The 567,344-nt window shown below is 44.4% G+C and overlaps 8 protein-coding genes, 1 non-coding gene and 3 pseudogenes across 36 annotated transcripts in view; 7 read left to right on the top strand and 5 right to left on the bottom strand.

Annotated features, from left to right (window-relative positions):
* The first annotated feature begins 40,300 nt into the window (after nucleotides 1–40,300).
* AKIRIN1 (akirin 1) lies at nucleotides 40,301–50,907 on the top strand. 2 transcript variants are annotated; one of them, XM_022575305.3, is made up of 5 exons: nucleotides 40,301–40,643; nucleotides 44,740–44,880; nucleotides 47,178–47,312; nucleotides 48,612–48,725; nucleotides 49,389–50,907. In XM_022575305.3, exons 1-5 carry the CDS (start codon nucleotides 40,424–40,426, stop codon nucleotides 49,397–49,399), a joined length of 621 nt encoding a protein of 206 aa, XP_022431013.1. In that variant the 5' UTR covers nucleotides 40,301–40,423; the 3' UTR covers nucleotides 49,400–50,907. The 2 variants fall into 2 exon arrangements, with proteins under 2 accessions (XP_022431013.1, XP_022431014.1); XM_022575306.3 differs by having other exon boundaries at nucleotides 40,305–40,643; nucleotides 48,654–48,725.
* Nucleotides 50,908–51,188: 281 nt separating this feature from the next.
* LOC149750779 (rho-related GTP-binding protein RhoG-like) lies at nucleotides 51,189–61,479 on the top strand (annotated as a pseudogene).
* Nucleotides 61,480–62,097: 618 nt separating this feature from the next.
* NDUFS5 (NADH:ubiquinone oxidoreductase subunit S5) lies at nucleotides 62,098–67,041 on the top strand. The gene is made up of 3 exons (XM_022575307.3): nucleotides 62,098–62,219; nucleotides 63,735–63,952; nucleotides 66,818–67,041. Exons 2-3 carry the CDS (start codon nucleotides 63,737–63,739, stop codon nucleotides 66,914–66,916), a joined length of 315 nt encoding a protein of 104 aa, XP_022431015.1. The 5' UTR covers nucleotides 62,098–62,219; nucleotides 63,735–63,736; the 3' UTR covers nucleotides 66,917–67,041.
* Nucleotides 67,042–114,199: 47,158 nt separating this feature from the next.
* On the top strand, nucleotides 114,200–441,788 carry MACF1 (microtubule actin crosslinking factor 1). Of its 18 annotated transcripts, XM_089895677.1 has the most exons (100): nucleotides 194,221–202,570; nucleotides 223,516–223,577; nucleotides 236,438–236,527; nucleotides 238,277–238,372; nucleotides 240,412–240,489; nucleotides 245,570–245,662; nucleotides 269,510–269,676; nucleotides 270,463–270,575; nucleotides 270,677–270,783; nucleotides 271,204–271,323; nucleotides 271,468–271,563; nucleotides 272,570–272,697; nucleotides 272,780–272,873; nucleotides 273,071–273,225; nucleotides 273,909–274,185; nucleotides 275,167–275,295; nucleotides 276,010–276,087; nucleotides 276,809–276,970; nucleotides 278,326–278,430; nucleotides 279,210–279,305; nucleotides 280,752–280,877; nucleotides 283,372–283,524; nucleotides 284,990–285,144; nucleotides 288,630–288,756; nucleotides 289,155–289,338; nucleotides 289,755–289,924; nucleotides 295,531–295,709; nucleotides 296,560–296,698; nucleotides 297,363–297,556; nucleotides 298,790–298,952; nucleotides 299,760–299,843; nucleotides 302,710–302,817; nucleotides 303,005–303,103; nucleotides 304,971–305,123; nucleotides 305,430–305,518; nucleotides 308,435–308,570; nucleotides 312,093–317,528; nucleotides 318,066–318,215; nucleotides 319,515–319,730; nucleotides 319,818–319,970; nucleotides 323,002–323,235; nucleotides 325,477–325,626; nucleotides 326,580–326,813; nucleotides 327,906–328,109; nucleotides 330,350–330,868; nucleotides 331,659–331,835; nucleotides 332,090–332,213; nucleotides 333,027–333,235; nucleotides 333,613–333,930; nucleotides 344,618–344,784; nucleotides 346,051–346,207; nucleotides 348,112–348,229; nucleotides 351,941–352,003; nucleotides 352,660–352,901; nucleotides 353,714–353,843; nucleotides 354,560–354,759; nucleotides 357,402–357,897; nucleotides 358,577–360,048; nucleotides 387,569–387,730; nucleotides 387,904–388,074; nucleotides 388,709–388,875; nucleotides 392,134–392,293; nucleotides 392,639–392,965; nucleotides 393,905–393,989; nucleotides 394,487–394,728; nucleotides 395,736–395,942; nucleotides 397,313–397,432; nucleotides 397,863–397,970; nucleotides 398,894–399,112; nucleotides 400,311–400,514; nucleotides 402,177–402,408; nucleotides 403,025–403,251; nucleotides 404,347–404,469; nucleotides 404,567–404,668; nucleotides 405,488–405,589; nucleotides 405,683–405,856; nucleotides 405,949–406,104; nucleotides 406,267–406,464; nucleotides 407,014–407,142; nucleotides 407,946–408,119; nucleotides 410,531–410,686; nucleotides 410,791–410,997; nucleotides 411,136–411,255; nucleotides 411,668–411,837; nucleotides 412,859–413,018; nucleotides 414,099–414,293; nucleotides 414,623–414,751; nucleotides 415,923–416,066; nucleotides 416,532–416,720; nucleotides 419,223–419,343; nucleotides 419,899–420,062; nucleotides 421,451–421,613; nucleotides 423,638–423,792; nucleotides 424,678–424,752; nucleotides 425,822–425,839; nucleotides 428,767–428,884; nucleotides 435,673–435,884; nucleotides 436,404–436,514; nucleotides 439,047–439,176; nucleotides 440,318–441,788. In XM_089895677.1, the coding sequence occupies exons 1-100, from the start codon at nucleotides 202,462–202,464 to the stop codon at nucleotides 440,572–440,574; spliced, it is 22,566 nt and encodes a 7,521-aa protein (XP_089751803.1). In that variant the 5' UTR covers nucleotides 194,221–202,461; the 3' UTR covers nucleotides 440,575–441,788. The 18 variants fall into 18 exon arrangements, with proteins under 18 accessions (XP_089751738.1, XP_089751803.1, XP_089751778.1 ...); XM_089895612.1 differs by lacking the exons at nucleotides 194,221–202,570; nucleotides 238,277–238,372 and adding an exon at nucleotides 114,200–114,510; XM_089895609.1 differs by lacking the exon at nucleotides 238,277–238,372 and having other exon boundaries at nucleotides 194,222–202,570.
* Nucleotides 306,461–308,428, top strand: LOC111175441 (cytochrome c oxidase subunit 7C, mitochondrial pseudogene; annotated as a pseudogene).
* A 4,136-nt stretch (nucleotides 441,789–445,924) lies between the features above and the next one.
* On the top strand, nucleotides 445,925–483,341 carry BMP8A (bone morphogenetic protein 8a). Of its 2 annotated transcripts, none has more exons than XM_022575334.3 (7): nucleotides 445,925–446,261; nucleotides 465,359–465,548; nucleotides 465,986–466,134; nucleotides 479,118–479,312; nucleotides 480,096–480,175; nucleotides 480,724–480,834; nucleotides 483,092–483,341. In XM_022575334.3, the coding sequence occupies exons 1-7, from the start codon at nucleotides 445,925–445,927 to the stop codon at nucleotides 483,239–483,241; spliced, it is 1,212 nt and encodes a 403-aa protein (XP_022431042.3). In that variant the 3' UTR covers nucleotides 483,242–483,341. The 2 variants fall into 2 exon arrangements, with proteins under 2 accessions (XP_022431042.3, XP_089751699.1); XM_089895573.1 differs by having other exon boundaries at nucleotides 480,096–480,218; nucleotides 480,710–480,834.
* Nucleotides 467,684–469,585, top strand: LOC111175625 (succinyl-CoA:3-ketoacid coenzyme A transferase 2, mitochondrial-like). The gene is given in 3 exon segments (XM_022575333.2): nucleotides 467,684–468,927; nucleotides 468,930–469,082; nucleotides 469,085–469,585. Coding segments are annotated over 3 exon segments (1,578 nt in total). The 5' UTR covers nucleotides 467,684–467,801; the 3' UTR covers nucleotides 469,384–469,585.
* A 309-nt stretch (nucleotides 483,342–483,650) lies between the features above and the next one.
* On the bottom strand, nucleotides 483,651–510,960 carry LOC111175628 (peptidyl-prolyl cis-trans isomerase E-like). The gene is made up of 5 exons (XM_089895597.1): nucleotides 510,095–510,960; nucleotides 502,703–509,062; nucleotides 499,779–499,902; nucleotides 489,024–494,180; nucleotides 483,651–488,825 (listed from the first exon to the last, which is right to left on the bottom strand). Exons 2-4 carry the CDS (start codon nucleotides 502,775–502,777, stop codon nucleotides 493,888–493,890), a joined length of 492 nt encoding a protein of 163 aa, XP_089751723.1. The 5' UTR covers nucleotides 502,778–509,062; nucleotides 510,095–510,960; the 3' UTR covers nucleotides 483,651–488,825; nucleotides 489,024–493,887.
* Nucleotides 510,961–511,036: 76 nt separating this feature from the next.
* Nucleotides 511,037–526,390, bottom strand: PABPC4 (poly(A) binding protein cytoplasmic 4). Of its 9 annotated transcripts, none has more exons than XM_022575337.3 (16): nucleotides 525,211–526,390; nucleotides 522,230–522,423; nucleotides 521,389–521,504; nucleotides 520,009–520,148; nucleotides 519,566–519,660; nucleotides 518,765–518,902; nucleotides 518,060–518,155; nucleotides 516,067–516,339; nucleotides 515,624–515,711; nucleotides 515,074–515,193; nucleotides 514,485–514,571; nucleotides 514,263–514,390; nucleotides 513,015–513,108; nucleotides 512,770–512,900; nucleotides 512,448–512,507; nucleotides 511,037–511,345 (listed from the first exon to the last, which is right to left on the bottom strand). In XM_022575337.3, exons 1-16 carry the CDS (start codon nucleotides 525,401–525,403, stop codon nucleotides 511,328–511,330), a joined length of 1,971 nt encoding a protein of 656 aa, XP_022431045.1. In that variant the 5' UTR covers nucleotides 525,404–526,390; the 3' UTR covers nucleotides 511,037–511,327. The 9 variants fall into 9 exon arrangements, with proteins under 9 accessions (XP_022431045.1, XP_022431046.1, XP_022431049.1 ...); XM_022575338.3 differs by having other exon boundaries at nucleotides 512,405–512,507; nucleotides 515,639–515,711; XM_022575341.3 differs by having other exon boundaries at nucleotides 512,405–512,507; nucleotides 515,122–515,193; nucleotides 515,639–515,711.
* LOC115801863 (small nucleolar RNA SNORA55) lies at nucleotides 517,655–517,789 on the bottom strand. The gene has a single exon (XR_004022226.1). It is a non-coding gene; the product is annotated as a small nucleolar RNA SNORA55 (small nucleolar RNA).
* A 2,759-nt stretch (nucleotides 526,391–529,149) lies between the features above and the next one.
* Nucleotides 529,150–537,046, bottom strand: LOC149750778 (uncharacterized; annotated as a pseudogene).
* An 18,951-nt stretch (nucleotides 537,047–555,997) lies between these two features.
* HEYL (hes related family bHLH transcription factor with YRPW motif like) overlaps nucleotides 555,998–567,344 on the bottom strand; it is a 14,847-nt gene continuing 3,500 nt past the window's right edge. Inside the window, exons 2-5 of the mRNA XM_022575348.2 lie at nucleotides 563,781–563,847; nucleotides 562,670–562,753; nucleotides 561,359–561,440; nucleotides 555,998–558,605 (exon numbers count right to left, since the gene is read on the bottom strand). Coding sequence (XP_022431056.2) covers nucleotides 557,947–558,605; nucleotides 561,359–561,440; nucleotides 562,670–562,753; nucleotides 563,781–563,847 — 892 coding nt within the window. The 3' untranslated portion in view covers nucleotides 555,998–557,946. The remainder of the gene's footprint in view (nucleotides 558,606–561,358; nucleotides 561,441–562,669; nucleotides 562,754–563,780; nucleotides 563,848–567,344) is intronic.

The raw sequence follows: 567,344 nt of genomic DNA, 5'->3' as shown, positions 1-567,344 counted from the left end.
GGTGGATGTGTTTACCAACCTGGAAGATCCCCAGACCTCCTGATATTGGGATTTTATGGAGGCTTCCTCAGGTAGGCATGATCGATTATTAACTCCATTTCCAGCCCCTCTATCCTCTCTAAAGGAGTGGAGGGAGCCGGGTTGAAAATTCCAATGTTCTAATACTGGCTTGGTTTTCCTAGTGACCAGCCCCATGCAGGAGCCCACACAGAGTGGCCTTGTTACAACAAAAGATGCTCCTTGTGCTCTTATCTGGACTTAGGAGTTTACAAGGGTTTTAAGAGCCCTGTGTCAGGGACAGAGTCAAAGACCAAATATTACAACAAAAAGATGCTTGCAGAGCTCTTATCACTTAGGAAATTACAAGAGTTTTAGGAGTTCTGTGCCAGGAACCGGGTACAGAGACCAATATATGTATTTTCTAGTATCTCACAGAGGGGAAGCAAACAGCTGGAAAAAAGATATTTAGGAGTTGCACAGAAATAGCAACTGAAGCCCTGGGATTGGGTGAGATCACTCAGGGAGAGAAACCAGAGAAAGGAGAAAAGGAAATCTAGGACAGGACTCTGGGAAACACCAAGGGACATGCAGAGCATGGAGCAGGGGAAAGAAAGAGGAAAGGCCAGTAGTGAGAACCAAGGGTTTGAGTCAGTTCGAGCTGCTATAACAAAATACTATAGACTGGGTGGCTTAAACAACAAACATTCATTTTTCACAGTTCTGGATGCTGGGAAGACCAAGACCAAGGTGCTGGCAGATCAGTGTCTGGTGAGAGCCCTCTTCCCGGTTTGCAGATGGCCATCTTCTTGCCATATCCTCACATGGTGGAAAGCAGAGAGAGGAAGCAAGCTCTCTGTTGTCTCTTCCTAGAAGGGCTCTAATCCCATCATGAGGGCTCCACCCTCATAACCTAATTACCCCCCAGAGGCTCCATGTCCAACACCATCACACGGGGCGGGGGGGGGGGGGTGCTTAGGGCTTCAACACATGAAGTGGAGGGAGAGGGAACACAATTCAGTCTATAGCACCAGGCATCCTGTCCACTATAGGGATTGAGCAGGAAGGCCATAAAAGCAGATGAGAACTGGAAGGAACAGAGCAAGTAGGCTGAAACGGGGAGGGGTGGCACTTGGAGATGCCCCAAAGCACTAGAGCCTTTTGTCAGGAGCTTAAGGGAGTTGCACCCCATCCCTATTTTCTAACTAAAGTAGGTGGCAAGGTCACCCGTTCGGAGTTAGAGGGAAAGAAGTTCAATCAAAGATTGAAGGAAATTGTCAAATGTTTGAAAAAACGGTTAGGACGAGGGAAACATGACCAAAGTAATGTAGAGGCTCACAGAGGGGGTGGTGAGAACCCAATCAGAATGACACAGATTAACAAAGAGGCAAGAGTGAGGGGCCCTCAGGGAGTGAGAAACCAGGGAAAACAGATAGTGCCCTGAGTGATATGACATTAAGATCATTGCGAAATGGACAAGACTCATGGGGAATGCCACCAACACCATAGGCTCCCAGGACTGGAAGGAGTTTTCCCATAAGATGGGAACTGTCTACAGAAAGAAGGTCCTGCTCAAAAGGACCGAGGGAAGCCATAAAAGTGCAAAGAGCGTCTGAGGCCAACAGTGGCAGCGCTGGGTCACAGAACTGCACAGGGACAGTGGCTGTGCCTGGTCAACTCCAGTACCCAGTTCTCCCCACCAAGTAAAGCAGGACCCAGGCTGCCAAAGACACCACTCACTGAACAGTCCAACCCTCCAACCAACCCCCCTTGTTCTTCCTTCACCCTCAACAAGCTGCTTCCTGATTGTGATTTGGCTTTCCAACCTGTGTGATTTCAGAGAGCAAAGGTGTCTGCCCACACCCAACGCACACGTGAGTTAGGGAGCTCTCAGAGAGCAAAGCCTGTATCTAATGTATCTCTGTGTCCCCAGCACCCAGCACAGGGTTTGGCATTGAGTTGGGGTTCCAAAAGGTATTTGAAAAACAGATCTGGGGAGGGCTGATATACCCTTAAATACATTTTGTAAATTAATAAATTCTCATTCAGGGTTTGTACACTGGTTGCTTACGATCTCATTCATGTGGATCAGTACCTACAAATCACTTCAGTTCTGAAATATTGACAAGCTCATGTATCCAAGCTTGAAAAATTCAGAGTCTGACCTTGGACTGTGGTGAACGCCAGGGTCGTACCCCCACTTTTAAAATTTTATTTTATTGAAGTATAGTTGACTTACAATGCTGTGTTAATTTCTGTTGTACAGCAAACTGATTCGGTTATACATCTATACTTTTTCATATTCTTTTCCGTTATGGTTTATCACAGGATATTGAATATAGTTCCCTGTGCTATACAGTAGGACCTTGTTGTTTATCCACCCTATATAAAATACTTTGCATCTGCTAATCCCAAACTCCCAATCCCATTCCTCCCCCACCACCCTCTCCCTTGACAACTGCAAGTCTGTTCTCTATGTCTGTGGGTCTGTTTCTGTTTTGTAAATAAGTTCATTTGTGTCATATTTTAGATTCCACATATAAGTGATATCATATGGTATTTGTCTTTTTCTTTCTTTTTTTTATAAATTTATTTATTTATTTTTATTTTTGGCTGCGTTGGGTCTTTGTTGCTGTGTGCAGGCTTTCTCTAGTTGCAGCGAGCGAGGGCTACTCTTTGTTGAGGTGTGCGGGGTTCTCATTGCAATGGCTTCTCTTTTTGCAGAGCACGGGCTCTAGGCGCGCAGGCTTCAGTAGTTGTGGCACGTGGCCTCAGTAGTTGTGGCTCACAGGCTTAGTTGCTCCGCGGCATGTGGGATCTTCCCAGACCAGGACTCGAACCCGTGTCCTCTGCATTGGCAGGCGGATTCTTAACCACTGTGCAACCAGGGAAGTCCTGTCTTTCTCTTTCTGACTTACTACACTTAGTATGATAATCTGTAGGTCATGTTGCTGCAAATGGCATTATTTCATTCTTTTTTATGGCTGAGTAGCATTCTATTGTATATAAAGATCATGGCCCTCTGGGGTCAGTGAACCAGGCTTCTTTGTAAAGCACCACATTTAGCACCATCCCTCCTCACCCAACCAACATCATGAGACCTAGAATATCTTTTCCCTGGGAATTCCCTTGCGGTACAGTTGTTAGGACTCTGTGCTTCCTCTTCAGGGGCCTGGGTTCAATCCCTGAACAGGCAACTAAGATCCCACAAGCCTCACAGCCAAAAAAAAAAAAAAAAGTATCTTTTCCCATTTAGATTTTGCATTTGAAATTTCTACAACTGTTTGTGTGGCTTTTCTCCCCCCTCCTACAGCTATTAGCTGCTCTGGCAAAGAACATAGTAGGGTGCTAGGACTGATTCGGGTTTGGGTGCTACAAAAGACAAGGGCCAAGTATCTTTCCAGCTCACCACACCCAGCTCCTCCCCACACCATCCCTCCAGACTTTGGCTGTCATATATGTAATCCATGCCCAGCATTGGTCTCAGTGACTGGACCACAGAAGGAGGACATTTGACTCAGGCTGGGCCAGTTTGTTTCCTTTTCCTAAAAATTGGCCATAGGGGAAGAGAGACTCTACTCTGTCTCTTCTTATAGCTGTAACTAAAAGAAGTTAACCTGGGAGCTGCAGAGAGCTCCTTGTGTGGAGATGCGGGGTAAAAAAATATTTTCTTGGAACTCTGAGCTTGCCACAGTGTATGGAGAAAATTCCAGTCTTTCCCCCTGTGTGTCTCCTCTTCTACTCATACAGAACACTTCTCTCCTGACACTTCTGGTCATCAAATGTGTGACCACCAAGCAATTTTCTGTGACACCAGCTGGGTGCCCTACAATTTAACTCAGTTCTGACACTATCGCCCTGAACAGAGTGTCAGATCCCACAGGTGAAGGGCTCAGTCCCACGAGACTATCCCCACTTCAGATGTCAGCCAGTCCCAAGTAGTGGGTCCCCAGGTTACCCACAACTTCTTTTTTTTTTAATATATTTATTGGATAATTGCTTTACATTGTTGTGTTAGTTTCTGCTGTACAACAAAGTGAATCAGCTATATGTATACATATATCCCCGTATCCCCTCCCTCTTGCATCTCCCTCCCACCCTCCCTATCCCACCCCTCTAGGTGGTCACAAAGCACCGAGCTGATCTCCCTGTGCTATGCAGCTGCTTCCCACTAGCCATCCATTTTACATTTTTACCCACAACTTCTATCCACTTGGTTACAAATTGGAGGTTCCCACGTTCCCCTACTAGGGTTTGATTAATTTGCTAGAGTGGATCACAGAATTCAGGGAAACACTTATATTTACCAGTTTGTTAAAAAATATGATAAAGGATACAGATGAACAGGCAGGTGAGGACATATAAGACGAGGTCTGGGAGGGTCCCAACAGCAGGAGCTTCTGCCTCCATGGAGTTAGGGTGCATACTCTCTCAGTACATGGATGTATTCACCAACCTGAAAGCTCTCAGAACACCGTGCTATTGGCATTTTAAAGAGGCTTACTTATGTAGGCATGATCAATTATTAACTCCATTTCCAATCCCTCTACCCTTACCAGAGAAGCGGGGGTGGGGAGGTAGGGCTGAAAATTCCAAGCTTCTAATCATGGCTTGGTCCTTCTGGTGACCAGCCCCCATCCAGGAGCCCACTCAGAGTCACCCCATTAGAAAGAAAGATGCTCTTACCACTTAGGAAATTACAAGGGTTTTAGCAGCTCTGTGCCAGGAACTGGGTGCAGAGACCAATACATATGTTCTATTATCTCACACACATCATAACACCTACCACAATGTATTTAAAGTACCTGAGTGTGTGTCTTTCTCTTTCCCTGCTAAAGGGCATGCCCTGAGATTATGAGTTCTTCAAGAACAGTAACCTTCACTGTTTCATCTTTGTATCCATGCAATTATGCCCCAAATCTGACACAAAGTATGAAACAATGAATGTTTGTTGAACTTTCAAACTGGGCAACATAAATGAGGTTCCCACCTTTTCCAGGTGAAGCCTCCCTCAGCCACTAGCAGGTGTCAGGACATGTCTCTGTGGCTTCTGGCCACCAAGCTACTTGTCTGATCCATAGTGAGTGGTAAAAGTACAGGCGAGTCACTAGAGGTATGCAGAGTGACCACCTGGACAGCTCTGAGGCCCTAGTGTGTCAGGCTCTAACAGGAAGCAATTTAAAGTAGGCTGCAACACGGGCTTCCCTGGTGGCGCAGTGGTTGAGAGTCCGCCTGCCGACGCAGGGGACACGGGTTCGTGCCCCGGTCCGGGAAGATCCCATATGCCACGGAGTGGCTGGGCCCGTGAGCCATGGCCTCTGAGCCTGCGCGTCCAGAGCCTGTGCTCCGCAATGGGAGAGGCCACAACAGTGAGAGGCCCACGTACCGCAAAAAACAAAAAGAAAACAAAACAAACAAACAAACAAATAAACAAAAAAAATAAAGTAGGCTGCAACAAGTTACTCATTGTATTCTTCCAGATTGCATGGAGCATGTTCCCCAAATGCTGAGTTCTTTCCTCAATGTGTCAGATGAACTGCAAACATAAGCCTCCCAATAAATTAGCTTTCCTTATGGTTTTGTTTTGGTTTTTTTTTTTTGTTTTTTTGTTTTGAGGTGGACCATTTTTAAAGTCTTTATTGAATTTGTTACAATATTGCTTCTGTTTTACATTTTGGTTTTTTGGCCACGAGTCATGTGGTGGGATCTTAGCTCCCCGACCAGGGATCAAACCCGCACCCTCTGCATTAGAAGGCGAAGTCTTAACCACTGAACGGCCAGGGAAGTCCCTTCCTTATGGTTTTCAGCATTCTATGCCTAAAGGAAAAATAAGTTGTTAAAAAGATATTTGTTTATGAAAAAAGACATACCATTCACAGAAAACCCAATACAGCAGAACTTTGAAACAAAACAAAACAAAAATAAACAAACAAACAAAAACTAGATAAGATGTAAAGAAATCTTTTTTAATGCATGACTGACCTTGACTGGATGTGAGGAATCCCTAAGAGAAAATAGGAGTAAGCAATTGTGAGAATTGTATTTGCCCCAGTGGCATATACAGATTCCTAGTGATCCAGCATCTGTGTTTTCATGGGTTATGGAGGTAAGGAAGCCTGAGTCTAAGGAGAGCAGAAGGTAAAATCAGAGGATAAGGCTGAGCCTCTCCAATCCCCTAACCACTAATATCCTCGTGGGCAGTAGGTAAACTAAAAACAAAAACCAAAAACGGGGGGTGGTAGGGATGCAGGTCTATCTTGGATCAGCGTAAAGTAAAAAATAAACAAACAAAAAACTCTCCCTCCTGAGAATTCTCTATCCCAAGAATTCTCTATCCCATACCTCCACTCATATATATTTACCTAGGGACATACTCACTTTAGCTGTGTGACCCAAAACACTCCAAGATGAAAATTTAAAGTGTTTCTGTATTGGTAGGACAGACAGACATCTGGGAGAAGCAAACCCAAACTTCCTCTTGAAGAGTATCATTAAATCCAAGCCTCAAACATTTTCCCACAAAGTTTCAGCATGACGCACAATTTTTTTAAAAAGTCTCTAACTACACAAAGAAACAAATGCCTACAAGCAGAAGCAACCAACTAGAGAATTATACCCATAAAGATCACAGATATGGGCTTCCCTGGTGGCACAGTGGTTGAGAGTCCGCCTGCCGATGCAGGGGACACGGGTTCATGCCCCGGTCCAGGAGGATCCCACATGCCTCGGAGCGGCTAGGCCCGTGAGCCATGGCCGCTGAGCCTGCGCGTCTGGAGCCTGTGCTCCGCAACGGGAGAGGCCACAACAGTGAGAGGCCCGCGTACCGCAAAAAAAAAAAAAAAAAAAAGGATCACAGATACTGCTATCATCAGCTATAAACTATAATTTTATTATGTTTAATATGTTGAAATAAATTAAAGAGGGAATGAAAAGTACAACCAAGAAAAAGTAAATAGTAATGACAATAAGTCTGGGCAAATAACAAGAGAGTCTAAAAATCCTCGATATTTTCCCTTGTTTAATTTCACTAGAGAAATTTAAGAACCCTTGAACTGCCAGAAAACCAACAGCAGGGTAAATGGAAGGATTAATATATGGGGCCTGCTGCCTGGCTGAGATCACAGTATTGAAGTTCACCATGCCACGAGTTACAGAGATTGCTGAAGGTTTTAATTTAGAGCTGCTGATCTTTGTAAGTTTCTCAGAACTTTTTTTGTGATAAAATATACATAACATAAAATTTACCATTATAACCACCTTTAAGCGTACATCTCAGTGGACTCTCATTGCTTCTTAAGTCTTCTCTTTGTTTTTGATGTTTTAAAGTTTCACTATTATGACTTTCTATTTATTTACTCTGTATTCATTTGGATTCCTGATTATGAGTTGATATTATTTATCAGTTCTGGAATATTCTTACAATGACCTTTTTGAAGAGCATCTCTCCTTCAGTCTCTGTTATCTCCTTCTGGATGGAACTCTGATTAGATGGACATTGGATCTTCTTACTGTCCACTCGTTGTCTTTAAACTTCTGTTTTATATTGTCTCTCTCTTGGTTTCTCTGTTGTATTCTGCATAACTTCTTCACGCACAGCTTCTAATTCACTAAATCTTTCTTTCATTTTTAATCTGTGATTTAACCCATACAATGGATTTCTAATGTCGGTTATTACATTTTTTCTATCTGTACATTTTATTGGATTCCTTTTCAAGTCTGTTTGATTAGTTTTGATAAATTTAATTGAATATTTACATATTAATGATTGTGAGGAGTATGTTAAAATATCTTACTATAATAACACATTTATTAACTTCTTATATCCCTACACTTATTCAAACAACTTAAGTAACATAATTAGCAAGCTTGATCTAATGGACTTAAATAGAACACTGTACCTATCATTCCAGGAACACAAAAATATTTATAAAAATTGACTTATACTAAATAATAAAGCAAGTCTCAAAACATTTCAGAGAAATCATATCATACAAATCACATTTTCTTATCACAATATAACTAAGCTAGAGATTAATAACAAAAAATCGACTTAAATGAAATATCTAGAAAAGGAAAATTCATAGAGACAGAAAATAGAATAGAGGTTACCGGGGTGGGGCTGAGGGGTGGGGAAGACATGGAGTTATTGCTTATTGGTTATAGAGCTTCTGTTTAGTTTGATGAAAAAGTTTTGGAAATAGATAGTCGTGATGGTTTTACAACATTGTGAATATAATTAATGCCACTGAATTGTACATTTAAAAATGCTTCAAATGGCAAATTTCATGGTATGTATATTTTACCACAATAAAACATTTAAGAAAAATCCCAAAAAGTTAAACAAAACAAAAAATATATCTGGAAATTTAAAATACATATTTCCAAATGACCAATGGTCAAAAAGAAATCATCATGGAAATTAGAAAATACTTCACAATATTGTAAAGTGACTATACTTCAATAAAAAATAAATTAAAGAAAAAAGAATACACTTGAAACCAAACTATTACAGGCCAAAATTTTTGGCATGCAGCAAAAGTAGTACTTATAGAGAAATAATATATTTAAATAGTGCATTAAAGATCTATTGCTATATAAATGATTACCCCAAAACTTAGTGATTTAGTTTTAGCAACAGACATTTATTATCTCATACTTTCTGTGGGATAGAAATTCAAGAGCATCTTGGTTGGATGGTCCTGGCCTAGAAACTCTAATGAGGTGGCAGTTATCCAAAGGCCTGACTGGGGCTAGAGGATGAACTTTAAGGTGTCTCACTCATATTGTCGGCAAGTTGGTGCAGGCTGTTAGCAGGAAGCCTTCATTCCTCTCCTTGTGGACACCTGCACAGGTCTGCTTGAGTTCATACAACATGATGGCTGACTTACCCCAAAGCAAACAATCCAATGTACTTAGGTGGAAGCCACAATGCCCTTTATCATCTAGCGTCAAAGTCACACATCATCACTTCTACCACCATAGAAACCAGCCCTGATTCACTGAGGGAGGAAACTACTCAAGGGTGTGAATATTAAGTGGTAATGACCCTTGAGGGCCATCTTAGGGGCCCACTACTACAAATAGTGGAATATTAAAAGAATTTTTTCTTTAGAATCAGAAATAAGACAAGAATGCCCATCATCACCATTTCTACTCAATATTATGCTGGAGGTGATAGACTGTACATTAAAAAAAGAAAAAGGGGAATTCCCTGGTGGTCCAGTGGTTAGGACCCAGTGCTTTCACTGCTGGTCCCGGGTTCAATCCCTGGTTGGGGAACTAAGATCCTGCAAGCTGCATGGCATGCATGGGCAAAGAAAAAGAAAAAGTAAAAAAAGAAAACTTTTTTTTTTTGAAGAATTGGAAAGTAAAAAACAAAACAAATTACATGCAGGTAATATGCTTACTTATATAGAAACCCCCCAAAAAAAAAACTTACAAGCAATTTATTTGAATTAATAATTTAGGAAATTTATCAGCTTTATGATCAATATTCAAAAGCCAATTCAGTTGCTACATACCAGTAATTAACATAATATAAAGACCTTTAAATTATATCATTATAATATTTTAAGAATATACCATTAACTATATTTTTGAAAACTATAAAGTACCTAGGACAAATCTAATAATATTTTCCAAAATACTGTTTAGATTTTATATATACACACATATTTATACATACACAGATATCTATATCTATATCTACAGCTGACTCTTGAACAAGGAAGGGGTTAATCAGCATATAACTTCGTCAGCCTTCCTTATCTGTGTAAGTGGATCCTGGAAGTTCAAACCTGAGTTTTTCACGAGTCAACTATACATTCATATACATATATATTTCTTAGTTATTTTTATTTATAAAACAACTACATGGCATGGATGGCCCTAGAGATTGTCATACTGAGCAAAGCAAGTCAGACAGAAAAGGACTAAAATCATATGCTATTGCTTATATGTGGAATCTAAAAAAAATGATACAGGGACTTCCCTGGTGGTCCCGTGGTTAAGAATCCACCTTCCGATGCAGGGGATGCAGGTTTGATCCCTGGTCGGGGAACTAAGATCCCACATGCCACAGGAGAACTAAGCCTGCACGCTGCAGCTACTGAGCCCGTGCGCTCTGGAGCCCGCATGCCACAACTAAAGAGAAGCCCGTACACCGCAACTAGAGAAGCCCGCACACTGCAAGGAAAGATCCCGCAGGCGGCAACAAAGATCCTGTGTGTCACAGCTAAGACCCGACACAGCCAAATAAATAAATAAATAAATAAAATTTAAAAATAGAAGTTAAAAAAAAGGTACAAATGAACCTATTTACAAAACAGAAATAGAGTCACAGATGTAGAAAACAAACTTATGGTTACCAAGTGGGAAGCGGGTGAGCAGGAGGGATAAATTGGGAGATTGGGATTGACATATACACACTATTATATATAAAATAGATAATTAATAAGAACCTACTGTATAGCACAGGGAACTCTACTCAATACCTTGTAATGACCTGTATGGGAAAAGAATCTAAAAAAGAGTTGATATATGTATATTTATAACTGATTCACATTGCTGTACAGCAGAAACTAGCACGACACCATAAATCAACTATACTCCAATAAAAATTAATTTTAAAAAGTAACTATAAAGATAAGTACGAAAAAATGAAAAAAATCAAGATACTGGCCATTCTGATGTAGAGGGAAGAGTTGGGATGGGGGGACAAAACACATTAGCAGCTACAAAAAGACTTTTAATATTACTTCTTATGCTTGATAAACATTCTTTTTATTTTTAGTATTTTATCACCTTGAACAATTTCATTGTAAACATCTTGTTATGGACTGAATTGTGTCCCATCCCAAAACTCAATGTGACTTTATTTGTAGATGGGATCTTTAAAGAGGTAATTCAGGTTAAGCGAGGTCATAGGGGTGGGGCCCTAATCCAATGGACTGGTGTCCTTACAAGAAGAGGAAGTGACAGCAGGGGTGCAGTGCACAAGAAAGGCCATGTGAGGACACAGCTAGAAGGTAGTCGAATACAAGCCAAACAAAGAGAGGCTTCAGGAGAAACCAAACCTGCCAGCACCTTGACCTTGGCACTTCCACCCTCCAGAACTGTGAGAAAATAAATTTCTGTTGTTTAAGTCACCCAGTCTGTGGTATTTCGTTATAGCAGTCCAAGCAAACGAACATACCCATTATTATACATTTGTCTTTATATATGAGTGCTTTTATTTGTATAGAATAGATTTTGCAGGAGTTGGATCGATGGTTGCATATTTTTAATTATAGAAGATGCTGCCAGGCAGCTTTCCAAAAAGAACTAAAAAAATTTACGTTTATGACAGCAATATATGAGGGTTACTTTTTCCTCAAAACCCCTCCAGTAATAGGTACTATTGATCTTTTTACTGGTCCAATGGGTCTAAAGTAGTATTTCATTGAACTTTAATTTACATTTCTCTAACAGGTCAGTTTGAACATCTTTTCAAATGGCTGTAGGTCATTAAGATTTGCACCTCTGTGAATTATCTCTTCCTGTCTTTTGTTCATTTTAAGTGGATTATTCTTTTCTTTTCTTATCAGTTAGTGAGATATTTATATTATAAATATTAATTCCCTATGCATAAGCCCAAAATTGAAAATATGTATTTTTCTAACCTATTTCTCATCAATTAATCTGTTTACAATTTTTTAAGCATACAAAAGAGCTTAAGGGCTTCCTTGGTATTGCAGTGGTTAAGAATCCACCTGCCAATGCAGGGGACACATGTACGAGTCCTGGTCCGGGAAGATCCCATATGCCGCGGAGCAGCTAAGCCCTCGTGCCACTACTAATGAACCTGCGCTCTAGAGCCTGCGAGCCACAACTATTGAGCCCATTGCCGCAACTACTGAATCCCACATGCCTATAGCCTGTGCTCCGCAACAAGAGAAGCCACCACATTGAGAAGCCCACGCACCACAACGAAGAGTGGCCCCTGCTCACCACAACTAGAGAAAAGCCCATGCACAGCAATGAAGACCCAATGCAGCCAAAAAACATAAATAAATACAATAAATAAATTTATTTTTTAAAAAAGTTTAATTTTTACATGATAAAATGTGTCTGGGCTTCCCTGGTGGCACAATGGTTAAGAATCTGCCTGCCAATGCAGAGGACACGGGTTCGAGCCCTGGTCCGGGAAGATCCCACATGCCACGGAGCAACTAAGCCCGTGCACCACAACTACTGAGCCTGCGCTCTAGAGCCCATGAGCCACAACTACTGAGCCCATGTGCCACAACTACTGAGCCCCTGTGCCACACCTACTGAAGCCCGGGCACCTAGAGTCCATGCTCCACAACAAGAGAAGCCACTGCAATGAGAAGCCTGTGTACCACAATGAGGAGTAGCCCCCGCTCTCTGCAACTAGACAAAGCCCACACGCAGCAGCGAAGACCCAATGCGGCCAAAAATAAATAATAAAATAAATTTCAAAAAATATATGTCTATCTTTTCCTTACAGCTTCTGCATTTCCAGTATTGGCTAGGAAGATCTCCATCACTCCTAGATTGTTCATAATATCTCCTGTTTTCTTTGCAGGGTTTTATGATTTCATTTTTCTACTGCCATTTTTTTGCAGTTTGATAAAATTTTAAACTTTTTTTTAATTGAAGTACAGTTAATTTACAATGTTCTGTTAGTTTCACCTGTACAGCAAAGTGATTCAGTTTTATATATTTTTTTCTTTTTCAGATTCTTTTCCATTATAGATTATTACAAGAAGAATTTTAAACTTCTATTTATTCTCTGTGCTTGAAGCAGACATAATTATCTCTGAAAGTTCTGAATGACAAAATTGACAATGGGGTGTTCAGCTTGGGAAGATCCCATAGGTCATTTCTCTTTGGCCAGTGTCCCAAGTATATTCCACAGATCCTAGTCTCATTACATGATCCCGAAAGAAGGGTTTCTTGCTTAATTAAGTGTAGAAAATGTTTCATATTATTAACTTTCCCTTGAAGAGTCACAGTGCATGTCAGCATCATGAGGCTGTAAGAAGTCCTGTAACAAACAGACACGTCTGTTCAACTTTGCTTCACCTAGCACTTCCCAAGCTTGTCAGACCTCTTTCCTGTAACATTTCCCATAATGCCTGCTAACATGTTCATCCCCCAAACTAGCAATGCCCTCTAGGAATAGCTTTGGAGACTATATAGGATATTTCCTGCCAAATTTACTTATAAAATAAATGTACTGTTGTTTAATACATCTTATGGGATAAAGCTGGAGAAGGAGATTTTGTTATATTGTTACAGGTCACATTATGGCTAACTTTTCCCTGATTACCATTATTCTTTTTTTTTTTTTTTTAAACAACACAAATTTATTATCTCAGTTTCCATGTGTAAGGAGTCTGGGTACCGGTTAGCTGAGTCCTCTGCTCAGTACCTCACAGTGTCAAAGTAAGATACAATCAAGGTTTCAAAGGGGGATACTATCTTATCTGAAGCTCACTGAATGTTGGCAGAGTTCATTCAGTTCCTTATGGTTGTCAGACTGAGGTCGTTTTCTTGCTGTCTATCAACTGAGGGCTGTTGTCATTATTCTTGAAAATGGAGATTATATTAATTATCTATTGCTATATAACAAACTAACCCCCAAATTTAGTGGCTTACAACAACAATAAACTACTATATCTTGGAGTGTTTGTGAGTCAGAAATTCAGGAGCAACTTGGCTGGGATGTTCAGGATCTTTCATGAGGTTGCAATAAAGATGTCAACTAGGGACTTCCCTGGTGGCTCAGTGGGTAAGACTCCACACTCCCAATGCAGGGGGTCCGGGCCCAATCCCTGGTAGGGGAAGTAGATCCCGCACACATGCCGCAACTGAGAAGTCTTCATGCCGCAACTAAGACACAGTGCAGCCAAAATATAAATAAATAAATGATGTTAACTAGAGCAATAGTCATCTGGAAGCTTGACTGGGGTTATAGGATCTGCTTCCAAGTGGCAAGGTGGTGTCAGCTGTTGGTAGGAGGCCTCAGTTCCACTCCATGTATCTCCCAGGGCTACATATTGTCCTCATAAAATAGTGACTGACTTCCTCAAAAGCAAGTTACCAAAGGGACTGAAGCAGAAGAGGCAATGTCTTTTATGACCTATTCTCAGTAGGTTCATACTATCACTTTGATAGAATTCTACTGATCTCACAAGTCAGTCTTTATCAAATGTGGGAGGGGACACACAAGGGCATGACTATCACAAGGCCAGGAACGTTGCTAAGAGAGTAAATCTGAAATGTTCTCACCACACACACACGCACACGCACACACACACAAAAGTAATTATGTTTTATATATTAGTGACATATATGTGTAATTATACATCACTAACATTGTGATAATCGTTTTGCAATATATAGGCATACCATATCATCAAGTTCTACCCCTTAAATTTATACAATGTTATACAATCAGATCTTAATAAAGCTGGGAAAAAATTTTAAATAATAAATAAATAAATATCACAAGGCGAGGATTATTGGGCACCATCTTGGAGGCTGCTACCACAGAGATGCTGAACTATTTTGAAAATATTTCCCTCTCACCTCAGTCTCTGACATAGTAAACTGGAAATTAATGTGTACATACAACTGAATGAGACTAAAGAATTAAAAAGAGGGATTTCTGTGGTGGCACAGTGGTTTAGAATCTACCTGCCAATGCAGGGGACACGGGTTTGATCCCTGGTCTGGGAAGATCCCACATGCCGCAGAGCAACTAAGCCCGTGTGCCACAACTACTGAGCCCAAGCTCTAGAGCCTGTGAGCCACAACTACTGAAACCCACACACCTAGAGCCTGTACTCCACAACAAGAGAAGCCACCGCAATGAGAAGCCTGCACACCGCAACGAAGAGCAGCCCCCACTCACCGCAGCTAGAGAAAGCCCACGCACGGCAACGAAGACCCAACACAGCCAAAAAAAAAAAAGAATTAAAAATATTGAGAGCTAATGAAGGTCTGTTGAATTTTCTTGACAAATTACTATCATTCAAGCATTCCTTGAAACTCTGTCTTGATCGTACCATGAAGGGAGGCTCTGCTCCCATTTTCTATTAGCAGATTATTCATAAACAAAATGGGTTCTGTCTATTCTACCTTTGGGCAAATGTGCACCATGTCTTTCAAGTTTGTGGTTGAAGAAATAAAAACCAAAACAGAGCAAAACAAAAATAATTTTACTAGACTTATGGTATGCAAGTTACATGCAAAACAAAGCATGGTAGAAGTATCTCAGGAAGCCAAACCAACCTGGAGAAAGTAGAAAGGAGATGGAGGAATCAGGCTTCCTGACTTCAGACTATACTACAAAGCTACAGTAATCAAAACAGTATGGTACTGGCACAAAAACAGAAATATAGATCAATGGAACAGGATAGAAAGCCCAGAGATAAACCCACGCACCTATGGTCACCATCTTTGACAAAGGAGGCAAGAATATACAGTGGAGAAAAGACAGCCTCTTCAATAGGTGGAGCTGGGAAAACTGGAAAGCTACATGTAAAAGAATTAAATTAGAACATTTCCTAAAACCATACGCAAAAATAAACTCAAAATGGATTAAAGACCTAAATGTAAGGCCAGACACCATCAAACTCTTAGAGGAAAACGTAGGCAGAACACTCTCTGACATAAATCACAGCAAGATCCTTTTTGACCCACCTCCTAGAGAAATGGAAATAAAAACAAAAATAAACAAATGGGACCTAATGAAACTTAAAAGCTTTTGCACAGCAAAGGAAACCGTAAACAAGACGAAAAGACAACCCTCAGAAGGGGAGAAAATATTTGCAAACGAAGCAACTGACCAAGGATTAATCTCAAAACACAAGCAACTCATGCAGCTCAATATCAAAAAAACAAACAACCCAAAACAAAAATGGGTGGAAGACCTAAATAGACATTTCTCCAAAGAAGACATACAGATTGCCAACAAACAAATGAAAAGATGCTCAACATCACTAATCATTAGAGAAATGCAAATCAAAACCACAATGAGATATCACCTCACACCAATCAGAATGGCCATCATCAAAAAATCTATAAACAATAAATGCTGGAGAGGGAGTGGAGAAAACGGAACCCGCTTGCACTGTTGGTAGGAATATAAATTGATACAGCCACTATGGAGAACAGTATGGAGGTTCCTTAAAAAACTAAAAAGAGAACTACCATATGACCCAGCGGTCCCACTACTGGGCATACCCTGAGAAAACCACAATTCAAAAAGATACATGCACCACAATATTCATCGCAGCACTGTTTACAATAGCCAGGACATGGAAGTAACCTAAATGTCCATCGACAGATGAATGGATAAAGAAGATGTGGCACATATATACAATGGAATATTATTAGGCCATAAAAAGGAAGGAAATTGAGTTATTTGTAATGAGGTAGATGGACCTAGAGTCTATCATACCAAGTGAAGAAACTCAGAAAGAGAAAAATAAATACCATATGCTAATGCACATATATGGAATCTAAAAAAAACGGTACTGATGAACCTAGTGGCAGGGTAGGATTAAAAACAGAGATATAGAGAACGGAATTGAGGACACAGGGGGTGGAAGGGGAAGCCTGGATGAAGTGAGAGAGTAGCACTGACATACATACACTACCAAATGTAAAATGGATGGCTAGTGAGAAGCAGCCGCATAGCACAGGGAGATCAGCTCGATGCTTTGTGAAGACCTAGGGGGGTCGGATAGGGAGGATGGGAGGGAGCCTCAAGAGGGAGGGGATATGGGGATATATGTATACTTATAGCTGATTCACTTTGTTGTACAACAGAAATTAACACAACATTGTAAAGCAATTATACTCCAATAAAGATACATTAAAAAAAAAAAAGAAGAAGAAGCTACCCAGGAATTTAAAGCTTATCAGCATCTCAGAGTCCTCAAGCAAATTAAGCCTAATAATCCTTCCTTGTAGGAGATTTTGTGCATGTGTTAAAAAACAAAAACAAAAAAAAACCAACCAAGTGTAGATCAAGGTCAATTGCAATGATTACTATAAAGTTTTTCTGGACGAGACCTGATAATATTTCCCCATTTAGATCATTTGCTTAACTATTTAAAGGTAAGTAAAGAACTAAGGACAATTTGGTTGCAGAACATTTAGATTATTCTGACTGATTTACTCTGATTCTCACCCACCTTATTACCTTAATTCCACAGATTTTATCTCATCTGAATAAACTTGAAATTTAGTCTGAAAAAGAAGGTTTTCCAGGGCTTCCCTGGTGGCGCAGTGGTTGAGAGTCCTCCTGCCGATGCAGGGGACACGGCTTCGTGGCCGGTTCCGGGAAGATCCCACATGCCGCGGAGCGGCTGGGCCCATGAGCCATGGCCGCTGAGCCTGCGCGTCCGGAGCCTGTGCTCCGCAACGGGAGAGGCCACAACAGTGAGAGGCCCGCGTACAGCAAAAAAAAAAAAAAAACAAAAACAAAAAGAAGGTTTTCCAGACCATAAGCCTAATTATTTGATGTTTCTTTCATTTAAAGATCATTTAGGTTCCTCCTTAATAACAATCGCAAGCACTTACAGAGTACAGATTTTGTGCCAGACACTGTCCTAAGAGTTTTTACATATATGTTTATTCATAAATCCTAAAGCATAGAAGATTAAGTGATTCTAGCTGGTGGGTGGCAGAATCCAGATAATCTGGCACCAGATCCTGCTTCTCCTTAGCAAAGTATTGATCAAGGGTTTTCAGATCATGTTTTACGTAAGAAGCGTTGGTTGCTGTGGTAGATTAAAGACAGCTACAAATTCTTTGTCACTGTTTCCATTGAGAGGTAAATCTATTTCCTCTCTCCTTGAATTTGGGCTGGCCCTGTAATTTGCTTTGACTAAAATAATGTGGGGGGATTGATGCTGTTTAACTTTTGATGCAGGGGTTACGAGATCTCCAACATCTACTTCCGGTACTTGGAACACTTCTTGGAACCCAGCTGGCATGCTCTCAAGATTGTGGAGAGGCCATGTGAAGGATGACGGGGGAACTCTGGTCAACAGCTCCAATTGTTGAGCTCCCAGTCAACTGCCAGTGAGATGAGGGAGCCATCTTCCGATGTCCCAGCCCGTTTGAACCTGGCATTAATGAAGCCCCAGCTACTATCATAAAGGAGAGAAGAGCTGTCCAGCTGAGCTCAGTCAACTCACAGAATTGGGAGAAATAAATAGCTATGGTGGTTGTTTTAATTCACTAAATTTTAGGAGCATTTGTTATGGAGCAATGGACAAACAAAATAGTTGATGATAATAGAATCCGCCCCCTCCATGAAGTTAAATGGCAACCAGCTAATTTAAGGCTTAAGGAAATTCAGACTTCCATGCTGTAGCAGTGGTTAAGAATCCGCCTGCCAATGCAGGCAATGCAGGTTCGAGCCCTGGCCCAGGGAGATCTCACATGCCGCATAGTAACTAAGCCAGTGCGCCACAACTACTGAGCCTGCGCTCTAGAGCCCACAAGCCACAACTACTGAGCCCACGAGCCACAACTACTGAAGCCCGCGCGCCTAGAGCCTGTGCTCCGCAACAAGAGAAGCCACCGCAATGAGAAGCCCAAACACCACAAGGAAGAGTAGCCCCCGCTCACCTCAAGTAGAGAAAGCCTATGCACAGCAACGAAGACCCAAAGCAGCAAAAAAAAAAAAAAAGTCTTAAGGAAATTATATTGCCAGGAAACGAAAACAAAATAAAAACTGAGATCTATTGTGCAACCCCTAAGGCACTCTCCAGTCCCAAATATGTTACCAGTACAAGGAGTGACACTGAATCAGAACAGCTCCCCGGAGAGGAGTCCTCTCCTATCCCCCTCTCAAGGAGTATTTCTGAAGGATCCTGGACAAGGAAAATCTCTTCATGGTCATAATCCAGGATGACCAGATTCTCTAACCAAGGAATTTACTTACTGGAAGGAAGTGACCTCTACATAGAGCTGCACAGGTTGTTCAGTGCACACCTGCTATCATGTGAATGGTACCCTCCAGAAGTGTAAATGTGGTGACGTGGTCAGGAAAATGAGTTAACGAATGAACATCTATGAAATGTGTAGGCCTTACCATATTCTATCAGGGCTTGGAATAAATCTGTATGTTGTGTCTTATCCCCCCCCGACTTTTTCTTTTTTTTTTTTATTTTTGGCTGTGTTGGGTCTTCGTTGCTGTGCACAGGCTTTCTCTAGTTGCGGTGAGCGGGAGCTACTCTACGTTGTGGTGCACAGGCTTCTCATTGTGGTGGTTTCTCTTGCTGCGGAGCACAGGCTATAGGCACATGGGCATCAGTAGTTGTGGCACGTGGGCTCAGTCGTTGTGGCTCACGGGCTCTAGAGCGCAGGCTCAGTAGTTGTGGTGCACAGGCTTAGTTGCCCCGCGGCATGTGGGATCTTCCCGGATCAGGGCTTGAACCCGTGTCCCCTGCATTGGCAGGCAGCTTCTTAACCACTGTGACACCCATTTTTCCCTTTTTAAATGAGAGTTTTAACTGATGACTGCACTAATTTGCCAGGGCTGCCATAACAAAGTACTACTGACTGGATGGCTTGAACAGCAAAAGTTTATTTTCTCACAGTTGTGGAGGTTACAGTCCAAGATCAAGGTGTTGGCAGAGTTTTTTTTTTCTGAGGTTCTCTCCTTGGTTTATAGATGGCCATCTTCTCCCTGTATATTCCCTCTGTATATGTCTGTGTCCAAATTTCCTCTTCTTGTAAACCCACCAGTCTTACTGAATTAGGGCCCACCCCAATAACGTCTTTTAACTTAATTACCTCTTTAGACACTATCCAAATACAACCACATTCTGAAGTACAGAGGATTAGGTCTTCAACATATGAATTTTTGAAGACTATAATTCAGCCCACAACAAGGTCATGCTGTTTTTCCTGTACTGTTTTATACATGGTGTATTGCTCATAGTTAAATGTATCATTTTGGCCATAAGTTATAAGATATGAATCTGATTGAGATTAGACATCACCTAGAGATTCTGTACTCAGAGATGGATTCAATAACTAGGTGTAATTTTGGATGTGAATGTGCTTGAAGTTGTATATGGTTTAATTGCATTGTATTACATAGGGAATTTTTGGAAAAGTATGTGTGGGAAGAAAGAGCACGTGTGTGTGCCTATACATATGTGTGTATGTGATCGTCAGGTGGACCATAATAAATACCTGTGGTATTGAACATGTAGCACTCTTCCTTTGTTTTGGACACTAACTCCTCCCTTCTCACAATTCATGACTCCCATGGGAGATACCATATTTTTACATAATCACATCCCTCCTGGCCACAGTTGATTGGTCTGAGGAGGGCATTTCATTCTAGTCAGGCCAATTAAACTCCTTCTCCAGGATTTTTCAGGCTTGAATTGATAACGTTCATCCTTCTCCAGGGGTTGGAAGTTGTACATTGAAAAAATTAGGACCTGCTAGTCACATTCCTGCCATGTAGAGAAAGCCAGTTACCAATGAGAGAAAATGAAGCCAATGTGCTAAAAACAAAGCAAAACAAAACAAAAAAACAGAGAAAAAATAGGGAGGGAGTCCTGCAGCCCACCTGTATTCCTAACTCTCCTCAAGGCAACAGATTTGATGAGCCCAAAATATTTTTCCCATTTTGCCTAATATGGTTTGTATTGAGTTTTTCGGGGTTTTTTACAACCAAAAGAATCCTTATCAATACAGTATGTGATGGTCAATTTTATGTGTCAACTTGACTGGCTAAGGGGTGCCCAGATTAAACATTATTTCTGCATGTGTCTGTAAGAATGGATGGGATTTTCTGTATGAGATTAGCATTTGAATCCACGGACTCAGTAAGGTGGTTTGCCCTCCCAAATGTGAATGGGCATCATCCAATCCATTGAGGGCCTGAATAGAGCAACAAAAAGTAGAAGAAGGAGGAATTCATCCTCTTTTGCTTCCTACTTGCTTGAGTTGGGACATCTCATCTTGTCTTCTCTGGCCCTCAGACTGAGATTTAAACAATCAGCTCCCCCGGTTCTCAGGCCTTTGGACTTCGACTGAATTACATCACCATCACCGGCTTTCCTGGGTCTCCAGCTTGTAGACAGCAGATTGTGGGACTTCTCAGCCTCCCTAACTGTGTGAGCCAATTTGATGTATCTATTCTTCTCCAAAGAAGCCTGACTAATATAAGCAAGATACATGACAGCACAGGTGAATACATACTACCACTTATTACCATACTTGTGTTAATGCAAAGTGTGTTCCTTAAACTGCAAATCTTGCTGGCAAAAGCCCTACCTAAGTGGGAGGATTTGTCTTCTTTATTTGTATCCATCTAGATTCTTAATTTCAAACAACAGAAACGAATTCTGGGTGTTTTAAGCAGAAAAGAAATTTATTAAAAGGATATTAAATAGCTCATAGAATCAGTGGGAGAGCTGAAGAGAAGACTCATATTCTAGGCCACACAATGAGAAACAGCTAATATCAAGGTGCAGAACTGGTCTGGTGATAAGGACACCACTGCCATGGCTGCAGAACTCTGGACATGACTGTGCCGATGATACAACCAGTGTTCAGTACTGGACTGACCACTATCTCTGCAGCCACTGCTTTTCCAGGAAGTGATCTTCCTGAAACAAATTTTTCTAGCCAGCTTTGAGGCAGGTGTGTTGGACTGGCAGAGCCTTGTCCACATGCTGATGCTCTAGCTGCAAGGGATGTGGAAAGGAAGTTCCTAGCACTTCAGCTTTTGTAGAGGATGACAGGCCCTATAGATTAGCTTCATAACCAAGAGAATTCCCCAAATGCAGGACAGGGGGTTCCAATGCTGAGGGCCCCAAAGAAATGTCATGTGTCCACTACACCCTTAACCTTCAAGACCACCCCTGTTAGGGACATCAACTTGAGACTGGCCCCATATACCTCACTGAGACTGCTACAAACAAGACTCACAAACTATAATGATCTATGCTCAGAGCTGGTTATTGAATGAGGGTTGATTTAAGTCAGGCACAGCTTTCATTCACCAAGAAAACTGTTATCTCTGCCACATCAGAAAACTGGGGAATTAGGAAGTTGTTTTCCCAACTATTGGTTCTGAGAACCCAACACCTTAGCCAAGATCTGGGGAAGAGGAAGCCACTGCCAGAGTGATGACACCTTAAATCCTGACGTGCTGCCTCACTTCTCCCCCACTTAACTCAGTTCCAGATTCAACAAGCCCCTTAGGCACACATCAGGGAATTTAAAACACATCCAGTGCTTCCCTGGTGGCGCAGTGGTTGAGAGTCCGCCTGCCGATGCAGGGGACGCGGGTTCGTGCCCCGGTCTGGGAAGATCCCACACGCTGCGGAGCGGCTGGGCCCGTGAGCCATGGCCGCTGAGCCTGCGTGTCTGGAGCCTGTGCTCCGCAACGGGAGAGGCCACAACAGTGAGGGGCTCGCGTGCCGCAAAAAAAAAACATCCAGCTGCAAGGAGGTTTGGAAATGCAGTTTTAGCTTTCCAGCTTCTGCAGTATAGGGAGGCAGGGTAGGAGGGGACTGGCACATATGTGGAGATAGCTATCTACCCTCTCTGCCTCAGATAGTATCATTCCACCTTTATTCAATCTCTGAATGCTACTTTTTAAAAAAATTAATTTTATGAAAAGATGCTTAATATCACTAATTATTAGAGAAATGCACATCAAAACTACAATGAGATATCACCTCACACCAGTTGGAATGGCCATTATTAAAAAGTCTACAAATAACAAATGCTGGAGGGGGTGTGGAGAAAAGAGAACCCTCCTACAATGTTGGTGGGAATGTAAATTGGTGCAGCCACTATGGAAAACAGTATGGAGATTCCTTAAAAAAACTAAAAATAGAGTTACCATATGATCCAGCAATACCACTCCTGGACATATACCCAGACAAAACTATGATTCGAAAAGATACATGCACCCCTATGTTCACAGAAGCACTATTAGCCAAGTCATGGAAGTAACCTAAATGTCCATCAACAGATGAATGGATAAAGAAGATGTGGTATATATATACAATGGACTATTACTCAGCCATAAAAAAGAATGAAATAATCTCATTTGCAGCTACATAAATGGACCTAGATATTATCATACTAAGGGAAGTAAGTCAGACAGAGAAAGACAAATACCATCTGATATCCCTTATATGTGGAATCTAAAACAAATGATACAAATGAACTTATTACAACACAGAAACAGAACCACGACAGGAAACAAACTTATGGTTAGTGGGGGTAGGGGAAGATAAATGAGGAGTTTGGGATTAACATACACACACTACTGTATATAAAATAGGTAAACAATAAGGGCCCACTGTATAGCATAGGGAACTCTACTCAGTATCTTGTAATAACATATAATGGAAAAGAATCTGAAAAAGAACACACACACACACACATATAATAGCTGAATTACTTTGCTGTACACCTGAAACTAACACAACATTGTAAATTAACTATACTTCAATTAAAAAATAAAAATTATTGTTATTTTAAAAAATATTTATTTAGTTGCATCAGGTCTTTATTTGGTTGCAGGTGGGCTCCATAGTTGTGGCATGTGAACTCTTAGTTGCAGCATGCATGTGGGATCTATTTCCTGGACCAGGGATCGAACCTGGGCCCCCTGCATTGGGAGTACGGAGTCTTAACCACTGCACCACCAGGGAAGTCCCTAAAAATTATTTTTAATAGGCAATACATTCACATAGTAAAACAATTCAAACATTGTCAACAGTACGCAATGAAAAGTACCCTCCTCTATCCTCCAATCCTGAAGTTTTCCTCGCAAGAATCATTGACTTCTACCAGTTTCCTGTTTATCGTTCCAAAGATTATCTAAGGGTATGTGAATGTATACCTCTCCCTTTTTGTTTTATGTGTGTGGAGTATAAAATACACACTTTTTTTCTAATCTATTTTTTTAAATTTTTTAAAATTTTAAATAAATTTATTTATTTATTTATGGCTGCGTTGGGTCTTCGTTGCTGTGCACGGGTTTTCTCTGGTTGCGTCGAGCGGGGGCTACTCTTTGTTGCAGTGCGCGGGCTTCTCATTGCGGTGGCTTCTCTTGTTGCAGAGCACGGGCTCTAGGCGCGCGGCTTCAGTAGCTGTGGCACGTGGCTCAGTAGTTGTGGCTCACGGGCTCTAGAGCACAGGCTCAGCAGTTGTGGCACATGGGCTTAGTTGCTCTGCGGCATGTGGGATCTTCCTGGACCAGGGCTCAAACCTGTATCCCCTGCACTGGCAGGCAGATTCTTAACCAGTGCGCCACCAGGGAAGTCCTAATCTACTTTTAATAGCCAGTGAGAGTGAAGAGTCCTGGAGAAGATAAGGACAGTCTGACAATAAAGAGAGCTCCATTTCTTTTTCGCACAGCTTTTGTTTTTTTAAAAAAACTTTATTTCTTATAAAATATTGCAAAATATTTAAACAACACAAAAAATGAAAACAAAAAAATGAGTGTGTCCGTCAAGCACATTTCTGAAAAACAACTACTCTAATCGGTTTGTGTATCTATCTATCTATCCCTGCATGTGTATGGTTTTTATAACTTCGAACTTCTTCCTCTACATTGTTCTAAGTTCTTTGCTGGCCAGACTGTTGGTTCTGAATTTACCTTACAGCCCTGTAAGCTATTAAGACAATGGCTACAGCTTTAATTAATTCCTTAAATCGTGCGTCTCTACTGAGACTCCTCAAAGCAAACAAACATGCCCGATCTAACTGTGCGCTTGCTGCTCCTTGGTGGCAGACTCTTGATATTCAAGCTCCAATATTCCCTCTCGGATTCTGCCAAACTTCTCTAGGCAATTTCTGCAACTAATTCTGCATGTATTCCTTAATGCAGTGGAATCCTGTATTTTGTCCTCCCAGACTCCTCCCTCACTTCTGATCACAGACCTGTGACTCCCTGGGACACAGGAATGTGAGCATAACCGAAAACAGGTGAATCAACATTTTCCCTGAGATTTTTCAAAGCAGAGTTGGGAGAAAGATGCTCCTTTCCTTTCTGGTTAAAATACTGTGATTATGTGACTCTGGAACTGTTGGCAGCCACAGATCCACCTTCAAGGCGAAATCAGAGTTATCTTCCATAGCAATTCTACTATGTATTAATAAGTTGTTTGTTTGTTTGTTTTGCCCATGCCGTGTTGCCATGTGGGATCTTAGTTCGCTGGACCAGGAATCGAGTCCGTGATCCCTGCAGTGGAAGCAAGGAGTCTTAACCACTGGACAGCCAGGAAAATCCCATGTATTAATAAGTTTTTATAACAGCTTGTTTGAGATATAATTCACTTCACATGGATAAGACCGATAAATTCTTTAGTATATAACAGGTAATATTTACCCTTTGCCATATACACAGGTTTAGGGATTAGGGAGTGGATATCTTTGGGGGCCATGGTTTAGCCTACCACATAGCATAATAATGCAATGTACCTCATAGAGCTATTGTGAGCATTAACAGAGTAAACATACGTAAAACTTGCATGTAAATATCTCTCAATAAATATTGGCTACTGTTTTTATTATTCATTTCTGAAATGTACCTTCTTGTTTTTTGGCCTGAGCACCCTTCCTATTTTGAGGGAATGTCCCATTTATGATCTCAGTGGGAGGGAGAAGCCCAAACTATATGACAGAAGGTTGAAAGGAGACAGGTATTTTCCTTCCCTCTCCCCTATCAACTGGCCATGGGCCAATAACCAGTAAGATGCTCAAGGCTGGGACACTGGACACTTGTAAAGATTCAATGTGTGATTCTGAAAGGCTGCAGCAATGATATCAGGATTCTGGCAGTAACAAATATCCAGTGGTGGTGTCATAGTCATAGTTTTCTTAGTTCGGTCAAGCACTATCTGATATGGTGTGCTTATTGGTCAGAACTCTCATTCTAGACCACTCGATCGTGTTCAGATTCTACTCAACATATTCAAAATAGTTACGTAATGGTTTTTTTGAGTTCAAAATGTTAATATCTGCAATATGCTGGAAATCCTATTCTTTACGATATTTCACCTGAGTGAGAAAATTTAAATGTCAGCTTAAATACCTGCATACGAGTACACAGTTTTTCAAAATTTTCTTAGAAGATATGAAAGCAAAACTGTTTGCTCGCTGCCCTTGTTGGAGTCCCATTGCAAATAATGGGAAGAAATGTTGTGGGTTACTGAGGGAAACTTTCGGACTTTATTAATAAGAGCTGGGCTAAGCATTTGAGATACATTACTCAGTTACTTTTGACAATTGACCTGTAATGTAGGTTCATTTTACAGGTGGGCAAATTAATACTCAGAGAAGTTGTGACTGGCCTAGGCTAACACAAGTGGTCAATAACAGAGCTGGGATTTGAAAACACATCTACCAGGTGCCCAGGTCTGTGTTTTAACCACGTCACTCTGCTACATGGCAGAGAGAAGAGTCTTCCACTGTCTCCCATCTCTGGGAATGATAATAGCTGCACCAGCAGTGGCCAGCAGCAGGGGCAGTCAGAGCCACACCAACAGAGAGGAGACACAGGATCAGCTCAGGAAGGGATGGTAAGAAGCCCCAAAGCACTGTGGTACCTGTTGCCAAGTTTCTGTAACCCAAGAAAGGAAGCCGAAGGGACCTCTGGTAATCTAAGAAAAGTCACCATTCCTATACCACATTGAGAGCTAGGAAGGGGAGCCTCTCCTGTCCTGTCCTGTCCTGAGCGGGGAAGGAGCGGGGGGACAACACAGTTGCTACCAGATAATTATTCCGCCTTTGTTCCATGACCCTTTAAACGTTCATGGTATTTAGCGACCTCTCTCTTTTTCTCCCTTTTATTTGTCATCCCCTACCAACTTTCTAGTCACTCCCGCTCAGAAGGAACATAGTATAGTGGCTGATTCATGAACTCTGACCCAGACTTTTTGAATCCTGGCCCTAACTCCTTTTTAGGTGTGCCATCTTGGATGTCTTAGGTAATTTCTCCATACCTTAGTTTCCTTTTAAAAATCCTACCATGTAAATTTGCATACTTCTGATCCATGCTTTTTAATAGCTGCATTAAATGTACCATACTTTACTCAATCACTGCTTGAATGATGAATATTCTCTTTAATCTCAGTTTGGCCGTTGCGAACAATGTGGCAATAAACATCTAAGTAGATATATTCCAGTGCTTTTCTTTCTTAGGGTGTCTACCCAGAAGTGGGATTTGTAAAAGAAAAGGTATGTTTTTATTTTTAACAGATGTTGCTGAAATGCTTTCTGGAAAAGACTCTACCAGTTTACAGCAATATATAATAATTCCTCTTTTTCAGCAATCCCAGCAGCAATAAATATTATCTGAATTTTTTAACTTTCACAGTTTGATAAATATAAAGTGATATCTCATTGTTACTTTATTTTGCATTTCTCTGGCTATTAGTGAGACTTAGCACTTCTTATACGCTTCTTGTCCATTGAGACTTGTTCCTCCGTGAATTACTTCGTCACGTCCTCTGTCCGTTTTTTCTACAGAGTTATCAGTCCCCTTCTTGTCTGTTTGTAGGTATTCCTTTCATGTTATAAATATTAACTTTCCATTCTCTCTATTGAATTTTCCTCCTAGATTTGTTGTCTCTTTTATAAATTCATTTAAAAGGTTTCATTTGGTCAAGTAGTTCTTTTATTTTATAATCTCTGAGTGTGCTACCCTCCTACCTCATACCTAGATTGTACATATGGTCTCCTACATTTTCTTTCTTTTTAAAAACTTATACAAAATAAAAATAGTTGCTTTTTGTTTTAAATGTTTTCCTCTTTAAATTATGTAAACATATTCAAATTTCACTGAAATGTTTTAAGCACCTGCAGTTTACACAGCTACTTTACCGGGGAAGGTGTCTTTTTTTTCCCCTAGATTTACTGAGATATGACTGACAAATAAAAATTGTATATATTTAGGCTGTACAACATGATTTTTTAAAGGTGTACAATAGGATGATTTTTTTTTTTTTTTTTTGGTTGGGCTGCGCGGCTTGTGGGAATCTTAGTTCCCCAAACAGGGATCAAACCTAGGCCCTCAGCAGTGAGAGCGCAGGAGTCCTAACCACTGAACTGCCAGGGAATTCCCAGGGATGAATCAATATTGGTATGCATTGTGAAATCATTATCACAATCAAGTTAATTAACACACCCATCATTTCACATAGTTACCTTTTGTATGTGCTATAGTGAGAGCACTTAAAGTCTGCTCTCAGCAAATTTTAAGTATACAGTGCAATATTATTAACCGTAGTCACTATGTTGTATGTCAGATCCCCTCCTAGATTTTCTTCAAGATTTTAATTATTTTATTTTATGTTTATATTTAAATGATAATATTTAAACCATGTTTTGAAATTGTATGAGATGGGGTCAAATTATTTTCTTCCATATATAGAACCAGATTTACAGCATCATTTACTAGAGGAACCATGTTTTTCCCTCTATGACAAATGACAGTGTTGTCATATGCTGAACTCTCTTATATTCTAATATCTAGTTCTAGATATTCTATTACTTTCCAATGGTATATTTTTATGCCAATGTTGTATTAATTTGTTAACAGCAGTTTTCTGAGTTTTCTGGTATCTAGTTAAGCAAGTAGTCTCCCTTCATTGTACTTAATTTTCATACTTTTCTTGATTATTCTAGGTTATATAGTCTTCCATATGGGTTTAAGATCATTTTAACAATTCAGTTCAATAGATTTTTTTAAAAAACTGTCTGTCGGGACTTCCCTGGTGGTGCAGTGGTTAAGAATCCGCCTACCAATGCCGGGGACACAGGTTCAAGCCCTGGTGCGGGAAACTCCCACATGCTGCAGAGCAGCGAAGCCCGTGCACCACAACTACTGAGCCTACACTCTAGAGCCCATGCTCTGCAATGAAGAGTAGCCCCTGCTCACCACAACTAGAGAAAGCCTGCGTGCAGCAATGAAGACCCAACACAGCCAAAAATAAATAAATAAATTTATTTTTTTAAAAATAAAATTAAAAAAAAAACAACTGCCTGTCAGTATTCTAACTGGAATTGCATTCAATATAAATATTTTTAAAACCTTTTTGTTTTTATAACATTGTTTTCTTATCCAAGAACACATAACTTTCCATTTGTTTAGCTCTAATTTTATGTTGTTCAATAAGATTTAACCATATTCTTTATATATGACCTGTGATTTTGTTCAACTTATTCCTAGGGTATTTTTTTTTCTTTTTTTCCTTTTCTTGTTGTGGCAAAATACATATAACAAAAAATTTACCATCTTAACCATTTTTAAGTGTACAGTTCAGTGGTATTAAGTACATTCACGTTGTTGTGCAACCATCACCACCATCCATCCCCATAAATCTTTTCATCTTGGAAAACTGAAACTACATCCATTAAACAATAACTCCTCATTTCCTCCCTTCCCCCAGCCCCTAGCAACCACTATTCTACTTTTCATGTCTGTGATTTAACTACTCTAAATACCTCACATAAGTGGAATCATACAGTATTTGTCTTTTTGTGACTGACTTACTTCACTCAAGGTTTATCCATGTTATTGTAGCATATTGCAGAACTTCCTTCCCCTTTAAGGCTGAAAAATATTCCATTGTTTGTATAAACCACATTTTGCCAATCCATTTATAAGTCAGTGGATACTTGGTTTGCTTCCATGTTTTAGCTATTGTAAATAATGCTGCTATGAATACGGGTGCATGAATATCTCTTCAAGATCCTGCTTTCGATTATTTTGAGTATATACTCAGAAGTGGAATTGATAGATCATATAGTAATTCTGTTTTTAACTTTTTGAGCAACTGCCATACTGTTTTCTGTAGTTGCTATACCATTTTACATTCCCATCAATAATGCACAAGGGTTCCAATTTCCCTACATCCTCACCAACATTTGTTATTTTCTATTTTTTTATAGTAGCCATCTTAGTGAGTGTGAGGTATTATATCATTATAGTTTTAATTTGCATTTCCCTAATGACTAGTGATGTTGAACATCTTTTCATGCGCTTACTGATCATTCACATATATTCTTTGGGAAAGGTCTATTCAAGTCCTTTGCCCATTTTTGAATCAGTTTTTTTGTTGTTGTTGTTGTTGAGTTTTAAAACTTTTCTATGTACACTGGATATTGATTCCTCACCAGATATATGATTTGCAAATGTTTTCTCCCATTTGTGGGTCACCTTTTTACTCTGTGGATAGTGTCTTTTGATGCACAAATTTTAAAATTTTTCATGAAGTCCAATTTGTCTATTTTTTCTTTTGTTGCAAGTGCCTTTGATGTCATACCCAAGAAATCCTTACCAAACCCAAGGTCATGAAGATTTTGTCCTATGTTTACTTCTAAGAGTTTTATTGTCTTAGGTCTTACATTTAGGTCCTTGCTCCATGTGGAATTAATTTTTGTATACAGTGTTAAGTAAGGGTCCAACTTTATTACTTTGCATGTGGATATCCAGTTTTCCTAGCACTATTTGTTGAAAAGACTGTTCTTTCCCCATTGGCACCTTTGTCAAAAATCATTTGATCATACATGTGAGGGGATAGTTCTGGGCTCTCTGTTCTATTCCATTGGTCCATATGTCTGTCTTTATGCCAATAACACACTGTTCTGATTATTGTAGCTTTGTAGCTAAGTTTTAAAACAGAAAGTGTGAGCCTCCAGTCTGTTCTTCTTTTTCAAGATTTTTTGGCTATTCCAGTCCCTTGAGATTCACTATGAATTTTAGGATGAGTTTTTCTATTTTGGCAAAAAAATGTCATTGAGATTTTGATAGAGATTGCATTGAATCTGCAGATCGCTTTGGGTAGTATTGACATTTTAACAATATTAAGTCTTCCAATCCATGAACGTGTGACATGTTTTCATTAATTTATGTCGTCTTTAATTTCTTTCAGCAATGTTTTGTAGTTTTCATTGTACAAGTCTTTCACTTCCTTGGTTAAGTTAATTCTTAAGTATTTTATTTTTGGATGTTATTGTAAATGCAATTGTTCTTGTAATTTCCTTTTGAGGTTATGAAATCATTTTCTATACACTGTGTACAGAAAATGATTTTTGTGTGTTGAGTTTGCATCCTGCTACTTTGATAAATTCATTTATTGTTCTAACAAAGTCTTTAGGGTTTTCTACATACAAGATCATATCACCAGCAAACAAATAATTTTGCTTCCTCCTTTCCAATTTGGATGCCTTTATTTCTTTTTCTTGCCTAATTGCTTTGGTTAGAACTACAGTACTATGTTGAATAGAAGTGGCAAAAGCAGGCATTGTTCCCTTGTTCCTGATATTAGAGGAAAAGCTTTTAGTCTTTCATCACTGAGTATGATATTTGCTTTAGGTTTTTCATACATGGCCTTTATTGTGTTGAGGTAATTTCTTTCTAATCCTATTGTGCTGAGTGTTTTTATCATGAAACAGTGTTGAATTTTGTCAAATGCTTTTTCTGCATCAATTGAGATAATGGTGGGTTTTTTTCTTCATTTTGTTGATGTGGTGTATTACATTGATCAATTTTTGTATGTTGAACCATTCTTACATTCCAGAATAAATCCCACTGGGTCATGGGTGTTTTTAGTATGCTGCTGAATTCTGTTTGCTTGTACTTTGTTGAGAATTTTTGTATCAATGTTCAGAGGGAATATTGATCTGTTCCTTGGTATTTATAGTGTTATTGAGAATAAAGTTTTTCCCATTTCCATTTCTAGGTGTTTACTTTTTTTTTTTTTTGCAGTATGCGGGCCTCTCACTGCCGTGGCCTCTCCCGTTGTGGAGCACAGTCTCCAGATGTGCAGGCCCAGAGGCCATGGCTCATGGGCCCAGCTGCTCCGCAGCATGCGGGATCCTCCCAGACCGGGGCACGAACCCGTCTCCCCTGCATCGGCAGGCAGACTCTCAACCACTGCACCACCAGGGAAGCCCTAGGTGTTTACTTTTTAAAAAATGTTTACCTTGTATCCACCTGCCTTACCAAATTCTCTTACTAATTCTAGTAGCTTTTTTGTCATTGTTGATATCAGCAAAATTAGTATCTCTTCTTTCCCAATGTTTTTATCAATGTATTACCTTGTTCTAATCCATATGGTAGTAACTTCAAGGCAATATTTAATAACAATGGTGATTGTGGTCATCCCTGTCATATTTTAACTGAAATAGTTCAGGAGTTTGCCATTTGGAATGCTGCTCTTTGTTGGTTAAAGATAGTTTTTTGTTTTATTTTCTTTTCGTGTTTAAGAAATTTATCTCCACTTCTTAATGTGAATTTTTCCTTTTTATTATTTATTTATTCAGATGAATGTTGTTCTCATGTATATTAGAGGACTCAAATTTGCCTGTGCCTAACTGATAAGGTGAGTTTGCTTTTAGCATGTGATTAGAGCAAACTGCACATTCTTGTTAAGAATGGCTATTGAGAGACTTCCCTGGTGGTCCAGTGGTTAAGAGTCCACACTCCCAGTGCAGAGGGTCTGGGTTCGATTCCTGGTCAGGGAACTAGATCTCACATGCTGCAACTAAGAGCCTGCATGCCAGGACTTCCCTGGTGGCACAGTGGTTAAGAATCCGCCTGCCAATGCAGGAGACGTGGGTTTGATCCCTGGTCTGGGAAGATCCCACATGCTGTAGAGCAACTAAGCCCATGCGCCACAACTACTGAGCCCATGCTCTAGAGCGCATGAGCCACAACTACTGAGCCCGAGCACCACAAGTACTGAAGCCTGTGTGCCTAGAGCCCATGCTCTGCAACAAGAGAAGCCACCACAATGAGAAGCCCACACACCACAATGAAGAGTAGCCCCTGCTCGGGCTTCCCTGGTGATGCAGTGGTTAAGAATCCACCTGCCAATGCAGGGGACACAGGTTTGAGCCCTGGTCTGGGAAGATCCCACATGCTGTGGAGCAACTATGCCTGTGCGCCACAACTATTGAGCCTGCACTCTAGAGCCCATGAGCCACAACTATGGAGCCCAAGTGCCACAACTACTGAAGCCCACGCACCTAGAGCCCATGCTCTGCAACAAGAGAAGCCCCCACTCACTGCAATCAGAGAAAGCCCGCGTGCAGCAACGAAGAACCAACACAGCCAAAAATAAATAAAATAAATAAATTTATAAAAAAAAAAGAGTAGCCCCTGTTAGCTGCAACTAGAGAAAGGCTGCATGCAGCAACGAAGACCCAACTCAGCCAAAAAAAAAAAAAAAAAAGGTGGCCTGCATGCCACAACTAAAAGACCCTGCATGCCACAATGAAGATCCTGTGTGTTGCAACTAGGACCCAGAGCAGCCAAATAAATAAATAAATATTGAAAAAAAAAAGAGGGCTTCCCTGGTGGCGCAGTGGTTGAGAGTCCGCCTGCCGATGCAGGGGACGCGGGTTCATGACCCGGTCCGGGAAGATCCCACATGCCACGGAGTGGCTAGGCCCGTGAGCCATGGCCGCTGAGCCTGCACGTCCGGAGCCTGTGCTCTGCAATGGGAGAGGCCACAGCAGTGAGAGGCCCGCCTACCGCAAAAAAAAAAAAAAAAAAAGAATGGCTATTGAATTTTATTAAAGCCTTTCAGCATGTACTGATATCACCTTAAGACTTTTCTTGTTTGACTCATGAAGTTTGTGAACTACATTGATACATTTCCTGAAATTCTAACTACCTTCATATATATGAAATTACCCAATTTGGTTGCAGTGTATTATTCTTGTGTGCTAAATTTCATTTGCTAATATTTTATTTGGAATTTTTGCCTCTATTCATTAGTAAAGGTGGGTCATAGTTTTTTTTTTTGGAACTATCTTTATCAGAATTTGGTTTTTAAATTATGTCAGCTTTATAAAATGCATTGGGGAGCTTTCCAAATTTTGGCCAAACTAGTAGATCAAGTTACAGTGGAATTGTGTATTCTTTAAAGGTTAGATGGAACTGAGTTGGAAAACTATCAGGTTCTGATTCTTTTATTACATGGTAGATGTCTAATCACCTTTAGTTCTCTTTTATGATGATTGTTATATTATAGCTTTCCTTCTCTTTTTTCACTTCCTTTTTTTTTTTTTTTTTTTGGCAGTGCTGCATGGCTTGTGGGATCTCAGTTCCCTGACCAGGGATTGAACCTGGGCCACGGCAGTGAAAGCCCATAATCCTAACCACTAGGCCACCAGGGAATTCCATCTAATTTCTTAAGATGAGTTTTAAGTTCATGTATATTTTTAGTATTTCATTTTCAATAATAAAGATAGTAAGGTTATAAAATTTCCCCTGGCTACAAAAGGAAGAATTTGCTGTGTTCTATAATTATATGTGTTATGTGTCTTATATGTGTTATAATCTGAAGTGTTCTCTTTTTCATTGCTTTCTAGATAGTTTATAATTTTAGTTTTTATGTCCTCTTTGACTTCACTGTTATCTAGAAGTCTGTTTAATTTACAGGCATTCAAAGGTTTTCTTATCACCTTTTTATTATGCATTTGTAATTTTATTGGATTACGATTAGAGTATGCCCTATAAACTTGTTTTAAAGATGTGTTAATGTTTTCTTTGTGAACGAAGTATATGGTCTAATTTTGTAAATGATTCACACGCATATGAAAAAAAGGATATTCTATATGCAATGTATGTTTGGTTCCATAAATGACTACTAAATCAAATTCATTAATTCAATTATTTGGTTCCTCTAAATTTTGCCTATTCTGTACTAAATCTGTTTAATCACAGTATGATTGTATTTCTATCAAGTTCTCCTTGACTTTTTTTTTTTTTTTTTTTTTTTATTTATTTATTTTTGGCTGTGTTGGGTCTTCGTTTCTGTGCGAGGGCTTTCTCTAGTTGTGGCGAGCGGGGGCCACTCTTCATCACGGTGCGTGGGCCTCTCACTGTCGCGGCCTCTCTTGTTGTGGAGCACAGGCTCCAGACGCGCAGGCTCAGTAGTTGTGGCTCACGGGCCTAGTTGCTCCGCGGCATGTGGGATCTTCCCAGACCAAGGCTCGAACCCGTGTCTCCTGCATTGGCAGGCGGATTCCCAACCGCTGCGCCACCAGGGAAGCCCTCTCCTTGACTTTTTAATAGTTTTTGCTTTATATATAGTTGCCATGTTGTTTAATTTATGATTATTAAAGCTTCTTCTTAAATTATTCTTTTTATTAATACATTATATTACCCAATTTAATGCTTTTCTTTAGATTCCTCCTGATATTAACGTTGCCTCTTCTACTTTACTTAACATCACCAGGGATGTCTTGCCCACTCCCTTATTTTCAACTTTTCTTTATCACTTTGTTTTAAATCTGTTTCTTATATGCAGTACACAGCTGGGTTTGTTTTTTAACTCAATCGGACAGCCGGTTTTTCAATGGGATCATTCAGTTTATTTACACTTAATGGCAATTGATAACACTCACTTAACTGATACTATGTTTATTATTTATTTTATTTTGCTGATTCCCCTGGTTTTATCAAATTACCATTCATTCCCCCTTTTTCTTGTTATTTGTTGAGTTCTACTATATTTTTCCATTTTACTTGTGATTTCTTTTCCTTTCCCTACGCTTATTGATGCACACATATTTTTTCTACTGTCATGTAAAGAAAAATATCAACTATTTGCCATATAGAGATGCTTTCTTCCCCTACTTCTTTCCCTTCCCCTCAAAAGATAAGATCTTTTTGATTACTTTTATTTCCCCATTCTCCACCCTCATTAAACCTTTGGATGGGTTTTACCACTCCTCTCCTTACTCCCCCACCCTTGATCTTAGTTCCCCAACCAGGGATTGAACCTGGCCCTCGGCATTGTAAGTGTGGAGCCACTATAGATAACTCTTTTGGGAAATCTGGGTAAAGAATCCTGGAAGATTTTGGAAGATGATATCCTTCTCTCCTTGCATTCCCAGCCCCAACCACTGGATCGCCAGGTAATTCCCTCTTCCATTTCATCTTAATAATTTTTTTAGCCTTTATATTATACAGTTCCAGATAGTTTATTAATATCCAATGAATATATATTATATATTTAGGTAGTCTATCAGTATCCAACGGATATTCAATGGATATTGATAGACTATCTGAAAATGAATCTAAAGAAATATATGAGATTTCCTTTGTAATCATATGTATTTTATTTTATACATTTTAAAACATTCAGAGAAGGATTTTATAGCACACACAAAAAAGGTAAGAATGCTTGCTCTAGGGCTTCCCTGGTGGCGCAGTGGTTAAGAATTCGCCTGCCAATGCAGGGAACACAGGTTCGAGCCCTGGTCTGGGAAGATCCCGTGTGCCGCAGAGCAACTAAGCCCATGCTCCACAACTACTGAGCCTGCGCTCCAGAGCCTGTGAGCTACAACTACTGACGCCCGTGCACCTAGAGCCTGTGCTGCGCAGTAAGAGAAGCCACCACAATGAGAAGCCGGTGCACCGCAATGAAGAGTAGCCCCCGCTCGCCACAACTAAAGAAAGCGCATGCACAGCAACGAAGACCCAATGCAGCCAAAAATAAACAAATAAAATAAATTTTAAAAAAAGAATGCTTGCTCTAGACAATCCCAGCTGCCCCTACAACTTCAATGACCATTTCTACAGTAATGACTGTCATTTTTTTTCTCTAATCCATGCTTGTTCTGAATTCCAGACCCACAGATTTACACATACACACTTACACACTCCACACTTGAGAAACCCAAGTAGTGCTTTAAAGGAAACTCTAATTCAACATTTCCAAAACCAAACTCATATCTTCTTCCTAGTCTGGTTCTTGTCCAATGAAATCTTTCTCAGAAAATGGTGCTGAGAAAGCCAGAAGTCTAGGAATCACACTTGAATCTTTCATCTCTCTTACCTTCATACCTAATCCTCACCAAGATCTGTTCATTTCATCTTCTAAACTTTCCTCATGTCTATCCACTTCCCTCCATAGCTTGGAGATCATTGGTGCTTTAGTGGAATGGGAGGGGTGAAATCAGACTGGTGTGGGTTGATAGATGGTGGGTGGGAGATAGCCACTATAGAGAACTCTTTTGGGAAATCTGGGTTAAGAATCCCGGAAGATTTTGGAAGATGATATCCTTCTCTCCTTGCATTCCCAGCCCCAACTTTAGCCCAGCCATGCTCCTGGGTCAGACAATTGCTGGCACCAGTAAACAGAGCCTCAGACCTATTGCTGAGCATCCACAGGGTGAATGAAATATCATAGAAACACCCCAGGTGGGGATATGAAAGAATTTGGGTGTGTGGGGAGGTGGGAGGTTCCTTGTAATATTATAAAACTAATGCTACAAGGCATGCATATCCTCCATCTACCCCTGCTCACCTCCAACCTGTTCCCCAAACAACAGGCAGGAATCTTTTCAAATGTAAATCATTTAAAAACTATTTTGTTCTCTCCTTAACCCCTGAAGTGGCTTCCCACTGCTCTTAAGATAAAGGTTAAAAATCTTGAAGCCTACAGGCATTAAATGCTCAAGCTCCAGACTGCATCAGTTTTTTCTCCCCTGACTCTGCATTTGCGCTCTGTACCACAGCCATTTGAGACTTCTTTTGACTCTTCCAACACATTATATGTCTTCTATCACTGGACTTTGGATATGCTGTCCCCTCCGCTTGGGGTGTTCTCATTCTCTTTTTGTTTAGTTAATTCCTAGCTTAAATGTCACTTCTCCAGAGAAGTCTTCATTGCTCTCCAAGACACGTTAAAACCTCCGCTGCACTCTCTTGTAATATCCTGTTCTTTTCCTTCATTGCACTTGTCACAGTTTGTGATTATGCGGTTGTTGTTATTACAATTTGATTAATGTCTGCCATCTCTAATAGACTGGAAGCCTTAGGAGGGCAGGAACCATATGTCTTTTTATAGTATCTTCAGCCATGATAGCATAGTGCCCAGCACATGAAAGGTAATTAGTAATGTGTGTGTATGTCTGTGACTGGTCAAGTGTCTGAATACCCAAAGCAAAGCAGACCCGGACTGTGGTGACCTCATAAGGAGAAATCACACTGAGAAGCTGTCAGAGCAGCCTATCTGCTTCCCTCATGGACATCCCTCTGGTTTGGCCACTGTCAACTGCAGCTTATAATAGGATATACCACCTACTCGTTTGGTTTCTGAATCATCTGAATCCACCCTCATTCAGCAATGTGGACTATCAGCTTTCAGGGACAGAGAACAACCTTGAAATAATAACTATTTATTCATTCAAACAATATTTATTCTGTGCCTACACCTCCTGTATTCAAACATCGTACTGGGCATGGGGAAACACAGATGAGTAAGGCCTGGGTATTATTCTCAAGGAATTTATAGATTTGAAGCACAGTCAGATGTGTAAACAAATTATAACTTCCTGTTTTAAAATACTAATATTATAAGGCACTCTCAAAGTTTTAAAGGATCACAGAGTAGAGACTGTCAAAGCATTTAGCAAAACCCTAGCTAGAAGAGATGCTATTTAGAATGATGACCCAGGGGACACACTTTTCAAACCTTCTGAGCTGTAACTTTGGACCAGTTCAGACCACAAGAAAGCAATCTGCCTGTACCACATTAGACAAGCCCCTTAAAAAATAACCATCCCTAGGTTGCTTTTATGTCCTTGGCTTTTACTGGACATAACAAGAAATATCGATTTAATTTTTCCTTTGCAGTTGTTGTTCAAATCTTCTTAACTGCTTTATTACATCATTTATTGGTTCCTAATAAAGTCACATGAGAAACTACCTTTAGAATTTAGTGTTATGAAAAAAAATCTATGGTCTGTCTCCTCTGATAAACTGATTTTTCAGATGACAAAATCTATTCAACATGTACTGTGTTTTCATTTTTGCCCTGGCAGCCAGAAAACTGAGAACTAAAATATCAAATTCAGTCACAGTCATGTTTAACCCCAGGATAATTGTGATCTCCTTTTTCTTTGGCCCTAATGTTCTATTTCTAGCTGTTGTTTGGTTGGTTGGTTTTGCCTATTGTAAACCTTTATGTCCTTATGGAAAAGAAATGGGATAAAATAAACTTAACATTTGGTATGCTTAGTCATTTTAGAGTTATTTCGGCTATTTGTCAAAGATAAATGCAAGAAAACCTAACCTATGTTTGGATCTTAATAAAATTTGGAGAAATTGGGGAGGACAGAGAAGAGCAACAGAAAAGGGACAAAGAATGGGACTGAGGTAGTATCGCTCATATTCTGCGACTCAAATACTGGGGCACATTGATCTGGCATAAGGTCTAGTAAAAGAGAGTATCTGAAATTTGGACTGTTTTGGAAAACTCCAGAGATGTGGTTAGGCGGACAGATCCCTGGAGGCATGGCCACTATTTTACATATATATATATATATATATATATATATATATACACATGAATAGTTATAGAAAGGCTTTAGCCTTTTTTGGATCTAAGATCCCTTTGATGCTCTCTTGAAAGTACTGAACCTGCTTCCCAGTACTAGACATGCATATACGGTTCCCGAAAGCAGAACCCTCCTGGTAACTATTTATCTTTCCAGAATATCAAAAGCACTTTATAGCTGGCACTGCTTTGAAGAATTCGGATAGACCTGAGGAAGCATCTGGGCTGCCAGGTCAGACAGGGAGACTGGCAAATCAGTTATCAGCTGAAGTTCTTAACCCTCTGACACCATTCTTGGATGATTTAAGCCAGTGGGTTGTTTTCTGTCTGTTCTTTAACTGTTTGGAGTAACAGACCCCTGTGATGAGCTGACGAACATATGGGTCATCTATCCCAAAATACGTCCACACACACACGCTATTTTGCACACAGTTTCATAGGGTTGGTGGACTTCCTGAAGTCCACCCACAGACTTTGGGTTATGTTTAAGTGAAGACTTTCCTGGACTCGGGGGATGCCCCTGCAGACCTTTTAGAATAACCCTCTCTCATCACAGGGCCTAGAGCGTTCTGGATGGAATGAGGTTACTGTACCGGGAGACAACAGAACCCCGCGGCTTCTGGACAAGCCCCGCCAACTCTCCCCTCCCCCATGCCCGTTCGCGCAGGTGCGAAAACCTAAGATGCCACCCCGGCGCGTCTGCTCAGGAAGATGGGGGGACGATGGGACCCTGGGGGCGGCAGTGGCTGGGGCCTTCCCGACCTTGCTTGGTGACCAAGCTCTCCGCCCAGGCCTTTCCATTTCCTCAGCAGAGGGCGCCGCGGGCCGGAATGTGCTCACTGACCTCCCAGAGCGGCCCTTCCGGCTTCCTCCCCCTGTTCTGGGCGGTGGCGAGGGCCCGTGACGTCCCAGGAGGCGGGGCCAGCGCCTTTGCCGGTGCTGGAGCCGCCATTGGAGCCGGCTTGGCTTGCGGGCTCCGCTGAGGAGCGGGAGGTTGGGCCGCAGTTAAAGTCGCGTCGGCTCCTGGTCCCTGGCCCTTCAGCGGCATGGCGTGTGGGGCGACGTTGAAGCGGCCCATGGAGTTCGAGGCGGCGCTGCTGAGCCCCGGCTCCCCGAAGCGGCGGCGCTGCGCCCCTCTGCCCGGCCCCACTCCGGGCCTCAGGCCCCCGGACGCCGAGCCGCCGCCGCTGCTTCAGGCGCAGACCCCACCGCCGACTCTGCAGCAGCCCGCCCCGCCCGGCAGCGAGCGGCGCCTTCCAACCCCGGGTAACCTACGCTGCGGGCTTGGCAGGAAGCCAGGCCCAGGCATTTTTTTGAAGGGGGTGGGGGAGGGAAGCTCATGAACGCTAGGCTAATTCACTCGCGGACCCCTTCTTTGCCCTGAGAAAAGGGAACTGGGGTGTCGCTGGGCCTGGTCGCTTCCGGGGATGGGAGACATCCGGGAGGCGTAGGGGGGCCACAGTGTCGGTTTTCGGTTTTCTTGGAGCTGGAGATCCTAGGGGGGTGGGCAGCGGGAGGAGGATGGGAATATCCCCGGCCGCTCGGGGCCCTCGCAGCCCCCGTAGCCCTTCCTGCGTCCGCTGCCCGCGCCTGCACTGAGCCACCCTGCAGATCCAGTGGGCCATGGAAAATTGGATTCCGCTCACGAACCCGGCCTTGAGGGTGTGGGGTTGGGGGCGGGTTGCTGGGAGGGGGCCTGAGTGCGTGCTGTGCAGCGCTGTGCTGTGGCTTGTAGGGAGACCTGATTTCCAGAAGTCTTTAGGGACTTAAGGCCGCCGTCGAAGGCGTGGAATCCGATTTCAACCTGTTTCTAAGAGACTGGCCCTGTTCTTTTATTGTATGGCTGTGGTCCTGTACCATATATGGCTTGAAATCGGTAGGTCGTTAGCTAGAATTTGAGAATCCTTAAACATACAGAGGTTCCGGAAGCAGGAATTCAACCATCCGTAACAGAGAGATTCTCCTTCAATAGGGATTCCACATAGGCCAAGGAAAGAGGAGAACTGGTGTGACAATAAAGTTAAAAAAAAAAAAACAACCCGAACCCCTAACCATTGCGCAGGAGTAGAGGGGAAAGTGCATCAGAATGAATAGTTAGCAGTTTTAAAGGGCTTCCGGAAATGCGGGGCGGGGGATGCCTCAAAACTGGACTTCGGCAAGTCATTTCTTTGTGTGGGTTTTTCTATTCCTCAAGCGTTGTCAAAACCTTGAGGTTGCCTTAAAATCATTCTTTCTTGCCCCTTTTCAGTTACCAGTGTCTTTAGCCATTATTTTCTCCTTCTGTGTATCCACGATGCAGATTTGAGGCCCTCATCCTCTCACACCAAGATCCCAGCAGTTGCCAGCCAGGCTCTCCTAGGCACTGTATCCTTACTTGTGTTCACCTTATCTCTTCTTTATCCTGGCATTCAAAGGATTTATCAACTCTAACCATTTCTTACCTAGTCAGTCTTCTATACATTTTTTCCCCTAACTATGCCTTTGCTCTTTTCCCCCAGACCCACTTGGCTGTGCCTGTATCCTGTCTTCCATCATGATGTTTTCACCTTCTGTTTGTTAATCCAAATACAGTCATTTCTTCAAGTCTTCCATTACCTGACTAACCCTGCTCCATAAGGAACTCTATTCTACTTTAAATTCCCTGATCACTTATTGTTGCAAAGCCTTATGTACTGAATGAAATAATGTTTGCAAAAGCAGGGTACGTAGATGTCCTCTTGAAGTGATATTTTTTTCGTCCACTGCTCCTACAGATACCCAAGGAGAGTCACATAATCTTTCTGGATCTCTCTTCTGCAAAATAGGATTAGTACTTGCCCTATCTGTCTCAATGGAATTTATGTAAATGTTTTATTTCTTCCACTACTACCCTCTAGATTAACTTTATGGTAGTTCATAATACAGCAGATGCTTACTAAGTGATCGTTCAGTGTACTTGGAAGCCTAAATATGGCAGGGTGCTGTAATGGCGTCGCTGTTTTTCTAATCTTAAAATTTAATTTTTGCATAGATTTCTTAGTCATTTTGGGTTAAAATGTTTTATTAAAAATATTCATTTGTAAAGGTTGATCGGTTATGGTTCTGTCATGAAAGAAACTGAATAATTTGGTTCTTTGGCTGAAGAGAAAGATGCCTTCTGGATTAAAAAGGAAGAATGGGGCAGGAAATATTAATTGCTAAAAAAAAGAAAGAATAAAGCCGACTAATAGAAAAGTGAATTTAAAAATCAGTGACTTCATATCAAAACATCCTACTTGTTAACTCAAAAGTTCTCTCAGAAATAGTCAAGAAACTATGTTCTTACTAAACTTAAAAAAAAAAAAAAGATACGTATCATAGCACTTTTTTATGGAAGGAGCCTATAAAATTAAGCCTTTCATTGCTTAAAGGAGCTAGATGGATACCAGACATGGAAGGGGTTTGCTGACCTCCAGGAAATGTTTGTAAGCATGGAGGGAGTCTAGATGCAAAGCAGTTAATTGATCATGACTTGAGGGTTGGAGAATAACTTCCAGAAAGGTAGCATTTTAGCTGGGTCTTGAATAATGTTGGGGGGAGAGACCGCCCCAGTTCAAGCAAAGGAAAACTGCTAGAGCAAAGGCTAGAAAACCCACAGGTGAAGGAAAGGATAGTTTAATGCAACTCGGTTGTAGTGGAACTGGAAAACTAATTTGGGGCCCAGTCTTGGAAGGCATGGAATACCATGTTCAAGAGTTTGAATTTGGTCTGTAGCAACTAGGAGTCATTGTAAAATTTTGAAGATGGGCTTAGTCTGATATAAGCTGGAAGCACAACCTCAAATAATAACGGGAGGCAAGAATTTAAATTATTATCCACTGTTAAAAAGAAATTTGCATTTTTCTTTTTAAAGAAAAAAATGCCTTGGCCTGCTTGGGAAGAAAGTCACAGATACTTCTTTTTCTCCTGTGCATACCATGTTTAGATTCTTGGACTTCCCAGTCCTTCTACCAGCCTTAATGTTGTGTCTTTCCATTTGTTCACTTTGCTGTACAGGAGGCAGTTAGAAGTTTATCAAAGACCTTCTGTTCTCATGAGCATTGTCCTCATACTTGTCCTTTCTTGTTTCAATTCTTTGCAGTTCCTTACATCCTTGTATTGATTCTGGCAAGTATGTGCTTGGAGAATAATGCATTTTAAAGATGAAGCAAAGACTTCATAAATTCAGGGATCTAAAATATGAACTTCATAGCATTCTGAAAGGAAAGCTTTGCTAATCCTGCATTGTTCCAGTGTTCAGGCTTGAGAGTTCTGGAGTTTAGCTACTTGTGGAGCTACTTTGAGTTCATGTCAGTCCCTGGACTGTACCATCACTTGTTATGGCATTGTTAATGTCTTTGGTGTTGATTCTCACAACTTTATTGGGTAGGCATTTGACATTTGTTTTGAAGTACTAGGCTAAAGATCCTGAATGATTTCCCAAGGTCACAGTCACATAGGAAGAAGCAAAATGGCATTATTAACACTTACCCCCCATTAAAAAAAAATTGTTATAGCAAAGTATATATTAGAATAATGTAAGTGGGGGGGGTGATATAATTTCCTGGTTTTTGTTTTTTATAAGGAGGCTTTATGATCTGGAAAGTGAATACATATTCTATCAAAAAACCCCAAAAAACTTGTTGAAAACCACATCTTTCCAGATTCTGTTTTGTCTCTAGGAGTGGCCTTCAAGGTGGTTAGTGATTTGTGTGTCCTGGACTCCGTTAATAGCGTTAACAAATTAGTTTATGATTACCTTGACACAGAATAGTAATCTGAATCCTACCAAATATTGCCTCTTTTAGGATCAGAAAATTCTTTTCTAAGCTCTGACCATCAGTTCCAAGCAGTAACCTCAGGTCTTCTCTTGGTCAGTGTCCAGGCTGTGAACATAATGGTTTCTGCTCTCCTCTTCCCCAAAGATCTTGAATCCCAAACAGGACAAGAGTTTCATTGTTAGAAGGCCTCGGTGTAAGAGACTTGTTCCTAATACCCTTGTTTGTGAAGTTGTGCAACTCAGAGGAGATCAAAAATTGCTTCTTATTAGGTGAAGAAGCTAAGGATGGTTTTGATTGTTTGTTGCTGTAAGTTGTCCTACTTAATCCTACAGCAAACAGCAGATCTGGTCTTCATTGTCACAGGAAAAGAAGCAAAGGGAACTACCTGGGTGGTTTATGCCAAAATACCTGCTATCCTATGTATTACTGAAATAGTGGCAACAAGAGGAAACACTTTGGGGATTATAGGAGGAGTGCTTTATCTGGTATAAACACATTTGTTAATATAACATGGGAGGAGGGACAAGAAGCTTGAAGAAGTAACACAGTAAAGTGAATGCTCAAGTGTGTTTCTTTTTTATTAGAGCAAATTTTTCAGAACATAAAACAAGAATACAGTCGTTATCAGAGGTGGAGACATTTAGAAGTTGTTCTTAATCAGAGTGAAGCTTGTACTTCGGAAAGTCAGCCTCACTCCTCAGCACTCACAGCACCTAGTTCGCCAGGTAAGCGTGTTTTAGTGTGCACCGTCCATTTAAGAGTTTGTAAGTGATGATTAAAATGATGGCTTCCTAAACCAGAATTGATTTCATCTAAAGTAATAAAATTGATAAAGTGTATTCATTGTATTACTACTTATAAATACTTTTAAAACCATGGAGTCATGAAATTGCAAAAGACCTTAGGTTGATTTGACTGGGCTTCCTTCCACCCAATTCAAGAGTACCCTCTATAACTGCAGCATATAATACCGTAGCCAGGAGGCACATGTAGCTGTTTAATTTTAAATTACTTAAAATTTAAATTCAGTTTCTTGCTGTGGTAGCCATATTTCAAGTACTTAGTAGCCACGTGTAGCTGTTGTATTAGACAGCACTACAGAACATTTCCGTTATTGCAGAAAGTTGTGTGACCGCACTGCTCTGTAATATTGACAGGTGGTCAGAGAGGATGGCTCAAAAATAGAATCTCAGGGCTGGAGGGAAGCTTCATGGTCACATAGTTCAGCCATGAGCCTTGCCTGCCGTATCCCTGTAAATAGTCAACAGGCCAGGGCCCAAACATCACCACTGGTGGTGGGCTCTGCCTGCTTTAACAGTAGAGGAGAATATTTGTTTCCTCACAGAATATTCTACTTTATAACAGTTCTAAGAGTTATTAAAAATTACCTTGATTAAAACTTGTCTCCTTACAGAACACAGATTGATGTTGGCCAGGAGATAGGGGGAGCGGGGAATGGGGACAAACTGCTTAATGGGTAAGGGGTGTTATTTGGAGTGGTGGAGATATTTTGAAACTGGATAGGGGTGGTGGTTGTAGAAATTATGACTATACTAAATGCCACTGAATTGTTCAGTTTTAAAATGGTTCATTTTATGTGAATTTCACCACAAATAATTTTTTTAAAAATTGTCATCTTGGGACTTCCCTTGTGGCACGGTGGTTGGGAGTCCGCCTGCCAATGCAGGGGACACGGGTTCGATCCCTGGTCCGGGAAGATCCCACATGCCGTGGAGCAACTAAGCCTCTGCGCCACAGCTACTGAGCCTGCGCTCGAGAGTCCACGAGCCACAACTACTGAAGCCCGTGTGCCTGGAGCCCATGCTCCACAACCCGAGAAGCCACCACAGTGGGAAGCCCACACACCGCAACAAAGACCCAATGCAGCCAAAAATAAATAAATAAAAAATAAATACCTTAAAAAAAAAAATTGTCCTCTTATAACCCAAAGGTCTTGACCCTCAAACAACACCCTTTCCAATTAATTGCTCTTGCCCATACATGAGTGATAGATCTTTCAGTGGTTGTAGCTAGCACGTCTCTCATTAATATTCTCTTTGGATTTTAGTAATATCATTTTGAAGTAATAAAATATGTTACGGGTAGAGAACCAATTATAAGTAATTACTGACTAGATGTTTTGCAGGTTTTATTTGTAGAGAAAAAATTTTGGTTTAAGCAAAAACCGATTTGTTTCAAGACGTTAACTGGTTTATAGACTAAGAGGGCTGAAGAAACAGATTCTAGGCTGAGCTTTGAGGAAAACTCAGAACTGGGCTGCCAACAGAGCTGCTGCTTTTATCATGATCAAGAAGCCAATTTCCATCTGGCATCCCAGGGGAAATTTTGGTTTCCAGCTGCAGTCTAATGAACATTTCATTTTTCTCAACCTAGTTTCAAAAGGGATCAAGGATGAGATGTGTAGTGCCTAATCATCTCCTTTTGTCATTCGTCAGTGACTTAGCTAACAGTTTTTTATATTGGGGAAGTCAACCATTTCTTATCAGAATCACCTGTGGAACTTAAAAGATGCCTAAGCCCTACCCCAGAATTAAATCGACATATGTATCTTTTTTGTTGTTGTTAATTCTACAGATAATTATGATGCACCACCATGATTAAACATAGGTGTAGATGATCTCCAAAGATCTGGGTAGCTCTTATATTGTGAATCTACTTTCTCTAATTCAGACTAGAGGCTTTATATCAGCTTTAACCTTTTTGTTCTTGTTCTTTACCAAGTGAGCATTCTGTATGGGCTCGGATCGTTATGGCATCAGAACTGTTTTTCTGTGTGCAGATCATTTAGCACACCTGAATATACTTTCCTCCTACTTCTTAATTTACCTTCAGCCTTGCCTTGTAGAATGAATGTCAGAACTTTGTGAAACTATTCCATGTAAAGTAGTGGAAAATATCATTTTTCTAAACAATTTTTATATCCTAGGACTCTTTGCATAGTTACTAATTCAGAACCCTAGAGCTAGAATGTATATGTAAACTAAGTATGTCTTTTGGCCAGGTTCCTCCTGGATGAAGAAGGACCAGCCCACCTTTACCCTCCGACAAGTTGGAATAATATGTGAGCGTCTCTTAAAAGACTATGAAGATAAAATTCGGGAGGAATATGAGCAAATCCTCAATACCAAACTAGCAGGTAGGCTGAGGCAGTGACTATGCCATTGTTAATAGGGTTCTGTAAGGATTAATCCCAGTTAAGTAAATGGTAACTTAGAAAAAGCGTAAGACTTAATTCCAGAAGGTTTAATGAATTGTGAGTATTAATTTTCTCTCTTTGGTTACTCTCTTTTGGATTCTAAACATTTTATTTATACATTATATGGAAGGACTTTTCATTTACGTTTCTGAAACAAGATAAGCCAAGCTTTTCTTTCAAGAATTTTCCATATGAATAAAGGCATCAAGTAGGTTATTCGGGCAAGCTGGTGGGTAAACAGGTGGTAGGAATCATGCTGACCTCCCAACAGGTGGTTGGGAAGAGTATAGTCTACACATTCAGACTTCCTGGTGGGAGTCACTTTATGGATGTGGGAAGTCAGGCATCCTGTGATTTAGAGGTACTTTAAAGTCTGGAAAGCACCGCACAGGCGAGAACAAAGAGTGATTAGTGATGGCAACCAGTAGACCCTTTTGTGAAAGGAAGGGATCTAAATCAGGAATAGGAAGTAGTACCTGTTTAGTGAAAGAGGGTGATGTGATCAGGGAGATTTTAGGCAACAGCTTCTTCCTGTAAGTATTGTTTCCTCATGTGGTGGCCCACACCACAGAATGTTAATTGGTCGGCTTTAAATTGAGAACTGTTGATTTAACAACAGAGTTAAATGAATTTCTTTATAGTAACATTTTTTTGATCCTTTAATATACTAACAATGTGTATTATAAGAAGTAGCTGTAGTATGTCATTCCCCTATTCTACCCCCACTCCAAAATTGTTTAGACCAGCTGGCTGTAAGTCACTTCTGTGTTCTTGGATGTCAGACTACCTTCTGTCTTTTTACTGAGTTTCCCTTCAGAAGGTACTTCTGTGGAACTGTCTGCAATTAGGTAATGTGGAATTTTCTCTTAGCTTTCTAGCCATTCCACCTCTTATCACTCAGTTTGTATGTTGAAATTTATAGAAAAGATAGAGAGCAGAAAAGAGCTTCAAGCTTCATGTCCTATAGGAGATATACTAAAATTTGCTGGCTTGTGGTAGTGAGCACAGCTGTCTATCTGGGGAAGCCATTAGCAGGAGGTGGAATTATAGCAGGGGTGAGATTATTAGGAAAATGTTAGCGATGATCAGTGACCAAACCTAGGAGCCAGGGATTTGGCTCTGGGACCTAAGAGAAAGGAACAGATCTCAGAGTGACCATTATAAGCAAGGCCTGAGCGTGGATAATATAAACTGGGAAGCCAGATGTGATTCTGACCCTTGATTCTTGAAAAACTGCAGGAGAGTTTCTGGGGATAGTATATACTGTCTTTCCCCTCACAGAACAATATGAATCTTTTGTGAAATTCACACATGATCAGATTATGCGACGATATGGGACAAGGCCAACAAGCTGTAAGTATTGCCAAGTTTTTCATTGAATTTTTCAACTTCCAAGAGCAAGATTTTGACACTGAGTACCTTGTCTCCTGAGAGCAGAAAGCCCCTGTGAAGTAAAATAATAGATAACATTTAAAGAATACTTATATGTCCAGCACTGTGCTAAACCCTTTAAATCCTCACAAAGTTTATTTAATCCACAATTACCCTGTGGGGGAGGAACTATCCCTAGTCCCATTTTACAGGTAAGGATAGCATTTAAAGAATTTAAATAATTTGTGCAGGCTCATCCAGCTAGTGGTTCAGCCAGGATTAAAACCCCAGGTGGTCTGACTTCAGTGCCAATTTGTTTAATACCTGGCTTTTCCCTCAGAAAGGTAGTTTCAATTGTTAATTTATGAAAGTTGAGTCCTTGAGCTAGCTTATCAAGTGTGTGGTCAGAATTTCTTAATTCTAAACATCTTGCAACTACCCGTTACTCAAAACAAATTATAAATAGCTGTATATGTAAACTGAGTCTGAGTCAAGTTTCTTAAATTCTTGCGAATTTAGGACCTCTTTAGTGGTGATTGATATCCTCTACTGTTTATCACATTTACCGTTAGTTAATATTAAAAAAGCATGACACTATATTTTTAGTATTCTTACACTCGTTTGTTTTTTATTCCTAATTTATAGATGTGTCCTGAAGCTTTCTTGCATATCTGGGTACCAGGTTTGACCTCAAGAGATGGCTGCTGTACACTTTTTGCAACTGGTTTGATATCACATTTCAGCTCCAACTTTGCATCCTGAGAACACTTAAATGTTTCTGCAGGTCCATTTTATACAACTTGAAAGACCTTAAAACTTTCCGGTTGCCACAAGCATATGTTTCTTTTCTGCTCATCCAATAAACAGCTGTGCCCTACTGTGATAGATTTTCCAAACAAAAATACCTGGAGCAGCAGTTTAGCAAAATATGCCCTCAGTGGCACTCAACAAATGGAGTTTCCCCAAGCACAGTTCTGTAAGAAGTGTGTGTGAGAGTGTGTGTATGTGTGTGTATGTGTATTTTAAGTTATTATTTGTATTGTGCAAATTTTTTTGATCTTGGGGATTCTGGCTGTGAATTTGATGCACGACAATTATGGTTAAAAACATTTCCTTGGTCTACAGAAGATCATTAATGTTTTGTGACCATATAAGTTGTAAAAGTGGATTGTTTTCTGTGTAGGTGTTATTGTTAAATACAGGGACTGGTTCCAGGCACAGAATATGAATCATAAGTTAGGATGGACATTAGATGTGATTATGACGACATAGCAAAGGTCTGTGGTCCTAGGTCTACAAATGCGTGGTGAGGAATTAGAACAAACCCGAGACAGGCCATTTGACACATGACTCTGCCTAGCTGTGTTAGAACATTACTTTGACTCCAAGCCTTAAAATACCCACGTGGAGTCTGTGCTCACCTCATTCACACAAGGAGCTCCCTGGACACTGAACCTCTAAGAAGGAAGAGAGTCTCCTCTGGAGGAGGAGCATCAGGCTTTGCTTGGGAGCATGACAAAGGCGAGCATGGGGCTGGGCCACGCCCCTGAGGCACTGCTACTTGGGAGGCGCCACTTCACCTTTGTATCACTTCTTAGAAATAGAATTTGGATCCTTTGGTCAGGTTCCCCCAAATTCTTTTAAGAGATGTCCATGTTCAATTGCTTGAGCTTTGTTTTGGCAACCCCCTGCCCGAAGTTGCTTACAGACTGTTCTTCACCTTATTTCCAAGGCTGAGGAACAGAAAGTAACCTCTGTTTTGAGGTGGAAGTTAAGTATACATTTATTTTTTACTGTGACTTGTTCAGGACCACGTTTTACAAAATGCCTTGTTTCCTTTATTATTGTTTCTGGAAAGGAAAGTTCTATTAAAATTGTTTTAGTTTGAATATAGAATAGTTTTTTTAATTAAGGCTTATTTTGAAAAAAACTGTGTTTTAATTCAAATGTATGCCAGTACCTTCCGAAGTAAGGTAATATTCAGAGACAGTTGTCCTGATCAGATGGCTTAGAGAAGTTTCTGGAATATTCACATTCGAAGATTCCTTATTAATGAATGTCTTTGACTTAAATCTAACCAAAAACTGCAACATTATTCTTTGTACATTTTCATTATATAGTGTTAACAAGCTTAGTTGCAAACAAATAAAATACTTAAGCTATTTGTTTACCTTGCCTTCTTAATACTGTGATAATGTTTATTAATTCAAATAATTTATGTGAGGCTGCTATAACCATTTCCCTATTTCAACATTACATTTAAGATTTAAAGACTTTTTAAAGCCCAGAAGTGATCTTTTAATAATTAAAGAATTATTTTTACTTCGTATTTGAAGGGCAGTGTGTTTCATCTCTTGTTTTTCCAGGGTAGTCACTTGTTCCTGGAAGAGGAGAATAGCAGTGGCTGTAATGGGAGTGGCCTTACAGTGGGATAGTCACCCTAAAACAAGGGCAGGGCAGCTGTGGGGGCCATCCGAAGTCCTGAAGGATGGGCCAGAAATGGGGAACGCTGCCTCACTGAAGTCTTCTTGTTACAGAATCAGTGTGATATGTTCACTCACTCTTGCAGTTGTCAGCCCCATTCCTACTAAATGGCTGCTGGGTGGGAAATAGAGTAGGTTTCTATAAGGAAAATGACAGACACCCTCTCACTGCACCTAGTGTTGTTAGGCTGTTTTATTATCATATGGTTGCCTTTTGGGGCCACAGAGTAAGACCACGCCACCATGGCTGGGTTTGGGGATCTCCTCAAAAGGGACTGGACATGTTTGTTTAATGTTTTATGCAGAGAGAGGATGACTCCTGGGTCAGAAAATGGGGACCTGTGAGGTAAGCCTTAGACTAGTGAACGGTGTTTTTTCCTAGACCTTGATTTCTAGGGCTTGAACATAGGGGCATTCCCAGGTGGGGATGTGTCTTTGTCTCATGGAAATAGGTCAAGGCCCGGGGAAGAAGTCAACGTACGGAGACCGTAAGGATGGGCTAGAACCTGTGGTCTCAGAAGATCTGTATCTAGTGAGCTAGTTAAAATTTTTTTCTGTTTGAATTCCATTTATTATCTTTAAGTAAAGTCTTCACCTTAAGGGGAATGAAAGGAGTAAGTGTCCATGCATACCTAGGTCAGAGGAGTACAGGGGAGATTAAAGTTTGTGAGGCAGTCATAATTGTCAAGAGCTCCCAGGAAAAGAAGAACATCAGAAGACACATGAACTTGGGCCAACCTTCCACACACAGTGAATCTTCTCTGCCCACCAGGGAGGATTGGTTGTTTAGAATAGTAGCTAAAGGAATGGCCTTTGGATGTTTGTAGCCCTAGAGTTTAGTCTGCTCTGCCACTAATTTGCTATGTGAGCCTTGCCAAGCTACTGAACTTTCTGAGCCACGGTTTCCTTATCTGTAAAATGAGGGTTAATTGTATGTACATCATTGGGGTTTGTTTTCAAATAGATTAAATAGTCCATGTAAAGAAAGTACTTATATTTAGCACAGGTTGGGGCATATAATATGCACTTGAAAATGTTACAGCAGGTTTCTTTACAGTGGTCTTCATCAGATCTGAAGACCAAAACCTTTCTTTCTGCAGTGGTGATTCTCAACTTTCCAGAACGAATAGCCCCTTGTTAACATCAAATCTCATATTCTCTTATTAGAATTTGTACTTTTTAAGTGTTTGACTAAAAAATAAAAGATAAATGACAAATGAATTCAGTAATGCCTTTCAGTGAATCTGTATTTTGTTACTCAGCAGGGATCAGCAAACTATGGCCTATTTTTTGTAAATAAAGTTATATTGGAACACTGCCACGCCTGTTTGTTTGCATCTGTGGCTGCTTTCATACTGCAACTCCAGAGCAAGAGACAGTATGGACCACAGAGCTGAAAATACTCTCTGGCCCTTTATAGAAAAGTGTGTGGGCCCCTGCACTGTAGCACTGATAGACACTTGAGAAATCTCACAAGCAAGGCAAATTTGGTGCATCATGGATGGGGGAGTCACACCTCAGGTTGAGGTATGATGAAAAATTCTGCTTACAAATGTAAACTGGTTGCCAAAGTGAACATCTTACAGAAAGAGCTAATGAACTTTTTAGAGGAATGATTCTCTGGGATGAGGGCAGGGAGCATACTCTTTAGAACGACCAGTTGTTGTATCTTTAGTATAACTTAATTTTGAAATTTTAGTTACAAAGGTGAGTGTGAGAATTTTATCAGGAGATAGCATGGGTTTAAAGATTGTTAAATACTGTTAAGGAACAGTGACTTCTGTGCTGTCCTGGTGGTTCTTCCCTTGAAAAGGCCTTCAAAGTATGTGTAGTCTCCTGTAGCTGCAGTTGTCCCTGTCAGTCCATGAGGCTCCTAAAAGCATAGTTCAGGCACCCAGGGGCTATTTCCAGATTGGCAAATGCCTTAAGAGAAAGAGATGCTTTGAGTTCTAGGCTCTCTGGGTTCTTACCTAGATTTTGTCTCAGTAATTCCTCATTACCTAGTTAGCCTTTTTATGCTTTTAAGAAAATGATTTTTATATTGCAGCTGTTGTCTAGTTGGTCTTAGCAGTAGGCTGATCCACATTTCCTGAGGCATGGTACCCAGTGTGCCTTCATGTTAATGGGAGAAAAGTAGGGAAAGACATGTTTATTTGGCTTTGAATGTTTTCCAGTCATTCAGCAAGCATTACTGGTGTCTTCTGAGTTATGTATTTATGGAGGACAGATATATGTGTTTTAAAATTTATTTATTGTTTATTTTTCTGCCACACTGAGCAGCTTGTGGGATGTTAGTTCCCTGACCAGGGATCAAACCCGGGCCCATGGCAGTGAGAGCACCGAGTCGTAACCACTGGACCGCCAGGGAATACCCTATGAGTTGAGTTTTAAAAGCCTGACAAGTTCTGTTAAGTAGTCCTAGTCTGTCTTATATCCCCAGTGTCTTTTTTTTGTTTGTTTTGTTTTTTTTGGCTGCGTTGGGTCTTCATTGCTGCGCACAGGCTTTCTCTAGTTGCGTCGAGCAGGGGCTACTCTTCGTTGCAGTGGGCGGGCTTCTCATTGCAGTGGCTTTTCTTGTGGAGCATGGGTTCTAGGCGTGTGGGCTTCAGTAGTTATGGCATGCGGGCTCAGCACTTGTGGCTCTAGAGCGTCAGGCTCAGTAGTTGTGGCACACGGGCTTAGTTGCTCCGCAGTATGTGGGATCTTCCCAGACCAGGGCTCGAACCTGTGTCCCCTGCATTGGCAGATGGATTCTTAACCACTGTGCCACCAGGGAAGTCCTGTATCCCCAGTATCTGACTTGGAATTAACATAAATAAATACTTAGTCAGATGGATCTTGACTGCTGAGAAGGAGCTCCATCTAGCAAAGAAGGTAAGCAAGCAAGATAAAAGCTGCTAAGTGTTGGGTAAATGGTACAGGTAGTGGACCAAGGAAAAGAAAAGATGGTAGATGGTTCTAAGTAAGCAACAGTGATCAGGGAAGGCTTCATTCAGGGTGGTAGACTTGGAGTGAGGTGTTTTTTTTGTTTTTTGTTTTTTTTAACATCTTTATTGGAGTATAATTGCTTTACAATGTGTTAATTTCTGCTGTATAACAAAGTGAATCAGCTATATGTATACATATATTCCTGTATCTCCTCCCTCTTGCATCTCCCTCACACCCTCCCTATCCTGCCCCTCTACCACCCCTCTAGGTGGTCACAAAGCACCGAGCTGATCTCCCTGTGCTATGTGGCTGCTTCCCACTAGCTGTTTATTTTACATTTGGTAGTGTGTATATGTCCAGGCCACTCTCTCACTTCATCCCAGCTTACCCTTCCCCTTCCCTGTGTCCACAAGTCCATTCTCTACATATGCATCTTTATTCCTGTCCTGCCCCTAGGTTCTTCATAACTTTTTTTTTTTTTTTTAGATTCCATATATAGATGTTAGCATACAGTATTTGTTTTTCACTTTCTGACTTACTTCACTCTGTATGACAGACTCTAGGTCCATCTACCTCACTACAAATAGCTCAATTTCGTTTCTTTTTATGGCTGAGTAATATTCATTATATATATGTGCCACATCTTTATCCATTCATCTGTCGATGGACACTTAGGTTGCTTCTGTGTCCTGGCTATTGTAAATAAAGCCGCAGTGAACATTGTGGTACTTGACTGTTTTTGAATTATGGTTTTCTCAGGGTATATGCCCCGTAGTGGGATTGCTGGGTCGTGTGGTAGTTGTATTTTTAGTTTTTTAAGGAACCTCCATCCTGTTCTCCATTGGAGTGAGGTTTTAAAGGGTGAATAGGGCTCAGGCAAAAGTAGTAATTGGGGCTTGAAATAAGCAAAGGCTGGGTGGTGGGAAATCATGCTGGTGTGCAGGGACAACATTCTTGTTTCAGCCAGAGTAGGAAATGCATGTAGATGGGAAAAGAGCTAGAAGCTGGGTAGTAGGGGCTAGATAATGAAGGGCTTTTACAACTAGGAGTTTGACCATTCCTCTTTAGGAATCTGAAGAGTTTGGGGGAAACAGGTGAGTACAGAAGGGCAAATACCAAATTAGAGACAGATTGACCAGTTAAGGGCCTCTGTTTTTGTCCAGTCGGAGATAACAAAGGCCTGAACATTGATTGGGAAGGATGATTAAACATGGCTCTGGCTTTGCCTGGCTAAGAGTGTGGCACACATTCCCACTGGGACATTTTCAAAGATCCTTTTTCTATTGGCTTGGTTTGTCTATGCCCCCGATTTAACGAATCCAGCCCAATTCCATAGCTGCTGCTGTTGATGGGTTTTGTCTTGTGTTTTGTTTTTCACAGATTCTCTTAAATCCACCTATTCTTTTTTTTTTTAAAAGAATTTATTTATTGGCTGTGTTGGGTCTTCATTGCTGCACGCAGGCTTTCTCTAGTTGCGGCGAGTGGGGGGCTACTCTTCATTGCAGTGCGCGGGCTTCTCATTGTGGTGGCTTCTCTTGTTGCAGAGCATGGGCTCTAGGCACGCAGGCTTCAGTAGTTGTGGTTCGCGGGCTCTAGAGCGCAGGCTCCGTAGTTGTGGCACACGGGCTGAGTTGCTCCGCAGCATGTGGCATCTTCCCAGACCAGGGCTCGAACCCACGTCCCCTGCATTGGCAGGCGGATTCTTAACCACTGCACCACCAGGGAAGCCCAATCCACCTATTCTTAAAGGTTCTGGTTAGCTCTTGCATGGATTATTAAATTTTCCTCTCCAAGTGTCAATTTTCATGGTGCTCCTGTTCTTCTGCCTGGAGTTAACACCTTCTCACTTGACAAATGGCCTACTCAAGTGGCAGTTGTCTTTCTGCTCCCTTCTTGAAGGCAGTGTTACTTAGTCATTTGATGAATGTTTATTGAGCACCTACTGTTTGCCAAGTACTGTTCTGGGCACTAGGAATATATCACTGAGCTGGACAGACAAGGTCCCTTCTCTCACGGTGCTTAACACTGTTGTGAGGCAAGAAAGGCAAACTAGTACACTGTTTCATCCAAGATTTAAAAGTGTTTGAAGAAAATAAAATGGGAATGAGAGAGAGTAACTGGATGCCTAAATTGGGTGGTAAGAGAGACCTTTCTGAGGAAGGTAATCGTGTAATGCATTTATGGGTCTACATGACTCTTCCACTATACTGAGCCCTTAGTAGCACCTTGAGCTATTATCTATCTATTCTTGGCTCTTAAATGATGAGTGACTAAATGAATTATGTGGCTACTCCTCCCCTTTTCCAGTAGTCAGTGCACTACCTGAAACTTCCTTAACTCAGATCAAATTACTTTAAGCCTTCTGCAGGTTGTCTCTGCAGCCAGGGTAAGAGAGATGCCGTCCTTACCCTAGAGAGGCTCCCAGTCTCTGGGCAGGAATGTGATAAAACTTGCTTTGGTAAGTATTCTGTGCACCTGGACAGAGAAATCAGGGTGTTTCCAGGGGAAGGCCACTCTCGGCAGCTTCCCTCCAGGTAGTTTAATTACCTTGATGTGTACTCAGGAAAGCTGACTAGTAAAGCTATATTGGTCTATAAAACCAGACTCCAGTGTGTTAATTTATGATGAGAAGTATGTCAGGTGCAGTAGACTTCCCCATTGGCCTTAGTGTGTTTTCTTCATGTAATCATATCACTTGGGAAGCTTAATTGAAGTCAAGAGATAGCTCCACATATCAGAATGAGGGGAGTTTAATTCTAGGGATGGAATGTTTACCAGCATCAGATTACCCCTACCACAAGCCTGGCACACCTTTCCTCCCCACTTCAGTTTGCTTCAGTGATTCTTGGTTCTGTTGCATCTTCGACTTGATATTTTATCTACCCCCAAATGGCATGATTTTACTTTTTATTTTTTTGGCCACACCACGCTGCATGTGGGATCTTAGTTCCCCAACCAGGGGTGGAACCCACGCCCCCTGCATTGGAAGCGCAGAGTCTTAACCACTGGACTGCCAGGGAAGTCCCTTTTTAACTTTCTTAAACAGTCACTCTGATTTCCATCATATTCCAGGCCTTGGGACCCATTACTTTCTCTTTCACATTACTTTGCTTATTGCTGTTGTTGAAAGTATCCTATAGCTCTGACTTGGGGGTGAGGGTGGGGGGTAAGTTTCCAAACTCACTGTCTTCCCCAAATGTGCTAGGATCTTCGGGCTACCCAGTTTATTCAAATCTGTGTGACAGTGGTATCAGATACAGACCTAAAGTTCCCAATGTGCTAAATTATAGGTGGCCTACCTGTAGAAAGGTAGCGTTAAAAGCTTTTCTCGGGTTATGACTGAGGTGTGTAAACACGAGGAAATCCTATAGGTCAAGGACAGAAGTCCAGCGAATGGAGACCCAGGGGGACGTTAAATGGCCTGTGACCGTCCACGCAGCAGCTGAGGCTAGTTTTCAGAGGAGTGGGAATAGGGGCCTTCAATTAACATTGAGCCATCCTCTTATACTTTGAAGATGGGAGCAAGGCTTTGTCGCGGAAGAACAGGTCGCTGGACCCCGCGGCGAACGCCTAGTCCTGTTCCACCGGGTCTCCGAGCTTCGGGTTCCCGAATACAGAATGAAGAAAGCGACAGCTCAGGCTTGCCTCTCTGCGAATAAAACCCTTTGATTTCGTTGTAAAACTACACTTCCACGTGAGGATCTTGGAACAAGGAAAATAAAAGATAAATGACGGGCGTTACAAGAGCTGGCAACTCGCCCCTAACGTCCGAGTTACAACACTCGTAACGCAAAGCGCAGGAATCCAAGCGGGCGCCCGTTGTCAGAATAGCAACGGCGCAGGCTCCGTTCTGACGTAGGGTTTTCTGGGAATTGTAGTTTTCTCATCTTTGCGGGAGAGGAGACGATCTGTCACCGACATCTTTGCACAGCCGCGCCGACACCGGGTCTGAATGCACGGTCCAGTGGAGGGGGTCGGCGTATCAACAGTTAACAACATCTATAATAGGAAACAATATATAACGGCTGCTGGGACCTCAAGAAAGGCCTAGTAAATGCTCAGGAATTCGGGAAGCTTTCACAGAAAACCGTGCGATAACCGATGCGGACGGATTACGCATTCGCCTGGGAGACAGTGGGAAGGTAGCAAGTGGGATTATTACAGGCAGAAGAAACTGCTCCTACAAAGTTTGTAAGCATGAGAGCAATTCTGGATGGCTGAGAACACGAGGGTATTGAGTAGGGGTTGGTGAACAATGGGATCTGACGATTTAGAAATGGGAAGAAATCAGATCATGGTCTTGAATACCAAACCCAAGAATTTGGACCTTTTCTTGAATACACCTCACACGCAGCCCAAGCAATATGAATGACCCCCTCCTTTGCGTTCTCCCTTATTTTGTTCATCTTTGTTTTATCACTTACCACAGCATTCTGACTGTCTTCGTCCCAAGAGCTCAACAAGGATCATGGCCGTGTGATAAGAGCTCAGGAAGTGTTTTTTGAATGATCAGATTTCGGTTTTTAGAAAAGCAATTAGCAACATTAAGAAGAGAGGGTAAGAAGAGAGCAAGGCTGGATGTAAAAAGTCATCAGAGTTTAAAGTAAATTGCTTTTCCAGCCTGCAATTTTCCCTCCAACCAAGGGTTGAAATCTGGCAGCTCAAGGCCATTTCCATCCTGGGTTTTGTTTGGTCAGCGCTTTAAAAAAAAAGATTAATTGCCCCATATTTTTAAAGTGGAATGTTTCACACTTAAACAATAACAAAAGATTTCTGGCTTCTCCTGAAAAATTTGAAGACTTGACAATTTGGGGCCCTGATTCTTGACAGCAACAGAATGGAGCTGAGTAGCTGCTGCCCCCTTTAGACAGGACATATGCTCTTCAGTTTGTCACATTCCCCAACACTCCTTCCATCCCTTAAACTGAGGCCAAGTACCAGCTACTATTTATCATGATGCTTTTGTTTTCATTTATTTACAGTGAGCTAGCTCTGTTTGGCCTTGGAGGTGTTTAAGTTGCCCATCTTTGTGCTAATCTATCCTACCTGGTATCCAAGGAGTGATTCAATTAAATTAGTACTTTAGAAAGATTAGTCAGTGCAAAACAGACTGAGGTGAGGAGCCGGGAGGCAGAAAGGAAGAAAGAAATTGGAAACCTATTGAAGGAATATTTGAAAGAATTTGGCCAGTAATTAAATATTGGATGAAAGATGAGGAAAAGGCAAAATACAACTTCAGAGTTTCCTACCTGAATGGCTGGGAAGATGATATCACCAACTTAAGAAAGTGGGAGAAGTGGAAGGGGTGGTGGTGATCACTGCCTTGCTACCTCTAGTATTTTGTGGGCAAGGGCCGTGAGTTACCAATTCCATAATCCTCCAGTATTGTGCCGGGCATGCATTAGGTGCCCAGGAAATTCTAGCTGAACTGAAACTGATCTCAGGTGGGCTATACCTGATGAGGGGGAAGGAAGGGAGAATTGGAATGCTGGAACAAAACCAGAACGTTGTGGGACCTTAGGAATTCTCTCCAGAGTGGATGGACCCGGGGCTTGGGGACAGTTAATCCATTTTGGAGGAAAACCTATGCAAAAGTCCTGAAGCAGAGCAGGAATTTGGCATGCAAAAATGGAGACGGGATCGGGGGGAATGGTGTCATTCCAGGGGAAGGGAGAAAAAAAAAAAAATCAAAGAGACTGGATGGCAGGACTTTTCCTGGAAGACACTGGAAGAGCAAGCTCTTGGTTGGAGCATTAGGCAGGGGATTTGGGACAATGAGGCTGGCAAGGTTGGAACACCAGACTTCTCTCAACAGTTTTGAGAACACATCACTTGAAAAGAAGTCTCCAGCCCCGAGCTGCTGCTGCTGCCCCCAGCTTCCCTGTGGCGGGGAGGGCACCAGGTCACTGCATCCAGAGGGGCCCAGAAGGGGAAGGAGGCATAGCCTCCACCGCAGCAGCTGCACCCACCATGGAGAGCATCAAGTGTAGGGTGGTAGGCGGTGGGGCTGTGGGCAAGACGTGCCAGCTCATCTGCTACACAACCACCGTCTTCCCCAAGGAGTACCTCCCCACAGCGTTTGACAGTTATAGCGCCTGCAGGGCTGGCGCACGGTGAACCTGCACCTGTGGGACACAGCGGGCCGGGAGGAGTAGGGCCGCCTCCGCGGACACTCCTACCCTCAGACCAATATGTCATCTGTTTCTCCATTGCCAGTCCGCCCTCCTATGAGAATGTGTGGCACAAGTGGCATCCAGAGGCGTGCCACCACTGCCCCGATGTGCCCATCCTCCTGGTGGGCACCAAGAAGGACCTGAGAGCCCAGCCTGACACCCTATGACGCCCGAAGGAACAGGGCCAGGTGCTGGCCAAGCAGATCCATACTGTGCGCTACCTCGCGTACTTGGCCCTGCAGCAGGACGGCGTCAAGGATGTGTTTGCTGAGGCTGTCCAGGCCGTGGTCAACCCCATGCCTAGCAAGCGTGGGTGGTCCCGTGTCCTCTTGTGACCCTGACACTCAGCTTGGAGGCTGCCCCTGCCCCTGCCCCCCACCAGTTGTGCCTTTGTGCCTTGTCTGCCCCCAGCTGTGCCTTTACGAATAATTCTGGCACCCCTTGCCAAGGGGGCTCCCCGAAAGCCTTTTCTCCTTAAGGAGGCCCACAGGGAAAGGGGATTTGGGCCCTGCCCCACTCTGCTTGAGAACGCTAGGTATTCTCGAGAGCTCACCCAGGCCAAGGTCAGACCCCTCCCCAAGAAGCCAACCCAGCGCCCCCTCCCCACTTTCCTTTACTGACCAGTTGATCCAGCTTTCCACACAGATGTTGCTGCCTACTGTGGTGACTTCTCTCAGGTTAGGAGCTCTCAGCCATCCCTAACCTCTCCCTCGCTGCTCTTCAAATTGCTCCCCCCTCAAGATACTCTCTCCCTTCCCCAGAGAAGGAGCCATAGAATCCTAAGATGAATGTGCCCTAACCTACCCCCCCACCCCCGAGTGCTCAGGCCTTTTGCATCCACTGACTGACTCGGCCCCACCCCCACCCCCTCCGGGCTCCAGGGGGCCCCACCTACTCCCATCAGCATCAATAAAACCTCCTGTCTCCAGCGGGAAAAAAAAGGAAAAGAAGTTTTCGGCCCAAACTTCCCCAAAATAAATATTTACAAGTTATTTATACGTACAACTAATGTAATATTATGTACTTTATAAACATTAACACACAAACAAGAAATTAAAAAACACAAAAATTAGAAATATTCTAGTATTTTCTTCCCACTCCCGCAACGTATCATATCACACATTGCCTATGTTACCTCCCCCCAACCCCTCCCCCTCCACCATCACTTCGGAGCCCCTGCTGTAATCAAAGGGAGCCTTTGGAGTTTCTGAAACAGAGGAGGGGCATGGTCTCTGACGACTTTCCCGAATCCGCAAAGTAAAAACAGACTGCGACATCAAAGAACTGCAATTGCCTTAGAGCGCTTTCCACGTGCCAGGAAACGCCTCAGTGCTTTAATATAACTCATTCAATCCCCAAAGCAATCCTCCTCTGTAGGTACCATTATTGTCTTTTAAGATATTTTTATCTTAAGATGAAACCGAGGCACAGTGAGGTTAAGAAACTTTTCCAGGCTGACACAGAAGTGGCGGAGACAGAATTGGAACCCACCCTGGGTGGGTCCACACTCCATGAGCTTAACCGCTACTGGAGGGGGATGAGGGGGGCTCCCTTGGTTAAGTCCCTCACCAATCATTGCTGTCGTGAGAATCCAAGGTACAGCATGAGGAGGCAGCAGGAAATCACTAACCCCCGGGCCACCTCTTACTCAGTTGTCTAGGAAAGGTCGGCTTATCCGCAGCCTCTGGAGGCCAACTCAGCCGGTCGCGCAGGCGCAGATCGACAGGCTTGGTTTCTATGGTTCCAGGGCGCGACTGCGGAAGGCAGGTCGGCTCCCGTCGTCGCGCTGCAAGCGTCGCGCTGCGGGCTTCCTTTGCGGCAGGCCTCATTGTCGCCTGAGGATCTTCTAGTAGCGGCGGTCAGCAAGGAGTCAAGGGCACAGCTGCTGGACGGTAGGGGCTGCGTTTGTTTGCGGGACGATTAAGCCTAAGGAGCTTCCTTCCGAGATCTCTTTAACAGATTTCCTCTTGGCTTGCTGGGTGTCCGTTCTCCCTGGCCGTGTTTTCTGCTTTTCCAGGCCCCTTGGTCCACACAGCCAGTGTCATCGAAGCTTGTAGGCCGCGCCTCTCTCGGCTCTCTTTCCAGGTTAACGTAGCTTTGTGGCGGACTCATACTTTGGCCTTCTGTTTCTTAACCTGAAGTCCACGCTCCTTGTCCCGGCTTGCATGGCCCTGCGGGATTTGGGCCCCTTCAACCTCTTAAGCTCGTTTCGTTCTTCTTCCCGACATGCACTCTGCGCTCCAGCCACGTCTGGGTGCTCAGTGTCCCCCAGACATACCCAGCACCTCCGGCTGTAACTCGTGCTGTGTGTGCCCTACTGGAATACTCTGCTCACGGAGCTTCACTTGGCAAGCGCCACCCATCTCAAAGGCATTTTCCAGTCTCATGGGCAGAATTGGTGCTTCCTACTTCGAGCTCTACCTCTTGTGCTTTTCTATTGGGTTCCCAATTCCACGTGTGTGTCCTCGTTTTAGTGCTTAGGTTGCACTGCTTTTCCTCCCCATCCCAGTGTCTGGAACGTTATTACTAAGTAAATGACTGAAAGAATAGGTAGAAAAATTTTAGATTACATTCATTTGTAAATCTGCCACTCATAGGTAACTATTGACCCTTTTTTGTGCTTCCTTCCAGTCTTCTTTTGCAGACAGTTTTTTTTGGGGGGCATTATTGTAATCCCCCCCTTTTTTTCATTCAATATTCAAGTGTATGTTTCATGTGTGTTCTTTTCCCCTCATGTTCTACCAGATAGGTACCAGATTTGATTATCCATTTCTCTATTGTTGCACTTTAAAGTTGTTTGAAATTCTTTTTTTTTTTTTTTCCCCAACAGTTACTGAGCTCCTACCTGGTCCCTGCCCTCAAGGCACTCATTGTTCAATGGCGGAGGCATTCATGTAGATAGTGCATTACAGGGGTGTGGGAAGTACTATGAAAAGTCGATGATGCTGTGCTAACACAGGAGGGACATAACCATTTCAGGATGGCTTCTTAGAAGTGTCATCTAAATTATATGGATCGGAAAATGTAAAGAAATGTTTTCATGCTTGTGCTTTTTTGTTTATTTCAGTTATTTCTTCAGATCTATCTCAAAGAATTGGGATAACTGAGTCAAAATGTAAACACTTTTTAAAACTTTTGATAAAAATGACCTTATCAGTATAGAGGATTTTAATGCATTGTTTTTTAGTTCTAGTTGTCTTTTCCTTGAGTTTTGTGAAAGCACAGAAATTGCTCATCTACCATAAACTGGAAGAACCTGTCTAATGAAAAAGTTTGGGGAGAAGTAGTTGGGAGAATAGTATGAAATAGCTTTCTTGAGAGCTATGTATCTAAGTTATTTCATTTTTCTCAGAAGTTTCTCATTTGATTGCAATTTTACGGCATTCTTTCTTTTTCTTCCACTTCAGCCATGCCTTTCTTTGATGTGCAGAAAAGGCTGGGTCTTGACTTAGACCGCTGGATGACAATCCAGAGTGCTGAGCAGCCTCACAAGATTCCAGGTCGATGCCATGCTTTTGAAAAAGAATGGATAGAGTGCGCACATGGTATTGGTGGTATTCGCGCGGAGAAAGAGTGCAAGATAGAATATGATGATTTCGTAGAGTGTCTACTTCGACAGAAAACGGTGAGGAAGTGATGGAGACAGGCACTGAATTACTTCCTCATTTCTTTGGGGCTACTTTTAAGTATTTTTAATTGGTCACTGGGCATTAGTTTGTGGTGAAACTCCTTCCGTACTTAGGTACCATGTCAAGGAAGTTAAAAACCTTCAGATCTGACAAGAGCCTCTTATGCCTCAGTGTTCTTCCTAATGTTCTCACGTATTTTCCTTAGCATTGTACCCTGCTGCAGCCACCAGGTTAGAAATTTCATGTGTATATTTCCATTTTTGCGTAGACTATAAAGTAAAGAATACCAACCAGCATTGGGGTGTTTGTCCTTGAAAATCTTTGGGTGAATATATTTCAACCCAATATATATATCCAATCCTCATTGGGGAAGAGATTAAAATCCTGTAGATCTATTACATTGAAACTGATAAAACAATCTCTGGATTGATATCTACTCTGGGGAGGATGGAGGTGTTAATGAGATTGCTTTAGGTGAGCCTGACCAAAAATGCAGGGGGCAAAAAAAGGTTAACGGCATGGTGTCTGCTTCCTCAAGAGTTGAATGAATTGCATAACATGTAGGGCCCTGTTCTCCCTTAGAGAAGAAATCTTTGGCTGTGGGCCATCATTTTGCCTATTTCTGTGCTCCAGATAGAACAAATATAAATGTTTTTATTACTCTTAACTCCTTGGGGTTCAGGGATACAATTTAGATTTTCACTTAAATGTTTCTCAAAGTTATCTGTATCAAAATTTTAAAATTTCTTGTTTTTTATAATCTGCTCTTGGCATTTGGATTATGTGAAGCCAAATTTGGAAGGAATGAAGGGGTGTCAGGTAATAATTTTGTATTGATCTCTAAAGGAATATTGATCATTGAGTAATATTGTAGTATTACTGAGGGACAAGGAGTGGGTCATGGTTGGCCACCTACCAGCTATTTAGTTCACAGTATGTCTTAACTTGTCTTCTGCGGGCCCCACTTATTCCTTGCTCAGATTAAGACTTTACTCATTATGGAAAATTAACACCAAGAAGAGACAGTGTGATGAGGCGGGAAGAACATTAGATTGGGAGTTTGGAGAGCTTGATTTTGATGCTGGTTTTGCCACTACTCGTTTCATGACTTTGAGCAAGTCATTTCTCTTGTAGTCTTGGTTTCCTTATCTGGAAATATAAAGTGTTACTCTAAGGTCACTCCTCATCCTGTGCGTTTATGAATAGATACGTTACCATTTTGGAGGTCATCTAAGTGAAGAAGCTAGTGAATCAAGGAATTAGAATCAAGCGCTGTTCTAAGTTCTTAGAATGTAATAATGCATATATTTCTCACAATAATCTCCTGTGAGATGCATTACGTTTATTTTCCCCATTGTATGATTAAAAAGTTGAAGCAGGGAAATATTAAGGCTATTACCTAAGGTCATATAGCCCAGTAAGAGGTGGAAATGGCATATGAACCTGGCAGTGCTGGTTCCAGACCCTGTGCTTGTATCCAGAACACCAAGTGGTGATTGGTTCTAGGTGGAAGAAAGATATGACATATGATGGTGTGATAGCTCAGCCATGACTAGTCTGTTGGGAGACTCTTTAATAGAGAAATGTTAAGAATACAGTTTTTAAAATGATTATTGTTTATGTTAGTATTTAGGATACCTAGAGTTTTTTTTCCTACTGAAGTTACATCCTAACTAATTCTTTAAAGTTCATGGGATGTTTAATTGAACATACTACCTCTTCATGCCTTTGTGAAAACCTAGTCATTCACTCAAAAAATATTTATTGGATCACCTGTTCTGTCAGGAACTATTCCAGGTACCGGAAATATAGCAGTAAGCAAAAGTCTCTGCCCTAATGGAGCTTATATGCAGGACAGTGGGGCAGGGGTGGGGGTGACAGTAAGCGGTGGGATACAGAAAATTTCCAAACAAGCGAAGATAGTGTGTCCGGTGTTGGTAAGTGCGGTGGTGAAAATAAACAGAAGGATAGGAAGCAGGAGAAGGCATGTGTGCTCTTTTAAATAGAGTGCTACAAAAAGAGCTCAGTGATAGAAGACATTTGAGCAGAGACTTTGAGATAGTGAACCACATGCACATGAGGGAAGAATGTTCCGGGCAGAGGAAACAGCAAGTGGAAGGGTCTCTGAGCTGGAGCAGAGAGCCAGGAGAAGGGTATTAAGAGATAAAGTCAGAGACGTGGGCTTTTTAAGTCATTCCAGGGAAGGAGTCAGCTTTTCCTCTCAGTAAGATGAAAGCCGTTGGGTTTTGAGCCACGGAATAGTGCAGTCAGGATTAGTAAGTCTTTTCCATGTCACAGAATCCATGAATTAGGGTTCTCATACAATCTTGAATAGGCATGGCTTTCCTCTATTGGGAATGTCCTACTGAGGAGAAGAGGCAGAACTCAAGGCTCTGCCTATCCGAGTGACTAGTAGCTGAGCACATACCACGTCTTTCTTTCAGTGTGGTCCAGAGACCTCTTTGGCTATTTCTGCTTCATTCATACCCAGTGAACAGTCACCAGCAGCAGTGCCACCTTCACATAGAGAGGTCTTTTAATATTTTAAAAGATTTTAATATGCACAAGTATACCTCTTAAAGCCTTTGGATCTGTATTGTTTTTGTAAATACCTGTATTCCTGTATATCATAGGAACATTTTAGTTATTAGTTTTCAAGGCGATATTATTATATATACCAGAAATTTATTTGTTAAAAGCTTGGGAAATGGGTTCTTTAAAGAAGGGATTTATCCCAGAGGCCCTCTAGGATGAAAGACTTCCATAGTTTAAAAATGAAACCAATTTTTTATTCAGCTTCTCCAGCCCTCACTTTCCAGTGCATATCTCCCCCAAGTTTAAATACTTTCTTCCTTTGACAGATGAAACGTCTGAGTGCCATCAAGAGGCAGCGGGATAAGCTAATAAAGGAAGGGAAGTACACACCTCCACCTCAGCACCTGGGCAAGGAGGATCCTTGACCCTGAGCAGAGCAGCTGCCGGTGGCTGGAGGCTGATTTTCACGTTCTCTCTTCTCTGCTGGAAACTTTACGTACTGAAAACCTTTTTGTGAAAGTGTCTAAAAATAAAGGATTGCTCTCTCCTATTTGTTCTATATTCTCTTGGATCATACTTCTCTGTACTGAGGTTGCAACCTATTTTTTAAGTTTGAGAAAATGCGTTTCTCTTAAAAATTAGCATCTAGGGAATAATAAGCAGCACTTAACGAATGCTTACTATGTAGGTACTTTAAATATGGTAACTCATTTAAGAAGTTGCAGTGTTTGATTCTGGTTTATTTTCTGTAAAGCACCAAGTTGGGCCGGGAGGGAGAGGCAGTACAGAGGGTGGTTGTGTGTTTACGCTAAGGTCTGTGAAGTGTAAATTTAAGGCTTTAAGAAAATGCCAAGTTCAGATAACCTCATTTTGAAGAGGCAACACCATTGTTTCAATTTGCCATCAGTGTTGTGTGTTATGTGTGTTATACATTAGTGGTATATTAGTACTTCTAACTGGCACGGTTAGGAACATGTTTTCTTTGGTTTTTGTTTTTATTTTATTTATTTATTTATTTTCGCTGTGTTGGGTCTTTGTTGCTGTGCATGGGCTTTCTCTGCTTGCGGCGAGCGGGGGCTACTCTTCGTTGCAGTGTGCGGGCTTCTTATTGCAGTGGCTTCTCTGTTGCAGAGCACAGGCTCTAGGCATGTGGGCTTCAGTAGTTGCAGCACACGGGCTCGGTAGTTGCAACACACGGGCTCTAGAGCACTCGGGCTTCAGTATTTGTGGCACGCGGGCTTAGTTGTTCCACAGGATTTTGGATCTTCCCAGACCAGGGCTTGAACCCATGTCCCCTGCATTGGCAGGCAGATTCTTAACCATTGAGCCACCAGGGGAGTCCTTAGAAACATGTTTCCAGATGTAGAAGGGAAGGTGTGAACCCTAGAAAATTAATGTAAGTGTTGAGAATATAATGGAAACCTCAGATATCCTGCAGTATTTCTTAAACTATTTTTTATTGTGTTAAAATACACATAACATAAAATATATCGTCTTAACCATTTTTAAGTGTACAGTTCAGTGGTATTAAGTACATTCACGTTGTTGTGCAACCATCACTACCATCCATCTCTAGAGCTCTTCATCTTGGAAAACTGAAATTATATCCATTAAACAATAACTCCCTGTTCCTCCTTCCCCCTAGCACCTGGCAACCACTATTCTACTTTCTATCTCTATGATTTTGACTACTCTTAAGTACCTCATTATGAGTGGAATCATACACTATTTGCCTTTTTGTGACTGGCTTATGTCATCTTAACATAATGTCCTCAAGCTTCATACATGTAGCATATATCAGAATTTCTTTCCTTTTCAAGGCTGAATAGTATTCCATTGTATGTATATACTACATCTTGCTTATCCATTCATCTGTCAGTAGACACTTGGGTTGCTTCCATGTTTTAGCTTTTGTGAATAATGCTGCTATGAATATGGGTGTACAGATATCTCCTTGAGACCCTGCTTTCAATTACATTCCCACCAGTACTGCAGAAGAGTTCTGATTTCTCCACATCTTCACCAGCATTTGTTATTTTCTGGGTTTTTTTGATAGCCACCTAATGGAAGTGAGGTATCTCACTGTAGTTTTTTTTTTTTTAATTATTTTTAAATTAAATTTATTTATTTGACTGCGTTGGCTCTTCATTGCTGTGTGCGGATTCTCTCTAATTGCAGCGAGCAGGAGCTACTCTTCGTTGTGGTGCATGGGCTTCTCATTGCAGTGGCTTCTCGTTGCAGAGCACGGGCTCTAGGTGTGTGGGTTTCAGTAGTTGTGGCTCACAGACTCTAGAGCACAGGCTCAGTAGTTATGGTGCACGGGCTTAGCTGCTCCGTGGCATATGGGATCTTCCCGGACCAGGGATCAAACCCATGTCCCCTGCATTGGCAGGCAGATTCTTAACCACTGCACCACCAAGGAAGTCCTCATTGTAATTTTGATTTGCATTTCCCTAATGACTAGTGATGTTGAATCTTGTCATGTGCTTATCAACCATTTGTATATCTTGTTTGGATATATGTGTATTCAAGTCTTTTGTCCATTTTTGAATTGAGTTGGGGTTTTAAAAAAAATTTTTCCTGAAGTCCAATTTTCTATTTTTTCTTTTGTTGCCTTTAATGTCATATCCAAGAAATCATTGCCAAATCCAATGTTGTGAAGCTTTTGCCCTATATTTTCCAAGTTTTATGTTTTTTAGGTCATGGGTCCATTTTGAATTGATTTTTAAAAATACAGTGTTAGGTAATGGTCCAACTTCATTCTTTTGCATGTGGATATCCAGATTTTCTAGCACCATTTGTTGAAAAGACTGTCCTTTCCTCATTGAATGATCTTGGCACCCTTGTCATTTGGCCATATGTGTGAGGGTTTATTTCTGGACTCTTGTTCTGTCTGTCCATGTTTCTGTCTTTATGCCAGCGCCACACTGTTTTGATTACTGTAGCTTTGTAATAAGTTTCAAAGTCAACAGTCCTCCTGATTTGAGTTCTCCAGCTTTGCTCTTTTCAGGATTGTTCTGGCTATTCAGGGTCGCTTAAGATCCTATATGAATTTTAGGATGGGCTTTTCTATTTATGCAAAAAAATTGGGATTTTGACAGGGACAGAATTAAATCTGTAAATTGCTTAGGGTAGTACTGATATCTTAGTAAGTCTTCCAGTCCATGAACATGAGATTTCTTTCCATTTATTTATGTCTTTAATTTCTTTCAGCAGTGTTTTATAGTTTTCATTGTACAAACCTTTCAACTCCTTAAGTTAATTCCTAAGCATTTTTTTAGATGCTATTTTTAAAATTTTTATTTTATGTTGGAGTATAGTCAATTTACAGTGGTGGTGTACAGCAAAGTGATTCAGTTGTACATATACATATATCTATTTTTCAGATTCTTTTCCCATATAAGTTACTACAGAGTACTGGGTAGAGTTCCCTGTTCTATACAGTAGGTCCTTGTTGACTAGCTATTAGATGCTATTTTTTTTTCTTTTTTTTTTTTTGGCTGCTCTGGGTCTTCACTGCTGCCCGTGGGCTTTCTCTAGTTGCAACGAGCGGGGGCTACTCTTTGCTGCAGTGCACGGGCTTCTCATTGCAGTGGCTTCTTTTGTTGCAGAGCATGGGCTCTAGGCATGCGGGCTTCAGTAGTTGTGGCATGTGGGCTCAGTAGTTGCGGCTTGTGTGCTCTATAGCACAGGCTCAGTAGTTGTGGTGCATGGGGTTAGTTGCTCTGCAGCATGTGGGATCTTCGTGGACCAGGGCTCGAACCCGTGTCCCCTGCATTGGCAGGCAGGTTCTTAACCACTGTGCCACCAGGGAAGCCCCTAGATGCTATTTTATTTTATTTTTATTTATTTTTTTGCGGTACATGGGCCTCTCACTGCCGTGGCCTCTCCCGTGGCGGAGCACAGGCTCTGGACGTGCAGGCCCAGCAGCCATGGCTCACGGACCCAGCCGCTCTGCGGCATGTGAGATCCTCCCGGACCGGGGCACAAACCTGTGTGCCCTGCATCGGCAGGCGGACTCTCAACCGCTGCACCACCAGGGCAGCCCTAGATGCTATTTTATTTAATTAATTTATTTATTTATTTTGCGGTACGCAGGCCTCTCACTGTTGTGGCCTCTCCTGTTGCGGAGCACAGGCTTGGAAGCGCAGGCCCCCCGGCCATGGCTCACGGGTCTAGCCACTCCGTGGCATGTGGGATCCTCCCAGACCGGGGCACGAACCCGTGTCCCCTGCATCGGCAGGCGGACTCTCAACCACTGTGTCACCAGGGAAGCCCAAAACCATCTCTTCTTTTTTTTTTTTTGCGACTGCTATTTTAAATGGAATTGTTTTTGCAATTTTTTTTGTTTTTTCAGATTGATCATTGTTAGCCTTACAGCATTTTGAGTCATAAATGTCAGCTGTAAGGCTTGAACGTAAGTTCTCCTCAAAAGGGAAAGTACATTGTGTCCTAGTCTCAATATTGGAAATAGGGGATTTGGCTTTTGAGCGGGCCCTGCTTATTCCTTGTGTTAGCCAAGCAGAGTTTTCTTTTTTTTCTTTTCTTTTATTTTTTTGCGGTACGCAGGCCTCTCACTGCTGTGGCCTCTCCCATTGCAGAGCACAGGCTCTGGACGCGCAGGCTCAGCGGCCATGGCTCACGGGCCCAGCCGCTCCACGGCATGTGGGATCTTTCCAGACTGGGGCACGAACCCGTGTCCCCTGCATTGGCAGACGGACTCTCAACCACTGCGCCACCAGGGAAGCCCTAAGCAGAGTTTTCTTAAACTAATCATTAATCGGTCACAATGGAGAATAAAGCTGGAGGCTTTCCAGCAAGATCCTGTGCTGTGGCCCTGTGTTAGGTTGTTTTACTGTGCTCTAAACACACAAACTTTTCTGAAGTTTTAAAGCCCCAAATGGCTTTAGGTGCATACATGTTTATGGAAAAGCAGAGGCCAGTTGGAAATGCCAGAGAGGAAAGTAGAATGTTAATCAAGTCTTAAGGTAGGTACATGCTCTTTCATTCAAAGATATCTTTTATTCTTGAGCTCTGGGTTGTAGAATGAACGGAAATCCCACAAGATTGTATTTACCTAAAGGTAAAAAATGAGTGATAGAGAACACTTAGTTGTGTTTGTTGGAAAGCATTGCCTTGATGTGTTTACAGAATATCAGAAGCCTTTGTTTACATCAGATACCCATAAACACACAGCTCTGGGATAAGCAACACTGCCTCTTGTCTTTGTGTATTTAGCAAACTTTGTGCCTTAATTGCTTTTTTGAGAAAGTAGGACAGCAGTGTTATGAACTGGTGAAAGCAAGGAGCCAGCTCCAAGACCCCTGTTCTTTAAGCATTTGAATAAGAACAAGCAGAGTTGGGGCTGTATCTTTTTGAACAACTACGTTGGACTAGAATAGGACTGAGATTGGGGGGTCAGCAGGGAGAGAAAGCTGTGAGGTGCTTTGCTCTTGATGATTAAACACTAAGTTACTTGCTGCCCTTGCCCCCTCTCTTCACTCTGGTAAATGGGACTCATAACTTCTTTGGCCTCTGCTTTTTAACCCTGACTGCCACAAGGGAAACCACTAAATATTTTGGCAACTGCATTTCAATTTTTCATTTAATTTTTCTGAATAGGTAATTTATGTGGCTCAAAATTCAAACAGTACAAAGGATATATAATGAAAAATCTTCCCCAGGCATCCAGTTCCCCTCCCTAGAGGCAATCAGTGTTTTGAGTATCCTAGAGATTCTGTGTCTACACATACATACACACATTTTCTTTGCCCTTTTTTAAACAAATGGCAGCAAATTGTGTACGTAGTTCATGAATTTTGCTTTCTGTCCTTACTATATTTTCAAGAATGATCCATAGCAGGCACATGACCCAGTTGGAGCCAATGAATGACTCTTGCTTGGAATCCTGGAAGAGAGGAAGGATATTTCCTCTGGATTTAATGCTGAGGAGGTTTATTATTTATTGCTGACAAGCATAAATAATGTAGTTGTGCACATTCTCAGGGGTGATTACATTCTGGGACCCTATCAGAGTTGACTCTAAAGATGTACCCCAAATATCTAGAAGTGCAACCAACACCTTCCCAGCTCAAATTCTAACAAGATCAAAAAGCAGCACCTAGGAAAGTTGGCATTTAGGTTAATCACAGGTGAAATCAATCTAAAGTGGCAACTCAGCTCCAACCCTCCTCTAGGTAGAATCTGAATGATTACTTCCTTTAATGCTTAGAGGAAGGGATTTCTACTTTTTGGGAAATAAGCAAGAAGTATACTTTATTAGCTTCTATTCTTTTAGAAACAGTATCTGGAATACAATATGAAATTATGAGACATGCAAAGAAGCAAGAAAATGTTTGAAATTTATGAAAGTTTAAGAAAATTGTGACCCATAATCAAGAAGAAAAAGTCAACCAAACTATTGTAAATATAAAGAAATTTGTTATGGACAAATGAAAATTCTAGAACTGAAAAATACAATGTCAAATAAACTCACTGAATGGTCTTAACAGTAGATTGGACACTGTAAAAGAAAGGATCAGTTAATATGAAGACAGATCAATGAAAATGATCAAGACTAAAGTAGAGAGAGAAAAAAGATTGTAGGGGAAAAAAAAAGAATCCCTTATCTATGGAATAATATAAAGCAGTTTTGTTTTTGTTGTTGTTTTTACCGTATGATTCCATTTATATGAAATGTCCAGAATCGGCAAATTCATAGAGACTGTGAAAGGTGAGTGGTTGCCAGGCAGGGACTGGGATAACTGCTAAGAGGTATGGGGTTTCTTCTAGGGGGATGAAAATGTTCCAGAATTTTACATAGGTGATGTGTAGGCTCGGACCAGTTCTTCACTGTGCAGGACTCTGTACAAGGCAGGAAGTCCACCACATCCTCAAAAGGCCCAAAGTGTGACAACTGGGTGCCCTCCAGGCCACCCACCACCCCTTTCCAAACTATCCCTTGAGGGAAGCACTGACCAGGCTTGGGAGTCACTGCTGGGGATGGAGAAGTGGAAGACTGGGCTGAGCAGATCTCAGACTTTCCTTTCTGTTGCCCTCATGGTTCAAACAACTTTGTTCCACACCATCAGGGTTTTTGCTGAGCCAAGTCCAAAATTCAAAAGCCCCAGAGTCTCAGAAGCTTTCTCACAACCCCAGGAAAGGAAAGAAGCCCCCATCTCAGGCAGAGGAACAATTTACCACCTCCTCTCAGACAACGTGCCGTGGTGCGGCAACGCCAGGTTTCCAGGAAATCACTCCGCAGAGGAATGTAGGACAGGTTCACTAGTGAGTCCACCAACTCCACCATCACGGGGACAAAAAGGCACATGGTTAAGAGGAAAGACAACAGGTACCTGCGGGTGAGATGGATGTCCTACAGAGCTTCTTTCTATTGGCTGCACCTAGCTGTGAGCTGGTTCATCTGCATGTAAAGCAGTCTACATATAATTGGAGCCTCAAAAGGAGAGGAAAGAGACAATACAGCATACGACATATTTGAAAACAATCTGAAAATGCAGTTAAGAAAATTCCATTTATAATAATAGCCTCATAAAGAATGAAGCAAAAAAAATTAACAAAAGAAGGGTAAAACTGGGACTTCCCTGGTGGCACAGTGGTTAAGAATCCACCTGCCAGTGCAGGGGACATAGGTTCGAGCCGTGGTCTGGAAAGATCCCACATGCCACAGAGCAACTAAGCCCATGCACCACAACTACTGAGCCTGCGCTCTAGAGCCCACGAGCCACACTACTGAAGCCTGCATGCCTAGAGCCCATGCTCCACAGCAAGAGAAGCCACTGCAGTGAGAAGTCCACGCACCACAACGAAAAGTAGCCCCCGCTTACCGCAGCTAGAGAAAGCCTGCGCGCAGCGATGAAGACCCAACGCAGCCAAAAATAAGTAAATAAGTAGATTAATTAATTTTTTTAAAAAGGGTAAAACTTATACTCAAAGTACAAAATATTAGTGACGGAAATTAAAGAAAATGTTAAAAATGTAAAGGCATTCATGGATCAGAAGACAATATTGTTAGGATGGCAATACTTCTCAAATTGATCTACATATTCAGTATAATCTCTATCAGAATCCCAGCTAGCTTCTTTGTAGAAATCAACAAACTGATCCTAAAATTTATATAGAACTATAAGGGGCCCAAAATAGCCAAAACAATCTTGAAAATGCAGAAGAAAATTGAAGGACTCTCACTTCCTAATTTCAAAACTCACTACAAGGTAACAGTAATCAAGATAGTGTGGTACTGGTGTAAGGATAGACATTTAGATCAATGGAACAGAATTGAGAGTCCAGAAATTAATCCACATATCTATGGTCAATTGACTCTTGATAAGAATGCCAAGATTATTTAATGGAGAAATAATAGTCTTTTTAACAAATGGTGCTGGGACAACTGGATAATCCACACATAAAAGAATGAAGTTGGATCCCTAGTTACCATATAGAGTGTCTTTTCACAGACCCATTCTAGCACTGGATAAAATCAAGTTTCCACAAATTCAGGGAAATCAACCAGTAATATAACTGCCTGACAAAAATCAACTTCAGAAAATAATAACAGAAGTCAGAGTCTGTACAATTTTTATTATTCACATGTTCAATATACAGTAGACATGTTTACTGTAAACAGGAAGCATAACCCATAGTAAAGAAAAGAGCAGTCAACAGAAACAGACCCCAAGATGACTCAGAAGTCCAATTAGCAGACCAGGACTTGAAAGCATGTATTAAAATTATGTTCAAGGGCTTAAAGGAAAAAATGATCATAGTGCATGAACACATGGGAAATCTTAGAAAAGAAATTAAACACAGAAAAAGAACCAAATGAAATTTTAGAATGCAAAACTACAATATCTAAAATTTTAAATTCACTAGATGGGCATAACAACAAATTGAAGACAGTAAAAGAAAGTTTCACTGACATTAAAGACAGATCAGGACTTCCCTGGTGGTGCAGTGGTTAGGAATCCACCTGCCAATGCAGGGGGCATGGGTTCGAGCCCTGGTCCAGGAAGATCCCACATGCTGTGGAGCAGCTAAGCCCATGCTCCACAACTGCTGAGCCTGTGCTCTACAGCCTGTGAGCCACACTACTGAGCCCACATGCCACAACTACTGAAGCCCACGCACCTAGAGCCCGTGCTCCACAACAAAAGAAGCCACTGCAATGAGAAACCCACGAACCACAACAAAGAGTAGCCCCTGCTCGCCACAACTAGAAGAGAGCCTGTGCGCAGCAATTAAGACTCAATGCAACCGAAAATAAATAAATAAAAATAAAATTAAAAAAAAAAAAAGAATCCGCCTGCCAATGCAGGGGACATGGGTTTGATCCCTGGTCCGGGAAGATCCCACATTCCACGGAGCAACTAAGCCCATGTGCCACAACTACTGAGCCTGCACTCTAGAGCCCGCAAGCCACAACTACTGAAGCCTGCATGCCTAGAGCCCATGCTGTGCAACAAGAGAAGCCACTGCAGTGAGAAGCCCACGCAGTGCAATGAAAAGTAGCCCCTGCTTGCTGCAACTAGAGAAAGCCCGTGTGCAGCAATGAAGACCCAACACAACAACAAAAAAAGATCAAAGAGGGATAGCAAAAAAGGCAATAAAGAGAATCTCAAAATCAGGTCACATGTGAGAAATCAGACACAAGAAAGTATATATACTGTATGATTTTATTCATAGGGATTTCAAGAACAGGAAAACCAATCTCTGGTAATAGAAAACAAAACAGTAATTGCCTAGAGAAGCAATTGGATAGGGATTCGATGGGGGGAAAAAAATGAGAGAACTTTTCTATGGTGATTGTTCTATATCTTGATTGTAGTGATGATTCATGTACACAATCATCAAAACTCATGAAACTGCACTTAAAAGCTGTGTAATTCACTGTATGTATGGAATTAACCTAAAAGAAGGCAGGAGAAAAGGAATAGGACAAAAAAACAGATGAAATAAATAGGAAACATAGCAAAGTGGTATACTTAAATCCAACCATATTAATAATTAAGAAATGTTACATATATGAGTAAATGTAAAGGTAGCTTTTTTCTTCTTTAACGTCTCTGAAAACTACAAAACGATGATGAGAGAAATTAAAGGCGACTGTGATAGGCTGCTTCTAAAATGACTCCCAGTGATCCCATCCCCTTACATGCATGCCCTATGTAATCGCCTTTTGTTGCGTGTTGACCTGATTTAGTGACTTGCTCCTAACAAATAGAATATAGTGAAAGTGATGGAATGTCACTTCTGAGATTAGTTTACAAAAGACTGTTAACTTCCACCTTGCTGGTTCTCCCTCTCCCTCATTCTCACTCACTCTTCTCACTTGCTCACTCTGAAGAAGCCAGCTCCCACGTTTTAACACCGCCCCTCCTCCCCAGCCACCGCCCAGCAGTAGCAAGGTGACCCTCATCCATCCAGAGGATGATTTTGGAAGAGAAGAAACTGATGAATGGAGTTTTTAAACCTGTGTATGAAGTCCAAGGCAGACTCCTGAGTGACCCACATGTGAAACTGAATAGAATCAATATGGCAAATATTTTGAGAACTGAATTATAGTGTGGAATATCATGCAGCTTTTCAGATTGGTCTCTGGTAGCACACAAATGAAGCAGATCAGAATAGCACTCAAACACTATGAAAATGAAATCATGTTTGGAATGATAGCCCACAAAACTAAGCCAGGACCTGCACACTAAACTAAATAGGGTGACTGCCAGCTAAAATAGAAGATTTAAATAGGATCAGAGTTTTATAACATAATATGCAAAATGCCCAGGTTTCAATAGAAAATCACTCATCATCCCCAAAATTAGAAACTTGAATGAGAAAACATAATCAACAGATGCCAGCACTAAGATAATTTAAATGTTGGAATTATCTAACAAAGATTTTAAAGCAGTCATCAAAATGCTTCAACAAGTAAGTGCAAACTCCCTTGAAACAAAATAAGAATCTCAGCAAGTAAAGAAATATATAAAAGAACCAATCTGAAACTACTTAACTGAAAAATAGAGTAACCAAAGCAAACAATTCACTGGATGGCCTCAGCAACTGAATGAAAATAACAGAAGAAAGAACCAGTGAACTTGAAGGTAGAAAAATAGCACAGTTCTAGAAGATATATAATAGAATATATTTGTGGGCTGGGGTTGGCAAAGATATCTGACAAGGAACACAGAAATCACTAACCATTATAAAAAACTGATAAATCGGAATTCATCGAAATTAAGACCTTGTTCATCAAAAGACACTGTTAAAAAAATGAGTAGGTAAGCCAAGATTGGGAGAAATCTTCAAAATACATATATCTGACAAAAGTCTTATATCCAGGGTACGTATATATGTGTGTGGGGGATGGTGTACACACACACATATGTATATATTACTTATATTTCTGCAAATCTATAATTAAAAGGCTAACAACCTTGGGTGTTTTTTGTTGTTGTTCTTGGTTTTGTTTTGTTAATGGCCAAAGACTTGAATAAATACTTCCACAAAGGAAGATATACGAATGGTCAGTGAGCACATAAAAAGTGCTCAATATCATTAGTAATCAGGAAAATGCAAATTAAAACTATAGTGAGAGGGAGTTCCCTGGTGGTCTAGTGGTTAGCATTCAGCACTTTCACTGCTGTGGCCTGGGTTCAATCCCTGGTCGGGGAACTGAGATCCCTCAAGCTGTGTGGCACAGCCAAAAAGAAGAAAACAAAACAACACAACACATAGTGAGATACCACTTCACACCCGTTGGAATGGCCAAAATTGAACAAACAACTGACAACACCAAATGTTGGTGAGGATGTGGAGCATCTGGAACTCTCTTGCAGTGCTGGTAGAAGTATAAAATGGTGTTGCCACTTTGGAAAACTATTTTCCAGTTTCTTATAAAGTTAAGCATACATTTACTACATGATCAAGAAATTTCACTCCTAGATATTTTCTCAAGATAAATGAAAATATGTTTAAACAAAGTTCATAGCGTTCATACTATGAACATGAATGTTCATAGCAGTTTTATACATAATAGTGAAAAATCCAAATGATCATCGGTATAATAAACTGGTATATCCATATAGTGAAATACTATCTAGCAATAAGAATGAATAAACTATAGAAACACACAAAAACATAGATAAATCTTAAGATCTTTATGCTGAGTGAAAGAAGCCAGAAACACAGTGCATGTTGTATGATTCCATTTATACAAAACTGTAATAAAGACAAATGGAACCTAGAGTGATAGAAGGTAGATCAGTGGTTGTGGGAGGGAGGAGGGAAGGGGACTGACTGGGAACCAACACGCGGGAACGTTTGGCGTTAATGGAAATGTTCTATATTTTGATTGTGGTGGTGGTTGCATGAATGTTTACATTTGTGAAAACTCACAGAACGATATTATTTATTTTAATTTGTTTATTAATTTTGGCTGTGTTGGGTCTTGTTGCTGCGCAGGCTTTCTCTAGTTGCAGTGAGCGGGGGCTACTCTTCATTGCAGTGCATGGGCTTCTCATTGCGGTGGCTTCTCTTGTTGCGGAGCATGGGCTCTAGGCATGTGGCCTTCAGTAGTTGTGGCATGCAAGCTCAGTAATTGTGGCTCGTGGGCTCTAGAGCGCAGGCTCAGTAGTTGTGGCGCACAGGCTTAGCTGCTCCACGGCATGTGGGATCTTCCTGGACCAGGGCTCGAGCCCATGTCCCCTGCTTTGGCAGGGAGATTCTTAACCACTGCACCACCAGGGAAGTCCCAGATCTATATACTTTAAAATGTGTGCTTTTTATTTGTAATTTTGCCTCAATTTTAAAATATTTTGGTTTATGGGACTCCAAAGCTTACATTTTTGAAAGGTATTGAATCCACATCTATCTATCTATCAGTATTCTTTGGTTAGAGCATTGTATTTTGCAGATTTCTCCCAATCTTGGCTTGCCTATTCACTTTTTAAATAGTGTCTTTTGATGATTTATCAATGGAAATAAAAAATAAATTCTGTCCTTTGAAGGACTTCCAATTTAACCATAATTCAAAACAAAATAGGATAAATACAACTGCAGAGCCACTTTATTATTTTTTTCATTTTTTTGGCAGCACAGCTTGTGAGATCTTAGTTCCGCAACCAGGGATTGAATTCGTGTCCCTTGTAGTGGAAGCGTGGAGTCTTAACCCCTGCACTACCAGGGAAGTACCCCCTTGGAGAGGCACTTTAAAAAGCTCTGAAGAGGAGCTTTTTCCTGAATTACCCTCTACGGAGATTTATAGTTAAGTCACTTAAGCCTATCTGACTGATGTTCTAACATGAAGGGGGTTTTGGAGTGGATCATGTCTAAGTTTTCTTCCAACACTAAAGTTCATTGATCTGTGAACTCCCAGCTCATCCAATGCAGTTGCATTGAGACCTTGAAAGACGGAGCAGGATTTCCACTGGTAGACTTGTGAGAATGGCTATTCTGGCAGAGCATCGCATGGGCAAAGGTGTGGTCACTGGAAGCACAAGCTCTGCTCAGAGAAGAGCAAGAACTCCGTCTTTAGAGTGAAGGTTAGATGTGTGTTGGGGAGCAGTGGGGAGAAAACTAAAAGGGTAGATGGGGCCCAACTGGGGTCGTGACTGCCAGGCTGAAGACTCTTACCCAAGAGTACAGGGTTCCAGAAATACCTGGGAAAGAGGGGTCAGCAGAAGGAAGGCAAACAGGCAATAAATTTAGTCCTTCCCTATGTGCATGTCCCTCTTACTAGTGCTTACCTATGGGAGAAAGGTCGCAGATCTGAAAGATGCTGCAGTCTTACTCAACATCAGTGCTGTATTTGACCTAAAGCAGGTTTCTAAATGTTATCCTTGGTCATATGAAAGACAGTCACATGAGGATCAGGCTTTCGAAAGGAATTTAGAACAGCATTTCCTAAGTGTGCTGTAAAGAACTGCTTCTATGGGATTTCAGTAGGTATTCTTTGGGGGAGTTGTAAGAGGTCAAATACATTAATGCTGAGTAAGCTGGGTTATTATCTTTTAACTGTAGAACGTGTTAGAACCTTAACTATGCTAATATGTTTTGTGAATCTCCAAGAACAGGGTAGAATATAGCGTTGCCCTATTGTATTTGGAGATAGAACCCATTTTTGATGAAGCATCTCCTGGGTCCAGTGTTCTATTATACACAGTTTGGAAAACAAAGAGATAGAAATTTCTTATCCACAAGGATGAAGAAGAGATTGGCCAACCTACTTTCATTTACCTAATATTTTAATTCAGGACATGGGATTAAGCATGAAACCAAGTACGAGATCCTCTGTTGGGCTTTGTGGAAGAGTTAAATGGCCCTGCCCTCATGGAGCTCACAGTACAGTGAGAGAGAAAATATGGGCAAAAATAAACAGTTCATGGTAGAAAGTACTTTTCAGTTTCATGAGGGAAACACGTCTGCCTTGAGAGTGATTCTGCTGCCCCACTGGTGCCTGCAGGTTTGGGCACTGAAATGGCAGAGCTGACCAGGCTCTTGTTTGAATCCAGAACTACTTGTTTGAATCCATGAAGAGAAATAGAGCATTTTTATGCCTCTCCTTGGAGCTATTGAAACTTTCACATTACCAGGATCACCAGTCTGGCTGGAGCCACAAACACAGCATTCTTTGCTGTTTTAGAACACAAAGCTGCTTCCCCTCGGGGCTTTACTTTGCAGCCACTGAGAATCTAAGGCTTTTGCTGACCTACATGTTTCTATGGGCCAACTGGCTCACTCTGTAGGGCTTCCACAAGAATGGGCTGGGAGCTTAACTCTGGGTCATGTCCTGATTAGGGGTTTCTCAAGAGGAGGAATGAGCTAGCTGTTTCCTGAGATGAGAGAGGGGAATTTTCTTTCTCTTACCGTAACTACTTGGAACACTGTGTGCTAAAGCAGAGTTTTGTGCTGGGAGAGAGAACATTTCTGCAGTGAGGTAGCAGGATCCTTAAGGATTCTGCCAATAGCTCCTTTTCTGGTGTCACATCCAATCTTTGTTGTGGCCAACACTTCCTGGAAATCAAACACAAGTTCTGAAACAGAGATAGCAAGTCCAAACTCCTATGGTAATGTAAGAATTAGAAATACAAGCCTTTTTTCGGTATAAATACAGTCATTGCGAGAGGAGCGGGACCTGTGGTCAGCTCATTACAGTGTCATTACATAAGCTCATCAGAGGGTCAGGGGATGCCTAGCTCCTGCCAATCGTTACCAAGCAGAAGTGCAGGGCAGGGTGACTTAGCTTCCAGTGTTATATGAGAAACCAGAAGTCTACATTTTTATGGGAAATATGTGATTTTCAAGTGTTGCCTATAATTTTTTAAAGGATGTGGAACAACTTCCACTTCTGGAAAGATGGAATAGATATACTTTTCCCTATTCCTCCTACTAAGCTCAGATAAAAATCCTGGACATTATATATTAAACACAAGACTCTGAAAAAGAAGAAAGCCGATGGGCTAGGGACCTCAAGACCCAAGGAATGACTCAGCAGTGAGTTCCCTGAGTTTTCTTTTTGCCTCATATATGTCAGACTGGGTACTGGAGAAGCCAGCAACCCAAAAATGCCAGTGGGTACAGGCAAAAGTCCCAAGAGAAAAGCCTGCTTTCTCTGGTCAAAGTACCAGAAAAGGAGAAGCCTAGAAAGACAGACAATCCTTAGACAATATTCCCTCTACTCCAGCCCCTCCTCTATACCCATCAGCAAAGGTCAGGTGGAAAGCCTAGACCTCTACCCTCCCCAGGCTGTAATGAGGCATCTCCCTTCCCCTCTAGAGTGGTGCCAGAAGAGGCCTAGTTATCCACTCAGGATTTTCACCACTGATCAGCAATAACAAGGTCATCTCTCCCCGCAATGCCAATGGAGGAAGTGAGGAGGACCTCTTTCCTCTCTCAGCCAGTGTGATATCAGTGAAGACCTAATAGGACACCTGAACTCCCACCCCTTCCCAGAAATAGGTGTTAACAGCGGCCAAGTGGAGAACCTGGACTTCCACACCCACCTGGCAGTAATGAGGCAGCATCCCCCCTTTCCCACAGAAGCAATGTTAGAGGAGGCCTCCTAAAACATAAGATATAAATGAGATTCAGAGTCTTACAACACAATATCCAAATTTTCCAGGTCTTAATCAAAGGTTACTTGTCATACTAAGACCAGAAAAATCTGAACTTGACTAAGAAAAGATAAACTTATAGACCCCAAAACCAAAATGACACAAACACTATAATTATCAGAAAAGGATTTTGAAACAGCCATCATAAAAATGCTTTGGGGCTTCCCTGGTGGTGCAGTGGTTGAGAGTCTGCCTGCCGATTCAGGGGACGCGGGTTCGTGCCCCGGTCTGGGAAGATCCCACATGCCGCGGAGCGGCTGGGCCCGTGAGCCATGGCTGCTGAGCCTGCGCGTCCGGAGCCTGTGCTCCGCAACGGGAGAGGCCACAACAGTGAGAGGCCCGCGTACCGCAAAAAAAAAAAAAAAAAAAAAAAAAAAAGCTTTAATGTGTTCAATGACAAACACACTTGAAACAAATGAAAAAATAGAAACTCTCAGCAAAGAAATATAAAGCCTCAGCCAATAAATAAGAACCAAGTGGACATTTTAGATATAAAAATATACAATAATGGAAATTAAAACTCAATACATGGGCTCAACAGCAAAATGGAGAGGAGAGAGGAAAAAAATCAGAACTGGAAGATAGAAAGTAATTACTCAATCTGAACAACAAAAAAAGATAGACTGGAAAACAACAAAGCAAAACAAAACCAAAAAACCAATACATTGCCTCAGGGACATGTGGAACTATAACATGATCTAACATTCATGTCATCAGAGTCACAGAAGAAGAGGAGAAAGAGTATTCTAAGAAATAATGGCTGAAATTCCCCCCAAATTTGGCAAAAAACCCATAAACATACAGATTCACAAAGCTGAGCAAACCTCAAAAGGGATATTTATGCCAAGACACATCAGAGTCAAACTTGTGAAAATTAAAGTCAAAGGAAATAATCTTGGAAGCAGCCAGGGAGAAATGACACATTATTTATAGAGAGAAAATGATTCAAATAATGGCAGATTTCTTGTCAGAAACCATAGAGGCCAGAAGAAAGTAGCACAAGATTTTTCAAATGCTAAAAGAAAAGAACTGTCAGTCTAGAATCATAGCTGGTAAAAACATCTTCAGAACTGAAGAAAAAATATCGAGACATTCCTAGATGAAGGAAAACTAGGAATTCATTTCCAGCAGACTTACCCTATAGGGACTGCTAAAGGAAGTTGTCTAAACAGAAAGGAAATAGTAACAGAAGGAATCTTGGAACACTGGGTAGGAAAAAAGAACAACAAAAATATAGGGACTTCCCTGGTGGTGCAGTGGTTAAGAATCTGCCTGCCCATGCGGGGGACGCGGGTTCGATCCCTGGTCCAGGAAGATCCCACATGCCTCAGAGCAACTAAGCCCATGTGCCACAACTACTGAGCCTGCACTCTGGAGCCCGTGAGCCACAACTACTGAAGCCTGCGTGCCTAGAGCCCATGCTCCTCAACAAGAGAAGCCACTGCAATGAGAAGCCCGCGCACCGCAATGAAGAGTAGCTCCTGCTCGCCTCAACTAGAGAAAGCCCCGTGTGCAAGGGGCTTTCAACGAAGACCCAACACAGCCAAAAATAAATAAATAAATAGAAATTTTAAAAAATAATAAATAAAAAGACAAAAGTGTGTGGACCAAACAAAATATGTTTTTAACCTTTCTCTAGACCAAACACTGGTATTTTCTACCTTCTGCCACCCAGTACCTTACAAATCAACATCTATTACTGAGCGCTTCAATGCAAAGGTTCCCTTGCCTCTCTAACATCTGACAGGGAGTACAAATAGGTCAGTGTTTACCAATGAAGTCATGTAGAGGCCTGGTGGAGAGGAGGTAGAGGCTCTGACCTCTCCCATAATAGCATAATTCAGATTGTCTCTTGCTAACATATCTGGAGCCATTCCCTCTCCTTGTGGTCCAAAGAGTAAGCACATAAAACCAGCCAACCTTAGGTTATATCCTCTCTGTCCTAGAGAACAAATGCTGCAGGACATCAGAGAAGAAAGTCTGGACCAGGGGCGATTACTCTTTGTATCATTCAGGTTGTTATTTCTCTCTCTGTGTATTGTTTCCCTATTAGACTGTGAGCTGGAGGGCAGGACTTTCCGATGTCTTTCTATCCTTACAATCCTTTCTATCCTTTCCATCCTTACAATACAGCAGTCACTCAAGAATCCTTTGCCACTGATGAATTGTAATGTCATTTGTTCAGGGGGATACACAGCTATTTATGATATGAAAGGGAAGTTCATATTTAAGAACAAATTGGTGAATGGACTTGTTTTACATGAAGACAGTAGGTAAAATACCTAGATAGAAGCCTTTCCTGTCCCAGACCAACCTGCTTAGCTTCAGACAATTTATCATTTTAGCAACCAAAGACCACTTCTAGGAATAGAGCCTAAAGAAATAATAGCATACCTACATAAAAATGCATGTAGAAGAATATTTGTTGTAGCACTGTTTGGATTTAACAAATTGCAAATAATCAAAATGTCAAAGAGGAAATAGTGAAATAGATTATGGTGTACCCCAAATGTCATACTAAGTAGCCATAAAAAAGGAGAGGCAGACCTTGAAAAATTTCTACATTAAAAGAAATGCATGACGTCTAAAATAACGAACAAAAACATGATTGGCGAAAGATTAAAAAAAAAAAGAAAATGCAAGCTTCAGAGTTCAGGTATATTACATGCATATATTTTGTTTGAAATTATATAAATATAAATATGTGAACTTGGGAAAAAGTCTGGAAGATACACAATAACACTTTGACAGTAATGGATTTGGGGATCTAAGACTAGAGGCAAATTTTTACTTCTTACTTCAGGGAATTTTTTTTTTAACTAGTAGGATTTAAAGATATACACTTAGGGCTTCCCTGGTGGCGCAGTGGTTGAGAGTCCGCCTGCCGGTGCAGGGGACGCGGGTTCATGCCCAGGTCCAGGAAGATCTCACATGCCGAGGAGCGGCTAGGCCCGTGAGCCATGGCCGCTGAGCCTGCGCGTCCGGAGCTTGTGCTCCGCAACGGGAGAGGCCACAACAGTGAGAGGCCCGCGTACCGCAAAAAAAAAAAAAAAGAAAAAAGAAATACACTTAGACCCATGAAAAGATGCTCACACTCATCCACAGTAAGAGCAATGCAAGCTAAAACTAAACTGGCATTTCATTTTTCACCTTTCAGACTATCAAGGATCAAAGATTTTGGTAATATTGTTTTGGTCAGAATATGGTAAGCAAATCTTCTCATACACTTCAAGAGGGAGTATAAATTGGTACAAGCTCAATGCTGAGGCAATTTGGCGATATCTATGAAAATTATAAGTGCATATACCTTTTATACCTTTTGACCCAGGAATTTCACTTCTATAAATTTATATTTCAGATATGACACGTGAGAATTGACATATATGCAAGGTTATTCATGGCAGCACTGCAATAGCAAAAGATTTGAAATCACCTGAAAGTCCACCAGTAGGGTACTGGTTAAATTAATTATGATACAACCATACAATGGAATAACATGCAGCTGTTTATTAAAAATAAATTGATTATTGTGGTCAAGAAATGCAATGTCTTGATTGGCTTAGGCTTAGCTTACAAGATCCCTCCCACTGGGTTGGGGAAGAAGCTCTGAGCTTGAATCCTGGACCTTTGTCTCTTTCCTGTAACCAAGCCTTACCTTGGGCCGGCCCCGGGCACTTGGTCCCTGCCTTGTACTCTTGTCTGATTTCACTTCAATGCCTTCCCTCTGGGCTTTGACCAGCCCTCTCAGAGGCTAGAGTCTATTCATCCATCCATTCAGTAAATATTTATTGAGCACTATTATGTGCCAGGTGGTATTCTGGGGACTGGGGGTATAGCAGTGACCAAACAGGCCCAAATTGCCTTCTTAGGACTTACAATCTCCCTTGGAACCAGTCCCCATGGCTGAGCTCCATTTTCTGCTGCTTATGTCCACAGTCCTTTGCCCAAATGATAAAAGATCTGCAAAGCATCTATCTTTATTCCTGATACCTAAAAGACAGTGTGGCATCATAGAACGTAGTCAGTTTTGGGAGCTTATGACTTCCCTATGGCACTTACAAGCTATGAGACCTTGCACAAGGCACTTATGCTTTCTGAGCCCTAATTTCCTCATCTGTAAAATGGGATGATGACAACACATACCTTGTAGGGCTGTAAGGACTGAATATACTGATATTTGCAAAGCGTGTGGCACCGCACCGTGCCTGAACAGTAAGGGTTCAACACACGGTAGATGTTTGAGTTTTGTATGCCAGAACCAGGAGCCTTGTGTAGAGGGCTTGGAAGGGAGAGTGACTCAGCATGCAGGAACTGGGGCAAGAGAACAGAAGAGCGTAAAGGAGAAGCAGGCTCTAGGCAGCTGTCCCCAGCCGGAGCACAGGAGCTCAGAGCGGATGGAGAAGCGGCAGACGGTGGGCAGCAGCCCTCCCAGGATCATCTCTGCTCTGGGGGGTGTCTGAGAGCAACTAGCAAAGAAGAGGGGGCAGCAGGGCTGAGACAGCCCATGGGTCCCAGGAATCCAGATGGCGAAGGGACAGGGGCTACAGAAGGCTGGAACAGAGGCAGCCGAGCCTGCCGCCACCAAGTCCCCTACCTTCATCCCTGCTTACCCTTCTTCCACTCGGCAGCCGGTCCCTCCCGCTTCTTCAGGAGCCTCACATCATCTGTACGTCATTCTTTCCAACTTCCACCTCTTTATTCTTTCAGATCAATACTTGAACGTGCTCAAATCTTTCCCTGCTTAAAAACAAATAAGCAAACAAACACCCAACTGCACATCCCCTCTGTCACTACCCTACCATTCCTCCTTCCCTTCACTGCCAAACGTCTCTGTCTCCTTCCCACTCGCTCCAGCCTGGCTTCTCCCTGCAAAACTCTGCTGAGGGCTCAGTGGTTGAAAGTCCGCCTGCCGATGCAGGGGACATGGGTTTGTGCCCCAGTCTGGGAAGATCCCACGTGCCGCGGAGTGGCTGGGCCCGTGAGCCATGGCCGCTGAGCCTGCGCGTCCGGAGCCTGTGCTCCACAACGGGCGAGGCCACAACAGTGAGAGGCCTGCATACCGAAAAAAAAAAAAAATCTGCTGAGCCTGCTCCTGCGCAATCACCAAGAACAATAGAAGACTTGCTGTGCATCCTGGTGCAGGCCTTCTATGTCTCTGGACCTCTAGTGTACAAATGAGAAACGAGAGGTAGCTGGTTTCCTTGTGCAGCAGAAGAGGGATAGAGGACCCCACACTGCCTCCCCCGTAACAGGAAACAGTAGAATGATAAGGAACATCTGCACTGCATTTCGTGTCACAATGGGACAGAATATGTTCCCTGCTAAGAGCCCTTTAGCGGTTTTCCAATCACACTTGGAGTGGGCCTCAAACTGCTTGTACAAGGCCCCCCAGGGACTATAGCTCCTGCCCTTCTCTTCAACCAGCCTCGTCATCTGTCTCACCACCCACTTACCCCTCACTCCTTTCTGTCCCTCCTGGCTCTCCTCAAACACACACAATGTACTTTTGCCACTCCTGCTTCAGCACTTTTGCACTTACTGTTTCCTTTGCCTGAAACGGTTTTCCTCTACGTTCTCCAGTGCAGAATCTACTAGCCCCTGGTGGCTCCCGAATACCTGAAACGTGGCTCCTCCAAATTGAGAGGGGCCATAAGTGTAAAATGTACACGGAATTTTGAGGACTCAGTTCACAAAAAAAGAATTTTAAATATCAAATGAATGCTTTTGATGTGGACTGCATTCTGAAATGATAATATTTGGGGTATGTTAGATATGTAGGATTGTTGTGAGGACCAATATGCTGATATTCGAAATATATTATTGAAATATATTGTTAAAGTTAATTTTACCTTTTAATTTGCTTTTTATTTTTTAAATAGTTTTTTTATAGCGGTTTTAGATTCACAGCAAAATTGAATGGAAAGTACAGAGAGTTCCCATATACTTCCTGCCCCCATAAACGTGCAATCTCCTCCACTATCAACATCCCACATCCGTTACCTTCAGTGAACCTACATAAACACATCATTATCATCCAAGGTCCTTAGTTTACATGAAGATTCAATTTTAGTGTTGTACGTTCTCTGAGTTTTGACAAATGTGTAATGACATGTGTCCACTATACAGAATAGTTTCACTGCTCTAAAAATCCTCTGTGCTCTGCGTATTCTTCCCTCCCTCCCCCATAACCCTTGGCAACTACTCTGCTTTTTTACATTTCTGATGTGCTACTAGAAAATTTAAAATTGCAGGTGCGGCAGCAGTATATTTCTATTGGACAGCACTGCTCTGGATGGTCACAGGGCTGCTCTCTTCCTCTCTGTTCAAATACCTCCTTCATGTGACTCTCTCTGACTACCCACCCTATTTAAAACAGTAGCTCGCATGGGAGTTCCCTGGCCGGCCAGTGATTAGGACTTGGTGCTTTCACTGCTGTGGGCTGGGTTCAGTCCCTGGTAGGGGACTTGGCTCCCAAACTAAGATCCTGGCCGTGCATGGCACCGCCAAAAAAAGAAAAAGAAAGAAAAGAAAAAGCAGCTCCCACTCTCATGTTTTCCTTTTTACTTTATTCTTCCTCATAGCAGTTATTATTAGCTGCACTGTACTGCAAATTTAGCTATTTGTTTAATAGCTGTCTCCCCTATTAGAATTTAAGTTTTATGAGGGCAGAAATTTCTTTGGTCTTGTTTATCACTGTATCCCCAGCTCCTCTAACAGTACCTGGCACACAGTAGGCTCCCAATAAGTACTTGTTTAATCAATTAATAAGTGTAATTGTCACGAAATCCAAAGGTCTCTTGAGTCAAGTAACTGAAATGACAACAGGGACGACAGGAACGAAATGATGACAGCAAGAAAAGCAACAGCAAAAGTGTCTCCTGGTAACTCTCTTGAGAGTAAGGAATCTTTACCAATGTTCTTTGTGTCTCTGGTCTAAAGTGGTCCCAGGTCCATGCCAAAACCAGTGCCCATGGCCAGAGGAAAACCCATCACTGACTGGGTTAGGTGATGTCAATTTCATTCCTTTTCTTTTCTTTTTTTAAAATTATTTATTTACTTATTTGGTTGCTCCAGGTCTTAGCTGTGGCATGCGGGCTCTTTTAGTTGTGGCATGCAGGATCTAGTTCCCTGATGAGGGATTGAACCCCGGCCCCCTGCATTGGGAACACGGAGCCTTAACCACTGGACCACCAGGGAAGTCCCTTCATTCCTTCTCAAGTTTAACTTTTCAACCACTCCCTTCTTACTAAACGTGGCCTTTCCATTGTTCCATGACTCTCCTAGTTTTTCTCTTACCTCTCTGGGTTCTTCTCTTCCACCTAACCCTTAACTGTTGATACAGCTCAGGGCTCTGTCCTCAATCTTCTCTCCTCACTCTTCATGCTTGTCTTGGGTGGGTACAACATGGATTCACTTTCTATCCTTATGCAGACAAATTCCCACATCTATTTCCAGACCTGGCCTTTCTCCTGAGCTCCAGGCCTGGAGATCTCCACTGGGTAGCCCAAGGGCACTTCAAAGGGAACATATCTAAAAATGAACACAACGTCTTTCTCCCAAACCTGCTTCTCCTTTTATGTAACCTTAGAGAATGACACTATGAATCTGCCTGAGACAGAGATCTGGAAGTCACTCTTTGGCACCTCTTCTCCCTCACCCCCCAAGGACTTCATCCTTAAGTCCTGTGGAGGCCATTCTCTATACCTTTGATTCTATGCACTTCTCCCCATCTTCACTGCTATCGCTCTCATCCGAGATCTTGTCCAGTCTCGCCAGGACATGTTTAAATGTCCTCTAACTGGCACCTATTGGTGGCTTTCTCACACTCAATTTAGGCTCCCTCTAGTCTGTTCTCCTACAGCACCCAGAGTGGTTTGTTTTCTAGAATGCATATCGGATGAAAGTCCTTCCCTGTTTCAAATGTTAGAATGGCTACCATCAAAAAGACAAGTGATAACAAGTGTTAGGATGGGGAGAAAATGGAACTCTTGTGCACTGTTGATGGGAATGTAATTTGGTACAGCCGCTACGAAAAACTATATGAAGGTCCCTCAAAATATTAAAACTAGAACTACCATATGATACAGCAGTCTCACTTCTAGGTGTACATCCAAAGGAAATGAAAACAGAATGTAAAAGAGATATCTTCACTCCCATGTTCATTGCAGCATTATTTACAGTAGCCAAGATATGGAAACCATCTGAGTGTCCATCAATAGACGAGTGGATAAAGAAGATGTGGTATATATATATATATATATATATATATATATATATATATATACAAGGGGATATTATTCAGCCATGAGAAAGAAGGGAATTCTGCCATTTATGACAACATGGATGGATCTTGAGGGCATTATGCTTAGTGAAATAAGCCGGACAGAGAAAGACAAATACTGTACAACATCATTTATATGTTCAATCTGAAAAAATAAAGAAAAAAAAAAAGAAAAGAAAAGTCAAACTCATAGAAAGAGAGAGTAGAAAAGTGGTTGCCAGGGGCTGGGGGGTGGGAGAAATAGGAAGAGGTTGGTAAAAGGGTACGAACTTTCTGCTATAAGATGAACACGTTCTGAAGCTCTAATGTAAAACACGGTAACTATAGTTGATAACACTATATTGTATAATGGAAATTTTCTAAGACAGTATAACTTAAATGTTCTCACCCCTCCAAAAAATAAAAAGACAAATATGTGAAGTGATGGATGTGTTAAATAAATGCAGGGAATCCTTTTACAATATATGTTAATTAAATAAATGAGGGGAATCCTTTTACAATGTATATGTATACCAAATCACCATGATGCACACTTTAAATATCTTACAATTTTATTTGCAGTTAAACCTCAATAAAGCTGAAAATAAATCAACTCTCCAATGGCTTCCCATGGAACTTGGAAGAGAGTCTGAAACCCAACATTCTCCAGCCTCATTTTGGACAACTTATTCCCGTAGTGCTCTTTATGCCAATTATTCTGAACTTCTTCAATTCCTTGAGCACCCTGTCCTCTCAACTGCAGGTCTTTGTACATATTGATCTGGTTAGTCTCTTCCTCTTCTGTCCTCACTTCATTGATCCATTTGATTCAAGCTTTCATTCATTCAACAAGTATCTGTTGAAAGCCTACCATGTGCTCGGCACCGTAGGGATACAGCAGTGAAGAGCACAGACACGGTCCTCCCTCTCATGAAGCATCCTGGAGGGGAGACAAAAAATAAACCAGTAAACACATAAGCAAGATGATGGCAAAATAATAAATGTTAAGAAGGAAATAGGGCTTCCCTGGTGGTGCAGTGGTTGAGAGTCCGCCTGCCGATGCAGGGGACACGGGTTCGTGCCCCGGTCCGGGAAGATACCACATGCTGCGGAGCGGCTGGGCCTGTGAGCCATGGCCGCTGAGCCTGCGTGTCTGGAGCCTGTGAAGGAAATAAAACAAGGTTTAAAGGAAGTCACGACTTTAGATGGGTGGTCAAAAACGCCTCTTTGTGAAGGTGACTTGTAAGCTGAGTCTTGGATGATGAAAAAGCCACCAGTTGTGCATAGATTTTAGGCAGGAGGCAGGAGGGGGGTGGATTTCAGGCGACCAGAACAGCTTTGTGAAGCCCTAAGATGAGAAGAGATGTTTATTAAAGGAACAGGAAGGTCTGATTTGTTGGAATCCAGTGACCACGGAATCTTGAGATTAGGTCTAAGCAAGGGCCAGATTGTATAAAGCATTATGGACAATTATATGGAGTTGATATTTTATTCTAAGTGCAAATTGGAACTGTGTATGACATGACATGATTTATGTTTAAAAAGATTCACTTTGGCTGCTTCGTGGATTGAAATGGGGTGGGAGCCAGAGTGGAAACAGAGATGATTCAGAAGGCGAGCGCAATTGTCCAGGTGAGCGATGGATGAAGGTAGTAAGAGGAAAATGGAGGAAGTGGATGAATTCAGGATACATTGTGGAGGCCTTTTGTCAGACCTTCCGGATGGGGCTGAGGGGAATGAGAGAAAGAAAAATCAAGAGTAACTACTAGGGACTTCCCTGGTTGTGCAGTGGTTAAGACTCCGTGCTCCCAATGCAGGCGGCCTGGGTTCCAGCCCTGGTCAGGGAACTAGATCCCACATGCATGCTGCAACTAAGAGTTCGCATGCCACAACTAAGGAGCTCACCCACCGCAACTAAGGAGCCCGTGTGCTGCAACTAAGACCCGGTACAACCAAATAAATAAATAAATATTTTTTAAAAAATAGAGTAACTACTAGATCTTTGACTTGAGTAAATGGGCAGGTAGTGGAGCCGTTTTCTGAGATGGCCAAGACTAGGAGAGAAACAGTTTTGTAGGTGGTAGGGGGCAGATATCAAGAGTTCTTTCTATGTGGGACATTTTGAGTTTGAGATGCCTATGAGACATCCAGGTAGTGATGGGGATGTCAAGGAGGCAGTTGGATGTGACTCTGGAGCTAGGAGGAGAGAGATGAGAGCTGGAGCTACAGATGGGACGTAAGTCTGGATGTCATCAGTGTATGGATGGGGGGGAATCAATCAGAGAAAGATGGAAGGAAAACATTCTAGGCAGAGCTTAGAAATTTGTAAGGTCCCACCCAGTTTGGGGATTCTTTGCTACTTCCTCTATGTGGATACTTGAACTTTACAGGGCTCCAGCCTCTACCCATGCTCATGTTTCATCTTCACCTTCAGTCAGACACCTGTCTAATTCCAGAGGGTCCAGAGCAGCAGGTGGGGATAGAGGACAACAGTGGAAGGAGTAGCCACTGTTGAAGAGCAAGCTTTTGCATGAAGCTGGATGACTGAAATTTTCCACTGGAACAAGAACCTAGAAGGACAAGGATGAAATGCCTGGTAAAAATACCTGGCCTCAAGCTTCTAGAAAGTGTCCTCTCTGTGATCCCTTCCAGGGTATCCTGTACTTTCCCCAACTCAGCGTGAATCAGTAGAAGTATAATTGCCCTTTTGCTTGTCTATCTCCCACCTAGGCCGTGAGCAACACAAGGACAGGGGCCGTGTTCTTCTGGTTCATTTTAAAAATGAATCAGCACAAAGCTTAGTGCTTGGCACTGAGTCGATGCTTAATTAGTGTTTGCTGAATGGAGAGTGAGTGTCATTCTTCTGATGTGTCTGGAAAGCTGGTGGCCCAAGCAGCAGTCTGGGAACCTAGTTCAGGACTCCAAATAGGATAAAAAGTTGTTCTGGCAACCCTCTGAGGAGAGAACTCTGCTCAGGTGTACAGGGTGTGAGGTTCCCTAGTTCCAAGGCCACTAACTTCTGGAGGGAATCGGCAGAGACCTCCAGTTCGTGAAATAAGGGACAGTAGAGGGGAACACATATCAGGCCCAGAGGACATTTCAGAAGGGAATAATTCTTTTTTTAAGGCTGCACTGTGTGGCATACACGATGCAGGATCTTAGATTCCCCGACCAGGGATCAAACCCGTGCCCCCTGCCTTGTGAGCTCGGAGTCTTAACCACTGGACTGCCAGGGAAGTCCCATAGAAGGCAATGATTTTTAAATGCCTGCCCCCGCTATCACCCTGTGAATCCTCAAGGACAAAGACCTGATCGGATTCACATCTGTGTTCCCAACAGAACTCAAAACTGTCCCCAGCACATAGTATTCCTCAATAAAAAATTGCTGAAATGAATCGAAGCCCAGTAGCCCAACGTTACTGGCCAGCTGCCAGCTGCAGAAAGCTTGGCGTGTCTCACCAGCAACTCAACCCCAGGGTAGCACTGCTGGAGGTGGAGCCCCAGGGAGACACAACTGAATGTCCTAAGTCCAGAAGCTTCCGGAAGCTCCACCTTCTCACAGCCCACAGCATGAATAATTCAGGATAGGATTGGTGGTCAGATTTGGGAAGGACACTGAGGTTGGAGAGAAGGAAAACCTTTCGATGTTCTCTAGTCAGAGAGGCTGGGACTGCAGGTGTCCTAGGGGACTTGACAGCCCTCCCCCATGAGCTCCCCTCAGCTGGCCCAAGGTCCTGCCCACAGATCCCGGCACCTATGGAGACTCAGCTTCATCCCCAGGCTCCCCACACTCTGGCTATGCTTTCAGCTGGTCTTCCCCCTTGGCACCCATGTTCCCGTCTCACCAGGGAAGGGTTTTTGCACTCATTTCTAAATTGAGAGTGATTCCTTTATTGCCTCTTCAGCTTTTTGCCTCAAGGCATAAAGGAACTTTAGAATCAGGCTGAAGAATTCTCCTGGGCTGAGGCCTCTGCAGGTTTCTGTGGAGAGATATCCCACACAGGGACCTGCACTACCGGCCCAGGTACCGTTTAGGTTACAACTGTGGACTCCTGACCTTTCTCTGGAAGTCTAAGCGGTACCTGTGGTCCAAGGAAAAGAACACTTGACTGAGTCAAAGGACTTGGGTTCCTTGCTTTGGCTTCAGACAGTGGAGACTGATGGTTAGAGTAGGAGGTTTGGAGGCAGGCCTGGCAAGCCTCAACACTAGTTTGCTTTGTGGGCTTTAGTAAGTCACATAACCTCTCAAAGTCTCTATTTCCTTGTTTGCAAAATGAGGATAATAAAGGTACCTACTGTTCAAGGTTATGGGGAGGATTTAACAAGATAATATATACAAAAATACCCAGGGCATTGTCTAGTTCTTAGTAGGAATTAAGAAAGTGATAGTTCCTTTCCCTTATTTCATGGGGGAGAATGCGTGCAAACAGAAATCTAGAAGGTTTCAGTGAGTGGAAATCATCCCTTCCCATCCCCACTGTCCCTACCTGGGAACAGAGCTTCCTTATCTTTTGCTGGGACTATTATTGCAGTAGTCCCCCAGCATAACCATCCACACTTAATCTTGAGCCTGCCCTTGGTTTCTTTCACTCTTCTGCTCATAACTTGGCTGCTCATAACTATATAATTTAGACCAAATTTCTTTTTTTTTAAGTATCGGTTTTTAAAGAAATATTTTATTTATTTATTTTTGGCTGTGTTGGGTGTTAGCTGCAGCCTGTGAGCTTCTCTATAGTTGAGGTGTGCGAGCTCAGTAGTTGTGGCAGGGGGGTTTGCCAGGTGGCATGTGGGATCTTAGTTCCCCCACCAGAGATGGAACCCACATCCCCCGCACTGGAAGGCAGATTCTTTACCACTGGACCATCAAGGAAGTCCCTAGACCAAACTTCTTAGCTTGAAGGTCAAGGGCCTCAGTAATTTGGACCAACTCACATTTCCCCAATAGTTACAGTGAAAAAGAACACAGGACGTGGGGTGTGAAGACACGGATTCCAGTCTTGGATTGGCTCCTTTCTTCCCAGATGACTGAATAAATCATCTAATCTGTTTCCACATCCAGAAATTGAAGTATTGATCTTAACACTGCCTCATGGGATGCACTATGATTTACAGCTAATTGTCCATCTTTATTGCTAACCCAGTGGAGCCTGCGGGCAGGGACCATATGCATCTTGCTCATCACTGTATCCTTAGCGCCAGGCACAGGGCCTGGCACAGGGTACATATTTGTTGAATGAATGAATGAATAGCATGGTGAGGATTAGCTGTGGCATGACCCAGGTGAAGCACCTTGCACGGTCCCCAGGAGGCACGCCCAAATGGTAGCTGTTGCTGTGCAGACTACTAGTGAAGTGACTTTAGACAAATACCCTTCCTTCTCTGGACATGTACATGGATCTGTACTAGGAGAGCATTGAAGGCACTCTTTCTTGGCTCTTATTTACTGTATCACTAGGCAGAGCATACAGAAGGAGCTCAATAAATGTTTTCTCAGTGGATGAAGCCTCTTCCAAGGCTTTGAATGGGGCTACTGCTGTCTAAACCAGAGTCTGAGTTTCTTCCTGGGGCCTGGTTCCCCTCTGCCCTTTACCCCGCGGGGAAGACGGGGCCTCCTTCTGGTCCCTCCTACATTCAGTTCCCGAAGCCTGGCGTGTAAGTGGACCCGCAGGGCGCTCTCGGAGGGGGAGCTGGAGCCACAGGAGTAGGGACGGAATATGGGTTTAGGGGAAGCAGGCAAAAGGGAGGCAGGCAGGGGGACGGGCTGTTCGAGAACCGGGTCCGGGCTGAGAGACAGCCCCGCAGCCTGGGAGAGCGACCCGGGGACCTGGGGTGAGGAGCTCCAAGGGGGCGGGCCGCATGAGCCAGGCCCGGGTCAGCGAGCGGCCGCGGGGCCGGCACAGAGAGGGCGCCAGAGCCGAAGGCGGGGAACGTGGGTGTGTGAGTTGGCCCCGGGGACGAGGGCGGCCGCAAGGGAGGAGTCACGGGGGGAAGGACCCTGAGGGAGGACACGGGGTCAGTGCCGAGGGCTTGCGGGCTCGAGGAAGCTGCCGCGGGTGGGGTGCAGGGCGGGGAGCGCGCATCGGGGGGTGGGGGCGGCGTCAGCGCCGGGGGTGGGGGAGCGGGTTGGGCGGCTGCGCCGGCTCCGCTTCAGCCGCCGCCTCTAGGGCGCGGGGGGCGGGGGGCTCGGCGCCGCGAGCTCGGCCATTGTGGGAGCCGCTCCCCTCGGCTCCGTGGCGCTCCCCTCCGCTGCGCTTCTGCCCGGGGCGCGCCCAGCCGCCGCCGCCTTCGGTGCCGCTGCCGCAGGTCCTCCGCCGCTCCGGCTCCCAGGGTAAGGCACGGGGCGCGGGGCTGGCGACAGGCTCCCCGCCCGGCTGCACGGGGTGCGCGGCGGCGGCCGGGGCGCGGTGCCTGATCTCGCGGGGCGGCCGCGCCCGAGCCCGGGTAGCGGGCCGCAGCGGGAGGGCGGGTTGACTGGCACAGGCATCGCGGCCGTCCGGGCCTCGCACCTGCAGTCCCGGCGGCGGGCAGCGCCGAGCGCGCGGACCCGGGGTTTCCCTCGGCGGGCGCTGCCCGGACCAAAGGGAGGCGTGTTCTCCGGGAAAATGGGACACCGAGCCCTCCCGGGCCGGGCGAGAGACCTGTGGGGGCGGTCAGGGGCGGGCGGGGAAGGTGGCTTCACTGTTCCAGGTCTCGGCAGCTGGCCCAGGCGCCTGCTGGGTCCCTGGTCGCGCGTCCGCATGGCGCAGCCCCGCTCTTTGTCAGCCGCGCGCAGCGGGCACGCGGACCCACCCGCGTCGCCCCTGGCTCCTGGCGCGCCCCTCCCCTACCGTGGGGAATGGGACTAGGGGCGAGAGGGAGGGAGGCCCGCCACCGGAGAGCTCCAGGTGAGGTGCCCGTCGCCGGCCTGGCCTGCGACCTCCGGAACGGGTTGGGGGCGTGGGCACGCGCTCCAGTAAATCGGGAATTGATGGAGTGGCTCAGGTGACCGAGGGGTGGGGCGGCAGCCCCGAGGCCGAACAGGTGTTTGTGAGGGTCCGGAGACTGACCCGGGTCGAGCCGAGGAGGGACGGGTTCACAGGCAGGAGGCCTTGGCTGAGCGGGCCTTTGTAGTAAAAAGGGCGTCTCGGGGAGGGAGCAGGTGGTCTGAGAGGAGAGGCGTTTTCCTGCCCCGGGCTGAGGGTAGGGGTGGAAGCCCGGGCTGAATTTCCCTGCGATGGGGGCATTCATTCATGCACCTGACTAGGCTATACGATGTGGGAGGCAGGCACCAGAAGGTAATGGGGGTTACATGCTAGGATAAAAGGCGAAGCTGTGCCAGGACCTGGGTCCTTTCCTTTCTGCCTTCTGGGGCTGGATTCCTTCTTGATCTTGCACGGGAAGAAGGCCCAAATGCTGCTGGCACAGGAGGTGCCCTGGCAGTGCTGTTCTGCCTGCTGGAGGCTGCTTAGAAGCCTTCTGCACCGTTGGATGTTTCTTTTGTTATCTCTCTTCACTCTGTGCCTATGGTAGGGATATGCCAGTGACCCAGGAGTTGTTTCTGACCCTTGCTGCCTCCAGGCTGATTCCCAGAATCCAGGAGGGGCTGTGCCCAGAGACCCATGGTGTCTGGCCATTTAGGCCACCTCCCTGTCTCCACACAGCCCTGTGTGCAGGTATTCCCCATAAGGGAAAGGCGATAGTCTCTTGCCCTCCCTGGACCCTGGAGCCAAAGTGAGAGTTGGTTACTTGGGCTGGATTTGGGGCTTGCAGGGAGGCTGGTAGCTGCGGGCATGCGCCATCGGGGGGCTCTGATGAGGGTGTTGGGGTGGTGGGCCATGTGCAGCAGACGTGGTTCCGGGCAGTGAGCTTGGCCTGGCCGAGGGAAGGCCGCCCAGTCTGGCTGGTGGAGCCCAGCTGGCCCCAGAGTGGTTGTATTTCCACTCAGATCCCTCCATTGGCTAAACTGACCAGAAAAATGGACTTTCTGTACCACCTCGCCCACCCCCACGCTATGCCACTTACTTCCACAACAGCCCCTGGAATAGAATAGGCAAATGAACATTTTACCTAATGCCTGTTTTGTGCCACGCATGGCACCAGCCAGTGTTTTACATTTGCATTTTGCTGTGTTCTTAAAACGTCAACTTAGAAGTTGAAATATTACCCCATTTTGCAGATGGGGAAACTGAATCTCCGAGAAGTGAAATGACTTGCCCCAGATCACACCAATTTTTAGTGGCCAAACTGGAAGCTATACCCAGGTCTGTCTTACTTCAAGTTTAGTGCTTTTTCTAATCTCTGTCTTTTGCCAGAGACAGTACAGGAGAAATCAAGAATTTCTGCCTATTCTAACTCATGCTTTATTGCATGCCTACCACTGAGATTGTGCTTTAGCTTTTTGAAAATACTTCCCATCTGTTGCCCATTTTATCCTTATAACATTCCCAGGAGGAAAGTAGAACAGGAATGTAATAATAGATGCTGTTTGTTGAGTGCTTATTGGACACCGGGCTCTGTTAAGCATTTTACCTGCATGATCTCATATATTCCTTGCAAACAACCCTGTGAGGTAGGTGCTATTACATTCCCATTTTATAGATGAGGATGCTGAGACTCAAAGAGGTTAACTGGCTTCCCCAGGGTCACACAGCTAGTAAATGCTGGGGTAGAATTTGAATCCATATCTATCTGTAAGACTTGAAAGCTTAATCCTCCACAAGTACTAAGTAACAAAAATAGTGGTTACTAATAGCTAACTTTTTTGGTGGGGGTGGGGAGGCTCGCGGCATGTGGGATCTTAGTTCCCCGACCAGGGATCGAACCCATGCCCCCTGCAGTGGAAGCGTGGAGTCTTAACCACTGGACTGCCAGGGAAGTCCCTAATAGGAGCTAACTTTTACGTAGTGTTTTAAGATTTACAGGCACCTTCACATATATTACTTAACGTGATTTCCCCCAAACCCCATGAGTTAGTTTTGTCATGTAGTATAATTATCCCCATTTTCCAGATAAGGAAACTGAGGTTCAGAGAGGTAAAGAAATCAAGTCAGTGGCAGAACCAGGACTAGAACCTCCGCTTCCCAAGTACCAGCGTTCCTTCTGTGACCCTTCGGTTTGTTCACATGCACTCCTCTCCCCTACAGATCACTTCTCCCTGGGCCCTAGGCCCTTCTGCTGCAGCCCCTGCCTGGGCCATGTCTTCCTCAGATGAAGAAACGCTCAGTGAGCGGTCATGCCGGAGTGAGCGGTCATGTCGGAGCGAGCGGTCTTACAGGAGTGAGCGGTCAGGGAGCCTGTCTCCCTGTCCCCCAGGGGACACCTTACCCTGGAACCTGCCACTGCATGAACAGAAAAAGCGGAAAAGCCAGGACTCGGTGCTGGATCCTGCGGAGCGTGCTGTGGTCAGAGTCGCTGGTAAGGAGACCCTGAGGGAGCTGGAGACCAAGGGTGTGCTGGATGGGGGTGGGGGTGTGGAGGGGCCCTCCCCGGGCTCTCTGACAGCTGGAGTCCAATTTGGTATTATTACTGCTGGAAAGATGATGAAAAGACATTAAAGAAAAATTTGAAAGAGGAACGTCTGCCACTTCTAATGCCTGTGTGCTAAAGCCAGCCCCGTTTTCCTTTTTTTATCTTCTTCCCTGTCTTTGTCCACATGCAGTTATATTTTCGGTGTAGTCGCCTTCATGGCTCATGTACCATTCTGGATCTGACTTTTTTCACTTAACAACTCCTACATCGAAGATTTTCCATGTTACATCTTAGGCTTTACAGTTACCATTTTTAAAGGCTGTGTAATATTTCATGATTTAAAAAATCCTACTCATTTTTCACTTTTTTTTTTTTTTTTGCCACAATGGACAATGCTGCAGCGAACATCTTTATGAATAACAATACTTGACTTCCACTGAGTTATTTCCTGGGAATAAAGTCCTTGGAGAAGGCAGTTTCACGCACATTGCCTTCTGAAAATGTGGTCCATGTTTGCCCTCTCTGCAGGGCAAGGGCTGGGGCTGCTGCCCCTTTGCCAAGCAGCAGAGCAGTGCAGTGCAGTGGTCACAAGCCCAGGCTTTGGAGTCAGAGAGGGGAGGTGCTGGATTTTTGGAGTCAGAGAGGGGAGGTGCTGGATTTTTGGAGTCAGAGAGGGGAGGTGCTGGATTTTTGGAGTCAGAGAGGGGAGGTGCTGGATTTTTGGAGTCAGAGAGGGGAGGTGCTGGATTTTTGGAGTCAGAGAGGGGAGGTGCTGGATTTTTGGAGTCAGAGAGGGGAGGTGCTGGATTTTTGGAGTCAGAGAGGGGAGGTGCTGGATTTTTGGAGTCAGAGAGGGGAGGTGCTGGATTGTGGCCCTGCCACCGACCAGCTGTGTGATTGTGGGCAAGTCTCTCACCCTGCCTAAGCTTCACCTGCCTCATCTTGAGAATAGTTCCTGTGCAGGGCTGTTTTGAGGATTAGATGAGATAATGTATGTAAAGCTCTTTGCACGGCTCTTGGCTCTGTAAGGGGGAAGTGCTCTCTCTGCTGCTTCCACCAGAGGCATCCAGAGCTGCCTCCGTGGGTTGTGTTCAGCATCTCAGCAGGTGCTGGTGCCAGGGTGCAGACAGAAAGACAGACAAAGCAGTGCCTGTAGTGGATTCAGTGACATCACCCACTTGCAGTCCATCACCAAGGCCTGTCCTGCTACCTCCTTTGTGTCCCTCAAACAAGGCACCCTGCCTGCCTCCACTTTGTCATCTCTCACCTGGACCTTCCAACCTCCATCCGATAGTTCTCTTCCTTCCGGTCTTGCCCCACTTCCTCCACATGACTGACAGTATTTTGTTCAAAAATGCATACCTGATCCTGTTACTCAGCTGCTCACACACCTGCTTTGGCTTTTCATCCCTGTGGAATAAAGGCTGTGGCATAAACACCCATCAAAATCAGCCCTACTTCCAGGCACCCTGCCACATTGAGCTGTACCTCAGCTCCCACAGGCATGCCTCCTGCAGGATCAGGCCTCCATGCCTGAACTTTCTTCTCTGCGAGGTGCCGGGAGCCCCTCCTCCTGTTGTAAGGGCCGCCTCCCCTCTCCCTATTACCCCCTGAGGTATCCAGAGCTCCCTCCTCCGCTCTCATTTCATACTTTTCTCTCCTCTGTTCCCTGGTACAGCATAGCAGTCATCCCACGGGGGTGCTCGTCACTCCCTTAGGACTATAAGCAATTCCAGACCATGTCTTGTTTATGTTTTTACCCCCAGCTCCTTTCACAGGGCCTTGTGCATGTTGGAGATCAACCAGTATTGAATGAATGAATGCAAGGAGTGCTTAGAGGACAATATGTGACCAGTTGTGATCCAGGAACAGGCAGTGGGCTGTAGTGGAAAGCTAGGCGGGGAGAGGGCTATGTGGGCTCAAGTAATCAGGAAAGGATTTGAGAGGGGGTGAGCTTCAAGGGAGGAGACCTGGAAGACAGGCTGGAGAGCTTGAATCCCTTCTGTGGGCAATAGGAAGCCCTTGAGGAAGGACTCTTTAGTCCTTCTCGAGACCTTTGGGCCTATGGCATCAGGCAGTCAATAGAGTTTCAGAGCTGTCCCTACGATGCAGGAAGGGCTTTATTTGTCTCCAGCCTTGAAGGGTCCCCACTGAGGGGCCTCTGGACACACAAACCCCTCATTCTCCTGAAGGCACCAGAGTGGAGGCCTCCTTCTCCCTTCCTCACACCCTGCAGCCCCATCCTCCATCACACATGAACACAGTGGGCCTTCCGTATCCATAGGTGTGGAACCCGCAGATATGGAGGATCAACTGTATTACATCAATTTGTATATAAGGGACTTGAGCATCCGTGGATTTTGGTATCTGCTGGGGTTCTGGAACCAATCCCCCCACACATACCGAGGGATGACTGTACTTACAGATCCCTTTGTGATGAATTCCCCTTCCAGTCTTCTCTGAAGAACCCCAAGGGATGATTTGCCTGCTGTTTAACATTACGAGTCTAGAACAGAAATGGAGTGGACCCAAGGGGGCTCAATCCCTCAGAACGCTGCTGGGCCCACTGAGCAGAGGGATGGGGGTTGCTGTTCTGTTTCCGGCATCCGTGGCTGATCTTCTTTACGTCCTAACACTGCCACATAACTGTCTTGAGAAGGGGGCTGGGCCAGTGAGGCTGAAAACGGGGAGACTGCCATGGTTAAAAATAACTTGTGCGCTGCAGTTGGGCGTGTTTCGTTAGCAGGAGAGAAGAGAGGCAGCAGAGAAGAGGCGGGACCGCTACTTCAGGGCCTGGCTGAGATCTTCCTGTGATTTAGAACATCATGGGGGTTCTACCAGAGTAATTAAAAAGGCAGCCTTCCTTCTTTGGGGATTGCTTCCTGTGAGGTGCAGGAAGGGCACGTCTGGGAGTCCCTATGTGCGCTGAAGCTCTCTGAAGTTAGAACTTACATTCTGGGAGGAAGTGAAGTCAGTCTCATCCTGGAAGCCAGCTGGGGCCTGTGCAGTTTTCTCCTCCCCATGGGCCTGGGTTCTGAAGCCAAGCAGGGGTGTCTGAATCAGTCTCACCAAATACACAGACCGCCCCCTTCCCTGGCCCCATTCGGTGTCCTGTGCTGGTCTCAGGGCCTCCCCTATGCTGGAGAGGCCGGATGGGGGACCCCTGCTGATCACACGTGTCAGATGGAGAGGCATGTCAGGGCCGGGAAAACTGCGGATCTCAGTCTACAAAGTCAGAACAGGTTCTAGGGGCCCCACGCATGATGTAACCCTATTCTTCCCATCCTTAACCTTTCCCTCCATTTTTTCTTTCTCTCGTCCTTGCTAGCCCTGTTCTCAACTCCTTAAGCCCGGCCACATTGAGGTGGAATAATAGTCATTAACGAGAAAACCTTGTTTCTGTTGATCACAGAGATTTCACAGTGACAGTGCGTTAGGTGGGACACGTGTTAGGATCTGAGGCCCGAAGGGTTTAAGGGACTTGCCTATAGTCATACAGGACCGGTAGACCCGGATCTTCTAACTCCGGGTACATTGCGATTTCCATTCCCTTAGGCAATACCTGGCAATCAGGCCAGCCGGAAACTTCTGCAGGAGACAATCTAAATAGCTGCCTTGGTCTCCAGACTCACCAGAGAGTCATTCTGGTCACTTCTGGGAGAGGCCTCAGGATCCTGACCTATAGAGAAAAGCAGAGACAAAGATCTAGTAAACTGACTCTTCGAAGCCCTTTAGCTCTCTGTTATTGAATAGCAATGGAAATATCCTTATTCACTGGTGGGGTGGCGGGGTGATAGGAAGCGGGGAGCTGAGGAGGGTACTTGAGCAAGGAACACAACCCCATAGCGTAGAACAGGGGGGAGGAGAGAAGGCTGTATCCCTTGGGGCTTATGAGGAGTGGAGGGAAAAAACAAGAGTGCGGGACCATGTCACATGGTTGTACACTGCACGACTCTAGGGGGCACCATTCATACTTTTGTCATTGTAGGTTTGTATTGTGGCAAATTTCCTGCAGATGGCAGTAAAGTATCTGGAGGAAGGGACCCTGTTTTGGCAGGGCTGGGTGCAGGAAGGATTCTTTATCTACCTATCAATCAGGTATTCAACCATCTTAACATCACATATTCAAGACCCTCCCTGTTCTTGGCATTTATACTTAAGGATGACTGAAGATGTGATCCCTTCTTCATGAAACTCAGTCTAGTTAAGAGGACAGAAGGGACAGAATAATTACATTCCTGTATGTATTGTGAAAGAAGACAGCACAGGGACTCAGGGCTAAGGACTGGCCTCCCGGTGAACCAGTAGAAATCTATAGGATTTGTTTTTGGGAACCTCTCAGCAGGTGCTGGTGAAGTCATCATCCTCAACATTTGCTTCAACGTGGTCTCCTCCAGGAAGCCTTCCCTGATCTCTCCAGTCAGACAGCAATCGTATCTCTACCCAGCCCTTGTTTCAGCTGGCCTTATATTAAAGTTCATTGTTTCCACGTATGTTTCCCCCTCCAGATCTCGCTGGTGAGAGCTCGCTGTAGTCAGGAGGCCCATCTCATCCTTCATGGTGTTGCCCCAGGATCTCACTCTGAAAGCGTGGGCTCTAGAAGCTAGAGGCTCAGGGAGGGCTGTGAAATGCAGCTCGGATGCTGGTGTTTGCCCCTGCTTTCAGAGCCTAAGCACAGCTGCTGGAGTCACTCAAGGGCTCACTCCTGGGGAGATAGCCTTAAGAGCTTGTGCCTGGTCAGAGGAAGAAGCCTAATCCTCTGTGCCCATGTGTCTCTCCTCCAGGATGGAAGCTCTCAGAAGGCGCCTCTCTGCTTGTTCATTCATTCATTCATTCAGTTTAAAAAGTGGGTTTAGCCCCAGCTATGTGCCAGGCACTGTGAAGACAAGTGGATCTGGTGTCAGAAAACTTGGGCAAATGACTTCATTTCTTAGGGCTTCGGTTTCCTTATCTGTAAAGGGGAGATAATGACATCTGCTTCGAATGATCATTGGATGAAAGTCAGAACATACTAGACAAACATGGGTTAACATGTCTATTACTGCACTTAGTGTGTCATTCTTTGTATCTTCCCTGGGCAACTAGAAGAGGCAGTGGGGACTCCAGGAAGCCAGTAGTTTCCTAGGTGAGCGAGGAAGTGGCCCCAGGCCTCTTAGTCCTGTCCCTTTCTTTTGTTCACTCCAGGGCTTTGTCAGAGAGCAGATGGAAGTGTGAGTGTGTGTGTGTGTGTGTGTGTGTGTGTGTGTGTGTGTTTCTGGCCAAGCCAGTATGGGAAAAAGGGGATGCAGGGGTGGAAAATGGAGCCCTAAAAGCAATTCTATTGGGAATCCCTACTCCTGAGCCCAAGGCTCCTCCTCCTTTCTAGCTTCTCTACTTCTTCCTGGCAATATCCTCAGAGTCCCTGACCCTGTCCTGGAGCTCCGTTTCCGTAGCAGGAGAGATGAACAGGAGAGAGTCCCTGAAAGTGGGGCAGAATGGATTGCAGCTACACACCACCGGCTCAGCTCCAGCTCTTTGAAAGTAAATGTGGGTCACATTAGCTGCAGGGATGGAAAATGACCACGTGGGCAGAATTCTGTGTAGGCAGCAGAAAAGACAGCCAAGCTATCCTTTTTCTGAGGCTCAGGGTCCCTGTGGGACCGCAGCTAGTCAGGGAAGGTGGTTGTCACATTGCAAGGTGCCGTCTTTATGCCACTGGATTCCCATCATGCTTTTCTAGTGACTTCCCCGGTGACACAAAGACAGGTTTGGAATGTCAGCCTGACTCACACCTTTCTGTTCTGGAGCAGCCTAGGACTGAGGTTAGGAATGCGGAGGAAGAATGGGTTAATTTGGGGGCTGTGGAAAGCTGTCATTTGTGGGGTTAGAGACTTGATGCTTCCAGAGGCGCTGACAGTGCAGCAGGATCTGGGGCTGCACTTGTCTTTTATTCCAGCAGTCCTCCTCCTGGGGAAAGGTCTGTGAACACACCTGGGTGTGAGTGTTAAGAACCCATCATCACCAAAGTGCTATCCTGAGCCTGGCCAGTTGCTGTGGCTAGGACCTGCTGTGATTTGGCCCCTGGTCTGCCTGTTGCCACCTGTCGGGTAGAAGCCAGCCAGCTTCCTGGCTCTGCCTTGGCTCTCCTGCGGAAGCAGAACTGGTGTCCCTGGCGCGAATCTCCGCCCCGACTCAGGATGCTGCTGCAGAGAAGGTCTGGAAGCCCCTGTAACTTGAAGAGTGATTATGGGCTGAAGTTTCTGTTCTCAGCTGTGTCCCACCCCTACCCCAGAAGGTACCAGGCTTTTGCCTTGTGGTCAAGGGGAGGATTCTGCTTGGAGCCTCAGTGGGTGTGTCTCTAGGCATCCTCTTCCCTTCTCATTCCCTCTTAAATCTTCCATTCATTCACTCCAGGGAATGGCTTTGGGAGTCAGCTGGAGTGCCAGTTCCATCACTTCATCAGTTGGGTGACCCTGAGAAGTTACTAACCTCACTGAGCCACACTTTCTCACGGGTAAAATGGGGGAGCACGAGTGCCACCGCCAGGTCTTGCAGAGTGGGTTAAATGAGATAGTTGGGAGTGAGGGGCCTGGCCCATGCCTGCTATGCAGTCAGACTTGATACGTGTTAGCTCTTCTCATTAATATCATTCATTCACTCATACACTTGTTCACTAATTCATGACTGCATTGATTCATTTCTTTGCTCGTTCATTGATCATGCACATGTTCATTTAACACATATTCCTAGGACTGCTTTGTGCTAGGCTCAGACTAGGCTTCAGAACGCACCTGTAAAGGCAGCTAGGATGTGACATGAGCTGCGCACATTGTAAGCCGAGTTGTGAGGACGTTCTGAGAGGGAAGGGCTTCCTCCTACTTCTGCCCTGCCTCCTAGCTTAGAGCAATGATGGCATTTGATCTGGGACTTGGAAAAGAAATAGGAATTTGCCAGGACAGTCTGAAAAGAGAGGGCATGTCCCTGTTGCTTGTTTCTATTCTTGCTCTCCTTTCTTTGGCCTCAATAGAAAGGAAAGAAGGGAAATGAAGAGAGAACAGCTGGTGGGAGTTAGGAGTTAAAGAATCCAGAGTTTAGTCTGAGGAGTTGAACTCTGGACTCAGTCCAGGAGCTCCTGAGAGCTGATGCCAGCTGGGATCCCCTAGTAAATAGTAGTTGGAAAAGCTCCTGTGTATTGAGTCTGAGATGTGTGCCAGGCATTTTCCATATTATCGTTGAAAACTCATGGAACCTTGGGAAGTAGGTGCTCTTCTCCCTGTTTACAGAGAGGAAAGTTAAGGAACTTGTTTGAGCTCATACACTTGGCCAGTAGTGGAGCCGGGATGCAGCATTGCTGAATGTGCACAGCGTCCCCTGAAACACAACACGGGCATGTGCCCTTTGGAATTGTTCATTGCTGGGGTTCAGGTTGGCCTAACTCCAAGTTCCCAGCTTTCTTCAGAACACTTTAAACGTGTACTAAAGTAATGAGAATACAGTGAACCCCTATCAGTCATCCAGATTCAAGAGTTATCCATTCATGGCTAGTCTTATTTCATACACACACCCCAATTCTGCCTCCCCAGTTACATAGGTGGAAGTTCCAGAAATCACATACTTGCACCTCCCACACTTTTAAACTCTGATATTATATTGCCTTTCCCCCAGTAGGAAATATATCAGTTTATCTGCTCAATAGTTCTATCTGAAGTCTGGTCAAGTTCCACTGAAGCATTTCGCAGAAATATCAGGAGGGATCCTGCCTCCTGGCCCAGGGGTGTTGCAGTGTCGCTTGTCTGATCCTCCGTTCCTTCCAGCTTGAGGTTCATGCCCTACTCCCAGAAACACAGAGCTAGGCTAGAACATACCTGGTTCTGGGAGTGAACTTGGTTTCTGAGGAATGTGTCTGTCTGTTTTGCCTAAAACACTTCAAATCTGCAGACCCTGGGTTTGAATCAGCGCCCTGCCAATGTACTTGAGGAAAGTACCCCTAACCTAGATTTTGAGGATTCTGTCTTGAGAGACTGAAGTTGAGATGCAGTAGGAGTGAAGTCTTTTAAATCATAGAGGGAAGGAATTTTGTTCTTGTGGGAGGGGCCTGTGCCCCAGGCCTGCCCTGTTGCTGGTGAACTGTTCCTGAGGGAGTACTGGTTGGGGAGATGTTGTGTTAACTGGAGGGAGCTTCGTAGGTCACGAGCCACAGCTCCTAATCTGGGGAAACTCCCAATTCCCCAAAGGGTACAGACTGCCCATGGCCCTGTTTGGTAGGAACTCGGGAGGCCCCACACAGGATGAGGCCCTCCCCTGCCCCGGGGCAGGAAGGGAGGTTGGGTGCGGTTGAGCAAATAGGGCTCAGGTTGGCCTGATTCCTTAAAAAGGGAAAATGGAGCAGTTATATTCACAGAGACTGGGAGATAGGCGAGGGGCCAGTACCTTTTCCAGCTACTATTGATATGTTCCAAATGCTGGGCTTTGTGCTTAGGATCTTACATGCTATGTTTGACCTAATCCTCAAAATAACTTTAGGAGGCCGACGTGCTGGAGTAGAGGAAACAGAAACCCAGAGAGTTGGGTAACTTGCTCAAGGTCTCCCAGCCAGTGAGGGGACCAAGCTAGGAATGGCACTAGCTCTGCCTAGGGCAACCCACTGCCTTCCCCATTACAAGGAACAGTGGTTTAATGACAGCTAACATCTGTGTGCCACTTCAGGGTTCACAGAGTGCCTTAACACCCATTATCTCCACTGAGCCTCGGGAAGCCGAGTGCGGGCAAGGTGTTCCACGCCCCTTTGGGACAGCTGCCTATCAGGGGTCCAGCTTCTGCTCATTTCCCCCAGTAAAGAGGGAAGATTCTTTGGCATTGGCTCTGACAAGCCAGGGGAGAAGGCCCAGGGAGAGGCTGAGGTGGAGAGACTTGGCCAGTTGCTATGGTAACCCAGATGGCTGAGTAACCATTTTGAAGGTTGCTATGGTGACAGGGTGATGGGCTGCCCGGTGGCTGGGATCTTGTCTTCCTGGGTGGCTGGCACCATCCCGGCCTCTTAAATTAGCAGTTTTTCACTTTCTGAACAGAAGAGGGCAGCATGATAGTAGGCAAAGCCTTCCTACCCCAGAGCAGATTTGGGAACTTGAGGCAAAGTTTAGCAAGCGTTTCCAGGGTCTGGGCCGAAAAGGAGCTTTGGCTGGGATTGGCTAAAGCTGGTGCCTAAAAGGATGGTGGGGCTGAACCTGGAGACGGGTCTTCTGAGCCTAGAACTAGATTTTCTCCCAAGAGCTGGCCAAAGGATAGGGCTTGGGGCAGCCCCTTCAGTGTCTGGCTGTCTGGCTCCAGCTACTATTAGGGCACAGGAGACAGCTAACCCCTTCAAAGAGGAACAGAGAAAACACACACACACACACACACACACACTCACACACACACACCCTACTAGCAAAGAATTTATTTATAAAGCATCAATTAACACATGTAAAATAATGCAACATGCGCCAAGCTGAAGAAGTGCTAGGAGTAAACTTTCCAGAGATTGGAAGAGGAGCAGTAACAGGAGAAATGATTTTGCACTTCCCTCTTTCCTCCCTGCACATGAAATGCCGTCAGCTCTTGGCCACTGAGTGGACAGTATGTTGGACTCTCAACTGTCTTGAATCGCAGATCTAGCTCACACCCCCATCTCTGTATGTCTTCAGCGAGGCATCCACGCCTTCAGCAAATATTTACTGAACACCCACTAGGTGCAAAGCATTGTGTTAGGCCCTGTGATGAAGAAGGTGAAATAGATACCTGCGCCTCAAAGAACTTATGAACCAGAAGGTTAAGGAGGCAGCAATGCAGACATGCACAGTGCGTGTGGTTGCCCGAGGAATAGGGGAAAGAAAATGCAGTTGGGATTTTGAGGAGAAGAGCCTCTTCTACCTGGATTGACTAAAAATAACTTCAAGTCGTTTCAGGTGAGCTTTCAAGATGGGTAGGGGTTCAGTAGGTGGAGTTGAGGGTGGAGGACATTCCAGGCAAAGGCTCCGAGTTTGATTACAGGGGAAGGTGCTGAATGTGAGGGTATAAGGGGAGATCAGACTGTAAAGGAAGGTAGATGTCAAAATACGGAGGACTTTGAATGCCAGGCAGGGATAAGGGAAGCTGTGAGAGAAGCATAGTCTCTTCTTAAAGACGCTAGCCTTCTAGCTAGTCAGAAGCTACGGGCAGCTGAGTATTTTAGGATCATCTGGTTCAGTCGTTCATGCATTTAATCAAAAATTAAAACATATTTAATGAGTGCCCTCTATGTGCCAGGTCCTTTGCTCAATGCTAAGGACCCTGTGGTGAACAAGACACACAGCACCCGCAGCCCTCAGGGAGCTAGTGATTTAGTAAGGATGAAAGACAGTGAACCTGTAACAAACCAAATAACTTTGGCTATTACCAAAGGGGAGTAGAGAGGCAGGAGGGCCTGCTAATCTGGGGGATGAAGGCAGGCTTCCCTGCGGGATTTTCAGCAGAGGCCTGAGTAGGAGTGAGCCAGGCCCAAAGAGGAGAGCAGTGAAGGGTTCTGGCCTGGGAGAAAAGCAGGTGGGAAGGCCCTGAGGCGAGAGAGTCCCTTGGAGGAGCTGAAAGAAGTTGAGCTTCAGGGAGAGAGGCACCTGGTGAGGCTTAAGTGGGGGAGGACACTCAGAGAGAAAGAGCTTTATTTACTTGCACTACCCCTTCCGCCCACTAGATGCCCTTCTGAGTACACCCTGCCTCCTTCAGCTTACCCCCATTGCAGCCTCTTTAGAAATGCAACACCATTCTCACCATTGAAGGGAAGGAAAATCATAGACCAAAAGGAGAAAGCCTCAGAGCTGTCCCAGTTGTGTGGTCTGGCTATAAATTTAGACTGTTGCTTGGAAAAACCCAAAAACCTCCCCTTCCTATGCTTCCTTCTTCCCATCCCCCCCCCCCAGCAGCCGCTTTGTTCCTCTATCCTTGTAAAATTTTCTCTATATAAAACAGGAACATCAGCCAAACATGTGGACTTCCCCCTTCCCATTCATTAGAAGAATGCATTACTTCGAAATCTCTTAGGAGCATTTAAATGCAAATCTTGTCAAGAAAGCTACTTGAGTCTGAGAAGCCCTTCTAGCCACAACCCAAACCAGAACTTTCTTCCTTGATTACCATGCTTCTTAATGGTAATCTCAACCCCTTGCCCTCTCCCCCAAATCGCCCCCAGGCCTTCAACAAAGCCTGGTTCCCAGAACAGACTGTTACTCCCTTCCTGCCCTAGTCTTTCCTCACCTTTGGCAAACCTCACTCACAATTCTTGAGGAAGCTGCTAAGTGGTGTGTGTAGCAGCTCCAGGAGGGGATGGAGGGACTTTCCTATTTACTGTGATGAAAACGAGGAGGCAGATGTCTGTTTGGGGGCGAGGGTGGAGGTGTGTGCCTGTGTCTGGGACTTCCTAGCCCCACTGGTATAAAATAATATAGGAAATGCAGATGACTCAGCACTGATACAGTCAAGATCCTCAGAGTTACATTTCTGTATTCTCTGCTGTTTACGAAAAATGTGCTTATGCCATCAATCACCGACTCCTTCATTCTGCATTTTCTACTAAAAGCTTCTTATTTATTTTAAAAAGAATAAACCTCAAGCTTCTTCTTTTCCTTTTCTAAAACTGAACTCATTAGCCACTGATGCCAAACTGCAATCTAGCTTTTTTTGAGCACACAGGACTAAACTGGAAGGAAATGAGCATTTGCCCAAGGATCCTCCCTGTCCGTCCTCTTTCAGGCCTTTCCCTGTATGGTCTCTATGCCTAGAACTTGGGCAGGCCAGCAAAACTTGATGGAAAAAGATATGATTAATGAGTTGCTCACCCCATTTCTGATCATGGTATGATGTGGAAACAACCGTCGTGCGCCTATTAGTGAAAAGCATCATCTCTCTTTGTTTAAATTTTTGGCTGCGTTGGGTCTTCGTTGCTGTGCGCAGGATGTTCTCTAGTTGCGGGGAGCAGGGGCTACTCTTTTTTTTTTTTTTTTTAGGGACTACTCTTTGTTGTGGTGCGCAGCCTTCTCATTGTGGTGACTTCTTGCAGAGCATGGGCTCTAGGTACGCGGGCTTCAGTAGTTGTGGCACGTGGGCTCAGTAGTTGTGGCACGTGGGCTCAGTAGTTGTGGCACGTGGGCTCAGTAGTTGTGGCACGTGGGCTCAGTAGTTGTGGCACGTGGGCTCAGTAGTTGTGGCTTGCGGGCTCTAGAGCGCACGCTCAGTAGTTGTGGCGCACGGGCTTAGTTGCTCCATGGCATGTGGGATCTTCCCGGACCAGGGCTCGAACCCGTGTCCCTTACATTGGCAGGCGGATTCTTAACCACTGCGCCACCAGGGAAGCCCTATCATCTCTTCTTGTTATTAATGTGCTTGCTGAGCATTGACCAAATACTTGGCACTACTCATAGCGTACAGAGATGCAGGCCTTGCCCTGGGGGTGAGAAGCTTCTCTTAAAAATCTCAGAATGGGAACTGAAGTGGAAGCCTGAGTCCCAGTTTTGTCTGCTCAGTGTCACATGAATTCTCCTTTTACTTGCTAGCGTGCTGTTACTATGAGATCAGCCAGCCTAGCTTTTAACCCAGAACCACTTTTCCACCTGCTCCCCCCATCCCCCAAATCAACAGGCTTGTTGAGGCTGGGGAGGGTAATGGCTGGATGGGGGTAGATGTGGGCAAAAAATCACCTGCATTTACCTGAGTTCCTCGTTCACTGCTCTTGGCCCCAATGCAGTCTGTGAATATTGGGTCTGAAGGATACACAACTGAATGCAGGATCAGAGGATACTGGGAACTCCCTTCTCAAAATTGTCTCCAGTACATCCCTACCCATATTTACCAGCGTCCTTTCTTCATTCTTTCCTTTTCCCTGATGACAGAGAATAATTGGCTTCCGTTTTTCTTCCCTGAGCAGCTATGCTCCAGAATTCTTTTCTTTGTTCCATAGCAGTCCTGATTCAGTCTCAGGTTCCCACATTTCTCCCTTTTGATCTAAGCCTTTCTGTGCCTGAGGCTGTCACAGTATAATAATCCTGTTGCATCTTTTCCCTATAGATGTGTGTCCTCCTGTCTCTCCACTTATTCACCCCACGGTGCAGTGAGAATCCTGTTTTCATTCCCTCAGTTGTCATTTCTCAGGCTCTGGCTCCTCGTTCTGGGCCTGGTTTACTTCATGGTGGTGGGTAGGCTCTCTCATTTCGAGTTCAGTTTCTTCCGTTTCTGGAAAACCCTTTGTTCCTGGGATTCTTTGTGGTCTGAGTGTTCCCTTGGCCTCACCCGGCAGCCCCTCTGGATCTTGCCCCGGCCTCATTCGGACCGCGTCTGGCCTGCGATCTATCTAGGTCTTTGGCTCGCTCCCTTCCGTTCAGTGTCTCTGGGTTCTTCTCCAGCCGCCGCACAGGCCCAGCTCGGTTTCTCTCCAGCCAGCGGGCTCCCTCCTTTGTCCCGGCTCCGGGTGTGGGTCCGCCCCGAGCGGGGCAGCCCTCCCGCCCCGCGGAGTGGGCCTCGGCCTCGCGCGGCCCCTGCGGCCGGCCAGGCCTTTCATCCCGACGCGCCAGGGGCCTCCCACCCAGCGGGGCTCCGGCGGAACGCCCCCGTGGGGGCTGGCCTCCCGGCCCCCAACCCCGGCCCCCTCCCCTGCCCGGCCGCGCGGAGGTCCACAGTCCCCGGTGTGTGTGTGTGGTGGCGGCGAGGGGGACCTGGCCGAGGGGACCAGGGTGGGCCGCCCCGGGGCCGAGGACGCGCCGGGCCGCGGAGGCGGCGGGAAGAGGGGCGGGGAGCGGGCCGGGCCTGGCGCTCCTGACGGGAGGAGCCGCTGCCGCCGCCGCGGGCGGGGTGGGCTGAGGGAGGAGCGGAGCCGAGGGGTGGGGAGGCGGAAACGCCAGCGGGACCGGCGGCGGAGCGCGAGCGGGCTGAGGAGCGGAGAGCGAGCGGCAGGCCGGCAGGGCAGGCGCGGAGCGGAGAGCCGAGAGCCAGGGCGCCGCTGCCGCCGTCCCGGGCCGCACAAAGGGCCGAGGCTGGGGCCGTCGCCTCAGCGCGCGGACCTGCAAGCGGCGCCCGCCGGGGCCCCGGGAGAGCGCGGCGCGGGCGGCCATGGCCGGCTACGTGCCGGGTCAGCAGCCGGCCAACCGCAGCCAGGAGAAGGAGTTCGTGCAGGCGTACGAGGATGTACTGGAGCGCTACAAAGGTGCGGCGGCGGGCGGGCGGCCTGGGGACTGGCCGGAGCCGGCGCCCGCGGCAGGTGGGGCGGCGGGCGGGGTGGCGCCCACCAGCGCTGGGGCCGGGCCGGAGCCGCCGGGGGCCGGGACCGGCTCGTTTCCAGAGTTGAGATGAGCCTCCGAGCCCTCTCCCACCTGGGACGGCGCCTTCACAGCACTAGTTACATTCTAGTGCCCTGTTATCTGGCCCCCGCTGGAAGGAGGCGAGGCCGGGCGCTGTTTCGGAGACCTAACGCGGCGGGGAGTGCGGGGAGGGGGAGGAGAGGAGGAGGAGCTGGGGCGGGAGAAGCCTCCCGTTCCTGGAGAGGCTCGGACCTCCGCGTGCCCGCCGAGGGTCCCTCGTCCCCTTTTGTCTCCCTCGGCCTCAGCTTAGTCGCGTGGCAGCCGAGGTTGTGAACCACCTTGGTGACTTGGGGGTCGGGGGGGCAGCGGTCGAGCGTCGGCCGGGGTCGGTGAATGTGCAGTTTTGGTGGCGAGGCCTCCTGCCACCCCCAGCCCCTGGGCTTCCAGCCTGATCGAGGCAGGGGTCTATGCTCCCCCCTCCCCGCCCCCCCCCAAAGATTTGTCTTGGAGCTCGGATTTCTCTCCTGGAAGCTCTTTTGCTAAGCACTTCTGCAAGTTAATGCCTTATCCAAAGCCCGGGTATCTGCAGAGAAAGTTTTGACAGGCCCAGAGTCTCGGTGGACCGCATTTCCCTAACTGCTGTAGGTGCCCCTTAGTGGAAGCCAGGGATGCATGGCCTTAGGAGGCCCCTGCTTTGATCTTTAACATCCAGTTCTGGGGTTTTGCTTTGTGTGGCAGTTGTGCTTTCCACAAACATGGAGATTTTCCCAGAAACTACATAGGCAGCACTTTCTCCTATTTTATTCAGCTGGGGCCCTTGTGACTGGGCCTTTAGTTTCTTTTCATCTGAAGGAGAGGAAACTTCAGCCCTTCTGACCGAGTCCAGCATACTTGCTTACGGCAGCTACTCAGTGAAGGGAAACTAATGAAGAAGCTGTAAAACGTTTTTTTTTTTCCCCTCATGCCTTTAGAGTTCTGCTTGGGAATGCAGCCGAGAGGGAGGGAGGGAGGGAGGGAGGGAGAGAGGGAGAGAGAGGTAAAATGCTGAAATGGACCTGCTTGGGAGTTCTACTTGTTCTCTTCTGCATTAGCTCCTGTAAGCTGTCCAGGTTTTCCTGCCTGCAGCAAGTTTTCTGTCACCCCCCTGTGGTCTTTCTTTTAAGAAATGTGGTTCATTTCAGAGCACAAAGAGGTTAGATTGTGCTGCTGAACTTCATTGAAAAAAAATACTGCTAAGTGGCTGGTTTCCTTTGCAGGCTTTTGAGCAACTTTGCATTCTTCAGAGGGAGGACCCTCTGAGCCTGTCTCGGCTGTTACAGCTTTAAAAACCAGCAGAATTAAAACAAAAATAGGTGAAGAAATCCCAGTACCTCAATGAATCATATTGCTGGTGGCCTCCAGCTGAAAGGAAGTTGAATTGCTGCCATATGAAACTAGGAAAGAAGGGGGAAGCAGAGCGTATTCCAGGAGAGGCTCCTGTGTCCAGTCCTTTTAGCTGTCTCTCTCAGTTTGGCCTTCCTCTGAAGGACTTTGATCAGGTGTATAGGAATTTGGTCCTTCCCAGACACAGATCTCTCTCTTGAGGGGAAGAATGAGTCAAAAATGGTTGGCCAGAGTAAATTAACTTGAGCTGTATGAGTCTGTTGTGCAGTCTGCTTTATGATAGGTGTAGAAGAATTTCTCTTCCCCCCACTGCACCATTCTCACTGGGAAGTCAGGGTGGATTAGCACCCTGGCCTTTGTTACTTTGCTGTGTGGAATTTCTGCATTTTCCAGACTTAGAAATCCCCTTACTACCTTATTGGAGAACTGTTTGCCTAAGCTGGAATCAATAGAGTCAGCTGGGGAGGTAGTTTGTGAGGTTAAAGCCAGGAATTAGATTTGGAGACACTTGGGGAAAGAGATATTGATGATGATGGGGTCCTAGACACTCACTGTTTGGCCACTAAATTACTTGGATCTCTCTTTCTGCTGCTATTAATTTGTAGTCACCTCATTTCTACAAATGAAGTAGAATTTTTGTATTCTGAAGGAGAGCTAAAGTTTTCAGCTGCGTAAACTGACCTGGAAGGGGCAAAGATGAGAAGGGAAGTGATACATTTGCATTGTGAAGGAAATAGAGCAGTATGTATTGCAGCTGTATTAAGGATGGTTGTCAAGCACTGGTTTTCCAGAATTGTGCTTGGCAACCATTTTCCTGTATGTTGGTCATGAGCATGGTTTTGGCAGGATTAGATGATTTAGCATGGACGTAAACACTCTGTTTTATTTCCTGAATATCCCAAAGCCTCTTTCAGAGCCTGACTGGCCAGCAAACAGGAGGTATTAGGTAATAACTCTGGATCCTAACATTTCAGAGTGGGCAGCACCCTGACAGAGTCAGGGTAGGTTCTTCATTCTTCCAGTCCTCCAACCAACAATTGTTATATATCTGTTAGAGATAACACAGCGTTAGCCACTGGAGATGCCAGAATTATGAATGAGATCTGGATCCTGCCCTTGGTTATTCAGTCTAGCACGGGAAAGATATATGCAAAACATGATAAATGCTAGAACAGAGGTGTGGATAAAGTACTATGGAAGCAAGAGGAGGGATGAATACCCTACTTGGGGTTCACTGGGAGATTTGACAAAAGTGGTGACACTTGAGGGAGCCTTTAGGGATGAATGGGATTTAGACTGATGGAGGGCGGTAGGGAGGGGAGAAGGCAGAGGGAATAAATAATGTGCAAAGGCATGAAGGGATGAACGGTTCGAGGAACAGGAGTAGTTGGATGCGACTGAAGGGCTAGAGTTTTGTGGGAGCAGATGATACTGTAAAGAACTCAGAGTCCAGCTTGTAAAGATTCTTTTGTGGCTTTATTCCGTAGGCACTGGGGGAGTCAGTCATTGAAAGTTAAAAAAAAAAAAAAAAAAGCAACTATTCGTACGCCAATTTTATTACTTCATAATAGAGGACATACCTGTGCAGTGATTGGAAATATTTACATTGCTATCTGGAGCACCCTTTTCCTTATACCAAAGTGCTTATGAAGCTTGTAATCAGATGGTTGCTTGGTAAACATGAGAACAAAGAAAAGAGGCATGTTTCATCCAGATGATGATATGGGCCCATGACAAAGTTCTCCGCTCTGTAGACTGAGGTCCCTGTGAACACCAACGGAAACTAAGAAAGAACAGTAGTCGAAGAGGTAGGAGGACCCGGATCTGATTCTTTTCTTAGTGTAGAGTCAAACTCTATTCTAGGCCACATATGGACAGAGTTTTAGGTTTTAGGGAGGAGGTTTAAAAACAAACACAATCTGGATTCGAGGTGGTTGGTTAAGGAGCATGGGTAATATGTAAGTTGGTTCAGGAGGAATTATACTTTCTGTTTTCACAAAGCCCTAAAGACTGAAAAGCCTTCACATGCCAGGCTGGACTAGGAATAAAAGAGAACATTCACATTTCAACGTTGGTAACATGGACTGTCTGGTACTTAAAAACTTCAGAATTCTCACTAGGTGCCATGGGTTATATGAAGCTAATTAGGACTGATTTTTGTTTATCATATCATAGAAAAGAACTTAAAAAACTTACCGCACAGAGAGTTAGGAGTGAAGGGTCTACCTACTATTTAATATGTAAAACCAGCAAGGCAGTATGATATAGTAGAAAGAGACAAGGCTTTGAATTTCTTCAGTCCTACTTTTGCCACTTACCTTCTGCTGTGTGACCTTGGAAAAGTTGCTTAACCTCTGATCTTTGTGTTTCTCATCTGTTAAAATGGGGATGATAATACTAACTCCTTGGGATCCATGAGAATATAAATGAGCTCTTGGCACATATTAGGCCATTAATGTTTAGAAAAACCGTCATGTATATAGTACCTTGTATTTTACAGAGCAGCTTCATATTCATTATCTTATTTGACCTCCATAATATCCTGTAAAGAAAGTGTTATATATACACCTGGGCAAATTTAGGCAGAGACTTAAATTATTGCTCAAGAGCCAGAGGATCCAGGCTTCTAGATGAAGGTTTCCTATTATAATTTCCTATTATAATTTCCTATTATAGAAGGAAATTAAAAATCAGAGCAGTGACTTGGTTGATTGTGACAGTGCTTTAGTTGTTAGTATCATTGTATATAAGTATCATTCTTGTTATCAGTTTTTAGCCTCTGAACTACAGTCACACACCTTATGTGGCTTACTGGATCTCTGAACTGTGAAGGATTTCTTTTATTATGGGAGAGGTTTCATGGTATATAAATCACTTTGAAATTTTTATACAAAAGCAGTGTAGTGCAAAGTCATAAAGTTTTGTTAACACAGTGGTTGGAAAATACAGGCTTAGGATTTGGTATTGTTTAAGCGATACTCTGAAGCAACCTCTTGGTTAAATGTACACTCAGTTTTTAAGTTCCTTTTTAGAACACAGCCCATGAAACGGAGTGGATAGCTTCTAGACAGAACAATAGACTAATTGCTACTTTTGGACATGAACACTGTTAATTCAGAAAGTGAGTCAAGTCCGTCTGCTGGGAAATCACAAGCTTTGGCCACGTTCATGCTGTTGAAATCATAAAATGTGTGCATGTGCTAACAGTGCTTATGAGAGCTACTGCTTGCTTGCTTGCTTGGCAGGTGACATCATGAACACCAGGGAAATGCATCAGCTGAGGCCTTATTGTCCTGATACTTTTCAGTGCCAATTTCAGGTTTTAGAGATCACAGTAGAGAGAATACTTCAGAGTGCACATCTGGGAACAGGATCAAAGTCACAAGTGAACAATTATGGGTTGCACAATGAGTTGGTAGTGTTTTCTCAATGATCTTGAAAACACTCAGGCCCTCCTTTTACTAAGTAAGGTTGGCCCTTTCAGCTTCTGGTAATTATATGTTGAGCCACGTTGCAGCTAGGTTGTGTGGTGTGCTAAAGCTCCTGCTTCTGCTCTTCATGGTTTTGATTGGAGTTTAAGCCTCTGTTCTCTTGCTTCTGTCAGGGGCATTTACTAATTTCCTGGCCTGTAAGAGCCCCTTCAGGCCCATTGGCTTGGTTTGCAGTATCTAAGAATGTTTATTCCAACTTTTTTTGCTACTTCTAATAAAATATTATTTTTCCTTCCAGAACTCCTCAGTTCCTGGAATAAATTACACTGAATTTCTGATTCTTTGTCTCCAGCTTTTGGGGCCTTCCATAATTTGACTTGTCCTGCATACCTAACTATATCCACTGTGATTGGTTCTCTGCTTCATTTGGGCAGGTCTCAGTAATCCTTCCCCCTGGGTCCTCATACCTGCCTCTGTGTCTTTCTGTTCTCTCTTCCTGGAATGCCCTCTCCCTTTCTCTCTGATTCTTCAAGTCTTATTTCTTTCTTCTTAATTAAAGCTAAGCACGAGCCCTGTGTCCTCCATGCAGCTTTCTTCCATTCGTCTATCAGACATTCATCTCTCCCTTCCCTGATCTCTTAGAATGTCTACCTCATAATTAGTCCTTTAACTATATACTGTTTTGTTATTCTTGCATTGCCTCATGTCTGTTAGAATTGTTTCCCTAATGAGGTTTTATACTCTTACATTGTAGGGACTTTTTATACTTCTTTTGCATGTGGTCGATTGGCAGGGAATTTCTCTCAAGAGAAAGGGCAGTCTTAGCACTTTCAAGTCATATTTTAAAACTATTTTATTTTCATATTGTAAAAGTAGTATGTGTTTAATGTAGAAAATGGTAAAAAAAATACAGGACAGTGTATAGAACTTTAGATAATATGCCTTCCATGTGTGTGTCGGGGGGGTGGGTGGGGAGTGTGGAGAGGCAGGCCAATTAACAGATAGATGTGCTTTAGCTGGAGAGAATGCAGCTCTCAAGGATAGGCCCTTTTTAGCCAGCCTGGGATCTGATACCCTTAGCTTGCTTTTGGTTCCACACATTTGTGTTACATTGTGAGTCTGCTTTCACTGGGCCCAAACACTTATTTTTCTTTCTCTGTTCAAAACTGCTTTCCTCTGCATGACCATGTGTCAGTCATCAGGGATGTATGCCTGTTATCAGGAATGATTTGGGTTGTTGCCTAGGACAAGTTAATTAATTGGTCAGTCAGCATCTTTCTTTTGGGCAAGGGCTTTGCCAGCTGTACTGCTGGCTTCCCTCTTACCATAGCAAATTTCTCTCATCATTTTTCCTCAGAAATGTAAACACAGTTCCTTTGTGTTGATGAAAAGAACAAGCTTGCTTGAAGTGTCTTTTGGAGTTCAGATGGTTTCAACCCGCAGGAGCATGTTGGATTGAGATATATAGGAAGGGATTTTTTTTTTTTTGGCTGTGTTTTTCAGTTGGTCACTAACAGTGAATAAGCTCACTGCGTACACTGTATTCTAGCAGTAGCTATACGCAGATACTGTGTTGGGGAGTGTGTTAGTGGGGAGGTGGGAGGCACTTAGGAGCATTGAAAAAATATTAAGATTAGGGGTGGAGGGAAAGAAGGTCCTGTGAATGTTCATATGGGGAGGCTGAGTTTTATGCAATGGACAGGATTAACGTAGTGGCTTTGTAAATGATGGATGAGAGCGGAGACTGACTCTCTAGGAGGTCACTGTTGTAATTGAGTCAAGAGGTTAGATTAAGGGTTATTAAAGAGGGAGGGGCATATTTGAGAGACATTTTGGGCAGGTACAGGGACTTAAGTTCAGATACTATACTAACATTGCTAACTCTTTTCTAGAAGATTTTGCCTTAAAAAAAAGAATTAACTACCCCTCACGCCAGGGCTATTCCAAAACAAAATCTTCTTTCTTGTATAAAAATCTTCTTTTAAAGATTTTACTCCATTCTGAACTTGTTAGATAGGGCTGTGCCTTTGAACCTATGACTTGAGGTTGTGTTTCTTGGTCTTTACTTCTCATTTAAACTAAACAATGCTTGAGTGCCTCAGAATACCTATTCTACCCATTCTCTGGACAACCTTCATTGTATGCTTCTAGGAATACCTGCCAAGAATTGCATAAGAAATCCTATTAAATCCCTTCTGAAATCTTCCATTATATCTTGAAGTGCTAATCTCCCAGGGTGTCAGGGGGCTTGTTTGGAGGATCCATTCATTCATTTAACTAGTAATCATTTATTGAATGTGTCTACTCTGAACCAGGCAATAGGCAAGGTGCTGAAGGAGCAAAGATACTGTCCTTGCATCTCTGTGACCTTACAGTTTAACAGGGAAAACATTGGTGAACTGACAATTACTGTCCATTGTAGGGAGTGCTATCGAACAGATGAGTCTGGTGCCATGGTAGTGAAGAGGAGTACCCATGACAGCCAGGGTGGGAAAGGGCCAGGGAAGGCATCCAAGAGGAAATGACTGAGCTGTCACCTAAAGAATTCAGAACTGTGGGCAAAAAGTTCAGGTAAAGGGCATTCTGGGCAGCATGAACAGAAGTAGGGATGAGAGAGCCTTAGGAGAGGAAATATGGAATCTTAGTAAGGTTGGAGTGCAGGATGTGAGGGAAGGAGAAACGAGATGAGGTAGGAAAAGTAGGCAGAGCTAGAATGTTGACTGGCTGGGTATATCATACTGCAGAGTTTAGACTTCATCCTACAGGCTTTTGGGAGCCATTGAAGGATCTTAGGCAAGGAAGACTAGGGTTGGGTTTGCATTTCAGAAATATCCCTGCTCTGGCAGAGTCGTGAAGGAGGACTGGAGAGGGGCAAGTCTAGTGACAGACTAGTTAGGAGGCTGTTACAGTAATTTAGGAGTGATTAGAGTGTAAACTAAGGTTGTGGACCTAGTAATGTAAAGTGGACAAATCAAGAAACGTTAAGGGGTAAAATCCATATATTTATTTATTTATTTTTTGGGCTGCGTTGGGTCTTTGTTGCTGCGCGCGGGCTTTCTCTAGTTGCTGCGAGCGGGGGCCACTCTGTTGTGGTGCGCGGGCTTCTCATTGGGGTGGCTTTTGTTGCAGAACACGGGCTCTAGGCGCGTGGGCTTCAGTAGTTGTGGCGCTCGGGCTCAGTAGTTTTGGGTCACGGGCTCTAGAGCACAGGCTCAGTAGTTGTGGCGCACGGGCTTAGTTGCTGTGCGGCATGTGGGATCTTCCTGGACCAGGGCTCGAACCCGTGTCCCCTGCATTGGCAGGCGGATTCTTAACCACTGTGCCACCAGGGAAGCCCCCATGTATTTTGACACCTATAATTGAATGTGGCATATGAGGGGAGAGGGAAGAACCTAGGATGACTTGCAGTTTTCTGTGTGGGTGGGGGGTGTCATTAACTAAAATTGGGAGTGTAAGGAGAGGAAGGTTATTTCCAGTGACGTGGTGGCAGTGCTGGTGCAGGGGATGGTACTGAGTTCAGCTTTGGTTGCGTTGAGGTTGAGGTTTCTGTGGGATGCTGGCAGAGGTGCCCTGTAGTAGATGGTTGTATACAATGTGGAGCTCAGGAGAGCTATAGATCGGGCAGCTGTCAGCTTCTGGAATCAGAGCCACAGGAGTGGACGGACCAAGAGATTGCTGAGCAAGTGTGTGTACAGTGAGAAGAGGTTTGAGACAGAAAAACTCTGGGGAACTCCAAAGGGAGGGTGGTTTGGGGAACGGAGGAAGGGGATCCTGTGAAGGAAACCATCCACCGAAAGGGAGTGGCCAGAGATGTAGGAGGAAGAGGAGAGAAGCGAGTTCTAGAAGGAAGGTGTCCCATACATTGTCAGATTATATAGAGGTCAAGCGAGGTAAGGGCTGTAGGCTCTGATAGAAAGGTCACCTATCCTGGAGCATTTCCAGTGGCAATGTGGGAAGTGCGGTCCAGAAAGCAGTGGGCTGGGGAGTGAATGAGAAGTGCGTTTTGAAACCTAGACTTTGATGGAACAGAGAGGAGGAAGGCATGACTATGTAGAGGGGGATGCAGGGTAGAGGGTGTTTTGTTTGTTAATTGTAACGCAGAAGAGACTTCAAGCGTGTTTAAGTGCTGTTTGAGAAGAGTCAGCAGAGGAAAGAATAAAATTCAAGGGAGGGAGAGAATAATCGATGAGAGCATGGAATCTGGAGTCAAAAGAGGAATGTGCCTGATGAGAAAGATAAGAGGGAGGAAGGCAAGAATGCAGGTGGTCAAGTTGGTTGATTAGAGGCGAGGGAATTTCCCCTGATGGCTCCTGTTCTCTCTAAAAGTAGGGGGTGAAGTTATCTGCTGAGAGTAGGGGCTGTGTGTGTGCGCGGGTGCAAGGGTGCATTCGTTCGTTCTTTCCCTCTGGCCCCCGAAGCACTCAACAACCTGAGTGTAGATACTGAGAAAGCAGACAGGTGGATTGATCCAGGATCCAAGTTTTCCAGTGTAGGTTTGATGGAAGAATAAGGGGTCCTTACAGAATAAGGGGTCTTTCTAAAAAAAAAAAAAGTAACATCTGCTTTGTTATAGATTGTATTCTCTGGCTGACTTGTATTTTGTGCCCCCAGCAAAATTGTAAGCTCTTTCAGGGCAGGAACCATATATGTAACTTTTGTATTCTTTTATATCATTTACTAAAGTGCATGTCAGAAATTGATTTTTCTCTATTTGTTGACTTAATCTGACTTTTGTGGTCAGGGGCATCTTGACTCTTGACATAGAGAGAGGCTTTTGTCACCTGTGGTCTTTAATCCTCATCTCACCGTCTGATATGGAGAGTGGCTTAGCGTCAGCATACACCTCAGGGGCTAGCTTCACTTACTCTCCCCAGGGCAGTTGAGTTTAGGAATGTTTGTGCTTTCCATGAAGACTGCAGGATTAGTATTCCCTATTCTATTTGGACCAGGCTTGTGAAGATCAGGTTCTTTGCAAGACTAGACAGAGTGGCTGTTGTGGGGGATGCAGCCTCCTTTTTGTTTATTTTGGCAGGCGGACAGCGAATGGGATGGATTTGTTCGCATGACTCAGAACCTTCCCTGCCTTACCTTAGCAGGTTCAATATAATCACTACTTTTCAAATCATGATAGTGTCCTTCAGAGTTTATCTGACCTTTATATCTACAAAGTGTATTAGTTACCCTTTCATTTGTCCTCTACTTGCTTGGGTTCTTCACCTTTAATCTACTATAGAGGATATTTCGTAGTGTGTTAGGTTACCTTCAGAGTTGACTTAGGTCTTACTTCTTTGACCCACTCTACCTGCTTTAACTGTTAACTGGTATGTTCTCCACATTGTGACTTGTTTTCTGCTTTGTTTTGTAAATTTGGACTCTGTGTTGGGTAAACTTGATGTGAGTCACCCCTGGGAGTGGAAGGTGTGTCTCCACTAATTTGGAGAATCTTTGATCTCATTTCTGTCCCTGGTTTGGCTGATCCGGTACAGTTTCTCTCTAAGTCCTGCAAGAGTTGTGTGTGTATGCTTGTTTGTCCCTTGCCTCTGGTTTCACAAAGTGCAGTGGACGGTCTCCTCCAGGGCAGGCTGCTTTGCGTGTATGGACGCCCTCTACTATCCTTGTCATCACCATCAGCAAAAATGCCTCTGTTAAGAGCCTGTTTGAATGTAGTACAGTATCTAACACTGAATAAGTAGAGTTCATAAACCCTCTGTCTGCCCCCGGGAGTTAAAGTATACAATAGATGATACAAATGACAAGAGACAATAAAGAATGAATAAGCAGTTGAACAGATAATAGATGGCTGCTCCTCATGCAGCTATCATCTTCCCGGTAGAAGGTTTCCTAAAAAGTGACCTCGTGCAGAGGGACAGGGGTTTGACAGAGTCACGCTTATCTTCTGTTCCAACCAGAGTGACAGGGAGCTCCCATCCACGGCCCTTTGGTGCCAGGCAGTTCCTCTCAATGTCCTTTCTAGTCATGCAGGACCTTATTGCCCTGTTCCCTCTCCATACAGCTGGGTCAGGATCCTAATGGGGACCTCACTCTCCGTGACCTGTGGCTGGAGTGGTAGGCACGAGAACACCCGGAAGACCTGGGTCCTCTGTATAATTGTAACGTGAGGAAATTCATCCCAGACCTACTGTAAACGCTCGTGTGCACACAAACACCAGAAATGAGCCATGGGGTTAGTGTTGGGTTGGAAAGAAGCTGGTCTGGCCTGGTCTGGGGCACCTCTGGGGGTAAGAATGTAGGACCCATCCCAGCCTCTGTTGTTTAGTTTCCCCAACGGAGAACAGGAACCAGACTAGTTCAGGTGGGGTGCTTTGAGATCCTCACCTCTCCCAGAGGACTGATTCATTGTTTTTATTGTTATTATTTTTAATTAGTATAATAACACTATTCATGTAGTAATGCCTTTATTAGGAAGAATGGGCGTCTGTGAGGGGCTGGAATTTCCCTCCACCTTCCCTGTGGAAGACAAAGCTAGAGGGAGCATTAGATTCCCATCGCTCAGGCCTCCTCAGCCTTTGGGCGGCTCCAGGGAAGGGGTGAGGCGGTGGAGGCCCTAGCGTGAATATGCCATTGAGAAGGGATGAGAGGCAGGAGCTGACGGAGCTGTGGCACAGTTGGTATGTTAATAAGAGACGATCGGTGTGGGGGGCAATACTAAGGGGGCTAATAGAGGCAGCGTATAATCTTTGTGGCTGTCGTTAGCTGCTTCCCTTTGCCTTTGTCTAAAAGCAGAGCCAAAACCCCTGCATTCTTTCCTCCTCTACGTCCTCCTGTTGATTACATCTCATTTTCTGACTTGTAAAGATGTATAATACCTTCAACAAATAGGCTTGTGATGATATGGAAAGTTGAGTAAATAAAAGCTCCAGAGATTAGAAAGCTGAGTGGGGATGGATTTTCTTTTTTGGCTGCGTTGGGTCTTTGTTGCCGCATGCGGGCTTTCTCTAGTAGCGGCGAGCGGGGGCTCCTCTTCGTCGTGGTTGCAGGCTTCTCACTGCGGTGGCTTCTCTTTGTTGCAGAGCACGGGCTCTAGGCACGCGAGCTTCAGTAGTTGTGGCTCGCGGGCTCTAGAGCGTAGGTTCAGTAGTTTTGGCGCACCGGATTAGTTGCTCCGCGGGATGTGGGATCTTCCTGGACCAGGGATCGAACCCGTGTCCCCTGCATTGGCAGGCGGATTCTTAACCACTGTGCCACCAGGGAAGTCCTGGGGATTTGATTATTGTGTTTAAGTATAACAAATATTTTTCTTGCAATTCATCACAAACCAAAATTGCCTTGTAGCATTTCTTGGTTTTTTTGTTACTTAACTTTTTGTGTATATTTGTCTGAACTTTCCAACCTAATTGTGATCTTGTTCAGGGTGTAGATTGTGTCAAATGAGATGCATATGATGCACTTCACAAACTGAACCACTTTGCAAATGGTGGGGGTGGTCATATTTCTTTGTTTTTCTGGCAGCTTCCAGCACCCGTCTTAATGGGTTTTTCCACACGATTGTCCCACAGACATCTCAAAGTTGATACGTCCCAAATGGGCATCATTGTCCTCCTCCCTGCTCCCAGACCTGCTTCTCTTCCTGGGTCCCCCAGCTCAGTGAAAGCCTTCCTCACCCACCCAGTTGTCCAAGCCAGGAACCTGGGCTTCATGCAAGCCTCCTCCCTCTCCTGCATCCTGCCCAGGGGGCCAGTCTTTCAGCAAGTTCCGTGGATTCCATCTCCTACAACTCTCTCCACCTGTCATCTCCTCCAGCCCCACTGCTAATAGATGAGTTCAGGGCCTTATCTCTTACTGGGACTGCTGTGATTGCTCTTAAGTGCTCCAACGTCACTCTTTCTTCCAAACTCCTACCTGAAAAAAAACTTCCAAAAGTGCAAAACTAGTTACATTTGGTAGTATGTTAATAAGAGAAGATAGTGTGGGGGCAGTTTTAAGGGAGCTAATAAGGCAGGAAATACTTGTTGCTGTTATTAGCTGTTTCCCTTTGTTTACATATTTGTCTGAGAGCAGAGCTGAAGCTCCTGCGTTCTTTTGTTTATTAACTCTTGTATTCCTAGCACCCAGAAGAGTGCCTGGTATATAGCAGGTGCTCAGTAAATATTTGTTGAATGAGTGAACTGGAAATGATCAGTTCAGCTCACTCCTGTTCCTTGGAAGGAAATGAAATGAGGCATGGAAAGGTGCAGTAACTTGTTCAGGGCCATGTACCAATTGGTGCTACATACAGCCAGATCTCACCAGGTGAGTGGTGTTTTTTTATGAAACCATGCTTAATCACAGTTCCTTTGTGTGATTTGTTACTGATGTGCATTATCAGCTTAACTGTATATCCCTGTGAGCAGGGGTGGGGAGAGGAAACTAATATGTATTAAGGCCTTACTAAATGCCAGGTGCTTTATCTCATTTAATCATCACAAATAGCATCCTATGACAGTCCAATGACATTGATTGATATTACAGAGGAGGAAACCAAAGCTTCAGGAACCTAAATAAGTTCCCTGAGGATCACACAGCTGGTAAGTGACTGCACTGGGTTTTGCACCCAGGCCTGCTGAACTCCACTGGCCCTCTTACCTTAAGGGGCAGTATAAATTTTGATTTTGTAGTCTAAGTTGCTTTAAGATTTTCAAGTCAGACTACTCTTGAAAATGGTCTGATTTGAACTGCTCAAACAGAGTTGCAGTATTGTTTACCTTAAGACAACCCCATGGAACAGTGGAGTCGTGGTAATAAAGAGGTGTCTGCAGGGCTCTTGAGTCACAAACAGTCCTGTGCTCTGGGTAGTGCTGTATCCCTCCATTCAGTTATATCACGTATAACTGAATTTCACAGTTGTTTTCTAACCCAGGCATCCAGGACCACTATAGAAAGGCTCGTGCAGTGCAGCACTTCTGCGTATGTTTGGTAGAGCTAGTAAACGCTAAGAGCACAAACAAAGGCAATGCCTAAAATGTAGGACAGGTAGAGCAGGAGAGGACTGAGCCCGATTGAAACTAGCTGTTTCTGTAGTAAGTAGGCAGACCTTAATTACCTGTGTTGCTCAGAGACCTGAGCTGAGAGTGGGGGTGGGGAGAGGTCACACATATTATCTTTGGAGAAATGATGGGAGTAAATAATCCTTAGTTTTCAGTTTACTCCAGAAACTTGCTCACTGTTCAGAGTCACAGTAGTCATGTGGACTTTGAGGTGGCACCATCATCCAGCCGTCAGGTTAACACTTTTTTCGTTAGAGGTCACCTTAGGTACGGCAGCCGTTCATTTTGAACTCCCTATTAGCTTCTCTCGGTAGCTTTGTGTAGCCTGCCTTAGAAAGGAGAGTGGAGACTGAGCTGAGGGTCCCAGGAGGTTAGAGGAAGGAATAGTGAAGGTGGCAGAGAAACAAAGGCTTAATTAGAAGGTTCCTCTGTCTTTTGGGAGTTAACATCCTTTTCATTAGCTGATTGCTGAGATGAGGGTGGAGACCCAGGAGGGGGAGGAGGAGGAGTTGTCATAATGGAAGCAGAGTAGTTGGTGGTGATCCAGGACCAGTAGCATCTGTAGCACCTGGGAGCTTGTTAGGAATGCACAATGTTAGGCTCCACCCCAGACCTGCTAAATCAGTTTTTATTTTAGCAAGATTCCCAGGTGATTCCATGCACATTAAAGTTTGAGCAGCACCGAGTTGGTAAAAAAGTGGTTCAGTGTAAGGGGTTTTAGAGTCTGACAAATCTGGGATTGAAACCCAGTTTGGCCGTTGAATAGCTGCGTGACCTTGGATGAATTCTTTAACCTCTCAGTGTCTCAGTTTCTTATCTGCAGAATAGGGGAACTCTCTACTTCATAGTGCTGTTGGGGAGAGTAAATGAAATATTGGTTCTTTCTGCAATTGATGCTGTCTTAGATTTAATAAAATTTAGTAATGGCTGTAACGTACCAAGTACTGAGCCTGGTACAGAGTAAGTAATAAATGTTATCACTAATAACTAAGTTAGGCAAATTTACAGGAACAAAGAGCTTCTTTCTCTTTTTCCTCTCTCTCTTTATCTGTCAACGAGTGCATTTGTCTGCAGTTTTATAAAACTATAGTCAGTGTGTATATACTCTTTGGTGTTTTACTTAGCATTATTTAATAATAGTTGTAGCAGAAGTAGTTAACAAACATAGTGCTTATTAATGTGCCAGGCACTATTTTAAGTACTTTATGTATATATTCATTCAGTCCTAAGAGTAACCATGTGAGATAGGTATTACTATCTCCGTTTTTAGATGAGGAAACAGAACAGAGAGGTTAAGTGACTTGCCCAACATCATGCAGTTGGAAAATTGCAGAGCCAAGATTTGAACTGAGGTAGTCAGATTCTAGCATCCATGCTGTCTATTTTCATGTACTACTGTTGTCCTCAAACTTATGTGATGGAATGGAAATCAGGAGACTTGGGTTGGATACCTAATTCTGACACTAACTTAGTTGTGACTCTGGTCAAGTCAATTTACTTCTTTGGGCCCATCGCCTTACTGTAAAAATGGGAGAACTAGATGGGATTTATAAGGTCTCTTCATTGATTCACTCAACACATAGTGATTGAAATCAGAAGTCTGGTAGAAAATCATATCTGGGGAATTGGTTCAAAAGTACTTGTTCAAGCAGATTGGTTTAGTTAAAAACAAGGGTTTTGAATCTTGGCTCAGCCACTTTATGGCTGTATGATGTTGGGCAACTTACTTAACCTTTCTAGGCATTGATTTCCTCACTAGTAATGGGGAGAATAGTTCATACCTTGCAGGGAGGTTGTGAAGTTTGAATAAGATAACGTGTATTAGCACCTAACATGTGAGGCACACAGTAGATACTCGATGTACAAGAGTTCTCTTACCTTCTTTCTTTTCATCCAGCAGTGGTTAGGGAAGCAGATATACCAGATTCAAAAGGAGTAAGAATCTGTCTTGGTCCTACTGTCTTTTTCCCACAAGGGTATTTTCATTGTTGGTAGATGAGAATTAGCAGAGGAAAAAAGTATACGTATAGTCAGGTCCTGTCATTTATTTTATTGTTTAATTTTTTTTTTTTTTTTTTTTGCGGTACGCGGGCCTCTCACTGGTGTGGCGTGTCCTGTTGCGGAGCGCAGGCTCAGTGGCCATGGCTCACGGGCCCAGCCGCTCCGCGGCATGTGGGAACTTCCCGGACCGGGGCACGAACCTGTGTCCCCTGCATCGGCAGGTGGACTCTCAACCACTGTGCCACCAGGGAAACCCTATCATTTAATTAAAAAAAAAAATTTTTTTATTTATTTATTTGGCTACGCCGGGTCTTAGTTGTGGCACGTGGGATCTTCGTCATGGCTTGCGGGATCTTTTAGTTTTGACATTCACGCTCTTAGTTGCGGCATGCGGGATCTAGTTCCCTGGCCAGGGATTGAACCCGGGCCCCCTGCACTGGGAGCGTGGAGTCTTTTTTTTTAACATCTTTATTGGAGTATAATAGCTTTACAGTGTTGTGCTAGTTTCCACTGTATAACAAAGTGTATCCGCTATGTGTATACATATATCCTCATATCCCCTCCCTCTTGCGTCTCCCTCCCACCCTCCCTAACTACCCATCTAGGTGATCACAGAGCACTGAGCTGATCTCCCTGTGCTATGCAGCTGCTTCCCACCAGCCATCCATTTTACATTTACATTTATATATGTCCATGCCACTCTCTCACTTTGTCCCAGCTTACCTTTCTCCCACCCTGTGTCCTCAAGTCCATTCTCTACGTCTGCGTCTTTATTTCTGTCCTGCCCCTAGGTTCATTAGAACCTTTTTTTGTTTTTTTAGATTCCATATATATGTGTTAGCATACGGTATTTGTTTTTCTCTTTCTGACTTACTTCACTGTGTGTGACAGACTCTAGGTCCATCCACCTCACTACAAATAGTTCAGTTTCGTTTCTTTTTATGGCTGAGTAATATTCCATTGTATATATGTGTCATATCTTTATCCATTCATCTGTCGATGGACACTTACGTTGCTTCCATGTCCTGGCTGTTGTAAATAGTACAGCAGTGAGCATTGTGGTACATGTCTCTCTTTGAATTATGTTCTTCCTGGGGTATATGCCCAGTAGTGGGATTGCTGGGTCATATGGTAGTTCTAATTTTAGTTTTTTAAGGAACCTCCATACTGTTCTCCATAGTGGCTATATCAATTTACATTCCCAGCAACAGTGCAAGAGGGTTCCCTTTTCTCCACACCCTCTGCAGCATTATTTGGTTATAGAATTTTTGATGATGGCCATTCTGACTGGTGTGAGGTGATACCTCATTGTAGTTTTGATTTGCTTTTTTCTAAGGATTAGTGATGTTGAGCACCCTTTCATGTGTTTGTTGGCAATCTGTATACCTTCTTTGGAGAAATGTCTATCTAGGTCTTCTGCCCATTTTTGGATTGGCTTGTTTGTTTTTTTGATACGGAGCTGCCCGAGCTGCTTGTATATTTTGTAGATTAATCCTCTGTCAGTTGCTTTGTTAGCAAATATTTTCTCCCATTCTGAGGGTTGTCTTTTTGTCTTGTTTATGGTTTCCTTTACTGTGCAAAAGCTTTTAAGTTTCATTAGGTTCCATTTGTTTATTTTTGTTTTTATTTCCATTTCTCTAGGAGGTGGGTCAAAAAGGATCTTGCTGTGATTTATGTCAGAGTGTTCTTCGTATGTTTTCCTCTAAGAGTTTTATAGTGTCTGGTCTTACATTTAGGCCTTTAATCCATTTAGATTTTATTTTTGTGTATGGTATTAGGGAGTGTTCTAATTTCTTTTTTTTTTTTTTTTTTTTGAGAAGATGTTGGGGGTAGGATTTTATTAATTAATTTTTGCTATGTTGGGTCTTCGTTTCTTGCAAGGGCTTTCTCTAGTTGCGGCAAGCGGGGGCCACTCTTCATCACTATGCACGGGCCTGTCACTATCACGGCCTCTCTTGTTGCAGAGCACAGGCTCCAGACGCACAGGCTCAGTAGTTGTGGCTCACGGGTCTAGTTGCTCCGTGGCATGTGGGATGTTCCCGGACCAGGGCTCGAACCCGTGTCCCCTGCATTGGCAGGCAGGTTCTCAACCACTGCGCCACCAGGGAAGCCCCTAATTTCATTCTTTTACATGTAGCTGTCCAGTTTTCCCAGCACCACTTATGAAGAGGCTGTCTTTTCCCCAGTGTATATCCTTGCCTCCTTTGTCATAGATTAGCTGACCATAGGTGCGTGGGTTTATCTCTGGGCTTTCTGTCCTGTTCCATTGATCTGTATTTCTGTTTTTGTGCCAGTACCATACTGTCTTGATTACTGTAGCTTTGTAATATAGTCTGAAGTCAGGGAGCCTGATTCCTCCAGGGAGTGTGGAGTCTTAACTGCTGGACCACCAGGGAAGTCCCCAGGTCTTGTCATTTTAAAATTACCCACCTTTTGATTTTAAATTAAAATTCCTTTAAAAAATACATAGTTTAGGGCTTCCCTGGTGGCGCAGTGGTTGAGAGTCCGCCTGCTGATGCAGAGGACACGGGTTCGTGCCCTGGTCTGGGAAGATCCCACATGCCGTGGAGCGGCTGGGCCCATGAGCCACGGCCACTGAGCCTGCCCGTCCGGAGCCTGTGCTCCGCAAAGGGAGAGGCCACCACAGTGAGAGGCCCATGTACCACAAAGAAAAAAAAAAACAAAAAACAACATAGTTTATTTATAATAGATAGGATAAATGCCAATTAAAAAAAAAACATGATGTATTATTACTTAACTGGGGCTGCCATAATAAAATACCACAAACTGGGTGGCTTAAACAACAAAAATTTATTGTCTTACAGTTCTAGAAGCTGAAATCAAGGTGTCAGCAGGGTTGATTTCTTCTGAGGGCTGTGAGGCAGGATCTGTTCCAGGCCTTTTGCCCAGCTTCTGCTAGCCTCAGGCGTTCGTTGGCTTGTAAATGGCCTTTTCTCTGTGTGCTTTCACATCACTTGTATGTGTCTGTCTTTGTGTCCAAATTTCCCCTTTTTGTTAAGACCACCAGTCTTATATTGGGTTAGAGTCCACCCTAGTGACCTCATTTTAACTTGATCATTTGTAAAGACCCTATTTCCAAATAAAATCATGTTCACAGGTGCTCCGAGGCAGGACTTCAGCATCTTTTGGGGGACACAATTCAACCTGTAACAGATAGTTTAGTTTAGCTACTTCTAACCTGGAGAGAAGAGCATGTATGAAATTAACTTTTGCTTGTCTCTTAGCACTTATTACTAAGATTCTTTTGGTAGGGACACAGGGAGAACCCAGGTTCACACCTTGTCCTGCTAATTCTGCACCTTGGTTTTGGCATCCTTTAGGAAAGAGAGTGGAAATGGATCTGGTACATAGCGTTGGTGGGAGATGTCTTCCTTTTATGAACCGAATGGATTAATAATAATAATAGCTCCCATTAGTTGAGTTTTTACCGTGTGACAGGGACTGTGTTAAGCACTTTATATACACTAGCCCATTTAATTCTCATAACAATGTCGTGAAGTAGATGTTATTATTATCATCATCATTTTACAGAGGAGAAAAGTGAGACTCATGCCAGTGAAATAATTTGCCCAAGGTCACATCTAGTAAACGGTAGAGTAGGAATTCAGATCTAACTCTGTGGGACTACAGAACTCCGGCTACGAACCACCATATTATACATCTCCTTGAATGGAATTGTCTGGCCCGAGTCTCCTTCTTTTCTCTAAAAACTCCTAGTTCTGGAAACATGCCGAGTGAAGGGTCAGGGGAGTGACCTTTACGTGCAGTCTTGGGAGCTCTTATTGTTTGTGAGTGGGAAAGGGAGTGTGACTTTAGTTGGCACTTTTTACCTAGTGGTTTAAGTCTTGCCAAGGGGCGCTAGTCAGGTGTGGGACATTGTGAGTTACTTTAAAACAAAAAATACTGTTCTGGAACTGAAGAGGAAAAAACACAGGCTTTCTATGCTTATCTAACTCTCTTTCTTATTACTACAGAATTACACGTGCTTATTGTAAATTTGAGCAGTACAAAGAAAAAGGTAAAAGTTCTCTTTTCTAGTCTTTCTCCATCTAGTGCCACTGGTTAGGGTAACTGGAGTTTAAGTTTAGTTTGTATTCTTTCAGCTTTTTCCTTGCCAGGCTTACTTTTTTTTTTTTTAAATTGCAGGATAGTTGATTTACAATGTTGTGTTAGTTTCTGGTGTACAACAAAGTGATTCAGTTATATATGTATACATATATATTCTTTTTCATATTCTTTTTTACATTAATTAATTAATTAATTAGTGACTACTTTGGGTCTTCATTGTTGGGTCTTCGTTGCTGTGAGCGGGCTTTCTCTAGTTGCGGCGAGCGGCGGCTACTGTTCGTTGCGGTGTGTGGGCTTCTCATTGCGGTGGCTTCTCTTGTTGCAGAGCTTGGGCTCTAGGTGCGTGGGCTTCAGTAGTTGTGGCACGCGGGTTCAGCAGCCGTGGCTCACGGGCTCCAGAGCGCAGGCTCAGTAGTTGTGGTGCACAGGCCAGGTTGCTCCGCGGCAGGTGGGATCCACCTGGACCAGGGCTCAAACCTGTGTCCCCTGCACTGGTAGGCAGATTCCCAACCACCGCGCCACCAGGGAAGTCCCTCATGTTATTATTATTATTTTTTTCTCACGTTATTTTTGAATATACTTTATTGTAAAGATATTGAATACAGTTCCGTGTGCTATACAGTAGGACCTTGTTGTTTACCTATTTTATATGTAGTAGCTTGTATCTGCTAATCCTAAACTCCTAATTTATTCTTCCCCCTACCCCCTTTTCCCTTTGGTAACCATAAGTTTATTTTCTATGTCTGTGAGTCTGTTTCTGTTTTGTAAATAAGTTCATTTGTATCATATATATATACTTTTTCTTTTTCCTATTTTTAAAAATTTTTTGGCTGGGCCATGCGGCATGCGGGATCTTATTTCCCTGATCAGGGATTGATCTTGTGCCCCTTGCATTGGAAGCACAGAGTCTTAACCACTGGACCGTCAGGGAAGTCCCTGTATCATATTTTTGATTCCACGTATAAGTGATATCATATGGTATGTGTCTTTTTCTTTCTGACTTACTTCACTTAGTATGATAATCTCTAGGTCTATCCATGTTGCTGCAATGGCATTATTTCATTCTTTTTATTTTTTATTTCATTGTTTTTAATTGCCAGGCTTACTTTGAAACTGCCCCTCACCCTCCTTTACTCTTTTTTTTTCCCTTTACTCTTTCATGTTGGTCATGTCTCCTCTTATCTCAAAGCCTGACCTTTATTTTATTTATATCTATATTATTTATTTATTTATTTATTTACTCAGGGTGGCATTCACCTACGTACCCTGTGAAAAGCAGCCTTTTATTGGGAAGGGCTATGTAGGAGAGATAGGCTGTAGATTGTATGCCAGTATAGCATATGGCCAAAATTTCTTAGTAGAAGACACGGTCTCTCCACACCCTGGCTACTCACTGCATTTCTTGCCTTATACCCCTGTAATCCTTTGCTGTATTCATACCCCTCTGCATGCAGTTTACTCACACTCCAAATTGTTTCTAGTTCATTTGTCTTGCTCATATTACTGCCTCTGTCTGCAGAGTCCTTCTAAATCTATTCTCTTCAAAAACTTTTCCTTCCTTACTCAGTCCAAATGTTATGTTCTTAATGATAACTTTTTGAGTTCTTTTGAGTGAGTGAATTAGCCACTCTCTTCTCTCTGCTTTAATATTCCATGCATGCATATATTATTTTTTTAATCATAGCATTTATTTATTTATTAATTAAAAAAATTTTTTTTTTTGCGGTACGCGGGCCTCTCACTGTTGTGGCCTCTCCCGTTGTGGAGCACAGGCTCCGGATGCGCAGGCTCAGCGGCCATGGCTCACGGGCCCAGCCGCTCCGCGGCATGTGGGATCTTCTTGGACCGGGGCACAAACCCGTGTCCCCTGCATTGGCAGGCGGACTCTCAATCACTGCGCCGCCAGGGAAGCCCATAGCATTTATTTTTAATGCAAATGTTTTAATATATTTTTCTTATGTTTATTAAGTAAATAAAAAACCCATTATGATTATTATTGCTTTATGCAGACAATATTCTTTTAGATTTACCAAATATTTACCTTTTTTAAAAGTTGCTTTTCCTTTCTCCTAGCATGTCCAGTCTTCCATTTGGGATAATTTTCCTTCTGCCTGAAAAACTCCCTGTACTAATATTCTTTAGTGTGCCCTGCTGGGTGATATATTCTCTTAGTTTATATTTGCCTCATTTATTTTTGTTGCCATATATCTGGCTTTCTTTGGGGCCTTCGTTTGGCATTTAGGACTTGTGCCTCTGCTAGAGCCATCCCCTTTTCTGTAAGTTCTTTTCTCACCTCGCCTAATGAAATCCTCCTTGTCTTTGGAGCTCAGCTTGAGTCCTCCTTTTCCCATTAATCCTTTGCAAACCACGCTAACCTGTGATAACTCATTCTGCTTCTGAACTCACAGTGTTAATTTATATCACTCATTGGCCAGTTGACCATGTATATCATCACTTGTATTTTATCATTTGTTATTTAACTTCCCGTGTATTTGCCCAATTAGGTTGTGCTCCTGGGGCTCACAGATTATTTGTCATTTTGCCTAGCACAGTGCCTTACATTTAGCAGGTATTCACCAAATGTCAGTGCGATTGGATTTTCTTAGTACTTCACACCCTGTTAAAGATCAGGTGCTCAGAGCCGGAAGCCTGAGGATGCGTTCAACCGATGACATCACGTTGGCTGCTTATCATGAGGGGTGTTTGCCACTGAGGAGTGTTGGCAGATGAAATACTTGTGCAAGAGCTTATGCTTCCTCCTCATGAATGGGATTCAGACTCCACATTGGGGAAAAGAGATAGTAAGTGTAGGAGGAGGGCTGACAAGGGGATGGAAGGGAGGATGTTATATCATTAGATATGAGGATATGACTTTATTAAAAACATAAATAAAAGGATGGTGTAAAGCAGAGAGAAGCTTCTTGGAACCAGTAGGCTGATTAGGTAAACCAGCTTCTCTGGTGCTAACCAGTTATTAATTGCCATTCATTTTCTTTGCCAGAAAACTGTACCACCCAGCTACTTGCTTTCTCATTAGGGTGAGTCTGGAGAGAGGGCTTAGTTTAGAATTAGGAAATCCAAGAGAGGTGCAGAATAGTCAGAGTGGGCAAAAGGGTGGGGATATTGCTTTCATTTGTCTTTCCAGCCCTGGACCTTAGGGGCTGCCAGAATCTCCTTGAGTTTGCTAGTAGGGGTTGCTACTGGAGTAGTATAAAACCTCTTATTTCTACCCCTACTTCTTCCTTTTGCCCATCTTTCTTTTTTCCTTCACCGATGCCCGCCTACCACACACACTAGTCGTCAGCCGCATCTCTGAGGCCCAGGTATGCAGTGGACATTCTGCCGTTAACTGCCCAGGCCTTGAATGTAATCTGTCTTTCTATCCTCCACTCCTCTGCTCTCCCCAAATGGTAGGAAGGTAGAGAAAAGGAAATAGAGTATGATAGTTTAAACTCTTCTGTGGCTTAGAGAGCAGAATGGTTTTGGGTTTTTTTTTTGTTTTTTGTTTTTTTTTTTGCGGTACGCGGGCCTCTCACTGTTGTGGCCTCTCCCGTTGCGGAGCGCAGGCTCAGCAGCCATGGCTTACGGGCCCAGCCGCTCTGCGGCATGTGGGATCTTCCCGGACTGGGGCACGAACCCGCGTCCCCTGTATCAGTAGGTGGACTCTCAACCACTGCGCCACCAGGGAAGCCCGGGCAGAATGTTTTGATTGCTTGATTTAGGGGTCTTGGGGTCTCCTAATATGAGAATCTATTCTTTTGTTGATAGAAAGGTGTCACTTCATTCTTTTTCTGTGAGTAATATGGACCTAGAAAAAGTCTTGTGTTGAGGGTTTGGCACCTGCCCCCAAAGGGAAAAAGATCACTCTTGGACTTGATTTTTTTCCATTAGTGGTTTCTCATTATCAGAAGTTGAAAATTAGTGCTTTGAACAGAGTATAAAGTATAACAGTATAAATATAGCTAAGACCTTAGTACGTTTATAGTGATTGGGCTTTGTTTTTTTTTTTTTTGCTGCATTGGGTCTTTGTTGCTGCGCGCAGGCTTTCTTTATTTGAGGTGAGCGGGAGCTACTCTTCGTTGCGCGGCTTCTTGTTGCAGTGGCTTCTCTTGCTGTGGAGCACGGGCTCTAGGCATGCAAGCTTCAGTAGTTGTGGCATGTGGGCTCAGTAGTTGTGGCTCACGGGCTCTAGAGCACAGGCTCAGTAGTTGTGGTGCAGGGACTTAGTTGCCCCGTGGCATGTGGGATCTTCCCGGACCAGGGATCGAACCTGTGTCCCCTGCATTGGCAGGCGGATTCTTAACCACTGTGCCACCAGGGAAGTCTGGGGCTTTGGTTTAAAAAATACCTTTTTAAAGTACGTTGTTTTAGGCTAGATGTCTCTCTACGTTTTGTGGGATGATTTAGCTGTGGACTAATCTGGAGGGAATAACAATACTAAATGACTTTTTTTTTTTTTTTTTTTTTTTTTCCCCTACGCGGGCCTCTCACTGCTGTGGCGTCTCCCGTTGCGGAGCACAGGCTCCGGACAGGCAGGCTCAGCGGCCATGGCTCACGGGCCCAGCCGCTCTGTGGCACATGGGATCTTCCCGGACCGGGGCATGAACCTGTGTCCCCTGCATCGGCAGGTGGACCCTCAACCACTGCGCCACCAGGGAAGACCACTAAATGACTTTTAAATCATCAAACATTGTGATGTTACTGAGACTGTCTTGGTGGGGAGAGTTTTGGTTCACAGGAATAATGTGGGTTTCCTTTCTTTCCCTTCAGATAAATCCTCCTACGTGTCCCATTCTCTGGCTATGGGAGGGATGGACAGTGGGGAAAAAAGTTTGTACACTCATCTCATTGTTCAGGCCATTTCCTGGGTGCGGTTCTGCAGAGCTTCCTCTGAGAGCTGACTCAAGAGTTCTCTTCCATAGTGTTCTTGTTTTTACATGCCATACCAATTTATAGCCTTGGCAACAAATTTGAGTTTGGGGCAACATCATATGGAGGTGTCAGGTTGGGAATGAGGAAAGTAAAAATATTTTCAGAGGTTCCTTGAGAGAAAGGTTCCTTTCATTGGGCACACCAGTTCTCCCTAGATGCTATGGCTTGAGAACTGAAGCATTCTAAGCGTATGTTCTTCCTTTTTGATGTCACCGATCCCTCTGAATAACAGTATTTGTTTGTCTTTCTGTGCCCCATGAGACTGTGCATCTTGAGAGCTAACATCTCATCCATCTTTTTGTCCCCAAAGTTTAGCGCAGTGCCCAACTTGAAGTAAGTGTTTACAAATGTATGTTGAGTTGAATAATGGAGGGAGGCTTTAAATGCATTGTGTGCCGGCAGATGCATGCCTGGCATATTGAGCCGGGAGGCATTAGTAGAAAGCGGAGATAGGAGAGAGAGATAAATAAAGGAATTTTTGTGAATAGGACATAGGGAATTTTTGTTGCTGAAGAATTTCTTGAGAAACAGTTGTTTTGCAGTCTTCCATTATGTGAGAAAGCATTTAAAAGTTGAGCGTTAGGAGACTTCCCTGGTGGTTCAGTGGTTAAGACTCTGCCCTCCCAATGCAGGGGGTCGGTGTTCGAGCCTCGGTCAGGGAACTCGATCCCGCATGCCACAACTAAAAAAAATCCCACATGCCGCAACCAAGACCCAGTGCAGCCAAACACACAAACAAATAAATTAAAGAAATAAAATAAAATTTAAAAGTTGAGCGTTAGTTCCATCTGACTAGCTAATGACCTTTCATAAGGCTTCCAGTCACTGACCTTCTTTGTAGCAAGGACTAAAGATACGTGCCTGTACCTCTTAAATGGAGGGATTCAGCAAAGGGAGGGGATCAGGATTAGATTGTGCATGGGAAAGAAAGCATTGAGACCCTGCTAGCCAGCACTGTGGAAATATAAAGCTGTTATTATGGTGGTTGCTGTTGGCAAACAGAAAGTCTCAGCCTCTTCCCTGGTTTGTATCCCACACCCAGCCACAGCCTCAGATTGGGTGGATGCAGACTTTAAATACTGGGGTCACCTGTACCTGTTGGCAGATGTCCCTTGTGGTTTCTCTGAGTATTGTGCCAGCATTACTTTTTGGCTCTTTACTACATCAGGAAAAAGTAGGAAGTTTGTGGAGTTGTGCTTTTGGTTGGCATTAGGGCATGAGGGGCCTTCATTTTCCACTTTTAACTAGTAACTATCTAAACTAGTGAATAGCTATAACAAAACAGCCCTGGCTTGGAACTTCTTACCTAGGTAGTGACTGAAGCTTGAGAGGAACTTGGCGTTCCTAAGCCCCAGCGTTGAGAAGAGGGCTGTCATTTCCCTGACATGGCTGGGATCCTGGTCGGCTGATTTCCTGTCTCTATAGGGATGTGATTCCTCCCCCTTCCTTCTGGAAGAATGGGAGTTTTTTCATTTCCTGTTGGATAGCATATTTTCTGAGTACCAGGAGACACTTGCCGGCTGTAAATCATCTGGGTTGTGGGGTGGGATGGAAGCCGCTTTTGTTTTCAGCAGAACTGCTTTTGTCTGAGAGATATACATACACACAAACCTAAGCTTCCCCGTGCCCCCGGGAGAGACACAGGGCCCTGAGGGATTGTTTTGAATCCTTTCCTGGGCTGTGCCTACTTGACCTGTGGTAGTGGAGCCCCTTCTCCCACTTAGGCCAGAAGAGCTTGGCCCCTCACGGGGCTGGCATGCCATGGATTCCACTCTTGCCTCATCCTCTGGTCAGCCCTTTTGGTGCCTGAATCTACCGAGGAGCAACTGTTGGTCCCTGGTGGAAGTGACACCATTCTTGGAATGGAACCTGGCAGGATGCCCCCCTGAGCCCTGACAGAGTGACACAGGCTGGGACTGGAATCTGGCCGTCCAGATTTCCTGCCCTGTGTCCTTACTTGCAGCTTCCTCTCTGGTGGCGTGGGAGCTGGTCATTAACAAGCGGGGCCACCTGTGGACCCACAGCTGTTTCTGTTCTGCCCATCCAGACCGGCCTGCTCCTCATCCATCTGGAGTGAGAGCAGAAGACAGAAAACGGAGGAGTGGGGAGGTAGCCGCCATGGTCCCCTTTGCTTCTCCTGGAGTTTTGCTTAGTGTCTGGGGACCTGGGGTTTAATTTTGTGGCACACTAACTCTTAGGGTACTTTTTCTTGACTTTGGAGAAGTCCTTAAAAATTCTTACAAAATAGGACATTGCTTGGTAGGTTATGAGAAATGTCATTTCTGGGTTTTGTGTGTAACACAGCTTTTCTTAGTGTGCCAGGGTTTACATGACTAGGTGATTGGTATATTTAAAGTTCTTAGAGGTCATCAGAGGAAGAACAGCCTTAGAAGTGGAATTAGTGAGCATGCTGTGACTTTTTAAAAAAAAATAAATTTATTTATTTGTGTTTTGGCTGTGTTGGGTCTTCGTTGCGGGTTTTCTCTAGTTGCGGCGAGCGGGGGCTACTCTTCGCTGCAGTGCGCAGGCTTCTCGTTGTTGTGGCTTCTCTTGTTGCGGAGCGCAGGCTCTAGGCGTGCAGGCTTCAGTAGCTGTGGCACGTGGGCTCAGTAGTTGTGGCTTGCAGGCTCTAGAGCTCAGGCTCAGTAGTTGTGGAGCACAAGCTTAGTTGCTCCGCGGCGTGTGGGATCGTCCCCGGCCAGGGCACAATCCTGTGTCCCCGGCACTGGCAGGCAGATTCTTAACCACTGCGCCACCAGGGAAGCCCCATGCTGTGACTTCTAACAGTAAATTCTTCCTTTTACCTCTGACCATGTCACCCTTCTCCTTGCTCTAGGGGCTTTCTGGTTTGTGGCTATTTTATAGTATCAGATAAATTTCCCCTCTAGGGTGGAGAGCAGCATCTTATAGTGGAAAGGGTGTAAATGTTGGAATCCTGGTTCTGGTACTTACAAGCTCTGTGACCTTGGACAGTCACTTAACCACTGGGTGTGATTTTTCTGACTCCTCATTTGCAAAATGTTAGTGATAATAACTATCTTGTAGGGTTTCTGTAAAGGTTAAATGAATTAATATATGGAAAGCATTTTGCTTGACACATTGTAGGTATGCAGTTGTGGCTTTTTATTAGTAAGAGTCATGATCAAATATGATTTTTAAAATAATTTTTTAAAATAAATTTCTTTATTTTTTGGCTGTGTTGGGTTTTCGTTGCTGGGCGCGGGCTTCTCTAGCTGCGGCGAGCCGGGGCTACTCTGTGTTGTGGTGCACGGGCTTTTCATTGTGGTGGCTTCTGTTATTGTGGAGCACGGGCTCTAGGAGCGCGGGCTTCAGTAGTTGTGGCATATGAGCTTAGTAGTTGTGGCTCGTGGGCTCTAGAGCGCAGGCTCAGTAGTTGTGGCGCATGGGCTTAGTTGCTCCACAGCATGTGGGATCTTCCCGGACCAGGGCTTGAACCTGTGTCCCCGGCAGGCGGATTCTTAACCACTGCGCCACCAGGGAAGTCCAAATATGATTTTTTTAATGTGGTAAAATGTACATAAAATTTACCATTTTAACCATTTTTAAGTGTACAGTTCAGTGGCATTAAGTACATTCACACTGTTGTGTAACCATTACCACTGTCCATCTCCAGAACATCCCAAACTTAAATTTCATACCCATTAAACAGTAATTTCCATTCCTCCCCTCCCCCAGCAACCACAATTCTGTTCTCTGTCTCTGTGAGTTTGACTATTCTAGGTACTTCATGTAAGTAGACTCATATAGTATCTATACTTTTGTGATTGACTTATTTCAATTAGCATAATGTCTTTAAAGTCCATCCATATTGTAGTATGTGTCATAATTTTATTCCTTTTTAAGGCTGAATAATATTCCTTTGTATGTATGTACCGCATTTTTTTTATTCATTCATCCATTGGTGGACACTTAGGTTGCTAATAATGTGATTATTTTCAGTAACAGTATTGTTGGATTGATTCTCTATAGTTAGAACTCCCAAAGCTGGGAGGAACAGGTTGAAGTGAGGGAAGATACCAGTTTGTGTGTCGTCGTCATCTCTCTGCGTTTTGGTTGCAGGACATATTTTGATTGGAGGCTGACAAATAATGGAGCCCATTCTGATTGGAGCCCATATAGAGGGTCCAGGTCTGGCAGAACTCCAGGGGGAAATGTATTGCTTCTTAGCCTAAGCAAAGATTAGGCTTTTCCCCAGGAATAGACTGCTTTTCAGTGCCTGTAGCTTACCAGGTTTGCCTTTCCTCCTGCCCTCTTCTGCTCTTACTGGACTCTTGCTGTTGTGACATACCTAGACTCTTAATTTGTTTTACACAGGTCAGGGCCTGAGGGGGAATTGTCGTACGACCGTACAATGAACGGCCAGCTGTGTGCCAACCTGGCTTGTAGGATTTGTACACACACATGTGTGTACACGTATACATATATATGTGTGTGTTCATATATATGCATGTGTATATGCACACACATATCCTGTCATTGACAGTTGACACAATATAGAAGCTGCATGCTCTCCTTTGGCTTCCCCTGAACCAAGTCCACCACTAAAATGTGTACATTGGCAACAGGGGGTCCCAGGATGATGGGAGAGGTCTCCAAGGGGATTGAAGCACGAGAATCTTAGCATGGTGGTCTTGACAGCTTGGATAGTCTCTTGCAGTTTCTACCAAAATTCTGAAGAGAGTACTCTGCAGCTCTGACTTCTCTGCCCATCTTCAGGCCTGAGTTTGTCCAAGAGCTCAGAATTCTGCATCCTTCACTTATGCTGGACATAGTGAGTGGAGGTCGAGGAGAGGCAGCCCCTCCAAACTCCTGGATCCCTCTGTGTGGACTCTCTTGTTTGTTTATAGGGGTTAAAGGACAGTTTGTACTGATTTGTCCCCAGTCCCTCTCTGGGCTTAAGGGGACTTCAGTGTCATTGGGGTTTTTTGCCCCATTGTGTCAGGGATACAGGGGCACGTCCCCTCGGTGCACTCCCCCACCCATGTTGATCTACCTGCATGTTTCCTGTTCCATACCTTCATTGTCTTATACCAGTTATCTTTCAGAAGCTATTCAGGATGATTTTATGTTGTCAATATAATGTGAGTGAACTAATTCTATATTAAGTTAATGAAGATCACACTTATTATTCAGTTCTAGTTGTATAAATACTTATGATTAACGAATAATGGTCATGCTTTATGAAGGCTGCTACAGAAGAGGATCTAAAAATAAACCTTAAAAATCTATTTTAGAGAAACATAGATTAAATATGAACGACAGTAGGGGGCACTTGTATGACAGTGGAGTAAAGACAAGCACAAGTGTGTTCAGTTTGATTTTTGAACTTTAACTTGTTCCTTGGAAAGTTAATATTTTTTCCTTAGGCAGTCCTCTTTAGGTAAAACCGACAGTTGAATTTTAAAGATAAAGATATTTGGCATGATCAACAGGTTATATTTACCCTTTGTTGACTAAAAATGGACTTTCTTCAAAGTTTGTTAAGTTTATTTTCTTCCTTTCATATACTCTTTGGCAAGCAAGAATTACTAGGTTAAAATTATATTATTTCATTCAACTATAACGACATATAAAGCTTTAAAAATTTGTCTGAAACAATCTATCGGAAGCCTCAATTTCTGTATCAACAAATTTGTGCTACTCTAGATTATGCGCTTACCGGTCATTCAAGGATCTTGTTTAAACGCTTTCTCCTGCAAAAACAATGAGTGAAAACAAACAAAAAACCAAAGTAAATGTACTCATGTGTATTTAAATAGAGGTACCAACAAACACTTGAAAAATGGCTAAGAGGGTTGAACACTTTGCACTTCATTTTGTAGCTGGTGTTAGGTGAACAAAGATTTGTCTTAATTGAATAATGATGTCGAATGGTCCGAAAGGCCCAGTCTTTGTGAGCTCTCTCTCTCCTGGATTCCCGAGGAGTAGCTTTGATGAGGAATAACAGTATCATTTTCAAGCTGGCCCCTGCACAAACTACATAATTATAGTTATTCCATTTTCCACATATACAGTATAGCTGGCTCTTGACCCCTGAAAATGGAGCAGAGGCATGTTGAATACTTCAGGCTCATAGATAAATCCTGAAACTAATTTTAACCCACTGTTTCATCATTTACTGCTACTTTAAGTACCAAAGATGCTTATAGGAGGAAAAGTGAACAGTGAACAGATTCTTCCCCCTTGTTTGCTCTTTTCCTGCCTTTTTAATGTTATCTCCCATTATTCCTTACAGCTGGAATGAACTAGTGTGGGCCCCCCCCCCCCCGTCCCCCATATATGCCCTGTGTTTTCATGCCTTTGCTTATGCTCTTTCTTCTACCTGGATTTTCCTTTCATTTCCATATCTTACTTGTCCTTCCACATCCATCTCTCATGTCACTTTTTTTTGGTGCAACATTTCCTGGTCCCTTCAGGTACAAGTCATATCTTTCTAAACTTACATAATATTGAAAGAAATTCACGTAAAAGTAATAGCAATAGTAACAATTGACAACTGACATTCATACGGCCTTTTACAGAATGCTTTCGCATGTATTAGCTCTTTTGTGCCTCACAGGTAGTTATTTTGCTTGACAGCCCTGGAAACTAAGGCTCAAGGAGGTAAGGAGGTAAGGTGACTTGCCTGAGGTCACACATAGCTGGAACTGAGTCTAAATATTGTGACCTCAAACGCAATGTTCTTTCTGTTAAAGAATGCTATCTGCTGATTCTTATCACTTGCTGCTATGTGTTGCAGTTACTTCTGTAAATGTCATGCCTGATGCACTGCTTTGTGCTGTCCTTAAAGGAAGGGTTAATGCCTTGTTCTTTGTGGCCCTCATAATCCCATAGCACAGTAATAAGGCATCGATAAACATTTGAAAGGCTGATGATGTGTTGGGGAGATGTTGATGAATGCATGTACCTGGCACATAGATGCCTAATAAATATTTGTTGAATTTAATTGTAAAATGAATCAAAGGCCATAGTTAATAAGAGCGTATATGGCACCTACCAGGTGCCACACACTTTTATAATTGCTTTGCCTGATACCAAATAATTTAATCCTCACAACAATAAAATGAGGTGGGTACTGCTATTTCCATTTTACACTTGATGAAACTGAGCAACAGGAAGGCTAAGTGATGTGCCGAGGTCACACAGGTGGTAAGCAGTAGAGCTGGGCTTTACACTGATCGGCGGTCGGCCCTAGAATCCCCACGTACTCTTAAGCATCATGCCACAATCAGTTGTTCGGGATATTTTTACACTGTTAAGTTCCTCCTGAACTCCTTTCTGCCTTGGGTGTGTCTCAAATAAAGCAAGCAGAAGCAGCACAGCTTGTGAATTGAGCAGTGGTTCTCAAACTTTAGCCTACATCAGAATCACCTGGAGGGCTTGTTAAGCCATAGATTGCCGGGCCCCACCCCCAGCTTCTGATTCAGTAAGTCTGGGGTGGGGCTTGAGAATTTATATTTCTAACCAAGTTCCCAGGAGATGCTGCCGGTGTGGGACCACTTGGGTAGAGTGTAGGGGTTGAGAGCATGGACTCTTGAGGTTAAGCTACCAGGGTTTGAATCTTAGCTCTGCTGTTTACCATCAGTCCTCATCTGTAAAGTGTCTGCACTGATAGCACCTACATGGTAGGATTCTCATGGAGAGCGAATGAAATAATACATGTAAAGTGCTTAGAATGGTGCTTGGTTCATAGTAAACGTGCATTGTTAGCTACAGTAATGGTGATAAGACATGGTTCCTGCCTTTGTAGAGTTTGCAGTCTAATGACATACAGACTTAAACCTAATAAATGATAAAATGATGTGAAATTAGGTATTAGTTCACGAGGTTCTGACTGTCAAGGGCCTTAGAGGTGAAGTGTGTGTATGCTGTGGGGCTGGAGAAGCAGTGAGGGAACAGGAGGAGGAGAGGTACCCGGGACGAGGAGGTAATGGAAAATTACACAGAATTGAGGGAGGTTGGGGCGGTCAATGGTTTCCGTTTTACAACCAGAGAATTGGGGGTGGGGGTGTTGGAGAGAGAGACACAGAGAGAGAGAGACTGAGAGACACAGAGAAAGAGAGACTGAGACAGAGAAAGAGAGACTGAGACACAGAGAGAGACTGAGAGACACAGAGAAAGAGAGACTGAGAGACACAAAGAGAGACAGAGACACAGAGAAAGAGAGACTGAGAGACACAGAGAAAGAGAAACTGAGAGACACAGGGAGAGACTGAGAGACAAAGAGAAAGAGAGACTGAGAGACAGACTGAGATACAGAGAAAGAGAGACTGAGAGACACAGAGAAAGAGAGACTGAGAGACACAGGGAGAGACTGAGAGACAAAGAGAAAGAGAGACTGAGAGACAGACTGAGATACAGAGAAAGAGAGACTGAGAGACACAGAGAAAGAGAGACTGAGAGACACAGAGAAAGAGAGACTGAGAGACACAGAGAAAGAGACTGAGAGACAGAAAGAGGCTGAGAGACATAGAGAGAGACACAAAAAAAGACTGAGAGACACAGAGAAAGAGAGAGAGAGACACAGAAAGAGACTGAGAGACAGAGAAAGAGAGGCTGAGAGACACAGAGAGAGAGAGACTGAGACAGAGAAAGAGAGACTGAGACACAGAGAAAGAGAGACTGAGACACAGAGAAAGAGAGACTGAGAGACACAGAGAAAGAGAGACTGAGAGACACAGAGAAAGAGAGACTGAGAGACACAGAGAAAGAGAGACTGAGAGACACAGAGAAAGAGAGACTGAGAGACACAGAGAAAGAGAGACTGAGAGACACAGAGAAAGAGAGACTGAGAGACACAGAGAAAGAGAGACTGAGACAGAGAAAGAGACTGAGACACAGAGAGACTGAGAGACACAAAGAGAGACTGAGAGACACAGAGAAAGAGACGGAGAGAGAGAGAGAGCTGCTTGCACTCTGTTGGCTAGAGGGAGAACGAACTCCTTTTCCCATTTCTCTGCTTAGAGCTGGTAGCTGGTCTGAAGGTGAAGCTGCTAGCAGTTTGCTCTTTGTTGGGAACAGTGGCTAAGGAAGTGGTTTGCTACTGGCTTCTGGAACTGGGCTCTGCAGCCTTTATCCTCCACAGCTGATTCACATACTTTTGATTCTTGCTGAGAAAGGCAGTTGTTAGATTTGGAAGTTTTCAGATTCCAGCGCCAGCTGGACAGCTGACCCTCTGGTAATTGTTTCCCCAACTGCCAGCCCTCTGTTGCCTCGTCTCCCTGGGCCCCTTCTTTTCGACTTTGAAGCCATATCCTATATTTAGTGAACTAGCCAGTTAGGGGGTGGAGGAGGATTGACAGGGAGTCTCTCCCACCTTAGAATTCTGGATGGATGGAGTATTTGGGCCTAGGAACAAGATGTATCCTGCTTAAAAACTTTAACCCCTTTGTTGGGCATGCTCAGGTGACAGCTTACAGGGCTAAAAATGTGCCTCTCTCGAGCTCATGAGTAAGGAAGGAGCAGTGTTTATTTTTGGGTGTCCTGAAGAAAATATTTGGGAGAAGGAGTGGGGAGAAGCCCAGACAGCTCCATTTATGGTTGAGCAATGCTTGGTATTCTACAGAGGGACCGTATGGGCCGCGGGGAAGAGCTTAGCAGTCTCGTTGTTCACCTCTTGCTCCCTCCATTCAGGGATGATCAGGGACACCGTATTAGCCATCACAGTGGGACAGGTGTTCCTTGGGCCGATATGAGCCTCACCCTCAAATCCCGGGCGTCTTCTGCTCCACCAGCCTGCTGAATCACCACCTAGGAATGGCGGTAGCCAGGATGCCTCCTGCAGTGCCTGGAGCACTCTCGGCATGGTGCGCCATTGACTGGTCTTGGTCTCCTAGACACGGCTCGGGCCTCTCCAGGCCTGCTGGAGTGATAGGCTGGGTCTTAGCTCCCCCTCCAGCTTGTTCCACAAGGCGATGACCTACTTTTCAGAGACAACTAAGTGTTTGTGAGCAGAAGAAGGCGGTGACCCGAGTGAAGGTGAACCAGAGCTGCATTAAACAAACATTGGGAGTTACTTTTTTGTGTCTCGCATAGCAGGGCCCACCCACCTCAGTCCCAGTGGAACCGCTGACCAGGCTGATGTGGGGGCCAAGTTCCAGAAGCTTATGAAGATAGGCAGCCACCCTTGAATGCTCGTTTCTTCCATCGATGTACTTTAGTGTAAGAGAGAGCCTTTTATAATGATTGTACCCTTTGTCTTTTGGGTGATAAGCGAAGGCTTGAAAGGAAGTTGGGGCTCTTACAGTGAGTCAGCGCTAAGCCAGCAGTCCCTTCTGGTGACAGCATTCTGCTTCATTTGTAGCCCCTCTGAGAGGATTTGTATCTTTTTCTTTTGTACAGGCTGGGATAATAAGCTGGATGGGAGCCCAGATCTTTAGGCAACAAGTGAGTAGCTTGTTTAGGTTTTCCTGTCCTTGTGAGACAAGGTTTAGATTCAGTTTTTGCAAGTGAAAGGAAGTGAACTCAACTTTTCTCTTCCCTGGATGTCACTTACCTTATTACCAGACCTCCAACTTCTGCTTCGCTGTTGAATATGATTATTATGCTCGAGTTGTCACCCTTACAGTTGTAAGTTAGCACTGGGGGAAGGATCCAAGGCCCTGACATGAGATGGACAGTGACTCTTGTCCTATATCAGCTGGCTCTAGGGCCCTGGGGGAATTGCTAAACTTGCAATTGGGCCGTTGCCTAAACTTTTATTTTCAGCAACTCCACACACATGACAACTCCCAAGTCGCCCTATTAATAAAAAGAGTTACTGATGTTGCACCCAGAGATACAGATCAAATCTTAAAGTCCAGGAAGGAAGATGCTTAGGAGAGGAACTCAACTCTGCCACTCTCTCCCTGGAATTCCTTCTGATGACCTTAGAGGTGTCAGTCCCATTTGAAGAACTAGTTTACATATCAGAGCAGGGCTTGGAAGGCAGCATGGCATCAATGTTGGTCTTGTAGATGGCTAAGTTTCTTGGGGAAGAGATTTGAGGTGACCTGAAATTGCCCCCGCTCCTCCTAGGAATCCCAGAATCTGGTCACAACCTCCTTTCTTCCACTTTTCCCATCCCTTTATGCCCAGGAAGCCTGGTCTCTGCTTATTTCGTAGTCTCTCAGCCTCTTCGTGGTGTCATTGTCCTCCCATCTGTCCTACATGGCCACTCTTGCACTGACGTTCTCAGGTCTCTTTCTTTCTGCCACACCTTCCTGTCCTTCCCTGCAGAGCCGGGCCCATGTTCACTTTCCCACGGAGCTGCTGAGCTCTGCTGCATAGCATGGTGCTGACGGGCTCCTTCACAGGTTCATGAGCTCCAGCCATAGCTTGACTCTCAACCCTGCCCTGAAATCTCTCTGTTCTCTCCTGGGTGACTCCCATTCCTTTTCCTTTACAGCAGCTATTCCAGACTTGCACCACTGTCCTTCAACTTGCTGCTCCACCCCACCTTGTAAACTCTCAGCAAGCCATTTAGCCTTTTACTGTCCACAGCTCTGCCTCTCAGCTTATCTGTAATCTTCCCCAGTCCTCACCTCATTCCCTCTTGTTTCAGAGGCAGTCCTCTGGGCATGTACATAGTTTGTATTCTTAGCGTCTCCCCACCTAATGACTCTTCATAAGTTTTCTCCAGCCTAAGGAAGAAACATCTTTTAAGCTGTCTCTTCTTCGACCTAACTCTGCTGTTTATTTTTTTAAACCCCTAAACCTCTTTAATAGCCTTTCTTATATTCCTTTAGTCATCTTGACGCACGATAGCATGGCTTTTGTGCTCGTCGGCCCAGCTGAAATCGCTCTCACTTATGATGACCTACCTTCAGAATTCACTGTTTCTTTTCAGTTCTCATGTTTGACCTTGTTACAGCTTTTTTTTTTTTAATTGTTTATTTATATTTATTTTGTCTGCGCCAGATCTTAGTTGTGGTGCTCGGGATCTTCGTTGAGGCGTGCATGCAGAATCTAGTTCCCCAAGTAGGGATCGAACATGGGCCCACTGCATTGGGAGCCTGGAGTCTTACCCGCTGGACCACCAGGGAAGTCCCTTGTCACAGCTTTTGACACTGTATTTGGGCCTCTTTTTTCCCTTCATTGTGTGCTCTCCCTGGACGAGTTTACCTACTCTGGTGATTTCATTTATCAACATTGTCTACGTGTACAGTAATGACTCTCAAATCAAAATCCCTGAATGTGAACTTTCCCCTGAGGTCCAGAATTGTATTCCAGATGACTATTGCCTTTTTCCACTTTGAAGTCTGTAGAAGTTCTAATGTAATGTATCCAAAACCAAGTTTATCCTCATCCCCCTTTTTTTCCCTGCCCAAACCTGCTTCGCTTCCTATTGATATATACACTATCTCAGATACCAGTATCACTCGCTACCTGTTTGCCCAAGCTGGGAAATTCAGATTTGTTTGTTTTTTTGTCTTCCTTCATTCCCCACATCTGACACTAAGTTCTATTCGTTCTAGCGCAGAAACATCTCCACATCCATCCTTTCCCTCCCATCCATCCTGGCTGGACCCACTGCCCTATTTTATTTTATTTTCATTTTTTAACATCGTTACTGGAGTATAATTGCTTTACAATGTTGTGTTAGTTTCTGCTGTATAACAAGGTGAATCAGCTATATGTATACATATATTCCCATATCCCCTCCCTCTTGCGTCTCCCTCCCACCCTCCCTATCCCACCCCTCTAGGTGGTCACAAAGCACCGAGCTGATCTCCCTGTGCTATGCAGCTGCTTCCCACTAGCCATCCATTTTACATTTGGTAGTGTATATATGTCAATGCTACTCTCTCACTTCATCCCAGCTTACCCTTCCCCCTCCCCGTGTCCTTAAGTCCATTCTCTACATCTGCGTCTTTATTCCTGTCCTGCCCCTACTTTTTTTTTTTTTTTTTTGATTCCATATATATGTGTTAGCGTACGGTATTTGTTTTTCTATTTCTGACTTACCTCACTCTGTATGACAGACTCTGGGTCCATCCACCTCACTACAAATAACTCAATTTCGTTTCTTTTTATGGCTGAGTAATATTCCATTGTATATATGTGCCACATCTTCTTTATCCATTCATCTGTTGATGGACACTTAGGTTGCTTTCATGTCCTGCCATTGCCCTGTTTTAGGCGCTCATCATCTTTGGCTGTCAGTGATCATGCCGCATCTCTTCTTAAAAACTCCAATGCTCACTGCCTTCTGTTCTTACACAAGGTAAAGTTCAGACTTGGCTTGGGTATGATTCTCAGTTGTATCCCTTGTTTATGTTGTTTCCTGTGCCTTGGATGTTCTTTCCATTTTATCAGCTTCACAAACTCCTATTCTTGTTGTTAAGTAATCTTCATCCCAGCTAAAATGAACTAGCTTTTTATGATGTTCCAGCTTCTTTCCTTCTCTCCAGGAAAAATTTAACTTACCTCCTCATCTGAGTTTTCATGGTACTTTATACATCCCTTTGTGATAGTACCTATCTTAGTAGACAGTACCTAACTGTCTTGTTTTACAGTTGTCTGTGTAATTGGCTCCCCTAGACCATGAACCATGAGTTCACTGAGGGCAGACCGTGCCTTCTTCCTTTTTTTTTTTTTTTTTTTTTTTTTTTTTGGGTACTATAATAATTGGTTGAATTGTTGGGTTGGTTGAATTGTATACAAAGGTCTTGCTATCTCTAGATAAAGGATGTTTGGAAAGTCTAAAAGAGCTATGCTGCTGTTGGATATTAGCTGTGGTAGAATCTGCTCTACCCTTTTTATTTCACAAAATACCCTTGTTTATTGTATGAAAATTATAAAACAATAAACAAAACTATGAAATTAAACTCACCTAAAATCCCACCACTTTTGGATAACCACTGTAAGTATTTTGCTGTATTTTCTTTCAGACATTTTCTTCTGCAAATATATACATATAAATACACATTTTGTAAAAATATACTATTTGTAACTTGTTTTCTTCACTTACTGTATGGTGAAAATCTTTCAGTGTCAAAAATATATATTCTTATCATAGTTTACCTTGTTGTCAATATTCCTGTGTGTGGTGCAGTGAGACCTGAGATGGCCTCCTAATTGTTGGACTTTTAGGTAATTTTGCATCATTTGATGTTATAAACAATGGGATGAATATATTTTGTGTGTGTGTGTATTTGCACATTTAACCACATTTCCTTTATATAAATTCCTAGGCGTGAAGTTGCTGTGTCAGAAGTTATTGGACACTTTAAAAATTTTTAGGTACATTTTGCTAAACCCCTCTCCATAAAAGTTGTACCACGTGGTTGAGTTTTTATACTTCATTGAGATTTTTTCTGCCTGTGGTAGGTTTTGTGTTTCTGTCAGAGGTTTTATCTATTGGAATGATTGAATTAAGGCTGTGTTTTAGGAAGACTGATCTAGCAGCACGTGCAACACGGATTGGGTGAGAAGGAGGGAAGTCCTTTTTTTTTCTTTTTAAGGCTGTTTAAGCAATCCAGGTGAGAGGTAGTGAGAATTAGACAGGAGAGGTTGACTATTGAATAAGGGAGAAGGTGACTGAGAGGTATTTGGAAGAACCGATAGGACTTGATAGTGGGTTGAGCAAAGGATGGTGCCATTACTCAAAGGGGGAAATTCAAAGGAGGCATTGATTTGAGGAGGAAAGATGTGGATTCACTTTTAATAACTTGAGTTCTAGCTGCTGTGGCATGCTCGAGTGGAAATGCCCCACAGGCAGCAGGCACTGCAGAGCAGCAGTCAGGAGAGAGGCCGGGCTCAGTCTCCTCAGCCTGATCTTTAAAGCCCTCCATAATAACCTTCCCAGCATCCTCTCCAGCCACCTCCTCACATCGAAGCCCGACAAGACTGTCTTTCTGGAGCGTCTTCACTCACTGTGTCTGCTGTACAGATCTTACCCCTTGTTCATAACCCACCCCAAAGTCCTCTAGGAAACCTTCTCCGATCACCCCACTGGAAGTTAGTTCCTAGTTTCCTAAAATCTAGTGGTAATTTTTTAAAGTATCATTTATATTGTACTTTAACATCCTATTTGTACATATGCTTTATTTTCTTCTGCAAGATTGGAAGCTCCTAGAGGTTGAGGACTATATTGTAAACTACATTTTATCTCCAACATTGCCAGCTCTGTATTTGGCACATAAGTGTCCCAAAACGTTTGGTGATTTATGGAGTAAGTGGAACCAGTTTTAATGTAGTAGTAGTAATACACTGGATTATTATCATTCTACAGCTAACACCTAATAAAGTGCAAACACTATTTTTTGTGCATTTTCCTACTTATTTTTCTTAAAATAATACTCAGATATATCAATATTATGGGAGGGGAAGTGGAAGGCAGGAGCTGTTAAGTGAGAATCCTCTTTTACTTGTTCTTTGTTTCCCCCAAGATCCTTAAGAGTAGTATATATCTGACCTTTAGCTTTTAACCCCCTCTGCTCTCCGGAAATTGCTGTTGTCAAGGTCACCAGTCATCTCCTAATTGCCAAATCCAATGGTAATTTTTCAGCCCTGATCTTACCTGACCTTTCTGTGGTACTTGACACCATGAAATGAAACACTCCGTCCTCTTGAAAGCTCTCCATCTTTAACCTTTTATGACCTCATCCTTCCCTGATTTTCTTCCTTCGTTTACAGGTTTATCTTCCATTAAATAAAGGTGCTTTCTGGGATTTTGTCTTTGGCCCTCTACATAGTTTTCTCGAGTGACCTTATTCATACTCATGGCTTCAACTGCTGGGCCTGATCTCTCTCCTGAGCTCCAGACACGAGTCTCTGAGTGCTGGAGGACTTCTTTTGGATACTGTATATTGGATACTGTATAGGTGTCTTTTACTCAACATGTTCCAAACTGAACCCTTCATCTTCTTTCCAGGAAACCTGCTATTCCTCCCTTTATTTAAGGCATTGTCTTCTACCCAGTCACACAAGTGACTTGACAGTCTTCCCTCTCTTGATCCATCTACCCTACCCCACCCTAACTCAAACAGTGATCAAATGCTGTGTAATTTTACTCTCACGTTCCTTCATTTCTTCCCATCCTCAGTACTACTTTCTTAGTTCAGATTCTATTATTTCTCAGCATACAACCATAACAGTGTCCTAACTAGTCTCCCTCCCTTCTGTTTTGCTTCCCTCCTTTTCACTGCTGCTAAACGCTCTTTCTAGAATTAAAATCTGGTCATAAAAAAAGTCATTCCCAAGCTTAAACCCTTTCAATGGCTTTCCATTGTCTTTAGGATGAGATACGGTTTCTTTAGCATGGCATGCAAAGCTTACATGTCCTGCCATCCTTCTTCCAGGGCAGAGTGTACCCTGCACGCTATCCATATCAAACTTTTTTTTTTTTTTTTTTTTTTTTTTGCGGTACGCGGGCCTCTCACTGTTGTGGCCTCTCCTGTTGCAGAACGCAGGCTCAGTGGCCATGGCTCACGGGCCCAGCCGCTCCGCGGCATGTGGGATCTTCCTGGACTGAGGCACGAACCCATGTCCCCTGCATCGGCAGGCAGACTCCCAACCACTGCGCCACCAGGGAAGCCCCATATCAAACTATCTTAAGTTCCTTAAATATATCATGTTTTGTTACGTTTCTACTTTGTTTTCTTTGTCCATGACACTCCTGTCCCCATCAGTCCAATTCCTTCTGGCCCTGAAGTCCCAGTTCCAGCAGCATCTCTTCCGGGGAGCCTTCCCCAGGCTTCCCTGCTTCTCTGCTTCCTCTTCTCTTCGCTTCTGTGCACCTTCATCAGCATCAGCTGTGCTACATTGTGTTTGGTTCACTTGCTCGTCTCTCTCACTAGATTGTAGGCTACTTGAGGAAAGAGGCTCTGAGCTCTTCATCTCCATCCTCAGCGCTCTACACATTTGGCCCAGGGCAGACACACAGGGAGGGTAGGCTTGTTGAATGTATGAATGACTGCTTGAGAAGGTTCAGTGGTCAGCGGCAGTGCTGGGGTCAGGATTCAGAATCTGAAATTCTTGGCTTTTAAATGCTCATTTATTTTTTAGCTAGGCAACATGTTCACATAATTGAATATTCAAAAGGTACAAAAAGATATATAGTGAAAAGCCTTTTTTTTTTTTTTAACCCCAGCCACCCTTTTCCCTCTCCTTGAAGACGGTCAGTTTATCAGTTTCTTGTGCTTCCTTCCAGAGATATGTGCATTTACATATCTTATGAATTCATTCACATATCTTATGAATTAAGGAATTAATTCAGCAAATATTTATTGAGTACCTAGCATGTGCTAGGTACTATGCTAGGCTCTGGGGACAAACAGTGAACAAAACAGATAAAAATCCCTGTCTTTTTTTGTTTGTTTGTTTTGTTTTGTTTTTGTGGTACGTGGGCCTCTCACTGCCTCTCACTGTTGGCAGCCTCTCCCGTTGCGGAGCACAGGCTCCCGACGCGCAGGCTCAGCGGCCATGGCTCACGGGCCCAGCCGCTCCACGGCATGTGGGATCTTCCTGGACCGGGGCACGAACCCGTGTACCCTGCATCGGCAGGCGGACTCTCAACCACTGTACCACAGGGAAGACAAAATCCCTGTCTTTGTGGAATCTCAATTCTAAATATTCTTCCTCCTTCCTCTTTTCAAAAACGTAAATGAGAGGTACTGTACACACTGTTCTGACATTTTGTTTTACTTATTGTATCCTTTTTTTTTGCGGTACACGGGCTTCTCACTGTTGTGGCCTCTCCCGTTGCGGAGCACAGGCTCCGGCTGCCCAGGCTCAGCGGCCATGGCTCACGGGCCTAGCCGCTCCTCGGCATGTGAGATCTTCCTGGACCTGGGCATGAACCCGCGTCCCCTGCACCGGCAGGCGGACTCTCAACCACTGCGCCACCAGGGAAGCCCTACTTATTGTATTTTGAGGATTAATCCATATCAGCACATATAGACCTTTTTTTCCTCCTTGCTTATTATTTCATTGAATGGATGTACTATTATTTATTTAGCCAGTTCCCTATTGATGGACATTAAGGGTGCTGCCAATCTTTTGCTCTTACAAAATGCTAAAATGAAAAACTTTGTTGTACACTTGTCGTTTTACATGTGTATATCTTTAGGAAAAATTCTTAGGTGTGGAATTGTTGGATCAAAGGGTATGCATATTTGTAAAGTTGATGGATAGTTTCATGCATTGCTTTAACTTTTTATTATGACTATTTCAAGCATATAAACAAGTATAGATAATCCTGTAGCATATACATATGTATCCTCTACATATCTACCCACTACTCATTAAACAGGTGTTGTGCTGACACCCTCATTGAGGTTCTGTCTGCTAGGTGCTTTTAGTACCTCCTTAACATTGTAGAGTACTCCAACAGAATGTTATCTTAGACTCAGAGTAAGAAGTTTCTCAGAATTCATACCCTGCCATCCTAGAGTCACCACTAAGCAGTCTATCTTGAACTTAAAAAAATATGTATAACCTCATTGTTAGCAAAAGACAGCCTCAGAGGAGAATTCCAGTGTGTTATTTTTAGTACCCGCAGTCTGACTCTCAAAAATGTTTATTTTGCTTCCTTTCTCTGCTCAAAAGCAACAAAGAAATGTTACCGGAAGTTGGTGGCCTGTCTTTTTGGAGACTTGTTTTATTTGCTGGTGGAGGAGCCCAGGTGAATTGAGCCAGAAGCACAGCATCCCACCCCACTTTGTCAGAATAACTAAATGTGGTTCTCCTTAGCAGGCGCTTACCTTTAACTGACTTGGAGGTGCAGCTGTGTCTGGGTCCTCATGGAGTTGATGAGAGAAACTGTTCTTGGAGGGGGGATATTACACCTGCATACCTGTAGCTGTTTCAGTAGCCTTTTGTTGAAATAAATTTCCTTCCCTCCCATCTCTCTGCTGGAGACCTCTAACCTTGTTCCAGTGGTAGGTGACTCTTGCTTCTGACCTTTTTTGTAGGTCCTCAGAGTGCCCAGCAGTGAGGTTTTTACATTATTTTATGAATTTATAAACCTAGTTTCAGTTGGGGCTATTATAATCTGAGGTCATGCAGGTTCAGATTCCCCCAGAAGCAGGTATTTCTGCCTTCCCTCCCAATTGCTCAGTTTTTTTTTTTTTACTTTGTTTGGACTTGTAGTATTATGTAATCACGGTAGGGAGGAGAGGATGCATAGGATTCACCCATTTCTCCATGGACCACACAGCCAAGAAGAAAAGGATCAAGGAGAGGGAGCTGGTTTGAGGGTCCGTGGCCTAAAGCACAAACCCCCTTTAAGCCTGTTGTCGGGCCTTAGTATAGGTCTGACCACACAAAGTACCTCTCCAGGCCACAGGCGAGTGCAGGGTGGGCAGAACTCCTTGGGTGGGCAGAACTCCTTCGACCCGCACTTAGTTCCCGTTACAGCTTCCCTTTGTCTTGCCCTTTCAGTCCTTTCCTTCTAAGCAGGAGATCTGACTTCTTTTGTCTTCAGTTCCTCAGCCCTGCAGAGACAGCCTTGGCCCTGGGGACAACCCTTCTTCAGATAGTAAACTCATTTCTCTGTATAGGACCAGTGGGACAAGGTGTAATTCAACCCCGTGCTCCATCAGACACTGCTGCCAGGAGAGACAATGAAGAAAGTGATCTTTGTTGCTCCCTGAATAGGACTGTGAACCTGGCACCTGCTTTTGTTACTGGCTTCTTAAGTCACTGGAAACATTTTTGTTGTCTTCCTGGGTCAGCAGCTGCTTGGGGGTAACGGTAGCAACTGGCTATCAGGGTGCCAGTCCTGCCTCAAAGAAAATGATGTCTTTAAGCAGCATTACCTTTCTTCTTTTTTTAAAATTTATTTACTTTTGGCTGCGTTGGGTCTTCATTGCTGCACGCGGGCTTTCTCTAGTTGCGGCCAACGGGGGATACTCTTCGTTGCGGTGTGGCAGCTTCTCTTGTTGTGGAGCACAGGCTCTTGGTGCACAGGCTTTAGTAGTTGTGGAGCGCAGGCTCTAGAGCGCAGGCTCAGTAGTTGTGGCGAACGGGCTTAGTTGCTCCGCGGCATGTGGGGTCTTCCCAGACCAGGGATCGTACCTGCGTCCCCTGCATTGGCAGGCGAACTCCAAACCACTGCACCACCAGGGAAGTCCCAAGCAGCATTACCTTTCATGTCTCTAATCAGGGCTGGTGTTGAGAATGAGCAGCTGGGCCTTCACTTTGACCACCCGTGACCTTTATCTTCTCTGAGTCTGAGGAGACAGTTTCCTTCCTTTTTCCTTCTGCTCTCTCCTTAGGCTCTGAGTTCCGTGTTCCAGGCACGTAGGTTGGGGCCTGGTGCATGGTGAGTATGCAACAGATTTGTGTGGAATGGGTGAATTCCTTAACTGACTGTGCATATTTAGTGTCACTGACCCTGATGATGTGAGGGTGCCTTGTCGGCGGACAACCTTTGTTTTTAAGAGAAAGGTTGCCTCAAAGGAATATGGAAGGTCTTGATTTCTAGAGGCTTTGGGGAACTGTGGGAACTCCAGCATAGGACTTGTTCTCTCCTTCTGGGCCTCGAACTTTCTCCTCAGCTGAAACTCTGCTGGCGGACTTGCCCTCCTGTTTCAGGAGTAATATCCTGAATCTGACTCAGGCCTTCTGTCTACCTGGGCTCTGGCGTCCCTGAGCCCACCCGAGGGCAGGGCAGGTAATTCCTTTTTAGCTGCCATCCTGTCACTGTCCTGTCATGGCGTCCCTGAGGACCACACCTCATGCACTGAAGTCTGGTCTTCCTGATCTGCATTCAGTCAAGCTCCACTCAGCTCTTTGGTGTCTGCGCCTTTGTAGAGGCTGTTGGAGACAGCAGGGCTCCCCCTTGTCAGCAGCTGGCCAGAGTGCCTGTTAGACTGCCAGATTCTGAGCCTCTCACATTTGTCTATCTCTGTCTGGAACTTAGGGCAGACTCTCTCTTACCACTCGAGGTTACCTCTCACTGTTCGCCATCATGGGACCTATGAGGATAAAAGATGAATGGCCACGAGGAGCACAGAGAAGTGTTGGACTGTGGTGCTTTGAAATGCTCTGATTCTGGGGAAAGGTCCCTGGTGTGCAAGAAAACAACTGGAGTCTGGGCCACTGTCCCCCCCTCCCCCCTTCCCAAGAGCCTCAAGTTGGAACCATCACTCACCTCATAGTTCTAAACATCCTTGTTTTTGTTTAATTTTTATCTGATAAAATGTTACTAAACAATTTCAATGGTGAAACACACAGAGGAAATGACAGACTAGCATGTGTTGCCTTTTAAATGCACTTAGTTCAAGTGGCTATTTTAAAAGTCAGTTGTTCCTGCTGTTAGATTCCTGTTGTCTGGGCTGCTTTCCTCCCTTAGGTGGGAGGAGTCTCAGATAGAATTTTACAGGCGCATTAAAGGAAGGGGGCTCAGCTCTTCCCCTGCTGATTGATCATTACGCCTTGTTCTTTTCAGTACTTATATTCAGATTGTTCTATGTTAATTGCTCTCAGATCTTGACACAGAGGAGGTCTTAGAAATCAATTCAGAGGTTCTTTACCTGTGGTTCACTAACCCCTATCTACTTGTAAACAAAAGTTTGTAGGTAGGTGAATATGTGCCTTTTCCTAGGGGAGAGTATCTTTAGTTTTCATCATATTCTGACTGGAGTTTGTGGCCTGAAACAAAACAAAACAAGAACTAGCATTCTATAGGAATTTGGAGCTCCTGCTCACATAGTTAGTTAACGGCAAAGTTGGATCTAGAGATAAACTCTGGAATCCAGGTATCTTGACTCTGTAACCAAAGTTATTTCCACTGTGCTCTCTTATCCATACTCTTCCAGGGGAAATAGTAGAATAAAGCCAGGAAACAGACATATGTGATCTGAACTGTCATTTAATGTTTGCCTTTCTCATCCACAGCTTCATTTCACAGATTAGGAATCCAAGGCACCTGGTCTGTTGGACTAGGTGACCTCAAAGACACTTTGATTCTCACAGTAGTATGTTGTAGAATCTATATTTGGTGTAGTGCGTGTATGTGTTTACTGTTTCCCGCTGTCTGTTATGCTTTGTAAGCATCAAACTCCCTTTTTTTTTTTTTTTCGGTACGCGGGCTTCTCACTGTTGTGGCCTCTCCCGTTGCGGAGCACAGCCTCCGGACACGAAGGCTCAGCGGCCATGGCTCATGGGCCCAGCTGCTCCGCGGCATGTGGGACCTTCCCAGACCGGGGCACGAACCCATGTCCCCTGCATCGGCAGGCGGACTCTCAACCACTGCACCACCAGGGAAGCCCTCAAACTCCCTTTTTTTTTTTTTTTTTGCGGTATGCGGGCCTCTCACTGCTGTGGCCTCTCCTGCTGCGGAGCGCAGGCTCAGCGGCCATGGCTCACAGGCCCAGCCGCTCCGCGGCGTGTGGGATCCTCCCGGACTGGGGCACGAACCTGCGTCCCCTGCATCGGCAGGCGGACTCCCAACCACCGCGCCACCAAGGAAGCCCTCAAACTCCCTTTTAACCTTGCCCATTAAATGGTTCTTTGAGAAAAGAAACCATGTGTTGTGCGCCCCGTGACTCCTAACACTCAAGATCTGCACAGTGGCTGGCTACCTTGTTGGCACTGTTGACTGACTAGTAGCATGGGAAGGCACAAAAGCTTGGGTTGGTTATTTTTATTATCCAGAGATTTTCCCTTTCCGTTATCTTAGTAGCTGTTAATTTTATTTAGCCTGATCTTTTCCTACGTAGACATACTCCCTTTTCTCTTTGTTTTCACAATGCTACTTACACAGCTTCTCCACCTGCATCCAGCCTGCATCATTGGGAGTTCTCTGGAACATTGTATTTGGCACACTGTGAGTTCTTCCAGGTCACTGAACGGCAGCCTGCCTGGCAGGTTACTCTGAAAAACTTCAGACCTGGGAGAGGGGTGTCTTTCTTATGAGGGGCTGTTCAGTGGAGTCTGACTTGGTTGTTGCTCGTAGATACTTAGCTCAGGTTTGGGAAATGTATGTTCTTATCATGCTGTCTTATTGGCCTGATGTGTGCCTTTTGGATAGTTTGCTTAACCTCTGTGTATTTTCTCATCTGTAAATGAAAATTACATACTTTCATATGTATGTTACTTTCACATGTTAACTTTCCTGAAAACATTTTCAACGATGAATATAACAACGCAGATGAACTACTTTGCCTTACAACAAAGATGCTAAGAAATTTAAAGATGGTAAGGAATTTGAAGAAATTTAAGAAATTTGCTAATTTCTTCCTCTAATTGTAATCTGTGTAGCTTATCCTAAGAGCCTGTGACAGTTGTGGGGTTAGTCATCTTTTTGAGGCTGATGGAGTAGAAGGAAATTTGCATCAGCTACTGACATCACTAAAGCAAACTAAAAACAAAGTAGCTGAGTGAAACAGTCCCCCAGAATGGGGAGAATGCAGGTGGTGTCTGGGCTGCATTTTCTCCCTTGTTGCTTTTGGGGAAGCTCTTGCCTCCCTGAATTGGGCTTTTAGCATTTGGGGCGTGGCGTCCCAGAACAGTTTCTGCTTCTCTCTGGACTGTGTTCATATGCAGTGTCTCCTCTGTGTGTAGCTGTATTCCAGTCTGTAAACGTGACTGCTGTGAGCAGAGTGCAGAGTTAGTTGTTTATTTTGTAAAACCTTTCTCATTGCCATGTGAGATTTGCCCAGGAACTCGTGTTGTGACATTCTTGTCGTGAGTGTGGCCCTTTAAAAGTTTCATTCTCAGATGTTAGATGAGCCCCTAACTGGTGTCCTGAGAAGCATTTAAGCCTCTCTCCCTAGAGTTTAAACCAGAGGAGCAGTAATCCCAGTGGAGCCTGGGCTGGGGTCTAAAGAGAAGGTAGCAGATGACAGGCAGGGGCTGCTGCGGTCTCCCGACTCATTTGCACAAAGGAGGGGCTGGCCTCTCCTGGGGAGGTATTTCCGCTCATTGCAACAAATGAGGGCGCACAAAGGGCTGTAATGTAATGAGGCTCCTCTGGTGACGTCACTTGCAAGTGTGGTCAAAGTCCAGTTCTTGGGGGCTAGGAGACGGCAGTGGAGCTCTCCCTTCTCAGCTGTCACTGTGCCATGGTGCCTACTTCCAGCCACTGAGCCAACACAGCTAGGCCCGGGGCATGAACGCTTACAAGTACCAGAAGTTCCTGGAGGGGCTCAACAACCTGAGAGGTATTCCAGGGCTTCTGGCTCCCTGCCTTTTGTCCTTGCTGTTTGTGTGAACACTTGCTGTGGTGTGTGTTGTATGGGATCTTTACTCTCCATCAGTCCCTAGGGCCTTAGAAAGGCCTCTGACTCAGAGCTGGCCATAGTTTTTTCTGTGTTTGGGCAATTACATAGAAGGGATAGAGTTTGTAAACGCAGTAGTGGGTGACGGGAGGGAATCCTCTCAGCTGCTGCAGCCGCAGCCTGTTCTCTTGCTTGAATGGGCACTGAAGCCACGTTCGGCCCCTTGAACTCAGCAGCGCTCAGGGTGCTCCCGGCAGGGTGGGTGGAGGGCTCCTGCTTTGGGCCCTGCGGCCTCACCTAGGTGTAGCTGGGGTTCTTGGGCCAGATTTTCCACTTGCCTGTGTCTACAGTGAGTCAGAACCCCATCTGGAGAGAACAGGGAGTCGGGAATGGTTGTGGAGGGGAGGAGGAATGCAGGTTGATAGGGCAGAGACGCCACTGTAAAGGGTAAATCAGTGACTTTAAAGGGGACAGCTTTTTACTAAAATAGTATTTAAAGGGATTAATATTTGCTTTGCATGGTTGGCAAACTTTTCACTCATTATATAATATATGAGAAAAATGCTCCCAGGTATGATAATGCAAGACTCTTTTTGGCTATTAAGGAGGAAAATGAATGAACTCTTTTTACTTCCCTTTTTCTTATTAAGAGGTAGTTTTATTTCCATCTCTTAGGAAGGTGCTCAAACCATCCCTCTTCCATTGGCAGTCAGGGTTCTGGATCCAGAGTGACCATGGGGTGTGGAGAGAGTCAGGGGAAATCGAGGAAAAGGGTAAAGTTGCTTCCTTCAGGGTTGAGGGGAATGGCAGGCGATCTGGACTCACATCCTGCCAGGGTCTATAGATACTTTACTTTCTTTCATTATCTGTAGAAGAACAGTTTCTAAGAGAACATATACATGAAGAGCTTTGTTTGCTACAAAGGGATATACAACTAAAAAGTATTGTTCCATTGATCTCTATCTTCTCTTCCCTTGTCTCTCCCCGCATGCCATACAAACATTTTTTCCAGAACTTCTGACAGCTGGAGCCTGTCGCTTTTAGGTTGAGGGCTCTTCAAGCTCATCACACATCAGACAGGTCTTAGCAAGAATGAGCAACATCAACTGTTGCTTCCCTGTCAAAGGAAGTGTTGAGAGGACAGGAAGAGTCTGAACTGCTTTATCCAGACTCATTGGGAAGAGGTGGCAGGTGGGGACAGAAAACAGTGGCGCTTCTCAGTGACTCTTCCAGTTCCTGGGCCTTGTTGTGGTCTGTATGAAGGTGCAGGACTGTACCCTTGTCCCATACAAGAGCCCCTTTTCTTGCCCTCTTTCCTGTCTTAGGGGATCCTTTTATATTCCTGGGCATGAATCCCACCCAACAGCAGGAGTCTTTTTTCCCCCGTGTTTACAAAACTCATGGAAGGGTTATCAAACTTAATTAACCTGCATATTCCTTCAGGAGAGGAAAAGCCTCAGAGTAGGAATCCTAGGCCTCTCCTTGGACGATGATCTCCTTAATTTAGTTTTATTCCCTGTTATCCTTACTGTCATTCTTCTGATAAAAGGCCAGAACTTTCTAAAGACGTATTGGCGGTGGGTGGAAACTATAGGAGGTTAATATAACTTTTCCTTTTGGTTCCCCTTTTTTTCAAGGGTTTAGAGGAGCAGTGAACCAAAATAGGATGGCCACAGCCTATGTGGATCAGGTTTAGCAGTGACCTAAGTGGATTCCTGAGGTTCTCAGGAGACCATACCACTCATAACTCTGTCTTCCTCTGCTGTATGTGCTTCAGGAACAAAGTGCAGGTATGAGGGGTCGGGGGCACTTCTTGTTCTCCTCCCATAAAACATGCATGGGATGTTTACTCCCTAAATAGGAGTTGTTTTGGTCCCCAGTTTCCTGTAACTCTCCTGACTTTCTCAGAGGACTAATGGAACAAGTAGCTCTTGATTTGATCTTCTCAGGTCTGTAGAGGTTTGAAGTTACACCCTACATATATATTTTTGCTTTTGGAAGACGTTATATTGAAACCAGCTTGGCAATCATTTGTTTTCTCAGTTCACCGATAAAGTTTGTTTGTTTTTCTCCTTTGCCCTGTTTTTACTAGGAATGAGTGAATAACATGGCTAGGAATGAATGAGTGACAGACTAGATGTACCCTGTCATAGTGAGTGTCCTGTATGGGGCTGAAATCAGAGAAGAGAAATGACCACAACAGCAGCAGCTCCCACTCCACTTTTCCTACCCAGACACTGGGGCTCTCTGCCGTGTTATTTTGGCTCTGCACGTCTAAGGTGAACTCAGAACACTTACTGCAGTGGACACTAAGTAAGAAGACATGTGCACTTAGTTCAGTGTCTGGTATGTGCTCGGAATTTACGAAATGTTCTGCCTCTTCTTTCTCCTGTTCCTCCCACAGACTTCTTTGAATCACAGTGAGTCTTGTGCCTGCACTGGTCCAGGATGAGCTGGATCAGGGCACCTTCTGACTGAGGAGTTGTAGCCCTAGTCACCCATCCACATGTTTGGTTCCAGGCCTTACTTGATCTCACTGATTGTTGAGACTGGAAGACAGCAACACTAGTGATATTCTTAAAAATATTATGTACTCAGCAAATGTTAGTTATGGGCTAGGCACTGTTAGAAGCACTTCCCTGTATTAATCCATGCAGCGCTTATAATATTCCCATAACATAGGCCCTTTACAGTGGTATAACCAAAGCTTGGCTGGCCCGAGAACAGGGTCATCTGTCCTGCTAAGGAGATAACAGTGCCTGGGAGTATAGCAGCCAAGATGGCTGTATTGTATAGCTGTCTGATACTGGGGACCATATGAAGTAGGGAGAATACCCAAGTCTGACTGGGTACCAACACACTTGGTACCTTCCTCTGAGGGACAGCAGCAGTATGGTGCTTTGGAGTGAGGGCAGTAGATCTTCTCTCTCCACACTAGCCTCCTTGAGCTGTGTTCTGTTTTCTAATGCTTCATTCACATATATACACTGTATAGTAGTCTTTATGGCATAAAATGTATAATGTACAGCAGTTTGTCCTGTTCACTCAAAGAAAGCATCTGATTAACTCCCTTGTCTCTCAGAACCTGACTCTTTCTCGGGTGGGAGAGGTGCCCGGAACGAGGGCATGTAGTTGTTTTGGTTTAGCCCATATAATCATTTCTGGAACATTGCTACGGGTGTTAGATAAGTATTCCCCCAACTCTGAGTTGACAGGCCAACATTTAGACACAAACTGTGGCCTTTGTCAAACTCTCCTCTGGGTTGAGTTTCACCCACTGTCCCCTGATTATGGTGAATAGCTACTCCCCTTCTTCATTTCACCTGTACCTTTGTGTATTCTGGAGGGCCTGACGGAAGCAGGTAATTGGCTCCGCTCTTTGTTTAGTTACTGACTTTGCTTTTCTTGACATGGTTCAGCTTGCAGCCACTCCTCCATCTAGTGGGTAACTGTTGAAGGGAGCCCTGTGGGAGAATAGAGACATTGTGTAAGTCTTCAAGTTCCTGTCTCCAATTTCCTGTGAATCTTTGATGCCAGGATTGAGGTGCAGTATATTCCGTTGCTGCTGTTTCCTCTGGAAGGCTTTGACCTTTACTTGTCAAGCTCGCCAGCACCCACAGCTGTTGAATGATTTCTGCCTAGATGCACCACTTTTGTGGGCACGACAGGTTGAACTGTTGGCCCAGGTCCCGCCCTTTGGCAGAGCCCAGGCCTGTGCTGTGGCTGGTAATTAGGGATTAATTAGGGAGGCAGAGAGGTAGGTAAGGTTGAGTAATGAGAAAGTGGTTCTCTAGCCTTTGCAAAGAAAAGTTTGTGATAGGTCTGTGGGATAATAGCTGACTTTTTAAAGCAAATGTACCCCAAAATACCCATGTACTTTCACCCTTCTCTTCCTTTGCATATATATACTGTCCTGTTCCCTCTGCCTGGAAGACCACTATCCTTTTCTCCTTGTGTCAAACTTCTATTATCCTTTAGTGCCTAGCTCAATCTTACTTTCCCCCCATGGTTTTTTGTTTGTTTGTTTTGTTTTGTTTGCAGTTCCACATATAATTTATTCTGTCTTTCTCGTCTGTGTTACTATAGCACTTTAAACATACTTACTTTGAGGATATCACATTATGGTGTAGTTACTTTATTAAACATTTGATTTTTCCTGCTAGTCTTCACTTCTTGGGCAAGTTTCCTGTAACTTCTGTAAGCCTCAGTTTTTTTTTTTTCATTTGTAAGATGGGGATGATAATAGAATTTATCTCACCAGTTAAATGAGACAGTAAATGTAATAACATCTAGCACAGATTAAGATCCCAGGAGATGTTAGCTATACTGTTGCTAAAGGTGGGAACTGTGTCTCATTTATTCTTGTATCTTTCTGACCCAGTGTAGTACCTGGCATAAATTAGGCATGAAAGAAACATTTGAAGAACTGAATTACACTAAACTCATGTATCCAAATGTCCTTCAGTAGTCACCAAAGACAGTTTTAAAAAAGAAAAATACCAAAATAACTCTGACAGTGGTGCCCATGCTCTATACATTTATAAAATCCTTTTTGTAGTTTTTCTCTTCAGCGCCAGATTGTGATGCCCGTAAGAAATTCCATACTCATTTTATAGTTGTACCTAATTTTTGGTCAAAACATGATATTATCTGGGGCTTTCCTGGTGGTGCAGTGGTTGAGAATCTGCCTGCCAATGCAGGGGACACGGGTTCGAGCCCTGGTCCGGGAACATCCCACATGCCGTGGAGCAACTAGGCCCGTGAGCCACAACTACTGAGCCTGCGCGTCTGGAGCCTGTGCTCCGCAACAAGAGAGGCCGCGATAGTGAGAGGCCTGTGCACCGTGATGAAGAGTGGCCCCCGCTTGCCTCAACTAGAGAAAGCCCTTGCACAGAAACGAAGACCCAACACAGCCACGAATAAATATAAAAATAAATAAATAAATTTTAAAAAATGATATTATCCAAGATTGGCTCTTTGAAACATTAACTCCAGTCTCAAAGAATGAAATGTACTGCTCTGGAAGACATTGGAAAGATGGTACTACTAGTCTGTAGGCACTTCCAAAAGAGGGGTTCCAGGTATATTTTGGGCAGGGGCAACGTTGTTGAATAAGTGAACTAGGTGACTCCTAAGGAGGCATGCTCATTTTTGGTTCTCTTAGTTCTCATGTGTTTGCCAAGTCATCTTTCTCATTATCTTACAGCTTTACTTTGGACATCCACTCAGTTGACCAGCCGGAAGCCTGTTCCAAGTTGGCACATCTGTGCTAGCGGGACAAGCCCTCACATCCTGACATGTGCCCTCCCAAAGTGGCCTTTTGTGGGGGACTTTTCTCCCCTCTTCAGTGTGACTAACAAAGAACCCTAGGAAAAAATCCTTAGATTTCCCCCCACAATTAAATAGATGTGGTATTTTGTCCTTATAGAAAGAATAGAAAAACAAAACACCCAAATTACCAAAATCCTACAACCCAAAGATCACTATGTTCCTATTTTCATCAAGTCTTTTTCTATCTCTCTCTCTATATATAATGTTGTGTTTGTATATATTTGTTATCATTGTAATTTAGTTCTGTCTTGCCCTTTATTATTTTGTGAGCATTGTTTTTAATGCCTTTAACTATTTGTCTGCAATATCATTTCTTAACAGCTGTGTGGAATTTCATCAAATGTAAGGATCATTTACTTAACGTCCCCCAGTTGTGGGGCGTGTACATTGCTAATTTTTCAGTGCTATAATATGATAATGAACATCCTTGTAAATAAACTTTTCTGTGCATCTCTGATTATATTTTTTGGATAGATTTCTAGAAGTGGAATTACTGGTCTTAATACATATATTCAGAGCTCTGGATGTTGGTTTTTAACTTTATTTCACCTTTAAAAGCTACTGAGGTTACCTGTAACCCTTTAAATACCTTTCTGATAGCTCTTGGTCCCTGCCCTCCGGGGACAGCCCTGTCTTCGGGCTTAGTGGCCAGCTGGTTCAGATGTTTTATTATCCAGTTAATTTCATCATGGGACACGTGCCAAGCGTCTCTTTCACTTAGTCAGCAGCTCCCACATGTCATCATCACATCACTGCACTGTCTTACTCTGAAGCTTTTTCCCCAGCAGCTCCAGCCTTCATTGAAAAATGGCTTAATTGATTCTCCCCGCCGTAGTACCTTTTCCTTTTCTATCAGGAGAGATCCATAATGTTGATCTGGAAACTATAGTACCAAGAATGACCTAATCAGTGCTGTATAGAGATCCCACATTGGAACCCCAGATTGGTACAAGGTTGAGATTCTCTTTTTCTTTTGCTGTTGTTACTGAGCTAGCATCTACCTAGTAAATTGCGCCAGCTTAACCTGATATAATAGGTTGACAAATTCTGCTGTCTCATCACGCTTGCTTATGGTAGGTGTCTGCCTCTGGAAGAAATGGAAATGGTGCTGTGTGTTTAAATCAACATATTGCAGTCGAGTGCAAATTAGCTTCTGTTACTTGGGACTGACAGCCCTTAGGGTTATTATTATGGACATGATGAGAGTACAGTCTTGTTTCTGACTTGGAGTTGACATCCTGCAGCAGACAATGTGGGGTTTTCCAGCTGATGATAGACTGGATAGACGGTGTTTGGAGATTAGCTTGAGGACTGAGAGAAGGAAGACATGTGTGGGGCTTTGTGTGCCGGGGTCAATAAGAACATCCCGACAGCATCCAGGATGGTGGAAAATGGCTTGAGTCACCCCCAGGATTGCATCCTTCCCAGTGAGAACTGCCTGCCTCTCCCATTCCCAGAGCCCTTAAGCAAGCCTATCCCAATGGGTTGGTTCTCTCCTCTGCAAGGAATTCAGGAGTGTGCATGCTTCTGGGGTGAGACCTGTCAACACCTTTTACACCTCCTAGACCCTCAGTATATCCTATACTTTTTGGATGCTTGGCAGTTTTGTACTGTTAATGTTTATCCCCTCCTTAATTGTATATTTTTAGGCTTACTGATTGTTACTGGGCTGGAGAGGGGCATTCTGTGCTGGTTTGAAATGTGTGGGGAATATGGGGTTCCATGGTGTAATGGTTAGTACTCTAGACTGTCAAATGTGTGGGTTAGTTCTGTGGTGGGATGGGGCTTTTTTTTAGGTTACAACAGGGGATGAGTGTTATATTCTCCCTCTTTCTAAAAGAGTGAGCCTATATGCTAACAAAGAATAAATTATCATTCCCCCCCCATCCTTGGTCTTGTTTTTTTTTGAAGTAGGCTTTTGAAGTAGTAGGTAAGGCTCTTGTCTGCACTCTTCTGCCACGGTTTCTTTTGGCTACTCTCCTAGAGAAACCCCAGGCTAGTTGTCCTAACTGTGTATGTTCCTCGTTACAACAACTGTGGGGATGGTCCCTCTGAATGAATACCAGTTGCTAAACAGCGTCTTTTGCTCATTGTGGGGTGGCAGGAACCTTTTAGACTTCCTGGTTTGATGTATTTTGGAATCTTTTGATGTGGAAGATCATTTTTTACAATTTGTTATCAATTAACTATTTCACTCGCTGATAATGTTCCATGCTTCCTGTCTCTTTCACTCGAAGCCCCCTCCTCATCCGTCTCCTTCCTTCCTTTCGTTGAGAACCTTCTCTGTGCCGGGCCCTGTACAAGGCATTGGGGATATGAAGATAAATGACAGTCCCTGTTCTTGAGGGGTAGTCAGTCCTATACACAGCCTAGTGGGGATGGAGATATATAAACACATTTGTGGCCGGTGCTATTATAGAAATATGAACAAAGTGCTGTGAGGACAGAGGTGGAGTGATTACTAGGGGCAGATGGTGGGGGATTGGGAAGACTTTACAGTGGAGTTGGTATTTAAGCTGAATCTTGAACTTAGATAGAGTTTGCCAGTCAAAAAGGAAGAAAAGGTATTCTGGGAAGACAACAGGGTGTGCAAAGGAATAGACTCATGAAGGTCTCTGTTTCCTCTGGGGAAGGTGAGAAGTGTTATGAAGTAGGAAGCTGGAGAGAATGGGTAGTTGTTTAGGCTAGAATGTAAAGTTGAGCCTCTGTTATAAAAGGCTAAGGAATAATGTAGGTAGTAGGGGGCACTCAGTATTTTTAAGGCAAAGGAATGATATAAACAGAGGAGTTTTTTTGGTGGGGGAGAAGTATAACTCTGGCAGCAGAATGAAAGGTCATTTATAGGGAGGTAAGGCTGCAGCTAAAGTGGGGCTGTATGTACCTGATTTTATTTGTCTAGTATAAGAGAAGAAATAAAGAGAGCAGGCATGTGAAATTCTTCTAAAAGAGAGTTTGGTTTTTAGAAACAAACACATTTTTGTTGAACTACAGCCTGAGTGGAGATCCACTTTCCCCACAGCTCAAGTTGAACCCGACCCCGGGTTGTGCAATGTTCTGTGTTTGGGTTGATATTTCCTGGGACTGGTCAGATGATGCACCTTGGCATGAGGCCTGTGGAGTAGCTGAGACCAGCAGCCCCAAGTGTCTGTCAGTGATAAGAGGGAGAGAAGAGGCCCATTTAGGTCTGGGTAGGACTTTTGTTTCTTGGAAATTCTCTGGGCTGCAGTACCTGGCCCAGGGCTCCATCTTTACATGACTCTACAGAGAGATTTCATGTGTTGATGTCGTTCTATGTTGAGTGTTGGCGTTTGACACTGTTGATCACATCCTTGCCTATTTAAAATATTCTGTTAGCTTCAATGAGGGCATTTCTCGGTTTTCCTTTACCTACCTGATTGCTGTTTGTCTGCCTTTGCTGGATCTTTTCCTTCTTCTGACTCACTCTCATAGTTTCCTAAGGGGTGAGGCAGTGTGGGGAGGTGGGAAGAACATGGGCTTTGGATCCAGGCTAGGTTGGGCTACTTACTACGTTTACCAGGTGAGTGACTTAGACAAGCTACTCACTTTCTCTGAGCTTCAATTTTCTCATCTGTAAAACAGGGATAATAATATCTCCCACATAAAATTATGAGGGCTAAAGTAATGGCATAGGTAAAGCTGCTAACAAGGCTGGCACATAAACACATAACAAACACAGCTGGCATTATTAGTAGGCTGCTCTTGACCTTCTTTTCCTTCTCTAGCCATTTCTTCTGGCTCCAGCTTTTCTTTTAAATTGCAAACTCCCATATCTGTCTTCTACTGTTTAAAATCTCTCAATTAAAAATTAAAAAAAAATTGTAGTAAAGACCATTGAACATGAAATCTACCCTCTTAACAAATTTTTATTAACTGTATGAACATTTGTTGTACAGGAGATCTCTAGAACTTTTTCATCTTGCAGGACTGAAACTCTGTACTGGTTGAACAGCAACTTCCCATTTCCCCATCCCCCCAGCCCCTGGCAACCACCATTCTACTTTCTGCTTCTTAAAGTAGTCAGACCTCATAGAAGTGGAATCATGCAGCATTTGTCCTCCTGTGACGGGCTTATTTCATTTAGCAGAACATCCTTAAGGTTCATCCATGTTTAGCATATGAAGAATTTACTTCTTTTTAAAGGCTGAATAATATTCCATTATGTGTATAAAAATCTCTCAGTGTTTTAATCTCTCTTTTTCCAATTGCGTATAGGACATCCATACTTGGATACTGCTTTGAACTCAGCTTGGCTTCCCCCCTTCTTCCCCATTTTTGACAACTGTGCCCACATTCTCTAGTCTCTGAGATCAGAAACCCTGGAGACATCTTTGACTCTTCTCTCTTCATCAACCCCCTTTTTCATTCTGTCATCGAGATCTTTTGTTTCTTCAGAATTTCTCCTAAATTTGCCCTTTCCTCCCCATTCCCTTTGCCAAGACTCTTGTCCGGTCACTCACTACCTCACGCCTGAATTACTGTGACAGCCTCATATTTTGTTTCCTGTGTCCTGTCTCTCCCTTCCAGTTAACACTGCTAGCTACTTCCTACTGTTTTCTGTTACCCAAAGTAAGACAGACCTTTTATGCTCTGACCCCCTTCCTCCTTATCAAGGCTTATCTCACATGATTTCCTGGAACACCTTTAGCACCAGACAGATCCGCCTCCTCATCTCCTCCTGCCCTTTCTGTGCGGTTCTCTTTACCTGGAGTGCCCTGGTTCTTTCTACTTCACTGAAATCCATCCATTCCTTCAAGCCTCACTGCAGGTCTTTCTTCTCCTCGAAGACGTCTGTGATTACCATTGTCCATGTCGATGTGTCACTTCCCCACACTCTAGTTTTGTCTGCCTATTGAAACTGAAAGCCTTTTGAGGAGACTGAGCACTTATAAGGCGTGGTGACCGAAAGCAAATCCTTCTTTCAGTTGACAAATATTTATGAGCACCTGCCATGTGTGCTGGGCTATGCACAGGGGTCCAGCAGTAAACCACATAGGGAGGAGACCAGTTACACTGTATATAAGCAGATAAATACTGGTTGGTCAACTGAATTTGAGGAAACCGGGTCAGACTCTTTAAGTGAGGACAAATGAAAAGAAGAGGGAGACTTCAGAAAACAAGGCCTAAATGAAACAATTATTGTAGGACAGAGGCATTTAATGGATTCATCGAGCAAATAGTTTACTGAGTATCCACTGATATCGATTTATTCTGGGTATTAAGGATATACCAGAAGACAAGATCAAGTCCCTTTCCTGGTAAAGCTTATATTCTAACATTTAGAGGCATTTATTTTTTTTAATGAAAAGCACTTAATATTGGGTGAAGCCCATCTGTAAGAGGTCAGCAGTGAAGGAGTTAATACGCTCGTAGGGCTCTAGGCTTTGTTGAAACAGATGGTTTCTCAGCCCTAGGGAGTGTTTTTAAGGGGGATTAGAGGACTGGACTGAAGAGGGCCTGAGACCTCTCTCCCTCACCCCATAGCACACACACCTGCTGTTTGGCGCCTGATGAGCTATGTAACTTGTCCCACACTGGGTAGGCACTTATTTGCAGGTTTGTGATTGTGGCTTTTGGGCTGGCTGTATGCTTCGGGCATTTTAATTTTCCTTTCCTGATTTTTATTTATCATCTAACATCAGCGAAGTCCCACTTTAATTTAACAGATGTTGGGACTTGTCAGTGTTCCTTTCTGATCCATATTTACTTTTACATAATTATGATGCTGGTCTCTATATACATTTGTTTTCAATCCAGTTTTTTTATTATGGTAAAATACTCATGACATAAAATTTACCATTGTAACAGTTTTAAAGTGTACAATTCATTGACATTAAGTACATGTACAGTGTTGAACAACCATCTTGACTACCTAGTTGCAGAACTTTTTCATGACCCCAAATGGAAATCCCATACCCATTACGCAGTCCCTCCCCTCCCCTCCCCTCCCCTCCCCTCCCCTCCCCTCCCCTCCCCTCCCCTCCCCCAACCCCTGGCAGCCACTAATCTGCTTGTTCACTTGCCTGTTCTTGATATTTCGTGTAAGTGGAATCATATAACATGTGGCCTTTTATATTTGGCTTCTTTCAGTTAGTTGTATATATATATATATGCCTTTTTCATGTGACATTATAAGGATTTTTTTAGTATTTCCTTATAGTCATTATAATTTTACATTATAATGTTGATAATGGTTTCACTTAGCCATTATGTTAAATGTTGAATATTTGGATTGTTTCCAAGTTGTTGCTGTTATCAGAACTGCTGCAATGGACGTCTCCCTGACTGTGCTCTGCCTTCTTTCAGAGGACTCTGTATGTTGCACACCAGCTGCAGAAGAACCGTTGTCATCGATTAGGATAGTGTGGCCTCTTAGCCAACTCTCAGGGAGAACAGGAGAGAAATGATTTTTATACAGAAGGGAGCATTGTACTTTGCAACAGAAGAGCTTGATCGCCAGGGAATGGCAGGGAAAAGAAAGTTTTTTTTTTTTTTTTTCCGTACTGTCTAGAATTCTTCTCTGACACTCCCTCCACCCCCTTGGGTGTAGGAAGGAACTGAGTATAGCAGTTGAAGATGAAATGTCTTATTAATTTATTCATTCAACAAATATTTGAGAGCCTACTATATGCCAGACATTTGAAGCTTGCCAGTGGTTTGAGCCTGGCCAAGCAGTACCTTTTACTCTATAGGCCTTTGGTCCTGCCTGGGAGCAAGATGCTGGAACTGCTTCCAGGGCAATCAGGATTCAGAGTCCTGAGCCACACAGGACCTTATTACCTCTTGGTTTAACGCCTCAAGGTTTGGGAATGCTTCCTCCGGGGGATTTTACAGCCAGGCTGGGACTCCTCATACACAGCTACTCTTTTTCCCCATTGTTGACAGAGACCTGGCTGCTAGGAGATGTGCCATTGGGCCTGTGGCCTCAGAGTGGTTTTATTCACAATATCCTGGCAAAGCAGCAAGGGGAAGGTGCTGTTGCCTGGGTCTAAAGGCTTCAGGCACTTTGTTATAGTGAAGTTACCATGTTCATGCAAAGCATGGGGGCTGGAGTGTCAATTCTGAGTTTGGCCCAGATAGCTCTGGGATTAGTGCTGCCGGGACCCTCTTGTCTTCTGGCAGACTGTCCCCCCACTCCTTTTTATTTCCTTACTGACCCATTTTATAAAATAGTCTTAATTTCTCTTTACCCTGCTGGGAAAATGTCTACCACTTAAGGCCATTTAGGGCCACACTATGTCTTTAAAATCCAGTGTAAGTAGAGAAAGCACTGAATTGCCAGATCTTAACGGTTACACTTAAGAAAGTGCTAAAACTCTGAATTGTTGTGGACTTGGGGTGAGAAGCACAGAGGTTGGTGAGAGGGCCGGAGTTAGGCCTAATCCCTGCCCCTTGCACCTACCGCTTGTTGCATTTCTTTCACTGTCAGAACTTGATCCATTATGTGTCTGTATCTTCAGATGCATTTTTCCTAGTGTACTTTTAAAACTGTTGAACATTCCCTCTCAGGTAGAAGAGAAAGGAGTTAGACCACCAGGAATAGAGACTCTGCTGTCTCTCCCCCTACACCGTGGAGTTAAGGGAATTGGCCTAGAGTTGCTGAGGGGCTGCTGTGTTTGTGTTTCAGTGGGCTGGCTTTACTGAGTGGGACACAAAAGCCCAAAGCACAAGCCATTCCAACAAGCCTAACATTTTCATATTTCTTTCTCTGCCAAAGAATCTTTGGTTAGGGTTAAGAATAACCAGTCTGTCTGTGGAAATACCAAGGCCTTTTGTTTGCCAGAAGAAAAGGGCTTTTGATTAAGGCTGTCTTCTCTCTCTCTTTTTTTTTTTTTTCCTTAAGCTGCTGTGAGAAGACTTCAGAGCCTCTGAAGGTGCTGTGCTTGGGGGAAGGAAAGATAGCTAAATAGAACCAGGAGAGACTTAATCATGCTCTGCCACCCATTTGTGAAGAGATTAAAAAAAAAAAAGAAAATAATAAAGTCAGTCCAATTTTTGGTGATTGCTTTTACTAGCCTTTCTTTCTTCCTGTCTTTTATGAAATCCATCCAAAATAGTAGTTCCCCAAGGACCTACCATACAGACGTCCTTGAATCCCACTCTATCACTTAGTGTGACCGTGGGCAAGTTATTTAACCTTTCTCTTTAGGTGAGCTTCTCAGCTACAAATTGAGGATTATAATAGTGCTATTTTCATAGAGTTTTAATGAGGATTGAATGAGGTAATATGTAGAAAGTACTTAGAACAGTGCTTGGCACATAGTAAGTGCTCAGTAAATATCAACAACTATCTCAGTAAATACTATTACTCCTATCTGTATCAAATGCTGAGTGTAGCTTTATTTTCCTGATTCCAGCTGTGGCTTCCTAGGGCTGTCAGAGTCAGGCCTTTGTCTTTTTAGAGTGAAAAGGAGGCAAACATTCCCATTGGGCATGATCTTTTTATCAGTCAGAGGCAAAGGGAAAGATTTATTCTCTGTGGACACTCCTTAGAGGCTCAGTGTGTCCTTAATTGAATGTCAGTAAGGGAATCCATTTCATTAGGAGGAACTTACTATTCTTTGGCAAAAGCATTTCCTGTTTGTTGGGTGGGAGTGGGTCATGACTAAAGCAGGTAATGACTTTCTTTCTTGGTCTTTGACTGAGGATAGTGAGGTTTCTTGTGCCCCAGGAGAGCCTGAACCTAAGCTAAAGAGGAGGAGCCTCTGGTCCTTCAAATATACAGCAGTGGGAGAAGCAGGAGGCATGTTAGTAGGGAAAGGGGGCATCCTCAGGGCTGGGCTGGTCCCAGTGACTTTAGTACCAGGTCTGGGAGTGTCATTAATGGAGGCTCCGAGAAAGTGCCTGGCCACTGCATTTCCCTGGCCGTAAGTAAGTAAGTGACCCGCTGAATGACTCACCCTAAGCCTCTGAGCTGTTTTATAAAGCTACCACCTCCTTTCCCAGATTGCTGGGGGTGGCTAAGGTAGTGACACAGAAATTTACGTTTGTTGTCTCTTTCTTGCCCTTGTCTGTATTGCCTTTAGCTTTTCGGAAGGATTTCCATGTCTGCCCCCCCCCCCACCATCCCTCAAGGTGAAGTCTCATCTCACCTCTTGCAGGAGGTTCGTTTCTAAAGTTAGCACATAAAGTGAAAGTCCCAAATAATCAAAATTATCCTTGAAAAATATCTCAAATGATCCATAAATCCAAGTATATAAACCCGGTTTTGTATACATGCCAGGAGAGTTGGAACACCGTATGAAGTAGTTGGCCTGCAATCAGGGGGAAATTTATATGAAAGGATAAGTGTTCTCAAACACTAGAATTATATTCAGGATTCAAGGTGCTCATAATGTGAGAGGTACACTGGAGCCAAGACTTGCTGAAGTCTCAGATTCAAGTCCTGTCACCTCATGTTCACCTTGTACATAACCTCACCTTGGTGTGAAACCTCATTGAATGGAATTGTGAGTAAACCTCTGCACGTGTTTAAATTATTTTTCTCTCTCTCGTCCAGTTTCTGTAGTTCAATGCAAGTGTGTTGAGATTCTCCAGTATCCTCCTTTTGTGCTTTCTGTTTTTCTTATTTCACTTTTTAAATCTTTATTTTCTTCTTCTAAACATGTTTTATAGCTCTCTGCATTCTTCTCTTATCCAAAATGCTTATCTGTGTGGCTGCTTGTTGCATTTCTTAATTATTTTCAGTGTTCAGGATTCTTTAAAGGGGGCTTGGGGGAGAGAGCGCGAGTGGGAGGGGAAGGCCTCTAACAGTCTTCATTTAATTCTGTAGTCATAGCTTCCACTCTCCTCCGCTCTGGTCCTCTGCTAACTTACAGTTCTTACCCCTTGCATATAAGGCCCTTTCTTTCCTTCATTTTCTTCCCCCTTTGGGTCATTCTTCAATAGAAAATTTCTGCTTGTGTTAGGCCAGTTAGAAATGAATTCTTGTTGTACCTACTATGCATCACTGTTTTAGCTCTAGATGATTAGTTGGTTCATGGATCAACCCCCAAATCATAGTATCATGAAGAGATAGATGACGAATGCAGCCCACCTAGAGAAGTCAAAGGACACTTTCCCCAAGTCACACAGCTGATTATTGACAAGCTAAAGTCATGACCCAGGTTCCTGACTTGGAATTGAATTCCTTTTCCCCTAATCACATTGCTTGCCTTTGAAGCCTTGGATGGGAGCAGTCCTTTGTAACTGTTTTTTTTCCCTTCTCCCAGCCTTTGGGGAATTGTGACTTCTTTTCTTTTGTTTAATTTTATTTCAGTTCCTTTCCTTAACAAAAATGCTAGGTAATATGAACTTCAAGAGGGTTACATTTAGTTCCTTGTCAAGGATCTATTTGAGAATTATGTGGCATCTCTTGACAAAAACTTAGAGCTGTGTTATGACTTCTAGGACTGGGAATCACTGTCACGGGCATAGAGGTTTGAGACAAGGGAGTTTGGTGACCATAGTTCCAGGAGGGCGAGGGTTTGTGTAGGGAATCAGCTGGCACACAGAAGGATAGTCAAGGTCAACAAACATTTGTTGAATTCCGCTCTTTGCAAGGTACATGACTAGGTGTTGAGAACTCAACACAGTCCCTGCTTTCAAGGGGCTCATGGTCCCTTGGTTCAACTTGAGAAAAGAAGGTAGTATGTGTATTTAGAGAGAGAGCTCAGCGAGGCTGTAATTTCTCTTGTCCTGATTTGGTCACAGAACTGGAGGAGATGGAATTGCTGTTCATTGGGACCTTGAAAAAATCTGAAAATACAAGGTACTGAATGCTAGTTTAGTACTCAAATAGGGCAAGGTAGGGTTTCACAGGGTCTCACGGGCCGGTTGTATTTACTCAGTGAAAAGGTTAGGTGGGGAAAATGGAGTTCTTTACACCCTTTCCTCCCCCTTTCTACTGGTAAGTATTAAGCTAGGTACTTTCTAAAAAAAAAAAAAAAAAAAAATTTTTTTTTTAACTATTTCTTTTGAGCGGAGGGTCGGTGGGGGGGCTATCAGAAAAAAATAACTAATGAGAAAAATGATTTGCAAAAGATAACCCTTGCTTCACGTAAATCAAGCAGTCAGTCAGGCCCGGGAGAAGTTTATGCAGTGTGTTCCGACACTGAGGCAGCAGGAGCTTCTGGCTGGGAGGAGCATACAGTTGTTCTGACCTTTGCAGCCCTGCCCCAGCCATCCATTGTGAGTTTGCCCAGCTCCTTCAGCTTTTGTTGGTTCAAAACATCACATTGTAACAAAGTTCAAAGCTGTAGTCCTTGTTTTCTCAATCCTAAGGAAGGAAAATGGGTTATTTTCAGCCAGGTACCTTTCTTCTTTGTCCCAGAAAAACTGTTAAAACTAAAAACAAAACAAAAAGATGAGCAACTAAACCCTCCAATAAAACAAAAACTTCAACAGCTGTGATAGACTTGTGGAGCCTCTGGTGTTGGACCACCTAATGGGGTTTCTTATACTACAGGAGTTTTCCAGATTGATGGCTAATGTACAAATAACTGTGTCAGGCTCTGGCTGTCATCATTTTGCTGTCCAAGAAGGGAACATCAAAGAGGGGCCCAGGAACCACTCCATGTGACACTCTTAACATTTTTGTTGTTCACCGAGAAGGGGCTGGTGGTGGTGATGGGAGTGTTTGGTCATGTAGAGGAAGGTAGGTGCACGGCCCATGCCCAGTTTCTGATTGGCATCCGTAATGCAGCCTTCTCTCAGAGAGCTCCAAGACGTGACTTTGTGGAACAGTCTCAGTTCTGCTCTGTGCACTGTTTACTTTGCTATCTCCACCTGCCGCTGTGTGAATGGGAGAGCCATTGCCTTCTGAAGTACCCTTAGGCTGTTCTCACTGACCTTCAAGTCTTCAGAAGTATTTGGGTGAGAATAATGCTAAAATCCTTTAGCTGTTTGGCTCAAAGGAAAAGCTGCACTGCCATAGTGATAAAGCTCCCAATTGAATAAGGGAAATGGCAATTTCCAAGAATCTGGGTGGTAGTTATTTTAATCAAGTTGAGAAATGGGAATCATTGAGAAGGGGATTTCTGCAGTACCCAGGCTGTCAGGGAAACAGTTATTCCCGTCTGCCTTCTGTTTACAAATTCCAGGAGAGGAGCATGAGGCCTAAGGTTGTATCTCTGTCCTCAGTAAGACAGGCAGTCCGCAGGGGCCTGCCAGCGTACTGCCTTACAGTTACACTGTAGTGTTTCCTTTAAAAAATACTTTATATACTGAACATAATCTTAGTATTTGCACGTGTATGAACATCCTTCCTAAAATTTGCAAATATAAAAAATATAGAAATACACTGTAGTCTGTAAGCCTTTGTTCTTGGGGAAGCCGACAGGGGATTTCCCTCATCTTTGTGTCCTCTCAGGCTCCTTGAGAGGGGTGGCAAGAACATTTCTCTCTCTTTCCCCTCTTTCATTCACCCTAACGGGACAAATAGTTGCTGGATTCAACAACATTCTTTCCCAAATGATTCTTAAGGCATGAGGGTCACCAAGATTTATTTTTAAACTAATAACCTCAGGCTGAGGGAAAGCAGTTGTCCTTACTGAATTCCCTTGGGGGCTTTCAGCTGCCCAGACGACCCACGTCTTTATGGGGCACATTCCAGCGGTTTTAAAGCCCTGGCCCTCAGAGTGAAATCTGGTCTGGCGTCTCACTCATGGAATCCCTGCATGAGCCTCGGCCATGGCATGAAGTAGGTGTCAGATTGGAAAGCTGAAGGAACAGGTGGCCTGTGAGCTTAATATAATACTTCCGGCTTGGTAAAGTGGTTTTGGAGCCTTACGCTTATTGAAAGTTTCCTTCTGCTTTCTTGTCAGCTTTAGCCATCTCTTGATGGTTTCTTTAGTTCCCTTCCTGGATGTTTGAGGAGCATGCTGGAGACTGTCAGAATATAAGGAGTTAAAGCGCAGTGAACTTGTGGAGAATAAATTAAGCAGTGATTAAGTGATATTTTAACTCCTGTTTACAGGGGAGAAATGGAAATCATCAGGAAAGAAAGTTTGACTGAGGTCATCTTTGTTGGCCAGAGTTTGTCTGCCCTTATTATTCAGTTTCATTTTTAGCTGTAAGGGGAACTCCCACACATACTTCTTTACTGATGTCCATCTTTGTCTTTGGTCATATTTCTCCCTCTTCCCCTTCCCCCTTCCCCCTCTCCCCTTCCCTCTCACCCCACTTCACCTCTGCCTCTTTCCCTACCTCCCCTATGTTGCTTTAATTGGTCTGGGAAAACCAGTTTCACCCAGAACAGTTGGAGTGGGACTCCCTTCTGTGTCTTCTCTTCCTTGAAGGTCTTAGGATAAAGCACAGATAGGCGATTGGGATATTTGGAAAGCCACTGGACTAGTGGGAAAAGCACCAGATAAGGAATTGAAGATGCCTGGGTTTGAATCCCAGCTCTGCTACTTATTAGCTGTGTAATCCTGAGCAAGTTACTTAATCTCTGTAAGTCTCAGTTTCGTCTTCTATAAAATGGGCGTGATAATTCCTACTTGAAAGAGTTAGAATTAGAATTAGAGAGGATTAGAGTTATGTATGTAAAGATCATTGTCTGGCACACACAGTAGGCGTTTAATTGTGTTTGAAAGTAGGAGCTTTGTGGGACTTCCCTGGCAGTCCAGTGGTTAAGAACTCCACGCTTCCACTGCAGGACTGTGGGTTTGGTCCCTGGTTGGGGAACTAAGATCCCACATGCCAGGCGGCCAAGAAAAAGGAAAAAAGTAGGAGTTTTGCTGTGTGACTGGAGAGGTGAGAGTTGATGGTAGGGTTTAGATTGCCTTTGATTAGCTTTTTGCCTATTTAACTACATGTTAATTGTATAGTTTATATATTGTAATATGAAGTTATGTTATTCTTTGCCTTTATTCCTGTCTGGTAAGTGTAGTAGCAACCCAAAGGAGAGGTAAGAGGGCCTTTAGCCCCCCTCCCCATAGTCTTCATCACCTCCCCCTCCTCAGCCACTCTAAATAAACAAATTTAAGGGAAAAGAGTTTATATATAAATGTAGAATTAAGACTTACTATGATTGCTTCTCTTCTTCCAAGTGGATTGCTACATTCGAGTTCATTTTATATAAAATTTCTGTTTTCCTACTCTAATACTGATGCAGAGGTTTATTTCTCTCAGGAATGATTTGTGGCCAATTTATATAAAGGAAGATATTAATTTCTGAACACTTTTTATTTTGTCATATTTGAGGCATTTGTGGTGGGGAAGTGGCTCATGGTTATTCCATCCTTTTTCCTTCACTGAAGTGGAATGAGCCAAGGCCAGTGGGGCCTGGCAGAGCACAGGGCCTTTGCTGTTCCTTTCAGCACTAGTATGCTTGGCTAAGTCTCTAGGTCTTAGGACTTTGGGTGCTCAGCTGTTTTGGAAACTTGTTATACAGCGTAATGTGTTGCTTTGCAATATGAAAGACATGTTGTGGCTTTAATCAGTGTCTTTTAGCATATCACTTCTATTTATTTAATATTGTCTTATTTTATTTTATTTTTTGGCTGTGTTGGGTCTTCGTTGCTGTGTGTGGGCTTTCTCTAGTTGTGGTGAGCGGGGCTGCTCTTCGTTGCGGTGCGTGGGCTTCTCATTGCAGTGGCCTCTCTTGTGGAGCATGGGCTCTATGCGCGCGGGCTTCAGTAGTTGTGGCTCGTGGGCTCTAGAGCACAGGCTCGGTAGTTGTGGTTCACGGGCTTAGTTGCTCCGCAGCATAGCATATCACTTCTTTTGGGGAGGAATCTTCAAAATCAAGTGTCTCCAGTATATTTAATATTTGATAGAGTATAAGGAAATTTGAGTAGTTTTGTCTCAAAGTATCAGAAAACAGTGGCTCAGATTCCTTTTTATTTTATACATTCATGAATTGGAAGACTTAATATTGCTAAGATGGCAGTACTCCCCAGATTGATCTACAGATCAATCAGTCCCTACCAAAATCCCTGCTGGCTTTTTTTTTTTTTTTTTTTTTTTTTTTTTTGCAGAAATTGGCAAGCTGATCTTAAAATTCATATGGAAATGCAAGGGGCCCATAAGAGCCAAAATAATCTTGAAAAAAGAGGAACAAATTGGAGGACTCACACTTCCAAATTAGAAAACTTACTCCAAAACTACAGTAATTAAGACAGTGTGGTAATGGTATAAGAATAGAGATTTAGATCAATGGAATAGAATTGAGAATCTAAAAGTAACCCCCTACATTTATGGTCAATTGATTTTTGACAGAAGTGCCAAGACAGTTCAATGTGGGAAGAATTCTCTTTTCAACAAATTATACTGGGACAAATGGATATCCATATGTAAAAAAATGAAGTTGGACCCGTACCTCATACGATGTACAAAAGTTAAGTGGAAATGGCTCATAGACCTATGTGTAAGAGCTAAAACTATAAAACCGTTAGAAGAAAATTTAGTAATAAATCTTTGTGACCTTGGATTAAGCAATGGTTTCTTGACTATGACACCAAAAGCACAAGCAACAAGAAAAAAGTAGATAAATCAGATTTGGTCAAAATTAAAAACTTTTGTGCTTCAAAGGATACTATTAGGAGAGTGAAAAGACACCCCACAGAACGGGAGAAGATATTTGTGAATCATATATATAATACGGGACTTACATCTAAAATATATTAAGTCCTCTTAGAACTTAACAGTAGGAAGACAAATAATTTAATCACAAACGGGCATGAGATTTGAATAGACATTTCTCCAAAGAAGATATATAAATGGCCAATAAGCACATGAAAAGATGCTCAACGTCATTAGTCATTAGGGAAATGCAAGTCAAAGCTGCTGTGAGGTACCACTTCATACACACTAGAATGGTTACTATAATCAAAAAGACACAGAGAGGATGTGGAGAAATTGGAACCCTCATACATTGCTGGTGGGAATGTAAAACGGTGTAGCTGCTTTGGAAAACAATTTGGTGTTTCCTCAAAAAGTTAAAGGCAGAGTTGCCAAATGATCCAGCAATTCCACTAAGTGTATGTCCAAGAGAAATGAAAATGTATATCTGACAAAACTTGTACACAAATGCTTATAGCAGCATTATTCATAATAGCTAAAAAAATGGAAACAACCCATATATCCATCAACTGATGAATGGATAAGCAAAATATGGCATATCCATACAATGGAATGTTATTCATCAATAAAAAGGAATGAAGTACTAATTGGTGCTAACATGGATCACACTTGAAAATACGCTAAGAGAAAGGAGCCAACTTGAAAACGTTCTGCTAAGCAAAAGAAGCCTGATGCAAAAGACCACATATTGTATGACTCCATTTACAGAGTAGGCAGATTCATTGAGAAAGAAGTAGGTTAGGGGAGGGTGGAATGGGAAATGACTGCTGGTGGATATAGGGTTTCTTTGGGGGGTAATGTTCTAAAATTACACGGTGGTGGTGGTGCACAATTCTGTGAATATGCTTCCATTGAATTATATACTTTAAAAGGTATGGGTATAGTATGTGAATGAAATTCAATAAAGCTGTTATGCCATAAACAAGATGAAAAGACAACCCTCAGAAGGGGAGAAAATATTTGCAAACGAAGCAGCTGACAGAGGATTAATCTCCAAAATATACAAGCAGCTCATGCAGCTCAATATCAAAAAAACCAAACAACCCAATCCAAAAATGGGCAGAAAACCTAAATAGGCATTTCTCCAAAGAAGGTATACAGATTGCCAACAAACACATGAAAGGATGCTCAACATCACTAACGTTAGAGAAATGCAAATCAAAACTACAATGAGGTATCACCTCACACTGGTCAGAATGGCCATCATCAAAAAAATCTACAAACAGGCTTCCCTGGTGGCGCAGTGGTTGAGAGTCCGACTGCCGATGCAGGGGACACGGGTTCGTGCCCCGGTCCGGGAAGATCCCACATGCCGCGGAGCGCCTGGGCCCGTGAGCCATGGCCGCTGAGACTGCGCGTCCGGAGCCTGTGCTCCACAACGGGAGAGGCCACAACAGTGAGAGGCCCGCGTACTGCAAAAAAAAAAAAAAAATCTACAAACAATAAATGCTGCAGAGGGTGTGAAGAAAAGGGAACCCTCTTGCACTGTCGGTGGGAATGTAAATTGATACAGCCACTATGGAGAACAGTATGGAGGTTCCTTAAAAAACTAAAAATAGAACTACCATATGACCCAGCAATCCCACTATTGGGCATATACCTTGAGAAAACCACCATAATTCAGAAAGAGACAGGTACCACAATGTTCATTGCAGCACTGTTTACAATAGCCAGGACATGGAAGCAACCTAAGTGTCCATCGACAGATGAATGGATAAAGAAGATGTGGCACATATATACAATGGAATATTACTCAGCCATAAAAAGAAACGATATTGAACTATTTGTAGTGAGGTGGATGGACCTGGAGTCTGTCATGCGGAGTGAAGTAAGACAGAGAAGAACAAATACCGTATGCTAACACATATATGTGGAATCTAAAAAAAAGAAAAAATGGTTCTGATGGACCTAGGGGCAGGACAGGAATAAAGATGCAGATGTAGAGAATGGACTTGAGGACACTGGGAGGGAGAAGGGTAATCTGGGAGAAGTGAGAGAGTAGCATTATATATACACTACCAAATGTAAAATGGATGGCTGGTGGGAAGCAGCTGCATAGCACAGGGAGATCAGCTCGGTGCTTTGTGACCACCTAGAGGGGTGGGATAGGGAGGGTGGGAGGGAGATGCAAGAGGTAGGAGATATGGGGATATATGTATACGTATAGCTGATTCACCTTGTTGTACAGCGGAAACTAGCGCAACATTGTAAAGCAATTATACTCCAGTAAAGATGTTAAAAAATGAAAATAAAATAGGGCAGGTGACTTGCCCGAAAGCCTTTCTCAACTTGAGGTGAGAAATTATATTTGCAATTGTTTCTTGCAGGAGAATAGCTGATGGCACTTTGTATCAGGAACCAAATCTTTTAAGGTGAATGTTCTGAGGTTGAAGCCTTTGCAAGTTTTAAGTGTGACTGTCTGTGCCCTACCTTTGTGCGTATTTATCCTCTCAACTGTGTGTCCCACTGGAATAGATAGTTTATGTTTTGCGCCCCAGGCCCCATTCCCACTTCCACCAAGAACGTTGATTCTTTTCATTTCTTACATTTTTCCTCCTGGCTGTTGATCTTGCTCTGAGGCATTCTTTCCTGGGAGGTATGGAGGTAGCTGAAGGAGCCTCTGGGTGGCGCCTTGCCCCCAGAAGATTGACACACGAGAATGACTTGCCTGATAGAGGCTTAGGCCTGTGTTGGCAGGAAGAGGTGACTCATTTTTCATCAGAGGAATTTCAAAGAAAATATAATGACAGGATGATGTCAGAGGAGCAGGTGGAGACAGGAACCTTGATTGAGGTGCTGGAGGGAGGTGTTGGGTAGTACGGTTGCCAAGGTAGTCAGAATGATTGACTGGCATGGATCACAAGAAACGTCACCTGTTTTTCAGTTCCTTTCTCATGAGCCCTGGTGCGGGCAGTGCTGTTCAGTGCTTTCAGAGCATGCAAGCCTATGCCTGTCTTAGGTGTACTGTGTTTCTATCTGGGTGAGACATCTCATGACGTCCGGTGCCAGTCATGGACTTATTTCACACATGGTGTGGTGTGTATGGGCTCCTGTACTCTGTGCATCAGATCCATGGCTTGTAGGGTCTGTGTCCTGAGAATTGAAAATCACATGCTCATGGTGGCTCGAGGTGTGGCATTTCCCCTGAGGTATTATCAATAGATACAGGAACTTGCCTAGATATCAGAAGGTCAGATCTCAGGGACTTTACCTTATTGCCAGAAGTGCTCTGGTTCCCTCCAGTGTTTTGGCAAAGGCTGGATCTTTGCTCTAATTTTAGTTAAGTTTCCTGTTTTTTATTTTTCTTCTTTGAGTTGGTTCCCCTGCTTGGTGTGTATGGATGAAGCTGGTAAGTGGGGGAAACTTACAGTCAGGAGGACAGATAGAAAAGTTTTCGAATCTTTTCATATAAGCACTCAAGTTGGTTCAGGCTCCCATTTACATTAAGACTGTAAGGAGTGCTCCTTGTCATCACTGTGTTTTAGCACCTACCAGAGTCTGTGTGATTGTGAGGTTGGAGGCTAAATCAGCCGTTTACAAAAAGGTAAAAGAGAGGGTATTTATTGCTAGTACTCTGCCTTAGGATTCAGGTCTCAAGGAATATCTGGGGAGAGACAGCTTTGCAATATCAGTTTCTGCTTTTGTGCTTTATGTATTGTTCGTCTGCAAGTGGCGTGGAGATAGGGACCTTTAGGTAGCATAGGATGCTGCCAAGAAATAGGTATTGCCTCTCTTTAAGGTATATCGTAAGCAAGAAGAAAAAATAAAAACAAAAACAAACCCCCAAACAAACAAAAAAGAAAACCCCTGAAATTGGAAAGGGAGGGAGGACAGCTTTATTTATTACTTGGGGCTGTCTTTAATTGTTGCATCCTCTGGCTGATCATGAGTTCTGTTTTTGGACAATACTACTAGGTACACTGTGGGACTAAAGCTGATCTCTGGAGTAGGGTATGAAGGATATGAATCAGACAGCTTGTTTCTTAAGAGAAGGGTGCTGGGCTTCCTTGGGCCCCAGTTAGCACTATTCCTCCTCCCTGCTAGTTGTGCTTCTCTCTGTATCTCTCCATGAAATAACAAGTCATTAGAAGAGACTTTTAACTTGAAGTGCCAAAGAACCCAGGGGAAAATATTCTCTAGGGTGGGTTTGATATGGGAGCCCCTTAAGGATAATTTGTGATGACAGTGTTTCAGAAATCACCACCTGACTCACTGAGCAGAAGCAGCAGTCTTGACCTGAACATGTTCTTTATATCTGCCCCATAATACATACAGGTCCTCTCTCCCGTTGGTTATGAGCTCAAGGCCTTTAATCATGAGGTTGAGCAGTGATAAGGGAGAACTATTCTGATATGCCAATTAACCAGAATGTTAAGAGAGTCCACGTATGAGCTGGGATCCCAAACATCTCTTTGATTTTTTTGGTGGGGAAGGAAAAGGACTCCTTTAGGGGCTCATTATCACCTATAGAATAAATAAAATCCAAACCCATATTGTCACTTAAGACCTTTCATAATCCAGTGCAACTTTCTATAAAATTGTATTTAGCAAAATATATTTATTCTAATTTTAAAAGGTCAAATATTACTATGAGGCGTCTAACAAAAGTAATCTGTTCTATCCCTCTGCACGTCTGAGAACTGCTTCCAAGTCTTCTAGCTGTTTCTTTTAGTATTTTCCACTACACTTCTTAAATATACCCTTCTACTAGTTATTCTTGAATTTTCAGTTTTAGACATTATCTGTTGATGTTCTACTCTAGGAAATTAGGGTTTAGTTCTTTCATCCCTGTCCCCTTGACACAGTCCCCCTCCCCCTTCTTTCTGCTGTTATACATTACTACCATTGCCTGGTACTCAGTGTTTAGATTATTATGATTATATAAACATTGCTTAAAGCTGAGCCACATAGTATTCTATAATTACATTTCCTTTCTTGACCAACTTTTAAATTTTTTTTCCTGGAATTAATAATTGCCCTATTTTTATCATTTGCCTACTGTTCTATGTACCTATCTGCACACTCTCCTACAGGACTCTAAGACAACTCTTAGTGTGTTGGAACATGTCAGATAATCGTTTGGTTCAATATTTTCTTTGGAGACATCCTGCAAGAGCTTTGTGTTCTCCACCTGTAGCCTTTAGTAAAGCTGTCACCCTGAGACTTCCCTTCATCATCATACTGGGAAATTCCTTTGCCTCTCTTCTGTATTGGATGCCATGTTTCCTGGATCTCATGCAGTCAGTTTTCTTGGTTTACTCCATCTTTTCATTGGAATATATCTTAGAGTAGCTTCCTGAGAAAGGATACATGAGAGGTTAATATTTTTGAGACTTTGCTTATTTGAAAATGTCTTTATTCTACTTTTCATTTCATGAGGGGTTTGGGCATAGTTCTAGGTTACAAATGACTTTCCATCAGAATTTTGAAGGTGTTCCTTCTTCTGCCTTTCAGTGTTGCTCTTGAGAAGTCCTGTGCCATTCTGGTTCCTGACTTTTGTTTTGTGATCTGTTTTCTTTTGATAGCTTTTGAGATTTTATTTTTATCCCTGGTATTCTGAAATATGATGATGATGTACATTGATGAGGATCTTTTTTCATTTGCTGAGTTGAGTTCTCTGTGGATCTTCTTTATTTGAAAACACATCTTCCGTTTATTAGTTCTTCGATAATTTCCTCTCTTCCATTTTCTCCTTCTGGTATTAGTTGGGTATTGGACTCGATTGATTTTCTGTCCTCTCCCCCCACTCTATATTCCTCTGTCTCTTTTTGTTCTTATTTATGGCGAAGATCCTCAGCTCCACCTTCCAACTCTTCTTTGAATTATTTATTTTTTCTCTTGTAGTTTTTATTTTAAGCATTTCACCCCTTATTCTCTTCATGTTCCTTTTTTATATACTTGTTCTTGTCTTATAGCAATATTGCCTTTTAGGGCTCTCTGAAGGTATTAATTGTCAGTGTTTTCTTCTGCTTCCAGTATTGTCTCTGTCTCAAGCTCATTCTGTTTGTTCTTTTGGTCTCTGTCTTTCATGTTAGAGACTCTGAATGTCTGATGTTTCTTGGTGATCTTCATAATTAAGAGTTAGCCCCTAAAAAAGCTGATTGGAAGCCTAAAAAGCTGATTGGTGGGGCTTGTTGCCTGGTATGCTCTACTGAATGCAGCTAGGGGAGGTCCATTTCCCCAGGGAGGAACTAGCTGGTCTCCTATCTGGGACCTCTTTAGCCTGGAAGCCAGGTCTCTGGGGTTGCCAAGCAGGGCAATAGGGCAGGGGGAGAGTCTTGTTGTTCATTATGTCAAATTTCATTTAATGTTACTGTTTTCAGTGAGGCGCCTCACTTCTGACCTCATGTGAGCCTAAAGACATTCAACCAGCCTGTGTTCTGCCTCACCCTGCAGCTCTTCTTCCCCTCCCCCCAGGCCTTCAAGGGTACCTAGTGCTTCTAACTCTTGAGTCTTTCTGGAGTCCTGATGCACTGTTTGCCTCGTCGCCCCCCCCCCCCCCCCCCGCCCCGTCCCCCACAAGCACTTAGCAGAAACAGAAAGCGGAAATTTAAATCAGGTACCATTTATCTTTCCATTCTCCAGTTTGTCAAATTTCTCTTGATATTTTGAATTCTTTATTCCTGTGGTTTTGTGCCATTTTAACTCCTTTACTGTCATTTTTCTGAGGTTTCAGAAGGGAGTGGAGATAAATGTGCATATTAAGTCTGCCATGTGTAACCTAAGGCGGGGAGAAGTGAATCTTCCCAACTTCTCCTTCTCTCTCTCAAATACACAAACCCTGTGCTCTAGCTTCGCTTGTTTCTTCCTTTTTTTCCATAATCTTGCTTGTGCCATCTCTCCTCTTGGAATGTCTACTCTTCTCATTTCAGACTGTTGAAATCCTACATATTCTTCCAGGCCCCCAATCCATGGAAGCCATTCCCCCCCCCTCCCGCATAATGACCATTTCATTGACTGAGTTACTAAAGTTCCATTACTGAATTTTTGTTGTCTTGCCCTCCTCATGACAAAGCATATATTGCCTTATACTATCATTTTTTATACACTTACCGCTTCCCTGTTGGATTGTGAACTCTTAAAGGATAGTGTAAGACTAGTTTGTAAATTTTCTGTTGTTGGTAACAATTAACATAGAACCTAGGCAACTAAATATTTCACAGAACCGCAGAATTTTAGAACTGGAAAAGAATTTAGAGATCTAGACTATCAAATCATTTTATGAATAAATAAATAGATCCAGTGTGATTAAACGATGCTAGAGTCATATAATAAGCTAGGGACTGAACGAGCTGTAACCTCATCATCTAGCTCTCAAACTGCTAAATGTAGTGATAAAATCTGATATATGCTTAATTAAATATTCTGGCTAATCCAGAGTTAACCAGAATGCACTTTCTGTTTCATTCTTTTTTTTTTTTTTTTGACAAATCAGGATATTGAATATTCTGAATTTTGTCAAAAATTGAGTTGCATAATAGTTTTCTTCCAAGGCCTCAGGACCCATGGATTATAGGTGAGAAAAATATAAGCAACGGAACTGAAAATGCCCTGATTTCAGGAAAATTAAAAAAAATCCGATTATGATGTTATGTGGGGTGATTCTTTTTCTTCTTCAGCAGTAGAGTGCATACAGTCGGGGGCAGACCCAGTCTAGTTGGGTCCTAGTTAAAGTTTTGCTGTTTGATAATACATCAAGGATTATTGCTTGAAGTACTTTAAGGTAGATTGTCTGTGTCAAAGATCCTCTTTGATTTCCCTGAGTTATTTAGCTCTTGGCAGTCATTTCCAGAATGTTTGAGATGGCTCCATAGATTCATCATGTCTAAGGGGTTAGAAGATCTAGGAATATCTGTTGGGAGAAAGTTGAACAATAGCTGTGGTCCATTTAGGATTTATTGAATATCAACTGTGCCAGTCACTAATCAAAAAAGCCAGGTGCCATTCTTTTCCTCACTCCCTACTTTGGGCACTTGAGGGTGGATGGGCAGGTAATTAAGAGGCTGAGCCTCTTCCTCTGAGATGTGGTTTTCATCGTGCTTTGCCCCACAGTATAAGGCTGCATGATAGCAGATGGTCTGATGCTGGGGCTGGCTTGCAGTCTCCATTGGGCAGAGCTGTTGCTAGACAAGCAGTCTATGGTGGAATGAACCAGAACTGACCAGTAGGCTGGGCTGGGCTCTGCTTCATGCCCATCCCTTTTGGTTTTATCCAAAATAGAAACCGTGGTCCTCAGATTTTAGATGTACTCATTGGTGTTTCTGCCTTTGCCTGTTTCTTCATTGCCACTTGGCTGTCATCGGAGGGAGTTCACTATAGCTGAGTCCCTGCAGGGGGGTTGAGAGGAGCTATCACTGTTTCCAGGACGGGGTGTGTGTTGTGTGTTCTCTTCCATTAAAACTGTTACCCACATTTCCTTTTATTACTCGCTAAGTCAGAGGCAGCTGGGAGGCTGCATTGCATTACTCACCAGGCACACACAGTGGCCCTGGCTGCGGGCCGGGAGAGTGAGAGTGAGTCAGCTCAGGGAATGGAAAAATTGCAGGGTAGCGGCGGGGGTGGGGGTGGGGGTGGGGGTGGGTAGGAGTTGTGTGCCAGTGACTGTTCCTTCTCTGCCTGTGCTTTTCTCTTTAAGGACTCATCACAAAGCTGTGAATACTGGGCATCCAGTTGGGGGCGCCAGTAAGCCAACCAAATTGTGGTGATGATGCCTCCTGTGAAAGGAATGAGCTGACAGTCTTCTATGTTATGGGTGTATGTGGGTTTTGAGGCAAGCTTGAGCTTGTGTAATATTAAGTTCTGTGTGTAAGGGTTTCACTAGAATAAAGCAATCACAGAGTCTCTGTCTTGGTTGTAAAATTCAGTCTTCTGCATCTGTCTTTGTCCAGTAGGGGTCACTGGGGTATTAAGCTCTAAGTGAGAGAAACTCCTAATCCTATGATAGACCAATCAGATAGATTCCTTGTCTTTATTGTACAGAGTACTACTATTTTTTTTTTATATTAGAGCAGAAACAAAAGATGTGAACTTGTTTTAAGAACGTTGTGGATGGGCGTCCCTGATGGCACAGTGGTTAAGAATCTGCCTGCCAGTGCAGGGGACACAGGTTCGAGCCCTGGTCCAGGGGGATCCCACATGCCGCGGAGCAACTAAGCCCGTGCGCCACAACTACCGCTCTAGAGTCCGTGAGCCACAACTCCTGAGCCCACGTGCCACAACTCCTGAAGCCCGTGCACCTAGAGCCCATGCTCCGCAATGAGAAGCCCGCGCATCGCAACAAAGTGTAGCCCCCGCTTGCTGCAACAAGAGAAAGCCGCGTGCAACAGCGAAGGCCCAATGCAGCCAAAAATAAAAAAATAAAATAAATACATTTAAAAAAAAAAAGAACGTTGTGGATCATTAAGTATTTGAAGAGCAGATTATTCCAAAGGCTGAGATGGAATTGATTTTATGAGTAAGATTTGAAGAGCAATTTTTAAAGAAAATGAAAGGAGATAGGGGGAGAAAACTGTTTATTAAGTATCTGATGTATACCTACATACTTTACATATATTCCTTATTTAATCTTATCAACAATGCTGAGAAACAGGATTTATATACACATTGTACATATTAGGAACCCAAAGTTCAGAAACATTAAGTGGCTTCCCTAGGGTCACATAATTATGAAGTGATACTGTCAGGAGAGATCCTACTAGCCATGTTTCATTTGACTTTGGTCCTTGGACCCAGGTAAGGGGTCACGAGAGCAGAAGGTTTTATTAGAAGGTAAGCAGAGCCTGGTGGTAGACTTTCCTGAGAAAGACTAAAATAATTCTTGTGTTGAATTAGGGTTTGGAGCAGGCTCCAAGTGTTCACAAGTGGAAAGAAGCTGAAAAATCTGTCTTTGTCTTCAGTGGGCAAGTTCTACATCTTTTTCACTTAGGGCTACTGCCAGGATGTGGAAAACTGTCTCAGAGAGATCTAAAATTAGCTCTTTGTTTGTGTGCAAAGCTTGGTTTCCATGGATAAATAGTTTAAGTTGGTCTCTCTTACCTACCTCTTATCTTGGCCTGGACTCCTCTTCTGAGCCTTGAATGTTGCTACCTTAGGCATGTTACATCATTGTTGAGCTCCTGACCCCTCTGTCAGCTGCATGCTTATTCTACTCTTGCGTTCTTGATTTTCTGGTATCTCAGGAAAACTGAAGTTGATCACGTGTTCTTAGACCACACAAAAAGACATTTCCCATTGAGACCATTTTTTGTTTTTATCTGGAAAAGCATTTAAAAAATGCATTTAGGCGGGATATGAGTAAGATGCTAACTCTCCTTCAGTGTGCATTTACTTGGAATGACAGATATTTCTGGACAAAAATAACAGCCTTGGCAAAATTCACAAGCAACCCCCATAGACAGGGCTTCTTATTCTTGTATCATCTTTTCTCCATTTACTTAAGATACTGACTCTCGGAGTATCCTGGAAAAAGTTTAATGGCTAGATATTATTTTTACTTTCTTGGGGGAAACAGTCAGAACCCCAAAGAGAGGGATTATTTAAAATGGTAATATGGATACTAAGGTTGACTAATATTCTTGTCTTTTTCCTTTCTGAAGCAGTGTCATTGAAGCTCAATTTGTTTTATTCATGGAGTTGGTGATTTAGAGCTGTTAAATACCACCCACTTTGCTTTGACTTACCTCCTTGCATTGGCCACTGAAGATGATTTGATGCTTTGCTAGGGCATAAATGTTCTAGTGTAGGAACAATGATAACAATAGTTAACATTAATGAGGGAATGTTTAATTTTTAAAAAATAGTTAATAGTGCTTACTGCATGCCGAATAGCCCATGCATTTTCTCACCTAATTCACACTGTAACACTGTGAAGAGGTAATTTTATTATCCCCATTTTACAGATGGAGAAATTGAGGATTAAAGAGATTAAGTAATTGGTCCAAAGATACAGCTAGAAACCATGAAGTCAGAATTTGAGTCGAGGTTTGGCTAACAGATTATGTTAAGTTTAGAGTTCTGGGAAGAGGGAGAGAGAAGGAAAGAGAAGAACGGGTCTTGGGGAGAGTTTGGCTGTTGGACAGGATCCGTATCTGGAGAGACTTCTAGAAGTGGAATTTCTGAATCAATAAATTAACTTTTTCTCTTAAACTAGAGGAGCATATTGAGTTATTTCTGCCATAAGATGAACAGTTTTCCAGGCACTTGCTCTCTGGTGTATGTTTTTGTGGTGAAAATAGATGGATTCTCAAGGAATGCTTATATTTTGGGAATCTTCATGATTTGTTGGACCCAGTTTTACTCTTTCTAGTTTGCTCCCCCCTTGCACTCCTGGCCCTCACAGTGCTCTTCAGATCCTCTTGCTCTTTTTGTTCATTCATTCATTCATTTATTCACTCATTCCACAAGTAGTTATTTAGTGATGAGATTTTATACAGGAGACATTCATCTAACTTCAAAAACTTCAGTGGAGTCAAAATATGCACACAACTATATTATAAAGTAGAAACTGCTAAATGTTATGAGAGAGAAACATTAAAGTATAAATTCAAGGGAGGTGTTTACTTCTAACTGGGATGGAGGGAGTCACCAGGGAAAATTCTGTGGAAGTACTGGTTTAAACTGACCCATAGGAGTGGGACTTTGACTTGCGAAGATGGGAAGGAAATACAGTACAATCCAGGGTAAGCGAGGGAAATATTGTAAAGCCAGAGAGTTTTGAACTTAATTTGCTGACTGTGGAGAATTGAAAACTTTAGAATTAAATTACAAATGAGCATTTATTGAGCACTTAAGATGCACCAGTCATTATGCACGCTTCAGGGAGATTAATCTCACAGTGAATGAGGATAGGGTTGGCAGGTTGGAGACTGGGATCAGGTAAATTAGATTCGGTAATTTTGGTTACAGGTTAGGTAAAGTATCAGTTTACCAAGGTTTTGTAAAGTCTGAGCAGTATTCAGAAGTCTTGTGATCAGATGTAGTTTGTTTGCTGTTCCTCCAAATAATGATAATAATAGGCAATATTTATTGAGCACATACTATGTGCCAGGCACTATCTAAACACTTTAAATACATTAACTCATTTAATACTCACTACAACTCTGTGGGACAGGTACTATTACTGTCATCATTTTACAGGTGAGGAGATTGAGGTTCCTTGAAGTCATTTAAGTAACTTGCCCACAGGTGCTAATGTGGCATATATAGTAGAGTCTGGATTTGAACTGAAGCAGCCTGGCTTCAGATGGGGCCTGTAATTGCCATTCTACTAAAATACTTGTGGCATCTAGGTTACTGAGCAAGAAATTTGGATATTTTCCTAACTTTATTGTATTTGGTAACTCTGGGGTATATAGAAAATTCTTTGCAGGCATTCTGAGCCTTTGCATGTTTATTGTTGTCTCAATACCATATTGCTAAACCTTAGAGACAGGAGTCATGGATGTCTCCTAATTAGCTCCTATGAAGCCCACATCCTCTGCCTTCTGGACTCACAGAATGAAACAGATGACAAGCGCTCAGGCCAGGTTTTGAGGCCTGGACCTCCCATTTCCAGAAGCCCACGGTTTCCAATCCTATTAGTTATATGCTAGTCTCGCCACCAACATTTTAATCTCAGTTATATATATACATATATTTTAAAGTCTCTCTTTGTACGCATTATTTTTCTAAATTTCAGTCTTTTAATCATATGGGTCTTAAGTTTTCAATCAGTATCTGCTGAAGTTCTGATGCTTGTGGATGTCAGTTAATTTTGAGACCAGGTATACTCCATGACAGTTTGAATAAAACATGCAGCCTCCTTTCTCACAGGCTTGCTTTCATCTCAGTCGCAGACACTAAAGTGATTCTGGGGTGTTACCCAAGATTTCTTGTGGGTAATGGTTGTGGGTGACCATCCTAAATTTTTGGGAGTGAAGTAATCTGATAGAAAGGCAGGTCTCAAGTCTTAATGAAGTTCAGAGTCTTGGTTTTACAAGGCTTTCTGATGGTTTGGGGCCCTTCCCATTGGCTGTTAGCAAGGGATATCCTGGAGGGTGCTAAATATGTCTTTAAATGGCCTATTCTTTGTATATGAAATGATCTCTAAAAAGAAAAGTAGTCGCTCCCTCCTGCCAGCTTCTAACCACTTCCTGTAAATGACAGCACACAGATCCATCTTAGTTTTTCTGAGTGAAAAAGTTACTTTCACAAAGGCAGTTTCCCTGCTCATTTTTCTTCCTTCAAACATGCATACATACCTATACACAAAGGCTGGAAACAAACTTTTTAACCTGTCATATGTAGAAAAATGGTGTATCCAAGGTATACCATGTCATCTTATAAAGATCTTGTGAAGAATAAATTACTTTGGGTGCTTTTCATTGTCTTCTCTAATAATAACAGTAGATTCAGAATGTATCTTGATATTTGAGTCCCTGAATTTTTTTTTTCCTTCAAATTTCCTAGGTGTTTTTGAATGGCACAAGCATGGTATATGATTTTCTAATTAAGACAACTTTGCAGTGGCTTCAGGTAGCAGAATAAGGCAGAGAAATGGCTTTCACTTTGGGAAATGAAAATATGGTGAAGATATTTATAAGACTGCAAAAAGTGTGGCACAGTGGTGACACAGACAGCACTAGCACTGTAACATTTTGTGTTGAAATTGAGATTCTTCCCTTAGAGCTGGGTAGAGCCATTTACAGGCTCTTGTCTTACAAAGAGGAAGTATTCCAAACATAAATATCTAAAATTGTTTAGCTTCAGGTTAACATACTGATTTTGCCAGAACTTTTCAGCAAAGGGAGGCAGTGTGATTAAAATATATTGATTTGAAACCAGACAGATAAAAGTTCAGATGTCAGTTCATCTTCTTACTTACTTTGTGACTTTGGGCAAAATAACTTGAATTTTCTGAGCCTCAAGTTCTTGATTTATAAAATAGGGATATTTTAGGGGATATTACAGGGATTACATTGAAATAACAGATTGAAGATGCTTTCTAGTAGCTGCTTAATAAATATCAGTTTCCCTTCCAAGCAAGTCTGTCTTCTTTGGCCATCACAGCTCAGGAGCTTCTCTACAGTAAGCGGGGTGTCATCATCGTTTTTGTGTCCATTGTGTCTAGCATAATGCTCCATATTTTAAATGGAATGAATGAATGAAGTGCTCTGTTTCACAAGAGAGCCCTGCTCCAGAGGGAGCTCTGGCTTAGTCTCCACTGGATTGCACCATCAATTTTTCCTCCCTAGTGCTTATTCCCTTCAGCAGACACAATTATTGACACATTTCACATGCCAAGAAAAATTCTCTTTTGAGCCTACATCCCTCTTTCTGCTCCCTTTTACAGCAAAATTCCTTCCTAAGAGTTGATGTTAATTACTGTCACTGATTGTTCCCATTCTCTCTTGAGTCACTCCCGTTGGACGTTTTTCTCTGCCATGCCATCAAAACTGCCCTTGTTAAAGTCACTAGCGACCTCCACATTGCTAAATTCAATGGTCAATTCTCAGTCCTCTTCCTGACACATTAACAGCTTAGTTACTACTTAGAGCACATCCTTCACCTGGCTTCTGGGGCAGCATGCTCTTTTGGCTCTTTTAATCCACTGGCTTCTTTTTTTAGTCTCCTTTGGTTGTTCTTCCTCTTCCCTACCTAATGTTAGAGAGTTTCTAGGGCTTAGTCCTTGAACTTGACCTTTTCTCTCTCTGTGTTTACTCCCTAAGTGATCTCATCTAGTTTCCTGGCTTTAAAGCAACAGCCTGGGTCTCTCACGGAACTCTGGATTCGTATATTAAATTGCTTATTCAGAATTACACTAGAATGTCTACTAGGCATTTCAAAGTTAATGTATCCAAAATGGAATTCCTACCCCACTCCCCACAAAAACCACCCCAAACAACTGCAACCACCAGTAAACCCCAAACCCTCTGTTTCTCTGGCTGCCTTTCCCATCTCAGTAAATAGCAGTTCGGTCCTTTTAATTTCTCAGGCCCCAAACCTGGAAGTCATTCTCACCTCTGTTTTTTCCCTGCTCACCCCACATCCAGTCTATCAGCAGATCCTGATGATTCTTTTTATATATATATATATTTTTTTAATTAATCTTTTAAAAAATTCATTCATTCATTTATTAATTTATGGCTGCGTTGGGTCCTTATTGCTGCACGTGGGCTTTCTCTAGTTGCGGCGAGCAGGGGCTACTCTTCGTTGTGGGGCGCGGGCTTCTCATTGCGGTGGCTTCTCTTGTTGCGGAGCACGGGCTCTAGGTGCGCGGGCTTCAGTAGTTGCAGCACGTGGGCTCAGTAGTTGTGGCTCGCGAGCTGTAGACAGAGGCTCAGTAGTTGTGGCGCACGGACTTAGTTGCTCTGCGGCATGTGGGATCTTCCTGGATCAGGGCTTGAACCCGTGTCACCTGCATAGGCAGGCAGATTCTTACCCACTGCGCCACCAGGGAAGTCCCTGATGACTCTTTAATTTGTCCAGAATATGACCACATTTCACCATGTCTGCCACTGCACCCTGGTCTCAGTTATATCTCAGGCACTAGTTTTCACTTGGATTATTGTAATGGCATTATAACTAGTTTCCCTGCTCCCGCTCTTGTTGCTCTCTAGTCTGTTATCAATATAGCAGCAAGAGTGATCCTTTTAAAACCTAAGTTAAATCCTATCACTTGCTCACAGGAAACCCTCCAAAGGTTTCCCATTTCACTTAGAATAAAAACCAGATTCTTTACGAATGGCCTGTACAGCCATAGATGATCCGACCTCTCTCTGGCCTCATCTCCTGACACTCCCTTTCGCTTTCAGCTTCAGCCGATCTGGTTTCCCTGATGTCCCCTGAACACACCAAGCCTAATTCTGCCTCAGGGACATTGTACTTGCTCGTTTCTTTTTTGGGCTTATCCTTTCTCTAAAAAGCCACATGACTTGTTGGTTTGTAATGTCATCTTAGTAGAGAAACCTTCCTTGACCATCCTGTACCTAAAACTGTAAACATCCCCCCTCTGGCTCTCCTTTCTCCTCTTCATCTCCTTCAGTATATGTTTACTTGTTTATGTTTATTTTGTGTATTCTCCTATTCTCCTACTAGCATATAAGCCCCATGAAAGCAACATCTTTGTTTTGTTCACTACTCTGTTCCCAGTACCTAGAACAGGGCCTGGTACATGGTAAATATTTGATGAATAAAATGTAGGTTAACACAAAATCGTAGATGGTCTTGATGCCAGATTACAACATACACATTGTAAATATTAGTTCCCCCATCAAGGGCCCTTTGTCATCTTTCTGGTTAGTAGATTGTTCAAATCTAAAACCCTTCCCTTTTATTAAAAAAAAAAAGAGGGGGTAACTTTAGAGATATTAAAGCGGGTTGCATTTTTAAAGCTTATTTGTGGTAAGACACCATGTTTATATACCATAATGTAAAAGGCACTGTAGAAATAAATAAAAAAGTAGTTTGGTAGAAAGATGAGGCCATAACCGTTCTCTGAGTGAAGGGTCCTGGGTGTTAGATGTACTCTTGGCCGTTGGGTCTTCTGTGTTTTTGTGTGTCCACACTTCATTTTATATAGTATCTCTTCATAGAAAAGTAGATGAGAAGAGGGGCAGTGGTACTGCAAGAACTTTGCATATTCAGCCTAGGTTGTACAAAGTTCTTTCTAGTCTTTAAATGTGTTCCTTAGGTTTATTGAAATATAATTTATGTACAATAAAAGCCATCCATTTCGGTCTACAATGTTGTGAGTTTTGACAAATGTATACAGTCGTGGAACTACCATCAGAGTCAGCAAATAGAACATTTCCATTACCCCATAAAGCTTTCTTGTGTTCCCTGGTAGTCTGTTCCCTTCCCTCACCCTGAGCCCCTGGCAGCCACTCATCTGATTTCTGTCCCCATAGTTTTGCTTTTCTAGAATGTCATATAAATGGCATCACACAGCATGTAGCCTTTTGTGTTTGGCTTCTTTCATGTAGCATAATGCTTTTGAGATTCATCCATGCTGCTGTATGTATCAGGAGTATGTTCCTTTTTTATTGCTGGGTTGTAGTCCATTGTATGGATGCACCACAGTTTTTATTAGTTCACCAGTTGATGGACATTTGGGTTGTTTTCAGTTTTAGTTATTCTGAATGAAGCTGCTATAAACATTTACGTACAGGTTTCTGTGTGGACACGTTTTTCCAGTTGCTTTATATCTTGCCAGGACTCTTAGTTTTATTCATTCTACTGGGTGTGTGTTAAAGTGTTTCCAGTTGCTGCTACAGTGTCCATATCAAGTTTTCATTTGCAAGCAGGCTTTAGTTTTGTTGAAGGCATTCTTTTCTGTGGAGCTTGTTCTGCACGTGATCCTCTCTGTGGTGATGTTTGGGTCCCTTACCACCTCCTCCCGGGTTGTGGGTGTGGAAGGGTTGCCCTCCGACTAGGCCAGGGAACTTGTGGACACTTACACATCCCTGCGTACTTCGCCTCCTCCCTGCAAGTGGTTCCCTAGTGTTTCTGCAACTTTTTTCTTCTGGCTCCATCCCAGACAGGCTGGGAGAGGAAAGTTAAGAGTGTGGCGTCCTCTGACAGCCTCCCTTCTTGTAGAAGGGTCTGAGGCTTGTTTGTTGAAGCTGAACAGAGGATGCCAAACATAGAGTTTGAGTCAGCTCAGCAGTAGCTTAGACGCCCCTTTTTGCTCTCCTGGTTCCTCCTTCCCTTTCCCCTCCCCCTCTGGCCAGTTGTTTCCTGGGCTTTGTCTGAGACACACTGTAGAGTTTTAGTCCCCATCTACTACTGCCTGCTGTGAAACAGAGGCGAGATGGAGGAGAAGCCACCAGGAAGTGTCTGACAACACTGAGCTGCGGGCCTCTGCCTCTGTGCTGATAGTACAGGACTGCAGTAACCTCAGGAGAAAGGCATTTAGAGTCTGCGCTGAGCTGTGGGCTTGTGGCTAATTCAGGGGAGGAGAAAGGACGGGCCTGGAAATGCCTCTCTTAGATTCGTCTTATTTGCCACCAACCATCTTTATTTTGACGCACATTCTTGGAATTGCCGGTGTTCTATACTGGAAGAGATGTGCCAGAGGCAGAGCAGGTAATGGGTGCCCAGTGCTTCTTGAAATCTGCTGTGGGGCTTTTGAGGGCGGGGTAGATGACGGAGGCCTTCCCAGTTACCTTCCTTAAAGGGCCAGTACAGCCTCTGGGCTGGGTGCTGTCAGACCTGAGTGCGAGTGGGATTTACTGAGGAAACCAGACTGTCCTGGGACCAGTTTGGGACCTGGCCCCTTTACTGTTTCGTGAGGTTCGTCTGGCTGGAGGGTGCTGGTTGGATGAGGTGATGTCTGGGCTGGAGGCTGAGGGAAGTGGCAATTGTGCTGACTTTTGTCCTTCCTCAGAGAATCAAGCCCTTTCATTCTTTACTTTCTCAGTCTCAAAGTGGTTTTTGATCTTTTTTTAAAAAAAACCAAAAACAGAGTAACTCTATCACCCTCCTTCAGGTGTAAATGTGGGAGAACTTGTGGGGTTAGAGAAGTTTCTAGATTTGGTGTATATTTGGGTGAGAAAAGGCAGAGGAGGAAAGGTCAGTGAGAGGAAGGGGTCACAGGGTGTCCTTGCTGAGGTGCATCTGCAAACAAGGGGGTGCCTCTGTTCTCTTTGATAGGGTTGAAACTGTTCCTTTCCCCTCAGGCAGCTACACAGTTTACTCTCTGTGTATCCAAGCCATCCTGCATCCTGTTCAATGCAAGGAAGTTAACTGTTCTTTCCCCCAGGCGAATATTTGGATCCTGATATTAAAATTTTTTTCTAAGTGGTAGCAGACCCCCCACCCCCACTCCTTATTATTTGTTACATTATATTTCTTTGGCTTCTAAATGCCCAGTGCTGGGATCAGCCCCGTGTTTAGCTGATTCTAAATCTCCGTAGTTGAGGAATAATAAAGTCCAGCTTTTGCTGGAGTACACCCTTGGATCTCAGTGCCTTTAGTCCTGTCTTTGTGACCTGCTTACTGCCTTCAAGCCAACCTATTGAGACACTTGTTACTTGTTTCTTACAATTAAGATGGAGGTTTGATGACATTACTTAGTTTCTTATTAGAAGTTCATGAATGCTTGACAGAATTAGAATTAGATTCAGTCATCCCCCAGTGTCTTTCCAGTAAGTCCCAGAAAAGCTTATGACTAAATACTCAGATGCCAATGTGTGTCTGTATTAGCAAAAGCAGACAGACATTTAGAAATATGTTTGCTTGTGTAGTGGTGTGTTTTAAAAGGTAGCTCAAAGTGGCTTTCCTGAAATGTAAGCCTGTATTTGAGCTTATAAGGAAAGGAGTAGACAGGCATGAGTTATTTGGCTGTATATACTGTGTCATATATAATGAGAAAGTAAATATTATTTAGGCAAAGGTTGCTGCTTTCATTTTCCTGTGCATTATGGTAATGGCGTTTCTAAACCACTAGTTGATTAATATTTTAAGAAGTTTATCCTCAGTATAGGGTTTGCTATTGAACTTAGAAGTCGTAGCCCTATCTTTGAAGTGTTTTCTTGTTTATGTTTTAGAATATTAATTTCATAAACAGCTGTAAATAACATTGAAATAAGCAGAAGAAAAATAGATTGTAAAAGCTTTTTATTTTTATGAAACAATATTGATTCTAGTACCTAATAGTTATATTGGGAATGTGCTATGTTCAGTTTATCTGTAAAACTAGAGCAGTGGTTTTTTTAATTGGAGAGTATGGATTCTAAAACTTTCACAGGAGTACTTAAGAGCTTCTGTACCCATTTTATTTTAATTTCAAGTTTAAGATGTATTTTATCTGTTAAAATGTGTTTTTAAATGATGTGTATACTCTACTGTACTACCTGCCAGCTGGACATCACCAGAATAAAGTTCCTCCGCCATCTCTGTATACTTGATTAAAAAAGGTGAAGATTGTGTCTTCTATTTTTTTTTTCTTCTTCCCCTAATAGGAGGTGTGTACACTATTGCAGAACATACTGTACAACATAGGTCCTGTGCCTAATAAATTCTAGGCAAGTCTCAGGTGTTCAGTCCTTAATAGTGGGTAACACATTGTTAAGTGATAACATTGTAATATTGGCTTAGTGTGTACTACAAGGTTTTGTGCTTCTTGTTCCACTTTTCTAGTCATATTTACATATTATAGGATGAACATAGTTTTTAGATATTGAAGGTATTTAACTTTGAAACAAAGATTTCTGCAATTCCTTCATGGTGTTGTATTAATTTATTTGAATAATATCCTGAGGTTACAGGCAAACTATGAAACTGTTACTATTTGTTTCTATTTGTATAAAACAGTTTTTAAAAAAATGGTTCCCTACAGTAAAGCACAGTACAGAAATAAACAAGATGCTGAGACTGATGTAACTGTAATTAAGTAATCTCTAATTTCAATGAAAATTACCTGATTGGTTATGTCATTTGGCTTTAAAATAAGTAACATAAATTTGAATGTATAAAATTGATTTATGCTACTTAATACTGAAATTATGTTATATATGTTGAGTTCCATGTAAGATTTGTTTAAAAAAATGCTCTGTCGGGCTTCCCTGGTGGCACAGTGGTTGAGAGTCCGCCTGCCGATGCAGGGGACACGGGTTCGTGCCCCGGTCCAGGAAGATCCCACGAAGATCCCACATGCTGCGGAGCAGCTGGGCCCGTGAGCCATGGCCGCTGAGCCTGCGCGTCTGGAGCCTGTGCTCCGCAACGGGAGAGGCCACAACAGTGAGAGGCCCGCGTACCGCAAAAAAAAAAAAAAAAAAAAAAAAAAGTGTTCTGTCAGAGTTGAAAACTGCTAGGTTCCTTTTAGTGCTACGGTTCTAAGATACGATGTTCTAGTAAATCTTCATTGTGTTTGTATAGATTTCAGATTTCTTCCATTCTTAAAGTTGATAACAAATTCTATATTGCTCTTAGAGCTGGAAGGGACCTTACATATCAACCAACGCAACCTCTCACTTAGTACCACTCTTGTCAGAAGTTATTCTTCCTTTGCTTGAAGGCCTCTGTAGAACATACAACTGATGGACTATTTGTTATGTTGGTAATGGAGAAGTTCTTTTTTAATCTGAAAGTTGCCTCTTTGTAACTTACGCCCATCAGCCAAGTTCTGCCTGGCAAAGATCTAGTATACCGATGGTCCCCAACTAGATTGGTTTGACTTAGATTTTTTGGCTTTAACAATGGTGTGAAAGCAATATGCATTTAGTGGAGATCATTCTTTGAATTTTGATCTTTTCCCAGGCTAGTGACATGCAGTACATAACTCTCTCCTGATGCTGGGTAGTAGCAGCAGCCGCAGCTCGCATTCAGCCATGTGATCACGAGGGTAAACAACTGATACAACCATTCTGTACCCATGCAACCATTCTGTTTTTCACTTTCAGTATGGTATTCAGTAAATTGCAAGAGTTATCCAGCACTTTATTATAAAATAGGCTTTGTGTTAGATGATTTGCCTAATGTAAGTGTTCTGAGCACATTTAAGGTAGGCTAAGCCAAGAGTTGATGTTTGGTAGGTTGGATATATTAAATGCACTTTCGACTTTGGATATTTTTAACCTGCTCTGGGTTTATCGGAATGTAACTGCAGCATAAGGAAGATCTGTCCTCCCTCTTCTAGGTGTCAGGCTTGCTTATACTTGAAGGCTATCTTTGCCAGCCTAGACACTTCCCTTTCTAATACTACATACAATTTCCTAACCCCTTATCATTCTAGTATTCCCTTTGGACAGTTAAATTGATTATTTTTGCTTTGAAAATGTGGTGGCCGTGTGTGTGTAGAGAGGTGAGGGGAGTACAGCAGGAATGTGGGGAAGGAATCTCTGATTACTATTTCTTAGCTTTCATTCGCTATTTTTTTCTAGGTGTTAGGAGTCCATTGGTGAGATCTAGTTATATGATATTAAGTACATGGCTTTAACAACGGTGTTCCCAAGTCACCATCTCTTCAGCAGATGTAAACAAGAACAGGAAGACACAGTTTGTACTGAAGCCATAATACCTGTAAGACAGAATTTAGCACTGACTTAGTATCAATACTTGGAATTTCGAATAGCTTTCAGTACACCCTGTCCACACTTGCATTCACATATATTATCTCATTGTTCCCCAAACTTCCTACTGTTTTAGCTTGCATCATCATTTTTCTTTTCCAGGACTGTTGAAATAATGTTTCGCCCATTCTCTGTGTTCCCCCCACCCTCTCGCCCCTAGTCTGTCTTCTACCTGTAGCCAGAATGATCTTTCTAAACTACAGAGCTGTCTGTGTCACTCTTCTGCTTAAAATCCATTAAAGCTTTCGTTCTGCTTTTAAAAGAAAGTTCAAACTCTTCATCAGGAGATAAAAGGGTTTTCATGATCTGCCCCCTGCCTATTTCACTAGTTTCACATCCTGTCTTGGCCTTACAAGCAGTACTCAGTACTCAAGCATCATTTAAAAACTTGTAGATCACTACCCGAAATGCCTGTATCTTCTTTTTAACTAACAACTTGATGCTTGTCCTTCAAGGTAAGTAGTTATCATTTCTGGAGAGCCTTCCTTGACTGGAATAAAAGTTCCTCTTCTGTGTTCCAGTAGCATTCTGTTAATACTTCCTATTCAAACCTGTGTGGTCATCTTGTTCAGCTTGTTTCTTTCCCCACTAATTAGATTTTATTAGACTGTAAGATCTTTAAGAACAGGAACTCTTACTCATCTCAGTTTCTCAAGTGTCTGTGACAAAATAGATGTCAATGAATGTTACTTGAACAAATAAATGAAGGAATTAAGATATCATTAGATTAAGCTGTAACAGGAACCATGCCCTGTTCATGTGTATACTTCAGAGCTTGGCTTAGCTTGATGTGTGGCCTGAGGTGAGTGCTTAGTATAGGTTAACTGAATAATATAGAGTTGCCCTGCGTATTAGTTTATTAATATCCATGTCGTGGTAGTGTAAATAAGAAAAGGGCTTTATTTATATACTTGAGAAGAACATTTGAAGTTTTTGTTTGTGAAAGGACAACTAAGGTCTTGCTTTCTTTATCTGTAAAATGAACGAGTTGGACAATCTAATCTCTTAAGGTTCTTTCTATTTCTAGCATCCCACTAGGAGGACCAGCTATAATCCCTGGATCTGGACCATATGGAGTACAATCTAGAATTGTACCATGCCTTTTTTTTTTTTAAGCCGCTCCATTACACTACTGAGTCTCATTAACCTAAGACAAGTTATAAAATGGCCAGACCTCGTGCATGAACTGTTGTTGTCTCCCCTCCAGAGGCTGCTGTTCCTTTGGTTTTCTTGAACCTTCAGCGTAAGACTTAAAGGCATCCTAGTTAAATTTTGTCCTATGAGATTTGGTGTAGATTTTTGCAGTTGCTGTGAATTTTAATTCCTCCATTTATGACTTAGCTGTGCATCCTCCATTTGTGGTACCTAAATTTTGTTACGCATGTAATAGACATGCAAATATTTAAACAAATGGTCATATACCTAATATATCTTTGCTCAAATAACTAAAACAATAGGTGTTGTAGTCAAGATGTAGTCTTTTTCTTTCCTTAGCTATTTTTTTCTAGATTGTTCAGTGTGTAGGAAGACCACTGAACTTCGAGTCAGAAGATCTGGATTCTAAGTCCTGGCTTTTCTGCTTACTACATGTGATGTTAGGTCACTTAATTCCTCTGGACTTCGAATTTCTAATTGGCATGAGAAGAAAAAAGACTAAAGTCTCTAGTTTTTTGCAATTCTGGCAGTACCATTATCTGGCCGACACTTGGATGTAGTATGGAATTGTGGTTGAGAGCTTGTTGAGAGTCTGGGGTCAGACTGCCTGTGTTTTCATCCTAGCTCTGCCCTTACTGGCAGAGTGACATTAATCTGTCTGGGCCTCTGTTTCCTCATCTGTAAAATAGGGTTAATAATACTGCATGGTTGCTTTGAGCTAGTTCTTAGAATATATTCTGCACATGGTTTAGGACTATATAATTGTTTGCTATCATTATACTTTTTTTTTTTTTTTTTAGCAAAACAAAACAAAAGATATCAGTGAAGACATTGCACTTTCCTGTGGGCTCCTGGGACAAAATATAAATGCTTATTTTTACAGTTGGGAATTTAAAAATGTGGTAGAAGCCAATGTGGAAGTGTTTAAAAAGTTAGTGATATATTATGAATCATTATCTCACACATTAGAAGGAAAGACTACGTCTGCTTTACTAGCCTCAATAGTGGGTGATTTTGATGTTTTAGGAAATAAATTAAATGTATAGCTTCAGTTTTCTGTACTAGTAAGAAAGCCAGTAGCTGTAAATTCTTAGATAACTTCTAGCCATGTGTGGAAATATTGGCTTGAATCTCTTCCTTCCATTCAGCATTTTAACGAATCTGCAGGTAGCAGCCAGATTCACCTTTTCTTGCCTCTCGCATCTCTGGACTTCTAGTGAACTATGAAATGGCTCAACGTTGGGCTAAAAAGGAAGTGGACTGGCCCGGATAATCACTATACAGGCTGATTTCCTCTGGGTAATTAAGAGCTGACTGTCCTCATCAGGGTCCTCTCTTTCCTGTTAGTAGCGGCTTCCCTTTTGAGGCTCAGGATCTCCTAGGATCCTAAAGGAAAGGCCTGTCTCCTGGTGGCTAGACTGACATTGTCCCCAAAACTCTCTCCTACTTTACTCAGTCTGTAGTACCTTCCGGGGAAATAAGTTCTGCCTAGATGCCAGAGGAGTGAGAAAAAGGGCACGCTTTGGTTCACCTTCCTTAAACTTTACCCAGTAATGATTATTTTGATTTTTGGAGACTGTGAAATTATTTAGTATTTCTAGAAGTTGCTCTACATACTCATTTGGGATATGCCTTAAATCTTCAGTTGGCCGTAGGTGTTTTTATTTCTTAACTTGCCAGGAACATTCTACCTCCTTACATATACAGCTTCCCTACCCCAGTTTAGTTACTCTGGTTTAGGTCCCTCTCAAAGACAGCATGGTGTAGCAGGAGGCCTAGCTTTGGAGCAGGACAGATGGATATGTAATCTTGGTCTAGTTATTTAACCTTTTAAAAGTAACTTCATCTCTAAAATGGAACTGATAATACCTTTTTTTAGAGAATTGTTGGGATTAAATGAAATGATATTTAAAGTTTTTAGCACATTGCCTGTGAACTAACAGTAGGTGCTCAATTAATTTTAGCCTTAAAATTAATTAATTGGGTTATCGAGTGCCTTCTAAATGTGTTAGAGACTAGGATATGAAGAAGACAGTCCCTGCACTCAAGGAATTTAAATCTGATAAAGGAAAAGGTTACTAAATATGAATCAGGAAATCTTTATTCCCTTTTATTCTCTCTTCCCTATTTTTTATGCATTTCTTTTCCTAGGTTAAGGTAAATTCTAAGAGGACCCTTCCTCCAAGAGTGACCAAGGAGACTCTAATAAGAGGAACAAACTGAGTAGAGTTGTCACAGGTTATCGGGGTGACTGGGAGCTTAGTCAAGGAGGGATAAAGTCAGCTGTTAGTCCCGTTATTAGTAAGTAGTAACAGGATTATTACCAGTTTGTAGGTGGGAGAGATGCCTAATAGGGGGTAAGGAAACTGTCAGGGAACTGAAGCAGGTCACAGGGCTTGTTTAAACTGTGTGACCTGCTAGGTAAACTTGTGTTTACTTTTTTTCCCACTTGCAGTCTTTTGGGCTAATTTCTGGAAACCTGCTTTCCTGGGTGCTGCCCCTCCCTCCCTGTCCTCAGGAACGGGATTGGAAGTAGCATTAGCCCGAAGAAGTTGTTCTATTTAGGGAGCTAAAGCAGAGGGCCAGTGATTAGGCCCTTATCTGCAGTGGGGCCTTTCTGAGTGGTGTGGGGACAGGATCGGAGCATCTGTCCTGACATCAACAGAGGCTCTGCTTTTTCTATCCCCTGGTTGCATCACAATTATGAAGAAGCACTGATGGGTCGGGCCATCTGAATGAAAAAGCCCTTCATTGTGTTTCTTCAGCATTCCAGTGTCTGGTACAATTAGCCAAGACTCAGAAAACAAGTTGGACAAACAAGCAAGCAGCCTTCCACTGAAGGATAAAGGGATTTCTGGCACAGCTGAGTTAAGTGCGTTGACTGCAGAGACAAAGTGGGAGGGTCTGGGAAGAGGAAGGTGCCTTTTGGGATGACATTCCTGGCTGGATGAGGGGAAAGAATGGAGCAAACAAGCAAATCGTATTTTTGAAGCTGATGAAATCTGCTGTGCCAGATCTCCTAGAGGCTGGTTGGGGCTGGGCTACTCTATAAGGAGGTGGAATCACTGGGGAGAGACTTTTGACTCTTCGGGCAGCTCAAAGTCGGGACATGAAGCTCCCTGTGGAATCTAGGAAATCCGTTGGCAGCGGACAGCATGTGGGCTTGCCCCGTGATAGCCTCCCCGACCGTGGGGCTTTCTCAGTCGGTTAACACTTTACACACACTTCAGCCTGAGAAGAGTCCAGCCCCAGCAACAGGTTGTTGGGCGGTGGATGCACTGGGCCTGTCTCGGCAGTTAAGCCATTTTACCTCACCAGGCCTCCTGCAACTGTCTCAGATTCACCGGGTCACAAGCTTCTGCTCTGCAAGTGGAGGGTACCTCAAAGACCGGCTTCTGCCTGCGCAGGCTTACTCACTCACTAACTCGGCTGGACTTCTGCATCCGAAGCGCCCACCTCGCCTGCTGCTGTTGGTCTGAAAACACTGAGCTAGGCTGGTGGCGCTTTTGAATAGGATGCCTCTTGCATGAAGACCTGGACCCAGTTTGGAGGTGCCCCAGGGAGGAGCTTCCTCTCTGACCTCAAGGGGAGGGAGGAGGTCAGTAGGAAGTGGTGGGTGGAGCCACTTCTCCGAACTTCTGCTGTCTCTGTTCACCTCGAAGCCTTTTTTAAGGAGCTGCAGGGCGTGCACAGGCCCCTAGCCGGAGCTTCTTTGGCACACCTTCCTTCTAGGCAGGGTCAGCAGATGCTGGCGACATGTGGCCCAGTTACCAAGATGAGCACGAGTTCAGCACCCACCTGGTTTGCCGCATGTGCTGCATGGGTTAGTACGTGAAGTTTTTTTCCTTGTCTGGGCCTGAGGATCCCAAATAGCCCTTACTCTCACTGACTCATAAGAACGCATGGGCTCTGAAGCCTTGGAGGCGTTACAGCTTTGGGGCTTGTTAAAACGTGCAGTGGGAGAGACTGGGGTGCCCGACTTTCTGGGGAACTTCTTAAGCTTGTAGTGACTGGCAGTTAAGAGCCTAAGCTTTGGGTGTGGCACTTTAATAGAGACTGAATTCATGCTCATGCTTCTGCCTGTATCAGGAAACCACTTTTAAGTTATGTTGCATAGTTCTGAAAGTCCAGGGCGTATTTTTAGGAGAAGTTGGTTGGTTACAGAGTCCACCTCTGAGCAGACAGGATTGTGGGAGGAGGGGAGGGTGGAGTCATGACCCAGGTTTCCTCTTTGGGGCTGATTGCTAATTCTCTTGCGTTTAACTCTCTTGCCAGCTGTGAGGAGGGAAAAAGGCTTGAAAAGTGGTCTGGGGATGGGGATCTTAAGAAGAGTTGGAGGCTAGGAAAAGAGTCTTGTTGGCTTAGATCTCTCTTGATAAAGGAGAGGAGTTCATTTAGATAATGTTCTGTGACCTTGAGCAAGTGGCCTAGCCTTTTTTGGCTATAGGTTTCCTTGGCTTCCAAACTGGAGGGTGTACAGACTGATGCTGGAGGTATCGTCATCAATTTCCAGTAAAATGGAAAAGATAAGGAAAATGTAGTGTGCTTTTCATAAAGATAAACTTATTTAAAGAACTGTCCTTTATTCTGAAAGTGCCCTTTCTACTTTTTTGATGTTAAAATGTCCATTGTTTTATGAAAGAATTGTCAGATGGTAGTTTGTTTTTAGGTATCTTTACCTAGCAAAATAAAAAGTTGACAACTTTATATTAGGTTTTCTAATTTATTTTGGAATATTTACCCGTTTGTGAAATCTAAGTTTAGGAACTACTGGATTGATACTACTACTAATATCTTTTGGTTTTGTATTCTTAGTCTCTAAAGCAGAACAAAATTGTGACCCAAACAGGCAGATTTTCACTAAAATTGAGATTGCTGGTTGTTTGATCAGGAGGAGACCTCAGAAGAAATCTCAGAAGGGGAGTAGCAGAGCCAAGGTTCCGATCCTGTCTCCTGACTGCTAGACTAGTACTGCCAAATTTTTAAGTGCTTTCTGAGAAAAAGAGTTGGTACTATAATAATGTTTGGGCACAAGGAGTAGCAGTTTTAGTCAGTTACTGCCATGGAGTCTAGCTTTTTATCTTTCCAGTGTCATTGAGATTCCTTCCCTGAGATCTAGAGGAAAGACTCTTCTGCATCTGAAAATGCTTAGAGATAAAAGGGCCCTTTTTCTGTAATCAACAGAAAAGTATAAGGAAGTCTTGAATCTTTATTGAAATTTTCAGGGCAAAACATCATTCTCCTAGCTCATCCTACTCTGTTTAATCCCCTGGATATATATATGTATATATACACACACACATACAGAAAGAGAGAGAGAGAGAGAGATTGAAATAGGTCCTAATTCATACAGTCATTATGAGGAGTATATGATATTAAAGAGCTTAGCTCAGTGCAAGCTCCTCTGCTGATTTTGATATTGTTGATTCACAGTTGGTATTTGGAAACCATTGACCTAGTCCAGACTCCACACTTTATAGATGAAACTCAGGCTCACAGAGGGCAGATGAGTATCCTATAAGGTAAGCCACAGAGTAGAGGCTAGGAAATCCAAGTTATAGCCCTGATTCTGCCCCTCTGTAACCTTACCTAAATTCTTAAATCTGGGCTTTGATTTCTTCATCTTTAAGATGATTTTTTTGAGGATCGTTAACCCCTATATCTCTTTGTATCTGTGAAGTATTTTATTTTTTCTGAATGTGATACTCCATTAAATATTCTAGAAGCTATTGTGTTTTTCTCCCTCTTCCCTTCTCCGTATAAGCCTCTCGTTCTATTTCTGTGGCTCTTTCTTTTGCCACCAGGCTTACTACTGGCTTATTTCTTTATCTGACTTCTGCCTTGTACTCTCTGATTCCCAGTAGGGCAAAGAATTATTGGTAACAAAGTTCAGATTTTCCTAAGAAATAACATAAAATTTTAATTTTGCACTGAAGTCCCTAGTTATCACTTCCCTAAATTCCCATGTCTCAATCCTCATTGAGACATTCTGAGTCTTCACCAAGTCTTGGTGACAGATACCTTTCATGAATCCCTATTATAGTTTGCACCTCTCCTCTTCCCTTCATTATATAGGACTATATTGTGTTGCCTTCTGATAATTTCACAGTGGCAGGAGAGTGTGGTGGTTAAAAGTCCATGACAGACTTGGATTTGAATCTCAATTCTACTACTTAGTAGCCATGTGACATTGGGCAAATTATTAATAAGCATTTCTGAGCCTCAATTTGAACTATGAAATGAAGATAAATAATGTGTACTTGATAGAATTATGAAGATTAAGTCAAATATCAATACTAAATGAGACAGGCCTTGCACAGTGCCTGACACAGAGTAAACACAATAAATATTGAGGTCATTCTTACCTCCCAAAGTTGACTTATATACTTCTAAGGAAAGGAATCATTTATAATACTGGTGCCATTGTATATTATTGGTAAACATTTTAATTGCTTGATCTCCACTTCAGACCATTTTCTTTGAGCTCACATTAAGTGGTGTGAAGTCTCCTGGGTGTAGATGTGGCAAGAAGAATTTAGAAAAGCTGTAACTGTGGAAGGGACGTCTGAATGGAGAGCCCTGCTCTATGCTGAAAAGCAGTCTTTTAATTATCATTTGAGAATATTTTTTAGTCGGACTTTGAAAATACCATCATAAAGTATCCATATAGATATAACCTTGGCACACAGTGGGCTCTCACATAGTATATATGGTTAAATAAATGAGCATTCCTGAGTGCCTACTATTGTCCTAAATGTTGGATATTTAACGAAATTTAAAACATGGTTCTTGACTCCAAAGAACTAAAGTTCAGTTAGAGAAATTGGATTTACATGTAAAGATAACTAACAATAGATTTTATATGTTCGGTGCCAAGTAAATTAAATAAACACAGGCATCCAGAGATGGCTGGGATAGCCAGAAAGGTGTAAAGGAAGAAGTTGACTTCAGCTGGACCTTGTAAGGAGGCTCTAAGTTAGATTAAACAAGAAGAGAGGGTAGATGTTTCAGTAGGGAGAAATAGGTGAACAAAGGCAAGAATGTGCAAGGTATGTTTGGAAACTGAGATCAGAATGGTTGCAGTTGAGTCATGCAGGGGAGAGTCTAAAGATAAATTTGGAAGAGTAGATAGGTTGTAAATTTCTTCAGGTTAGCGGCCATGTCTTATCTTTATCTCTTCCAACCACCTAACACATAGTGAATAAAAACTGGAATTGAATTTCAGAGGGTTGTAGTAGACAGTAGAAACAAAGGACTTGGGCTTGAGCCTCTGGTCGTCTGAGAGCCACTAAAGGATTTTGAATAGAGGGGTAATACGAGCAAAGTGGTGATTTAGGAAGACTTGTTGAAATAGGCTGGCTGTACTACCTGCCACGGCCTCAGCTATCAACTGTTAGCATCAAATCTGTATCCTCAATTCTGCCTGCTCTTCTGAACTCTAGACCTAAGTTTCCAACTGTCTGCAGGAAGGGCCTGCTGACATCTCATTATGTTTCTTCTACTTTACCCAACCTATCCTCACCCAATCTGTGCCACCTGTTTTCCTTATCTCCAGGTACCACTCCTCCCAGTTGCTGTGACTGGAAACTTTTTTTGTGCGTGTGTGTGGCTGCACTGGGTCTTCGTCGCTGTGCGCGGTCTTTCTCTAGTTGCGGCAAGCAGAGTCTACTCTTCGTTGTGGTGCACGGGCTTCTCGTGGTGCGTTCTCTCTCTTGTTGTGGAGCACGGGCTCCAAGGCACACGGGCTCCAGTAATTGTGGCACGTGGGCTCAGTAGCTGTGGCTCGCGGGCTCCAGTAGTTGTGGCACGTGGGCTCAGTAGTTGTGGCTCGCCAGCTCTAGACACAGGCTTAGTAGTTGTGGCACACGGGCTTAGTTGCTCCGCAGCATGTGGGATCTTCCCGGACCAGGGATCGAACCCGTGTCCCTTGCATTGGCAGGTGGATTCTTAACCACTGCACCACCAGGGAAGTCCCTGTGACTGGAAACTTTAGAATTATCTTGAATTCTCCCTTTCCTTAACATCTAGCCAGTAGTTAAGGGCTATTGTTTCTTCCTCTACATTGGAGTTGGGGATCTGGCTGCCCCTGCCCTATTCATGCTCTTAGATTTTTCTTGGTCTGTCACACACAGTAGGCCTCTAATTGCTTCTACCTCTTAGTGTGTCTCTGCTGCAGTCTGGCCTTCCGTCCAATGCCAGATTAATCTTTCCAAAACACCCTCTGGTTCAGAAAATTTCAGTGGTATCCTTTTATCTACTGAATTAAGTAGATACTCCTCATTCCTGCTCTCTGGAGTGATGTGGTCTCAGGTGACCTTGTTACCTCTCCTTCTCATTACATGGCTAACTGTACGCTTTGTGTAGCCACACCATTCCTTCCAGTGTATCCTGTGTACTCACATATCTCCAAGTCACTGCTCGTGCTTATTTTTCACTTTGGAATTCCTTAACCTCTTTTTGGGCTGCCAAAATCATACTTGTCACCCAAGGTTTACTTCAGATACCACACCTTTCATGAACTCTTCTCCTGTCCCTCTGTCAGAATTAATCAGCTTTGTTTATCAGCATGATTTTGTGCAGCTTGTATCTGGTGTGCTATTTGCTTGGTGTTATTGTTGATTATTTATTTACATATTGTTCTCTGCTACTAGATTGACCTCATGTGGTCAAGGAACAGGCCAATTCCAACTTTCTATATATTTATTTCCCTCTTTATTTATTTAAAAGATTTATTTTTTATTTATTTATATTATTTACTTTTGGCTGTGTCGGGTCTTCGTTGTGGTGAGCGGGCTTCTCTCTAGTTGTGGCGTGTGGATTTTTCTCTTCTCTAATTCAGGCGCGTAGGCTCCAGGGCGCGTGGGCTCTGTAGTTTGCCGCACATGGGCTCTAGTTGAGGCATGCGAGCTCAGTAGTTGCAGTGCGCAGGCTTAGTTGCCCCGCGGCATGTGGGATCTTAGTTCCCTGACCAGGGATTGAGCCCACATCCCCTGCGTTGTAAGGCGGATTCTTTACCGCTGGAGCACCAGGCAAGTCCCAGGTATCTCATTTTTAGATTTTCAGGTGGTTGGTGCTTCTTGGGCTTCTTGAACCACTTGTAATTTTTCTGTGGCCCTCAGGGAAACAAGCAGAGGCTCTTCTCTCTTTGCTTTTTTAATGATTCATGATGCTGTGTTGGGCTATGTTGGAATAGAACACAGAACTGTTTGCCTCAAATGCAGGCTTTCATTCCGACCCCAGGCCTATCCTCAAAATGCTCCAAGTAGAGTAGAGTAGGACAGATGGACAAGCAAACTATGATACCTTGAAATAGGGCACAAGAGGGAGATCACTCAACTAGTGTATATAAGGGATGGAGGAGGTGATAGCTGAGTTGAATGCTGAAGAATGAGTAGTCAAGGAAATGGGGGAGCTTTCTTCCATGCAGAGAGAACAGTAAATGCAAAGCATAGAAGTGTGAGAGCACATGCCTCATTTGGGCAAAACGGTACATTCGGCAAGGCTGGAAGTTAGAGTTTTTATGAAAGGGTGGAGAGGGAAGAGTGGCCACATCATATGGGATCTTAGATCCCAAGCTAAAAAGTTTAAATATTATCCTGAATGCAGGCATCAGGCTTTAGAATCCAGCAGAGCTGGGTTCAGACTTACCTTGTGATCTCTGACAAGTTACTTAGCCTCTGTGGGCTTTATCTTTCCAGTAAAATAATGCCTCTCAGGGTTGTTGAGCATTGGAAACAATATATGTAAGATTCTTGGCATATAAGTAGAGACTTGGTAAATGTTATCTGTTAATATTATTAGGATAAAGATTCAGTGTGGGCGGCGTTGTCCACAGTGCCGGCAGCACTGAGGAGGGTGGTGTCTTAGTCAGTCTGGGCTGCTGTAACAAAACCATAGGCTCAGTGGCTTAAACAACAGACACTGATTTCTCACACTTCTGAAGGTGGGGAAGTCCATGGTCAAGGCACCTACAGGTTTGGTGTCTCGTGAGGGCCTCTTCCTGGTTCATAGACAGCTAGCTGTCTTCTTGCTGCACCCTCACATGGTGGAGCGGGAATGAGAGAGCTCTCTGGGGTCCCTTTTGTAATGGCACTAATTCCATTTATGAGAGCTCCACTCTCATGACCTAATCACCTCCCAAAGGCTTCAACTCCTACTTCTATCACATTGGGGGTAAGATTTCAACATATGAATTTCAGGAGGACACAGACATTCAAGCAGTGACAGATTATAGCAGGGAAACCTATTAGAAGCAGAGAGGGAGACAAGAAGAGTTCATTTTTAGACAAGTTGAGCTTGAAATGAGCATGAAATTTTTAGGAGTCCATTGGACATATGAGAGTGGTGTTTAGGATAAAGGCCTGAGCTGAAGATATGGATTGGGAATTGTCAGTGTACAGGTTACAGTTGAAACTGTGGAAGTAGATTAAATCATTCTGGGAGAATGTAGAGAACAGGTATTATTTACTTTTTTTTGAAATCTATAGGTTTTGTTTTTTTTTTCCATCCCATAGTGTACATAACACCAAAAATTTTGCACGCGATTTTAGGTGGTTTATGACTCCCCCCAACCCCACAAATCCATTTAGGGACCCTTAGGCCCATGGATATCTTAAGAAGCTGTAGTAATACAGAATAAAAAGGAAAGAGGGCTAAGAATGAGTAAACATTTAAGGGGTGAACAGAAGAGAGGGAACAGTTAAAGGGGAAGGAGGGGAAGGAGGGAAACCAGGGTAGAATGAAGTCTCAGAATCAAGAGGGAGAGTGGGTTTAAAAGGTAAAGGAATGGTCACCAGTGTCTTCTGGGTTGGCAGCTAGGTGGCTGTGGGGAGGGCAGTTGCAGTGAATTTGTGGGGCTGGAAGCCAGGTCACATGGTGGAGCAGGAGGTGCAGCAGTAGAGAAGTGAGCGCTGTCATCACACCGGTCGGGAGCCCAGGGGAAAGGAGAGGAGTAGTTAAAGATACACAAGCTAGGGGGTGGTGGTTGGATTAAGTTCTCAAGAAGGGAAGATACAGGATCCAGATTTCAGAGGGAAGGACTTGCCTAGGTAACAAGGAGGGACATCTCTGCCAATGAAACTAAAAGATAAGTAGGGTAGGTATTGGTAGCTTGGTGTCCTGTAGTGGTCTTAATAAAGTCAGAAACAAGTAGTAAATCCCTCTAATTAAGCAACCCTCGCATGATTAATTGGTGCCTCAACATGTTCAATCTAAGAATTTCGCAGTGGCCTGTTGGGTTCTTCGTGGTCAGTTCATAGCCTTTGGTGAGGCTGAGCTTACAAGAAGCATCTAGAAGAATATCACCTTTCCTTTGATTGACTGTTTTCTTCTTACATAAGGGTACCTTCTTAAAATTCTATCTCTAGTGTTAGGTAGAAAGATCTTCACTAGGCCTGAATTAAATGAAGGATTTATGTATAGGGAATCAAACCTAAAACTTATTAAAAACTTTCAAAGTCTGAGCCGTCTGGAGTGTTCTGAAGGTCTATGTAATAAAGTTGCTCTTTGGCTTACCTGATGAATTTCCTTGCTGATATTAAGATCTTAAAATCCAGGCATTGCAGTATCCTCTTATCCTGCTTAAATCAGGAGAGAACGTTCATGTAATTGATTGGTCTGCAACATAGGATCCTAAAAAAGGATCCTCCAGCTTTGGGGCAAGGTTGTTCTATAAAACCCTTTCCTGAGGAACTTATAGCTTGGCTCTAAGCAGGCTAGCTGCTCTTGGGAAGGACTTGTAATCACGCTGCTTTTAGTAATTACGTTCAGAATTAGTACTTGGACCTCTTCCCTCTGAATTGAAAGTCAGTTTTTTAGCTATTCGAAGCATGACTGATTTGAGGCCATCCGGTTTCCCTAGTGCATTATCCCCATGAGAGGGCTCGGTAGGTGAACAGCATAACTATGGGTAGTAAAGTTTAAAAGACTCAATTGTGTTAATCGCATCTTCAGGTCTAAAAGAAATGAGGCAGTGGACTGAACTCTTACAAGTGGCTTGGCTTTGATTTCATTCTGTGTGTTTCTTTAGCCAGTCTTCTAATCATATATTGGCCAATCAAGAATGTTTATTTATTACCTATAAGAGTCCAGTCCAGGGAATTCCCTGGTGGTCCAGTGGTTAGGGCTCAGGGTTTGCACTGCTGGACCCCGGGTTCGATCCCTGGTAGGGGAAATAAGATCCCGTAAGCTGCGTGGTGTGGCCAAAAAAACTGTCCAGTCCAATATGTAAAAACTCAGATACACCAGTAAGTATCACCTTTTTGCTGGGGCCTGCAAACATAATGGAAAAACAGTATTAAAGCTAACTAAAAGTTCTGCCCACCACATTTTCACCAATGCCAGGTCCACTCTGCTTTGCTCTATTTATTACCCTTATAACCAAGAATAGTCTGTTTCTAATTTTACAAAGTTCTCACTCTGAAGACAACAGGTTTTGTTTATAGAATTTCTTTTATTATAAAAGTAATATGGGCTTGCTATAATAGGTTAAACAATACATAGATGGAAAAGAAAAAGTTAACAGATTTCCTTTTAAACTAGCCAATATTTTAAAGAGGTGGAATTCATGTGATTTCTTTTTAGTCCACTGCCTCAGCTCTTTTAGACCTGAAGATGCGATTAACACAATTGAGTCTTCTTTATTTTCTACCCATAGTTATTCTGTTAACCTACCAAGCCCTCCTATGGGGATAATGCACTAGGGAAATCAGATGGTTTCTCATCAGTCATGCTTCCAATAGCTAAAAAGCTGACTTTCACTTCAGGTAAGGGGAAGGATTTATTTTAGTCTTATAATGTAGAGCTTTAGATGTTAGAAGCTATGGGACATGCAGAAAAGTAAAGCATGATCTCTTTCCTCAAGGAGTTGATGATCTCATTGATGAGTAAGAATGAGCATATTAAGAGATCAGAATTTATATAATTAAGTATGGATCGAGTGATTAGCATAGTAAGTACCATAAAAATTTGGAGAACAAAGAGACTATTGAGAAATGGAATTGTCAGGAAAGGCTGCCAGAGTAATTTTTCTCAAACACAAATGTCACGTGTCATTCTTCTATTTAAAATCTTTCAATACTTTCCCTTACCTTCCCCTCACCAGTTTCTTTGTGATAAAGTTTGGACTCCTTAGCTTGTCATGAAAGGCCGTGATTTGACCCATGCCATTCTATCCAGTTTTAAGTGTCACCACTACCTATTACACGTCCTGTCTTTCAACCATCCTTAATTCTGTGCAGTTGTCTGAACATGAGCTCTTTCTTATCTCCGTGACTTTGCACTAGGTAGAACTTCATGTAGTAGCTTTGTCCCTTCTCTTTCTGGCTAACTTGTACTCATCTTTTAAGGTTTAGTTAGTCACTCACCTGGAAACGTTCACTAACCTCCCATGGGTCCCTCGTCTACTCAGACAGGTTAGCCATTTCTCTTACGTTCTTGAGCGCTCTGTGCTTCCCTCTGTTAACAGCACTTGTCAAGCTGCATTGAAGTTATTTCTCCTTTCTGCTAGACTCTTTTAAAGGTAGGGACTGTGACTTTGTGTAGCACAGGGTATTCCTAGCAGCTAGCTCCTTAATAAGGACTTATTCAAAAAATAAATGAGTGAATGAATGAGCTGAATTTTAAAGAATAAATAGCATTTGGAGAGGTGGAGAGGAAAAAAGTAGCTTGCCATGAAGAGAAAGCAAATGTCAGTGATGTAGATGAGATTGTAGCTGCAAGCTGATTCTGATTCAGTCTGCAGGTGATAGAGGCTTGGAAAGGATGACGAAGAGGTCAGATAACTGAATCAGCATCTAAAGAAGATCAAAAGATCAAAATATGTTGGAATGACAGTGGTCACATCTAATAAATATTCTGGCTTCAGATACTTGCAGCACTCTATGAAGTGAAAATCAGATAAGACTTAAAAAAAAATCCCAACAGTTCCAAGTGAGCACCAGTAGGTAGAATTTATAAGGATGCAGATTATGACGTTATGGAACTATTAGTATGTGTTGCTTTGTGAGGTAGTGAATTCTCTATTATCTTAAGTTTTAAGAGTCAGTAATATTGTAGATATATGCAAGATTTGGACAGACCTTTCAGCTCTGAACATATGATTCTTTGTTGTTGAGGGGATTTGTGAATCAGCAGGGAATTAGACTAAATCCATTCTAATTCCTAAGTTCTGTGGTCTGTAATAGGAAGAGATCACTGTTCGTTGCAAATAAAGCAGGAAAGGAAGAGGTGGTAAAGGTAAGGTTAGAGAAGGAGATGAAGGAGCACTTACTGGATGGCTCTAGATTCAGAAAAATAAGAAGATAGAGCATCCACCTGGAAGTGGAGAGAAAGCCTTAGTGTTGTTTAGAATGGTACCTATGTGGCTTTTACTTGGGAGTCAGTAAGAAGGGAATAACTGTGGCAGTAGAGAGAGAAAACCTAACTGAAGTTTGTGTGAATTACTAGTGAGCCAGAGTTACTGGCTCATATATAATTCTGCTACTTTCTTCTGAAATTTCTCTGAGCTGGAGAAGAAGTGGAGGAGTCAAGCCATGGTAGTCATTCAGGTTTGGGGATTGTCCTGGTGAACATACTAGTAGAAGGTTAGGCAGGTGAGACTCCTTGGGGTATTAGTGACTGCAGCTTTGAATTGCTTAACTATGTTGTCTAGCACAGACTGGGATGATCTTAGGTGTTCTTAATAAACAGGGTAAAATAAGAAGGGAGTGATTGAAGTTTGAGAATGATGAGGAGCTATGAAAGATTGATAAAGATGACCGCTAAATAGGTATGTTTGGAGAAGGAACGAGGCTCAGGAAGTGGCATGGTGGTGGCTGGCTGTGAATTGGAGCTGAAGGTCAGTGGAGCCAAGCAGGCTCACATGCACTGTCCACACATATGCTGAAGTAATTTGAGGATGACACCATAGGATACCCTTGGAGATAGTAAATGTGAACCAAGTTGTTAAGAGAAGTTAACGTAGATTTGCCACGTGGAGGGGGCAGGCAGCAGGGAATGCTCGATGACAGAAAGGATGATTTGAACAAGATGGTATAGTGGAGGGCAAGGGCTTCAGATAAGTAGAAAAGGAACGGAGCTGATGAATCAGTGGTCTGGAGGTGGCGTTGTGGGAGAAGGTGAGTTCTCCACAGGATCAGGCCTCTGTGGCGCAGTCACTGTCAAGTGTTGACAGTCATGTTTCTGTTAAAGAGGTGAACAGAATTGAGAATGAAAGACAGCTTGCCTACCAAAAAAAGTGGGGCTCTGTAAGACTTGGGAGAAGGGAGGGAGGGAGGAGATGTGCGGGGCAGGGCATAGTGGGCAGCTCTGAGAGCTTGGTTGGTGAGGCTGGGGAAGAAGCTGGAGTGAGAGAGTACTGGGGAGGAGGGGGTGGGAGGAGAGCATTGATCAAGAGGACCAGTGTGTGGAGGGTGAAATGTAACCCTGCACTATAGGTGCCCCGAACGCCAAGGGCACTCCACCCCTTCTGTTGGGGGTTTTCACAGCTTTGGCTTTTTGGAGCTTGCTGGGGGCAGGGGAAGCAGGGAATCATTGTGCTCCCCGGAGAATTACGATGCAAAGGAGACTTTGCCATGACAAGATTCTTGAGGCACATGATTCTGTCTAATGCATAAAGTGACAATATGGTAAGGACAGAAGAGGAAGTTCAGACAGACTGAACCTTCCCAACAACAAGACGCTGTCTCATAGTCCTGAGGAAACTGTCTCCACCGTCCTGGAGAATCTGGGTGTGGGCAAGGCAGTGGTTGGGGAACGTCTTGCCGGGTAGCGCTAAGCCAGTGCCTTCTCCTTGTTTCCTCGCAGATGAGCGGGACCGTGTGCAGAAGAAGACGTTCACCAAGTGGGTCAACAAGCACCTGATGAAGGTAGGACCCCGTCGTGGGTGCTGCCCTGGCCCCTCTGGCTGCTCCTGATCTGGATCTCTCAGTCCCTTCTCTCAGTTCGTGTTACTGGCCATGTGCTCCAATTGATGGGGATACGCATGACTTTTTTTTTTTTTTTTTTTTTAAATATCTAACATAGTCCGAATAACGTGGAAACTTCCACTGATCAGTTTCTTGGTGAAGACAGTAACACCTCCATTACCTGAGGAGGCTGAGGTTGAGGATACCGTGGCGTGATTCCTGGGATTTCCAAGAACACTTTGCACCAAACTTTACATACTATTTTATAAGCCCCATTCTTGTTTTAAATTTTTTAACCTGATTAATGTGGAAGGATGGGGCAGAGGAGATTTTGTTCTCTCTCTTAAGGTATGCAAACCTTGAATGATCAGTTTAATGAATTTTTAAAATATGTATATTCAGGTGTAACCCCCATACAGTTTAAAATACAGAGCAAAATGGCTAGGGTTGGAGGGAGATCTTATTATTATTTTTATATTATTATTCCAAGGCAGAGGCATATTAAATACTCACCTAAGGATAAACAGTATGACTAATGTGGCAGTCAGATTTGAAAACAAAGTTTTTAAGTTACAATAATTACTCAAATAACTGTGAGCTATAAAAATTACTGCTCTGGGAAAGATTACCAGTGACCTCTCAATTGCTGTATCTAGTAGCCTAGTTTTATCTTCTTCTCTTTTGATTTCTCTGTAGCATTTGACAGTGTTGACCAACTCACTGCTCCCTTTGTTTTTTTTTAATTTATTTTATTTTACTTTATTTATGTATGTATTTATTTTGGGCTGCATTGGGTCTTCATTCCTGTGAGCGGGCTTTCTCTAGTTGTGGCGAGTGGGGGCTACTCTTCGTTGTGGTGTGCGGGCTTCTCATTGCTGTGGCTTCTCTTGTTGCAGGGCACAGGCTCCAAGGGCACGGGCTTCAGTAATTGTGGCTCGTGGGCTCTAGAGCACAGGCTCAGTAGTTGTGGCGCACGGGCTTAGTTGCTCCGCAGCATGTGGGATCTTCCCGGACCAGGGCTTGAACCCGTGTCCCCTGCATTGGCAGGCGGGTTCTTAACCACTGTGCCACCAGGGAAGCCCTCACTGCTCCTTTAAAGCTGTCTTTTATGTTGCCTTCTGGGACACTGCTTTTTCCTCAGTTACCTTTTCCCTCCATGAATGCCTCTTTCACTGGCTTCTCTTGCTCCTTCTGAGTCCTCCATGTTGACGTTCCCTGGGTCCTAACCATTTTCTTGTTTTCTACTCTGTATTCTTTGGCAGTCTCATTTGCGTTAGCCACGGGGATCATTTGGTTGCATGGAATGCAAGGAATCATAAGTTGAAAGGGTTACAGGGTGATCTCCAGAGTCTGGTGTCTGGATGCATCTGAGCTTTATGAAAACTAAACTTTATTGGGCAGTTACTCTCTCTTTCTCTTTTTATGAGGCCTTGTGTTTCTTCATTTTTATATCTTTCTGTGCGTCTCCTACATTTAGTTCTCTGCATTCCTGCCGTTGCTTGTGTGTGAGCCACGGTGGCTGTCCCTCAAATGGTAATGTAAACCCCTGCAGCGACATGATTCTAAAGATGCAAACAGGGCTTCCCTGGTGGCGCAGTGGTTGAGAGTCCGCCTGACAATGCAGGGGACACGGGTTCGTGTCCTGGTCCGGGAAGATCCCACATGCCGTGGAGCGGCTGGGCCTGTGAGCCATGGCCGCTGAGCTTGCGCGTCCGGACCTTGTGCTCCGCAACGGTAGAGACCACAACAGTGAGAGGCCCGCGTACTGAAAAAAAATAAAAATAAAAAAATAAAGATGCAAACACAAGCAGTCTGGTTGGCTGAGGTTTTCTTCTCCTCCATGGGTCAGTGGTCTATCTATTTAGTTCCGTAAACTATGGCCGGGGAGATGGTTACATAAATCAAACATGGCTCGTTAGGGCCACTTGTTTAACTACAAATGAGGGCGATTTTCTAACTACAAGATATAGATAAGGAGGTGATGATAGAGCCTTTTCCTGCATTCTTTCCTAAGCCCAGGACCTGTATCTCACAGTGTACTTGACACGGTCATCTGGATGTTACCCAGACATGTCCTGTATTCAACACATCCCAAATTGCCCAGTATTTTCACTTGTGTACCTAGCTGTCCAAGTTAGGAACCTAGAATCGTACTGTATTTAGTCCTGCCCATCATCTCTCCCTGTCACCAACTACAATCAATCACTTCGAACTCAGAAAGATGCTTGCATCTGGTTTCTCTTCTCCATCCCCATTACCTCTGTTCTAGCCCAGGGCCTCTTCATCTCTTGACTTGGCCATAATAGTTTCCTAATAAAGTTTTCTATAAGAACAAATGTAATGATAATGGTAGTAGTTTATTGAGTGCTTACTGTAAATCAGACTTTCTGTACTGAGTCTTTTATATGGATCATCTCATTTAATTCTTCACTGACCTTATGCTGTAGATTCTATTAATAGTCCCATTTTATCAGTGAGGTTCAGAGAGGCTAAATAACCTGTTCAAGGTCATATCACTAGAAAGAAGAGGAACTAAAATGCTAGAACTCAGGCAGCCTAAAGTCTGGCACCTGTGCCCTCAACCTCTGCACTGCTGACACCGGTCTGCCTACCTTTCCAGGCTCATGGTGTCATATTCCTCTCAGACCTTAAGCTCTTGCTGAACTGTTTGCCATGCTATTTATGACACTGTATCTTCGCTCATGGGGCTCCCTCTGCGTGGATTACCTTCCCCAGCTCTGTTCTGCCTGGACAACACCAACTTAACACCTCCTCAATAGATACTTTCCTGACTCTCCCACCTGGAATTGACTGGCCTTTCCTTTGTGCGCTCCCTGTATTCCTTATGTACTTCTGTTACAGCACCTGCAACATTCATCTTTCTGCCAGATTGTAACTTGAAGGTTGATGTTGTGTCCTGTTTTTTTTTTAGTCGAGACAAAGGAGGAAGGGAGAGAGACAGGGAGAAAAAACTCTGCAATTTTCCTCTAATTTCTTCAACATTTACCAGTTAGTTGCCTCTGGTGTGGTGGCACATAACTCTGTCATGGTGCAGAGCCCTTCACAGCCTGTTTCCAACCAGGCATTGTCCCCTGCATAGCCTGTGCTGTAGCCGTACGAAACATCTCACTGCTTCCTAAACACTGTACTTTCATACCTCTTTGCTTATTCATTTCTCTCTCCCTTGAATGCATGTCTTGTCCTCCTCTGCCTGGCCATCACCCACTTACCCTTCAAGACCCAGGTCCAGTATCCCCTTCCTGAGGCTCTGACCTCCATCCCTTGGACTAAATTAATTGCAACTCCATCTCTGTGCCACACCACTTTGAAGAGATGGGCTTGTGTGTTCACACGTTGTTGTCCTCTGCTCCTTGAGGTCTAGGACTTGTGCACTGTCTCAGCCAAGTACTGCACCCGGAGCATGAGAAATATCCAGTAAGGATTTGTTACCTTGAGTAAATAATAGCTCAGTAGTCTTTTTAGCTTACAAAGCATATTCTAATATGACTTGATCCTTACAGTAACCCTGAAGGAGGTAAAGGTATTTTATCCTTTCAGTTTTAACAGTTGAGGAAAGTGAGAATTAGAAGAATGAAGTGACTTTCCCAAGGTCATACAGCTAGTGAAGGATGGAGCTAAAGAGCAGGCATGAGGCTTCTGGCCAGAATTACTTGCTGTTACTATTAAATATGCCCCCACCTTGCTCTGCTTTCATACCTCATCTCTTAACAATTGGAAGAACTGAATTTACCCTGCCTCAAGCTTGCCCCCCTAAACTCTGTAGCTGGATGCAAGTGCTCTACCTCCTGCTCTTCACTTGCAGCTGATGTTGCCTGTTGAACTTCTGCCTCAGTTCTGTGTGATGACAGGAGGCTCGGGGAGGGAGAAACTAGACGAACACATAGCATTGTTAGAAATTGGAGGCCAGCCAGAGCTTTACTTAAATCCTTGGCAATTTTTCATCTCTTCTCAGGCCCTCAGCCTTACAGTTCCAATGGCATTTTCTCATCTTGGAATATTTCACAGAGATTCACTGCTCATCAGAATCATTGCTCCATGTTGGAATTCTTTGAACTTTGGGCTGAGAATTAGGGATCAGATCTGTTTTTTGTAATTCAGGCATCCTTTGCTTTGCTCCCCAAGTACACATGAACTACATTAGTGTTGCCATTGGCAAGTAGAATGATGTAAGATCAAAACAGCCAAGCCCCTCAAGTGCTAGATTTAGTTGACCTAATCTCTTGGATTCCCAAGTATCTCTTTAGGAAACAGTTTGTTCTTGCATAAGCAAATCAATTCCTCTTTATTAGCTGAGAACACTGTTGGTCCAATTATAAAAGAGATTTAAGGATGTAAGCATCTGAAATATATAAATAACCTAATTTAGAACACAAGTCCTACAAATCGAAGAGTTCTGCTCATATGCCAGAACCATCAAAAATAAAAACCTAGGGCTTCCCTGGTGGCGCAGTGGTTGAGAGTCCGCCTGCCGATGCAGGGGACACGGGTTCGTGCCCCCGTCCTGGAAGATCCCACATGCCATGGAGCAGCTGGGCCCGTGAGCCATGACTGCTGAGCCTGCACATCCGGAGCCTGTGCTCCGCAACGGGAGAGGCCACAGCAGTGAGAGGTCTGCGTACTGCAAAAAAAAAAAAACAACAAAACCCCTAGAGTTTTAAGTGAGATTTTATTCACATTATCCTTGATATATCTCTGGGTTCTGGTAGCTGATAAAGTATCCCAAAGAGAACTTCAAGAAAGGCTGAAGCAGTGAGACAGAACTGAGAGCATGAGCTCCTGAAAAGGAGGAGGAAGGCTTTCTCTGGTCAGTTTCTACTGCCTGCGGAGGCTAGTGGGTAGAAAGGAAGGAAAGCATTTAATCTAACAGATGGACTAATTCTTTCCATCTTTAGTCATGTATGCAGTCTAGAAGCAACTGGCCTTCCTGGAATTTTAGTTAAGAATTCCAGATAAACCAGCAAAAGTTTTTAACTCCGAAGTTTTACTAATGTTCTCAATTTTTCTCCGCCTCTTTGAGGCTCTCTAGCTGAACACAGGGTGGGAGAATGCTCTAATGGTTCCAGGCACTCTCTCTTGCGCAGCCTCTGTGCTGTGGCCACATGAGATGGAGACTGGCAGTGGAGTGTAATTTAAGAGATTGATGGAGTCGTGCTGGTCAGATGCTGAGGAGAGGAGTTTCCTTTGTTGCCCAACTGTGACTGTATGGTGGTGGTTTGTGACCATGTCTGCCTAGACCTGAGTTTTCAGGGCTTGATTTCACCCTGAATGCATCTCGACCCCCACTGAAGGTTTTGGTTCTACACTGGGACTTGGATTCTCTACTCCCTGAGCATTAGTGCCTGCCTGTTAAGTAAAGATACCCTTGGTGGATTTTAGAATCCTCCTCAACCGCAGAGAATCTTTGTTAATCAGGGCTGGCTGTTACCACTGTCAGATTCCTTAAAACTTAAGGAACTCTCAGAACAGGCGATAGGATTCTCATCTGCGAAGAGCCTCACACTTTGCCCCCCGTCGCACTCTACTTACTCCAAAAGGGGCCCTCAGCCCCCACTCTTATTCCCTGTGTTCGAGCACAGTTCTCTCCAGAGTGAAAAGTCTGTGACAACTGTTATCTGTTTTTTTTTAGTATTGGGCTTTTCTGGAGGATAAATTTGGCCTTTGAATCAGTATGGAATTTTCCCTCTTACAGTTTAGAAATCTATAAATTCAGAAATCCATCTGAAGCTACCAGGCTCACTCTTACTTTCCCTGTATCTTTTAATAAGTATAGATGAGAGCAAATAACATACTCTTCTCTTTAAAACTTTCTCCTCTGACCTATATATTGCTCTTCAACATAATGTGGATCAAGGAAGTTGAGCTGCTTGTGTTTTCTTTTAAGAGTCTTCGAGCAAAACTTTTCTAGATCAGGCTTTCTGCAGGTGTTAAAGAATACTACATGACAGTCGTTGGTTCTTTTTTTGTGGGGGGCTCTTATAATTTAATAATGTTGTTAATATGTTGTTTCTACTCTTCAAGCATCATGGAAGCCTTGTGAGGGGAAAGAGCATTGAACTCAGCGTCAAGAGACAGTGATCTGACACTTTCCAGCTAAATGGTCTTACAAAGTTATTTAACTTCTCTAGACAGTGCTTTTCTCACGTGTAAACTGAGTGTATTAGAGTTAAGTAATCTTTAAAGTCCCCTTGGGCTCAGATTCTGATTCCAAGCACTTAAGTGCAATTTATTCCCTTTGCTAAAGCCACTTAGAAATTGGGGGAAGCTGTTTATTTTTTCATAACTTCAAGCCAATCTTCTAAAAATTGGGAGAGCAGAGTTTTCCTTGGCTTACTAATGCATGGTGATTGGGGAGGATTGGCTTGGTCTCAAAATTTAGTCATTCATTAATTTTTTTTTTGGCTGTGTTAGGTCATCGTTACTGTGCATGGGCTTTCTCCAGTTGCGGTGAGCGGGGGCTACTCTTTGTTGAGGTGCACAGCCTTCTGATTATGGTGGCTTCTCTTGTTGCGGAGCCTGGGCTTTAGGCGCGTGGGCTTCAGTAGTTGTGGCACACGGGCTCAGTAGTTGTGGCTCACGGGCTCTAAAGTGCAGGCTCAGTAGTTGTGGCACACGGGCTTAGTTGCTCCGTGGCATGTGGGATCTTCCCGGACCAGGGCTCGAACCAGTGTCCCCTGCATTGGCAGGTGGATTCTTAACCACTGCACCACCAGGGAAGCCCCATTCATTAATTTTTAAAAATAGCTATGTTGAGATTTAATTCACATATCACATAATTCACCCATTTAAAGTGTACATTTCAATGGCTTTTATTGTATTCACAGAGTTTCGCAGCCATCACCACAATCAATTTTAGAATATTTTCCTCATCCCCCAAAAGAAACCCTGTACCCTTCAATCATTATCCCTAACCAACCCCCCATCCTCTCCCCCAGCCCTAGGCAACCACCAATCTACTATCTGTCTCTATAGATTTGCCGATTCTAGATATCTCATACAAATTGAATCATACAATATTTGGTTCTTTGTAAGTGGCTTCTTTCACATGTCATAATATTTAGGCATTTGGATTATTTTCACTTTTTGGCTATTGTGAACAGTGAATGCTGTATGAACATTCATTCATGTACAAGTTTTGTTTTTGTTTTTTTCTGGACATATGTTTTTAATTCTCTTGGATATATACCTGGGGTGGAATTACTGAGTCGTATGGTAAATTGTGTTTAGCCTTTTGAGGAACTGTCAGACTGTTTTCCAAAGCAGCTGCATCATTTTACATTCTCACTGGGAGTGTATGAGGGTTCCAGTTTCTCTATAGCCTCATCAACACTTATTATCTGTCTTTTTTTTTTTTTCGGTACGCAGGCCTCTCACTGTTGTGGCCTCTCCCGTTGCGGAGCACAGGCTCCGGACGCGCAGGCTCAGTGGCCATGGCTTACGGGCCCAGCCCTCCCGCGGCATGTGGGATCTTCCCGGACCTGGGCACGAACCCGCGTCCCTTACATCGGCAGGGAAGCCCCTGTCTGTCTTTTTGATTATAGCCATCCTAGTGGTTGTGAAGTGGTATCTCACTGTAGTTTGATTTACATTTTCCTTATGGCTAATGATATCGAGCATCTTTTCATGAGTTTGTTAGCCATTTGTACATATTCCTTGGAGATTTCTAAAGAACTGATTTTGATGGTGATTTTCACAGGGAGTACAAACAGGTAAGGACCTGGATAGTTGAAGTTTTTCACTCATCTTGTTTGTTAACAGGGCAGCATGATTATTTGTTGCAAAGAAACATATATGGATGATTTCTGAGCACTCTTGGCTTCACTTTGCTGCCCCTGATACTTTTCTGGGGCTTAGTCCACCAGACTTTTTCTTAGGAGATTTGTGGAAAACCTCAGAGGCAATGTAGCATGTACAAAAATGGTGAAGACTTTAGAAGGGGGCAGACCTGGATTTGATTGGCCTGGTCATTAAGCTGTATGATCGTGGGATGTTAATTGAGCCCTCCAAATCCCCCCTCTGCATCTGAAAAATTTTTGATGTAAAAACACTAGTAAGTGTTAGCTAGTTCTTTTTTTTTTTAATTATCATAGTTCCTTATTTTTTATTATTTATTTTTATTTTATTTCTGGCTGTTTTGGATCTTTGTTGCTGCACTTGGGCTTTCTCTAGTTGTGGTGAGCGGTGGCTTCTCTTGTTGCGGAGCGCGGGCTCTAGGCGCGCGGGCTTCAGTAGTTGTGGCTCGCGAGCTTCAGAGCGCAGGCTCAGTAGTTGTGCACAGGCTTAGTTGCTCTACGGCATGTGGGATCTTCCTGGACCAGAGCTCGAACCCGTGTCCCCTGCATTGGCAGGCAGATTCTTAACCACTGAGCCACCAGGGAAGCCCCTAGTTCTTTATCCTTCTCTAGGCAGAGCTGTGTCCAGTATGCTTCAGAAACAGACTACTGTTCTCTGTTGAAAATTATCTGAGGAAAAAAAAAAAATCTTACTACACTCCCTTCCCCCATTACTTTTGTCTATATCTCTCTACTGGTTTTCATAGTTACTTAGTTATTATAATCACACAAAGACTGAGAAACAGTAAACTAGGACTCATGTAAATTTCTTGTAAGGTGGTTGAATTTTGCTATTCACAGGTGTAAAACACAAACCGGAATTTTCAGAAGGAGATATTGGGGCCTTGATGTAAAACTAACTTTACATTTCAAGTACTTCCTTTTTCTTTTCAGCACTCCGTGGTGTTTGGTATCCTACTGATAACACGAGCTCACCTGGTCTGCAACCCTGTGTAATTTATTTAAATAATTACTTGATGACCACTCCCGATTTTTATACCCTATGTTCAGGTCTTACCTGTCAATAATAAATCCCTCATTATTGTTTCTTCTCTTCTTTTTTTTTTATAAATTTAATTTAATTAATTTATTTTTGGCTGCACTGGGTCTTCGTTGCTGCGTGTGGGCTTTCTCTAGTTGTGGCGAGTGGGGGTACTCTTCATTGCAGTGCGTGGGCTTCTCATTGCGGTGGCTTCTCTTGTTGCAGAGCACGGGCTCTAGGCGCGCGGGCTTCAGTAGTTGTGGCATGTGGGCTCAGTAGTTGTGGCTCGTGGGCTCCAGAGCGCAGGCTCAGTAGTTGTTGCACATGGGCTTAGTTGCTCCGCGGCATGTGGGATCTTCCCGGACCAGGGATCGAACCCGTGTCCCCTGCATTGGCAGGCGGATTCTTAACCACTGCACCACCAGGGAAGTCCCTGTTTCTTCTCTTCTTAATCCTAATAACAAGTATTTAATAATTTCTGACTTTTTAAAACCTACTGTTCATTTAAAATCTGATTTCCATTCCACCACTCTCTAGAAAATTATTCTCAGAAAAAGCACTGTTATTTGTAGGAAAATTCAGAAAGCCTTTCTTAGTCTTCATCCTCCTTGTCCTGTAGCATTTGATACTGGTGATCATCTCTTCCTTGATTATACTTCCTTGGTTTGTTGCCTACCTCTTTCACTGCCTTTTCCCCTACCCGCCCCCCCCTCCTTTGTTGATTGCTTTCCCATCTCCTGCCTTCTAATTTTGGCTATTCCTTCAGGCTCAGTCCTTAGCACTCCGCTCTTCTTTTTTGCCCTAACCCAGAAAGCCCAACATTTCCCATGTCTTTAGCTAGCACCTCTATGCATATGACTTCTAAACTTAAGTTCTCATGTGCCCCAGATTAAATTCTGGTATTTTCAGCTGCTTCAAGAACATTTCCATTTGTAGCTCCTTTGCTGTTGTTTTAAATTCAACATACTTCAGATTGAACTTGTCAAATCAAACTTCCTTTCCAACTCTTATGACCTGCTAATTTCTTGAGTGGTGCACTGTGGTTGAACCCTTGGACCCACATGAGGGAGGGGTCTTGAAATCTTAGAGCCACTGGTGTGTTGGAGTCAACTGTCATGGGCTCGTGAGAGCCAAATATTAAACTTTCAGGAATTTTGTGAGCTATTTGCTAAGCACAGCCATTATTAAAAATTAAATTATGTAAACTTACAATTAAATAAATTATCTTTAAAATAAAGTTAATAAATATTCAAAGCTCATCACTTCAGTTACTTTACTATGTTATTACCATCTGTGCTCTTGAGGTCAGTTATGTCTGTTGTATCTCTCTGACGGAAATTCTATATATTGGTGTGCTACTGTACATTTCTTCCCAACATTGCTTTTAGTGATATTATATTAATAGCTTGAAATTGGTCATTTCAAGAGAGTATTTACACCATGGAAATCAACAAGTGATACAAGTCTGGGGTAAATGTATTGTTTCATTCATTGTCTAAACTTAAGAAAGTGAGGGAGAAAATGTTAGTATTGCAGATTAAACTAAAATGTGTGTCATATTGTCAGTAGCACAAAAAAATTGAAGAAATATTCTTTAAATATTTGAAACCTATTATTCAATTTATCATGAACCATTTTCTCCAGTTGGGTTATCTACCTGTCAACTTCTTATTCCTTCGCACACACGTACAAACATGCATGTCTTGCATGTTTCCACCCCTATACCTAGCCTTATGTGGTTTTCCCCTGCTCTTTCTTTCTATCAAACATTTTCTAATCCTTCAAGTCCTTTCTTTTCTAGGAAGTTTACTGAGATGTTTCCACCCTTTATCTTTTCTGATTTGCAATCTGTTTTGAATGCTAGAATATTATAGTTGGAAAGGACTTATAGTTCAATCTTCCACGTGAATGTAGAAATTCCAGTATCCTAGTCTCTGCTTGAAAAACTCCAGTGACTAGAAATCCACTATTCTGAGAGTAAACCCTTTCTCTTATTGTCTAGAAAATTAATTATGTTGAAAAGAATCTTCTTCCTTGTAATTTCCAATTGTCTTCTGATTCTGTGTTTGAGCATATCACTCAGTGAAGTTGTCACTAGACTTGGAATGAATCAGTCACTTAGGCACTTCCCACAGCTATGTGACCATAACTTCTCAGAGCCTTAGCTTCCTCAGTTTCTGTTATAGAATGGGAGTAATAAATAAACTTCACAGGGCAGTTGTTTGGATTAAGTAAATCAAATGAGATTATGTCTGATTACAAAGCATTGTAGTAATGGCAAAGACTAATATCAGAAAGACCAGGGCTTCCCTGGTGGCGCAGTGGTTGGGAGTCCGCATGCCGACGCAGGGGACACGGGTTCGTGCCCTGGTCTGGGAGGATCCCACATGCCGCGGAGCGGCTGGGCCCGTGAGCCATGGCCGCTGAGCCTGCGCGTCTGGAGCCTGTGCTCCGCAACGGGAGAGGCCACAACAGTGAGAGGCCCGCGTACCTGCAAAAAAAAAAAAAAAAAAAAAAAGAAAGACCAAACTGAGACCCGTCTTTCCACTTGTGACCTTAGGCAAGTTACTTAACCTCTTTGTGTCTCATTTCCTCATGTGTAAAACAGGAATAATAATACCTACCTTATGGATATGAGGGATAGATGAGATAACATCTAAAGCATTAGCACAACGTTTGACATTACCCACACATTTTTCTAAAGTGATATCTATTTGTTTTTGCATAGTTTCAGTTATAAAATTAGAATTGTTTTTTCCCAAAAGGAAAGTATTTCTCAAGTTCACTATTAGAAGTATTTGGTAAGGGGCTTCCTTGGTGGCGCAGTGGTTAAGAATCTGCCTGCCAATGCAGAGGACACGGGTTCAAGCCCTGGTCCAGGAAGATCCCACATGCCATGGAGCAACTAAGCCCATGTGCCACAACTACTGAGCCTGCGCTCTGGAGCCCGCGATCCACAACTGCTGAAGCCCACGTGCCACAACTACTGAAGCCCTCGTGCTTAGAGCCCATGCTCTGCAACAAGAGAAGCCACCACAGTGAGAAACCCATGCACCACAACAAAGAGTAGCCCCCACTCTCCACAACTGGAGAAAGCCCGCACGGAGCAACGAAGACCCAACTCAGCCAAAAATAAATTAAAAAAAAAAAGTATTTGGTAAGAAAGGGGTTAAATTAAGGTACACCGTATGGAATACTGGGTATCTAGCATTTTAGTTTCCTTCGTAGCACTCTGGAAGGCTTTTCTGACTCTGACTGGTCTCATCTGTCCATCCTTGGCCGTCGTTTCACATTTTGGTCCATAATAATTCCTGAGATGTTTCAGGATGATTAAGACTCCCCATCCCTAGTCCAAACTTTCTGGAGTATTTTTCATGGTTGGCTGGAGTATGTAATGGATCTGGCTTCAATTTACTTATTAATTATAAATTTACTTATTTATTTTATATTTATTTTTAGCCGCGTTGCGTGTTTGTTGCTGCACGCGGGCTTTCTCTAATTGTGGTGAGTGGGGGCTACTGTTCGTTGCCGTGCGTGGGCTTCTCATTGCGGTGGCTTCTCTTGTTGCGGAGCATGGGCTCTAGGCGCGCGGGCTTCAGTAGTTGTGGCTCACAGGCTCAGTAGCTGTGGCTTGCGGGCTCTAGAGCACAGGCTCAGTAGTTGTGGCGCACGGGCTTAGTTGCTCCACGGCATGTGCGATCTTCCTGGACCAGAGCTCAAACCCGTGTCTACTGCATTGGCAGGCGGATTCTTAACCACTGTGCCACCAGGGAAGTCCCTGGCCTCAATTAAAAAAAAACACACATACACTTCTGTTAAGTGTTACCATTTCATATGTATTGTACTCCAACCTGAAAATTCCTGAATTTTTTGTTGTTTCCAGTTTCAAATTCTTTAATTTGTGTTTACCTAGGACCAGAGATTCTTGTGTAGATCATAAAATAATTCAAGATAGAATAAAAATCAGTCTGTTTCACTCTCATGCACAGGTCCGGAAGCACATCAATGATCTTTATGAAGATCTGCGGGATGGCCATAACCTGATCTCTCTGCTGGAGGTCCTCTCAGGCATCAAACTGGTGAGCTTCTCTCTTCTCCTAATAGGGCCACAGGTGTGGCCCTATTAATGACATATGGGTCCACCTTGTTGAGTGCTAGGGCAGTGACTGTCACTGTGTACTCTGTTACATGGGAGGAAAAAGTAGAAGACGTAATTGGTGGACTTTATTTATAACTCAGACTTAACACTTTATAAATGCTGTAATTTCATCTTAATTTAACATGATGTATCATATATTCTCATTTCTTGATGGAATCAAGTATCAGTTCTGTTCCTTTCATATTTGTATGTTTTCTCCTTACTTGTTCTTTATCTATTTTATAGATGCTAGTGTTTCAGGAATAGCAGATTTAAAAGATTTTTGAATAAGGTGTATTTTTCTTCCTACAGCTTTATTTCTAGTCTATATAGACTCCTCCTATTTTTGCTTCTACCTATGAATTGTTCTATTTCTATATTCAACGAAGACCTGAAATTTACATTTAAAAGCCCAGGTATTTAGAGTCATTTTTTTCCAAATCACCTCACTTTCTCCCTTCTGGGATTCACTGTCTTTCACAGGGTTGGAGAAGTGCTGAAGTTGCTGTCTGAGCATAGCCCCAGACGGAGTACATCTGGGCTCCTTGGATAATTAAACATGCCTGCTTCCTCCCCAGATGTATTAAATGTGGCTTGTGGAAACACTTACCTGTCTGAGGGCAAAGGCTGTCTGAACCTCTTGGCTCATGAGTTCTTATCTTCACTTTGTTCATTGAGGGGTCAGCGTAACCTCTCTGTGGGCTCATTGTTTCCTATATGGGAGCCTAATGGAAGCCTGTGATCCTATGCAGCTCCTGCTCTAACTCAAGCGTTGGAGACAACATACTTTTCATTTAGAAAAGGCCAGGGCTGAATACCGGAAACACCTGTGAGGGAGGAGTGCTCTGGAGAGGCACACCGCTCGAGGAGCTGGTGGAGCCAGCGTGCTCACCGCCTTTGGTGAATTCTTAGTCATTGTTTGTTGTGTTTCAAGAGCAGGATTTGGCACATTAGATTTCACTCCCTAAGTAATAGCTTCTTCCACGGTTGGAGCTTGCCTTCCCCTGGGGCCTTTGTTTTGGTTTCACTTTTTTTTGGTCTTACAGTAGAATTAATTTTATAATGTTTAATGGCCTAAAATTGACAGGTGCTTTTATTAACATAGCCAGTACATATGAATTCTAGTTCTTCTCTGGCCCTCATTTATAAATCTCCTAAGTAATCAGAATTTTACTTTCACTGTGCTGGACTTACCAGTGCTCACAAAGTTATATTTTGGGCAGTTTGGCTGGTATATTTGATGAACTTGTAGTGATTTTATATTGAAAAGTGATTCTTTTCAGTGATGTCGCTTAAAAAACAGGTTAAAACCACTCCAATCTGATTTCTTTTTCTAACCTTTGAAAACCTACAGCTGTTTATGGAGATAGTCGTAAAATATCATCTTTTCACCAAAAACCACCCAAATATGTCTTTCATGGTTATTCTCATCCTCCTCTCTGCCTTACTTGATTCACAGAAGTAGGGAGGGTGGGTGGCCGTGGAGAATTAAAGCTGTGTTTCAACAAAAGAAGTGTTCAATTTAACCATCTGCTCTCGTCTTAATTTGGTTTTTGCATCTTTCTGGAGGTGGGAGGGTATTTTCATATTTATTTTCACCTTTTTTTTTCCTGCATTCATTTCCTTTTCGTTCATGTGTTGTGAATTTCCTGTTACTCCGTCATGTCTTTCTCTTGGTTGGTGGCCAAAGGAGTCAGCAGGGCTGAAGACCCTCCGTGTGGTGAGCGTGCCCTCCTGGCGCCGTACAAACAGCAAGGAGCAGGAGGAAGATGATCATGATGATGTAGTAGGTCCTCCTGGGGCCCCCAGCACCCCAGCCGGCACTGCAAGGCCATCAGAGAGTTTGGGGTTCTCTAGGGCTCCAAGTAGCTCAGTTACCAGTTGCCTTCTTCCCTGTCCGCCTGGGAATTTGGGTCCCAAAGAAAGTGGTTAAAACTAATCGTGCCTCTTGCCACTGTTAGATGATCCTGGAGTGGGAATTGTTTTGCTTATCTGAGAGTAGCTGGCACGAAAAGAATAAGGGTGTTCGGTGGCATCAAGTCCCTTTGTGACCTGGAGACCCATGGCTTTCCGGTGGCCTTGCTATGTTGTCTGAGTCGAGATCACAGAATCGTGGAAAGCTTAGTTGACAGCACGACAGTTATTGCTTATGACTCCACACTCCAGACTAACGGGGACTGTCCATCTCTCTGGCCTCCAGGTTGTCACCACACACCATGTCATTTGTTTTCAGAAGAGCCTGGTGTTTGCAAACCACTCGCTGCATGGAGATACTCTGCTTGGTCAATAACATCTCTAGTTGCTGCAGAGGACAGATATTTAAATGGCATGTTCTTAAGCGTATTTTTGGTGGGGAGTACTTAGGAGTAGAGATTAGAGTGTGTAAGAAGGCCATTTTCTGCTTGCAGGCTCTAAGCTATGGCCTATGATCTTTCTCCAGAAAGAGGGCTTAGGCAATATCCCCATTCCCTGTCCTCTTAAAGTCATCTTTTCACCTCATTGATCTCCCTTCCCATTGCCTTAGAGTCTTCAGTTTCACAGGCTCTGTCATCTTCTAAGCTATAGTCACAATTAGTTTAGCTGAAATGACTGAGAAGAGGTTCTCACTAAGAAGATTTTTCCTAAAACTTTGACTTATGAAGTTATCCTGTTTCACAGAGAGGCCTCATCCTCTCTGTCGATTACTCTGGTTTGGAAGTTTTGCTTAGAAGGGTTAGGGGACCCCCACAGAGATGCTTCCACCCGATCTTTCCATGTGGTGGGTTACTTTTTGCCCATTTCAACCTGGGGCAGTGTTTCTTCTGTGCAGGTGCCCACAACAGAGCTACCTTGTATTTTATTGGCCTTTAATTAGTACCAATTTGACATTTACAAACGAATTGGGTATGATCTAGTGAGAGTAATGTTTTAGTCCCAATTGTAGTAAAATAAAAACAACATTGGAAAGTGAGCAGGAGAAAATGTTCCAGAGGTAGGTAGCAGTCCCTGTACCCACTGGGGAAACACTTCCTGCACTTCTGGATGGATAGGAGTTGAGCAGTGGACGAGGCAGTGGGGACGGGCACCAGGGGCCCTGGGTGAAGGTGGGCTTCTCCCCCGTGGCTGTTATGACATCCAGGACTGAGTGACTGGCAGGAAATACCTTTCTTTGGAGGACTGTGTTGAACAGCCCTACGTCATCAAGGTCTTTTTTGCTCTGGGTATTTCATACTGGCGTAAAGGGTGGCTTTGCTACACCAACACCCATCTTCCTAGAAAATAGGTTTCTTCCTGATTTCTGCCTTCCATTCTAGGTTTTTTCACTTGCTTGTTGAGCATGTGTAACTCCTCATTCCCTAGTATAAAATTGGCTACCTCTAGTTTCTTTTGCCAGGTTTGTAATACAGTTGGCTGTGTCCAGTACTGTGCAGTATGCAATTAGGACTTTCTACCGTTCTTTACAATAGCATTTAACTGCGATTCTGGGAGCCATAGAGGCAAGTCTTTGTTCCCATTAACGTCACATCCAGAATCAAGTTCTGCCACGTACGACTGCAGAAGAACCTGTAGAGGAGCTGCGGCACTACCTAAGCGTTTGCATTCACACGGGCTGTGTGTTCACGGGGATCCTAGTGGTAAACAAGGCCTTCTGGGGCCTCAGCAAGCATGGTGAAAACACACACAGGTCCTGCCCTGGGGGGTGCTTTATGGGATGCTCCCACGCCTGGCTTCAGTCATGAGGAATTCTTTGTGGTCTTTTAGTCCTTGAAATGAAAGAGGAAAGTGGTCTGCACGGGTAAATTGGTGTAGCTGAAATTAACGTCCCTTTTGTTTCTTGGTTTGCAGCCCCGGGAGAAGGGCAGGATGCGTTTTCACAGGCTGCAGAACGTGCAGATTGCCCTGGACTTCCTAAAGCAGCGGCAGGTAAGAGTGTCCCGTGTGTTCCCCATTCTGCCAGGGAATGTTGGCATCGGGTCCCTAGGTGTTCTCAGTGCCCCTGGTATGTCCTCAGTAAATCTGACCGATGCAGTTCTGAGTCTTGCTTGCTAGTGAGCAGCTGTATTGTGTTTGAACAAATCATTTGGTGGTCCTTACACAGAGTTTGTGGCCTGTCTGAGGGGGGGAGAGTCTTAGAGAAGAGCAAGACATGAAAGATTGACTCACCTCGGGTGGAGGTCAAAGGGAAGATGAAAAATAAACCAGCTCAGAAGATGGGAAATGGTACATCGTCTAGGAAGAGGGAAAACCAGAGTGCTCCATCATCTTGAGAACTGGGTGAGGGGATGGTCAGGATGGCTGAACGGCACGTGGAGCTGAGGCGAAGGTCTCAGCTGTGCAGCATTGGTGACTTAAGAGAACAACCTCAGCAGAGCAGAAAAGTGTTTGGGACACATAGTGAAGAAGCTTTTCCCTCTTTACTAAATAAGGAAGGAAGGATAAAGAAGGAAGATGGCAACATATTTTTAGACATAGGGGGAGAAGCCAACGAAGAGAGGAGAACAGAATGAGAGCAAGGAGGAGTACGAGTCAGAGCCTGTTACCCCGGAAGGTGCCTTGGAGATCCTCTAGTCCAGCCTTTTTGTTTCATACGGAAGGAAACTGAGAAATGACCTGCCCCAAATCACACAAGGTAGAGCAAAGCTGGGACTTCCACCGAGGTCTCCTGACACTTGTTTAACGCTCCTTCCGTGCTGCTTTCTACACACGTTTCCTCCTCCCATTGCTTCCTAATTGATGGAACCAAGCCCAGGGATAGAGGGATGAGATACAGAGCACAGCTGACGTGGTTTCTTTGAAAAAGAAAGGAAAAAAATGCCTCTTCTGTGATACAGGGAGGAGGAAGGAAGGAGGGATAAAGACAAAGAGAAAGTTTGTGGAGAGGAGGAAGGTGGATGGATGAGGGAGTCAGAGATCATCTGCCTAGAGAGCTGTTTGGAGAGACTTGGTATAGCTGCAGTCGCCAGGCAACAGCACCGGTCACGATGACATTAGATGGTACACATAGTTTTGGAGTTAGTTCATTTCTGTCACTCTTATCAGTAATTCTCATTAACTTGGGAAATACTTTTTCTGTGTACTCCTGTAGCAGTTTGCTTCTAATATAATACTTATTACTTTATTGTTATTTCTCTGTTTGCTGTAATGCATTGTAGGCCCGTGAGGACAGGGAACGTGATCGTACTTAACATTTTTATCTTCATCACCTGTCATCATGAATGGTCCATAATCAGCACTTAATAAATATTTGTTGAATACATTGATAAATGAAAAGAGGTAGGAGAATTGGAGGCGGACGTGTTTAGGGGACCAGAGAGAGCAGCGTTGGAATGTCTGTATGTAGAGTTACAGGAAACCAGAGAGGGCCTTAATGGGCAAAAGGTGAATTGAGAAGAACTGATTAGCTAGAAATATAAATAAGGATGGAGAGGAGATTGGTTACTTGGCTACAGTAAAAATGTGAGCGGTTAACAGTGGACACAGAGAAGGGCAGAGAGAGCTCTAGAGCAGTTCTTGCTTATGGTGAGGTTGTAGCTGTGCAGGTGTCCAAAGCAGAGTGAAAATGAAAGTCATCAGAAGTGGGAAGGCAGACAAGTTGTACAGATGGGTGATACTTGGGTCATCGAGATGAGTGTGACAGTTATCAAGAAAGGTGGTAGAAGATGAGGTAGGAAAGGTAGGAGTTAGGTGTGAAGTCTCCGAGGAACAGATTGGCAGAGGTTGGAAGGTGGCTTGGCCAAGGAAGGTAGACTTCAGAAAACAAGGGGAAAGCTGACAGAGTTGGGACTGAGGAACGTGGACTTGGCTGATACTGCCAGCCTGCCAGCTGTGGGCTGCTTGTGATTAGAAAACCTGCACTAAGACCAGAAGCAGGTTGTCCCACTCCCAGTATACAGAAGAGGAAACTGAGATACAGAAAAGGGAAAGAATTTGCCCAGGTGTCTTGGTCATTCAGGTTGCTGTAACACAGTATCACAGCCCTGGTGGCTTATATACAACAGAAATTTATTTCTCACAGTTCTGAACGCTGGGAAGTCCAAGATCGAGGCAGATTTGGTATCTGGTGAGGTCCTGGTTCAGAGATGGCTTTTAGCTGTGACCTCACATGGTGGAAAGGTCGAGGGAGCTTTCTGGGTCTCTCTCTTTTTTTTTTTTTTTTTTTTTTTGCAGTACACGGGCCTCTCACTGTTGTGGCCTCTCCAGTTGCGGAGCACAGGCTCCGGATGTGCAGGCTCAGTGGCCATGGCTCACGGGCCCAGCCGCTCCGCGGCATGTGGGATCGTCCAGGACCGGGGCACGAACCCGTGTTCCCTGCATCGGCTGGCGGACTCTCAACCACTGCGCCACCAGGGAAGCCCTCTGGGTCTCTCTTATAAAGATACTAATTCCATTCCCTCAAGGCCTAATCACCCCCAGAAGGTCCCACCTCCATATACCTTCAGATTGGGTGTTAGGATTTAACATATGAATTTTGGAGGGACACAAGCATTCAGTCTACAGCACCGGTCACCATAGTGTAAGGGAGAAGTGAGGCTTCTGTTTGAGGTCACTAGGTCCTTTAGTACATGAAGATTTCAGTTCAATTGAAGAGAAAAAGGGAGGGCAGCTTCAGGACGGTTTGCCATAGTTGTCAGGACCTCCATGAGGGTACAACAGACACTCGCAGGGGTGGAGGTGGAACTGGAAGTAGGCTGGTTTTCCTAGGACAGTCTTGGTTTCAGCACTGAAAGGCCCACGTCCCAGGAAACCCCTCAGTTTCCAGCACCCAGGGATGGTTGGTCACCCTGGTGGGGGAAGGGCCTGTGTGTCTGTGCACATCGTGTTGCTGGAATGAGATTTTAGGAGTAAAGCATATGCTATGGGAGGTGTGGGTAGGTGGGCATGTCTGCGACAAAGGAGGGGAAATAGATGGGAGCAGGCCAGAGACCAGTAAGGGACAAGGGGCAGATCTCGCTCTCTCAACCTTGAAGAAATAAGAAAGAAAAAGAAAAAAGTCAGGGCTGTGGTGACTTAATTAAAAAGCAACTCATAATAGCATGTGCTTGCAAGGTTGCTTTGCTGGTGGGATTGCAAAATGGTACAATCACGCTGGAAGATACTGGTTGGCCAAAAAGTGCGTTCGCTTTTAAAGTAAAAATCAGACACATTTTTTGTTTTCACCGAGAACTTTATTGAACAAATATATTCACCCTTTTGTTCCACTGCTTTCTGCCATTTTTCAGGCAACTTCGTAATTCCATTTTCCCAAAACTTTTTATCTTTTTGAGCAAAGAACTGTTCCAGGTGCCTTTTACAGTCTTCCAGGGAATTGAAATTTTTTCCATTAAGAGAATTTTGTAAATACCTAAATAAATGGAAATCTGAAGGTGCACTGTCTGGTGAGTACAGAGGGTGAATCAGAACTTCACAGCCAAGCTGTAACAGTTTTTGCCGGTCATCAAAGAAACTTATGGTCTTGGCGTTATCCTGATGGAAGATTATGAGTTTTCTGTTGACTAATTCTGAACGCTTTTTATCGAGTGCTGCTTTCACTTGGTCTAATTGAGAGCAGTACTTGTTGGAATTAATGGTTTGGTTTTCCAAAAGGAGCTCATAATAGAGGACTCCCTTCCAATCCCACCATGTACACAACATCACCTTCTTTGGATAAAGACCGGCCTTTGGTGTGGTTGGTGGTGGTTCATTTCGCTTGCCCCACAATCTCCTGTGTTCCGCATTATTATACAGTATCCACTTTTCATCGCCCATCACAATTTATTTTAAAAATGGAACGTTTTCATTACATTTCAGTAGAGAATCACAGGCGGAAATACGGTCAAGGTTTTTTTCACTTAACTTATGTGGAACCCAAGCATCAAAGCGATGAACATAACCAAGCTGGTGCAAATGATTTTCAACGCTTGATTTGGATATTTTGAGTATGTCAGCTATCTCCCGCGTGGTATAACGTTGGTTGTTCTCAATTAATGTCTCTATGTGATCGCTGTCAACTTCAACTGGTATACCTGACCGTGGAGCATCATACAGTGAGAAATCTCCAGCACAGAACTTCGCAAACCACTTTTGATGCGTTCGATCAGTCACAGCACCTTCTCCATACACTGCACAAATTTGTTTTTGCGTTTCAGTTGCATTTTTACCTTTCTTGAAATAATAAAGCATTATTCGCCAAAATGTTGCTTTTTTTCTTCAACATTAAAATGGTTACACAAAAATTCACCAATTTTGATGTGTTTTTTTAAATGCACACTGATATGACAGCTGTCACATACAATCTAACAAAATTGTTTTGAATGAAGTTAAAGACAACTAAGTGCTACTAGAGCCATCTGACGGAAGAAAACGAACGAACCTTTTGGCCAACCCAACAGTTGGGCAGTTTCTTATGAAGCTAAACGTATACCATATGACCCAGCAATCCCACTCCTAGGAATTTACCCTAGAGAAATGAAAACATGTGCTCGCACAAAAAACTGTACATGAATATAGGAGCTTTATTCATAATTGTCCCAAACTGGAAACAATGCAAATGTCCTTCAATAGATGAGTGGATAATTACAGTGTAGTATATCGGTATAGTGGAATACTCCTCCACAACGAAAAGGAGCAAACTGTTGTTGCATGGAGCAACTTGGATGGGGATCTCATGAACATTATGCTGAGTGAAAAAAAGCTATTATCAAGATTACATACTGTGTGATTCCATTTATATGACATTCTGGAAAAAGCAAAATTGGGAACAGATCAGTGGTTGCCAGGATTTAGGGCTGGGGGCAGGGTTTGACTACAAAGGGGCAGCTTGAGATCACCTTTTTGGGTTGACGTACCTGTTCTGTTATCCTGATTGTGGTGGTAGTTACACAAATCTGTACATGTGTGAAAACTCAGAACCAATTTAACTGCAAAAAAACCAATTTAACTGCATATAAATAATGAAAATCTATAAAAATGAAATCAAAACAAAAAAGTCACAGAGCTCTGAGACCAGCTTCTGTTTCTTTTTCAGGTGAAACTAGTGAATATTCGCAACGATGACATCACAGACGGCAACCCCAAGCTGACCCTGGGCCTGATCTGGACCATTATTTTGCACTTCCAGGTAGGGTCTATGAAGTTTGGGGTCCTGGGTGCTTGGTTTGGACATGGCCTAGAAAGAGTTAGAGGTTGCTCTGCCTTCCAAGGGCACACTGAGGCTTGCTTCTCCATATTTGGCAGTGAATGAGGGTGAGAGTGGGAGCTGGAAAGGAAGATTAGGGTGGCCTGGAGGCAAAGCTCTTGCAGTGTAAACCCAGAACTTCCTCATCATTTGCATGATGAAATGGGATTTTTCTCCTGTTTGTGCTTTGGCCCTTTCATTGGCAGTCTGGTTATTAGAAGTCTGCTCAGCTGAGTCAAAACTGTCTCTTCAGGGACTCAGAATGTGAGGGGTGGGGAGAGATGTTGGATTTGATGCTCTAGAAGGGTGGAGCGAAGCCTTATAATCCTTCTTTGTTGTAGACTTTTCCTCATCTCTAATGGTCTTAAACAAGCCTAGTTAATTGTAGCACTGTCTTAGTTATTTCGGGCTGTTATAATGAAACACCATAGGCTGGGTGGCTTAAACAACAAACATTCATTTCTCACAGTTCTGGAGGCTGGAAGTCTAAGATCAGAGTGCTAGCTTGGTTGGCTCCTTGGTGAGGGCCCTTTTCCTAGTTACGCCCTTGCATGGCCTTTCCTTGGGGCATGCATGCAGAGAAAGAGATCTTGTGTTCCTTCATCTTTTTATAAGGACATCAATCCCATTATGAGGGCTCCACTCTCATGACCTCATCTAAACCTAATTACCTGCCAAAGGCCCCACTTCCAGATACCATCATATCAGGGTTAGGGCTTCAATATATGAATTTCGAGGGGACACAAACATTCAGTTCATAGCAAGAACCTTGGTCTCTGGGTTTGTATATGTGTTTACAATCACAACCTTGTAGCATCCATCACACCCAAGAACAGTGGCATGTTGGTAGTGTTCACATGGTCACACAGCCTTCCCGTTGGTCCCCCCTTAGAAGATAAATCCTTTTCAAGTCTGGATTGCTATTGGAAAATCACAGCCCTATTTTTATAAGTAGACTATCTTGAATCACGTTAGCTCAACTAAACAAAACTATTTCTCAGACAGTTCTCCTATACCCAACAGCTGTATACAAGGCTGATCGATTACAGGGAGCACTTCTTTTTTTTTTTTTTTTAATTTATTTATTTTTGGCTGCGTTAGGTCTTCGTTGTTGTGCGCGGGCTTTCTCTAGTTGTGGCGAGCGGGGCTACTCTTGCTACTCTTGGTTGTGGTGTGTGGGCTTCTCATTACAGTGGCTTCTCTTGTGGAGCACGGGCTCTAAGCATGGACTTCAGTAGTTGTGGCGTGGGCTTTTAGTTGCCCTGTGGCATGTGGGATCTTCCCGGACCAGGGCTCGAACCCGGGTCCCCTGCATTGGCAGGCAGATTCTTTACCACTGTGCCACCAGGAAAGTCCCCGGGGAGCATTTCTTGAGCAGGTGGGAAAAGAAGGCTAATATTAATATCTCAAGGCAGTGACTCCCAGGGCTGTGGCTGCTGTGATGTCCCAGTTGGGGAGTCAGCGCCACCTGCTGGGTGAAGGCAGAACAGCAGGTGTCCCAGAATTCCTGAGAATCTGGGAAATTCTGAGAGCTCAGGGTTTATTTCTTGGCGCTCTGGTTTGGAACCAGTGCTGGCAATCTGCAGCATAAGTAGGCTTAGGAAAGTGTGGAGGTAACGTGTGTTTTTGTGGAACCACAGGGTGTCCTCAGGCATGCTTCGGATATAGGGATAACCACGAACATGAAGTTGGCAGTGTGCCTTGGCAGGGTGGGAACAAGAACTTTGCTGAGCTTTCATAGAGTTACCCTCTTGGCACCCTTATGAACAGAGGGGTTTTTTAGAGAAACTTTGTTGGTTGTTTGTATTTCACCACAGACCTGCCTTCACTTTGAGAGACCAGTGTTATTCCTCATAGGTGTGAGGTAAGAGGAAGCTGTCCACTGGGTCTTTGTTTCTCCTGACTGCAACTAAATTCAACAAAAGGGAAATTCAGAGGTCAAGGAATGAAAATTGAACTGGCTAATTAAAATTTTCCTGGGACAGAGGAGATGGTGGTAATGTTCCTTAACTGAACACTGCATCAGGAAAATGTTCTCTCTTACTCTCTCTTTAAAAATTTGTTATGAAAAATTTCAAACATATATAAAAGCAGAGAAAATAGTATAGAACCACCATGTACCCATCACCTAGCCCTACAGTTACATACTCATGGCCAGTGTTATTTTGTCTATATCCTGATCCACTCCTCAAACCCCCAGGAGGTTATTTTGAAAGGAGTCCCAGACATCATATAATTTCATCTGTAAATATTTCAGTGTGTATCTCTTAAAGACTCTTCATTTAAGCAAACCACAGTGTTATAACACTAAAAATCAGTAATTTCTTAAAACCATTGAATATCTGAGCATTGTTCAGATTTCCCCAGTTATCTCATTTAAAACATGGCTTGTTTGAATCAGAATCCAAACAGAGTCCACACATGTATTAAATTTTCCCCTCCTCTTTTTCTCCCCTTTTGGTTTGTTGAATAAATCAGGTCTTTTGTCCTATGCAATTTATGTAAAGATGCTGGTGGCATCTGTGGGATGTTTTCTAACAGCATCCTCCATCCCTCTCTTGTATTGCCTGTAAACTGGTGTTTCAGACCTGAGGCTGGATCATACTCAGTTTCCCTTTTTTGTGGGGTGGGGGGCGGGCAAGGATGGTGATGTTGAGTTGTATACTTTTTTTTTTTTTTTTGGCTGTGTTGGGTCTTCATTGCTGCGCTTGGCCTTTCTCTAGTTGCAGCGAGCGGGGGCTACTCTTCGTTGCGGTGTGTGGGCTTCTTATTGCCGTGGCTTCTCCTGTTGTGGAGCATGGGCTCTAGGCGCATGGGCTTCAGTAGTTGCAGTAAGCGGGCTCAGTAGTTGTGGCTCACAGGCTCTAGAGCTCAGGCTCAGTAGTTGTGGCGCACGGGCTTAGTTGCTCTGTGGCATGTGGGACCTTCCCGGACCAGGGATTGAACCTGTGTCCCCTGCATTGGCAGGCGGATTCTAAACCATTGCACCACCAGGGAAGTCCCGAGTTGTATACTTTTATTGCTACACATCAGAAGGCACATAATGTCTGTTGTCCATCTGTTCGTGATGTTAAGCTTGATTAGTGAATTCAGGTGTTATCAGCCTGATCCATCCATTGTAGATGCACTCACTGTTAGCTCTTCACCTGAAACTTTAGCAGCTACTGTTTGTCATTGCTAGTTCCATTATTTCATTAGAAGCTGCAAAATGGTGATACTCAAAATTCTATAATTCTTTTGTAAAGTAGAATTTTACTTTATCCATTACCCTGAGAGATAGCTCCTATAGGAAAGGCAAGATACAAAGATTAATGCTTTCATCTTTCCCTCTGTTTTACCAGTTTTCAGAATAATTAGTTGATCCTCTAAGTTTCTCTGAAGACCAATGAAAGTTTCTTTGTTGATATTTATTTTCCTTTAGTATCAGTGTGACTCATGGATTTTTAACAGACTTAAATGTGTTCTAATCAAATACAGCTGTCATTTTTCCTAATACTCAGCTCCATCTTTGGCCAATGACTTTTTTCAAGTTGACTCTGAGTCCTTTGTCATGATCCCCATAGTCTTGATAATGTGCTTTATTTCTTGTGTGAAGAGCTGTTCCAGATATTTTTTGTATATTTCCTGTTTCAGGCCTGGGATTAGCAATTTCTCCAAGGAACTGAAATTCTTTGTTGACAACAATCTGAGTGCTACCGGGTTGGTCACTGTCTCTAGGCGTTTTCTGTGGACAGAGCTAGCTAACACTTCTATTTTTCTCTTTTAAAAAAATCAAGAATTTATAATGATGTTTCTAATTCAAACTTAGAATTACAGAGTTTTATTCAACTTCTTTGACTTTATGTTTGTATCCTTTTTTTTTCTTATGCTGAAAATCTTGACGCTATCTAAGTAACACATTACTTTTTCCCTTTTTCATACACACACAAGCACACGGATGCACGCATACATAAAATCATATATATATTATAGCATATATAGAAAGTCATATATATTATATGTAATATATTTGAATCAAAATAACAGTGACTGTTATTATTAACAACACAATTACTGAAAAATTTGTGATTTCTTTGCAGTTCTTTTTGTCCTTAGTGTTTATCTCCTAAGGACGTACAAATAATTTTGTTTTATAGTCATTTGAAGTAACTTCTCTCTGTGTTGTTAAGCCATTAATTCAATACACAATTAAGTTCATTTGTTTTTATATTCCTTCAGTTTTTAGGGATTGTTTTTTCCCTTTCAATTTTATTTTATATTTTATAGACCATATACATTGTTCCAAAGGGAAATTTAAAAAAGTTAACACAAGGTGTGTTCAGTGAAGTCTAGCTTTCATCTCTGCCCCCTCCATCCTGTTTCTTCCCTTTCCATATAGTTAGCTAATTGTTTTAAAACATTTTTTGGTTATCATTCTATTGTTTAAGAAAATACATTCTTTTTTAAAAACAACTTTATTGAGGTATAATTTATGTACCATAAAATTGACGCATTTTCATTGTGTAATTCAGTGATTTTTATGAGTTGTATAACCATCACCATAATCCAATTTTAGAACATTTTCATCATCCCACTAAGGTCCTTCTTGTCTGTTTATAGTTATTCTCTGTTCCCATCCCTAGCCTTAGGCAACCACTAATACGTTTTTTGTTTCTACAGATTTGCCTATTCCAGACATTTCATTTAAATGGAATCTTACAATATGTGCTCTTTTGTGTCTAGCTTCTTTCACTTAACATAATATTCTTGAGGTTCATCTATGTTGTAGCATGTATGAGTACTTAATTCCTTTATTGCTGAGGAGTATTCTGTTGTATGGATATACCATATATTTTGTTTATTCAGCAGTTGATGGACATGTGGGTTGTTTTCATTTTTGGGCTATTATAAATAACGTTGATTTGAATATTTGTGTGGATGTATGTTTTCATTTCTCTTGGCTATATACCTATGGGTGGAATTGCTGGGTTATAGGGTAGGTTTATATATAACTTTTCAAGAAACTGCCAAAGTGTCTTCCAAAGTGGCTGAACCATTTTATATTCCCACTAGCTCAGTTGTGAGAGTTCCTGTTTCTCCATATCCTTGTAATTGTCTGTCTTTTAGATTATAGCCATCATAGTGGGTGTGAAATGGTATCTCCTTGTGGTTTTAGTTTGCAGGAGAATGTATTCTTTTTTTTTTTTTTTAAGGATTTTATTTATTTATTTTTTGGTTGTGTTGGGTCTTCGTTGCTGCGCACAGGTTTTCTCTAGTTGCCGCGAGCGGGGGCTACTCTTTGTTGCCCTGTGCGGGCTTCTCATTGTGGTGGCTTCTCGTTGTGGAGCGCGGGCTCTAGGTGCGTGGGCTTCAGTAGTTGCGGCATGCAGGCTCAGTAGTTGTGGCTTGCGGGCTCTAGAGCGCAGGCTCAGTAGTTGTGGTGCACGGGCTTAGTTGCTCCATGGCATGTGGGATCTTCCCGGAGCAGGGCTCGAACCCGAGTTCCCTGCATTGGCAAGCGGATTCTTAACCACTGCGCCACCAGGGAAGTCCCGATTTTAGTTTTTAATTATGAAATTGTTAATTACACGGAGAAGTACAGAAAAGTATATAACAGATGTGTGTGTAGTCACCTTCAAAATTAAACAGATGTTAATATTTTATATTTGCTTTTATATATGCTTTTGTTTTTCTTTCCCAGTGTACCTTTCGTTTTTTCAGTCACTCTGAGAAGGCCAGTATGACTTACAGGGTTGTGTGACACATACTGCTTTGTAACGTGGTTATTTGTTTCACTCAATAAGTACTTGTTAAATGAATGGATATTGTATGAAGTTGGCCTCCTCGAAGCTGTGGGGTAGGTAGACCAGATAAATAGACTGTGGTGTCTGTTTTCCTGTGCCCATTGTTCAGATGAGCAAACTGAAACACAGAGACCAACTGACTTTTTTAGGTTATACATCCAGATACTAATAATAGGATTTCTTATCTCTTGGTTTTGTCCAGGCCTGTTTTAAGGTACATGTTAGGATTTATGATTTTTCTAGAAGATAAGTTCTTTAAAAATCAGAATCTGACAAAATTAGCTTTCCAACTTTCAAATGTTTATTAAATACTAGTGTATGTATAGCACTCTGAAATTTAAGAAGTCTGGGAGTTTAGGTCAAGAGTGGTCTTAGTTGGGTTTACATTTGTGTGTACTTTATGACACTTAGTGCTTGGCATGTAGATGAGGCATCATTCATGCTTGTGGAGTGAATGAATGAGCTTTTTTGCTCTGGAGTCTTTTATGCCCGCTGTCTCTATGGGAGACCTATGGGCAGTAAACAGTTAACTAGAAAAAGCCAAAGGATAAAAGATGAAAAATATGTGGGCACTAGAAATCTGCTCTCCCAGAAGGCAGCTGGCCATGTGTTGAGAGTTCAGCCTAGATGAGAAGGTGGTCCAGGGGAAAGTCCTTGTGATCAGAGTTAACTTACTCAGTAAACTAGGGGAAGCAGCGCCCCTATGGAGAAAAACAAGCACCTAAACTTTGGACGTCAGAACATAGCTACTACTTTCCTTAGAGCCTAATCAAGAAGAGTATATTAGGACCCTGGTGGTGGTGGAGTGCCTCATACCTCTTCGGTCTAGTAGTAAATGAGGAGAAAAGGGACTTAACATAGACCAGGCAGGGAGCCGAGCACTTTCAAGACACCATCCCATGAACCCTCTCTACAACCCCATTAAGTAAGGGGTAGCATCCATGTTTTAGAGGTAAGGAGACTGAATCACTTAGCAGGATAGTTACTTAGCTACTGAGTTAACAGAACTGGGAATTTGAACCTAGGTCTACCTTGCTGAACTCTCTGCTCGTTTCCTAGACCAGTTTTCCTCTGGAGCAGAAGGAAATGAAAGCCTGATTTGCCCAACATATGCAGAAGTTTAAGAAAGAAAAGGCTCCTAGAAGTAATCTGCTCAGCTCTGTCAGGACCGTCTGTCAGAGAAAACTGCAGCAGCAGCAGTCATATCCAGAGGCTGTCTCTCTTGCCCCTGAGTTGATCGTTTTCAGGAATTCAGTTTGCTTGTATTTCATGAGCAAAATTCAAGCTTGAGCCTTGGGGTGTACATCTGAGAAGTTCCATAGTTCCAGCGCTCTTTGTTGAAGGAGTAGAGGCCTGGTACCTGCCTGGAGAATTATATTGTAACATCAGATTTTTTGCCGATTAAGTGATTTTTCTGGAGTCTGACTGAGTTTCTCTCTCACGCTAACCTCCTTGTCTTGTTTCTTGCTGTGGTGTACAATGGCCATCAGATGGTGCTACAGCTTCCCAGTCAGCCTTTGTAAAGGCTTAGGGGAGAAAGGACACCTCCTGCAATGGTGAGGCAGATGGGGCATCAGTAGGGTCTCAGAAGTGCTGTGGAAGAGCTGTTGCTTAGGGGTTCTTATTGCTTTCCTTTGGTGGCGGGCATTTTTCAGGTCTCCAGGAGAGGTGGGTAGGCTTACGTAGAGCCAGGCCGACTATTTCTCTCTGCAGTGTGGTCTGGATCCTTTCGGTATAGAATAAATAGATTTGACCAGGAGGGAACACATATAAGCTCTGTCCTTCCACTGCATTTGGAGCCCTCTGGATTGTGCTGTTATCTCACCTGTCACACGCTATGCTAAAAACACTGGGGTGGGCAAATCCCACTGGTACAACAGGGTGGTTTTTGAATCCAACGTTTTAGACTTTTTTTTTTTTTTAAAGATAAGCTTTAAAGTAATTCCTGTAATTATTTTTAAAATATTTATTTAATTAATTTATTTGGTTGCACGAGGTCTTAGTTGTGGCTCGCGGGCTCCTTAGTTGTGGCATGAGAACTCTTAGTTGCGGCATGCATATAGGATCTAATTCCCTGACCAGGGATCAAACCCGGGCCCCCTGCATTGGGAGCACAGAGTCTTATCCACTGCACCACCAGGGAGGTCCCACCAACTTTTTAGACCTTTAATTCAGACTTCCTGCCCTGCTGCAATTTGAGTAAAAACCATCTGGGCCTCATTTTAGTGACTTCCTCTGTTACTCCCAAAGAGCAAGAGTTATCTTTTTGTTTCAGCCCTTGGTCCATGTGAGTCTAGTTGCCAATTCAAAACAGTGGAGTATCTTCCTGTTTTACTTAACTGAGTACAGACTTCCATCCCTGCTGCAGGTAGAAGGCAGTGTAACAAGGGTTTGAAGTTCAAAGTCTTAAACAGGGGTTCATGTTCTGGCTTTGCCACTCTGTGTAGCCTTGAGCAAAGGAATCCACTTTCTTGAACCTCAGTTTCTTTATCTGTAAAGTGTAAAATAATAGTTTTGACTTCATTTGGTTACTGTGGGAATTAAGTGAGACAGTCTATAGCTTAGCATGGGGCATGGCACATGACAAATGCTAAAAACATGTTAGCTGTCAGTAGCAGCAGTAATTACTGTTGGACATTCGTGTCAAGTGTTGTTCAGCAGAAACGCTGCTTCTCTGTTGTATACGGAAGTGGTATCCTTTTTACCGAGCATCCATATACTGTACTCAAAGCCGATTTCCGGGTTTTTCCTCCGTGTGTCATTGGCCAGCAGAATTAACAGATGTCTCTCTCCCTCTCTCTTTCTCTCTCAAAAGTAGGGAAATAAATGCTACAGGAGACTAGATCTTTAAAGCTTGTGTTTCTTTTTGTAACTATGAGGATTACTCTCTGGTCTCTCTTCTGGTTATAATTTTATTGTTTCTGACCTGAAAAAATCGAGAGTATGTTAATCCTGCTTGATATTTTCTTTTGGACATCTTGGTGCAGCAATTGAAATCTGTTTCACTTCACAGTTTGGGGGCCATAGTCCCCGGCCCTGGTTCCTCTTGGCCCTTCCCTTCCTGGTTGGTACCAGCCGCTGGCTTGCTTTTCCCCTCTTTCTCCTCCTCCTTCCTTCACGTTACCTTCTCCCAGGGCCTCTTTTCTTTCCCCCTCCCTTTTCCATTTACTCTTACATTCCCTCCCTCCTTCCTGCCCTCCCTAATTCCTCCCCTCCCCTGGTTTCTAGCTCCTTTTTGCTTTCTGTTTGTGTTTCTGAAGGCAGTGCTCCAATTACCTCATATTTGGAGAGAGGAAGCTGTAGCCAATCCGGTTTCTGTCTGCTTTTAGGTCAAGTGATTTCTGAACTGCAGTGAGATGCTTTGAATTTGTCTTGTTGCAGCTCTGAGCCTGTAAGATGGCTGTCTGAATCGGCAGCGGCTGGAAGAGACAGAGAGAGGCGGGGAGGGAGGAAGAATTGGAGGGATCGCCGGCATAGTGCATGTTTTTAAATGTGCATCTAATCCGATGAAGCCAAGGTTGGGATTTCTCTGGGATCCCAGGACTGGCTTAGCTGCGTTTTTGCTGAGATTAGGAGAGGAAAGCAATGGGAAATTCGCTGGGCTGCGTTAAGGAGCCGAAAGATTCAATAGCTGTTCCTGAGAAGACTCCCATATCTCCTAAGAAAAGGGTTCGGTTCAAAAGGAAGTGGAGGGGGAAGAAAACCCCTACTCCAGAGGTCTCTCGTGAAGAAGAACCCTTGCAAGGAACTGGAGTCATCGAAGAGACGGAAACCCTGACGAAGTTAACAGTGAGTCTCCAACAGGAGGAAGGAGTGGGAGGGGTAGAGCCACCCCCCACAGACATTTTACTGCCTGGGGACTCGGCCCCCGACTCAGGGGTGGGAGATCACGGGATGATAGTGCAGGTGAAGGAGAGATTCCAGGGGGAGATCCAGACTGCTCAGCTTTTGTTAGAGAATGAGTCATCAGTTGCCAGAGGGGTCTGGGATTCCCTGGAAGAGGGGATGACTGTCATCGCTCACCTGCTCGATAACCCCGCAGAAGGGAGCTGTGAGAAGTCAGTGAGCCAACTGGTGGAATTTCCGAGGACAGCATCCTGCAGCAGCAGGGCTGTGCTGCTGCCTTTGCATGGAGGGACTGCAGTGGAGAAAGGAGATACTCAGCTTGGATTTGGGAGCAGCACTTTCCCCAGGACAGACTGCCCCACCGACACAAGAAATCAAGACCATCTTTCCGACGGATGGAGTGTAGGGGGAGGAACCAAGGGTATTTTAAGTGCCCCTCAGACAGGTGCCTGGATTGTGGAACGTTCTCCTTCGTCACTACCGGCCCAGTCGAGAGGCCAGAGCTGCACAGAGCCTGCCCACGTGGGTCGAGTGCCCCCTCAGGTTCCCAGACTGCCTGCTTCTCAGAGTGATTTATCCATCAGTGGCCTGACTGAGAGCATCTTGCCCTCCTCCTCTGGCTATGGCAGCGATGGGCTGCACTTACGAGGGGTCCAGCCTAAAGATACCGAGCCTGAAAAGAGCTCCACGTCCTTCTCAGAAGAGGATGGCACCCTTTCTTTGGAGGCAAGCCCCACCCCCTTAGGGGGTCTGGAGGAGGTAGGTGGGCATGTTCAAGGGGTAGTTACACAGCGGTTTGTATTACTGGCCTCAAACTTATGAAAGTGGAATGTGGTGAGCAGTGAGGAGCTTGGTGCTGCTCCTCAAACTTTACCTGTTAGTCAAGTACTAGTAGTTAGCGACTGTTGCGCTTGGCAAGCAAAATCTGTTTCAGGTCTGTCCCTTGATGCTTGAAACTATCTTGTTGTCTCTGGGGGATCCCTGACTCTGGGTAACCATGCTATATAATTGCTCGAGCTATCTGGTGGGGTTATCTCTCCAGGTGCAGTGCTAGGTAATACTTAACTCTCAGGAGGTCTGTTTATTAGTGTCCCTGCTGTAGGAGGTTGTGGTATGGCACGGAGGTGATGGGGAGGCCTAACTGATTCCAAGATGAGTGTGGAAGGGGTGAGGGGTGAGGCACTGACCTCGGTGTGGTTGTTCTTCTCCACTGGAGAATGATGTTCTTATTGGAGCTGATGTAATTCCCCCCCCTTGGGGACACTGCTAATGACAACACCCATTCAATATGTGTTTAGGTGGAGAGGCTAGTCCTCCTTTGGTTCCTAATTCCAGCATTAGAGGAGAGGGGCTTGGATTTATCTGGAGATTAGTCCAGAGCTGGGGGGAGGGGGTAGAGAGGGAGTTAGGGCAGTTTGAAAGTTCAAGGCTAGAAACAGTTTGTTTTCTGATTGGACGTGTTTATGGCTCTAACATGTTTTTGTTTGTGAGATATATATTCAGACATAAGTGGAGGTGGTGGTAGTTTTAGGTGGTGGGTGCTGTGAGGGGTCAAGGAGCAAGTGAGAATTCAAGAGCTCTGAACACTGAGAGGGAAGGAGACTCAGCAAGACCTTGGGTGGCACAGGTTCTGGTCTGTCACATAGGGGTGTGATTGTGTAGGTGACTAAAGTTATAATTCATCAGTGACTGAAGAACTTTTATTGGCATGTCAGTCTCTGCAGCAGAAGAAATAAAAACTTAGGCTCCCAGAGCGGCAAGAGGTGGAAGATGGAGCATGGCATTTTCCTTGCTAGGCTGTGGGCAGCTGCCCTGATGTCTGCAGAGCAGACACTGTGGCCCACCTACAGGTGCCCTGCTAATCATCAACAGTATGAGGCTGAGGAGATACGTAAATTTTAAGGTGATCTGTGCTTAAAATGACCTTTTGGGTGATGAATTTCCCCCATGGATAGGCCCATTTCAGTGCCCTTTGTTATTATAGAGTTTGGAGACTCCAAACAGTTGGAGGAAAAGATGGCCATTGAAAAATATTTGTTATGCGGTTGGACAGGAGGCATCGTTGGGCTTTTCCATATAAAAATGTGTGTGTGTGTGTGTGTGTGTGTGTGTGTGTGTTAAAGCGGGAAGGGAGGCAGTGAGGCTGCTGGGGGGTGGGGTGTATTTGAGGTTCATCGGATAAGAGGGAATGTCAAAGTCAGCCTTTATCTTTGTACAGAACAGATGGAGAGTAATTGTGGCAGAACCAACTGCTGAACTGACCGCTTCTTTGATATTCCTGGGGTTAAAGTTGAAGCTGTGGAGGCATCACGATGATTTAGGATACGTGCTCATAATTCGGTGTGAGACTTTCAGAAAGTTTGGAGTATAAAATGTGAAGGGACTCCTAGTGGAAATCAGTTCTAGATAATGGCCCATAAGTGACTGTGGTGCTTTTGGTGTGGGATCTCCACCCTGGAGCGGGAAGGTTCTGGACAACTCTGTGAGGAGTCTCCAAGAAAAGATGGGTGGGAGTAGACTATGATCTGTAGTTTAACAGAATCAACAGCAGTGTGATTCTTGGGCTGTTCAGTATGAGAATCATACTGGTGTGTGGCGTTTTCTGGGCAGCCAGGCTCTACATCCCGTCCCAGCTACCGCTTGAGAGGAGACACAACCAGACTACTCAGTGATGGCCCAGGCAGAAAAACTAGGTGGCCCAGAGTCAGCTCAGAAGGCTGACACACCTCTGAGGCTCTGTGTCCATCAGGTGACGCAGGGACCACAGACTGACCATTCTGTATGACAGATAAGAAGTGACTTCTCCAGATAAATGTGAAATCCCTTCAGGATGAAAGTCCTTAAGGTCACAGCGGCCTCAAACCCTCTTTGGTCTCTGAAGGCATTGTCTTCAGGGAGCTGCCCCCTCCCTGGCAGGCTGTTCACACGGCGCGGCAGCTCAGGGCAGTGTGTTTTGACACTGCAGACCTCCTGTGAAATGTGGATTGAACCATAAGGCGAGAGCATATGACTGGAGTGAGAGCCCTGGGAGGACACGGGGGTCAGAAGAGCCTGCCGCTGCTGGTCACACACCAGCTCCTTCGCGGAGAGGGGCAGCAGGCGCTTCAACAGGGTTGATTTTTTGTTTGTTTGTTGGTGCTCGTTTTATTTTGTCTTTAACATGTCAGGGTAGTAACCCTCCGTAGAAACAGTTTGAGCTTCAGAGTGGTGTCTGTCCTTGGCATAACTCAGGCCGCCTTGTCCCTCCCGTTGATCACTCCAGGGCATGGTGATGGGAGTGGGGCCAGGCTCCAGCTGCACAGAAACTTGGCAGTGGGTTTGTTTCTTTTCAGGATAGAGAGAAATGGGAACTGATTCTGATGCTTGCTGAGTGCTGGGTTTAGGTAATAGAAGACAAATGGTCTGATTTTCTTTTCACCTGGTAGAGCTGATTCTTCTCTTGACAGGAAACAGTTAACTAGAGAAACAGGATGACAGGGGCCAGGGGACAAAAATGGTTTTCAGAATAAGTAGACTCAGATTTGGAGCCGGACGGGAGCGAGTTAACAGCAGTTGTACTTTGATGTCAGACAAAGGCCTTCGCTGGTCCATTCCATCTCTCAGGAGGACTCCCTACTCCCAGCTGCCATCAATAGCCGTAATACCTGGCTTAATGGAACAAGGAAAATTGTTGAAAATCCCTTTCTTTTCTCTGTCTTGGCTCCGCTGCCAATTGTTAGTGGATTGTGTTGATGGAGAATTGGCTGTATACCAGTGTCCTTGCCACAAATCCTTAGATTTCAGGTGAATAGTCAGATAACCCTGGGGCTAGGAATGATGAGAAAGAAATCAGTTGGTATATTATTTTCTGGGCTGAGCCTTTTCAGTTATAAGTATCCCTTTCCCATTTCTCCTCTTTCATTATAAGGAAAGTAGTTTTACTAAAATTGGCTTTGTATTACAAGAAGAAAGCAAAATTAACCAGATGATACTATTGGAGGAATGTAGCAGTTAAAGTTACAGTTAGAGCTTCATTTAAGAAAGGAATTTTCTTAAAAAAAAAATTTTTTTTTAAAGAATGTATTTATTTATTTTTGGCTGCGTTGGGTCTTTGTTGCTGCCCGCGGGCTTTCTCTAGTTGCAGCAAGTGGGGGCTACTCTGCGTTGCAGTGCGCGGGCTTCTCATTGCGGTGGCTTCTCTTGTTGCAGAGCGCGGGCTCTAGGTGCACAGGCTTCAGTAGTTGTGCCGCATGGGCTCAGTAGTTGTGGCTTGTGGGCTCTAGAGCGCAGGCTCAGTAGTTTTGACGCACGGGCTTAGTTGCTCCGCGGCATGTGGGATCTTACCGGACCAGGGTTCAAACCCGTGTCCCCTGCACTGGCAGGCGGATTCTTAACCACTGCGCCACGAGAGAAGTTCCTTTCAAAAAATTTTACTTAATTAAAAGTATTACCAAAGAATCATTATTTTTCAGATGTAACAATGGTGTTGTGGCTATGTTTAAAAAAAAAGAGTCCTTTTAGAGATACATACTGACGTGTTTTTGGAGGAAAGGATAGTGTGGGCTTTGCTTCATAATAATAGGGGAGGGGTGAAGTGGGTGGAGTGTAGATGAAACAAGATTAGCTATGAGTTGATATGGTTGAAACTGGGTGATGGGTACATAGGAGTTCATAATACCATTCTGCCTTTTTTTTGTATATATTTGATATTTTCCGTTTCAAATGGAAAGTTGTTTTTCTGGGTTTTGATTTGCTTTTTGCTGCTCTTCTCACTAATTTGTTTTGGAAAATGTATTTTTTGTCAAGTTGTTATTTATATTAACATGTAATGTGTTTATTATTATCTTTATTATTATTATTGTCTTTTAAAAAAATGTTATCCCCACATGTGCCTATGGCAACCACCAATCTGTTCCCTGTTATCTATGAGCTTTTTTTTTTAAAGATTCCATGTATAAGAAGGATCGTACAGTATTTGTCTTTCTCTGTCTGACTTATTTCATTTAGCATAATGCCCTCGAGATCCAGCCATGCTGTCGCAAATGGCAGGATTTCATTCTTTTTAATGGCTGAATACTATTCCATTATGTATATGTGCCACAATTCCTTTATCCATTCATCCTTTGATGGATACTTCAGTTGTTTCCATATCTTAGCTGTTGTAAACAAAGCTGCAGTGAAGGTGCATATATCTTTTCAAGTTAGTGTTTTCATTTTCTTTGGATAAGTACCCAGGAGTAGAGTTGCTGGATTGTATGGTAGTTCCATTTTTAAGTTTTTGGGGAACCTCCGTACTGTTTTCCAGAGTGGCTACACCAATTTACATTCCTACCAACAGTGCACAAGGGTTCGCTTTTCTCCACATCCTTGCCAGTGTATGTTATTTCTTGTCTTTTTTGATAAGAGCCATTCTAATAGGTTTGAGGCAGTATCTCATTGTGGCTTGGGTTTGCATTCCCCTGATGATTAGTGATGTTGAGCATCTTTTGATGTACCTGTTGGCCATCTGTATGACTTCTTTGGAAAAATGTCTATTCAGATCTTCTCCCCATTTTTAAATTGGATTGTTTGTGTTTTTGCTGTTGAGTTGTATAAATTCTTTCTGTATTTTGGATGTTAACTTCTTATCAGATGTATGATTAGCAGATACGTTCTCCCATTCAGTGGGTTGCTTTTTCATTTTGTTGATGGTTTCCTTTGCTGTGTAGAAGCTTTTTACTATGGTGTAGTCCCACTTGTTTATTTTTGCCTTTGCTTTTGGTGTCAGATTAAATACATCATTGCCAAGATCTATGTCAAGGAGATTGCTGCCTATGTTTTCTTCCAGGAATTTTATGAGTTTAGGTCTTACGGTCAAGTCTTTAATCCACTTTGAGTTAATTTTTGGGTATGGTGTAAAACAGTGGTTGAGTTTCATTCTTTTGCATGTGGCTGTCTAGTTTTCCCAACACCATTTATGGAAGAGACTGTCCTTTCCCCATTGTGTATTTTTGGCTCCTTTTTTGTAAATTAATTGAACACATATGCATGGGTTTATTTCTGGGTTTTCACTTCAGTTCCATAAGCCAAATACCATACTGTTTTATTACTACAGCTTTGTAATGTTGTTGGAAATCAGGGAGCATGATGCCTCCGGGTTTGTTCTTTTCTCAAGATTGCTTTGATTAATCAGTGTGTGTGTGTGTGTGTGTGTGTGTGTGTGTGTGGTTCCATACAAATTTTGGGATTATTTGTTTTATTTCTTTGAAAAATACCATTGGAATTTTGATAGGGATTGTACTGAATCTGTAGATTGCTTTGAGTAGTATGGACATTTTAACAGTAATGATTTTTCCAGTCCATGAGCACAGAATTTCCTTCCATTTATTTGTGTCTGAAATCTCTTTCATTAATGTCTTATAGTTTTCTATATACAGGTCTTTTACCTGCTTGGTTAAATTTATTCCTAGGTGTTTTATTCTTTTTGATGCAATTATAAATGGGATTGTTTTCTTTATTTCTCTTTCTGATAGTTTGTTATTAGTGTATAAAAATGCAACAGATTTTTGCATATTGATTTTGTATCCTGCAAGTTTATTGAATTTGTTTATTCCAATACTTTTTGATGTCTTTAGGAGTCTTTAGGGTTTTCTGTATATAATATCCTGTCATCTGCAAATAGTGGCAGTTTTACTTCTTCCTTTCCAATTTGGATGCTTTTTATTTCTTTTCCTTGCCTAACTGCTCTGGCCAGGACTTCCAATATTATGCTGAATAAAAGTGGAGAGAGTGGGCATTCTTGTCTTGTTCCTGATCTTAGAGAAAAGACTTTCATCTTTCCATCACTGAGTATAATGTTAGCTCTGTCCTTTATTATGATGAAATACATTTCCTCTATACCTGCTTTGTTGAGAGTTTTTATAAATGGCTGTTGAATTTTGTCAAGTGCTTTTTCTGTATCTATTGAGATGATAATACGATTTTTATTCTTCCTTTTGTGTATATGTGCTATATCACATTGACTGATTTATGGATGTTGAACCATCCTTGCATACCTGGAATAAATCCTACTTGATCATGGTGTGTGATCCTTTTAATGTATTGTTGAATTTGGTTTGCTAATATTTTTTTTAAGGATTTTTGCATCTATGTTCATCGGGAATATTGTCTGTAATTTTCTTTTCTTGTGGTGTCTTTGTCTGGTTTTGTTATCAAGGTAATGCTGGCCTCATAAAATTAGTTTGGATGAGTTCCCTCCTCTTCTGTTTTTGGAAGAGATTGAGAAGTATTGGTGTTAATTCTTCTTTGAATGTTTGATAGAGTCTATCAGTGAAGCTGTCTGGTCCTGGACTTTTGTTTGTTGGGAGGTTTTTGTTTGTTTGTTTTTTGTTTTGTGCGGTACGCGGGCCTCTCACTGTTGTGGCCTCTCCCACTGCGGAGCACAGGCTCTGGACGCACAGCCTCCGGACACGCAGGCTCAGCGGCCATGGCTCACGGGCCCAGCCGCTCTGCGGCATGTGGGATCTTCCCGGACCGGGGCACGAACCCGTGTCCCCTGCATCGGCAGGCAGACTCTCAACCACTGCACCACCAGGGAAGCCCTCGTTGGGAGGTTTTTGATTACTGATTCAATCTCCTTACTAGTAATCAGTCTGTTCAGATTTTCTATTTCATCATGATTCCGTCTTGGTAGGTGTTATATTTCTAGGAATTTATCCATTTCTTCTAGGTTGTCCAACTTGGTGTGTAATTTTTCATAGCAGTGTTTTATGATCCTTGGTATTTCTGTGGTATCACTTATAACATCTCCTCTTTCATTTCTGATTTTATTTGTCTCCTCTGTTTTTCTTGGTGAGTCTAGCTAAAGGCTTGTCAATTTTGTTTATCTTTTCAAAGAACCAGCTCTTAGTTTTGTTGATCTTCTCTATTGTCTTTTTCGTCTTTATTTCATTTATTTCTGCTCTAATCTTTGTTATTTCCTTCCTTCTACTAACTTTTGGCTTCATTTGTTCTTCTTTTTCTAGTTCCTTGAGATGGAAAGTTAAAAAAAAATAATGGTAGAATTATATAGTGCATATACTGAAAAAGGATTAATGTCCCGAATATATGAAGTGTAGTATAGGTGACGTGGTTAAGAGTGTGGAGCCAGATTGGCTGAGTTTGAATTCCAGCTCTACTACTTTGTAGCCATGTACCTTGGGGCAAGTTACTTAACTTCTCTGTGGCACAGTTTCCTCATTTGTAATTGAGGATAAGAATAGTATGTACTCAATGTAGGGTTGTTGTGAGAATTATATGAGTAAATTCAAGCAAAACACAATAGATGTTTGTTATTAATATTATTATTTAAATAATTCCTATAAATAAGAAAAAGGTAAACACACTAGTAGAAAAATAGGGGAAAGCCCAGGAATAAGCAGTTCATAAAAAAAGAAAACCCAAATGCCTCATACGCAGGAGTCTTTCTCACTAGTAATCAAAGATATAAACTCAAAACAACAACAGGATGCCATTTTATACCCCTCAGACTGGCAGAAAATAAAAAGTTTGAAAATACAGAGTGTAGGTGAAGATGCAGAATAATGGAAAAACCTCTTCACACCCTTGTGGATAGAAGTATAAATTGGTATTGTTATTTGACAGTAGTTTGGCAGTATTTAGGAGAATTTAAAAATGCCAGTAGTCTGTGACCTAGGATTTCCGTTCTAATTGTATTCCCTAGAGCAGCAGTCGCCAACCTTTTTGGCACCAGAGACCAGTTTCGTGGAAGACAGTTTTTCCATGGATAGGGGTGTGGGAGGGGGTGGGGGTGTTTCAGGTGGTAATGCGAAATGTGATCAGCAGATGAAGCTTCTCGCCCGCCGCTCACCTCCTGCTGTGCGGCTCGGTTCCTAATGAGCCGTGGACCGGTAATGATCTGCGGCCTGGGGTTGGGGACCCCTGCCCTAGAGAGACCGCCATGACTCTGAACTTGAATATTGAAAGGAGTACCCCTGATCTTTACCTAACTCTTCTGTAGGTAATAAACACAGCTGCCATGAGATCCTTCTAGCCAGGCATTTGTAATGAATTATTGCATTGTGCCCTCACCTGTTTCTTGAATGGAAGTTTTCAAAGTCTGATGCCTTCACTGTAGCGGGATGAAGTCAGCTAGAAATTTCAGGACATGTGAATCAAGTATCTGTTAGCTCATTACATCTAGTTCATTCCCTGAGACTTATGTAGACTTACAAAGTCCAAAATCCTCAGCCTGGTATTTCAACCCCTCCATAATCTCTCTAATCTTCTCTCCTATATCAGTTCCCAGTTTGAGCTTTCATGTCTTTTGTTTTTAATATGCTGAAATTTTTATTTTTAATTAATTAATTAATTAGGCTGCGTTGGGTCTTTGTTGCTGCCCGTGGGCTTTCTCTAGTTGCGGCGAGGAGGGGCTACTCTTCATTGTGGTGCGCGGGCTTCTCATTGCGGTGGCTTCTCTTGTTGTGGAGCACGGGCTCTAGGCGTGTGGGCTTCAGTAGTTGTGGCTCGCGGGCTCTAGAATGCAGGCTCAGTAGTTGTGGCGCAAGGGCTTAGTTGCTTTGCGGCATGTGGGATCTTCCCGGACCAGGGCTCGAACCCGCGTCCCCTGCATTGACAGGCAGATTCTTAACCACTGCACCACCAGGGAAGCCCTCTTCTTAGATATTAAAACTCAGCATAGATGTTGTCTTATCATCTCTGCAAAGTTCCTCGACACTGCTAGTTTGGGTTACTTGCTTACCTCTGTCACAGCATTGATCTCTCTGATTGGTATATTGTCTCCCCTACTACATTGCTTGAGCTTGAGGCCCAAGGTTGTGCTTTTGTCTTGAGATACCAAGAACTTGAACACAGCTCCTAGAACATAGGTATTGCTCAAGAAATAACAACAGAATGAGTCAGTCCCGTGGTGATTGACCTTTTTTTGTTGTTCTTCTCCCTCGTCCCAACATATGGTGTCTGACATAGTGTGAAGCACTGATGAGATGTTGTTCAGTAAAAACTAACTGACTTATTAGGAACATGCTCAGTTTCTAGATAATGCTTCAGAGAAGGAATTCTGAGATGATAATGAGGCTGTGCTGTCTCTCCAAATGGTTCCTTTTAAACATCCAGATGAGGGAGAAAGCTCCCTGACACTGAAGCTGGAATTCTCCATTTGGGAGATTAAGGTAAAAGCTTCTGCATATCCTAAAGGACAGCACTGTGCAATCACATGTGAATATTACATGAAAAGATGGACAAAAGCCAAATTTAATTATTGAGATGATTGTGATGATAATCCCATTTTTCTCATCCAGTTTACAATCTAGGAAAGGCCCTAATCCAAACAGGGTATTTTTCCTACCCCTGAGGGATCTAAATATTTCCCTGTCTCATTACAGCTATGTGGAAAATCTGAAGTACAGCTGTTCATTGAACAGTTTCCAATGCAGTATACAAAGATACTGTGATTGGCAGACAGGAGATGCCATCGGAGATATTGACTGCGATATTGTGGAGATACAATATCAATTGACTAACTGGAATTTCTTTTTTGGGTAAAGAACCCGAATACTCACATTTCATTTTGCTTATTCAAATTCTGTCCCTTTTCACTTCAACAAATCTATCTCCTGTTCCCAGCAATGTTTTGCCTTAATATGTATGTGAAGCACTACAGTGGAAGAACTGGGATATGTCAGTGTGGGTGGCATTTAGCCACTGAAATAAATAGCTAGAAATGTCGTTGAGGAGAACTGGCAGAGAATTGGTACCGGTGAGGGGCTGTTTACACTGGACTCACAGGATGATGGCGTGGGCACCATAATCCATCATTGGGTCCTTGGCTTGTTTGCTTATATACATTATATACGTTATTTGCTAGGTAAGTTTGCTGTCAATAAAGTAATGGGTCTCAGGATTCTAGGTGGGTCTTACCCCCAAATACATTTATTTGTTTATTTTTATTACTTTGTTTATTAACCAAGTGATTACTAATGAAAACATGTTAAGTGTCCACCATATGACCAGTACAACACTAGGTGCAATACAGAAGGACCTTGATCACTGAGTCTCAGAGATGCATCCCAGCTTCTGCTGGGACATATCCTGTGTTGAGGAGCTCTCCTTCATAGCAGCTGCTATGATTTTAGGTCATTCTGATAGTTAAGATGTAGTATCAGCACCTCAGGAAACCTAGTCTTGGGGAGATGTTAAATAATAAAAATACATTAAATAATAGCCAATAATGCAAGATAGCATTTAATTGATGATACAGACTGACAGTGCTTTGGGAGTTAGACAGCAGTAACTGAAGGAGAACCACCATTTATACAAGGAAGAGAGAAGGGAACTTTGTCGAGCTTAGCCCCGTGTTTGGGCTGGGCACTTCACTGTATAATATCGTTGATTGTCACAGCTATCCTGAAAAGGTAATTGGTGTGATTCCCACTTTACAGATGGTATAACCAAGGTCCAGCTTGTAGTTGGTGAACTTGAGATTCAACCCTAGGCTTGTGTGGAATCAAAGGCATGCACTTTTCTCCTCTCTCAGACTGACATTTCTTCAAAGTAGGTCCTGTGCTAGATTTTGGAGGTTTCTTAAAATAACTTTTTTCTAAATATAAAAGTATACATAATGTAGAAAATTTGGGAAACATAAAAATCATCTATAATGCTACCATTTAGAGATAACTATGATTACTAATTTGGTATATATACACATACATATATGCATCTGTCACATACATTTTGTATATATATGACTATTACTTAACTATATATTGTATATTTTTCATGTAAAATCAGTGTTATTATATATTATTTTGTTTGTATTCTTTTTCTTTTTGTAAAATATGGTGATCATTTTCCTATCATTAACGTTTTCTAAAGCGTATCTTTTTTTCCCTTAAATAAGATTTTTTTATTGGTAATAAAATCAGCAAACTTTATATGGTAGAAATATCTCAGAGTATTTTTACACTAGAGGAAGACTTAGCAAAGGCAGCCAGTTTATTTGACAACACATTTCCTTTTTTAGTTTATTTTATTTCATTTTGTTTATTTTTCCTCATCGGTTACTTCTTTTTTTTACTAAAGCATACCTTTTTAAGTGCTACAAAGAATTCTACCATGTATATGTGCTATAATTTATAACCAATCAATCCCTCGTTTTAGTTTAAGCTCTTTATAGCTTTTTGCTATAAAATATTTATCATATTTTGATAAGCATTCTTGTGACATATTTAAAGTGTACATCATGGTGATTTGATACACAGGCAGACCTTGTTTATTGTGCTTTACAGATACTGCGTTTTTTACAAATGTTTGTGGCAACCACGCGTTGAGCAAGACTGCTGGCATCAGTTTTCCAACAGCATTTGCTCACTTCTTGTAATATTTCAAACCCTCCACCAGCAAAAAGATTACAACTTGCTGAAGGCCCAGATGATGGTTAGCACTTTTTAGCAATAAAGTATTTTTTAATGAGTATACATTGTTTTCTTAAGACATAGTGCTATCGCGTATGTATTGATAATATAGTATAGTGTAAACATGACTTTTATATGTACTGGGAAACCAAAACATGCATGTGACTCACTTTATTGTGATTGATATCTCCTCTATTGCTGTGGTCTGGAACTGAACCTGTGGTACCTCCCAGGTGTGCCTTTATGTGTATATTGAGAAAGGATTCCCACCTCTAGTTAACTACTAACACATCCATTACCTCACTTTTTGTGTGTGTGTGTGTGAGAACATTTAAGTTCTACTCTCTTGACAAATTTCAGTTATACAATACAGTGTTATCAACTGTAGTCACCTATCTTTTACATTAAATCCTCAGACCCTATTCAACTTATAGCTGAAAGTTTATACCCTTTTTCTATCCTCTTCCTATTTCCCCCACCACTATCCCTTGGCAACTACTATTCTACTCTCTGTTTCTATGACTTTGACATTTTTTCTTTTCTTTTTTTTTAGATTCCACATATAAGTGATATCATGCAGTATTTGTCCTTGTCTGGCTTATTTCACTTAACATAATGCCCTCAAGTTTCATCCATGTTGTCACAAATGACGGGGTTTCATTTCTCATGGCCGAATAATATTCCGTTGTATATACCACAGCTTTTGATGGACACTTAGGTTGTTTCCATATCCTGGCTGTTGTGAATAATGCTGCAGTGAACATTGAGAGTGCAGATAGCTTTTCGATATCTTGTTTTCATTTCCTTTGGATGTACCCAGAATTAAGGTCTCTAGATCATATGATAGTTCTGTTTCTAATTTTTTGAGGAATCTTCATACTGTTTTCCAGAGTGATTGTACCACTTTGTAATCCCACCAAGAGTGCACGAGTGTTCCCTTTGCTCCACATTTTTACCAGTACTTGTTATGTCGTCTTTCTGATGACAGCCATTCTAATAGGTGTGAGGTCATAACTCATTACGGTTTTGACTTGTGTCTCCCTAATGCTTAGTGATGTTGAATACCTTTTCGTGCACCTGATGGCCATTTGTATATCTTCCTTAGAGAAATGTCTATTCAGGTCTCCTGCCCAATTTTAAATCTGATTGTTTGTTTCTTTGCTTTGAGTTGAATGAATTCTTTGTATATTTTGGATATTAACCCTTTATCAGATATATGATTTGTAAATGTTTTCTCCCATTCCGTAGGTTGCCTTTTCATTTTGTTGATGGTTTCCTTTGCTGTGCACAAGCCTTTTAGTTCGGTGTAGTCCCAATTGTTTGTTTTGCCTTTGTTGCCTTTGCTTTTTCGTATTGATAAACATTCTTGTATAAAATTTTTTGCACATTTCTCTAATGACTTCCTATCAAGTTTATGTGTATTTTAAGACTTATTAAAAACCGTCCTCTAGAGAAATTATGCCCTTTATACTCTCAGCAGTGGCAATGTATGAGAATACCCAATTTCAGATATTCTTTCCAATACTGAGTAGTATCATTAAAAAAAAAAAAGAAAAACTATTCTAATTTGACAGGTGAAAAAGTGACCTCTCAAAATTTTAATTTCCATTTCTTTGACTACCAGATAGGGTGAATATATGTTGGAGTTGTCATCTTGAAGTGCTGCCAGCCTTGGATCTCCCTCTTCTTCTAAGAGCCATAATGTATGAAGAGAAGGTTAAAAGGCTTCATCTTATTTATACTAAATTACTTCATATCCTATCCTTTGGCAGATCTCTGACATCTACATTAGTGGAGAATCAGGGGACATGTCAGCTAAGGAGAAGCTGCTCCTGTGGACCCAGAAAGTGACAGCTGGTTACACAGGAGTCAAATGCACCAACTTTTCCTCCTGCTGGAGTGATGGGAAGATGTTCAATGCACTTATTCACCGATACAGGTAAATACAGTGGAGTTTCAGTGGGCCTGGAGAGGCTTCTTCTCATCTCTTGTTTGTAGTCAGCTGTAATGCCACATTTCCCCTCAACCAACAATCCAGCCTCTGATTCATTTTATTTATTTTAAAAAGGAATATGTATTGAACTCCTCCTGTTCCAGGCACTGGGCTCATATAGCAGTGAAGAAAACAGCTAAATTCTTGCCCTCATGGAGCTTACTTTTCAGTGGGGAAGATAAGCAATAAACAAATGAGTGTTTGCTGTCTTCAGTGGTGAGTGCAGTGGAGGGAAAGAGAATGATGGGGGCTGTGGCATTTTGGACAGGGTGGTCAGAGGTAGTCTCTCTGATGAAGATGTTGGAGCAGAGTCATGGATGAGGAGTAGTGGGCCATGCAGGTCTCTAGGCTCAGCATGTCTCACTCGGAGGAGATAACAAGTGCAAAGGGCCAGTAGTGGGGGACTTGCTTGGAGTGGGTGAGGAAGATAGGAATTCTGAATGATGAAAATCAAAATTTATTGTACTCTTAGTGGTCATAACACTCATAGGGAAAGTTGATACCTTTCCCTTGAAATCCAACAAACCTACTATTATGTAAGTTTAGAATTACGGAGCACTGGGCTCCTGGAGTGTGATTAAATGTGGGACTAGTGCACTTCTAAACCTCTTGCTTCTCTCTAACTCGTCCAGTGTTTTTCAGCTCTGAGTACTTTTAAGAGGGTTTCTTTGTGTGAACTCCCACGTGCTATGTATCTGGGGGCCTTTCATATACCTTGGTGGACTTTTACAGACCTGACCTGGTAGATATGGAGAGGGTACAGATCCAGAGTAACCGAGAGAACCTGGAACAGGCTTTCGAAGTAGCAGAAAGACTGGGCGTCACCCGGTTACTGGATGCAGAAGGTGAGAGCTGACTGAAGTTGATGATGTTTGACATATATTCATTATTCCTTCCCCCAGCGGGTTCCTTTGTTCTAAGAAATTTCTTGCCTTTTGTCTCTCAGATGTGGATGTGCCATCTCCAGATGAAAAGTCTGTAATCACTTATGTGTCTTCTATTTATGATGCCTTCCCTAAAGTCCCTGAGGGTGGAGAAGGGATCAGTGCTACGGTAAAAGAACACTTTCCTAAAATACCTTCTGGCTATGATTTGTTTGGGTGGAATGTATTGATTAGAGTAGGTTTTTTAAGCACTTAGTGTATACAGAGCACTTTTAAACAGAGTGAACTGAATCCACATCATCTTGATACATGGTTATTGTCCTTGGTCTGTGGGAATGAGTCTAGATATCACTAATTTTGCAGTGTCCAGCATAGGCTATTCTAGGTGTCAGGAAATTAAATCCCATCTTGAGAGTCCTTGAGGAGCTTTGAAACTGGGACTCTGAGCATTAAACTGAATGGTGGTGTCTGTGTAGGCAATTAGAGGAAAAGATTTTATGTGGTTTGGGATGGCCTGAGCTACTTTCTCCTGTGCTTGTCTTGCATACTGCTAACCAGAAGGTGTGTGATATCTCCCTTTTGGCAATAGGAAGTAGACGCCAGGTGGCAAGAATACCAAAGCCGAGTGGACTCCCTCATTCCCTGGATCAAACAGCATACAATACTGATGTCAGATAAATCTTTTCCCCAGAACCCTGTTGAACTAAAGGTAAAGTCATGGACTTAAATTGTTTTTTGTAAATTCACTCTGGGGAGTAAGTCTCAGAGCTTGTTGCTGCTGGCTCCTGGGTGAGGTGGTATGAAAAATTAGACCGGGTTGCTTGCATTCATTCACCAAATATTAATTTTGTAGGCACTTTATAATCAATATATACACTTCAAAGAAACAGAAATTCTGGCCAAGGAGAGAGAAAAAGGAAGAATTGAGGAATTATATAAATTATTAGAGGTAAGGAAACTTATCCTTTTCTGAGACTTAGGGTGTGCTGGTGTGCTCTTTGTTGCTTCTTCGTTAGGCAGATTCCCTGCATCTTCTTCCGAACCTTCATTATAACAGCAATATTCTCAGGGTGACAAGTCGAGCATCACTCTCAGGCTGCTCTTGAGAATTTACGGTAAAGGGGAAGTATCAGCCATCTCTGTTTTGTAAAGGGCCTGCTGAAAAATGGCATACACTTATTCAGAAACCTTGAGTTTTATACATGTTTTCTTGTTTCTCAGAGGGAAGCTAATTCTTTCCCTAGGATAGAAAGAAAAGAGACTTTCCTTCACATTTTGATTCCTAGAGAATTTGAAGCTGTAGAGATGGGCATTTAACCTTTCCACAGTTGTGGGGAGGGGTATGGGGAGGACAGGAGGATTTATGGAAAGTATAGAAGGAATGGAAGGATTTCAAGCAAGTGGTCTCTGTATTTTAGAGGCAAATTTTTTTTAAATTTATTTATTTATTTTTGGCTGTGTTGGGTCTTCGTTGCTGTGCACGGCCTTTCTCTAGTTGTGGTAAGTGGGTAGCGTGGTAAGTGGGTGGCTACTCTTTGTCGTGGTGCGCAGGCTTCTCATTGCAGTGGCTTCTCTTGTTGCGGAGCATGGGGCCTGGGCTCACAGACTTCAGTAGTCGTGGCTTGTGGGCTCTAGAGCACAGGCTCAGTAGTTGCAGCACATGGGCTTAGCTGCTCCGCTGCATGTGGGATCTTTCCGGACCAGGGGTCGAACCCGTGTCCCCTGCATTGGCAGGTGGATTCTTAACCACTGCGCCACCAGGGAAGCCCCCTAGAGGTGATTTTTTTTTCTCACCTAGAGGTGAGGTACTGCTAAAATATTTGGTTGTTTTCTCTTATTAGTCAACGGAGAAAACTGCTGAATGGCTGGGTAAAGAAGCAAAAAATTAATTAAAACTGGGATCTGAGGCCATGGCTGTGTTTTTGGACTAAAAGGGTTATCTCTGGGTTTTTTAGGTATGGATTGAATTTGGCCGAATTAAACTGCCTCAAGGTTATCACCCTAATGATGTGGAAGAAGAGTGGGGAAAACTCATCATTGAGATGCTGGAGCGAGAGAAGTCACTTCGACCAGCTGTAGAGAGGTGGGTCCAGAGCCTGAAGGTGACATTACTTACTGGGCTGCTTTGAGGCCTGCACTTGACTATGGTCTTGATCTCATTTTAGGCTGGAATTGCTGCTACAGATTGCAAACAAAATACAGAATGGTGCTTTGAACTGTGAAGAAAAACTGACATTAGCTAAGAATACACTGCAGGCTGTAAGTCTGACTGTTCTATCTCACTTCTTATGTCACATGTTTTCCACTTCTAACCTTGTGCTCTAATGGTTGAAGTCAACAGTTAAGGGATCCAGCTTCCTTTCTCTTGGAATTGCAGTGGACCGCGTGGCTCCCTTGGTCCTAGTGGGTGGGAGCAATGGGAGTTTTCCCACTCTTCTTCTCCCTTTCTCTCTCAGGATGCTGCTCACCTGGAATCAGGACAACCAGTGCAGTGTGAGTCAGATGTCATCATGTACATTCAGGAGTGTGAAGGTCTCATCAGACAGCTGCAGGTGGAGCTCCAGATCCTAAGGGATGAGAATTACTACCAGCTAGAAGAGCTGGCTTTTAGGTGAGAAACGTGGGACTTAAATGGAGGGCTTGCTTACTGCTGAGGCTCAAGGATCAAGAGTCGGGCACTGAATCTTGTAACCTGGATGCTAGAGGTCAGCGTCTCAGTGGGGATGTTATAGGTATTTGGGGCAGGAAAATTCTCATGGTAGAAGGCAGTCTCCCTTTACTGTTGGCCCTGTCCACTAAGTACCTGTAGGGTTCCCTAATCTTTGTGTGGCATCTTATAACGCCCCCACATGCTTCAGGGTAACTGCAGCCGTGTGGGACCGCGTCTGCTTTAGAACTGCTGGGGTGATTCGATGTAGCATTTCATGGAGGAGGAAACCAACACCCACAGAGGGGATGAGGATCTTTGTACAGAGCTGAGACTAAGAGCCGCATCTTTTGACCCCTAATCCATGGTTTATTCTGTTATATCATCCAAGAGTTATAAGAACTGGTATTGATTTATTGCCTCGAGTTAATGCTGTGACTTGCCATTTGCCTCAGTGACAGCTCTGAACCATGAAGATGTTAATAATATCACCTTGCATTCACAGAACACGTTTTCTTTCTCAAAACACTTTTCCTAATGTGATCTCAGTTTTATTTTTACCTCATCTTTGTCAAATGGATAGGGAAGATTTTATCTTAAAAAGCACGTTACAGATTTAATCTTTTCTTTCTCGTCTTCCATTTCAGGGTCATGCGTTTGCAGGATGAGCTGGTTACCTTGCGTCTAGAGTGCACAAACTTGTATCGGAAGGGCCATTTCACTTCACTTGAATTGGTTCCACCCTCTACTTTAACCACTACTCATCTGAAGGCAGAACCCTTGACCAGAGGAACCCATTCTTCTTCTACCTCCTGGTTCCGAAAGCCCATGACTCGGGCTGAACTTGTGTCTATCTCCTCCTCTGAAGATGAAGGCAACCTCCGATTTGTGTATGAACTACTGTCTTGGGTGGAAGAAATGCAGGTGGGTGTACATTCCAAGTGCTTACGCAGTGCACTGAGGTTTACTGGATACAGCAGCTTGTCTCAGAGGGTTAGGTTGCTCTATGCCCCTTGTATAGATCCCCTCAATTATTGCTGCTGCCTGGGACCCAAGCCTCCTCCTCTATTAAATTTTGAAAGGATAGGATCAGTTCAGATCCTCAAAATCCCATACTAAATGCATAGGCTTTTCTAATTTGAAGCCCTTCAGGAATCTCTTCCCTTCAGCCAGCTGTGCTCTAAGTGGGAGCTGGTGGAAGAAGTTGCAGAGTCTGTAAATCTGTTATCTTTTCTGAAATTCTCTCCTTGTCAGAGGAGCTGCTTCTCTACTGTTGTTTTTGTCTCAGCTCTTAAGAGTAAGCAAGACTGCTGTGTTTCACAGTTCTCAGGGACATTATTTACATGTATTCGAGGATAATGGTTCAAGTTCAAGATTTTCCTGTTAATCCTCTAACCCTTTTGTTTTGTATTAAATTCTTCCCATCGTTGGATGATGGATTTTCCATGTACCAATAAATAAAAATATTCAAAGGCAAGCTGTTTTACAATTATCTTCCATTGGCCAATAGTTGGTGGCATGAATGAAGCTTAGTATTTACAGATATTTATTTCTTATCTCCATTCTGATTGTGAAATGGAGAGACCCCATAAAGGGAAGTGCCTAAACTATAAAGTTAAGCATTTCAGCCTGTGGGAATGCCTTTCTGGTTGGTAAATGCAGGGATGTATTCCCATAATGCAGCAGCAAAAGGCTGCTTTTGCTGCTATAGGTGGTGGGGTTTATTCTCCAGCTCCTTGGGGGTGGTTATGGCATACTTTCCTGTAAGAGACCAAAATGGATATAGTTTAGATGTCCTTTTTCTCAGTCCCCTCTCCCCAGCCCCTTTGTCCAAACTGATTGTGACAGTTTTCTTTTTCTGCCAACTTAGCAGTAAATTATATTTGTAATTTTTCTTTTTTTCAGATGAAACTGGAACGAGCAGAGTGGGGCAATGACCTGCCTAGTGTGGAGTTGCAGCTGGAAGCACAGCAGCACATCCACGCCAGTGTGGAAGAACTGGGCTCAAGTGTCAAAGAGGCCAGGCTGTATGAGGTGTGTGGCATTCAGAATCCATTATGGGAGGCTGGGGTGGCTGTGCGCGATGGGACAGTGCACAGCGCAGCTGTCCCTGTGGAAAAGAAGGATACCCACGAGCAGCACTTGACCACAGGTCCCCTCAGCACATGAAGCGTCTCTTGCTCTTTGAAATAACCTTGTGAGAAAGGTGTTTTTTATTAACCCCTTTTTAGTAAAAAGAATAGTGATACTGAAAGCTAAGGTCAAAATTAGTAAGTAGTGAATGCAGTTTCCAAACTCAAGCCCTCTGCTCCAAACGTTCATGCTCTTTCCACTTCACCATCTACCTGCAATAGAGAACTGGAGAGAAAAACTATTCACTTGGTCTCTCCTCTCCCTCACTCTTTCTGTCTTCCCATTTTAAATTTCAACTCTCCTCTTCCAAAAAGCAGCTGAGTAGTTGGAGGAATCACCAGGTATAGGTTTTGCTTAGAAACCTCCCAGAATTACTGGAAGCACAAGACCATGAGGTCATTCAGTTGTGCTCGCTGTGCTGGACTGTTGCTCACTCAGTGCTGCTCTGAGCTATCCAATCTCATCTGGAGATTTGCTGTGCAAGCTTCTGTTTTCTCAGAGTAACCAGTCTCCGTCTATGTGCAGACATAATATTTACATAGTTGAAATCATGCTGTAGATATAGTTTACTTACTCTTTCTCTAATGTATTTTTATTTCATTCCTTTCTTATCAGGGAAAAATGTCCCAAAATTTTCATACCAGTTATGTTGAAACTCTTGGAAAGCTGGAGACACAGTATTGTAAATTGAAGGTGAGTTTTGACTAACTCTCTTTTGTTCTGTTCATGGAGAATGTGGTTCCCTAATTCAGAAAGCTCTTGGTTTGAGCCTGTTTTGGTTTTCTGTTTATTAGTTTTATATTGTTCACTGTGCAGTTGTTCATATGTATCATAACATTTTCTCAATTTTCTTAATGGATCAAAAACCACTGCCCCAGAAAGTTTTAAGTAAGTAGAGCTTATCCTAGTTATCATACTTCATCAAAGCAGTGGGTGTATGTGCTCTGAGGCATCAAAACTAAGTCTCCCCCTGCCGCCACCCCTGCATGGCTTGCGGGATCTTAGTTCCCCAGCCAGGGATTGAACCAGGGCCCTCGGCAGTGAGAGCGTGGAGTCCTAACCACTGGAACACCAGGGAATTCCCAAAAACCAAAAGTTTAAGATTGACAGGGAGGGGACTCCTCTTCTGTCTGTTGTTCTTCATTCCTGTCTTTCAAGATATCCAGAGTAGGACAGTTCCAGGATCATTCTTTATCCAGGGAGCCCCACACAGGCCTGGCGTGGGATTGACACGGGCTCTCTGGGAGTCCCATACCAAACTTGTACTAAATTTAAGTCTGTGGAGAAGCACCCAGAGATTGAAAAATCAAGGCTAAGTTCATTTTCTCAGCTATTCTTTGCTTTGATGTCAAATGTGATATATCGTACAGATGAAAGCCTAGCAGTCTAACCTTGTAATCCTGCCTTTGTCTAGGAAACTTCTAGCTTCCGGATGAGGCACCTTCAGAGCCTGCATAAATTTGTCTCCAGAGCTACAGCTGAGTTGATCTGGTTGAATGAGAAAGAGGAGGAGGAACTAGCATACGATTGGAGTGACAACAATCCCAGTATCTCAGCCAAGAAAAATTACTTCTCTGTGAGTCTAGCACAACAGACCTGTCATATTTTGTAATAGCAGCAGAAGGAGCCAGAGGGGCTAGTCTGCTGAGAGCTTGGGTTTCTGGATTTGCATTTTGTTAGATAGAAATAGGGACCCTGCTTAATGCATCTGTTCCTGTGAGAAAGTGTATATGGAGAAGAGGGGAAATCGAGCCCTTGAATGAATTTATTTAGAATGCATTTAGAAAGGCAGTGTCTTGGGTGAAGAGAGCAGCAGTCTGCAAATTGAACCATTTCAGAAGCAGTATAACATTGTGGTCAAGGTTATAGGCTTTGGAATGAGGTAGACCTAACATCAAATTCTTATTCCTCCACTTATTAGCTCTGTGACCTTGGCAAGTCATTTACTCTCCCTAGACCTCTGTAAAATGGGATAATAGTAGCACTTCAAAGCGTTGTGTAAAAGGTTAAGTAAGATTTAGTAAGTTAATATAGCAAAGCACTTAGTATAGGGCTTAATGTTGTTTAACTGAGGTATATTCTTGGCTTCTTACAAATTCTGAATTCTCTTTAATTCATTCAACAATTGTTTGGTCTCCATCTCTTGGTTTGTAAAATGGGAAGGAAAATTCAGCATTAGCCAATGCAACAATGCTTCTTATGCTTTTCAGTGAAAGATAGAAAGTAGGATTGTTTTTCTGTTATTTTCAGTTTGCCCACATTTCAGAGAATTTTTCAGGGTATTATGAACCCCATGAAAATAGGAAGATTTTTAATAGCACTTAAAACTTCATTAGAGAGTTGTATATGATTCTTCTGAAGTAAAGAAGAAACAATAGATACTGTAATACAATAAACAGTCTGTATGAGAACAGAAATTAGGCTATGATAGAGATGTAAAGAAAGGGAGCATCGAGGAGAAGGGGTCAAATCTGATAGAGAGGATCAGTACCCAGCTGCACAGAAGAGCTGGCATCTAAACCATGTCCTGAAGTGTTAACGGAATATAGAGCCGGAGCAGGGCACTGCAGCTGAGGGTACAGTCTGAGCGGAGCCAGCCAGTCGGGGACACGGATCAGGTACCGTGTTCGGTGGGTGCTGACCTGAACCATCCACGCCAGCCACGTTCCCTCCTTTCTTGCCTTCAGTCTCATCCTGTGTGACCCTACTTACTCAGGCCTGGCTCAGATCCCATATCCTTTTGAATCATTCTGTAATTCCAGCACTTTTGCTCTTCTCTGAAATCCTCTGGCGTGTACTGTTTATGACTCTCATTTTGGCACTAACCCTGGGTTGCGGACTCCTATAAAGTAGGGCAGGGAGCACGGTTTTTTTTTATTGCTACTCCTCCCTTAACAGCACTTACTGAATAAAATTGAATTCAATTTTCAGGAATTGACAATGGAACTGGAGGAGAAACAGGACGTGTTTCGGTCTCTACAAGATACAGCCGAGCTGCTGTCACTTGAGAACCACCCAGCCAAGCAGACTGTGGAGGTGTGTGACTTGAAGGTGTGAGGGTCAGGTGCTCAGAGGTTGTTACTATACAAGTATTCAAATCAGAGACTTAGCTCTGCTGAGGGACTTGGAGCAAGTGTCAGGGAATCATGTGTCTTGGGTCTTCTCCCTTTTCTTCCCAGCCCCCAAAAGACTGCAAACAGTTTTGTTAATAGTCTAAGGAGGATACTACGAGAAACAACAGAAACGATATTGACTCCTCGCTTCACGGGGAAAGTGACTTGAACCGTATTTTTTCTTGTTTTTAAGTGTTTTTTTTTTTTTTTTTTTTTTCTCCCACGTCGTGAGGCTTGTGGGATCTTAGTTCCCTGATCAGGGATTGAACCTGGGCCCTCAGCAGTGAAAGCGTGGAGTCCTAACCACTGGACCGCCAGGGAATTCTGAACCATAGTTTTTCAGATAACTGTCTAGACAGACCCTGCGTGCCTTTTGGTGTGGTGCCTGTGTTCAGAGAAGAGATTCAGTGGAGGAAGCCAGGAGAGACTGGCTTAGGCCTGGGTTTTGCTGACCAGGTCATTTAGTTGCAAATGAGTGTGGAAGAGGCCTTTTCTGGGTAACCCCTTCTAACAGAACCATGTTGGATGAAAGACAAACCTCTGTCTCGTGGGAAGCTTGGAGCAGATGCCAGTCAAGTATCTCCACTTATCCTCTGTTGGCCTCTCTAGCGTTAGCAGAGGTGTACTTGGAAGAGTGCATCGCACATATGTAGCAGGTCTGTTAAACCCTTGCCCTTCTGTCCGTGTGCCTGGTTGTTGCAGGCTTACAGTGCTGCTGTCCAGTCCCAGCTGCAGTGGATGAAGCAGCTGTGCTTGTGTGTCGAGCAGCATGTGAAAGAGAATGCTGCTTACTTTCAGGTACGTGGGCTATTGCGTGTGCGTGTGCGTGGGCACGTGTGTGTGCACGCGCGCGCAGAGAGGATGAGGAGAATATTTTTTCTCATTCAGGCAAGAGATTGTGAGTGTGATTGCGTGTGTTGGTGTGTGCCTGCAAGCATGTACACGGGAGGGGTGAGGTTAGAAACACATCTATATCAGTTACCCTTTACTGTATAAACCACCACCCCAAAAGTTAGTTGCTTAGAGCAACAACCGTTGGCTCGAGATTCTGTGAGTTGGCAGTCTGGGCTAGGCTCAGCTGAAGGCTTTTTTTCATCTTGCCTGGGTGACACGTGGCTGTAGGCAGTGGGCAGGCAGGTTGGGGGCTGGTTGGCCCCAAATGGTGTCACTCACACATCTGACATTTGGTTGGGGTGATGGGGTACAAGTCCACATGCAAGTCTCTAGCATCCAGTAGGCTATCCTAGGCTCCTTCACAGAATAGCTGTGTTCCACAAGCAGCCAGAGAAGGCAGGCCCTGGTGCACAAGCATTTTTTTCTGCTCTCACGTGTATTAATGTGCCATTGACTAAAGCAAGTTAAGGTCCCCCGCCCAGCTTCGGGGACGGGGGGAGAAATAGACTCCACCTCCTGATGGGAGGGGCTGTAAAATATTAGAACGGTTTTTTGTTTTTTTCGTTTTTTTTCCTTTAATCTGTTGCTACATGAAGAACATACTGCTTGGGCTTCCCTGGTGGCGCAGTGGTTAAGAATCTGCCTGCCAATGCAGGGCACACGGGTTCGAGCCCTGGTCCGGGAAGATCCCACGTGCCATGGAGCAACTAAGCCCATGCGCCACAACTACTGAGCCTGTGCTCTAGAGCCACGTGCCACAGCTACTGAAGCCCGCATGCCTAGAGCCCGTGCTCCGCAACAAGAGAAGCCACCGCAATGAGAAGCCCGTGCACTGCAACGAAGAGTAGCCCCCGCTCACCGAAACTAGAGAAAGCCGGCATGCAGCAACAAAGACCCAATGCAGCCAAAAATAAATAAATAAAATAAATAAATTAAAAAAAAAAAACAACATACTGCTTGTTTTCAGGTGAGGGTGGGAAGAGGAAATAAGCTGTTATCTCTGTTTGGATTTGCTCTTAATTAAATAAGCTCCCTGATCATTTTGTAATCATATCAATGAATTGAGATACTCATCCTCTAGGCTTTTCATGAAATAAACCTGACAGTCAAGTGCTGCCACTAGCCAGAACTCAAGGGGAAAGATCAGTGATTTCTGAGGAGTGAAGCAGACTGAGTGTTCTGTTGGGTTCAGTGGGCTCTGTGGCAGTTGTCACTACTGTTTCCCTGGCATGGCGTTTTGTAATCCAGGATTGTGTACCCAGCAGGCACGGTGAGGTGGTTTTTTCTCCATTATCGTCTTGGTGTTGTGATGCATTGAGCACAAGGCACCCCTCCCTCTTATCCCCACAGTTCTTCAGTGACGCTCGAGACCTGGAGTCATTCCTGAGGAACCTCCAAGAATCCATCAAACGGAAGTACTCCTGCGACCACAGCACCAGCTTGTCCCGCCTGGAGGACCTGCTGCAGGACTCCATGGTGGGTGTTGCATCAGTGGGATGATTGCTTCTGAGAAACAGAGTAAACCCTTTCAGCTGCTGCTCTTTATATCCTTGAAAGCGCCAGGGCTGTGGGTCACCATCACAAAGTTTGGCTCACATTCAATTAGAGTTTAATCTGTGTTGTTCTTTTCCTTTTTTCTTTTCTTAAAGAAGTTGCTAATGAGTCCTTTGGGCATGCTGTTGAAGTAAGGGCCTAGCCATGTGCCCCTGAGCCACGTAGTGCTCATCAAAGTTTCTTTGCATTGTTCCTGTTTTAATTCAGTCATTGGAGCCAAAGATGGGGGTGTAGAGCATGAAAAATAGGGTTGACGGGATTAGCTGACACCAAATTCTTTTTCACTCTCTCATGCAAGGAGAATAAAACAAAACACCAATGAACTAGACCTGAGCCAATTTTTTCCTCCTAGGGAATTTTCTTTTGGTAATGATGAGGTATTTGAAACATTAAAATCTTATGTAGGTGTAATGCAGTATTTGCTCAGTTTATTTACGTAGTGGTATTAACTTTTTAAAAATAGTTTTGCAAGTAGTATTTAATCCAAATCAGTTTTACATTTATTTCCTCCAGTGAACTATTCCTTCAGGGGTGGTGGTAGTAAAATCACCAACAGACTACTTATAGTTATTGAGCATATATTACACAGAGTTCGCAAGACAGGGCTCCAGCTACAACTCTGATTAAGATGGAAATGTATATGTAATAGGGAAATTACTTTTCCTGTGTGAGAAATGCAGGTAGTCTCACATTTCAGTAGAAAATTATAAATAAGAGAACCAGAATAACCCAAAACAGTGTCATTTTATTCGTGGGTGAGACTTGGGAATTAGTGAACATGAGTTGATTTTTTAAAAAACACTTTCAGGTATTGTAAAGCTATGAATGGGTTTAGATTCAGTGTTTCACCTGAGCAAATAACCTGTGAATTTAATTAATTTGGAATGAAGGGTAAAGACCTGACTTTTCCGATGTTGTCTCTAGAATGTTGCTCTTAGAGGTGCATCAAGTATGAAGGAGGAATCTAATAATCCGTGGCTATTATCTCCTCCCTCCCACAGAGTACCTTCCTGTCATAGGGTAACTCCTCTGCAATTGTTGTCATATCTTCTCTTCTCGAGGGTCGCTGCTCTGTTCCCTCCTCTCCAGGTCAGGGGCATCGGGTTGGCGGCGTCATCGGGGCATGAAGTCACCTGGGTCTGCTCCTCAGCTTGTCCTCAGCTTGTCCGTCAGGTTCGGGAGCATCTGTCGTGGCTTCTGGTTCTTTTCAGACCTTTTAGCACGCTGAGCACTTGGTCTCTGGAGCTTGAGACGTTTGGCTGTGGGTTAGACAGAAATTGACATCTTTATTGCAAGGAAACTGAAATGGGTAGACCAGCTCTCAAGAATGGAACAGTGTGGCTGTCTCCCTGACCTATTCCATTCCTCTTTCTTAACTAATAAGTTAAAGTTGTATTTCTTCCAATCATGCTCCCGGGGACAGGCACAGGTAGTTTATTTAAGCATTTCTTTTTATTTACTTGCATATTCTTAATTCTTTAATGGCATTTCTTAACATTATTAACTCTTTACTCTCATCACATCTACTTCCATCCTAAGAAAGCCCTCTTCTGGGGACTTTTTATACCTCAAAATGGGCTTGAAACATCCTGGTTAAGAGATAAAGCTTATCTTTTACTCTTTAATGGAATTGGTAGTAGATTGCTACCCATTTCGTTGACAAGAAGTTCATTAGTTTTTAAGAAAATTGGGTTTGCAGAGACTTGAGTATTTCAATTTTGCATGAGACCTCTTTCAAATCAATCAAATTTATATAAATACAGCACAGCAAGACTCTAAAAGGTAAACCTTAAGTCATTTGTCCCAGTACCTTCACCAACAGCATTGGTTTATAGATTGTTGGTTGAAGAGCTAAGATCTTTCTCTAGAAAGTTTGATTCAATTTAATAAAGTAAAATATTTGTAATACAGCTTGGGAGATAACATTATTAAAAAAAAAATGTAAAAGAGTATAACTCTAACTTCTCCTAAGCAGAGAGGCAAGAACTGGCTTCTACCAGTGAGAAATTTAATAATAATAACAACCACAGCCTAGTTATTATCATTGTTTTTAACTTCCATGTTCTCTGAACCTTATTTGGCAAAATCCTTTCTTAGCTGTATAGCTGTATTTGGCAGCTAGAAATTCTTTTCTTTTAAATTTATTTGTTATTTGTTTTTGCATGTGGCTTTATGGTTCATTGAAAAAGACACAGGGAGAAAGCTGCAGTATTTGAGTATAAAAGCACTTGGTAGCAGACAGAAGCATCCTCTCCTGTTTTCTTTATCCCTGTGTTTCTAAGATGGCTCCACCAAGGATCCCTACTTAACCGAGAAGTGACATTCTCGGAGGGAGTGGAGCATTCAGTTTTCTTTGTTGACTGAGTCTCCCAAGGAGCAACATTAATGTCTTTTTCGTTTTCTTCCCATTTTGTAGGATGAAAAGGAGCAGCTTATACAGTCCAAGAGTTCCGTTGCCAGTCTTGTTGGGAGATCAAAATCCATTGTTCAGCTAAAGCCACGCAGTCCCGACCACGTGCTAAAGAGCACCATTTCCATCAAGGCCATCTGTGACTACCGGCAGATCGAGGTGAGGAGGTGGAAAGGGTACTTCCCGCTCCAGAAGGAAGCAAGGGAGAAGGGAAGCCTTCAGTTAGGGTTATGATAACAGGGAAAGGTCAAATGATAGAGTTCTTCTATTAGAACTTAAACATGCTCAAATCTCTTCTGTCATGAAAAAAATAAGCCTCAACTCTATGATCTTGACCTGCTCCCTGCCTCAGTAATTGGCATCATTATCCACCCAGTTGCCTAAGTGTAGATAGAAACGGTGCTTTGTAGCACCTGGGAGAGATCCATGACTCCTCGCCTCTTAGTCCCCACAGCTAGTAGGACTATCAAGTCAGTAGTATCAATACCTTGTAAATAAGTATCCCTCAAGTGTACTTCTTTCTGTCCCTGTTGCTACTACAAGTTAGACCCTAAGTTTCTTTCACTTGGATCATTGCATCAGCCTACCCATTCAATGCATTCTTTACCCTACCACCAGAATGGTCTTTTTAAAAATTAATTAATTAATTAATTAGTTTTGTTTTGGCCACGCCACACAGCATGTGGGATCTTAGTTCCCTGACCAGGGATTGAACCCACGCCCCCTGCAGTGGAAGCGCAGAGTCTTAACCACTGGACCGCCAGGGAAGTCCAGCGTGACTTTTTTTTTTTTTTTTTAAACATCACTCCCCTGCTTAAGTCCTACAACAATTCCCCATTTCTGTGTAGAAAGTCTAAATTCCTTAATGTGGCTTTAAGGTCCTGAATAATCTCTTTACCTCTCTAACCAAGGCTGGGCCTCGTGCCTTCCATGCATTCCCTGGTAAATTGCATTTGTCACACAGTGTTGTAACCAAATACTGCATCAGAATATGTGGAATATAGACCATGGTTGTTGGCTTACCATTTTTACCTCTAATGGCGTAGCATATGTCCAAGCACGTAATAGGCTCAATAATATTTGTTATACAAAGGAACAGATGAACTTTTCCTGTACTTTTCTTTGTCTCAGTATTTCTGTCTATAAAATAGAGATGATATTGTTGGTTACTCGTCTCCTAAGAGAAAGAATTGGTGATTTCAAAGGCTTAAACATTTCAGGGATTTGAGTGGGGTGACAGGAAGGGAGGAGGAAGAAGTATCAGAAATACAAAGTTGTGAGTATTATGTCCCTTTAAGTTTTACCCTGTTGGTTGTAGGTTCAGAGAGATTGCTCTTGCAGGTCTTACAGTCTCCTTATAAATTTCATATACTGTGTTACTTGACATGTAACAGGCATTTAATAAACACTTGATTTATTTCATTTCACAACCTTCCCTAGGTTGTTTATTTATACACATTATCCTTTTGTCTAAATCAGAAACTCTCCCTAGGTGATCTCCAAATGATTGGAGATCTCCAAAACAATTTTTCCTTAAGGATTTCATAGCCTTGGGATCAGCCACCAGGTAATAATAGGTTGTTGGTTTATCCATTAGCAATGATTTGTAACTTTGTCTCTTCAGATCACTATTTGCAAGAATGATGAGTGTGTGTTGGAAGATAATTCACAGAGGACCAAGTGGAAAGTGATCAGCCCCACAGGGAATGAGGCAATGGTACCATCAGTCTGCTTCCTTATCCCCCCACCCAATAAGGATGCCATTGAGATGGCCAGCAGGTAACTCAGCTCAACTGCCACTCTGTACTTCCACCTCTGCTCTTTGGCTGGGTGAACTGATGGAGGTTATGAATCTGCGTTTGTGATTTTGAACAGAGAGACCAAGTTTTGAAGATTCTTTTGGGAAAGACCTCCTATTATGATATCAAGTCTTGCACTGCCAGCCACATAGTAGATTTTCAGTAAATGCTATGGTCAATTGAGATATATTCAGTGATAATACTTTTTAAAAAAAAAAACTTTATTGGAGTATAATTGCTTCACAATACCTTGTTAGTTTCTGTTACACAACAAAGCGAATCAGCCATATGCATACACATGTCCCCATATCCCCCCCCTCTTGAGCCTCCCTTCCATCCTCCCCATCCCACCCCTCTAGGTCATTGCAAAGCACCGAGCCAATCCCCCTGTGCTATGCTGCTGCTTCCCACCAGCCAACTATTTTCCATTCGGTCGTGTGTATGTGTCGATGCTACTCTCACTTTGCCCCAGCTTTGCCTTCCCACCCCATGTCATCAAGTCCATTCTCTATGTCTACCTCTTTATTCCTGCCCTGCAACTAGGTTCATCAGTACCTTTTTCTTCCTTTCTTTTTTTAAGATTCCATATATATGCGTTACATACGGTATTTGTTTTTCCTTTCTAACTTACTCCACTCTGTATGACAGACTCTAGGTCCATCCACCTCACTACAAATAACTCAATTTCGTTTCTTTTTATGGCTGAGTAATATTCCATTGTGTATATGTGCCACATGGAACCAACCTAAATGTCCATCGACAGGTGAATGGGTAAAGAACAGTGATAATTCTTTTTTAAATAATTCTTGGTTATAAACAGTTTACTCTCAATAGTTGATTTTTGTACTGACAGCTAACTTTCTTCTTTATATTTTATTGAAATACGTATAAAGATTTTAAAAAGTTGAATTATACCACAAAACTTACAGTAAAAACTAGCAATCACCTCCCCCACCCCAGAGTTCTGCTTCCCAGAGTGAACTATTTTCAACTCTTTGAGCAGATTTTTCTGGTTTTTAACATCAAATGTCTAAATAATGTGATTTTTTTTCCTGTTACTTAATTTTTTTTCAACTTTGGAAATTATTGACTTCTTACTCTAGGAAATTAATGGTTTTCTACACACCTGTAATTCACTTCTCCTTTACCCATCTTCCAAATGTAGTTATGTCATGATTTTTGTTTAAAATCGGTATCTTGTTTGTTAGTTTTACATTAAGTTGTTTACAGCTGAACCGCGTAGTACTCTAGGGCATATTGTAAGCCTTACCCAAGCATGACTTACCTCTCTAAATCATCCTTTGCCACTGTCCTTGCTTGCGCTCAGCTCCAGTTTCTCAAGCACCACAAGCATACTCTTGCCTCAGGGCCTTTGCATTTCCTCTGCTTGCTTCATATATTGACGTGATTCACTCCCTCACATCTTTAGTTCATCTAATCACATTCATATACTACCACCTCACTCACTGCCTATCACTCTCTATCTCCTCTCCCCATCGGAACACTTTATTTTTCTCCAGAACACTTAATACTGTCCAAAAGATTATAAATTTGTTTATTGCCTTTCCCCTCCCCTTAGAAGTTCTAAAAGAATAGATTTTTGTCTGTTTTGTTTACCTCTGTATCCTCATCACCTAGAACCTGACATGTAGTAGGTACTCAATACATGGTTGTTAAAGAAAAGAATGAACGAGTTAGGTGATTGAATATATGTATGAACAAATTATTTTGTATAACTTTATGTTTCCTTGGAGCTGATAATTGTTTTGTTTTTAAGTTTGCTTAGTTGTCTATTTGTATCTTATGAATTTATTCCCAAACTCTCCTATTTTACTGTAAAAGGCTTCTTAGTATGGCCAAACACCAGGTAATTTTCAATTTTATTTTCTCTTGGAAACGTCTCTTCTGAACCATTCTGTCTTCCTTTTCCAGTCTGAACCTGCTCTGTAGGCCTGCTTCATTACTGCCTCCCTGGCATTTCCCTTCATCTTCACCCTGAAGATTCCCTTTACATCTCTTCTGTGTTGGACCCTCTACTTCCTAGATTCTAAGTCTTATTTATTGGTTTATTCCCTGGTTTGGGAGAGTACACTCTCCAGTAGCTTGCTGAAAAAAAGTGCAGGAGAAGTAAATTTTTTGAATCCTGTCATATCTGAAAATGTCTTTCTTCTCCCTTCATAATGAATTGGTCAGTTACAGAATTCTTCTGGAAATTCTTTTCAGTCTGAACCTTGAAGGCACTGTCCCACTGTTTTCCAGCGTCCAGGGTTTGTTGTTGAGAAGTACAGCACGATTATCATTCTCTAAGTTTATGTAACTGTAATATTCCCCTTTTGTAGTGAGCAATACTGTCATTTTGACAAATGCATAGAATTGTGTCGTCTATCACAGTCATGATACAGGACAGTTTGACACTTTAACCTTTTGAATGAAATCTTTATCTCTCTGAAGATTTTAAACTCCTCTCTGTCTTTAATCTTTGAAGGGGATGCTGTGTCTTCAGGTGAGCCTTTCTTGTGCTAACCCTGAACACAAACTGGAAACTCATATCTTTCGGATCTGGGGAAATTTTTCTTGGATTATTTCTTTAATTATTTCCTGTTCTATGTTTGTTTTCTGTTTTCGCTTTCAAGAACTCCCATTTGTCAGCTATTGGACCTCCTAACTGTTTCTCTCATTTTCTCTTATTTTCTTTCTGTTTTTTATTTCTTTGTATTTTTATTTTTCTTTGAGATTTCCTGAACTTTTATTTCAACCTTACAGTCACTTTAGTGGGATTTTTGGAAAATGGAAAGATAAACTAATGGGTTTAACGTCTGACATCCTAGCTTCTAGTTTTCCATCCTATTCTATATATCTTACATTTCTTAACTTGAAGAAATTCAAGGTAATTTGGTGTGTGTCGAGTGTGTCCGTGTATCTGAGTTTGTAAGTCATCCGTAAGTTGAGATTGAATTAGGCATGGGATGCTAAGAAAAAGATCTTCTCAAGCCCTTCACACTACAAGTTTCGTTTTATATGCCAGGTGAACTTCTTAAATTGCTATTAACTTCTAAACATGTTAGCAGTTTTGTAAAAATATAGAACACAGCAAATCGCTTTTTAAGCATTGTTGTCATTTTTCAGCAATTTCAAATGGAGTTATTTTGTCTCTATTTTTCTCTATCATTGCTTTCCCTGGGTATTCCTCTCTCTAACTTCTCATAATTATATTACATTCAGGTAACATTTATGAGATTGCTAAATATGTGCTGACATAATGTATATAATAGTGTAGCAAATTGCTTGAGCATCTCAATTTATTTAGGTCTAAAGATTCTTGTGTTTTTAGTATTTGACTTGTTGCCTTTCTCTGCTCAGCATATAAGCTCAGTTCTGCTAAGGCAATCATTTTTTCCTTAGAAGGTCTCTAGTGTGGAGCTGCAGCCTTAGAAAAGCTATAGCCAGGTTCTGTGTTGTTTGTAGGGTGGAGCAGTCTTATCAGAAGGTGATGGCCCTTTGGCATCAGCTACATGTTAACACCAAAAGCCTTATCTCCTGGAACTATCTGAGGAAGGACCTTGACCTTGTAAAGACCTGGAACCTGGAAAAGGTAATTATGACAGCTTTACCGCAGGCTCATAACCTATTGGCAGGTTTTTTTCAGAAGGAACTTCTTACTGTGAGACTCCTCCTCACCCAATTGGTGTAAAATGGAGTCAGGGATACTGTTTTGGGGTTAGGGGCTTGAGGCTCTTAGGAACCAGAAACTTTTGCATAAGTGTGTGGAGTAGGGGAATACTGGTGAATTAACCATCATTAAGGCTTACATCCAAGAAGGCGCAAAGAGTGCTTCTCAGATACTAGTAACGTCCTATTTCTTGATCTGAATGCTGATTTCATGGACAGGTTCAATTTGTGAAAAGTCAGCATGTTTATAATTATGGTTTGTGCACTATTTTGTATTACGTTCCCATTCCACTGAAATGTCCTCTGGCTTTTTCTCTGCAGCTCCGCTCCTCAGCACCTGGGGAGTACCACCAGGTTATGAAGAACCTGCAGGCCCACTACGAAGACTTTCTGCAGGAGAGCCGTGACTCAGCGCTGTTCTCAGTGGCTGATCGTCTGCGCTTGGAAGAGGAGGTGGAGGCTTGTAAAACCCACTTCCAGCACCTGATGAAGTCCATGGAGAATGGTGTGTGCCTTGGGAAGAGGGAGAGGAAAGTGGAATGGGAGCCCTGAAGGATGCTGCTGTACCCTTCATATACTCTAGACAGCATCATCACCACCTTTTTACCGCTTGAGTTGCTAAAAAACTTGAGATAGAGAAAAACTTGTAGAGATGAATTCTCAAAATGAGATCATGGAAGAAGAGGCCATATTTCATTCATTATTGCTTATCAACCTATCACATTTTCCTGTGGAAATTACGTGTTTGGATCTTTAAAGAGTAGTATATAATGCAGGGAGTTTGGGGACAGGCAGAAGGTTCCCCACATAAGGCCTTGCTTTCATTCATGGAATATCAGGTCTGCTGGAACCAGTGTTGTTCTCAGGTTTGCTGATCTCTGTTGTCGTGCTTAATGGTCTTCTGTGCTTGTGCATTCACAGAGGACAAAGAGGAAACTGTGGCCAAGATGTACATTTCAGAGCTGAAGAATATCCGGCTGCGCCTGGAGGACTGTGAACAGAGGCTAATCAAACGAATTCAATCCCCTGCCAGCTCTAGGACTGACAGAGATGCCCGGCAGGACAGTGCATTAAGGATCGCGGAACAAGAGGTAAGCCCTAAGAGCAGCGGGTGCTGGATGCAGAGTAAACAGTTTCAGAATGAATTGGAGGGCAAGAGAGTCTGGATCCTAAGGACTAAGGCAGCAGACTCATGGCAATCCTACTCCAGAATTCTTCCCTGAAGCCTGTAAATGCCTTTCACCCATGGAAAAGCGTAGTTTCAGCTCCCAGGATATTGCTGAATGTTGATTAGTTTCCTCCACAGTTGGGAAGGCAGACACTGGCAAGTTGTTCTCAGCGCTGCTTTTGGACTACATATTTGAAGACTACTTAGTAGATGCTGCTCTCTGCTCTCTCCCTTATATGTATTGATGTGTATTATATTCTGTGACACGGTTACTGTCAGTCACGTGACTCCAAAAATAGTAAGTAAGGAAAGACTCAGATTCTACTATGGCTCTGGTACACACTTCTCTGTGACTGAGCAAATTCTCTTCCTTAGTTTCCTTTCTTATAAAATGGAGATAGTAATATATGAGTCACACAAGTTGTTTTGAAAATTAAGTGATATAGTACATATCATGAGCTTCCTGGAAAAGTAGAATGCTGTAAAAATGTGCGGTTGTATTCTTGACATAAAAGCAGCAAAGATTAATTGCTTTATTAAGTTCTCGTGGGCATGCAAAGAAGGTAAGCCAAAGCTCCTTGCTTTGGGCTCCTAGTGTAAAGAAGAAGAAAAGGTTAAAGTTACAGTTAGAGACTTCGAGTATAAGAGATGTCATAAGATAGTACCTAGTGTACTTCCAGATTGCCAAGCAAACATTGCTGTAGGAATGTGGAGTGTTACTGGAACATTTCTACTTGGGGTGTGATGAGGGAGCTCTATGAAGAATGTTAGATTTGATCTGGGAGCTTAAAGGAAATGGAAAGCAATGCCTAATGAGGAGTGAGTTTTCTCAACTTGAGAAATTTCTCAGTAATTCCTAAGCCTGAAGAAGAGGATGTGAGCCCAGTATAATTTCTTTTGGTCAAGAAGGATCTAATATGTCTGTGTGAGGCATGTCATATGTACCTGCAATTCTCATATTAAAGTGTTTTTACTCTTCTATAGTCATGCAAAATAGGACAGTCAAAGAAACACAGGTTAATATTGAGCTCTTCTAAAGGACCTTTTTTTAAAAAAAAATTATTTTGGAATAGATTCAGATATAGAGAAAAGTTTTTATTCTCATATAACCGTCACCTAGATTCCATAAATGTTAACATTTTTCTACATTTGCTTTATCATTTTTTCTACATATGTATACATAATATTGATAATAATCTTTTTTTTTTTTGAGAGTAAGTTCCAAACATGGTGCTCCTTTACCCCTGTATAGTTCAATGTGCATTTCCAAAATCAAGGATAGTCTCACATAACCATGGGACAGTGATTAAAATCAGGAAGTGAATATTGGTATAATACTGTTATCCAAGACCTTAATTGAAATTTCTTCAGTTGACCTAATAAATGCCTTTTTGAGTAGTACCCCCACTCCCATAATCCCCCCCCCCCAAAAAGAATATTTTGGTGTAGGATTCAGTGCAGTATCCCACATTGCATTTAGTTGCTGCGTCTCTTTAGATTTCTTAACCTGAAACAATTTCTTGATTTTTCATCATCTATCATGACCTTAATACTTTTGCAGGGTGCAGCCCATTTGTTTTATAGAATGTCCCCCTATTTGTGTTTATCTAAGGCTTGTTCAAGATTAAATATAGGTTACACATTTTTGGCAGGAATACCATAGAAGTGATAGTATGTCCTTGGTGCATCCTATCAGGAGGCATGTGATGTTGATTTGTCCCGTTACTGGTGATAGCTTTTATCACTTGTTGCTATTTTCCTCATTGTGATTACTAAGTATCTTGTGAGGAGATACTTTGAGACTATGTAAATATCCTGTTTTACATCACACTTTCACCAAACTGTTATAGTATCTATTGTTGATCCTTTTTTTTTTTTGATTTTTTTAAATAAATCTTTATTGGAGTATAATTGCTTCACAACACTGTGTTAGTTTCTGTTGTACAACAAAGTGAATCAGCCATATGCATACATACATCCCCATATCCCCTCCCTCTTGAGCCTCCCTCCCTCCCTCTCTATCCCACCCCTCTAGGTCATTGCAGGCACTGAGCTGATCTCCCTGTCCTGTGCTGCTTCTTCCCAGTAGCTAACTATTTTACATTTGGTAGTGTATATATGTCCATACTAGATACTACTCTCACTTCGCTGCAGCTTCCCCCTCCCCCGCCGTGTCCTCAAGTCCATTCTCTATGTCTCTGTCTTCATTCCTGCTCTGCTAGCAGGTTCATCCTGCCCTGCTACTAGGTTTGTTTGTTTTTTTTTAGATTCCATATATATGTGTTAGCATATGGCATTTGTTTTTCTCTTTCTGACTTACTCCCCTCTGTATGACAGACTCTAGGTCCATCCACCTCACTACAAATAACTCAATTTCGTTTCTTTTTATGGCTGAGTCATATTCCATTGTATATATGTGTCACATCTTTATCCATTCATTTGTCAGATGGACATTTAGGTGGTTTCCATGTCCTGGCTATCGTAAATAGTGCTGCAATAAACATTGTGGTACAATGTGGTACAATGTCTCTTTTTTTTTAAATTAATTAATTTATTTTTGGCTGTATTGGGTCCCCGTTTCTGTGTGAGGGCTTTCTCTAGTTGCGGCAAGCGGAGGCCACTCTTCGTCGCGGTGCGTGGACCTCTCACTATCACGGCCTCTCTTGCTGCAGAGTACAGGCTCCAGATGCGCAGGCTCAATAGTTGTGGCTCATGGGCCCGGCTGCTCCATGGCACGCGGGATCTTCCCAGACCGGGGCTCGAACCCATGTCCCCTGCATTGGCAGGCAGACCCCCAACCACTGCACCACTAGGGAAGCCCACATGTCTCTTTTTGAATTATGGTTTCTCAGGGTATATGCCTGTGTGGGATTGCTGGGCCATATATTAGTTCTATTTTTAGTTTTTAAAGGAACCTCCATACTGTTCTCCACAGTGGTTGTATCAGTTTAGATTCCCACCAACAGTGCAGGAGGCTTCCCTTTTCACCACACCCTTTCCAGCATTTATTGTTTCTAGATTTTTTGATAATGGCCATTCTGACTGGTGTGAGGTGATAACCTCAATTGTAGTTTTGATTTGCATTTCTCTAATAATTAGTGATGTTGAGCATCTTTTCATGTGCCTCCTGGTCATCTGGACGTCTTCTTTGGTGAAATGTCTATTTAGGTCTTCCACCCATTTTTTAATTGAATTGTTTGTTTTTTTGATATTGAGCTCCATGAGCTGTTTGTATATTTTGGAGATTAATCCTTTGTCGTTTCATTTGCAAATACTTTCTCCCATTCTGAGGATTGTCTTTTTGTCTTGTTTATGGTTTCCTTTGCTGTGCAAAAGCTTTTAAGTTTTATTAGGTCTCATTTGTTTATTTTTGTTCTTATTTCCATTTCTCTAGGAGGTGGGTCAGAAAAGATCTTGCTGTGGTTTGTGTCAAAGAGTGTTTTTCCTATGGTTTCCTCTAAGAGTTTTATAGTGTCTGGTCTTACATTTATTCTTTAATCCATTTGGAGTTTATTTTTGTGTATGGTGTTAGGTAGTGTTCTAATTTCATTCTTTTACATGTAGCTGTCCACTTTTCCCAGCAGCACTTAATAAAGAGGCTGTCTTTTCTCCATTGTATGTTCTTGCCTCCTTTGTTGTAAATTAGGTGACCATATGTGTGTGGGTTTATCTCTGGGCTTTCTATCCTGTACCATTGATCTATATGTTTTTGTGCCAGTACCATACTGTCTTGATTACTGTAGCTTTGTAGTATAGTTTGAAGTCAGGGAGCCTGATTCCTCCGGCTCTGTTTTTCTTTCTCAAGATTGCTTTGGCTATTCAGGGTCTTTTGTGTTTCCATATGAATTGTAAAATTTTTTGTTCTAATTCTATGAAGAATGCCATTGATAGTTTGATAGGGCTTGCACTGACTCTGTAGATTGCTTTGGGTGGTATAGTCATTTTCACAATGTTGATTCTTCCAATCCAAGAACATGGTATATTTCTCCATCTGTTTATGTCATCTTTGATTTCCTTCATCAGTGTTTTATAGTTTTCTGAGTACAGATCTTTTGCCTCCTTAGGTAGGTTTATTCCTAGGTATTTTATTCTTTTTGTTAAGAGGGTGAATGGAATTGTTTCCTTAATTTCTCTTTCTGATTTTTCATTTTTAGTATATCAGAATGCAAGAGATTTCTGTGCATTAATTTTGTATCCTGCAACCTTAACAAATTCATTGATTAGTTCTGGTAGTTTTCTGACCAAATTAATTATTAGTATGACTTTTGCCAAAAGGTGATTTTCTAATTCTGTCATTCCTTTTACATTTAAAATTTTCCATTCTATCAAAAGCGATGCGCTTGCCTCCCCCGTTCCCTCCTTTCTTCCTTTGTTATGTCAGTATGAACTTATGGATTCTTATTTAATTCAGTGGTTTGTATAATAATTTGCTACTGTTTTTATCTTGATGTTCAAAATTTCCCAAATTCAGCCATTGGGAGCCCCTTCAAGCTGGGTCCTATGTCATTTTTTTTTTTTTTTAAGATGTTGGGGGTAGGAGTTTTAGTAATTTATTCATTTATTTTTGCTGTGTTGGGTCTTTGTTTCTGTGCGAGGGCTTTCTCTAGTTGTGGCAAGCGGGGGCCGCTCATCATCGCAGTGTGTGGGCCTCTGACTATCGCGGCCTCTCTTGTTGTGGAGCACAGGCTCCAGACGCGCAGGCTCAGTAGTTGTGGCTCATGGGCCTAGTTGCTCAGCGGCATGTGGGATCCTCCCAGACCAGGACTCGAACCCATATCCCCTGCATTAGCAGGCAGATTCTCAACCACTGCGCCACCAGGGAAGCCCCTATGTCATTTTAACATGCCCTCATCATTCTTTGAGTGCTTTCTTATTTCTCAATAAAACAGGATATTCTGGGTTCCTCTTGCCTTTACCAACCCCAACCCTGGAATCAGCGTCTCTCCTAGGAATCTTGCTTCCTTTAGGTTCCTTCATTTAGAAACCAAGATCAGGTGCTGAGTGTGCTCATTTTTATTGGCGTGTCCACTTCTAGGCCTGCTTAGCAGATAGAGCATACAAGTGATCACAAATTCATGTATCTGTTTCCATCCAGTTCCAAACCAGTACCTCAGGGCTTATTCTGTACTTTCCTTTTTCCAAATATGTAACTCCCCCAAGAATAAAAAACCTCCTTCACATTATCCACAGTAAATTTATTTATTGCTCAATTCTAACATGTACAGATAATGGTTTCAGAACTGCTAACTCATAGTATTACAAAAAGCAAACCTACTAACTAGAGTTTAATGTAATTCTTTTTGTGTTTATCCTGAAGGTATGTCTATAGTCAATTCTGTGTTCAGAAGTTACTTGTCTGTATTCTTTCCCCAGCTCCCCCTGCATTGCTGTTTCCTAGTTGATTCCATCATTCTCCTATATATGGCATTTGGTTTGTTTCCAATATGTTGCTCTTATGAACAAGGACTTCTTTTTAACTTCTTTGTTCAATTCTTTCTCTGTGTTTGTTGTGTGTCTTGTTCCTGACAGCACACCCAGGAGGATTTGCAGCTACTGAGGTCAGACTTGGATGCTGTTTCCACGAAATGCAGCAGCTTTCTCCATCAGTCCCCATCTGGTTCGAGTGTCCCGACTCTGCGCTCAGAACTCAGCCTGCTGGTGGAGAAAATGGAGCATGTGTATGGTCTCTCCGCTGTCTATTTGAACAAGTGAGTGAGCTGAGAATTCGGGTCCAGAGGGCAATGTTTTCGATTCGGATGGGAAAAAAAGTGCCTGGAATGTTTCCTGAACAGTTCAGGGAGAGTGCACCCATAAAAAGAGCTTGTACCCATAAAAAGAGACCTTGGCTTTAGTTTCAAATAACAGGGAGTGGGTTCATTTGGTCTGCAATGAACAAATGCCAGGAATGCAGAAGGGGAGTTGATTTACAGTTTTAGGACTATTTTGAACCACATTTCTGATTGATTAGATACCTCTTTTGAAAAAGAAAAAGGACACTAAAGAAAGAAAAATTTTCATCTAAACTAAATACTAGGCTTTGAGGGTCTTCCCTCTACCCACCCATCCCTGCCCATGACCTTGAGAAGCAAGATCTTAGAGTCTTCATGATATTGAGTGGATTTCTGGCCTCATGCCTTTTTTCCCATGAGACCACCGTGTGTGTGTGTGTGTGTGTGTGTGTGTGTGTGTGTGTGTGTGTGTGTGTATGTTTGTGTGTGTCCCAGTGCCACCCAGAACTTCATTTTGTGTGGGGGGGGGGGGTATGCGGGCCTCTCACTCCTGTGGCCTCTCCCGTTGCGGAGCACAGGCTCCGGACGCACAGGCTCAGCGGCTATGGCTTACGGGCCCAGCCACTCCGCGGCATGTGGGATCTTCCCGGACCAGGGCTCGAACCCGTGTCCCCTGCATTGGCAGGCGGATTCTTAACCACTGTGCCACCAAGGAAGCCTGCGAAGTTGATTTTGACAGTTACGTTTGGTGAATCTCTCTGTAGTGCTCCAGGTCTGTAGCTCAGCTTTTAAAATGTGTGTATTAATGGAAGTGATTTTATCCTCACAGGCTAAAGACAATCAGTGTTATAGTGCGTAGCATCCAGGATGCTGAACTCTTAGTCAAAGGTTATGAAATCAAGCTGAGTCAAGAAGAAGCAGTACCAGCAGATCTCTCAGCTCTGGAGTCCCATCGGTCTACATTACAGGTTGGTTGTTCTCAGTTCTTAGGTTGACTTAATGTATCCATAGCTTGGGGTTAGCAGAGAAATCAGTTTTGGATGGCATGTCACTGATGTAAGTTTGCATTTGAATTAGGCAGAATATCATATTTAATATCTTTTGATGTGGGTCCAAAGAAGAAAGGATTGAGAAATATGTCTAGCTAGAAAGGGGAGATAAAGGACTATGCTTCTCTTATTTATTTCTTCCTATTTCTCCGCAGTAAAGTCATAGTTTAATTGGATATAATCAGTGGTTGTGCTGTAAGTTTGTAAATCACTTAGCTGTTATCTCCTTTGATTCTCACAAGCAACTCTGTGAGGTAGATAGAGAAGGGATTTTTATCTCTATTTACATATAGAATACCAAGATTCAGATTGGCTAAGTGACTTATCATGGTTTCATAGCTTATAAGCGGTAGAGCCAGGTTTCAGACACAAGTTCTTTTCACATTTTCTCTACTCTACTGACTGACCAGTTTGCATGAGGACTGTGGAGGCATTTCTGGCACAAACAGTATAGAGTCTAGGTTCTGAATCACAGATGTAATATGGAGCTGGTTGTAGACAACGTCCTTGTTTTTTACCTTAGTCTGAGTCCTTTTTTAGCGTGGAATATATTTAACCTGTTGCTGTGGTTGTGTTTTTATAGCACTGGCTCAGTGAGGCGAAGGACAAGAATGCAGTGTTTTCAGTCCTGGATGAGGAAATTGCGAACGCCAAGGTGGTGGCAGAGCAGCTGAGTCGTCTGACCCCAGAGCGAAACCTGGATTTGGAACGCTATCAGGAGAAGGGCTCCCAGCTGCAGGAGCGTTGGCACCGGGTCATTGCCCAGCTCGACACCCGGTAAGTGGTGGCCCCACCCTTTCCTTCTCTTAGGGTTCAGGAACCAGGTTTTAAACAAAAATAGAGTTATTTCTGTGTATGCTTGTTTAAAGGCAGGAATTGATAGGGAGGGGTAGAAATTAAGTGACAGTATACCTTCTGGACAACGTAAGTGCCAGGAGGTTGGGACCACCAACCCCAGAGCAGTCCTGAGGCTTACTTTTGGGGTGCAGTGGTGGTCCTATTAGCAGTGCTTCTCCTGTGTCCCTGGTCTTAACCCATTTAAGCCATGATGACAGTGGTGTCTTAGAATGTAGACTGGAAAGGTGACTTAATGATCTTTTCTCAAGGACAAAACCTGAGTTCTAGCTCTTGTTTTACTAGCTTTGAATCTTTTTTTTTTTTTTTGGCCGTGCTGCACGTCATGTGGGATCTTAGTTCCCCGACCAGGGATTGAACCTGTGCCCCTTTACAGTGGAAGTGCAGAGTCTCAACCACTGCCATGCCGGGGAAGTCCCTAGCTTTGAATCTTAATATGAGTTATTATTCGTAGTGGAGCTTTGTAGAATTTCTTGCTTCCTTTTCATTTGCTGATTTAGTGGTTTTTATCTGTTATTTGAAGTCCTGCTTTTGATGACTGATTTGAGTAGCAAAGATAGGAAACTACCTATCTGAGGCTAGGCTAGTTAGGAAAATATATAGGAAGTGGGGTTATAGAGACTCAAATAAGCTTGGACTGATTCTCTATAATTGAATTACTATCCCAAGGCTAGTTAGACTAACAATAGTGGTATAGGAAGCTGTTACTGTAATTAACAGTTAATTACTACTATTTTTTACCCACTCCACCCCTACTTTTCTCCCCAAGAAACTACAGTGATTCATAAATCATAGCTGGAGTACTCTGACAGGTACTCTGTCATCAGGAGACAAAAGTGTACAGGCAGTACTACCTTATTGGCAACCTGGTAATCCTTGGCAACATAGGTGAAAAATTTGACAAGGATTATCATGGGATGCCAGGCCCCAAAGCCGATTCCAGGCCTAGCAGGGCACGACTGGCTTCTATTCACTTTTCACCCCATAGCGTAGTGGGTAAATGCCTAGCTCCCACTCAGTGCTGCATTGCTCTTTCCTCAAAATAAAGATGTATCCTCTGTGGTTAAGCCCAACTGGGCTTGGAGGGAATTGCCTCATTTACTTAATTGTATTTATACCAAGATAACTGATAGCAGTTTCCCTTTGCTTCTGCAGCCAATCTGAGCTAGAAAGTATCCAGGAAGTTCTGGGAGATTACCGAGCCTGCCATGGAACTCTCATCAAATGGATTGAGGAAACCACTGCCCAGCAGGAAATGATGAAGCCAGGCCAGGCTGAGGACAGCAGAGTGCTATCCGAGCAGCTCAGCCAGCAGACGGTGGGTGTGGCCGTAGCCGAGTGGAAGTTGCACGGGGGAAGCTAGCTCATCATAAAGAAGATGATATGCTAGCAATTAGCTTCCCTCCAATGTTAAGACATTCTGAGCTCCTTCTGAAAAGGGTTTAAGCAGGATGGGCTCTAGGTACTGGTTTTGCATTTAGGCCAGGTAACCTGTAAGGCCCCTTCCAGTCCTGAGTTTCTGTGAGTATATATTGAAAGCGCTAGATGGGCAGAGTAGAATTATCTTGCTTTATTTCGTTTCTTGATATTACATTTTGTTTTGCTAGGATTAGAATATAGGGGAATGAAAACCCAGGGAAAGCTATGAGTGGAAGAAAATTATTTCATTCAAAGCAGTTTTTGTTTGTTGGTATTTTGGGTTTTTTGGGGGTTTTTTTTGACTCCCTCACTCATTATGAGAACTTGAGCAAATTACTTAGTCTCTTAGTATTCTACTTTCCTTAACAATAAAACATAGTCCATTATTTGTTCAACTGCCCTCCTGAGGTTTTTGTAGTTAGGATTAGATGAAATGATACATGAAAATACTTAGAACAATGGTTTTCAAAGTGTGGACAACCAGAGTAGCAGCATCAGCATCACTTGGGAACGTGTTAGACATGCGAGTTCTCACACCCGAACCCAAATCTATCGAATCAGAAACTCTGGAGGTGGAACCCAGCAATCTATGCTTTATCCAGTGTTCTAGGTGATTCTGATGCAGTTAAGTTTTGAACATGGTAAATGCTCAGCTGTTTCAGTGATGATAATGACAATGATAAGGTTGTGATATTTTGGTTCCCAGGAGCTGTTTGCAGAAATCGAGAGAAATCAGACAAAACTGGACCAGTGTCAAAAATTTTCCCAGCAATACTCCACTATTGTAAAGGTAATGCTACCATATCCCAGAAGGAACGTAAATCGTCTCCAGCTTAGGAAGATCTGCATGTCACTATAGGTTTTGGTTTTGGACAAGTAAGCAGAGCTCTTCTGCTCCATCCTTAGGTTAATGCAGATGTGTGCTTCTCATGGCCACATATTTGGGGATGCTCAGAGAGGTACCAGACATCAGCTGAGATTTGAGGAGTCTCCATTTGGATGACCCACAGGCCTCTTAAACTTACCATGTGAAAAATAGAATGTTTGGGTTTTCTTCTCAAATATGCTTCTCACTATCTTGCATATCTCAGGAAATAGTGTCACCATTTTCCTAGCTGCTGAGGCAAAAAAAAAACCAAGAGACATCCTTAACTCTTTTCTTTACCTTAAACTTTATGTTTAACAACAGTCTGGGAACAAGTTGCTTCATCTTCCAGTATGTCCCGGATCTGACTACCCGTCGCTGCCCCTCCCCCCCCATTTTCCTGGTTCACATCTAAGTGAAGAATCTTCCATGGCCTGCTCCAGCACTCTGCGCTGCTCTCTTGCTTCTGCTCCTGCCCCCACAAGCTATTTTCCCACACAGTAGCCAGACTCGCTTTTTAGGAACATACCACACATCACAGAACCTCAGACACCATCGATTATAAGCCACATTATTTTATACACTACCCAAAAGGGAGAAACTCCAGCAATTATGCACGTGTCAAGTAAGACATATTGCAAATTTCAGAGATACTAAAATGTGAGGGAAATGTGTACCTTACCATAGCTGAAACATGTAGAGATTAGATCCTGTCACTCTTCTGCTCAGAACTGTCTCATGGCTTCATATCATACTTGTACTAAAATTTTAAGTCCTTTTGTGATTTATGAGGCTATGCAAGATCTGGCTCCCCGCTCCCTATTTCTCTGATAAGGTCTTTAAAAAAAAATGACCTGAGATTCTCATATATTTATTTGTTTAACGTGTGCCTTCCCACGAGAATGTAAGTTCAAGGGGAGCAAGGTTTTTTCTGACAAGCACATAGTCAGTGCTCAACAAATAGTTTTTTAAATGAATACATTTCTTCAGTTAATAACAGGAGACTTGGTGTCACAAAGAATTGAGTTCACATCCTAGCTTCACCATTTTCTAGGCTTAAGACTTTGAGCAAACACTTAGCCCCTCTGAGTTTCTGTTGCTATATCTACAAAATGTGAACAGTAACTACCTCACTGGTGATTGCAAAGTGTTTGCAAAGATTAAATGGGATAATTTATACATAGGACAATGCCTCAAACTTAAAATACATTCAGTAAATGGTAGCACGTGTTTTTATTAATATTTTATTGTTACTATTTTTTTTTAATAGACTGCTTATGGAACTCATTCAGTATTTTCCTCCTGCCTAGAATTTTCAAAGTCGACAATAGAAAGCAAGACATTCTAGGCAAAAGGAACTGCATAATCAAAGTCACGGAGGAATAAAATCCAATGATTATATGAGGAAATAGCAAATTCTAGCAATTCTGGTATAGCTAGAAGGTGTACTTTACATGAGAAACAGTGATTGTGGAAAATGAGAGGGGAGATTGGGGCCAACCTTTGAAAGGCCTTGTTCAGTTCCTTTGTCTTTACCATCTGTTCTTTTTTTTTTTTTTTAAATAAGAAAGAGCTTAACGGGTTCTCAGAACTGACAGGTTATGGCCTGGGCAGCCTGAGCAAGAAGAGTGGCATCAGATAAAGTTGAACGTGTAGACTGAGGGCTGGCTGGGGCTCACAGACATTTGGATTTTATTCTAAGAACGTAGAGGAGTCAGCCAAGAAGTAAAATAGTAAGAAGTTAAGATAAATAATCTGAATAACATTTTATTTTTTGGATTTTTTTTTTTGGATTTCTTTTTATTATTATTTTTAAACAGCAGGTTCTTATTAGTTATCCGTTTTATACAAATTAGTGTATATATGTCAATCCCAGTCTGTTCTTGCTCCTCAAAACATGGTCTGTGAACCAAGAGCATCGACATCACCTGGTAACTAGTCAGAAATGCAGAATCTTCAGCCTGCTGAATCAGGATCTGCATTTTAACAGGATCCCCAGGTGAATGTTGATATTTGAGAAGATCTTCTCTAGGTCACTGAGAACTTTCAAACAGAGGAACGAAGTGGTCACCTTTTTGACTTAGAAAAGTTATGCTAGTAGCAGGACAGAAAATAAATTGGAGGTGAGACTCTAAGCAGGAGAGTAAGAGGCTATTGCACTGTCATGTGAGCTATGAAGAGGGCCTGGACCAAGGCAGCACTCTCAGGATTGCAGAGGAAGTGACAAGATAGCATGGTGACATGAGAAGAGCGTTGGTTTAGGGATGGAAGACAGATTCCAATCCTTACTGTGTTGCTCACCCACTGAGTTAATTAGGGAAGCTCACTTCCTGTCTCCTGGCCTCAGTTGCCCCATGTGTGAGATGAAAGGATGGGGTCAGCACACAACAAACTGCAAATTCAGGAGCAGCAAACTGGCCCACAGGCTAAATCCAGCCTGCACACCTATTTTATATGGCCCATGAGAAATGCCTATAAAAAATCAGAAGAAGAATAATACCTCACGACATATGAAAATTATATGAACTTCAGCTTTCAGTGTCTCTAAGTCATGTTTTATCATAATACAGCCATGCTCTTTCATTTACTTACTTTCTATGGCTGCGTTCACTTGCAGTGGCAGAGGTGAGTAGCCATGACTGAGATAGTACAACTTACAGGAAAAGTTTGCTAACCTCTATTCCAAAGGATCGTCAAAATGCCTTTCACCATTGAAATGCTCTGATGCTACTGCATGACAGTGTGAGCTATAAGCCCTGTGTAAACGTAGTTCAATGTCTTCCTCCCCCAGGACTATGAATTGCAACTGATGACATACAAGGCCTTTGTGGAATCACAGCAGAAATCCCCGGGCAAGCGCCGTCGCATGCCTTCCTCTTCAGATGCCATCACGCAAGAGGTGAAAGGGTGGGGCAAGGACGTGTGCCGCTGTCTTCCCTCAAGGAAAGATTCGCTCATCGAGGCCTTACAGTTTGATTACTGTCGAGCGTGTGACTTCATGAAAACTTCCTCTTATTGTCAACTATTTAAATTGACTTTTCTGGCAGATAACTTATCTAAATTGTTTTTTTTTTTTGGAACCGTAGTTCATGGACTTAAGGACTCGCTACACAGCATTGGTGACCTTAACAACTCAGCACGTGAAATACATCAGTGATGCACTCCGGCGGCTGGAGGAGGAGGAGGTGAGGGCAACTGGGTCCTAAATCATCTTGAAAGCAGAATGAAAAATCTTGAACCTCATCTGTCAAGATTTAAAATGCACACACAGCCAGCCGATGTCCATTGTTCACAGTAGTCATGTTCTATGAAGGCACTGTACACACTGCACCAGCAAATTCTTTTTTTTTTTTTAACATCTTTATTGGAGTATAATTGATTTACAGTGTTGTGTTAGTTTCTGCTTTATAACAAAGTGAATCAGCTATACGTATATCCCCGTATCCCCTCCCTCTTGCGTCTCCCTCCCACCCTCCCTATCCCACCCCTCTAGGTGGTCACAAAGCCCTGAGCTGATCTCCCTTGTACCAGCAAATTCTGAATTCATGCATCCAGGGGAACACAGGGTTAGGTTCCTGCCAGCTTCTGGTCACATCACAACATTTTTGTCAATGGATGATGCACAACCTGGTTTTATGTGTGTTTTTGTTTAAAAACACATTTTAAAATATATCTTATTGATTCATTAACATTGAACTCATGGCCGAGAGCAATATAACTCACACCTGAACAAAGCTTATTAAGCGCATTTTCTCCATAAGGCACATCACAGCCTTCTAGTGAATAATGAGGACAGACTGTCTTGTGTCTGACACTCCCACTTGCAAGTATCTTTATTACAGAAACATTATAAGCATGAAGAAAGGGATATGAACAGAGATCCTTAATAAAGCATAATTTGTTAAAGAGAAATAGTGGAAATATCCAAATTCCATATGATGGAATGCTATGAAGCTGTTAAAAATAATGAAATAGATTTAAATGAACCAACAAGGAAAGATATTTATAATATATTTTTTGAGGAAAAAAACAAGTTGAAATACTATGTATAATTATGATTTCAGTAATAACAAAACTGTGTGTACCACAAAGGGACAATATGGGCATACAAACAAGTTTAGAAATATATATACCAAATTCCTGAGGAAATGAGATTAAAGGAACATATATTATGAATTTCAGATTATTTGAATTTGTTGTAATGAGTATGCAGTCTTTTTGTAATTATGAAGATCTTCTGTGTCTTTGCAAAATAAGTTTCCACATATTCAATAACACTTATAAAAGAAATGCTGTTGGAAACATTAACCCATACCAACTTTTGCCCATGTAAATTAGCAAAAGACTTCCTTTCTGTCAGTACCTACCTCATTTAATCTCTGTAGATGTCCATCTTTTCATCTGTAAATCTAAGAATTATGAACATATGTAAGATGCTATATGTGAAGGGCTTTTTAATTAATTTATTTTATTTTATTTATTTTTGGCTGTGTTGGGTCTTTGTTGCTGTGTGTGGGCTTTCTCTAGTTGCAGTGAGCGGGGGCTGCTCTTCATTGTGGTGTGCGGACTTCTCATTGCGGTGGTGGCCTCTCGTTGCGGAGCACGGGCTCTAGGCGCACGGGCTTCAGTAACTGTGGCTCGCGGGCTCAGTAGTTGTGGCTCACGGGCTTAGTTGCTCCACGGCATGTGGGATCTTCCCAGACCAGGGCTCGAACCCACATCCCCTGCATTGGCATGCGGATTCTTAACCACTGTGCCACCAGGGAAGCCCATGAAGGGCTCTTTAAAATCAGTAAATAATTATTGACTGCCCATCACATATTAAAACAGCATGCTTTTTTAGAAATAGTGCTAACCTAGATATAATGAATTTAGCTATTAGTATCACCCAGGCGCTGGTGAGCAATGCTGTAGGCTGGGTGAATTATATTTAACTTGGGGTTATTTTAGCTATGATTTAGGTAACATTCATGTCTTTGTTTTAGGAACTCTGAATCAGGCTGGTGTAGTAAGACATTGACCAAGATACTGATTTTCTATTTCCTCTTCTAGAAAGTGGTAGAAGAAGAAAAACAGGAACATGTGGAGAAGGTTAAAGAACTTTTGGGCTGGATGTCTACCCTAGCAAAGAATACACAAAGCAAAGCTACCTCATCCCAGACCAAAGAATCAACAGACATTGAAAAAGCTATTTTAGAACAGCAGGTGAGTAGAAGGTCCATCTGTCACTTCCTGGGTAGCATAATATGTGATTACTCATTAAGTGGAATAATATGTCACATATGGGCCACCAGGAACGATTATGATCTCAATAACTGTTAACTTCCAGGACTTAAAGAAACTTAAGACATCATCTTATTTGTACTTCTGCTTTCTAGATCACTGTATATAGTGGTAATGATCATCTTACCTAAGCTAATTTTTTCTCTAGGATTTTATTTTAAGTTATTTCAAATGATTTTTGGTTCTTTAATATCTTAGGCTCTGAAACTTTTTTCTTCTACTGCATAGGTTCTGGCAGAGGAGCTAACAACCAAGAGGGAACAAGTCTCTGAGGCCATTAAAACTTCACAGATCTTCTTGGCCAAGCATGGTCATAAGTGAGTATTAAATGAGAGATTACAGCACATCTGGGGGAACTGGATCTACCTGACTAAAACTTCAGGTCATGATCAGGATTTGGGCTGGAGACTTCAGGGTGGCAAGAGTCAGATTAGGAAGAGCCTTGTAGTTCATCCTGAGGAGTATGCATTCTACCTGCTGGCTATGGGGAAAGATTTTAAACATGATTGGACTTCATTGATAAAGGTTTCTAGAACAGTTTTATAGAGAATGGATAGACATGGGACAAGAGTAGAGGCCTGAGAGACCAGTTAAGAGGCTGTTCTGATAATATAGGCAAGAAACGATGAGAGATGGAGAGGGGACAAAGATTCAAAAGATAGTATATGGATAATGAACTTACAGGGTTTGGTGACCAATGAAAATTATCAGATATAACTCCCAGGTTTCTGGCTTAGGCCACTGGGTATTTGGTGATGCTGCTAACCAAGACAGAGAATACAGGAGAAAGTATGGGTTGAGGAAGAAGGAGGCAGCTATAGTTTCAGACATTATGAATGTGAAGAACCCACCGGACATCAGAGGGTAAGCTTCCAGTATGTATTTGGAAGTACCTGATACATTATTTATGCCTTATGTAGTTCCACTAAAGTTGTCCAGTGGGCAGCTTTATGTGTAAATTTAGAATTAATGAGAGACGTTTGAAGTGACAGAGATTTGAGTCGTCAGCATAGAAGAAACCATGACTGGATTAGCTTACAAGGGTTCAAGGGCTTCTCGGCCTATAAAGGAAGCCTTAGAGAAGAAAGAGGAAATTATGAGTGATACCTTAGAACCCAAGAGAGAACAGGGCTCCAAAAAGAAGGAAGTGGTCAAAAGTGAAGAAAAGTTAAAACTGAGACATGGCTATTAAATTTGGTGAGTTGGAAGCTTTTGGTGACTCTGGTGAAAAGCTGGGGGGTGATGTCTGATTTAGCGTAATGGGGAGCACACGAGGCGTGGAAGGTAGTGATAATGAAATCAGACTACTCTTCCAAGGAGCTTGGCCATGGGAAAGGAGAGAAATAATACAGCAAGTACTTAGAGCAGAATTTATGTTCAAGAAAAGGTTTTGTTTTATTAAAAGATCGGGGAGACTTAACTGTGTTTATGGACTGAGTCTCAAGGACCGAAAGGGAGAGAGAAATTGAAGTCAAGGAGAGGGGTTGCAAAGGATGTAGGAGAGGATAAAATTTATCCATGGGTAGAAAATACAACCTTAAACAGGAGTTGAGACACCTTTTCCTCTGAGGTCTGAGGAAAAGGAGATTAGGAAAGGTATGGATACAGATAAATATGTCAGAAGTGAAGTCAGAAAGTGAGAGAATTAGTGCCCAGTGGTGTGTATTTTCTCTTTGAAATAGGGAGAGAGGTTGTTTGCTGCAAGTTATAGTGGGAGCCTCCAAGAGGATTGTCAGGAAGCACGGAAGTCCAGTAGAGGTTAGAAACCAGGAAGACCTCTTCTGTTGATACGTGGTTTTGGAATCCCCCCACTAGATAGACTTAGGCTGCATGTGGGAACAGAGAAGTCCAGGGGTTTGGTTGATCTGGGACTGGAGTCTTGTTAGTGACGAGAGAGTGCAAAGATAATAGGGACTAATTGAGATGGTGGCCTGTGGGTTTGGACTCCAAAGAGAAGAAACTGAAGAAAATGGAGAGGACTGATGGATTAAGAGAGGTGGAGGAGTCAAGGAAGGTTTGGGAAATCTCAGTAAGCTGATGGATGCTTGTAAGATGAATCACAGGATTCAGTCTCAGAAACACCATGTAGAATGAGAAAAGGAATTCAAGATAGTGATAACTTCTGGGGAGAGAGGGATAGGAACAGGGTGACAGATACACATGGGACTTTAATTCTATCAGTAATGTCTTATGTGTAAGAAAAGGATCTGAAGAAAATTTGGTAAAATACTACAATAAAATTTGGTAAGGTTGGATAGTTGGGTAATGAGTAAGTGAGAGTATATTTTATTCTTCTCTTTTGTCTCTTTAAGAGATCTGGTTTTTAAAAGAGAAGAGCTGTAGGAGTAAAGAAGGAAAACTAGCCAGGTAGGATTATAATCAGAAGTTACAATCCGATAGTAGATTCTTGAAGTTTAAAATTTCAGAAGTGGACGGTCCTTGCACACAGGGGAACAAGGTCTTGAGGAAAGGAGTGTTGGTGTGCTGCCGCCATTTCTTCCGCCTTCAGTTTCTGCGCCTTTCGCAGGGCTTCTGACAGCGCTGTGTTGGGACGAAGCATCCAGAGGTTCACAACCAGTGTGATCCCTTAAGAGCCACTGTGAGGAGGGTCCAGGGAAGAATTTACCATTTTCAGTGGAAAACAAATGGCGGTTACTAGCTATGATGACTTTGTACTTTGGGTCTGACTTGCTGCACCTTTCTATATAGTAAGGCACCAACTGCTTAAAAAATAATCCGTGAGACAGATACGAAGAGGAGCATTGTAAGATGTGCAGTCTCTTTGGAAAAAGGATCAAACTCTTGAACTCAGCATCCTAGATATGTTTGTGACTAAATTCCTGGCATAAATCCTTAAAAAAATAAAATAAAATTTCAGAAGTGGAATAATTTTAGATGATGGTAGCATCCAAGTTTGCCATGTGTGGGTGGGGCTGAAGTGGCGTGGTGCGCATTTGGATTGAGAAGGTCGCAGGACTACAAGCACCGGGTGTTAGATAATTGGTGACGTGAGCATTGACATAACCAAGAATCATGACTTGGTTTGAGATGGACAAGAAAGCTGTGAGCTGGATGCCAAAGTGTTCAATGAGTATGGAAGAGTGACCAGATGATCCATCATGAACAGTAATGAAGGAGAATACTATCCAAGGTGGCGAAGTCAGTTTGAAGCAATAGAGAAGAGTTTGGGGAAAGGTTTTTCTCTGAAAGAGCTTTCATGCTTCACCTTCCAGGCTCTCAGAAAAAGAGAAGGAACAGATATCTGAGCAATTGAATGCCCTGAATAAGGCTTACCATGACCTTTGTGATGGTTCAGCAAACCAGCTTCAGCAGCTTCAGAGCCAGCTGGCCCAGCAGACAGAACAAAAGGTACTTTTAGTTTTCTCTCCAAATGTTGGAAGGGTACCTTTTGAACGGTATGCAGGCAGCTTTGCTGATTGGGAGTCATGATCACTAGCTTTCCATGACAAGTGTGACTTAATTTTTAACCTCACTGTAGCAGCCATGTGTCTCGTGTTTCTTTACTGGGGTTCCACGATGTGTTGGTCAGTCAAAAATCACTAGAAGGTGCTTACGGCTAACCCGTTAGACCTGGTTCACTGTTGTGTGATCTTCCATTCTATGGCAGACCACAGTCAAGGAGAAGCTAAATGCTATATTATATCTGATCAGAAGGCAATAAAGTTACTCTGTGGCATTGTCACTCAAAAGTTGATAGCCAAGAGTTCTGAATATTGGGAAGTAAAGGCTGTGAACCTCTTCCCCCCATACTTTTTTCCCTGTCTACTACATAAATGAGAAATGTTAATTTCCAAAAGAAACTGGTGGATTAGCTGCACTGACTGAGACACTGGTTCCCCTTACCCATTGTTGCCCCATCATGTGACATCTTTACCAGTTCCCTCTCATGTTCATTTCCTGGACCATATGGAAGTTGTTAAGTTCCTGCTGGTTGTCCTCAGTTCTTCCTGGATACGTGTGTGTATATGTAAACTTACCATATTATATACATGTGTCTCTGGGATATATATGTGTGTTTGCCTGCTTGTTTCCTATGTTGTGAAGCAATGGCCGAATTCCGTGGTGCAGGCCGGAAGTGAAGCTCCTGTGGCAATCAGATTTGGTCTAGATGTTGCTCAAAATGATATTCATACAAAACATGCTTTGACTCTGGTCATGAAATTTGTGCAACGGGAGCTAGAGTTGTAAAGACCACAATGCAAAACCAGCTGTGATTTATTTGAGAGCAGATTTCCAAAAAGAATGTGCTGGTTTAACATGCTCTGTGTGAGGTAGCCCACTTGTAATGGCTCATCGCTTCACCATATACGGGAGTACGTGAAGAGTTTTAACAATTGCTTGCTGAGAACATTCAGTTCTCATTTTGAAAGGTTAAAAAAGGGGAGAAGGAGAGAAAGAAAGTCAAGCTGCTGAGCACCACTACATTGAGCATGATGTGTCCCCTGTTACCGTTTGTGTGTTTCATGTGAAGTATTGTTCTGATTAACTGACATCCTTGCTTACAAGTTTCACTAACCCTTTGGAGTTTAAGCACAAATGCACAAAGGGAAAAGAGGACGACCTGTTTGGGGTTCTTTTTTGCAAAAAAACAAACAGTCGCATGCTGGACGCTAACACCAAGCTTACACTGTGTGTGCGATACGGCTGAGCTGCTCCGTAAGGCTCTCTCTCTTATCTGCCCAAGGCACACCCTGCAACCCTGGTAAGTAGAAGCCTTTTATGTTTTCTTTCCTCTTCTCCCTCTTTTTCTGCTTGTTTAGGTCAGAATGCCCATGTTTGGTGGGGCTGAAATGAATTTCTCCGGATTATTTCCTGATACAGTGATTCCTGCCTCTCCTCCAATTACGAGGGTGTTAGAAAGAACAGTCTTTTCTCTTTGGCTAGACTCCAGGCCTTTCTTTCAATACCAGCATTTCTGAGACTCTGTGAACTCACGGAAGAAATTAGAGGTTTCCCCAAAGAATCTTTTCCTTTGTCGTATTGTCTGCTTCTGCATAGTCTTTACGTGGATTTTGTAAAAGGAATTTTTCATATACTTCAGAGAGTCACATGCCCGCGGGATTTTTCCTTCAATCTATAAAGACTAGCTAACTTGTAGGTTCACGTAGCATACGTTTACCCTATACATGTTAAACTCTACATCCTGGGTCAGAAAACAGAGGGAGGATGAAGAATAACACATAATATTTTAAATAGTGCGGAGAATTCTCAGTTATTCCATTATTTGAACAAATACAGTGAGATGAAGATGCGACCCAGATCTGCTTCCTCATTTGCTGTCTGTTCTGCGTCTCCGATAGTGTGCAACTAATCAAGCTTGAAATCCAAATCCTCAGGGCATGTTTTTAAAATCTGGGGGAAATAGGTTAATGATTTTAAGGATTTCCTTACTATTTATCAGCTTATTTGTTTATTCATCAAATGTTTCTTTAACTGCTGGTACTAGTCCTGGACATCCACTGGGCAAAGTACCTGCTCTTATGGAGCTTACTTCTCACTGAGACAGAAATGAAATGCATTATATAGGAGGCAAGGAAGTGATTGGCAGTTAACTTCAATAAGATCCTCCATGAATAAGTTGAGTTAAATAAGGATCAAAAAGTAACACTGACTAAAGAGGGATAGATGAAAGCATGTATAGAAGACGAAGATAATGCTCACTAACAAGAAGAAGTGGAAAGTTGGAGATTAATAAAAGTGATGAAGTGTTCTAAGTGGTAGAACGCTGGAAAGATTTAATTTCTGAATAACATCATATTGCGATGAAAGGCTTCAAAAGAGGAATTTTTCAGAAGCTGTTTTCAGGCTTTTTTGTGAGGGTAATTTTGACAGTGTGTTAAGGCTTGCCTTATTCTCTGTCGTTAGTACCTAACTCCTGTGTAAGATGCAGCTCTACTGTGCTTATCCTTCCTGCTCTTCCGGATCTGACTGGGGAGGCAGTATAATAGCTTGAGATTTAGAGTAAGATCTTGGTTTGATTCTGGAACTCATTCGTTTTGTGACCTTGGACAAGTTACCTAATCTCTCTGTACCTCAGTTTCTTATCTGCAAACTAAAAATTAATTGCTTTCATAGTATTGTTGTGGGGGTGTCAGTGCTTAATAAATATATTAAGTGCCCAACAAGTAGTAGCTGTCATCATGATGATTGTACTACCCGTTCTAGCCTGGACTAGAAGAAAAGTTATTAGTGGTTCCAGAGTCAAGAGTCCCTAGTCTGCTCCTTCCTTGACTTGCTACTTCCAATTCCTAGAGCTAATTTAACTCAGAGCCATTGCCATGGGACACGCTAGCACTGGCCACCAAGAGTATGACCGCTCCAGTTGCTAAACAGCTGCCTGAGTAATATACACAGGGCCATTTACTGAGCTGCACAGCTGTTGCTGGGCTGCTTAAGTCTCTCTTCGAATCCTGTGGACCCATCGCGCTGAACTCATCGGCAGGGAGGTCCTACTTCAAGAGTCTTCTGCGTGGATTGCAACACTGAGAAGTTGTTGTATGGGGTTGAATTCTCACTTTGGGGGAGCTGGTATGTGTCTGTAGGAGCCTTTGTGGTGATTTAGTTTTATAAATAGCTGTCCCCTCACTTTCACTGCTTGCTACTTTGTAGAGCTTGTCACTCAGATATGCTTAATGCTACCATCCCTTGAGTAATCTGTGAACTTCTGGCCATGTTAAACATTCTGTAGTTTAGAAAAATTCTTTTTTAGCATTAACACTGCCAGGCTTCAGAATGTTTCCTACAGGTTGGGGCTCATCCAGGCTGGGCTTTTTCTTGTGGTCAGAATTTGATATACTGTAGTTCTTTGAATGATTCTTTTCAACAATTGTGCTTCTCTGATTCAGTGTTCTTTTTCATTTTCTCTTGTAGGGCTGCAGAGCAGTTGCTGGGGTGATTGACCTAGGCACAGTGGAGATATTTCCCATCTTCAGAGCCATGCAAAAGGGCCTCATTGACCAAGACACAGGCCTTGTGCTCCTGGAATCCCAGGTTATCATGTCTGGCCTCATTGCCCCTGAGACCAGTGAAAAGCTGTCTTTGGAGGAGGGCCTAGCCAGAAACCTCATTAATCCCCAGATGTACCAGCAGCTCCAGGAACTAGAGGATGCCCTGTCCTTAATCAGCAGGCTTACTGAGAACAAAGGCCCTCTTTCTGTGGTGGAAGCAATTGAAAAGAAAATAATCAATGAGAAAGTTGGACTGAAAATCTTAGAAGCTCACCTGGCAACTGGAGGTTTCAGTCTCCCCCCTGATGAGAACTGTATTAACCTAGAGGAGGCTTTTCACCAAGGCCTCATTTCTGCCTGGCTTTACTCAGTGTTAGAGTCTCACCTGAGATCATCCAAGAACCTGATAGACCCAAACACAGCTGAGAAAATCGGTTTACTGGATCTGATGAGGAGATGTATTGTCTCCCAGGAATCAGGGTTGAAATTGCTGCCTGTCAAGCAATTGGCAGGGGGAATGGTGAGCTTGAAATCAGGCCGGAAGGTTAGCATTTTCCGTGCAGTTCAGGAAGGGCTAATAGATAGGCAGGTCACTGTCCGGGTGCTGGAAGCTCAGCTTTTTGCTGGAGGCATAGTAGATCCAAGAACAGGACACAGACTTACAGTGGGAGAGGCTGTGAGACATAATTTGATTGACCAAGATATGGCCTGTGCTCTTCTCATAAGGCAGCTTCAGACAGGAGGCATCATAGACACTGTCACTGGGCATAGGCTGACAGTAGATGAAGCAGTGAGCAATGATCTAATAGCTGCTAAGATTGCACTTGTGATTCTGGAGTCCCTTTGGTCATTCATGGGGTTGCTATGGCCCGAGTCCGGAGAGATTCTCCCAATTACAGATGCCCTGGAACAAGGTATTGTGTCTACTGAACTAGCCCATAAAATCCTTAGTGGCCGACAGCATATTAAAGCCCTATTTCTACCAGCAACCACAGAGATTTGGTCCTGGAAAAAAGCAGTAGAAAATGGTATGTTAGACAAAGATCTTGCCAATAACTTGAAGTCAGTTTGTATCCCCGATGTGATGCCCCACATGCAATTAGCAGACTCTTTAGAACGAAGCAAACTGAACACGAATCCTGGAGCGGCAGGTGTGCTGTGTAGCAAGGGCCAAACTGAGGGCGTCGCAAGCCATAACGAGAAGCTGCTGTTTCATCTGATGACTCACAGCTATATTAATGTGCGGGATGGACAGAGGCTGCTCCTGTTGGACAATGAGCTGATAGAGGCACTAACAGCAAGAGGTGATCAAGCAGGTCCTCCAGAAGTGTTTGGAAGTGGGCACCAGAGACTAGATGCTCCTGAGAAATTACAAGAATCGGTGAATGTGAAAATCACAGAAACTTTCTGTGATGGGCTGACTGTGAGGCCACATGAGTTCCAGCTTTCTTCTCAGAACAAAGAAGATCCTGATCAGGCAAATTGCACTGAAGCAAAAGGCAAAAAGACCATTGTAGAGACAGAAGAGAACACCAAAAGGGACCTGTCTGTAGGGCACCAAAAAGTGGGAAATCCAAATGTTGGTACTTTGAAGGTCATAGATAAAGTCAAGTCAGAGTTTAAAAGGCAGTTGTTAGATACCAAAAAGGAAGACCAAATAGAAGGGTCTACCAGAGAAAATGTCAACAAAGGATTTCTCCTTATGGTACCTCCTGAGGAAGCAGAAGATGTGACTTTGGTGGAGGACAAAGATCCTTTTCCTGTTGAATCACCAAAGGAAGAATGGCAGACTCTCAGAAAGACTTCCTTTATGTGTCAGAAAGAACAGGCAGACACACTTGAAACTGAATATACTCTAGGTGAAACTGGAAGACCTCTCATAAAACCCCAAAGCAGAAAGTCACAATTTCAGGTAGAGAAAGCTCTAGTTTTAGAATCAGAACTAAAGTCTGAAAAGGATAAGAATATTCATCTGGGCAGAAAGAAAGCATTAAATAAGACTTGTTTGGGTAGGGATGACCATAAACAAAGTCCAGAAGGACACAGCATGGCAGGTGGTGGTATGATGTTGTTAGAAAAGACAGACAAAGAAGCTAATGGCAGTGAAACTTCCCTGTCATGCAGTCATCCTTCAGAGTTGCTTGAAGAAGCTACCTTAAATATATTATCTACACAATTACTAGAGGGCGGTATCTTTCATGAACAGACAGGTCAAAAGCTCTTACTAAATGAAGCAGTAGCCCGAGGCCTTGTGCCTAGTCACACTGCTGTGAAACTTTTGGGAAAGCTGAACATGTTTCGGGGCTTCTTTGACTCTCAGACCTGCGAGTCTTTGAAAACTGAAGAAGTCATTGATGAAGGTCTAATGGATGAGAAATTGTTACACAATGTCCTCATGGCAGACAAAGCTATAAGTGGTGTCTTAGACCCTCGTACCCACACACTCTGCTCTGTGAAGGAAGCAGTTGCCATTGGACTTCTTGACACACAAACAGCCACCAGAATTTTAGAGGGGCAGGTGGTGACTGGTGGAATTGTTGACCTGACACGAGGCAAAAAGGTTTCAGTAACTTTGGCCTCAAATCTTGGCTTGGTGGACAGTGCTGACCAGACAGAGCTTATAAATCTGGAGAAAGCTTCTAAAGGCAGAGATGCTGAAAAAGCAGTTAGAGAGAGATTAATTAGCTTACAATTGGAAACAACTGGAATTATGGACCCTGATAGCAAAGCCCCTTTAACAGTTGTGCAGTCCATTGACAGAGGGCTTTTGGAGAGGGATGAGGCCATGCAGTTGTTGACAAAGCAGGTGGTAGATGGAGGTATCATTCACCATATATCTGGGATGAGACTTTCTGTTGATAGTGCCTTTAAACATGGCATTATTGATGAAGATTTAGCCGAACAACTCAAAAAAGTTGAGAGCTTAAGCCTCCATCAGTTCTCTCATCCTGAAACAAAGGAAACTATTTCCCTCTCTGAAGCCATAAAATTAGATCTTGTTACCCCGGACTTGAAGAGAGAAATCCAAGAAATTCAGGCCTTGACTGGAAGCTTTATAGATCTCATTTCTGGCCAGAGATTGACCTTGGCAGAAGCTGAAAAAGAAGGACTCTTAACTAATAAAGAAATGTTGTCTTCAGGAATGATGAGTGGGATTATAGATCCTGAGAATTACAGAATTGTTCCCTATGCAGAATTAGTAAAAAAGTGTAAGATTGATATTGAATCTGGACAGAGGTATCTAGAAGTAATCCCCTTCTCAGACATTAAAGATGGAGCAAGTGACAAAGTACTTACATTGTCTCAAGCAATTCAGCTTGGAAAAGTAGATTTTGCAGCTACACTGAAGGTTCTGGAAGCTCAGGCAAATGCTGGAGGAATTATAGACACTGCCACGGGGAAAAGATTGACATTGGCATCAGCTTTGGAACAGAAATTAGTGGATGAAAGCATGGTCCGAATTATTGCATCCCGTCAGGTGTTAGATGGAGGAATTATTGACATATTTAATGATCAGAGAGTAACTTTAAAGGAAGCTATTGAGAAAAGACTTATTAGCCCTGAACTGGCAACTATAATCCAAGTAGATACCTTCGAGTCCTGTGATCACCAGGCTCAGAGTGAAAAGCAAGATGGAATTGAAGTATGTGAACTAAAGAAAGAATTTCTAAGAAAGGAAATGTTAATTGCTTGCAGTCAGACTGCTGAAATGAGTTGTGGTAAAGGAGAAAGTGAGAAATTATTTCAAATTGAAAACCAATCTGCACAGAAAAAGGTTAAAGTGAGAGTTTCTAATGGGGAGCAGGCAAAAAAGAGCAGGGAAATTTCATTAAAGGAATTGGAATGCAAGGGTCAGGTTAGGAGATCTTCTCGAGGTGCTAAAGAATCGTTCAGTGTCATAATTTCTAGTGATGGTAAAGGTAAATCATTGGGCCAAAGTTCAGTGACACACCCTCACTCAGAAATCTGTGATTTGAACCCCAAAGAGGTGGCTTATAATACCATGGAAAAAAATACAAATGAAGAGCAAGAAAAAATAGTGGCACAGACAGAAATTATTTCTCAAATGAAACAGTTTATATCAGGTCTAGATTCTAAAGAAATAAGGGAAAACCAAGGAGAAATTATTTCAGAAGTACAAGAATCAAATTGTGAAACTCCGGGCAAATTGCCTAGTCAGCAGGTTATGCAGAAACCAGTGAAAACCAGGGAGAAAGGTAAGAGAGGAAAGAGGGAGATGACTGTAGAAGAAAGTGTCAAAACACGCCAACCAGCAGCTCTTTCAGAAGAAAAGCTGAATCAGGAAACTGCCATTAGAGATGACCATGACTCTAATATAGAGAGTCAACCTGTGGAAATAACTATAAGTGAAAAACAGAAAGAAACTGATGGGGAGCTGGGATTTTCTGTTGTTGGTGAAGCTGAAGATTCTTCTTCCCAAATGATACCCAAAGGAATTTCTGTAAGAAATCAAGATGCTTTAACATTCTTCAACTCTAATCAGGTCAGTGAAGGAGATGTGAAAAATTTAAGCCTCTGCTTGACTTTAAAACCAGAAGAAAATTTATCTCAAGAAGTTACTGTTGGGACCCAGAGTGAAATACTCTCTTCTTTGACCCCACAACCTGAAGGATTGTGCTACCAGGAACCAGTGGGAGAAGCCCAAGTTGCAGACACATCCCCAGTTTTCACAACAGAGAAGTCTTTCCAAGGAACCACCAGACAGGAGACCAGTTATCATCAAGATTCTTGTGTTACTTTTAAGATTAGGGAAACCAAAGATCTGACTTTCTCATCTAACGAAAGTAAAGAAAAATCATACCAAGAAGTACCTTTTGACTCAACAAGCGCTGTTAAATTGGAAGAAATTAGAGTAGGCTCCAAAGATGTCAGTTATTTGGAATTCGCAGACAGAAAGGACCTTCGTCCTCAGGACAGCAAAAGTGATGGTGAACGTTGCCAAATTCTTGAATCTAAAATAGTAACAACTCAGGAAATAACGGGGGAGAAATTTCTAAAACTGTCAATCCCTATAGTTACAGGTGCAGAAGCAGGGTCCTTTGAAGGCATAGTGACTCAGGGAGTTCCCAGAGTTTCAGTGTCTCTTCTCCCAGAGAAACTGTCCAAAGATGTATCTCGAAAAGAGAGTACAGGACAAGAGGATGCCACCATTAGTCCTATTCCAGAAACCCGTGAAGAAGAGATGGTACCCCTAATATCATACCCCACAATGAAGATGGATGAGAAAACACCACAGGAGAAACTCAGAAAGAGCTCAGAGCCTGGCAGTGAACAAACCCCCTTCATGACTGCACCGGGGGGAACGAGTGTGAACCCGGAGCCCTTCAGGGCTACCAAAGTAAGTTACCCAATGGTGTGTTTGTGTGTGTGTGTGTGTGTATCTGTTATAGCTAATTTCATGCTAAGACTCTTGACAAGATACTGAGTTTTCATGTGTATAATTGTATACATACATACACTTCAGGGCACTAGATGATTCTCTAAGATATAACTTAGTTGTAAAATAGTTGTTGGAAAATTAGGCAGTGGCTCTGAATGTCTTTCTGAAATTTGCAGGGATTTTAAGTTAGACACTAACATTGAAGCTAATTTAAAATACTGAGGCTATGGTACCTGAAGTCAGAATAGGTTTTGGAAGTTTTGCTAAAATGATGCTTATAGATTGATAATTTTGAGCTTCTGCTCCCTGAGGAAATATAATAAAATCACTTTTTTGTCTATTGATTTGAGACAATTTAGACAAAATAACATATTTTATTTCATTCCACCCAATGTGTAGCAAAAATTTCTATTCTATTCTAAGACCCTGCCTGCTTAAAAAGCAGACTTAAAGGAGTATGTCAGATTTGAGTGAGTTTTCTTTTTGGCTCCACAGAATGTATTTAACCGGCAGCTCTGCCTAGAACATGATGAGAAGTTGGTATCCTATCTGTCTCTATTACGAGACATTGAAATGAGGACCAAACAAATTCAACCTCTAGAGCTAAATCTGGCAGAGCTACAGGATCTGCTGTGTCAGGCCAAGGTAGGTTCCCAGAGACTTCCTCCAGGCCCATCAGCGTGGAGAAAATAAAGACTATTCAGGAAGAAAAACGTGTTCAAAAACGCTATCATTTAATGGACAAAAAATAGATTGGAAAAGTGTAACTAGAGATCTATGAAGAATATCAGGGAGTACTAGTCTCACAAAAGCCAAAGCAGAAGAGACTCAAGGGAGGAGTAGTCGGCAGTGTTAAATGCAGTAGGGAGACCGAGTACAGTGAGGACTAAAAGGGGGTTTAGTGCCTGAGAGTTGCTGGGGACCTTGATAAGAACAGTTACAGTGGAGTCATGGGATATAAACTAGGTTGCATTGAGAATAAACGGGAGGTTGGAAGGTGTGGACAATTAATGTATGTCATTCTTTCCAGAAGCTTGATAGTGCAGGCAAGGGAAGAGAGGTAGAACACTAGCTAGAGGAGATGGACTAAAAGAGGAACGTTTTGAGTGAATTTTTAGGCTGAGGAGAAAGAACCAATAGAAAAGGAGAATTTGAAGTTAGAGGAGAGAGGAAGTGCTGACTGGTGGAATGAGGTCCCTGAGGACATGGAAAGACAGACAGCCTTGAGCGGGAGGAGGAATAGCTCTTTGGCTGAAATTGGAGGCTGAGAGTTGTCACAGGATTGGAGTCACGATGAGGACAGAGATTGTAGAGGTTTACCAGTTCTCTCAGTATCTAGAGTATGGCCTTGGGCAGGGGTGCTGAAGGGGAAATGAGGATGATGCCCAGAACAACTACCAGGCTCTTCCACAGCTGGTTTCTGGCTTCTCTACTGAGGAGTAGCTGAGTGGGAAAGCTGGCTTGGGATATTTTTATATGCATTGGTTCTGTTCCCTTGGGCTTTGGAGTGGAAGACTTGTCCTTTGATTGACTTATATTGCATAACATTATTTAAAGCATAATGACACATATACAAAATAACATATACTTCTGCTCTGTTCTTGGAGAGGCAGCAAGTTGTAGTGCGAGGAGCATTGCACTGAGTCAGAAAACATGAATCCAAGTCTTGGCTCTCTTGCTTACCAGGTGGGCGACCTCAGGGGAAAACAAATTCACATTTTTAAGCACTGAGGCATCTCTACTGTAAATGCAGGATAATAATATCTACTCTGCCTACTTCAAGAATGTGAGAACCAAATAAACTAGTGAATGTCTATAAAAACATTTTATAAACCCTAAAGCCTGGGTAGGCTTGAGGTGACTGAAAAATGTGTTCACAGCTGATTCCTAGACAGCAAGATTTCTAGTCTTGATTTTGGAGGTAACTCCACTGTATGCCTTCAGGTGGTAGACAGGGAGCTAAAGGATCTGTCCACGGTGGTGAGTCAGGAACTGGAATGTGTGAATCAGATTATCATCAGCCAGCCTCAGGAAGTCCCAGCTCAACTGTTGAAGGCTCTAGAAAAAGATGCCAAGAATCTTCAAAAGTCCCTCAGCTCTGTGAGTGACACCTGGGCTTCCAGACTACTCCACCTCCAGAATGCTGCAGAAGTAAAAAAGGTAGCTTCTTGTTTTTATTCACAAAGGCTCACAAACTCTGGGTAGGCTTGGAGAATTTTATTATCTAATTTGCCATTTATTTCTTAGACTAGAGTTTTAAATCAGTATGAACAGCTAGAAGGCAAACTTCAAGATCTAAGAGCCTGGGTTGGCAATACCCATCTTATTCTGAACAACAAGGAGCATGTCGATGAAACAGATGCCATCGACAGCCTGAATCACCATCTCCAACAGTGTGAGGTAAGCACTCCACCGGTTCTGGAGCATGTTTCATTTGTCCTTTTGAGTTGTATCAATTTTATTTCTCTGCTAGGCAAACTGGTGTCTGTACTTGCCTTTCTTAGAAAGTCTGACTTTCCATTTGAGAAATAAAGTCAGCTACATTTATTTTTTTGTTTTTTGTTTTTTTGCGGTATGCGGGCCTCTCACTGTTGTGGCCTCTGCCATTGCGGAGCACAGGCTCTGGACACGTAGGCTCAGCGGCCATGGCTCAGGGGCCCAACTGCTCTGCGGCATGTGGGATCTTCCCGGACTGGGGCATGAACCTGTGTCCCCTGCATCGGCAGGCGGACTCCCAACCACTGCGCCACCAGGGAAGCCCCCATGACTCTTTTTGAATTATGGTTTTCTCAGGGTATATGCCCCGTAGTGGGATTGCTGGGTCATATGGTAGTTCTATTTTTAGTTTTTTAAGAACCTCCATACTGTTCTCCATAGTGGCTGTATCAATTTACATTCCCACCAACAGTGCAAGAGGATTCACTTTTCTCTATACCCTCTCCAGCATTTATTGTTTGTAGATTTTTTGATGATGGCCATTCTGACCGGTGTGAGGTGATACCTCATTGTAGTTTTGATTTGCATTTCTCTAATGATTAGTGATGTGAACATTCTTTCATGTGTTTGTTGGCAATCTGTATATCTTCTTTGGAGAAGTGTCTATTTACGTCTTCTGCCCATTTTTGGATTGGGTTGTTTGTTTTTTTGATATTGAGCTGCAGGAGCTGTATATTTTCGAGATTAATCCTTTGTCAATTGCTTCGTTTGCAAATATTTTCTCCCATTCTGAGGGTTGTCTTTTCATCTTGTTTGTGGTTTCTTTTACTGTGCAAAAGCTTTTAAGTTTCATTAGGTCCCATGTGTTTATTTTTGTTTTTATTTCCATTTCTCTAGGAAGGTGGGTCAAAAAGGATCTTGCTGTGATTTATGTCTTAGAGTGTTCTGCCTATGCTTTCCTCTCACACACCAGCTTTGATCAGTGATCTAGAGCATGGATTTGCAAACTTTTTCTATAAAGGGTTAGATAGTAAATATTTTAGGCCTTGCAGGTGACCTGTTTCTGTGGCAGCCATTCAACTCTACTGTTGAAACATGAAAGCAGCCATAGACAGTACATAAACAAATGGTTGTGGACAGGTTACAATAAAACTTTATTTATGGGCTTCCCTGGTAGCGCAGTGGTTGAGAATCTGCCTGCCAATGCAGGGGACATGGGTTGGAGCCCTGGTCTGGGAAGATCCCACATGCTGCGGAGCATCTGGGCCCGTGAGCCACAACTACTGAGCCTGCGCGTCTGGAGCCTGTGCTCCACAACAAGAGAGGCCGCGATAGTGAGGGGCCCGCGCACCGCGATGAAGAGTGGCCCCCGCTCACCGCAACTAGAGAAAGCCCTCGCACAGAAACGAAGACCCAACACAACCAAAAATAAATTTTAAAAAAAAGTGAAGTTGGAAAATATGAACTTATTTTTAAAAAAAAAAAACTTTATTTACAAAAACAGGTGGCAGGCAGATTTGGCTCGGGGACTGCAGATTGCCGACCTCTGATCTCGAGAGATGGTTTTCTTTTTGTCAAACTCCAAGTTACGTGATTCTTTTTATAAGTCAGAGAGAGAAAGTTAAAGATTCTGAGATACATATGAGCCGAGGATTCTCTCCCCCATCCCCACTTCCAACATTGTTGTTTCTTTTGGTTATACTTAAAGTAATATCAGGTGATACTCACGTTGGTTTATCCATGCTCTGCCACAGATATTCCTCTCCTAAAACTCTTTCTAAAGTCAGAGCAGAGCTAGAGATGTTCCCTCCTATTCCATCCTCTTCATTTTCCTCAGTCTTAGGAGATACAGACCTAAATGTTGTCTGTGGTCAGGCTTCCTTGTATGCAAGCTCGTCCCTCTTTATCTTGCAAGAGTTGGCCTGCCTTCTTCTTTCATAGCCTTTTATCCAAATATACCATTGGAGGAATGAGTAGCAGACTTTATCTGTTCACGGGCAGAGTACTAAAAGAAGCAAGGGTGAGAAAAATTTCTAAGATACAGTATGAGATATGAAAACAGAGCATCTTATGCATTGGGATCCTTGCCTAGTTATACCTTATACAAATTCTGTTATAGAAAGAGAGCCACAGCCTAAGCCTCATTTTCCTTAGTGACAGTTTCCCAAATGCATGTGTTCACACATGAAGGAAGTATATAGTCTTGCGATAAATATCTAGAAGCCCTCCTCCCAGCCTGCTTTTCAAGATTGCTGACTACGCTCAATTTCAAAGTGATAGATGTGTAGATATCTTACTTGTTTTTATGTTTTTTATTGCATCCAGTATAACATAGTTGATGATCACTAAATGTTTGTGGGAAAATTGCATGCTTTTTAATTGTCTGAAAACAGATAAATTCTAGTGTTTAGGCAGTTTTCTACTGCTTTAAAGAAGCAATATAACTATTATATAAGAAAGTCTGACTGTAATCCTTTACAGTTTTAAAATGTGTAAGCAACATTATTTACTCTAAAAGTCAAATTTCAGTGAACCAAAAATAAATTGAATATTTTCTCACTTCTGGCCTACCAGGTACTCAGGGCTAGACAAATACAAATAGGTATTTGAATCTAAGAAAATACAATTAGACAGATATATCTCAGACCAAAAATTCATGTTATACTTTCCAAAACTTAAAAAAATACATTTTTTCACAGACACCTGGGATTAGCTGTACTGTAATTCTGTTATTATAAATAATTGAAAGCTTAGTGCATTTAGAAATCAAGGGCTAGTAAAGAAGACCTAACTGTAATATGCGAGGGGTTTGGAGAGGCCAGAAGTGAGAGAGACTTCGGTTTGGCCCTAGAAATTATCAGTGTCAGTTATAAAAATGCAAGAAATTAACCTCTGTTTGATCATGTTGATTCTTTGATTAGAACCAACAGCTTCTGCTTCTACAGAGAATAAGAAGTTTCTTTTTTCTTTTTCTTCCTTTCCCCACTTACCGTAGGATTTGAAACAGCCCATGGCCAAGAGGAAATCTCAGCTGGATGCACTTGCCTTTGATATTCAGTTCTTTATCTCCGAGCACGCCCAGGACTTGCCTCCTCAGCAGAACCGACAGATGCTAAGGCTTCTGAATGAACTGCAGAGGTCCTTCCAAGACCATGTGGAACGGACCACAGCCCAGGTGGATGCCTTGCAGGGCCGTCTTCAACAGATGGAGCAGGCAGCCCGGCTTAAGGTCAGGCTGAACCAGAAGCTGGGCTCAGTTGGTCTCTGGGATGTCCTCTATCTTCGGGTTTTCTGGCCAGAGTCCGTTTGTCATGATTCCAGGAGCCTGCGTTTACCAGTTTTGATTGGTTCAGGCCAGTTTGGTTCTGGTCCAGGAGGCAGCTCTTCTGGCCGTTTTTCTTGCCGTGTATTTGGTTTTATGTGTGTGTGTGTGAGAGAGAATACGTGTGTTTACGTGTGTATGCATGTGCAAGCGTTTTCTTTTTAGTGAGACTCTACTGTCACTGTGTCTCACTGTCTCTGACTTTCAAATGAAAATTTTATCCCTAGCCCTTATTTCTCCTACTCTCTCCCTCAGCATTCTTTTGAGGACTGTTAGGAACATTTAGGTACTCTGAGCTCTTGAGAAGAATGGTCCTGAAATCAGTTTTATTCTGGGGCTTTTCAAATGATTAACAGTAAGATTCCTTGACCACCTTCAAACAGCTGACAAAAAGATTTTTATCAGAATCATATTAATTTTTTAGCACATTTGAAATTATTATTTTCTAGCACCGTTCTTTACACTGTTGTGCCCAGTGCTTATTCAGTTATTGGAAAACGGTGTGTAGAAGCACTCTTGATACATTCTGGGGGGTGGGGGGAAACAACTAATCATCTCACCACCTTCTATCACAAGCCTCTTCTTGCAGGACTCAACATAATTGCATTAATGGTAACATCATAACCTTACAATACCAAGAATGATGCTTATGCCATTTCTGCTGTTTGAATAATAGGTTGGAATTCAGCAAGATGATACTAGAATTGTCCTTGTCACCAGCAAAACTGTCTCAGGGTCTCTTTTATTAAATATTGTGCAAAGTAGAATTGAGCTTTTGAGTCAGGCTTAAAGGATATTAAAGGCTTAAAGTCAAGTCTGTATGTCCCTTATTACTGCTTAGTTGTTTCAACTGTATTGAATTTGAAGTAAAATACTAGGTTACCTTCCATATCTGGAAATTTGCAGTGTCCTCACTTGGGAATCTATATAGCCTGGTGTAGCTTGTGGATAATTAACGAAATAGCATTGGTCTGGGCCACCTTAAGACACAGCCCGCATCCAGGATAGGCTCCTGAGCTGCAGAAGGTGATACAGTTGCATGTGAACATTCTCTCTCAGTGTGTAATTAATTCCACAATGTTTATTAACCTTGTTATTGTCAGAAATGCTCTGCTTCTCTCTATATTTGCCCTGAATGCATGTGTATGTCTGTGTGTTAACTTGTTTGCTTTGCTTTTTTCAGATTCAGTCTGCACCCATCCTAACCCATGAAGATCCTGTTTTACAGCTGAAGAACTCTTAGGAGTTCTCTTCCAGAGTCCTTCTATTTGTCCTAAAGAGGGGGAGAGAGGGCCAATTTGGGCACCTGTTTGTAAGTGCAGGTGACTAAAACACCATCAGAAGGTAGAAACTGGTGGAAAACGGTTCTAGAAGGATGGTCAGGAGAACACATCATGCTCAATTGCTCAATCAGGTGCTTCAGTGTCATGCGACTGAGAGGTCTGGAGAAAGGATCAGGCACAGAAGCGTACTCCCTCCTCCCCTTGGGCTGCCTTTTCTCTTGGGTAATGGTATAGACACCTGAAGGACTGAGCCCGTTGCTATTCTGGGGCAGTTCCCTTCTCAAAATAGCCAAGCCCTTCATGCCTGGCATGTAATCATTCCATTTAGTGGGTGTCTGCATTTGTGAGAAGTTTGATTTATATAAAATCAGCTCAATTACTAAGAAACTCAATTAGCTTATAAATTATCCAGTTTCTTGATTTTTACTCCTTGTCTAGTCCTTCTAATTTTCCATATTATGACTTAACATGTAGTGTATCATCCAGTTCCAGTAGAATTGATCAGAACCACTAACTTATTATTACCACCAATATCATCTGTGGATTTTAAGCATCTGGGCTCTCTGTTCTCCATTTCCAAGGATAATAACAGCAGTCTGGCAAAGGAGCTTCCAGACCAAAACCTGGGAGCATTCTCATCCCAAATCACCCCTGATTATAATCCCGACCATAGCCCCAGATTAACAGACGATCCAATTGAGGGGAGCTTTCTGAATATGATTTCTGTGCCTTTTCCTCCTCTAGTCTCCCACCAACTTTTCCATCCTTGAGATATAACCTTCCTGTTTTGCATTTCAGGGAGTTATCTTGTATTTATAAAATGAGAATCATTAATTGTCTCTTGGCCCCTTTGCATTTTAATTAGACCCTGCAGAAACAACAAAATACCTGTCACCAGAAACTGGAGGATCTTTGCAACTGGGTAGGACAGGCAGAAAGAGCATTGGCTGGCCATCAAGGTAGAGCCACCCAGCAGGATCTCTCTGCTTTGCAGAAGAACCAAAGTGACTTGAAGGTCAGTAAGAGTTAACTCACTTTTTTCATTTCTTCAAGTATTTATAAAGGCTTGCTATGCGCCAGGCACAGTGCTTAGTGCCAATAACATAATGGTAAACGTCCCTGCCCTCATGAAGCTTACAGTGTGGTGGAAAAGACAGACATTACACAAATAATCACAAAAATGAACATATAATTTATTCAGTATTGTATCTATAAAGGAAAAGTTACATGAGAACATATAACAGAGAGACCCAGTCTTGACTTGGATATCAAGATTACCTTAAAGAAGTGTCACTTAAACTGAGGAACAGAGGGTACATAGGGGTTGATGCATGAAGGTGTGGGAGGAAGAAGAAAATTGCCAGGCAGAGGCCTGTACATCAGTCTGGAGGTGGGAATGGGGTCGAGCACAATGTATTCAAGAGCTGAAAGAAAGCTAGTTCAATTGGACTGCAAAGAAGAAAAGGAAGATTAGTGAATGATGAGTCTGGAGGGTAGGACCCAGATCACTCTGGGCCTTATAGGCTACATTAGGATTAAGGAGTGATAACCAAGAGAGTTATAAAGGACCAACCAGACCTCAACTCCGCTAGAATCCTGTTGTCAACTCTTCTTTATAGAAGAATGATCTCTTTGAGGATAACTCATTGCAGAATAAAAATCATGTTTATGAAAAAAAAAGAAAATCATGTTTATGGGCGGTCTCCTTTTTTGTCTTCACTAAATATCTTCTTAGAAATTTAAATTTAAATTTTTCTTAGAAAATTAAATATTTAAAAAGTTTCTAAATTTAGAAGCATTTAAAATTTTATTATCTCCATTGGTTTAGGCATAAACCTTAAGCAAATTATACTCAGGGACATACATCAATTGCAGATAATGTCATCCTAGTCATTCATCTTCATGCTGTTGAGAGGTCTTAGAAGTTCTAAAGTTGAAGCCTCTGCCATCCTGTTTTCGTATGTTAAGGATTTACAGGGTGACATTCAGAATCATGCCACCTCATTTGCCAGTGTTGTCAAAGACACGGAAGGGTTCCTGGAAGAGAACCAAGCTAAGCTGAGCCCGCATGAGTTGACAGCTCTCCGGGAGAAACTTCATCAGGCTAAGGAGCAGTATGAGGCTCTCCAGGAAAGGACGAAGCTGGCCCAGAAGGAGCTGGAGGAAGTGGTGACCTCAGCCTTACAGCAGGAGACTGAAAAGGTAACCAGACTGCTGTGATGCTTGGTATTTTTCAAAAAAGAAAATTTTGGTACCTACACAAATAAAAGGTAATGAAGGGAAACTGCTTTACAGAGAGCATAGAATCACAAAAAAGGGTTAATTCAGGAGCAGATCTGTGAGCCAATATTTATTTTTATAAGAAACATCCTGAAGGACTTTAAGTCAGGAATAGTTGGTAGTAAGTTCATATTCCAAATCATCACCATCATCATCGTCATCCTTGGGGAAAAAGCAAATGGCATATTTCTAACATGAATCTGGACTGGCGATCCAAGGGTACTAGTGAAAATACCTGGGCAGTCTTAACGGGCCACAAGCTATCCTCAAGCTGCCACTGTAGTTTCAGTGGGAAGTCATGGCCCTGGGATAAACCTAAAAGAAGGTAAAGTCTCATGGTCTGCTGCACCCCACTCAGCACTGGCTTATTGAATCAAAGTTCTTTTTCTGGCTGTGAACTTGTACACTAATGAGGGAGGTAGAGAATGTGGAAAGAGAAGTAAGTTACCTGAAGATGAATTCTGAAATACATGAATATATCACTTGGCATAACCTGTTTTATTAAAGTACTTGAAGAGTCAGAAAATAGAATTTGAGAGACAAGTTTCAGCATTCAGTGCTCTACTTGGCAGAGAAAACGCTGGGAGTAGTCTGCATTTTCCTTAAGGAAGAACAGAAAGGTAATTGAGTGTGACTGTGCTATTTTCTATCCTACCAAGGCAGTGTATAACTTCTGCGTACCTAGAAAGGATTCCATAAAGCTTGGAGGTGCCAGGACTAAATCATCTCTTAACAAAGCCCTTTCGAATCCTGGGATTTGCCGCCCTCCTGCTCCTTTATTAAAAGCAGTGAGATATAGATCAAATTTAGGGATTGTTTTAAATTACTTTTCAACAGATTTAGAAGATGCTTATTTTTCTCTGTGGGTGCAAAGACTGTTTATACCCAGCCTTAGAGCTGCTGCTGCTTTTTTTTTTTTTTTTTTTAAGCCTAAATGTCTTCCCCTTTACTTAACCTTTGGTTCATAGCTGAGTATCTAAGGCCTTCTCACTAGACTCCCCCTGTGGCTTTCAGAGTAAAGCAGCAAAGGAACTGGAAGAGAACAGGAGTAAGATCGATGCTCTCTTGGATTGGCTGACTTCAGTGGGATCATTGGGTGGACAGATGGAGCAGGTCTCAGGAGGTAACCTGGAGAAAGGAGCCTTGGATACCACTGATGGTCACATGGGGGTGAACCAAGCCCCAGAGACGCTGGACAAGCAATGTGAGAAGTTGAAGGTGAGCGTGTTAGCTTGTTCTTACAATGCTGGGTGAATCTCTGCTACCCTGGGCAAGTCACCATAACCTCCTGCCCTAAGTCCAGTGAGCACTTCTCAGTTCATATCTTCTTTGATTTCTCAGTAGCCTTGACAGTCTTGACCACTCCCCTTGAAATAGTTTCTGCCTTGTTTCCATAGCACTATCTGCCCTGATAATCCTCCTCCCTTTCCTCTGGCCAGCTTTTGAAATACTGATATGCTTCCAGGTTGTAGCCTAGGCCTCTTCTCGTCTTTCAGAATATATTTTCCTTGGGTAATCTCATCCACCCATGACACCTCACTTCCCATTTGTACTAGTGGTTTCCATGTATATATTTGTCTCCAGCCCAGATGCCTGCCTTGAACTTCAAACCAGTGTATAAATCCATCTGCCTATTTGCAACTTGGAACCACAGGCACCTCAACCTGAGAACTAGACCTCCTATTTTCTAAAATACCCCTCCCCCACTGAACATGTTCTCCTTCCTATATTCCTACTTACTTGCCTGGACTAAACATCACCCTAGATTCCTTTCCTTCCCTCACTCTCCCATATTGAATCAGTCATCAAACCCCACGCTTCTTATAGCTCTTTTAAAATCATCCACACGTTTTTATCTCCATCGAGATATTAATTGCAGTTCAGACTGCTATCAGCTCTCACTTGTGTTATAGTAACTTCTGGTCTCCTTGACTCTTGGCTTTTACCCTCCAGTCCATTCCCACACTATTAAGTGATCTTTTTAAGTTGCTGTGTCCCTGCTTAACCCTTTTAATAGTTCCCTGCTGCCCTTAGGAAACTATTTCTTACTCATCTCTACTCATCTATTTATTCAGCAAATATTGAGGGCCTGATGCATGACAGGTATTGGAGATAAACCAGTGAACCAGCCAGATCCACCATCTCCAAGACATTAACTGACATATGCAGGTATATTGTATTACATGATTGAAAGAGTATTTAGGGAACTTGGAAGACACACGGATCACATACGTTAGTGATACCTTTATAGCGTACAAAACTGGTTTAGCTGACATGCTTCTGTTGAACAGCCTGTGTGGGCCATTGCCTTATTTTGTATTCATAGGATTTCTGCCTCTTGCATGCTACTTCTGTGCTTGGAAGATCCACTGTAGTGTGTACCCTAAAGCCATGGCAGTCTTGGCACAGAGCAGAAATGGTCCTGCTGTCACAGGGGCTTCCTGATACTGCTTGCTGGCAGCTCCATCTAGGAAGGACACTGTCTTACCTGTGGGTGGATGAGAGTGGGGACATCTGGGCAGTATACAGACAGCTGTAGTACTGTCCCTTGCTGTCTCTTTGAGCAGGATATATTTGTCACCCCAGCTTCCCTGAGATGACGTCGGAAGCTGAAGCTATCAGGTTGCTATTGTCCTTCTCTAGGGAGTTGCATAAACAGTATAGATAGTTAAGAACACTTACTGAGCTCCCAGTGACTTCTGTTAGACTCAGGAAGAACATTTTAGGAACAAAACCAAGCAACCACAACTGTCCTAAAAGAACTTACGTTCCACTGAAACAGAAAAAAGGTCTACATGTCTGTACATATTTGACATAACACATACAAATAAAACGTACAGATTACCTGTACTATCCAGAAATACAGTCTCTTCTCACTAATATACAAATTGTTTATTTAAAGAATTAATTTTCCAACATTTTCTCTAGTAGGGACAGTCTTCAAGGATATGTGAATGACACATTTCACAGCTTAGCATTTGCAGTTTTATGCCGTCATATGTATGACTTATGCAGCTTACTGTCTGCTTCCATCAGTGTGGGTAGTTTTAGTTGGCCATTTGTACCTTCTCTTAGATCTGGGGTAGTTTAGTGATGAAGAGAGTCAGGTTCAAGTCACAGTTTGTCCCTTAACCATCTGCATGACCTTAGTCAAGACATACAACACCTTTTTGGTATTCACTTATCCCATCCTTGATATGGGAATTATATGGTCGGCCTACACTACAGATGGTGGCACGAGTATTATGAGATAATACATGAAAACTGTCGATCCTAGATGAGTCAGTTCATCTGGGATTAGTAGATGGCATAATGCATAGAGAGTGAGAGATATTAATGATTTCTGAGCAGCTGGAAAAGTGACCTATTGAGATCTCTCCCTACTTCTGGCTGTAGACATAAACAAGTTATTGTGGTTTCCCTACTGATTGTCCTTTGTTTGGGGGGATTTTTGCCAGGCTCGTCACCAAGAATTGCTGTCGCAGCAGCAAAATTTCATCCTGGCCACCCAGTCTGCTCAGGCCTTCCTGGACCAGCATGGCCACAATCTCACACCCGAGGAGCAGCAGGTGCTGCAAGAAAAGCTCGGAGAACTAAAGGAGCAGTATGTGACTTCCCTGGCCCAGTCAGAGGCAGAACTGAAGCAGGTGCAGACACTACGGGATGAGCTGCAGAAGTTTCTGCAGGATCATCGAGAGTTTGAAAACTGGCTGGAACGGTCTGAGAAAGAGCTGGAGAACATGCACAAGCGAGACAGCAGCCCTGAGGCCCTTCCCGCCCTACTAAAGCGACAGGGGAGCTTCTCGGAGGACGTAATTTCCCACAAAGGAGACTTGAGATTTGTGACTATCTCAGGACAGAAAGTCTTGGACACAGAAAACAGCCTTGAGGAAGGCAAAGAACCATCAGCAACTGGAACCTTAGTGAAGGACAAGCTGAAGGATGCAACAGAAAGATACAGTGCTCTCCATTCAAAGGTAGAGGAGAGGTTCCTGGCAGCCCCCGGTGAAACAGTCATGGCAGCCCTCACACAACTGTGGGTGGTTTCTGGGGCTTACAGTAAGAACCTCAGACACAGTGAACAAGCTGATTTGTAGATTGACCGTGGGTAGAATGAGTGTTTATGAGTTCTGAAAAATTGCAAAATATAGAGGCCCAGGGGCTCATGCCTGATCTGAGCAATATCCAGGGGTATGTCTCACTGCAGTGGTGAAGGTGGAAGTGCTCACCTCCCTGTGTCCTGACCAGCAGCCATGGTCTCCCAAGAGACAGAGCACAGGGAGACTTAAACCAAATACACAGTCTTTATTCCTGGACAGAACATCTAGGGTAAATCCTTATCTTCCTCCCTATCAAAGAACTCCCTTTAGCTCCCAAGATATAGAATCCAGTCAGTTCTTCTTACCTGTTTTGTGCTTTTTGCCAACATCTTTCACCCCCAAAAGAACACGTTTTGTACCTCTCAGTCCCCACCTTTGCCTGCAACCTGATGTATATTTCTTTGGTGGCTTGTCATACAACTAAATCTTCCCAGGTATATAATAAAGTGGAGGTGGATAGTATGGATCAAACAGTCAGGACCCCACTTACAGAAAATTGTTGCTACCATCTATCTGTGGGGGCCCACACTAACCTTAACTATAGTTACAGTCAGCTCCCTGTAACATAGCCAGAGTTCTTTGGACTGTGCCTGGGAAGCTGCTGCCTTTGGCCTGACCCACTTAAGTCTACTTTCCCTTCTTTTTTTTTTTTTTTCTTATGGCGCAGTGTACACGACTGGGCGCTCACCTGAACTTGCTGCTAGGCCAGTATCAGCAGTTCCAGAGCAGTGCCGAAAGCCTGCAGGCCTGGATGAAAGCTTGTGAGGCCAACGTGGAGAAGCTCCTCTCAGAAACTGTTGCCTCTGACCCTGGGGTCCTGCAACAGCAGCTTGTGACCACAAAGGTGAGCCAATACACAAGCTGTTGTGCTGCATGGCTTAGAGTAGCTTCAAAGCGAAGCAAATGCTTGCATAGGTTAAAGGCAGTGGTTGGGATGCCGTGGACGACATATGATTCCTAAAAACTTTATTCTGATGTCTGTGGCTATGGATAAACAGAATTTATTCTATAAAGCTGCTCAGTAGCTCTCAATCCCTAGAACCAGCTTTGATTATGCACTGTGATGGTTTTCTTTTGTCCTTTTTCATGGACAAGCAGCAGTTGCAGGAGGAATTGGCTGAACATCAAGTACCTGTAGAAAAGCTCCAAAAGGTAGCTCATGACCTCATGGAAATTGAAGGGGAGCCAGCCCCAGACCACAAGCATGTTCAAGAAACTACAGGTATGAAGCAGCGATAGCCAGAGTGTTCCCCTAATTCCTAGTATGTGCCTCTGTTCTGTAACATATCACATTGTGTTGTACAAGTATCTGTGGTGCTAGCTAGGGGCTATGGATATAAACACGAATAGCTCACCCTCTAATGAACTTTATTCTTACACCATACGAGGCCTTCATGGTCTGACTTCAACCTCTTTTCCCCAGGCACTCGCCTTCTAGCCACACCCGACTTCTTTCCTTTCCCAAGTCATTTCCTCATTACTTTACCCCTGAAGTTTTTCCTATTGCTTAGCTGCTAACATTTATTGAGTCCTTACCATGCATGATGAAATCTTGCTCATGCTTCAAGATGTAACCGGGAAGTTACTTCCTTTGTAAAGTCCTGACACCACCCCCGCCCCGACCCCCAAGAAGAAGTAAAAGATAAGAACTAATCATTCTTCCTTCGGGTTTCTCTAGTACAGTACTCCTAGTACCCATATAGCACTTATGATTTTATTATTATGGTTAGTTGATGTGCCTTCCACTACCTATGCTCTCTTTTAGAGTTTTAAGGTTTGTAGAAGGCAGGGACTTTATCATAATAATCTTTAGTCCTCAGCATCGAGCACAATTTCTGGCACTTAGTAGGTGCTAAATATATAATGCTTCTTGAATTTGGTTCAAATAGTGATGTATTTAGGCTTATTTTTCTTTCTGTTTGTCTTGATTTCTGTTGTTATTATAACTAACATGTACAATTTAAATATGTTTTCTTTTTAAAGTGCAACACAAAAATTGTCCCCACTCTCTCTTCTCATGGCCTTGAATTTCCAGATTCCATACTCAGCCATTTCCAAAGCCTCTCCAGTAGCTTGGCAGAGCGCTCTGCTCTGCTGCAGAAAGCCATTGCCCAGTCTCAGAGTGTCCAGGAAAGCCTGGACAGCTTGTTGCAGTCCATCAGTGAAGTTGAAAATAACCTGGAAGAGGAGAAGGTGGCACCGCTGTCATCAGGAGTCATACAGGAAGCCCTGGCCACTAACATGGTGAGACCTGCGCCCCAAGAGTTAGCATAGAGGGTATATTTGCCATGTTCCATAATGATATCATTTTGAAAAAGTATCAGGAAAAGAATTCATTTCCATTAATCTTCTAATAAGACTTAGAAATGTTGACTAATCCATGTAAAGGTTTGTCTACCCAATTTCCAAACCATTGGTAAGCTTGAGGAAAAGTGGTGATGGCAAAGTCACTGGTCACATGGGGTGGAGAACTAAGGGTATTGATGGTATTCTGAAGTTTCAATTGCAATCCTCCAACCTTCCTTGAGGTGAGCATGTAGTTACTAGAAGCTTATTAGTTTGTGGCTCAGATATCCTGGAATAAGTGAGCCAGGAGCTGACAGACGTGTTCTTGATGACAGAAATTGAAGCAGGACATTGCTCGGCAGAAGAGCAGCTTGGAGGCCACACGTGAGATGGTGACCCGATTCACGGAGACAGCAGACAGCAACTCGGCCGCAGTGCTGCAGGGCAAACTGGCCGAGGTGAGCCAGCGCTTCGAACAGCTCCGGCTACAGCAGCAAGAAAAGGAGAGCTCCCTAAAGAAGCTTCTGCCCCAGGCAGAGATGTTTGAGCATCTCTCTGATAAGCTGCAGCGATTCATGGAAAACAAAAGTCGGTTGCTGGCCTCTGGGAATCAGCCAGATCAAGACATTGCACATTTCTTCCAACAGATCCAGGTAAGGATATATCTGCCAGATGGGCAGAATAAAGGGGAAAGAAAGGCAAGGAAAAAAATATATTTACTGAACACATAATATGTCAGTCAGTGTACTGGAAACTTTACCTGCATTGTCTTAAAGAATTCTCACAGCCATCCTGTAAGCTAGATATTGTTTGTTCATTTTTTAAAAACACCGACTAGATTTATTTTTCACTCATATTACATGTTCAACCCACATCAGCAGGAATACTTAGCTCATCAAGGTCACTCAGTCTTTCAAGTTGATGGAAACTTCATCCTGACATATGTTTTCACGATTACTACTGCAAGGGGAAGAGGACATATCATATCCATTTACATTTTATTAGTCAAAGCAAGTTTCACATGACCATAGCTGACTTTCAAGGGGGTGGAGAAATGTAAACCTACCATATATCTAGTAGGTGCAGAGCTGAAAATCTTTGGTGAAGAGTTATTACTTCCCGTAGATATAGATGTATATCCAGGAGCAGAATTGCTGGGTCATAGTACCTGCCTGTACTTAATTTGACAAAGTAGTAGCTAACTTGAGCTCCAGAATGGCTGCACCTGCCCACATTCCCACCTGTAGTACCTCAACATGGTTGTATTCTCACATTGCTGCTTTGGGTTTATCCAACTATCTAACGTTTTCCATATTGTATTGCGATCTCATTGTTTTGTTTGGTTTGCTCTCCTAACTTTTTGCTTTTTGTTTTGAAATTTTTGAAACTTACAGAAAAGTAAAAGGAACAGCACAATAAACATCAGCATACTTTTCACCTGGATCCACCAATTGCTGTTTTTTCTCTCTTTATAAATATATAAAAGAGTATCCCTATGGGCTTCCATTTTCATTATCATCATTGTTCTTTTTTATGCTCAAACATTTTCAAATTTGGTCAGTGGGTGCCCCTTTAAGCTGTCTCCTGGTCTTTCTGACATGTCCCTACCAGTATATGAGCGCTCTCTTACTTTCTGGCACAATAAGATGTGTCATGGTCACCTCGTAGTTTCCCTGTCCCATACCTGAAATCACCTGTTTCTCCAAGGAGCCCTATTTCTACTGGGGAAGTGTAATTAGATATCAAAATCCAGATAACTAGATGAGCCATTAGGGTGTCATTGCTTCTAGGTCCTTTATGTGGATAGGATTAGGAAATCTTGAAAGTTTTTTATATCATGTATTCATACTGATAATCCAGCTCCAACTCAACACCATAGGATTCTCCCTCCATTCTCTATTTGTATCTTCCTCTGCCCACAGGGAGAACCCTCGTTTCCAACAACTTAATATATTATTTGCTATATCCTACAATAAAATAAGATCACTTTGGAATTACACTATTATTTCTACCAATAACAAACCTACTAAGTAAAATTCAAGATTTCTTTAGATTTCTTTTTGTCCTGAGACTCTGACCTACTGTATACTACGTTCAAAGTTACCTGAATTTTTTTTCCCTAATTTCTTATATAATTAGCTTTCTTTGTTTCTATTTGTATTCAACTCCAGGATTTTATTTTTCTTTGTAAAGTTTTATTTTTAAATATGTGAAACATTAAGAAAGCTCAGATTTTCCAAGACTGCTTTCTAAAGGATCAACAGTTGACTAAATTCTCATGGAATAATAATATCTATCTTGAAGAAACTATTTTGGGATTAAAAAGTATCGGAGGTTGGAGATTGGTTCAAGATGGCGTAGTAGAAGGACGTGCTCTCACTCCCTCTTGTGAGAGCACCGGAATCACAACTAACTGCTGAACAGTCATTGACAGGAAGACACTGGAACTCACCATAAAAGATACCCCACATCCAAAGACAAAGGAGAAGCCACAATGAGATGGTAGGAGGGGTGCAATCACAATGAAAGCAAATCCCGTAACTGCTGGGTGGGTTGACTCACAAACTGGAGAACACTTATACCACAGAAGTCCACCCACTGGAGTGAAGGTTCTGAGCCCCACGTCAGGCTTCCCAACCTGGGGGTCTGGCAACAGGGGGGAGGAATTCCTGGAGCATCAGACCTTGACAGCTAGTGGGATTTGATTACAGGAATTAGACAGGACTGGGGGAAACAGAGACTCCACTCTTGGAGGGCACACACAAAGTAGTGTGTGCATCGGGACCCAGGGGAAGGAGCAGTGACCCCACAGGAGACTGAACCAGACCTACCTGCTAGTGTTGGAGGGTCTCCTGAAGAGGAGGGGGGTGGCTGTGTCTCACCAGCAGCAGAAGTTCTGGGAGGTACTCCTTGGCGTGAGCCCTCCCAGAGTCTGCCATTAGCCCCACCAAAGAGCCCAGTGTTGGGTCACCTCAGGCCAAACAACCAACAGGGAGGGAACCCAGCCCCACCCATCAGCAGACAAGTGGATTAAAGTTTTACTGAGCTCTGCCCACCAGAGCAACACCCAGCTCTACCCACCACCAGTCCCTCCCATCAGGAAACTTGCACAAGCCTCTTAGATAGCCTCATCCACCAGAGGGCAGACAGCAGAAGCAAGAAGAAGTACAGTCCTGCAGCCTGTGGAACAAAAACCACATTCACAGAAAGATAGACAAGATGAAAAGGCAGAAGGCTATGTACCAGATAAAGGAACAAGATAAAACCACAGAAAAACAATTAAATGAAGTGGAGATAGGCAGCCTTCCAGAAAAAGAATTCAGAATAATGTTATTGAAGATGATCCAGGACCTCGGAAAAAGAATGGAGGTAAAGATCAAGAAGTTGCAAGAAATGTGTAAAAAAGACCTAGAAGAATTAAAGAACAAACAAACAGAGATGAACAATACAATAACTGAAATGAAAACTACACTAGAAGGAATCAATAGCAGAATGACTGAGGCAGAAGAATGGATAAGTGACCTAGAAGACAGAATGGTGGAATTCACTGCTGTGGAACAGAATAAAGAAAAAAGGATGAAAAGAAATGAAGACAGCCTAAGAGACCTCTGGGACATTAAACGCAACAACATTCGCATCATAGGGTTCCCAGAAGGAGAAAAGAGAGAGAAAGGACCAGAGAAAATATTTGAAGAGATTATAGTCGAAAACTTCCGTAACATGGGAAGGGAAATAGCCACCCATGTCCAGGAAGTGCAGAGAGTCCCATACAGGATAAACGCAAGGAGAAACACTCCGAGACACAGTAACCAAATTGGCAAAAATTAAAGTCAAAGAAAACTTATTGAAAGCAGCAAGGGAAAAATGACAAATAACATGCAAGGGAACACCCATAAGGTTAACAGCTGATTTCTCAGCAGAAACTCTACAAGCCAGAAGGGAGTGGCATGACATATTTAAAGTGATGAAAGGGAAGAACCTACAACCAAGATTACTTTACCCGGCAAGGATCTCATTCACATTCTATGGAGAAATCAAAAGCTTTACAGACAATCAAAAGCTAAGAGAACTCAGCACCACCAAACCAGCTCTACAACAAAGGCTAAAGGAACTTCTCTAAGTGGGAAACACAAGAGAAGAAAAGGACCTACAAAAACAAACCCAAAACAATTAAGAAAATGGTAATAGGAACATACATATCGATAATTACCTTTATGTGAATGGATTAAATGCTCCAACCAAAAGACACAGGCTCGTTGAATGGATACAGAAACAAGACCTATATTTATGCTGTCTACAAGAGACCCACTTCAGACCTAGGGACACATACAGACTGAAAGTGAGGGGATGGAAAAAGATATTCCATGCAAATGGAAATCAAAAGAAAGCTGGAGTAGCAATACTCAAGCACGTAAAATAGACTTTAAAATAAAGAATGTTACAAGAGACAAGGAAGGACACTGCATAATGATCAAGGGATCAATCGAAGAAGAAGATATAACAATTATAAATATATATGCTCCCAGCATAGGAGCACCTCAATACATAAGGCAACTGCTAACAGCTATAAAAGAGGAAATCAGGGCTTCCCTGGTGGCGCAGTGGTTGAGAGTCCACCTGCCGATGTAGGGGACGTGGGTTCGTGCCCCGGTCCGGGAAGGTCCCACATGCCGCGGAGCGGCTGGGCCCGTGAGCCATGGCCGCTGAGCCTGCGCGTCCGGAGCCTGTGCTCTGCAACGGGAGAGGCCACAGCAGTGAGAGGCCCGCGTACAGCAAAAAAAAAAAAAAAAAAAAAAAAAAGAGGAAATCAACAGTAACACAATAATAGTGGGGGACTTTAACACCTCACTTACACCAATGGACAAATCATTCAAACAGAAAATTAATAAGGAAACACAAGCTTTAAATGACACAATAGACCAGACAGATTTAATTGATATTTATAGGACATTCCACCCAAAAACAGCAGATTACACTTTCTTCTCAAGTGCACACGGAACATTCTCCAGGACAGATCACATCTTGGGTCACAAATGAAGCCTCAGTAAATTTAAGAAAATTGAAATCATATCAAGCATCTTTTCTGACCACAACACTATGAGACTAGAAATCAATTACAGGGGAAAAAAACGTAAAAAACACAAACACATGGAGGTTAAACAATACGTTACTAAAGAACCAAAAGATCACGGAAGAGATCAAAGAGGAAATCAAAAAATACCTAGAGACAAATGACAAAACACGACAATCCAAAAACCTATGAGATGCAGCAAAAGCAGTTCTAAGAGGGAAGTTTGTAGCATTACAACTAAGAGTCTCTTAGTCTCCTAAGAGACTACTGCAAGCAACTCTATGCCAATATAGTGGACACCCTGAAAGAAATGGACAAATTCTTAGAAAGGTATAGCCTTGGAAGACTCAACCAGGAAGAAATAGAAAATATGAACAGACCAATCACAAGTAAAATTGAAACTGTGATTAAAAATCTTCCCACAACCAAAAGTCCAGGACCAGAGGCTTCACAGGTGAATTCTATCAAACATTTAGAGAAAAGCTAACACCCATCCTCCTCAAAGTCTTCCAAAAAATTACAGAGGAAGGAACACTCCCAAACTCATTCTATGAGGCCACCATCACCCTGATACCAAAACCACACAAAGATACTACAAAAAAAAGAAAATTACAGACCAATATCACTGATGAATATAGGTGCAAAAATCCTCAACAAAATACTAGCAAACAGAATCCAACAACACATTAAAAGGATCATACACCATGATTAAGTGGGATTTATCCCAGGGATGCAAGGATTCTTCAAAAATGCAAATCAATCAGTGTGATACACCATATTAACAAATTGAAGACGAAGAACCATATGATCATCTCAATAGATGCAGAAAAAGCTTTTAACAATATTCAACACCCACTTACGATAAAAACTCTCCAGAAAGTGGACATAGAGGGAACCTACCTCAACATAATAAAGGCCATATATGACAAACCCACAGCAAACATCATTCTCAATGGTGAAAAACAGAAAGCATTTCCTCTAAGTTCAGGAACAAGACAAGGATGTCTACTCTTACCACTATTATTAAACATAGTTTTGGAAGTCCTAGCTACAGCAATCAGAGGAGAAAAAGAAATAAAAGGAATACAAATTGGAAAAGAAGAAGTAAAACTGTCAGTGTTTGCAGATGACATGATACTATACATAGAGAATCCTAAAGATGCCACCAGAAAACTACTAGAGCTAATCAATGAATGTGGTAAAGTAGCAGGATACAAAATTAATGCACAGAAATCTCTTGCATTCCTATACACTAATGATGAAAAATCTGAAAGAGAAATTAAGGAAACACTCCCACTTACCATTGCAACAAAAAGCATAAAATACCTAAGAATAAACCTACCTAGGGAGACAAAAGACCTGTATGCAGAAAACTATATAAGACACTGATGAAAGAAATTAAAGATGATACCAACAGATGGAGAGATACACCATGTCCTTGGATTGGAAGAATCAGTATTGTGAAAATGACCATACTACCCAAAGCAGTCTACAGATTCAATGCAATTTCTATCAAATTACCAATGGCATTTTTTACAGAACTAGACCAAAAAAATCTCACAATTTGTATGGAGACACAAAAGACCCCCAAATAGCGGAAACAGTCTTGAGGGAAAAAAATGGAGCTGGAGGAATCAGACTTCCTGACTTCAGACTGTACTACAAAGCTACAGGAATCAAGACAATATGGTACTGGCACAAAAACAAATATAGATCAGTGGAACAGGATAGAAAGTGTAGATAAACCCACGCACCTATGGTCAACTAACCTATGACAAAGGAGGCAAGGATACACAATGGAGAAAAGACAATCTGTTCAATAAGTGGTGCTGGGAAAACTGGAGAGCTACATGTAAAAGAATGAAATTAGAACACTCTCTAACACCATACACAAAAATAAACTCAAAATGGATTAGAGACTTAATGTAAGACTGGACACTATAAAACTCTTAGAGGAAAACATAGAAAGAACACTCTATGACATAAATCACAGCAAGATCCTTTTTGACCCACCTCCTAGAGGAATGGAAATAAAAACAAAAATAAACAAATGGGACCTAATGAAACTTCAGAGCTTTTGCACAGCAAAGGAAACCATAAACAAGATGAAAAGACAACCCTCAGAATGGGAGAAAATACTTGCAAACGAATCAACAGACAAAGGATTAATCTCCAAAATACATAAACAGCTCTCGCAGCTCAATATTAAGGAAACAAACAACCCAATCCAAAAATGGGTAGAAGACCTAAATTTCTCCAAAGAATACATACAGATGGCCAAGAAGCACGTGAAAAGCTGCTGAACATCACTAATTATTAGAGAAATGCAAATCAAAACTACAATGAGGTATCACCTCACACCAGTTAGAATGGGCATCATCAGAAAATCTACAAACAGCAAATGCTGCAGAGGGTGTGGAGAAAAGGGAGCCCTCTTGCACTGTTGGTGGGAATGTAAATTGATACAGCCACTCTGGAGAACAGTGTGGAGGTTCCTTAAAAAACTAAAAATAAAATTACCATATGACCCAGCAGTCCCACTACTGGGCATATACCCAGAGAAAACCATTATTCAAAAAGACACATGCACCCCAATGTTCATTGCAGCACTATTTACAGTAACCAGGTCATGGAAGCAACCTAAATGCCCATCGACAGACGAATGGATAAAGAAGATGTGGTACATATATACAATGGAATATTACTCAGCCATAAAAAGGAACAAAATTGGGTCATTTGTAGAGATATGGGTGGATCTAGAGACTGTTGTACAGAGTGAAGTAAGTCAGAAACAGAAAAACAAATATCGTATATTAGCACATATATGTGGAATCTAGAAAAATGGTACAGATGAACTGGTTTGCAGGGCAGAAATTGAAACACAGATATAGAGAACAAACGTATGGACACCAGGGGGAAAGTGGCAGGGGGTGGTGGTGGTGTGATGAATTGGGAGATTGGGATTGACATATATACACTAATATGTATAAAATGGATAACTAATAAGAACCTGCTGTATAAAAAAATAAAATTCAAATTTCAAAAAAAAAAAGATAGCTCAAAAGTCAAAACTTTTCAAAAAGTTATATTCAGGGTGTAGGAAAGTGAATAAGGATATACTCTCACTCTTTTCCGTGTGTCTTCTATCCCATTCACCCCCACAGGTAGTGGATTTCACATTTATTATTTCTATTTATTTTTTCCAAAATGAACACACCATTTCCAATTCTTCGTTACACAAAAGGGGGTACAATACATAATCTTTTGCACTTTCCTTTTATACTTAATATGTCTTAGAAATCACTTAATTCATAGATATCCTCCTCTTTTTTTGTTGTTCTTAAACTATACATTCATTTTGAGGATGAACCGTAGTTTATTCCACCAGACTCTTGTTCTGGTTATTTCCAAAATTGTGCTATTAAAAATGACACTGTAGTGAATAATTCTGTGTTTTTTCCCTGTATTATTGGAAGTGTATCTTCAGAGTAATTCCTAGAGTGGAATTGTTGCATCAGAGGGTAAACGGTTGTGTGGTTTTGTTAGATGTAGCCAAGTTCCCTCCATGAGGATTTCCCCATTTTGCATCCCTAGCAGAAGTGTATGACAGTACTATGTATTTCCCCTGCAGCCTCACCAATAGAATGTATTGTCAAGCATTTGAGTTTTTGCTAATCTGATTAATAAAACATATCTCAATGTGGTTTTAATTTTTTATTTCTTCTCTAAGTTGAATATATTTTTATACATTTAAGAGACATTTATTTGTAAATCATTGGTTCATGTATTTTGCTATCGTCTGTCAAGAGTTTGATCTTTTTTTTTCTTTCAACTTACAAGAGTTCTGTATTAGGGAAATTAGTCCTTTATAACATGTTGGAAATATTTTTCACAGTTTGTCCTTTGCCTTTTGACATTGCTTATGGTGTTTTTGGCCATATAAAAGTTGTTTTTTTAAAAAAATTTTTACACAATAGATTTTATCACTTTTTTTTAAACTGAAATATAGTTGACATACAATATTATGTTAGTTTCAGGTGTACAACATAGTGACTCAACATTTAAATACATAATGAAATGATTACCATGGTAAGGCTAGTAACCATCTGTCCCCATTCAGAGTTATTACAGTGTTATTGACCATGTTCCTTATGCTGTATATTACATCCCCATGACTTAAATTTATTTTATAACTGGAAGTTTGCAACTCTTAATTCCCTTCACCTATTTCACCCATTCTCCTAACCTTCTTCCCTCTAACAACCACCTGTTTGTTCTCTGTATTTATGAGTCTGTTTTTGTTTGTTCGTTCATTTGTTTTGTTTTTGAGATTTCAAGTATGAGATCAGCAGTATTTGTCTTTCTCTGACTTATTTCACTTAGCATGATATACTCTAGATCTATCCATGTTGTCACAGATGGCAAGATTTCATGCTTTTTATGGCTGAGTAATATTCCATTGTCTGTGTGTGTGTGTGTGTGTGTGTGTGTGAGAGAGAGAGAGAGAGAGAGAGAGAGAGAGATCTTCTTTATCCATTTAGATTTATATTCTGGGGTTTCTGTTCTGTTCCATTGATGTATATGTCTGTTTTTGTGCCAGTACTATACTGTTGTGATTACTGTAACTTTGTAGTATAGCTTGAAACCAGAGATATCACTCTTTCATTGAAGTTGTAATTTTAGTCATAGTTTGAAAGCCTTTTGCCACACCCAGGTTATGATGGAATTTACCCAATGGTTTCCTTTTTTCTTTTCTTTTTTTACATTTGAATACTTTAACAATTTAAGTTTATTGTGAGGTATAGTATGAGCTATGAATTCAAGTTCATGTTTTTTCAAAGTTCTATATAGTTATTCCCAATATCATTTATTTGAAAAGTCTATCTTTACCCCAGTGATTTGAGAATCTGTCTTTATCACATACAAAATGTCTTATGTATTGAAGTTTATTTCTTGATTTTCTATTCTATTTCACTGGTCTTTCTATTCATTAAGAATAGCATACTATTTTTAATTCTAGAGGCTTTCTGGGTATGTTTTACTATCTGGTAAGGCTAATCGCCCTTATTTCTTTTTTCATTTTCTTTTTTTTTTCTTTTTCAGGATTTCTCATAGCTATAATTGTACATTTATTTTTCCATATGAACGTTAGAATCAACTTTATCAGTCCTAGAGAAAAGAGTTGGTATATTTGTTTGGCTCACATTACTTTACTCATTCACACATGCATGTATGCACACATAGATGCATACATACACATACATCCATAGCTTTATGGACATCTTTCCTTTTTTTTCCAGGTCTGCTTTCATGTCTTTCAGAAGTCAAAGTTTTATTCATAAAGGTTTTGTACTGTTCCTAAAATTGTACGTTTTGTGTTGCTATTATATTATTCTTGATTTTTATATGTTGATTTTATATTCTTATTGGATTACTTCACTGTTCAATTTGGTTGTATTGTTGATTCTCTGAGGTTTTACAAATATACTTCCATGTAATCTGCAAGTATAGTTGTACCTCTTCAAATTCTTATGCCACAAATTGTTTTCTCCTACCTAATTGCATTGGCTAATATTGTCAATACAGTGTTAAATAATAGTGAAGAGTGTGTTTACCTGTTTTAAAGAAGAGACAGACTGCAGAAGCTTAGAGAAGTTCAATAGCTTAAGATCACAAGCTAGTAAAGGGCAAAGCCATGATTGACTTTCAGGTCTGTTGTACTCCAGAAACTTCCATTCTTTTTATTCTCTCATGCTGCCTCTGGAATCTTTAAAGATTTGTTTAAAGGAGACAAGACTCCTTTGTAATATCCAGCCACTCTCAGGTGGATTGGAGAAATCCTACATATTTAATGTTTTGATCTAGCAGTTGACCTGGTGAACATGCCTCTTTTCTTTTTTTTTTTTTTTGTTTTTGTTTTTGTTTTGTTTTGTGTTTTGTGATATGCGGGCCTCTCACTGCTGTGACCTCTCTCGCCACGGAGCACAGGCTCCGGACACGCAGGCCCAGCGGTCATGGCTCACGGGCCCAGCCGCTCCGCGGCATGTGGGATCCTCCCGGACCGGGGCACGAACCCGCGTCCCCTGCATCGGCAGGCGGACTCTCAACCACTGTGCCACCAGGGAAGCCCCATGCCTCTTTTCTTGTTCCCTCTTTTTCTACAAGTAAGGGAGAACATGCCCCAGCTTTAATCTAGATATCTTTCATTCTTTAGAGTCATTATTTACAAGGACCAGAGGATTGAATACATTTCCTTGTTTCCTTGACAGGAGCTCAATTTGGAAATGGAAGACCAACAGGAGAACCTGGACACTCTTGAGTACCTGGTCACTGACCTGAGCTCCTGTGGCTTTGCCCTGGACCTGTCCCAGCACCAGGACAGGGTACAGAACCTCAAAAAGGACTTCACAGAGCTACAGAAGACAGTTAAAGAAAGGTGAGTTTTCATATGTATGGATCAGTGTCATGGAGCTAATTTTTTCTTGCTTTTGAATGAAATGACTTTCTCCTCCTTCCTTCTTCACCAGAAAAGATGGCATCAAAATTCTGCTACTGAGCCGTAGGAGATTGGAAAGTGCCTCTTTCAGACAAAGCTATTCAGTCTACTTAATGCTTAGTGGTCTTTCTGTTAGTAAATAGTGAGTTCCTTCTCAGTAATGGGATTCAGTTCCCCCTCAGTACAATCAAAAGTCCAGGTCACCTGGACCAAACAGAACAAATTTGGGGCAGCAAGTTGGATTGTGGCAGGATTTGAAATAATGAGAAAAATTGGAAGAGACTTCCCAGACATAATTAAGGATTATATTGGAACTCACACTGCTTGTTTTGACCACATTTAAGTTGCTGTTAACGGAGGAGTTTCTGGATTCTTCTTTTAAGGCAAACATGGGAATACACAACAAAGGTAGATGATTTCAGGTTATTAGCTCACGGTTGAAAAGCCATAATTCCTCCGTTAGAAAGCCTCACGTGGGTTTAAAAGCTTGATAAGACTTCTCTTGGTTTGGCCATGAATATCTCGATTTAGCGGATGATGGCTTTAGTGACTAGGGGAAAGCAGTTGCTCCGCGTTATTTAGTGCAGGTGAAGGGGACAGGACAAAGGCCGCGAAGGCTTTGTTTTTCTTGCCCTCAGCTGAGGGCTATTTAGCTATGTGAAGAGCTAGGATCTCTGGCTTGAAGTCTAATAGATGTGACCATTTCCAAAACTTAATTTCAGAATTGAGTTCTCCTTTCTCCTTGATTTATTTTACTCATTGGTATGCTTAGCCTAACTTCTCTGAGCCTCAGTTTTGGCATCTTCCTTGTTAAAGGAATTAGCATTTGAATTGGGCCTTGAAAGAGTCAAATACCTAAAAAGTAGCAGAGCTGGCCTTGAGATCCAAAGCCTGCATTCTTTCCATTGTATCATAGTACCTAAATAGCAGGCTCCCTTTAGTTTTTCTCATTTTCACTTTAGCCTAGAGTAAGATTGAAGACTCCTTTCCCCAGAAATGTCCAAACAAGGGCAACAGATTCCTTAGTTTGATGCTGTCCTACATTATATGTGGTTGTTTAGCCAAAGCTGCCATGGAAAAGATTATGAGAAGGAAAGGCCCTGTTAGGAAACTGATGCCTGGAGTCCTAGAATGAATATAGTTGTAGTTCACGTTGACTTCTTTACAAGCTTAGTCTGGCAAGTAACAAGTTGTCTCTGTTGACAGAGAGGAAGATGCATCATCTTGCCAGCAGCAATTAGATGAATTCCGGAAGCTGGTTAGGACTTTCCAGAAATGGCTGAAGGAAACCGAAGGGAGTATTCCACCTACAGAGACTTTCATGAGCACTAAAGAGCTGGAAAAACAGATTGAACACCTGAAGGTAGGTGAACAGAGTCTCTCCAGGAATCAGGCTGGACAGCAGTTTGGAATCTTGTGTGGACTCATTTCCACCTGTGGTGGGCAAATGGTGTGAGAAATCCAAGTTATCCACGTTTATCAGAATAGCAGTTCCTCCATTTTCTCCATGTGAGTCCAACCTACCCCTACCCAAGCACTGAGCACCAAAACATCTCCTATTTAAAAGCCAAAACCAAAAAAGTAATCTGGGAATGATATCTATAAAGTTTCAGCTGTCTTGGGGATGCCTGTCATGCTGTGGCAGGTCATAAAAAAGACAGTTGTCAGAGTCCAGTTTTGAGAAGATTACACTCTCGTTGTATGTTTGAGAATTAGACAATTATATGTGAGCAAGTGACCAGATATGTGATCAGAAAATTGAGGAGAGAATTTCTCCTCAACTAATAAAGGAAAAGTTACAATCACATGGTTGGAATGTACCTGCATGGGTAGCGTCAGCCTTTCTCCCATCTGTTGCAGAATCCCTTCTCTCCTATATTTGATTCATAGTCATCCAGCTCTATTTGCACCTCTAACATGTTTCTTATTTTTGTTGAAACCAGTCTCCAACTAACGCTCATGCATTTGTCCTTATTTTCTTAGTAAAACAGGATTTATCTTGAATAGATGAAAGAGAAGAGCTTTCACAGAGAGAGTGCCAGGAGCATTTGCTGTGGGGAGTTCCCTAGGACAGAGGTTCCCTGATTTCTTGGTTCATGGTTCCCCTTGTGTTTCAAGACATTTTTCATGGCATCTCAAGGCAAAAACCAACCAAACAGAAAAACACCCAAAAAACTGAAAAACCCCACTTATCACTTACTAGGTGGTCAGGTCCAAACAGCTTAACAGTAGTTGTTCACATGGTGTCCAACAGATGTCACTGTTTTTCCCTCAAAAATTTAAAGTATCCTGTGAGTCAGTGCATAGTTTGGGAACTGCTGGCTCTTTGGAATCAAGAGTGACTAATAAAAGAACTGACACACTCTGAATTGGCAAGGTTCAGTTTGAAGCTGGGCAGCATGAGCTTGCCAGATGTTCATGGCTCGATGTCGTTCTCTGCTGCTGCTTTGCAGCTTGAAGTCAAAAGCAAACTAAGTAGATTGTGAGGGAGATTCAGGATGGAGGAAGGGGTTGAAGGCTAGGATGGTGTCCCAGCTTGGAAAAGAGTAAAATTCTACTTCTGTAGCAGGCAGTTCCCAGCTTAGAGACAACATGACCAGATACTTTTGTCTTAGAGCAAATGCCATTGTTTCCAAACAGCTTTCTGTGGTGGTTTGAGCTCTGACTTCAAACCCAATATAAAATTCCCTTGAAAAGGCAAAGTGTAGCCTATGATTCTGTGTTTCTCTACATCTCGATACCTAGCTCCTCATTTTACCCTCCAATTACCATTTCCTTTATATTCTTTACAAGCATGGTATTCCCTTTGTCCACCTGGCAAACTCTTATCTTAACTCCGATCTTACTTCTCTCCAGGCAGAGTTAAATGTGTCTCCTTTTGTGCTCTCAGAGTCTAGTGGCTGTGCATATTTCTGTATTAGCATTATCACATTATAATGCCATTGATAATCTGAGCTCTTGGTTTTAGGAACTGTGTCATAAGCCTATTTTGTATCCCCAGTGTTTGGCACAATGCCTGGCCTATAGTAAGTGCTCAAAAAATATTTGCTTGATGAATGAATGCATGAATGAGAAGGGCCTGAATATTCCAGGATATCATTCTCCCACATCTTGGCTGGCTAAACCAAGTTCTGGAAATGGCTGAATAAATGAGGATGATTGCTTAATGCTTATCAAAACTTTAGGGAGTGTATGTAGAACAGGTGTCCCTACTTATGAGGAGAAAGCCTCCAGATATTACATTTTGCTAATTTGTTCTTTAAACAGGGTCTCCTAGATGACTGGACAAGTAAGGGAACTTTGGTAGAAGAAATCAATTGCAAAGGTACTTCTTTAGAAAATCTCATCATGGAGATCACAGCACCTGATTCTCAAGCCAAGACAGGTGAGCGTGGGCTCTTGAAAATGTAGTGAATAAACATCATTCTTCCCTTTGCCCTTTGGTGTTGACCGCTTATTGAATAAACATTAGAATCAAGGTTGGATATGAAAACCAAGGATGTTTCATGAAGCAGTCTTCCCCTCAACCTGATCTGTTTTCCCATTTCCTTTGTAACATTGCTCCATTTTGCAAAACCCCTTCCTGTGATGGGAAAAAGTAAAGGGACTAGTTGGCCCACTTAGAACTGTGAAATGAACATAGAAGAATTAAAATAGGATTTTCCATCTTGAGGAATTTCTGTCTTTTAAATATGTGAATGGATGGCTATGCATTAACTTTAAATTAGGGTCAGCCCTGGAGGGTATAAGCATGATATCTTGGGAGAGGCTAAGTGTTTAGGAGTCAGTATTGGTACACCAGGAACTGACACACTTCTTAGAAGTGCATACAAAGACTGTGCCCAACTATATGAATTATCTCTGCCTACAAATTAAGTCTTGCAAACAAAATGCATTCTGAGGGCTTCCCTGGTGGTGCAGTGGTTGAGAGTCTGCCTGCCAATGCAGGGGACATGGGTTCGTGCCCCGGTCTGGGAGGATGGGCCCGTGAGCCATGGCCGCTGAGCCTGCACGTCCGGAGCCTGTGCTCCGCAGCGGGAGAGGCCACAACAGTGAGAGGCCTGTGTACCGCAAAAAAAAAAAAGCATTCTGAGCTCACAGTCACTTGCTGGTTGTCAATTGGGATCTCCTAGGTTTTATTACCAGACTATGTTAATGCACTCCTACAGTCACTTAAATAGTACGGGCAAAGTTTACTTTCTTTTTTTCTCCTGAGAATGGCTACTTTCCTATTGTATCCTAAAGTTTAAAGATACCTTGGAACTATCTAGAAGTGACAACATTTCAGAGAATTGGTGATTTTTATATTCTAACACTTAAATTTCTAAGTTCATTGACTTATTAGTGTGTGACATCACCCAGCAAACTTTTTTCTATAAAGGGCCATAGAGTAAATATTTTAGGCTTGTGGGCCATATGGTCTCTGTCACACTACATGTCTCTGCCATTGTAGCACAAAAGCAGTCATAAACAATATATAAATGAATGGGCGTGGCTGTGTTCCAGTAAAACTTCACATACAGAAACAGGCGGAGGGACAGATTTGGCTGGTGCACTAAAGTTTTCTGACTTCTGGACTAGATCAGTGGTTGTTCGAACTTTTAAAGTACTGTAATTTTTTTAAAAGTTAATTTCATGGGCTTCCCTGGTGGCGCAGTGGTTGGGAGTCCGCCTGCCGATGCAGGGGACGTGGGTTCGTGCCCCGGTCCGGGAGGATCCCTCATGCTGCGGAGCGGCTGGGCCCGTGAGCCATGGCGGCTGGGCCTGCGCGTCCGGAGCCTGTGCTCCGCAGCGGGAGAGGCCACAGCAGTGAGAGGCCCGCGTACCGCAAAAAAAAAAAATAATAAATAAAATAAATTTCATGTAGAACTATAAGACAAATAAAAATATAAGTGAATTTATAATGTTTATCTATTATGAAATTCATCAATGAGAATACTGAGGCTATCGGGACTTCCCTGGTGGCGCAGTGGTTAAGAATCTGCCTGCCAATGCAGGGGAAAAGGGTTTGAGCCCTGGTCCGGGAAGATCCCACATGCCGCGGAGCAACTAAGCCCGTGCGCCACAACTGCTGAGCCTGCGCTTTAGAGCCCACGTGCCACAACTCCTGAAGCCCGTGCGCCTAGAGCCTGTGCTCTGCAACAAGAGAAACCACCACAATGAGAAGCACGCTTGCCACAACTAGAGAAAGCCCATGCACAGCAACGAAGACCCAATGCAGCCAAAAATAAATTAATTAATTTTTAAAAAAAGATATTGAGGCTATATTAGTGAATATGAAAATTTGGAAAAAAGAATTTTTGAATGACAGCTTCGTTATTTATTTCTCAATTTTTTCCTTGGTTGCATTGTATCCAGAAAATACGTTTCACACAGATAAATAGTTGCAAATGATGGCAAATGTTTTTAAAAGTTCACTTTACAATCTGAAGTGTTAAGAATTCTCTTACTACACAATTCTACCCTGATGAGAGCCTGCTCTGAGTAGATATACCTCAGCCTTTTTTGTCATTTTATTTAATGGAATTCATATGTGCTGTAGATGTTTTTCTTTGTATGTGAGTGGACATATGTAGGTTTGAAAATTATAGAGTGCTAATGAAGAACTACATCTTTTCCCATCAGTGACACTCAGAAAGAAGTTTAAATGTATGCACAGAGGTGCAGGAGCTACTTTCTCTCCAAAAAGCAGCGTAAATTGGCTATATCTACTGGGTTAAAATGTGGTGTTCAACATAATTGAGATGTGCATGTTTTACTGCCATTTCTAAGTACTTAGGAGTATATTCTGAATATTAAAATTAAACCAAACATTTACAGAGTCCCTAAAGCACCTCCTCAGGGTGCTTTGAAAACCAGTTTGAAGATCACTAGCCTGAGTGCTCTTAAAAAGTTCTCTTCCATCTCTGAAAACCCACGCGTGTTCCTGTTCCTTATGGTCGTGGAGCTCTTTTGGTTTCTTAAAGTGCTTTCACATACACTACCTCACTACTTCTCACCAGTAACCCCATGAGAGCTGACAAGATAGGCAGTATTATCTTCATATCCCAGAGAAGATACCGAGGTCTGTCCATAGATTAGGGCTCACATACTGAGTTAGTGACAGTCTTGGCTACGGCTGTCTTCTCCAAATTACTAGTCCAGGTTCTTTTTGGTCATCACCAGACTGCAGTGGAATATGATCTTTTGGTTTGATCCGTTTTTTAAATTGAAAATACAATAGTGTTAGCATTTAAAAGTTTTACAGTCATTATTGTCTAATATAGAACCTCGCACTTGACCTTTTCCACAGTGAAATCAGTGCATGCGAGAGTCTTATTCTGCCCTTTGAATGTTACATTATGTCATGACTGTTCTTCACATTTCTTTATAATCTTTGTAATTACATGATCTGGTTTTTACTTATTTGGGATACTCCTGAAACACAAGGAATCAACTTGGGGAGAATATAGGTGAAATTGTGGTAATTAGAAACAGAACCAAAGACCCTAAACAGAATTTATGGGAATGTTTATGAGCCAGATTTATTGACGCTTAGAATTTCTGTTTTCTGGTGGGGGAAGGGGAGCAGAAAGTCATGAAAAAAAAAAGACGGGATCTTTTGAAACAATATAGGAAAGGCTCATTTTAATGTCTTTACTAAAAGAATGCTGCTTTTTATGTCCTTAATTGTACTTATTGTTTATTTTTATTATGTTGAAGAACATTGATGTTAAAGTTGAACCTTTTTGGCTGTATTATAAATCCTCCTCGTTCTTAAGTATGTCGAATGCCAGTCTAAAGACTTAGTCATTCTACTAATACTTGCTTCACAAAATTAGGGCAAGGTCCAAAGAATCCAAATTGGAGATTTAAGAAGAGAATTTGGATTTCCTCTAGAAAAGGTTAGGGTTAGGGTTAAGGAGCTGAAACTCCCAAGTGACACTGTTGCCCGGCAGCTAAAATGATTTGTCTCTTTCCATGAGTATGTTGTCTTGTGCTGTGTTAACTTCCTGATATCTGAGCTTAAAGTGAGTGCCAAAGAATAAATTCGGTGCCTGTATGTATTCCTAACACATTTGTCTTGCCTTGTTTGTCTCTCTGTCCTTCTGCTCAGGTTCCATACTGCCCTCTGTAGGAAGCTCTGTAGGCAGTGTAAACGGATACCACACCTGCAAAGGTGAGAATGCCATTTTCAACAGTGCCTCTTCATTGGGTGTGTTAGGACAGTGTTCATGTTTGCATCTGTGTATGTTTCCATATGTGTGGAAGGATTGCTGCCAGGATGGGTGTGAGGGTAAAAGTCTGGGGAGAAGCAACTGTGATGCCTCTCTGTTGCTAGCTAGAGGCTAAACAGGTTGGCAACCAGTGAAATAAAGTTACTAAGCAAATAAACTGGACCACTAGATAAGACCAATAAGGAAAGACCTGGAAGAAAATATATGCAAATCTTTGAATTATAAAGAAGCTATACTAGAGGTGGTCTAAATCTAGCCCTCAGCCTCCCAGCTAGGTTTTCTTCTCTGCGGTTTAAAGAAGAGGAAGTAGAAGAATGCCCCAAATCCTTCACTCCCTTCACTTTTGCTGCTCCCGTGTTTGCTTAGCATTTTATTTATACATCTGAGTGTATAATGCCAAAATCAGAAATCAGATTAATGAGAGCTCTTTTGCTTTTCGTATGTAAACAGGAACTTTTGTGTGATTTAGCAGGAAGATCATCTCTAGTTCACTAGAAGGAGTGGGAGAGATACTTAATCCTGATGAATAATTTAGTGAGGAACCACTGGGGATGCTTGAGAGCTATTCCCAGTCTGATCTCTGTTTGTGTGATGCTAGATCTGACGGAGATCCAGTGTGACATGTCAGATGTAAACCTGAAATATGAGAAACTTGGGGAAGTGCTTCGGGAACGCCGGGAAAGTCTTCAGGCTGTCCTCAGCCGAATGCAGGAAGTTCAGCAGGAGGCAGGCTTGGTGCTGCAGTGGCTGGAGTTAAAAGAGGAAGTCCTGAAAGGCATGGAGGCCTCTTCATCCCCAACCAAGACAGAGACAGTGAGAGCCCAAGCTGAATCTAACAAGGTACTGTGTTCCCATTAGCTGCATCTCAAGCACTAAGAGGAAGGGGCGGTTGTACCAGTGTACCCGCCTGAGCCCGGGGGCCTGAGAATGAGACATGGCCAACCACCCAGTCGTTACGAGCAGCATGTTTGAGTTTCAAATGACTAGTATGCCTAAACTCTCCCAGAGAATTTTCTTACCTATGAAATTAGAAGTTGTTACACATCAGACTGAGAAACAAAACCAGATCTGTTTGCAGAAGGAGAATAGCTCTCCTCAGAAGCATCAGTTCATCGAGAATGGGATCTCATTTTCAATGTGATGGTATAAGCCAAATCATTCCATCAAAGCACCTTTCCAACTCTTGGAGGGATCTAAACAGCTGTGATTGCAGTTCATTCTAAAGATTGACGTGTAGGCCTAGGGAAAATGTCAGAAGAAATAAAACCATGTAGAAAATCTGGTAAAAATTTTTTGCCAAAAATTTTAGTATTCCTGTTGAGGCCTAGCATGTCATATCCTACAACTGCATAAACATCGCCATTATCGTCATCATCAATTCCTGACACTTTTAGTTTATAGGGATTAGCAGTTTTCTTATGGGTTACTGATGTGTTGTACATAAAAGAAATGCAAATCTTGCCATCTAGATTTTCCTTTTAATTAAATATTCAAGCAGAAAGGTTAAGTATCTTAAAATCATGAAACAATCATGGATAGAATCAGAAGTCGAGCCTGTAATTGCTGCCCCATCTTCCCGTCATTTCCTCCACACTCACAGCTTTGTTTCCTGTCCAGAAATCTCATGGCATTCATGATGTTCTTTCTCCTAGGCCTTCCTGGCTGAATTGGAACAGAATTCTCCAAAAGTCCAAAATGTAAAGGAAGCCCTGTCTGGATTATTGATGACATATCCCAACTCACAAGAAGCAGAAAACTGGAAGAAAATGCAAGAGGAGCTCAGTATGTTATCACTGGGGTGTTAACAAATTCACTAAATTCCTTGTCTTCAAAGTAAATACAGGCTTTCGGCATACCCAATAAACAGGAGTGATTTTTAGTTAATTGTCATAAGCAAGCAAGAAGGGGCAGGGAGGGTTAGAGAATGAGCCTGATTGTGGAAAAAATTTAGAGATTCCACTCAAAGTATCAGTATTGGCTTTCTTGGGCAAGTCATACTGACAATCTCCTGTGACAAAGAGCATTGATGTTAAAAATGAAAAGTGGGAAATAATCTAAACATTCTGTGAAGGAATTAAATTATGCTGCACTCATAATATTGAACTATAAATGATGTAGGTGAATGTGTATTGGTATGAAAAAAATTATTGGCATGAAAGATGCTCATAATTAGTAAGCTTAAAAACAGGTTATAAAATATATATGTCGCATAAGGTATTTTACATGCGTTGTGTATGTATGTATGTATGTAGTGTATGTATGTACGTACTTCTGTGCAGTTTTATCCCATGTGTAGTTTCATAGAGCCACCACCGCAGTCAAGATACAAAACGGTTTGTTACTTTAGTTAAAATTAAATGCAGGTTATTTTTAACTTAAAAAAATATTAAATAATGCTCCAGGGGTCATTTCCTGTAGTATATTAGGAACGTAATTTAGGGACCAGGCTAGTGGCTGATGAGGGTAAAAGAACACATTCTCTCATTTCCTCTCTACAGATTCCCGATGGGAAATGGCCACTGAGGTGACAATGGCTCGGCAAAGGCAGCTGGAGGAATCCGCAAGTCATCTGGCCTGCTTCCAGGCTGCAGAATCCCAGCTCCGGCCCTGGCTAATGGAGAAAGAGCTGATGATGGGGGTGCTGGGGCCCCTGTCTATTGACCCCAACATGCTGAATGCACAGAAGCAGCAGGTCCAGGTGAGCAGTATGGCTGAAAGCTTTCGAGCAAAGAAATCAGAGGCACTTGAACCTGGGTCTGAATGCTGCTCTCAACAGGTAGATTTACATGACCCTGGACAAGTCATTTAACTTCTCAGAGTCTCCATTTCCTCACTTTAAATGAGATGCTTGTAAGGTCTTTATCATGGTGCCTGTCAAATAGCAAACAGTATTGTTAATATTATTAATGTCAGTAACTATATTATTAATATCGTTGACTGAGGCAGTAAGATGTGCAGATGGGAGACAGGGAACTTCTGACTAAATGATAGAATCATATTTTATTTTCAATCCCCAGTGGTAGTGATCCACATTACTTCATGCAGTATCTTATATCTGCCAGCTTTACTTAAAGATTTTCTGCTGATCAGATCTCAGTACCCAACATTTGCAAAATTTAGGTTGGTCCAGTGATGTCATTTCCAGTGAAATCCTGCCTAGACCCTTTCCTTGTTCCGTAGCCTTCCCTAAACTTGTTCTGTTTCTTCTCACCACCCACCAAGTCCCCTAAGAGTAGTTTTTGAAAGAACCCTTTCTTGTAGCCCCTGCATCCATGTCATTTATCAAGTCCTATTTAGTCTACTTACAAATATTTTTCTAATCCAGTGGTTTTCAAACTTTTTGATCCCAAAACCCTTTACACTCTTAAAAATTATTGAGGATCCCAAAGAGCTTGTGTTTATCTACTAATATCTATTAATATTAACTGTATTAAAACATTGAGGAATTTTTGAAGTATGTATTTATAAATTAATTTTTAAAATTATGATGATACAACCATAACACTAACATACATAACATTTTTATGAAAAAATAACATTTTCCAAAATGTAAAAAATTGAATAAGAGTGGCATTGTTTTATATCTTTGGCAAATCTCTTTAATGATGTCTGGCTTGGGACTCCCTGGTGGTCCACTGGTTAGGACTCCGCGCTCTCACTGTCAAGAGCCTGGGTTCAGTCCCTGGTTGGGGAACTAAGACCTGCAAGGCATAGCGATAAATGAAATGAAATGAAATAAAATAAAAATGTCTGACTAATAGAACAGTCTCACAGATTTTCATATCTGCTTCTGCAGTCAATCTGTTGTGATATCGGATGTCGTGAGAGAACAAGAACTTTAAAAGGCAAATAACATCTTAGTATTATTATGAAAATAGTTTTTACCTCACTGACCCCATGCAAGGGCTTAGGGACTGCCAGGGGCCACCAGACCGTAATTTGAGAACCACCGTTCTAAGCTTCTCTTCTTCTCCACTGTACATGCTGGTAGGCTGGATCTTGGGCCTGTTCCATTGCAGCAGCCCGCTAAAGGGCCTCTTGGTCTAGTTTATCCTCTACACAATTATCAAGTTATCCCCTTAAATCATATATCTGAATATATTAAAATGCTTCTGTAGCTCTTGGCTGCCTATTGAACAGAGTTCAGATACCTCTCACTGTGGTGCATGAGAATTTTCACAGTCTGGTCCCAGTTTGTCTTGCCAGCTCTTCCCCCATATACCTGGGCTTCTTCCCACACTGGATAATGGGTTCTTTCCTGAACACACTGCACCCATAGATCTCAGGATCTCTGTGCCTTTGCTAATCCCAGGCCCTTCTCTGAACCAGCCTTACTCTCTGTTCTCTTGGAGAACTCAAGTATTCTTTATTGTGTCACCTGTGAAGCCTTTCCTGATTTCCCTCTTCTGCTCTTGTCATCCCCGGAGGAATTTACCACCTTTACTTCTTGTTTTCACAATTCCATGTTCACGTCAGCATTTTATCATTTTAACTTTTGTTACATTCTATTATAGTTCATTATTTGCACATCTGTTAGTCCTTGAGGTCCTGTTGTATTTATCTTTATGCAGTGTAAGTGCTGAGTACTTTCCATAAGTTTTCTTGTTTAATCCTAACAACAGCAAGTAAGTACTTTACTATCCTCAATTTTGCAGATAAGGAAGCTGAGATTTGGAGAACTTTTAAAAACTTGCATAAGTTTATACAGTTTGGTGAGTGATGGAGTCAGGATTTGAACCCAGGTGTCTTAACTACAGAGCCTGTAATCTCAACTTCTTTGATGAGTGAAACAGTGAATAGAAATAAATAAAAAGGAATGGTACTTGCTTTAAAGAAGCTTTTTATCTAATTGTGCTATATTATAATGTGCAGATCCTATGTGCTGGTGGAAATTCGAGAAAGGAACTAAGAAAAGTAGGACATTAAGAGTTGAAATGGCAAGCCCAGCCAGTAATATAGCTCACTTTGGGACCCAGGGTTCCAAACTCGCCATTCAGAGGCCTGGGTTTTGCCTGGCAAAGCTGACAAGTGCCCATCCAGTAAACAAACTTTGGTTTCCCAACCAAGGCCAACCTTAGTAACTGATGTTGAAACGGTATAGGACAAATAAGGAAAAGAAATAAAATAGACACAATCAATGATCCTTTCAAAACAGGTTTTTATTAAGCAGTTGTTAAAAGTGATACTGCATTTTCCTAGTAGCCTGGTCTTTGGAGTTTTCTGGTTTATTTTCAAAAGGAGTTGGCACTGCTTGGCACAATCCAAAATCAGTTTTTGTTTTGACAGTGTTTTTAGATCTGTCTTTTCTCTCTAAACATCTTGGTGTCATTTCTATTACAGTTTATGCTGAAGGAATTTGAAGCACGTAGGCAACAGCATGAGCAGCTGAACGAGGCAGCTCAGGGCATCCTAACAGGCCCTGGAGATGTCTCTCCTTCCACCAGCCAAGTACAGAAGGAGCTCCAGAGCATCAATCAGAAGTGGATTGAGCTGACTGACAAACTTAATTCCCGTTCCAGCCAAATTGACCAAGCTATTGTCAAAAGCACCCAGTACCAGGAACTGCTCCAGGACTTGTCAGAGAAAGTGAAGGCAGTCAGACAGCGACTGAGTGGCCAGTCAGCCATCAGCACCCAACCTGAGGCTGTGAAGCAGCAGTTGGAGGAGACCAGTGAGATTCGATCTGACGTGGAGCAGTTAGACCACAAGATTAAGGAGGCGCAGACACTCTGCGATGAACTTTCCGTGCTCATTGGAGAGCAGTACCTCAAGGATGAACTGAAGAAGCGTTTGGAGACTGTTGCCCTGCCTCTCCAAGGTTTAGAAGACCTTGCAGGTGAGGAATACACTGCTGCCATTATTAGTGGCAAGCCAAAAGGAGGAGTGGGTTAGTGGTCCCAGGAATCTAGGGCGACCCCTAAGTAGCTTTTGGACTCAGAGTAGTGTTATTCTATCCCTTTGTCCACCTACAGTGAGGACTGCCGTGGTCATTACACATTGATTGGTCACTAGCAATATGTGAAGCTTTACACACCATAATCTAAGAGATAAGAACACTAATATAAATCTAGCCAGCAGGTAGAGATTCCTAGAGGTACTTATAGGTGGAGTTACACGCATACTTTCACTGATACTCACTTAGTTTCTTCATACTATATATGTACGCACACACACATATGCCATATATACAAAATTAGAACATGTTCTAGACTTTTTAGGATGGCCTTATACAAGAAAAAATTTGTCATTTGTTGCCTCTTTTTCTAGAAACATTTATGGCTTTTTACCAGCTTAGAAGTTAAAAGTTTACTTCTGTTACTCATATCGCCTTACAAGGTTGATGTGAGGGTTAAATAGGATATAGTAAATGAAAGAGCCTCGCTATGTGCTTCTTTTATGGTAGGCCCTCAATTAGCATTAGTTTCCTTTTCCTAAGATTAGACCATGTACTCTCAGCAAACATTTTAAATGCCATGTTCAGACTTGATGATTTAAATTTGATTTTCTCATTTCAGCTGATCGCATGAACAGACTCCAGGCAGCTCTTGCCAGCACCCAGCAGTTCCAGCAAATGTTTGATGAGCTGAGAACCTGGTTGGATGACAAACAAAGCCAGCAAGCAAAAAACCGCCCAATTTCTGCAAAATTAGAGCGGCTACAGTCTCAGCTACAGGAGAATGAAGAGTTTCAGAAGAACCTTAACCAACACAGTGGTTCCTATGAGGTGATCGTGGCAGAAGGAGAATCTCTGCTTCTTTCTGTACCTCCTGGAGAAGAGAAGAAAACTTTACAAAACCAGCTCTTTGAGCTCAAAAGCCATTGGGAAGAGCTTAGTAAAAAAACTGCAGACAGACAGTCCAGGCTCAAGGACTGTCTGCAGAAAGCTCAGAAATATCAGTGGCACGTGGAAGATCTCGTGCCATGGATAGAAGATTGTAAAGTCAAGATGTCTGACTTGCGGGTCACTCTGGATCCAGTGCAGCTGGAGTCCAGTCTCCTGAGATCAAAGGCTATGCTGAGTGAGGTGGAGAAGCGCCGCTCCCTGCTAGAAATCCTGAACAGTGCTGCTGACATCCTGATCAACTCTTCAGAAACAGATGAGGATGATATCCGGGATGAGAAGGCTGGGGTCAACCAGAACATGGATTCCATTACAGAAGAGCTACAGGCCAAGACAGGGTCCCTTGAAGAAATGACTCAGAGGCTCAAGGAGTTCCAGGAAAGCTTTAAGAATATTGAAAAGAAAGTTGAAGGGGCCAAACACCAACTTGAGATCTTTGATGCTCTTGGCTCTCAAGCCTGCAGCAACAAGAACCTGGAGAAGCTAAGAGCCCAACAGGAAGTGCTGCAGACCCTGGAGCCACAGGTGGACTATCTGAGGAACTTCACTCGGGGCCTGGTAGAAGATGCCCCGGACGGATCTGATGCTTCCCAACTTCTGCATCAAGCTGAGGTCACCCAGCAGGAGTTCCTAGAAGTGAAGCAAAGAGTGAACAGTGGTTGCGTGGCAATGGAAAGCAAGCTGGAGGGCATTGGCCAGTTTCACTGCCGAGTCCGAGAAATGTTTTCTCAGCTGGCAGACCTGGACGATGAGCTCGATGGCATGGGTGCTATCGGTAGAGACAGTGATAGCCTCCAGTCCCAGATCGAGGATGTACGGCTGTTCCTTAACAAAATCCAAGCCCTCAAGTTCGACATAGAAGCCTCTGAAGCAGAGTGCCGACAAATGCTGGAGGAAGAAGGGACTCTGGACTTGTTAGGACTCAAGAGGGAGCTAGAAGCCCTGAGCAAACAGTGTGGCAAACTGATGGAGAGGAGTAAAGCTCGGCAGGAGCAGCTGGAGCTGACCCTGGGCCGGGTCGAGGACTTCTATCGGAAGCTGAAAGCACTCAATGACATGACCACAGCGGCAGAGGAGGGGGAGGCGCTCCAGTGGGTAGTGGGGACCGAGGTGGATGTCATCAACCAACAATTAGCAGATTTTAAAGTAAGTCTTACCCTTGTTTTTTAATCTTTTTCTGTCTAATATGTGTATTTCTTTTCTTGTAACTTGGAGACCGATTGAGTACACATCTTAACTTCTGTCCCTGGTTTCATTATTCTCACTTCTATCACCACCATAGCACACAGTTTGGAGACTAGACAGTCTCTTGGACTTCTGGGCAACAGGTTTGAACATTTTTCTATTGTAATCTGTTTTAATGTTTATAACCAATTAAGGGTATAGAAAGAAATGTCCAAACCTTATTTCTTACTCTAAGAATCTTCTCTTATGATTTCTTGAGATTTCAGATTAACCAATTTTGTAACAATAGTGAATGTTTGTTGAGGGCCCTGTTTTTCGTATCGAGGTATGAGAATCCATAAGATAAACATGGGCTTATCTTGCTAAAGTGTGGATTTTTTCACAGATTTTGAGGGAAAATTATTGATGTATTATTGATGTATTATGAGACAAAATGAAAAATTCTCATGAATTATTAAGAACAAACATGACACTTCAAAGACATTTTCCACCTGTAGCAAGTAGTGCTTAAGACTACACCTTAGACTCCTCAAGAGCACCAGTTCTCTGCCCGTACGAGAGTTTGAGAAGCACTGCCTTAACTGCAAAAATATTTTGATTCTTTGCCTGAGTCAGAATTTCCAGTCCTGAGATTTTGTGAGTCTATATTAAAACAGCCGGGAAGATGAGAGGAGTTGACTCAAAAGTGCAAATTTGCCAGGTCTGGGTTTGGAACCCAGGGCTGTCTGCTGGGTCTTGGCTCTCACTGCATGAGCCTTTCACCCCAAGACTTAACCGAAAAGCGCCTCGCTTCCCTGCTGGAGGCCTGTTTGCTTGCTCCTTCCTTCTTGGTGCCTGGAGTAGATTTGGAAAGGATACCTTACTTCCATCACCAGTGGTGATTGTTCCTACTTACACAGTAACGCTCTGCCATCAGAGTTACTTTGTTCTCTCAGAGCCCCTGCCTGTTAGGATTCTTTCTGTTAAAAACATGGATGGAAAGGTGGTGTTGACGCCAGGCCAGAGCCACGTGGTCCCGAAAAAGATCACAAATTTGTAGGCAGGATCCAGATGTAGAAAGCTGGCTGTTTCAGAAGGGCCCTCTAGCTTGGGGCATGTTTAGCACACTAAGGTGAGACATTGGCCGAAGACCCCCTTACAGTGCAATGTGGAGCAACACAAGTCATCGTATTTGGGATTCTTGAGGCACCGGGTGAAGAAAGGGTAGATAGAGAAGGTTCAAAGCCATGAGCCCACATGTTATCCTCTGGGAAATGCCTACACCTAATCCAGTGGCTGGGTGGCCTTTCCTGCTTCACCACGTGGGCTTCTCTTCCCTCTTCCATTGTAAGCCCCTCAAAAGGAGAGGCTCTGCTACAGGCATGCTTCATTTATCTGATTTACTTGGATCTGGGTTACTTAGAATCAACTGTCTAACCAACTAAATGAGTTTTTTAGAAAAGTGAAGCTTATCCCTTGAGGCACCAAAGTAGTTTTATCAAACTAGATTCTGGTTTATATGGAATTATTTTAACTTTTATTTGCCTAATTTCCTAAACATTATATTGTATGTAAGTCCTTATGAGTGCAGGTTAACATTACTAAACAGATTATACTGTTCTCTACTATGGTGAGGCTGCTTTGTACTAAATGTTCTTAAATTACCATGCAGTTTGAGTTCTGTATTGAAGTCCTTGTTTAAGGCCTCTAATTGCTGAACTGGTTGGGTTGGATGTATGTGTATGTGTATGTATACATGGGGGGATGTAGTTTCTGCCTTTTCCCCCATTGCCCTGCTATCAGGTATCATTTCTCACTGCTTTACTTTTCACTGCTGTCACTGAGTCCGCCTTGAGCAGTCTGTCCCTTCCTTCTGATCTTCTGTGAGCTAGAAAACTAAACAAGCCTGTTAAAATTGTATTAAATATGACCTAGGATATAAAAAAGAATCCACAGGCAGGCATATATAGTGTTTGGATTTGAGGACAAGCGATTGTTTCCTTTTCATTTAACCCTTGGTTTCTAGAGACATTCTGAATTTTGACGCTGCTGAAAGCTTTTGAGAAATTATTGGACATTCCCATATTTTATTTGTATCCTAGTGTGTAGCCCAGCAGCACTCAGGGTTCAGTAGCCGCTTAGTTGCTTGGGATAACAGACTTGTTTTGCTGCTTTCTAAGAAGAAGCCTCCCACCACCGATACTGTGGATATGGCAGCTGGGGCCAGTGTGTGTATCTGCAGGGAGCTGGTGGTGACAAGGCAAGATGAGAAGATGAGTGCGAGAAGGAGGGTGGTGAAGTTGGGTGCCCGTGTGTACCCTCCTCCAGCTGGGGGTACAGATCAGAAGCCTGGTTCCACAGGTCCACCTTGTAAAGTCAAGGGCTTTGGGAAGAGTTTTTGCCTCCTCCCAGCAAAGGTTTTGAGGCAGGAGGGGAGGAACACAGTACTGGCTTAGCTCATGCTGAGCTCATGGGAAGTGAAAACAATGAGAAGGGAAAAGCTCTGTGTGTCAGTTCACAGTTCCCTCGAGGCTGAGCCAAGGGAAGGTCTTTTTGGACCCATTCTGAGGACTGAGTCATTTTCGTGATCTGAGCGTTGAGTTCCTGGGTTGGTGTGTGGAGTAGCCCAGCGATAGATGAATCTTCCCTCACACCAGCAGCAGACCAGACGCATACAGTGTGGCTCTGCTTTCAGATTCAAATTTTTTTTAATAAGAAAAAGCAGAGATGAAGGTAAGTATTTAAAAAACAGTGTTCGCTTTTAAGTTTTCAACTCTTGTCTTTTTACAATGGGATCACGCTCTCAGCACAGAATCTGCTGTAGAGAAGAGGGTATGAATCTGTGAGACGGAAACGTGGGCTGTGCTTTGACCTAGCTGACTCCACGGGGGATGGTCAGAATAGAGAAATGAGTCAGGTCTGTGGAGAACCCCAGGCTTACTTGGGACTGTGCAACAGTGCTGGAAAATGCTAGGAAAGGCAGTTAGCCTCTGGGAAAAGTTATTTCCTTCTTAAATGAATGTGAAAAACTGAAAGTCATTATTCCTAGGAAAGACTTCCCTCGATTGCTTCTGAATAATTGATAGAATCTGGACAGCCAGCGAGGACCTATCAGATGGGAATGGAAGAGAGTCCTTTCCCACTAAACAAGCAAAAACCTCAAACCTCCTGAGTTAGGCACTTTACTGAGTTCTGCTCTCTGTTGGAAGTAGAAAGGAAGAAGCCATTCCAGAAATCACGAAAGAGAATATTGAGCATGTTTGCAGAAAACTGGAAGGAAAAGACTTTTGGCTAATCTCTTCAGGAAATTCTGTTTTCCTGAACAAGAGTGTCTCTGATTAGTGACGAAAAGGAACTGTATATATATAACTAGAGTCTAACAAGAAAGGAGGGACCTTTATTTCACTGAAACTTAAGTCAAAGAATTCCCCCAGGGTGACCTTCCTAGGAAGGGAAGAGAAAGACTCCAGATTTGGAGAAGAAATCTGTAAGTCTGATGGTAACAAGAAGCTTTCCTCATTTTGAAATTCCCTATGTAGGTTTTGTAATCAAGAATTGAAATCATTGTTGTTGTTGTTGTTTTTTGCGGTACGCGGGCCTGTCACTGTTGTGGCCTCTCCCGTTGCGGAGCACAGGCTCCAGACGCGCAGGCTCAGCGGCCATGGCTCATGGGCCCAGCCACTCCGCGGCATGTGGGATCTTCCCAGACCGGGGCACGAACCTGTGTCCCCTGCATCAGCAGGCGGACTCTCAACCACTGCACCCCCAGGGAAGCCCAAGAATTGAGATCATTCTGAGTCTTACACCAGCCCCTCCCTTGCACCCCCCTCAGGAACCACGCCTGCCTCTCAGTCAGGACGTGTGGAGGTTTGGGGTTTGGTGGGCTACAGGTAAGGCAGCAGGCTTTCTTAGGACTGTTCTCAGTCCTGATTCAGTCTGAGTCGAGCCCAGGGTCAGGGACTGCATACACTTGCAGCTTCTGTCTGGGGACCTCTGTGCTACTTTGAAGCCAGAACAAGAAAGCCCCATAAACCTGTTCATCTGATATTTTGGCCTCATGGAAAGCAAGCATAAGCTTCACTGTGAGCACATGTGAAAACCCTTGGAGGACAGGGCCTGCCATGGAGCTGAGAGACTGCCAGTTTGCACAATGATATTCACTCCTTACTTTCAAATAATTACAAAGACAGTATCAGCTCATCTTCGTCTTTGCCAGTTAGATTTACCAGAGAAGAAAGCAAGTGAGGCTAGCATTATCTACCTGCCCTTGGAGAGAAAGGAAATCACACTTGGTGTGACCTGTCTGTCACCGGAGGTTAAGTATCTCCAGCTTTACAGCCGTCAGGATAAGATGAGTAGACCCTCACCACCCCTGCCTGCCCTGCCTTGTGCTGACCCTTGGCCTGCCTTGGTTTTTTCCTTCTTCCTTAAACAAGGCTACTCCAGTAGGAACTACTGGGGTCCAAGGAAGTAAAACGAATGCCCTAGAACAGGGTTTCTCAACTTGAGCACTCCTGATAATTTTGGGCTGGATGATTCTTTGTTGTGGGCAGCTGTCCGGTGCATTGGAGGATGTTTAGCAGCATCCCTGATCTTTGCCCACTAGATGCCAGTAGCAACCTTTCCCCAGTGTGACAGCCAAAAATGCCTCTAGACATTGCCAGATGTCCCCTGGAAAGAAAAATTTTCCCTTAGTTGAGAACCATTGCCCCAGATAGGAGAAAAGTGCCACCTGTATGTGGGAAATTTAGGACTCAGTTGGAAAAGGTGCTCGTTAAGATAAATATTGACGTGGCACGATACCTTCTGGTAATCTGGTTATGACTGTGTAGTTAGCAACACCCTTAGGCCGGGCCCTGGATTCTTTATTTTTGCTGGTGCTGATCTGTGTTTGGTTTAAAAATCTCGTCCCCTTTCCTGGCATCTGCGGTTTCTTTTGAGTAGAGTGGTGGTTGCAGGTGTTCAGCTGAGCATTTCTGTGGAGAAGAGGAACCTCCTTTGTGGAAATACTTGAGGGAGCTTCCTTGCTCTGTGCCTTTAAGGGGAGACTACAGTCTGTCCTCAGCCCAGGAGCTCACAGTTCCGCGGCCCCTGATATTTATAACCCTTATGTGACCATCCCCCTCTGCACCTCCCCCCCCCCAAGAATTCCAATGCTCTGTAATAATCCTCTCCACCCACACCGTAGCAGCTGGGTGGGGAGAAGGTGAAGGAGCCTTTAAGACCCTTAAGTTTGCTTCATGTTGAACTTTTTCCAGCCCCATTTTAAAGTATTGCCATTAATATTTTAAATATCAGCACCACAAGCAAAATCCCAAGATTGTAGCCATTACATCATCTTGAAGGAGCCTCACGCCTCAGTGAAGGTAGTAAAATCAAATGGAAGGGCGTCAAGAAAGTGTTGATGGATTTCACAAAAATCCATCTGGAAATTTTGATAGCAAAGGGAAGATTTTAAAGCAAAAGCGAATATATCCTCAACCAGAAGGAAGGAGTGAGGAGTTTCTCTTTGAGTTTACTGAAATTCTCCACATGTAGTGTCAGCATGTAGCATTTGCAACCAAGATTGATCATCACGTGAAACGTGTGTGTCCAGAAAAACTAGAATTTATCCTGTGCAGAACTTGTGTTTATTGTTGAGTTTTGATTAGTGGACATGATTGAGATGAGCACAGACTTGCAGAGCGGGCTGTTTCTCGCTGTGTCTAGAATGCATGGTAAAGGGTCTCAGCCTTAGCCTAGTCCTGGGCACTTTCCAGCTAGCTGGCTGGCACACGAGCCATAAGTGGTGATTCTCTAGGAGGTACGATGAGTTGCTTTTAAGGGCATTTTGTTGTTAGAGGTGGTTGGTTTACCAGGAATAAAATCAGTCCCACAGGGAGTCAGGTCAGGTCAGGTCAGGTCACTGCACCAAAGCATTACTGCACCAAAAGGCTGTCTTCTGCCAGACAGACTCTTCCCAAGTCTCAGCTGTCCTGGTTGGAAAAACCTAGCTATGGGGAGAATGTGCTCCCTCCCCACCTTCCTTATTACTTTGCCAGTGCCACTACCGAGTACTTTTCAAATACCAGTCTCTGTTAGTGGCTGTGGCAGATTAATGGGATACACTTATCCCCTGGGCCTTCACAAGCTATTTTCCTACCACCAGTACTGTGATTTGAAATGTGGACCTTTCAGAACTTTGGCCACCCAGGGATGAGAATAAGTGCTGTGCTGCGAGGTGATGGTCCGTGGATCACTTTTGGGGGGTTAGGAGGAAGGGGCTCTGTATTCCTTTCAGTCCATCCTTACTGAGCATTTGCTCTGGGCCAGTCCTTGTGGTGAGAGCTGGGGTCTCAGATAGTCTCTAGTTAACAGTGCAGTAGGAGAAACAGGCACAGAGAATTGCAGTGGTGGTGATACAGTGGTAAGAACAGTAAGAGAGACCTAAGTCTAAATTATCTCTGATCCTAACCCCCCCGTAAATCAGACATTTAAAATCCCAGTTGCAGGTAAGAAAACTGAGATTTGAAGATGTTAAAGTAACTTGTTCAAGCACAGAGCGAATAAATGTTAGTGCCGGGATTGGAAAGAGCTGTTTGGCACCAAAGCTCGTGCTTGACCAGGGGCCCTCAATGGGGGTGGGAGGAGCAGTTTTGGCCCTTGGAGGACATTTGACAATGTCTAGAGACATTTTTTACTGTCACAACTGGGGAGGCTGCTACTGGCATCTAGCGGGTGCTGCTAAATTTCCTATAATACACAGGATAGCCCCTTACAATAAAGGGTTATTCAGCCCACTTCTAGAGAATATAGGGGGTTTTGATATTTTGCCCTTTTCAGATTCCATAACAAGTAAGAGTTAACTGATGAAATAGTCCCATTGCCTGGGGAAGCTTCGTGGTTTTCCTCCCTTTTTTCAAAATTTAGTTAAGAAACAGTGTTGGTTCTGAGAATGACTTGTACAGATCTGTTGGATCAGGTCAGGATCTTGGTGAACTAATTTGAGTCAGTGGCTAAAGAATTCTCTCCATGCTTGACCAGTGCCCACCCCACCCTGCCTGCCACAAGGTTCCTGCTGTGGAAATCAATCAGCTGTGTATCTCAAGCTGCTTCCTGTAGGGTGTGTTATGGAATGGCATCAGCCCTGCACCAGCTGGGAGTACTGACCTCAGTGTGATTTTATCAGACTGTCTCTTTTGAGCCTTGCTATTTGGAACAAAAGATCCTCTGTTAGGAATGCAGAGAGCTAGTGTGATTGGACAGCTAGCGTGTATGCACATGGTTCCCACGGAAAAAACAGACATAAATTGTGCTGTAGCCTTCTAAAACTTGGGCCTCCAAGGTGGTTTTCCCTTAGCATCTGTCTGTATTCACCCTTCTTTCTGTGAGGGCTTATCCTTCCCCCAGATCAATGCAGGAGCCATCCGATCTGATGGATTAAGTGGTGGCATCCTGCAAAACTGGTCCGTGTCTGTGCCTCCACTTTTTTGCTTCTCCAGTCTTAGGAACCACATTTTTGATCCCTACTGTCTATCCAGTCTTGTTTCCTATATAGACCATTCACTCCATCCACTTATCCCAAACACTTCTTATTCATTTTACCTATTTGATTTCTACTCATACCTGACCTCCTCAAAACCTTCTTGATCGCCCCCCCCCACCCCCCGGGCTAGCTCACTACTTCTCCCGTTCTCTTAAATCACTTAATATGTGTAACTCATTTGGCCTTCATCATATACTGCCTAATTTTGGCGTTTAATGATTATATGCATTGTCCCATCCCTCATCTTAATATATCCATTTTTGTGTCTCTCAAAGTAGTTAGCATATGGGTATATGCATAGTTGGAGATTAGTGAATATTTGACTGATTGAGTGAATGCTCTTTACGCCACGTGAACTGTAGGATTCAAAATGCTGACTGTTCCGCAACACTTGAGGTAAATCCTTGTGTGTCCTGAGAAATTCTAATTCCAGCCTGGATTCCTCACCTCTACATCTTACCTCTGGGCTCCCTTCCTTCTCTACTAGTTAGCATATGTTAAAGAAACACAGTTTCATTTCAGTATTGGCCTGAACAAAGTAAAACTAAGGAATTTACTACTTGAGATGCACCTGAAGAAAGCCAGGTTCTGAAATACTGTCTTGTAGTTACCCATTACATTAGAGTCATTGTCATTTACTCAACCAGTTGACACCAAGAAGAATCTTCATACTTCATTCAGCTTGGCGTAGTGAGAAAAACTGAATACGAGGTTGTGTCAGAAATATTCAACTTTGAATTCTGGCTCTATCATTTACTAGCTGAGTGACCTTGGGGGAAATCACTTAACCTCTCTGTATAGTTATTTCAACTATAAAATGTGAACAGTGGTAAATCCTACCTTTAGGGTTTTTATGAGAATCAAATGAAGTGATGTAGATGAAAACCCTAGGCAGATATTAAGTGCTCAACAAATGATAATATTCTTTTAAGAAGTTTATCCAGACACACAAATTATAATATTATGAAATCTTTTTAATAAGAAAAGTTATTCCCTTGGTGCCTACAGCTTGATCATTCCCCAGAAGATTTGATCTAAGACCCAGCACCAGATTAAATTAGTTCTTTTTCTTCTTGAAAAAATGGAAATGATAAATTAGTTTGATGACAGCAGTGAAACAGGTGGATGGACAAAGAGCCTTCCTGAGCGGTTTTTCTGGGGAACAAATGAAGAGCTTGTTTCCAGCCCTATACCGGCAATGCATAGGCGGGTTTAGGTCATGACTCCTTAACACAGCTTTAAATATACTATATGTACACATACATACATATACATGGTTATTAATTAATTTATTCATTCATTGATATCAGAATCCCACAGCCAGCAAGTTTCTCTGAGACCATTTTGACCTTGGTTTATGTGCTCTACAAATCAGTATTATTTTCAAATCATTAACCAGAATTAACCGGAAGCCATTACCAGCTCAGTGACTTCCCCAGTCACTCAGTTACCTAGCAGATCAGCTTTAATGATCTCAGGGTCCTTGGCCTAATTACCTTTTAGCATGGACCATGTTACCTTCCTCTGTTGCCATACAATGGCAACTACCAAGTCAGCATCTTTGAGAGAGACACCTCTTAATATTAATCTTTAATTAAAACATTAAGATGTGAGGGGAAAAAATATCAGCTTAATTTCAGAGGAAGCAGCTTAAAAACACAGATATAATTAATCTCTCTGCCAAGCACATATACCAGATCAAGATGTTTTACAGAAAAGCTTTCAGCAAATATATGTTTCTAGTATTTGGTTGCGTGTATTTGTGAGCAAGGGAAGAAGAAGATACGAATTCAAAGAAATTGAACCTGTCTTGGGTCTTCTCCAGCTTGAATTCATTGCATCCATTCAAGTAAACCATTTAATACCTCTCTCATCTTGCAGTTCACTCCCAGAGAAAGAGCTCTGATTTGGGTCTAATTCTTTAAATTCAAACCTAAGTTGTTTGTTTGTGATCAGTGATAAGAATTGCTTTAGTAACAAAATGAAAGAGCTTTCAAAAATCTCTTGACTCTGTATTACTTATTTTACCTCCTTTTCTAACATTGGAGAGAGGACCCCTACAGCAAGATTCCTTAGAGATTCAGCCCAGGGATATGTTTCATAGAAATAGCTAAGCACCTTTATGAAGTTGCTACTTTGTGAAAGTTGTGAAGTCATGCCATCCTAGAATTGGAAAGGCTACTCTTGGTGTTAAGTGAAAGCCCACATGGTCACTTTCTCAAGGAAGCCTCCCCTGAACCTCCAGACCACATCAGGGCCCTTGACAGTTGCTCTCATAGCACTGTTTGCTTTTCCTTCAGAGTACTTATTGCAATTGAATTAAAATGAATGTCTGTCTCCTCTACTAGAACGTAGGCTCCTGATCATGTCTTGCTCATCACTTTCTCCCTTAGTGTCTGGCATAGTTTAGGGCACGTAGTAGATCCCAATAAATATTTGTTGAACAAATGAAAAGAACCAAGGCTACACCTTGTGGAATTACTTGCCTTAAGAGGATGGGAAGAGGAGTCCAAAGACACAAAAGAAGGACTGGCTAGAAAGGTACCATCAGTATAGCACAGTGTCATGGAAGCCAGAAGAAGAGTCGCAATAAGGGAGGACCAATACTTACTTTCTCACCACTGCTTATCCTTAATCCCCTACAGTCTGACCCAGCCCCCATCGCTGCACTGAAACCATTCTTTCGGAAGTACCCCCTGACGTCCTAGTTGCCAAGGCTAGTGGCCTTGTCTAACTCATTGTCTTCCTCATTCCTTGTGCACCATTTAACATCACATCTTCTTTCTTAAAACCCTCCTGTCCGTTTACTTTCCTGACCTTGTGCTCTCTCCGTTTTCTTCTCTGGCTGCTCTTCTGCTTTCTGTTTTGGTTTGTCTTTCTACCTCCCCAACATGTGGTGCCTGAAATCCCGTCATCTGCCCTCTTCTCCCCTCTCTCCACACTCAGCCCCAGGATGTCCAACCCCTCACTGTTCTACAAGAGAAAGTTTCCACGTGTCTATCTCTGCCCTGAACTTCAGTCTTTCTGGACACCTCCACATGGGTAGCCTTTGAGTCCCTCACACTCAGTGTGCTCCACATGGAATGTGCTGTCTCCTGCAGTGTTTTCTTCCTCCCTGCTGCTGTCTTACAGTACTACTGTGCCCTCAGTCATCCAAGAGTAATATGACAGCCTTATTTTAAATTTATTTTTCCCCCAACCTCTACCTTCTATCAGATCAGTTGTAAAGTCCAAATCGTCTGCCTCTGCAATTTCTTTACCACACCCTTCTTCAGTTTCATGAGTCCGGGCTTTTGTTACCTGTTAACCTAAACTGTGTAACCCTCCTAGCTGATTGTTCCACCTTCCATCTTCCCCGACTGTGCTCTGTTCTGTACATATTGATACCAGTGCAGTATCAGCAGACCTAGGCTCAAATCTTAAGAGCTTAGGTGTTTAATAGCTGTGTTCCTTTGGAAAAGTAAGTTTAGCACCGCAAGCGTCATTTGTAAATTAAGGATTTGGATTTTTTTAATGCAATAATATATATTAAACGGCAGTTGAATGAGCAGCCAGGCTCAAATTCTTAGGAAACTTTCCACACACCACTCAATAACTCGCATGACCCCCTGGTAAGTTAAATAAGTAAGTCTTGGTGTAGTCATGGTGTTCTGAATAAAGCAAAAGTTCACGCTTGGCATTCAAGGGCCTTCGTGAACTGGCCTTGAGCTACTTAGCATTCTGACCTTTCATTTTTCCCTTGCATATATCCTATAACTTAAACCATGATAACCTTGAATTTGCTTCTTTAGGGTCCCTACCTCTTTAGCTTTCCTGCCTCTAGTCCTTCACTCAGAAATCCTTTCTTTACTGTCTCTGTATATCCAGATCCTAATGAGTAAATGTGATTCCCTCCGTAATCCCCTGCTTTCCTTCCTCCCACTCTTCTGTTAGGCCTTTTCTCACTTACAAAGCCCTGTGCTTTTGTCATCACTACTGTCTTGGGGAGTGGCTAAAGAGGGATTAATACACTGTCTTTTGGAAAGTCTACAAGCAGGAAAGGGCTTACAGAGGTCATGAGAGTTCCTGAAGAGTGTGTGGAAAGTTTTCTCATGAGTTCAAAAATAACACGAGAACTCAAAGAGCATCAAAATCCTTAGTATCCCATTTAAAGCAAGCTTCACATCATGCTGCATTGCTTAATGAGCCACTCTGTAGCCATCTTTATGTAATAAAAGGATAGTAGTGATGGATGCCCAACAGGTTCAGACGAATACTGTGGAATTTCCACTTGCCACTAAATAAACGCTTGTGAAGTCTAGAGATCATAAGATGAAAGGCATTTTGTAAATTTTAAATGTGCAAGATCCAACCAGTCTTCTGTCCCCTCCTCTAGTCAGCACTAATCCTCCAAGAGAGAGAGGTGGATGAAAAGGCAGTATAGAATCTGAGGAAGTGTGGATCTAGGGCCTCCAGATTTTCCTAGGAGGCTGGTGGTTTAAAAGTCGGGAGCAGACAAAGGCAAAGTGCCAAGTCCAAAACTTGGAAAGGGAGCTGTGTTAGGGTGTGAGGAGACTCCACCTTGCTGTTTTAATTAGGAGACAGCAGGAAAGGCCAGGACTGTTCTTTCTTCCAAGTTCACCAAAGGAAAATCTGACACCAATTCTGTTCTTAGGAATTTTGAAATGAGTAGAGAATTCTTTGAACTCTGTAATCAACTAATTGGAAACTAATTTGAAATTTGGCATCAGCACAGATATTTGTGTTATAGGAAGGGGGGAAGCATCCAAAGGGGTGCTCCCTGTACTTCTCTTTTTAAAAGTTTACACACAGCATGTGAAATGAACAGATGCTTTTTTTTGTTGGAGCTGTCAGGGTAACAAGAAGTTGAAAGCTGTATCAGGTATTTATTTCAGTCACTGAGATGGCTATTGGCAGAGTTCCACATACCAAAACTAAGGAGAAACTCATGAACAGATTAAAAAAAAATAATAAGACATGGAGGAAAGAGACTTTGTGCCTCCTTTCCTTCTAAACACAAACTGATGATTTTACACAAGGAGCGAAGTACTTTTTGCGGGGGTGGAGGGGGCGGGATAATTGGCCAACTTTATGTAATCCTTTCCACAAGGCTGTGTTTGCATTTTGGGCTGTGTTTGAATTTTGGGGAGATTTATCTGTAATGGTCTCCTAATACACTAGTCAGAGAGTGTGACTTAAGCTGATAAGTAATTTGAATCTGAACTTCATAGTTGCTAAAATGCTCCACTTATTTATTTGTGTTATAATATGGAGCATTGGTGAGAGTGGTGAGAATAAGGTAGATAGGTGTGGGGAGGGATTAAGAAAAGACTGAACTGACTGGCACCTGCCTTGGTGAGGAAACAGGAAAGGAATTTCTGGCCATGAAGTTTGTGATTCCACATCAATATCATTCTTTATAATAGAATAACCACCCACTCTTAGTCCAGAGCCAGAATTGCTCAGATTCTTCCAACCAGAGGGCCCCTGGCACACTAAACAGTCTGTTATGATATCTCAACACATAAGTGAGTGTATTTGGCCAGGGAGATTTGCTAGTGAAATTGATCTTGCCTATCCTGGGTTTTTCCAGTTGTGCTTAATAATTAAAGGAAAATTAAAACCCAGATTCCCTGAAACGGAAAGTATCAGATCTGTAAGCTTATCAAGCCTTCCAGGCACATTGTGTTAGAGTTTGAAGGGACCTTAAAATTCATCTTGAGCAAACTGTTAGAGGAATTGTAAATCTCGTTCCCCAAATCTCTGCCAAGTGATTGCTTGAATTTCTGCTCAGACACCTCCAGGGTCAGAAAAGTCATCCCTTTAGGGGACACCCTATTCTTTGAACAGCTGTGAGAAAGCTCTTTGTTGGTTTGAAATCTGCCCTTGGATCTTAGTGTGCCAGCTTCAGTAGACATCCAGAACAAGCTAGCTTCCTCCCACTTCCCAGCCCTTTAGATACTTCATCATACTGCTTGGAAACTTCTCTAGGTCAAGCGTTCTTGGTTCTTTCTGCTGTTTGTTCCTCAGAGGACAGTGTTTCTAGTGTCTTGCAGTATAGGACCAGGAGGACTCAGGATTCTGGGGCAGCTCCTTTAACAGTTTTAGAACTAAAGAATATTCAAGTTAGAAAGGCTGTCAAGACACAATCTAGTCTGCACATCCTCCCTTTCAGTTACAGATAGAGTCTTCTGGATTTGAGTAGGCAGAAATTGATCAGCTTCAAAGTGAGAAATGAAGTGTAAGACATTTTGCCAGTCTTTTGGCTGCTTAATTCTGATCACAGGCTTCAGCTGACACCTCATTTTTGTCAAGGACCTCTCCGGCTCAAGTAAGCCTAAGGCTCAGCTCAGGGTTTCATTGCCAGATCTCCATACACCAACTACTGGCTTCACTTACTGTCTGTGTAAAGGACAGAAATAACTTTTCCGTAAGTTTTACCATCTGTATTGACCACTTGGTCAATTCAGTAATTTTAATAGACTTTTTTTCCTTCATAAAATCAGAAAATGACCATCACAAAGGGAGCCGCATATTACACCCCTTCAGATATGAAGCTGCCTCTGGTGGACAGTTTCGTGGGTTGCCCTTTGTACTTTCTTTGTTTAACGGTCACCAGATGACTAGATGGCTTTTCTTTTCTTTTTATAAATTTATTTATTTATTTTTGGCGACTTTGGGTCTTCGTTGCTGCGCACAGGCTTTTCTCTAGTTGCGGAGAGCAGGGACTACTCTTCGTTGCGGTGTGTGGGCTTCTCATTGCAGTGGCTTCTCTTGTTGTGGAGCACGGGCTCTAGGCGGACGGGCATCAGTAGTTGTGGCTCGCGGGGTTGTGGCTTGCGGACTCTAGAGCGCACGCTCAGTAGTTCTGACGCATGGGCTTAGTTGCTCCGCGGCGTGTGGGATCTTTCCGGACGAGGGCTCGAACCCGTGTCCCCTGCATTGGCCGACAGATTCTTAACCACTGCGCCACCAGGAAAGTCCTAGATGGCTTTTCTAAAAGCCAAAAAGCTGTGGACGGGATTGTGGGCCACTTTTCTCTAGTATTTTCCATCTTGAGACTTGAAATACCCATGCTTTTTAGCTGGCCCCAGGGAGCTCACGTTTCCTTGGATGTGCCCAGCAATAAAGGAGCCCAGGTATTTGGGCTTGGGGCACTGCTGCCAGCATCTCCACCGTCGCGCGGCCCCCCAATTCCCTACTCCTCAGTCATCAACACCATTCACATCTGTGGGCAAAGAAATCTTGGTGGGGGAATGGAACAAGACCTGACGTACGTGAGGCGCCGAAGAGAGAAGGTGCTGGAGTTTATCCAATAACTCGGTCCGAATTTAAGTGCCAGGTTTAAGGCTGGAGTGTTCTTGGGCCCGGCAGAGGCGCGCTAAAGGTGACATTGGAGGGACTAGGGACACCCCTTTGGCGGCAGAACCGAATCCGGGAGCGATGCGGGCGGCATCGCTACCCTGCCGGCAGATGGGGCCCAGAGTGGCCCTCGCCAGAGCCGGCTGGCTGGGGGGCGGCGGGAGCGCCCCTTCTGGGTTCGCTCGCCCTTGGGCTAGGAGCCCGGCGGGTTGGTACGCGGCGGGGGCAGCGGGGGCCCGGCCCCTGGCAGGAGGGCGGGGCTTTCCTTTGTCAGGGGATTTGCGCGGCGCGGCCGAGACTCACGCGGGTGTCGCTCCCCGCCCCTCGCCCTCTCGGGGGGCGGGGCTCTCCCTCCGGCCCGGCGGGGCGCGGTGGGTGTGGGCCTGTGAGCTGAGCGGCCGGCGCTGGGCTCCCTCGCCCGGAGCCGCGCAGAAGCCCCTCCTTCGGTGCCTCGGCTTCCAATCGCCTCCGCCGCCCCTCCCTCCCGCTCGGGCAGCTCCCCGTCGCGGCTCCGCCCCTGCCCTCCTCCCCTAGCTGTCCGCGTCGCGCTCCCCGGCGTCCAGTGGGGTTGCCCGGGCGGGGCGGCGCGGGGAAGGGGAGGGGAGCCTTCCGCCAGCCGAGCACTTCCAGCGAGCGGCGGGCGAGCGGGCCGCGCGGCGCGAGGGAGGAGGGCTCGCCCCCGCTCGGCCCGAGAGGAGCCTTTTGTTCCCAGCCAGAAGTTTGCATGCCGGGACCGTGACAGCTGCGGGCGGGGAGGACGGCGGGGCCGGCGGCGGCGGCGGAGAATAGAGGCGGCTGCTTGACATGCAGCCCGCGGCGCGGCGGCTGCGGGCCGGGGACTGGAGGCGGCGGGGGAGGCGGTGCCCACAGCATGCGGGACTCAGCGGCCGGAGGGACAAACTAACTTCCTGAGCGCGGGACCGGAGGCCGGCGCGGCCGGGAGCCACCTGCCAGCCTGCGGTGAGGCAACCCTGGCCCTCGGGGCTCGCGGCACGGCGCGGGGGAGCAGCGCTGAGCGAGCCCTTCCGAGTGACCCTCGGCCGCCGCTGCAGCCTGCCGGCCTCTGAAAGGCCCGGCGCCGGGCTCCACTCGCCTTGTTTGGCGGCCACGGCGCAGGGCTGTTCTGGGAGCCACAACAATGCCATGATGTTTTGGAGACAGGAAGCCCCAAGCTGGCCGCGAATGAAGGACTTCCTGTGTTTAAAGTTGCAGGAATATCCGCCGACCAGCCCAGTTCAAATGCAAACACCCGAAGTAGGGAGGACGAATGGCTAATTCAGACCAGCTGGACTCTCCAGGGCTGGAACTAAGGATAAAATGAAAGGAATTCCTAGGAGCTTGGGCCATACTTGAAGACCAGAGGGGCTGTGCCATTGTTATTAAAGGACACAATCGATATAAATCCTCTGCTTCCAACTCTGCTTGGGTGAGAAGTGAGTGGAACTAGATACTGAATAAGACTTGTCAATATCAGATGATTTTTTTAACTAAATTGGAAAGAGCAGTGCTCTTAAAAAAACAAAAAAGCCGTAGAAGGAATTATTTTGTTTGTTGAATACATTGTACCGTTTATTTGCCTGCAACTATGAGGCTGCTAACCTGTGAGGAAAAAGCTGTTCTTCTTAGAGCGTCTCTCAGAATGGTTTCAAAGTGGGACTTCCAGGCCTTTCTGGAGGGAAGTTCCAATTGGTGGTTTGAGGTTACGAACATGTAAAAGGATTTTTAACTTATGCAGAATGCATTTTGGGGGAACCCCTGAGAAACTTTTTAAAGGTTGATGGTTCATCTTGTTTGAAAAATATGGGTAAGCCACTCAGCAGGCCAGACTGTTTAAGGCAGAACCCCATCTGCCTGGGGAAAGGAGAGGAAGAGGATGGCTATATAGAGGATTGCTATGTTCCGCAGCGATCTATATATGATACAATGAGGATAAATGAACAAATTGACCAGGGGTCAAAGCTTAATCAGACTTCAAAAAGCACCATGGAAAAGATAGAAGGAAGTACTATATCCAGCAATGGTACATTGGGAGCAGCAGCTAATGTTTTTGAATCCAGAGCACCAGAAGGCAAAAAGTTGGATGAGAGAATAATATTTGATGCACTAAAGCTAAGCAGTGATGTGCAAAAGTCAGCACCTGTGCCACCCAGAAGGCGGCCAAATGCAGAACGCAAAGACAATGTTAACAGGAGATCATGGAAGTCCTTCATGCCACCGAATTTCCCAGAATTTGCGGAAAGGATGGAAGCTTCTCTCAGTGAGGTTTCCGAAGCTGGTGCTTCAAATCCTTGCTTGCAAGAGAAGAAGGAATCCAGTTCTGCATTAACAGAAAGTTCTGGTCATTTGGACCACAGGGAACCTCAGTCAGAGTCCGTAACTCTGGAACATGTGTCCAAATCCATAGGTATTCCAGAAGGGCAGGATGTGAAAACCTTAGGTGGAGATTGCCAAGACTTCAGATTTCAGCAGCACAGTGAGATCTCTCCCCGTGAATTCCAGCCTCTAGAGTCAGAAGCTGCAGCAGCAAGTGGTAACACAGATGTAACGCAGGAACACAGATTCTCAAGTGCAACCTGGCCCAGAGCCATGAAAAGTTTGGCTAAGGGAGGCTTTGGCGAGAAGCAGCACCCCCTTCAGGACACGGGTTGCACTGTAGAAATGCCACCTCTCTCCCCTTGCCTGAGTGAAGAGCTGTTGGATCCAGAGTTGCATATTCTCATAACCCCCAGCCTGAGAGAGAAAACAGAGTCTGAGCTAAAGTTTGAGGAGGATGAGCGATGGATCATGATGGAGGCTGAGGAGGAGTGGGAGGAAGAGAAACTGTCAGAGAGAGGAAAGACTTTTCTAATGGCAGATGAGGAAAAGAACAGCCTGGCAGATGTTTTCCAAGAAGGAGAGCAAGCAAACACTGTAGCAGTGGTGGAGGATGGAGCCGACTTCTCAGCTGCTGTCTTGGGGACTTTTGACCACCTAGCTCTTGGTCAGATCTGTTGTTCTGATGACCCACAGCCAGCTAAGAACCTTTTGGCGTCTGTTTTCAAGGATGCATCGCTTGAGTACAGTTGTGTCCTAACAGGTGAGAGTGCTGTAGGAGAACTGAGAAACAGAATTGCTCAGGGGCTAGAGGGTCTTGTTTCAGATTTAGAATGCACTGTTGGTCCTGCCGATTCAGAGCAGCTCTCTGACACAGATTCAGTGCAGATGTTTCTTGAACTTGAAAAGGAGTGTTTATGTGAAGAAGGAGTAACTCCTTTAGTTGAGCTGGAGACTCAAGCCTCTTCTGAAGGGCTGGCCCCATCCCAGGATGCAGAAAATTCACTTGTAATTAGTCATTTTCCAGGGGCTGCCTTAGAAAAGGAGCATGTAGGCCTTTTAAATGTAAGAGCAAAGGACTCTGATCCTGGGTTGGATTGTGACTATTTTAATGCCCTGGATTCTTCTCAGGTGCCTAATACTTTGGAACTTACTGCCTACTCTGATACCGTGAGGGACGCTTCCACTGTTAGTGAGGAGGAGGGTGAAAAAGTGCCTTTTAGCCCCGAGACTGCAGGGGAATTTAACTTTAGACACCCAGCTGATCTGGAGTCACCAGGAAAGCCAGACCCAGGAGGATTGTCCAACTCTGATCACAGGGCTTCTCGTGAAGAAAATGTATCAGGCTTTGAAGCCAAGCTGGCCAAAGAAAATGGCAGTTTGTCCCAGCTGGACTGTAGTGAAGTTGAGGGGAATGCTGAGGAGTGTGTGGACAGAGTCCCCCTCAGTTCTGCTGTTAGCTGTGAACTAATAGATGTTACCTCAGGATCTGAAGTAGAGGCGTTACCATATGATTCACATTTACTAACAGATGAGATTCATTGGGAAGGTGAGAAAGGAGCTGTTAATCAAGGAAATAACAGTCTGACTTCCTTGGGAGATGTGGACCTTTGTGAATTGTTGTCCGTGGAAGGAGCTTGTGATGAGGATGGTGACGCACAGGCACTGGGTTATGATGCCAGGCTGGAGGACCGAGCCCCAGCACATCTTCCTAGAGACCTCCCAGAGTGGGTCTCCCAGGATCTCCAGAGGAAGTCCCCAGAGTCAGAGATCCTGAGTCTGCACCTGCAGGTTGGAGGACTGGGACATAGCAGAGATGGAGTGGAAACTGTGAATGACCTAAAGCCCAAGCTGAATGTGGCCTCATTGGAGGGAGGGGAAACAGAAATGAGAGATTCAGATTCATTGCTAAATATCCTTCTGGAGGAACAAGTTACCAAGGCTAGTAATACGGAACCAGTTTTGGAGGAATGGATACCCATCCCACAGAAGCCTGACCCAACTGCTGCAGTGCCCACTGTAGAAGAAGATGCCCTAGATGCTGCAGTGCCTGCCCCAGAGGGAACTGCTGTAGCTGCTCTTACAGTGCCCTTCCCAGAGGAGGGTATACCTGTTGTTCCAGTGGCTACCATGGAGGCACATGTCCCAGCTGCTGCAGTATCAGCCACAGAGAGGGCTGCTGCCCCAGCTGTTGCAGTGCCTGCTCCTGAGGGGACTGCTCCACCTGCTTCAGTGGCCATCACAGAGGAGGATGTACTAGCTGTTGCAGAATCCTCCCTGGAGGGGACTGCTCCAGCTGCTGCATTGCCCACCCCAGAGGAGCCTGCTGCCCCAGCTGCTGCAGTGCCCACCACAGGGGAGCTTGCAGCTCCCACTACTGTGGTGCCCACCCCAGAGGAGCCTGCCGCCCCAGCTGCTGCAGTGCCCACCCGAGAGGAGCCTGCAGCTCCCACTGCTGTGGTGCCCACCCCAGAGGAGGCTGCCACCCCAGTTGCTGCAGTGCCCACCCCAGGGGAGTTTGCAGCCCTAGCTGCTGCAGTGTGCACCCCAGAGGAGTCTCTAGCCCCAGCTGCTGCAGTGCCCACCCCAGGGGAGTTTGCAGCCCTAGCTGCTACAGTGTCCACCCCAGAGGAGCCTGCTGCCCCAGCTGCTGCAGTGCCCACCCCAGGGGAGTTTGCAGCCCCAGCTGCTGCAGTGTCCACGCCAGAGGAGCCTGCCGCCCCCACTACTGCAGTGCCCACCCCAGGGGAGCCTGCCATCCCCGCTGCTGCAGTGCCCACCCCAGTGGAGCCTGCCGCACCCGCTGCTGCAGTGCCCACCCCAGGGGAGCCTGCCGCCCCAGCTGCTGCAGTACCCACCCCAGGGGAGCCTGCAGCCCCAGCTGCTGCAGTGCCCACCCCAGGGGAGCCTGCCGCCCCAGCTGCTGCAGTGCCCACCCCAGGGGAGCCTGCCGCCCCAGCTGCTGCAGTGCCCACCCCAGGGGAGTTTGCAGCCCTGCCTGCTGCAGTGCCCACCCCAGGGGAGTTTGCAGCCCTGCCTGCTGCAGTGCCCACCCCAGTGGAGCCTGCCGCACCCGCTGCTGCAGTGCCCACCCCAGGGGAGCCTGCCGCCCCAGCTGCTGCAGTACCCACCCCAGGGGAGCCTGCAGCCCCAGCTGCTGCAGTGCCCACCCCAGGGGAGCCTGCCGCCCCAGCTGCTGCAGTGCCCACCCCAGGGGAGCCTGCCGCCCCAGCTGCTGCAGTGCCCACCCCAGGGGAGTTTGCAGCCCTGCCTGCTGCAGTGTCCACCCCAGGGGAGTCTGCAGCCCCGGCTGATGCAGTGCCCACCCCAGGGGAGTTTGCAGCCCTAGCTGCTGCAGTGTCCACCCCGGAGGAGCCTGCCGCCCCAGCTGCTGCAGTGCCCACCCCAGGGGAGCCTGCAGCCCCAGCTGCTGCAGTGCCCACCCCAGGGGAGCCTGCAGCCCCAGCTGCTGCAGTGCCCACCCCAGGGGAGCCTGCTGCCCCTACTACTGCAGTGCCCACCCCAGGGGAGCCTGCTGCCCCGGCTGCTGCAGTGCCTGCTGTGGAGGAAGTGTTCCCTGCTGGCGTACCCTTCCAGGGAGATACTGCCCGTACTGACTCAGTGCCTGTCTTAGAAGAACGAAGTCCTGTTCTAGAGGAGGCTTCCCCTGCTGGAATGTGGATCAAGGAGGACCTTGATTCCCCAGCATTTGGAGTGAAAGAGGTGACTGGCACAGTGCTGCATGGGAAAGTGCCTCTGGCTGCAGTTGATGGATTAAATTCAAATGAGGTAATTGTTGCTCATGTTGTTGGGGAAGGATCTGGAGAGTAAAGTGAGGTTTGAAAGTTCTCTGACTTGGTGGTGATTAGAAAGGGCACAGATTGTTCTTTCTTTGGTTCCCTTTGGGGTGTCTGGGCTTTTTTGGTGTTTTTATTGAGTTTATGGGGAAAATGTGTTTTTATCTGCTGAAAAACTTCATAATTCAGACTCTCTCATTGTTTTTAATTCAGACATAAGCAAAACCCAAAGAAAACAGGGATGTAAACAGTTTTTGGCTTACATTTTGAAAAAGATTATTAACAAGAAAGTGTGATTCTGCTTTTGAATTTTACAATAAGCATGTTCTTTCCTAAATCAAGAGGCTGCTTATTCATCGGTGATGTCAGCAGTCAGGTAGAGGCTAGAATGTAGACTTTGGAGTGAGACCTGGAGTACTTTGTAACCACTCTGAGACAGTTAAATGTCCTGAGGCTCCAGTTTCTTCATTTGTTAAGGCAGAAGAACCCTATGAGGGTTGTGAGGATAAAATGAGATAATCCATTCAACGCACCAAACATAAAAGATTTCAATTACTATCAATATGCTCCCCCCCTTTCCCTTTCTATCTATCTATCTATTTATTTATTTGTTTATGGCTGCGTTAGGTCTTTGTTGATGCTCACGGGCTTTCTCTAGTTGCGGCGAGCGGGAGCTACTCTTCATTGTGGTGCGCAGGCTTCTCATTGTGGTGGCTTCTCTTGTCGTGGAGCAGGGGCTCTAGGCGCGCGGGCTTCAGTAATTGTGGCACATGGGCTCAGTAGTTGTGGCTTGCGGGCTCTAGAGCGCAGGCTCAGTAGCTGTGGCGCAGGGGCTTAGTTGCTCCACGGCATGTGGGATCTTCCTGGACCAGGGCTCGTGTCTCCTGCATTGCCAGGTGGATTCTTAACCACTGAGCCACCAGGGAAGCCCCCCCACCCTTTCCCTTTCAAATAGATATGTTGGTTAGTTGAAAGAATTCACCAAGGCGGGTTGGAGGAAAGCCATATATAGATGTGTGAATAACAGTTTTTTAATACAAATGTGTGTTTTTAAAAGCCTAATAAGGCACAATAATATTTATGAAAAAGAGGCATTTTAGTCATCTTGTCAAACTTTGTATCCTGAAGCAGTCACTTTTCCTTTCCTGGACCTCTTGTTTCTTAATCCATAAAATGAGAATTGGGCTGATGTCCTCCTGGGTCTCTCTTAGCTCCGGGATTTTGAGATTCCTGATGTTAGAAAACAGAATGTGTTGTGAACCCTCTTCCCAGGTTTCCTATCCTTGAGCATTCTTAGTCAAAGGATTTTGAGAGTGGCAGCTTTCTGCAGTTCACTGTCCTGTCGTCATTTGGTCGCTGGTAAGCAGTGAAGGAGTTAGAAGTTTAGTCAAATACAGTCAGGGGTTACTGACTGAGGAGGTGGTTTTGATTTTACACCATCCCCGGGACCCAAAACAGTGCCTTCTTCATAATATGCCTTCCCTGTTGCGAGTGGATGAATATTAATCTCCTGAATATCCATGGATGCTGCAAGAAAGATGGGTTCACCCCATTGCAGAACCTTTCAGGGCAGCCTTAGCTGGAGGACCAATTAAACATGCAGCTGCCAGCAATGAAAAATCGTCTTGATTGTAGGCTATAAGCCGACAACTGTGCCACAGATCCTCCTGCTTAGCTGAGTGATGGTAGTGTCACCTGGGCTTCACCAGTTATTTTTGTAATTAGGCATCCCATCAAATTAGAATGCATCACCTTTCAGATTGAGGGATTTGATTCAGTTTTCTGAGTTTTACTGAATTTGGGATTGACACTAAGATCCCAGCAACCTATCCAAAGTCACCAGCATTCTTGATTATACAGAATATTTCTAGTATAAAGCCTACAGCAATAATCAATGAAATATAGGGATTACATTATAAAGAGCCAGTCAGATCTGCATAAAGGAAGAATATTCAGAGAAACCCTTAATATCAGTCTCTGGGATCTCTGTTTCCCCATCTACAGAATGAGTAGGTGGGGCTAGGTAATCTCTAAGGATCCTTCCAGCTACAGGAGGTTGTCATTTTATGAAATATTGCCTGATATAAATGACAGGAGAAGGAAATAGTAGCCCAGCTGCAAAATCTATGATTTGAAATGAACTGCTTTAGATCCTCTGCATGTGTATGTACAAATGTATACTTGTATACATGGTTAAAATAGATATAAGCTTTCCAGTTGCAATGACAAGAAGGTTTGATAGAGGAAACAAAAGGCCAGAACTTGCTTGCTATTTCTGTAGTGGGATCCTAGGCCCACTAAGAACAATATGTGGTTATTTAAGCCCTCTCCTCATGTATAGACTTCCTTAGTCTTATTTCCAGTCGTTGGTTCAATGGAACAAATAAGCAAAAATGACACAAATACATGGTTACAAATGTGGCAAATGCTTTGAATAAAAAATAAAGGTTATGATGAGAAACAATAGGGGTATTTAACTTCAATTGTGGTGTCAAGGAAGGAATTTTAAAACGAAAACCTGAAGGATAAGTTATTTAGTTACTTAGAGAGTCAGAGGGAAGAGCATTCCAGACAAAGGAAATGGTAACTGGGAAGAGCTTGGCATGTTAGAGCTAAAAGAAAGCCAAGTGGCTTGACCACAGTGAGCAAGGGTTCCGCAAGAGTGCCTTGCAGTAAACCTGGAGAGTTAGGAAGGGGCCAGATGATGCAGGGGCTGAGAAAGAAGTCCTCAAAAGGATTTCTACCTTAAGAGCCGTAAGAAGCTATTGAAGATTTTAAGTAGGGGAGTGAAATGATTTCATTTACGTTTTTTAAAAGATGGCTCTCAGCTTAAAGATAGAGAAAACTGGTTCACACTGACAATAAACATTCTCAACATTATCTGGGGTTTATAAATCTCAGATTTCTTTTGTCTTATATTTGTTAGTTCGTATTATGATTATTGACATGGAATACAGAAAACACAGAGTGGTTTGCAACTTAAAAAAATAAATCACACTGGCTACTGTGTTTAGAGTGGATTGCAGGGGATCAAGGACAGAGTAAAGAAGCCTGCTAGATTACTGCAATTGTCCAGGTGGCTTGGACTAGAGAGATGTCAGTGGATTTGAAGACAATTGGATGGATCTAAGATACAGTTTGGAGGCAGAATCAATAAGACCTGATAATGGCTTTCATATTGGGAGGGAGTGAGGGGGAGTTATCAAGGATGGCTTCTAGTTCTGGTTTGCACAACTGAGTGGATGGGTGTTGGAGGGTGGAGGGAACAAAAAGTACTCATTAAACCGAGAAGGCATCTTGAGACCAAAAAAGGAGGCAGGTAGCTCCATATAATCAATGGATCAGTTTATTATAGGGTAACTTACTGTCAGGGTAGGATTAGACAGACAACTCGAAGCATTCGCAGCTGCGCTCTGCCCCGCCCAGGGGGCCACTGGGACAATTCTGCAGTTAACCTAGGGTTTGGGGTTTATGGGGTGGGGGCAGCAGGTGCTTGGAAACAGGACGTGCATTCCTAAGTCAAGATTTATGAATGGGTACTAGTCTCATGGGCGCCAGGAATATATGTCAGCGAAGGTTTTCATCATTGTTTGGGGACTAACAGAGCATAGGGGCTACTGGGTCCTGATGATTATTAAACAATATCTATTATCTACAAAGCCCGTGACAACAGAGAAGTGATTTACTGTACGTTACAGTCCTGGGTTGCGTCAGCAAAAGGACGGGAGAAGCTCTAAAGGCCCAAAATGGCGTCAGTTATGCTCACAGCCATACAATGGGGGCAGTAGTAAATTGCTTAGGGAAGAACAGACTTGGGGAAGAGGAAATTAGCAGGTTCGATTTTGGAATGGTTAAGTTCAAGATGCCTGTGATTCATTTGTGTGGCAATATTAAGCAAGTAGTTGGATATCCAGATTTGAAATTCAAAAGATACATATAAATTTTAGAGTGATGAGCATTTATCATGGTAAGTATTTAAAGCCGTAGGAATGGATAGAATTGCCTAGAGGAGAGTGTGGAATGAGAAGAGGGCTCAGGACTGACATGCTACTCTTATCCCTACCCACAAAGGCTAACATTTGGAGATGTAGAAGAGGAAGCGGGCAAAGGACATCAAAAAAGGATCAGTCAGGATGAAAACTGGGAGACTGTGGTGTTACCAGAGATAAAAGCATTTGAAGAAGTTCTTTGGGAAGTTTTCTGTTTTATGTCCCTGTTGCATCTTACGGCCTTGCAATAATTTTTACTAGTGTTCTGCTCTGGGAAATGTCTGCCAGCACTGGTTAGTTAATAACATGGCACAGTCCCACTGAAATAGTAAGGAGTAGGAATTTAATGTACCTTAAAAGCACTGGTTTTGCACAACAGCTTTATTTGGGAGTTGAGAGAAAAGGAGCAAGTGCTTTCAAATTTACTTTCTTTAACATTCTGTTCACTGGTGTTCAGTATAAATATTTAAACAGTACTTAGTATCTAGAGGCACTTTCATATATTTTTTAACTTCTGGGGAAAAAAATGAGACAAATACCCATTCCCTGTCAACTTAATCCATAGAGTGGGCATGGGAAATGAAGTAACCTCTAATGCTTCTATGTGAAATGTTCACGAACAAAGTAAATCCAGATTTTAAGAAAAGAATTTGCTGTGTTATATGAAAGAGATTGTTAAGCTATTTAAATTTTATTTTTGCTTTTCTGTGTCATTTACATTGATAGCCCATAGAGCTTCTTGCCAGGAGAGGAGGTGTTCTCTGTGTTGCCCAATACATTAGGCCCTAGCCACACGTGGCTGTTGACCCGATGAAATGTGGCTAGTGTGGTTGAGGAACTGAATTTCTAGTTAAAGAGCCACAAGTAGCTGTTGGCTACCATATTGGCACAACAGAGAAAGAATTAAATGTCAGTCATAGCATGAGACAGGATTTAATTACTGAGTAAAAGGGGGCTCTTCGGTGTGGACTTGACATCTTCTCTCTGTACCTTAGGCATTTCTGCTTTCTTTGCCTTTCCAACCCCTGCCCCACAGCCATTTTGTTGCACTCAAGCAGCTTAAGCCGTGGGAGTTGTTTTTCCCCCCTCTGCTCTGATTTTTCTGCAGTGAAAACATCTTTAACACAAAATAGAATCATAGCACTTGCTTTCTCTGGAAACCATGCTGTCGGAGTAACAGTCATTTTTAACTGAACTGCCTTGTAGTGTTGCCTAACAAAATACGGTGTAGTCGGATTATAGTGTAAAATGAAGCCCACTGGTGAGTACCTGTATAACCTTCCTTTTTCAGTGTGCCCTGGAGCCTTTCCTCCCTGGTGACTCACTTGTTCAGCCACAGACCACTCTTGCTAGAATCAGTTTCCTAATCCTAGTGTGATCTGTGGTCTCACATAGGCCAAAATTAGTCTAACCCAAACTTATAATTTTCTTTCACATTTATTTTTGTCCTCTTCGATTTTCTGTCATTCTTTGGCTTTAATAGGCTCACCTGTCTCACTGAAACTGAAGGAACTTTTTATGGAAGAGAAAAGAATGGAAATAGATCTAGACTAGTGGAAATATGGCTCATTTTATCCTCTGATAATTGAGAGAAATCTGATCTTAGGGACGAATATTTATCTCGTTCTTTTCCTTAATACCATTAGAGTGGCAAAAGTTCTGTTCTCTTGTGATCTTTGTTTCCTTTTAGAAAGTTCCAAGTAATAATGGACCTTGGCTGTATTAGAAAGAAACATTCACACTGCTTGTTACACTTGTTCATATTGTTTTAAAATTCCATTGTTTCATGGTGAACATGGATATATAGTATCATTATTTTAAAAATATTTTATGTATACCTGCATCTTACTCAGAGTAGGTGCCTGAAGTTGTTAAGGACATCTCCCAGTATTACTGGCCCATTTCCCTTTGTAATCAGAAGAATACTATTTCAAGATTATTGGCCGTGTGTGGTCTATGGCCTTGGAACAGAATGGAGTTAAATAGCCACAGGGGGATTAAGCTATGAGGTTGGTGTTCTTCACACCATTAATATGTTTTGGCTAATTGAGTTATTAGTCCAAGTCAGAGAAGAGCATTGCATGTATCAGTGGTCAATTAAAGCTATTCCCCAAGGTATTTTTAATCTTAAATACTAGTCAGTCTTCCCTTTTAGGACTGATAATGCATCACACTTTCATGATATCTTGAGGCTGGTGCTGCTTTTATTCTCTATAGCTTTTTGCATTAAAAATTAAGAAGATTAAAAAACAAACAAAAACAAACCATGAGTCATTGAGTTAAATGCCTAAGTAGTGCTGTTACTCTCTGTAATTACTTGTCCATAAGAGAATGTATATATTGAAATATGAAACCACGTTTCCTTGATACTTTCCTGTACAAATGGCTTGTTTTCTCTTGTTATTCCTGGCCCTCCCTTGTTAAATCATAAATCTCCCAAGAATAACCAGTCACTGTGTGGTGTAGAGGATCTCATTGCCTTTAGATTAAATCTTCTTTGGCTTACAATTATCTAGATGTTTCAGAAAGAACAGGTGGATCCTCTTCAGTTGAAACTACAGCAGGTGAATGGACTCGGCCAGGGTTTGATCCAGAGTGCCGGAAAAAACTGTGATGTGCAGGGTTTGGAACATGACATGGAAGAGATCAACGCTCGGTGGAACACATTGAATAAAAAGGTGAGTATACTGGGGATGGAGGGCAGAGGAAAGAGACATTGCAATCTCTGGTTTCCCTGGCACCTGAATGCAAATAAAAATTTGCAGTTCCAGTCTGTAGTTACAAAAAGGGGTGAGTAGTCATTTAAAAGCTCTCTCCTTTCTCGTAATGAACCTCCATGTCTGTGATACAGGTTGCACAAAGAATCGCACAACTCCAGGAGGCTTTGTTGCATTGTGGGAAGTTCCAAGATGCCTTGGAGCCGTTGCTCAGCTGGTTGGCAGACACTGAGGAGCTCATAGCCAATCAGAAACCCCCATCTGCTGAGTATAAAGTGGTGAAAGCACAGATCCAAGAACAGAAGGTAAGTGAGAATGTTGGGGCAGTGAACTGTAACAGCCGTAGGGAATGACAGACAACACATTTGCTTATGGTTTCAGGAGCATATTCAGGAGTTTTAGTGGAATCCTAACCTACCTTGTGTGATCCAGAAAAGAAAGACAGAAATTGATTTTCATCATCTTACTTTATAATCTCCTAGATTACCATGACATGTATTGAACTGAACCATTTTGCTTGTTCACTTATCCTATTTCAGTGTTTCAGTCACCACTTTATCTTAAGAGGTTTTTAGTGTTTTTTGGGTCAGCAATATTTAAATAATGTATATCATGTATAAGGTTCTATCTATATATGTATATATTTTTGGTTTAATTTCTATTACAGTGCCTTTTTCTCCTGGTTCAAACTAAGTTCCCTATCAGTCACATAATGATAGTCACTGCTCCATTTAAAACCCTAAGTGTATGAAAAGTTTATATGGGTGGTAGGAATTATATCTCATGTTCTTGCCTTAGGATGAAAAAAAAAAACTTCATTATTCAATTAAACTTAGGGCTCAGTGGGGTGAGGTTTTGGATTTTGTTTGTTTTCCTTGTTTCAGATTTTAAAGTGACCCCATGTTATCACTTTTCATTCCTTTTAAACATGTACATCAGTTGCTCCAGCGGCTCCTAGATGATCGAAAGGCCACAGTAGACATGCTTCAAGCAGAAGGAGGCAGAATAGCCCAGGCAGCTGAGCGGGCTGATAGAGAGAAGATCACTGGGCAGTTGGAGAGTCTTGAAAGTAGATGGACAGGACTACTCAGGAAGGCAGCAGCCAGGTAAAGCCACTGGGGTTTTGAGGAATATAGGTCCGAGGCGGTTTCTGACTTGTATCACTGAGGTGCTCTAAAAGCCCCTGGATGATTCATACAGTGCTTTGGTAGGTGTTTAACGGCTTTTGTCTTGAAGAGAGATAAGTTTTTAGAGGTGATCCTCATAACCAGAGTAACTCAGGAAATGAGCCTCAGCTACTCCATAAATTTCTGAGACCTGGAAGACTCATTGCTCTTTGGTGGTGTTCTGTTGCAATACAATCTTGGTTCCAAACAGCAGACGCAGACTCCTACAATCCAGCCAAGTTATTTTCTGAGTTTTGGAAACAGATTTTTTCCATTCATATTTATAAATAATGTTTTCGATACTTGGAATTGAAATTTATCATGTTCTTTTCTGTTAGCTTATCCTAATATTAGATGTTCTTACATCTAGGAGCTAGTCTGTGGTTCTGTTAAATGAGCATTCAAGAGATGCATGGACTTTCTTCACTAAATGGCCACAAGACAGGCAGTATACTTTTCTCCTCCAAGGAAGTGCTTTCTCTTTCCATAGCTATAAGTTAGCCCAGTGTCACTTGAGCTTTTAATAAGTCACACCATGTCTTTACTTTTACCTTATACTGTTCTCAGTTTTAAAAATAAATGATAACTAATCAGAAATCAGGTTGAGAGTTGTAGAGCTGATCATGTATTATCTAGGTAGCCACGGGCCGTCTTCAGATAACCTCCTCTTCAGTCTCTTTACTTCTACCCATCCGTGGCTTGCTTATTTCTTATCTGAGCTACAAAGTATTTGCTTGCTCCACGTTAGTGGGAGAAACAAATGAAAGGATTCAACTTATTTTCATTTCCAAATTGCACCACTTTTCTTCTGTCTCTCCATCCATTTCCACTAATAAATAGCACCATTAACCTTCCAGTTTCCTAGGCTTAAAACCTCAACCTCATTTTTTACCCTTTTTATCCCCCCTGCTTTGTGTCCCATATCTATCAGGATGCTAAATTCTGTCCATTTCACTTCTACAGTGTCTTTCCTTTCTGTCCATTTCTCTAATTCCCACTCGCCTCAGTTCATGACTTACAAACTCTCACTTGGGCTAGTTCTCATGAGGTAGCTCACCTGATCATCACTCTACTGCTGCTTACCCTCAGGCCTTCCCCTCTTTGCACGCTCAGAGACATTTAATGACTCCCTGTTGCCTATAAAATAAAGTCTCTTTCATCCAGCATTCAAAGCCCTCTACTGTTTGGCCCTAACCTACCTTTCTTAGTTTCCACTATTCTCATTCCTTGTGGGCACAGTAAACCGTATTCGGTTCTTCAGTATCTTCTGTCAGTTCCCTAATTCTGTCTTTGCTGATGGTGTTGCATCTTCCATGAAATACTTCTGTTCATCTCCCCTGCTTTTATGAAGGTTTTCTTTATTCCCCAAGCATAGAACAATTTCACTTTCCTCTTAACTGCCATAACTCATCATCTGTACCTTGTATTATGGTCATTAGTTTATGTACTTATCTCCTAGATCCTTAAGCTCACTGAAGTCATGGTTTGTTCCTAATGTATCTTTTTATGACTCTTTCCTTCTACCCTACTTGCTTCCATCCTCCTAGTCTAACACAGTTTCTGAGCCAATATTTTAAAGAGAAATACCAAGAGCAGTGTCATTTGTTGTAGACATCCTAAAGACTTTTGTTTAGATTCTTTAATATTGGATTTTGATGCCTCTGAATTATTTTAGCTCTTCTCTTTGCTACCCCAAATCCTATTACATTGATTTCTTCAAACTTTCAGATTCCAAAATCAGAGGTGAGTAAGAAAGACATAGAAATTAGGGGCAATTTTTTTAAGAATGAAATTTTTTAAATTTAGAATTTAAAAAAGAACAGGTACGTATATATGTATAACTGAATCACTTTGTTGTACACCTGAAACTAACACAACATTGTTACTCAACTATACTCCAGTATGAAATATAATATTTTATTCTTTTTTTTAAAAAGAATAAAATCTATAAGCAGGTCATTAACCAATTAAAATAACCCACCAAGCAATATTTTAAAAATGAAATTCTTGATTAATAATATTTAAGATTATATGTTTTAGTTGTATTATTAATTCAAGATGTATTTTGCAAGTGGACATAAACTAAGAAAGGAAGTTCTGTACTTTATATTGACATTTAAAAATAGCATCTAGAAATATATTTTTCTTTATACTCGAGCATAATTAAATTTCCAGATAATTAAGATGGCAGATCTTTATGTTAAATCATTTCTTATTAAGATAAGTTTGTCCAGAATAGGTGTTCAGTGAAGGTTTTCTGAAATAAAAGTCACATGCTTCCAGGGCCTTTTCAGATGACATAGCACTGAGTCTGTTTTTAATGCTCCAACGTCATCGTCATGGCCTTTGATTGTTAATCTGTGTGCTCATGCAGTTCTGCGGTGGTTTTTCTGTCTGTTGCTTATTAGGCTGCCTCCAGCATTCAGGCTTCCTCTCTCCTTTTGTAATTTGCTGATTTTAATCTGCAGGGTATTTGAAATCCAAGCTAAGTGTGGATGTTACATTAAATAAGATTTAAGATTCCAGATTTAAGATTCCATTTATAAAGTCCATAGATCTTTTGGCTGCTGTTTGCCTTGGCAAATTCAGCTAGTTTGAGGTCATTTTTTGCCTTGAATCAGAATTCAAAGTTATGCTCTGGGGCTTGAAATTACTAGAAGCCTGACTGGATTGGGGGAGATAGGAAGGGGGGTTCTCATTCATAGCTTGGTCTGCCTTTGCTCTTCAAATGCTCTCTCTTCTCTTCACTCACAAGTGAAGGTAGCAGTGATGGGGAAAGAGAAATGAAAACTGATGTTTTTTTTTTACTCCTTTAAACTTTATTTTGGTCACCTTTACAGAGGATGCACGTACCACATCCAATAGGAGAAAGAGTAGTATAAGGTCTGATTATAATCCTCATTGTACTATTGCTACCCAGTGGGCGACCTGGACAGATCTTTCTTTAAGCCTTCAGGGTTGTTTTTCTCTTTTGTAATAGTGGGATAATTCTGCCTACCTTACAAGGGCATGACAGAGTCAAAATAAGGTACTGCTTATGAAAGCCTTTAAAACAGCAAAGTGCTGTTTATGTGTGTTCTGTTTACTATTGATATTTCAAATGTGCCTCATTGAGGTTGGTCTTTTACTGAATATAGTTCTATTATCAGTCTTAATGTGACTTTTTGCCTGAGCAGCTTGTTCTATATATTTGTGTAGGCAAAAACAGCTGGAAGATATCCTGGTTCTGGCCAAACAATTCCATGAGACAGCTGAGCCTATTTCTGACTTCTTATCTGCCACGGAGAAAAAGCTCGCTAACTCAGAGCCTGTTGGCACTCAGGCCGCCAAAGTACAGCAGCAGATAGTTCGCCACAAGGTAGGAGGTGGTTACGGTAAATGGAGACACAGAACTGGGACCAGAAAGCCTAGAAAACTGCCCGCAGCATTCTGTAAGATGTGTTTTGGGGGGGGGGGTTAATAAGTTTAATTCAAAATATGGTCCAGTGATTAATTGGACTAGTCACGTTCTTGAAGTAAAAATAGAAATGGCCTAAGAGGCTGCTATCAGGAAAAGCAGCTTTTGTTCTCTGTTTTTATGTTATTTTTGCCCTTCAGTAGGTGAACTTTTATATTATTATTATATCATTTGTGATTCATTGTTTCATGTCTACTTTTCATTTATTTTGTTTCTGTTATTCATTTTTTCCATCTGGATTTCCAGGCTCTGGAGGAAGAAATAGAAAGCCATGCAACAGATGTGCACCAGGCAGTCAAAATTGGGCAGTCCCTCTCCTCCCTGACATGTTCTGCAGAGCAGGGTGTACTGTCTGAAAAGCTAGACTCATTGCAGGCCCGATTCAGTGAGATTCAAGACCGGTGCTGTCGGAAAGCAGCCCTGCTTGAACAAGCACTGTCTAACGCTAGGCTGTTCGGGGAGGATGAGGTGGAGGTGCTCAACTGGCTGGCTGAGGTTGAGGACAAGCTCAGTTCAGTGTTCGTAAAGGATTACAGACAGGATGTCCTGCAGAAGCAGCATGCTGACCACCTGGTATTCGTGTTTTCCATTCTTATCATGTTACTAAGTTATTTTGTAATTTTGATTCATGTTTCTCTTCATTTCTCTCTCTTTTTTTAAATTCCAAACATTTCAACTTTATTTTATACACAAGTGCATAGTTACAGACTGGACTAATCTATTTTTTGATGATTTACATGGAAATACTTGTACTTAACAGACTGAATCAATAATCCTAGAAGATGATCCAGAATGTAATCGGGCCATCTCAATTCCAGCTCATGTTTTACATCATCAAGGAATTATCATTCAGTTTCCACTTGAGCAGTTATGTGAAAGAATGTTCTGTAACAAAACCAGATTACCTAAATAGAGTGCCTAGGGTTTTTTAATGGTTCTAGAATTTATATACTCAAATTCCAGGGATTCTGTGTCATCTGAGTAGAAACAACAATTTGCCCCTTTTTGTTTTCGTTTTTGTGACATTTCCTTGGGGATGGTAAAAATCAGCAAAGCAGTTTTTTGGTTTTAATAATCTTAGATTCTTCTGCTTCGTTGACTTCAGATATTGAGAGTTTTTAACCAGGATCCTGATTTAAGTCAGCCCGTTCTTGCTGACTTTCTTCTGTTGAACTTTCCGCCTTATTCTTTATTTTGGACATAGTAGACATTTTTGCTGAATTCTACTTCTACCTTTCTTGGGTTCACGTTTGGTACCAATAGATTAGTAAAGTGGATTTAGTCCTAAATCTCTTCTCATCAAAGGAAAGTTTGCCTATAAGTAGCTGATTTCATTGTTTTGAGTAATTAAAGAAGGGGGTAACCAAAGAGAAAATGAAGGAATCAAATATCTCATGTTTAAACTGAACTGGTATTGATCTCTTTACTTGAAGTTTGGTCTCTTAAAGGGCTCACATTTCTTTCCCTTTGTTGTGCCATAGTTTTAGGATTAATGGTATTCTTTCCTTTCAGGCTTTAAATGAAGAAATTGTTAATAGAAAGAAGAATGTAGATCAAGCTATTAAAAATGGCCAGGCTCTTCTAAAACAAACCACAGGTACTTTGAAAAGTGCATCTCTTAGCACCTCTGTGGTCCCACAATTACATCAGCACCCTGCAGTAGCCACTTCTCTTTGCAGATAGGAGGAGCTTAGTACTCACTAAGATTGTATTACCACGTGCTCCCAAGTGACGGGCAGCTTGGGTTCCTATTTCCTGCTCAATTTTTGAAAACTAAAACACTGTTGTCTCAGATCTGGTTATAGATGAAGGCTCCCCCTGCCCTCCAATATGGTGAATGCCAGCATTTACTGAAAGGTGCTGAGAATGTGTAGGAACACCTGCAGTCAAACTCAGATCTTAATAATCTCAGAAGTCACTTCTTCTATTGATTGAAGGTGTATTTCCCACCTCCCTTAGTGTGGGATGCTAGGTGAAACCACTGCCATAGGGAGAGAGCATCTATAAAAGTTGAGCTCTGATTTGAAGAAAGGGGGTTAAGAGGGCTCCCTCATATCCTATTAAATGTGAATAATTGTGTGCTGTCTCCCACAGGTGAAGAGGTATTGCTTATCCAAGAGAAACTGGATGGCATAAAGACTCGCTATGCAGACATAACACTCACTAGCTCCAAGGCCCTCAGAACCTTAGAGCAAGCTCGGCAGCTGGCCGCCAAGTTCCAGTCCACGCATGAGGAACTGACCTGGTGGCTGAGGGGAGTGGAGGAGGAGCTGGCAGCCAGTGGAGGACAGTCTCCCACAGGGGAGCAAATACCCCAGTTTCAGCAAAGGCAGAAGGTGAGCTGTCATTTCACACTGTAAAGGGAAAAAATTTTTCCTCTTAGAATACTTAAGTTCAAATTCTTGTGTTTAATACAAACTATCTATACCTTAAGTGTAAACCAAAAATTTCTGCCTGCCTCATTTTTTGTTTATTCTTGGAAAATAAAATTTGATATACAGACCTATATAAGAGCACTTGTTATGGTCTGAAGAAAAGATTGACTCTCAAAACCCTAGGAAGGGCTTCCCTGATGGCGCAGTGGTTAAGAATCCACCTGCCAATGCAGGAGACACGGGTTCGAGCCCCGGTCCAAGAAGATCCCACATGCCGTGGAGCAGCTAAGCCCACAACTACTGAGCCTGCAAGCCACAACTACTGAAGCTCGCGCACCTAGAGCCCGTGCTCTGCAACAAGAGAAGCCACCGCAGTGAGAAGCCCGCACACTACAACAAAGAGTAGCCCCCGCTCGCTGCAACTAGAGAAAGCCTGCGCACAGCAATGAAGACCCAACGCAGCCAAAAATAAATAAATAAAATTAATGTTTTAAAAAACTGTTAAAAAACCGTAAGAAGCTTGCTTTATATGCAACATTTTAGAATTTACTGTCATAGTTCATTCTCTAAAAGAGTACTTCATGGTTATGTTTGATTCTCCTGCAGGATCTAGTGCAGTTCTAGATGTGCAGAAATACTGTGTAGGTACTTGTTGAGGTAAATACCTATGATTAAAGCATTATTTATCATTTCTACTGAAATAAGGAGAAAAAAAGCAAAAAGCACCATCCATGTTACCCAGAGACAGTCTGGCTCGAGAAGTCTTGCAGACAGTTCTAAGCGGCTAAGCCTGAAGTCAGGCTGTGGAGTGATTGAAAAATCTGAGACAAGAAAAAAAATAAATAAGTGAAGGAAGGAGGTCAGAACCCTGCTGGGATGTGTGGTAGAGAGAGCACTTTCCACCCAGCACAGCTGCTAATGTGCTTAATTTAGCAAGGGATGGCCTGAAAACTTTTTTCCCTCTTTAGGAGCTAAAGAAGGAGGTCATGGAGCACAGGCTGGTGTTGGACACAGTGAATGAGGTGAGCCGTGCTCTCTTAGAGCTGGTGCCCTGGAGAGCCAGAGAAGGGCTGGATAAACTTGTGTCTGATGCCAATGAGCAGTACAAGCTGGTCAGTGACACTGTTGGACAAAGGGTGGATGAAATCGATGCTGCTATTCAGAGATCACAACAGGTAATCTTTATAAACACCTCTGCGTTAATATTTTAGGCAGTGTGAAGTACAAAACTATGACCCACATAAATACGGGCTCAGGAATAGGAATAAATGAGATCAAGCTAAATCTGATGCAACGAATCATTTCAGTGGTGGGAACTGATTAGGTAAAGGTAAGTGAGGATGGATCTAGGTTTGACCAAAAATACTTGACCGCTTTGAGCAGAAAAGAGCTTGGAGAAGAGAGTGTGTGAGCCCTTTCCTTGCTACTGCCCTGCTAAGAGGCAGGTGGTGATGGGGGTAGATAATATGTAGATCCGAAAGGTCCAAGTGCATCACAATCTTAGTTTGACATAATCAGCAGTTTTAGCATTAGATGGAAAAGGGGACAGAACCAAGAACTATAATTACTATCAAATATGCTAACCAAAATAGCAGAGCCATCCAAAATAGAACCCTCCCAAGTAAACACAGGTGTCATATTTCCCTCGATCCTTTTTCCTTCCTACTTTCTGGGAAAAGTTATTTGCTTTTCTTTGTAGCTGGATATGCACCTATTAATGTGCCATGGTGCGAAAAATAAATTAATATAACATGACTCCTTGAGTTCATAGTGATAAGCAAATGCTTTCTGAACCACAGAGAAGTTTGCTCTGATGCCAAGTGCATTCCTGTTATGTCTTAATTAATATCTCTCATCCTGGCCAGATATTTCAGTGTGAAATTTATCACGCTTGGGAACTCACTTTCCTTTAAGTATTAGTGTAATTTGGCAACGTTGACGAGGAAGAGGTAAAAGATTGAGGGACCTCATTAAACAATGGTCACATAGAACATGTTCCTAGGTTTTGTGTTTGTTGATGGCATTGCATACGTTATTGCATTCCATTTAAAGGTTTGGTGTTCTTCTGGGGCCTTAGGGTTCTTCAGCTGAGCAAGTACTTCAAGTTAACTTGACTCAGCCATCTGCCGCCATGTTAGTTTGTATTTAAACACATGACTGCTACTGTTTAGAGCATGGGTAGGAAAGAGGATTGGCAGAAAAAGAGCACAGCCTCAAAAAAGTACTCTCATTAGAAAGTGTATTTCTTTTGAAGAGTCTTGGTTTCCATGGTTGTTTCTAGCTGTAGAACCACTCACTGGGTTCTGTAACGTCTTTCTAAAGAAGTTGAAATAAGATCAACTCATATTTGTTGAAGTATAATCAACTCTAAATTGTCTGCATCTTGATTTGTGATTTTATGAAATTCTCACCAATTTTGGCTTTACTTTGTGAGATGTAAACTGTATTACTGAAAATCTAGGCCTTTCTATGTTGAATAAATTAGAATTCTCAGAAGGAGGACGTTGGCTGTAATAAGTCCATTTTTCTTCAATGTGTCTGCTAGTATGAGCAAGCTGCTGATGCAGAGCTAGCTTGGGTTGCTGAAACAAAACGGAAACTGATGGCGCTGGGTCCAATCCGCTTGGAACAGGACCAGACCACAGCTCAGCTGCAGGTACAGAAGGTAAGTGACGTATTCACTGTGTCCTGAGCTAGCAGAATCATCAGTCTCTTAAGAGTGACTAGCAGAGAGTTTCTGACTATCCCAGGTAAGGTAGAATGAGTCAGTGTCATGATGGTGGGTAGAGACTAATTATATAAATACTTGGTTAGGATGAGGAAGAGATTTTTTGCTTTGTGAAAAGGGTAGAAATAGGCCCATTAATCCAGGGAAGAGTAGTTAGCAATTTTCTTCCTGGTTTTCAGGAGGGAAGATATTCTTGTGAGCTACTAAAAGATAAGCATTGAAGTTGTGTGGATAGGCAAAGTGTCAAACTTTATAAGAACAGTTTTTGGTGTGGCTTTTTTAAAGCAAAGAATTTTTCATAGGGTATGTCTAACTTTTCACTAACACAGGCGCGGGCTTCTTATATTTCTTGACTTACTTTTCAAAGGCTTTCTCCATTGACATCATTCGACACAAAGATTCCATGGACGAACTATTCAGTCATCGTGGTGAAATCTTTGGCACATGTGGGGAGGAGCAAAAAGCTATATTACAGGTAAACTACATTTATTTATTCACCATATTGTTCTTATCTTGATCATGGTGAATTAGAAGTACAATTGTGAAATGACAGTTTAAGAAGTTTTCTTTTCCCTCTGTTACTGGTAGTGATAACTTAAGTCCAGCTTGATGTTCTGGGGCATTGAGGCTCCTAACCCTGTGTTCGCAGCTGTCTAAACAGCCGTACTGTATAATGTGAAATACACTGCAAATCCATCTTCTTTATAACAGAGGCATTGCTACTCACCCTCAGTCCCTAATGAGTTATCTTTGAGTTACCTTTCCAGGTAGATAACGTTTTTCAGAACCGTGTGCAGATATTAATTCCTGCTTCAGGTCCTTCTAAAAAATCATTACCCATTTCTAAAAGAATTGACCAACAGAGTCCATTTGTACACCAGTTTTGTTTTTTATAAAGGGTATGGGTAACCACTGTTTCCTCAGAAGTCTTCATAAATTGAGCTGCTCATCCTAAACATATAAAGCGTAAATGCCAGGTTTGTGGAGACTTTTATCAGAGGGAAAAAGACAAATGAAACTTGATGAGCAAATACCCATCTTAGCCCCTGAGAGATTCAGTCAAACTGGCCTATTACAGTAGTGCTGTATCTGAAGTTGTAAAAGGTATTCACTAAAAGGTTAATTTTGGTGTGTTGTGCTTGTGCCATTTTACTGTTTGTGAAACTACTTTCATAGTTTAAAAATTATAAAATTATGTATATGTATGATAGAAAAATTCAGTTGAGTATAAAGAAAATAAAAATCACTTGTAATCTTACTAGATTAATCCATATTTTTTAGCATTTTAGTGTGTATTCCTTTAAACTTTTTAGTGTATATATATACACACCTATATATATTTACTTTAAAGAAGGGTTCATCATGATAATAATGCTTACTTTTTTTTGTTGTTCACAGGAAAAGACAGAGTCTCTAATACAACAGTACGAAGCCATTAGTCTGCTCAATTCAGAGCGTTACGCCCGCCTAGAACGGGCACAGGTCTTGGTGAACCAGTTTTGGGAAACATATGAGGAGCTCAGCCCCTGGATTGAGGAAACTCGGACACTAATAGCACAGTTACCTCCTCCGGCTATTGATCATGAGCAGCTCAGGCAGCAACAAGAGGAAATGAGGGTAAGGAGCATGCCGAGTTTCATTTAATCACAGAACTGAAAATGGGCTCTACAATTTATTCAAAAACAGCCTGTTTATTAGTACCTACTGAGTATAAGTAAATGTTATGAAATTAATTCTTAACCAGTTAGAATTTTTTTTTGCACAGTAAAAATACATATCTGAATTATTTCCTTTGTCCTTTAATATGAATCAGTTAAAGAATAAGATTATGGGGCTTCCCTGGTGGCACAGTGGTTGAGAGCCTGCCTGCCAATGCAGGGGACACGGGTTCATGCCCTGGTCCGGGAAGATCCCACATGCCGCTGAGCGGCTGGGCCTGTGAGCCATGGCCACTGAGCCTGCGCATCCGGAGCCTGAGCTCCGCAACGGGAGAGGCCACAGCAGTGAGAGGCCCGCGTACCGCAAAAAAAAAAAAAAAAAGATTATGGAGATGTCAGGAACCTGGGTATTGCAGACGTAAACAAAGCACCACGTAAAAATCAAGGGAGTTTAAAATCTTCCCAGTGACAGTGGGGTGTTACTTGGTTGTGGTTGGGTGGCCCTTTCCTTGTGGTTAGGCCCTAGCTGGAGTGAGAGCCTTCACTCAGGAGTATCAGAAAGCATTTGCTGCCTAGAGTTGAGATGAAAGGGAAATTTGTAGACACTTCAACTGATGCTGTTACCATTAAAGATAGTTTTTTTAATGTTTATTTTATTTGTGGTATATGACTCATGTTTATTGCCATCTCTGTATTCCTGTAAGAGGAAGGATGTAAACTGGAAGTAGCCAGCAGTATAGTCAAGGAGCGGTTGGATTACCAGAAATGTTGCTGTTTGTAGCTGGTCCTGCTTAGTGTCTCCCAGTCTGGGCAGGGAGACAGACATTAAATCATGCAAACTACAGTGGAGTACAGAGAAGTATTTACAAGTACAGAAGACAGTGGAATACATTTGTATTGGAGGGTGAGAGTGAGAGTCGATTTCTGGGAAGTTTCCTGGGTGGCGGAACATGTGAACTGGCTTTTGAAACTGAAGAGATTTAGAGTCAGAGTCCAAGACTTAGATTTTATTCTCTCCATAAACGGTGAGATGTTGGGACTTGCTGGGTTTTACTAACTCAGTTTGTTCATTTGGTATGAGCTCTGATCAAAGTATTTAAACAAACAAACTGGTATAAGAAGGCTCATTTTATTTTAATCCATATTTCTTTGCATAGCAACTAAGGGAATCCATTGCTGAACACAAACCTCATATCGATAAGCTGCTAAAGATAGGCCCTCAACTAAAGGAGTTAAACCCTGAAGAGGGGGAAATGGTGCAAGAAAAATACCAGAAAGCAGAAAATACGTATGCCCAAATTAAAGAGGAGGTGCGCCAGCGGGCCCTGGCTCTGGACGAGGCTATTTCCCAGTCAGCTCAGGTATGTGTGTGCCTTAAACTCATATAACCTTCAACTGTCCTTTAGTCTAAGCAAGAGGCTCTGTATCAGTATGCCCCTGTGCTCAGGAATGTCCAGACTAGTATGCTGGTGATACATTATCAGGAGACTGGGAGCCTTTGCCTGTCTGCATTTTTATTCCAGGGAGCATTGGTTATACTGACAACTATAAGAAGGGTGAAATGCATCTTGGCTGGTATATATTGCCTGTTGATGGTTTCCTTGAAAATTTTGTATTGTGATAATCCTTTAGCAGGGATGATTTTGGGTAAATTCATCTTGAAGCAACAAATGCCTCAAGAAGTCAGATTCCTATTGGGCCTGTGGCTTTCGAGATTTAGACAGCACATTCGTTTTCCTATTCACGAGGCCACCAGCTAGCTCCTAGTTCAGAGAAAGACGCTTGACTAGGGAGAAGGTAGAGTCAAGGAGAAACAAACCACCAGCAGTGGAGTTTAAAGCATGTAACTACATACTTTCCAACTAATATATTACTGTTATGTCTGGGTAATTTATTCCTATGTTTGGTCAATATTCTTGGTTAATATTTGTACTTACTCAAGTTTTTCCCCCCCCACCTTCCGTCCCATCTCTCACTCACATTGTGGAATGTGTTACTTTGTGTTGTTGCTGCCTGCTCCTGTCTTCCCCACATCGTCACATTTCATTGTTGTGTTGACCGCGCCCACCATTACAGATTACAGAGGTAAGGTACCCACCCCCTTGGGATTAGGGTGTTCTTATGAAGCTGAGAATTGAGAGGATTATTTATAAGGAAACTTCCCTTAACTTTAGTGGAATGAATTTTATTAACGCAGTTTATTATGCCAGTTTCATTTGGGGCAGAACCTAGAAGTGAGGGAGTGATGGGAAGGGATTTTGTTTGTTTACCATGTTATTTCCTATAGGACATTTAACAGTTGGTAAGCGTTATTCTAATTAATGGATCCAGAGTTGGCTTTAGGGGGCAGACTTGTCTGTTTTGCTCCCTTTTGTCCCCTCTCTGCTTCATATTACAAATTAAAATTTTACAATTATAGATATGTTGTTCAAAGTACCAGAAAAGTGGAAAGGGCAGTAGTTCTCTCGGAATAAGGTTAGATTTGGCCTTCCCTAATTATCTTTCATCATGCCGACATTTTAGTTTCTTACTGTTACACTGGTGGGTTGTCAAACTGCATGCCATGATACTTTTAAACTCCAAGTCATGTAGCATATTGAGTTCCCCATCCATTTATACAGTTGGTGGAGGGCATCTAACTTCTTGGTCTACTCTGTTGCATGCAACTGTCATCTGAGATGTTGACACACTGACTCTCACTGGTTTCATAGTCTTGTCCCTTTCTCATCACGTTAGTTGGAATTGGGGAAGTATTGTGGCAGCATTAAGGATTTGAGTTGATTTTTCGTATAGTAAGTAATAGCTTTTTGATTCTTAAACATTTACTTTTTCTGATGGGCCAGCTCTGGGGTACTATGCCCAAAACAGTTTTTTAGACAAACCCAACACTTGACAGCCATGGGGCTAGGCTGAGCATAGGTTTTATCCTAAACAGATTTATACACTGGCCTTAATCCCTAACATTTACCCCAGAAGTGTGACGAAGTACTGCTGTGACGGCTAATGGTCCAATATTTGTTTAGTTCCATGATAAAATTGAGCCCATGTTGGAGACTCTGGAGAATCTTTCCTCTCGCCTGCGTATGCCACCACTGATCCCTGCTGAAGTAGACAAGATCAGAGAGTGCATCAGTGACAACAAGAGTGCCACTGTGGAGCTGGAAAAACTGCAGCCTTCCTTTGAGGCCCTGAAGCGCCGTGGAGAAGAGCTCATTGGGCGATCTCAGGGAGCTGACAAGGATCTGGCTGCAAAAGGTGCTTGATTAATCTAACCATTTTTAAAAAGTCGATAGAATAAATTCTAGGCTGTGGTTACCTCCAGCATCCCACCAGATGTATTTCATTGAATGCAAAGGCAGTTCCCAAGTAATGAGTATTCCACGAAGCCATTTAGAATTCAGAACACATCTCCCCATTGAAATAAGGTTACAATTGGTAGTTAGATTCCCAGACCAGGAAACAAATGCTCCTTTACCCCCTAATACGAGGAAACTGCAGTACCAGTAGTGGGTAGAACATAACTACCTTTTATAACACTTTCCATGGGAAACATAGCAGGTTCAACACAGAAGACTGGAAACAGAGTTCTCATTTCAGCCCCTTTATAAGTATCTTAGCAGTACTTTTATAGTAGATGATAACTCATTTCCAGATTACCTCTGTGATCTCTTTATGTGGGAGACCAACGTAAGTGATAAATGAGAATATAGAAATAATTAATAATAAAGCTAAGATAGAAAACTATCCTTCAGTTATACATTTTTAGAGCCTTTTAAGGATAATTTCAGTGAAAATAGGATTAGATCTAATACCTGATGAGGCTGATTTTAAGTCCTTAGAAAAGGCCTGTTCACTCTTCTGTACCCCTCAGAAATCCAGGACAAATTGGATCAAATGGTATTCTTCTGGGAGGACATCAAAGCTCGGGCTGAAGAGCGAGAAATTAAATTCCTTGATGTCCTTGAACTAGCAGAGAAGTTCTGGTATGACATGGCAGCTCTCCTCACCACCATCAAAGACACCCAGGACATCGTCCATGACTTGGAAAGCCCTGGCATTGACCCATCCATTATCAAACAACAGGTTGAAGCCGCCGAGGTAAGAAACAAAACCCCTTCTCTCATGTGTCTGTCCTATGGGGAAGCACTGTATCCAACTATGTTGTGTTAACTGCTTAGCCAGGCTGAGTGCCTTAAAAGTTTTTTTTGTTTTTAAGCTTAATAGTATGTCTTTACACTAGAAAAAAAATGCCTGCTCATTATAGCTTTTTCTTTTTTTAATGTACAAGTTTTACCACTTTGTATAGGTACATACAACCTCCACTGGTCATGATATAGAGCAGCTCCATCACACAAAAGTAATTCTGTCATCAGTTTTAAACTTAATTCATATTAGTAGCATGTGCTTTAAAAATCCAGTTTTGCTTTCATTTCTGAATTTAGTCTTCTCTTTGGTGTACTTATTTCTCGAGTAAATTTATTTACTGTAGAAAAATAGAAAGTAGAAAAAATAAATTCTGGACTCATCATCCAGAAATAACAATTGTTACCTCCACACGCCTTTTTCTAGCCTTTTTGGGGATCCTAGTTTTTACTAAATGCATTTCTCACCTCATTTTGTCCATTTAGCCCAAGGCAAGACTGTCTTGCTGTTCTATATTCTCTCTCTTATCACTCATATCTTTCTTTTACTTCAGCCATTTCCACCTCCCCACCCCTGTCATTGCCAGTCCATGAACCATGTTTTAGGATCTGGCACAGAACTGACTTTCTTTGAGATTATATAGCCTAGCATTCCTATTATGCTCCTCTCCCAGCTCTTAGATATGTGACTTTTGTACTCTATTATTTTATCCTAGTTAATTTTCTTCTCTGTAATAGACTTCTGGTTGTAGATTATAATCTCCTTGGACCTTTGGTAAATTATTGAAGCTCATTGCACCTTTCTCAGACTGTTTTATGTATTTATTGTTAATATATAAAAGTATATTTGATGTATATATAAGAAAAATAACCAGACTCTGACGCTTCACTATTTAGACGAGTGAAATATTAAGAACACTGGAAGACTTTAATGAAATTGACCGTTCTGTTCAACGTCTGCTGTCGATGGGGGTATAAATTACATTTGCAAAGTTTGGGAAGTTCTCTTCTGCTTTCTGTTTTGGCTTATGTTCTGTTCATTTACATGTAGACTATTAAGGAAGAGACAGATGGTCTGCATGAGGAATTGGAGTTTATTCGAATCCTTGGAGCAGATTTGATTTTTGCCTGTGGAGAAACTGAGAAGCCGGAAGTGAAGAAGAGCATTGATGAGGTGTGGAGAAGTGGACAAGGGGTTCAGACAAAACGTTACTGGACTCAAACTAAGAGTGGGATTAATTGGAGAGTCTGATCCCCTGTTTTTACCCTAGATGAATAATGCCTGGGAGAACTTAAACAAAACATGGAGAGAGAGACTGGAAAAGCTTGAGGATGCCATGCAAGCCGCTGTGCAGTATCAGGACACTCTTCAGGTGAGAGGCCACGAGGTGACCACCACGGAAACACAGGTTCCGTGGTCTTTTTTTTTTTTTTTTTTTTTCCTTTTTGCGGTACGCGGGCCTCTCACTGCCACGGCCTCTCCCGTCGCGGACTACAGGCTCCGTACACGCAGGCCCAGGGGCCATGGCTCACGGGCCCAGCCGCTCCGCGGCACGCGGGATCTTCCCGAACTGGGGCATGAACCCGCACCCCCTGCATCAGCAGGCGGACTCCCAACCACTGCGCCACCAGGGAAGCCCCCCGTGGTTTCTGTCATATTCTGAGTCCAGCGTGAGTCGGTCATCTTCACAGGACTGCAACATTCTCGAACCAAAGACAGGCTATTTCTTTATTTCTAGCCAAAGTTTCCCACTTGTAGCAAGAAAAGCTCTGACATCCAAATTTCTGGTCTTCTTGCCGTGTTTTTCATCATATTATCTATCCTCACAGTGGCTGTAGAGTAAAGCTGGCCTTGCTGTCAAAGGCATTGCTTGCTAGAGGTCCCAACCCAGGTTATCTCAAAGCACAGCACAGCACGGTAGCTTCAGCACATTGTGGGCTTGCTAGCTGGCCATAAGAAATAGTAGTTTATTTTGGACATTATTCCAGTCATGTTGGCTTCATCCTTAAGTCCCCATATTACTGAAATAAAGATCATTATCCCTTGTTTCTGCCCCCAACCTCAGAGCACAAACAGCACAAAGTATTGATACTTTGATTTATCTCTGCTTGTATTAGCAGAGATCATGCTAATTGTCTCCCAAGTCCTCATGGTTTTGTTTTTTGACTGTTTATTTGTATGTTTATTTTAGGCTATGTTTGACTGGCTAGATAACACTGTGATTAAACTCTGCACAATGCCCCCTGTCGGCACTGACCTCAACACTGTTAAAGATCAGTTAAATGAAATGAAGGTTTGTACCTGGGAAGGGTTTTTGAAGAAGGGTTGCTTCTTTTTCATTTTTAAAGACTTGGTTTGATGTTAACATTCACTATGTCTTTGACAGGAGTTCAAAGTGGAAGTTTACCAACAGCAAATTGAGATGGAGAAGCTCAATCACCAGGGTGAACTGATGTTAAAGAAAGCTACTGATGAAACAGACAGAGACATTATACGAGAACCAATGACGGAACTTAAACACCTCTGGGAGAACCTGGGTGAGAAAATTGCTCACAGACAGGTAAGGCAAATGGTAGAGTACATAAAGTGGACTACTATCTACTGTTTTCTAATTTCCTAACAAACGTTCCCTTTAAATCATTTTCTGAGTAGCATAAGCTAGAAGGTGCTCTCTTGGCCCTTGGCCAGTTCCAGCACGCCTTAGAGGAGCTAATGAGTTGGTTGACTCACACTGAAGAGTTGCTAGATGCTCAGAGACCAATAAGTGGAGACCCAAAAGTCATTGAAGTTGAGCTCGCAAAGCACCACGTAAGTATTTTCATTTTTCATCTCTAAGCCTATTGGTTTGAGACCAGATATTGCCATCAGAAGCTTTTTGATGTTTCTGTACCTTTTGATGTTGTGTGTACCTTAGAGAGCCAGGCTTAATGATACCTAGAGAGGTAAATTATGTTGTTCAACATTTTTTAGGTTCTAAAAAATGATGTCCTGGCCCATCAAGCCACAGTGGAAACAGTCAACAAAGCTGGCAATGAGCTTCTTGAATCTAGCGCTGGAGATGATGCCAGCAGCTTAAGGAGCCGTTTAGAAACCATGAACCAGTGCTGGGAGTCAGTGTTACAAAAAACAGAGGAGAGGGAGCAGCAGCTTCAGTCGACGCTGCAGCAGGTACATGCACTGTCCAGGTTAGGTGGGTGGGGCTGTGCACATGACAGCGTTCAGAAGGAAGTCCATCTAAGTCGACAAAAGAAAAGCAGTTTGGGGTAGAACCCCCTCTGCCTTGAGGGTCAGTTCTGTGCTGGACTTGTCTGGAAAGAACAACCTTTAATTGGGTCATTCTTTTTGGATTAGTTTGTGGTCCAGTCCCTCTATCTACTATTCAAAGTTAGTAGATCTTTGCTGTAACGAACCTTGTTCACAGATTTAGTTATTTTTTGGATCAAGTCAGGTCCCTCCGTATCCCTATTCAACAGTACCTTAGTCAGTCAGTTCATCAGGTTATATCAGGCATCTCTGTTACAGTGAGGTCTGAAGGATTCTGCTCAATTCTGAAAATAGGTAAATACATTGGCCCCATAATCATCCAGCAACAGAACAACCCTGCATGAAAGCAGCCTAAAATTCCTCCCTCAAAGAGATTCCTCATGTGGTCATTTAGAAAGTTTACTTTTGAAACTAGAATTGACTACTGACCTTGCTAATGTCTTTTCTCAAAAGGCGCAGGGTTTCCATAGTGAAATTGAAGATTTCCTCTTGGAACTGACTAGAATGGAGACCCAACTTTCTGCATCGAAGCCCACAGGAGGACTTCCTGAAACGGCTAGGGAGCAGCTTGATACACATATGGTAACAGATTTCTTGAAACTGAGCATAAGCATCCCATTTTCAGTATCTCCTTTCCGAATTCACAGAGATATATGTAGTTGGGAGTCTACAAAGTAGTGCATTTTTACTGACAATATAGTACTTGGGGATTGCTGCTTAGGTACAGGCTTTTAACACCCTGCGATAGGCAGCAACAGGAAAGAGTGAACCAGAAATGCCCTGGGGAGCTGGCAGATTTTGAGTTAATCAGATTGACTGGCACAAGAATATTGATGTGAAGGTGAGAGCATCAAGACAAATAGTGACACAGATAAGGTTGTATTTAAGAAAAAGACTGCTGGGACTTCCCTGGCGGTCCAGTGGTGAAGACTTTGTGCTTCCACTACAGAGTCCGAGTGTTCGATCCCTGGTTGGGAAACTAAGATCCCGCATGCCGCATGGAGCAGCCAAAAAATTAAAGGAAAAACCTACTTGAGGGGGGATTTAGGGAAATCCAATAGAAGCTGACAGTATTTGCAGAAAGTGTCTGAGAACAAGGGGCAACATAATTTCTAGGCATATCCCTCAGGAAAAGGAGAAATAAATTATTGGGGGCTATTTTTGTGATCTCTGATCCTTAAAAATTCTGTTGGTGACAAAATTATTTTTATATTAAGGAAGAATGGTGGGTTTCATTTCCTTATTGTTCAGCAGTTGAATTGAATCCAAAAGAAAGGATTTTAATCAAAATGAGACCTTCCTTGGCTTTTCCAAACTGTGCTTGTAAATCTGTGTGGGTGTCTTTCAGGGAATTGGCATTACTGATATCTTTCTTGCCCTTATAGGAACTCTATTCCCAGCTCAAAGCCAAGGAAGAGACTTACAATCAACTGCTTGACAAGGGCAGGCTCATGCTTCTCAGCCGTGATGATTCTGGATCTGGCTCAAAGACAGAACAGAGCGTAGCACTCTTGGAACAGAAGTGGCATGTGGTCAGCAGTAAGATGGAAGAAAGAAAGGTATCACCACAAAATTCAGTTTGATTACTGTTTGAGTAGTTTGCTTAATGATTACATGCAATTATCATCTAGTTTCCATGGAAGATTTTTCATTATATTGTAGCAAGCTAGCAGAACTGATATCCTCAGAACTGGCTTTGTGCTAAATCAAGCCATCTTTTCTGCCATTACATTTCTATTTTCCATCCATGTCAAATTGCATTGATGCTGACAGTTTCTGCCGATACTTGCTCTTATAATACTGCATTCCTTTTCTGCATCTACCAGTTAAGGCATCACTGCCTGTTACTGCTCAGTGATGGACTTAAAAATAGGTTTTGTTGGAGTTGGGAGGTTGGGAACAGCATGCAGGGAGTATCACTAATTATTCCTCACACGGAATTTGATGTCTAGTTACTAAAACTCAAGAGCAGTAAATTGTATGTCCTCTTCTTACTCTTCCTCAAAAAATCAAATTCTCCTCAAACGAAAAGTGATCAGAGATCAAGGCATTTGCCCCCAAACATTGTTTTTTATGAGTACAGAGTTCTAGAATATCACTCTGCATAGAGTTTCTGTGCTGGGCAGCTGAAACGGTAAACTATGTGTCCAAATCCATTGGCCACATCCATTGAACAAGTAGTCGTTAAGCATGTATGTACCGGGCACTGTGCTAGGTGTACAGTGGAAAACAATAAAGGCATGAACTCTGTCATCATGAACTTTAATGTGCAGAAGGAAGTAAACCACATCTTCACACATATAAATGAACATTTTGAGAGAAGCATTAATTTCCTAGGGTCCCTCTAGTGTGGGGTCTGGTAACTTCGTTACATGAAGAGTGGGCAGAGGACCTGAGTGTATGGCTGTGTTCTAATTCTTGGACAGGGTCTTGTCTATAATTCCTGCTGAATGTAGAGCTAAGACTAATTAAAGAAACCAAGGTAGATTCTGGCTCAAAATCAAGTAGTTTCTAGAGGGTTTTGCCACAGTGGAACAAGTTGCCTCAAGGAATATAGTTTTGACCCTTGAACAACATGGGTTTGAACTGCGCAAGTCTGCTTGTATGCAGGATTTTTTTCTTCACTAAGTATATCTACAGTACTACATGATCCCTAGTTGGATGCATCTTTGGATTCAGAACCGTGGATGTGGAGGGCAGACTTTAAAGTTACACACGGATTTCCAGCTTCTCGGAGGATCGACACCCCTAAACCCATGTTGTTAAGGGGTCAACTTTAGTTGGTGAATTGATCGAGCAAAGGCTAGCTGTCAATGATAGTTATTTCTGATTTTGTAAGAACATTACATTCCAGGATCGCTAAAATTATTTAAGCCCTGTTGAAGACTATATAGATAAAATGATGTGGAAAGATTTCCTGCCATGTAGGAACTTGCAATATATTTATTGCTAAGCATTTCTATGATAGATTTGAGGTAGATTTCCTTTGTCCACTGAACTTGTTTAGACTGGGTCTATGCATTTTTATAACATTCATCACAGTGTTTTTTAGGTTACAGAAGTAACCTGAATATACCAAGAGGAAAGTAGAAAGAATACACAGCCCATTTAACGGCAATGAACATTTTTAGTGTACTTCTGGAGTTTCTTTCAGTGAATATTTTGCATATATTCATTTTTAACAACCTGTCATTATTCCACTTTGCCTGCCTAGTAGACGGGCCAGGGTCAGAGGCTATCACCCAGATGTTCGGGGTAGAGGTCTCTGAGGATGGAGCTTGTAGACTGTGGAACTGGGATGTACTCGTGGAGAGTAGCACACACCCTGAATGAGCCACTCTTTTTTGTCATTCTGATTTAGATCATAATGACTAAAAATTTACATCTATGTAAATTGTCACATTTTTGTTTGAAATGTTCTGGCTTTTATTACCTTTGTTGCTGTAGCATAAGCATAAGTTTCAGACTCAGACATTTTCAAGTGCCATATTTTCTGAAAACATATTCAAATAGAGAGCACTGCAGTGACCGTCATCTTCACAGTCAAGTGCTTTTCATTTAGTTGTTTTATGCCACAAAAAGGACATTAAAGGAAACTGAGACTTTGCCCAAAGTAGGTTGCAGATCCTGCAGCTGTCACCACTAAAGGGTCTGTTCACTTACATTTGCTGAATGGCTTGAATGCCTTTATTCCTGTTCTTTAATGTCTCAGGAAGTGGGGAATGGCAGAGAAAGCAACTTAGCTGCAAACTGTGCTCTTTCCTTTTCCAAGCACAGTTGTTTCAGTTTCAAACACTAGCACTAAAATGTCCCCTTCTTTGCAAACAGGGCATGTTTGGAGGTTGATTAAATGAGGCTTCCTTCTTAGAAGTCATTTCATTTGGTGTACAATTCACGCCTTTGTCCTTAAAACTATAATTCTTGAATTTGGCACTTTTCTCTGTGTGTGTGTGTGTTACTTAAAATTTAGTCAAAGCTGGAAGAGGCCCTCAACCTGGCAACAGAATTCCAGAATTCCCTGCAAGAATTTATCAACTGGCTCACTCTAGCAGAGCAGAGTTTAAACATCGCTTCTCCTCCCAGCCTGATTCTAAACACCGTCCTTTCCCAGATAGAGGAGCACAAGGTAACAATGGCATTACGATGCTGCCTTCCCTTTGAAAGCGCCAATTGAAAGTGATGCTCCTTGATCTTATCTCCAGTTTAAAAAGAGCAATATTTTCCCCTCAGGTGTTTGCTAATGAAGTAAATGCTCATCGAGACCAGATCATTGAGCTGGATCAAACCGGGAATCAGTTAAAGTTCCTTAGCCAGAAACAGGACGTTGTTCTGATCAAAAATTTGCTGGTTAGCGTCCAGTCTCGATGGGAGAAGGTTGTCCAGCGATCTATTGAAAGAGGACGATTGCTGGATGATGCCAGAAAGCGGGCAAAACAAGTAAGTTATAAAAGAAAGATACTAATTTACTGGACAACCTTGGGCTGCATGTTTTGAGTCTCCGCATTGGTTCACATAAAAGTGCTGTGTAGTGTGCATATTCATTCCTGTTATAACGTATTTCTTACATAATTTTAGTTCCATGAAGCTTGGAAAAAACTGATTGACTGGCTAGAAGATGCAGAGAGTCACCTGGACTCAGAACTGGAGATATCCAACGACCCAGACAAAATTAAACTTCAGCTCTCAAAGCATAAGGTACAGCAGTTCATTGCTCTTAGGTCCTAAGCTTGGTGTTCACTGATGATTGTAGCTTGATAAAAACACAGAACTAGTCAAAAGAAAACTAATCGGTTAATGTTAAACGGCCAAGATCATAGAGCCATTTTGTATCTGGACAGTGTCGAACTATGACAATTGCTCATTTAATAAGAGTTCAAACAAAGTGACTGTGGGAGTAACCAGCTAAAACTGTGGGCTTTTAGAAATAGTCATGCACTGCTGTATGTGGCACAGACAAAACCTTATAAATTTCTTCAGGGTAAGCTGTTGTTAATTTTAGTTCAAGAAGTAGTGACATTCATACTATTTCTGGTTACCCACCTGAAAACTCGATGTCATCTGACTTTTAGCGTGGTTTTTTTTTTTTTTTTAATCTTTTTGAGAACAGGAGTTCCAGAAAACTCTTGGTGGCAAACAGCCTGTGTATGATACCACAATTAGAACAGGCAGGGCACTGAAAGAAAAGACTTTGCTTCCTGATGACACTCAGAAACTTGACAACTTACTGGGAGAAGTCAGAGACAAATGGGATACTGTTTGTGGCAAGTCTGTGGAGAGGTGAGTGTGAAATGTCCCTTTCGTGGATCTGTGTGTTATCCCCAAAGTAACCAGGAGACAGTGACAGGATTCTAGAAAGTGGTAATAAAGCTAATGTATCAGTAACAGTAGCATCTTGCTATCTCCAGTTAATTCAGTGAGAGTTATGAAATAATTTGAATCAAATATATTAAAATTATCATATTTTAAACTTGAACCTTACTGTATTACAAAGAGAGAAGCCTATAAAATCAGGCCAACAGTAAAAGAAGATCTGTAACTCTAAATACATGTAAATCACAAATTTGTAATGCCAGTAGCTGTCTCACTGAGTGTCTCTTGTGTCAGACACTGTACAAAGCCTCCAATGTAGTATCTCATTTAACCGTCTTGAGGCTCATTAACCCTCACAACAACCGCTGAGGTGTGGGTACTGTTCTTCCCATTTTACAGATGAGGAAATGGTCACAAAGAGGTTTCTTAACTCCCCCATGCTCACTCAGCTACTAAGCAGCAGAGCTGAGATTTGGTTCTAAAAGTTGTACTTTTATCCACTTGTACCAGCTATGCTATGTAAGCATTATGATACCTCTGTGTTATTTGTACTCCCCGTTTTTCAGATGAAGTGACTGAGGTTCAAAGAGACAGCCAGAGTCTCACAACTGGTGGAGAGTTAGGAGTTGAACTCCTGGCTCCAAATCATTAATAGAACCACCACCCTCTACTGGGGTGGTGTAATGTAAATAAAAAGACCTTGGGTTGTAGGGTGTGCATAGCATACTGTGTGCATAGCAGTTGGACTCTAAAATGCCAGAAGGGCATCTACACCGGTCTCCTGCACTATGCTTAATCCATTTTAGAGAGTGGTTTAATTTAAAATGTCTAAACATCTCTTAGTCACTTTTTACAGTATTTCTAACTGTTCTAACACAGCAGTCCCTCTCTAGATAAAGTTCAAGCAGTATTCCTGTTCAGTGGTCAGAATTGTGAGCCATTCATAAAAGAACCTCTAAAACCAGTGAAGTTTGTGTGCTTTTCTCAGGCAGCACAAGTTGGAGGAGGCCCTGCTGTTTTCGGGCCAGTTCATGGACGCTCTGCAGGCCTTGGTGGACTGGTTGTACAAGGTAGAGCCGCAGCTGGCTGAGGACCAGCCTGTGCACGGGGACCTGGACCTCGTCATGAACCTCATGGATGCCCACAAGGTGAGGGGCGAGATCTGGGCTGCGTGGAGGGCAAAGCCGTTGGGTCCTGCACCTGTGTGTGCCTTCAGCTCATGGTACCCTTCTACGGCTCCCCTAGAAAGAAAGTCTGAAAGAGCCTGTGTCTCTGCTTGTCAGAGAGGCAGCTCCCTGCTCTGTGTGTTTAAACAAACTGTTACAGGGATTCTGCATCAGCCACAAGGAATTTACCAAAGTTGGTTTGATTCAGATTTGCCAGTGTGTAAACTTCACATTGAGGGCCCCCGCCCCCCAGTTTCCTGTTTATATCTCTCAGTTGAGTCAAAATGGATTTAAATTCAGGAGACCCTCAAGATATCCATTTCCACTGATTCTTAAAATGAAAATGAGTGTTTTTTAAACTACTTCTGAACCTGACAGGCCAGCTCCGTGCACACCAGCATTTAGTGTAACCTACACCTGTACGTTGAACTACATACTTTCCTCCTGCTTCAGCACAAAGCGTTGAGCTTTACCTTGAAGTTACACCAGATTCTTATGTGCGTAGCAGGTGGGCTCTTACCAAGAGGGAAGGGGGGAGGGAGAGATAAATTGGGAGATTGGAATTGACATGTACACACCACTATATATAAAATAGATATCTAATAAGAACCTACAGTATAGCACAGGGAACTCTACTCAATACCCTGTAGTGACCTATATGGGAAAAAAAAATCTGAAAAAGAGTGGATATATGTATATGTATAACTGATTCACTTTGCTGTACAGCAGAAAGTAACACAACATTGTAAATCAGCTATAAAAATTAATTAAAAAAAAAAAACTCCCCCAATTCTGGAGATGCTAGTACAGCATAATTCCTGTTTCACAGATGAGACTGGGACTCAAGTTAAGCAGCTTACGCTAAGCCGCGCCTCTCACATTCAGAGCCACATCCTGTGGTGGTTCTTTCTTACTTGTGGTCCCACCTCCGTCTGTGCATAAAAGACACACAATTGGAACCTACCAAGGAGAATTGAAGGAAATGACTACTTTCCCTGTGGTTTTACTTCTTGAATTCAAAACATTTGTAAGACAAACTAATTCTCCTGTTTTCTTTTCCAGGTTTTCCAGAAGGAACTGGGAAAGCGAACGGGAACCGTTCAGGTCCTAAAGCGATCAGGCCGGGAGCTGATTGAGAACAGTCGAGATGACACCACTTGGGTGAAAGGGCAGCTCCAGGAACTGAGCACTCGCTGGGACACCGTGTGTAAACTCTCTGTCTGCAAACAGAGCCGGCTTGAGCAGGCCTTGAAGCAGGTCAGACAGCGCCTGGGGGTGGGCCTGAGCAGAGTCAGTCTAGCCTCTTTATCAGGATTGGTTTCAGCCAGTCTTGTAAGGAACACAAAGTCAAAAATTGATATTCTAAATGTTCAACAAGATTTTAACCCACATCCATATAAGAGAAATAATGAATTTAGTTGGTTTTTCAAGTTGCACAGATGAAAGATGACCTTTGTGGGGCTTTGATAGCGCCTTCAAGTGCCTGTGGTACTCCATTGAGTTCAGGCCAGACCGTTCCCTGGCATACCATGTCCAGGACCTTGGCTGCAGAGAGAGGTTCAGTCTCTTGTGCTTGGTTATTTCAGGCAGAAGAGTTTCGGGACACAATTCACATGCTGTTGGAGTGGCTTTCTGAAGCAGAGCAGACACTGCGTTTTCGGGGGGCACTTCCTGATGACACAGAGGCCCTGCGGTCTCTCATCGACACTCATAAGGTAATCCATCCCCCGGGTGCAGGGACCCATGCCACCCACATGGGGAGGGTGGCCACGCCAGCAACGGAAAGCAGCTTTTGTTTAGAAACGTTAGACCTCATGTGAAAAGGAGCAAAGCCAGAATGGGCCCAGCTTACTCACTATCAGGAATGAGAGGGAAACGATTGGTGGGTTTTGTGACCCCTTAAAGACCACTCATCCACTCATTCTTACAAAAGTAGCACATGCTGGTTGTAAACAAGTCAGACAGCTGGTGTTAATATAGAGGAGAACACGGGCTGCTCTACCTTTACGCCCCACCTGCACATGCCTTGTGTGACTTGCCTTACGTTACCAGCTCCAGGCCCTGATCTGTGCCCCTAGAACTGCTCACCAGGCTGCAGAATATAATACAGTGTCTGTGGCTTCAGTGTGACTGTGCTAACAAGGTGGGAAATGTTTCCTTTTTTAATTTTGGTGTTTCCCACCGAGAGATTTTAATCATGGTTTTGTCATTGCATTGTGTTGTAGGTATTTTTAAAATGTTGTAGTGTTGGCAACAAAGCAGATTATTTGCCTTTGAAATTTGTAATGTAATGTGCATATATGAAGTTTGGGAAGAGGGGGTTGAGGCACTGGGGTGATTCTGATGGGAAGACAGGGCTGGGAGCTGGTGGAACTCCCAGACGTGTGTCTTCAGGAGCTTCCTCTCTGGTTGTTAGGAAGGACACTTGGTCTCTGAGTCCAGGAGAAAAGCTATGGTCATTCGATTGCCTTCTGTTCTAGTAGTATTCATAATCTTTTTCCTATCTCATCTTCAACAACAACGACAAAAATGTCGTATTGTTTTGTAGCTGTCACTATATGTGTCCAAGACAACACCATTTACACATATGGAAATGAATCCAAGCAGGAATTTATAAAAAGAGAGAGAGATCAGGAAAAGGGTCATGCCTGTGTCTCTCTAGTCCTTATCATCTGTGCAGAGAAAGTCATCTTTGTGAAATCCCTTGCTTCCCCCCACCTCTGAGAACTGGAAAGAAAATGACAGAGATGCCTAAATGCAGGCTTTTAGAGTTCTGTGTCAGCATAGAGTCGAAAAACACACTAAAGTTGTTTACCTCTCTCAGTGTAAACTAACAGCGCTGCTAGACTAGGTTTAAGGTTTTGATTTCAAATCTTGTTTGTTTAGGAATTCATGAAGAAAGTGGAAGAAAAGCGCGTGGATGTTAACACAGCAGTGGCCATGGGAGAAGTCATCCTGGTGGTCTGCCATCCTGATTGCATCACCACCATCAAACACTGGATCACCATCATCCGGGCTCGCTTTGAGGAGGTGAGTTACTAGTTTTAGAGGAAGACCGCACATGCCCCGTAAAATGGGTGAACAGCAGTAAAATACTCCAGAGCTTCCCCACTCCCACGTAAGGAATCTTTCACTCACTGTGAATATCTCAACAAGAATCAAGTTGTTCGCATTTTAGTAGTGACTGTTTTCTTGATAATGTGCAGAAACCTGGAAGGATGGTGCTGGTGTTGTGATGTGTTCCTTGATGACGCCCGGTGGACACGTGGTGTGTTCTTCCCTCCTTCCTGAGAATTCTGTGTCTAATACCACGTGCCACATTTGGTTTCAGGAGAGCTGATTTCTTATTCCAGCTCTGTCTCCAGAATAAGAGTGAAGCCTCTTGACTGCTTGGGTGGTCTTTCCCCTAAAAGTCATTGTTAGGCTCACAGAAAAAAGGGCTTTGAAAACGAGGGATGTGCCTGGCTGAGAGCCGACGGGTTCCCTCCCCCGCAGGTCCTGACGTGGGCCAAACAGCACCAGCAGCGCCTCGAAGCCGCCCTGTCAGAACTGGTGGCCAACGCCGAGCTCTTGGAAGAACTTCTGGCGTGGATCCAGTGGGCCGAGACCACCCTCATTCAACGGGATCAGGAGCCTATCCCTCAGAACATCGACCGAGTTAAAGCCCTTATCGCTGAGCATCAGGTATCCTCACCACATCGTGTGGTCGCGTGTTTCCTGCATGGCTCATGGAGCCCGTTTCCTTGGCCCTGTGCATCCGTGTATTAATTGCTGCTGAACATACTCCCGCAGACTTAGCAGCTTAAAACATGCTTACTGTCTCAGAGTTTCCGTGGGGCGGGACTTTGGGCCTGAAGTAGCTGGTTCCCCGTCTAGAGGACCAGGGGACGTCTTACCAGGCTGAAATCAAGGTGTCGGCCAACACTGCAGTTCCCACCCAGGCTTTTTCAGGTTGTTGGTGTCGTTCATTTCACTGCAGTGTAGGATGGAGGTCTCCCTTTTCTCGCTGGCTGTCAGCTCCTGGAGGCCACCCTCAGGTCTTAGGCACACGGCAGTCTCACAGTATGGCAGCATCTGTCTTCAAAGCCAGCAGGAGACCCTCCATCCTGCTCTGACAGATCTTATATAATAAAACGTAATCCAGGGCTTCCCTGGTGGCACAGTGGTTGAGAATCCGCCTGCTGATGCGGGGGACACGGGTTTGAGCCCTGGTCCGGGAAGATCCCACATGCTACAGAGCAACTAGGCCTGTGCGCCACAGCTGCTGAGCCTGCACTCTGGAGCCCGCAAGCCACAACTACTGAAGCCCGTGCACCTAGAGCCCCTGCTCCGCCACAAGAGAGGCCACCGCAGTGAGAAGCCCGCGCACCACAACAAAGAGTATCCCCCGCTCGCTGCAACTAGAGAAAGCCTGCTCACAGCAACAAAGAGCCTACTCAGCCAAAAATTAATTAATTAATTAAAAAAAAAAACAAACCATAATCCAGGGAGTGGCTGCCCACGCTTTCCACAGGTGTTGCCCACACTTGAGGGGGAGAGTACACAGGACATGTATGTCAGGAGTCTTGGGGCCTGGCTTAGAAATCTGCCTGCCGCATCCTGTTCCTATTGACTTGCCTCTGTGCCAAGGTCCCATTACTTGGGACCTATCCCATTACACCTGGATTCAGAAAGACGTCTTGCATGTACTCAGAGATGGGCCAGACAACACATCAAACTAAACTGAACAGAGGAAAACTCAGTTAGGAGACAAATTTGGTTTTTAACCATGATAATTTACACCAAATGCAAGCATGGATCTTGCCTAGTTATACTGTGGACATAAGGTCTTTTTAGCATATGTAATTAGCCTGGCCAGTGAGGACTCCCTGTACTTCCCATCAAGTTTACCTACATTGACCCCTTCTCTCCTGAGTGAGATTATCTTCTTCCATCAGGGCCAGTCCCTCTCCCTTCTGTTATCACCTCTCATTCCTTGTGCCTTTAAGCTCCCCCCCTCTTGTGTCCCCCCATCTCTCTGAAAACTCTTTCTCAGTCTTCTTAGCTGGTTCCTCTTCCTCTATCCACTTGTTAACGTTGTTCCCCGAAGTTCCATTCTTGACCCTCTTCTCATACCTGAGGTTGTATCTGGCCTGACACCTTCAGCCAGCACCTGTACACCCAGGGCTTCCACATCTCCTGGCTTGTCTGCAGCATGCAGGAAGCTAGAGGCAGCTCTAAAACTCCATTTCATCCCTGCTTCCTGGCCCTGACCCCACCCCTCCCTTCCGCACCTGCCTCCTCTCTCCTCATCCACCCAGTCACCCAACACAGGAGTGACTCCTTTTTCTTTACCCCCTACATTTAGCCAGTCATCAGGTCTTACCTGTCCTGCTTTCAAAATACTTCTTGGCTCCTTCTCTCCTGCCCCGGCTCAGGCCCTCACTGTGTTTTGCCTCAATTACTGCAATGGCTTCCCAACTTGCCTGCCTCCCCCCTTTCCATCCTCCCTCTTACACTGAGGCCAGAATGATAGCTCTAAAACAGAGATCTGATTGTGTCTCTTCTCTAGATCGGAACCCTTCAGTTGCCCACCCACCCGTAAACACCCCCCCCGTGCCCCCCCCCCCACACACACACAGATTGCTCTCAGAATAAAACCCCAGTCCCTTAGCCTGACACAAGGCCTTTCTGGACTCTTCTCCTGCCTACCTCTCCAGCTTTCTCTCTTGCCTCTCCTCTGATTGTATCCTCAGCCAGTGATCAGCAGGGTTCTGGCTCGCTCCACTGTCAGGCTTCCGTGGGACTGCCCTGCCCCCCCTTTGGCTCATTCTTCATCCCGCAGCACACAGCTCAGGCACCAGCCTCCGGGCAGCCTTCCTCCCCACCTCGGGCTGTGGGTGCCTGTCCTAGGCCTTCTTTCGGAGCCCTGGGTGCCACTCATTGCTCTGACTGCCTGGTTTCCTCACTCAGCTGTGAGCTCCTGGAAGTCAGAGCCATGTCTTATTCCTTCAGGTCTCCAGAACCTGATGAAGTGCCTCACTCAAGGCCACAGTCATGTTTCTTGAAAGGAGTGCAGCCATGTACGAAGGCATTTGCAGTTGCTCCATCTGTCACAGGCTTGGCCCTTGTTAGTAAGAAGTTGCCTAATTCCATCTTAGTCCAGGAAAACTCTCAACCCTTTTCCTTGTTGTTTGTGTTTAACAGACATTTATGGAGGAGATGACTCGCAAACAGCCTGACGTGGACCGGGTCACCAAGACGTACAAAAGGAAGATCATAGAGCCAGCCCATGCGCCTTTCATGGAGAAGTCCCGCGGTGGCAGCAGTACGTGGCCGCCTGTTGTGCAGGATGCTTCCTTCCTGCTCACTGATGAGTGCTTCCCAAGTGCCCAGCAGAAATTTCTTTTCCATTTTCAAAAACCATATTGGATTTGAACAAAAAGCTTTTTTGAAACTCACTTTTCTTACACTGACAAACAATAACTAGACTCCAGTTTTTTGAATTGGTAGAAATTTGGAGTGGTGAAGCAGATTCTTTTGCAGTGACCTTTCCATGTTTTGGTCATCAGCGCTGACTGTTGCGCTAATTTCATCATAAAATAAATCTGCTCCTGTAGAACCACTGACATTTCCTCAGTTCGCTAAGGTAGGACAGAATTGATTGAAGGTATGAGACAGGTACCTGTTGACTGGGGAAGAGCACCGATAGCTTTTAAGTCAGTGTGCTTCCATGTCTAAGTGTAGCCAGGTCTCGACTTCCTTTTCTCGGTTACTGACCAGACGTCATTATGAAGATCTTCTAGGTTCACACAGATGGCAGTTTCTCTTTGTGAACTGACTAAACCAGCTCTTCTAATCTCATGATTATTTTTCCTTTCAGGAAAGTCTTTGAGTCAGCCCACACCTCCTCCCATGCCAATCCTTTCACAATCTGAAGCAAAAAACCCACGGATCAACCAGCTCTCTGCCCGCTGGCAGCAGGTGTGGCTTCTGGCACTGGAGCGGCAGCGGAAGCTGAACGACGCCTTGGACAGGCTGGAGGAGGTGAGGCCCCGCCAAGCAGCCTTCCCTGGAGGGAGGTGACTTTTATCAAAACACAGCCCTTCTGAGGCCCTCTGAACATCACCTGTGTGCCTTGACTCCCTTATGCAGAAGGAGGAACCGAGCAGTTTAGGCCAGGACTCTGTCCTCCAGGCCCCCTGGGAGGACAGACACATGTGAGGAAACCAACAACAGATAGGCCGTAGCACTGGTGGTGGAAAGCAGGCAGCCAGCCAGTCCAGGAGGGTCCAGCCTGTGACGCGACCCTCCTCGGCACCTGGCCTTGGTTGAGGATCAGGGGCATAACTTTGCAAGGTTACCGCCAAGTGTGGAGCTTCTCACAAAAATGACCATTACTGAGCCTTTTGTGTAGATATAAGCTACCCATTTCTGAAACGAGTAATTTTTTTATCGTCCTGTCATTCTATCAGTATTTTTCTTCAGTAGATTATGAAAAGCTAATCTATTTTGAAGTATCATTAACCAATCTAAAAAATATAGTACTTCACTTCCTAGTTTCTAAAACAAATTTCTAATATCTTTTATATTTTTTTATTTGTGCATATCAAAGCAGCTATGCCCAGAAGTGAGTGTTCTGTGTTTTTTGTTGTTATTTCTGTAGATCCGGTTGAGTTTTAAGCATATTTGGTTTTGGCTTTTTCTTTTTTCCCCATTCCTTCCAACTTTGGAGTTTGAAAGACCAGGGGGAAAGCCGCTGCACTGTTGAAGTCATTCTGAGTCTGCGTCACTGACATAGTCCAAGTAGCTCAGCATCATTCTGCCCACTGCATAGACCTGCTGCCATCTACCAGGGCCAAATATTTAAAATGGGAGTCAGAAGGACAGTTCACTCCCTCTGCTGCCATCCCAAAGAAATGTGCTTGGGTGCAGGACTGGATTCTTGATGCTTCCAACCGGAACTCAAATTATCTCAGAAGACCAGTGGGGAGGGGGGCTGAGCCTCGAAAACATAGGCCTCTGTGTGATTATAGTTCCTTTCAAAATCACATAAGTGAGGAGTGCTAAGGATGTCTTTTCTGGGATAGAATCCATTCTCTTACATCTAAGGGGATGATCTTTTGAAAAAGTGCCAAGGGAAAGCAAGGCTGGCTCCACCCATTCTTGTTCTGCGTGCTCCGTATTTTCCATGGTGGTTGTTCAGTTACTGTTTCTCTCGCTGCTCCGTTTTACCACAGCTTGTGTAAATAATCATGGCTTTAAGTGAAGGAGCCAGAGTGTGCGTTCCCAAAAGATGCAATACACAGATATCATTGTTGGTCCCCCCTGAAAGGCCTGCATGGCTTTGCTGGATGTCTGAAAGTTTTCGTATGCTCTGGGCAGGTTTGAAGGCCAAACAGTAGGTCTTGTTGACACCTCTGATTTCTGTCTAGTTGAAGGAATTTGCCAATTTTGACTTTGATGTTTGGAGGAAAAAGTATATGCGTTGGATGAATCACAAAAAGTCTCGGGTGATGGATTTCTTCCGGCGAATTGACAAGGACCAGGATGGGAAGATAACACGTCAGGAGTTTATCGATGGCATTCTAGCATCCAGTGAGTCCCGTCATAATTCCTTGCACCTGCTTTGTAGAAGCAGGCTATATTCTGGCTAAACAGTCTTTCTCAAGTTAAAGCTGTAGTCTTAGGGAAGAAGTAATGTACCTGCTTACTAAAATTGGTCTATTGTTTTGATGGAGGGAAGAACCTCCATCATTTTGCTAGGAATAAAAAATGCAGGTCTTGTTTGACACATTATGGCAAGCAAAACACATTCGAGGTATAGAAAAGAAGCTAACTCTTGTGAATAACGAGGTTCTAAGTACAGGCAGACCTTGGAGATGTTGCAGGTTTGGTTCTAGACCACCGTAATAGAGCAAATATTGTTTCCCAGTGCATATAAAACTGTTGTTTATACTATACTGTAGTCTGTTAAGTATGTAGTAGTGTTATATCTTAAAAAGCGACGTACATACCTTAATTTAAAAATACTTTATTGCTAAAAAATCCTGACCATCGGCTGAGCCTTCAGCAAGTCGTAATCCTTTTGGCAATAGTAACATCAAAGATCATTGATCACAGATCACCATAACAAATATAATAATAATGAAAAAGCTTGAAATATTGCAGGAATTACCAAACTGTGACACAGAGACATGAAGTGAGCAAATGCTGTTGGAAAAATGGTGCCGACAGACTTGCTTGACACAGGGTTGCCACAGACCTTCAATTTGTTTTAAAAGGGGGAGGGAGAATATCTGTGAAGTGCAGTAAAGCGAAGCACAGTAACATGAGATACGCCTGTAAAATGTTTTTTAAAATAAGTTTTTTACAATATCAGTTTCTCAGATTAAATCAGATTAAATTTTTATTCCTTCCGGTTTTATTGAGATATAAGTAGCATACAGCACTGTATAAGTTTAAGATGTACAGCATAATGATTTGATTTACAGACTATGAACTAATTATCACAGTAAGTTTAGTGAATATCCATCATCTCATAGGTACAAAATTAAAGAAATAGAAAAAGATTTGTTTTCCTTGTGATGATAACCCTTTGGATTTACTCTCAACAACTTTCATATGTAACATACAGCAGTGCTAATTAATTATATTTATCATGTCATATATCACGTCCCTCATGATGTCAGTTTCTGGCATCTACATAACAGCTTACAAAATGTATGATCGCATTTATTTTCAGCAGAAGGAATAAGGCATAAAGTTGTAAGTGACTTGCCAAGATCACAAAGCACATCTCACAGCTGTGTTACTTCACATGGGTGGCCCAGGAAGGCCTGTCTGGAGGTAATATTTGAGCCGAGACCTGGGTGATGATAAGGTTCCAGCCATGTCAAGATTTCAGGGGAGAGATAGAGGCAGAGCCACAGCAGATACAAAGTGCTGAGATGGGAATGAAGTTGGCATGTTCTAGGAATGGAAAGGTTAACACGGCTGGAGTGTCATGACCTTAGAGATGGTAAGATGTGAAGTTGGAAAGGTAGGAAACAGCCATTAATGCGGGGCTTTGTTGGCCATCATGAACGGATCAGATCATATTCTAAAGTCAGTGGGCAGCCAGCAGAGGTTTCCATCTGAGAGACAGTATAGTCCAGTTTACGTTTTAATAAGTCACTCTGGCTATTGTAAACATTCACACTCTGGAAAGCAGTTGTCAAGAACCCAAGGCAGTAATCTAAATGTAGAAAAACTTTATCCTATTAATTCCAAATTGTCGCTCTCCTGAAATAATCTATATATCCAACAACAGTGAAGTGGATAAGTAAATTCTGAAGTTTGTTGGTAGGCCTCTGGTTTTAAATTGCATTGGGGAGGGGGGTAGATGAGTCTATAAGCAAAAATGCCAAAAACCTGAGTATGCTCTGTGTAATTTTTTTTTTGGTGATTTTTATCTTCTTTATAATATTTTATATTTTCTAAGTTTTCTAAAAGGACTATGTACTGTTTTCTAGGAAAAAAATCAAGACAGATTTTTTTTTTAAAGAAGTATTTATATAACCACCAACCAACCAAGTAAGCCCTCTTAGTTAACGTTCCAAAATGTGATTAATTTTCTCCAGAGTTCCCTACTACCAAGTTAGAGATGACTGCTGTTGCTGACATTTTTGACCGCGATGGGGATGGCTACATTGATTACTATGAATTCGTGGCTGCTCTCCATCCCAACAAGGATGCTTATCGACCAACAACTGATGCAGATAAAATTGAAGATGAGGTACAGGAAAGAGTTGTATTTGGAGTACATTTTTGACCATAGGTTACTACTGTCCTGAATTTGGTTGGGTGTAATTGCCGTATCAGCCCTTTAGCGTGTCTGTTGGGAGGTGATGATCTGGAGTTCTTTTTGGGGATCCCCTTTTGGATGGTGTTGCCCCAGTGGATGTCCGACTCTTGAGCTGTAGCTCAGTGTCAATGAATTGTTACCTAAGTGAGTCACCTCTGTGTGGTGCTCTGCAGCTTGCAGAGAACCTCTCCAGGGCACCATGTTGCTTAGAACAGACTCATCTCTCATTCCTGAGATCCTACCTCGGGATGCAGGAGAGCGTCTTCATGTGTAGCATTTAAGGGGTGAAACATAAAAGTAATGTTTAAGATGATGTGTACCCACCAGACTTTCTGCCTAATTAAGAACTGTATCACACTGAAAATTGTATCACACCAAAAAGTGTGAATTCATTGGTAGCACATCCTGGGATGGGAGAGGCAGTGGGCCTGGTCTTGGGAGAGTGGCTTGGAGCACCCCAGGACTGACTTCCAGGGAATTTGGGCTCCAAGGTTGAAATTTAAATCAGCTCATGGTTTGCTTTATTAGTTAATATTGATGTGTGCGTATTAGCACATTTGAGGAAATTTTGAAGCAGGATGGAAGAATGTGTTGTTGTATCATTACTGGGGAATTTCTTTCATACTCAGCGTCTGAGTATCCCAGTTAGTGAGACTCACAATAGAAGATAAACACATGTGTCAAAAGCCTGAGGTGCCTAAAAAATATATAATGAAGAGCTTCTCTGATGACATATAAAAATCTTTGTTTCTCTGCAGAGGAAGTCTTGCTTTACCCTTCACACTTTTCTCTTTTTCTGTTGTTCACAACCAATAGGTCACAAGACAAGTGGCTCAGTGTAAATGTGCAAAAAGGTTTCAGGTGGAGCAGATTGGAGAGAATAAATACCGGGTAAGAAAGAGAAAACCAGTCCTTTGTGGTGGTCATTCCTGCTGTGTGGCCCTTACAGGTGAAAGCAGCCTGACACACAGCAGATGGCTGATCCCACCTTCCCGTTACCGATGCTTGGAGTACCAAAGCCAGTGGAGACTTGCAATGCGATCAGTCTCTGGCCCTCACCTCTGTAGGTGCCAATTATCAGGTGTCCTGTGGGCTGAGCTTTAGTGCCGCACATAGTTGCATCTGGAAAATAGTGCTGTATCTAGCCAGCAGTAGCTTGTATGGGATCCAACATAGGAGACATTTCAGAGCCCTCTCTTCACTGCCAAACAGGTCTTTGAGGAAATGGAGGCACCTTTATCATAAGATAAGGAAACAATTATCTAATGACTGACCATTGCCCCCAGAGAGCTGGTCATTGTGAGCCCAAGTGGCTCGCAGGCTCAGAAAGGGCTGGAGAAGCTCTGTCCAGGCCCCACAGGACGCTCAGCCTGCTCAGTAGTCTTCCCTGGAAAGCTGTGCCGAGCGAGGCCATAACTGAGTGAACTGTGCTGTGTTTTAGCTTCTTTGGGGACCAGGGTGGGGCACAGAAGGGATCTATGACAGGACCCCTAAAATGTATCCAGCAGTTTGTCAGGGTCCTCTACAGTCCTAAAGAAGATCTAGGATTGTCAAAGAGGATTTAGATGGCCAGATAGCACAGTTACGTGCACCCAGTTAGATACAGGAAAATGAGGTTCCATTAGCACGTCACAACTGTCTTCAAGGTCCAGCAGAGCCACACCGTGCTGCTCTGAGCCAGGGAGTGGAGTGTTGGGTGACTCTGCCTTGGATCCAGCCCAGGGTTTTGAGTTAATAAGGCTCCAAGCAATCTTATAATGGTTTTCTTTCTTTTTTTTTTAATTACCTGTGAGAGAAATGAGTTAACAAAGAATATGGTCAGTATGTGTTGTTCTGCTTGGAACTGGTAATACGATTACGTGATTTTCATTCCTTAGTGTTAATTTGACAAAACGTTCTTTTCTCTCTTTTTTTTTTTTTTCTTCCTTTTCCTCCATCCTTTACTCTTAACTGTCTGTAGTTCTTCCTCGGCAATCAGGTACAGTGTGCCTTGCAAACGTTCTTTTTGGTGGAAATGGTCTGTGTGGCTAATGCTGCCTGTTCTTTGCTGTGGGGAGAGGACGTAATCTGAAGCATGCCTGGGTCATGTCTGGTAGTCTTACCAAGTGGAGAAACTGATAGCAGGGCTAGTATTGTAAAGCTGTCTCAGAAGCAAAAGGATATAAGTATATATAATTTTCCATTTAAAATTAGATTGGCTGAAGACGATATTTTGGTGGGCTGAGTTAAAAGTAGTATGGTTCTGGGGAAGTTAAAGCCATGGTATCAATCCATCCCACTTCTAAAAAAGAGCCCAGTCTTGTCAGAATACCAGACAGCACAGTTCTGATTTACACCCAAGTCTTTTGACCGTTAACACAAATTTTATAATGCACACTAAGTCAGAAAAGTCTTAGGGTATTTAAGATACTGTGTTTAAATACCTTACTAAAATTTTAGTTACCTGTGCTTACGTTACATTTTATAATCATAAGGGATGTGAGAAGGAGTGTGGAACTCATACTTGGCTTGTAGCCTGACGTTTGCCGATTATGGCCAGCCAGCATAATCTAATGGGATCAAATTAGACTTGCAAAGATTGAATGCTTTTGACTCCACTTGGTAACTCTAACCTTTTAGATCTTTTTGAGGGCTCTGGGGTCCTATGTCTTAAAGTGGAAGGAAGTTGCATGGGTAAAATTTGTCTTGTGATATGAAATCAGAAACACTAATAGTTGATTTGAAGTCTTCACTCAAAGTTCCAGGCACTGCTTTAACCACCAACTACAGTAACATTCTGGGCCAGTGGGAAGAACGAAGGATGGAAAGAAACTAAAGACAAGAACAGTCAAACTGGCTTTAAATAAGTCATTGCATAAGAGTGCCAAGTAGTACCTAAAGGTTGTACCTGTTTGCTAATGACTGCATGTGGGTACCAGGGGCCCCTTTGAAGTGGCACCGATGTCGTCCTCTACTCCACTGACCAGCAGAGGGTCAGAGGGTTAGTTCCAATGTTTGGAACAGAATTATGAAGTTTCACTTTATACACGAGGCACCTGAGGCCTTAAGGACCACTGTGCCAACAGTCACACAGCAGATGTTAGAGCAGTGACGCAGAGAAGGAAACAGAGCTTACTGTTGTTGCCTCTAAGACTGTTAGGAGGTTTTTGCCTCACTGGCAACCCCTCTCTGCCAGATTTCTGCAGATCCCTGTTTTTAGAGCTGCTATAACTCCTTCCACATTCATCTCTCTGGCCTCCCCCAGACACTTTGGCCCCCGGCTTGGGTCAAACCTCCTTTTCCCTATAGCTCAGTAAAAGCAAGTTAGAATCTTTCAGAGAGAGCTTTAGTAAGAAATTAAGGGGGAAACAAGAATGAAATCAGTGGAGTTAATTCTAAAGGTTGACAAATAAATTACAGGGCACAGTAATGTAAGAATAAAGTACAGCTTGGGGTTCCTTCCTGATTCCCTCTGGAGGACACATAGGCCCTTATTTCCTTCTTCCCCTCACTTATCCAGAGAGGACCCCAAACAGTGACTCGGGCCGGCACTGCCCTTGGGTCTGGTGGAATCCTCAGTTCCTCCCAAGGGGCCTCCCCGTTCCCACGCGTGGGGCCAGTGTCTGAGGGCAGCTTCCTTCCCGGGACAGGACCTTTATTCCCTCATGTTTCTGGGTCCCGACTTCAGTGCTCTTTACACTACACCATGCTGTGGCTGCAGTCACTTTGTATGAAAACCTAAAACCTGCATGAGATGAAAGATGTAGGACCATTTTTATTTTCAAAGAAAAGGGCTTGGGTGGGGGATGATATTTTTTTCAATCACCTTGCCTGTGTAAACAGTGAGCTTGAATCAGTGCAAAGTAATACAGAGAGTTACCACAGAAATATTAATTTTGAGGGGGGTTGGTTACGGGTCCTTCTTAAACATCCTTTCTGGCATTTTTAATTTTTGTGCCTTCTTTCAAAGTTATGGTTCTCCTTTATAACTTTGAAAATCCTAATTAAGTGATTAAATTACCCCCCTCAACATTCTCCTTAAATTAAACAATTTTAGGAATTCCATTTCTCCAACCATATGTTTGATTTTTGTTTTGAGATCTCAGCATGATTCTCTTTTGTTACCTCTTAACTTTTATTTTGGGAAGAGGATAATTTATGCAGTGGGAAACTCCAGATGTTGATAGGGCTGGGAAGTAGGAATATTTGGCAAGAAAAAAAGGAAAAATAAATATCAGAAAATCATGCTTGTTTTAACATCCCAAAATGATTGTTGAAAACTACTTACAATCAGCATGGTAGATACAAACTTTAATTTCTTCAACTAAATTTTAGTGTAAACACTAATCATTTGTTCAGCTGAAGAAAATTTTCTGCTGGTGACAACACAATTAGAGAATACTTAGGGGTTTATTTCTGAAAATGATGTGGAAAATCAAATTTCTTTCTAAGCTTGTAATAATGATGATGCTTTGCAAGGTTTTCCTTGAGACTTGAAGTATGATTTGCTGTTCTCCATTTAACTTTTGAGCACACTGTATTCGGAAGCTGACATCCACCTTAGAGCTACCTTTTCTTTTACGGAAACAAGCTAGCTTAACAAAGAATTGTATCATTGGATTTAAATTTGGGCAGGATCTTTAAAAGAAGCAAAGTGAGCTAACTCCTTGTCTGTCCTCCTTCCTCCCCTCTGGAGCAAGGTCGCAACCATCAACAGTTAACTTTATCCGAACAGAAAGTACGTCAAGATAATGACCTTTAGCTTTTCCATATTTTAAGTTTTTTGTGAAAAATGCAAAATAGTGAGAATTAAAATTGCCCCCAAACTGTGAAATTGTCATTCTATCTGAATACAGTCTGCTTAGGAAAGAAAGTCTAGCCCTGCTCTTGGGCGCCCTCGCTCACCGTTTCCCCTCGGCCCTGCAGTTTGGGGACTCCCAGCAGCTGCGGCTGGTCCGCATCCTGCGCAGCACAGTGATGGTCCGCGTTGGGGGAGGATGGATGGCCCTGGATGAATTCCTAGTGAAAAATGACCCCTGCCGAGGTAAGAAGCCGTTCTGAGCTCGTGTTACTTGTTAGCTACTCCCTCGCCGCTGATCTTTCATGCTTCCACAGGGTGTTGGTGGTGGGGTCTGTTTGTTGATTCTGTTGTTAAGCTGCCAGGTGTCATCCCACTAGCACAGATTGGGACTCGGGTGCAGGGCAGACCAGGGAGAGAGAGCAGGAGGGTTTGATGCTGTCAGGGGAGACGGGTTTCCAGGGACACACTAACGAGAATTGGGAATTTATTGGTGTCATCAAATGTTTCTGTGTGAGGGGTTAAATTAACCCCAGCCTAGAAAGAAGCCCTATAAAGCCCTGTCGGTTCCCTGTTAGTGCTGCAGATGACTTTGCCTGTCATTCCTGTGTCTGAAACTCAGAGAGGGTATCGGGCCCCTCCTAGGCAGGGGAGGGCTGGGAGCTCCCTTAACCAGGGAGAGGAATAGAGAACACCTAGCAGTGAGCCTGGGCACTGCATTGTGAGGCATATGGTCACCTGAGTAAGTCCATGGGGTCTCAGTCTGCTTCAACCTAAAAAGGCCCAAAGGCCAAAGAGAATGGTCTACTCTTTTAGCCCAAAGGCCAAAGATAACAGTCAACTCAATGTGAGTGATGGCATCTGCAGCTAGGGGCGTGTGAGGGCCGCAGCAAGCAGGGGATGATCAGATTCCAATTGCTACATCCCGTTCAACTGCTCCTTTCCTTCCTCCTGTTAGCCGAGCTGCATGTGGGTACACAGGAGGCTCCCCCACTGTCTGCCAGTTTGTCTTTCTTGACCAGTTTCTGCGTTTCCTGCTCTGTTTCTTTGTGTTTATATATTTTTTATTCTAGTTCACCATCCTGGGAGTAAAATAAAGCGCTCTGATTCCAGCTCTTCGATTTCCAGTCAGTCTCCCATAGGTTGGCTTTTAAGCTTTGTCCCTCTTACCCACATCCCAGCCCGTTGAGAATGGCTTTGCTTTTTAAACTGTAGCATCTCTTGGCTCTGTGGTATCTGCTGCCTTTATGAATGCTTTGAAATAGCCAAACCATAGCTTTTCTAACTATTATAAGTTGACAAAACAAAATATGCCTGTTGAGACAGTACCCGTGGAATTTGTTCTGAGTTTCTGTTTATTTAACAAATACTTATAGCTTTATATACCACACACGGTTTATTATAAGACCTTACAAATAATAATAACACATTTACACCTCTAGGAGGTGTAGCTACTATTATTATCTCCATTTTATAGAATAGGAAATTGAAGCATAGGAAAGTTACATAACTTGCCCGAGGAGAGGCAGCTAATGGCGGAGACAGGATTCACATCCAACACAGTCTGGCTCCTGACCTCCATGCTGTGTCTCAGATGCTAACATACCCACCACCACCCTTTTTTATATGTGTTTTACTGGTTCCAACTACATAATTAAGTTAGTAAGGCTTACTTATAAACTGAGCAGAAATGTTTACAATACTGTTATGTCACTTCTTTGGAAGTGATTTATAGTCAGAATCTGAAGCATTTGAAGCTAAAGGTTCTCACGTGAATTCAGATACGCTCATGAATTAGTTCCTCTTAACTCATTCTGCATTTACTCCAATAAACCAGAGTTTTCATAATTTTCATTAGGATTTCCTTTTTATAAAGTAGTTAGTCTTACAAACACCTATTCTGATAAAAACTAGAGCGGGTTTAAATTAGTTTTAGAACTTAATTATATTGCAAACCAATTTCTTTGATATAAAAGTACCCTCTGATTGTTTTAAATGAGGAGCTATATATATATATATCTTTTTAACCTTAACTCAGTAAAACAACATTATTCCTTTCCAAGTCTATTAATAAGGTTTTATTTTTCATGCTGTGTGTGATTGAACTAAACAAAAGAGATACTGCATGTGACATTTTGGAATCTCTGACTGCCTGTTTGCTGCCTGCTGTACTTGCTCTCTTTACGATAACATTGTGCTGCTGGCCAAGGAGAACACTGCTTGCTTTTTCCTTATCTTGTTAGCTAGACATTGGAACCCCAAGGAGATTTGGGAGGGCCATCTAGGAGCTATTTTCTATGGAACATAGTAGCCTTTTTCAGCATCCCTTGGAGCAAACAAGGTAAGGCTTTCCCCTGTGCCTTTCCAGGAATGCCCTCATCCCAATTCCATTGACTACAGGGTCAAGAACTCCCAGCAGTCTTAGATATCATAATCCTTAGATATCGTAATCCCTCATAATACTAGTGAGGGACAGGGTGAGCTACATCTGAGCACATAAAAAATTGTGCTACGAGGGGAACACTTAAAACACAGGTGGATGTAATACATGACTTAGAAGGGCATGAACATCACAAAGAGAAAAGTTCCTTGAAGCTACCTAGGGTTCTGTGAGGATTACTGTGGCTTACAGAAGCACCACTTGGGGTGGATTTTTTTTTTTTTATTCATTTGGGTTGCATTTCCTTGGCTCTCTGCACCATAGAGAATGTTATTCTGAGGACAGTACCCAGATGTATGACGGGGTTATAATACCAGTGTTGCACAATCGTGTTATCTGCCTTTACACAGTTGTTTAAGAAGATGAAAGTTGTCTCAGACTGCACGTTGCTTTAGCCAAGTGTAAAAGGTAAAAGTATTCAACTAGGTAGGTTCCTGGTACTGCCAGAATTGGAGATTTCACTTTCTGAATTGAGCCATGGCAAAGGAAATCATGATGTTTGGATGGAGGTAAAACAACGTCCCTGCCTAACGAATAGGTGCACATTTACCCTAGGGTTCCGTGAATGTTTCTGAGCATTAGACAAATTAATTCCCCAAATTTTACTGAAAATCTAGAAAAACTTTATGAAGATTTAAAAGACACAATTTGTCTTAGAACTGATTTTTTTATTATTACGGTAAAATACACGTAACATAAAAACTTACCGTCCTAACCATGTTTAAGTGTACAGGTCAGTAGCATTACATACATTCACACTGTTGTGCTACCATCACAGTCACCCATCCACAAAGCTCTTCATCTTGTTACACCGAAACTCTCCCCATTAAACAATAGAACTGAATTTTAACTAACAAGCCTGTTCCAGCCAACATCGGTGGTCAGTCTCTTAGAAAATGGTGGTCTCGCTGGTGGTTGAAAAACTGAACTTGAAATGGCTGTCTTTGGGGTCTGGACCCCAAAATGTGATCTTCAAAAAACCAAAAAAATCATGGTCAAATGCGTTTGGAAGACACTGAGTTAAAACTAAACAGGTTTCTTTGCTGCAGGACTTCTCAGAGCTTATAAAATGCTGATTGATTGCATTAGGGAGAGAAATGTAGAATCCAGTGTTTACGAAACTCCTCTTCATAGGAAACCCCTCAAAAACCTCAGTTTGGGAAATTCTGCTGTAAGCAGTGAAAGACCATGGAAAGATTTGGAGCTGTTTAGAGAGATCAGGTTTTTATTTAGAAATTCAGTGTGGGGAATGAGGAGTGAGGGAGGGATGACGTTAAGATGAGAAACAAGGAGACCATTTGGAAGCCTGTTACAGTGGTCCAGGGTGGAGGAGATACTCCGTGAACCACGTAACTGTAAGAGGTACAGGGAGGGCTCAGGGATTCAAGAGGCATTAGAAGGTGGAATCAGTAGTAGACTGAACTGCCATCAGGAGGGAGGGACCTACGTCAACAACCAGGTTTCAGGCTTCAGTCGTGTCTAATCAGTTGGGTGTAAGGCTCTGGCATCCAGGAGAGGTCTATGCTGGGGATGTATTTGAGAGTTAGGCAGGACCGTATGATGGTGCTAAAGTCTCAGATGCATGAACTCATCACCAGGTCAAAAGTCTAAGAGGGAGAACAGGACTGTGGATGGAACCAGGGGAACATCGGCGTTTAAGAAGTGGGTGGGATGGAGTAGTCGGGAGAAGGGGGAGAGGCAGGAGAGCGGGGGCCCTGGAAGCCGAGGGAGGAGAGTGTTTCAAGAACAAAATAGTAACTCCCCCGAGTGCAAATGACAACAGCAGAGAAGTGTTTTTACCTGTCAAATTATCAGGGTTTTTACCTGACACATATGTGTACACACACTCTCTCTCTCTCAATACAGAGAGCATTGGCCGGAGTGAAGTAAATTGAATATATTCATACATTATTTTTGAGAGTGCACATTGGTATAAAATTTTGTAGGTCAGTTGACAAGTATCAAAAACCTTAAGTGTGCATCCTTTCTCCCCAGCAGATCCACTTGTAGAAATTTATCCTAAGGAAGTCATCATGGGTGGGCACAAAAACTTTTTACAAGTAGTTTGTCACAGCGTTGTGTACAGTGTTTTAAAAATTGTGAACAAAATACAAGGTTGGTGAAATAAATTATGTCGATATGATGAAACAATACTTTGCAGCTAGCTGAAGTTATGCAAGTTATTCCTCAGGCATGGAGGAATGTTTCTGATATTTTTGTATCTTTTATATATACACACACATATACACACACCGTTGTGCAAAGGAATAAAGACACCAACGTTTTAATAGTGCCGTCCCCTAAGATTAAGCAATTTTTATTCTTTGTACTTTTCTGTAGATCTCAACCTTTCTACAATCTAAAAGCATCCCCCTAAGGCAGAAGTTGTCCGTAACCTTTGCCAGTGGTTACAGTAGTGTGGTGGGGAAGGAAGGCGGAGTGGGATGAGCTAGCATAGATGAATGCAAGGAGCTGGGCCGGGCAGAAGGCAGCTCAGGTGGAAGACCTTGGTTCTGGTCCCAGTTCTGCCACAGCGTTCCTTGACCTCAGCCTCTGAATGCTTCAGTTCCTTTGTGACACGGGGATGCTGACTGGTCGCTGATAACAGTCAAGTGCAGTATTACACGTGATCACACTCTGTAAACTGTACAGTGCATGGGGAACATGTTATTATCGTTACACTTAAGATGTCATTGCCCTCATCTGCGATGCCATTTCAGAGTCTTCCTCTTGTGTCACTGTGTTGTTTTCTGGGAGGGTGGGCTCAGTGAACTGTTAAATCTCTACTAGGTTTAAACCACATGTCTGAAGTTCTTTATGGCTTAGGGCCATAAACAGTTCTTCTGGGGTCCAAGTCCTCAGCTGAGTAATGATTTCCATTTGTCCCTGTTAACTCAGTGCTTGCTGTGTGTCCACCCTTGTGCTTGGCCCTTTAGCAAACATAAGATAAATAAGTGTTTAGCGATGTGGAATCTCACTGAAGTACCCAGGTTAGCACTGAAGGAAATTCCCTTTGAGAACTGGACACTGAGGAAAGTGCTGGAGTTTGGAAAATGGATGAGTAACCTGGTTGGTTAGAGTAGGGAACAGAGGGCCAAGGAATGAACCTTGAAGGGCATGTTCTGTTGGAGCCTAAGAAGGGAGGAGACAGCTTAGCATTCCAGGGACCAAAAATCCTAGACCGTCTAGACAAGAAGGACTCTTGGACATCAGTGAGCCTGATTGATCACCTCTAGCGAGCCTGAGGAAACGGAGGCCCAGAGCGGGAAGGATCCCAGTTGGGGGCAGAGCCTGGACTGTAATTCAGGGGTTTTGATAATGCAAGTTAGTCCTTTTAACCTCATACTTTGATATGTTACGTCAACTGAGTATATTGAAAAGAATTTTGATTTGATTTAGGAATTTAGAACCTCTGTGCTTGGACACTCATGCAACCTGATTTAAAATCCGATTCTACCAAGATTCCTCAAATTTCTTGAGGACATGTGGAGTTGGGCAGGAGAGGGTAGGCACAATTACCTGAAATTTTCTAAACTTGTAGTTTCTGGCCAAAGTAAAAAAATCTAAGAGAGGAAAGAAAGACAAATACTTTGTTTCTAATGGTTCCCTTTTCCCAGGCTTTACCAGCAGTCCTGTTTGTTTAGATCTATCTAGTACATCCTAAAAAGTGAGCAGCTTGGGGATGAATGAGCAGACAGAAGGTGATTGCAGAATAGCACCTTTCAGTGAGGAATAATCTAAGAACACATTCCAGAGGAATTATTTCTTCTAAATTCATAACGTCTTTCACATTTAATGTTTGTGTTGGCTGTACTTGGTATCTTCTGACCGAATCCAGATTTTGGGTTCTGGTCTGATGGCTCCAGGAAGCCCCAGGACAGCGCTGTTGGCCTTCAGTGGTGTTTCCAGACTCTCCAGCTGGATGTTCCTCTCCCACTGCAGGTGTGCCTTCAGCTTCTCATTGCTTTCAGCTTTTGACTTAACGGTTTCTCACTGGCAAGTTTTGTGCATGGTCTTGATCTCTCTCTCTCCTCCCACATGTTTACTTCTTAATGATTCAGTCCAGATCTTTTTACTGTCCTGAGTTCCTGGACCCCTTTCTTTAATAATATTATCGACTGAATTCAAATAGAAGAGTCTAGGTGACGTCAATTTCAATGATCTGTTTTTCTCTACTATTTCATTACCGTGTATCCTGCAACAGTTGAGCAAAAAGTACACATGTACTATGAGAGAGAAAAGAGGGGTTTTGATTTAACCTCAGAGGTTTGTGAACTGCTTCATCTGCTTTCTCTTGACCCCAGGGGACAGTGGCAAGGCAAGATCGTGACCACAGCATGGGATGGTGCTTTGTACACAAAGACTTCTTTATTACAGGAAACCAAGGGGCTTATTTGTGTGTCTGCTGTGGGTAAGAATCATGACAAGGCTGATAAATCATGAGTTTATCCCTATTCTAAAAGAATCCACAGATGGTACTAAACCTATAAATTATATAACTGCTATCGTGGGGCCAAGCATCTGTATGACCATCAAAGATATATTTTTTTCAAGGTTAACTGTTATTGTATGTGTGTGTTTATTCCCTTTTTAGCACGAGGTAGAACTAACATCGAACTTAGAGAGAAATTCATCCTACCTGAGGGGGCATCCCAGGGAATGACCCCTTTCCGATCACGGGGCCGAAGGTCCAAACCATCTTCCCGGGCAGCCTCCCCTACCCGCTCCAGCTCAAGTGCTAGTCAGAGTAACCACAGCTGTACGTCCATGCCGTCTTCTCCAGCCACCCCAGCCAGTGGCACCAAGGTACGTACAACCTGCAGTGTGACCTCCTTCCCCGCTCCCAGCTTTGCGGATGTCCATTGTTCAGTGTAGCCTCTGAAAGACCCCAGTGAGGAGAGGCACTTGAAGACATGCAGACCAGGCTGGCCAGGCCCTAGTGGTACACAGATCCGGACCTTTAACATGACTGAAGAGGACATTATTAAATAGGAACTCGGGTTGTTAAGTCCAAAGCGCTCCTTTCCACATATTCCCATTTTGAGTTTGAGCCCATCCAGTTACTAATCTTGAAAATCCAGGCACTGTCTGTGCTGCTGGAGCTAACAGAGAAGTTTGTTGTTACGACGGGTGATGGATGAAGAATGCTGTTGCCTTTCTGCCTGGTCCCTTTCATCCCGTTAGTCTGATGCGCATTTTATTTTGTCTTCTATTTCTTTAAAATTTAGTGTCTTCTATTTATTTTTTTTTTATGTTCCCAATTTGCTCCCTTTCTGTTCCATTTTCAATTATTCCCGTCCTTCCCTTTGGATTTCCGTTTCACAGACTCCACTTCAGTTCTCTCGCTGTTATGACAAACCCTGGTTGGTAAACAGTAAAGCTGGCACCCCTGTCAGGGACAGCCACTATCCTGACCTCCAGCTGCCCAGCCCCGAGGTAGAGTATGGCTTTGCTAAGGACACAGTCAAGACCAGGCCCTCGCTCATGCCGAGGACTTGACCAGCTCTTCTTCCTGACACGAGTCCGTGCTCTTTTCCATCTCTGTGGTGCTTGCTCTCACAGCTGATTCATCTCGTCCAGTGTTTTTCAGGGGTTTCTAACTCGGATTCACCAAAATTGGAGATAAATAAGAGATGCCTAAGACTGGATTGTTTAACAACTTCCTAACAGTCTTTAGAATGATATTTGTTCAGGGTGAGAAACAATGGTCATTTGTGGTGATTTGTTGATTGATATTGTTTATAATCAGGCCTCTTGGAGCCTCCAAACGTCATATCTGACACAGACGAGTTACGAACACTTGAAATTCAACGACGGTGCATGTTCAACAGTGTTCTATCTTTGCTTAGGACAGAAGAGTGGCTGGTGCCCCCGCCCCCCGCCCGAGCCACATCCCCGGGATGGTGGTATCGCCACAGTGGTCCGGGTGTGGGTGCCGTCTCCTTCAGCCAAACACAGTATCAGTGAACACTGCTCTGAGGCTCGGGTTTTAGCTTCGAATTCCTTGGCCTAGGCACTTGGGTTTCTATAGCCTTGATTTGAATACATATGCCAGCAATTAAGCATGTTCAAGTACAGTCATTAAAATGCCCAAGTACTGTTGGAAGAGCAGTGTTTCAGAAATAAAATGTGGACTAGAGGCTTGTGTGATAGCACTACAATTTGCATTCTAGCTCCTGCTGGGAAACATTGGGTTCTTGTGCCGCAAAAGGTAGCGTTGCCTTTAGTCGTGTAAAGCTTCAGCCAGTAAACGCAGGAGGCACAAGAAGCCAATGCCCACGAATGGACTTGCTGCTTTGGGATTCATCCCACTCCAAGCTAAAACTCCAATTCAGAAATACATCTGGCTTAGAACATGATCTGGGGACCCACTGACACTAAAACCCCACAACTCAACCTGCTTATCCTGCTTTTCTTCTCCTTAAATGGCTCCAGTTTCATGAAAGTCTCAAAAGTTCTAAAATTTTTAATATTTTAATTATGAAGTGCCAATTCTCATAGGATTCTGATGGATCAGCATTTTTGTTTCATCTTAAGGTTTTACCTATGGTTTCATTTCATTTCGAGGTTTCATCTTTCCTTACCCACTGGTGTTCTGCAGGCTGTGTCCTAACGCGGACGCCCAGCCCGGCATCTCTGGCGCCACGTCTTCCCAGCAGCAGTAGCTTCTGAAACTGGTGCTCTTCCTCCTGTGTGGGCCAGGAGGGTTTGTGCTGGAATGTTAATCCCTCTCTGTCGCTTTTGCTCTTTCTTTATAAATTGAAGATATAAGAAACACCATGCAATGGGTTGCTTTACTCTTCTCTTTGTATAAACATCTTAAAAGTCCTGGAAAACAATTTACACGATTGATTTCAAAGAAAAATTGGAATAGCATGCTGTGGCATGAGTGATACTTAAAACAGATTTAAAATATTCTTTCTCCAAATTAAATCTTTAAAAAAAAATACACTCAAATGGGAAATGGAGCTCCTATCAGCAGCAGTAATGATTATGTACATCTATCCAGCTCTTCTCCAGTTTAGGAAGTGCTTCCACACATGACTTATTCACTCAACAAGTTTTTATTGAGCCCCTCGTCTGTGCCAGACGTGGTACTAGGTGCCAAGGGTGTGACAGGGAACAAAACAAAGTCCCTGCTTTTGTGGAGTTTCTGCTTTAATACAAGAGATTCAGGCAACAAACAGGGAACTTTCCTGGGCTGTTAGAGGAGGAACAGCCAGGAGGCCAGTTGCAGCGGTGGACTGAACGAGAGGGAGTGTGGTAGGAATGAGGTCTCAGAGGCAGGACCCTTCTCTGGTTTCCACTGGGAGAAGTGAAGGCACAGATGCCAATTTAGATAAGCCAAGAGCCCAGACCCAAGCTCAGTTCTTCTGGCCCCTTGTTCAGAGCCTTGTTCCTGATATCACAGCCCCACTCATGTGTGCTTCTCCTAATCACTTATTCGATCAAGTCAAGTAATTTAATCTGCATTCTGCCAGTGCGAAAATAGATCTTTACTTGACTGAAGTTACTGCATCTATCTAGTAGGGATTGGAGTAATATTTTGGATCTCCATGTTAAATATTTGGGGTTAGAACTCATATGTCACATTTCTAACCCCAAAACTCTGATACTTGGGAGTATTTGGATTTTTTTCCTTTACTCATTTACCATGTTTCTGTTTGTTATAACTACTATAATCTTAACCATTTGAGGATCTTTTTTTTTTAGTAGAAATTTGTCGGTAAGATAAAAGGTATTGGAAGACATTTTAAAACTTTTAATTGGGACATGAAACCTTTATTTTGGGAATCCTCAAAATACATGACCTAGGACACTTTCAAAATAAATCTTTGTTTTCCTGGACTTTTAATTGGCTTTTCAATTGATTAGACATAAGGAGGGCTTAAGTAGACCTTTGAAAGTGGAATTTCTACCAAAGATTACACCAAGTAAATATGACCTTTTTATTTTTATTTTTTTAAGATTATTCCATCAACAGGCAGCAAGTTGAAACGACCAACACCAACTTTTCATTCGAGTCGAACATCGCTTGCTGGCGATACTAGCAATAGTTCTTCCCCAGCCTCCACAGGTGCCAAAACCAATCGGGCAGGTAAGTACCTGCCCCAGCACTTCTGCATCAGGATGAGGGTGAGGGGAGTGGCCAGGCTAGGAATTTGGAAACAGCAGCCTCTCAGCAATGCTTCACTACTCCCCAAGGAGCAAATAATGAGAGTAGCACTGAGGTGTGATGCTGAAAGACAGCCCTGCAGATATCCTGCCGACCTTGACTTCTTCTCCTGTCAGTACAAGTAGCTCGAACCTTGCCTTCTGAGAGCAGATGCTCTCACAGCCAAAGCCAGACCACCTGTTCTTGATCAGACATGATAGTATTTGAAAGTAGAAGGAGAAAAGGGCCTCCTGCAGCGGGGCCTTCCTCAGAAGCCCGTCCAGTATGGGACCTGGCAGTTTGCTAGTAATTTTTCCGACACCCCATATTTATTATCGCTGCCGGGGAGCTGAGGAAGTCAGGGAAAGATTACATCTGCTCACCTGTTGATGTTCCTTTTGGGAGCCTAGGGATTTGGCTTCCATTTCCTGCTCTCTGTTTGCCATCCCTTCGCCCCCATTCTCAGTCTGCCCATGCAACTAGCAGGCTCTCTCCTCTGTGCCGAGGCCATGGGACAGCCCTGCTCGACTCCACCATGGGGCGTGTGAGCTAACAGTGCTGCTGATAGAAGCTGGTTTCTAATTCTCAGGATGCTTCTCAAGTAGAAGCACAAACCCAGAAAGGGTTTCAGCAACTTCTGTGTAGGTGAGAGGACCGGGGTTCAGAAAGGCTGTGGTTTGCCCAAGGTCACACAGCATATCAGGTGGTATTAGGATCAGAACCCTGGCCTCTTGTGACCACCTAGAGGGGTGGGTTAGGGAGGGTGGGAGGGAGATGCAAGAGGGAGGGGATGGGATATATGTACACGTATAGCTGATTCACTTTGTTATACAGCCGAAACTAACACAACATTGTAAAGCAATTATACTCCAATAAAGCTGTTTAAAAAAATTAATAAGTAATAGGAGATGCTGTACAGCAGAAATTAACACAACATTGTAAATCAGCTATACTCTAATAAAAATTTTTTTAAAATAAAAAAAAAGAACCCCGGCCTCTGGTAACTTGTTTCCCCACCCCCCAGCTCCCCGCCCCCTCCAATGCTGTCTCTATTAAAGTCTGTGGCTTTATTCTTAAATTCCAGACCCTAAAAAGTCAGCCAGTCGCCCTGGGAGTCGGGCCGGGAGTCGGGCCGGGAGTCGGGCCAGCAGCCGGCGAGGAAGCGATGCCTCTGACTTTGACCTTTTAGAGACGCAGTCTGCTTGTTCAGACACTTCAGAGAGCAGTGCCGCAGGGGGCCAGGGCAGCTCGAGGAGAGGGCTAAACAAGCCTTCCAAAATCCCCACCATGTCTAAGAAGACCACCACTGCCTCCCCCAGGACTCCGGGTCCCAAGCGGTAACACTGCACAAGCACCCCCAAGCCTCTGTCCACTTTGAATCCTGCTCCACACATTGGGTGTATATTTATTCTGAATGGGAGAAGTTATATTGTTAAAAGTGTAAAAGAATAATTGTGTTATGAAGCTGCCTTATTTTTTTTCTTTTTGTAAGTTACTATTTTCATGTGAATATTTATGTAGATAAAATTTGCCTCCTGGTAACCCTGTAATGGATGGGGCCCAGAAATGAAATATTTGAGAAAAATAAGCGAAAAGATCAAGATGCAAATGTGTATTAAAATTTTAAAAAGCCTCTAAATAGGGTTTCTGTGCGGTGCAGGGTTGTAAACCTGCTTTATCTTTTAGGATTATTCCTAAATGCATCTTCTTTATAAACTTGACTTGCTGTCTCAGCAAGATAAATTATATTAAAAAAAAAATAAGAATCCTTCAGTGTTTAAGGAACTCTTTTTTGTAAATCATGGCCACCTCAATTAGCAAGAACTGAGGGGAGGGCACTTCTGACTGCTTTTTCCATTGTTTTTAATATTGTGTAATTTTAGCTGAAGAGAGGGAACCTCATCTAGGTAATGTTTGCACATGATACAGCAAAAGGAGTTCATTGCAATACTGTCTTTGAATACTGTTTCAGTACTAGGTGTTTAAAGGACAAATAGCTGCTAGAATTCAGGGGTAAATATAACTGTTCAGAAAACGTGAGAACATCGGGGTTTTTAAGAGTCCTGGTTTATAACTTCCTATCCAGCCCAGCCACCAATAACTCCTGTGCTCACCGGGACCCAGGCCGTCGGCAAGGGGAGACTCCTTGGTGGCATCATGAATTACAGATTTGTTTATCTGCATTTTTTGCTATTTATTTAAAATGGTCGATCAACTTCCCACAAACTGAGGAATGAATTCCACAAGCCTATTCTGAAAATGTGGACATAAAACACTCGCTCGTCCTTTAAAGGAGTTCACCAGCACACTTGTTAAGAAGTCCCGTTTGCTTCTTCCGTCTTTTCTTTTGTGCGTAATAAAGTTAGCTGCCCAAGTGATCACGAAGAGGGGCTGTCTGGGGCTCCTGGTTTTTAGCTGCTGTTCCTCTTCAGCTCCGACCACGTTGCTGTGTGATTATCTCAATTGATTTTAATTGAGGCAGAAACTGAAGCTCTACCAATGAACTGTTTAAAAACAAGACACACTTTTGTATTAAAATTGCTTGCAGTAACAAATATTTTGTATTTCCTGCTTTACTTCTGAACCATTACCTTATGTATAACATTACTCTTTTAGGTACTTCGGTGCATTATTCAAATCCAGATATCTTGATGGATAAATTATGGAGCTCATTAATAGATTTCTTCTTATATATTTTATCCTCATTAATTTTACTTAACAAGGGAACAAAGGATCAGACTGTTGTTATGTAAATCTGTAGGGCTATCTGGCCCACTTACGTGATTAAACAAATAACCAGTATGTAAGAAGATATTTGTTTTAGAAATCACACATCCTGGGTTTTGAGAGAATGGGGCCAGTTTCTCACAGTATGCTGTTATTTCTGGTTAAGTGGTAGAATTTCAGAGGTAGAAACAAAATTGGTCATCAAATCTTACCTCCCTTGTTTTACAGAAGGAGAAACGAATGGGAAAGTGGGTGAGAGAGTCATCTGCCTGAGATCACATAATGAATAAATGGCAGAAGAGGACCTTGAATCTAGTCCTCGGCTCCCTGTCCAAGTCAGGCAGTTCTCTTCCCTCCAGTCCCTGGTTGGCTTTATAATATTTAGAATGGCCAAATATTAACTAATTCTGATGACAGGAATTAGACTAAGAAATAACTAGGGAACTTGAGAGATAAGAGGGGTTGAACATCAGCCACCTGTGTTCTTCATCATTAGGCCATACTCCCCTTGTGATAGGGGAGTTTGGTAAGATGGACACGTGTTTGCCAAAGCTGTTGGAAGCCAAATACCCAGATTAGAAGGAATGTGCAGCCTGATGGATTCTGAAGGAAGTGCTTACTGTATTCTCCATGGAATTGGATAACTTCAGGCTGCCAGAACTTTGTAGGGTGGCGTTTCCACCCAAATCTGCTTCCCCCTCTCGGCCTTCTGGCTGCAGAAGCATGCTGAAAGGAGCTTGACCTCCATCTTCTCAAAGTCTGGACCGTGGTCACTTGTTTTTCTTACCAAGTAATTCAGGTTTTCCCTCAGTCTCTGCAACAAAGCTCAGCTCGTGGTGCAATCTGCAGGAAGTGTGTTTCCATTCAGTGAACACCTGTGTGCAAGACCGTGTGGGAAATACAGGGATGGCGGGAAAGGGGTTAAAACTGCAGTTCTGTGATACAAGTGCTAAATAAGTAATGCAAACTTGGTGTCTGCTAGGATAGAGGGGGGCAGGTTCTGGGGCTTTGAATAACCATAGCTAACATGTATTGAGTGCTTCCCGTGTGCCAGTCACTGTGCTAAGTGCTCTGTGTACATTCTCATGTAATTCCCATCGCAGTCCTACAATCGTGAGCCTTACTGACAGATGAGAGACAGCCTGAGAGAGGTTCAGTAACTTGCCCAAGGTCACAGAGTTGCCAGGTGGCTGGGGAAGCCCTTGTTTGACAGAACTTTCTCCAAGACACCCTCCCCATGTCATTTCCCATCCAGTTGAGGAGTTCCAGGATTCCACTCACAGATCGCCTGTCCCCACTTCCTCTGCCCATCCAGGCAATTTGCCGGCCCCTCTGTCAGAGCACAACCTCTGTTTTGCCTTCAAAAAGACTGCATGTTCACCTGTCACCCCTGGGGTGACCCTTGGGAGCCACTAGAGGGCAGGGAGCTGGTCAGCTTCATCTCTGGCTCAGGCCACAGCACGGAGCAGCACCACTGGTTTATGGGAATGTGAAGCCATTGTTTAAAGAGCACAGCCATCTTCACTCATCCTAAATTGAGATAAATGACTTCTATGAATCAGACCAGCACTGGGCTGCTTGCAGTCTTGCTGGGAGGCCAGCAGTTTACGATACACAACTGGAGAATTACAGGCTAGATCTGAGACCTCCAGTGATATATGGACTCAGGGGAATGCAGAAGGATGCCCAGGGATAGTGAAGGGGGCAGGAAATTCAGAGACCCTGACCAACTCTGACAAGGGAACACCCCCTTGACTCTGCCCCCTGCCTCTGCATGCAGTCATCAAGCCCTGTGGACTTGCCCTCCTAAGAGCCTTCTCTGCCCTCCATTCCTCTAATGATTCTCCATTAGAGGATCATTGTCAACATCCCCCGACCCCTCCCATTACTGTACCTGTCTCCAGCTGTGGGCCCTGACTCCAATCTCCCTCCCTCCAATCCATAGTCCCCTCTGCATCCAGGCTCTGGTCTTTTCTTGAGAACTTTCACTGGCTCATCTGTAGCATTCTCATCCAGCTTCAGCAGCCTGGTGGAGTTTTACCTGTTGAGTAGAAGGAAGACTAGGCATGGACTTAAGTCACCAGCAAATGACTGGATTTAAGATTTGATATTTTTTAAGTTTGAAGTGATCTTGGGGAAATGTGAATTTTACTGGACATCATACCTTTATTTTGAAGTTGAATCTTGAACCCACGTTGGGACGCCATAACCATCTGCTGTCCAGAGCCCCTCACCTGGCCATTTGCCCCGCAGGCTCTCCAGCCTCCACTGAACAGCTCACCTGCATGTGCCCACCTGCTGCAGCCCAGCTCCAGTGTTGTGTGACCTGAGGGAAGTCCCTTAACCCTTGTGTGCCTCAGTCTCCTCGTCTGTTAAATGAGGTGGGGGAGGGGCGGTTAGGTATCTACCCTATGACAACGTGTGAGCACGAAGAAATGGTACAGAACACGGCTGGCACATGGACAGTGCTCACTGTCACCTGCCACTGTTATGCTTCTTGGAGTCTCGGCCTTCGCACAAGCTATTTCCTCTGCCTGGAACATTCTCCTCCCACTGACCTTTCCTTCAACCCAACCAATTCCTTCCGGCCTTCAGAGCTCAGTCTAAGTGTCTCTTCCTCTCAGCGCGGCGCCTTAACCATAAACGAATAAATGCGGTGAGAAGGCGCCTGAAGAGTAGGGTGTGCAGATCGGGGCTAGTCAATGGAGGAGTTTCCGTGAGGAGCCTTCTCTCGCAAGCCGCTGAGGGCCGTGACAATTCAGATGCGCAAAGGTTCAGGAAGGGCACCACAGCTCCTTGACCGGCGGGAGGCGGGAAGCGGGTGCGCGTATCCAGCGCGCACCGGGATCCGAAGGGCGCCCAGCCAGACCTAGCGGTGGCAGTGCTGCTGCTGGAGCTGCCGGGGCGGCGCGCCGGAGGCGCCAGCCGGGAGCGCGCGGAAACCAGGCGGGTGGGCGCGCCAGGAGCAGTGACGGAGCCGGCGTCAGGTGTCCGGGAAAGAGTTCCCAAAGGTGCACGCAAGGGGACTGCGGAGAAGGCACCAAGAGGCCGGCGAGGAGCTGCGGTGGCTGGGAACCCGGGCCCGGCTGCTAGCAGAGGGATGCGCCCCAGTCTCGGGCCTGCCTGTCACCCGCGGGGCCCCTCTACCTCTAGACCCGACTGAGGCATTTTCGGTCCTGGAGCGACACTCGTGCACCAGGAGGGGCTGCGGGGTCAGTCCTCGGGCCGGACCGAGAGTTGGGATGCCACCCGGGCAGGATGACCAAGGACACGCCCCGCGGGAGGGCAAGGTCCGATCTCCCCGAACCGCTCCGCTACCCTGGGTCCCCAGGCCGAGTCCCCGCGCCCGCCCGACAGCGCGGCCAGCGGCGGGAGGGGAGCCCAGGACGACCTCGAGGCCCCCGACGGCTGGGCTAGGGATTCCTCGCCGACCACCTACCAGCGGGTCGCATCTCAGGTCGCCAACACCTGGCATCCAGAGCCCCTTCCTGGGGCGTCTGTTCCGCGTCCTTGGTCCCGCCGCTGTGCCCCCATTGGTCGGGTCCGGAGGGGGCGGGACCCGACGGCTGCAAGTTGGACTGAGAGAGGCCACCTCGACCCGGGGCGTGCGGCACAGACTGAGGGTCCGCGCCTCCCGGAGCCCGGCGGGAGCTCGCTCTCCGCCTCTGAGCTGAGCTGCCTCGGCAGCAGCTGGACTGTCTGGCGCGGCGGCACAGACAGACTAGCCGACGGTCCCCGGTCCCCGGAGGAGCCCTTGCCCGAGGAGGTGCGGCCCCATCCGACTACCCGGAGCCACGACAGGCGCCGCGGGCCGGGCGCTCTAGGGACCGCGCTGCGTTCGCGGGCGACGCCCGCCCCGTCCCGCCGGCCCCAAGCCCGGCCCGCCGCTCGCCGTCGGGGCGGCCCCAGCCCCGGGCCCGGCCGGGAGCGGATGCGCGCGCGGTGAGGCCGCCCGGGTCCCGCCATGGCCGCGCGCCCCGGGCCGCTCTGGCTACTGGGCCTGGCGCTGTGCGCGCTGAGCGGCGGCGGCGCCTCTGGCCCGCGCCCCTCGCCCGGCTGCCCGCAACGGCGCCTGGGCCCGCGCGAGCGCCGCGATCTGCAGCGCGAGATCCTGGCGGTGCTCCGGCTGCCCGGGCGGCCCCGGCCCCGCGCGCCGCCCGCCGCCGCCCGGCTGCCCGCGTCCGCGCCGCTCTTCATGCTGGACCTGTATCGCGCCATGGCCGGCGACGACGAGGAGGACGGCGGGACCCCCGAGCGGCGCCTGGGCCGCGCCGACCTGGTCATGAGCTTCGTCAACATGGGTGAGAGCGGGCCCGGGGTGGGCGGCGGCGACCCCGCGAGAAGGCGCGTGGGGGACGGCTGGCCGAGGGGCCCCTCGGAGGCTGAGCGCGGGCTGCAGGGGCGTGTGCGCCACCTCGGGCAGGGCGAGCGCCCTGCTGGGAACGGGGAATCACCTTGTCGTGGACAAGGTACCGCAGGAGGGTAAACCACCCGGGTCAGGGCAGCGAAGTCTCAGGGAGGTGGGGGTTGGTGAGCTGCTTATCCAGCAGGGACAGATGAGGGATGTGAGTCCCAGAGGCGTACATTCACCCGCGGCCAAACACACCCGATGGTAAGATTCATGTAGTGTCGGGTGGACGCGGGCAGTGCCAGGAAGACAGTCTGGTCCTGGGAAGGGAGGCAGATGAGTAAACAGAGGCTGTGATGCTGTCCCGTTGATAAGGGCGGTACTGAAGAGAGGGACAAAGTTCAGCGTGGAAAACCCTGGTCACATCATCAAAGCACCAGAGTAGAGATGAGGACCCAGATGTTCTGAGTCCACAGCAGCCTCTTCCCTGGGCCACCTAGGGGTGGGGTGCTGCTGCGGGGTGGGACGGTGGGGAAGGAGTAGACTCTGAGCTCAGCGGGGCAGGGACTGTGGTCTTGTCACCCTGGGCTCACACCCGGGACTTGGCTTGTCATGGAATGAGTGTCCAGGCCATTGAATGACCTGATGGGCAGCTTGGACCCTCTTTGTTCTCCCACGTAAAGCCCAGCTTTTCCTCTCTGCAGAAATTATACTCCAAATCGTGGAGCCATTTACCCTTAAAGTTCTCAAAGATAACGTTTTCCATTACTAAACTCTCTTTAATCTACATTCATGAACATATGTCACCCACCTGCTTTGCCTCCTGTCTGTGGCCAGTGAGGGGCAGGAGTCTGGGCTGAGGCAGACACTAGGATGGACCTGGGGACCCAAGGACTACAGCTCAGCCCCAGGTGGGGAGAGCTGTGGGACCCAGAGCAGGGAGAGGACCCTTGCCATGGTCACCAGCCTCCCTTCACGTACAGCACCGCTCTTAACCCTCCCAACAACCCTGTTAGCGACATGATATTCATCCCCATCTCCCAGATGAGGACAGGGAGGCTCAGAGAGGCAGTGTCTTGCTCAGGACAATGTGGCCTCTATGTGGCCAAGCCAGGACAGGCCCAGGTTGTTTGGCCCTCCATCCAGTGCTCAAGGAGGTGACGTTTCTGTGTCAGGAGGGCAGGCTTTCAAGGTGGAGAGAGCTTTCAGAGGGATTTCGGCAGAGGAACCCAGGGGTCAGAGTGACAGTAAGTTTTGTGGGTCTTCAGCCATTTGCCTAAATGAGGCCCGTCCCCCCCAAACCAGAGCTTGTGATGGGCTCAGGTGGGGGAGCGAGCAGCAGGTGGCAGCTGTTAACCTCTGCGGAGAGCCCAGTGACAGGCACAGGACTTGGGCTGGCGGGTTCTAGATGCCACCTTCCTGGTTAGAGGGCAGGGGTGGGGACTTGGGACAGAGGCGACCACATGTGGAACTGGGGCTGGAGCTCCGTGCTGGGGGCAAGCTGACCCCGGGCTCAGGACCAAGAAGAGCTGTGGATGCAGTCACCCTGAGAATGCCTCCAGGGGAGCCGTCCATCTGAGTGAGTCACCGCCTAGCCCATGTCCCTCTTCCCTCAGCATCCCCTGGGGCAAGGGGTGCACAGCCCTGGTGGGAGCTGCTGCTGTGAGTCGAGCAGCACCCTGAGCTCAGGAGGTTGCCCTCCAGCTTCTGCCCTGGTTGCCCTCCAGCTTCTGCTCTGTGATCTTAGGGAAGTCCCTTGCCCTCTCTGAGCCTCAGATCTCTGCTTGTAAAATGGGGCTCCTGGTGATCCATCCTCAGAGTTGTTGTGTGATAGGTTGATAGAGGGGGAGGGGCAGAAAGTCAGCCCCCTTTTTAGGGTGAACCTGGCCCTGGTCAGTGCTGATACCAGACCCTCCCAGCTGCTGCTCAGCCTTGGTGTGGATGTGATGGAAATGTCCCCACATGTCTTATAGACATGTGAAACCCAGAAACAGATTTTTAAAGTCAGCCAAAGGTGTTTCTATTTGTTTTTGAATAAAAACTAGCATTTGAAGTTCCATAGTCCTATAAATACTCATTTCACCCATGCAGCAACTTGTGAAGCTGTTTTACCAGCCTCATTTCATGGGCTCAGAGAGGTTAAATAACCAACCCAGGGTCACACAGCACATCCATGGCATCATCCAGGCTGTGGATTCCAAATCCCAGTTTCTTCCCACACCACCTCTGTGTGTTTCTTGAAGATCTAAGGCCTCTGACGCTGTGGATTAACAAGCAGATCTTTGTTCAGTGGAAGCCTGGCCTGTGGGCAGTCCAGCCAGCTGTCTGAGGGCCTTCTTTATTCTCACGTACTAATTGCACTAGTAAAACTCCTTCAGTTCGAGTAGTTTTAACTGGTAATTAGCTAGGCTGATGTGGGGGATTAGAACCTACCAGGATTGTTTCCTCCTTTGGAGGCCCTGGCTCCAGGCCCCTGAAGGTCAGCGGCCCCTGAACCACCGTGGAGTCTAATAGCAGAGTCGCTGTGGCATCAGCACCCACGCCGAGGCTCCCACACCTGTTGGCTCCAGCTCCACCTCTGCTATTGGCCTCATCAGCTCCTGAGAAGCCAGCCGGGCCTGGTGCTTGCCGGGGCCCTGACCGTAGGTGGCACCTGTAGGACCCAGAGGCCTGGGCCTGCCGTCCAGGGGTCAGGCCTCTGCTTTTGAGCAGATGCTTTAGGAGCCGTGTCGTGACTGACAGGGCCTGTGTTGGGGGCCAGGGCTGCGGTCAGAGCTGGGCCCTGCCTGGCCTGCCTGTCGATCTCTGCCTGTGGACTCTTGGCTCCCCTTGGCCAGGACACAGTGACGGGGCCGGCGCCCTCGAGGAGCAGACGGAGCCTGTCCCTGGTGCCGCCTGAGCTCAGGGGAGGGGGCCCTGATCTGGGAGGCAGCGCCCAGGTTCTTGTCCTTCCTGGGCCTGCTGTGGACTCCTGCACGTCCCGAGCCACATCCCTTCCCTTCTCTGGGCCTCTGCTTTCCTGTCCAGTCCACAGCGATGGTGTCAGAAAAACGAGGTGCCTCCCAGCTCCGGCCCTGTGGCTCCTCGGAGGCAGCTTCTCACACCACCGCCCATCCCTCCGCCCGGCTCGGTGTGACTGGCTGGACCCCCAAGGGCCTCAGCCGGCCCAGCCAGCCCTGAGGGAGGAATGAGGCAGCAGAGGCCACCTCTGCATGTTCCTCCTGAGCCCTTCTCCGCATCCTCTCCTTGGAGCACCAGGTGCCCATGCTCTAGAGTGAGAAACTGAGGCACAAACAGCACTGCAGGCAGAAGTGTAGTCAGAACTGGATGGGCCGTCTTCACTTTTGTCCTGACCCTTCCCTGGACTGGACTAATTCACTCCCGTGATCCTGGGTGGCTGAGGACACGGGTGGGGATGAGCTGAGGCTGTTGGATTCGGGAGACGCAGGGCTCAGTGCGAGCGAGGGACCTGGCCCGGGTCCTGCTCAGCCCCCTGACCTTCACCTCCGTGAGCCCCAGGGTCACTTTCTTTGGTTCTTTAGTAAGCAATTCTTGCATATTTTCCTGAATTCACTCCACAAATTGTCATGTAGTACCTGCTCTATGCCAGGCTCCCTTCTAGTTCCTGGAATATAACAGGGAATGAAACTAAGTCCCCCCTTGTGGAGCTGACCTTCCAGTGGGAGAGAGAGACAGATAACAGTACATCAGCCACAAGGTGATTGTCACGTGGTCTAGACAGTGACGCCTCTCTCTGGAAACCGGGAGCGGATGGACAGTGGGAGGGCAGGCAGGACTGGGCTGGGGGTTCTGACCTGGGACTCAACAGAATTTGCATCATGACTCCACCCACTACTCTCAGTGTGATCTGGATTTTCAGTCCACCTCTAGGAACCTCAGTCTCCTCCTCTGTAAAATGGAGATACTCATGGTACCCGCCCTAGGGGCTGTTCAGGGATTGTGTGAGATGACACCCAGTGATGACCACATGCCCAGAACCTCCATGTCTGTCCTTTCATTTCATCTCACATTTACTGTCACATCTTTGTTTAATAAGAGGACAGTGAGGCTCAGAGAAGCTAGGTGGTTTTCCCAAGGCCACACAGCTGGTCAGTTCCCTGCCTGCACATCTTCTGCTCTTGTCCTACACCGAAGTGTCCTCTCCCCCAAGTCCAGGGGCCATCGTTAGGTGCAGTACATGCCACTGAATGTGACTGTGTTGAATGTGTGTTGTAAACTGAGAATCCTGTTTTTAAAGTGTCTTTATTGCTTTGGGGTTTACAAATAACGCATGCTCATTGTACAAACTTCAGACCACGGAGGAACATATAACACAAGTGCCCCTGGGAACCCTATTTCTACCAGCCAGCCTCCTCAGGCAGCCACTTTCTGATTTCTATCACGAAACATTCCTTTGATCTGTTCTTGAACTTCGTGCGAATGGAATCATACATTCCCTACTCTGGGTCTAGTCTTTCACACAACATATTTTCTTGACATTCATCCATGCTTTTGTTATGTATGTTTTTCTCATATAAGTGAGTTGTTTGCATTGCAAACCATTCTTATTAAGGGACATTTGGGTTGTTTCCAGTTTTTGGTTGTTCATAAAGCTATCTGGACGTGCTTGTACACATTCCTCTGTGGATATATTAAACCTGGATTTTCATCCTGACTCTGCCACTGGGGAGCTGTGAGACATCACACAGTTTCATTTTAAAGTCTCTGCACGTCATTTCCTCACCTTTAAAACAAGGTTCATAAGGGCTACCTCCCAGGGTTGTGTAGGACTAAGTGAAACATGCAGTCAGGCCAGCCTCATGCCTGCCACACGGTAGGAGAATAATAAATGGGAGCTGATATATTGCGTCCGACTTCCGTGCCTTTGCTCACATTGGACCCTCTGCATAGAATATACTCACCCCCATTTCTTCTTTTAAAAGGGATGGGCAGGGTTTTCCATAAGCCTCACTCCTCCCACTGCTCCTCCTCCGAAGAGACAGACTCCTTCCATGCTTAGAGCCCTCAGCCTTGCTCGTCTGGATTCCTTAGGATTCTGCCTATCTGATCTGGGGGCACATCTAACCCCTCTTTCTGCTACTCCCCATGAAACCATGAATAACCTGAGAACAGGGACCAAATATGCGTCTCACGGCAACCCCCAGACTGCACCCCCCGCCCCCGCATGGCCACAGGGCAGCCTGGCGAAGTTGAGGGAACGAGGAAGGCGGCGGGAAAGCAGGGAGTGCCCAGAGCCAGGCGGAGGAGGCTGGGCCTGGCAGGTGGCACAGAAGCAGGGCCAGCCTCCCCGTCTTTGCAGATCACCCTGTCCCTCCCCTGGGACCCGAGTCCCCGCAGGGCCCTGCCTGGGGGACAGTGGCCTCAGCAGGCCACCTCTCAGGTACCTGTTGATGGAAGAATCTTGTGAACAGGTGACCCGCCCCCCATCTCAGAATTGCCACCCAGAGGTAGTCCAGGGCCACTCATTTTATATGGGCTCCAAGTCTGCAAGTCCACGTGAAGGGCCCCTAACTTGACACGTGACCCCAGCAAGTCTCTGCCCCTCTGGGCCTCAGTTTCCCATCTACGCAGGGTTGCCACGAAGCCCTTTCCAGCTCCCACAAAAGAATGTGTCCCCCATCCTCCCTGCCCACTGATGGGGCTCCTCCAGGGCTGAGGCACAGGGTGGGAGGACACCCGCCACTCGTCACGGGCACCCATTCCCCACGGGAGAGAGGGGATGTGTCACCGTGACCACGTCCTTCTGGAAAGCCCCACAGTTCAGGCCTTTCCTGGGTTTGAACTGGAGGAACCGCATCCTTCTTGCTCACATCTCCTTGGATCTATGTTTGGCCTTGGCGGGCTTGATGTGGTGCAGTGGGCAGGTTGTTCCCTTTTAATTTGGGCTCTGAAGCCGGCCGAGGCCTGGACCAGTAATTATAAGCACAGAGCCATTTATGGAAACAGCTCTTGAAAAAGTCAGTAATGAGAACTGACTAAAAATACCCCCAGGAGTGAAGCGGGGGGGCCTGCTCTGGGCAGGGCTGAGATTCCTGGGCGGGAGGAAGCCCTGAAGGGGCAGAACCGGAGGGTGATGTATTCTGCAGCTCACTTGACACCCGCACGGGCTGCGGAGACCCATGGTGTTTCCTTAGGTCTGAGGGGCCCCTCGGCCTTGTTACCGGCAGGACCAGCCAGACGGGTCCAGCCCATCCGCCTCCGGGGCCCCGAGGGAGCCTGTCCTCCACCTCGGGGGCCAGGCCGTGAACGGAGGCGAGTCCCACAGTAAAGTGAGAACATGGGTGGCTTGGGTTGGAAACCCTCGGTGACGTGGAAGCCACTCCCAGACCAGCAGGACGCCCCAGCCCAGGGGCTGCGCTGCTGGATGCTGAGCCGCTGTCCTGGGGACCAGGAGCCCTTGAGATGAGGGGCCGGGCCTCCCCTCTCTGGGCCCCTGGGATGAGCAGACTGCTGAGGCCTCCCGTTTCCACCCCACATTGTTCAGTCTGTGTCCTCAAAGTGGTCACCGTCCAGAGGGCAGAAGAACCAGGGACGGGGACCCCCGGGACAGGGACAGGGAGAGACCGGCAGGCTGATGTGTGTGGGCTCAGAGGCGGGCAAGGGGGCTTTCACAGCTGGACCGAGAAGAAAGTAGCCTTTATACTTGGCGGGATGGGGCAACCCCGGAGAGAGCGGCTTTGAGGAGGGACTCCAGGGGGAGGGTGTTGGCACCAGAAGGCCCAGGAGGCCGTGAGGATGGGCAGGGCCAGCCTGTGTGGGTGACGGGCGGAGGCTGGACAGCAGAGCCAAGCGTAAGACCCTCCCATGGGCCCTGAGGGGCTGGGGAAGGGTTTGAGGGCAGGAAGGACTGTCAGATCAGAAGATGCCATTCTGTCTCTCTTTCTAAAAATTTTATTGAAGTATAATTGATTTACAATGTTGTGGTAATTTCTGCTGTACAGCAAAGTGATTCAGTTATATATATTCTTTTTATATTCTTTTCCATTATAGTTTATCACAGACGTTGAATATAGTTCCCTGTGCTATACAGTAGGACCTTGCTGTTTATCCATCCTATATATAATAGTCTACATCTGCTAATCCCAAACTCCCAATCCTTCCCTCCCCCACGCCCCCTTGGCAACCACAAATCTATTCTCTATGTCTGTGAGTCTGTGTCATAGATAAGTTCATTTGTGTCATATTTTAGAGTCAACGTATAAGTGATGTGGTGTTTGTCTTTCTCTTTCTGACTTACTTCACTTAGTATGATAATGTTTAGGTCCATCCATGTTGCTGTAATGGCATTATTTTGTTCTTTTTTATATATATATATACTTCATCTTCTGTATCCGTTCATCTGTTGATAGACATTTAGGTTGTTTCCATGTCTTGGCTATTGTAAATAGTGCTGCTGTGGATATAGGGGTGCATGTATCTTTTCAGATTATAGTTTTGTCTGGATATATGCCTAAGAAGAGAATTGCTGGATCATATGGTAGTTCTATTTTTAGTTTTTGAGGAATCTCCATACTGTTTTCCACAGTGGCTGCACCAATTTACATTCCCACCAACAGTGCAGGAGGGTTCCCTTTTCTCCACACCCTCTCCAGCATTTATTATTTGTAGACTTTTTAATGATGGCCATTCTGACCAGTGTGAGGTGGTACTGCATTGTAGTTTTGATTTGTATTTCTCTAATAATTAGTGATGACGATTATTTTTTCATGTGTCTATTGGATGTATGTCTTCTTTGGAGAAATGTCTATTTAGGTATTCTTCCCATTTTTTTGATTGGGTTGTTTGTTGCTTTTTGTGTGTGTGTGTTATTGAATTGTATGAGCTGTTTATATATTTTGGAAATTAAGCCCTTATTGGTCCCATCATTTGCAAATATTTTCTCCCAGTCCATAGGTGGCTGTCAAAAGATTCGTTTTTTTTTTTCTTTTTTTTTTTTGGCTGTGCCGTGCAGCATGCGGGATCTTAGTTCCCCAACCGGGGATCGAACCCAAGCCCCCTGCAGTGGAAGCGCGTAGTCTTAACCACTGGACCACCAGGGAAGCAGATTCCATTCTCTTAATAGGCATGCTGAACTGGAAGAAGAGGGTGTCTTTTGAAACAAGATAAATTTTAGTCAGAAACAAGACAGATTTGGGTTGTCTCAGTGACTCTAAATTTGGTCCAGGGCACAAAAATAGCCCAAGCCTTTATTGGTGTCAGGCTGGCGGATACAGGGTGTGACATCTAGAGATCTAGCCTGTGTGGAGGGTGCAGCCCTCAGACGTGGGAAGGCAGAACATGGATGGTGGCCGTGGTGGTGGAGGCTGCCTCGTGCCCCCGGCAGGCTCTTTCTGCAAATGTGGGATCTGGAGGCCATTTTATCAGAGGCTGGAGGAGAAGGCCGAGGGTCTGAGACTGCTTATTTTCCTAGAGCCACAATAAGGGGTTAAGAAAGTAAACACTCTGACTGCTTCCCCAAGTGGAGCTTTGTAGAAAAGAAGGTACCTGTGGAACCAGCAGTGGCATCGTGCGTCCCCAGTGCTGGGCCCATGCCTCACCACTCAGGTATCTCAATGGAGCTGGCTGTCAAGAGTCTCTGTTGGCTTCAAGAAACTACAAGTGGCTTCCAACCCACCTCACAGGGTCATGAAGTGTCATAGCATCAGCAAGAGTTGAACTTTATTAAATTCTTCCTAGGTCACAGAACTTCTTTGAATCACTGTGATGAATTCTTGAAGGCTGAGAAGTAGGATTTATTGTACATGAACTGGCCTTGCTTCTCACTCCAGCCTCATCTTGGACACCTAGACCCTGGACCACTAGATTCCAGCCCTGTGGACCTCCTGGATGTTTCTCAAAGATTCAGGGCCTTTGCATTTGTGGTTCCATCTGCCTGGAAGGCTCTTCCACCACCTCTTCACATGACTGGTTTTTCTTCCTCCTCCAGACTTGACTATTTATTTCCCTCATTTAGGGTTTAGAAGAGTGAATTGATTCCTAACATTCTGCAAAGGTGGTGGTTCTCAATCTCCCAGGAGACATTTGGCAATATCTGGAGACATTTTTGGTTGTCACAGCTGGGGAAGGGAAGGTGGTGCCACCGGCATCTAGTGTGCAGAGGCCAGGGATGCTACTAAATATTCTACAGTACACTGTACAGTCATCCACAGCAAAGAATTATCACCCACAACAAAGAATTATCTGGCCCAAAATGTCAATAGTGCCAAGTTTGAGAAATTCTGTCCAAAGATGACCAATGTTGCTGCTGATGACCTAATGGATGTTAATATACGTGATACTTTTCAATCTATTACAGTTCTCTCTGATGCTCAAATTGTCCCTTCCATGGCTATTATGAAGCCTCTTCAGGTTAGCTTCAGAGTACTTTTAACTCTCTCCTAGGAGGTTCAGGGAGCTTCCTTGCCTTCTGGGATGAGATGTTCCAGGCTGTGCTTATGCATTTCCTGCCCTGGGTCAGAAATGGGTCATTTCTCTAAGAGCCCTGGTGCCTTGTGGTGGAGTTGATCATTTAAGACTACACTCGGGGCGTTAGAGCTCCCCACTGTCCCTCATTGGCCACCATTTCTAGGCTTTTTCAGTGGACAGAGCTAGGGAATATGTATTTTCTAAGAGAAAAAAATCATGAGTTCAAACAAATATTTCATTTTTAAAAAAAATTATTATATTTTGGCCGCGCCAGGCAGCATGCAGGATCTCAGTTCCCTGATCAGGGATCAAACCCGTGCGGAGTTTGGAAGTGCGGAGTCTTAACCACTGGACCACCAGGGAATTCCCCAAACTAATATTTCTTCTTTTTTTTTTTAATATTTATTTATTTATTTTAGTTTTGGCTGCATCAGGTCTTAGTTGCCCCACGCGGGATCTTCATTGCGACATGTGGGATCCTCCGCTGTGGCGCGCGGGCTCCTCTTTGTTTGTGGCCCGCATGCTCAGTAGTTGTGCAAGTGAACTTAGTTGCCCCGCGGCATGTGGGATCTTAGTTCCCCAACCAAGGATCAAACCTGCGTTCCCTGCATTTGAAGGCGGATTCTTAACCACTGGACCACGAGGGAAGTCCCCAAATATTTCTCTTTTTTTTTTTGCGCTACGTGGGCCTCTCACTGCTGTGGCCTCTCCCGTTGCGGAGTACAGGCTCCGGATGTGCAGGCTCAGCGGCCATGGCTCACGGGCCCAGCCGCTCCGTGGCATGTGGGATCTTCCTGGACCAGGGCACGAACCCGTGTCCCCTGCATCGGCAGGCGGACTCTCAACCACTGCGCCACCAGGGAAGCCCAATATTTCTTTTTTTTAATTTTTGTTTTATATTGGAGTATAGTTGATTAACAGTATTGTCAGGTGTACAGCAAAGTGATTCAGTTATGCATACACGTGTCTATTCTTTTTCAAGTTCTTTTCCCATTTATATTATTACAGAATATTGAGCAGAGTTCCCTGTGCTATACGGTAGGTCCTTGTTGGTTATCTATTTTAAATATAGCAGTGTGTATATGTCAATCCCAAACTCCCAATCTATCCCTCAAACTAATATTTCCAATTCAAGCTTAGGATTATAGACTTACTTAAATTCTTTTTTTTATATTTTATATTTCTATTTTCTTTTGCACTGAATAATTTGGTCCTAACAACATTAATATGATAATCAAACATATCCTACACGTGTAATAGGTGTAGAATAACGTCATCATAGCAATACGATTACTGAAAAATTAAGATTTATTTTTAGTTTATTTTGTCCTTAAGCTATCCCACTAGGGATATACAGTCAAATTACTCTGTTTGAAAATGACTTGAAATAATTCCTCACTGTGTGGGTAAGCCACCAACTCAATATACCCACCATTTATTTACTTTATTCTGCATTTTAGTCTTAGGTATTACTCTTTGTTTTTGTATTTTGAATTATTCTTGTTTTATACTTATGTGAAATATTTACAAAATTTACAAAGCAAGGGACATTCAGAGAGGCCTGGCTTCCACGCCTGTCTCCTACACTCTGTCTCTGTTCTCTTCCTCCAGCAAAAGGTAACTACATTTTTTAAGTTGAAATATAGTTGACATACAATATTATGTTAGTTTCAAGTATACTGCATAGTGATTTGACATGTGCACACATTATGAAATGATCATTGTAAGTCTAGGAACCATCTGCCCCCATACAAAGCTATTGCAATATTATTGACCGTATTCTTTATGCTGTATATTACACCCCATGACTTATTTATTATGATAACTGCAGATTTGTATCTCTTAATCCCCTTCACCTATTTCACCCACTCCAACTATTTTTTAATTAATTTATTAGTTTGTAGTTTATCTCCGTTTTAAAAATACAGTTACATATATACGTAGCTATGATGTGTATGCATTTTTATAATATTTGTATTTTGATCTGTTCTTAGATAAAAGGTATATTATCTGTACTGTTCACCTTAGTTCTCTTTAAAAAAACTGTCTCCTGGAGATCACTTTATTGCAGAATACAGATGATCTCTTTGTTCTAATTTACAGCTGTTCAGCACCCCATCATGAAGAGGTACCGTGGTTCATTTATTCCATCTTCTGTTGATAGACATTTGGGTTGTTTCCAGTCTTTTAACGTAACAAGTTACAAAATTGGGTCATAACAAATAGTCTTGTATGTACATCTTTTTGTATTTTTGTGAGTGTGTCTTTGGGACAATTTCTTAGAAATGAGATGTTTGGGTCAAAACATGTATAATTTTGCTAGATATTGCCGGATTCCGCTCCATAGGGATTATGCCATCTTGCGTTCCTGCCAGCAATGCACGAGTGCTTGATCCAGTCTTAGAGTGTCTTTCTGGAAAGATTTTTCCAAAGTACCACATCTAAAGTAACCCCACACTGGGGGCTTCCTTGGTGGCGCAGTGGTTGGGAATCCACCTGCCAATGCAGGGGACACGGGTTTGAGCCCTGATCCGGGAAGATCCCACATGCCATGGAGCAGCTAAGCCTGTGCGCCACAACTACTGAGCCTGCGCTCTAAAGCCCGCAAGCCACATCTACTGAGACCTCATGCCACAACTACTGAAGCCCGTGCATCTAGAGCCTGTGCCCCACAACAAAGGAGCCACCACAATGAGAAGCCCATGCACCCTGCAATGAAGGGTAGCCCCCACTCACTGTAACTAGAGAAAGCCCACGTGCAGGAAGGAGGACACAATGCAGCCAAAAATAAATAAATTTATTTAAAAAAAAAATAAAGTAACCCCACACTGAACTGGAACTAAAGGTATAACTCCAATTTTTAAAATAGATATATCCAGAAAAAATAGAAATAAATACAGATGTGCGTTTATGCCTGGGTTAGTATACACACATATATTTCCTAGCTCTGTCCACTGAGAGCGCCTAAAAGCATGACACTTTATTTTAATGAGCACACCCTGTGCTCAGAGCTTGGTGTTTAAATCCCCATTCTATAAATGGTAAATGAAATGAACCAGAGCTCCTTGGAGAAGGGACTGATGTCAGTGGCGGGGAATGGGAAATCAAAAGATGGGCCTGGAGCATCTGGTGGTGCCAGACAATTAGGAAGTACTCAAAGAAAGGATGGGGGGGGCATGTCAAAGGGACAAGGGGCCAACCCAAAGATGCTCCCAATGGGCAAAGCTAGAACAATCTGAGCAACAATTGTATTGGATTATAACCCGCAGAATAAATGAAATATCCGTGAGCCCATAATGATATAAATAAATAACAGAATAATTATGGGAAGAAGGGCAAGTCTTCCTTTCAAAAGAATTCCAGTTAATAAAAGCAGAGGGAAAGAAGGAAATAGAAAATCACTATTGCAGACATTACAGTAATAATTGCTAAAATTAGTGGGCAAAAGTTTGAGGAGAAATATACGTGCAAATCTCAAAATCTCTCCCTAAAGATAGTTATTATTTCCAAAAGAAAAATAATGACATTACAGTGAAGATACCTGGCAGATACCACCTTAACCAAAGAATTAGTTAACATCGCTAGTAATAATACATATTGACATTATATCAGCCAATTTGACGTGCTTAGAAGAGGACACCAATTCCGAGGTGGATTTCTCCAAAATCCGTAACTTCAATTTAATAATGAGAAAGCATCAGCTAAACCCAAATTGAGGGACAGCCTACAAAATACCTGACCAGTGCTCTTCATAAGAAAGGGCGTGACAGAAACTATCAAACTCTTAGAGGAAAACACAGGCAGGACACTCTATGCCATAAACCACAGCAAGATCCTTTCGGACCCTCCTCCTAGAGAAATGGAAGTAAAAACAAAAATAAACAAAGGGGACCTAATGAAACTTAAAAGCTTTTGCACAGCAAAGGAAACCATAAACAAGACCAAAAGACAACCCTCAGAATGGGAGAAAATATTTGCAAATGAAGCAACTGACAAAGGATTAATCTCCAAAATTTACAAGCAGCTCATGCAGCTCAATAACAAAGAAACAAACAACCCAATCCAAAAATGGGCAGAAGACCTGAATAGACATTTCTCCAAAGAACATATACAGACTGCCAACAAACACATGAAAGAATGCTCAACATCATTAATCATTAGAGAAATGCAAATCAAAACTACAATGAGATATCATCTCACACCAGTCAGAATGGCCATCATCAAAAAACCTAGAAACAATAAATGCTGGAGAGTGTGTGGAGAAAAGGGAACACTCTTGCACTGCTGGTGGGAATGTGAATCGGTTCAGCCACTATGGAGAACAGTATGGAAGTTCCTTAAAAAAACTACAAATAGAACTACCATATGACCCAGCAATCCCACTACTGGGCATATACCCTGAGAAAACCAAAATTCAAAAAGAGTCATGTACCAAAATGTTCATTGCATCTCTATTTACAATAGCCCGGAGATGGAAACAACCTAAGAGCCCATCATCGGATGAATGGATAAAGAAGATGTGGCACATATATACAATGGAATATTACTCAGCCATAAAAAGAAACGAAATTGAGCTGTTTGTAATGAGGTGGATAGACCTAGGGTCTGTCATACAGAGTGAAGTAAGTCAGAAAGAAAAAGACAAATACCGTATGCTAGCACATATATATGGAATTTAAGAAAAAAAAATGTCATGAAGAACGTAGGGGTAAGACAGGAATAAAGACACAGACCTACTGGAGAACGGACTTGAGGATACGGGGAGGGGGAAGGGTGAGCTGTGACAGGGCGAGAGAGAGTCATGGACATATACACACTAACAAACGTAAGGTAGATAGCTAGTGGGAAGCAGCTGCATGGCACAGGGATATCGGCTCTGTGCTTTGTGACCGCCTGGAGGGGTGGGATAGGGAGGGTGGGAGGGAGGGAGACGCAAGAGGGCAGAGATATGGGAACATATGTATATGTATAACTGATTCACTTTGTTATAAAGCAGAAACTAACACACCATTGTAAAGCAATTATACCCCAATAAAGATGTTAAAAAAAAAAAAAAAAAAAGAAAGGGCATGAAAGACAAGAATGGCTTAGCACTTGTTACAGGTCAGAGCACATCAGGGAGACCTAACAGTGAAATGTGATGTGGGATCCAGGATCGAATCCTGGAACAGAAAAAGGACATAAGTTGGAAAATCGGCAAAATTCTAGAAAAGTCTGTAGTGTACTTAATAATATCGTACCAATATCAATTTCCTGGTTTTGGTCATTATGCTGTGCTTTGGTTATGTAAGATGGTTATCATTAGGGAAAGCTGGGTAAAGAGTATATGGGAAGTTTCTTGCAATAATTCTTGCAACAATTTTCTCTGAATCTAAATAATCTAAAATTACTACAAAATAAAGTTAGAAACATAAAGTAACCCCACACACCCTCCCTGCATTATCCCCAATCCCACCTCTCTCTTGGTGTCCTTCACAGGGCTCATCGCATACAATGACTTTGTTTGTTCACTCTTTCCTACCTGACTTCCCCCCTGCACATAAACTTCACAGGCACAGGGCCACAGTTTCCCCCAGTGCCTAAATACTGACTTGCGTTCAATAAGCACTGCTTTCAAATGTGTTGCATACACAAATTAATTAGTATTCCTAGATGTGCTTGGGAAAAATGAAGGGAAAAGTGAGTGTTCTAGAAGACCTCCAGAGCATGAGAAGGCAGCAGAGTCAGGAGTCTTCTCCCACGTGCCCAAAGGTGAACTTATAGGAACCCCCCCACTCCCGCCAGATTAGGAATTCCTACCCCAGATTCTGCAGAGAGGGGGAATAATTTACTATCCTCTTGCTTCAAACTCAGCAGTCCCCCCAGGACGACCACGGAGAGAAGATTCTTGGCAGAACTTAGATGGCCAGGATCCAGAACATAGGCCAGGCAGGGAGCACCCCTTTCCCTGCACCCTCCAGCCTGTCTTAATCTGCCAGGGGACCTGGGAATGAACTTCCCAATTCCACAACCTGCAGCAAATTTTACCAGGAAAACCCAAGAAATCACATTGTGCAGACCTTGGCCTTTCCCCTAAATTCCCTCTACAGAGCATCCCACAGTAGCAGCGGGGCAGGAAGCAGGGACATGCCAACTCCAAGGTGGAGGGCTTATGCTGTTTTGTAGCCTTGGACGGTGGAGGGCCACTGCAGTGAAAAGGAGCCCAGATGGGAGCCAGGACTCCTGCGATCTGTCTCCACGTGTGCATAAAAGTGAGAGGAGACTGTATGCAGTGATCTGTCCTTGAGCTCTGATGTTTTGGAATCTTCACTTTCATAAAGAAGGGATCAGTTTTTGCTTTGTGCCCGAGCTGGAACACAGTGGATGGCACCACTGGCATTGCTGAAGGGCTGCCTCTCCAGGCCTGGGCATGTTTGGGAGATTCCAGACCTTGGTTATAGGGGAAGGTGGAAACTGGACACGAATGTGCACCAAAAAGGAAATGCTCCTGAATAATAGGTTAGAAGCATTTGCTGGACCACACCAAGTGCGGCCACGGTAGCAGGTAGGGCTTTTTACACTTTAATTTCAATTTCATCTCTGTATCAAACACTTCGCAAATGTGGATTCCGAGGCCCACAGGATCAAGTGTCTTCAGAAAGGTCAGGCAGGTGGAAAGGAGGCAATTTGAAGCCATCCAAATGCCGTTCAGATGCATTGATATATTTTTATTTTATATAATCTTTCATTTCATACTTTTATTTAGAGGAAGAAAACTGAATGTCTCTCTTTTCTCTTCCATGGCTTTTGAGTCTCACACATGAAACTCCCAATGGTGCTGGCAGGATGTTATTACTTTGACATGTCAACTAAGTTTGGAAATTAGAGGTCAACACCCCTCCCACCCCCTAAGGAATGGCCATCCCTCCTATCCCATGATCCCTGTCCTTTTTAAAGCCCTTTCACAGCCTTATGTGGAAAGGATCCTAGGATCCCCACTTCCCAGATGAGCAGACTGAGGCCACCCAGGGTAAGTACCTGATTGCTGACAGGGTCAGGGCTGGGACCAGAAGCCCCAGCTGCAGGTCAGAGCATCTACCCTTCTCAATGCTGTTTTAGTGGCTAAAGCAGGGGCAGCCAGCCCAGGAACTACCATAGGGGACATCTAGTTCCCAACAAATGCTGTTTCTTAACACCAGCTTTTGAGAAACATCTTCCCCTAATCCACAGAAGCAACTACTGAAAAGCTGTACATTCACGTGGTTCCAGCAAAGAAATGGGGTGCTCTCCTTCGACTACTTACAGTAATGTCCAGTTTAATGACGCATCCCAGAAGTTTTATCAATTTCCGACGAAAATCATTTTCCTAAAAATGTCCCACCTCTAATGCTTGCCTGGAACACTGGGGCAGGCAGTTTCCCGTGCTGGAACTATTGGGCAAGGGTGGGGGGTTGGTGGGGGCATGTATCGATTTCACGAACCCACAGGGCAGAAGCTTGGATCTGAGGTCAGTCCAGGTGAAGAGGGCTCGACTCAGCACAGGCGGGCCCCCAGGTCAACAAGGGAGGGAGGCCACAGAGCTTGGTGCCCACAGGAGCTGGGAGGTTTGTGGTTGTCCCCTCAGTCCTGGATCCAACATGAGTCAGTGTCAGGCCTGCAGACAGAGGCTCCCAGTGACCCACCAAGGGTCACCCACTGTGCCTTGGGGGCAGATATATAAGAATGCTTTGAGAGGGGTCAGGTTCAGGGCATGGCTGAGTGACCCCTCCTTACTCTCGGGGCCACACCCTGTGACAGCCAACAGCCTGGACCTATTTCATCCTGCAGGTCAGGGATGCTGACACAGCCACGTAACCGAGGTGGCCTCTGCAGTTACCGAATCCACGGAAATTGTCCCCAAAGCTCTGTGTGGGAGTGTGTAGGGAGGAGGGGACTCGTGTGGTGATATTCATGGCGAGCATCACTCGGCAAAGGTCCAGAACCCTGCCCTCCGTGCCCTGCCTGTATGGGAGGACCCGGATCCTCCTATGACACGCTGCCCCTGGAACAGCCTGGCTCGTGGCTGGGCATTTACTGCGGGTCCAGCACCCTGTCAGACGATGGAGGTTCTACTTTCCCTCCTCCCTGGTCAGGGGATGAAACGCCCATCTCCTGCCCAAACATGTGTCCACTGGCCCCGCCCAGCACAGCTGTTTGCCCATCCATCACCGGACCAGGTCTCCACCGCAAGGACAGGAAGTGCTCCCACATCCGCCTCTGCCACCAGCCTGGTGACTTGTGGTCTCTGAGTCCAGTAGCCAGAGAGAGAATTTTTAAAAAGACTCACAGACATGTAATTAAAATCTCAGTGTTGGTTTTGGGGGAAGGCTCTGGGAGGCTCCCGCCCCTGCTTTGCGGAAACACAGATTTTTAGTGTTTGAAAGTGACAGGAGGCTAAAGTGAGACGCTCTAAATATACTGTCCTGGGCATTTCCGGGCAGCTGGGGAAATGTGGGGTTTTTTCTGCTCCTGTGGTCTCTTGCCCAGACTGTTAGAGCAGCCCTGCCACTGGCCTGCCTCGGGTCCCCTCCAGCCTGGGCTTTACCCTCGCCTCCACCCATAGCTTCCACTCTACCCTTAAACCACACTCCCTTGCTGCCCAGAGCCCTGACCCCCCGACTGGCCAGAGCACAGCCCACGCTCCGAGGCCAGAATTCCAGCTCTCCGCAGTCAGGCCACAGCCAGACTTATGCCCTGAGCCGCACATTGCAGGATGGTGGGCGGCCCCAGCACCTCAAACCTGTGCAGGACCTCTGCCTAGAATGTCTTCTCCCCCACCTTATCCACCTACCAAGACTCAGTCCCATCCTTCAAGGCCAGTTCAGGTGTCACCTCCTCTGGGAAGCCTGCTCAGATCATGCCATGGGACCCTCCAGCTTCCCCAGCACTTGACCAAGCATCTCCAGGAGCTGTCATCCTACCTCGCCTCTTCCTGGTTCTTTCCGTGTCTCCCTCCGGCCCCCCTTCCTGCTTCCCCTTGTTCCAAAGAGGGTCCTGCCGTCCTTTCACCCTTTGCTGGGCTTTATGGCTGTTGTTTTCCCTGCTGGTGCTGTCGTTCCTTGGCTCTAGGCCTTTGCTCAGGCTGGACCCTGCCTCTGCAGCATCCTTCTCCCTTGACATCATGGCAAATTCACTCTCACCCCTCAAGGCCCAGCTCCAAAGCCCTTTCGCCCCTCAACTCCCATCCACATACCGGCTGACTCCGGGAGCCCTGTCCTGTCCAAGTGCACTCAGCTATGTCCCTGCTGCCACCGTGGCCCTTTTCTGCCTCGGGTCTGATGTCCATCTCCCCAGAGGAGGGACCTGCCCTGTGCCCCATCTGTGGGTCCCAGAGCCAGCAGGGTGCTGAGCGGGGCAAGCTGGGTTTGGGGCTTGCGGACCAGACATGGACACTGCCCTTGTTGCACTGCCATGTGCCAGGTGCCGTGCCAGGCGCCTCACGACACAGCTCCCCGAGCCCTCTCGGCACCCAGGAGGCAGAGCCTGTTCTCGAGCAGGGAGCGGTCCCACCCAGACTGCCCAGGCCCCCAGATCCCACCCGGCCCTGCCCACCCCGGAGCCCGAGCTGGAACCACAAGTGACCGCCAGTCCCACTTTGTCTTGCAGCGGAGCAGGACCGCACCCTGGGCCACCAGGAGCCCCAGTGGAAGGAGTTCCGCTTTGACCTGACCCAGATCCCGGCGGGGGAGGCCGTCACGGCCGCGGAGTTCCGGATTTACAAGCTGCCCAGTACCCACCTGCTCAACTGGACCCTCCACGTCAGCATGTTCGAGGTGGTCCTGGAGAAGTCCAACAGGTGCCTGCCCTGAGCCCCACGGGCCCACTCAAGCCTCTGTCGGAGGGTCCGGCCCAGCCCTGGGTGCCGGGGGGTACATTTCCCAGAGGACAGAAGGGGAGCTTCCTGGGCAGCCCACCCTCGAAGGACAAAGATGGTTGGCCCGAGGCCTCGTGTCACCGTGGGGAGAGGCCCAGCATCAGTCCTGGATTCAAGTCCCCATCCTACTGTCCTAGCTGTGGGACATGGGCAGGTCACTGAGCTCCTGAGCCTCAGTTTCTGCATCTGTACACGGGCACAGTAACACCTTTGTACGGTAGCCGCAGTGAGAAAAGGCATGTAAGGCACCCAGGTCAGAGCCAGGCGGGGTAGATGCCCCACTAATGGTCCCCCAGGAGGGCACTGGAAACAAAGGCAGCTGTGCCGGCCCTCGGTTAATTGTTCTTTCGTGTCCACAGGGAGTCTGACTTGTTCTTTTTGGATCTTCAGACGCTCCGATCTGGGGACGAGGGCTGGCTGGTGTTGGACGTGACAGCAGCCAGTGACCGCTGGCTCTTGAACCGTAACAAGGACCTGGGACTCCGCCTCTATGTGGAAACAGATGATGGTAAGACTCGGGTCAGCAGCGAACCTTCCCCTGGGGGCTCCTCCGAGGAAGCTGCTGGCGGCAGGAGCAGCTGGAGCCCCTCACGTGGCCCTGGAGGCCTGGCCTTTTCCGCCTGTGCCGCTGGGGGATGCCTCCACCCCTCCGCGGGGCCCAGTGGGTGGAGTGAGGTTTCCGCAGTGCAGGACAGCAGGAGGCCCCCGCCAGCCGAGAGCCCCTCCCCTCCTTCTGCAGGACCAACAGCTGCGCTGCTCGGAGTGAGCCCACGTTTTCCCTCCCCGAGAAACGGGAGATTCTTTCTACCCTACGGAGCTGCCTTCTGCACCAGGAGTTTCCGTCCTGGGCTGGGGGGTGGCGGGGGGAAGCGCTCACACCCTCAGGCTCTGAGGCAGAGGCCTGGGTGTGAATCTCGGCTCTGCAGCCTTCTAACTCGGCGACCTTGGCAGGTTACTTACCTTCCTAAGCCTCGGTTTCCTCATCTGTAGAATGAGGATTCACACCTTCATTCATTTAGCAGGTGTTTGGGGGAGAGCCTCCTGGTGGGCCCAGGGTTGGTGTGTGCAGTACAGCGGGGGCCACCACGGCTGGAGCACAGAGGGCTAGGCAACGGCTGTGAGGAGGCTGAGAGAAGTGGGCAAAACAGTAACTGTGCAATAAATGTCATCTTATTTAATAGCAGTGGAGGGGGACAGGATCTGATTCAGCGTTCTATAAAACAACCCTCTGAGACACTCCCCCTCAAGGGGGTGTAGCATCTCTCCCCCTCCTTCAGTGTGGGCTGCGCTTACAGACTTGCTTCCCAAAGTATGCCGTGGGCTGGGGCAGTACCTGAGCGGCACCCCTCAGCCGGGTGCTCAGGCTCCCATGAACACGTCATGTAGCTCCCAGACACCCTTGATCTGACGGAGTGGGAACAGCACTTCACCTCCATGGTCTTCGTCCCCAAAACCCAGAACCCCAGTCTCACCATGAGAAAAACATCAGACGACCTGAAACTGAAGGGCATTCTACAGAACACCTGCCTGACCCGTACTTCTCAAAACTGTCAAGGTCATCAAAAAACACGGGAGGTCTGAGAAATTGTAACAGCCCAGAGGTGCCTAAGGAGTTGTGATGACTATATGCCAATGTGGGACCCTGGGTGGGATCCTGGAAAAAAGACGCTGGAGAAAACTAATGAAATCTGAGTAGATCGTGATGTTTAGTAAATAATAAGATACCAGTATTGGTTGATTAGTTGTGACAAATGTGGTTCCAGGACAGTACGTGCTGGGGACACAGGTGTGGGAACCGCGGACGTGCAGGTGGATCTGGGGGCAGGGGGACGGGAGTAACGCGCCGGGGAGGAAGGGTGACGATGAAGAGGAAGGAGACGGCGCCCAGGCTTCCCCGGAGGGACGTCGACTCGGGGCCTCCGTGCGCCAGTCCCCGGATCCCTCCAGTCCCGCCTGACGGTCCGGACCGGTCCCGCCTTCCGCCTTCGCGGCCCGGGAAGCTCGGCGCCTCGGGCCCTCGGAGCGCGGAGACGGAGAGGGGCGGCGGGGAGCCAGCCGGGCGGCCGCGTCACCGCTGGGGGCCCCCTGCCCTGTGACGCGCGGGCGGGGCGCGCACAGCCGCCGCCTGTCCCCGCTGGGCGCGGGGCCGGAGCCCTAGCCGGAGCGGAGCGGACGATGGCAGCCCTGCGGCTCCTGGAGTCTGCGCTCGGGCGCCGGGTCCCCGCCCCCCGCTCGGTGCCTGCGCTGGCGACGGGCGGTGTGTGCGGCTTCACCAGCAGGACCCGCGCGCGCGCCAAGTCCTACGCGGACCCCGTGGAGGCCGTGAGAGACATCCCGGACGGCGCGAGGATCATGGTCCGGGTCTTCGGCCTCTGCGCGATCCCGGAGAACCTGATAGGGGCGCTGCTCAAGACCCGCGTGAAGGACTTGACCGTGGTCGGCAGCAATGTGGGGGACGAGAACTTCGGGCTCGGCCTTTTCCTGGGGACCAAGCAGATCACCCACATCGTCTGCTCGTACTTGGGGGAGAACTCGCTCTGCGAGCACCGGTACCTGGCGGGCGAGCTGGAGCTGGAGATCACACCCCAGGGAACCCTGGCCGAGCGCATCCGCGCGGGGGGAGCCGGCGTGCCGGCCTTCCACACCCCCACAGCCTGCGGGACCCTGGCCCAGGAGGGAGGCGCACCCAGCAAGTACTTAGAGGACGGCCACATCTCCATCCTGAGTCAGCCCAGGGAGGTGAGGGAGTTCCACGGATAGCACTACCTTCTGGAGCACGACGTCATGGCCGATTTTGCTTTGGTGCAAGGGTGGAAGGCCGACCGGGCAGGAAACGTCATCTTCAGGGCCAGCGCCAGGAACTTCAACGTGCCCATGTGCAAAGCTGCGAGAACCTCAGTGGTGGAGATTGAAGAAATTGTGGACCTGGGGTCGTTTGCCCCAGAGGACATCCATGTTCCTAACATTTACTTAGAGAACATCCATGTTCCTAACATTTACTTAGGTCGAGGAATACAGGGGGGAAAAGATGAGAAAAGAAAGGAGCATTTAATGATCCGGAAAGAGGATGATGAAATATGCAAGTCTGCAGATGGTATGAGGACACGGGTCCTCAAGCAGGCAGCTCTTGCCTTTGAGGACGGCCTGTATGCCAGTCTGGGCATAGGAATCCCTCTTCTGGCCACCAGCTACATCAGCCCCAGTATAACCGTTCATCTTCACAGTGAAAATGGAATCTTGGGCTTGGGTCTGTTCCCACTGAAAGAGGAGGTGGACGCAGATCTCAACAATGCGGGCAAGCAGTCACCCTTCTTCCTGGGGGCTGTTTTTTCTCCAGCGATGAATCATTTGCCATGATTCGAGGGGGACACATCGACCTAACCTTGCTGGGAGCCATGCAGGTTTCCAAATATGGTGACCTGGCTAACTGGATGATACCTGTCAAGAAGGTGAAAGGAATGGGGGTGCGATGGATCTGGTGTCCAGTACCGAGACCAGAGTGGTGGTCACCATGGAGCACTCCACCAAGGCCAGTGAACCCAAAATCTTAGAGAAATGCACCAGACTGTTGACTGGGAATTGGTGCGTGGACCGCTTTGACAGAGAAGGTGAAATCATCACCGAGACGGCTGTGTTTGACGTGAGAGGACTGACGCTGATCGAGCTCTGGGACGGCCTGATGGTGGAGGACATCAAAAAGAGCACGGGGAGCACCTTTGCCATCTCCCCGAATCTCAGACCCATGCAGCACGTCTAAACCTAGCCGGAAAGTGAACCTTGGTCCCAGAGCGTGTGCTTCTCCCTTTAACCTCCTGGATTGCATCCTGAGAATGCCGCAATCACATTTCTGCATTTCACCAGCATCTGGCCGGCTTTCTCCTGCCATCCCAGACTGGCTGCCACTGGATAGGCTTTGTTCTCTCAAGAGGGACATGCTTTCAATTAAAAACAAAAGGAAAACAGAGGCACTGACCTTATATGTCCTGTGAGTTCTGAGAAAGCTCTGCTCCAATCACCCTCCTCCCTGTCTGTGGTATTTACATTAAATTCTATGCAGCTTGAGATGATCCCATGGGAAAGGTTTCACTGAAGTGCCTACTTTCGTGAGTGGATAATGAAATATAGGGAAAAGTGATGGGGGAGGAACTGTTACCGAGCCCAAGCTCACTCTGCTCACTGCATGACAGGCCAGTAAATCAGGAGATGAGTTGTTGAGACAAGAAGAACGACTTTAATTGGAAGGCTAGCAGATGGAGAAGATGGCAGACTAGCGTCTCAAAAAACCCATCTTGTCCTAGTCCCAATTCAGGCTCCTTTTATACGATCTTGTGGGAAAAAGGGGCAATGATCTTTCTGGCTACTTCCCACTGAACAGCGGTGATGAGGGGGTAGTTGTGAAATGGAATTGATCCGTTTTGGGTCAGGAATATCCCTTAAAATTTTTAGTAAGCAATACAATTCTCTTTCTTTATCTACAACTCTTTGAACCTGATGAAATCTCTTCTACAATGAAATTTTAACCTCAATACTTATGCTTTTTGAAGAGCAACCTTAAGTCTTCTAAGGGTTCACAAACCCGTTGCTCTCTAGGCCTCTCAGGAGTTGGGTAATTTTCTGATGACAGTGGGGCAAGCGCGATGAATCCATGGCTTTACTCCAGCTAACTGGACAGATGAGTGCGTGGTAAGTAATACCACACGTGGTCCTGTCCACCTTGTAGTCAGATGGTGCTCAGGCCCTTGTTCTCTCTAGATTTTAAGGAGGACTCCAGGCAGGAAAGGATGTAAGGCTACCTCAGTTGGATAGGCAGACCTACTAGAAGCAAACTCATGAACAGAGGTTAGTATAGTGCCCGGGGTTTTAACGTAATTGGCAACTGCTAGATCTTTCAGAGCATTTATAGATTCTCCCTCCCCGGCAGACACCTGGAATGGCCTACCATACAATATCTCAGTGGGGCGTAATTTGAGCTGCTTCTGGGAGCCCCTCTGATCCGTGGCAGGGCAACTGACAAGGCCTTATCCCAAGGTAAATTAGTCTCTTGACATATTTTAGCAATGCTCCTTTTTAATATGTAATTCATTTTCTCAGTTTTTCCTGTTGATTGTGGCCGCCAGGACGAATGTAGCTTCCAGTTCATTCGCAGTGCTTTAGTTACTTGTTAGGTTATGGTAGAGACAAAAGCAGGCCCATTATCACTTTGAAGGGGGCTAGGCAGTCCAAATAGGGGGATAATTTCCTTAAGGTGGACTTTAACCACTTCAGAGGCTTTTTCTGTCCTGGTGGGATATGCCTCCACCCATCCTGAAAAAGTGTCCACAAATACTAGCAGGTGTCTGAAATTTTCTGTGGCTTGAGGCATTTGAGTCAAGTCTATTTGCCAGTCCTCAGTGGGGCAGGTTCCTCTGTGTTGAGTTCCCATTTGGGGAGGCCTGACAGCAGTCTTTGGGTTATTTTTAGCATAAATCATGCAATTTTGAGTGACTTGCTGGTTGGTCCTTTGTAGGTTAGGCCCCATTATATATTTTTGTACTCTGTAGTCTAAGTAAGGGGCTCAAATTCATGTTCCTTTAAAGCCTCATAGAGGAGCTTTAGTATGAGCCTATCCATAGTTCGGGATCCAAATCCGACAAAACCCTGCCATTCCCAGAGACCCCCTCATTTGTCTGTGAGTCTTGGGTGTTCCCAAGCCTGCGATTGCCCATTTTCTATCAGGCAAAAGACCCCACTGTCCTGGAGGAATGACAAAACGCAGATATGTGACTTGTTTCTTACATACTTGGGCCTTTTTCTGGGAGACCTTATATTCACAATTGGCCAAATAATTCAGGGTTCTTATGGTATTTTGTAGATGCATCATATGCAAGGATTGCTATGAGCAAATCATCCACATATTGGAGTAAGAGTCCGTCATCCAATATTAAGTTTCTAAGGTCCCTAGCCAACATTTCCCCAAACAAGGTAGGGGAATTCTTAAATCCTTGAGGCAGGACTGTCCAACAATACTGTTGGACTACCTGTGTTTCTGGGTCCTGCCGTTCAAAAACAAACAGCTTCTGTGATTCTTCTGCAATAAGAATGCAGAAAAAAAGCATCTTTCAAGTCCAAAACTGAGAACCAGCTGAATTCTCCCAGAATAGTTGTAAGCAGAGTGTATGGATTAGATACCACAGGGTGCAAATCTTGGACTATTTCATTAATAGCCCTCAAGGCTTGGACAAAGTGATGCTCTGTTGAGTTTGGCTTTTTGACTGGGAGGATAGGGGTGTTAAATGGGGCCTACAAGGTTTAACCAGTCCTGTTTTCAAACTTTTTGAGAACTGGCTAAATTCCCTTTTGGGCCTCTTGCCTCAGAGGGTATTGTTTTAGATTAGATGTCCCAGTGTGCCTTTTTAATGGAATTTGTATTGGCCATGTATTTTTGGCCTTCCCTGGTGTGCCATCAGCCCACACTTCCAGCCTTACCTTTTCGTAGACCTCTGGTGGGTGCAGGGGAAGAGCTCTGTCTCCTTTTCTGGGGCATCCATGAATGCCATCTGTAGGCTTACAGTGTGGGCTGGTGGGACCCTGATGTCAAGCTGTCTTGGCAAAAAGTTACTTGAGCATTTAATTTACAAGGGAGACCTCAGCCCAAATGAGGGATTGGACACACCAGCATACATAAGAAACTGTGTTTCAGGGTGAGGTCTCCTCATTGGCATAGAGGTTGTAAGAAAGAAAAATTTTGTTCTTCTCCAGAAACTGACATGAACTGGATGGATTTGAGATGTTTTCTGTGCCACCTTGGTGTTTATCACAGAGTTTGTTGCACTCGTATTTACCAGAAAGTCAATCAACTTGTCCCACACTATCAAAGTTACCTGGGGCTCCTGTGGGGCAATTGTAATTGGACGCCTCACGTTCAAGGGAGCCCCCAGGCCTCTTCGTTCATCATCAGCGTTCCTCTCTTTCTACCATATGAGAGGCTCCCATCTTTCATTTATTGTTTTCTTTCTCATTCTTTAGTCTAGGGCAATCTTTTTTCCCATGCCCTTCCTCCTTACGGTAAGCACACTGTTCCCTCCTCAGTGGTGACTTACCTCCCTTCCAGTTACTTGCCTTCCAGGAATGCAATGCTGCTGCCAGAAAAGTGGCATTCCGTCTTGCATCCTCTCGCTTCTGTCGTTGTTCCCTGTTGTTGAACACTTTAAAAGCAACATCTACCAATTGAGAAGGGTTCATTCCAACTGCACCATCTAACTTTTGTAATTTTCTTCTTATATCTGGGTACTTTGCCCAATGCAGGTCATATTTACCATTCTCATATTTTCGGGGGTCTCAGGATCTACATCAGTGTAGCACCTATAAGATTGATAAATTCCTTCTAGAAACTCTGATGGATCCTCAATGGGTTTTTGTGGTATCTCCTGAATTTTGTTTAAGCTCTTTTGCCTAGGTACTCCCTTTGGAATACCCACTAAGATACACTTCCTATAATGCTTTAGGAGCAGGATACCTCCATTATTAGGCTCCCAGTCAGGCTCAGCAGCAGGAACTGTCAGATTTGCTTCTGGAGTTCCATCTGGATCTGCTGGATGAAGCTAGTGTGCTTCCTCTTTAGCCTTGTCAGTGACCATCCTTCTTTCATCCCCAGTAAGTATCATATTCATACGAGTGTGAATGCCCAAGAGGGATGGTAAGTGGCAAAGATAGAAGTGAAAATTTCAGTCATGCGGAGGGAGTCCTCTCGGTAAGTAGGGTTATAGTTTTTCCAATTAAACAAATCTGATGTTGAGAATGGCTTGTGCATCCGTAGAAACCCAGCTGGTTTAAGAAACGCATCTGCATTAAGGCCTCCTATAGGATATTGGTGCAAGGGAAACTGCCCTGCTCCAGAAGTGGCTCCTAGTCCAAACTGGGTGCCCTGTCAGGTCTTAGATGGTGACACCAAACCTGGCCCCTGTGCCCCGGAGGTTAGCATAGGAACTTCTAATTGATCCCCATAAGTAAATGAAACAGGAGGCGGTGAATATGTTGGTGGCATGTGGGCGGGAGGTGGCCAGAACAACTGCTGGTGCAGTCTGCTCGGCCAGTGGGAGAGCCAGGCTGGCCACAGGGGGGTGTAAGTTTCAAAATAACATGTCCCCACTCTCGCTTTCTCCCCTTCCTCTTGTAGAACAGGTTTTCCCTTGGTTTTCTCTTTCGACTGCTGTACCATAAGGTGGCAGCAGTCTGACTTCTTTTCCTCCTGTTACAATAGCATAAATGCTTCTACATACAGAATCTCATCATTTTTACCTGCTCTTTCACAAAACAATTCTAACTGCAAGATCGTATAATAAGTGAGCGATTCAGTGGCCACTGCTGTCCTGATCCTAACATATATTGGGTCACACACTATTAGAATAAAATATCATCTCTTCTTTAGTCATAGACCCACAGCTATATTTTGCCCATTTATTTAAGATACGCCCCAAAGGGCTTTCCTTAGGGACAGATGGAGTGTTTCCCATATTTATAAGTTCAGTGGGCTTCCCTGGTGGCACAGTGGTTAAGAATCTGCCTGCCAATGCAGGGAACACGGGTTCGAGCCCTAGTCCGGGAAGATACCACATGCCGTGGAGCAACTAAGCCCGTGGACCACAACTACTGAGCCTGTGCTCTAGAGCCCACACGCCACTACTACTGAAGCCCACACGCCTAGAGCCTGTGCTCTACAACAAGAGAAGCCACCACAATGAGCAGCCCACTCACCGCAACTAGAGAAAGCCCATGTGCAGAAACAAAGACCCAACACAGCCAAAAAGATAAATAAAATAGATAAATAAAATTTTTAAAAAGTTCAAGAACAACAAAACACAAAAAGCACAAGCAAATTCTAATACCAAAAGCACAAAGAGATTCCATCAAGAATGAATGCAGTATAGCTGATTCACTTTGTTATACAGCAGAAACTAACACACCATTGTAAAGCAATTATACTCCAATAAAGATGTAAAAAAAAAAAAAAAAAAGAATGAATGCAAAACAAAAGCCAACAAACTGGTTCACAAAGCAGGTAGAGTCCAACAACAATTCCGCTCTCCAGCAGGGTACCCCAATCAAATGAACAAATTGGCTTTTCCCTTAAAGGAAAAATGCCCAAACTGAGAGGGGAAGATGTTCCCAGTTGTATATACTGGAGCTACTTACCCTACTATGTGAGACCCCTTTGGCCCCCAAATGTTGATTCCCCACTTCAGCTGCCCAGCGCTGGGGCAGCCAGTGCCACTTCAGGGAATTCTGAAGGAAAGATCCTCAGGACAAATGGTCCCGGTGGCTGCTAGGGCCTTACCTGAAAATTCCCCAACAGAGGCCAACTAGCCACAAGCACCAAGGGTCCTGGCCAGCTCACCAAAATTTGTTGCCGAGCCCAAGCTCACTCTGCTCAGCAGACAACAGGCCAATAAATCAGGAGACAAGTTGTTGGGACAAGGAAGAACGACTTTAATTGGAAAGCTAGCAGACTGAGAAGATGGCAGACTAGTGTCTCAAAAAACCATCTTGTCCCAGTCCAAATTTGGGCTCCTTTTATACAGAAGAGGAGAGGGCGGGGACTACTGCAGTGCCAACCAATGGCTTAGTGGGACCACTAACGGTCACTTGTTGACAGTTGCTTGCTTGGGGGAGGGGCTCACTGTGGCACTGACCAATGGCTGAGCAGGACTGCTTAGGTTGCACCTGCCCCACCCCTATTACAGAACAACTCCACCCAGAGTCTATGTAAGGCACTGTTTTATTAGAACCATAAAAACCTACACACTTACATGTGAATTTGTAACTGGGAGAAACGCTGTCTGAATGTAAGATGTTTTTCCTTTGGCCCTTCTGACTTCCCTTCGGGGGCCTATCATTTTGTCACTAAATTTTGTCTCCTTGTTGCCTCATCTCCTCTGCCTTTCACATTTCTCCTCCTCGTAGCTAAATAGATGTCTCTAGAAGGGAAGCAAGACGGTTTAGGTGGCCAGTAAACTGGTAATAGGGGCAACTGAAGGGGGAGAGACCGTTGGTGCCGACACTTCTCCGAGAAGTCTCCTCTGTGAATAAACGGCCGCCTGTGTGTGGCCAAAGGCTGTGGCTTAGGATGGGAGGAGTTCTAGAAACCCGGGCGGTGGATGTAGATGGGTTTTCTCTTCTTAAATCATAGCGTTCCTGTGTCGTCCAGATCAGACAGTTATTCCCGTCTTCTCTGTTACGGAGCCTAAACCAGCCTCTTGTTCATACTCCCTTGAAACCCATGAGGGGCAGTGACGTACTTCATCCTGAATCCACAGTCTCACAAACTAAACAGAAAAAAATGAGTTTTTGTTTGCGTGCGTGTGTGCGTGCGTGTGTGGGGTTCAAACCCAGGCCTGCCATGGAGGCTGTGCTTTCTCAATGCGGCTCTAGGGCTGCACAAAATGGATGGGAGCCCGTGGGTAAGAACAGGAAGCTCCAGCTGGTCAAGGAAGGCCTTTCAGAGAGGCTCCCTGCGGCCTCACGCTGACGGGAGGCCCGGATCCTGGAGTGGAGAGACAGTGCTCCTGAGGGGACAGCCACAGAGTGTCAGGGGACCGTGGCCAGGCGGGCGGTGGATGGACGTCACCGAGTGGGCTGTGCAGCCCTCTGGGGCTTCTGGGGAGAAGGACTGATCTGCCCTGCCTGGAGGGAGACGCCTTCCAGCATCGGCCTGGGACAGGCAGAGGTTTCCAGAGGCAGACGAGTTACAGGTCTGTTAAACAGTAGCAAGAAGGAAAAGCACTGAGTTCCTAGTTCTCATGCGGTGAGGAAATAAATAACCTGTGGGACAAAAGCACACCTGGTCACAGCTGGCTCCCCTCCAAGGGTTTCAGCCAGGCGTCCTGATTGTCCTTCAACGTGGCACTAGGGTCACATCCATGACCGCAGGCTGAGGTGGGGCAGGGGCTGCAAGGAAGGGGCAGGTGGCACCCAGAGCAGAAAGAGGCCTTGAGGAGAGATGGGAGCAATCTTGGCCTGGCCCAGGGGGAGGGGGCGTGAATCCCCAGGGATGGGATAGGGCAGGGGAGCTGCCAAGACATCCGGGCCCTGATGGGGTAGACTCAGAAATGGGGGGAGGCTGGAGGTGTCAGGGGCCTTCCTGCCCCAGAGGAGCAGCATCTTCATCTGGGTCTGCGTGCTGGGGGAGGCCACAGTGTGGCCCCCATCTCGAGGTGTGGCCACACATCCCACGTCTCTCACAAAGGGGACAGCATGCCTGCCAGCACCCTCACAGTTCAGGTCTAGAGGCAGGGACCCTGGGCCTCAGAGGTTCCTGAAGTTCCTGCCTCTGCTTTCTGGAAAGGGTCCTGCCAGAGCCAGGCAGCCTGGGGGCCACGTCCTGGACAGCCGGGGCCTGCCCTGTGACCCAATCTCTCTGCGCCCAGGAGACCCCAATACGATCCTTGACCAGAGAGTTGCACAAGAAAAGTCTACAGTGAGCACAGCCTCGGGAGCACCGAAGGTCTCCCTGGCCTCTCAGTGGACAGGGCTCTCCAGGGACTCACAGGACAGGGCGGTTGCACATACAAGCCTAGAGGGCTGCCGGGCCAAGGCCACCCCATGCGTCCACCAGGTGTGGAGCTCTGCTCCAGTGCCGCGTGGACAGCCACCCGCCTGCCCCCATCGCTCCACGGCCTCCTCCTGGTGCCCTCATGAGCCTTTCCCTCTGTGGAAGGGCTGCTGTGTGTCTTGTGGCTCCGCATCCTCACGGGCCTGCTGTTCTTCCTCGTGACCCTAACCTGCCATGACCCAAACTCCCCGAACGGCTTCTCCCTGGGCCCCTTCCAGTGTCAGCTCCTGTCTCAGCAGGGTCATCCCTGAGTGGCACCTCTGATGGGCCCAGTGCATGTTTGTGGCAGGTGATGTCATAGGTCAAAGGTTAGTCTCTGGTCGATTAGTTGTTTAGTCAACCCTGGCCCATGGACTCAGGGCTAAAGCACAGCTGTGTAAGGGCCGGTGATGTCCCTGACCTGTAATGTGCAGTGGAGGCTCATGAGACCTACTAATAGAACACACATGTTTATGTATGTGCACATGTGTACACTAGCTGTATAAACGCACACGTGTGTGTGCACATACATATATGTGCATGTGTGTCTATGCCTGTGCATCACTGCTGCAACACTGGGGTGAAATGTACCTGGAAGTGGGATGTTCGGCCCTGGATTTTAAGAAACATTAACAGTGAGCTTGTAGTCATGCCCTGTTGTTTAGTGTGTGAAAATTCCACAGGGAAAGGAAATGAAGAGGTTCTATCACATTATCATCTTTATGATGAAAGCCAGGAAATAACTTAAATGTCTAAAGATGAACTAATATCTAAATATTCAGACGTATCTACTCAAAGGAATTTTATACATTTGAAATGTTCATAGTTGAGACTTAACAACCAAGAAGATGTTTACGTGGAAAAATTGGGGAAAGTACACACTTCTTTCTTAACGCTCACAATTTAAATTAACATATGAAAATAGCCCAGAAAAATGAAAATGATGCGTTGTAGCAGGGGAGGGGTTTTATGGGTGATATTTTTTCTAAGGTTCTTTACAGTTGTTATATATCACTTTGACAATTAAAACACAAGAGGTCATTGGAACTGCAAAGAGGTACAGGAAGATAGTTTTACTGGTGGAGGTGACTTTTCCGGGGATAAGCAGCGTGTTTTTCCGGCATCCTCAGGCTTTAGCAGCTGCGGGTAAAATCCCAGCTTTACAAGCATCACTACTCCTAGGCTGAGGCCCCAGTCATGTCTCTGCCCACAGCCTTTTCTCTCTTTCTTCCTTTTCAAACCACAAACCCGCTGGTTGAGAACTTAAATGGATAAGAAGGGCTCTGGAATTAGATGCACGTGTCTGAACGTGGACTTGGGGTAAATGTCTCTGCCCGCGGAGCCTGGGGTCTCGTTTGGGGGCATCGGCGAGTGGCCTGCTCTTGGGTGGTGCTCATCAGAGCAAGCACTGAGTCCTGGCAGCCGCTCCCGCCAGCCGGGTGTTGTAAATCCTACACTGATCCCCAGAAAGGATGGGGTGGAAGGTAGAACTCGGGCCTCGGGGCCCCGAGATGGATGGGAACCCTGGTTCTGAGAGTCCCCGGTAGTGGTGCTCTGAGCCGTCACCGAGGGGCTCTGATGCTTCTCAGTGAAATGATGGGTCTGGCGTCACCATGAAGACTGGTTGAGATCATCACGTGAACTGACTGAAAGCTGTAAAGCGCTGTCCCAACAGGCGGTGCCCTGGACCATCACTAATCCCGAGCCTGTGCTCCCGAGGACCCTCCCCCTCTCCTGCAGACCTGCCCGCTGGGGGCTGGGGCTGGACTTCGGACTCAGGTCTTCAGAGGAGGAAACTGAGACCCAGTGGGTCCCCTGCAGCCTCAGGCTCCGTGCTCCTGGCCCGCCCACAGAGAGGTCCCCGCTGTGTCCCCGTGCAGGGCCCCACCCTCGAGTGACCACCCTCTCTGCTCTCTCCGTCTCAGGGCGCAGCGTGGATCCAGGCCTGGCCGGTCTGCTGGGGCAACAGGCACCGCGCTCCAAACAGCCTTTCGTGGTCACCTTTTTCAGGGCGAGCCCCGGCCCCGTCCGAGCCCCTCGGGCAGTGAGGCCCCTGAAGAGGAGGCTGCCGAAAAGAACCAACGAGCTGCCGCCCCCAAACAAACTGCCGGGGATCTTCGGTGAGGTTGGGGACCAGGTGGTGGGGACAGAACCCTCCTGGCTTCAGTGGGGTCAGGCTGATGGTCAGTCACCCAGCACCTTTCCTGACACCACTTTGCCCCTGCACCCTGGGGACCAGCCACTACATGGTCTCCAGGGCTCTGAGCATCTGCCCTCGCCGCCCTGAAGTCCCTTCCTGTCCTCCCTGGCTCACCAGGCCCCCACCCCACCCACCCCCCACGTCAAAATCAGGTGCCCCTGGTGGCCCTCGGTGCTGCCCCGGGCACCCTGCAGGATCCAAGTGTTTGTGTGAAGGTGTCCCTACCAGGCCAAGCCCCTGGGGATCAGAGCCCCCTGGTGCCCTCCTTTCCTTCACGGGGAGCCAGGCTTTGCTTGGCCTCAGTGGGAGCCACTTGTCCTGTGGAATGGGCGTGGCTGGAGAGGCGGATGAGGTCAGGGGTGTCTCCGGAGGAAAGGAGGAGGGGCTGCTGGGCAGCAGAGGGTCCCCGGGCTGCTGAGTGGACCATGGGGAGTCACAGGCTGAAAGTCAGGGGAGGCTGGGCTGAGCGTGGGGTGACTGTAACCACAGGGAATCATCTGGAGCCGTCGAAGCTTCTTGACCAGGGTCACGGTGCCAGCAGAGCTGCAGAGATGGGCTTTATGAGACCAAATGGGTTAGTTTCCCATCATTCATTTACTCAACAAATGAGCCCATCAGGGCGTCCCCCACCCCAGGAGCTCCCCGTGGTAGGTGCACAAAGCAGGAACCCCAGCAAAGACCTTGTCCCTTCTGTCCCCCGCAGACGACGTCCACGGCTCCCACGGCCGACAGGTGTGCCGTCGGCATGAGCTCTATGTCAGCTTCCAGGACCTTGGCTGGCTGGTAATTCCTGACTCTCCTTCTTTCCTAAATGACAGTCCCCACCTTGATGATGGCAAGTGTATGTTCAAGAGGAGGTAGAAACATGGGGGATTTGCATTTTCTTGTTTTATTTTCCTCTGTGTTTTCCCAAGTTCTCTAAAGGGAGAATGTGTTGCTTCTGTAGTGAAAAGTGCTTTTTTGTGAAAACCATGAAAATGGAGACTGTCTGAATCCTTAGCCATAAAATGTCAGAGCTGCAGCAGGAAAACTGAGGCCAGGGTGGGCAGTGCCTCTGGCCTTTGCTGTGGAGCTGGGGAGGATGAAGCTGAGCGCTGATGGCGCATGAAGGGGACGGAGATCGTGCCCAGCCCTGTCTGCTGAGGGTCTTCCGGTGGATGTCAGACCTCTGGGGGAAACTGCCCTGGGAGGGGCCCGAGGGTGGGCTGGTGGGCCCTGAGGCTGAGGGAGGGTAAGGGGCAGCCCTGAGTTGTGCTGTGACAGGTGCTGGACTGGGGGGCTCGGGAGGGGCACATGGATGGGACTCACCTTCTCCCATTACCTGCCCCCAGGACTGGGTCATCGCCCCCCAAGGCTACTCAGCCTATTACTGTGAAGGGGAGTGCTCCTTCCCACTGGACTCCTGCATGAACGCCACCAACCACGCCATCCTGCAGTCCCTGGTCAGTACCGCGTCCCTCTGCCTGGACGCCCAGGGGAGGGGTTTGCGGAGGAGAGGGGCGCGTGCAGCCAGCAGGTGATGGCAGCACTGCTGTGTCAGGGAGCTTTCTCTACATGGAAACTGTAAGGAACGGCACCAAAAACGGAGGAGAGCTTAAACAAGCTTTATTTGGGTGCGCTCCCGGGCGAGGTTCACTGGTCCGAGAGAAAGTGGCCAGAGGAGTCGCGCACGGGCGAGGGTTTGGGCAGAATTTATAGGGGAAGAAGGGAAAGGGGTGTGGTGAATCCGGGAGTGCGCAGGGTATTCCTTATTTGGTGGTCTTTTCGGGTATCGTGAGGGACCGTTAGTCCCGCCCCTCGAAAGGCGGGAAGGCTGGGCTGGGTGGAAAGTCCCCAGGTCAGTTCCTGGAACTGGGTGGTCCGGAAAGTCTCCAGGTCAGTTTCTGGAACTGGGTGGTCCGGAAAGTTTCGGTCTGATGCAACCTGTGAGTCTGATTGCGTTCCCCTGCCTCGGGCCAGTTGGCCTTACAGAAACCTTTCTGCGTGCACGTGCAGTGAAATCCCACAGCCGTGCAGAAACTGGTCCCCGTGTGGGCCACCCCCAACCCGTGCACCTAAACACACGTGCACGTGGGGGACTTGCACGTCCATGCGGTGGGTACCAGACTTACAAAGGCCCGCCTGCTGGTGGTCAGAGGCACAGCCCGTGCATGATAGGCGGGCATCCCACACGGCTACTTGTGCCCTCGGAACACACACGTGCACCATGTTCACTGGCACGTTCGGCCTCCTGTGTGTCACACACGCCTTCAGGGTCGGGGTGGGTGACGCACATGTGGGTTCTGCCCCCTCTTCCTGTGCAGGAGTCCCCAGGTACCCCGTGCCCTTCTGGTTTCCCCTCCTGTTCCTTTCCCATTGGCTCTTTTTTCTGGGTCCCTCTGGGCTCTTTGTGTCTCTACAGGCTTTTGATGCCTCGGTGTCTGGGGAAACTTTAAATGCTGAAAAAGTTTCTAATAGGAACACTGTTGCTGCTGCTTATCGCTAAGTGTTTTAAATGTTTTTTAGTGCTGAGGCTTCTTTCTAGAACATTGACCTGGACACTGTAGTTACAGGTTGTTCAAGGTGATGCCCTAGAGCAAATGAGTTAAGGCAGCATGGACCCCAGGATAATGCCTCCTTTCCCAATGGTCACATGGGATTTGCTGGACCCCTGGGGAGCTTCCTTCCTTGAAGAAGGTCAGGGGTGATGGAGCCTGTCCTGGCAGCAGGCTGCTCAGAGCTGGGGCTTCTGGGGTGAGCCTGGGCTCTGGGGACCGGGGCCAGGCTGCCGGACAGGGCCCCCCAGGAGACGGCTTTGCCCAGGTCCCGCTCAGCGGCCTCCGTGAGGCCTGGGAGGTCCCGGTGGATGGAAGCAGGTTCCCTTTTCTCTCCAGCCCCTGACAGGCTGGGGGGCTGCCTTCCGGGCCCTTCCATGTGGGGCCCCGATGAAGAGTCCAGGGTGAACGGCAGCTCATCCTGCCGAGTCTCCAGATAAATACTTTTGTAGAGGCTGCAAGAGCTCACTCAGTCGGGCTGTCTTTAGGGGTAGAGCTGTTTGGAGGAGGGTAGCGGGATCCTCGTGCCAGGTCCCAGTCGTGCCGCGGCCTCGGCCTCAGCCATGGAACTGGGCAGGTGACTCGGTCCCTGTGCCCTCAGTGGTCATCTGCCCAGAACAATCTCTGCCTAGAAATCGTTAGGAGGGGTGGAGGTGCTTTGAGAAACAACAGTGTCAGACACCCCAAGGGTGAGCCTAGAAGTCTGGCCGCCAGCAGGTGTACCACGGACCTTCACCGGCTCCCAGTCTGGAGGGGGAGACGGACCAGAAACAGCTCATGTGGACAAGACACCATTAGGGACGTTGCAGAAGCGCAGGGAGGAGAGAGGAGCAGAGGGGACCCCGGGGGCGGCGCTGCAGGGGCGCAGGCAGGACCTGGCACACGTGCCAGGGGCCAGCAGGGTCAGGGTCGTCCTGACAGGAGGGGCTGTGACAGGATCCACAGGTGCCCAGGCTGGGCCTGAGGACAGCGGCGGGGCGGGGGGAGGGGTTGGGGTGGCCAAGGGGGCGGGGCCGGGGCAGAGTTCGCGCCAGCACCTGCGGGGCTGCGGGGCGAGATGGCGCCGGGGAGGGGCGAGCGGCTGCAGCCCGGGCGACAGGAGCTGGGGGCTGGGACGGGGTCCCCGCGGTTCTCACGCCTCTGCCTGCCGCCCCCTCCCCGCCAGGTGCACCTGATGAAGGCTGACGCGGTGCCCAAGGCGTGCTGCGCGCCCACCAGACTGAGCGCTACCTCCGTGCTCTACTACGACAGCAGCAACAACGTCATCCTGCGCAAGCACCGCAACATGGTGGTCCGCGCCTGCGGCTGCCACTGAGGCCCCGCCCCGCCTGCTGCACCGCCCCTACCGGGTCAGGTCAGACCTCCGCAGGGGGCACCACCCAGCGCCCTCACAGCTCAGGCAGGGCGGCGGCAGCGAGGGCGCCCCTCCGCTGCCCACATCCTGCCAGGGGCTGGTCCTCCCCAGGCCCCTCTGCCCCGCCCCCGCCCGGCGCCTGAGGCGGTGTTGGAACTCCGGCCTGGTGGTCTGCGTCCGCAGCAGGGTCCTACCCCAGCCCCTCCCCAGAGGCACGGGCTGACCGTTCTTTGGGGCTGGCAGAGAGTCCTGAGGACCTGCTCTTGTTCACTGCTGGCCCAGCTGTGGGCGGATGTGGGACGAACTCAGAGGCACCTGCAGCCCAGGATGGCCACCTCAGGCCCTTCACCGTCCACGACAGTGTCTGGGGATGTGTAGACAGGTCCTGGTCCATCTCCAGATGCCTGCCCTTCCCAGGTGCAAAACTGGGCATTTCTGGGCACTTCTGTTAGAGTGTGGAGTTGCCCTTGGTGGGCTATATTTGTGGATCTGAATTACCAAACCGCTGGCCACAAGGAGGCATGTGGGTCGCCTCCAGAAAGAGCTAAATGAACAGCATGATTTAGGGCCAAGGCCGATGGCATTCATCTTCCCTCTCTTCCTCCCTTGACCTGCCTCTGCTGTCTGGGGAAGACGTGCAGTGCACGGACACTTTAGGGAAACAAAAAATCCTGGGGGCTTTATTGACCCCATCTGTCTGTCACCATGTTGAACCATCGGGAGTTCAGGTCTGTGGAAAAGTTATCTTTTTGCTGAGCCAAGTATGGTGGATACATCGGGTGGCCCAGGGTGACAATGCCCAGCACGGGTGACATAGTTTCCCTTAACCTTCTGCACGGCAGTCATCAATAATCAACCTTGATATTTTTTCTTTCAAATCTGGATAGAATTTCAAAATGACCAGCACAGAACTCCAGGTGGCCACCACCAACAGGTTAGAGTTGGCATGTGGAGTGAAAACTCTCTGCCATCTCCTGCCTCCAGTGCTCTGGGACACGGGGCAGCCTGGGGCCAGGCGTGGAGCGAGGGCAAGGCTTGTTAGCACCTGCCCGTGTCCAGAAGCTGCTGTCAGAAACAGACTGTTCAGCCAAGTCTGCGTCACCCTGTGTGCCCAGGAGCCCTGTCCTGTCTCTGGGGGCCTGTGAGCCAGAGAAAAGGCCCCGGTCCCAGGGGAGTGACAGGCAGCAATTAAGCTGAGCTGGGTGGGGCGGTTCCCGGAAACCACTGCTCTCCTTGGAGCAGCCGCCGGCAGCTGGAGTGTTTGATTTCTGACTTGGTAAGCCTGTAATTTACCTGGTGGAGCAGACTGCGTCCAGCTGCCCGAACCCTGAAATACTGTGTCATTAAAAGCACAGCCTGGGCCCGCCCCAACCCACAGGCACAGCCCAGGATGTGCAGCCCTGGAATTCACTCTGCGCCCCAAGGAGGGGCTCCGGGAGCGCAGGTCTGGCAGCAGGGGTGGAGGCTGGGGCCTTGCTGCAGGACAGCAGCCCTTCCGCCTGGACCTGGGAGGGCCTCTGGGAGCCAGGGCACAGGAATTGACCCTCCCCATGGACACAGGAAGTTGGTGGTCTCCTCTTTAGCCTGGGGCTTTGAGCTGAGGCTGGCAGTGAGCGGACCAGGTACCAGCGCAAGTGTAAGGAGACCCGTATTCTGGCTCCAGCTCAGCCACTGATGTCTGGGCAAGTGCCCCCTGATTCAGGGTTCAGTTTCCTGTCTCTGGCATGAGGACATACAAGGACTCTGACGTCTCCAAAGGCCATTCCAGCCAGAGAATCTGCCTGCCACTCTGGCCATCTCTTCTCAGAGAGCCAAGACATGGCCTGAGTGCCCAGCTGTCCTAGGACTTGAAACCTGCCAAATTCAGGGCCTTATTCAGAGCTCTCTCCTCCCAACATCAAGGGCAGTGGAGGCTTAGAAACTTTTGACAAATGTCAGTGTTAAGTTTCTTCAGTGCCTAAGCACATAACCTGGCATGGTTTGGGGCACCAGGAAAGTTTATGAAGTGAATGTTTTGAAGATGTGGACTGCCCTGCCCTCAGAGGTGTAGAACAAAAGGAACAAAGGATTGTGACACGACTCCCGTTTCATGCAATAAAGCCAACAGTCCAGCAGTCACGGCCTTCCTGACACTTCTGGCACCTTCAGCCATCCAGGTGGCCACCAAATGAAATCAGATAGAAGAGGCTTCAGAGAAGGGAGACAATTAAGGACGGAAAGCCGATGAGGTGGCAGTGGTCAGTCACTAGGCCCACCTCGTTTATCTGGTTGCCCTTGGCAGTCTGGGTCACGTTCAAGGCTGTACATGAGAAGCATAAATGAGGGTGGTCAACTCAGGCCCACTGGTGGCAAAGTAAGCACTGCCGGAAAGGGTGGGCCCAAAGGAACAGCAGCGCCTGGGGCCACGCTGTGTGGGCACACTGCTCTGTCACCTCACCCCTGGTGCGCATCTTCATAACCGAAGCGTGATCCTGGCCCAGATGCCAGCTCATCGGGCGAAGCCCTATTCTTGTGTATCTCTATGTAGGGAAGTAGGTGACATTCTTCAAGAAATTCCCTGTAACTTCATAGGGAAGGAAGCTGTGACAGGAGAGGGTGAGCTTTGTAGCTCGCACACCCGCTGGCAACAAGCCCTGGCTCTGCCTCTTGTTGATCTGACCACCCTGCGCACCGGGAAGCCGGCTCCTCCCTCTGTAGAACGGGCTACTGGCTCTGCCCTGGCAAGGCCAGCGCGGGGAGCAGGTCTGTTCGGAGCACTCGGCACTGGGTCTGCACACCTGCGCCGAATGAATAGCATTATTAGTGGCCTTTATTATTTTTTTTGCGGTACGCGGGCCTCTCACTGCTGTGGCCTCTCCCATTGCGGAGCACAGGCTCCGGACGCGCAGGCTCAGCGGCCATGGCTCACGGGCCTAGCCGCTCCGCGGCACGTGGGATCTTCCCGGACCGGGGCACGAACCCGTGTCCCCTGCATCGCAGGCGGACTCTCAACCACTGCGCCACCAGGGAAGCCCTAGTGGCCTTATTTTAAATGAATTTGCAAATGTGGGCCTCTCCTGCGTGCCTTCCTATTAAAACCCACTCCTCCCAGAATGTGTCCTTGGAGGTGCTGCTGTACTTACTTCAAAGCTGTGCTTTTCCTAAAAAAATAAAAACTTGGTAGTCTCCTGGGGTGAGGTGTGGACTTGCCTGCCCCTCCGTGGGGAGGGGGGGGGCGTAGCGGCCAGCAGGGGACATGGCAGCGTTGCCCCCTCTCTGTCCTCCCACGGCCCTGCTCACTAGTGCAGCTCAAGGGGAAACTTTCTGGGGTTTGTCTCCTCACTGGGAAGCCTTGAGCAAGCATTTGGCCCTCTTTAAAAAAAAAAGTTTTTCTCACTTAAGAAAATATTATATGTGTGTCGGGGACACTCTTGAAAATCAAAAGCAGAATACAAACACACACAATCTCACCACGTGGAGACAACCGGGGTTAATAATTCCTTCCAGGCTTCTTTCCTTAGCACACTCCTGTCGGTCTCTTTATATAATATATGGGTATTCTACAAAGTTAGGATCGTACTCCATGCGCTGCTTGGTGATATGAATTATTCAATCTATGACATATTTTGAACATTTCTGTTATTAAATATTCTCTGGAAACATAGTTTGCAGTAGCACTCCATCCCTTGACCTCTGCCTTAGTTTTGTCACTTACAAACCAGGGCTCACTATTCCTTCCCCGGAGGGCAGGTGTGCAGCCCCCCGATCCTGTCACCTGCAGCCCTGGCCCAGCATCGGGAAGGCAGGGAGCCAGGGCACGGCCACCAGGCTGGCCATTAGCCCAGAACACCTGGGCCAGGAACCTCAGCTCTGAGGCTCAGGTCACCACCTGCACAAGGGTCACAGGTGATGACCATGCAGTAGTTTCTGGGGAAGCCCTTACACAGGACAGGGTGAGCAATCGGCCCCTGATGATCCCCCAACCAGCCTCTCTGGCCAGTCCACTGGTCCCCCCTTCCCAGGGCCATCAGGGAGGTCCAGTGACGAAGTTCCCCTGCCCCCACCCTGCCCTTGTTTCACAAGGGCTTTGTGACCAGTCTTCCCTCCTGAGGCCTCAGGCCAGCCTGCTCCCCATCCCCACATCATCCCTAGGGCCAGCCATGCCGACTCTGAGTACTTCACACACGTTCCCTTGTCTCTTGGACATCACAACAGCCCCGAGTGGCTGGCATTCTCCTGGCCTCACTGCTGCGTGTTCTGACAGCCACAGCTGACCACCAGTGAGAGGGACACCTCTGTTAAGTAGTGAGGGCCCCAGCCAGGAATACTGCAGCAGTGGATCCCAGCCACGGGAGTGGACCCCAGCCAGCCAAAGGGGATAAAGCCCCACCTGAAGGCAGAGAGCCAGGCTGGCACAGGGCGGCAGAGGCAAGCCTGGCATCCATCCCTCCGCAGGAACTGACCTGGGGGCACTGGGGCCAGCAGGCTGCCCCACCCACCCCCGACTCAACCTGATCTCAGCCCAAAATGAGACAAAGGCTGAGGGAACCAGCCCAGCGCAGCAGTTTCTGAATGCTGAGACTCGATCCAGACAGCCACTCGCAGGCGGCAGGGGAGCAGGTGGCAGCCCTGGACAAGGTTTCTGGTGACTGAGCACCTGACAGGGCTCAGCCTCGGCACAGCGGGTTGCTGCGAGGTGGCCTGGCTGGTGTGGGTGACAGGCGAGCCTAGAGCAAGTGACAGACCGCAGCGTCGGAGCACAACTTCCAGGTGGGACTGCGGGCGGGGCAGGAACCACCTCTGGCTTCTTGTATCTCCCCGGCACCAAGCTCATGGCCTGGCAAAAGAAGGGTCCTGGACTCTGCTGTAATACAATTCTGACTGTTGGTTCACCGAAGGAACAATAAGTGAACGGGTCGCTGAGACGGACCACTGTGCCCATTAGACTCAAGACCAGCAGGTGTGAGGGCAGGAACGGGGCCTGGCTCAGCCACCTCGCCCGCCTGGCAGCAGGTCAGAGACAGGACACAGAGGCACTGCTGCAGCAGCTCTGACCTCAGCTGCCCTGCAGGTCTGGCAAGGGTGTGCCTTCTGGGCCAGCCTGGAGAGGAGGGAAGCAGCACGGGAGGGACTACGGTCTGTCATCCGTTGCAGCAGGACAGGTCAGTCACAGGTGCAACCTCTGAAAACACCTGGGACCTGGCTGCGTGGCAGCAGTACAAGAACTAGGATTAATTTTACCAGAAGACACAGCCAAGATCCACACAGGCGGGCCCAGGAGAGGCCCTGGCCTGGAAAGGGCACACACAGCCGTCCACGGTGGGGAGGGCACCACCCTGGCCCACGGCCCCACTTGGGGAAGAGCCAGAGGCGGCCCAGGCCGTGCCTGCAGAGGAGCTGCCCCACGCTGACCCCAAGGAAGGGCCAGGACACAAAGCCCTGCTTGCTGCAAACGGGACACCTTGGCTGCCGGTTCCCCGGGCTGACAGCTGCCCTCTCACACGTACTCCCCACAGTCGGAGATGATGACCTTCTGCTTGGGTTTCCCATCCTTGCTGCCCTGGGCCTTTGCAGGCAAAACAGAAGAGGAGGAATCAGGGGAGGGAGGGAGGGTGGAGAGGAAAGGGCAGCTCAGGATACCCGCCCCGCCCCCTGCCCCCCCCACCCCCAGCAGCAGCAGCCGTGGCCTCTCTCTCCAGGCCCCGGAGCCCCCGCTCCTGCCCTCCCACACGGCTGTGCACCGGGGGCCCGGGCGGCCGCCCACCTCAATCTGCCGCAAGACATCCAGGCCTTCCGTGATCTCCCCAAATACCACGTGCTTGCCGTCCAGCCAGTCCGTCTTGTCACATGTCAGGAAGAACTGGGAACCGTTGGTGTTTGGGCCAGAGCTGGCCATGGAGAGCAGGCCTGGGGGAGAGAACGACCACATCGACCCCCTCCACCCTGCTCCCGGCCCTCAGGACGTCTGGTAGTAGAGGGAGGAGCGTAAATGCTGCTGGGATGTCTGGCCCTCAGAGGATGTCTGTGCACACTGCTGTCAGCCTTTCAGACAAGCAGGCTCAGACTCTGGGATGTACAGAGTCTTGGATGCCTTGTCTTCCACTCAACTGATAGTCAATGAAACGCTAAGCATGGTTGTTTCAATCATTTTATACTAGTTTGTCCTTTCATTAATTCATTCAACAAATACTTATTACTTCATAACCAGGCACCTGTTGAACCCTGGGGACACTGGTCCCAGGCCTGGTGGAGCCCACAGTCTAGCGGAAAAGAGTCACTCACAAGTTAAATATTGATTCATCTCAGGAATGCAAGCTTGGTTTAATATCCAGAAACCAATGTAATAAACCGTATCAATAGAATAAAGAACAAAAACCACATAATAAACTCAACAGATGCAGGAAAAAAATCCAACACCTTTTCATGATAAAAACACCCAACAAACAAGGAATAAAAGGGAACTTCCTTAATCTGATAAAGGATATCTACAAAAAAACACATAGTTTTCCAATTCTAGGTATATACTTAAGAGAAATAAATACACATGCCCACACAAAAACCTATATATGAATGTTCACAGCAGCATCATAAGAGCCGAAAATTAGAAACAACCCAAATGTCCATCAACTTATGAATAAACTGTGGTATACCCGTAAGTGGAATATTAATTGGCAATAAAAAAAGAATGAAAATACTGATACACACTATATTGTAGATGAACATTTTTTAAAACATTATGCTAAATGAAAGAAGCCAGTCACAAAAGCCTACAATTTTATGATTCTGTTTACATGAAATGCCCATAATAGGCAAATCCACAAAGAAGATTAGTGTTTGCCTAGGGCTGGGGGACAAGGGGATTAGGGAATGACTGCTAAAGAGTGTGGGGTTTCTTTTTGGAGGTGATGAAAACATTCTAAAATTATATGTGGGGATGGCTACATGACTATGTGAATTCATTAGAAACCACTGAAATGTATACTTTATTTTTATTTTTTGGCCACACCATGCAGCATGCGGGATCTTAGTTCTCCAGCCAGGGATCAAACTCACACGCCCTGCACTGGGAGCACGGAGTCTTTAACCACTGGACCGCCAGGGAAGTCCCGAAATGTATACTTTAAATGGGTGAACTGAATGGTACGTGAATTCTATCTCAATGAAACTGTTAAAAAATAAAGATAATTATGCTCTGAAATAGTGAAGCCTAGTGGCAGAGATGTTTGCTCAGTGAATGAGCACAAAAGACAGTCACCTCAGACAGACACACACACACTGGTGACAGTATCACAGAAGGCTTTCTGGAGGAAGTGACATCCGAGTTTAGTCTAAAAAGCCCAGGTTTGGCAGGGGCTGATGGAGTGTAGCATGAGGAGCTGCAGTTCATCTGTGGCAACAAGAAACTCCACCCCCCGTGGCTGGGCCTCTAAAACGTGTGCTCCCTTCAAATGGGGACTGAGTCCCACTCTGCTTTCAGGCCGGAGTTGATCAGGGTGCCTGACACATAATGGACTGGCCCTGTGAATATCTGTTTTAAATATTTAAATATTTACTGCAGGTTTACTATGTGTCAGACACTGTTCCAGAATACAATGGTGAACAAGAAAGACTAAGTCCTGCCCTCATGAGGCTGACATTCTCAGGAGAAATGACAATAATTAAGTAAAAGAGTAAATTTATAATATGATTTCCAGTAACCAGTAACCAGTGCGTGAAGAAAAATGAAGCTGATTAAGAAGAAGAGCAAGATGGTAGGAAAGCCCATTTTAGACAGAGAGGCAAGGGCAGGCTTCTTGGGCTAGACGACCTGTAGGTGACGCCCAGAGATGAGGGGTGAAGCCTGTGGGTGCTGGAGGAGGAAGCCTCCAGGAGAGGAGCCGGCACCTGCCACGGCCCTGTGGCAAGTGAGCTCCGGGTGTCTGAGGAACAGCCAGACTGCAGTGGGGGCGGAGAGGGCGAGCAGCACAGTCCATGAGCCTGGAGAGGGGCCAGGACCCAGGGCAGCCGGCCTGTAGGACCAGATGCTACACGAGATGCGCCACGGGGGGGCTGTCAGCAGGAGAGCAATGTGATGAGAGTTACTCTTAAAAAGGACTGCTCTGACCACCTTGCAGAGATTAGACTCTGCGGGGGAAGAGGCAAGAGTGGAAGGAGGGAGATGAGCTCGGGGACGCTGGCGGTGGTGGAGGAAGGTGAAGAGCACCTGCACCAGGAGGTGAACTGAAGACAGATGGACCTGCCATCCAGGCAACAGAGGAGGGGGGCAAGGATGAGTCCTAAGCTTCTGACCAAGCAGCCAGGTAGATGGTGGCTGAAACAGGGGAGATGGCGAGGGAGCGCTCGGGGGTGAAGAGCAAGAGCTGCTTGGGCACGTGAGGTCTGCGACCCCGCTGGGATGTCCAGGGAAGACAGCTGGAGAGCAGCAGCGAGACATACACGGGGCCGAGAGAAATTCAGCAGACATGAGGGAAAGCCCCGGGACGGGACAGGATCGGCTAGGGCAGTGACTCTAAATAGGGTAATGCTGCCCCCTCGAGGCTATTTGGAAAGTTCAAGGCATGGTTTTGGTTGTCAGTAATACTGGGGAGGAAGCAGGCATGTCCTGCAATGTCCCACCTAATGAAGAATTATTCTAAATCCTCTTAGACTTTCAATGCCCAGACAAACATTCATGCAGATGACAAATACCTGTTTATAATGATCTAAGCCTAGAACCTAACTCCATTTTACATGTAAATCCAAAGATTTATTATGTAGGATTTTTTCAGAAATGGACCTACCACATAAACTGAGGGAAGAGTCACTTTCTTTTTGTTCAGAATATTACCAAGAGATTTTCACTGTTTCAGAAAATCACGTTGCCGTGACTCTGGTGACATGACATGCCAGTGTCAGTCCACGTTGCTAACCTGCTCCAGGCAGAAGTTCACGTGTTTAAATATTCCATACATGCAGTTGTGTCCAAGCATCTAAATACCGAAATGCATATTTTATTCTAAATTACTTTCCTTTATGTTATAATACTACTTTTTAAAAATTAGGTATTGGCAGGATATATTAGCTGTGACTTTCATTTCAGCATATAGGAAAGTATCAGTTCTAAGAGGTGGGCACGAGGCTAACGCGTTAAGAACCGTTAAGTAAAGAGTAAGTGTAGACAGAGAAGAAAAACCAGGGCTGAGCTTTGAGTCCCTCTAGCAACTTGGAGGTGGGGAGGAGGAGAAAGCAAAGGAACTGAAGATGAGCAGCCTGTGAGGCACAAAGAGAACGGAAGATGAGGTGTTCTGCCAGCAAGTGAAGAAAGGGGTTCAGGAAGGGCGTGATTCATAGTATCAAGTGCTACTGAGAGGTGGAAAAAGAGGGCCGAGCCTTGGCTGCTGGCAAGATGGAGGCTGTTGGCATCTTCAACAAGAGCAAGGCGTGGTGGGGAAGGAAGTCTCACTGGAGGGGGCTGAGGAAAGAAACAGAAGCCATGAGCTTACACAACTCTTAAGAAGTTTTGCTAAAAAGGGACCAGAGAATTAATGTGGAAGCTGGAGGGGGAACACAGGGTCGAGGGAGAGTTATTTTATTTCTTTAAAGGCTGGCAGCACTGCAGCATGAGGGGGACTGGAGGAGGCAGTAAAGGGAGGGGAGGACCCAGGGTCTGATGGGAACTGAGAAGAGAGTACAGCAGATCTTTCTCATTGTTCCTACTGCTCAGTGAGATAAGAAGCAAGATCATTAGCTGGGAGGGAGAGTGGAGGGGGCAACGCTGGAGATCTGAGGATCGAGGAAAAGGAGTGTTTTCTTCTCAGACTGTGGATGAGGATCAATCAGTGATCTGCGAGGACTGCTGGGCTGTGCTCCTCAACCTGAAGGGGATCCGGTGCGTGGGCACGTGCTTTTCTCCAGCACATGGGAGTTTTGTACCAGGTGAGCAGGAGAGAGCAAGCAAAAGGCAGTGTGGCTGGAAGGCAAGAGTGAGGGAAGCAGAGCTGGTGACGGAGCCCGGGAAATGAGGAGGCAGCCGCAAGCCGCAAACAAACATCGGTGTCCTGGGGGTTGGGGAGGGGAGGGGCCACGGCTGTGTGAGCAGATGATACATTTCAACTATAAATACCTCAGAAGGGCACGACTGTGACCACGATGAGACCTGGATATGCGCTGTAGGTGACAGTACTGTATCAGTGTGAATTTTCTGCTTCTGATAGCTATATGTTGTGGTAATACTAAAAATGCCCTTGTTCTTAGGAAATAACACAATGAGGTATTTAGTGGTGAAAGTGCGTGAGGTCTCTGACTTACTCTCAAATGGCTGCTCCCAAATAGACATTGTCTATAAATATATACAGAAAGAGACTAGAATAAGTGAGGAACGATGGTCACCAGCAAACAACTGGTGATGTGGGTGAACGGCATATAACGGTTTACAGGCAGAGGCTCCTTGTTCTGTTCTGGTAAACTTGAAATTATATAAAATAAAAAGTTACAAAAACAGTAACAACACATCATTGTAGCAGCAGGAGCAGGCTATATGCCTTTTCCTCTTAAAAGGAGGCAAGCATGAACTTGAGTAAGTCAAAATAAAAAACAAAAAAACCTTTAGAAGCCTAAAGCTCTAGCCAGGCTGAACGCCTCTCCTCTGTTCACTGGGTGGCAGTCTGGAGACCAGAACCACAGCCCATCACTCCCCCCGCACAGTCACCTGGCCCCAGCCTGGCCCGCCGATCACCACCCACCGATCGGGTCCCACCTGGTCCCATGTGTTTCAGAATAAAGTTTTCATCGTCAAACTTCTTCCCGTAGATGGACTTGCCCCCAGTGCCATTGTGGCTGGTGAAATCGCCGCCCTGGCACATGAACTGGGGGATGATGCGGTGGAAGCTGCTGCCCTTGAAGCCAAAGCCCTTCTCATGGGTGCACAGGCAGCGGAAGTTCTCTGGCGCCGAGAAAGGAAAAGGTACCCAGGTTAAAAATATCTAATTGGAGAGTTAAACCTCCAGCTCTCAGAATCTAAGAAAGTATATATTACCTTCACTTGAAGTAAACGTTTACTAGTGGTATGGCACACAAAGGGACTGAACAGACCAGGGGAATAGAACAGACAGTCCAGAAACAGACCAAGGTACATATAATTCAGTATTTCATAAAAGTTGTCATCTTAAAATCGTTGGGGCAAAAATGGACATTTTCTAAAATGGTGCTGGGACATATGAACAAACATTTGAAAAAAGGTGAAGCTGGATTTACAACTTAGCTCACTGCAAGAATAAACTCCAAATGGATCAGATATCTAAATGTAAAGAAACAATTAATTATCGGTACTAGAGGACAACATGGGTTGGATTCTTCTATAACCTGGGTGTAAGGAAGGACTTTCCAACTATCACTCAAAACCCAGGGGCAATTAAAAAAAAAATTCAACAACTTTTGCATGGCGAAAAAACTATAAACAAAGTAAAAACAACAACAAAAAATGACAAACTGGGAGAAATATTCATTGGCAACATACATCACAGAAAATCTAATATCCCCATATATGAAGAACTCTTAAAAAGTGGAAGGAAAAAAAAGATCAAACTTAACAGAAAAAGCGACAGAAGACATAAAAAAATCATTTTGGAGGGACAGTTTTTGTTATAAGTCATTAAATATATAAAAAGATATTCTTTGACAACCATAATAAGAAAAACATAAATTAAAACTATCAATACTTTGAGACACCATTTCTTGCCTATCAGACTAGCCAAAATTCAAAAACTTAAAAACACAATCTGTGAGTGAAGCCAAGGAAACAGGTATTCCCACACATTACTAGAGGGAATGCAAAATGATACCTCTTTGTAGGAGAATTTGTCAATATCTAACAAAACTACTTGTGCATTTACCCTTTGACCCAGTAACCCTACTTTTAGGAATGACCCTGAAGATATACCTCCAACGATATGAAATCCACATACACATTATTTGTAACCGCAGTATAATGGAAACAACCTAAATGCCCAAGCACCAGAATCTTGTTGAATAAACTACGGTATGTCCACCTTGTGAAGTATTATGAACAAGAACAGGAGATCTCTGTGAACTGATACGGAGTGATTGCCAGGATATGTTGTTTAGTGAAAAAAGCAAAGTGCAAAAGAGAATACACAATATGCTACATGCTGTGAAAGAAGGAAGGAAATAAGGAAATACTCCTATATCTGTTCATTTTTGCAAAAGGAAACAAAAGGAGGATTAACCAGGAACTAATGAAATTGGTTACTCATAGAAGGTGGGTGGGAATAGGGGCAGAGGGAGTGGGAGGGAGTGACACAACTCCATGTGTGCCTCTTGGTATAGTTTTGATTTCTGAAGCCTGTCAGTATTTATTCAAAAAATAAAACTACATCAATAAGGCCGGGGGTGGGGGTGGAACCCCTAAAACGGAACACAAAGAGAAACAAGTGAGAACTTAAGTTAAATGGATAACCTAGCCATACAGAAGAAAGGAATCTAAGAACTCTTTGAACACAGTATTTGGACCCTTTACAGACTGAAGAAAAAGAACTGCAAAAAAACTGTTTGTTGGTAGTGGTACAAATGTAGCAATTCTGAAACTATTTTGTACTGTAGGATTGAACAGTATGTGAATATACTGATGTTATTGGGAGCCAAGGCTCTCGCTGTGGGAGAAAGGTGATATAAATATGTAGTATTAGACAGAAATTAGAGTATCAGTATGAATTCATGACTTAAAGATATACATACACACATACACACACACACACACACACACACACACACACACACACTTCCTACTGAAAGGCTGAAAGGGCCTAGGCTCAGTGACACCCCAGAAGCAGTGTACCTACTCAGGATCCAGATCTTGATTTCTAATTATTATTTCCTACTAAAAGGAACAGGAGCTTCTTGGAGAAATGGCTGATTCCAGGGTCAGAGCAGAGACAGTACCAGATAAGCCCAGATCTTTTTATTGTACCAGAAAGTAAGGAAATGCTCAAAAAATGAGTCAAATGGATATGATATAGGAGCAGACTTGAGGGGGCTCCTGATGGCCAAACTTAGGACAGTCTGAGCAACTGACAAGTGAGTGAGTGTAATGGAGTAGAACATGAATAAAAAGACTCATGAGTGCACACTAACACAGGGACCTACTAACGCAAAACAAATAAAGGGGGAAGGAAGAAGAGAAAGCTCTTATTCATAGCAGATGGCTAATTAGAATAAATGTAGAAATGCTAATGTTTTTAATACAGAGGGAGCAATAATTAGAAAATTACCATCACGGTAATAATTGACTTAGTCTAGAATCAAAAACAGAATACCAAAAATCACCAGGTAAAAAGTCTTAAAGTGTCTCCTTAAAAGTCACTTATCAGTTACAAAGGGGAATAAAAGTACCTTGTGAGTGGGGAAAAACTGGCAGACACAACCTTAACCAAGTAACCCTCACCAGTAATGGAAAAATCGACATTAGTGACAGGGAGACAGACATGTCACTTCTGGAGTACTGCAAAGAATGCCAAAAATAACCTGAATCTAATCGTGAGGAAACAAATTCAAATGAGGAACATTCTATAAAACAACTGGCCTGGAGTCTTCAAAAACGACAATGTCATAAAAGACAAAGGCTGAGGAACAGTTCCAGATTAAAGGAGATTAAACTGACACAACAAACACAGTGCATGATTCTAGATTAGGGGGAGAAAGGTTTCTATGAAGGACAGTATTAGGATATCAGAAATGATACCCTGGGGACTTCCCTGGTGGTCCAGTGGTTAAGACTTGTGATCCCAGTGCAGGGGGCACAGGTTTGATCTCTGGTCGGGGAACTAAGATCCTGCATGCTGAATGCCTCGGCCAAAAAAAAAAAAAAAGATTTCCTGTAAGGACAGCCCTAAATCAGTGCTCATTAGCGAGTGCTATGTCCCTGGGGGTCCAGGAACCAAGAAGTAGAAGCTGGAGTGGTCCTGGTTACCATCACTCCTGTTACTTTCCATCCCTGCAACTCAAGCCTCTGTGGATCTAGAGGTCCTGGTTCCTAGCGGGCACACCTTCACCAGTGGAGACAACCAGACTCCCATTACACTTTAAGCTATGCCACTGGGTGATCACTTCAGGCTCCTTGTGCCAGGTGACAAGCAGGTAAGAAAAGCAGTCATCATCTTGGCGAGATTCTTGACCTTGGTCTTTAGGAGGTAGGTCTGCTGTTACACAACAGGGCTGGTCAGAATACGTTTGGGGGACCCATGGGACCTCTCTTGTACTCCCCTGCCCAATCTTGATGGGCAGCCATGGCCTGGGAAGGGCACAATGACCAGGAGCTCAAATCCCCTTGGATAAAGGTCTAGGTCACCTCATCAGTTAAGCCATGTAGACAAGCAGAGAAGCCAGCTGAGGTGAGGGTGAGGAATCTGGAATAAAGTAAAGGAGGGAGATGACAAGTATCGTTTGTGGTTCTGAGACCAAGAGCAGCAATGGGATTATAGTTCCATTAACATTCCTCTAGAAGTTTCCCCAGAAAAAGAGACCAACCAGAGTCCTGGAGGAGCCGTTCCCAGGTGAAGTAAGTGGATCTGAGTTGCGAGATGGGTGGACTGCAATGGATGCTGCGGTTAAGCCCACAGATCCTCTCCAAGACCAAGACCCGCATTCCCTCACCCCCTCACCTCCCAGGAGTGTTGGATGCTACCAGCCCCAGGATGGGTCCCACCCAGGAAATGCCTTTGGCCAAAGAGAGCTGCCTCACCACTCCTGGGAATCAGCCAGAATTCATGACTGGTCCATATGAGGGTACAAAAGCCTGGCCCCCTGGCCTAAAATTCAGAGCTGGACATTCTGGAGGGATATCCAAGCTCCCAAACTCCCCATGGGATCAGCTGAGGTCTCTGTGTGACTGCAAGGCTGGTCAATTACTCTATTTTTGCCCCATCTACTCCACTCATTCTCTTACAGAAGTTGTTCCTGAGATCACTCCCCAATAAACTTCCTGCATCTACCTCTCCATGAGTCTGTTTCCCAGAAAAACTGACCTATAACAGCCAAAAACTGAGAAAAATCAAGTAGCAGTAACATGAATATATTTTTCAGAGATAGAGCAATAAAAGTCAAAATAATCACCTAAAAGAAAAGAATGTTGCCTGTGGCAGGGCAGAAAAATTATGACGATGGGGGAGCAGAAAAATGTCATGTTTTGTAACAAACTCCAAAGAACAATTTTCTTTAAACTGTATGCAATTATGACTTTGATAAGCATTAAAAAAAAAAAAAAGCTAGATTGAAACAAAAAAAAAAGGATCATGGGTAAAAAGAGTAATTATGAATATTTAAGGAAATAGGCAACATACAACAACTGTCAATAGTAGTTACCTCTGTGAGATGGGCTGGAGATAGTGAGGAGAAAAATTTTAGCTTTTAATTTATAACTTAAAAATTGTAACCTTCCAGGGGAGAAACCTGGCAGAGATCTCCTTAACCAAGTGGTCAAAGTTAACATCACAAACATTGGAACTGACCTCAAGTACTTCCTCATATGATGCACTAACAAGGAAACAACGTTCTTCTGAGGTATTCCTGCCAAAACACATAATCTAAATCTAATCACGCGGAAGTAGGCAAAGACAAACCGAGAAACAATCTTAGAAACAACTGGCCTGTCTCTTCAAAGATGTCAAGATCAAGAAAGACAATAAAAAACTGAGAAACTGTTAGAAATAAAAGGAGACTAAAGAGACCCCCCCCCACTAAATGCAATGTGTGACTCCTTGTCAAGGAACAGAAATTGTTAACATTACTATAAAGAACAATATTGGGATAAGTGATGAAATTTGAATATGACCTGAAGATTAGTTAATAGTGTTACACTGATGTTAAATTTCCTGATTTTGATAGCTGTACTATGATTATGTAAGAGAATATTCTTGTTCTTAGGAAATTCATACTGAAGAACGATGTATGTCTTCAACTTCCTCTCAACTAGTATGGGGGTAAAAAAATACACGTACGTATGTATGTATATAAACAAAATGATAAAGCATAAGGGCAAAAAAGTAAATTAATCAACAGTTAAAGGATATATGAGAGTTCCTTGTACTATTCGTATAGAATTCTTATTCTATCTGTAAGTTTGAAAATATATCAAAACAAAATTATTTTAAAAAACCCCAATAAAATCAAATGGGAGAGTAATTAAAACAAATCACAAAACTTTTAACTGCTTACTCTAACAGTCCTAAGCCTTTATGGAATTTCAAAAATGCCTGTTCTGGGAGTTCCCTGGCGGTCCAGTGGTTAGGACTCCATGCTTCCACTGCAGGGGGCATGCGTCCAATCCCTGGTCGGGGAACTAAGATCCCACAAGCCATGTGGCGTGGCAAAAAAAAGAAAGAAAAGCCTGTTCTGCCTCATTTGTCACTAGATGCTGGGATCTAAGATGCCTCAGATAGACTCAGGTAGAAATAGTCAAGGGCCCAGGAGTCCAGGCAGCTTCCTCAGCCACTAGCTTCCCGGCCATCCTGACCGGAGTCCTGCTCACCTGCTGTCATGGGAACGACGTCTGAACGCAGGAGCATCTGGATGCGGCCTGCTGGCTTGTTCCTGACCTTGATATCCATGTACACCTGAGGGTTTAACTGGGCCTTTTTTACAGCGGGCTCTCCCTAGACGCAGGAGAAATGGCCAGGTTAGAGAGAACAGCCTGACTCCCCGACTAGGAGAGCGAGTGTTCTTCTGAAGACACCCCAGAACCCACTGCAGCAAACGGGCTGAGCAAGGCACCGACAGGAAAGGCCTTGGGCCCTGATGGGGCTGCAGAAGGCGGAGGCCGTGGCCACGGCCCCCAGCCGGACACCCAGTGACAGGAGACCTCAGCACTGTCTACCCGGAGCCCCACCCCTCAGGCATTTTATCTCATCTCACTCCCTCAGACACGTCAGCTCGCTTCGCCTTCACTCTCCCCTGCAGTCACAGAACAACGCTTTTCTGGCTCAAAACACACAACTCTCAACAACTTCAACTTCCAGTTCAAGCCCACCCACCTTAGTCAGTTAAACGGACCCACTTCTGCAACACCACCCCCTTCCTCTATGCTCAGCCCTGCATATCCACAGGCTGGCTGCAGTGGAAGCAAGGAGGGCCTAAGTGCTCAGAAAGGAGACAGTGGAGGAAGTTGGGCCTTGCTTAGTGCTCCAAATGGACAAGGCTGATTAGATGATAAAACATTCAATAGAAACCTTCCCACCTGTTTGACAGAGAAAACTCTACTGTCTCTGTCTGACCTCTTTGTAGTGTGGATTAGGTCAACACGTAGGTATAAGCTCTCAGGCCAAGCCCTAGGTTATTAAATAAGATAGGGCTTCTGCCCTTGAAGGACTGGCTACTCAGTGAGGGAGGGGCAGCCACAACTGTGAGAGGTACACAGATCCTAGAGCCCCACAGCCTTGGTTCAAACCTCAGCCCCACCACTTCTGAGCTATGTAACGTCCACAAGTTATTGGACCTCACTGTGCCCTAGTTTCATCACCTAGACTTGGGGATAATAATAGTTCTTACCTCAAAGGACTGCCAATAGGATTAAATATTTGTAAAGCCATTAGTGCCCGGCAAAGAGTAAGCAATATTTAAAATACGTTAAATAGGGCTTCCCTGGTGGCGCAGTGGTTGAGAATCTGCCTGCTAATGTAGGGGACACGGGTTCAAGCCCTGGTCTGGAAGGATTCCACATGCCACGGAGCAGCTAGGCCCGTGAGCCACAACTACTGAGCCTGCGTGTCTGGAGCCTGTGCTCCGCAACAAGAGAGGCCGTGATAGTGAGAGGCCCGTGCACCTTGATGAAGAGTGGCCCTCGCTTGCCACAACCAGAGAAAAGCCCTCGCACAGAAACGAAGACCCAACACAGCCAAAAATAAATAAATAATTTTTAAAATAAATAAATACTCCTGTTCTCTGTTTAAAAATAATAATAATAAAATAAAATACGTTAAATAAGTAATGTCAAAACAATGCAGTAAATGCTAGGATAGTGGGTCCCATGGAAGCCCAGAGGCCATGCAAGCCCAGAAGGGAGGGATGAAAGGTGAGTAGGAATTAGCCAGATTATGTTGGAAAGGTCATTTTAGGCAAAGGAACTGCTTATGCAAAAACACAAGAGATTTGGGAACTCCCTGGCGGTCCAGTGGTTAGGATTCCGCACTTTCAGTGTCGAGGGAGCAGGCTCAATCCCTGGTCTGGGAACTAAGATCCTGCAAGCCACGCAGCGTGGCCCAATTTAAAAAAACAAAACAACACATGAGATTTGTAGGTAACTATAAATTTGTAGATAACTACAGATTTATAGGTAACTATAGTCTCTTGTTTCCTAGAATGTAAAATGGGCTACAATATAAAGAGATGAGCAGGGTCAGAACATGGAGAGCCCTTCTGTGCCTCTGATGTAGCCCAGACTTAATCCTATACGTGAGGGAGGTCCTTAAAATGCTTGTGGAGAGCAATTATCCTCAGATCCATCCTTCAGAAAGCTCCTCCTGGCTACTCAGATCAGGAGGAAGCAGGCCTGCGACAGAGAGACCAGTTAGGAAGCTACTATCATTATTCACAGGACAGAAGATGGAGGCTAAACCAAGATAATGTAGTAGGAACAAACAAGAGAGGCAAGAGTCAGGAAGACTTAAAAGATAAAATAAGCAGAATATGGCAACGCATCATGTGTGAATTAAAATAAACTGAAGCTTCTGGTTTGAGTGACCAGAAGGCAGCAAAATTAGCTAAAATCAGGCACTCAGGGAGACCACAGTGAAAGGAAAAAGGAAATCCACCTGGGATGTGCTTTGTTTATTTATGGTGACTGTGAGACATTCAGGCAGAAGTATGTGAAACCCAGGAGAGAGGTCAGGGCTAGGACTAGAGATAAAGAAATCACCAGAACCCTGCCTGAGTGGCTGTGATAATCTCAGACAAGGGATAAAAGTGGCTGAAATGCACAAGGACAGTGTGGAGAAAGGAGGCGAGCGCTATGGAAGGAACTCAGAGAAACACCACTGTGGAAAGGGTGGACAGAGGAGAAGGAGCCCCTGTATTATTCTGAGGAGCAAGGGTCAAGATGTGTGTCAAGAAGCAGGAGAAAGCGCCCAGGCGTGGGGAGCCCTGGGCCTGGGTAAGGGCCTCTGTGGAATCAGGGTAGGAGCAGGAAGACAGGGAGTCTGGAGCCAAAGTCTTCAGTGATGGAGCGGGCAAGATCGGTGGATGACGGGTACTGGTGGTGTCCTCTCTCATCTGAGATACCCCCTCATTGAACAGCCATCACAAATCGACACCAAGCACACATAAGGCATTTCTCACCCAGTGCCCTACAAGGACAAGACACCCACACTTTCTCCATTCAATTCCCCCAACACCATCCACAGCAGAAGTGTGCTCGGTGCAGAGCGCCAGCCTCTCTGGAAGCGCAGCCTGCAATCTCACCTCCTGGGTTTCCACTTTGGGAGGCTCTGACCCTTCTTCCTCTTTCCTCTCTTCAAGAGTCTTCCTAGAAAACATTTTCAACCAGTCATCATCTGACAAAAATGAAAGGAAAGAATCAAACAGATGTTAAGAAACTCAAGCTATCAGCCAACTGCTCATTAGCCATGTCCAATTCTTTGCTGCTTTGGTCAGCACTACGTGGATGCATAACGTGGACTCACTACATGGACACACTACGTGGCTCTCACAGGTCATAGAAAAGAAGTTACATCTTAGGAACTCCCCAGGGCAATGAAAGCTGTCACTGGGAAATGTCAGGCCTTCAAGTCCAGCTCTTAGCACAGGTGGGTGAGAATAAGGAGGAAGGACTCAGCCGTGTCAAAAGGGAAGTCCCAGCCCTTGTCAAGGCTGGAAGGGCACAGTCTATGTCTATGTCCCAAAGCAAGACTTTCATGGGGACAAGGCCTCTAGCTTTCTGAGAAACTCAAACTCTTTACTTCCTTGGAGGTGCTGCATTCTCTTCTCTACTCTACACCACTCTACTCATGTACACATTACCCCACAGCAGGAAGTAAGACAGAGATAAAAATGCAACAGAGGCCACAGCTGAGGACGTGATGGGGTATCTGTGGTTGCCCCCACTTACCTGGTCTGGACAAGCCTTCCTTAATTCTCACTGCTTTGGCCAAACTGACATGGATTGTCCGCCCAAACATTTCAGATTCATTCTGCAAAGGGTGCAATACAACTCAGCTGCTTAAACCTTGCTAGGCTGAAAGAAGACCTGGCAGCCTTCCATTTGCTTCCAAGAAGCCTGAGACTTGCTCATGATTAGCCCTAAGTTGGGAGCCTGCAACCTCCAATGGCCAGCTAAGCACAAAGCTCACCACAGAAAGCCCCTGAGCCACCACACACCTCCTCTATTTCACCAACAACAACAGAAAGGTCTGTGACGGCATCATCTTTGGATCTGAGCTCAGGACTCTGAAATTAAAAGGGTAAACGCAGTTACCAAATACCTGAGTCCACCTTAAAAAGACAAGAGCAGTACTGAACTGGAAAATGATAGTATTGCTGACTGCTGAGGGGCATGTTTGATGAAAGAATGACAGAGAACATGGTAACATGGAATAACGTTTAAGAATATTTCAAAATCCAAGAATAACTGATACCAGGAAAAGGTGGGTAGACAGCTTTTTAAAAAAGGTTTGTGGGACTTCCCTCGTGGTGCAGTGGTTAGGAATCTGCCTGCCAATGCAGGGGGCACAGGTTCGAGCCCTGGTCTGGGAGGATCCCACATGCCGCGGAGCAACTAGGCCCGTGTGCCACAACTGCTGAGCCTGAGCTCTAGAGCCCGTGAGCCACAACTACTGAGCCCAAGTGCTTAGAGCCCGTGGTCCACAACAAGAGAGGCCACCGCAGTGAGAAGCCCGGGCACCGCAGCGAAGAGCAGCCCCTGCTCGCCACAACTAGAGAGGGCCAGCGCGCAACAACGAAGACCCAATGCAGCCAAAAATAAATAAATAAATTTATAAAATACTTGGGAAAAAAAAAAAAGTTTTGTTTGGGGCCTTTTCATGAAAACTAAAAAAAGAAAGAAAAAAGGATTCCTTAATTTAATAAGATTTAGGTTACAATTATAGCTATGTCTTTGTTCTTAGAAACAGACAAATAAAGTACTAACTTTATTTCTAGTGATTAAGAAAAAACTGAATGATGGCATGAAATAACATCCTTATTTCACATTTAGTCATGAAGAGTGATCACAAAGGTTTTTAACAAGGGCAAAAGCATTTAAGGGTTTTATGGCAGGCAAACTAATGGCCTGCCCAAAGATGTCCACCTAGGGACTTCCCTGGTGGTCCAGTGGGTAAGACTCTGCTCTCCCAATGCAGGGGGCCCGGCTTCGACCCCTGGTCAGGGAACCAGATCCCACATGCATGCCGCAACTAAGAAGTCCGCATGCCACAAATAAAGATCCCACATGCTGCAACTAAACATGTCTCAGTGAAGATCCCACGTGCCGCAACCAAGACCCAGTGCAGCCTAAGTAAATAAATAAATATTAAACAAACAAAGATGTCCACCTACTCCCCAGCACCTATGAATATGTGATATTACGTGGCAAAAAGGAATTAAGGTTGCTAGTCAGCTGACCTTAAAATAAGGATATTATCCTGGATTATTCAGATGGGCCCAACGTAATCACAAGGATCCTCTAAATGTGAAGAGGGAGACAGAGGACTTTGTTTCAGAGTGATGCGCTGTGAAAAAAACTCACCCTGCCATTGCCAGCTTGAAGACAGAAGGGGCTAAGAATCAAGGAATATAGCCATTCTCTAGAAGCTGAGAAAAAGGCAAAGAAACATTCTCCCCTATAGCCCCAAGAAGGAACACAACTCTGCTGAAATCTTCATTTTAGCTCCAAAGTGAGACTCACTTTGGACTTTTGACCTCCAGAACTGTAAGATAACACATTAGTGTTGTTTTTGAGCCACCAAATTTGTGGTAATTCAGCAACAGGAATTCAAATCCTTTTCTTTTGAAGTACCCAACCTGTCATAATCCTTCTATGGGTTTTCTCTTTCTCAGTTGTTAATTGGTTTAACTTTATGAGAGCATCACTATTCAATGGCTCAAAAAAGCCTCACATTTTTGACTAGAGCCAACTACAGAAGTTTTCCACAATCCCTTCCATACGCTTCATGAGACCCTGCCTTTTATACAAGATTCACCATTTCACCTTGCAGTCAAGTTACACTCTATTTGCAGTATATTGCCCTAGCCTACAGGTTGGCAAACTTTCTGTAAAGGGCTAGATAGTAAATATTTTAGGCATTGTGGGATACATACAGTCTCTGCTGCATCTTTTTCTTTTTTTTTTTTTATGACCCTTAAAAGTATAAAAACCATTTAATTCATAGGCCATATAAAAAACAGCCTGCAGGGCTTCCCTGGTGGCACAGTGGTTGAGAGTCCACCTGCCAATGCAGGGGACACGGGTTCGTGCCCCAGTCTGGGAAGATCCCACATGCCGCGGAGCAGCTGGGCCCGTGAGCCATGGCCACTGAGCCTGCGAGTCCGGAGCCTGTGCTCCGCAACAGGAGAGGCCACAACAGTGAGAGGCCTGTGTACCACAAAAAACAAAAACAAACAAACAAACAAAAAAACAGCCTGCAGAATGGATTTGGCCCATAGACTTAGTTTGCTTACTCCTGACATAGATATAAAAATGTCAGGGAGAGACTGGCCAATAAGATGGTTGACATTTATACAAATGTTAAATGGGGAGGATTTCTGAATAAGAATTAATTTTATAAACAGCCAGTTCCTAGTGAATACTTTCAAATAACGGCAACTTCTGCTTCCTCTATAACTTTGAAACTGTGGAAACTGGAAACACAGTATGTGCATCAGGGTCCCATGTAGCACCAAAAAACAGCTTCAGTGAAAAGCAAGATTCTCAGCCATACCATGTTTTTGATAGTTGCTTCGGCATCCTGCCAAAAGAATACAAGGAAAAGGTTGATGTGTGTAGTTCAACTCTTTTTGTAGCTAGCACGCAAATTAAAACTCAGTACCACAAGCTTTGGAAAAAAAGATGCTACTTCCCTTCCTATGGCCTAGATTGTATGTATTTAACAAAGAGCATGTACTAACTGCTTGTTGGAGCTGGTGGTGTAAAGATGGGTGCTCAGGTTATGGAGACAGAATACACACAGGAAATAGGAAAGAGCAGCGCCAGGTCAGAAGGCTCAGGGCTCTGCAGGGCCTGTCTTTCACATTCTGACAACATGAAGGGAACTCTGAACCAGGGCCTGTGGGCCTTCCTTCAACCAGAACTTCCTGTCTCTTGGCAACTGTCACCACCAAGCCACTATAGAGGGTTGAATAGTGTCCCCCCAAATTTCAGGTCTATCCAAACCTCAGGATGTGACCCTGTTTAGAAATACTCTTTGCAGATGAAATTAGTTAAGATGAGGTCATAATGAATTAGGGTGGGCCATAACTCCAATGACTAGTGTCCTCATAAGAAGAGAAGACAGAGAGATACACGCAGTGGAAAAGACCATGTGAAGACGGGGGCAGAGACTGAAGTGATGCAGTTATAAGCCAAAAAAATGCCAAGGATTGCTAGGAAGACTCAAGGAAAGACTCCTCAGAGGGACGCGGCCCTGCCAATACCTTGATTTCAGACTTCTAGACTCCAAGTTATGAGAATAAATTTCTGTTTTCTTAAGCCACAAAGTTTGTAGTAATTTGTATGGCAGCCCCAGAAAATTACTACATCCGCTCAAATAGAGAGTGGCACCTTTTGTAACCAATGACAACAGCAACACTAGTCAAATACTAACCAGGGAAAATTTCTTACCTCTGCCAACTCAGATTCAACAAAAGCAAATCCTCGGTGCTTTTCTATAATAGCAGAAATGGGTAGTTAATATGTGGGCAATAGGAGGAAATACGCCATATCCAGATGCCATTCAAAAAGCAAAAATCTAATTTTTACATTTTTCTTGGTTTATTCAACAATGTTTCCAGAAATATTAAGGTCATTTTGTGTGTTTTAACAAACATACTAAATAGTGAACTAAGTTTTTAAATTTTGTAGTATTCAATTCTACCACTAAGAGAATGAAAGATTTAAGTTACTTTCCAAGCATTTTGGGAATCTTTGTTTACAAGACTTACAGAAAGTAGAAAAAGTTGTCGATCTGTCAATTACTCATTCCAACTGAGCATCAACTGCATACAGAGCACTGACTTCACTACCGGCTTAGGTGACTATTAAAGCACAGTGCTTGGCCTCAGGAAAAAGTTAATTTAGTTGGTGGAGAGCAAGAGCAATAGGAGTTACTAATTTATAGAACTCAGAGGTAGAAGGACCAAAAAGCCAATCTTATCCTTTCATTTAAGCATTGAGGCAATGAAGGCTCAGAGAGTTTAAGTGTCGCACAAAGTCAGTGGCAAGGCTGGGTCTAAAACGCCTATCTTAGAAAATAACAGCCAAGGATCAAATAGAAACGTGCATATAACTGTGACACCAACTGAGGGAAAACTCACCCAGGTGAGCAGAGGCCAAGGCTCCCCTGCCGAGGCTAAGCTTGTCCGCTGCCCTCTGCTATTTAAAAGCATAGCTGCCGGGCTTTCCTGGTGGCGCAGTGGTTAAGAATCAGCCTGCCGGGCTTCCCTGGTGGCGCAGTGGTTGAGAGTCTGCCTGCCGATGCAGGGGACGTGGGTTCGTGCCCTGGTCCGGGAAGATCCCACATGCCGTGGAGCAGCTGGGCCCGTGAGCCATGGCCACTGAGCCTGCGCGTCCAGAGCCTGTGCTCTGCAACGGGAGAGGCCACAACAGTGAGAGGCCCGCGTACCGCAAAAAAAAAAAAAAAAAAAAAAAAAAGAATCCGCTTGCCAATGCAAGGGACACGGGTTCGAGCCCTGGTCCGGGAAGATGCCACATGCTGTGGAACAACTAAGCCCGTGCACCACAACTACTGAGCCTGCGCTCTGGAGCCCACAAGCCACAACTACTGAGCCCGCACGCCTAGAGCCCGTGCTCTGCAACAAGAGAAGCTACTGCAATTAGAAGCCTGTGCACTGAAACAAAGAGGAGCCCCCGCTCGCCACAACTAGAGAAAGCCCGTGTGGAGCAAAAAAGACCCAATGCAGCCAAAAATAAATAAATTAAATTTAATTTAAAAAAAAAACAAAAATAAAAGCATAGCTGCCAAGAAGGGAGGTCTGGTCAACAGGGACGGTGGGGTGATACAACACCCAGGCCTTTTAAGATATTTCTAAGATTATCTTCCTACTGGCTCTTTTTTCTTTTTTTTGAATTTTATTTTTTTATACAGCAGGTTCTTATTAGTTATCCATTTTATACATATTAGTGTATACACGTCAATCCCAATCTCCCAATTCATCCCACACCCCCTCCCCCACCACTGCTTCTTACTATATGGTTTATATATTAAATGATCAGAAATCAAAGCCCCCAAATGATTCCAAGGTAGAGAAAGCCTTTCCTCAAATCCAACAAATTGTCAATCTCTGTAAATTTCAGCCCATAACCACCCCACCATCCTGGCCTTGCTGTCCTCAGAGCATTCCATCACCAAGATCACAGTCACACTGACCTAGAGAGATATCCTCCTGAACTTCAATACATACCAACCATACGCAGAATGTTCATGACTTAAAATGTCTCAAGTTCTTTTCCTGGCATTAGGCAGCTGAATGTGAGTGACACTGAATAAACACCTGTTTCATAATCCAGTGGAATCTGAATATCTGTGATGTCTCCAGAAGGAATAAAAGCAGCACGAAGAATTTTGCCATCCATCTCCTCTGCCAGCCCACCTGCAAAGACGCCAAGTGCTTTCTGAACCGATGTCCCACACACTCTTGGTACGGCTGCTGTAACACCCTGTCAGCAAGACAGCCACAGAGAGGGCAAGGAGGGGTCCCTATAGTCTTTTGGGTATACAAATGACTTGTGAGGTACACTCCTCTCCCCATCCCTCTTCAGACCTACATCTAGCCCCTGGTTATTGTAAATGGGCTGACTGCTTCCAGTTTCCCTCTCTCTACACAGCCACTAGAATGACTCCAAGAAAGGGCAAATCTGATTACATCACTGTCCTGCCAAATAGTCTCCAAAAGTTCACCAATGACCACAGGACAGAATCCAAATTCTTAGCATGGCACGTAAGACTTTCAGAACTTGAGCCCTGCCCACCTCTCTAGCCTCTTCTCTCCTTGCTTCCCCAATGCAAATTACTTGCCCCAAGTGCTAGACTGCTTCACCCCTCTGGGCTTTCACTCTCGCTGCTCTCCATTCAAGCAACAGCCTCTTCCAGCTTAGCTACCTGCTTAACTCCTAATCTTTCAAATCTCTGGCCCCTGTGCCTCCAGGAAGCTTGCCCTTACCTCTCTGGATGGAGTGGTCATTTTTTCCCAAAACCCCCAACCCGCCTCTTGTTAACACTGCCATACAATAGCATCATAGAGTTCACCAACCTGCGTAGCAAGGCTACTTCCGTAATTTCCCAACTATTCTTGGAGTTCCTTTACCTAAGGGGGCAGGGCTGCAGAATTTAGGGAATGAATGAGCCTGACAGTTTGGGATGCGGTCTGAGGTCGCAATAACAGATCTCACTACCTCCCAGGGTCCAGGGTCCAGGGTCAGAGGGGAAAGGGCTCTGGGCAGAGCTAGGGCCCGCAAAGCCATTAGAGGTCACAGATGCTGCTCACGAGCTGAGGGGTACACCCCCACAAGAGACCCCGGCCCAGGCTGCCACATGCCGCCTGGGGCCCTGGGTCTGCACCCAGTCCACACAGCCCCCAACTTGGACTCAGTCCGAGCCCCGCCTCAACCCCACGCCAGCTCACCCTAGTTCAGGACCCATTTGGTGGCAGCCATCTTGCTCCTCGGCTCTTCCGCCGGAAGCCGTTACCTGGGCCCCGCCTACGGCCCCACCCCCTCACCGGCTGGCACGCAGGCTCCCACACTGCTCAGGTCCCAGGAAGCTAGGTTTGGAGGGACAGTCTGACGTCAATAGAAGAAACACACATACTCACATTCACTGCGGACATTAGAAAATAGGGGAACCTACATTAGATTGGGCCTTTACATCGGTTAAGGCGAAAGCATACCTTGAGAAAAAGGGGGAACCTGCCAAGAGGCACAAACCAGGGAACATTGCAGGGAAAGGGACCACCTGGGTAAGACCCTGAGGAAGGACAGCCTGCTAAGTTTCAAGGAAGAAGGGGAAAAAAAAAGTGTTGCTGCAGGACAGGGAGGGCAAGTAGAGTAGTTGACCCTGACCAGGTTAAGGTCGCTTCAAGGACTGAAGGAACGACAGAACATTTAGGCCTCCAGCCACTTGGATCTCTGGAAACTTTTCCTACTGCCAGCTGCAGAATCTGAGCAAGTGGACCTGCCTGCAGGATAAACTGACAGTAGGAGATAAGAGTGGACTGGCAAACCCCAAGCAACACAGTCCAAGAAGGGAGAGGCAAGATAGGTTCTGCGTGTCTCACCATGTGTCCTTGGAAAGCACGCCAATGCCACCCTTTACCCGATTTTCCTGTGCCAGACCCAAGGTCTGCTGTGACTGTACTAGACTTCTGTTCCCAATATAAAGGTCCTCCCACAGTAGAACACAATGGGACAGTTCTGCACACATTGCTAATCCAAAATAATCTTATAACCATCAGGAAAGGATGGCAAGATATACAGAACTTCACTTGACCCTATTTACATCCAAAAATTACTTGCAGTGAAAACTGGAATTTATACAGAAAACTGTGGTCAGAGAAAAACAGAGGCAGTTTTATGGAGATTTTTTCTTTATTGAGAAACTTAAGACTTGGGTACATCAAATAAAACCAGTTTCTGGGGAGAAAAAATCAAACTCACAATAGAAAAAAAAAAAGTTAACACTGTTTGGGCCACATCAGAACCCAGAGAATATATTCTTTTAATTGAAAAATTCTAGGTGCTTCATAATTGACCTTTTGATACAAAATGACCTATTAAATTTGCAATTTGTGGTTCTTGGTGTTGAGGTCCATAGGACAAGCTAGGACGTCTTCAAACCTTGAGCTGAATTCCATGAGGGTTTATTTGGCTTTTGAATCCTGAAAAGAAAAGCACCGACACTATGAATACAAAATCAAAAAAACCTCAGAGACGCACGGAAATCTCTGATGTAAGTACTGTAGAGCAGGGTCTCAGCCTTGGTGCCCACTGACATTTTGGCCCAGATAATTCTTCTGTGGGGGCTGTCCTGTGTATTGCAGGACGTTTAGCTGCATCCCTGGCCTCTTCCCAACTAGATACCAGTAATATTCCCAGTTGTGACAACCAAAAATGTTTCCAAATATTGGCAAATGTCCTCTGAGAAGGCACCCCCGGTTAAGAACCAGTGCCTTCGAGGGTACTTGTATGTAAAGCCCCAACCTTGACCCTTCCTGGCCATCCTTGCTTAAACTCAAAATGACAGGGCTCAGGCCCTTGACAAGGGGCTATGACTATGCCAAGTCAAGCCCTACCAACACACGAACTCTGGCCCTTACCATGTGCTCTTTTCCCTTGCCTCTGCCCATGTTCATTTGGTCCTCTCTTTTCTCCATCTGGAGGCAACCACCAGTCCTCGTCAGAGGTCCTAGTTAAGCTTCACTGCCCCAAGTCCCTGCAGACAGAGGCCCTGGCCCCCAAATGCAGAAGTCGATGGGAACACACCTTGTAACTGTAGCCAGGTGTGTCTGTCTCTCTCACTCTGACACCAAGGCCTCTGCCCGCTGTGTTTCCAGAGCTAAACTGTGGATGCCACACAACTGACCTCACAACCTCAAGCCAAACTAGGGAGATGTTCATAGAAATGAGGCTGTGGGATCGGATTATGACAATGCCTCATATGTCCACCATTATTCGAGACAAACAAGGTGATTCTTGAGAAAGATCTAACCAGGTGCTCTTTATGGAGAAAACTGTTGTTTGTGTCTTCTAATTTACCACCAGGACTCTCTTTTTTCCATATTAACTCATCCAGGTGACAGAAAAAACCCAGGTGACAGCCTGCCCAAGTTATCAGGTTAAGGGATAGAAACATGGCTCTACATATACATTGCCCCTAATCTTTCAGGGAGATGGTTCAAGAGTCATAACCATTGCAGAAAATAAAGAGCCAAACATACGGTTTGTCCTTGTCTAAGAGGTAGCAGCAGCAACAGCGCCCACCTTCTGGGCAGCTTCTTTCTTGGCATGATGAGCCTGTAGGACCGCCACAGCTTCATCCACCTGTGAGAAGCTCCAGGTGGTCAGTGACACCTGAGGAGAGCCCCTCCGCCCCTCCCTGGCACCCAGGCCCAGCGGTGGCCTCTCCTGGTGCTGACCGCTTTCCCAGATACCCACGCGCCAGCAGCCCTCAGGTCACAGGCGAGGCACGAGGAGGTCACAGGGGCAGCAGACCCTTCTCTCTGCTGCCCCTGGGTGTCCAAGGCCACCCGTGTCCTCCTGACCCGAGTGAGCGGAAGCCGTGGGGGTCTGGGAATCTGCTCACCTTGGAGCGGAGAGACTCGGGGGACTCCAGCATGTGCAGCAGCTCCGAGTTGTCAATCTCCAGCAGCATCCCCGTAATCTTCCCAGCCAGGTTTGAGTGCATCGTCTGGATGAGCGGGAACAAACGTTCACCTGTGGGAAGGTATTCTGTGAAAAACCCAGTGGCATCCCAGTAGAGAAGGGATGCTGGTGTCCAGGTCAGTAGCAGCTCTGGCCCCCTCTTCTGCAAGCACGTGGGTCACTCACCCAGCATCTGTTTCTGTTCCTGCGGGGGTGCTGCGGCCAGCATGGAGGCGGTCAGCGGCTCCTGCCCCTGCACGTGGACCGCAGGCTGGGGTGCCTGGGAACCAGGAGAGGCGGCGGATTAGCACCCGGGTAAGTACAGTGACAGTGGTCATGTGCACAACCACTCGAGTCTACTGAGTTAAAGAGGAGAAGGAGGTAGTTGTCTTTGCTGTCAGGGAACTGACTGCAGTCTTGGGGATTCAGGGAAAGGAACAGAGTGGTGTGAGCAAAAAACACAACCAACCACAGTTAAAATGCCACGTGCTATTCGAAGAGAAGGGAAATGACTAAGAAAAACCTACAATGCTACACAATCATTTACCAAATGATTTTACTTTACTCAAGGCTACAATGATCATAATTTACCCAACGCTGCCCAAGACATTGAAGCCTTGTTAATAAATAAGATACCATGAACACTTGTATGTGTAGCCCTTTCCTGAAAGTTAGTTTTCCTTTAGGGTGAATTCCCAGTAGAGACTGGGTTGAAGGACATGAATAGGAAAATGCTTATAATTACATCCTGTATCACTTTCACTGAACCGCATGTTTTTATTGTATTAAATGCTGAGGACCGTCAATACGAGTCACAGTGCCAAAAGTAGGGTCTTATAGGCAAAAATATTTCTCATAGTGCCAAGTTCTGGGAAATTTCCAACTCAGAGCACAGAGCAGGAGGAAGCAAGGCCCAGCACAGCTCCTCCAAGCAAACTGCAGAGTTCTGCCACAAGCTCGCTGCTTGGCCTGCCTGAGAGGCACAACTCTAGAGATAGCAGCTCCAGCTTAGAGAACCTGAGATCCAGGTCCAATTCCTCCACCCAGCCTAATACCTCTGAAGATGAACCTTTCATCTAAGATGTTCTTTGCCACCCAGTCACCTGGAGAGCAGCTAAGGATCAATTCGACCACTGGATGTGAAAGTGAAATGGAAGCTTCAAAGAGCTGAGAGAGCCCATGCACGCGGTGAGGAGAGCAGGAAGCACAGCTGCCTCCTCGGGGGCATTGCTGAGCCAACCATTATCAGAAGAACACTTGCAAGCCCCTTCTCTCCCACTAGAGAGTCCCCCAAGGGCAGGGTCACCACACGGGACACGGCTCCCTGACACAGAGCAGGCATTTAATACCTGTTGAGGGAATCCAAGCAAGGCAGCTTTTGAATCATGTGGAAGCAGGGGGGACCCTTCTAGGGTTCTGTTTGATGGACCTCACCTGCAGGGGCTGGATGGCGGGGTGAGGGCTGCGGACACTGGAGGCGTATTTGTAAGGTGCAACAGCCCGAGGAGCAGCGGCGGCAACAGCGGCACGAGGCGCTAGGCTCTGCACAGCTGTGGGAACACCTTAGGAAAAGAACAAGTAAAATTAAAGCCCATCGGTCTGGGCAAAGACCCGTCAAATCCCATCTTTCCCCATTCTGTGTGCATCCAATACCACCTCCAGACTGGCAGCTGTCAGTCAGCCCTTGCTGGGCGGCACCAGCCCCACCAAAGTCCATAGCCAAGCGGTCCGGGCACTCAGACCCTACAACAGACCAGCAAATGCACATCAGTGTTGGCAGCAGATGTCCAACTGGCCACGTCCCACGGAAGGAGCAATTCCAAAGCATGTTCATACAGCACACATCACACATGGGGCCACTACCGCTACTTTCGAGGAAGAGCCAACAGAAAACATACAACTCTTGCCACCTCTTGGAACACAGGACATAATCTGCAAAAAAGTCCCTTGAATCTCCCAACCCCACCCAAAGAACAGGCTGCCTCTGTCGTCATTCAGCTAACAAATTTCTACAATTAACCTTGTTCACGTGAGTCACCGATGAGGCAAAGAATCTTAAAAGGAACCAACACTCAGAACTCATACTGTCTCCCTGCTCCTTAAGTACCCACCTAAGCACACAGCTAAGAGTAAAGAACCAGGACCGGATAACACGGTGAGCCCAACGAACTGACCAGCCCTGAGCAGAGCCTAGTCGTCCTGACTCCCTCCTCCCCGGGCCACACTTCAAGGCCAGTTTGCTCACCGACTCTCTGAGCGGTAGTAGGGAGGCCACGAGAGGCCGGAGCATTACCAGTTGGAGCCAGATGGCGAAGAGCTGGACGAGGCCCAGACTGGCGTATAGCACTTGGCATTCCTTGGAAGCCTGGTGAAGAGACAAAAAATGCACGTCACTCAAAGAGAGAGAGGCATGGACATATACACACTACCAAACGTAAAATAGCTAGCTAGTGGGAAGCAGCCACATAGCACAGGGAGATCAGCTTGGTGGTTTGTGACCACCTAGAGGGGTGGGATAGGGAGGCGGGGGGAGGGAGGGAGACACAAGAGGGAGGAGATATGGGAACATATGTATATGTATAACTGATTCACTTTGTTATAAAGCAGAAACTAACACACCACTGTAAAGCAATTATACCCCAATAAAGATGTAAAAATAAATTAATTAATTAAAAAAAATGCACGTCACTGATGAACGACACAGCCGAACCTAGGCTGTGCCTCAGAGGGGGCAGGGAGGGGAGGCCAGGACAGGTACATCCTGGGTGATCAAATCACTGTTCCCCACCACCTACCTTGAGGTCTCCCACCTTGCTGCCAGCGTGGATTAGGCCTCATCTGTGCTAACTGGTTAGGTGTGTAATATGGAGGTCTTCCCTGAGCCTGTAAGAAAGAGCAGCCAAGCCCTTTTATTTAAGGACCTGAAGCCACACTAGAGAAGTATCTCATCTCACCTCATCTCACTACCAGGCCCTAGGCTAATTATTCAGGACAGAGGCGCTCTCTACTCAAGAGCTTGGGGGAGGGACAGCCAGTTAACAGGGACTCTTTTACTTTACCCCTGTCACTGTGTGTGCACAACCACGAGTTAAGTCCTTCCTTGTTTTATTTGAAGGATCTTTACTGTGACATTCTAGAATTCCAATATCCAAAAATCCCTCTCCCCAACCACTGCGGACTATAGGAGCAGCTATCAGCAGGCAGGTTCCAAGGAGACATGAGCATACTGCATACCCACCTGTGGAACTGCTGGCACAAAGTAGCCCCCAGCTGCAGGCTGGAACTGATTTAAGATGGCATTGGCGGGGAGCGCTCTCATCCCGGCCACCCGCTGCATATACTGGTTGGTCAGGTGAGCCTTTCTCTCTTCTTTTCTCTGGGCCAGGGCGACATACAGTGGCTTGGAGCCCACGATGCGTCCGTTCATCTCCGTGACTGCTTTGGTTGCCTCTTCAGGGGATGAGAAGCAGACAAAGCCAAACCCTTTGCTTCTCCCATCCTCCAGCATCACCTACAAAACGAGACCAGCCACTTAGCACAAAGGTGTCTGTGTGTTAAAACCTGGGTTCCACTCCAAGAGTTACCAGGTCTAGGTCAAGGCTTCACAGTCCAGTCCCACGATGGACCCCAGACCAAATGAGTCACCAACTGAATCACAAAGTCTAAAGGGAGAAACTAAGCTTTTTCCTTTTTAGATCCCCAGGTGACTCAAGTTCCCAAATACTGTGATATGGCTAATGGTTGAACCAGGAACCCAAAGATGTTTCCTCGTACCTAGAAGCATAGCTATCTCTGGGAACTCACAGAGATCTGGACATTAGCATCAAGCAACTTATTTGTAAAACTCATCTGTCCAAGACCTTGGTGAACAAAACTTAGTAAGCTCTTAGCAAGGTTAGGACATGCTTTTGAAATACATGTGGGCAGGAATCATAAAATCAATGACTGCCACCATTAATTCAATGAGAATAAACACAGCAGAACTACAACCAGCCAGGAGACAAGCAGCTGGATTCTAGTCTCACTCTGTAATCTCTACATTTCACTCATGTCTTAGCTCACCGCCTGGTGAGCCTCCTGAAGTGGAGGACATGGGAGTAAAGATGTGTATCAACCCAACACCTGTCTACCAACGAGGTGGACCAGTAAGGTGTGTGAAAGTAATGTGACACCTTGATCTTGGGCATGGTGCCGGGAAACTTCAAGATACGGTTCTTTTGCTCTCTTCTTGCAAATGCCATCTTGACTCCTGTGCTGGTCCGCTAAGAGAGACTATCGTTCCTTGCGCTGCTGGAGGCCCGTCATGGGGGTGATAGGAGGGAGGGGGTGAGGAACTGAGGAAATTCCTGGGGGTGGCTTCTGGCCAACGCCCTGCAACCACTGATAATGCTCCTGGGTTGTGAGTGACAAGCTAAGGGCCAGGGCAGGGTCACCAAGTCTTTACCGGCCCGCTGGCCTTCTTTCTCATCCCCTGGAGGACTCTGTGACATCTGCCTCACCTCTGTGGAGCAGGCATAGAGTCTGCAACAGGCTATGCCCCAAAACTTTCCGATGCCATCAGTGCCCACCACACACCCAAAGCACCAAGGACACACAATACAACATCTTCACCTAACCAGCATTCTCGTCTCATCCTTATCTTCACAAGGGGGTTTGTACTTACTCCCCCAGCTAACTCAGTTGCTATCATTATCAAAGAAAATCAAGATGATGCACATTGCAAAACACGGAAAAACAAACTTTCCACTCCCCTCTCCTTCTTTAGGACACCAGATGGAAGTTCCCAACCCCAGCTCCAAAATCCTCAAAACACCTTCGTTCAAGGAATGTGTGGCAGAGTTGTAGAGACAGGCCTCAAGACAAGTGAAAGACAACCTGTCTGGATTTCCCCTGCTCATGCTGTGGCACCATCTGTCCCCACACCAGCACAAAGCAGCAAAGAATGGGAAAGATTCAGGTGCTCTTGGGGGGCTGGCAGGGAGGCACTGAGCCAGATGCATCTCCACATCCCAGTACTTGGGAGACAGTGCAATGTTAACCTAACAAAATGTCATTTTCCAGAACATATACTCAGATGGGTAACCGAACGCCAGGAGGAATTTGCTAGATGAATGTGGTAACTACTCTCAGAAATGAAAATTTAGATCCTATTCCTTCAATGAAGCAAATGCAATAAACCTCTGCAAGTTTACAACTTCTGCTTTCAATCCCCACATCTCAGTATAAAATACCTTAGCACTGGTGATTGATCCAAAAGGAGAAAACTCTTTCCTTAACTTTTCATCATCAATGGTGTCATCCAAGTTCTTAATGTAGAGGTTCACCCCCTGAAGCAGAAAGATCTGTTAATTGCACTTCTATACCTCACACATTTCCTAAGACAGTGGTTCTCAAAATATGGGCTCCAGACATGCAATAGCAGTATCTCTGGGTACTTGTCAGAAATGTAAATTCTCAGGCCAGAACCCACACCTAATGAATCAGAAGCTGTGGGACCCAGCAATCTGTTTTCATAAGCCCTGCAGGGGATTCTGATGCAGGCTCAAGGCTGAGAATCTACTGCTGAAGACTCTGACAGGACCATCGATACAGTCCCAGCCTTTCTCACAGCTGGTCTGGCTGACCACTGACCTAGCAGGGCTCTCCTTACACCGTTCCAAACAAAGTGGTATCATTTAAGTAAACAGAACGCACATGACTGAGAACAGGCTGAGGCTTCCAGAATAGAGTCCCTAAATGAATAAATTATCTTCATCCTTGTTCCAGAACCGCTGCTGTATCTGGTAGGTACATCCTGTTAAACCTGATGATCTTGAGAGAAATGAGAAGAGGAGACTCATGGTCCCCAAAAAGAAAGCCTGCCAAACTAGGGACGCTTTTGCCAACATCTCGTGGTCCAGCCCCTGCTGGTAGGCTGGGCTGAGACCACGTCTTACCTGATACCGACTAATTCTCTCCTGTTTCAGCTGTTCAAATTTTCGCTTTAACTCGGCCTGCCGTTCCACTTTCTTCTGTGCACGGCCCACGAAAATGACTTTCCCACTGATTTCTTTTCCATTCATCTCCTCCACGGCCTGAAGAGGAAATACATGATTTTAAATCAAGATGCAGAGGCAGGGGCCTTGCTCTGGAGACCTGTTAAGTCCCACCAAATATTCTGAGAGAAAAAATCTTCCCTACAGGGCTAAAAATTAATTTCACTCTGAAGTCAGCTAAGCCAATCCAAACTTCCTCATCAGTAAAATGGGGTTAATATTTAAATGGGTCACTGGTCCAGATAATTCAGTGAAAAAACTGTACAGCTGTATAAATACAAGCATGGTAGACATGAGCCTAGGTTGATAATCTGGCTGCCACTAAATTCCTTAGGTTCTTTCAGGGTACTGAGTGATACATGTTGAGGGCCTAGCACAATGGTTCTCCCGGAAGCGGCTACTGTTCTTTTATCAGATCAGCAACTCGGGACCCTTGGTTCCCTCACCTATGAATGGGAACAAATGCCTGCCCTACTCTTTCAACCTACAGGGCTGAACAGCTGAGGTGATGGGCACATGCCAAGTGCTTTGAAAACAGTTATGTGAAATCCCTCAGGAAGACAATTCCAGAGCACAGTGACCATGCATCACTACTAGGTACTCAGACAATTACAGCTCAGCTCTACCATGTGCTGGCAAGGCCCTGTCCACACACTAGGGCCACTCCCTACAAATCCTCCCCGACCCTCATGGTGCTCTCACCTTATTGGCATCCTCGTGTTTTTCATAACTCACAAAGCCAAAGCCTTTGGATTTCCCACTGGGATCTCTCATCACCTTGACACTTAGAGTCTTACCTGTTACCAAAGACAGAACTATTAGTAACAGCATCTCTATCACAGCTCAAGGAGAGAAGGCTTCTCTAGGAGCCCACTTGAAGCAAGCTCCTGCTGAGCCCAGATGGACTCTAAGAAAGAGGCACCATGCCTGGCCTTCTACTTCTGAGATGGCCTTGGGGATGGGACAAAGTAGGATGAAGCCAAGAGCCGAGGCCTGGAGTCTATTCCTATCTACCCTGTGGCCTTTGTCATACAAGGCATTTTACTTCTGGGTCTAGGTGGGCTCATCTGTTAAGTAAAAATAGATGAATTCCAGGTCTGGTGGACTGTGAAAGGGGACACACAGGACAAAGGACCCTGACTTACCAAACTGGCTGAATAGCTCTTTCAGACTCTCATCATCCACCTCTTCCCCAAAGTTTTTGATATAAACATTGGTGAATTCCTTAGCTTTGGCTCCAAGCTCAGCTTCCCGCTCTTTTCGAGACTTGAATCTGCCCACAAACCTAAAAAGAAACCGTGAAAAACAGTGATCACTCAGAGGAACAAAACATGATTTCCAGGGGCCCGAAGGAACGCAGGTTAAAGGCTGACAGGAGAGGTTAAAACACACGAGTTCCCATCCAACCACCAAGAGAGCAAGCTCAGAGATGTCCCAACTCCCCAGCAGAAAGAGAAAGAGGCAGGACTGTCCTACAAGGACCAGCCCCAGGGCTCCTGGCTCAGGCCAGGGCTCCTCCTACCACATCACACTGCCTTCGTGAAGAAACCTGATGACCATGTTTTTAAAACGTTCATTTCTGTGCATCTATGTAAATGCATAGAAAAGGTCTGGAAGGATACAAACCAAACTGTTAACAGTGGTTAATCCTAGGAGTGAGACTGTTGGAGTGAACTAAGAGGTAGCCTTTGCTTTTCTTCCTTTGTTTTGGTGCTGTTTACACTTAATAGGGAAAGGTATCCATACATGAAAAATCTTTAGGCTTTTTTCCAGTGATACCTTTAGAAGACCTGACCACTGGGCACATGCACATCATTAACACAAGCCATCCCCTGGTCTGTTCAGTAACACAAAGGACAGAAGTGACTCTTGTCATAACCAAGATTTATTGTCCCTTCTCTCCCTGCATGGCTTAACTAAGATCCCCATCTCTCCATTCTGAAATAACCACACCAAAGCAACAAGGTCTATTATGAACAGTCTTCTGCAATGGGATAAGACTTTTCATCGTAACCAAATTAATTATTGCTGTGGAGCCAGCCTTGTATTTGAAGACCACTGAGTCATAAGTTAGCCACGTGGAGGGGACAATTTGCATCAACCCCTAGCGAGTGACCCCACGGAAAGACCTGAATCACAGAAGGCCAAGGTCACATGACTAGTACACAGCTCCTGGTCAGTCCAGGGCCCTCTCCACTCTGCTGCTGGCCAAGACCCCTGCTCAGAGTGGGCTTAAGAGCTGCCTTCCAGCCAGCCCCTGTTGCCGACGCTCACAAAACCCACAGACGGATGCTTTTAAGGGAGAGGCGGCAGGCCAGCCATGGCTTGGGCAGAAAGCCCACCTTGGCGAGTCAAAAGGGCTGCCACGGCTCGGGCAGGGAGACTCACCAGCCCTGGAGTGGAGAGGTAGGAGCAGGCCACACTTGGGCCGAGAACCAGTAGCCGCCTTGTGTGTGCCAGTTAATACCGAGGTGGGGCCACGGCTGGCTCATGCGACGGCTGTTGCTCCAGACTGGGACACTCACACTTTGCGGTCATTGAGGAGCATGCCATTCATCTTCTCGATGGCCTTGTCGGCAGCCTCCTGGGTCTCGAAGTGGACAAAGGCATAACCCTTAGAGCCGTTCTCATCACACACCACCTGTCAAACACAAGGCGGGCCACTTCAGCGCCACTGCCCAGCTGCAGAGACTCGAGAGCCGTGTGGGCTCCTGGGTCTGAGAGGCCTCTAGCCCATCCACGTTCAAAAGGCAGGAGACTACAGCGGGTACCCAATAATGTTCCATTTAAGAATGGTAGCCACCATTAAGCTCCTTCTATTCCAAACGTTTTCTTACTTCATTAAAAAAATATATTAAGATCTGGGTGCAAAACCACAGGGCTACAGAATGACGAACCAGTTTCCAAGCCCACAACAGAATTTCAGTCTAGTGTGGAGTCAGACATGTAAACCACCACCACACGAGCTGTACAAAATGCTCCACATAAACAGGTGCGTGGAGAAGGAAGAGGGTGAATTCATGCTTCTAACATGACTAAGTACAGCTTCCTGGAGACCAGAGGCATTGCTCTGGTACTTTCCAGCCCCCTACTCCCCAGGAGAAACCTTTTGATGCCTTCCAAAGCTAGAAAACAGGAAGGATATTTCAGGCAGAGGGAAGAATAAACAAAGACACGAAAGCGCCTGCTGGTTTATGCTGGGCTGTGGCACCGAGGTTTGCTGCAGTGAACTTTTAGACTTCAGAGCCATTTCCAGCATTTTGGAAATTATCATACCCGGTCACCCAATTCCAAGCAATTCCCCATCTGGTATTTGTTTTCATGATTCTGTAATTATTCTGCTGAAATCATTTAATCAGTGTTTACCTTGCAGGACAGAATGTTTCCAAAAGCCGAAAAAGTATCATAAAGTGCCTTGTTATCTATAGATTTGTCCAGGTTCTTGATGAAGACATTTCCCACGCCAGATTTTCTCAAAGAGGGATCCCTCTGAGACCACATGATACGGATTGGCTTTCCCTTAATCACATCAAAGTTCATGGTATCCAAGGCCCGCTCAGCTGCAAGAGAGAAACATATTTCAGTCAAGGATATAAAATGTTACCTGCCACCATCCCAGGAACAGATAACTCCAGAACTTTCAAGGTAAGCACTCTGATGAAATTCAACTCTACCAAAATTAAAGGACATCAGATTCCTCTAGGCTGCAGTGCTACTGAGGCTAAGTTCTAGCTAATCGTCCTCCTTCATGGCAGAAGTCTCAACCCCTCTGGGGTAAGGAGGTTATGCAAGATAATCTAAATGGGTTTATAGCACCAGGATCAAATAACACCTCACATTTGACTAAGCTTTATCATTTATAAACGACTTTGCAGCCTAGTGCCCACCAGGATGGAGGTGGAAGAGGTGAAATGATCCCTCTTATAAAATGGACAAACTTATGTTCAGGATGGCTAAACGGTATAGCTAACTACTGACTAAGAAACTAATGGCAGACTTTCTGATTATTTTTCAGTAAGGTATTGCATCAGCATTATCAACTAGCTGTCACTTAGTTTACAACCTGTCTATGAGACAAATGACTAAAAAAAACCTGTGAGCATTCGATTGGGGAAAATGTGCTATCTCCAAATTCAACCCAGTTTCTTATATTTTCAATTTCTGAAAACAGAAATTGATTCTGATAAAAAAGCCTCAATCATCAAAATGATGGCCACACATGGAAATGTTCTTTGTATCATCAGGACAAGAAGGATGAAACTGCAACCCCTTTCTGCCTAAGTTGACAGTGGAGGCAGGCCCTGCACCTAGTGGTTTCTAGGCTACCTAGAAGTCTTCATCTGCGTTCTACGGAATTCCAGGACTTTCAAATGCCCTGGTGCCCAACAAAGTTCTCAACCCAGTGCTTGGGGACGCTTCCTTAGCTTCCCAACCCAATCCATGTATACACCACGGAGACCATTTAAAGAACCAGAGACCAAAATAACCCTTACCTGTCAGCAGAACACTTCTCTTTACTGGTAGTAAAAAGGACCCAGACCCACTTCCCCTGACTTACGCACTGACATCTCCCAGAATCTCCTCCTCCATGAAGGGATGGGGGTAGAGGGTGTTTCTCCCGCCTCAAGGCACCGTCTCACTTAAAACAGGGACACAATCCCTAACTCTGCCCCTCCACAGGCTCAGCTGTCCAGTCAGCCAGCAAGATATCTCCTTTGCCCTATTTCCAACCATCTTTCCCACTTTCCTCAGGTGGGCTGGTTCAGCATGAGAGGGGAGGAGATCAGGGAAAGTGGGGACGGCAGATCCAAGTCAGTGCAAGTCCGGGACAGAAAGAAGGGCTCGCTTGTGAGGACTCTGTGATCCACAGCCTGGGACCCCTAACTGTGTTGCGTGAATTAGCAGCCCATTTCAACACAGCTCCTGTCTATTTCCGGAGAGGTCTGCACAAGGCAACTCGGCTTAGTCTGACAAATCTGGCTGCACTTATTTATAGCAGGGAGAGGTCCTGCAGAGGTATGTGTTGGCAGACACACTAACCAATGGCTTCTGCTACTATCTCTAAGTGACAGGACTTTTGCTCAGAAGAGTCAAGGAGGCAGACAACAGCCAATGTGCCCACTACTCCCCCCTTAAAAGGCCACACTCAGCTACCTTCTTTGTGCCCTGTGGCCAGACACAACTCAGAGCACACTGAACTGACGGTAGCAGTGCCTTGTGTCTCTCAACAAGTCCAATTCTCTGGTCTCAGCTGCATCCTGGGCAAGTGACATTCTCTGTGCTTCACGGACAGTGAACGAAGTGGTGACAAAAATAGGGACCCGGAGATCCTTGGCCACAGAATGGCTTGTTTCTCCCAGTAATGGTCTCTACAGTTGTTCCCTTTTATTCTGGAGTCACGTGCAGCCCCTGATTAGGTTTCTTCTGGCCTCACTCGGGCCAGGCCTGCAGCATACCTCTCCACGCTCCAGGCTATGGCCCCAGTCAGGGCTGGCAGAGCACTGCACCCACAGTCCCAGCTTAGCCTCCCACCTTTTGCAGCTGCTTTTCTCCCTCAGAAGTCCTATTTTCTTCAGACGGGATGAAGTAAAAGGGTTTTGTCAAGTATAAAGCACTGTGCACAGGTTGAGGCCATAATCCCCACCAGCCTAGCGGATTTCCAAGAGGCGCTTCCCCAGACTACCTGCGTACCACGCTCCACAGCCCAGGGCTTGTCCAGAGAAAGAACTCCTCCGCCCCGGTGGCAAACACGCAGAGGAGGGAGCTGGCCCAGCACCACACACTCTCTGGCGGTGCTAACACAAGTGCCTGCTCAAGTTCAACACACAGCATTGTTCCCCTACTTTCTACCTGCCCGGAAAAACCCCTTACCAGCACGAAGTCAAAGACTCTTAGCCCAGGGTACAGTAAGGGGAGGGGGCAACAGCTTTGCCCAGGTAAAAGTTTTTAAGTAATTGTGTTTCAATCATCCTGTCCCTTCCGCAGGCCTGTGAGGGGCCCGAACACCTGGCCACTGACCAGGCAAGGCTCACAGAGCAAACCGCCCACATACGGAATGACAGCGACGTCCTTCTGGTCCTGTTTTACAGCCTCCTTGGGCTCCAACCCCACCAGCACCCATTAGCCCAAGGTCACCCGGTTAGCAAGTGTTGTGGAAGCAAGACTGAAACTCTGGTCGTCTGATGCCAGGATCCCGCGTTCTCAACTCCCATGGCTCGTCCCCGACTAGGGCTTCTGTGGCAACGTGCTGTCGCGATGCCCTCTCCACGGGGGTGGGGACCTGCCCGGAGAAGGAATCTTAGGGTCCCCAAAGAGCCCACGGACTTGTGGCCACCGCTTATACTCACCGTCAGCCGGCTGCTGGAAGTTGACGTAGGCATAACCCAGGGAGCGGCGGGTGATCATGTCGCGGCAGACCCGGATGGACAGCACAGGCCCCGCAGGACTGAACTTTTCATACAGCATGGCCTCGGTGACGTCCGAGTGCAGGTCACCCACGTACAGGGAGGCCATGGGGTAGCTGCTGGCCGCAGCGTTCATCTCCCCAGCCCCCAGCACCCCGAGCCCCGCCAGGAGGACTTCTTAGCGGGGGCCACACAGGACAAAGGGGGCTCCGCTCCGAGCCGCGGCCCACAGGTGGCAGTGAAGCTCAGAGAAGCTGGAGTCGGCTCCGAGGGCCGGAGAGGAGTGCGGGGACGGCTCGGACGAGACTGCCCACCCGCAGACAAAAGGCTCTCAAAAACAATATGGCCCTCCCTGGGAGTTTGTTAATTTTCAGCTGTTCTGGTCTGGAAGCTCCCAATTTCAAAAAATGAAAACAATGAAAACGGGGACTGTCCTCCAAATTACAAAAATTCTTCCCGAGGCAACCCAGTGGTGCCCACGGCGGCCTCCGGAACGTGCGTTTCTCTATAAATATAGGCCTCGGGCTCCCGACGGTTTAAGATTACAGCAACCCAGGGAAGAGGGAAACCAAATATTTGTCGGTGCCGACTCGGCAAACCCCGGGCGGCCGAAGCGCGCAGCCGCCTCCCACGCCGGGCCGGCGAAGGGCAGCGCGGACACGTGGAGCGCGGAGGCCGGCGCGCCGGGGGCGAGGGCGGCGGGCGCGGGGCTGCCACGCGGCGCGGCCGAGAGGCGGGCTGAGGCGCGTGGACGCGGGCGCGCGAGCGGCTCACCACCGGACCGACGGACGGGGACCGACGAACGCCCAGGTGCGGCGGCGGCGGCAGCGGCGTCGGGCAGGCCGGAAGCGTGCAAAAGTGACTTCCCCGCGGGTTCTCCGAGGAGGATTCGCTCTTTTTTCTTTCTTTCCTTCTTTTTTTTTAAGATTTTAAAGGGTTTTCGGGGTTTTTTTTTATCTTTTTCTCTTTTTTTTTCCTTCAGGCTGCTAGGCCCGAAAGCGGCGGAGGCTGCGGCGACCCGGGGCGGAGAGAGGCGGGTGGGGGAGCCACCGCTCCATTTATACCCGCCCGCCCCGGGCGCTGCTGGTCGAAGGGCGCCTCGCGACCTGGGCGCAGTCGTGCCCGCCCACTCGGCCCGGGGGCCCGAGGCGGGGCGGCCACGCGAGAGGGTCCCGGCACGGCCGCGCGGCGCCACAGCGACCCCTGGCGCGCGGAGGACCGCTCCGCTGGGGCCTCCGCCGGACCCAACGGCCGCTTTCCCTACGAGTCGGTAGAGAGTAAATCACCCGCCCCTCCGGAACTAGAACCCAGGGATAAAGTTACCCACCGGCACGCATCATATTTATAATCGATGTCTTGCCTAACTGTAAAATAAAGATGACATAAGATAAATTATAGTTACATAATAGGTGCTCCGCTATGTAAATGACTGGGCCCAAATAACGGAGAAGACGTTCTGAAGTTTTTAGAATACTGAGACCTAAAGGTAGAATCATTGGGAACACGACAGCTACTAATGCAGTAGTGCCCGTGGGTGACGGGATTCTCTGGAAAGATGAACAAATTTGGGGAAAGCTTCAATAAAACAAAATACAATCATCTTTCTATTTACAAGGTAGTGGTGTTCCTGGAAATTTAGTTGATATTTAAGGGCACAAAATATGTTCTGTTCCCATGTAAAAGGGAGTCAGGGTCTAAGCTCTGATAGTTATGAAAAGATTTTTCATCTGCATGAGGGTCTGGCAGGTCATTTGAAAGCCATGTGGTACATGGGACAAGTCTACTCCATGTGGCCCTGTCCCCGTGCATTGCAAGATATAATAGAGATGGCATCTCTTCTTCCATAAATGCCAGGAACCACCCTCATCATCACTGTGATGACCAAAAATGGAAATTACTAAAAGCACACAGACACTCCCATTGAAAAGCATTGATTTGATTAAATGAATGAAGAAATATTAGCATTATATATTCATTCAAAGAAATGGGGTCATTCTCTGTCAATACCGGATAAAGGTGCTGGGGGACACCATGACGGACAAGGCAGAGGAAGCCCCTCTCTCCCTCATGAAGTTTATATTCTAGTTAGTGTATTAAATCAAGAGACATTTAGGGAGCGCTCCATCTACAGGTAGATCCCCTCCTCAGGGAAGACTTCCTAGACCACCCAGTGGTTTAAAGCCTGCCAGCACTGTTCATCCCAGCACAGTGGGTCTGTACTGGATAGATGGTATGATCTGTCAAGAGAAAGAATGAGTCCAGGGTTGGGAAGAGGAAGGAAAAAAAACTTCATGGTGAGGACATGGCTGCAGGTGAGGTCTCTGTAGTATAGCAGGAATGTCAGAGCTTTGTTTTCTGGATTCATTCATTTGTCATTCAACAAACTTTATGTGGCATTTCTAAGAGCCAGTCTTGCTCTGTTCCAAGTGCTGGGGAAGACATGCGAGCGAAACATTCATGGACCATCCTGCCCTTATGAAGGAGAGAGATGAAAAGCAAGCAAATATGGGTGTGTATAGAACTTGTGAAAAGGGCTTTGAATCTAGAGACTTTTTGAGTGTAAGAGCAGGGGAAACCCAGCCCCATCCTCCCAGCAGGAGGTCAGTTCCACCTACAAAAGCTCTATTTCCTATAAGCAACAATGGCTCTGCCCCTCAGGAAGGAAGACCCTTCCTTGTCCACAGACAGGGTCTTTGAGATCTTGGAGGTTTGGTCCAGGCAAAAGACAGCACAACTTTGGACCGTTGTCACATCTCTGGGCCTCCTCCATCTGTATGATGGGCTCAGTCAGCCCTTTAAGGAAGAAGGGCCCAGTATCTGCCCACTAGAGGGAAGATATTCTTCCCTTCCTATCCTCCAAGGAAAGCTTCCTGGAGGAGGTAGCAATGAAGCTGGACCTTTAAAAGAAGGTCGCGTTTTGGAAGGTAGAAATGGATGGAGGCAGGGAGATCATTCTACAGACAGAAGTACAGAGACGGATAAACCATTTGTTAGCTTAGTAAGTCACTTTACACTCTTGGGGCTTAGTTTCCTCATTGGTAGAATAGATATGATATGAGATAGTATACGTATACCTTTACACAGTGCCAGGCATACAAGAAGTATTTGGTAGACAGTGGATAATATAATACTGTATTATTACAACATGACATTTTCAAGGTTGCTATGAGTAGCCCAATGAGGCTAGAATGTAGGGGTGTGTGTGTGTGTGTATGTGTGTGTGTGTGTGTGTGTGTGTAGTGGGGAAGGAAACTGCAAAACAGAATTGAAATCTTGCAGAGGTCCTTGAATGCCATTCTAGAGTGTGGCATTTCCCAGGAGTAATTGATCCAATAAATACTATTATTTGGAAATAATGACATTAATAGCTAACACTGCACAGTACTTCCTACACCCCAGGCAGTATTCCAAGCTCTGTAGAGTAACTGGCCAAGATGAAAAAGTTGGCATTGTGGATTGAGGCTTAAGTTTTTTCTTGCTCTAAATCTCATGCTGTCTAAAATAATACAGGCAGACCTTGTTTTATTGCACTTCACTTTCACAGATACTGTGTTTTCTACAAACTGAAGGTGTGTGGCAACCCTGTGTCAAGCAAGCCCATTGGTGCCATGTTTCCAACAGCATTTGCTCACTTGGTGTCTCTGTGTCACATTTTGGCAATTCTCACAGTGTTTCAAACGTTTTCGTCATTACTGTATTTGTTATGGTGATCTGTGATCTTTGATGTTATGACAGCCAAAAGATTATGACGTGCTGAAAGCTCAGATGATGGTTAGCATTTTTTAGCAATAAAGTACTGTTCAGTTAAGGTATGTACATTGTTCTTTTATTTATTTTAATTTTTGGCTGTGCCACGTGGCTTGCGGGATCTCAGTTCCCCAACCAGGAATCAAACCAGGGCCACGGCAGTGAAAGCCAGGAATCCTAACCACTAGGCCACCAGGGAACTCCCTACAGTGTTCTTTTAGACATTATGCTACTGCACATTTGACTACAGTATAGTGTGAACATAACTTTTATACGCACTGGGAAACCAAAAAGTTCATGTGGCTGGCTTTATTGTGATATTTGCTTTATTGCAGTGCTCTGAAACCCAATCTCCAAGGTCTGCCTGTACTAATAATGATAACTAACATGTATCGAGGCTTACACACATCATTTCATTTCATGCTCACAACAGTCATAGAAAGTCAGTGCTATCATCCATCACTTTGCAAATGAGTGAACTGAGGCTCGGGAGGTTGAGTGACTTGTCCGCGGCTTGACCCCTGGTAGCTGGTGGGACACTGGGAGCCATGGAAACGTGCCATCCTAACTCCTTCCAGAAAGCCTGCTGTAGGGGTGTATTTGATTGACAGCTGCTGCCCCTCTGGCTCCACCATCGTGTTCACGCCGGGGCCACAGCCAATGACGAGCATGGAGGAGGTATGAGTGCCGGCCTCTTCCTGCCTAGCATGAGCCTCTCCTACAGGATATCCTCAGCTTTAGGACTCCCCATCTACCTGGCCAAGATTCTCTCAAAGCTACGCTGTAGTGTGAAGATTTTCCTACCCAATCCTTCCTTCCCACTCTCCCACCAGGTGTCAGATCTACGTCATGGTCTGAAGGCTCTCCCTGCCTGCTTCTACTCCCATCTCCTTTATCTTTCATTGGCATTTTCCTGATAAATCTCTGGCACACCTAATCCCATCTTGGTGTCTGCTTCTCGAAGCTCTAACACACCGACCATGTGCTACAGACTCTTAACAATCCTGCCTCTTGGGGGTGACCCCTGAGGTTGACAAAGCAGTTCACACACACTAATCCTTTCATGTCTACAAGAAGTATGTTCAGCAACTCTGTGTCTGAGCACCAGTGAACAGGAACCTGTCATGAAATTCTGGTGGCCATAAGCAGGGAAATGGACACCCAGGAGGAATATGGATGTGTGTGCTGCAGTCTGCAGAGCCCAGGGTAGCTCTGCAGGCTGCAGCTTGGCTTCCTGACCCATAGTCTGGCTTTGACACAGAAATAGGTCCAGAGAAAAGAAGGAAGCCTCAGCAGGCTCCACTCATAGCTGGACGAAATCATCCCTCAAAAGTAGCCAGCTGCCCTTGCTCTAATTCACTCACCATGCTGACTCCTCATGTGAAATCTCTGATGTTGGGAAAGAACTCACCCACCCAGAAAGGGGTGATCTTGGTGGCTAGCAGGGTTAAAGCCAGTAGATGCCGTGTATGAGAAAGAGCCCAAATCCCCTGCCTTTCTGGTAGAAACCCTCTGCATCTCTCGATATCACCTGGGAGCTTCTTAGCAATGCAGCATCTCAGGCCACACCCCCTGCCTATTGAATGAGAATCTGCATTTTATCAAGATCCCCAATAACGTTGTAGAAGCTCCATACTGTTGTGTCCTACTCACCACCACTCTGCTTGGCCCAGTCCCCAGGCACTTATGATATCCATACAATGCAATATTATTCAGCTAATAATAATAATAACGTACTGGTACATGCTACAACATGAATGAACCTTGAAAACATCATGCTAAATGAAAGAGTCAGTCACAAAAGATAGCATATTGTAGGATTCCATTTACATGAAATGTCCAGAAGAGGCAAATCCATAGAGACAGAAAGTAAATTGGTGGTTCCTAGGGCTGGGGGTGGGAGGACCCTGGAAGGAAATGGGGAGTGACTGCTAACAGATGGGGGGTTTCATTCTGGGTTGATGAAAATGTTCTAGAATTGATTGTGATTATGGTTGTACAGCTCTGTGAATACACTCAAGACAACTGAATTGCACACTTTAAGTGGCTGAATTGTATGACTTGTGAATTATAGCTCAGTGAAACTGGGATATATATAAAAGGGTCTGCCGCAAAGAATTGTTGTGAGAACTCAATAAAACCATGCGTATAGAGCTTTGGTTCTGCAAGAATACCTACCATGGAGCAGGCACAGGCCCTAGCTTTGAGTAGCTCACAGTCTAGTGAAAGAAATGACACAGGCATAAGAAACCAAAAATCCAGAAATGAATGGATAATGATCTCTAAATTAGGTACAGATAACATGTTGGGCAGATCATAAGAGAGAGAAGTAACTTGATTATTCATCCATCCATCCATCCATCTATTCATCTATCCAGTAATTGCCTGACACCTATTATATGCTGGATATGGGGAGCAGAGATGAATAGATGAGAGGCGGGCATGCAAACATATAAGTTCCATCACAGCATGATAAGTGCCTTGGAGAGGACATAGTGTAAGTCCAAGGGTGGGGGGGGGTGTAATTAACTAACTAAGAAGGCCAGAAAGGGTCTCTCCAAAAGGGAACAGCTGGGCCCTTCTCTTTTTTCTGATCTAACCTACTTTTCCTTTCAAACTAAAGAACAATGCTTGCTTATTGAAACAAACTAAACTCTGAGGAAGAGAATAAAAATAAAGGCAAATTTCCCTCTCCCCGACGGAATCACTGTTTTGTGGATTTCTTTTATACTTCTCTCTGTGGTCATAGAAATGTACATCTACTTGGCACTGTGTCATGTGTGACCTGGCATGCACTCAGGTCAACCCAGGTAGATCTAACTTGTTCCTTGCCAATGAGGGTGAACCATAATTTGCTCAAACATTTTCTACCCACAGACACACATTGTTTTCAGGTTGGAGCCATGATAAAATATTGCCATGAACATCTTGACCTTAATTACCAGGGCCTTTAATTTGGCTGGATAGAGTCTCAAAAATGGGATTGCAAGGGTCAAAGAGTACATGTATTTTAAATTTTAACAGGCACTACCAGAGTTTTCCAAAAGTTTGTCGTAATTCAGTCTCCCAAGAGAAATGTATAAAAAGGCCCAGTTCCCTGCGTCTTTGCCAGCTCTGAATGTTATCAATTTTAAATATTTTCCTCAGTCTAATAGATAATGGTATTTTGTTGCTGTTGTGCTGTTGGTGCTAATAGGGTGACTGTCTTTTCATATGGTTATTGGCATTTCCTTGTCTTTATTTGTGAGTTGACTGAGCCTGTGTTTGAAACAAGCAAATGGTATTTACAATGCAAATGGGACCCTTAGCAGAAGACATTCTGCGTAGAGTCTGTGCAAAGAGCCCTGAGGAGGAAATCTGTTGAGAGAATTATAAGTGGTTTAATGTTGATAACTTTGCAGAAAGATGAGAATGGCAGGAAATAAAACTGGATATGTGGATAGAGGGCCAGATCTTAAAGTGTTTTCATGCCATACCCCTAGAATCCCTAGACTTTATCCCCTAGGTGGTAGAGCCACCTCTACCTGGATGGCTGGTAAGGAGTTTGAAATAGTGCGTACATTAGTGTCCTAGGGCTGCTGTAACAAAGCACCACCAATCGGGTGACATTTTTTGTCTCACAGCTCTGGAGGCTCCCTCTGAAACCTGTAGGGGAATCTATCTTTGCCTCTTCCTGGCTTCTGGTGGTACCTACAGTCTTTGGTGTTCTTTGGCTTGTAGATGCATCACTCCAAATCTGTCCTCACATGGCGTTCTCCCTCTGTTTCCATCTTCACATCATCTTCCCTTTTCTTATAAGGACACCAACTTTACTGGATCAGGAGCCCACCCTATTCCAGCATGACCTCATCTTAACTAATTCCATCTGCAACGAAACTATTTCCAAACAAGATCACATTCTGAAATGACTGGGGGTTAGGACTTCAACATAGCTTTTTGCAGGAGAGGGGGGTACTCGATTCAACCGATAAGGATGGGAAAAGGGTACTCATAAAGAGGCCATTTAATGGAGCTCAAATGAGGACAGTGAAAGCAAGGACAGACAAAAAAGGATGCATCCCAGAGAAATTTAGGAAGTAGAATCAACAGGAGTTGGTGATGGAATGTGAAGGGTGGCAGAATACACTACTTTGGCATATTGGTTATTTTGATCTGTAGGCACCTGAAAAACAGTAAATGCAGGGAGAGGCTTTCTCTGAATTCCCCTTATCTGCCTAAAGACAGATCTTCCAGAAGGATCTGGATTGTCAAAAATCCACTCCCTGGACATTTCATCACCCAGAAAAGATTGACTCTCATCATAGGAGAAGACACTAGACATCAACACTGCACCGAGACCAACTTCGTCACAAACTGTTATATCTCCCATCTTCTAAGGGCCCATTCACTTTCCTAGAAATCATTTTCTCTCTTCTAAAGGGCCTACATCTCCCCTCTTCTTTCTCTGTTAAGATGGTATTTAAGCCTGAACTCTAAACCACTTCAGGGAGTTACTCATTTTTCCCTGGGTGTCTCCCATGTGTACCTGAGGTATGTATGTTAATAAACTTGTTTGTTTTTCCCTTTTTAACCTGTCTTTTATTACAGGGGTCTCAGCCCAGAATTCGGTAGGATAGAGAGAAAATTATTTTTCTCCCCCTACAAATGCAAGGGAAGGTGAGGGAGAAAAAGACACTTCCAGACTTCCAGCTTAGGGTATTGGATAGATGGGGACTCAGTGGGGAGGGAGGATGCCCAGCAAAGAGCTAGGTATACAAGCCCAGGTGGCCCCGCAGAAGAGAGGTTGCAGGCCAGTATTTCTCACCTGGACCAATGCCATAGCTTCTTAGTTGGCTGCCTGCTCCAGTTTTTGTTGCTTTTCCAATCCACTTTTCGTACAGCGGCCAGTGTAGACTTTAAAAAATCTTTTCCCCTGTATAAAACTCTTCGAGTTTTCTCATTGCTCTTAAAATAATACCAGACTCTTTGCTGTAACTTACAAAGCCCTGCACCGAGCTAATTGACACCCTTCTCCCCAATCTCATTTCACCTCATGCCTTGTTTAAGCTGCTCCAGCCACACAGCCCTTCTTTTTGTTCTTTGAACCCTTCCCATTTCAGGGCCTTTGCACATGCTCTCCCTGGGCTTGGAAGGCTCTTCCCCCCAGTGACTCCCTGCCTGGCTTATTCACATTCTTTAGGTGCCACCCTAAATACCACCTCCCCCAAAAGGCCCTTCATGTCCATCCTGTCTAAGGCAGCATGGCCACCACTTCACTCTGTCAATTTCCTTCACATCCCATATCACTGTCTGTCAGTTCTAGTAAGGCCAATTTACTAGACTATAACCTGCACCAAGTCAAGGAACCGTGTCTGTCTTGTCCACCCTTGTATCCCCAATGCCTGGCACAATGTCTGGCTTGGAGTAGGTTTCCCTGCATTTTGGCTGAGTGAACAAAAGGCCATATGGGATTGTGAGTCATCACCATAAGTATGACGGAGGAAGTCGGTGGAGGGGAGAAGGTAGGATGTCGAAACCCTGGGGAGCATCCACTTTGAGGGGGCAGCGAAGGAGACTAAGGAGGATCCAGAGAGGTGAGAACAGTGACGGTGGTGCTCGCTGGATGGGATTTCAAACCGTAAATCCATCCAGGGACGCTTCCTAAGATGGTGGTGCCTAGAGGTGTTCGTTACTGAAGAAGATGAGCCACTGGAAGAAATAGAAGCTCCCAGGTGGAGCGAAGAATCATGAGACAAGGTCCCCACGGCATGAGGAGGGGGTGTGGCCTGGGGCTCTGGTGAGGAGGGGGTGTGGCCTGGTGAGGAGGGGGTGTGGCTCTGGAGTAGGGATTAGCCTGGGACAGAGAAATGGCACTCCCCTCCGTGGTCCCTCCTTAGGAGGAGAGGACAGGGTTCCTGTTCAGACTCTTCTGGAAGCAGTCCTCCCTAGTTTCCTACATACACCCCAGCTGCACTGGCCTCTTGGTCCTTTAGGACCTTTGCATTAGCTGCGACTTCTCCTGGCAGGCACCTTTCTCATTCTCCTGGTCTCAGCTCAGGTATCTCCTCCTGCAAGAGACCACCTCTGCTAGGAGGTGCCTCTGCAATTCTCTATCCTGGCGCTCTTCCTTCCCAGAATGAATGAAGGTCTAGAAGGCACCATTCATCGTGACTGTGAGCTCCGTGGGGCAGGCCCGGAGGTCTTGCGCAAGCCTGTATCTTCAGTTCCTCGCATACAGCAGGTGCCCAGTGCCACCCCCCCCCACTCATCTAGTTGGACCCTTCCCATTTCAGGCATCAGCCAGTGTCTCTTCGCACCCCATTGCCCCAACCACCTTCAGCCAAACACCAAGTCATGGACCCTGGTCCCACCTACTAGAACCTCCAGACCTACCGACCCTCCCTTCCACTCCTGCTGGGCTCTCAGCCTGGGGGTCCTCCTCACCCCTCCCATTCTCAGCTCAGAGCTGTCTTTCCAAAGTGCAAATCCTGCCCTGCCCCTCCCTTGCTCAACCCCTTCCAGAACTCTTCTTTGCCTTTGGAATACACTTTAAATGCCTTAAAAGTTTCCCAAAGTCTTGCCTCTGCTCTCCTCTCCTCCTGCCCCATAGCCCTGCCCTCTACCTTCCAGTAGAGCTCCAGCCTTTTCGAAATCCAGCTCAGAACTCTGTCCCTTTCCTTCCTCACGTGGCTGTACTGGAAAGGGCTCCTCCCCCACCGCCTGGGGGTGCCAGGTTGTCCACCTTCCTCACCATCACACTCCTGGTATTTAGCACAAGGCGGCACAGAGCATCCTCCTTCCCCAACCCCTTCATCAAATAGCTAATGAACTGGAGGCACGGGGGGCAGTTTTGTTTTGCAGGAGAGTGGAGGAGTAATGGTTTTCCAGCAGCTGTGGGGAAGGACCACTCTCAGTGGGGGTGGGAGGTAGCAGCAGAGGGAGTCAAGACTTCCAGTAGGTAGAAAGCTTTCGAGTGAGGCAGGCTACAGAGGGTGGGTCATGAGGGTGAATGAAGCAGTGCGGTCCAGTGGTTAAGGGTGGGGTCTGAGTCATCAAGATATAGGTGATAGAAAGCCACCTTCATGGAACCCGCTTAGTTCCTGAGCATGAGCAGAGTGATCATACATGGGAGCCCTTGTTGCTGGATTGGAGGCCACAGGACCTGATGAGATGTGACCCCAAAGTCCTAACTGTGATCAGCCTGAACTGGCCCAGGAAGCTGGGCTCTCATGAGTGCACCGGACACATAGTCCAGAATCCTGGGGCTGATACTGAGATGGGAGGATCACAGAAGAATCTACTTATCTGGAAAGGCCATGAATCAGCACAGGGAGATAAAAGAAAGGAGATTTTGGGTTGGGTAGAGGGTGGGGCTCGTTTGAGTGCTGGTGGGAAGGGCTGGTTCCCTCTCCCCTCAGGTCCCCATGGCTTGTCCCTGGATGCCGGCAATGACCCCCTCATACATCTCCTTCAGGAGCCCCTGCCATACACCCTGCACTGGGCAGCCAGAATTCGTTTTAAAAAATGTAAATGAGACATGTCACTGGCCTCACACAGCTGAAATCCTGTTAAAGGCTTCCCACGGCTCTTAAGATAGAGTTGGTGATAAAATGGTGTTCTCCAAACTGAGGTGGGAAGGGGGATGATGTTAGGTAAGGCATGGAGGCACATTTTTTTATTTCAACTGTGTATTAGGAAAAAGATGTGGTATGCCAATTCTTTGATGTCACGAATATTTGTGCATAGAGTAAGGATACAAAGGAAGCCAATTTAAAGGGAAAAATTAAGGCAATGAGAGTACAATTGGAGGCCCATGAAGGGGGTGCTCGATCTCAAGGCCCCTCTTCAATCTCATCTGGTCCTCTCACTCCTCCCTCCCTGGCTCTAGCTGTACCGCCCTGCAGGTCCTTGAAGATGTCACCCCCTCATCTGCCAGGAATGTTCTGAAATGTTCTTCCCAGCCTCAGCCCGCACCACTGCCCCCACCTTTTGCTAAGATAACTCCACTCATCCTCCAGATCTCCACTCCAGTGTCACTCTCTCGTGGGGGCATCTCGTGGTCAGGCCTGCCTCCTTGTCCTTCATAGTGTTTCCGAACTGCCGTTTGTGACGATCTGTTTTGTGTCTGGGATTAAACCTGAGGCCCTTGCCAGAAGGTAAGCTTCTTGAAGCTGGATGTGTCTGGCTCACCACTGTAAGCCCAGCACTTACACAGCGCCAGGCTCATGCTAAGCACCCGTCTGAATGAATGAATGCACGAGAGAATGAATGAACCCAGTGACCCAGAGGCTCCTGCATGCTCACACCGCCCAGCTGGGGCTGCCTCTGTGGAGTTAGGCATCGCCCCTCACCAGTCTTTGAACAAGGGACTCCACATTGCCATTGTGCGCTGGCCTCACAAATGAGTTGGTCCTGAGCGGAGGGTGGAGGAGTTTGGGAAGTGGGGACATGGGGGATGGGATGGGGGGGCGTGGGGACTCCTTCCAGAAGCATGGCTAAGAAGGAAGGAGAGATGGGGTTTCAGCCGCCCTCTCTCCCTCCCTGGTCCTGGCTCTGCCACCAGCGAGAGGTCTTGGAGAGCAGATCTGAGCCCTCTTCCCGGGGGGCCCAGGAGAGACATTTGGGAGGGTCAGGGGCTTCTGAGCCAGGCTTCCGTGGGCCTCCAGCCACTCCTCCCTGGGCCTGGGCTGGGCCTCTTCCTCCGGGCCTCTCCCCACCCCCCAGTGCTTGCCCCCGCGGCCCCCAGATGCCAGACTTTTGCTGCAGGAGGGTTTAGGTCCAGAATATGTCTTTCAGTTTAAAGCATTTAAGAATATTCCAGAAAAGCCCAGAGAATAATATTCCAAACACCCATGTGCTCATCGCCTAGCATAACCAACTATTAACATTTTTGCTTCAGATAGACTTTTTTATATAAAATAAATAGAACATCGCAGATAAAGCTGAAGGTCACTCCGTTCCTCTCCCCAGTCCAATTCCTCTCCCTCCCTTTCATTCCTAGGCACAGTTGTTATTATTAATCTGATGTGTATCCTTCTAATCTATTTCTGGCACAAAACAGAACGTGCAGTTTAGAGTAGCGCTGTTCACAATAGCCCCAAAGTGGAAACAAAGTAAATATCCATGAACTGATGAACGAATAAACAAATGTGGTACGTCTATATAATGGAATAAGCGATAAAAAGAAATGCAGTGCTACCATGCTCACACGGACCAGCCTTGAAAACATTATCAGTGAAAGAAGCCAGACACCAAAGGCCAAATATTGTGTGAGTCCATATCTACAGGCAAATCCATAGACACAGAAAAGAGATGAATGATTGCTGGAGGCTGGGTGAGGAGGAAGGAGGAGTGACAAGTGACTTCTTAGTGGGTACGGAGCTTCTTTTTGGGGTGATAAAAATGTACTGGAGGGGCTTCCCTGGTGGCGCAGTGGTTGAGAGTCCGCCTGCCGATTCAGGGGACACGGGTTTGTGCCCCGGTCCGGGAAGATCCCACATGCCGCGGAGCGGCTGGGCCCGTGAGCCATGGCCGCTGAGCCTGCGCATCCGGAGCCTGTGCTCCGCAACGAGAGAGGCCACAGCAGTGAGAGGCCCGTGTACCGCAAAAAAAAAAAAAAAGAAGAAAAAATTGTACTGGAATTAGATGGTGGCAATGGTTGCATAACTCTGCAAATATAATAAAACCCACTGAATGTTCACTTTAAAATGGTGAATTTTGTTATGTGAATTTTATCTCAATAATAAGAAAAATGGAATGTGATTTTCAAATATTTTCCTAAGTGCTTTCACACTGCAGATACATTTCTGCACCTTGTTTACTCTCTCAGCATGATATTGATACGTGTAAATCTGGTTCATTTATTTTAACTGCTCAATTATCTTTTATTGGAGGAACATGCCATAGTTTATTTTTCTACTAGTGGGCATTATCAGTGATACAGTTTTTCTGTCAGCGGTGCTCCCATGAATGGCCTTGACAGTCTCTTGGGGCACATTTGGGGAAAATTTCTCTAGGGTATACAATTGCTGGGTGGTAGGGAGTACAACTTTTCACAATATTGTCAGTGGTATCAATTACACTCCCATAGGCAGCTTGTGAGTTTCCACAGGTCCTTACCACTGACACTTGTCATTATCCGACTTTGATTTTTACCCATCTGATGGTTGTGCCGTTTTAGTTTGCAGTGGTGTTTCCTTTATTTCTGGTTATATTTTCTTTTGCTTCCCTTGCCTCCTAACCTCTCTTCATTCCTTCTTTCCTTTCCTTTTCAGTGTTTTCTTGACTGTTCTTGGATCTTTACACTTCCATATGGATTTGGAATCACTTTGTCTAGTTCCATGAAAAACCTTGTTGGATTTTTGATTGGAATAGCTCTGAGATCATAGATTTACTTGCAGGTGACCTGGCATCATTACTATATGAGTATTCCCATCCATGAACAAATAATATATTTCCATTTATATAGATCTTCCTTTACTTTTAAAAATAGACTTAATTTATTTATTTATTTATTTTTGGCTGCATTGGGTCTTCCTTGCTGCGTGCTTGCTTTCTCTAGTTGCAGCAAGCGGGGGCTACTCTTCGTTGTGGTGTGTGGGCTTCTTTTTGCGATGGCTTTTCTTGTTGCAGGTATGGGCTCTAGGCACGCGGGCTCAGTAGCCTCGGCATGTGGGCTCAGTAGTTGTGGCGTGTGGGCTTCAGTAGTTGTGGCTCGTAGGTTCTACAGTGCAGGCTCAGTAGTTGTGGCACATGGGCTTTGTTGCTCTGCGGCATGTGGGATCTTCCCGGACCAGGGCTTGAACCCGTGCCCCCTGCATTGGCAGGAGGATTCTTGACCAGTGTGCCACCAGAGAAGTCCAAAAATAGACTTTATTTTTAAAACCAATTTTAGGTTCACTGCAAAATTGAGTGGAAAGTGCAGAGGGCTCTCATAGGCTCCTTTCCCCCTACATGCACAGCTTTCTCCAGTGCCAACATCCTGCATGTCTGCACACCCCATACCAGAGTGGTACATTTGTTACAATCGATGGACCTGCCCCTGACACATCATTATCATCCAAAATCGGTAATTTACATTAGGGTTCACTCTTGTTCTTGTACGGTTTATGGACTTTGACAAATGTATTAATGGCATGTATCCACCATGATAGTATCATATAGAATAGTTCCACTGCCCTAAAAGTCCTCTGTGCTCTGCCTTTCCCTATACCCTCCTCCCCGCAAACCCTTACAACCATTGGTCTTTCACCGCCTTCAGAGTTTTACCTTTTCCAGAGCATCATATAGTTGGAATCATGCAGTATGTAGCAAAATTTACTTTTTTCACTTAGTAATACTATGCATTTAAGTTTTCTCCATGTCTTCAAGGCTCGACAGCTCATTTCTTTTTAGAGCTAAATAATATTCCACTGTCTCGATGTACCACAGTTTACCCATTCACCTACTGAAGGACATCTTGGTCATTTCCAAGTTTTGGCAATTATGAAAAAAGCTACTATAAACACCTGGGTGCAGGTTTTTGTATGGACGCCTTTTCAACACATGTGGGTAAATACCAAGGAGCACAATTGTTAAGTCGTATGGTAAGAGTACATTTGGGGGCTTCCCTGGTGGCACAGTGGTTAAAAATCCACCTGCCAATGCAGGGCACACGGGTTCGAGCCCTAGTCTGGGAAGATCCCACATGCCACGGAACAACTAAGTCCATGCACCACAACTACTGAGCCTGCGCTCTAGAGCCCGCGCTCCGCAACAAGAGAAGCCACCGCAATGAGAAGCCAGTGCACCGCAGCAAAGAGTAGCCCCTGCTCGCCTCAACTAGAGAAAAGCCCAGGTGCAGCAACAAAGACCCAGTGCAGCCAAAAATAAAATAAATAATTTTTTTTTAAAGTACGTTTGGTTTGTATTTCTTTACATTTAAAAAATGTTTTACAGTTTCCCAACAAAACATCTAGAAATCTTTTGTATATGTATTCCTAGGTCCCTTATAATTTTTGTTGCTATTGGAACAATAGCTTTTGATTACATTTTGATTATATTTTCTTGTTTCCTGTTGCTAATCCAGTAAGCATTCAATAAGAATGTCACTGATTTATGTAGGATGCTCTAGTATTCAGCAATCCTGCTAAATACTCTTATTAGCTCTAATACTTTGCAGGTAGGTTCCTTTATTTACTGGGAAGAAAATAAATCATATGCATATAAGGATAGTGTAATTCTTCCTTTCTCTTTTCTAAACCTCTACTTTTTTTCTTTTATTACATTGGCTAGAAGTGCCAGTAAAGTTGAGACTAGAGAGCATTCTTACCTTCTTTTCCATCTTTATGCTAGAATGCTAGAGTTTCACCCTTAAGTATGATGTCTAGGCATTTGGTAAAATCCTTATCAGGTTGACGTATTACCATGCTAATCCTGATTTGCTAAAACTAAAAAAAATATGAGTGTTTAATTTCATCAAATGACTTTTACACATTTATTAAAGTGATCATATGCTTTTTATCTCTTAATATATTAAGGTTCCGAATACAGGAGTTGTTACCTGGTGTTAAACTATCCTTGCATTTTTGGCTAAACTCTACTATATATTCTGCATTTTTATATACATTTAAAATTATTTATTTATTTGGCTGAGCCGGGTCTTAGTTGCGGCACGCAGGATCTTTAGTTGCGGCATGTGGGATCTAGTTCCCTGACCAGGGATTGAACCCAGGCCCCCTGCACTGGGAGCACGGAGTCTTAACCACTGGACCACCAGGGAAGTCCCTGTTTTTATATTTCTATACAATATGGATTTTGTTTTCTGTTTTATTATATAGGATGTTTGCATCTATAATTACAATTAAGCTTGTTCTATAAGGTTCTTACCTCTAGTTGCCCTTGCCTGGGCCTGATGTCAGGGTCATACTAATACTAGAAAATGAGTTAGGTAGCTTTCCCTTTTTTCCATCTCCTAAAACAGTTTGTATAAAATAGTCAGGGTTCTCCAGAGAAATAGAAACTGAACCAATAGGATGTATGTGAGTGTGTGTGTATCTATATCTACGTCTATATCGATCTCTATCTATCTATAGGGAAAGAGAGAAAGAGAGATTTATTATTAGGAATTGGCTCATGTGATTATGGAGGCTGAGAAGTCCTAAGACGTGCAGTTGGCAGGCAGGAGACCCAGGAGAGCTTCTAGGGTAGTTCCACTCTGAGTCTGAAGGCCTGAGAACCAGAATAACCAATAGTGTAAGTTCCAGTCCAAAAGCCAGCAGGCTCGAGACCCAGAAAGATCTGATGTTTTAGTTTGAGTCTGGAGGCTGAAAAATGCCTATGTCCCGGCCCAACTGTCAGGCAGGCCAAGTTTCTTCTTACTCAGACTTTTTGCTCTAGTCAGGCCTTCAACTGATTGGATGAGGCCCACCCACATTATGCAGAGCAATCTGCTGACTCGGTCTACCAACTCAAATGTTAATGTCATCCAAAAATTCATAGACACACCCAGAATGTTTGACCAAATGTCTGGGTATCCTGTAACCCAGTCAAGTTAACACATAAAAGTAACCGTCACATAAGGAGGATATGTTCTTGGCAGGTGTGGAAAACTCAACTGTGTAACCTACTTAACCTGTCATCATTTTGCGTGTGTTTGTTTGGGCAGGGAGATTGGGTAACTTATTTTTCATGAGGATCATTTCCTTGGAGCCATTCTGCCCTTCAGGGCTAGTCCTTCCTGTTTCCCTTTGAGGAGGCCTTATCCTCATTTAGCCCCTGAAGACTAATAGGATCCAGGAGACGAAAGGAACCAAGAATCCTGAACTATTTTATTTGTAGAAACTATCGGCTTTGGGGCTACACCATTTAGGGAGTCCGTATTTCACAGAGCAGGTATGAGTTATTTTAACCGACCACTAGAGGGCAGTAACTGACCAAAAACATCTATACTGGATGAAACAGCTAACACTTGGTAGATAAAAAGGTAGATTTCCCCCTTTGGGCCCATAAGGACCCTGGGATTTAGAGAAGATAAGAAACCTATCCAAATCTTGTATTCTAGTACATAGAAAATCTAAAATTTTACCCTACTTCTGTCTAATTCTAAACTTTATTGTTTCTGGTGCAGGTACAATAAATAAGTACTCTTCTTTCATTCATTTTTTTCATTCATGCATTCATTTATTCATTCATGCATTTGAGACCAATATAGCAGAGTGGCTAAGAATTTAATATCTGGAGTCAGCCATCTGGATTAAAATTCTGGCCCCATCACATACTAGCAAGCACCATAAGAGCTCTGTGCTTCAGTTTCCTTGTCTGTCTATGGGGATATTAGGATTCACCTCGTGAAACTATTGCAAAAGTGAAATGAGATAATACATGAAAAGTATTTTTGGAACAGCGTCTGGCACTTAGTAAGTACTTAACGCATTTCAGTTATTGTTATTATTTACTCAACCAGTATTTATTAAGTGGCTTCTGTGTTCTAATACCGCCACCATTGTAGGTTACCAGGGTTGGAGCAACCACACACACACACACACACACACACACACACACACACACACACACACACCTCCCTGCCTCCTGCAGCTTACATTCTATGGAGGGAGAGCGACAACAAATACAATAAGAAAAAGTTTTTATTTGTCTTAGTATAAGTAATGAGGATGGCCAAAAATAGAGCATGGAAGGGGGACAGGGAGAGCTGGGACTGGAGGAGGACTTGCAGTTTAAAATGGGGCTGTCAGGGACTTCCCTGGCAGTCCAGTGGTTAGGACTTCGCCTTCCAATGCAGAGGGTGCAGGTTTGATCCCTGGTGGGGAGCTAAGATTCCACATGCCTTGGGGCCAAAAAACCAAAACATAAAACTGAAGCAATATTGTAACAAATTCAATAAAGACTTTCCCCATCAAAATAAAAATCTTTAAAAAGAAATAAAATAAAATGGGGGCTGTCAGGGAAGGCTTCATTGAAGTGACATCCAGCAAAAACCAGAGGAGCAGAGGGAGCCACCTTCTGGATATCTAGGAGCCATGTGGATGTCTGGAAGTCAAACATTTGGGCAGAGAGGAGAGTAAGGGTAAAGGCCCAGAGATGGGGTGATGCCCGCCTTCAAGGAATGGCAAAGAGGCCAGGGTAGCAGAAGATGGTGGGCAATGGGGTGAATACTATGAAATGGGGCCAGAGGTGAGGTGTGGAAATAGGTAGACAGCCATGGGGGGCCTTGTAGCCTGGGGAGGGCTTTGGCCTGTATGTGGGCTGATAAGTCATTGGAAGGTTCTGAACAAATGGGTGACCTCATCTGACTTCTGTATTCCAAGCCCCCTCTGGCTGCTGTGAGGAGAATGGACTGCAGGGCAGGGTGAGGCAAGGAGCCCAGGGAGGAGGCATGGAATCCGGAGGGGAGATGCAGACGTGCTGAGGGCTTGGACTGGAGGATAAAGGTGCCGACGGTGAGAAGTGGCCAGATTCTGAAGCTATTTTGAAGACAGAGCTGATAGTATTTGCTGACAGACCCGATGTGGGCTGTGAGAGAAAGAGGTGTCAAAGACAACTCCAGGACTTTTAGCCTGAGCAGCTTGCAGGACAGAGCTGTCATTCTCTGAGACCTTGAGGATCCGGGGAGGAGAGTGTCAGGGAGGGGAGCGGGATGGGAATCAGGAGTTTGCTTTTGGACCTGTTAGTTTTGGATGCCTCTGAGACATTTGGCTGTTGGGTTTCCGGATCTGGACTTCAGCGGTCTGGGCTGGAGATGTAACTCTGGCAGCTTTGAGCCAGCCTCACCCATGACCACACAGGGAGGCCGCGGAGCTCTACCCAGGACCAGGGCCTGAGTTCTCCGCTCTGCACCTCAAGCGTGGCCTGTGTCCTAGGGAAGCTGCTGCAGCACCCCCTGCTCCCCATACGGGGGCTCCCAACGGAAGCACCGACCTCCATGCCCGAGGCGGGGTGGGTAACACCCAGGCCTCCTCGCCGCTGTTCACAGGTCATTGCACTGCAGGCCACGGTTACTCACAGAAAACAGGAACAAACCCCAAACCCAGTTACCCATTAACCAAGCCCTGAGTAAGAGCCAAGTGGGCAGGCCTCACTTTCTCATCAAAGCTGGCTAGTCCAGGGAAGGCATCTTACATGCCAGCCTCAATTAATTAGGTTTGGCCCTGGGTAGTGCTGTCTTAACAGCGGGGAAGGGGTGCAGTGATTGATTAGCAATGTCTGCCATGGGGTCAGGATGGGGGAGTAGTTGCTCATGTAGCAGATATTGGTTATTCCTAATAGAGCTTCAAATACTCATAGGCTTTTGCTTGAAAGGGCCTGCTGGGCCACCATGCCGTGTGGTCAGTCAGCCAGCTTCCTGAGATTCTCAGGTTGAGTGAGAAGCTTTCAGTCCTTCCTGAATCAAACAGAAAGAGCCCCCAAAGCCAATACTTGTCACTGTTTCACTCATCCCACCAGCTATATAATGAGTGCCTCTCGGCAGCCCTTTTGGTTGAATCAGCGATTCAACTTCACAAACAGAATTTGGGGCCCCGGCGAGGATGTGGCTGGTGACCACAGCCCCACAGATGTCTTTCTTAGTGGACAGGTGACTTCAATGAGTGATAGGGCTGTGGTCTTTTTTTTTTTTAAAGCAGAAATACATCTTTCGGCCCTAGGAAGAGGAAGAATCAATTAACTTCTGCTACCTGGATGGAATTTTCTTCCTTAGAGAGTACCTGATATACAACTTAACCTCAGAAGGTTTAGGATTAAGTATATCATGCTAAACCAAGAATTAAAGCTTGAGTATTAATATTTCTGTTTAAAGAGGAAATCTCCATACATTGAGCTTTTTATATAAATATAATTTTAAAAGAACTTAAGGTTAACAATTTTTATAAGTTGGATTTATTAGATTTATAAGAATGAAACTTCAGGAAGCTTTTGTTTCTATCAGATAAGTGAGGTACTGAAAAAGGAAATCAAAGCTATTCATTTACAAATGCACTTGAAAATGTTTGAAGAAGCAAGTGTGTAAAAAGTCCCTTTAGGAGCATTTGCTAAAATCTGCTAGATTCTCAAACATGATTTGTAGGCTAAGTTTTTTTTTGTTTGTTTTGTTTTGTTGCGGTACGCAGGCCTCTCACTGTTGTGGCCTCTCCCATTGCGGAGCACAGGCTCCGGACGTGCAGGCTCAGCGGCCATGGCTCACGGGCCCAGCCGCTCCGCGGCATGTGGGATCTTCCCGCAGCGGGGCATGAACCTGCCTCCCCTGCATCGACAGGCGGACCCTCAACCACTGCGCCACCAGCGAAGCCCCTGTAGGCTAAGTTTTAAAGGTTAAGAAAGAACTAGTGCTTTGAATTAGTAATGTTAATTAATAGAAACGAATTGTGTACTCTCAAAATAAACTTGTAAATAGTCTTTTTGCGTTCAAAAACCATCCTCAGAAAACCCAAATGATCATCAACAGGTGAACGAATCAACAAACTGTGCTCCATCAATGCAGTGGAATACTACTCAGCTGTAAAGAGGAAGGAACACCTGATTGACAGAACTTGATGGATCTCTAAAGCATGATGCGAAAGGAAGCCAGACTGAAAAGGTTATACACTGTATGATTCCATCTATATGAAAATTCTTAAAAAGGCAAAACTGTAGTGACAGAAAGCGGATCAATGATGGCCAGGGGCTGGGGTAGGAGGAGGTGATTGACTCCAAAGAGGTAAAAGGGAACTTTTTGGGTGACAGAAATGGTCTACATCACAATTATGGTGATTACCTGCATGTGTACATTATCAAGACTCATCGAATTGCACATTTTATTTTATTTTTTAAAATATTTATTTATTTTTGGCCGCGTCGGGTCTTAGTTGCGGCACGCAGGATCTTCCTTGTGGCTAGCAGGATCTTTCGTTGCTGTGCACGGGCTTCTCTCTCTAGTTGAGGCGCGAGGGTTTAGTTGCCCTGCGGCATGTGGGGTCTTAGTTCCCTGACTAGGGATTGAACCCGCGTTCCCTGCATTGGAAGACGGACTCTTTACCACCGGACCACCGTCCTGAATTGTACATTTTAAACTGGTGAATTGTATTGTATGTAAATTACACCTCAATACTGTCGATTTTAGAAGGTGATACTATTCTCGGGACTTCCCTGGCTGTCCTGCGGTTGAAACTCTGCACTTCCACTGCAGGGGACACGGGTTTGAACCCTGGTCAGGGAACTGGGATCCTGCACACCGTGCAGCACAGCCAAAAAAAAAAAAAAAAATAATAATACTATTCTCAAGGTCACCCCAAACCTCCATATTCAATGTGAGGAATGAAGTAGGATCATCCTCTTCTGTTTTTGTTTTTTTGTTTATTTTGTTTGTTTTGCTTTTTGCGGATCACCTTCTGGAATGATCTGGGAAGGGGAATGGGGCTGTGAGGAGAAAGGCCAAGTAATAATGTAGTCATCTTGAAAAGCCGGAGAGCCAGCCTGGTGGAGGAGCAGGGTGCCCCCCTCATTTGAGGTTTCTGATTATGAAATAAATCAAATCATGGGCTTTTCTAGTCGGTTGAATGACTCTTTTCTAGCAGGTGTAGGACAGGCAGGAAGTTGGTTGTAACCAAGATTCAGGTTTTGCCTGATGTGTTAATTATCTATTGCTGTGTAACGGTGACCACAAACTTAGCACACTAAACAGTACACACTTATTACCTCATGGTTCTGTGGGTCAGGAATCCTGGCATGGCTTAACTGGGTCCTCTGCTCTGTGTCTTAGGAAGCTGCAGTCATGGTGTTGGCCAGGCTCATCTGGAGGCTCTCCTGAGGGAAAATGCACTTTCAACCTCATTCAAGCTGTTGGCAGAATTCATCCTGTGAAGGATGATGGGGCCCTGGTTATTTGTTGGCCGGAGGACGCCCCTGAGGCCCTAGAGACCATACACAGCTCCAAAGTGGCTACTTACTTCATCAAGCCTGAGGGGAGAGCCTCTCCCACCAGTTGGCTAAGACAGACTCCTTTTTTTTAAAAAGTAAGTTGTATCTGACCATGAGCATTGTTTTACAGCTGGAAAGTCCTGCAGTGATCATCCAGTTTAAGCTCAAGGAAATTGAGGTCCACAAAAGTTAACGTATTTAACCATTGGTAGCAAAAATGAAATTAGAATTTAAATTAATTGATTCCTAGTCCAGGGATCTTTTTAACCACACCAAGGTACTTCCTGTATTTGCTTCATTGTTTAAGTGAGAATGATAACCAGTCATTACACACGATTCATAACATGTGAGCAAACACTCTCCTTAATATTGACCAATATTCTGCCATTTTGAGTAATATTTAGCCAGTGTAGACAAAACAATGCCAATAATAATAGTGAGACCTTCTACTTTCTGGGCATGTAGAATCGTCATTGATCTTCACATAAGACACAGTCTTATACAGATGAATGGGTAAATGGATATATATATGCAATGGAATATTACTCAGCCATAAAAAAGAATGAAATAATGCCATTTGCAGCAACATGCATGGACCTAGGGATTATCATATTAAGTGAAGTAAGTCAGACAGAGAAAGACAAATTTCATATGATACCACTTATATGTGGAATTTCAAAAAATGATACAGATGAACTCATTTACAAAATAGAAACAGACTCACAGACAACCATAAGAAAACAAACTTATGGTTGCCAAAGGGGAAAGGAGGGGGCAGGAGGGATAATTTAGGAGTTTGGGATTGGCAGATACAAACTACTGTATATAAAATAGATAAACAACAAGGTCCTACTGTATTGCACAGGGAACTATATTCAATATCTCGTAATAAACTATAATGCAAACAAATTTGAAAAAGATATATAGATATATATAATATATATATCTGAATCACTTTGCTGTACACCAGAAACTAACACAACATTGTAAATCAACTATACTTCAATTAAAAAGTTTTTAAAGGGTGGAAAAAAAAAACAACAACACAGTCTTATATAAGGTAAGGTAATCATGGGAGTGACCGCCCACCACTTTTGCCACATGATGTAGCTTAAACAAGGGGTGACAATTCTCACATTTGCCATATTCTATTGACTAGAAGCAAGTTGCAGTTTCTGCCCACTCTCAAGGGGCGGGGATTATACAGGAGTGTGGGCACCGGGAGGTGGGGTCACGGGGTCCACTCTAAAGTCTGTCCCCACACCTGGTGACTGCAATGGAGACAGGGATGGGACAAGGAGTAAGGGCGTTTGAAGGGGTGATTTTGGACATGAGGGTAAGAAGCTAGGTAAGAAGTGAAGCCAAGCCAGTAAATGACCAAGGGCTGGGGAGGGAGTCGAAGGGTGACTTGAAGATCTTCTTAAGTTTGAGAGTTTTTACCACGGGAAGGTTGAGGAGAGGGAGGTTGGAGGAGAGTATGTAGTGTCTGGAGAATGGGACGTGTGAAATCAGGATTTCCTAGAGGAGCTATTTTGGGGGATGGTAAGTTCTGTGGGAGTGGGCAGTTAGGTGGTGTCAAGGAGGTCCTTGGAAATGGGGAGGTCTAGATGGTCTCACTGCTCCCACCCTGGCCCTCTTGAGGTCTATTCTTCACTCCATGACTCCTAATGTGTACATCGGATCACGAGTCTCTTCAACACTTAACCCTCCACGCCTTCCTGCCTCACTCAGAGTAAAATCTAACACGCTCCCATGAGCTGCCCCCCACCCCCCTCAGACTTTTATCTCTCACCACTCTCCCCCTGCTGTCCACACTCCAGCTACACTGGCCTCTGGGACCAGTCCTTGATGCTCCTGGCCTGGAACGCCCTGCACACTGATGGCCTCATGGCTCCCTCCCTCTCTCTAGTGTCTGTTCAAACTGCTCCCCCTGGCTTTCCCTGTCCATCCTATGTAAAATAGTACCTCTCCCCCGTCACTCTCTGTCCTCTCAGCCACCTTATCCTGCTTCCCCATCAAGCATTTCATGTATGTCTTTGTCTGGGTGTTTATCGTCTATCTCCCTCAATGAGAAAGTCAGCTCCAGGAATCTGGGGGTTTGTTTTATCCACTGCTGAATTCCAGCACCTAGATGAGTGCTGGGCACATGGTCAGAGCTCCCTAAGTGTTGTTATAAAGCCAGACAGAGCAGGTTTCTGTGTCCCGAGGGGTGGCTGAGTTAATACTGATGGGTCTGAGGCCAAAGTCTTGAGGTGTAAGCCAGGAGCTGTGGTAGAGGCCTGGATACCCCACCTGATGTCTGGAAGGGGTGACACAGAAGATACAGCGCTTGGTAGGCTGTAGAATTCGGCAGTTAAGAGCTATGGTGCTTAATAGCTGTGTTACCTTGGGTAAGTTACTTAATTTCTCTGAGCCTGTTTCCTTACCTGTAAAATGGAGATAATGATAGAACCAAAATCTAAACCATGGAGTTACACAGATAAACCCACACTCTGCATGTAAAGCACGTGGTCCAGGGCCCGCATATAGTGCATGCTTAGTAGTGATCGGATAATGTTATATTACTTCTCTGTGCCTGCTTACAATCTGTGACTTTCCACTACTGTCCAAACAAGCTTTGCCATTTACTATTATTCTGATCTGGGGCAGATCATTTTACCTGAAACGAGATTCAGTTTCTCATCTGCATAATGGAGATAATAATTCCTGTCCTTGACTCCCTTGACCAAACTGCTGAGAGCTGTAAGTGAGGTGATGCATGTGAAAGCACTTTGAAATGTTATGTTGCTGTACGGTGTAAAGCATCATCACTTCTCGTGCTTGTTGACTGGTTCCTTTCAGGGTTGCCGGAGTTGTAGGCAACGAGTGGTTTGTTAATTGTCAGAGGCTCCAACAGAACATCTGGAGTACCCGGGATGGGGTGTTGCCACACTGGACTTCCTTGAACAGAGCAGTGGAATCCAGATTTTGCCCAAAGGCCTGAGTCAAACCTGAATTTAAATGGCCCCCAGGCTCTGGGCAGCATTGGTCAGCCAGCCAGCTTTCTAAGACTGATGGCCTGAATGACAGTCTTCCTTCTTTTCACTCCTAGGTGAAGCAAAAAAAAAAGAGTCCAGGGAGCCTGGGTGTCTGTCTTTGGAGACCTAACACCTGGCCCCTTTTCACCTGCCACTGTCAAGTAACTAACAAGGGCATCTCAGCAGCCCTATTCATGAGAGGCTCAACTTTGACAAACAGAACCCACAGCCCTGTGAGGCCCAGAGCTCCTGGGCTGGTTGTGCCCCTGGCAGCTGGGAAGACAAGAAAGCGTGACAAGCGTCTGGGTCAGGGAAGGTGTGAGCATCTGTCAGTGCCTCCCCAGGTGGGAGCCAGGATGGGGAAAGGCCCTCTGGGCACCATGTGGTACACAATCCCTTCGGGTAATGCTGATCATCAGTCAGCTTGGGACTCACTGGCCATCCTAGAGCAACAAACCCTCTTTTCTTATACTGTGTTCCCTGGGGGAATTCTCCAGGGAGCTGGGTCCAGTAGATACAACTCCATTCAGGAGTATCCAACCTACCCCTGTATCATCAGAGAGTGATAGGTGGAGCCCCTATACCTGGTTCCTCCAACTCAAAGTAAATTGCCCTCCAGATCATGTACACACACACACACACGCCGGGTGGGAGCTACTGATGACTGATTCCCACATTCCTCTCAACCTCCCAGGCCGGGAGGCAAAAGTGAAGTGATAGAGACTACCTACCGATACCCATTCACACTCATTTCAGAGAACAGGGCAGAAATGCATTTCCCAGCCTCTTTTGCAGTTCGATGTGGCCACTCATCAAAGATCTCACCAGGGGAATCTGGATGGACTGGACATATATGTGCTACTTCGGGGCCTAGGCTTTAAGTCTGTGGCCATGTCTCCACCAAGTCCTCTTTCCCTTCCTGCTGGCTTGAATCCATGGAGACCTAGCTTAATGGTGCAGGGACAATGTTCTGGGGAATGGCAGGGAATCATGACGGAAGGAATCTGGAATGTCTGTATTGATTAGAGCTTCTGGCTGACCTGGAATGTACACCAGGCAGTTAGATGAGTGATAAATAAAATTCTATTTCCTTCACCCACTGAGTTATTGTTGGGCCTCTTTGTTACAGCAGCTGATCTTTACTCTGACTAGCACAGGGGAGAAGAACGTGGCCAAGCTGAAGGCTTCCCAGGCTAACATGAGAGTCCAGTCCACCAGCCCTGTATGACCTGTCACTGAATGGCTTCGGGTTTGTATTACAAGAGGCAGCTGGGGAAGGAAGCCGTGTACTGTATTGGTTAAGATGGAATCAGAGAGACCTAGGTTTTAATTTTGGCTAGGACATTCACTAGCGTCACGAACTCTGGGCGCTTTCACCAACAAATTGAGTATCAATTTCTTCTTCTGTAAAACGGGGATAACAGAACCTACCATTATATGAAATATATATCATCTCATATGATTATATGAGATAATGTAGGTCAAGGGCTTGAAAATGTTTGCTGCTATTAATGAGATCGGGTGATATCCAGACCTGATTTTTCCTGCCCTCTTTCCACAGGAAGGAGGGAAGGAAGCTAATGTCTTGAGTTTTCCACAAAGTCATAAGATATTCAGTGACTCTTGAATGAATCACAGTCATCCCTCAATAACCATGGGGATCGGTTCCAGGACCTCCCGTAGATACCAAAATCCATAAATGCTCAAGTCCCTTATATAAAATGGTGTAATAGTCGCATATAACCTTCCCGCATCCTTCTGTGTGCTTTAAATCATCTCTAGATTACTTATAATACCTAATACAATGTAAGTGCTATGTAAATAGTTGCTGGCTGGGGAAAATTCAAGTTTTGCCTTTTGGAAGTTACTGGAATTAAAAAAAATTGGTTTTGATCCGTGGTTGGTTGAATCTGTGGATACGGAAGCCACAAACACATAGGGCCAACTGCACAAGTTCCTAAGGCTTTCAACACATAAAGTTTCTTAAGTATCTACTATAGGCCCAAGACTGGGATGGGGCTGGAGGACAGACATGCCCTTGTGGAAATTAAGTTCTGCTTCACTTCTCAGAAAGCAGCAACCTCTTCAGGCTCATAAGCTGGAGTCCAGCTCACTAATGGAACTGAAATTCACCTTGACTAGGAAAGAAATCCTGATTCTTCACACTTCCTTATGGGGTGCCTGAGCCCCACTGCAGGTGAGTTCAATCATCACCTCTAGGGCCTGGACACTGTTATGTCTCCAAAGCATCTAGGTGTTTCCAATGAATAGGTGGCACTGAGTCCGAATACTCTCCTCCCAGTCGTCCACACCACCCCAAACAGGAGTTTCTTAAACAAGGTCTAAACTTGGCATTCACCTGGCAACACTTTCCATGGCTCTCACTGCCTACAGGCTGGAGTCTAAACTCTGCATGGCACTCACAACTTGGATCCAGCCTCTTTCCATTAATGACACTAATGGCTAAAATGGACTGAGTGTTTCACTTGACCCAGGCATTGTACCAAGGGCTTTATATGTGCTATCCCATTCACTTGTCACCTAACTTCAGGAGAATATGTCTTGGCCCAGTTTCCTTATTGTAAAATGGGGACATTCTAAGAAAAGCATTTAGCACAGTGTCTGGTGTGTAGTTACTGCTCAGTTAACAGTAGCTATTACGGCATCATCCCTGTTCTAAAGATGAGAAGGTTGAGGTTCAGGGGTGTTAAGTAACTCGCCCAAGGCCTCAGCCCTGATAAGTGAACAGAGATGGGGCCTCAACCCAGGAAGTCTGGCTTCAGTGCCCAGACTAGCCTGCCTTTCGCTCTGCCACTGAAGGCCAGTGCTCACCTCAGGCCAACTTCCAGAGCTGCCCTTGACGACGTCCTCCCCCCCCCCCCCCCCGCGGTTAGAATGCCTCCCTTCGTCCTCCTCCGGGAAGGCTTCCTTCCAGCACTCTCTTCCCCCATGACCCCCCTAGGCAGAGGCTGATACCCCTCAGCCTTCTCAACAGACCTCTCTCTCCACTCTCATCCCACCCAACTGTCACTTAGACAGAGGGTGCACCCCCTCAGGGGGACAGAGTCCTCGTCACCTCTGGCTCTGCCATGCCTGGCCTGGCACGGAGCAGACCTCTGCGAAGGTTGCCTGGGTTTGTTGCAAGCCAAATCCATGGGGGAGAGCTGGGCCAAGAGTGGAGAACAAGACCTTCTGGCAGGGACGGCCCGCCCGTTCTCAGCTGTCAGCATGCACTCCAGAGCAAGCACGCTCGTGCTTTTCTTTGGCCAGAATCCCTTCACCATCTGCCAGGACTTCCAGGCCCCTGGCCCTGGCTCTCACTTTGCTCTCCAGCCCCCCCCTAAAGTTGGCCAGCAGGAGATTCACCCCTAGAGGAGCGTGTACCATCCAACACGAGTCTAGAAGATTCCTCACCTCCCCCAGTTCATTTATTCAACAAATATATATTGAACCCTGACGTTGAGCCAGGTACCATGGCTGGCACTGGATACAGGGTGGAGTGCAAACCAGGCATGGTCCCTGGCCTCACGGAGCTTACGTGCTGGTGGGGGAGCAACCAGCAAGTAAATACACAAATGGATGTGCAATGGTCATTTCCATATGAGAACAACAACAAAAAGATAGAGGACGTTGAGATAGATTCAAGCCCAGTAGTCAGGGAAGGCCTCTCTGAGGAGGTGGCATTTATGCCAAGGCCTGAGGGCATGAAGAGCTCAGCCTGCAAAGGGCAGAGGAAGAACATTCTGGGCAAAGGGCACAGCATGTGCAAAGTCCTGGAGGTGGGAATGAGGTTGGAATGTGGAAGAAATGAAGGAAGGCCAGGGCGGCAGAAGCACAGGGAACAAGATTGGGATTGGCAAGAAAAGATCTGGAAGTGAGTTTGCGACCAGATGAGGAAGAGCTTGGATTTTATCCTTAGAATAATAGGGTAAGGATTTTAAACCAGAGTTGATATGATACGGTTTGCGTGTTTAAAGCTCTCTCTGGTTGTGTTGAGAACTGATTGGCAAAGCAGGAAGGAAGCAAAGCGACCTTTTGGAGGGCAGTGATCTGGGGAGAAGTGATGTGGCCAGACCAGGGTGAAGGCTGTGGGATCAGAGAGAAGTAGATGGACTCCAGAGATATTTAAGAAGTAGAACCTTGCAGAGGTTTCCAGAAGAGCTAAAGAAAAAAAAAACTTTATTGAATGTCTGCGACAACCCCAGTGATGGGGTGGGAGTCAGGGGCACCAGAAAGGCTTGGGAATATAAACGAACATATGAGTTCTCAACCACAGAAACCAATACACACAGTCACCTTTCCCCGCACAATCTCTCAGGGAGAATGAACCTAAGAGCAACTAAGATGCTCAAAGTTCTGGGCCATTTCCACCTCATTCAACGGTGTCAACTGGTTCTTTTGGAGTTGGGTATTTGAAATATGAAAATGTGTTTCCCACCGTCCCGCCATGAGTAAATGTTGGATTCTTGGGCTAGGGAGTGGTCAAACTGCAGGACTGGAAAACTGCCCTGGTATCTTGGGAGCAGTGAGCCACCACCTGCAGTGGCCAGGGAGGGGGAGAGTGCAGGGGAGCAGGGGGAGGGGAAAGTGCAGGGGAGGAGGGGGAGGGGGAGAGTGCAGGGGAGGAGGGGGAGGGGGAGAGTGCAGGGGAGGAGGGGAGGGGGAGAGTGCAGGGGAGGAGGGGGAGGGGGAGAGTGCAGGGGAGGAGGGAGAGGGGGAGAGTGCAGGGGAGGAGGGGAGGGGGAGAGTGCAGGGGAGGAGGGGGAGGGGGAGAGTGCAGGGGAGGGGGGAGGGGGAGAGGGGAGGGGGAGGGGGAGGTGCAGGGGAGGAGGGGGAAGGGGAGAGTGCAGGGGAGGAGGGGGAGGGGGAGAGTGCAGGGGAGGAGGGGAGGGGGAGAGTGCAGGGGAGGAGGGGAGGGGGAGAGTGCAGGGGAGGAGGGGGAGGGGGAGAGTGCAGGGGAGGAGGGAGAGGGGGAGAGTGCAGGGGAGGAGGGGAGGGGGAGAGTGCAGGGGAGGAGGGGGAGGGGGAGAGTGCAGGGGAGGGGGGAGGGGGAGAGGGGAGGGGGAGGGGGAGGTGCAGGGGAGGAGGGGGAAGGGGAGAGTGCAGGGGAGGAGGGGGAGGGGTGGGGAGCGCCGTTCTTCCCGCCCCTTGTGAAAACAGTGAAGTTGGTCTTTGCCTTCTGCCACCTCCCTCTGCCCCCCCTCCCAAATCCTGGGAGCCTGCTGACTGCCTTCCCTCCCTCGCTATTTCCCTCTATCTCTGTCTACCTCAGGAGCACTCCTGGCCAGTGACCCACTCCCTGAAATGACACCTCCTCCCTGCTGGACACGCAGATGGGTCCAGGAGGAGAGCAATATCTGATCCAACGACCTCACACTGTGGAGTAAAAGAAAGACTTTAGTTCTTTATCCCTCCTTGAGGAATTTGCCTTCTCAAAAGAGCTTTCTGGGTCATTTAAATGATCTCTGCCCTCCTACCCACTTCTCTGAAAGGGCCCTTTTTCCCCAGGGCTTTTGCAGACTCTACTTTTTGAGCTCATGGAGTCTCCTCAATTCAGCCTCTGGGGAGGGTAGTTCCATCAAAGGACGGGAGTGGGAGACTCTTCCAGGGGTGACATCAGAAGCATTTAATAACCAGTGCAGAATAAGCACCAATGACTTGCCAGCTGGAGGGCCCCACGGCCTTGGGTCGGCCGGGCATTAACCAGCACGGGGTCCTGGGAGAAAAGCCATGTGGTGGGAACACTCAGGGAAAGCAGGTTTGTCAGTGAGCACAGAAGTGTTTCTACATTTTAACAACCATCTGGCAGCACTGGGCCGGCTGTGTGTCGCTTCTGGTCTGCCCCTGTCTTGTCCAGTTCCTGCTGCTCCACTGGGAAAGGTCTCTGGGCCATTAGTTCCCTCTGTTAGAGGGAAAGTGGCCTGGGCTGAAGCTGGGTAACGCCATGCATGGCCTTTGAGCAGAGCCAGCCGCGTGGAATCCCGGGTGAACAGGATCTCAGGCCCTCGACCCACTGTGTGACCTTGAAGGGCTGAGCCGCCTCTGACTGTCCTTCCTCTCGCCCCTCCTCGCAGTTATTTTCGTCCAGCCTGACAGCCCTTGGCGGTCCCAGCAGTCTGGGCCCCGTGAGTCGGATGCAAAACAGGCAGCACAAACGTCTGGTGCTGAATCCCAAGAGGATTCCTCTCGGGGCGCCATCACGTGGGAACATGGCCTCCGCACTGTGCATCTGACGGGACTACAGGCCTGGAGGACGGTGACCGTGTGGTAGGCAGGGACCTGGGTTCTCTGTGGCTCAAGCCTGGCTCCTGTCTGGGGACGCCGTCCGAGGCCTGGTGGTGAGTACACCCTGTCACGGAGCCCAGAGACCTCCCAGCTGTGTGCAGGGAACTGCTGGTCAGCTGGAGGGTAGGTGTCGGCAGCTGGCAAGAGGGCAGGAACGGGCCCTGCTGGGCTCCCAGTCCCCAGCCTTGGCCGTGGTGGACAGCAGGTCTGTTCTGGGTTCACTGCAGTGGGCGGGAGACAGGTGGGCTGGGGCAGACAGGGTTCCCAGGAGACCTCTTTGTGGCCCCTGTGTGGTTACTGTCTCAGGAAGTGAGACAGACACTATGTTCCGACCCCTGGGGGCCTGGGAAGGCTGCAGCCAGGCAGTCACTGCTCTTGGCTGGGGTCTGATCTCTAGGGGAGCAGCGTGCCTTAGGTCATTGTGCCTTTTAGGTTAAAGCGTTGTTCCCCAACCTGAGATTAATGCCTACTGCCCATGTGTCCTGGGGCAGGAGAGGGGTCTGGGTACAGCTCTTGGGGGGCTCTCCTGGGACTCATCTCTCCAGGGAAAACATGAGACCAAGCTTCTGAGATCAGAACAGCCCCAGGAGAAGCTGGGACAAGCAGTGAGGAGGGGAGAGGGGCCAAAGGAGAAGGGGGCCTCTGCTGGGTGAAGAAGACACCTTCATATATGAACCAGTCCGGAAAACAGAGCAGAAAAGGCAACGCCATCTTTAGAGCTCCTGGAAAAAGAACTCTCCTCATTCCCGGGGGCAAAGCCAGCTCAGAAAGCCCCGACTTCAGTGATTTCAGAGACCCAGGAGTGGCAGAGCACAGCTCCTGCTGGCCTCCCAGCTGCCCCCTGGGAAGACCCGGGAACAGCCACATAAGCAGGAGACCCCACAATGCCAGGAGGGGCGGGGGAAGAGGATCGCAGGAGGGGTGCCATGTGGCTGCTCCTGGCAGCCCTGCCACTGGGAGGCAGGGGTGCGGCTGGCCTCTCGGGGGGGCGGGCCCTCCGGGTAGAAGATGCCCCTCGACTGGGCAGCAAATTCCTCCGGGCTGGCAGGATGGTGCCAGTGGCTCTGCGCAAGGGACTGGTTCTGAAGGCCGGGATGGGGTAAGCCAGAGAGGAGGTGCCGGGGAGGATGGGGCCAGGCACTCTTCCTAGGATGGCGAGCTGGCTGCTCGGGGCAGATAGCCCTGGACAGCTATGGAAGAAGGACCAGGGCCAGGCAGGAAAGGCCAGGGGCCCAGTGGGCATGGGTGAAGGTTCCATCTCGGCTGCATAGCTGTTGAGGTGGGAGAGAAGGCGAATCCGCACCGGGTCTGCACGGCTGCTGGGCCCTTCCAGGACCCCCAGGTACCTGACGACCTCGGTAAGGCACTCCCGAAAACCGATGCTCCGGAAGTCGACTGCCAGGGCTCGAGCATCAAAGAATCCTGCAAAGTGAGGCACGATGAGGGCATGCCAGGCAGGAGACAAGCACTGAGCCTGGGGTCAGCAATGAGCTCTGGACCTGCTTTCCCCACTCACCCCCTGGGTGACCTTGGGCACGTCACCTCACCTCTCTGAGCCCCAGTCTCACCATCTTAAAGTGGGAATAATCATCCCTACTGGGGTAGAGCGGGTGGACTGTGCGGATCAAATGAGTTCACTAAACTGTGGAGCATTATAAAATGTATAGTGTTATCTTCATCACCATTCATGATTAACCCAAAGAAGGAAATCTGCGGCCCAGATAACTTCATTTAAATAGACACCTGCCAGATGTGAAAGCGTTGTGCACGTGGAGGTGTAGTACAACCCTGCCTGTTGATGGGGGCAGATGCTGGGAGGTGGTGACAGCAGCCATCAGAGCTGGGAGACTCCTTGGAGAGGAGAGCATAGGGTAGCAACGAAGCATGAGGTCTTTGGGGGCCAGCTGCTTGACCATGGACTTAACTAGCGCCCTGACTATGGACAAGTCTCAATCTCTCCATGCCTTGATTTCCTTAGCTGTGAAATGGGTATATTAACAGGCCCTGCCATGTACAGACGGGGGGGGGGGCAAAATGAAATGGTGCACAGAAATGCTTAACAAATGAAAAGTTAGCTATCATTTATATGACTGGTTTGGCCCCCATAAGCATTGGAGTTTGTTCCCCAGCCCAAAGGGCAGTCTAGAAAGCAGGACCTCACTCTGGTCCTCAGCTGCTGCCCTCAGGCCAGGGACCCTGTCTTTGGCTTGACTTCAGTGTGGGATGACCAGGGGGACTGCCTGCAGAAGTATTCACATTCTCACAGCTTCTCCACACCTGCCCGTCTCTCGACCACCTTCTGGGCAAAGACAGAACAGCCCCAGTGAGCACTGGCTTCATGATCATGGTAGCAAATATCGGGTCCCTGGTTCACGGCTGAGGTCCCCACAGAGGAACAGCTTGGCAGGAGATGATGTTTGGAGCCAGGCCTCCTAGGCGGTGAGACCTGGCTCTGCTGTCTACTTAGTTGTGCAACTTTGAGCAAATCCCATCACCTTTCTCTGTTCACTGTTCTTTTTTCACTAACATTTGCTGAGTTCTTCCTAAGCACTTAATTTGCATTAGCTAATTTAAACCTCATAAAAACCTATCATTATAACCATTATGGGGAAGTGGTTAAGAATCCTCCTGCCAATGCAGGGGACACGGGTTTGAGCCCTGGTCCAGGAAGATCCCACATGCCACAGAGCAACTAAGCCCACGCACCACAACTACTGAGCCTGCGCTCTAGAGCCCGCGAGCCACAACTACTGAGCCCGCGTGTCACAACTACTGAAGCCCGCGTGCCTAGAGCCCGTGCTCCACAATAAGAGAAGCCACTGCAATGAGAAGCCCGCGCACCGCAACGAAGACCCAACGCAGCCATAAATAAATAAAGTTATATTTTAAAAACCCCTAGCATTATTCTCATTTTAGAGATAAGGAAACTGAGGAATAAAGAGCTTAAATCATTTGTCCAAGGTCCTAAAGCTAGTAAGTAGTAAACTCAGTGTTCACATGCAAAGCCAGCGCTCCAAGCCAATTCTCTGTCTTCCCATCAGCCCTTAGCCAGAAAACAGTGAGGGCAGCAACACCCACCCTCGAGGTTCTTGTGAGAATCAAATGAGATAACGTTAGAGAAAGCATTTGGAAAACTATAAAATGCTGCCCAAATATTAGTCACTAGTTTTCTTTTAATTGGATAAATATAAATGTAGCTTGAAATTCCTCCCCCACTGGCTGATTAGAGACAGTTTCCACCGTTGGCTGTGCATTCCTTTGGCACAAGTTCTTCAAGTGACCACCTGCAGCAGGATCATCGGTCGTGTTTGCTAAACTGGCAGATTCCTAAACTCCAATCCACACTTACTGCTTCGGGATCTCTGGGCTGTGACCCACGACGCTGTCAGCCCCTACATGACACTGCTGCCCGCCGAGGCTTGAGAGGCACCAGGCTGGGCTGCTTAACACGCAACCATCCCCTTGAGGGGGTAGCAAGTTAAGGCTTCAAGACTTAAGGCTTTGGAGCCAAGGTCAGTGGAGCTTTCAAGGTTTCCCAATTGTGAAATTACCGAAACACACAGAGCGGCTTCAGGCACACAGAATTTCCATCTGTCCAGAAGTCTTTTAAAAGCCACAATTCCGTGACTTTTTTGTAGCGGACTAGCTCAAAATAACAGAATGCGTTAACATTCGCATCCTACTAAAATCCCACGACTGATCTTCAGCGGTGAGCGTGACATATCCCCCCAGCACTGCCAAGGACACAAGAGCTCAGAAGCCTAGACCGGTGGCTTGGCACACGAGCGAAGTGCTGTGGCTAAAAATCTCAGGCATGTCTCTCCCACTGGGATCACGGTGAGAATAAGCTCATTCAGGCTGATGCTTAACGAGGCCCTGGTGGCAGGGGGATCAGTAATCTGTTGTAGAAGAGCTCCTCCAAGGTTCAAGGCTGGAAGGAGTGGAGTTGAGGAAAGGGCTAGGACACATGGAGACAATAAAAGCCGAGAGGGCAATGCCAAAAGAAGAAAGACAAGCTTTGCGAACGTTCCACCTGGATCTGCTTCAGCCCCTCTGTGAACTGTGAGCTCCATGAGGTCAGGGACCACATCTACTCTGCTCACCAAAGTATTCCCAGGGCCCAGCCCCCAAATATTGGCTGCAGGAATGGTTCCAGGAAAGTAGAGCATCAGTACCTGTCCCGCCAGTGGCGTGGAGCATTTTCAAGTGATCTACCGTCATCTGCAGGACCTCGGCTTTCTCCAGCTTGGAGGAGCCCTGTGTGTACAGAAGACAGAAGAGTGGCGGCCTTCAGCTGACCTCTGTCGCCCTCCTCCCCAGCATGGCGTCATCAGCACTCACGACCTCAGTCTTCTCCTCCTCCCCCCACTCCACCACTGCCTGCGATCGGGCTTCTGCTTTAGCCAAGCCCACCAGATCTAACCCATTCTCTTCAGTTCTCATTTTAGCCCACCTGTCCACCACATTGCTGACCATCCTTCCTGAAAGCCCCCCTCCCCTGCTTTCTTGCTCTGTCTCTTAAAACGGTGGTGTTCCCAGTGGGTGATGGCTCACTTTTTTCTCGCTCTCCTCGGAGGGTCCCCTCTACCTCCATGGCTTCAGGCACCATCACCAGAATGTCACTCCTGCATCCTCACCTGCCTCCTAGACCAGCTTTACCGGGAATCCAACTTCACACTCGCCACACACACCCAAGATCGGGCTCACTGTCTTATTCCAAAGCATCTGCTCTTCCTCCATTCTCTCTCTTGAGGAGTGTTTCCGAAGCCTCCAGCATCACCTGGTCTCCCAGATGAAACCTGAGGGTCGGACTCTCCATGTGGGTCCCTTGAAGGTAGGTACCAGGTCTAGTTCATGGCTGGACTTGTGAAGGTTTTGGTGAATGTCTGTGGAATGACTGACTTGTTCTCCCCAGCAGAAAGGAAGACACAGGACCTATGACCATGCCTTGGCGCGCACGGTGAGAATCTTTGAGGTTGTCTGATTGATTCAACTGTCTGACTCTCCACTGGAGTCCCTCCACTCCAGCATGTTCAATGACAGAGACTTCACTCCCCAAGCGGCCTGTTCTACTTTCAGATAGTTCTGGAAATGTCAGTAGTGCAGAGGAATAAGGCACTTTAGGATCACACAGTCTGTGTCCAGTTCTGCTCTGCTACTTACTAGCTGTGTGATCTGGTATAAGTTACTTCACCTCTCTGTGCTTCAGTTTCCTTACCTGTGCAATGTGCATAATAATCCCTACCCTTCAGGATCATTCTGAGCATTCAGTGCAACCAGATGATGGACATAAAGCCACAACCCCTGAGACACCTCAGTAAATATGAATTTCCATCCCCCTTATTCTTGGCCATCAACAGATATCAGTAAATGATATCACAGCACTTCAGGCAGCTGCCACCAATCAATAAGAGATGCCGTGAGAAGTGACCCTTATCTGCCACCCGCACAGCATTTCCTCTAGCACATTCAGCAATGTCACATACCTGCTTCTCAAAGGCAGTGGGGACCAAGCGCCGCAGTTCAGAAAGGCTGCTGTTGATGCGGTCCCGGCGTCGTTTCTCTATGATCTAAAAAACAATGATGAAACAAACAAACAAACAAAAACCAAGTAGGCACTTCATCACAGTTTCCAACACGCCTCGACAGGCACTGACTCATATCTTCCGTCACAATATTTCTGTCAGGGAGATAAATCCATTCTTATCTTATGGAAGAGGAAAACGAGCTTCAGAGAGGGGCAGGATTTGCTTAAGGTCACACAGCAAGGAAGTGCAAGGCTGGGACTAGAACTCAGATCTCTTGTCTTGATCTAAGGGGTAGTATCCAAAACGTTTAACCACTGATACAGCAGGGCACCAACCAATTAGCACAGGAACACCAGCCACAGCACTGGAGCAGGTCCTGGAGGCCCCTCCTGGGCCAGGGAGACCCCTTGAGGTGCTGGGTCATGAGGTCTGAGGAGTCCCAGGCATTGCTCTCTCCAGCTGGGAAGGCCTTTCATCCCCACAAGCGCACTCTCATCTCACAATACTGGCAGCGGAATACTGAGAGCAGGACAGAAATGACAACACCCATTTTACCGATAAAGAGAACGAGGGCTGGGTGGGTGTGGCTGCTTAAGGTCTTTTGGTGAGTGAGTGGCAGGGCTGGTCTCTGGACTCCCAGGGCAGAAGCACAGCTGCATCCTGGGGGAAAAGTAGGGCCAAGAGCAAGGAAGGGCTCTTCCTTCTTCTGTCCCCCTTCCCTACCCCTCAGCACACTAAGAGGGAAGGAAAGTTCTGAGCTCAGAGAGAAGCAGGGGGGGGCTGGAATAAACGATAGTGGCTAATTGTGCGTCAGGTTCTGTTCTGAGTGCATTACATTAATTCACTTCAAAACAACCCTTTGAGGTAGGTACCATCATTATTTCAGTTACACAGATGAGAAAACGAGGCACACAGAGATTAAGTGGCTTGCACAAAGTCACCCAGCTAGCTACTGGCAAAGCTGGGACTTGAACCCAGGCAGGGTCGCTTCCTGGTGGTGTTTCTGACCAGGGTTCTCTGCGCGAGGCCCCTGGGAACTCAGGGCAGCTCTGCTGAGATACACACTCACCCCTCTGCGTTTCTTCCTGGCTTGCATTTGTGAAGGGCTGGGGGTGGACAGCGGCCGGGCCATCTGGCTGGAGAGGAAAAGAAAGACTGATTTTTCAGAGGACCGTCTCCCTGGCCTGGGCTGACCTCGGAGACCGGCTGTGGGCGGGCACAGACCCCTCCCAGGCGGCCGAGGTCTCCCAGGCCGGGAAGAGGCGCAGGGCAGGCGTGGGTGGGGACGCCTTCTCTCCCCTTGTCCCCGGGGGCTCATTTCTCCCCGGGCCAGGTCCTCCCCTGCACAGAGCTTCCTGCCCCAGAGTCGCCGGCGGCTGGGACCATGGGTGGGAGGGCTTGGCTCTCGCCCCGACCTGACCCGCTCGGCCTTGCCGCCGGCCCCTCGCCGCCCCTCGCCCTCGCTGCTGCCGCGGCCGTCGGGGGAACCGCAGCCCGGCCGCCCCGCTCCTGCAACCCGATCCCCCGGGCGGGGCGGACGAGGGCACGGGCGGCGGCGGCGGGGCCGGGCCTGCGGGTTAGGTTTCAGAGGGAGCCGCTGGGAACGAGCGTGGAAAGAACAGATGCCGCCGCTTCCCACGGGCCGGGCGCGCCGGTCGCCCGCCCTCCACCCGGCCTGCAGCTGCCGCCTCCTCCCACGCTGCGCGGCCCGGGCGAGGGGGAGGCGACATCTGGGTCACAGGGCCCTCTCGGACTCTCGGGACGTGGCCCCAGCCTCCCCAGAAGGCTCCAGCCCTGCATCGTGTCAGGCCTCCAGTCCCCGGGCTTGGCTGAAGGATGTATGTTTGCTGGCAACCCAGGAGTTCCCATCACCGGGAGGAGGCTCAGCCCTCTGGGGCTTTTCCTGCCCAGACTGACCAAATCCTCCTCAGCCCAACTGCTTGCCCTCTTCATGGTTCCCACTTCAGAGGCTCTCTTGGAGTGAAGGAGATTCTCTGGGTTGCACTTAGGATCATTCACTTGGCCAACACGCCAGAGGCCCCACTCAGACCTAGGGCTGGACTGGATGCCCTCAGCCAGGCCCCAGCCCTCCAGAGCCCAGCTCCCACTGGAGACATCACAGCCACAAATAACTTTAGACAAGGTGACTCCCCTGCTATTTCAGAACGCGAAATGCCACCCATCTGAACAGGAACCCAAGAGCTTGCCTCCACCTCTCCTCTTCTGCCTAGGTTCCCATCTCAACGAAGGCACCCATATCCCACTTCTGCAAGGTGGACACCAGGCCACCATCTTTGATTCCTCCTCTGTCCTCACCTACCCCATCAAAACCTGCCCATTCCATGTCTAAAATACATCTCACACCTGTCCCCCTTATCTGCACTGCCGATCTCGGGACCAAGCCTCCATCATCTTTCTAGACTGCAGGAGTCTATTACACCCACTACTTCCTACAAGCGGGCAGAGTGATCATCTAAATGCAAATCTGATCGTGTCACTCTCTTGCAGGGCCTTCCCAATGCTTTTAGGATCAAGGCTACCATCTTCCAGGTAGCCCCACAGGCCCCTGTCACCTCCTAGACTCAATTCTCTTTTGCTCTGTGTGCTCCAGCCTGTGAATGCACTAACTCCTTCCTGTGGTGGCACATACTGTTCCCCTAGCACAGAACTCTGTGGTCCACTCCCTCTCCCCACCCCTAAGCCCCAGCCCCTTTGCCTAGTAACTTCTACCACCTTTCAGATCTCAACTCAAATGTCATCACCCGTCCCACTTGATACCCCCTGCTTTACACTATCCTAGCATCCTGCATTCATAGCATTTGTACCCATTTGTTGGGTACAAATCATATTTATATGATTATTTGATTAATGTCTAACTCTCCATCACGTCTGTAAGTTCCATGAGGCCATGAACCATATCTGTCTCATTCACAGCTGTACCCAGTACTCAGCAAGCTGTACCCAGTACTCAGCTCGTGGTTGAGCTCCTCCTGCCCTCATCTTTGGCATCACCGGAGAACACAGAGGTGAGACCATAGAATCTATGTCTTGGGACTTCCCTGGCGGTCCAGTGGTAAAGAATCCACTTTCCAATGCAGGGGATGCGGGTTCGATTCCTGGTCGGGGAACTAAGATCCCACATGCCTCGGGGCAACTAAGCCTGCGCGCCACAACTACTGAGCTTGTGCGCCTCAACGAGAGAGCCCACGCACTGCAAACTACAGAGCCCACGCACCCTGGAGCCTGCACTACACAACTAGAGAGAGAAAAACCCGCATGCCACAGCTAAAGAGAAGCCCGTGTGCTGCAACGAAAGAACCTGCAGGCCTCAACCAAGATCCCGCGTGCCTCAACTAAGACCTGACACAGCCAAATAAACAAATATTAAAAAAAAAAAAAATCTATGTCTGAGGCCTTTGTGGAATGGGGGCATGTGTGGCTCACCGGGAGAGTTCCAGCCCACGTGACGACCCTCTTGGCATTAGAGGTTGGATCATTTTCATCGACTGCTTAAAGAGATAAGGTTGCATGGGAGACCAGATCAACGTTTGTCAAACCTACTGCTATGTCCCTGGCTTCATCTAGCTACATCTGGAAAAGGATATCTCCATCCAAACATCTGGACAAGAATGTAAGAGGCCTGTGAAAGCTCGTGGGAGGGATGGGTCAGCAAGCTAGATCCAGGGCTCAGGTGGCCAGATCCTGAGATCTGTAGGGCAGCTTGTTTACAAAGCTTCAGTATGGACAAGCCACAAGGGCCAAGGTCTACTAAGAAACACGGCCTTTGTCCCCGCAGCTTGGATAAGGTGTCTCCTGGGGTATTGGGTTACCACTGCTCACGTCACTGCCTCTCAGCCTGATTCCTCCTCAGGGACCATCTGTTGGAGGCTGACACACCCCTTTCAGCTCAGCCACCCTTTTTCCACTCTCCTGGGTCTCTGCGGTGTTATCCCTCTCCCCCCACTCCCGTATCCCACAGGCAAACCTCACTTCACAGCTTTCTCGGCATCACTACATATACTTCCCTCCTTTGAGGGGAAGCCCCATTTTACACATGAGGATGCTGGGCACGGGGGAGGTAAGGCAGCTTGCCCAGCCTACGCAGCTGCTGAGGAGCAAAGCCAGCATGGGAATCCACATCTTCTGGCTTCAAAATCAACATTGTTTCCCTCCTGATTCCTATTTCCTGTCTGTCTGAATAGCCCTCCAGTCCCCTTAGCCTTAAAGCTCCCAAGAGCTCAGCCAGAGCTAGCTCTCTTCCAGGCTGGGATCTGGCCCTGACATTGGGAGAGGGTGTGAGAGATTCTTGTGTGAGAGTCTGAAAATAAGGCAGATTTTCATGGACCCAGGGAAGATATGTTGACCCCCAAGATCTGCTCCGTGGGCCTCAAGGGGTCCCTAGCCAGAATTCTGGGGTGGCCTCTTGGGGGAGGGGCAGCTTTCCAGGTGGTCTGGCTGCTAGTCCTGACTACCCTCAGCGCTCACCCTCACTTCCTTTTTGGGAACTCCGCCGAAGAGCCCTTGCAGGTGACCCCGCTCATTTTCCATCAGCCAAAGGCAGAATCACAATGTCTCCAATGAAGGGCTCTCAGAGAGCACTGAGCCTACTTGTAAAAGGAGGAAACTCAGAGAG

This window comes from Delphinapterus leucas, chromosome 1 (assembly GCF_059928025.1).
Source record: "Delphinapterus leucas isolate spDelLeu-1000000601 "Yukka" chromosome 1, BTC_Dleu_Yukka2, whole genome shotgun sequence".
NCBI lineage: Eukaryota > Metazoa > Chordata > Mammalia > Artiodactyla > Monodontidae > Delphinapterus > Delphinapterus leucas.
This window is presented reverse-complemented; position numbering and strand designations above follow the sequence as displayed.

Coding starts and splice junctions, on each gene's coding strand:
- AKIRIN1 (XM_022575305.3), top strand. CDS start 40,424: ATGGCGTGTGGGGCGACGTTGAAGCGGCCCATGGAGTTCGAGGCGGCG. Junction 40,644..44,739: donor GCGGCGCCTTCCAACCCCGG/GTAACCTACGCT, acceptor CTTTTTTATTAG/AGCAAATTTTTCAGAACATA. Junction 47,313..48,611: donor CCTCAATACCAAACTAGCAG/GTAGGCTGAGGC, acceptor GAAAAACTGCAG/GAGAGTTTCTGGGGATAGTA.
- NDUFS5 (XM_022575307.3), top strand. CDS start 63,737: ATGCCTTTCTTTGATGTGCAGAAAAGGCTGGGTCTTGACTTAGACCGC. Junction 63,953..66,817: donor GTCTACTTCGACAGAAAACG/GTGAGGAAGTGA, acceptor TTCCTTTGACAG/ATGAAACGTCTGAGTGCCAT.
- MACF1 (XM_089895677.1), top strand. CDS start 202,462: ATGCCTCTCTTAGATTCGTCTTATTTGCCACCAACCATCTTTATTTTG. Junction 223,578..236,437: donor TCAACAAGCACCTGATGAAG/GTAGGACCCCGT, acceptor TCTCATGCACAG/GTCCGGAAGCACATCAATGA. Junction 404,470..404,566: donor TGAAGAAGAGCATTGATGAG/GTGTGGAGAAGT, acceptor TTTTTACCCTAG/ATGAATAATGCCTGGGAGAA.
- BMP8A (XM_089895573.1), top strand. CDS start 445,925: ATGGCCGCGCGCCCCGGGCCGCTCTGGCTACTGGGCCTGGCGCTGTGC. Junction 465,549..465,985: donor GTCCTGGAGAAGTCCAACAG/GTGCCTGCCCTG, acceptor TCGTGTCCACAG/GGAGTCTGACTTGTTCTTTT. Junction 480,835..483,091: donor ACGCCATCCTGCAGTCCCTG/GTCAGTACCGCG, acceptor CCTCCCCGCCAG/GTGCACCTGATGAAGGCTGA.
- LOC111175628 (XM_089895597.1), bottom strand. CDS start 502,777: ATGTTTTCTAGGAAGACTCTTGAAGAGAGGAAAGAGGAAGAAGGGTCA. Junction 499,903..502,702: donor CCAAAGTGGAAACCCAGGAG/GTGAGATTGCAG, acceptor TCCTGCGTCTAG/GGAGAGCCCGCTGTAAAAAA. Junction 494,181..499,778: donor CGTCGTTCCCATGACAGCAG/GTGAGCAGGACT, acceptor TCTCGGCGCCAG/AGAACTTCCGCTGCCTGTGC.
- PABPC4 (XM_022575336.3), bottom strand. CDS start 525,403: ATGAACGCTGCGGCCAGCAGCTACCCCATGGCCTCCCTGTACGTGGGT. Junction 518,156..518,764: donor AGAGAATTAGTCGGTATCAG/GTAAGACGTGGT, acceptor TTTCTGCTTCAG/GGGGTGAACCTCTACATTAA. Junction 516,340..518,059: donor GATCAATCACCAGTGCTAAG/GTATTTTATACT, acceptor CTCGTTTTGTAG/GTGATGCTGGAGGATGGGAG.